General features: G+C 38.8%; 3 protein-coding genes across 15 annotated transcripts; all 3 read right to left on the bottom strand.

Annotated features, from left to right (window-relative positions):
* Window positions 1-26,057: 26,057 nt before the first annotated feature.
* Window positions 26,058-27,689, bottom strand: LOC146574774 (uncharacterized). 2 transcript variants are annotated; one of them, XM_085275614.1, is made up of 3 exons: window positions 27,206-27,689; window positions 26,689-26,971; window positions 26,058-26,507 (listed from the first exon to the last, which is right to left on the bottom strand). In XM_085275614.1, exons 1-3 carry the CDS (start codon window positions 27,436-27,438, stop codon window positions 26,058-26,060), a joined length of 966 nt encoding a protein of 321 aa, XP_085131740.1. In that variant the 5' UTR covers window positions 27,439-27,689. The 2 variants fall into 2 exon arrangements, with proteins under 2 accessions (XP_085131740.1, XP_085131739.1); XM_085275613.1 differs by having other exon boundaries at window positions 26,689-27,689.
* A 114,855-nt stretch (window positions 27,690-142,544) lies between these two features.
* ptprt (protein tyrosine phosphatase receptor type T) lies at window positions 142,545-476,532 on the bottom strand. Of its 12 annotated transcripts, none has more exons than XM_085274695.1 (37): window positions 476,112-476,532; window positions 429,915-430,040; window positions 398,079-398,239; window positions 396,740-396,850; window positions 395,028-395,109; window positions 393,583-393,698; window positions 392,657-392,831; window positions 371,354-371,647; window positions 321,212-321,327; window positions 320,052-320,232; window positions 309,494-309,603; window positions 288,957-289,158; window positions 285,196-285,298; window positions 278,957-279,233; window positions 270,068-270,104; window positions 268,005-268,052; window positions 254,434-254,569; window positions 244,381-244,413; window positions 220,308-220,462; window positions 214,657-214,737; window positions 214,517-214,552; window positions 198,413-198,505; window positions 197,823-197,932; window positions 194,144-194,231; window positions 169,978-170,063; window positions 168,496-168,532; window positions 167,962-168,059; window positions 167,557-167,673; window positions 161,237-161,391; window positions 157,622-157,757; window positions 155,068-155,217; window positions 154,746-154,919; window positions 154,522-154,653; window positions 154,008-154,133; window positions 151,787-151,950; window positions 147,013-147,148; window positions 142,545-145,557 (listed from the first exon to the last, which is right to left on the bottom strand). In XM_085274695.1, exons 1-37 carry the CDS (start codon window positions 476,197-476,199, stop codon window positions 145,504-145,506), a joined length of 4,524 nt encoding a protein of 1,507 aa, XP_085130821.1. In that variant the 5' UTR covers window positions 476,200-476,532; the 3' UTR covers window positions 142,545-145,503. The 12 variants fall into 12 exon arrangements, with proteins under 12 accessions (XP_085130821.1, XP_085130819.1, XP_085130816.1 ...); XM_085274693.1 differs by lacking the exon at window positions 244,381-244,413 and adding an exon at window positions 234,256-234,282 and having other exon boundaries at window positions 268,005-268,061; XM_085274690.1 differs by lacking the exon at window positions 244,381-244,413 and adding an exon at window positions 234,256-234,285 and having other exon boundaries at window positions 268,005-268,061.
* Window positions 476,533-502,907: 26,375 nt separating this feature from the next.
* LOC146574776 (uncharacterized) lies at window positions 502,908-506,019 on the bottom strand. The gene is made up of 5 exons (XM_085275615.1): window positions 505,725-506,019; window positions 505,189-505,282; window positions 504,905-505,060; window positions 503,945-504,037; window positions 502,908-503,579 (listed from the first exon to the last, which is right to left on the bottom strand). The coding sequence occupies exons 2-5, from the start codon at window positions 505,195-505,197 to the stop codon at window positions 503,202-503,204; spliced, it is 636 nt and encodes a 211-aa protein (XP_085131741.1). The 5' UTR covers window positions 505,198-505,282; window positions 505,725-506,019; the 3' UTR covers window positions 502,908-503,201.
* Window positions 506,020-515,841: the final 9,822 nt, after the last annotated feature.

Consider the following 515,841-nt stretch of genomic DNA (forward strand, 5'->3'; position numbering starts at 1 on the left):
TTAACATCAACATTGTCCCTCAGGGTGGTAGTGGAAACTGTGCTACTGTTAGTCAAAGACAAAGAGGAGAGGGGGAATTCGTGGACTTATAGTGTAGGAACTATGACTGGTAAATTAAGAAAGCTGACTGAAATGATTGAGAGAAGGAAAGTGGAAGACCAGGTGGAAGAGAAGCAAGTATGGCAGCATCAAAGGTGGATTTGAAGTTTGGAGCTGGAAATTGAATGGGGTGATGTTTAATGTTGTCACTGCTTATACACCAGATGTTGGATGTCAGAAGAGAAAGATGAATTATGGAGTAAGTTGGATGAAGTAGAGAATGGTGGAAGTTACAGACATTAGAAGGCTAGGGCAGGGGAGGTAGGGAAGTTAGATGACTGAGAAAGTACAACTAAAGAAGTGAAGGAAACTATCAAGGAGGTATTTGGTTAATCCTTTGGAAAGAGGAATGAAGGGTAGGTCACTTGGTGGTGGAATGAGCAAGTACAGAAAAGTATTTAAAGATGGTGACAAAGAAAAAATGCAATAGCACGGGAGATAAAGATAGTAGATAGGACTACTGGAAAGTTAGGTGTACTACAAAGGAAGAGGAAAGAAAACGGTTATGACGAGTTGAATTTGAGGCACTAAGGACTGACAAAAAGACTTGCTTTAATTGGCTAGACAGAGAGGTCAAGCTTGAAAGGATGTGCAGCAGGTTATGGTGACTGTGGAGAAAGCGAACTATTAATAGAGAAAAATATAAACACAAGTGAAAACAACATGTTGAGAAGGTGGAAGCAGTACTTTGAAGAGCAGTTGAATAACAAAAATATGAGAGATCAGAATCAGAATACTTTATAATTACACATACTAGAATCCCCCACCCCCTCCACACACACACACACACACACACACACACACGTCCTTCACTTTTGCTCATCCATTATTTAAAAAAAATATCTCCCATTCAGCAGTGTAGAGGTATGGGGTAGAGACACTGAGACTGAACACTCTAATTAGCACAGTGAATGGTAAGCTTGTTTTTGGAAGAAGACAGTGGAACACTGAGAGTTTTGACATATTCAGCTGGGAGACAAAACAAAGACAGAAACATTGCTTGGAAGAAAAAAACGCAAGGAGAAACCAAAGTTCAGTTTATAGTCTTTGGATGTTTTTCAATAATTGCTTCCAATATATTACAGACATTAGAGCATGGAATAGGCACTGAAGGTACTATGCTGCAGTGGTTTAAATCATATCTATCTACATGACAACAATTTATTCATACTGTGTAAATGTGGCGTATTCCTCATATTCTCATGTTAATTATGGAGTTCCACAGGGTTCTGTGCTAGAACTTATTCTGTTTACATTATGCTTCTCTTACCAACCAGATTGGATTCGGGAGATAGACACCCACTCTACTTTTAATATTACACATGGAGTGTTTCTTCTTCACTCATCTTTTTTCCCTCACTATGTTATCATACACTACTCTGCAGTCAGATAGAAAAAATCAGATATTTGTTTAAATTGAAACTTGGAAAAAAGTAAATAAACAACGAAAAAAGTGAAAATTCACAAAACTTAGATTTCTAAGGTGGACAGTGCAATTTATGTGAGTGCGTGCTTCTCTGTGTGTAATTGTACAGCTTGTGGGAATCACATATAATGAATGGGGTCAGCTGTAAATGTGTGTGCATGTAGTTCTCATTATATGGTGGCTGAGAGCTGTTATGATTTACAGAGAGACAGAGAGGTTAGAGGTCACAGTATACTGCTGCTCTGACCCTGAGAAACACTGCCAGCAAGAAGTGCTGTTTGCACACACAGACACACAGATGAAGATGTGTGTTGTGTGAGTAACATCTGTAAAAACACAAGTAAAGAAAAACATCTCCACAAGATTTGTTTCTCTAACTCTGGAATGGCATGCCGGGTGGAAAAGATGTTAGGCTTCTGTGCACAAGTGCGTATGAGTATGTGTAACTTTGCTTACTGTGTATTTGTGCTACATGGACATAATTAGCTTAGTAAAAAGGCAGAAGACAGCAAAGTTTGTGCCCCTCACCTTTACCACTTTCAGTAATATAATTAATTCAGGATGAGGAGTTATTCCTATGTTTACTTGTGTTGCTGATGTTGTACGGGCATAATCGCATTATGGCAACTTTTTTCCCTTTAAAGTAACTTATGTTGTTTAGGGAAGGCATATGAAGCAATTTAACGTTGCATTTTAATTTAAACTAAGGTCATTTTTCTCTCTCCAGAAGTATTTGCCAAGAAATTTTCTTTGTCCTCCTCTACTTGCCTGAGAATCTTTTTAACCCTCTTTGGGACTCCATGATTAAGTGTTTGCAGTTGCCTCACCCACCAGTGAAAGCGATGGCTTTCTTTAATATTCCACACTGCAACAGCAGTAGTCTCTATACTGTTGTCTCAGTGTTAAAAGATGTTTTTTATATAACAGTTTAGGGACATGGAATAGTCTCTTGAGGTTAGTAGAGATTAAAACACTGGGTTTGCCCTGCTCCGCATGAGACGTTTGCCTGCTCAATTCAATTCGACCGGTTGGGGTGAGAGAAGGAAGACAGGATAAAGACATGCTGTGGAAGAGAGACAGATGTTAATAACAGATATGATTCAATGCAGAGAGGTTTGTTAACACATAGTGAGTGAGAAAGGTGACTGGAAAGGAAAAACTCAATGCTTCATGGGAATCCCCGGCAGCCTACACCTATTGCAGCATAGCTAAGGGAGGATTCAGGGTCACCTGGTCCAGCCCTAACTATATGCTTTAGCAAAAAGGAAAGTTTTATGTTTCTATGCCATATGTTAAAACAAGATCTACGTAGAGTGTGATTAAAGTGGTGGGTGGGTTCTTTTACATTTTCTGCGAAGCCAGTTGAGTCTAATAACAGATTAAATGCCATGTTGAGGCTGTCATTTTTAGCATCTACATGGATGTTAAAATCACCCACAATAATTATTGTATCACCAACTCAGGTTAATGCATAATATTTCTTTGTTGTTGGAATGAGCATTTATAGATAGTGTTATCAATCTTAAAACAAGGCTTTTGTTAAAAGAACAATTGCTACAGTGTTCTGTTAATATCATAGAACAGCCTATGTCACATTCTGGAAGACATGTCTATGCAGTTTCATATTTAATAATTTTTTGCGTCATATTTTATATTGTTATATCACACACCGGGTCGGGTACGAGTTCCTGCCCCAAGTGGAGGAGTTTAAGTATCTCAAGGTCTTGTTCGCGATAGGTAATAGGAGAAGGGAACTGGAGATCGACAGACGGATTGGTGCTGCGGCCGCAGTGATGCGCACCCTGCAACGGTCCGTCATGATGAAGAGAGAGCTGAGTGTAAAAGCGAAGCTCTCAATTTACCGGTCGATCTACGTCCCTACCCTCACCTATATCCACGAGCTGTGGGTAGTGACCGAAAGAACGAGATCACGGATACAAGTGGCGGAAATTAGCTTCCTCTGAAGGGTGGCTGGATTCTCCCTTAGAGATAGGGTGAGAAGTTCAGCCATCCAGGAGGGGCTCAGAGTAGAGCCGCTGCTCCTCCATATCGAAAGGAGCCAGCTGAGGTGGTTCGGGCATCTGACAAGGATGCCTCCTGGGTGAGGTGTTCCAGAGATTATAGCTCTCGGCTGGCCTGGGAACACCTTGGTGTTCCCCCGGATAAGCTAGAGGCGGTGGCTGGGGAGAGGGAGGTCTGGGCTTCTCTGCTCAGGCTGCTGCCCCCGCGACCCGGCCCTGGATAAAGCGGAAGAAGATGGATGGATGGATGGATGGATGGATATCACACACGGCTACTCAAATAGGGAATGTGGGATTAGATGATGGAGGTCAGCTTTGTGGGTCAGCCTCACCTTACACCATACCCTGAACCCACTGCTCCCCTGCAGCTGAGCCGCAAATCACACCCCTGGCACCCGAGGAGAGGAAATCAGCCACAACAGGGCTCTAGACTAACTTTTTGACATGGGCGCACCGGTACGCCTAACTTTAAAAATGTAGGTGTACGGCACAAAAGTTAGGCGCACTCAAATTTTTCAACCGCATTGCTTAACACCGCAGTTTTACATGTGCACTTGCACTGTATGGAAGTCCATACAGTCAATATTGTAGAAAATGTTAAACTTAATCATCATCTTGGCCTCCTCTGACGACCTGTTTGCTGCTGTCTGCTGCTGAAAGGCCGTGGGGAGAGGGGACACTTGGGCAGTGCATTTCTTGCAGCATATAATGTGTTTTCTGGATACACTGTGCTTTTTCAGCATTCAAATATTGATGGCACCATGTCAGAGCACTGGCTATGAATTTCAGACAGATCAGGCCTTAACTTAACAAAAAAGTTATCAATAGTTCTTTTCATCTTTTCTTATTACCCACAGCTACATCCACTTCTCTCAGGCCTAGACTGCTCACTAGGGCTGGGTATCATCACTGATTTCTATAATCCATTCGATTCCGGTTCTCAAAGTCCTGATTTCATTCAATTTAGCCTCAGACAGTCAGAAATATTATAATTCTGATCATTTATCAGTACTGATACACATGAGACTTCATCAGAATTGTGAACATCACAGCAGATGCCTTTGTTTTAAAGTAACTGAGAATAAAACACAGGAAAACATGAAGGAGATTTTCCTGGTCTGGCTTTTTATAGCAAATAACCTTAAAAATATTCTGCAATATTCTGAAATTTTGCATAATTCTAAGAAGTTTAAATTTCTTCAGTATTGAACAGCAGAAATTAGGCTTTCTTGTCGAGGTCATTTAAGTGAAAAAAGAAAAAGCGCTGTAAACAACGGTAGACTGGTGGGTAATAAGAGAATGAATAATGCAGAAAACAGAGATTTGAGACGGGAAACTGTTCCTGAAGTACAGAGAGAGAGAGAGCTGTGCAGGAAGTGTGATTTTTATCGTGGTGGAAGCAAAACAGCAAAAGTCAGAGGGAATTCATGACAACATTGATCAAATGTGAAGCGCAGTTTGCTGCTTCTTTTGCTGCTGGCTCGGCAAATTTTGGTTGGAGAGAGACAAAACCTGCAGCTCAGAATCAGCGCAAAAAAGACGTAAACACAGAGTGGACCCGACGCATCAGAATCGCTAAGCTCCGACAGCGTGTCCGTGTTCGGGCCGTCGGGTGAGAAAGCCGAGAAAGACGAAGCTGATGCTGATGTGTCGGGTCCGCTCTGTGTTTAGGTCTTTGTGTGGAATCCGTTAATGAATTGATATCGCTTTATTCAAGCTACTCACTTCTCTCTTCCACCTGCACTACCTCTGATTGGTTTAGTCCACAATAGGGGCATAATGTGTGTCTGTTGTTGACCACACAGAGAGTTGCAGAGATTTTTTTTTTTTGTTACCCGAACAGTTGGTCGCACAGGTGCGACCAAATATTTATTTTTAGTCGCACCACTGAAAAATTTGGTCGCATTTGCGACCAAATTGGTCGGACTCTAGAGCCCTGCACAACCATCTGCGCATTGGGCCTGTGGAACACCTTGACCTTAAAAGGCTGGAGAGTCAGATAGCAATGGGTGATCTGGGTGTTGGCATCCTTCATATGTTGGAGTCACTGCAGTGGGGCATGACCTGAGAGTGAAAGGGTGGCCCTCGAGGTAATGGTTGGCCAGGCACTACTTTTCCACAGTACTTCCACTGCAAGATATTGTCTGAAAACCTGTTACTAGTGTTGATGTAAACCCTACCAGAAAAAGGATGATGGGTGCTGACCCATCAAAACACCAAGACATGTAGAAATTGGGCATTAGGTCATCTTAAGGATTGTACTCCTCTCTTACTGTTCTCTGTCTGCTGTTGTTGTTTTCTCTCCCTCACTCTCTTTGCATGCACACATGCATCTCTGTATGTACTGCTACCAGTTAGTTGTTTCTGCACTCTGGGGGATCAGAATGAGACATGGGCATAAGGAGCTAACATTTTCCCACAGGGCTGCTCATGCCAAAACTCCTTCATATGTATGAGATTTGCTGTAAGCCAAGTGTGTATTAGTGAGTGTTCATGCATGTGTATATCTGTGTAGAGCATTAACATATTTCCACCTCTAGATTGCACTTTTTTTTAAAGTATGACTTTATAAGTAATGTTTACATGTCTCTTGATTAAAAATCTTATGCTAATTTATATGCATACTTATATAGATCTATCTATCTGTCTAGGCTGGTGTTTTTAGTTGCTCTTACTGATTAATCCTCCTTCAAGTTGCAGCTGGGATAGGCTTAGCTTGAATCAGCTGACACCCATAATATAACGAAAAATATAACATCTTGGTAAGTTAGCATTACAATTAACCCACTTTACCATGTCATTGTGTTTACAATCTGAATTCCCAAATGGTAGGTAACCCTACAATAAAATATAGGAAGCATATCAAGTTTTTACCTTAAGGGAATGTATAATTCATCCATCGGTCTATCCTGTTTCCATATCCAAGTGGCAGGGGTACACTCTGGACAGCTAGCCAGCCTGTTGCAGGGTTAACACAGAGATAAAGAAAACCATTTAGACTCACACTTACGGGCAATTTAGAATCATTAATTGATCCAGTGTTCCCAAAGTGGACACTGCTAGCATAATGGACAGGTTTTTTCACGGGCTCCCACACAAATGGAAAGCAGCAGTTGAAGCATCGCCAGATATGCTTCCAAGCCAAAGACTAGAACATATGATGAAGCATATCTTGCCTTTGTTCTTCACCTGCACAACAGCTGTCATGCCAATTTTCCGTTGTAACCCTCAAACTGAATGGAAATGTAACAACACTTATTTTTCACTTTTTCACAAAACTAAAACATCACTCCTTCCACGTCTAATTGTAACTGTAATGGAGGTGGAGTAAACTGGATCTGCACTCTGTGCCCAGCGAATGCTTGCAACACCTATCTTGGTACAACACTGATCCTGCCACAGTATCCCACAGTTGTTTATGTTTTTACACCCATTTTGCACAGAGAGACATTTTTTGAAAAATGTACTGATAGCAGTGTTGAACCTCCCCCCCCCCAATTTTTTTTTTTTAGGTTTGATAGCATTTTAGTAGGTAAAGGTGAATGCTTGGACATGAATTGAGCTGTGGTTTGGGGAAGGCCTCGAAGGGGACTGGCAACGGCTCCCAGGCCTGGCAGATCCCCATGTACTAAATAGGAGTCAAGAAGTTAAAGAATTTAAAACAAGGAGGGAGGGAGGGTGGGGCACGTAAACGAGAATGAACAGCTTGAAGAACTGGGGGAACCTATATAGATGACAACCGGAAGGAGCGTGTTTGGAGGCATGGTTGCTCCTAAAATTCCGATACATAATCTCCAAAAAATAATTAAAGATGGTTTGTTTTTCTGTTTTTTTTGTTGTTTTTTTTAAAGCGAGTGGTTTATTTAATTGCAACCTGTAATTTATTGCAGTTGTATTTGTTTACAAAAGGTTTGAGGTGTGGAATAAACTCCAATGGAGTTTGAAAACAAAATATGGGTGTGTGTGGTTGGAGGATGTGTTTGTGCGGGAGGGGGTGCATGCAACGATTTTCTTGTAAAACAAAGAGGGGCCTAGCAAAAAAAGTTTGGGAACCACTGAATTAATCTAACCCCACTAACTGCATGTCTTTGGACTGAAGAAGCCTTGTTCATGAAGAGAACCCACGCAGACTTGGGGAGAACATGTAAACACCACACAGAAAATTGTGTGGATTCAAATCCGTTCTTGCTACTACCTTTTTGCTCTAAGGCAACAGCACTAACCACCATATCACCGTGTTGGTCTGAATGTATTATTTTAAGAAAAAAACCCAAAAAAAAGGTCATTTTGAATTTGATGGCAGCACAAAAAATTATCAAATAAAGTTGGGACAGGGCCATGTTTACCATTAATTTTAGCATCCCTTCTTTTTAACAACAGTTCAATAAGGAAATGAAGGAGAGTAACATGGGAGAGGTGGAGATGGGGAGGAGGTGGGTTGCACAAAGGTGTCTGCAAGGGAGAATAACAGATGTGCTGTGAGATTTGAAGCACACAAAGTTGAGGCAGAAAAGCAGGGAGAAAGATGACTGGACTAGACAAGTGATGTCAGCAATGAGCTTGACAGTGTGGGAAAGTGGAAGTGATGTAAAGCCTGCTGCAATGGCCCTTGTTGAGCTTACACATAAAGTTCATTTTATAAATGTTTTGGGAATTGAGACGATCAGTTGCTGGACTTTCAGAAGAGAAATATCTTATTTTTGTTTTATATAGGGTTCTAGCTCCACAACAGTCTTGGTTCTTTGTCATATTTTTAGTTTTATGATATGCCGAGTGTTTTCAATTAGTGAAAGGCTATACCATGGGCAAGCCAGTTCAGCACCCACATTCATCTACTCTGAAGCCATGCTGTTGTAATAGATGCAATATGTAGGTTAGCATTGTCTTGATGACATGTGTGTATGAATGTTTTTTCCACTTTTTTTTTTTAAACAACAAGAAAATGCAATATATGTAGCTTTCAATTAATAGACTGTTTCACACAAGTGAAAGTGTTCCTGCTGCCACTGTTGTCTGCAGTGAGGATTAAAAATCTGCTGCAGAGAGGGAAAAAAATAGATGTCAGAGATGGAGGACCGATTCCAGCTGTGTAATTACAACAAATGAATTTGTAACAGTATCAACATGGGTATCAAGTGAGAGTGTTGCAGCTCAACAAAATCAGGTGAATCAAAAAATAATGTCTGCCAAAGATAAGCTGTGAAACAATAAGACTGAGAAAAACATTTAGAGATTTTAGAGCTACATGTAAAGAGTATGCAGGCTGACCTTAATATAACAAAAACGCTCTTTGCAGTCCATTGTGAACATTTCTAAAACAATAAATGAAATAAATTTTGTGAAGCTTCTGCTGCTTGCATATGTTGTTTTAGGGGGGTCCTTTTATTTATATTTGAATTAGTAAGTGCAAAGCACGACCCATATTGACACAGTAGCCACGCTTATGTGTTGTGCCAGACTGAAATAAACCAAAATTATCCTTAAGCTCATAATAACATTGAATTATAAGCTGAAATATACTCAATGTGTTTGTCTTCTTGGATTTCACAAGCAGTAATGGAAATGAGCTCTGCAAAAATCTGTTTTGCAGCTTTACAACATGAGGCAATTTGGCATTTTGAAATAAGTACCCGCCTGTACAACGTGCAACAGTTCCTGCTCCCAATTTAACTCTTATAATTACATGCCTTTGGAATTTGGATTGCACAGTGGCTGCATGGTGTGTGCTTTTGGAAGCAATATTGGATATGTTGTTGGTTTGGGGGCCAGAAGAGTGCAGAAAATGTAGGCTGGTTCTGGCTGCGAGTGGAATCCACTGTGGTTTACCTCTATCTCCCCTCATGCAGGGCTCTGTCTTTCTCAGCCTCACTGTGTTTTGTTTTCTTTAGGGGATTTGGAGGTCTCTAACTCTGCCATCCAAATCCATTGTATTTGCCATACACTCTCCTTCAGTCCTCCTGTATCTCCTCTGCTTCTTCTCATGCCTCCCTACTCTTCATTTCTCCTCAGACTTTCTCTAGTTCCTTCTTCTTTTCTTCTCCCCAGATAATAATAATCACATTTATAAAGTGCTTTTCGGGGCCCTCAAAGCACTGTACAATTCCACTATTCATTCATACACACTGGTGGAGGCAAACTACAGTTGTAGCCACAGCTGCCCTGGGGCAGACTGACAGAGGCGAGGCTGCCATATCGCACCACCAGCCCCTCTGGCCTTCACCAGTAGGCGGTAGGTGAAGTGTCTTGCCCAAGGACACAACAACCAAGACTGTCCGAGCCGGGGCTCGAACCGGCAACCTTCCGGTTACATGATGAACTGCCAACTCTTTGAGCCAAGATCGCCCAGATCTCATCTCTGCCAATTTTTTTTATCCTTTGTCCATCTTATTTGTTTTTTTTTCTCCTACCTAGCATCACTATTCCTTAATTTACCTGATCACATCTCTCACATGATTATTCTTGTCTCATTTTTTTCCCTTCTGATTTTCTCACTGTCTGTATTTCTACTTTTTTCCCCCTCATCATTACTTCTTCTACCTGATCTTAACTTTTATTATCATCTCCTTATTTATTTAATTATATTTATTTATTGTCCCTCCTCATCCTACTAATATTTGCTTAATTTCTTGTTTCCTGTATCTTTTACACCCTCCCAATTTCATTATTTTCTTGTGCCAGGGAATAAAATGCTGTTCTGTCAGATCAGAGGGATCAGAATTGATGAGCGTCTAATGATTCAGATTCCATGATCAGCATCACTTATCAATTCAGTTTCTTGTTAATTCTCATTGGGTCCGCTTTGGGAGCCACCACCATCGATAAGCAGCATATCAAAGACAACGTGCGTTTAAATGAATTTACTCTGCTTTAACACCACTCTGGGTTCTTCGCTAACTTAGTGTTAGCATGTGTCATGGTTAAGTTAGCATGCATCACTATTACACAGATGTTATTTACGTTATCTCAAAAAAAAATGATAACAATAACCACAAGAATCAAAGCACCATAATTTATAAGCAACACACATCTGATATCACCCGGTTTTGTTCAAAAGAGTTAGAAGGTAAAGATTTTGAGGCATATTCACCACAGAGAGGGTGCGATATTTTAGTGAGGAGTGCTTGCCCTTTTCTTACTGCTCAGGGCTCACAAAGATGTATCAAGGTTTGTTCCTGTTGATCTTTAATGTTCCTGGATATATTTACAATCGTTGTTGAAACTCTCTAGAAATGTGTGTCTCTCCATGTCAAAGTGTTATTATGACAGTCAGTGAAGGAAGAGAATTCAAACACAAGATACACATAAAAGACCATAATTCAGCCTTTGCTACTAAAAACCGGTGATAGTCATACACGGAGAACAGTGATGATAAACAGTTCCAATGAGAAGTAGGCCAAAGTCAAGGTCCATAAAACACCCTGATGGTCACATACAAAGAAATAAACACGCAAGGGATAAAAACAAGAAAAACATGAGCAAAACAAAGAAGACTAGAAATATAAGAAAGGCCTGGGTGGCTTTACTGTCGGAGGAACAGTGCAATATGACAAGTAGAAGTGAACAAGTGGAGTCATTTTCACTGAGAGTGATGGTTGAAATGGAAACAAGTGACACTAATATTGGTTGAGCAATCATGAAGGAGAGAAAACTAATAAAGAAAAGAAGTAAAAATGCCAACAGTGTAAACTGACTAAAAAAAATAAAGCAGGAAGAAATATCTTGAATAATCAGGCCCCATCTTATCTTAAAGACCTCACAGTACTATAAGACCCTAATAGAGTACTTCACTCTCAGGCTTCCTTGTGGTCTCTAGAGTAGTTAAAATAGAATGGCCTTAAATAGAAAAGCCATCAGCTTTTAGGGCCCTCTTCTGTGGAACCAGCTCCCAGTTTGGAGCCATCTCTAATTGGGCGTAAAACTTTCCTTTTTGACAACACTTATAGTTAGGACTGGGTTAGGTGACCCTGAACCCTCCCTTAGTCACACTGCAATAGGCCTTGGCTGCTGGACGCCTCCCATGAGGACTCCCATGAGTGTTTCTTCTGCACTTAAATTTTTTTAAATCTCTGCACTCTCTCTTTAATCATTAGCTAATATTAATCTCTAACTCTGTGTCTTTTGTTCTGTCTTCTTCCCTTCTCCCCCAACCAGTAGCAGCAGATGGCTGCCCCTCCCTGACCCTGGTTCTGCTGGAGTTTTCTTCCTGTTAAAGTAGAGTTTTTCCTTCCCACTGTCACCAAGTGCCTGCTCACAAAGGTGGTGTAATTGTTGGGTTATTTTTTGTAATGTTTTAGAGGCTTTACGTTACAATATGAGGCACTTTGAGTTGATTGTTGTTGTGATTTGGTGCTATACAGGGACAGGGATAGCACAGTAGGTAGAGTGGTGGCCCCATGATCGGAAGGTCGGTAGTTTGAACCCACTGAATGGCTACCCTGAGGTATCCCTGAGTAAGGTACCGTCTCTACACACTGCTCCTCAGGCGCCCAATGGCTGCCCACTGCTTCACTGAGTGAGTGGGTTAAATGCAGAGAGGAATTTCCCCATGGGGACCAGTAAAGTTTTCTTTCTTCTTCTTTTATATATACCGAATTGAATTAAATTGAATTGACTTACTAGGAGCCCAACATCTTGGCAGTCTTGGCTTCTCCATGAAGTAAAATTGTTGCAACCCTTTCTCATAAATGCTAATTCTTTATATTCTATGACAATTTTTCATCAGTCACTTTTGCTTGGCGCAAATGTTCTGCTGTGATACAATGATTAGGTTTAGAAACCAGAAAATTACTTGGTTAGCTTTTGGGTTAATTGTTAAATGGTTAGCCTATGGAAAATAGAGCACTTTTGGTTTGGATATGCCGCTTGACAACATTAAATCAGCATGAGAAAAAGTATCCAGCAAATTTCACTGTGACACCAAAGAGTTTTCCACAATCCATCATACATAATAATTAATCTCTTCTGGCAGAATTTCTTTTTATTTCCATCTCCAGAATCAGAGGCAGGTTTGGTCACTTTAAGTAAACTCTTAATATTTCATTTTAAGAGTTTATTAATGCATCAAATTTAAGATAATCCAAAAATTGGATTTTGCTTTCTTTTGTCTGCTGCTGATAATTTTGTAAAGAAAATGGGCAAATTTGCAACTGGGCTGTTGCAGTTAAAATAGAATAAGGGATCCTTAGAGAATTGAGAAGAATGGGCAACTAGAACTGGAAAGCATTATCTATTTATTATAAGTGTCCATTATAGCTCTTGCCTTGAGTTTTCTTCTCCAACCACTCGTTCCTATATGCTTGACATCGCAAGGAGTGGCTTTATTAAAATCAGTGGAGAAATCAGCTCTTCAAAAATTTAAAGCATTTAAAGAATTTGTGTGTTTTTTTATTTGTGCATTTAATGAGAAAGAAGCATGTAATCAAACAGTAGTGAAGAAAAAAGAAGAGATGCTGTGAGGCTGGTGGTTGTGTGTCGGTTTTGAGGAGGAGGCCTGCTGCTTCTTTCCTGCAATGCAAAACAGCTTTTTGGGATTAGCTTCTGTGGTCTCCGGTGGCAGAAAATCTGTGGAGGAAAGGGGATGGATTGGGATAAGAAGAAATGAGAGGAAGTTTGGGAGGAAAAAAGGAAGCTAGAAAAGAGAACTAAACAAAATCAGCAAGGATATGAAAAGGCAGTGTCAGTGGGGGATGATGGGGTTGAGAAGAGAAAAGTTTAAAGAAATGGAAGGAAAGGAACTGAAGGGTTGGAGAAGAAACTGAAAGGAAAGTTGATCCAGGAAGGTTGAAGAAACCTATTTATACCTCTCTGGACCTCTTTACAGATGTTAATAAAAACATTGCAATGATTGGGAAATTGTTTAAATCCTATACATCAAAAAAAAGTTTTACTTTGGTATCACTTTCTCTTTTGTGCTTTGTATATAGTTTTACTTTCCTTGTCCTGTTTTCTGTGATTAGTTTCAGCTGTGTTCCCCTGGTATTGTTCTTTTCTGTGCTGTACCATCTGAAGTTGTCCCATCGCCCTCCCATCATGTTCCTATTAAAGTCCCTGTCATATTTTCTGTTTAGATACTTGGACTTTGTGATCTGCTGCTGTTGGGGCAACTTCTGTGCCTAAATAAAGTTTTACTTTTTCTACATCAATCCTGTACTCTGAGTCTGTGTTTGAGTATGCATCCACACACATTACGACAACATTGTTGGATTATTTGTCCACCCCGTTATTCACAAAGTAAATAGCTTTGTGAATGACTATGTTTGTTTATAGACTTCAGCATCTACAGTAGATATATATATATCATTAAAAGATATATATCTATCATTAAAATAATTATTGCAAAATCTCTGCAGGGCAGGGACAAGATTGAAAAATAAGATTGAATGGATGTGATCTTTGGGCCATTTCAACTAGGGGTACGCAATAATAACGGACATCTAGTAAAAATGGGCTCAGGGACACTATTTAACATCTGGAAATATGAGTGAACGCTCAGCAACAAGAAACAAAACAACAAAGACTAAAGTCCAGATATTTCATCCATTGAAAATCCTGTACTTTATGAAACAAAAACTACAATAAAGAAGACATCATATTTTTGCACAGCTGAAAATGATCTCAAGTAATGAGTAATCTCATGTAACTGGAAACATTTTGCTTTCTGAGCTATAGAAGTTGGGATTATCACTTCTAAACACTTATCGAGGGTTGGAAACTGCTATGTTATATCAGTATCTCCTTTATGTAATTGTTTCATTATATTATCCATTTTAAGTCCCTGCTATATGTATTGATCAATGGGGACAGGACTCAAGCTGCCATTGGCTATTTAAGTAGAAATGTAAACCTGCATGAGTATTTATTGTACTGTATACTGACAGCTTTTCACAGGAACTTGTGGCTTCAAGATTGCAACCCTAGAGTTAGTCTACTAGTTTTCACATCACGTCATTAAATGTGCTGTTTCTCACTGCTTTCCTTGTGCGTGGGAACATAATCCAAATTCAAAGTATGTCTGCTACTACATACAGGGACAAATTCTTTTTTGCTCAAAATCCTGCCCATAATTGAATTCTTAGGGATTATAACATAAATCATATTTCACTGCTTGAAAAAGCAACTGCATGTGTGCTGAAGGTTTGGACATTCATAACTGAATCAAAATTAAAACATTTTCTAACTACAGTACGCATTTCAAAAAGTCTCTTCATATGCCAGTTTCTCCTTTGTTTTCTGATGGCAGTAGTCTCAAAATCCTAATCATTTTGGATAGAATGCAGATACATGGGAAAGAAGGCGTAAGAGCATTTCATTGCAAGGTGTATTTTTTTTTTTAATCTCTATTTCACATACCCACCGTCCTTACATGTCCCACTCTATCCAGTTCTGCATGCAGCTCTGCGATATGCTTCTGCCATCAGGTTTCTGATGAGATTAGGCACCGATTTCTAGTGAGGATGGAATCTTTGCAGATGACAAGTCTCCTGAGCAGAGGTACTCTTCACATCCTGAAAGACTGGTTAATGAGTTTGTGCATACAGACACCACTGCGATGGCTGGCAGTGACACTGGATCAGATTCCAGCCATGGTATGTCTTATAGACTCGTATAACTCAATGTTTCATTTAGCATTCCACGTATGTTATGAATGGAGTATAATAATAAACGGATAAAATTATATGTATATAGTATATATATGCTTTTTAAATAAATAGTAACAGTAGCTGGGAACAAAGGTGGCTATGTTATTGTAAACTAGGAATAGCTTAAAACTGTACAACAGCTGCGACTGATCCAGCCATCTTTAGCCGCATAAACATTGTTAGGTGTAATTTACAGCTGAATCTCGATTATTTCAGCACATCTCTGCTCTGGTGTTAGTAATATGGCCTGAATCATTTGAATTATTTTGTGTGGTTTCTTCAAAAAATTCAGCTATAATGAAGAATTAGGTGTATAACCCTGAAAATGTGGAGCATATGCATTAGAAGAAAGTGTACGGGTGCCTGTGTCTGTGAGTGCGTGTACGAAGCTTTTCTGATTTTCACCATTAAATATTAAATATCACCGTTAATATTTGATAGTGAGACCTAACTCTGGAGTTTCTGGATGAGTTTACAGTTGAAGTTCCCTGTTATTTCTTACATTTCCACACCTGTTCTTGTTTTCTTGTGATTAATACTATTACAGTGTTCTTCTTAATCAGCTTATTACATCTTGCTTTTTTGTGCTTTCCCTTTTTCTAATATTTTCTCCATATTTTAAAAACTTTGTCTGAGCTATCTCAGTCTGAGATTGAAGCATTTCTTCAAAATTCAGATTCAGGTTTGGAATAAAATTTGCTACAGACATCACTGGTTCTTAGAAAATAATGACTGATTTAACCTAGCATTCCTACAGTGTTTATCTTTATCTAACTATTTAATGTGCTGCCATCCATCCATCTATCCTACACAGACTGGAAAAGTCAGGGATCAAACCACAAACCTTCTGATTAGTAAATGGCCTGTTCTACCTCCTGAGCTATAGCCAGCCCACTGACAAAGCAAAGTATGCCCCGAAAGGGACCCAGGATGCTTTTGCTGTAATGCAACATTGCTAACCAGTGCAATGCCATACAACCCTGGATGCAATTCCATTAATACAAACATTCATGACTCCCTTAGGAAGATTTAGAACTCTGGTGCTTGTGGCCAAAACATTTTCTTTTTTCTCTTACTCGTCGCTTTTGCTATTTTTCTTTTTTTTCTTTTATACCTTGCTTCAGTTATCTGATTTGCTTTTGTTTTTCCCTTTAATATTTAATCTTTATCTCCTCCATTTGTTCCTTTTCCAATTTTCTCCTTTTCTTTCATCATTACGCCACTGTTTCCCTTTCTTTTTTGCTCCATTTTTTGCAGGCAATTTCTATTATTCCCTTGATCTTTATTACATCCCCTTCATTTGTCAAATGTATTTCCTTCTTTATTTTATTCCATTCTTCAATGTATGTTTGTAATTTAGTCCATCTTGCATGAATGTGTGCACTTTTTATTGGCTGTTGGTTTTCAGTGTAACAGTAACAATTTTCTTATTTCTTATGTTGCTGTGTATTAGCATTTAGTGATTCTGCTTTTATGGACAACATGTCACTTATCTTCGAATGTGGTATATGTTGTGGTTTGTAAGGAGGTCAAGCTATCTAAGTACGATCTGTGATAAATTTATTATTATTATTATTATTATTATTATTATTATTATTATTATTATTATTATTATTATTATTTGAGGCTTTATATCCACTTCAGGATTGTAACAGTGCAGGATGCAGAATGGAATACGAAAATGATCATGAACATGAATAGATGTTCTTGGCTACAACTGCCACTTACAGTTGATGCTAATATTTCTTTTCTAATCACCTACTGTATGATAACCAGAATGCCAAAACTCCATTGGCATACTCAGAACAATAGTCAAGGCACATTCCAACTTTCTTTCTCTCCTCAACTTGATTCATGAAAATAGATTGCAAACACATGTACGGGGACAGGTACACAGACAACTGCCTCTTCCCTTCTTATCAGTTCTGCTTGTGTTCTGTTTATGAGTGGTAATAAGACGCATCAAGCTTCTGTGTCAGATGAGAGACATGACAGCCGACATGAGCAAGCTGGCATGACACAAAGGCAACAAGAGTTGCAGAAAGAAACATGCTACCTCTCCTCTATACTTCCCGATCCCCTCTCTCATATGTGATCCAGTTGGAACTGATGTGCAAGGGCTTCACAACAATGAAAACCAAAGACACAAAAGGAGAAGTAGGTGGAGGAGGCAGGGTTATCAAAGTAGGGAACAGGGGCATGTAGGTGGGGGTCACCAAAGTAATCAAAAGTCTAATCTTGCACTGTCTTGCTCTAGATTTTGATCTTTAATTCTGAGTTTTCTGTTCTTTTCATAACAAAAAACTTACACCTCAGGCTGCTTACTGCTTTTCCTTCTGTATCCGTATTGTTTGCGCGGTAGTGGTGTTTTTTTTCTTCTTTCAAAGCACACGAAGTGAGAAAGAATTTAAAAAGAAACCCTTGCAGAAGCGGCTTGTAATATTGACCTCTGCCTCCTGGATTTCTACTCTCCTCTCTCTGTTGTTTTATTGCAGTTTATTGCTTGTCTAATTTGTCTGCATATTTAGATGAAGTTAAAACATTTCACACAAAAACCTGCGCTGACAACCCATTATATTAAAGCACCCCACTCCATTTGTAAATGGGTATGAACACCATCATCCAGGCTCAAAATTGTTGGACTCTTGGATTGAAAATGTTTTTTAATAAGATACCAAAATAGCTTGAATAAATTCCCTGAGGGGTGGACTGCAAAGCAAAACTAATGGGTTTGGGAGGTATATCTAGGAGAAGGTCAAAGTTTTCAATGCCATAAAGGTACATCTCTTTTAGCAACTTATACAACATAGCAGCTTGTGATGAATATACAACCAGAATTGGACCTGTAGTTTTGGTTCAAAATAAGATGTTCAATATAGATCATCTGCTTAAGCAATACATATTGATCAATATCACCAATTGATGCTCCATGTAAAGTTACAGTCACACAAATGGTATAATCCATTGTACAGACAATTTATATTTATACACTTGGTGCAGAATTGTAGAAATGTTTTAATGCTTTTTTACTGGTCCTAATCTGATACTAAACTGTGATCTAAACAGATGTGTTCCTCAGAGAACATTTCAAACTGGACAAGGCTGGCTGAACCATTTTATGCCGAAAAAGAATCAAGTGATGTATAAAATTCACCTTTTTAAGCAGAAAGCCTTGGTTAACAAAGACAAATTAACAATGCTACAAACTGCTGAAAATGATGGCTCATTCAGAGATTGTCAAAGCCAGGAGACTGGTAAGTGGGAGTGGTACCAAGTGCAGACACAATACAGAGTCGCAATAAGATCTCACAAGTTTACAGAATAAACAATGGCAATGCATGGATACGTGGTGGGGGAATCTTTGACATGGGAACTGAAAACCAAGGGAGAGGATGGTTAAAATCTGGTCGGGGAAGTGGGAGTGACACTGGTTTTAAGTACCATCCTGGTGATTGCCAGAGATGAAGAACAGGTGGTGAGGTCTAGGTGTGGCACCAGGGCTCTGCTCCAGTTGGGTGGATGCAGAGAAGCTGAGCCAGCATTAAAAAACACTGGATACTCACCCAAATCATGACAGATGCTTTTCTGCGTACATTAAGCCATCCCAACAATGGACTGTTCTCTCTGTTGAGGTCAGGAAAGCGATTCCGCTGCCTGAAGACCAACACAGAGAGACTGAGGAGGAGCTTCTTCCCCATATGTGTGGGATACTGACCCACACATATGGTTTTTACACACACACTGGACATTCTGGACATTTGTTTACACTAGTGGCCACTGCACAACTACACTGGGTGGTCATCAAATCGAATCACTCTATCACAAGTCACTTAAATAAATCACTTTAAGCATATTTGCACTGCACAAGACACTTACACATGTGGATTGCACAACCCTGGACATTATATTTCTTCGTTACCATTTAGTACTTGTACAGCTGCTGTTATTGTTCTATATTTCCTCATATATTCTTATATATTTCTATATTGTGTATTTGTGTATTGTGTATTTTGTTGTACAGTTATTGTATTTTTAACTTTAACTTTTTATATTTTATTTTATTCTTTCCTAGTTAAATTTACCCTTCATTTTAATTTGTTGTTGTACAGTTATTTTATTTTTATTTTTAACTTTAATTTTTATATTTTATTTTATTCCTTCCTAGTTAAATTTACCCTTCATTTTAATTTGTTGTTGTACAGTTATTTTATTTTTATTTTTAACTTTAATTTTTATATTTTATTTTATTCCTTCCTAGTTAAATTTACCCTTCATTTTAATTTTCATATTTATTTCCTATCCTATTCATAGTCTTTTTTTTTTTTTTAGGTCACGAGCAGTTGTCTAAGCATTGCACTGCATATCATACTGTGTATGACTGTGTATGTGACAAATAAAATTTGAATTTGAATTTGACCTTGGTTGTAAAAAGTGTTTTTTTGAGTTACACTATACTAGCTTTAAGCAGTCTGGCCATTCTCATCTGACCTTTGACATCATCAAAGTATGTTCATGAGAGAACTGCTGCCCTTTCTATTTTTTCCTTTGGTGTTGGAAAATCTCAGTAGATCTTTAGTAGATTCTCGATTATTCAGACCAGTCAGTCCAGCAACCATGACACATTCAAAGTCACTTAAATGACCCTTCTTCCACGACAAGTATGTTTATTTTCACCCTTGGTTAACTAAAGGGAAATGTGAATTAGCCCTTTTTTTCTTTGTCATTTTTTCATTTGTTTAGTGCTCAGGTGAAATACGCCGAAGGCAATGATTATGTTTGGATTTTGGAGTACGTATATCATTCAAAGAAGAAACAGCTTTCTAAACCTTCCTTTTTTTCTTTCTTATACTCTGGAAGCTGAAGCCAGTGATTCTAGCAAGAGATGATCATATGAAAGATCAAATCCCAGAAAAGTAAGGCTCAATTAACTTACTTTTTATTTTATTTGTTTATTTATTTTATGTATAGTTATTTTTGATAAAAGTCAAAACATATAGAAATGATTTGTCAAGGAGACCAAATTCCTAAAAAATGAAAAATCATCATTATAGTGCATCAGATTTACAGTACTCTTCTTTGATTCAAAACCCATCACAGAATTTTTTTTTTCAGGTTGATTTCCCTTTCACTTTATTCTGTGTGCATAAAGGTTGCTGTGTTTACCATTACCAATAGGTGCCAGCATTGTTACATCAAGCTATAAGTTTTCTGCGCTGGCATCTGCTAAGTGTTGAAAGCCAGCACAGAGCGGCTGGATGGCACACACTCAGCTACGGCTCAGACTGATAAGGGAATACACCAGACTCAGTCCGGTACTTTCTGTTGGAATACACACAAACTGGTTTTGACTGGAGTGGATGGAGGAGGAGGTTGGGTGAAAGGAGGAAAAAGAGAGGGATTAGGCATCTAATAGGGAAGAAAACTAGAGAGGGGGGAGGAAAAACATTGGGAAGTGATGCTAAAGTGGAAATGGTGAGAGGAATGACATATATACATAGGGTAGGTGAAATTAAGAAATGGGGGAATACAATAAGTAGGATAATGTTGGAGATGTAAGACAAAATAGGGATTCAGAGAAAGAGAAGAACTTAAAAACATAAACTTTGAGAAATAATGAAGGAAAATTAGAGATCATAAATCTTTAAAGATGATGAGGTTAACCTTTTCTCCTTGTTTCTCTCCTCCCTCCTTTGTTTTCAGCTCCATTTCTTCGCTTGCTTTCTCTTTTCCCACATTCCCTTTATCTCATCCTCTCCTCTTCCCCTTTTCTTCACACGTTTTCATTGACTTTCTTCCTCTTTTTTCATGCCTTTTCAATCGTCCTCTTTTCGCCTTCCTGCAAACCCACTTTCTCAGAGCGCTGGAGGTAGACAGTAATGAGAGGAGTGACAGATTGCAGCAAGTTATCTGCTTCCTAATGCTACTTACATGGGGACAGCTTGCCATGTTCCCTCGATGAAGAGATGGGAAAATAAGGAGACAGAGAGGAGGGAGAAGGAGAGCTTACCATGCTTCCTCCAGCTTCCTTGGATTTTGTTCTTTCTTTTCTGTTTGCATGTCTTTTTCCAAACTTTCTTCCTGGTCATTCTTCTTTTTTGTACCAAGACATTAAATGATTGATAGGTATCATTTTGAGGAACCTAGAAAGTGTCATACAAGTTGTATAGATTTAATTAATGCTGCTGTTCCATCATTCCTCTTACATAGTGGCACATAGAAATTGGTCGGTTTAAAACTTTGTTTGTTTTATATTTGTTACTATGACAATTCAATTTCCCTCTGGGATTAATAAAGTTTCTCTGATTCTGATTAAAAGTATTTCTGAACAGCTAAAACTGTTTTACTTGCATCTATTTGAAAGAGTGAGTGTAAACACAAAAAATATTAAATTTTATGTGCTGCAATGTGCAGAAAATAGGTTTAAATATTAAACAAATTTCTTCCAGTCAGAGAATGTTGCATATAATGAAATTTTTGCTTGATGCATAAAGTTAAAAGGTTAAAACTAATAAAACAAGTTTTAAAAGGGGACCTTTCCATTTGATTACATCTTGTATGATGGATTATGTAGAAAAAGTAGAACTGGGCTGAAAGATCTATCGCTTTATCACCTATTCAGGTTGTAGATCGTGTTTTTTAAAAGTAACTAAGTAACTAAGTAATTAATTACTTTTGAAAATAAGTAATCAGTAAAGTAACAGGATTACTTCTTTGGTAATTAGTTACTGATTACTTTTTTCAAGTAACTTGACCAACACTGTCCATTTCAGGGTGACAGGGGAGCTGGATCCTATCCCAGCTATGGCACTGTTTGGACAAGTTACCAGTTTGTCACAGGGTTGACACAGACAACCATGCTCACATTAACACCTACAGACAATTTAGAATCACCACTTAACCTATGTCCCCTGTGGGATCAAGCCAGAGTATCCAGAATGAACCCATGCAGGCATGGGGAGAACATCCAAATTTCTTATAATGACATAATGAGCGAAAATTGGGAAAAAATGATGCTACCCAAACATGGGTACTGGACTATCTCTGTTTAAATATAGAGGAAAGGAAGGAAAATCACAATGATTTATCAAGCAAAATGTACCTTTTATGGTGTGGATTTTCTGTAATGTGGAAATAAGAAATGATGACTTAGAGGCGGTGGTTTTACTTTCAAATCCAAAATGAATATATGGAACATTTTAAGTAAATATCTTGTCGGTTCTGTGAAGATCAGCTTATGCCTTCGCAATGCTTAATGTGCTGAATGTGTTATCTTTTAATTCCACAACAGTTCATTCATTTCACATTTGAGAACTTATTTCCACTGCCTGAATCTGTTGCAGATGTAACAGAGTGTGGTGAATGTAGATTTACTCAGCCTACTATAAACATGCACTATATGATAATGCATGCAGAAACTCCTGGTGGACTTTCTGCATCCCAAGAAGAACATCAGTAGAGAAGGAGGAAATTGTGGCAGTTTTTTTTTGTGTGTATTTGTTTTTTTTATTGTTGAATGGATACGTATAGAAAAGTCTTAATCTTTGAATTTTATTTATATATATATATATATATATATATATATATATATATATATATATATATATATATATAAAATCAACTGATACTCTACGCTATTTAAGGTGCTTCAGCCTGCATACAGTGGCTGCGGCCTTTGCAAGCTGTTTTGCAAATCCACCTCCAACCAAGCTCTTCAATTCCAGGCTTTTTCTGACTTAGTCAATGCCATGTTCATTGTCAGTGGTGCCTACTCTGTTCTGTGAGGAGGTCCTGCTTCTGCACTTAGTGACTTCTGTCTTTCCACATACTGTATGTACATGTCAGCTCATACCTCCATATTAATGATTGTTGGTTACTTAACAATCCTGTAGTGATTTCAAGCAAACTGTTAGCCCATCCACTTTGTGTTCCTATGCTACATGACCACAATACTTCTCGCTTCTTTAGTTTTCATTGTTATAATTTATTAATGTCGTGGACGTAAAATCAAATAGTCAAAAACTCAACGTACATGTAATGTAAAGACCATTCGTTCGAAAAGCAAATAATTGGGACTGAAACATACTAGATATTAGCTGTTTTTATGTTATCTTATTACACAAGAATTGGACTGATATAAAAATATAAAAGAAAGAAAAACAGCAAGAGCCATAATTCAAAGTAAAGTTATAGGTTAACTGTACTACATGCAATCTTTCATTGACAGATGATTTCTGATAAATCTGATAAATATACTGCAATGAAACCAGAGTAAAACAGTAATGAGCACTTAGCAGCACACGTGGAAGCCAGAAAAAAACGCCTGCCCAGCCCCCCCAAAAGAGAAAGAAAGACAGGAATAAAAAGGATCATGAGGATTATCACTTTGAGGTTACCAGTGCAGGATCCAGATTTAGTCTCTCTCTGGAGCCAGGTTCATTAAAACATGCCAGTATTGCTGTCATATGAGAAAATACCTGATATAAAGCTCAGCCTGTGACCCATTTTGTTATATAGCAGGAATGTACACTAATGGACACAGTGTTTGACATTTTACACACTGGCAGTTCTGCAATATTTTGTTTTTGCATTAATGCGAACACTGCCACTGGAAAACAACTTAATCTCACATGCTGTTTATAAGCGCAAACACAAAACATGTATTGTCACACAATTATTCTCATGCTCAGCCTTTCAGATGATGCACAGCATTTCTCAGTCACACACACACACACACGCTTCCACAAACGCCTTGCAGTCACCCTGCCTGTTTGGTACGGCACTGCACTGTGGTGGAAGCTGTCACCAACTAGTCTCACTGGACAATTCATTGTCACACAAAAGTGTGACTGGTTGACAGATCGACAGACAGACTTATGAAAAGCCTGCAAGACATGCTGCAAGAAAGAGAAGGAGTGGCAGAGAGAGTGAGGCAGAGAGAGGAGTGGGAGAGAGTGGGAGGCAGGGAGAGAGACAGAAATGGAGACAGAAATGATTTAAAGTTATTAATAGAGAGGACAAAACAAAGGCAAGTAGAGAAGAAGAAAAAAGCTCAAATGAGCATCGTTTGAGTAAAATTGCGCTATTTCTTCAGAAATACACCTGCTTGTGTTAATTACAGAAGTCATTAAAATCAGCCATTAAAAATACTCATTTTTGAGTGCATTGAAGAAGTAATTACATCAAATGGATGTTGACAACACTGGGACATTCATTAAGGTCTTCAAATGAATGATCCATAAAAATTAAAAATGATACCAGTCACTGTCACTATTAGCTTGACACTCTCTCCTTTCTCTTGTGCTTCAATCTTTTTTTTTCTCCCAGAAAGCGTCTACAGTTATACACGGTGAATTTAAATGCTTTTTTGAATCCATTAGGCAGTGAAAACATACAGAGGACACGAGATTATGGACACTTTGATTGCATACTGCTGCGTATATCGACAAAAATATTAATAATTACACAATTTCAAAACGTGTTTAACCATGTGTTAATAACGAAATGCTAATTAGGAATCATGCAGCCAAAACAAGGCACTCCAACTATCCAATAGAGGCCTTTCTGAGTCCAGAAAGTTTATTCTTTGAATGAAAAAATATCTAGATATCTCATTAAAGTTTTTGTAACATATCTAATATCAGTGATATGCCATTAAGTAGAAAACATGCCATGCCCAATTTAGGTCCTGGCTTGGTTCACTGTCCAGAAAAACTTGCAGACAAGATTCAATAACCAACTCCATTTGGTCATAGTATTTAATTTTAGAAAGTCAACTGCTGAATAAAATGAAAACAAATAAACAAACAGACAAAAAAAAAAAAATCATCAGAAGCATAAGAAGGACAGAGTGTTTAAAGTTCATGCTGGTCTCAAAACATTTACACACGAAATGTTACATGGACCTACATCCAAGAGAAAATAAAAGCTAAGGTCTGCACACACATAAAAGACTGCTGTAACAAGCCTTGCCACAGTGGATGCTGCTGTTAAATCCATTTGTTTGGCAAGAGTACATAGCTTGAAAGGTGTTTGAAACTGGTTTTGTTTAGGTTTTTTTTTTTTTTTTTTTTGGCAAAAACATATTTTAAAATATTCTCATGTAAATTTACCAGCAACTGGTTGTGTATCTCTAAGCGTCTGTTATAGGTGTGTGGTGGGGTGTAAATACACCCATAACATCAAAACTATTACAGTTTTTGCCCGTTGCTTGAACACATTTGGCAAAACGTCGCTCATTGTGCCAAAACTCTAAACACAAGTAAACACGACACAACACTGGGAAATATACCATACACATCTGTGCCAAAATGAAACTCCACTCCCAAAACCTAAACTCTGCTGTCAAAACCTAACATTCCTCTGTCAAAATGTAACTCTGTTGACAAAATGACACATACTTGCATCATATGCAAACACTTACAGATCAGGGGGAACACACTAGTCTTCTTTACATAAAACACTGCAGTCCTTGATTTCCATTGTGTATTCAGAAGGCACATTTACAGGAGACACATTTCCAAACAACCAAAAACGCAAATAGACCTACTCAATAGTGTACATCGCAGTACCATGAATTCAGATAAAGCAAAAAAAAAAAAAACCACAACACAATAATACTGCAATAGAAAAAACACTATACTGTAAACACAAAAAACCATGACAATTGTGCATAAGTGGGCTCATGGATCCCGCCGTCTGTTGGGGTCTGGCCACAGGACCTCATCAACATCGCAAGCAGTGTCCTCTCCCGCTGGGCACCGGGGAAAATATCCTCTTGCATGTCGAAACCATCCATGGATTGCTGTCACCTGAATGTCGCCGCAGGCCTGTTCCATTGCCTGCAGAAGAGGCATGCGGGCATGTGGTTGGCGGTCATATACACGTCATCTCCAAGCCTAAAAAATCCTCAATAGGGTTTAAAAATGGTGAGTAAGGGGGCAAGTATACCACTTCAAATTGATTGTGGTTGGAGAACCAGGCCTGTACCAGAGCAGCCCGATGGAAACTGACATGATCCCATATCACCACAAACCTGGGCTGATCTGCTCTGTTCTGTACAACTATATCATGGAGAGCATCTAGAAATGTGAGTATGTGTTGGCTATTGTATGGACCTAGTATTGCATGATGGTGCAGAAGCCCTCGAAGGCATATGGCGGCACATAATGTGATGTTTCCCCCGCGCTGCCCTGGGACGTGCACAATTGCCCTTTGGCCAATTACATTACGACCCCGTCGTCTTGTTTTGCTCAGGTCGAATCCAGCTTCATCAATGAAAATGTATTCATGAGGCTGTGCAGCTCCATCCATGGCCGAGATTCTCTGAAAAAAAGGGGAACATGTCACTGTACTACAGTGCTACACATACGGCACCCTCACCCCATCACACAGGTACCTGTGTAGCTCTCAGAATAGATCCATGTGGTACTGATATGGTACATATTCAGCTGCTACTGGACTTCACCAATACTCTATTGTAAATGTAAGGGACAGTTACACGTACCCGTACATATTCAGCTCGAAGTCCTTTGACCGTGTCACTGTTCCTCTCGAATGGGACTCTGTAGAGCTGCTTCATGGTGATGCTGAGTTTACCCAAGATGCGTCTGATGGTGGTGATGCTCACATGGTTTATGTTGCTGAACACTCGCCTGTCTGCAAGTATTTTCCGTCGTAGCTGGTGGAGACGGATGGCATTGTCTGCCCTCACTAGGTCCACAACGGCAAGTTCCTGCTGTTGTGTGAACAGGCGTTGCCGTCCTCCCCCAGAAGGTCTTCGGGTCATTCTGGAGGAATACAACCACATATTGTCATCGGTTTGCTTATTTTTCTTACAGTACTTTACTGTATGTACTGTGTCATCCACTGTACAACACTGTACTTCAATATAAGGAATCAGCCACTTTGGCTGCAAAAGGAGCATTAGCACCCCGTACACTTGATATGGTAATGTGATATACTGTAGAACAGTGCTATGAAACCATCTGAGTAGAGCAGAAGGTATGGAGGTGAAGACATACCTGTTTTCTAGTCGGAATGTTCGTATTACAGATGCCACTGTGAAGCGGCTTAGATGTGGGTGGACTCTCTGCCCAGCTTCCCTCATAGTCAGGCCATGGTTGATGACATGGTCCACCAAAGTTGCTCTTATTTCATCAGAAATATGGGTCCGTTCATGGCCTCTTCGGCCTTCTCCTCCTCTTCCTCCTCCTCCTCTACCTCTTCCTCTTCCTCTTGCTCTCCCTCCATCCATGCTTGCAAAGTTCTTGAAATGGCTACGCTGAGGGCTTTTTGTAGTTGGCTAATTGGTGTTCGGTTTTGCAAGTACGTGCCTTCAGGTGTGTATTTGAGTGGTTGCAATTATCCGATGTGTTTTGTATTTTGGATACATGTGTTTTCCGAATGGCACCCTGAGATTTCATGTGAGCGAAGTGTCTTATGTATGAAATAGAGTGTAGCATGCAGGACCATGTGTGTTGCATAAAGGGGTAGGAGTGTTGCATAATTGGTACTGGGGTGCAAAGCAGCGCTTTTGTTTAAGGTATGGGTACATGTGTTTGAGGTATGGTAACAAAAGCTTCACGTTGTGTTACTTTAGTCTGAGCATGGGTTTATAGTGTTCAAGCAACGGGCAAAAACTGTAATGAAACCCATACACACATGTTCCACAGCTTCTCTTTCTCTCTCTCTCTTTCTCTCTCTCTTTTACACACAGACACACACACACACACATATACACATAAGATGCGCAGCCACAGGGCATGAGTGGGTGTCTGGTTTAAATAAGCTGTCATAAATGTATCTGATTGAGCGACTGCCTGTCATACATGGCTGTGATTACCTGACAGGTACTAGTTAGATATTCCTTGCTGTCCAGAGGGGGTAGTCCATCCCAGAATCATTACATGAATTCCAAGCTGCTCAGCATACTGCTTATATATGAAAGCTTGTGTATATTCCTTAAATGGAACTGGGGCAATTCACCAGTCACTGGAAACAATAAATGTATAGCTTACACTGCATGCAGTAATAGCCAGTTGACCATCGGTGAGGTATCACAATGTTGACTCATCTATCATTAAGTTCAAATTGATCAGGAGAGACACAATCAGTCACTGCCTAATCAGTTTAACCTTTAGCACTGCAACATGACAGGGTCAAATACCACCCCACATGGACATGTGCGCTCATACATACATGCACTTAGCATAAAACGGTCATCTGGGCATAGCTGAGTGACACATTACAGCTGAGACCATAGCAGTAGTAATATATTGGATGCCAGTGACTGTGTGTGTATCTGAATTATGATTAGTTGGTGCATGTGGTGAGAGCAAAATAGAGGTATGTGTGTGTGTTGGTCTGTCTCTGCATATTATAGATTGCTGTAGAGAGCAGGGAACTAAAATGTGTGTGTGTGTAATTACTAATGTGAATTTCTGACTTATGGTTCTCATGTGTGAGCACGTAATAACTAATGCTTGCAGGCTAGATGGGTGCAGAGCAGAGCAATGATTATGGAGTCATTCCTCAGCTCAAGGTTGGCAGAGTGGACACACACAAACACACATACACCAGAAAAGATAAATGATTACTTGGCTGTGATTGTCCTGCCACACCCAAAAAATTCTCATCGCTTACTACAACTGAAAAACGTTGCAAATACATATTTGTATTCCTGAACTTGTGAAGTGGTTCAAAACAGTTTACTCATTGCTTTTGTTGTTGTTTTCATCTAAAAGAAAAACTGATCCATCTGCACATTAGTGATATCTGTGCTGGATGTTCTTGTCAGTTTCATGTGGGTATGTGGTTACAGTAAAGCAGGAGCTTCATTAGCGAACAGAATTTGGGGAATTTCTTGGGTTTTCGGAAAAACAGATTGATCTGTTTTTCATACATTATAAGGGAAAAATGTATATATACTATGTATTGAAAACTAGGTTGTCATGTGAAGCATGTAGCCTGAAACTAGCTACTAGCATTAGTAGCTACTAGCTTTAGCAGCTAGTCTTTAGAAAAGCATGTTTCTTAGTTTGACCTTTTTGATATTGTGAAACGTATATTTGACAGTCCAAGAGGATGTGTCACTGCATGTACATTGCATGTGTGCCTGTAATACACTACTAAGTTCTAAACAAAAATAGTTACTTTCTTATTTGTTCTTCCTGTTCGTCTTTATTATTTCCTGTATGCTGTTTTGTGACATTTTATGTTTCACACACACACACACACACACACACACACACACACACACACACACACACACACACACACACACACAGCTCTGTAAAGTTAGTAAAGGTCATCAGGATCCTCTGAGGGTTGTGGTTAAGTCTGTGTTTATCCTATTTGCACCCAAGCATAGAGGACAGTGGAGAAATAGTTTTTCATCTAGTTCTCATTACCAAGAGTGTCTGTATGTGTAAGTGTGTGAGTGTGCATGTGAGTGCGGAATTAAAAATAAATTATAAAAAACAAAATTTGACACTAAAAAAAAAAAAAAAAATCTGTACTTTCTTACTATTTTACTTCACTTTAAAATCTACTGCATAATCTGAAAAAAGTAATTGTTAAGGAAAGTGGTAGATATATTACTCATCCAAAGTTATGTTTGTAATTTACTCTATATTTAAATTTGTGTCAGAAATTCCATCATCTGATTGTCCTGTGTATTTATTTTCCAGCATAATATCCATTAAATGAACATACGGTGATCCCGGTAAAATGAATTGGATCATTAAATGTCTTGAACTTTGTTGATTTTCTTGAATGTTTTGTTGAATTCTGCACAATGACTATTTGTGGGAATTCTGTGAGTTGTTCTTTTGTCAGCGGTTCCAGTTCATGTTCATCAAATATTAAGTACAACTGTGTGTTTGTATTTTTCTGGTCATCTTTTAATGATAAAAACATGACAGTGTAAGGCTTGATTTTCTGTGTCTGTGTTTGTAGGTGTGTGTGTGTGTGTGTGTGTGTGTGTGTGTGTGTGTGTGTGTGTGTGTGTGTGTGTGGTGTGTGTGTGTGTGTGTGTGTGTGTTACGGATATAGGCAATGAATTACTTTTGTCATTTTTCAGCAGACTGCATATATCAAATCTTGTGCAGTGACCTTAGCTGTCACCTGTTCTCACACAGAAACAGACACAGACATGCATGAGCACAGACACACATACATGCATTATAAATTACTCACTATATTGGGGTTCTTGTTAGTGTAATGACCTAAGTCAGTATCGATGTACCCTATCATTTGTGGGTGTGAGTAAGCAAGCGTAAATTATATTAGATGTTTAAATATTCATTGGTCTTTCCTCAAAGACTCACAGTTGGAAGGGAGTTGGTCATCAAACTATAGCACACTGGGTCACACAAACAGTCTATGTGCATTCTAATCCACAAAATAATTTTAAACTATTCATGGAAAAATTCTGTGTGTTCCAGCACATTTTGTTCTATTAACTGTTGTATGTGTGAATGTCATAACTGCAGCTTATTGGAAGAAATACTGCACTAGAAATGAACAGGACACATACATGATCATCATGTAGATCACAACAGCTGTCGTGAATAGAAGAGTGGGGGTGGCTGTAGCTCAGGAGGTAGATCTACTAATTGGTAGGTTCGTGGTTTGATCCCTGGCTGTTCGAGTCTGCATTCCGAAAATCGCTGGGCAAAAAACCCAACCCTAAATTGCTCTGTGATGCCTCCGTTCTGACATCGCTTATACAGTAAAAGTGTTTGCTTAATGAGGGCTCGGGTTGAGTTGAAAAGTGTTATATAAGAACCAGTCCATTTAGCATTGATGTGCAGCAATTTTAAAATTTCAAGCTTAATGATTTCCTGTAGTATTTTTTCTTGTCTTATTTGCAGCAATGTTGCATATTAATGTTTGTTTTTTAATGTCTTTTATAGATTTTATGATGATAATCACCTGATAACAATTCTGATGGAGTAGGCTGCACTCATTTTGTGTGGAAGTAGACTCATCTGATGAAAGCCTGAAGTAGAAAGCCTGGCTGAACAGAGAAACCTGCTAACTGCCGTCATGCTTCAGTGATGTTATTTTTTTGGTCACTACCCACAGCTTGTGACCATAGGTGAGAATAGTAATGTAGATCAACCAGTAAATCGACAGCTATGCTTTCATGCTCAAATCTCTCTTCACCACTGCAGATCAATCAGCGTCTGCATCACTGCCAATGCTGCACCAATAAGTCTGTCAATCTCTCACTTCACTGGTGAACAAAACTCCAAGATACTTGAATTCCTCCACTTGGGGCAGTAACTCTTGCCCAAGCTGAAGTGGGCACTCTACCCCTTTATGGCCACAAAGCTTGGAGACTTGGAGATGCTCTAATCCCAGCATGATATGGTTCCTTCTGTCCTTCAAAGCTGACCATTTTTATCTTTTTGTGCCCTGCTCATCTCTCTTTTTTACTCTTTCTGAATCCCCCTGCGTTTGTAAGTCCTTGGTGGCACACATACAGCCAATTAATTGATTACTCAACAGCTATTATAATACGATCGGCTTTTGTCTCATTGATCACCAGATCATCCCATCAATATTGTGGTAAGGTTGCTAGTGATTTTCAGGTATGATATTATCAGTGTTTTTGAAACATAATGTGCCATTTCACACTCAGTTTTATCCTGCCTCTCCAAGCTGTTGGCTTTATCCAACAGAACAGAACTGAACCCAGACCCCACTATCTCTTGGCCTCGATGCCCAAACCTAGAAATTCTGTCCATAACCAGATTGATGGGGTAGATTAACTGAGAAAGGGCAGCCCTTGTAGATTCTGAATATCTGACCAGGAATTAATTTGACTTAATTTGAACCAAGCCCTTGCTAGAGTTGGACAGGTACTAGAACAAAGCACTAGCTCAGGCTCAGATACTCCATCTACAGTAACCAGTTGACTGCCCCTAGAGCCCATCATGCAGATTCTGCGCTCGTGGGAAGATTGACACATGAACATTTTTTAGGCTTGGCTTAGTTTTTTAAGGCCCTGTCCTGGGCAGATTAACTTGTTCCTAAATCTTGTGCTGAATCATTCTTAGTCTGGAACATTTCCCAGGACCAATTGCCCTTGTGACACCCTGTCAGGGGGTGAATTGCCCAGATACACTGGGTCACAAAACCCTTTCACCACTTTGAGGTGGTGATCCACAAAGGGTCTTCATACATGGCACATACATAATGCTAGGATCCCAAGTATTGCCATAAATACTAGTTTTAACACAAACCAAGTTAAACGTAAATATATTATGTAAGTAGGTATATAATGTATTTTTCCCCGAGTGCCCCATATATGTATGTAGTGTCTTTAAAATGAAAACAAGAGATGCTTTTTAATCCCATTCTTTTTAAAATATGCATGAATAACTTTTCTCTTCAAACCTAATTGATTGCTCGAATCTGCCGAAAGCTTGTTTAAGGTCACATCTGTTTGCATCTTTCAGATGCACCGTTTGTCAAAATAAACCCAACCAAAGAGAAAAACGATAGTTATTAAGTGACAGCTATTATCACATCCAAGGCCCTAGAGAGATGCAGCATGCCACTTAAAGGACAAAACAGAATAATTCTCCACAAATTATAAGCTGTAAGGCAGCACAATTACAACGTCTCCTGGAAGAAATTTGGTGTATTTACGTCTAGATAATGTTTGTGAAAGGAGCAGGTTTGGGTTTTTTCCTTAACCTCCTAGGACCTGGCGTCCACATACGTGGACATCATATTTTGGGTTATTTAGACCAAAATATTCAATTTTGCTCTACAAGGGCCTGATATCCACTTACGAGGACATTATACTGCTACTGTTCTATCAAAATTTTAAATGAATATCCTCATATGTGGCTCTCATTTTTCTTAATAACAAAAATAAGGTAAAAAAAAAAATTCTGGTAATTCTTTGTTTTTACATTCATATTACCCCAATATGCCCAAATATCAAAGAGAAATTAAAAATGCATGCTGTGGAAGAGTTCGGGTTTTAGAAGGTTAACTCTAGAGAGTATCACATGAGAAAGAAAGGAGACAAGTTTAAACTTACTCAGATTTAAGAATTAAAACAAAGAGAAGTTGCTTGTGATTAGGGTTGGGTATTGTTTAGGTTTTATCCGATACCAGTACCAAACCGGTACTTTTGAAACGGTGCCTGTGCTTAAACGGTGCTCGAACCAGTGCTTAAAGAATTGAGAACACAAAATTGGTCCAAAAACCTCTCATGTTCAGCTGTTTTTTTGTAAAAAGATAACAATGTTAGCCTTTTCTGCAGCTATAGGGGATTTATGGTATCACTCTTGGCTGGAAGCAGTGCTTAAACAATGGAAAAAACACCAACTTTGTCCAAAAACCTCTCATGTTTAGCTGTTTTCCACTTTTTCTTTGGTCATTTTAGCCTTTTTGGCCAGGGTGAAGGGAGTATCTGCCATCAAACAAGAAGACAGACGCATGTAACTACGACGGTGTTTGCTAGTTCACCTTACATGCATTAATGTAATAACGTGGTTAGCCTACTCAACGTAAATTACACACGAACATCATTAAGCCACTCACGCAGAGAAGAACGGCTGCTGCTGCCATCATCATTCGTCATCATTTCTGCTACACTGGCAGGGCTAGGGGCCAGGATGTAAAAATGAGATGACAAGAGATGAAGGAGAAACTAGAATGTAAACAGGGGTAATTCTTGTTTCCCTACTTAAGAATTAAGTTAAAACTTTCAGAGAGCTGTGTGAAGAACACTAACCACTGAACGCTAACTTGATAATATGGAGATGTGGAATATTTGTGATTACATTCCCAGCAGGGGGATCTGGCTGTGCTAATCAGCATAAATTTTTAAACAGGGAGCAGGTATACAAGGCAGATGAAAACAGTTTCATGAGTTTAGCTGCATCACTCCATATAGACATGACTGATCATCTTAACAAGAGGTGAGATGACATAGCCTAAAGTAAGTATCTCTAAGCATCTCCTTCATCCATGCACTTTTTACTGATTTGGATTTATATATTTAAGTATCTAAATCTCCCAGGCTTTATTTATACATATTTTTATTTTTAATCCTTTATTTATCCAGGTAAAAAATCTCATTGAGATTAAAAATCTCATTTCCAAGAGAGACCTGGCATCATAGCAACAAAAGTCACATACCACATAGGTATATAACATTTAAAACAAATACAATATCCCATACAAACATGTGTAAAATATACAATAACAGATCAAATATATATATATATATATATATATATATATATATATATATATATATATATATATATATATATTAGGGGTGCAATGATACACAAAATTTGGTTCGGTTCGATATTTTGGTGTCACGGTTCGATATTTTTTCGATACAAAAAAATGTTCATGCCTTTTTAATTTGTCATTTATTAAAATTATAAATATATATTTTAACTCAAAAGTACAGTTTTTAAATAATTTAAAGAAAAATAAATCTATCTGATCGAGAAATCACTCATCTTTGGAAAAGAGAGTTTATTACAGAGAAATGGCTCTTTCCAAAATAAAAGCTATACTATACACTTCTTCTGGGGTATATTCTCAGCAGCATATTAAACATATCAGGATCCACTGAGCTCTCAACACAGACAGCATCGTAAGAAGAAAAGTTGATTAACTAAATTGAAAATTTTGTATTGTTCGATACATATGCGTACCGAACCGAAAGCACTGTATGAACGGTTCAATACCAATACGAGTATTGTTGCACCCCTAATATATATATATATATATATATATATATATACAATCCAAATCTAAGTCCAAAATATGAGATATAACATACTGCTGTTTGAATAGACAGCTTACACTGCCACACTTATGTCAAGCTGTTAAAGCCTTTGTCAGTATGTTACATCCTTTGACGGCACACACTGAGGATCCAGGGGGTTCGTCAGTGCGTTGTGCCACACCCCAGTGGCTTTCTTTAACAAACTCAAGTTTTTATTTTCATTCATTTACTTCAATTTATTTATTTATATTTTAGCAAGGATTTTAGGAATTCTATTAACCTTTTGGAGCTTTGTACTTTCTTAAATGTGTTCTTAGAGCTGTTGCCCAAAGTTTTGATAAGCTATTTTCACAGCCTTTTGAGCATTTATCAATATGTCAAGCCATTTTGAAGAATTTGCATGTTGATGAGGTCTTTGTGTTTTGATTTAAAAATCTTTTTTATCTTTAGGCTACTATTTGCATGAGACTTTGCCTTTTCTAAAGTGAACATCTGGAAATGTCACCTTAAATAGACATAAACACGGGGACCAAGATATGTCCTTCAGTGTGCATATTTAACAAATGTAGTACTGCTATCTTGCATTTCAACATATCTCTAGAATTAGAATGTCCTGCACCCAAGAATGTCCTGACTTAGATGAGATGCTGAAAAACTAGTTCATGCATTTAAAACTTCTAGACTGACTGACTATTGTAATTAATCATTATCGGGCTGTCCTAAAAAAAACTCCCTGAAAAGCCTTCAGTTGATCTAAACTGCCACAGCAAAAGTATTGACAGGGACTAGAAAGAGAGAGTTTTATATTGCCTTCTCCTCTTTGGTTCCCTTTTAAATCAAGAATTTAATTTAAAATACTTCTCCTCACATACAAACTCCTGAATAATGAGGACCCATCTTGTCTTAAAGATCACCCCAATCGAGTACTTCACTATCAGACTGCAGGGTTATTTGTTGTTCCTAGGGTATTTAAAAGTAGAATGGCCCCTCTTCAGCTCCCAATTTGGATTCGGGAGACAGATACACTCACTACTTTTAAGATTAGGCTTAAAGGTTTTTTTGTTTTGTTTTTTGTTTTATAGTTATAGTGTATAGTTAGGGCTAGATCAACCTTCAATCCTGCCTTAGTTACTCTCCAATAGACTTTGACTGCTGGGAGGTTTCTATGAGTATTTCAAGAGTATTTCTTTTTCACTCACCTCCTTTCACTCTCTGTGTGCTCATACACCACTCTGGATTTAATCAGTTATTATTAATCTCTACAGTGTGTCTTTTGTTCCGTCTTCCTTGCCTATGTACGCATATGTGCTAAAATGCTAGTAAGATATTACAGGGTAGTTTGGGATTTATACTGACTTTGACCCTTTTAGTCTTTTGTTCCTGAAGATTATGTCAGTTTGTGACAAAAGGCTTGAGCAAACTCAACTAACCAGTACCTCTAACTCACCATGTTATTGTGTACTGTTTTTGTATGTGCTGGCTTACATGTTTTAGAAGTAACTGACCTGGTTTACCATAGTAAAAATGTTCACCATCGTCTCATAGCTACCTGTCATCACCGGCACAGCACGAGCTCTTCCTGGTATACTTTGTTTCCTCCAATCCCATTGGAGCATTACAGCTGAATGTCTCCTGCTTTGCCTGTGCGGATTTCAAGCAGAAGCCATATTGACAGGGCAAATATCAAACAATGTTTTTCTCTTGGCCTATTTACTCCCTGGCAACAATAGGGGGCTCTTTCATAACTTTTTATCCTTGTGTCAAGTCCATATGTCTTCCAAAGTTTATCTGTCAACACAGTGTAAATGTAAGCAATATCTCATCTTTCTTTTACATTTTGGAACGCTTTAAATTTGACTGATATTGATATTGATATTGAAGATTGTGATTGATGGCTGACTGGCATATATATGTAATGTAGCAGAGATATAATAATGATACACATTTGAGCTATTTAGGAGCACATTTTCCTGTAATAACTGAAAATTATTTCATGAACAGTACAAACTTTAAATAGTGGAGGGGTCAACCATCAATAGTTGCAGATGTGTGATAACTTTTACTTATCATTTATGGTAAAAAGCAAAGTATATAAATACATTGAATAACATGGATTCTGCAGTACTCGGAAGTACTGTATACACAGAGTTCAAATTTATTGTGCTCACCTTACTTATTTAAATGTATATTTAATTCAAGTAAATGCCAAACCTTATGGCTTTTGCCTACTTTGCCTTTAATTTAGTAGTGCTATTCTAGCTTCTGATTGGTTAAGTTAATCACATGTCTGATTAAATCCAGGAAATGGTATTGGAATGGAACTCATGAAAATATGAACATCCATGTCTGTTCATGATCATCCTGTTCTTCTCCTTCTTCTTCAGAAAGACCCAGCAATCTTACATGTTTCTACATAAAGTCTTTCCACCACTAGAGAAGCATCAGAGAGTCACTGAAAGCAACAAAAGAGGTCAGCTCGGTAGCAGGTAGGTCAAAGTAAGAAAATTGTTTGGGGCTTGAAGGTAATACACTAAAGTAGAGTTAGTTTCCGACCTGCAAGCAAGGCTTGAATTAACCACTTGTTTCAAAATGAAATTACTGCTTTCTGGTTTTCAAACTTTATACCTAATGACTGCTCTATGTTTTTGTAGCATATCAGTAGTAAATCTGACCTTCGTTGTATTTTGATAAATGAGTTTTAGGCAAAACAGAATGCAAATGAATTATTTCACTGTTAAGACATGTCATGTTATACTGGTGAATTTGGATGATTTAGGAAAAGGATTCCAAATGAATCTAAATGGCTAGGACTGAATATTTGTTTATTGGTATCAACACTGTTTCATATTTAATGATCAATTCAAATGAGTGAGGTGGATAGGCAGGTGTTAATTTCTTTATCTCTCATTCTCTCTTAAATACACTGAAGGCTGTACTGAACAAATGCACATTTCCTACTTTAAGAGAAAGTTGCTTGTGTTAGATTTTGTTGTTGTTGTCATTTACAGGTTTTATGTTATCTGTGTTGTTGTACAGTTTAAGGGGGGAAAGAAGCCGGTTATATTGCCCATTATTGCTAATTGCAGTAGTATATAAAGTCATTTATTTCAGTTATATTTCAAGTTTAGATATATTACCGTGGGGGCTAGATTTTAACGTTAACTTGAGGAAAGCTTCAATTGGTCATCTCTTAATACTTGTTTTGATAAAGCTAATAAATAGGAATGTTTTGTTACTTATTTATCCTAGTAAAATAATATTGATTCCCCCCCCCCCATGTCACTTTTAAATCTCTGAAGTCCAAGAGCTCCCCCCACCTTCTTTGAAAACTGGTCTTTTTGTTTAGTAGGTTTTCCTCAGTCACTTTTTTTCAGTGTGCACCATTTCAGTTACCTCCATTAATTTCCCAGGAGATTTATCACCCAAGTGGCAGATAAAATTGCCCAGTAAACAGTGAGCCATATAGTGGAACAATTTAAACACAATTTTGTGCAATTAAGATTTTGTAACGCATACGTCTAACTTAATGTTCCTTTTGCCAGTTTTACTGCCTTATAATATTTCAAGTCGACTTAGTAAAGGAGTTGTTCCGGTAATTGTGACTTCTTTTATTCTTCAGGGTTAAATAGTTTGACCCTGGAGATTATAACTTTGTGCAGTTGCCTAAACTTGTTTAAAAGGAATTGTAACACTAACAGTGATCTCCTGCATTACTTTTAGTAAATGTATTATTCTTCTTATAATTATTATTGTTACATGCAATCAGATCATTTGCATTCTGAAGTGTCAGAAGATGGTTTCTATGTTATATATGTAAAACAAACATAGATGATCCACTTCATTCCTTATACTGAAGAGTGCATTTAGCAATAAACGTACATTTTATGACTTGTATTTAATAAGTAGGGTCAGGACCACTGCCATATTGCTAACGTGCTTGTGTAGCCTCAGCAGTGCCCCATAAAGAGAGAGCTGATCTGTTACTGTTGACTGATAGACTGGCAAATAGCATCCGTCTTCTCTATCACTCAATCAGTTACACTCTCTTAAATACGCACATACACACTAGGAAAGATTTAAACATAGACAGAGATATCTGTTGTTGACACAAGCAGAATTAAAGCCTCTGCAGCACTCATCAACTTTGGAGAATTTGGGCCTGATGCCAGTGCGCCATCCTACCATCACTAGAAAATCAAAGATAAATATTTGATGTCTGGAAGACTTTTGTGTGTGTGTGTGTGTGTGTGTGTGTGTGTGTGTGTGTGTGTGTGTGTGTGTGTGTGTGTGAGAGAGTGGGGGTGGCGTGGGGTGGGGGGAGGGGGTGTTTGAGTCTTTTACTGTGTCTTTTTTTTCTCTCACTAAAATGCAAAACTTTGTATTGATCCACTCATCATTTCATGCAGCTTGGCTTTTTGGAATGGCATATACAGCAGTGTGTTACTGTACTGACAGTCTCCAAGGGTATGGCAGTGACAACTTCACAGTGTCACCTTGGTGATGGTTGCTTAATGATGAAGGAGGGTGGTAAGTGGAGTGGACGTGTGATACTGACACAGCAGGGAATAAAGCACAGGATGCCAGTGTCCTGCCAGCTGTTTTCCAACCTTCTAATGCCAGGTGAAAAACTCCTATTGCTTATAATTACATCCTGCAGAAGTCAAAAGTATTTTTGCAGAAGTTAAAAAAATACATTTTTAAACTTCGCCATAAGCCACTGAACTGTTCTTAAATAATTGTTAGTAAGCATCTGAGAGTTTCTTTTTTTCTTTTTTATGGGCTTGCTATACCAAATATTACCCATCTTTTTTTTTCAATAAAATATGTGTTTTACAGTGCAACCAGTATTTTAACACATCCTTCAGTCTTCAGTAGTCCTTCAGACATTTTTATCAGCCCAACTGCTTGGATAAGTCCCTCTGTCTGCCTTTCCAACTATATTTTTCTTTCATCCATCCATCTCCTACCTGCAGTGACTTTTCTGTTGCAGTGCGCCGACTGTGTTGCTGCTAATCACTCTCTTTCAGCTTCGCCTCCAGCAACGATTAATGGGTTTCATTTTCGCTCATTTGGAGCCAACACCTGTGACCAATGAGAGAAAAGCAAGGAGTAATTATACCCATATTTGAAATGAATATGCGTGTTGTGTGTATGTGTACGAGAGGGGGAGAGCAAACACAGCAAAGTCATAATAAATCTAACTTTACTTGATCTCTATTTGTGTGTGTGTTGTTTGTGTACGACTCCCACCTGAGGTTGAAGTCATTACACTGTTGCAGCAAGTGAACTTGGTGTGTGTGAAATACAGAGAGATGGCAAGCAAGGGATGTGGGATGAGATGGGGGGGAAAAAAAGAATCATCCTCCAGTGCCCGGTGGTACACCTCATCACTTAGATGTATCATATGAGCTCTGCATGTGTGTGTGTAATTACTCTGATACATCACCTGAACTAGATGTGAACTCTGTCAGGAGCTACCTCTCAGCCCCAGCAGAACCTATAGGCTCTGCATGTGTATGTCGCCATGTGTGCACATGCAGGTTGACTAACTTATGCAGGAGAGATATGCACATGCATGTGCAAGACTGGGCCTGCCCCAAACTATGGAGCATTTTGTGCATTTGTGTAAGCAATATGCATAAATCCTCTCATGTAAGCTGTGTATTTGCTTTGTGTAGCACTTTGTGTCTCTCGTTTGTAAAAACCACTATACAATTACATTTTGGTTGCCCGTTTGTATATTTTTCTGAATTTGTATTAACTTCTGGTTCATGCCAATCCAAAATTCTATTTTGCCTTTTAAAAAAAATACTTTCAGGGTTTACTAAAAGGGTCAATTCTGAAAGATATCTACTAAAAACTAAAAGATATTTACAATGGTTCTGTACTTTTTTTGTTTTATGAGAATTGCTTTCAAAGCTTGAAATTTTGGGAGGAGAGTATTAAAGTGAATCCTACAAATATCATGCACTGAAGTTTGCAGCAGACAAATTACTGCAAATTGTGTCAAATTTAACACTGAAAAAAATTTTCTGCTAGGAGCTTTTATTTATGTGGAATGCCAGTGGAAGATGTTATCAGAACTGGTGTGAAGGTAGCATAGCCGGACGGCTCAAAGTTGTGAGCTTAACACAAACTTCTAATGGCAACGTCATCACATTTCTGGCTATCAGTAATACTAGTATTTAGTTGACGCTTAACTAAGAACATACTAACACATTTTTTTATGTATTGATATAACAGGCATATGGCATTGTCTCAATAAATCTGTCCCATATTTGTCTCTGTAAGTACTCTTTCAACTCCAGCAATTACACTGGATTTACTCTATGTCAGTGCTACATTTGTCTTTAACACTGTATTTGCTCCCACACCTTTAATTCCTTTGTGATGACCCACCATGTTATTTCTCTTCCTCCTTTCCTGTTTTTTTTTCTTGCTTTGGTGCTCTTTTTTTCCTTTCTGGTTTTGGTCCATCTTTTCTGAACTGGTTTCTTTTGTGAAAAATATCTACATTATTAAAAAAAAATATATATTCTCTCTTTTTTAACCTTTATCTGCCCTCTTTCTTTCTTGGCCTGTCTTCCTCTATCTCTTTGATCATTTGATTTTCTGGGCTTGGCTCTCAGTTCAGCCTCTTTTTTTGTACAACCTTGTAATAAATATTTCATTCATGTTCTTTGATCAGACTGGGTAGAATCTAATTGGCAGGTGGAATTCGGGCATCTTGTACGGAGGCTGCATTTACACTACTGCTGTTTCCAAACAATTACCTTTAACAGGAACATGCTGATGTAAATTAAGTTCAGGATTTTATAGACCTAGAATCAATTCACTCGCTTTACAGTATCCAATTTAATTTATTCACCTTCATGTCACTGAACCATGTTGTCATATCAATGATCTTGCTTGGTGTTCAAGGCTACTTTTGATTCATCACTGTATTTTCATGAAGCTTACAAATAAGTTAAATAAAGAAGATCTATAGTCACTCACCTGCCTGCTTTCCTGGGTGTTTAGCTAGTCTGTTTTGTATATCACTACCACCTTCCACATCTTTACACTAGTGCAGAGCTTCCCAAAGTGTGGGTCCCGCCCCCTAGAGTGGCGCATAGCCATTTCAGGGGGGGCGCGGTATGAAAAAGGGAGAAAAAAACCCCACTTGGACACTGCTAGCACGGGCGCCCACACAAACGTAAAGCAGGAGATGAAGCATTGCTGAATATGTTTCCAAACCAACTTCATTCTAAGCCAAAGACTAGAAAATCTGGTGAAGCAAATCTTCCCTTTGGTTTCACCTGCACAAATACCGAGGTAGATCTCCCCTGCAGAATTGGTTTTCCCTTCATCGGGAGCAGCGCTGGGCTGTTCAAATCACAGACAAACAGTATCCCACATTCTTGATTTTTAGTTCACAAACACGTGTAATGACCAACTACTCCTGACATTTTGGAGATGTTAGCTCTATATACAGTAAAGTTACAGCGCGATACAAATAACATCAGGTCATTCCTGCCACGATTTGTTCCCCCGGTTCAAATCACGGACAAACAGTATCTCACAGTTGTTTATGTGGGGGGGGGGGCATGAACATTTATCTTGTAAAACAAAGGGGGGCCTCGCAAAAAAAGTTTGGGAACCGCTGCACTAGCGCAATCATCTTCTTGCCTGCCTTCTTTGATCAGTCAGCCTCCATTCTGATTGGTTTAAATCTCAGTGCTCTGTATCATTCTCCCTTTCAGACTCTCATTCGTGCAATGGTATCTTCATTTTTTTTGTTTCCCGTGTTAACGCTTACCTGTTTGATCATGTCTAACACTGCATGTGACATGCTCAACGCTGTCCCCGTCCAAGTTCAGCGAGAGTCGTTTGGCTCCTCTCCTGAGTGCCACTTTACGAGACGGAGATTTCACATCCCATCCAATCAGACCTCCACTCTGCACCTTTCTTCTGTATCCAACATCAATGCAGCCCTGAGAGCAGAGGAATTACAAGAGCTGGAAGCTGCATCAGACATGACTTAGTACAAGAGGCTAGTCTGTCCATCTCCTCGAAACCCCATTCTTGCCAATTCTGTGCATCCCAAAACAAACATTCACAAGAACCAGGAAATCTGCCAACCAGAATTCCTTCCCCTTGGAAAAGCATAAAATCTCCATGGAATCTGGAATTCCCAAGCCCATCTACCAGCAACAAATATGTGACAAGCCTCTTGCCTGCAAGAGCTGGAAAATGCAAAATGCACGCACTTGACTGTGATCTCTCCCGCTCATCAGGCAATGCTCCCTGGGCCTTCTGATCTTGCATGCTCATCCTCACAGCGGTTCTTTTTGGCATTCGCTTCTTACACCTTTTGTAGTGGGCCACCACTACATTCAAGCAGCCACAGTTTCTCTATTAGCCTACGCTCTAAGCTTCTTCAAGCTAAATACATTAATTTAATTCGTTTTCTGCTGCCTTCCCTGAAATGCGACAAGAAGGTCACTGCTAATGCCAGCTTAGTATGTCCTCAAGTACTCCTATCCATGCCTATTCAGAGACCTACCAAATGGTGAATTTCTGGTTGGCTTTGGCATTTTTTGAGACATCATCTGCTCAGTTTACCCAGAGCAGAGCTAAAAGTTACCACTGATATGGGATCTCAATCTCAAATAAAGCAAAATTCTGTTTTATCAATATCACAAAGCTATCTCCAATCTGTCCTCTACATTTCTCAGTTCAGCACTTGCGTAACTGTTCTATAAAGCTAGAAGCTACTCATTCTGTTAGTAGGCAGACAGGAATTTATCTCTTGTTCCACCTGGAGCACCACTGGGCACCCTGCTTACTTATGCCCCAGACTTTGAATTTCAGGCTCAGTTCAGTCTGGGTGTTCTCCTTCTGCTTTTCTCCAAATCTGATCAGGCTGATGACCATGGATGGCAGAATTTTTTTTTTCTCAATAAGCTGGTTTGCAATAACTTTAATGAATGAATGTAAAGCTTCCTCCACGTATGCAGCACATACAGAGAGGCACATCCAAAGTCTGTTTGTCCTCACTTTCGGCCCAGGCCAGGTGCACAGGAGTGGAACCAAGCTGGTTCCAAAACCTCTTTCATCCTTCCAACACCACATTGGTAAATCTCAGTGATCTCCATCATTCTCGCTTTCAGATCACCACCTTAATTTTCAATTCAGTTCAGTTTTATTGCCAAATCACAACAGCAGTCGCCTCAAGGTGATTTATATTGTAAAGTAAAAACCCTACAATAATAAAAAGACACTGCAATAATCCACCTAATCCAAGTCACTCAGGGCTCTATCCAAGCCTCAATCTTCAATTTTACCACTTTCATCTTCAACCCTAACACCACTAGGATTCTGTTCTCCCATGACCGGTCATCAGAGTCTAATCACCAAATGCAGTGATTAATATATTGATCAATATATCAAAATATCGTGTTCATTTCTTCCAAATCTTTTTGAAATAAAGTAAGGACAACATGCTCATTTAAAAGTTAGGGGGGGGGAGGGGAATTAATTTCAACTTCAATTATATTGTGTTGTTGAGATGTTGTGGCTCACTTTGGAATCAGGTATTAGTTAAGTAAGCAGCAAACCATCAAATACTCTCTGCCCTTACTATCTCAGGAATGGTGTGCTAAAGTTTTCCGCAAAGTGAAAATACACCCTTTAGAAAATTTAGGTAAAATGTTTTTTTGCAAAGTCTGGCATCTTGGCCATCATAATAATGATGTAAACAAATGTAACATGGAAATAATGATTATTCCTAGTCATAGTTTTAATAAACTGACATTTACAAAATAAATTGTTCAGATACATAGTATAAAAATTTCAAGCAGGGCCAGAGAAGTATAACAGAAATGGTCAACTTTAAGGTCAAAATTTTTTTAAATCTCTGGTTACCAAAACTTTGCCCCCCCCCCAAAAAAATACAGTATCCAACACCCTTTGTCTTGAAGCACTGCCCTTGAGCAAGACTGAGCTGTGCTACTGGCACATAAGATGAGTCACAGAGGGGTTCACACCTCTATGTTCATATATATATATATATATATATATATATATATATATCTCCTCCAAAGGAGGAGATAGAAGCCACTGACATAAAGACAAGAAAGCTCCTTACCATGCATGGAGGGTTTCACCCCAAGTCCAGCACCCTGAGGCTGTACGCTAAGCGGAAGGAAGGGGGCCGGGGACTGGTGAGTGTCAGCACCACAGTCCAGGATGAGACAAGGAACATCCAAGAATACATTGGGAAGATGGCCCCAACTGACCGAGTGCTCAGTGAATACCTCAGGCAGCAGAAACCCAAGAAAGAGGAGGGAGACGAGGAACCATCATGGAAGGACAGGCCCCTGCACGGTATGTACCACCGGCAGATAGAGGAGGTGGCTGATATCCAGAAATCCTACCAGTGGCTGGACAAAGCTGGACTGAAAGACAGCACAGAGGCACTAATCATGGCAGCACAAGAACAAGCTCTGAGTACAAGATCCATAGAGGCTGGGGTCTATCACACCAGGCAAGACCCCAGGTGCAGGCTGTGTAAAGATGCCCCAGAGACAATCCAGCACATAACAGCAGGGTGCAAGATGCTAGCAGGCAAGGCATACATGGAACGCCATAACCAAGTGGCCGGCATAGTGTACAGGAACATCTGTGCCGAGTATAACCTAGAAGTCCCGAGGTCAAAATGGGAGATGCCCCCAAGGGTGGTGGAGAATGACCGAGCTAAGATCCTGTGGGACTTCCAGATACAGACGGACAAAATGGTGGTGGCTAACCAACCGGACATAGTGGTGGTAGACAAACAGAAGAAGACGGCCGTAGTGATCGATGTAGCGGTTCCGAATGACAGCAATATCAGGAAGAAGGAACACGAGAAGCTGGAGAAATACCAAGGGCTCAGAGAAGAGCTCGAGAGGATGTGGAGGGTGAAGGTAACGGTGGTCCCCGTGGTAATCGGAGCACTAGGTGCGGTGACTCCCAAGCTAGGCGAGTGGCTCCAGCAGATCCCGGGAATAACATCGGAGATCTCTGTCCAGAAGAGCGCAGTCCTGGGGACAGCTAAGATACTGCGCAGGACCCTCAAGCTCCCAGGCCTCTGGTAGAGGACCCGAGCTTGAAGGATAAACCGCCCGCAGGGGCGCGCTGGGTGTTTTTTTTTATATATATATAGATAGATAGATAGATAGATAGATAGATGCTACATAGATAGATAGATAGATGCTACAATACTACATATTGGATTATTCACTCTAGTTCTTCCACAAGCTCTTTGCAGTGAAGTCTTTGTAGTGAAGACGAAGCCTTTCTGTTTCCAGCAGAGATGCAGGTAAGAATCTCTGAGGATTTAAATAAAGAGGAGTTGAATCAAAATCAGCTGTTGCCTCTGGGTTGTATAGCCGCAGGCTCAGTCCTGGGGGGATTTGGAGTGTGTGTTTCCTTCTGGAACCCGTCATGTTGGATGATTGAACTTGTATATGTGTGCTGTGTTGCTCTCATGAGACTGAATGTGCAAGTGCACAGCTCCACCGGTAAAGGTGTGTAAGTTAGTGAGGCTGAGGAAATGACCAGGAAATTCACTTTAAAATAAAGGCTGATTTTATTTTTAGTTGGGGTTTTTTCAGTGAAACCAGTAAATGATAAACATCCGGTTAACATTTGACAATATTCAATTCACAGATCTTTGTTTTTTGTTTTTTTTTTTAGCTTTATTAAAGTTTAATAAAGAAAGAAAACCTCAGGGACTTGCTGAGGAAACATAGGAGGAAACATTGGCCTGATTACTTGAACATTCTGGAGTGTAGCCCAGGATTTACATATATAAATATCAGAAAAAATGTGACTTGCTTCATTTCATGTTATTAGAAATATTTTTTTAAATGGGCAAAAAGACACTTTTTAGTACACTGAGGACCATACAGGAGGTGACAGTAGAAGTTACGCCTCTTTTTAAAAAGTTTCTTTTTAACAACAGTAATTATTCCATAAATTTTGTGGGCAAATATGTATTTGCATCTTCTTTTTAAATTGATGTGTACAGTGAAATTAAGAAATGGCCTGTGTCTTCAGTGTTGTATGTCATGTGTCATCTGTGTCATTTTGGGTCTCACAGATTATCTCAGGATGAAGTAATGTTTCAAATTGCCAAAATAACATTAATTAATTAATTTAAAAACACTATGAAATTCAATACAACTTTCTGATTTAAAAACTTTACCTGGAAAGTTTTAAAGTCCAGGGCGAAGTTTCAGTCTTTCAGCAAAGACTATGAAAGTTTAAAAGGAGTGCATGTTGGTGTGTGGGGGGAGTGGGGTTTTTGTGTGTAGAGAGACTCGAAAAGGATTTAAAGATAGATACTGAAGTTACGGCTTGTCCCCTGCAGTGCAATATTCTATACCACACACACACACACACACACACACACACACACACACACACACACACACACACACACACACATTAGGTAGCAGCTATCCCCCACCGAGCTATATCTTCTTCTGTATCTGACATTCTATGGCTGGATGGGCAGAAAGCTACACACACACACACACACACACACACACACACACACACACACACACACACACACACACACACACAGTGTCATCATCTTCACTGTGAAAACGTGTGATCCTTCTCTCTCTCTTCTGTGTATCACACATTTGCCCCCAAAGATCAATTTCTGGAAATAAATGGTAAAGCTAAATGGTAGGATGGCAATCTGGCAGAGAATCTGGACCAAATGCTGTAGTCAGAGAAAAAAGGTTCCCGGAAACTTTTGAAAACAGCACTTTCCTGCCCCTTTCCTTTGTGAGGAAATAGGTTGACTCCCACCATAGGGCCAATCTAATCCTAAGTGCTCTCTAAAATAGCTTTTTACAGGACCTGCTGTCTTGAATTTCAAAGTAGATGTGGAACAAATCCTCCAGCTTTGCCTGAAGGGCCTTTTCAGGGCTTTCACTGAAGGCAAAGATGACACTTTGTTCATTAAGTTTCACCTCAGCACGATTCATATGAACTTTGCAGACGTGCAGTTGTTGTTGTATTTGTACTATGTCATTGTAAAGTGAGTGATATTTTTGCTTAGGTTCTGTTTTGAACTGTCAGCAGGAGTTTAAAGTAGTTTCATTTCTTTTGTTATTTGTTTCATAATAAATTAGTTCAAATCTTATACATACCAGATTCCATGCACATAGTTTCTAAAATTACAGAATTTTCTGCTGGGGTGATAACCTTTTTTGTTTGTTCTCCCTCTTTCTTTTTCATCTTGTGCCTCTTCTTCTTAGTCTTCCTTGTCTTCTCATTTTATATAAAGCTTGGTAGCTAGTCTTATGAACTGAATTCCCTAAAACTGCATTTTTCTGAGACCAGTTAACAAGACCTAACTGGCTGACAACATGACATGACTTTAAAAACTATTTAATACATTTAATAAATGTATTAAATATTAATAAAGTATTGTCTTGCAGTCGGAAAACCAAGTAGTCACATTTCTTTCTAGAGTTCTTTCTATTACAGTTTTAATATACAATGCTGTCCTTGCCCATTAGCTATGATGAACGTCTTGGATTCCTAGTAATGGCAGAGAAAGAGAAGAAACGAGAGCATTCACCTCAAATTACTGTCATCCAGATAAATCGCTTACGGCACGCCAACGAAACTGGCGCAGTGCCCTTTTAACAAGCTTAAATCAATTAAGACAAAATGATCAATTTACCTCAGTAATTAGCCCATGCATTAGTGGTTATTACCAAGAAACACATTTATTCATCAGTTTTTCTGCTCTCCTTCTCAACCTCCATCACTTTCCTTATCAAGACCATACGTGACGCTAAACGGGAAGTGTGCAATCAGCTAAATTGAATTTAATTGATTAAATAATTAGACAGCTTTAAATGAGTCAATTAATGAGTCAATTATAGAAGAACAGGCAGGTGGGGGGGTTGGAGATATCCCATGGGTCTCGGGAGTTTATTAATAATAACTAGGATTTTAACATCTTGGCACCAGGGAAACGTAATCCCTCATTGTCTGTAACCCAGAAAAGCTTCACTCCAAGGAGACTCAGTCACTCAGAAACCTCAAACACACTTCAAAACTTCAAATACAGCAGTACAGTGGAAAAGTATGAATGGCTTTATTTCTGACTTTGCAAACATGCACAGTTTTGTGGAATATTTCTCATATTGACATATTGCCAGCATAAACCTTTATAACCACTGCTCAGAGTTGTCTAACTTTTTTGGTGCCCTTTGGGGAGAGCCCTCAGATGTACGGGTAATTCTGCCATCAGAGATTCTGATAAACTGTCAATTTTGAGTAAGTGGATTCAGGTGAGTTGTAATTGACCAAGTTACAGCATTTTTAAGAAAATCAAATGTGTTTTTGTGTCTAGGATGAAGATCTAAACAGACAAGACTTTTAGTAATAGTAGAAGAAAAGAAAAATGTCTTCACCTGTGATGGAGTTCAGGACTCAAACATCAAGTCTTTGGTCATTTTCAAGAACTGACATGACCTTTAATGTTAGAAGTCTCTCATCCATCTTCGTTACTGTCTCAAATATTGGCAATATATGTTCTTGCTTTTTTACTTTAACTTTAAACCTAACTTTATTTAAAAAAAAAACAGCTCTTATTTCTTTACTGCAATAGAAAAAGGTTAATAATTCACTGACAAGAAATATTTAGGGATCCTTGAAGCTTTATTTCTGCCTCGGATAGCATGAGCTATGGTATAAATAAAAAGAAAACCACAAGACGTTCATAATATGAATATAGAAATGGTCTTTAATAAGAGCTGTTGGCAGAAAAGCATTTGCTGCTCCATACTTTTAAGTCTTACAAGACTGTAACCATTCAATGGAGCTGGTAACTGCATGCATTAAGTTTAGATTAATTCCAAATCATGTTCCATAAGAGATTGTAAATATCAACACTTCACCGAGTTCTTTTGATTCCTCAGAGGCATTCGATGGAAGACAAAACACTGCTCAGTTGACCATTTAACACTTTATTTCTCTTTCTCATTACTTCTAGAAGGGAGATGCGTCCTGCATGACACGTTGCCGCCGATCTCAAAATGGTGGTGTGCCCCTAACAGTTTTATTAGAGATGCTCTCTCATTCTAATGGTAAATGGCCTGAATTTGTATAGCGCTTTACTTAGTCCCTAAGGACCCCAAAGCGCTTTACACTGCATTCAGTTATTCACACACTGGTGATGGCAAGCTACATTGTAGCCACAATTGCTCTGGGGCGCACTGACAGAGGCGAGGCTGCCAGACACTGGCACCACCGGGCCATCTGACCACCACCAGTAGGAAACGGGTGAAGTGTCTTGCCCAAAGACACAACGACCGAGACTGTCGGAGCCGGGGCTCGAACCGGCAACCTTCCGATTACAAGACGAACTGCTAACTCTTGAGCCACAATAGTCTAAACAACAGTGTCTCAGTAACTTTCCACTAGAGATGGTCCCCCCTTATCTGCATTTTCCCAGGCAAGCATGAGCGAGAGTCTTCAGCTTTCTACTCAACCAGGGACACAAGGTCTCATGCCTTTATTTTTCAGGGCTGTGTCCACTTAATACTGCACTATATAACTTTACAACACTTATTATTAATAAAAAGCATAGCATTATTGAGGCACTGCAAATTATTTAATTCCAACAAGATGATTTATATATCTACCACTGATCTGACATGACACAGTGTATTCATCCCACGGTGTTATACCTTGACTTGTTCCAAAATGTTATAATTCAGGGCAGTAAAAGGGAACACAGGTAGATAAGAATCTATGCAGCTGTATTTAGCAACGCTGACTGGATGAAACTGTTCTTTTAAAAACAAAACACAGACAAAAAAAACATGAACAACATGAAAAATTGGTTTCAAAACTTGTTTCCATCCCATTGATTGTTTGACTTTTTTCTCAGAAAACTCATACTCTTTCTGCTCTCAGATTGATTACAGTCTCCACTAATGAGACAGCCGGGTTTAGAGATTTTCTCTTCACAAAATGACAAGGTAAAAAATATGAAGGACACCCTCAATCAGTCACTCATATGGACTGTGTCAGTTTGAATAACTGCAGAGCAATTGGGTAAATATGAGTGCCTGGCTATGGTAATGGTAACTGATTGATGTTTGAAGTAGCAATGAAACAGCCCTGGTGCCATGCAAACTAATGTGTACAACTTGAGCCAAGTAAACAAAATAAAAAAAATACTTTGTTATACAAAGGGTTTATCAGTGTGAATTACAGTTGGAGAACATAGTGAGTAATATATATGGCTCACATTAAAAGCCATATCAAATCCTAACATGGCATTCTACTGGGACCCCATTATTTCAGTTTGAAAAAACTGCTGCTTGAAAGCGTGGCTAAAAATGTTATAGCATGCAAGCAATTCACATTTAGTCTTATTGGTCATATTCTATTCTATTGTAACCTTACAATAGAATAGAGGGAAACCCAACAAATGTTATAAGAAACTTCAGAAACCAGTTGTTTTATCGCCATCCAGTGATTGTTTTTTCTCTCATTCCTATTAACCTGATCTCTCCTCTCCGATTAATCCCCGGTGCTGATGAATTGTAGAGGCTAACCTGCATGCAAATAAAGCTAGAGAAGGTGGAGTATGGTCCCTCATTCTCAGCGTCAGCATTCTCCTCCATCACCAGCTTTTATTGTATCCCATTGTTGCATCAGTGAATGGCTACCTATATGGAAAAGAAATAGAAAAAACTTATAAAAGACTTGCATCAAATGTGGCCTACTTTATGTAGTGAATCATATAAGACTTATATGATTTACTCATGAAAGTGGCCACTTTCATATATTGTTTTTGTAAGTATCCAAAACATACAAGTTTCATTTATATATTTTTTCTAGGGATCTTATATCTGTTTTCACTCTTTTATACTTTTCATACAAGTTTCACACAAGACAGATACAAACTTTATAAGATTTATATATATCTCTTCCATGTCTATTTGTAATCATTTTGGTTTGGCTGTTTGGAGACCTTATTAAAAACGTTTTTGTTTTAATAAGGTCCCTTTGTTCCTGTTAGGCAATTTTATCTCCCCACTCTCATTAATTGCTCACTCATAGGAGAGTGAGCACTCTCCTATGATTGTTGGGGTTTTCTCTGTGTTATTGTACGGTTTTTAACTGATCGTATAAAGTGTCTTGAAGTTCTTATAAATTAAAATAAAGTGTGGTCAGTATTTTACCACTTTGTGATTATCATAAGGCTACCGTAAAAAAAGTCTCTTAAATAAAAAATATAAAAAATATCTTAGGAACAAAGATTAACGGTAATAATTTTACATTAAAATGGTTTACGTGAACTGATCACAGCTAGCTACAGAATGCAAAAAACACAACCATTATGATTTTATGTCCAAAAAATATTTCTAGCATTATATTAAATCATCTTAATGCAAAATAAATTAATGAAATATACATATTCATAAATCCCTAAATGTGCAGGAGGGAATATGATGCAATATCAATTTGTACTAGAAGATAAAAAAATGTGGTATCTCCTCTGCCCTTAGTCCAGTAGAAGAAAATGTTTCCCACTTGCTAATATCCAGTGTTAACACGATCAATATAAATTCTATTTTATATTTTATTGACACAGTTTTAAGGCAAACATGTTCACTTAAAAGTAGTTCAGTCCATTTAAAAAACAAACATGACATTATTTTCACCCACAGATAGTCTATCTTTTTCAACTAAAACAGCTTCTGATGAGCTTGTGCCATTTACATAATGTATTTAAAATGAAATGGAAAGCTTCTGGATCAGCAGTCAGACATCTATCTTAAAGACTGACTTGGGGAATAAATTATCTTTGTAATGCTTTCCCCATTTACAGTCATGTCATGCTTTCTTCTCTAATGGAAAAGTTGAATGGGGAAAATAGCATTGAGAGTGTTAAGTGAGACTTTTTGAAACCTTTTTCTATTATTAATAGAAAAAAAACATTGGAAATGAATTTATCAAAGGCAATGAGAGTAAAATGGTGTAGAAAAGTTCTATGTTCAGTTATTTTAAAGTTCTGACAAACACAGGAAACGGCTTGGTCAGACAGTAAAGTGCAATTTGGAGTAAAAGTAAGCCTACGACAAATTACAATGGCTTTTAGGCTGCAAAGATACAAAGGGAGACACAAATATTAACCCACAGATACATAGAGAAGTTAAAAATCCATGTCTTCAAAGACTTTTGACATTGTTTAGGGTTAATATATAGAGAATATATCTAAATGAGCAATACAACTGAGATCTTTTGAAGTGTAATCATCAATCTACAAAATGATCTATTCATCATTTCTGACTGTGCAGCGTCTGCTATGCTATGTGATTTTGTTAAGCTTCAGTGTATCAGTCAGTCAGTGTCGAGTTACCTGATTCAGATGAGACAAGGTATACGTATTTATCCGTTATTTGAGAAATTGATTTGTTATATCAGTTAATATAATTTTATTAAAAAACATTATCGATATTTTTATGGTAATAATCATGCAAAGAAGACGATTTTGAAATCAACAAACCAATTTTAAAATGGCAAAAAATAAGAGATGGCAATCTGTGGTGTTGCTGTTGATGTATTGTAGATAGATATCGTATGAGATGTCAAAGATTTCCTGTATTTGTCCAAATGACATAGAGTCATTTGGACTATAGTTATAACTATATGATGAAAGCAAAAACAAAATTTTAATTAATCTTTAAGTCTTTTTTACTCTGTAATCCTAAAGTGAAACTTTAGTATTCATTGATTCCAAATTCAGACTTGTGGATGAATATGCAATGACATTTAAAAACCAGCTTATTTTAAAGCACACTGGTTGAACAGATGTATGCATTTGGATGTTCTCACTAGGTGGGAATAATACACCACTTCACTGTCCATCTCCTTCTCAAGATACGGACAAATATACCGGACGTCCTCCACCGTGGGATACCCTGTCTTTTTCTCTCCCATCCTTTCAGCCACTCTCCCTCAAATGAAATTTGCTAGTTTATTTGGTCACAAACCCAGAGTATCCTGCATCTCATGCTTAAGGGTGTGTCTGTCTGTGTGTGTATGTATGTGCGTACGCACAATTCTCATAACCTTGAACCTGCCCGTTGCCACAAGCACCTCTTGGGAAGTTCAAATTCTTGGCCCAGTCTAATGCAGACTGTCATTGGTTCAGCCAAGATTGCTGTGCAAATTAACAAACTCTGATTGGTTCACACGGTGTTGAGGGACACTGGAGGTGCCAGAGGAAATAAGAGGACAAGGAGAATGAAGGAGAAATAAAAAGAAAACATTACAAAAACAGAAGAGGAGATGGAGAGAAAAGGGCACGTGATTTAGAAAGTAATAAGCTTGAAAAAGATCTGAGGAGACAGGGAGCAGAACTGTAGAAAAGAGGGGAGCCAGAAATGAGAGGGATAGATGTGGACACTTAAAAAATTTGTAAGATGAAGTATAACTCTTCAGTCGAGATTAGAAGTCACCCATAGGAAAGTAGTTGTCTTTTTTTTGGTTTTCTTTTTTTGTTTGCCAAACATCAAGGCCATTACACACCACTGGTTTGCTTTACCAACTTTTTCTTTTATGCAATCAGAACTATGATCTGAATGCACTGTTGTGCCAAACACTTTTTGCTTTTCCAAGATCAGCTCTACAAATTCTGTATAGGTTCCACTTGTTCATGAGTTTTATCTGTTTATTCATTCATTTCTATTTGTGTTTTATTTTTCAGTTACACACTGCAGACATTATATGCAGTATAGCATGACAATGTCTAAGCTGTCAGGCAGGGGGAAAGGGAAGAGCAGAAAATATAATAAAAGGATAGAGCACAAATAGAAATGTGCAGTGTATCACCAACTACTGCACCTGTGGTGTGTGTGTGTGTGTGTGTGTGTGTGTGTGTGTGTGTGTGAGAGAGAGAGAGAGAGAGAGAGAAAGAGTGTATGTGTCTTTGTCACAACATGTACTTGATGATGGTGGGAAGCGCAATAACACCCCTCCGGAGCCAAAGGCAGACCCAGGTGATTCGGGCCATCTGCAGAGTACTGAAGACCCAAGGCCACACATCTGAGTAACATCTGTGCATCCATCCCAGGAGGAGAAGAAGGAAGGCCCCAGATGGGACACCCAAGGCCACAGGGCAAGAGTCCTAGAGAACCAGAGGCAATGGGCAGCCATTCCAACTTCCACATTTTTTTTTTTTTTTTTTTTTTAAATTTGTCCTCAAAAAACATCCTCTGAGGAAAAAATTAACTTGATGTCAAGCAATGATGAGCTGGTTCTGATGGTTCCAAATAAGAAAAGGAAACAAAGTGAGATTTTAGGTTCATGCAATTCTCAAGAGAAGGCAGCAACAGGGAAAATTTTGTGACTTGATCCAGAAGTTTTAAGCTGTATATCGACATATTTCAGGATATGAGTGGTACAGTTTGAGCTCTTGTTGGCAGAGTTGGCAGCAAATCTGAAGAGACAGAGAAATCATTTCAGAAAGCTGAATGACCTGGAGGAGTGTCTAGCTATGTGTCTGGGGTAATATTTTACTTTTACCATATCCATGTATATTCAGTACGGGTGCCTATTTTGAGCTATAAGCACACTTGTTGCCAAATGCAGTACTGTGATTGGTCATATCTGTTTATTTGGATCAGAAAAATCAAACTCGTTTATAAATAATAAATGCTGCAAATTCGTCCAGAGAAATTATGTGGTCGGCATGAATGACTGCATTAAAAATAGGTGAATCGTAAAAATATTTTTAACGCAGAAAATATTTGCATGGATTTTATGTGTCTGGTGTGTAAAGGGCTTTACTGTTAACTATCTGAATCAACTTTATTGACTAAGTATGTGTACAGAAACAAGGAATTAGGCTTCAGCAAAGATCATATGTATTGTTGGAGGTCCCAAAACATAATTTAACCATATCCAACTTGCCCAACGTCTTATTTTCCTAAACAATAACAAGACATTCTAATTAATTTTCATTAATATTTGTTAATGACAAAGTGGCAGTCTTGGGAAATAAGAGTTTCTTAGATAAGTTTTTTGTTTTCAAGTATAGTGAATCTAGTAATTTTGTGACTGCCCAAAAGATCAAACCTAGAGTTGACTCCTGGAACCCAACATGTGTGGCATAATTGTGTTCCAATATCCAGCTCATTTATTGAAGGCTGCTCACTAGGTGCATATTGGCAAGACAGAAAGATGACATGGGGAAAAGTGTGGTTTAGGGTAGATGACAAGGACTGAGAAATGAAGTGAAGCACAGGTAAGGAAAGAGTTTAATTAGCCCTTACAATCCAATTCTCTTTCCTGACATTCTCCTCTCTTTCACTTTTAGTTCTTGCTTGTCTTTGAGTTTTCCTCCTTTGCGACTCCTGCTCGCATTTGTCTTACTATTTTGGTATTTCTCTGTCTCTTAACATCTCTTCTGTTCAATGAAAGTGAGTTGATGGGTCTGTCTAGCACAAACCCCTCGCTGGAACAATCAGAGACAATTCTACCACAGTGGCAAAAAGCATTGGACACCAGGCAGAACTCTTTGTGTGATCTCGTGCACGAGGGAGATGCCTGAGACGAGCGTTGTTCCTGCCGCTTGAACCCCAGTCACTCTCCGTTAGCCCTATACCCCAAACACCCTCTGCACACACCCCTCGACCTTCACCACATGCACCACATACAGAGAAAAAGCACATTTTTCCTATATTGGCTCCTCTTCATTTGAACCCTGTTAAATCCACAATGAAATCTGAAATTGTTCTCATATACAAGGTTTTGAATAATTTGACATCATAATACCATATCACCCCAGAGCACTTCACTCTCAACTTGTAGTTCGTAGGATATTTAAAAGTACAATGGAAGGCAAGGCCTTCAGCTTTTAGGCCTAAAAACTTATAGTTAGGGCTGGATTAGGAGACCCTGAATCTTCCCTTAGTTACACATAAAAAGGGTTCTGAGAGCTTCCCATGATGCACTCAGTGACATTTCTTTACACTGACTATGTATGTATTGTCCCGCTCTCTTCCACAGTGTGTATTTGTCCTGTCTTCCTCCCTTCACCCCCAGTCTATTGTGGCAGATAGCTGTCCCTCCCTGAGCCTGGTTCTGCTGAAGATTTCTTCTTGTTGTCTACTTACACTTTTGCCAAGTACTTGCTTATAGAGGGTCATCTGAATGTTGGGGTTTTCTCTGTTTTATTGTAGGGTCTGTACCTTACAGTACAAAGCGCCATGAGGCATGTGTTCTTGTGTTCTCATGAATTAAACAGAATCTGTGGTCAGTATTTTACCACTTTGTGATACAGTATAAAATGCCTCGAGCTGACTTGTGATATAAATAAAAATGAATTGATTTGAATATTCATTAAAAAAAAATCACTGAACCCACCACTTTTCAGCTGGCACATACAAAAAATGCTAAAAGTAATAACCCCAGTCAGTCATTTCAAATTCAGCTTTGGGAATGGAGAAAATACAAGGCACAATGAGACTGACAGAAAAAGAAAGCTAGGAGCTGATGGAGAAGAAACTGGAAAGGCAAATGACCACAGCGCCAAGGTAAGGATATGGAATATGACCCTGTGATCGTATCCAAACAATGTAAGTCTAATTGCAACAGACAGATATGTTCTTTACTGTTGATCCTATGAGCTCAGTTTTTAGGAACAACACTAGCAACTGTAGCATATTTATAGAGTCAAAACAGGTCTCGGATGAGTCAACTAATGGGGAGCATGAAATGAACAGGAAAAAATGCAGTGTTAAAAGTTGAGAAATAAGAGGGGAGGGGAAGCAGGCTACAGAAAGTATGAACAGAAAAATGATGGTTGTTGAAAAACATCAAAGGAGCCAAAAGAGAGAAGAATCCAACAAATCCTGAAATGTTTTTAGTCTCCGAAATGCAAAAATATTGAGGAAAAATGGAAAATAGAATAGATCTGATGTCTGTATTAACTTTGTTTTTAATCCCTGATCTCTCTCTCTCTATCTATCTCTCTCTCTCTCTCTCTCTCTCTCTCTCTCTCTCTCCACTGTTACCTCTTTCTACCTCTGTTTAATTACAAACAGTCCATTTAGGCCACTGATTGTCCTTTCAGTGCCATGTTCCACGAGATAGTTTCTTAACATTGTTGTGTCCATTATTATCTACCCACAAGGCAACACTCCAGTGTGAGCAAGAGCCATTTAGCACCTTTTAATGCAAAGTGTTTACCAATGTGTAGGAATGAGCCTAGATCGATAGCACATTGCTGTTTCTCTAAACATCTTTTAACACCAGACTCCCTGCGTTGCTTTCAGGCCCATAATTGTTTCTCTCTGTTTTGTAAAAAAAAAAAGAAAAATCAATCCAGCAATGATTGGATCCCCTTACCCACCTCACCCCAACTCTGTCCTTCCTTAAAGTCCCATTATGCTTTGGCTGATACATATTTTTTCCTTTTAGTTGTCTAGCGTATTTTTTTTTTAATTCACTTGTTTCTGAATTTGTCAATCAATCAGTTAAGGTCACCAGTCAAAGGAAAGTTAACTCAGTCACTCAAGCTTACAAGATATACAAGGTCAATACAAGATGCTTTTTTTAACTTACTAAATGGGGACTAAAATAAGGATATCTTTAAGGTCCCAAATTGTTTCTGCAACTCCAGAATTATCTTACCAATTCAACATAAAGCTATTTTAAATTTCAAATGTATCTGACAATAAATTGCAATAAAAACACATTTTTGTATAACTTTCTAGTAGGCCATGTTCAGCCTTGTGAAATATTGTCACCCTTTTTCAGCTCACCAGTCACAGTATTATGGATATGCCAAAACATAGAAGTCCAAATATATAGTAAAACACAGAATCACTGTAAGAAAAATAAATCAATTAAATTATGATGAGGGATCTTAGAATAAAACCAATTTATGTTTTTTTCTTAGTAAATCATGACCATGAAGTGATGAGCACTTATTAAGTAAGGCCATAGTGCTAAATGAATACATCATTAGAAGTCCTCTACTTGGCAAATTGCAAACAAACAAGTAAAATACTTTCAATCACTGATGATTCTTACTGGCTTACTTTTTGTATTTGACCAGATGTACATTATATGCATTTAACCATACTGGTCAAATGCATATACATCTGGGCATTCCCCTGCACAGCCACTATAAGAGCTTGGTCCACCCTGCTGGCAATAAGTCACACTTATTCTTGGTGGGTATTGGACTCTGCCAGGGCTGCACTTTGTCACAAAGTCTTTCCATAATATTTATAGACAGAATTCCATACTACGTTCACCTACTAGCTTTGGATAGTAACCAAAAGAATGGGATACAAGCAGTGGAAATTAGCTTTCTCTGTAGGGAGGCTGACCTGTCCTTCATATTGAAAGAATCCATATTTAAAGAAGCCTGTTGAGGTGGTTTGACCATCTGACAAGGATGCCACTTGGGTGAGGTTTTCTGGGCACTTCACACTGGGAAGAGGCTCTAGGGAAGATTCATGACACAATGGAGCCATTCCATCTCACGGCTGGCCTAGGAATACCTCAGTGTTCCCCTGGATAAGCTGGAGGAGGTGGCTGAGGAGAGGGATGTATCTGGGCTCCTCTGTGAGACTACTGTTGCAAATCAGAATAAATGGATGGTTGGGTGGATTTTCTGAAAAAGGTCTTTGTTTTATATTATTTGTATTGCTGTGCTGTTGCAACCTTTCTTGTATTTGTATGCTTAAGTATCGCTAATGTTTTCTCATACCAAGTGAACATGCACACAGCCACACTTCCTGAGTTTCTGTCCTCTGCTTATGCTGCCTCTTCTGTAGTCTTCATTTGTCACTTCACACTTCTCAGCATTGTCCTCCAAGACTTCTCTTTGAATTCCTTACATCAAATAAAGTCTTTGTAACATCTATCTAGCTCTGTATCTGTTTTTGCTGCCTTTCTTCCAGCATCTAATTAAGGGTCTTAGGATGTGTAAGGGGGTCACGATTTACAGGAGTGATGAAAGAATCTGGCAGAAATATAATGAATACAGAAACTGAATGTCTCTTCTCTTGTGATTATTAGGTCATTTTGGGTGTGAGAGGGGGAAGGTATAAAATCTTCAAATAAGTTTTGCTATGACTGAAATATGTATTTACTATCCTGATTCTAAAATGGTTCCCAAGGCAAGAAAAAAAAAAAAAAAAAAAGTACTACAACACTCTTGAAACACATTAAGAATAATCCTTCATTATCTCACCAATTTCCTCTGTTCTTGGTTCAAAATTTAAAAAATACTTCCTCCCAGACTGTTGAATTATAGATACCAATATAATTTGACTGCAACTCCTTCATTTGTCATTTTGCATGTGTGTGTGTTTGTGTGTTTTAACTCATTACTTCCTTTCTGAAGACGAAAAAATGATTGACAATATGCTCAGTTTCCCTTTTCTTCCCCCAACTTGAAATTTCATTCCATGAGTCAGAAAACCAATTATTTATTTCCCCTCTCTGGTGTGGAGAATGTAGAGGGTTTTCTGTCTTCCTACCAACATGACCTTCTTTCACTCCACGATTGTCTCTGCAAGCTCTGAACACAGCCATTGTAGGCCTTTCAGGGGAGTTTTAATACAAAGCTCTGGAATAATGCTTGTAAAATAAGTATTTTCTAGCTGTATGAATCATTTCTGAGGATAGAAGACCTAGGAGTGGACCAAGTACTGCAGTGTAATTGAAGGATACCCTTGAGGACTTTTATAAAAAATGAAAACCAAGGCTCCTGTGGCTGGTGGAATTGTGATTTCTCAGGACTTGAAGTACGTCCTTTAAAAAATGAGCATGTAATTTCTAGTTAATGCCATAAGCCCAGGGCTTACAAGGTGACAGGTCTGAATTTCCATTTTGCATGCTTTAATTTATTCATTAGTGAAAACAAAAACCAAACAAAACTCTTACATACACCAAAAAAGGAAGTTCATGTGTTACGTAAACATGTTGACTTGAAGTTTACAATGAATACATGAACTTTGGACTTTGATGCCAAAATTAGTAGGCTTTAAGGTTTCCCCATTATTTCAGTTTGCTGTGGATCCAAACACTCCAAATTATGCTGGATCTGACCTAATTTATGCAAGAATATATTAGATTAAATTAAGAAAATAGTTATCAATTTTAATATGCTTTTAAGGTTGTTATCTTTCATTTAAAAATGACAGCTATCAAAGCTAAAAGAGAAATATTATGATTGTTTATTGTTTGCATATGTGAGAATTGTCTAGCCTCTCTAGCGATAACAAGCTTGTGCAACATAATTATGTCTGTGTAAGTTCTCGGTCATCCAGGTTATGCTGGTTTAAGGAGCTTGAAAAGAAAGTGACTGGAGTGACTTTAAGTTTTTTGAAGACGTCTCCCTATGACTGCTATGCTTTTTGGGGATTTATTTCTTTTGTTTTGTTTGTTGTTTTTTGTGGGGTGAGTTTATGATATATGCTAGCAAAAACACCCAACCTTGACAGAAGTGGTATATCTGGATGTAGACTAAACAGAATGATTGGTACATAGGTGTGAAGTTGGCTGGTCACTGTAAAAGGTGATCATAATTTTCTCAGTTGTGAAGCTGTAAAGTCCCGTTTGGGAACATTGTGTTTTGCACGTAGTTTCCTTTTTTTTCACTCGCTCATTAATTTCACTTTCACTTGTTTTTTACCTTTGATTGAAGTTTGTAATTTTGATTGTATATTGTGGTTTGGATTAAATTATACCCTCTCACAACATTATGACCTAAAACTACCAAAAATGTTCTGGGGTCTTTGATATGAGAAAGATGAAGGCTCATATGCTGATGTGAGTGCAATGCACAATTTAACTTTGTTTCCTTTTCCCCCCTCAGACGTAAAAGGCTGATCGGGTATTGTCGTCACTCCAAAAAGCAGGCAGGTATTGTAGAGATCCAAGTTTATGAATGCAATAGCTTGTCAAGCAGTTGCCAGGATTTTTTTTTCTTGTTGTTGTTGATGTTTTTATTTTTACTAAAAGTATGAGGAAATATGTCTGTAAAGGTTCTCAGTCATCCAGGTCATCGTGGTTCCAAGCTCCTTAGACTATGAGGAAATAATAGTTTTGTACCACATATGCAATATAAAAAATTCCTGTAAATAGTCTTCTTGCTGATCAGTTTTTTTCCCCAATAGAACACGTCTCTATCCCTTCCTTCCTCTCATTATTTGTTCACCCTCCCACCCTACTCCTCCTTCTGGCTGATTGCTGGGCATTAACAATTTAAATTGTTTGCCTTTTTAGTCACGCCAATTGTAATATTGCTCTCGGAGAGGGAGAGTAGTTAATGAGTTTCTACTTTGGGGTCCTCCCGCTGAGACAACACAGGAATAGATCTTTTCCCTTTTCCCTTTTACTTTCTCTTCCTTCCTCACTTGCTGCATGACAATTGCCCTTTCGTTCTTTTTATGTGCAAAAAACATATCACAATGTCAATTTTCAGCATGTATGTATATGCCTTTGTCTGAATTTCATTGTGGATGTTTGCCTTTGAATCCCCCTGTGAGCATGTGTAAAACCATTTTTCCCAGTGTGTGCGTGTGTGTGCTGTGTGCATGTCTACCCTGAGGACTTTTTGCAAGTGTGGAATGGGTTCTTAATGCTTAATGAGAAAGCAGTGAGGTAGAAAACTACATATGCTTACTAATATCTCTCTTTCTATCTCTCTCTGTTTCTGTCTCTCAAAGTCAAATATAAAGGTGCTTTACTGGCATAATAATTTCTAAAAACAATATTGCCAAAGTAAGAGTTAAGAAAAATTAGTAAAGTTATTACAATAAATGCACAGAACTTTTTGAAATCAGTTGACTCACAGCCTTGTAGAGTATTAATAAATATTTCCATCAATGATTCATCAGGCACGTTGTAATAAAGTTTTTACCAAACTGACAAACACTAAAAATAAGACTACGTCCTCTGTTTTCTAAAATCATTTTAATTAATTAATTTTATTTTTATTTTACTTAACTAAAATATTTTTTCATATCTAGTTTTAGTATAATAACCTTGCCTAGGACTCATTTTAATTTTGAGATAATTTTTAGACCACTGAAATTTGGTATTGCAGAACTGATACTTTCAAAATAAATGCATCTCCATTTCAGCTTCACCTGTCAACACTGATAACATATTCTGCTTTCTCTCTCTCTTTGTTGCTCCCTCTCTCTCTCTCTCACACACATCTACACACACACACGCACACGGACACTTTTATTTTATATCAAGGTTGTACTTACTCTGACTAAACCACATACCACAACTACTTATCTCTTTTTTAATATTTCTCACTGAAAACTCAAAAGATGGCTTTGTAATCATCAGCATAATAACAACAACGGCTTTTGTGCCAACTCCTGAAGCATTCCATCAATATGCCCTCTGTCTCTCTGTCAAGCTTTAAAATTTTCCCTTAAGTGCAATTTGAAATGTGCATTTAAGTTCATCTAATATAAAGTAGTTGAACTTAAAAAAAATCTGTTACTTTAAAAAAAAAGATGATTTACAGAAAATAACACAGATAGTTATATTGATCATGATAAGTATATAAACACCTGCGGCGGAAGTGGGGTCCTTGGCTCAGCTGCAGTGTTTTCAAGGGGCAGTGCCAGGGAGGTTGGTGGGACAGGTGCACATGATTAACTAATGAGGTTTCTCCCTTATACGTTGTGAAGCCGGAGCCCAGAGGGAGGTGTGTGTGCTGGAGTCCAGCTGAAAAGCCTTACCTGAAAGAACAGCAAACAGTGTTTTCACCAAATAATAACTGACAAATAAACACAGAACGGTGTGTCGAATCGTCTTCCTTTTCTACAACACCATGGTTTGTTATTGCTAGGACAACTATACTTGAAATAGTTGCCATTTCTGTTTTCTGTATGTAAATAAGACAACGATAATGTTACAAAATATTTTGTAGTTTAAAGAAAAAGGAAGTGAAATTGACCGAATGTTGGAATGTGATCAAGAGACAAAAAGATATGAGTGTTTAAAAATGGTGAGAAAGTAGCAGGGAGAAAGCAGAGATTAAAAGAGACAGCCGAAAGAACAGCACAGATAATACAGGGAATATATCACTCATAAAAGACCAGAGAGGATAAAAGACAAGATGAACATGTCTCAGTCGTCTTGTCAGTGATTTGCACTGTCAGTCAAAGTCGACTCAAAACCAAGGCCTTTGAAAATATTACAAACAGATCAAGGTTCCTAACTAGCTAACACTCACCGCTTTTTATCCTGGATGTAATAGAATGTCCTTTTCAATTGTGTGTTGTGTTTTTTTTTCCTATTTCTCTGTCAACTATAGTTATAGTTCTATTTAAGGTGACTGTCTGCAGAAAACAGCTTTAAAAAAGGAGGCATCTATATTGCAAACAAGGGCCTCATAAATATTTTGTTATCATTAGTCATAAGAGTTATAGTTTAACCTTTTTGAATCTAATTTCACATTTCTAATTACAATTCCACTAGCTTTTAACAGTTACAAATGTGCTTCAAGTCATATTTCCTATGTATCATCAAATGATTGTAATTTTAATTTAATTAATAAGGGAAATTAAATTTTTTATTATATATGCAACATTAATTTTGTGTAATAATACCTAATTTGTTCAAGATATGCAGTGCCACAAAAAAAGCTTAAGTCCTCTTTTTTTTTGTTTTTTACATACAGTACCTGTCTCATTCACATGCATCCTTGTCATAGACAAAGATAGGGGATGCCATTTTTGGCAAGTAATAGTTTAAAAACTACATTTGACATGTTCACAAATTATCTTTATATAATAATAAAATTTGCTGAACATTCTTAAACACTTCTTCTCCTATTGATCTTTCTGAGTTAACTAATAATTACTTCTTCTAAACCATCAACATTTTTTAGGCCTCCTTCCAATAAGACTTCTCAAAGAAGTCCTACCATTAATGAATGACTCATTCTTAAATGTGACCAACCTATCTCCATTAATGGGTTGCCCACCACAGGCAGCACTTAAGCTGTTACTTAAATAGCCATTCCTTGACCCAGGTTGTCTTGGCTAATTATAAGCCAATCTCCAACCTTCCTTTTATCTCAGAAATTTTTTTTGAAAGAGTAGTTGTACACCAGATATCTTCTCATCACAGTACAGAAACTGTTTTAGTAACAGTTATAAATGATCTTCTTATGGCCTCTGACAGTGGACTCATCTCTGTGCTTGTCTTGCTAGACCTAAGTGCAACATGCCATACTGTTGACCACAGTATTTTATTACAGCAATTAGAGCATACCATAGGAATTGAAGGCACTTTGCTGCATTGGTTTGAATCATATCTATCTAGCAGAGTATAATTTGTTCATGTAAATGGAGAGTCCTCTTCACACACTAACGTTAATTGTGGAGTTCCACAGGGTTCAGTGCTAGGACCAATTCTGTTTACATTATACATGCTCCCACTAGGCAGTATCATTAGAAGGAATAGCACACAGCTTTATCTATCCATGAAGCCAATAACACACACCAATTAGATAAACTGCTGGAATGTCTTAAAGACTTATTTTCGGCATCTAAATTCAGGTAAAACTGAAACTATTTTTTCCGGCCCTAAGATTCTTAGAAATATGGTATCTAACCAGATGCTTCAGTAACACTGAGGAAATTTGAAGTCGTTTTTGACTAGGATATGTCCTTCAGTCTGCAAATTAAACAAATATCTAGGGCTTCTTTTTTTTCCATTTGCACAATATCTCCTAAATTAGAAACATCCCGTCTCAGAGTGATGCTGAAAAACTAGTTCATGCATTTATTACATATGCTGGACTACTGTAATTCACTATTATCAGGATGTCCTGAAAAAGTCCCTGAAAAGCCTTCAGTTGAGTCACAATGCTGCAGCAAGTATACTGACAGGGATTAAAAAGAGAAAGCATATTTCTCTTATAGTGGCTTCTCTTCATTGGCCTCATTTCCTGCTCATTCTAGAATCAAATTTAAAATCCTTCCCATTACATACAAGATCTTGACTAATCAGGGTCCATCCTATCTTAAAGACCTCATACTGGCTTATGAGCCTGGACTGCAGGTTAACTTTTAGTTTCTAGAGTATTTAAAATTAGAATTTAATTGCGTTACTACTTCCCCTTACTAATTCCATCCCAATTACAAGGCATGTGTGTGCGAATGGCAAGGGTAACTCTGTACATGGCATGAGCTCTTTTCGTCTTATTGGAAGTGGAGCACAACTACAAACTTTATTAGGAACAAGAGGTACATATACACTGAACAAAAATATAAACGCAACACTTTTGTTTTTGCTCCCATTCCCCATGGGATGGACGTAGAGACCTAAAATTCATTCCAGATACACAATATAACCATCCCTCCCAAACAGTGGTCACAAATCAGTCCAAATGTGTGGTAGTGGGCACATCTGCTATATTGAAATAATCCATCCCACCTCACAGGTGTGCCACATCAGGATGCTGATCTGACATCATGAGTAGTGCACAGGTGTACCTCAGACTGCCCACAACAAAAGGCCACCCTGGAATGTGCAGTTTTGTCTCACAGCAAAATGCCACAGATGCCACAAGCAATGAGGGAGCGTGCAATTGGCATGCTGACAGCAGGAATGTCAACCAGATCTGTCGCCCGTGCATTGAATGTTCATTTCTCAACCATAAGCCGTCTCCACAGGCGTTTCCGAGAATATGGCAGCACATCCAACCGGCCTCACAACCGCAGACCTCGTGTAACCACACCAGCCCAGGACCTCCACATCCAGCAGGTTCACCTCCAAGATCGTCTGAGACCAGCCACCCAGACAGCTGCTGGAACAATTGGTTTGCACAACCAAACAACTTCTGCACAAACTGTCAGAAACCGTCTCAGGGACGCTCAACTGCATGCCCGTCGTCCTCATCGGGGTCTTGACCTGACTCCAGCTCGTCGCCGTAACAGACTTGTGTGGGCAAATGCTCACATTCGATGGCGTCTGGCACGTTGGAGAGGTGTGCGCTTCACGGATGAATCATGGTTCACATTGTTCAGGGCAGATGGCAGCTGAGAATGTCCCAGTTCTTGCATGGCCAGCATACTCACCGGACATGTCACCCATTGAGCATGTTCGGGATGTGCTTGACCGGCGTATACGACAGCGTGTACCAGTTCCCACGAATATCCAACAACCTCGCACAGCCATTGAAGTGGAGTGGACCAACATTCCACAGGCCACAATTGACAATCTGATAGACTCCATGCGACGATGTGTTGCACTGCATGAGGCAAATGGTGGTCACACCAGATACTGACCGGTTCTGGGTCCCCAGACCCCCAATAGCGCAAAAAACTGCACATTCCAGGGTGGCCTTTTGTTGTGGGCAGTCTGAGGTACACCTGTGCACTACTCATGATGTCAGATCAGCATCCTGATGTGGCACACCTGTGAGGTGGGATGGATTATCTCAATATAGCAGATGTGCCCACTACCACACATTTGGACTGATTTGTGACCACTGTTTGGGAGGGATGGTTATATTGTGTATCTGGAATGAATTTTAGGTCTCTACGTCCATCCCATGGGGAATGGGAGCAAAAACAAAAGTGTTGCGTTTATATTTTTGTTCAGTGTAGATATGTGTATTTTGCTTTTTCATATGTGGTTTTGGTATATATATATATATCTAGGAACAGATGGGAACAGAGCAGTTAAACTTTGAGTTTATACTATTATAGTCTCCAAACCACCTAAATGAAGCAAAACGAAGAGATTCTGTGACTAAGAGAAATCGAGGTAAATATAAATGGTAAATGGCCTGTATTTATATAGCGCTTTTCTAGTCCCTAAGGACCCCAAAGCGCTTTACACAACCAGTCATCCACCCATTCACACACTGGTGATGGCAAGCTACATTGTAGCCACAGCCACCCTGGGGCGCACTGACAGAGGCGAGGCTGCCGGACACTGGCGCCACCGGGCCCTCTGACCACCACCAGTAGGCAACGGGTGAAGTGTCTTGCCCAAGGACACAATGACCGAGACTGTCCAAGCTGGGGCTCGAACCAGCAATCTTCCGATTACAAGGTGAACTCCCAACTCTTGAGCCACGATCACCCCAAAGATAAATCGAGTTTGTGTATGAATTAAATAGTTAGAGAGAGATAAAGTGTGTGTGTGTGTGTGTGTGTGTGTGTGTGTGTGTGTGTGTGTGGTAAGTGAAAGAGCTCACAGGGCAGATTTTCTGTGATTCGTCTCAGTGATTGTTCACATCTGTCTGCATCTAATTGGTGGAACGTACATTTTTATCCTGACAAGAGAAGCGCCATTTTCTCTTTTCTTCCCTACATTCTGCGTTAGTCACACTATATTGAGTGGTTGAGTTCAACCTGAATGAAGGGGAGGCCTATTGGTAGATATGATCACCTTCATACATATAAAGACTCTTAGATCACACACAAAAAATAATTTGAAATGGATATTCAGGTTTCTTCTAATTAATGCATTTCTTGTTTACACTGTATCCGTTTCATACAGATGCATCACAGCACACGCTAGTTTTGTTTTAAGAGGTAACAAAGCATTTATCCCACAACTTAGACATTCACATTATTCACACTCTCATTACACATACATATAGGATCTTGGGGGTGGGCACAATCACGGAGTCCAAATTACCATCAGGGTGTACACCTCACCCCTGGCGTCGTTGCCCACCTCTCAATTTTAAATACACTTAGACATTGAGGGCTATCAGGAGGGACTATGCGCTTACCTGCTGCTCCTTGGCAGGTAGCTCCAAGCCCTCCTGGGTTTTAATTGCACCTTAGAACACACATGCATCAACACTACAATGAGCGGGTGGAGGGAGGTTTGGAGTCTTCTCCCACCCCCATTCTCTGCGGCCTGCTGGAGCGGGAGGGCTAGGTGGAGTTGGCCGTCCGACTGCGGTCTGGAGTGTGGGGCCTCCCTGCTGCTACAGAGTCGGGGTGGTCTGCCTCTCCCCACCGCAGGGAAAAGGGTAACACCACCTGGGTCTGGGTGCAGTTCCCCACTCCAGGGGTGGGGGCACCTAGACCCGGTTTGTAGAGTACGCTTGGGGAGTGTGATCGTGTGTACAGCGTCTCTTTATGTCTGTCTCCACGTTGGTTGAGTGTGGAGTGAGTGCATATGAGAGCATGAGGGGGGGAATGGATGTTTGTGTCTGTGTGTGCCTGTATGTCTGTGTCCATATGTCAGGCTGGGTATCAGACGCCACCTCTCTGGGGACACCTCAGGCCCTCCAAGGTTTGGAGGTCTATCTCCACCTACCACCACTTCCCCTGCCGGTGGCGGACTCCCTCAGGTGTCGGTGCGTTGGTGGTTCTTTGTGTCTGGGGATGGGCGTCCAGGTACACACCGGCTCACTCCTTCGCGGCCTATCGGGGCCTGGAGCCTGGGGCTCGCTCGGGCCCCTTCGGGGGTGGGGTGCCCCCGGCCTCTCGGCCTGGGGCTCGGTCACTCAGGCACAGCTGGCGGCCGGCGGAGCTCATGGGCGCGTCACTGCAACTCCCCCTGGCTTCTGCTCCGCTGCTGCTGAGTGAACCCTCATCTGGGTCTCTCCTCAGCTCTTACTGGAACAGTGGCGCGGCTGCCCCTCTGTTGGTCTTCCATGGTCTCTTGTGTTGGGGGGCCTCTGGATGTCTGGAGTTTTGATCTCCTCCATACCTGCTTCACACCCTGGAGGACGGGGCTGTGGCCCCCCCACACTCCCTAGCAGATCGTTACATGGAGAAACCTTTGGAATACAAGCGCGCTGATCCACACAGGTATGCACACGGGTGTTCACTGCTCGTAGACCCAAATTACACCTTTCTTGGCTGCTACTTCGAAGCACATCTGTCCTGCGTGCTGCATAACAACATTGAATATTTAGTATTTACTGCTGTTTACACCTAGCTAGATTAATGCGACGGTGTTGTGTTTAGTATGTTGCTTTGTTTTTTTTTTTTGTCTTTTTTTGCTTGTTTTCTATTCTTCTCTCAACAGGTGATCCAGGAGATTTTTATTTTTTTTTCTCCCCCCCTTTCTCACTGTCCCTCTCCCCTTCTGTTTTTCCTTTCCTTCCTCTTTCTTTCTCCCTTTCCTATCCCTCACTCATGTCTGTCCCGTCTGTAACATCTGAAAATAAAATATAATAAATAATAAAAACAAAGATCGACCAAATGGACCAATACGGCAATGCCACGATGATCCATTTGGCAAAGTAAATCCATTGGGTATCCTTGTTGGTCTTCAGACAACAATTCTGATGGCTAAAGAACCAAATGGGACAGGCGAAAAAAAAAAAAAAAAAAAGAGGTAACAAAGCAAACAGGATTCTGTCACTTTATGTCTTTGAGATTTCTGTAACAGAAAAAAAGGATTGATTGATCAGCTGTGAAGTCATCTGTTACTTCCTCTTTTCCATAGCTCTGCCAATCCATATTCTTGTCATCTCTCTTTTTAATATTATTTATAATAATTTTAACATTAGTCCCAGTTGGCTAAAGAAACTTAAGTAACAATTTTTGGCAGCTGAGAGATAAAATCTCGGTCTACCCTGGGTAGGACAGTAGGACAGACCTGGAACACCTTACAGGAGGCACCATCCTTGTCGGATGGATGAACCACCTGTCAGTGTGGAAAAACCGCTCTACTCTGAGCCCCACTTGAATGACTGATCTCCTAACAATACCTCTAAGCCAGAAACCCTTCAAAGACAGCTGTTTTCTTTTGCTTTTATCCACAGTCCCATCCTTTTGGTCACTACCTAAAGCTGACCATTGGTGAGGTAAATTAATAGTCCACTCACACATCAGATCGATACAATGTCCACATCACTGCATTTGTGGGTCCAATCTGTCTATCTCCCACTTTCCTCTCTCCTCACTTATGAGCAAGACCTCGAGATACTTAAACCCCTCCACTCCGGGTAGCAGAGTGGGAACTCCATATACTCTGGCTGAGGCTCATGACCTCAAAATTGGAGATGCTAATTCTCACAATGCACGCTCAACAGGCTCAGTGTCCCCAGCTGATAGGTTCGTAGCATAAACCTATTCGCTGGAACGTTCAAGACAATTCTACTACACAGCAAGAGCATTGAACACCAAGCAGGCAAAGTTCTTTGTGTTACCCATATATGAGGGAGAGAACCACGACAAGCAGACGTTCCTTCGCTTGACCCCAGTCGCTCACGTCTGCTCCCTCGTAACACTGCTCTTTTATTGAGGTTACATGAATATGCATAGGCTCATTAACACATGACGTCTTACATAGGTATACACATGAACAAAGAGTACTACCTGTGTGTGTGTGTAGGTATGTGTGTGTGTGCGTGTATGTGACCCCATAAACGACTTCCCTAAACCTGCTGGTCTGGAAGTCTGGCAGTTCATCTAAACAAAAGCAATATTAAAACAGATATACTTGTGTTTGCTATACCATAAAACAATAAAAGAAGGTACGACCTCTCCTCGTGACCCCAGGATGTGAGTGTGTATGCCAGAACACTCTGGAAGACACACAGAGTCTTTACAGACTGCTAAGGATCAAACCTCTATCCACATGCGATTGATTATAAAACTCTAAGCATATATGAGTAAATATTTCTAAGCATAAATGACAATCAACCATATAAACCTAACACCAGCCTCTCTGGGAATGCTGTAGACGTTCTGCCAGAAGTGAGAGTCGAAGATCTCACCTACTGGGGCCTCTGCTAGGTATCCCGAGCACAGTCTCACAATACATTTTGTATTGGTATATAGGCATGCCAGGCCAGTCCAGCATCTTACCCTACACCACCTGATCCAAGTAACCACCAGGTGGTAATCAGTTGACAGCTCAGCTCCTCTCTAAGGCCCTAATGTCTAAGATAAATGGCCTCAGAATGATGAACTGATCATCAACCTGCGACCGAGAGTGTCCTAGTGCCACATGCACTTATGAACAAACTTTTGCTCAAACATGGTGTCCATTATGGACAAACTGTGATTTGCAAAGAAGTCCAATAACTAACACCTCTCAGGTTCAAATCAGGCAGGCCATTCTTCCCAATTGTGCCATTACAGATCTCACTGTTATTGACCATGTGAGAACTGAAGCTCCCAGTAGGACAAAGGAGTTGCACAATTAAGCATTGTACCCAGTGAATCCAAGAAGGCTGAGTACTGTGCATAGGCACAGCAATGGCCAGAACCCATTCCCTGTTGCAGGGAGGTAACGCTCTCATCCGCTGGGGAAACCCCAACGTGCAGGGTTAGGGTTAGCCAGCCACCTCTGACTGAGGGGCAACTCCAGATTGGAGCAGAGGCCAGCTCCTCTCCAGGACGATGAGAAAGGAGCCAGAGATTAAAAATGTATAATAATAATAATAATAATAATAATAATTTGATGCAAAGTGGTCTATAAACTCAGAGAATGGAAAAAGACGAATGAATAAATGTAGAGAGTTAAAATTTCTCTACGCATTGAAATTTGGGTATTAGAAAATTTGCATTGAATTAAAAAAAAAAAAAAATTCTACAGATTGTGACCCCTGGAGTAAAATTATAGATTCGTTGCATTTTTGTGCATCTCTAACACGCAGAGATCCTTTATCTGTCCCCTATCCATTATTCTGTGATCTTCTCCCATCCATTTTCTTGTCTTCTAATTATTTTTTCAATTTAACTCCCAAGTTTTTCTTTTCTTTTTTTCTTCCTAAACTGTCTCTAATAGCATGCCCTTCACTGCCTGACCACAATGGTCTCAGCATTTGGATTACTGTAATGGGGGTTCGCTTCACCCTTATATGATCAGCCATCTGGGGCTTTCTGCCTTTTAGCATTGAGTTAGTAGCTTCCCAATAGGATTGACTGAGAAAGCTAAGCTGCAAAAGCACTAATCTCCCAGCACTTGCTATTGTTAGTGTCCCCAATGGCATCTGCACTAAAAGGGGGCTAATTGATGTTGCCGCCTGCTTATTGTAGGCCTTGAGAGGAAGTGGGTGATTATTGACCACTCATATGTAGAGAGAAGTGGGGTGAAGTGAAACTGCTCTGAGCTGGAGGTCATTATTTTGGGCCTTCCAATCACTGGCACATGGTAGAAAGTACAGAATTGAGACTGCTTTGATTTAGACATTTGTTTGAGTGTGATTTTAAAAGATTTACTGCATTATTCACCTGAATTTGTGAAGCCATTTTGGAAGGTCCAAACCATTATTGTACCAGACTTTTCCACCCTTACATTATGCTTTGCTGGAGTGATGGAAACTGCAGTTATGTTAATGATATTGGCATTAGTTGACAGTTGTTGACTCTTTTTTTTAATCCCTTCCGTGGGTCATTCCTCATGGTGTAAACATGTAAGTTACATGCTTTGGTGTCTGGTTATTAATGTGAGATTATTATATTCCAATTTTAATTTCAGTAATGATTTGTATTTGTAACAATTGTGAAAATTTAATTTGTATTTTATTTATTTCGACTAGACACTCAGAACAGGAGCTTAAACCCAACAGAGCCCTCATCAACCCAGCCCCTCCAACAATAATGTTCAATCTGAGAGAGCCAAGCCTGAAAGAAATAGAGGATGTAATTAAGGCAACACGCTCAACTTCTGCTCTGCTCCGCTGGCACCTCTGGAGAACATGACAGGGAGAAGGGGGGAAATTGCTGACCAGTGGAGGTGTGATAAGGGATTGTGGATCCCAAAAGAAGAAAATTCAAAGATCACTTACCAATCAAAGAAAAAAAACAAACAAATCATTACCTCATGAAAACAGCTGAAATATGTTTGCCATTTTTATGACATGTTGTTATTATAGTTCAACTATTTTTCAACCAGGTTATCACCTACAAAATCCATTTTCACACCTATACAGGGGTAACAGCAGTGTGGAACAGTGAGTTTAAAAGGAAAGAGAATGAAGGAATGCTTTCTTATCTGTTAGCCTGCAGCACTGCCAGGCCAACTGATAACTCAACATGGACTCGCAAATAAACACACACCCACTGACATTTTTGTACTTACAAACGCAAACCCATGACTTAATACCAATTGCAGATCAGTGGATTTCAAACAGGCAATCTGATGGTACAATTATCAAAGAAACAAAATATTTATTTTCACCCAGCATCAGCCAATACTGTGTGTGAATCTTTATTCTGTGTGAGTGTCTGCATTAGCCCGAGCCCCATTAACGAGGTTATTATTTTTTATTTTGCAATTGTGACTTGTATGTGGACATTTTTAAAGCAGTGGAAAACCCAGGACTTAAACCAACAAATATAACAATATATTAACAACAAAAACTAGCTAAATAACAAGGCTTGGGCACTGTGTTGTATGAATACCTCTCAAAATATCAATGGGAACTAAATAATTTGCATGATCTGCACCTGTTTGTTTGTTGGTACTATTTTTGTTAAACATAAACCAGAGATTCTGACTTTATTACATACTATATATTATACAGAAAGCGAGATCACTGATATATATATATATATATATATATATATATATATATATATATATATATATAGAGAGAGAGAGAGAGAGAGAGAGAGAGAGAGAGAGAGAGAGAGCAAGTTGTTCCCGTCACATTATAGCATTGTTAAAATACCACTGAGATGATCAGGAGAGGGCAACCAACAGTCACCTGAGCAATACATTTTGCATGTGCATCTCTTGGTAAAAAGCAAAGACTGTGACTAATGCTTTTGAGTTTGGGATTAACTTTTCCACCCAGAATATCATTCTCTTTAAACCTCCTGACACAATATGCTTTCTAGCACACAAACGCATATTCACATGCATGCAACCAGTATGCAAATAGCTGACTTCTAAAATAGCAAATGTTGACTGAGATGAAAGGTTTGGCTTTTCTCCCTCTAAGAGGATCCAAGCCAAAATGAATAAATGCCAAAAATTTCTGTTTGAGTGTGCACGTATGTGTGTGAATGAAAATTGGGCTTCTTTGTACCTTCACTATTCCTTGGCATGTCTTCAAACATTAGTGTGTAATCTAGGTCTATGTCATTGGCATAACAAAGAAAAATGTGCACTGGTAACATGTATTATTCTTTAAATCTGCTTCTTTTTACTTGTTAATGAAGTGCACAGAAAATATACTTTTTACAGATATTTGTCATCAGTTCTTCTCATTTCTTTCTTTTTACAACCTAAGCCTTAATTTGTTTTTTTGCCTGGTGTTGAGTTTTAAGAATTAAGTCTAGTTTTTAAAGGGTTTGGCAAGATTTGGTTCTTTTTTCTCTCGATTAACAACCATTTACTAATTATTCATTTACTAAAATTTTATCTTTCTGGGCATATTCAAACTCATTAGAATTCCCAAGATTAACATTAATATTGTGGCTCAAGAGTTGGGAGTTCGCCTTGTAATCGGAAGGTTGCCGGTTCGAGCCCCGGCTTGGACAGTCTCGGTCGTTGTGTCCTTGGGCAAGACACTTCACCCGTTGCCTACTGGTGGTGGTCAGAGGGCCCGGTGGCGCCAGTGTCCGGCAGCCTCGCCTCTGTCAGTGCGCCCCAGGGTGGCTGTGGCTACAATGTAGCTTGCTATCGCCAGTGTGTGAATGTGTGTGTGAATGGGTGGATGACTGGATATGTAAAGCGCTTTGGGGTCCTTAGGGACTAGTAAAGCGCTATATAAATACAGGCCATTTACCATTTTAATATGGTCGGATATGGTCTTTAAAGAAAAAATTCACACTGTGTGAAATCTTAGTCATCAGGTATGGCCGTCAGTCATTAAGGGACTACTTATTACATTCACTTGAGCATTGCACATATATTGCATCATGTCTGATGGAAGCATTAAAATAGAAAGGAAATGCTCAGTGGTTTATGCATAGATCCCTCCTCAATCTGCTCAGAGTGTGTCTTTGTTGTACGCTTGTGCCTTACTTCTTAAAAGGTAATCCTCTGCGGTTTCTGAGTGACAAGATCACTTTCTTACGTCAGGTCTATAGGTTCTGTATAACACTTATCAGTTCACTTTTCTAACCATCTTTAAAGTTTTGGATAAACAACAAGCAGAGTTCCTGGTTTTATGTCACAACATCAGAAAATCTGGTGATTTCAGTCTGTTTGTGTGTCTTTTTAGAATCACTGTGCATCTCAGCATTTGTTGGCCACTTACAAAACACATCTGTTGCTGTACCCATTTAGTTCCTAAATGTTTCCACTTTATGATAATACCACTTACAGTTAATTGTGGAATATCTACAGTGAAGATTTTTCAAGAACTCACGTGTTGCAATGGTGGCAATGTGTTAGAGTAGTACGCTCAAATTCAGTGATCTCTTTAGAATGACACTTTCCTTCACAAATGTTTGTACAGGTAGACTGCATGACTAGGTGGTTGATTTTATATACCTGTGGCCGTGCTCTAGCATGCTCTACCAAAAATAGTGCTTTGTTGTGTATCTGACAGACGAAAGCTAAACCAGTTCCACACCACTCAAGTTGCAGCATTTTTACAAACAAATTCTGGTTTCAATTTAACGATCCACTTTCACTCTTCTCATTCTGCATCACCGCCATGTGCGTATGTAAACATAGGCACTGCGCATGCGCGTTTTACCCATATTCTATCGCGATATTTAATTTTCCTATTGTTGCCCAAAATTACACCGGTATTACTGTGAACGGTATGATATAGCTCACCCCTACTTAAGTCAATATGATGTAAAAAATGTGGTTCTGGGACCAACAAGTACTGGGGAATTGCATAAAAGCTGCATCTTTAACAATGCTTATTGGACAGGCGAGACCAAAATTTCTAGCCATAATGCACAGTGCCACAAGTGAAAAACAAATACAAGAAATCTACACAAACAACTCGTATCAACTATGAAACATGATAGTGGAGTGTTGATGATTTGGGTTCGATTTGAATAGTCTTCACGGGTTAGATACAACCACTTTATAACCCTGTGCCCTTAGGTGGTAGCGTGTAGGGTTAAAACTTGTGCATTCTGCATATGTTTTTATCCATTGCTGAATACAGTAAAATAATTATACTGTTAATGCCATGCTAGTGCTGATGCTTTTCTCCACCAACTTATTTACAACTTAAGTTGCTCCAATATTCAAAAACACTCACTACTGCAAGTCCTCCCTCTCTTTCTGCCAGTCTCCTTTATGTCTCTTTATCTTACCCAGCCCCCTCACTTGTTTTTCTTCCCTGATATCCCTCCTGTCTCACAAGAATAAAATGAGTAGAACCGAGGTGAAGAGAAAGAGCAATGGCATAATAAAATCAAAGGACACTCATTACTGAAGGTCTCCTGAAGGGGTGAGATAGGTATGTGTTTTTTCTACAAGTTATCCATTTCACTCAGGGTGTGATGTATTATGCTAAATTACAGCAAACCAGTAGTGTTTGCTAATGTCCCACTTTGCCCAAGAGATTAGGCCTATTTATTTTGGCAGACTTTCAAAGGCAGTTTTGCCCTGTCACTGGTGAACAAATTTGTTACTAAAGAGTAATAATAATTATTGTATGTGGAGGACAGTATTTAAATATTTAATTAGCCATTTGGACTACACAGAATAATTAAGGGCCCTTAATGTCACATAGGTTCATTATAATATCTTTTTATTTATTTGTATGTATGTGCAGCATTGTTGCAGACCCTTCATAACTCTCCTATGGATTGTTTATTCCTCTCCTGCTCAGCACAGCAAGGCACTTTACATTCTTATAATGATGTATGCTACATACATTTTACATTTACATTGGGTTAGTTATCATTCTGCCTACTGTTTGACAGCTACTGGTACTATTAAAGTATTTTTGTACTACTGTAAAGTTTGTTTAAACTATATTGTGTTATGTCTATTTTAACCCTCTCAGGCTCAAATTAAACTTTTTGTTGCTAATGCACAACCAAGTCCTGCAGTGGTACTTCTGAGTAAAAAAAAAAATCACAAAATATGTATGTGGGGTAATCAGGTTGTTAGTTTTGTTAGTAACTGTTGCAAATCTGCAACGCCTGCCTTGGGAGGGTTAAATACAAACACTGAGTCTGTTTTTTTGCACTTTATACTGTTAATTTTGCACTAAGGGTGTAACACTACGACAACCTGACTGCATGCTGCATCTCTGAATTTTGAATCTTCTGATATATGCCATAATGCTTGTTACAAAAGCATTATGAGATTACAAATGAGATGGTTTTAGTACTAAGCTTCTCACATACATATGCAAATAAACTGATATGATATACTTTTTCTGCTTATTTTTAAAGTAGATAAATAAATGAAACTAAATCTTTCAGAATAGCTTAAAGACAACCGTACAGTCCTGCACACACACACACACACACAAACCCAACAGTACATAAATAATGATGCTTACTCCCACCAGCCCCAACAGATGACTTTAAATACAGCTTAACACAAAAGGAATGTTTTTGGGTCAGATGTCCCTTAGAGTGGTGGACGGAGGCTTCAGTGACACAATATCCCTCTAACGACATCACAGAATGGATACTAGAAACACACTTTACAGCTTAGAGCGGCCTTTTTAACTGCTTAGACTAAGCTCCTTTGTGGCATTCCAAAGGAACAGTATGGAGTAAAAAAGGAGGGGGAGATTACACCATCCTCTTTAGATGATAGCCAGACAATAGCCACACGCTTAAAAGATTAGATGGTCATAAGGTTTTTGACGCACTTTAAACAATGCTAAGTGGAGGATTTTCACTTTCTCTATCTCTCTTTGCCCCCTTTTCTCTCCTCAGTTTACTCTTTCTTTGTTTGCATATTTATCCACTTTGCAGTTTACTTTGTCTTTCTCTTAATACTCAGTTGATCCCATGCCTGGGTTTTAAAGTGAATTCCAGTGCAATGAGCTCAGCTAAAATTATTCAGGAGGTTGTGGTTGTAAATGTCACTGCATACCCTTATGGGGATTCTGCTGGTGTTTTTTTTTCTGGTTTTTTTGTTTGTTTTATTTTGTTTTTTTCAAATGACACACGAGACAATCCCTGCTATTGTTTACCCCACCCCCACCTACTCCCACATGTTGTGCTGAAAAGGCTTGAATACAAACTGTGCATAAGGAGATAAAGGTCAAGATTGAAGTGATGAGTCATCATGTTTTTAAGATACTTATTGTTGTTGACAGAGATGCCTCATGGCTCTTGTTTGTACATCATTTAAATGGAGATCATTGGACAGAATGAATGCAATCCAACTGTTTTTGCGTTGAGTGTCATTTATTAAATAATAAATATTACACACACAGTATTTAAACGGCAAGCTAACGGTACTGTGAAATTCAATATACTGGGCTTGGTCATATCTGCATTTCTTGACTGTGTCAGCATGGGATGTAATTATGAGTGAAAATTATGATACCTGTATAGTTAATATATGTTATTCACTGAGAGAGTAGAATCAAAACAAAATGAATTACCAACAGAATGCATCAACTTCTTCTAGTTTTCCGACTAGACATACTTTAAGGTTTTGTCCATCTCTACTTGTTGTAATGTCTGTGAAGGTTCTCAGTCATCCAGGTCATCGTAGTCTAAGGAGCTTGGAAAGAAAAAAACGTCTGGACTTTTTTAAGTTGCTTGAAGACGTTTCACCTCTCATCCGAGAAGCTTCTTCAGTTCTAGAGTCAAATGGTAGAGAGTCCCAGATTTAAGCCCTCTGGGAGTAACGCACCAAGAGGGACAATGGACCCCCTAATGAAGGTGTGAAGACAGGTGTAGGTCACAATCAGCCAAGATTTCGGGTGAGCTCAGACATCAACTAGGGAGGATCAGAAAGACAAACGCAAAAACATTGTCATCTCAATGTAGTGTATGCTGTACAGTATAGCAAGGAATGCCCAGACCTCTACATTGGAGAGACCATACAGCCACTTCATAAACGCATGGCATAACATAGAAGAGCCACCTCCACAGGACAAGACTCGGTGGTCCATCTGCATCTCAAGGACAAAGGTCACTCTTTCAAGGATGCCAATGTTCACATTTTGGACAGAGAGGACAGATGGTTTGAAAGAGGAGTGAAAGAAGCCATCGATGTCCACTGTGAATGACCATCTTTGAACAGAGGCGGTGGCTTACAACACCAAATGTCTGCCATCTATAATCCAGGACTGAGACCGCTTCCCAGACGTCTTAACGCCCACTCACATCCTGGGCCATCTGACCTCAGGAAATCACATGATAGGGTGGAGTTAGGTTTCACAATGAGCTCACCCGAAACCTTGGCTGATTGTGACCTACACCTGTCTTCACACCTTGGCTCGTGTGATTAGGTAGAGGATTATTAGGGGCTCCATTGTCCCTCTTGGGGGGGACACTTCCATAGGTCTTAAATCTGGGACCTTCTCAGATGAGAGGTGAAACGTCTTCAAGCAACTTAAAGAAGTCCAGACGCTTTTCTTTCCAAGCTCCTTAGACTACTTGTTGTAATGGTAATTCAGTATGAGAACACATAGTCACTGGATGTGCAGAAATTCTGCAGGTAAAACACAGATTGAGGATCACTGAACACATCGTGTTGTCAGTGCTGTGCAGGTTGCTGCTTTTCTGCTAGTTTTTGTGTGTCCTTGTTTGGCTTTTTAAAAGTGGTCGTTTGGGAAATGGTGTTTGTTGGTCTCATGTTACCTAGTAAGTGGTGCACTACACTTCAAGTAAATGTTTTTCACTTAAACTCTGCCTGGCTTTTGGAAAAGAGCCACAAATTGAAATTTTCATTGAAGAGAAGAAAACCAGGCCAGTGCTTTGAAGACAGGCTCCCAGTGGGCCTGTACCAACAAACACTTTGGTTAGCTGCCATGTTTATTTATGGCCATTTGCAAAGAAAATAGAGAGGCGGGGGGTTCTCAGATCTTTATTTTTATTAATCTTTTTAATTCTTTAAAACCTGCAATGTCATGCCCTAAAAATCTACTGTGCCTTTACTCGTGATAGTATAAAGTGACTTTATGTAACACCAAACACTATACACTTTAGATTATTTAAATTCCCCTTGAACTTAAATCAGAATTAATTCGGTTTTGCCATCTTTAAATTTTGTGCTGTCAATAAGCAAGACTTGCCTTCGTAGGCGCATCTTGGAGTTACAGTTCACATATAGTACATGAAAATGAAGCCCAGCCATTACTACTAGTGCCATTCCGAAGCCCATAAAAATTGGGAGGGTTGTTTCAGGAAGAGTATCCAGTGTAAAATGGTAAAGTCTTGGTCAAATCAAACATAGGGATCATAAAGAATGTGATTTTTGAGTGGGAAGTCAAGTAATAACAACTACCCCCAGGGTGCTAGTGGAAATTGTGCAACTGCTGCAAGTTGCTGCCTATAGCATATATATAGATTGCTAGAGATAGAGATAAATCATATTTATGTAGAGATACAAGTGAAGGTAATAACTGGACCTGGATTAATGGCATGTCAAATGGGCACTTTGAGGGAGTTCGGCTGCCTTTGTTCTAATGGTGTCAATAGAGTAATGAAAGAAAACTAATAGAGCATTTTCTTTTAAGATGAACCAGTGTCCCAAAGGATAGCTTCACTGAGGTATTAATATGGCTAGTGACTATAATTCTTTATGAAACATCTATAGATATCCATCATTCCATCATTTAATTTTTCATGAATAGGCAGTGTTGGGAAGGTTACTTTTAAAATGTATTCCACTACAGATTACACAATACATGCCCCTAAATGTATTTTGTAACGTATCCAGTAATGTAACGGAATACTTTGGATTACTTAATATATTATCATGCTTTTTACAACTACATAAATTTTCTATTGCTGTGTGATTTATTACTATTACTGAAGGCTACTCATATTACCAATACCAAGTAGACTGCCATACCATAATGGGTATGGCAGTCCATTCTTCCTGCAGCACAGACTACAATGCCCATGAGTCTACATTCTTTAGGGCTATGCCTATAACACTCTGCCTATTGCCTTCATATTAAATAATTAAAAAAAAATTTTTTTAAAAGATATTTCTTCACATTATGCGGGCCGCAAGTAGAGGTGACATGGGCCGCGAGATTGAGACATATGCATTAGAGCCTCTTCATGCATGTTTTGTTTGGGTTGCCACTGATGTGGAATTACCAATAAAGGAGAGGTCATAGCCTAATATGTGGAACAGGAAAGGACGGGTGTGTAATCCATTTATTTCAACAAAGTAACTGTATTCTGAATATCACCTTTTTAAATGGTAACTGTCACAGAATACAGTTACTCATATTTTGTATTTTAAATACGTAATGCCGGTACATGCTTTCCGTTACTACCCAACACTGTGAATAGATTACAGTAAAAAAAAAAAGAAGTTAAAAATAATTTAATCACTATGAAGAAGAACGTAAATTATTAAAAGAAAAGAAAATGCTATGAACATTACTAGGTTCTTGCTTACCAAGCAGTGGTATATGCACTCTTTCATTTAAACAACTGAAAATGTAATGAAATCTTGTTTGCTAAAAAGCTAGCAAATGCTTTCATCTTAAGTTGAAGCAACTCAGTTCTATCTCAGAAAAATCTGTTAAAAGACTTTCCCAGGCTTAAACAGTCTTACAGATTGTCAGTACAGAGTTTCTGACTCAACACTGTTGAGTCAACAGTGACTAAACGAAAACAAAAATACAAAAATTATACAAAAGCATTCTGAAGTAGTGAAAGAAGATTAAACTTCTACTTTTGTTTTCCTTTGTGTGCATTTGTATTTCAGTGCTTTCTGTAGTAACAAAAAAAAAGGAAAATTCTCATTATGATATTGAATGTGTTTTTAATAAAGCAGACATTATTACAAAAGTTTTCAAGAGGAAACAAATTATATAAACAAACAGATCATTGGTGTTGCATCTTTAAAGAAAAAATAAAAATGAAATCACTGAGCCTCATAAAAGCTGAATGGCATTTTATCCAAACATTCAAATTTTTTTCGACTAATTTGCTGTTTGCCGTAAAACCTCATTCTTTTCGTAGTTAAACCTCAAACATTTTCTGTTTTATTTATTCTGACAATCATATACATTTCAAAAATGCTATTTGTTCCACTTAAGTCTTTACTGACTTTGAGGCTGTACATGTATAAATATTTACTTTGTTGTTGTCAGTAGACAATATGTTGATTGTGATTGGTTCTAGATTCTTCTCTTGTGGAAGGGATTATTGGGTTATCCGGTTGTTCAGTGATGACGCGACGAATCCTACTTCCGGGCCTAAAGTAGTCTGTGTTTAATATGGCTTTTGTGTTGTTAACATGTTTAATGTTGTGTATTTTCTTCTATTTGATCTCAAAAAGCTCCTAAAACAGTCAGTGATCACTGTTGACCTCCCTCGGCTTTTATTACCGCTAATCATTTATTTAAGCTCAGTTTTTAAAACCTTAGGATGTAGCTACAGCCCATCCCATGCAGCAGTATATGAATGACTAACCTCGTATTGTGGATGGATTATCTCAGTTGTTCTCCTGGCTGAAGTTTGGTCCTTTTACAGCAGGGGTGTCAAACTCAAATACACAGTGGGCCAAAATTCAAAACTGGAACAAAGTCGCGGGCTAACGTTAATATTTATTGAAATATATTTATTCCTCCAGATATAAGAATGAATCTTTTCTTATGGACTCAAACACGTCTTGCTGAAAAACTGAATATGGAACAAGCAAAGCTTAATACTAAACAATATATATATTAGCTGTATAATACCAGTAGGCCAGCTCTGATAGTAATCTTGTATGGCTTCGCGGGCCAAATGTAAGTAGGCTGCAGGCCAAATTTGGCCTGTGGGCCAGAGTTTGACACCTATGTTTTACAGCATCCTGCCATGCGATTACATTTGTTCCTGACCACCGAGAACACTCAAGTTAACTTTTATCGAGTGGAAAAAAAGTTACCTTGTTTATATTATGCTAACATAGCTGTGTCGCTAGCGGTCACGTAGCACATCATTATATACCAGCTAGCCAAACTTCAGTAACCCTACAAACGTCACTGCTGTTTAGTTTCCTGTCTTCATTTATGCTGGAAGTGATAACAGAGCTGTACGTTTTAATTTGTTTCCAAAACCCCGCAGTCAGGACATGCTATATTGTATTTAGATAGAAGCTAGCTAGCTAACTTCCTGCTAACTTCTAACTCTGTTAAATGTCATAAATTCCGTTTTCATGGATGCCTGGATGTTAAACTCAATTGTTACACCTGGTAGAGCAGAACGCTGATCATTTTATTAAAGATGAAAGACTTTAGACAGTTTTTCAACTCTCAGTAATGCCATAGTTATCGTTTGATATATGGACCTGCAGCGGAGTTTAGGTCCAGACACAGCTAGTGACGTCAGACTGAACAATCGGATTGTAACAGATACATTATAACAATTAACATTCTAACATTTTAACAACTGACAATTAATCTCACTTCTTTATCTGTGAAGTGTAATGTTAACCTCACATATGTTTACAAACACAGGATATTTGCTAATGTGTTCACACATTTGACATACTGCAGAAAATTATTTTTCTGTATTGCATTAATCAAACAAGATAAGTAGAAATGTGGAAATGTAGTTAGGTGGAGCAACAATTGATGGAATGAAGGAGAGATTAACGGAATACTGTAATTTAAGGGTAAGAAGTGAAATGTAAAATAGTTTGATATAAACCAAAAAAGTAAATGATACATAAGGCTGTCGAAATGGAAGGACAAGATGAGGTAAATTACACATCAGTAATTAATCATTACTGATGTGTAATATTGACATAATAGATGGTAAAAATTCTGAAAATAGCAGTTTTAGAAATAAAATTATGGAATCTAAATACACGCAGATAAAAGTCATTTGCCTTCATGAAAGTCTCGTTTAATACAAACAGCTGTCCAAAATGCCTTTAGCGTTGTTAGCGCTTTCTTGTCACAAATGCTCTTTTACTTCAAATATCTTTTTATTTCTTAATTTGTTTCTGGGTTTTTTGTGCTTTTGTCTACTTTCTGTTGTTTGCCCCAGAATTACTTTTTTCAGTACGTTAAATACATATTTTAGTTAAAATATTTTTTTCAGATTGCTGACAAATAATTTCACTAAAGAATTTTAGTAGAACTTGGACTTGGGTGTAGAATATTTTATTCTTTTTTTCTTTTTTTATTGTTTTTATGTTAAAAACTTACACTAGGACACAAGCTTGAAATTATTACATTTGATTATATAGTACATTTGAGGTTTGCCAGGTGGTGCTGCATCTCACAATTCCCTCTGTAAATGCAGCAGGTCTCATTCTGATTTCTCGAGATCTGATCAATGGCAATAATGCTGACATACTCTGTAAGACAAAGAAATGAAGGATCTGATGATAAATGTGAAGAAATGTGTTTCAGTAGCTGATAAGCCAGGTGGGGATCGCAGAGAATGAATACAATTTGTGAGAAATGAGAAATTAGGAAGGAAAGAGAAGAAAAGAAGTAATAACAAATCTGTAATTTCAAACAGCTGGTGGATGCTTGGTTCAAACACTGGGAACATTCATGTATAAGATGCACTCTGCATTCTCATACATGCACACAAAGAATAAACTGTATACATACTGCATATTGTAAAGAATACTGAAGAATTATTTAAAAGATAAACCAATAATTTAAAGAAAATAGAAACTACAAACATACACACCCGCACAAAATGCGGTGTATGGATGCATATACACATTCCTACTAATGCACATACACACTCACTTGCCAGTGAATCCCTGCAGACTTCCTCTTCTCCTCTTCAGTTGAGTTGACAGCCTTTAGATAAATCACTCTTTAGAGCAGCGTGCGAGCGAGTTGGCTGTTCTACCAATTATTTTAATGAGAACATAAGCTCGCCCAATTCATCTGAGCTCTGTTCAAAGTACCCCCCTCAGGGAAGACAAAATCCTGCTGCTTAAAGAGTTTTGTTGGCTCTTTTGTTTTGCCTCCGAAAATCAGTTATGAAAAAAAAAACGGTTTTGTTTACATGTCTGATTTACTGGGATGAAATTTGTGGTGTTGCTGCTTAAAGAAAAAGACATTCTGCATACGCGAGCTGCTGCCAAGCAGCTTGTTGGGTATATTAAGGAGCTATCATGAACACTGTTATAGATGTTACGTAAAGATTCATGACTGAAATTTACTGTAAAATTTTAGGGAGCCTGGAATTTAAAAAGAAGACCAACAGTGTGTACAAATGTTCGACACACAAATCAGCGTTTGAATAATATTTTCATACCTAATTTTATTTGTACTACTTTAAAACTGAATCTCAGACGATCCAAGTTGAATACTATGACTACTATTACTACTACTATGACTAATACTACTACTAATAAATTATTATTAGGTTAAAGCTAAAGTCTTTAACCCTTTTTATTTAAGCATATTGCTGACCTTATCTGAACTGATATTGTCTTGTCTTATTTTTATCATTCATGCTAAAAGGGCTTCCATGCTTGCTGGATTTTGTCACTGCTTTTTTCTCTGTCTTCTTTCACATGAACTTTGATATCCTAACTTCTCCAAACATTTTTAAGGTTACCAAAGTAGCTGGGAACACAATATTTAGGAAACCAGTAGTTTAGGCTCTAGCATTGCTTTCTCTACTTAACCTTGAGGTAAAAGTTTCTCTTTTTTTAGAGAAATGGGGATATTGTATGCAAAACACAAGCTTGTGTAGTCTGATTCAATAACATGTAAGCTGCAGTAAAAACAAAATTGGCTAGTGTGTACGTGTCATTAATCTGACTTGTGATTTTATTTGCAAACTGTTTTTTGTGCAGGGTTAGATAGTTAGTTAGTTAGTTAAATACTAGATTTCTCAGTTATCTGTCACTAGCTGTGGCTGCACTCAATGCTAATGCTCGAATCAAAGCTAGACAGATCATATCTGGTGACACAGCTTAGAAGATGAAAATATGGTTGCATGCATGCTCTATTATATGTAAAACAGAGACATAACTTCACAGTTGGAGCAGTGCTGCCCAGAAATCAATGCAAGAAAATAAAGCTACTTATGCTAGCACTGCTTACATTGCCCTCTTGTGATTCGTTAATAGTATAAAAGTACATAAACGTTTATGACTGAAATTTAATTAATAATAAGGGGTAAGAAGCAGATACTGGATGTGTGTTTAAATAAACCTTATTTTTTTATTTTTACATTTTGTAAAATTTTACACTTGTTACTGATGGACAGTGTTAAAAAAGAAATAATAATAATGGATTGGATTTATATAGCGCTTTTCAAGGCACCCAAAGCGCTTTACAATGCCACTATTCATTCACACACTGGTGGAGGCAAGCTACAGTTGTAGCCACTGACAGAAGCGAGGCTGCCATATCACGCCATCGGCCCCTCTGGCCATCACCAGTAGGCAGGAGGGTAGAGTGTCTTGCCCAAGGACACAACGACCAGGACAGAGAGCCCGGGGATCGAACCAGCGACCTTCCGGTTACAGATGCGCTTTCCAACCCCCTGAGCCACAGTCGCCCCGCTATCCCCGAAAATATCGGCCCCGAAATATCTATTTAATTTCAAGGTAACATGGCCCAGTTCTAACGCTGACATTATAATATGAAATAAGCTTTTTATTTTGAGGTTATTAAAAATGAAATATTATTTGGTATGCCAAAAACTTGGCACTATTAAAGGAATACACCAATAAGCAACTTATTACCATTTTATTTAAGTTTTTTTTGTTTTTGTTTTTTTTTACATTTCAACATAATATATTTTAAATTCTTCCTTTTTAGTCAAAAGATCCTACATAATTGATTTTTACAAGCACTGACAACCCTAAAAAATCACCCTCACATGGGAATAGAGACAGACACAAAAAGTCCTGCCTGTCTCCAAGTATCTTGAGGAGAAGCAAAGATCAAACCAAAGCAGAAGCAGAAGGGGGAAAGGCTTACTATAAAACAGAGAAATAATGGATTCCTTGAATACCTCCTGCTTTCTGCTCCTCCCAGAAAGGAAATGAAGCAACATGAAAAGAGGAAAAACAGAAGGGCCACAAAAGAAAGCATGGAAGCAATGATAGTGATACTTACAAAGGAACTCATGCAGGAAAGATGAGATATGAAAAAAGACAGAAAAGAGCTGCCAAACAAACAAGATGAGAAAATTGAGAATGTTAGAAAAGAAAAGGAGCCTACCTTGAGAGAAGTAAAGACAAAGAAAGGGTGGAATAAAGTTTAGAAGGAGTTTTCTGTCCTGCTACTCATGAAGAGAGAATCAAGAACAGGGAAACTAGTATCACATGGTTCACTAAATTCAAGATATTTTAAAGAATTTTAAGTCTTTGACCTGTACAGGAAGAGCAACAAAGGGAAGACATAGAGGACCAAGAGAGCAAATCTCCTAACTCCTCTCATTATCTTGTCTCTGTTTATCTCCTTCCTTATGTCCCTTTTAGCTCTATCTTTTGTTCTTTTCACATCTCCCAACCTGTATAAATGTGTCTGCACCCTTGCCTCATCCTCATCTTCTCCCTAGTTTGTCTTTTTCTATTCTTCCCTTCTATTTTTCTTTGTTCCCTTCTTTCTTCATCTTCACCCTTTTGATCTCTTTTGTTATCCTTTGTTGTCATCCTTTGCCTCCCTCTTCTCTCCTCATTTCCTTTTCACCCTTTTGCTATGACACTAACCTTCTTTATCATGTTCCCTTTTCATCTGCTTCTTTCCTTCCTCTTTCCCTCACACTCCTCCTCATTTGTCTCCTCTTTTTACTTCAGTCTTTCTTGTCTACCTCTTCTCTATTTATCCCCACCTTGCTTCACATTCTCTTTAGCTTTTATAATCTGGACTCTTACAATGACAGTATGCAGATTCCCAAGGCCTTGCAGGCTTCATGCTGAATTAGCCAGCTAACTACACACAAAGAAGCATGTATAAATTAATGAACACATGGACACACACACACACACACACATACACACTCGTGCACTCAGATGTGTTGCCAGCTAACTAGGGAAATGCATCTGCTGCTAACGAGGAGTAAAGCGCTGACAACACCTTGTAGCTTAATGAAGTCTGCTAATCGTAAATGAAGGCTGGAAATACTCATGCGCAGGTTTGGTTTTATTATGAATTCTTTTGATTAGTGATTGTAATTGAAGGATCATGGTGGGTAACGCTCAGTTAGTGTGATGGAGTGAGTGAGACAGAAAGAGAGGCAGAAGAGAATATATATATATATATATTAGGGGTGCAACGATACACAAAATTCACAGTTCGGTTCGATACTTTGGTGTCACGGTTCGATATTTTTTCGATACAAAAAAATGTTCATGCCTTTTTAATTTGTCATTTATTAAAATTATAAATATATATTTTAACTCAAAAGTACAGTTTTTAAATTTAACCCTAACCCTTGTGCGTGTTTTTTATTTTGACAGCGAATGCGCACCTGCGGACCACTTATGTGCAGCCCTGGTTATATAGCTCATCATATTGCAGCCACAGAAATTATTTTGTCCATGAAACCATAAAGCTGCACTTTCTTTTTGCCTTATAGTCTGATTTGTCATAACTTCTCCGTTTTGTGGTAAGCTTTTCTTTGGCTGTCACTTCTTCACCCTGACCTGTCTTATTTGGCTCAGCAGAACTAAAATATATATCCTGCTGCTTTTACACACGCACTCACATAAGCTCAGCGATTCTCTGCGCGATCAACCTCTCACATGTTTAAGCTTGCTGCGGGAGATTTCACTTGTCATGTTTGCATAGTAAGCTAACGATTGATAAGACGATGTCAGAGGAATTGGTGCACAAATTATCATCACTCACAGATCAGTGCTGTCGCTCTCTATACACAGTTCGCACGATTGCAAAGTGAAAGCAAAAAAAACAAGCGCAAATTCAAACGCGATTTCAATATGTCACATATTGACAGTGGCTCACCGATACCAATGACATAATTACCCAGCTACATTTCTGAAAGAATGCAAAAGCATTGACATATATTTTTCCTTCCTACAATAGCCCGACGGGCAGGGAAGAGATAGATTTTGGTAGCCCGACTGGAAAAATCGCTAGCCCCAGGACGTCGGGCTAGCGATATTGCAAGCCCTGTATCTGATTGAGGAATCACTCATCTTTGGAAAAGAGAGTTTATTACAGAGAAATGTCTCTTTCCAAAATAAAAGCTATACTATCCGCTTCTTCTGGGCTATATTCTCAGCAGCATAAGGAGAATCATGTGCTAACAGCTGTCTAAATGACTCGGCTAAAGTTAGTAGCATGCTTGTTGTTTTTGTCTTTGCACTAGGATGATGTCGGTGTAAATGTGCAGTCATATTCGTTGTGTTCCCACTAGTGCTTTCAGGTTAATCTTGTTGAAATGACCTTAACACCACAACGCGGCAAATCTCCGTTAACGAGTTACCGCCGATCGCCCCGTGCATGGGGCTAGACGGCCAACACGTTAACGAGCTAACTGCGCTAACACACTAGCTCCCACCCATGTAATTGAGCATTGCATGGCACATCCAACATACTGTTTTACTTTAGTCCATGACTCGCTTACCTTCAGGGTCATACGTCACATGAAAACCAAAATAATTCCAAACGCCAGATCTGAATGAGGGTGGGGGAGGTTCAATTTGCCATGTTGCAAGGAGAGCTTAGCTTCTGTCTTGCTAGCTTGCCCTGCGCGCTTCCTTCTGACGATGCTGTCTGTGTTGAGCGCTCAGTGGATCTGCGCTCGACAGTGCAGCCTAGGCGGAGTAGTCGAACGCAGATTCACTGAGCGCTCAACACAGACAGCATCGTCAGAAGGAAAGTTGATAAAATAAATTACAAATGTTGTATTGTTCGATACATATGCGTACCGAACCGAAAGCACTGTATCGAACGGTTCAATATCGATACGAATATCGTTGCACCCCTAATATATATATATATATATATATTAGGGGTGCAACGATACACAAAATTCACGGTTCGGTTCGATACTTTGGTGACACGGTTCAATATTTTTTCGATACAAAAAAAGTTTATGCTTTTTTAATTTGTCATTTGAGTCATTCCTACTATTCGGTGCCATTTCAGTGTGATCACTCTTCATCAAAAAATACAAAATTTTGAATTATTTTAACATTTCATCTAAAAGAGGGATTTTCAACCTATAAGAAAAATGTATTGGTCCAGCTAAGGATATTATATTATAATATTTTTTAAAATCAAAGTCTTTACCCATGACGTGCCAAATGTCCACCCTGTTACAGGACATTCAATTTTCTATTAATAACTGTTTTGAATACACAGTTATAGTAATATTTACATTTTCTAAAAGCTACAATGTCCCTTTTTAAAATCTGCAAGGAAATTTCAAGGAAGTATTTTAAACAAGCATTATATTGAAAGAAGACAGGTTCAGTTTTAAGACACAGTGTAATTTAAAAAGATTGTTTTTAGATTCAAAGGGAATATAAAAAAAAATTGGCTCCATTTTTAAGTAACTTAATTTTGCTGATTCATTCCCTCCCAATAACCAAAGAGACCAAAGAGACCTGTTACAGTGCATAGCAATAACAGGGGTGACGGTAACAGGGGGGAGATTTTATGCTAAACTTAGCCATTACTACTAGTATGATGAACAACAAGCTAGTACATGGTGACCACTAAGAACCATTTTTAACATGTTTATTAGCCATATTATAAAAATTACAAAAAAAAATTTGTTTCCACTATTAATAAGCGTAACAGGTTGGACGTGTTATGCTTTGCCACATTACAAAATCTTGCTAAAACATTGAAAAAAGGGTTGATTAAAGAGTGGTACTTACTCGTCTTCTTCTTGAAAGTTTTCCCTCCAAAATATGTTACATCTGGGAGTGTCATGTGACTAAAAGAATAATCAGGTGATGTGTTCTATGGAATTCTTATCAGAGTAACAGGGGTGACAGTTGATTCAGGGACACAACATTTTTTAAAGATTTTAAGTATTAAACATGCATTAATAATAAAAAAGAACATTTGATGAGGAACATTAGAAATAAGCCAATCCAGAAATTATGAAAAATCTAGATTTATTTATTTATTTTTAAGTTATATTTGTAACTGAAGTCGAGCAAGCATGACTGGGGACATAGTACTTTAGTGACTTGTGCTAAAATAAAAGTAATTTACTTTTAATGTATTTATCCTGTGTATATATCAATGTGTTCTATGGTAGAGGGGGGTTAAACATACAAGAAAATGATTTAGAAATAAGCATTAGACAAGTTTTACACTAAATATACCATATTATGTCACTAGGACTCAAATGGCACCGAATAGTAAGAATGACCCATTTATTAAAATAATAAATATATATTTTAACTCAAAAGTACAGTTTTTATATTTAATGTTGCTGAAACAACAAAGTAATAAAAAAATAAGTCTATCTGATCGAGAAATCACTCATCTTTGGAAAGGAGAGTTTATTACAGAGAAATGGCTCTTTCCAAAATATGCGTGGGGCTGGACGGCGTCAACACGTTAACGAGCAAACTGCGCTAACGCAGTAGTTCCCACCCATGTAATTGAGCATTGCGTGGCACATCCGACATACTGTTTTACTTTTGTCCATGACGCGCTTACCTTCAGGGTCATACTTCACATGAAGACCAAAATAGTTCCAAAGGCCAGATCTGAATGAGGGTGGGGGAGGTTCAATTTGCCATGTTGCAACGAGCTTAGCTTCTGTCTTGCTAGCTTGCGCTGCCCTTAGTGGATCTGCGCACGACAGTGCAGCCTAGGCGGAGTAGTCGAACGCAGATCCACTGAGCTCTCAACACAGACAGCATCGTCAGAAGAAAAGTTGTTAAAGTAAATTAAAAATTTTGTATTGTTTGATGCGTACCAAACCGAAAGCACTGTATCGAACGGTTCAATATCGATACGAGTATCGTTGCACCCCTAATATATACATATATATAAACATATATATCGGTGAACCCTTGCAAATTGTAGCCTCAGTTTTCCTTTTCCTAGAGAGAACCCAGTGTGGTCTTCTGCATTCAGATGTGCATTCTTTATACCTTGGTTGATTTTTTTTAAAAACATTTTTTATTACTATCAGTGGCAGTTGTTACATTACATTTCTTTTCAGGAATCTGTTTCTATTGAAATTCTATCAGAACATCTGAACATTTTTCTTTGTATACACAGGTGTGTGTGTGTGTGTGTGTGTGTGTGTGTGTGTGTGTGTGTGTGTGTGTGTGTCCACATGTTTGAGAAAGAGAGAGATGCTATAGGTGGTTTAAAACAACTATCTCTTTACTGCAGCTGGATAGAACACAGATTGGACCAGACCTATAAATACTCTCTCTGAGACAGGCGTGCACACACACACACCATAAATACACTTTGTCGCTGAGCTTAAGCTCAGTCTGCTCTGCCAAACGTGATTAAACAGGAAATAAATCACAGCAACACACACACACACATACACACTTTATAGTGCATGCATGTAAATATACAGACTTGTGTACCTGAAAGCATACACACAAATAGAAAATGATCACAGGAGCCAGACCTTCACAGGCTGTTAGATATTTAGTGGAAATAATTTAAACATTGGCAGTTGAAGTTGACATATGAACTTATAGATCAAACTTATTTTTAAGTAAATATCAGTGGTATTTAGAAAGCATGTGCATCAATAATTCAGTAACTGAAAATTGACATAATGATAGTAAATTGATATCAATGTGGCAAAAATGCTGTAATGATATATGAGTGAGATAGCAATGTTTATAGAATTAATTTTCATTTATGCCAAAAGTTTAACAAACAAGTCCAAAATCCACAGTTTTTTAGGTAAACTAACAGCAGCACTAATTGTTTCCTCACTATTTTGAATCCTAATGCACACAAAACTGTGTAATAGGGATGCATGTTACCATCAGTTATGCTAGAATAGTACACATTTAATGCAATTTTAAGGTAGTAAGAAGGATTTATTTATTTAGACTAATGCATTGGAAAATATGAGAGGTGTAGAACAGGAGATGAGTGCTAAAAGAATGAGTACTGAAAGGACACTGGAGTTGTATTTTCATTGAGTAAATATGAGATAAAATGAATAGACATTGTGAGACATTGTGAGAGAAAAATGTGCCGTGATATAGTATTGAAAAAGTTTCTCAGTCATAAATAACAATGTATTTAGAGATAATTTTAATCACTTCCAGTTTGTTTCCATGGGTGACCTTTTTAACTTTCCAACTTACGAGAAATAAACAATGGGACTGAACTTAGATGACTCAGTTGTGGTTTGGGGTGTATGTTCTCTTAAATCAACACATTGTTTACTGGTGGGACTGTCTTAGCCTCATTAGCTGCTGCCTGGCTGATTAGCATTAGGCTCCAGGGTACAAGGAAACAGCAATTACTGATCATTATCACTATTTATTTAAATAATGAAACTACAAGGGCTTTGTATTGGCAAACAAAAGGTCAGAAATTAGCAGAGAAGTGGCTGTATGTTTTGCTCTCTTTCTCCTGGGTGAGCACTGTTATATGTTTCCACTGAATCAAATATTTTATTGGTTACCCTCACAGTAAGAAATTGCTGTTGGAGATGTAATTTAATGAGAAGGCAAGAGAGATGGAATGTAATTTATAATAAAATCAATATTAATAATATTAATATTAATTATTATTAATAATTATCATAGTGATCTTTATTTGTACATGTGTACACATTTTTTCTTTCTGCTCCTGCTATTCCAGCTGGCATGAAAACAGTATAATTTGATATGTTAAATTCAGTTTTATTTATATATTACCAATTCGCAACAACAGTCACCTTACCACTCTCCTTAGCAAGAACCTAGGCAGTGATGGAAATGAAGAACTTTCTTTTGGCAAGAGACCTCTGACATAATCAGGCTCAAACTACTGTGTCCAGTTGGAGAATGAGGAGAAGAGAAGATAAAAACAGCAAACATGGAGAGATGAAGGACAAAATGCAAACTATGCAAGACAGAAAACAAAAATACTGACATATAGCGGTATATGAACAGACAGGGGTAAAAAAGAAGTGCTCAGTGCATCATGTGAAGTCCCTCAGCAGTCTTCTTATCTAGCCTGAACTATAAGCTTTATAAAAAAAAAAGGGAAAATTTTAGGCCTCATTTTAAAAGAGGGTGTCTGTTTCTCTGAACCCACACTGGGAAATGGTTCTACAGGAAAGAAGCCTGATAGCTGAAGGCCATAAGGAGGCTCGCGTTCTACACTCTAGGAACAACAAGTAAGCCTGGCAACTGAGACTGAAGTGCTCTATTGAGATAATACAGTTAGTTCCACTGACAAATTTGGACAGTTAAACCTTTTTTTGTGGTAATTCTGCCTCTGTATATCAGTGGTGTATTTGAAATCAAACAAGATGCTATTGAAGTGCTGTTTCAGCTTTAATTTAAGGGGGTTAACAAAAGTACTGCATTGACAGTTTTGGAATTTCAGACATTTTTAGATATGATACCTCATCTTCAGAGATTCAAAAGTAATTGTATAAAGTAACCATTCTAAATATGAGGGCAATTTTTAATACAATGAAAAGGGTTTTAGTGAAAATCATTTGTCTGATGTCTTCATTCTCTATTGGGTTGAGACCAAAAAAATATAATAAAGAATATCCTATTTTCCCTTTTTTTTTGAGAAAGTCATGGGTTGCTTCAGCACAATAGGGCATTTTCCCTTAAGGTGTATTGTGAATTACAGCAGGTGATATGGTATCCTTTGGATAATCAGCTGTTCCTTTCCTGCTCTATACTTTTCTGTTCTCTTCATTCTGATAAAAGTTAATCTTAGTTCATATGTCTATTTTGTTTCTAAAACTGGGAAGACTTCTCACTGCCAAAGTCCACAGTCAAAAGACGCCATAGGGGTTGTACTGAACAAAAAGAAGGCCAGATTAAACAATTATATATGTATCTCTTTAAGAGTGATTTGAGTAGGTCAGATGTTATAAAGGTGCTTTTCTTAAAAAGGGAATGAATTCTGTAGTCAACCACCTTGGTGTTGCTGAAGTAACCTATGCGCTTATCCTATGTAAGAATGGGACAGATTGTTAACTTCATGACTAAAGTTCCTGTTATTTCTTGCTCTTTTCTTTTGGATTAGATGAAAGGTTTTCAGCTTTCAGACTGAAAGAAAATGTAAAATATTATTACTTCTATAGTTAAATATATCTACTATATTATCAAAATGTATTTGCTATAAATTGAAAATGACAAGTGGTGGAGGAATTTTTCAAACCATTACTTTAGGAAAAGAAGCAATAAAATACCATGAAATCATCTCATTAGACATAAAGCTGTACAGGAATGATTGTTCTGCAGAAAAAATATTGTCCATCAGTGTCAAACGGATTGTTGTTACTGCTGCACATGTTTAAGACTGAGCCCATTTTAAATACTTTATATTTTTTAATGTCAAGCATCATATTCGCATAGCATCACTATAAACCCTATGTTTGCATTTGCTGAGGACCACATACAGTATCTCTTATCTCATGTCCTCTTGTTTCTAATATGAAAGCTAACATTTTAATCTATGTGTAGTTTTAGATTTGACAGGGCAAGAACTGCTTGCTTTGCTTGTCCTAATGGAAAGCCACTATTGTATATGCAATCCAGCACTGCAAGGACTGCACAGATCTGTATGTAATGGACAAAAAAGAACAATTTCACTGGTACAAGGTCTTAAGAGAGTCAGCTCCTCAGGTCAAGAATCAACTATACAGTTACATCTAAAGGACAAGAGACACTCCTTTGTGTGCATCAATATGATCCGATTTTGGACAGAGATGGCACTATAATGTTAAACAGTGTTGGCCATCTTTAAAACAGGAGAGATGGCCTAATAACGTACCACCTAATATACATGCAAAATAAATTCTTGGCATTTATCCTGTATTACTACTATTATATCTTAATTCCTTGACAGAATAGGTGCACCAGATGTGTTCTTTTGCATATTGGATTATCACAAAAGTACTCTAACAAGTAACTTTTTACAGTAAACTTTATGTTGAGAACGAGACTACTGTCACTGTATTATGTATTATCTCTTTATTGGAAAAATATACTCAGACTCCCAGAAAAGGATAATGACTATATATGATATATGTTTTGATAGTAAACGCTATAAGAAAACAGTGGTTGGGGAATTCATCCTCAGAAAAACAAAGTGAGCTCTAGACAAAATAATTGTAAAAAATAAATAAATAAATATAACAAACTAAATACACACATAAAACCCACTATTAGGAGCAGTAATTTCCATTAAAAAAATAAAACATACTAACTGTCAATTTGTCAGAATTAGTCCTGTAAACACATTAAACACATGCCAAATCCTCAGCTTAACTCATTTAGAATGGAGACATTTCTCTAATATTTTTCAGAGATGAAGCTTCATTTTTGTTTGCATGTGTCACTGGCTGGTGCTTTAGTATACGATTGCTTCTGCTGGTGGTGTTGGGGAATCACAGTGTTTCAGTGTGATAAGGGAACAGCAGCAGCTGAATACTGAAAACAGAATGATTGAAAATGGTGGTAATTACTGTCTTGTCTTTGGCTTGAAAAGATATGTTATTTGTCACACACATTTTTCTTTATGTTATGTGTTAGTGTGAGAGCATCAGTGTAAAGCCACAAGGTATGTTTGTCTCCATGTGTTCATGTAGATGAGTTCATCTGATGAGAATGAGTTTGCATACAGTATATGTGTATTTTTGATGTGTGTTTAAAGCATATATGTACTGTGCACTCACATGAGATGGAAATTCAGTGTTTGACGTGCGGATCTTTCTGTTTCTGTTTCATCTCAGACACAAACACTAATCTCTTTTAAAATTTAAACCCAGATCATACACTTAGATATGTCAAGATATGTTGCTGTTGTGTACCAGTATTTAAATTAAGTTCTGAATTTTGGTCTGTGCAGATATGAACCTAGGTCTACATTCAAATATTCTGTTCTTGGGAAGCAGAAGACAATATATAGTCCTTACTCAAACTTCGTGCGGTAGCAGTCAGCATTAGTTTTCTTTCATCGTGTGATTTCAATTTTTATGTTTCATTAATGACTTCAATTCCTGTTCATGGTGACAGGAATGATGAACACACATCAACAAACAAGAGGAGAATTACCTAAAACCAGAATTGTTTGTAGCCATTAGGGAGAGGAACAATACTAAAAACAATTTTTATACAGAAAACACTTTTGTTAAATTAAAGGAACAATAAACTGATGAGAAATATTTAGAATTCCATTTCATGACGACATTCATTATAAATATTAACAATTTCAGTTAAATATCTGTGTTCATATACAGACATACTAAGGGTTACAACAAAGGTAGTATGGTCGATAGTTAAGCATAGAGTCCTGGAAGCTGACCTGGAAGAGAAGAAGAAAAATATCTGTGACTTAGAGCAAAGCATAAGAAAAGACACAATGGACAGAGAAAGACTGAAAAATTGAATCACGGACAGATTAATATAAACAGAATAAATTAAAAAGATGCCAACTGCTTTTAGCATCGTATGGTCATGGTTTGGGAGTACTTTGGTGGGAGATCTAGACAAAAGAGACTTTTAAAAAAAGGAATGTTATAGCTCCTTTTGTCAATGGCACCCCAGAGGTACTAAGTCAAGTGTAAGAACCATTAGTGTATTTGTTCCACTGGAACCTGTTTTTGTTCCTATTTGGTTTGTTGTATTGCCATCCAATATTGTACTGTCCATTTTGTGGAAAAATACAGTTTTTCATTTCCGTTACAAAAAAGTCTGCTTTTTATACATGTTTAATCTTTCTCATCATATATTAGCATGCTTTTAACTATGGTAAAATCAAATGTAGTGTGTGCTGTATAACTGGTCACCTACTCATAGCCCAAACTTTCCATATCCTGATCTTTCATAGTTATAAAATTGAAATTAAAATCTTTTACTGAAGGTTAAAAAGAAAATCTGCAAAAGCAAATGTTTTAGATAATTAAAGATAGCAATTTTTGTGACTATTAACATAATTCTGTCAGCAGTTTTTTGTCCACTAATTAACACAGTATTTTAAATGGTCATTGAAATCCCAATTATTTTTCAATTACCTATTGAATTTGAAAACCTCTGACCTCAGCTATTACTGGCCTAACATGGTTTGCACACAGGTGACATTGTTTAACTACTTACATGTCCCTGAAAACAACTGGCTCAGATGTACCTTAATTCTGCCTTCATTCTTTAAAATATCTTTATAAATAAACCTAAAAAAATATTTTTTTCTTTCTGTTCTTTGGGGGAAAGAAAAAGAGAAAAAAATCCAATAGATTGGCACGATTTAAGCCCATCTAGTATGAACAAAATACGTTCATTAATAAAATCATTTAGTTACAATTACATGGACTTTATTAAATTATGTATGTAATCTAAGTATATATGTCCATTTGTTTCAAAAATATATGTATGTTTCAAAAATGCAGAAGTTAGCTTGTTTGGGTGCAAGTTCATATTATATCGAGGTTTTACAGTTACTGATAAATTTTTAGAATGTATTTATTTATTTATTGAGGAATGTTGATAAAAACTCCCTTTCTCCAGCGATTATAGCTTCTGATAATTATCCATCTGCCAAAGGCCATACCTCATTTTGATCATACAGCTACTGTTTCACTTAATTATTTTTGTATATTGATCACTGCAGTGTTTTGCCTTCCCAACACTGAGTGCCAGGAAAAACCATACATTGTTTAAGCAATCAAGCAAATTACATGTTGTGTTATTCAAAACAAACAAACAAACAAACAAAGTCATTAGAAAATAAAAACGTTAGAAGCTTCATCATTAAGTAAGATGTCTAAAGTGCAATGGTGGACTATTTGGCTTAGTTAAATAATATCAGATAAGGCCTTTGCGCATACTGAGAGCAAATGTCACATGCTAAGTGTTGTCATGGAAAAATAACAATACACAGTCTTTATTTTGTGAGATGACAATAACTATATTTAAATGCACAAAAGACAGTCCAGATCAAAAGTTGAAGACCCCTTGAAAAATGGCAAAAAAAACCCCTATTTTGCATGGTTGGATCTTAGCAAGGTTTCAAGTAGAGCCTTAGCATACAACAAGAAGAAATGTGAGTGAGACAAAACATTTCTTTGAGCATGCAATTTATTGAAAACAATGCTCACATTGAAACAGGCTGCTTTATAGCTGATCAAAAGTTTAGGACCAAACCTCCAAAAAAAACCCAAAAAACCCGTAAACCCCACCAAAACAGAAAACTTTTTCACCGTTATTGTTGATCACTTCAAAAATTCTTTGCATCATGCTTGAAGCAAGCATTTCCATGAGATGGGTAGGAACATTTCTCCCACTGGTGAAGACAACCAAAAAAAGGGCATCTACTGTCTGGAACCGTTGTCCATTTTTTTAAACTTCCCTTGTTATCCATCACAAAAGGCTCTCTAATCCCCGAACACTTCCACGACATGCATTTTTAATTTCTCTTTGATATTTGGGCATATTGGGACCTGATGAATGTAAAAACAAAGAATTGCCAGATTTATTTATTTTTTTTACCTATTTTTTGTTTCTAAGAAAAATGAGAGCCACATATGAGGATATTCGTTTAAAATTTCAATAGAACAGTAGCAATATAATGTCCTCGTACGTGGATATCAGGCCCTTGTAGAGCAAAATTGAGTATTTTGATCTAAATAACCCAAAATGTGATGTCCACATATATGGACGCCAGGTCCTAGGAGGTTAAGTCTGACCTCATTAGCTGTGCCTGGGCCCAAACTCCGCTGCAAGTCACACGATCACTGCGGCATCACTGAGAGTTAAAAACTGTCTAAATCCTTTCATCTGTAATAAAATGATCAGCGTTGCTGCTCTACCAGGTGTAACAATTAAGTTTAACATGCAGGCATCCACGAAAACCGAATTTATGAAATTTAAGTTAGCTCGCTAGTTTCCATCTAAATATTATATACCATGTTCTGACTGAGGGATTTCCGAAACAAATTAAGACGTACAGCTCTGCTATCATTTCTGACATAAATGAAGACAGGAAAGTAAACAGCAGTGACATTTGTAGAGTTACTGAAGTTGGGCTGGCTGGTATATAATGATGTGCTACTTGATGTTAGCATAATATAAACAGTGAAGCTGGAGGATGAATGCTAACTTTTTTCCACTCATTAAAAGTTAACGTGAGGGTTCCCGAAGGTTTGGGAGAAATGCAATCACATGGCAGGCTGCTGTAAAAGGACCAAACCTCAGTTGGGAGAACAACTGAGATAATCCATCCACAATATGAGGTTAGTTATTAATATACTGCTGCATGGGCTGAGCTGTAGTTACATTGTAAGGTTTTAAAAACTGAGTTATTATGTCCATGCCTATTCATTTATTGAGTACATGTGGTTTCTTTTTTTATTTTACATTTTCCAGTTTTTCTCTAACTAGTTTATTTATTTCAATTATTCAACTTATTTGTTTGCAACCAGGGTAAAACTGTCATTTATTAAAATGTGTTGACATATTAAAGACACTGACATCAATGTTAAAATGTAAAATAATAATGAGTAAAGTATTTTAAAAAATTGAATTTCTTTAAAGGTAGTAAAGTTTAAAAAGTAGGAAGTTTAAAAAGCATTTGTCACGGCCCAGCGGCACGAGGGAACAGGGATGGACACAGGTGCAGAAACCAACCCGGAAGCGAGGTGACAGAGAACAAATGATTTATTTCCGCCCACAGGTAAACAAAGGTAAAAAACAAAGCGTTTAAGCATCAATCATTGAAATGAACTGGATAGCGTTTAGAAGATTCGTTAATTTATTTGCCTTTTGTTAAAAAGAGTGGTTTCAATAATTTTCAGACACACCTTGCAAATGTGCTTATAATGAGTTGGCACTCGGCCTTTTGAAGGTCAGAAGCTTCGTTCGGCGTGACTGTCCGGACTGATAAAGTGTAGGAAACGCCAGAGGTGTGGACTCGAGTCACATGACTTGGACTCGAGTCAGACTCGAGTCATTAATTTTATGACTTTAGACTTGACTTGAAAAAATGTTCTAAGACTTGTGACTTGACTTGGACTTTTACACCAATGACTTGGGACTTGAATTGGACTTGAACCTGTTTACTTGAAAAGACTTTATATTTTACCCCAAATATAAAATTTAACATGCATATTATATAGAGATTGAAAATGTGACGTCATTCTCGGGTAGAACCGCAAAGGATTCTGGGAACTCGTGGCAAGCGGTACTAGCGCACGCAGGCTTTCAATTAAAATCAGTTATACAGCGATAAAAAGAAACACAAAAATGTCAAGAAGCTGTTGTATTATTAACTGCAATAGCCGGTCGCATGACAGCCACGGGAAGCCGACGGGTAAAGAGATCGGTTGTTATCGGATTACGTCGTTGAAGAGAAATTGTTCAAGCCATGTTTCCGAAGTAACAAAGAGGCGACTGGATTGCAGCCATTCAAAGACCAAATATAACGTCCCAGAACACTCCAGCTCACAGGTTAGTCTGCTCCAAGCATTTACACGAAGGTCAGTGTTTTTTAGTAGTTAATACCTCATTTTCATAACATAATTGGTGATATAGGTTACAAGCAAGTCTGGCGCTGAACAGAAATGGTCGCGCTATGCTCCTTTATTTATTGTGCATAAATAGTGAATTGTCCTGACACAATATTGCGTTTCGCTTCTGTTATTATGGTACATTGACAAGAACATATACTTTTATTCACAGGATAAAACTGGTTTTTTGTATCACTAATTGTCCAGTACGATTACAGCATACAATATTATTGTCACTGCTACATTTCTGTGATGCTACCAGAAATTATTTCCACTACTAATTAATTACCGTTGAGCTCAAAGGTCCTATTAATAAACGGTTAATGAATGTGTATTTATGATGACGATTTGTGAGACTGGTAAACTTATGATACGTACGATGGTCTTTACTTTCTACACGGTGCATTTCAAGGTCCTGCACCCATCCGTCGGTAAACTGTACCTGGGCTTGTTGCAGTGACCTGAAGTTACTAAACTTCATGAGTGTATGCACTCACTCCAAGAACCGTATGATTATAAATATGCATATAAATATGCTACGATGAGATAGCTGACTTCATCTAACTAGCAAATGTTTTCCAGGCTACGTTGGTGATACAGTTTTTTTTTAATGTGTATGATATTTTTGTCATGCGATTTCAAAGCCGGTCCTACAACCGCATCCAAGAATAACATGCAGCTTATCTCAGAACTGTCGGTGAAAATTATTCTTGGAGCTAGGTTTAATTGAGCTGCATTTTAAAGAGGTGCAATTTCACAATTTGTGTATATTTTCTAAGTTCACTATTTTGTCATGTGTTGAGAAAAACACAGATTTTAAAATTACATGGTCTAATATTTACATTTAGCATATAACTGCAACATTATTTTTTCGTTTTGTTTTTTTTAAAGACTCGAAAGGACTTGAAATTCAAAGTTTCAGACTTGTGACTTGACTCGGACTTTTACACCAGTGACTTGAGACTCGGCTCTGACTTGCCTGACATTACTTGAGACTTGACTTGAGACTTGAGGATAAAGACTTGAGACTTACTTGAGACTTGCAAAACAATGACTTGGTCCCACCTCTGGGAAACGCCTTGAGTGCAGAGGGCTAAACGCAAACATGCTTACACACACATAGGATATGATTAGAATAGGTCCCTGAAACATTTTGAATGTTTTAAACCAATTCTGAATCACTAGAAGGTCAGTAGATAACAACATTAGATTATTAGGGTTAGGAAGAGAGGTGTTTTGGTTTTTTGTCTCTCACAGAGAAAAGGAACAGACACCAGACGAGGTCACAGATATGCGAGGATCCTTGGCAGCAGAGATAGATACGGTGACTGCCGAGACACTAACTGGGTCCAAGGGTGATGGCGTTTGGGCTCCGGGTAGTCACCTCGAAAGGATGGATCCCATAAACGCAGCAATGACCATGAAGGGGTTGGCGGAAATCCGGGAACACCAGACCAACGAGGTTCGAGAGGCTCTTGGGCAAAAGGGGGACGCGATCCTGGTCTTTTCTGGAGGACACACAGGAACCGAGGATGCACAGATCGTTGTTTGAAACCGGGGCAGAATAATCCCCTGATCTGTGCCACGACTGAAGGGTTGTCTAACCCCTGAGGTTGAAGAAAGAAGAGCAGAGGATCACCCAACTGGACGACACTGGTAGCTGCAGCAATAAAATAAAGGTTAAAAGCTCCTTGGACAGAGGTTCTAGTCTGAGTACGTCTGAAGGGTATAAGGTAGCACCAAATAAAGCTGTGGGAGAACTGGGGAGTGTCATCTGTACCTGCTATTGTTGGAATAATAGTTTTTCTTGCATCTGAACTGCGCAAACACAGAGGTCATCTCACATATGGTTCGCCCATCAGGGGGACAAAGGACCTCCGGAGTGAGAAGAAGTGAACCCGGCCACACTGACTTGAAGGGTGTTGGTGAGGTCATTATTCTAATGACCTCATCAGGGGGAATTGTTAGATTATAATATTATTTTATGCCATGTTATACCCCTAATTAAAGATTGTGAATTATTATGTAGTTTTAGTTTGCATTATTCTCCTGAAGTAGAAGAAGCTGATAACTGTTGCATTTGTTAAACTGATTTTCATTACATTAGACTGCTGATTTATTGTGAATGAATGATATTGTTTTATGATGCATTATACTGCTGAGTTATAAGAAATACTGTTCGCAGAAAGTCATCGCCTTGTTTGTCTGATTAGAAGGGAGAGTATACTGGAGTTTTCTGCCCCATCTCAGCAGGAGCAGATAAACAGGGAGCCAAGGTTGTAGCTTAGGTGCCGTGTGAGAGAAAAGCATGTGAGTGTTTAGGCTTTTTATGATAAGGTGGAGGCACCAGAGGCTATAAGAGTTTGAGCAATGCTCCACCATTTTGAGATCTGAGGCTGTCTGCATACAGTGTCCATCTCCCACGCGTGTGTGCATTAAAATCATCGTTTGACTCAACCCGGCCGGACCAGTGTTGTTATTGTGGTTTCTCTCTTGTGTCCATCCCCAATTTGAACTCTCTCTCTCTCTCTCTCTCTCTCTCTCTCTCTCTCTTAATTGGCCTTTGAATATTGTTATAAAAACCTGTAAATAGTGACCCTACCCTCAAAATTGTGAGGTGGCAGGTCATCACCAGATAAGGGACTGTTTTTAATGTCATTTTTTGTGTATTTTTTAGTGCTTTAGATACTGAAACATATTGTTTAATTTAGTCTCTCAGCCCATCCTTCATAGCACTCACACAGGAGAGCTGAAGCTATAGAGTAGGAGCAAATTAAAAAATATTTTTCAGCCTCAATACAATTGAAATGTGTGTGCAGAAGTGGAGTAGCCCCATATGAGAGTGGCGTTGGTAATGTTTTCTACATTGACTGTAAGTCTCCAGTGAGTGTAGTCTGCCCACATCAGAGCACAGAGTTTGGTTATGTGTTTACTCTGAAAATCTCATCTCCTCTGAATCAATACTCCATTTACCACAAGCTCACACTGTGCTCCTCTGTCCTTTTGCTCTCCCATTTGTCTACATTCCTTCTCACCTGCTTGAAAGTGCTGTTGTTTTTGTGTCTCTTCTTCCTCTTTTGCATCTGTTCACAGTTCTTCTTTTTCCTCTTTTCTTTTACCCCTCTTTTTTTTCTTTTGCCCCCTATCTCCCTTTCCATCTATTCTATTTCTTTAAATCGTTAGTCCTTAGTTCCTCTTCTACAGTGCTGGGTGATGTTATTTTTAAAAGTAACTTGAACCATTACAGTGATAACTACCATAAAAAGTTACTTGTTAGAGTACTTTTGTGGTACCAAAAATTAAAACTCCTTGCATTTCCTTGTCCAGATGGAATGTGGCCTACTGTAGCATCTCTTGGACTGCATAAGGAGCAACAATATTGTAAAACTCTATGTTAACTTTCTATCCCATCCATTTCTTTTCTTTCACTTATCCCATTCAGGGTCACAGTTGGGCTAGAGCCAATTCCATCTGTCACAAGAGGAGAGGTGCGGTATGCTATGAACAGGCCAGCAATCTATTGCAGGGCTAACACAGAGAGATAGACAACCATTCAGACTCATAGCAAATTTAGAATCGCTAATAAACTGAAGGTGCCTGTCTTTGGGAGGAAGTCAGAGTACATGGAGATAACCCACACAGACATGGGGAAAAGATGCAAACTCCAGACAGATTGACCCCCAGCCAGCAGATTTAAGCCATTGACCTTTCTGCTGTGACACAATGGTGCTGGCTACAACACCACCATGCTGCCATTAATGACTTTAACAGAACTAAAGGCTAACTGTTGTGCTAGCAGTAGCACCAAAGTCACTTATCTTAGCTTGACCAAAATCAGCGTAATAAAATTCATTGCAACAGTATCTCAGGGATGTTCATTCAAATGGTAAACACCGTACTGAGATCATAGGGAATTGCTGAATTTCCTCTTTTTATTTATTTTGACAGTCCAGAAGGAAAAGAAAACCTCTGTAAACTGTAAAGTTAAAAAAAGAAAGAAAGAAAGAAAACGAAAAAGAAAACTTCTAGCAGGACTGGGGAGGATGATCAGTCGACAGAACATAATGGGTGAGAGAGAAGAAAAAGTTAATGATATGCATTATTGGCAAAAAAAAAAAAAAGGATTAAGAGTCAAAAGTATCTACTACTTTACACACCAATTATATGCTTAAGCCAGAACCTGGTTTCTCAGGCCAGGAGTCTGATAGCTGAAGCCTCTGATTAGCGTTCTACTTTTGGAAACTCCAGAAACCACAAGTAAGCCAGGAGTCTGAAAGCAAAGTGCTTCTTACATTTCAAGATTACTGCCATTCTACTCCTCAATGGGCCTCATTGTCATTGTTGTGGAGTTGTTCATAGCTCGCAGGTACTTCTTCAAATCTGAAATAGCTCTCTTTGCAGCTGAAAGACAATGATAATTACTATGATCATGATGTTGTTCTTGTCCTTTTCAGCCACAATTTCAGCATAATGTGAATACTTCCAGCATGTAAACTGTTAAGAAATCAGTTTCACCCCGGTTCTTTTTTTATTCCTCAGAGACGGCACCGGACTCAGTAGTCATTTTCACAAAACCTTTATTCATCTTCATTTAAGCATGCATCTTCTAGAAGGGGAGATGTCCAAGGCCGGTGTCCCTCTGCAAATCTTCCACTCCTTTGTTTGTTACAGTCAGCTTTATAGAAGCGACCCCATCATAAAACCCCCATGTTGTGCTGCAAACTCTGTGTCTGTGTGTGTATATGCACGAACACGTGAGTGCCTGTGTGTGCGCATACCCGTGTGTCTATGTGAGTGCACGTGAGTGAGTGTGCATGTGGGTGTGGGTGCGTCGTAACAGTCAAAGCACTGTGTGTGTGTCTCTGTGTACGTGACTTCCTGCCGGTCATAAAAGTAATCTCCTCACCCAAGCTACACCAAATTCCTTTAGACAACATACAAAACAGAGTTAACATATTACAAACACTGAGACCCCCACTCTGCATCCACTGGGCCATTGGCCTCTTATTGTCTTACATTTACATTTACATTTAAGGTGGAGAGTCTCCTGCAAACCTACTTCTAAGTTTATAACAATTATGAGTTTTTATTAAAGGTACAAGCATCAGCATCAGCATCCCCCAACTGTAGCTTCCTGTCTCCTTTTATGACAGGCAGACCCCCAGTGTCAATAAATTCCTCTCCCTCTAAACAAATACACACACTCGCAAGCCTACAGCTAAGCCAAACTGAAACACAGACAAATCCTTCCCTATTCCTCTGATCTAAGCAAATTTAAAACATTATATTGTAATAATTATTTTCTTGTACTCACAAAAGGCTGCCCTCTTTTGATTCTCTCTATGTGATCGGTACTTCTTAAAAAGATTTTTATTTCTTCCCATTCTGCTTTTCTCTTTTCATTTTCATTCTCTTCTATTGATCTTTTATTTCCCACTTTTTCCTTTTTATTTAACTGATTTTTCAATTTGTTATCAAATCAAATTAAAATTCTTTTTATCTTGTTAAATTCAACACCCTTTTTCATCCCTTTTTTCTCTTCATTTTTCATCTGCATTTCTCTTTCTCTACTCTACTCTCCTTTCCTCTTCTCTCCTTTCCTCTCCTCTCCTCTCCTCTCTAAAACCAATTTCCCAATAGGTCACATGGGTTCTCTTTGTGTGTGTGCACATGTTTATGCAAGTAAAGCCGCAGCTGTATTAAACACTTAGCCCTTTTCCACTCCTGAGCTGAGACAATTTATCCATCGCTCAGGGCGAGAGGAGTGAAATGGCTAAATCACATTGTGCCATTAATTTAATTAGCTTGTAATTGACATTTTAAATGCTTCACATTTAAATTAGCTGGCCTGGCATCGCATGGAAGTCACAGCAACTGAGGAATTGATTAAATCTCTGCAAAGCAGCGGAAAAGAAAATCCCAGCTCTAGCAGGAAAAGAGATGACATACTATAAGAGAGAATCACACTGGAGTATGGGCTATAAGTCAGAAAAAAGACATCAAGGGAAAAAATACACTTAGAAAATGAGATTATGAGGAGTAATGTGCAGAAGAGCTGTGACTGTAAGGAAGGTAGGATTAAAAAAAGAGAAGTCAGTGTATTAGATGAAGAAAAGCCCTTACCTACCAGAAATGACACTGGCCAAAGGTCTGTCCACAACTCATTCATCACAGTGACATCTGCCATATGCTACTCTTTTAACTGTTGTTGGTGTGTACACCAACACATCAAAAACCAACTGCTTCTTAAAAAAGAAATTAACCTAAAAATGTTTCTAAGATGAAACATTGACTGAGAGACTAATTTCCAGCAAGTGTTAAACAATAATATATTGCATCTGCTGGGTTAACTGGTTACTCTTTAGATAATAAAAGCAATTTATCAAGCTTATAACACATCCAAATACCTATCATCTTATGTTATTCAGCACATTCCATACTCGGTGACTGTCTAGACTTTGTCTTGTGCATGGTATGTGTTATGCACATCAAACAGTGAATGTGTTGCTATTCCCAGTAAATATTGTGTCTGAAGCTTTTTGTGTGTGTGCCTGCATTAAAAAAAAAGAAAGAAATTTATCAGTTATGAAAGCGTAGCATTAATTGTTTATTGTCTGTGCACATGATCAGCCTGCTGCAGCTGATCCCTGTAGATGGTGAATATAGGCATACTTGTATAGCCTGTATAACTGTAAATTGCTGCTGTTGTTACATTTCTTGTCTGAGCTGACTGCCTGGAGTTGCTGATATGACAATATTGGTGATGGCAGGTAGCTCCATGCCCTCCTGGGTTTTAAATGCACCTTAGAACACACATGCATCAACACTACAATGAGCGGGTGGAGGGAGGTTTGGAGTCTTCTCTCACCCCCATTCTCTGCGACCTGCTGGAGCGGGGGGGCTAGGAGGAGGAGTTGGCCATCCGACTGCGGTCTGGAGTGTGGGGCCTCCCTGCTGCTGCGGAGTCGGGGCGGTCTGCCTCCCCCCACCGCAGGGAAAAGGGTAACACCACCTGGGTCTGGGTGCAGTTCCCCCCCCTCCAGGGGCAAGGGTACCTAGACCCAGGGCTTAGAGTACGCTTGGGGAGTGTGATCGTGTGTACAGCGTCTCTTTATGTCTGTCTCCACGTTGGTTGAGTGTGGAGTAAGTGTATATGAGAGCATGAGGGTGGGAATGGATGTTTGTATCTGTGTGTGCCTGTATGTCTGTGTCTATATGTCAGGTTGGGTGTCAGGCGCCACCTCTCTGGGGACATCTTAGGCCCTCCAAGGTTTGGAGGCCTATCTCCCCCTACCACCACTTCCCCTGCCAGTGGCGGACTCCCTCAGACGTCGGTGCGTTGGTGGTTCTTTGTGTCCGGGGATGGGCGTCCAGGTACACACCGGCTCACTCCTTGGCGGCCGCTAATCGGGGCCTGGAGCCTGGGGCTCGCTCGGGCCACTTCGGAGGTGGGGTGCCCCCGGCCTCTCGGCCTGGGGCTCGGTCCCTCAGGCTGGCTGCCGGCGGAGCTCACGGGCGCGTCACTGCAACTCCCCCTGGCTTCTGCTCATCTGGGACTCTCCTCAGCTCTTTCTGGGACAGTGGCGCGGCTGCCCCTCTGTTGGTCTTCCTTGGTCTCTTATGTTCTGGGGGCCTCTGGATGTCTGGAGTTTTGATCTCCTCCATACCTGCTTCATGCCCTGGAGGACGGGGCTGTGGCCCCCCCACACCCTCTAGCAGATCATTACATGAAGGAACCTTTAAAAAAAAACAAAAAAACAAGCGCGTTCATGCTCACAGGTGTACACACGGGTGATCACACCCACAAACTACACCCTTTTTGGCTCCTACCTCAAAGCACACTGTGTTCTGTTGATCTTATGTGCTGCACAATAATGTTTAATATTTAGTATTTACTGTCATATTCCCATATATCATTGTGATGTTGTTTATTCTATTACTCTTGTTCTCTTCTGCTTGTTTTCTTTTTTCTTTCTCAGCAGGTGACCCAGGTGATTGATATATGCATTTTTTTTCTTTTTTTCTTCTTTTTTTTCTTTTTCTGCTCATTCTGTTGGTTTTTGGTTTTTGCCCTTCTCCCCCGTCCCTCTTCTCAGCTGTTTCTCTTTCCCTCTTTCTTTCTCCCCTTCTTTCCCCCAGTCAAGTCTGTCCCATGTTCAGTAAGTGAAAATAAAATAAACAATAAAAGGTGAATCAAATGGACCATTATGGCAAGGCTGGGATGGTCAATTTGGTAAAGTAAATCCGTTGGGCATCTTTCTTTGCCTTTAGACAACAATTCTGATGGCAAAAGAGCCAAACGGGACAGGCGGCAAAAAAAAAAAAAAAAAAAAAGACAATATTGGTGATGTAACTCTGTTTTTGAATAATATATGGCTTAGCAAGTGCTGTGCAACAAAGCTAAGCTATATTGAACTGTATCCATGACAGCTGCAAGTAATCAGAATAGAACAATTCCACACTTAAATCACTGTAACCAACACTATTCATTGCATTTTACACATTTACATGTTGTAAACAATGATGCAATTTATAAGTATTATCTTTTAGTTGGAAGAGTACAAACAAAGCTTTGTTAGCATGCTAAAATATTAGGCTAACTTTGAGCTTATTTTTTGATATGTTTGCAACATGTTATGACATTGGCTCCTGTGCTTTGTTACCATTAGCAGTGTTCACATGGTAATTATGTGTAATAGTAAATAATGCACTTTGTGAGAGCTTTTTTATTTCCTTTCTAATGTTCTAATTCCACCAGGATACATATGAATCAGATCTATTCTATCAAGTCAGCAATTTTATCCGTAAGGCTAATTCATTACCAGCCTTTGTTTGCCCTTTGTGTACAAAAACAGGTGTATGTGTTGAAATTATGAAATTTAATGTTCAATAATAGTTAACATTAGTGGCATTAGTACCTTTTTCCAAGTTTAAATGAGGACATTAAAAATAAATAAATAACTGACACTTGTCTAATGCCCAGTAGTGAATACTGTGACTAAATAAGCTTTGGTGGTATAAGATGATAAGCTCCTCTCTGTCTGTACCTCCTCAGAATATATTCAGTAAACCAGAAAAATGATTAGCACAGCTCTGATCAGATTCTAATCAATGTGTATTTTTGTGTGTGTGAGAGAGAGAAAGAGGAAAATATGCAAAAGTGTTGCATTAACAACATTTTCACCAGTGTTTGTAATATTTGTGGGTGAGAACAAAAGTTTATAAAGTATGTGAATGATAGACAGGATTAGACAGGACACAGTGAGAGTCATGAACTGATATGACTGAACATCAAGCAACAACAGCTAGAAGATGGAGAGAGCAGTCTATGTGACTGTGTGTCTGCATTGCATATTTAAGTATGTGTAGAAGAGTGCAGAAAGCCAGAATGACTGGCAATGTCAGCACTTTTCATCTATTTTTTAAAGGAGCTCTTCACATCCCAGCACACACACATGCATACACACTTACAGGCAGGTATCTGGCTGGTGCCTGATATCTCATCCATGGTTTTTTAATATTCTTTCAGCTGCAGTTTTTCAAAGGGGTCCATCACAAAGACAATCTGTTTGATCTGCACACTGTCATCTGCAGACAGTAGAGGGTCAGAGATCTAGACCAATCAGCCACAAAGACTAAAACCAACTGCTTTGAGCCATCGTGACTTGGTGTTTGGCATAGGCCGTGTTGGCGTCATTACTACAGAAAAGTACTGTATTACACATTACTCATTAATTTTCTTAAAAGTAATGCAAAATGTTGCATTACTTTTTCATAACTCTGCAAAATTACCTGAAACACACTGTCTCATAATTACCAGGTAATATAGACTAATAGGGTACAGATACGCACAACACAAATCGTTATCCTGATTAGGACAGACATAGAATCTTTCTTTTAGTGTTTATGTACGGACACAAACCTAACAGCAAAATGCAAAGATGAAAACCAGAGATTTCAAAGCAATCACCACAGTCATAGAAACATGAACATTTAGAATTCACCTACAGGTAGATTTGTAAGTTGGTTCAACACATGGGCTCTTCCTCAAGCTGTTTTTCATATACGTGAAGGTATTTAACCCTCCTGCCATCCTTTAAAAAACTCACACCCATCACCCTAGGGACCATTCTCAGCCACGCCATAAAAAGACCATATATCCATATTTTATTCCACTTTAAATTAGCCAACCTTGTAAAACTACTTCTCCCTGAAATATTCATGTAAAGTTTTAATTATATTTTCGTTGTTTTAACCCTTCAAATCCCAGTGTTATTACATGAGCGCCCTGTGTTATAAGCCCCAAAAACCAAAAAACGAAACTAAATATTTCCACAAAAAACCAGTTGAAGTAATATGTGATTGTCATTATAAGTAGGCCTTTAGATGGACCAAAGATTGGCACCAACATACATTTTGACCTGCCATTATTTTTTTTGCATTTTTTTTGCAATTTAAAAATTAAAACTTCAAGGCCCTGAGTCTTCATTGACATCCAAGAAAAGAAGAAAAAATAAAATCATATGATGATAATTTGGGGTTGAAAAATAGCATTTATAATGGAAGTCAATGGGCAGAAAATGGTCCCCAGGGTGATGGGTGTGGGGATTTCTGCTGCTCAGCCATTTTAGGCTGATTTAAGGAATTCACACTGGAATATTAACATTGACAGGTAAAAACTATCCTGTGGCAAGTTTGGTTATATTCCACTGAACACAGTGGAAATGGCAGCCATTTAACACATAGCAGTGGCACAAAAAGGTCCCAAGAAGGCAGGAAGGTTAAAATAATTTCTGAACTACAATAAAACATTACAGAAGAAGATAGGATAATATGTGATGTTATTTCATGTCATTATAAAGTGCAAGAAAGAAAAAGTCTTTTAACCAGTTATGTTACATGTCTTCAAAACAGCCATGACCCATCAAGGCATGTACTCCCATAGACCCCTCAAGCTGAGCACCAAGCTGTTACCAACAGATCTTTTAAGTCCTGTAAGCTGTGAGGTGAGGCTTCCATTTTTCTCCAACACATTCCACAAATGCTAGATTGGATTGAGATCTGGGAAGTTTGAAGGCCAAGTTAACACCTCAAATTCATTGTTGTCCTCTTTAAACCATTCCTGAATTAGTTTTGCTTTGTGGCAGGACACATTATCCTGAAGAAAGAGGCCACAGGCATCAAAATACAGTTTCCATGAAATTGTGTACATAGTCTGCCACAATGCTAATGAGATGTTACATGTTACTTTGGCAGGACCCAAGGTTTCCCAGCAGAACATTGCCCAAATCATTACACTGCCTATATTGGTGTGGCTTCTTCCCATAGTGCATACTGAAGTCTGATGTTCCCCAGATAACCGACACCCATGTCCCCAGTCATCCATGTAGTGTAACATAAAATGTGACTCATCAGGCCACGGTACCTCCGTCCATTGCTCCATGGACCATAGTCTCACCTGCGTATGTTGGTGCTTTCGTTTATCGACACGGGTCAGCATTGGCAGTCTGACTGGTACAGCTATGCATCCCTATATGCAACAAACTGATGCAATGTGTATACTGACACCTTTCTATCAAAACCAATATCAACTTCTTCGGCGGTTTGAGCACCATAGGGCAAGAGCTGGAGTACACCCTGGGCAGGTCACCGGTCTGTCACTGAAGTGATGCAACCAATGACAGATTATTACACACACACACACACACACACACACACACACACACACACACACACACACACACACACACATATATATATACATATATAATAGAGGGAGAGGCAATCTATCTTTTACCTTCTTAAACTTTTGTTTTTACTCTAGAATTCATTTTATTTCTTTTTTCACATTCCCCCCTCTTGCTGTATTCATTTCCCTTTTGCCTCAGTGAAGATCTGAAAGGCCACTGACCCTCATCATCAAATGCATTACAATCGCGGACGTGTGTGTGTGTATTGCTAACTCTTGCCCCTGAATCCATAGGCATCCACAGGATACTCCCTCAGGATTTCCCGCCCTCCATTTCTGTACACCTGAAGTTATCAGGCTCATCTGTTTGTCATCTGCTGATCAACCCACCACTACTTATGCTGAGAGAGATCCTTCAGTCGACCTGAGCACTGAACAAACTGCATTAGTGAAACCAGTCTCATTTTGCAAGTTTGCCTCAGTTTTCCTTGCCATCTCCTTACCTGTTCTTTCCTCTGTGCAAAAGTCTGATTTTTTTCTGGTGTGAAAGATTCTGTTTTGGACCCTTGAGTGATTGAAGCTGGGGTCTCTTGGATTCACTAATGACATTTCCCAGCCTCAAGATTTTGTAAATAGCTCCTTGTCTTACTTGCACTGTGAATAAACTCACAGAATTTGGTCCTACATTTGAGTCTGGCCTGAACTATTAGTTATGACACTTGTTGTTCTTCCCTTTCAGCCTGTTTTCAATCCACCTGCAACATCCTGTCCTAGGATCAATATGGGCACTGACTGTAGGTTGATTAATATTATTTAATATTATTGCTATATATGCAGAACGACATATGACCAGTAAATAAATAGTACATAAATAAAAAGAGCATGATAATCAAAGTTAGCAGAGACTGTTGCCTGTGGAAGTATTCTACATAATAGGGTGTTTTTGGTGAGGTCTCTCTGTATCTGAGAGACCTCAGTATGTTCTCCTTGTAATGCTCTCTTGCAGATCACATATTTTTCCAGAAAACTTACATTGTTATCTTATTTGTTACTTTTGCTTAGTTTTTGTGAGCAAGATACTGACAACTCCTACAATACAGCTCAAGACGTCATCCAACAAAAGGATAAAAAGAAGTGTGTAATAATCTTGGTTATAATAACATATTTTTAAATTTCCTTTTTAATGGAAAAGACAGATATCCCTGGGTGAAGAATAACCTCACGTCTCTAGTGTCCTTCACTATGTCAGTAAGTATTTAGACTTTCATCTGGTTTTAACAGCTAGATTCACCAAATTGCTTGGTCATTTTCATAGTAGTCACACCGTCAAAAATATAGGCAATCAGATAATCCATTAGTGCTGGTAAGGTGGCAGGATTTTTAGTCATGGTCACAGTAAATATGGAGTCAGTAATCCCCAACACATATAAATATACTAAGTTTGCATTGCGCACAATCTTCTGGAATTTATACCAAAAAAAAGTGTTATTGTTTGGAAAACTGTTGAATGGGAATTTATCTATTAGGATAACTGCTGTTTCAGTCATTCTGAAGTTAAAAAAATATATTCTAGGAAGCTAAAACAAATCGATGTTTATTAGTTTATATAACTGTATTTCCAAAATTATGCTTTTGGGGGGGGGCTCATAAGGGTGTGATGCTAAATTTTTTAACAAGTCACAGTTAAATTGAAAGCCTGTACCAATCAATGCTGGAGCAGAAAACGGCTGTTGTTAAAAACTGAAAATATAATAATTTTTACATTAATTTAGATAACAACAGCTGAAATTAAACAAGTTCCTGAGAAAATTAGGTTGTATTTTGCTACCACTGAGTCAGTTCATTGAGCTACAAGTTCTTGCCAGTGCATCAGTATGTGCAAAAGATGTTTATGGGTGGATATTTATACCTTACTTTAAAATATCACAGTTTGTGTTTTGTAAAGTAACACAGAGCGTTACTTTATAAATAAATATTTTGTCCATGCAATTTATATCACTATAAGTCAGTTACATAGAGCAAACACTGCATTCTTAAGTTAAAATATTAAGATGTCCATATAGACATCGGATGAACTGTGTAAAAAGTCTAGTTCTGTAAAAACAAACTCGGAACAAATAGGTACACATCCTGCATTTTTAATAATATTTTTGTTTTGGCAGCTTTTCAGACTCCAGTAAACCATTAAAAAAACAACTTCAGAATAATAAAAATGTGGGTTGCATAAAGTGTTCTGCTTGCTTGTACTTTTTCAAGAAATTGATTATATAATGATGCTGTGTTGCAAAAAGAAAGATCTTTTGGGTCCAAAAACGTATGGACCTAACTATACATGTTTGTGTATTTGCAATTTACCTTTTTTTTTTTTTTTTTTTAACCTTTATTTAACCAGGAATGTCCCGTTGAGATCAAAGACCTCTTTTTCAAGGGAGTCCTGGCCAAGAGGCAGCACATTTCAAGACAAATACATACGAACAAACAAAGTTAAAATTACACAAAACAATTACACATTATTGAGGCAGCCTGTAGGCCTTTGAGTTTAGTTTTAAAAACATTTAAAGACAACAATTCAGTTAGTTTCCAGTCTTTCTGTAACATGTTCCATGAAAAAGGCGCAGAGTGGACAAAGGCTTTCTTACCCAGCTCTGTGCGGACAAGGGGAACAGACAACAGCAGCTGATCATTTGAGCGCAAGGAGTAAGAACCACTATTTGTCCTTGTGACCAAAGTACAAATATAAGGAGGCAGCAATCCAAGCATAGCTTTGTAAATAAAAGTGTACCAATGCCCCTGTCTTCTAATGGCCAAAGAAGGCCATTTTACTCTTAAGTACAAATCACAGTGATGGGTCAGGTATTTACAATTGGTAATAAACCTCAAGGAAGCATGATACATCGTGTCCAACATTAGAAGACATGAAGAAGAAGCGTTCATATACAGAATGTCACCATAATCTAACACAGATAAAAAGGTTGCAGTGACAAGACGTTTTTTTACTGCAAAAGAAAAGCACTGTTTATTACGGAAGAAAAAACGAAGTTTAAGTCTCAGTTTCTTTACTAGTCTCTCTATATGTGGTTTAAAGGTGAAGGAGTCATCAATCCAGACACCAAGGTATTTATATTCATGAACTATCTCTATGACATTTCCTTCAAGGGTGGACACAACTGGAATAGGCTCCGGGACCTTCTTTGACTTGGAAAACAACATTAGCTTAGTCTTGTCAGCATTGAGAACTAATTTTAGCTGAATAAGTGAATGCTGGAAAGCAACAAAGGCTTTCTGTAAAGTTTCAATGGCCTGACCTTTCCAGTGCATGCAGGCACAGGCTAGTGTACGTGCATCAAGTTTTGTATCTTGTTATACTTGTTGTTTCAGTTAAAACCTGGATCTGTGTGTGTGTGTATATGTGAATTTGTGTGGGTGCAAACTTGTCTGAGTGTTGGTTGATTGCAGTCAGATGGAAAAACAACTGGAAAGGCCTCCTTAACAGACTGAGCCATATAATCAGAGGTTACAAAGTGAGCTGTGTTCAGAATATCAATGTTTTTTCAACACTGCTCGTTACCATATAGATAAGACTGACACATAATGCCTCCATCACTATATTTTTGTCCAACATTAAAATGCAATCAGCAGCCCACCCCCTCTTGACAGAAAGCTCTTCAGCTGAGCAGTTCCAGGTTATTGACTGAGAGCAGCATTTAAGACGTTAAAAGTGTAATCAAAAGGCAAACAATTCTCAAAACATCACTTACACCAAGCAATACATTTCCTGCATGGGGCAGAGCTTCAACGAAAAGTGTTCCATCTCTGCAAAACCCAACTTACCAAGCAGTGACAGTTGTAATGGCAGAAAATTTTTAAAATGCATAATTCGTAAGACATCATCTATATTATTTTACAAAACTGAACAGTACTGAGCTGTGCTGGGTCTGGTTTTGACACATGACTTGTTATCCTGGTTGTTAGGTTATCTACAAAAAAGGCTTTCCCACAGGGTTTTTCACTTCGCCAACTCAGGGATCCAACATGCTTCTAATGAGTGTTTACAGATGCAAATGCAATGTGTTTTTTGCACTTATTAACTTTTTTCTCTTTTTTTCTTACCCAGTGTAAGAATGCATCTTGTGCAAACATAAACTTTAAAAATATGAGACATCTGAGACAAAAAAATCGTGCACTGTCCTACTATCCTATCATTTCTTTCTGATTGGACTGGTATGTTTGAACTTCCCATTTGTTCATCCTTATGTAGAAGTCAATTTTCAAAAACTCAGGCTTACAAATAGAGTGGACAATCTGGGTGATATCAGAAGTGTGATAAAATGTCAGCACAACAGCGCGCTGCTGCTGAATTAAACCTTCCACACTTTGGAAATACCTGAGAACTTGCCAATCCTACTGGGTATTCAGCAGTCTATTCAGTGGTCTTATTTTTCTTTCAATGAGAGCTGTATAGACGAACCTCACCAAGGACAGCAGAGGTCTACCATATTGTCATTCCCCAGACATGTGTCTGAGAGTACTCACATCAGTATATGGAGGAACTAATGTGTGTAGTTTCATGTTGCAGGAAGAGAAAGTGTTGCACAAAATGTGAGTAAAAGACGATAACACTGCATCTGTGTATGGGCATGTGTGACCTACCACCAAGCAACCAGAGGGTGGCCAGCATCCGGAAATCAGCACAAAGTCAAAAGTAAATTCTGTGTGTGTGTGTGTGTGTGTGTGTGTGTGTGTGTGTGTGTGTGTGTGTGTGTGTGTGTGTGTGTGTGTGAGAGAGAGAGACAGAGCTCACCATTGTAGAACTGAGTTATCATTGGTGTAGTGACATATGTGCATATGTGCAGGGTTATACATATATTAGCATATTTGTGTACTCGTTGTGTGTTGTGATTCATGCAGTAGGATCAGGGGTCATGTTCCCACCCAGTGTGATGCTGCTGAGGAAATGTGTGTGGGTGTGTGTGCATTAGTATGGGCCACAAAGCACAAGGCAGGGGACCAGAAGGTGATAAGTCAGCCATATACCTAGAATTATAATGATGCTGCTCTGTTCCAGTTCCCTGACGGACACCCTCCATCCTTCTACAGCTGCATCTTTACTGTAAAACACAGAACCTAAATACACACACCAATAAAACTATTGTAGTTGGCCCATCATGTTACTGAAGTTGTAGTTTTTTCTGGACTTCTACTAAATCTTTCATAGGAGGGATTTTATTCAAAAAGTTTTGCCAGGTCAGCATTCACCACTTTCAAAAGGTAGTCAGTGCTGACTGACACTGCAATGGTCACCTGGAAAGCCACTCAATAAAAGTGGAACAGTGGTATGCCACTCCTGGATTGTAGTATTTGGCCAGCACTTTATTTGTACAGAGGATCCAAGGTTATATGTGTATTTGTGTTATTCTGCATGCCTGCTAATCTAATGGAGGGATACTGAAAAATCTGCTTTTTAATAAGTGTCAGTCATGGCCAGTAAAAGTTAACCTTTTTGTGTTAGCCAAAACATGTATTTAAAGTTATGAGTGCAACATTCTATTTTACTGAATGTTAATAATGTTTTTCAATAACTTTAGTTTTCTTTTTAAAAGTAAATTTAAATTTTAACAGACACTGGTTTCAATCAGCATCTGTATCTTTATGCACTGGTTGATTGGATCCCCATTAGTCGCTTTCTGAATAGACACTATTCTTAAATTCTTAAATTTGTAATTATTTCTTTAATGAAATAGATGATTTAGATTAGTGGTGTTATTGGCCTGTGCCTATCTATCTAAAGGTTAGCTGACTACTTAGATGGCAATAACAATAAATAAAAAGCAAAGGAACCATTTCATAGCTTTTTGAGTCTGTGTATGTTAGTTAGTAGTTGATGTTACATACAGCAGTTTTCCAGTGTTTTCCACCACTCCACTATACAAACACACATTCCTCACACAGGATAAATGAAAGGTGCGGTTAAATTAGATCATGAGAGTTATACAGTTAGGGCCATCTTTAATACTTGCAGGGCCCTAACTTCAAGGAAGTGCAATAAAGGCAATCACCTTAGGTGGATTTATACTAAAAAAGACTCCAATATTAGAAGGGAATCCCCAACAATCAGACGATCCTCTACGAGCAAGTGGTGACAGTGGTGAGGAAGAACTTTATTTTAACAAAGAGAAATCTCCAGCAGAACCAGCCTCAGGGAAGAACAGACATCTATCAATCAAGTTGGGGCTGAGGGAAAAGAGGAAAGATCAAAAAAAGGAAAGCGTATTTCTTCTTTCTGCTCCTGAAACCACACCCCATTTCAATCATCTCTCTTTTCTCTCTTTCCTTTGTCTTATCTGTGCTTAAGTTTCTACTTCTGACTCTTGTCCTCTCATGCTCACTTGCCACTAAGGTCTACCTGGTTTTGTACCTCATGTTTACTTCTGACTTTTTTTTGCTTTTTTTTTTATCATTTAACTGTTTCTTATCTTATTTCCACAACCCTTCTCTCTTCCTGCTTTTGTCACCTCTTTTCTCTTTTTCCCCCTCATACTAACAACTTCTTTTATATCTCTCCTGGCCGTCTACTTAAAAAAGAGAAATAATCTCCTTGGCATTTTGGTGAACTGATGCTTTCTGATGACCTAGCTGTGGCACCATGTTCCTCCCCAGGCAAAGAGCTAAATTACAGCAACCTTCACATGGAGCAAAGAGCATTGGAGAGAAAATTGTCTCTCCTTGAAAATTGTATCTCTATTTAGTCCTACAATAACACAGCAAGAAAGCCCAAGGGAAGAATCCCTCTATTCCACCTAAACATGGTTTTATAAAAGGGGGTCTTTTTGCGGTCCTATTGTTCCTCCTTGTGTACCTCCTCTACCCTCTTTCTTGTATTCACGTTCCTCTCCTTTGCTCTTGATTTTGTATAACTCTCTCTGCTCGTTCTGTGAATATTCCATTTTTTTCTCACCTTGTTCATCACATCTATCACGATATCTTTGACTGATGATGTCTCATTTGGTTGACTTTTTCTTTCCTCGTCTAATCTCTGATGGATTTATTTATTTATTTATTTATTTTTACAAACGCTGTCTTGTCCTCCTTTCCTTCTCCTACCCTTATGTACCATGAAATGTGTTGCACTTTCTTTTTCTCCCAACATTTTGACATTGGCAAACAAAAATAAACTCCTGTTATTTAATACAGCTATTATAACAGCTATAATAGATCCCACCCATGGCTTCTCAAAAAGAAGCTGTAGGGCACCTGAAAAAATGGGATAATTATTCTGAAGCCAGATTGCTGTAGTCCTGGTATGCTTACACAGAGTACATTTCCTTTATCACTTACATGTAAAACATAATACTTCACAAGTACACAACAAATGAAATTATTACACTGACTAAAAGTTGCATGACTTCAAAAATGAAATGCATCCACATACAAACTCATTTACGAGCATACAAGAAACATACATTGTGGATAATGCGACATAGAGAAAGACAGAATGAGGGCAGGCTGATCTGACTGGAGAGGGAATGATTTCACCATATACTCATCTCAGTCTTCATGATTACGGCCATCGGTAGAAATGGCAAATAATGGCGGCAATGTGCTGTGAAATGAACACCATTATGTGCGCGTATGTGCTTGTGTGAATGTGAAAAAGTGGTAGAGCAGGAGTGAGAGACACAGGGTTGCACTGGTCTGGGCAATAAAGAGTAAGACAGTCCACAGAAGTTAGAGAGAGAGAAACAAGAGATAGAAGATGATGAGCCCACTGAGACAGAACAGCATGTGTGAAAGCATTCGCGTTTGTGTGAGGGGGGCACAGAGGGAGAAAGTAAGCAGAGATATGATTGCTGGCAATCAGCCTCAACAATTTGATCAGGTCTTCCAAGTGTCAAGCTAACACATTACAGCCAGGAGACCCACATGTCGATTGATGCACACACACTCATAGTGTTTTCATCACTTTCAGTGGACATATCCCAACCTTAAACCAGCTCTCGATGATATCATTTAAGGTTTTAAGGGTTTATATCATGGAGACTTAGTTGCTACCACACACACATGCAGATTGCACACACAGTGCAATTAGAAAACAAATTCAGTAGCAGGTTTGGGTACAGGAAGAGTGGTGTTTTTACAATATTACGGGGATATTGAAAAACATTAATTTTCTCTTGGGAATGCAGTTTTTAAATGTGTTTATAAATCACAGACAAAATTAATTGCATTGCATGTTGTTTTTCACATTGCTTAGCTTGTTTTTATTTTACTGGCTACCTATAAATGACCAAGGATATTTATTAGCTGAAGCTCAGGGTTTATACAGTGCACTTACAATACCAAAAGTCAGCAAGAGACAAGAGACCCCAAGATACAGTGTGCTGTTCCCAAATTATGGTATGTGCTGAAGGTGCAGTGGTTAACCTCTTGGGAAAAGTAGCTTCAAGGTGTTTGCTTGGTAAAAGTGGTCAGTGCTGATGCTGTAATGGTCAGCCTGTCAGTAAACCAATCCATCGCTACTCCAGAGCTGCAGAGCAGTCTACTGTTTTTTTCAGACAGTAAACCTGTGCAGTTTGGGAGTGGGCTTAGTTAGAAGGTACCTCTCTGTTAAAACTTTGTTTGTACTGACGACATAAGGTTATCTGACTGTTTGTGTCATTTTGAATGCACGCAAGTCTGCAGAAGAAGGCAATAAAAAAATCGTTTTTGCAAACTGCGTATGATAAATTGGGTCAGGAAAAGTTAAAGTTACATTAAGTTAAATAATAATTATATAGTTACTTTTGTAACATTTTGTAACATTTTGTTTTACTGTATGAGTTTCTTGCCCAGTTATGACCATCATGTTAAGTTTATTTCTATAGCACACTTAAAAACAACAGCGGTTGACCAAAATTTTGTATAGCTAACCAAATAACATAAAACATAGGATAAAAGGACAGTTTAAGAATGGAAACACACATTGGGATAACCTGAGTAAAAACAACACAAAAAAGGAGTGCTCTGAACTCATTCTGATTTAAAGGTCATAGAGAAAGAAAATGGGTTTTCAAATGGGTTTTAAAAGTGTCTCTGTTGGGGAGGTCCTGATGTGAAGTGACAGTTTGTTCCACAGTTTCAAAGCAGCGATTGCAAAGGCCCAATCCCCTCTCTGCTTTAATCTGGACTTTGGGACAGCTAGGACCATTTGCTCAACAGACCTCAGTAATCTATAGGGAACGATCAAACTTAAAATATCAGAGAGGTAAGAAGGTCCAAACCCACACAATACCTTAAAAACAAATAACGTTCACATTTTAAAGTCAATTCAAAAACTGAGTGGCAACCAGTATAGAGTTGCTAATATGGGGGATATGTGGTTTTGTTTGCATTTGCCAGTTAATAATTATATTTTATTTATTTTATATTTTATCCAGCCTCAAGCCACGTCTGCTGGAGGGCCTGAGGAGCCCTTCCAGCCTCAAGCCACGTCTGCTGGAGGGTCCGAGGAGCCCACCCAGCACCACGCCTCGTTAGCTGAGGGTCCTGGAGGACCCAGCCAGCACATCCTCACACCCGCTGATGGTTCGGGGAAATTGGTTCAGCCGTCACCTGCTGAATCGTCCCCCGCGACTTTTACATCATCGCCTGCAGCATCATCACCTGCAGCCGTCCCGCTGCCGTCAGGTTCCGCAGCCGTCCCTCCACGCCTGGTCCGGCCTCGGTGTCTTCATCCACGCCTGGCCCGGCCTCAGCTCCGCCTTCGTCTTCGTCTGTCCCGGCCTCGCCTAGTCCTGCGGTTGCCACACCGCCGTCAGAGCCAGCTCGACCTGTTCCGCCTCGCCTCTGCCAGCCGTTTTCCAGGCCGCTAAGTTGGCATCATGGCCTTCGGGGACGGCCTCCGGAAGGAGTTCGTCGCCGCCGCTGGCATCGCGGCCGACTTCCGGAACTGCTCAGTGGCCGCTGTGGCCGTGTGCACGGTCGGCCTCCGGAACTGTTTGCCCGTCGCCGCCGTGGCCGTGTGCACGGTCGGCCTCCGGAACTGTTTGCCCGTCGCCGTGTGCACGGTCGGTCCCCTGGACTTTTCGTGGACTCTGGCTCCTTGCTTTTTGCTTGGTTTCTGTTCTTCCATCCTGGACCCCCTCCGCCCACCCTGGCCTGGTGCTTTGTGCTTTTTTGTTTGGGGCTGTCGGGAGCCAGCCCTTAGAGGGGGGGTACTGTCACGGTTCTGGGTCCGTGGGACCCAGTATTTTGAGTTTATTGTGTTTTGATTTAAGTTTGCATCAGGGATTGTTTTCTTGTTCTCTTGTCGTGTTATGGTGATGATTATGATGTCTATTATTAGAGTTCCATGTTTCTGTTTATCTGGGTTTAAGATGTGGGTTTAGTTTCATATGTCATTTCCTGTCTGTCTCTCGATGTCGAGCCTGCGTGTGATGTTTTATTGTGAAGGTCTGCGTCTCATGTGAGTGTGTTCAGTTTTACCTCTGTCTCATCTTACTGATTGTTCCCAGTTGTGTCCACCACCTGTGTGTAATTCCCGTGTTTCTCTGTGTGTATTTAAGTCGTGTCCTCCGTCATTGTAGTTGCTGGTCCGTCTGTGTAACCACCGTGTCTCGCTCGTGTGTTCACCCTGCTGTCTACCATCGTCTGCCTCTGCTCGCCCTGCTTCGTGTTCATGTTCTGGTTTCTGCGCTATAGTTTAGTTTTTTCCCAGTATAGTTTAGTTCGAGCTCCATTTGCTGTTTGTCCTTATTTCGTGTTCAATAAACCACCTTCGCATCTTCACGACTGCCTGCGATTGGATCCTCATTTATTATTTTCACACGTACTTGTACCTGAACAGTTTCAAAATAATTTTGTCAGTTTGTTGGTTTGATAAGCCTCTTAACACTAACATAACACTGACATTCAATTATAAAAAAAAGCACCTAATTCAAGGGATGAACCAGTGTTGTTTCCACACATAACAGACAAGTTAGCAAAGAACCCATTTTAAATTGTATCCTTAAGTGCTTTGTTACTAGCAGCCTGTTGCAAAAACACAAAAGTATTTTTGCACCAAGATGATTCCCAAACAGCTATTAATCAAAAATAGGAATTGCTTCCTTCGCTATTATCTTCTTAATAAATAAACAAACAAAACCGTTTAAATAAAACCAAAACACAAAAAAATGAAAACAAAAGGAACAAAAAGGTAGGGAACAAAAAAGTAACACCATAAACATCTACATATTAAAAATTTCATTGATGCATTCTGGATTAAACTGATGTGAATTTGGAGATAAATATTGCAAAGCTTCCTCCAGTCTCACCCATCTCCACCAGGATTTGCAAACTTTTTCAGAATATTGAGCTTCTCACTACTCCCTCCCCTTGATACATATTGGCAGGTGGTTTATTGTGTTTTATTAAACTGACATGTCTCCCAATCAGTTTGTCTATTTACGGAAGTAGACAAACTTGTTCTGTTCTGACAGTGAGAGACCCTTTTTCTTTGCCTTTCTGCATTGGTCCAGTCTCTAGTTTATTTTGTAATTGCCTCTCTGTCTGTCATTTGAAGAAGGGAGGTTGTTACACTGCAACCACTCAGTGTTTTCTCCTTGTTTTCTGTCTTTTTTTCATATCTTTGTCCCCAGCTAGCCTTCTGTGAAGTAAACTGTTTTTGATGTTGTCAAATTGGCATCACTGCTCACACTTTTATCTCTCTTTTTGTCTATAACATCTTCAGTCCTTACGATTTATTCATATTTTTTGTCCGCACAAAATTGTTGATTTTGGAAGCAAAATTAGCATCGCCTGTTTTGATCAAGAAGGCTTGTTACAGGCTATCAATACATGTATATGTGTCTCCTATAAACTACATCAAACAACTATGTTTGGTATTTGCTTTTTCAATATCCTACAATTCATTAACATGACAAGAATGACATTTGTTGCTGATTGTTTTGAATTGGAAACCAAAAGATTATTGGCTTAAAAGCCTGCACACCAACTAGAGATGGACCGATCCGATATTACGTATCGGTATCGGTCCGATACTGACCTAAATTACTGGATCGGATATCGGAGAAAAATAAAAAATGTAATCCGATCCATTAAATATCACGAAAGCACCTCACAAAACTTGCAACACGCCGTAACTCACCTCAGAACGTTAGCACGTCGGAGCAGTATGCATCACGTGATAGAGCGGCTGTGGCATGCGGGACCTGTCGGTGGTCTGGATAGCATTTGGAGCTTCGCTAGCAACCCGGCATTTCATCTCCGACAAAGTTATCCCTGAGAGAAGTAAAGCAAGTGTGTAAGTCCATCTCTGAATGTTTGTAAAGCATTCCTGCGTTAAGCTTAACAAGCGACTGCCTCTTCTTGCTGCTACTTCAATCATGAAACTGCTTAACGATCAGCTGATCGGCTTTTCTGTCGCGAGTCCGTCTCTCTGGTTTGTTTTTGGCCCACTTTGCACCAGAAAGAGGAAACCAGCGGCTGAACAACAGCAGCACGTTTAAGCTTGATAATCTGTTGTTAGAATGTATTTAATATTACTTTCTACTCGAGGATCTTTTTCTACATAGCTGACGCTGGTAACTGTGCAGGGGCGGATCTAGCAAAGTTTAGCCAGGGGGGCCGATAGGGCATTAACAGGGAAAAGGGGGCACAAAGACATACTTTTCTTTCTTATTCTCATTTAAAATGTCGAGCTTTTAATAAATAATTATCCGAATCTTACACCCAAAGTTTTAATTTGATGCAAAATGAATAGAAGTCAATTACTGTATATAGTAACTATTAAGTCTAATATACCCTAGTAAGCTATAGTACTTTTTCCTTTGGGAAGGTACCATCTGTGCAGTCTGCAATTTTGTTGAAGAAAGATGTTGAATCTATTTAATATTTCTTGAAAAATAATTGATTTCTGTCCATTTTTTTTCACACTGCATCAAATTAAGGTTGATTACGTCGATTAAGCATCATGAGGTGGCGCGTGAGGGGTGGTTCCCTATTTTTTATTTATTTTTGTTGTTGCTGGGAGTTGGAACCCTATTAGTTAGGTTGCTTAATATTTATGCTAAGTACTCTTTAAAATACCAGAATAGGGAGGATGGTGTAGGTTTAAGTTTATTAGATTGATCAGTATTGCTGAACTATGAAATATTTTTTTTTGCATACAGGTATAACAGAATAGCTTTAGTGTAGTTGTTGTTTTAAACTTGAGTATGAACTTATACAAAATGCAGCAAGATATTTAAAAAACAGTTTTGTTGATTAAAAAACACTATATCGGATTCATATCGGTATCGGCAGATATCCAAATTTATGATATCGGTATCAGACATAAAAAAGTGGTATCGTGCCATCTCTAACACCAACTGTCTCTCCAGATGAACTGGAGATTTTATATTTTTTAGAACTGAACAAGAACAACATAGTTCAAAAGTATGCTGGGATGCAGGAAGGTATTCATTAAGGGTGCAGCTTTGATGCAAAGTAGTTGCAGCTTGTGCTATGTGTAGTCAAGGGCCAGAGGCAAAAAATTTCTGTTGAAAACTGTGCATCCAAAAATATCCATACAGATTATTTTTCTCAAAACTGTATGGATATATGGTCCTATGTTTGAAATCTCAGTTATTTTCAAATCATATGTACATGCATGTGCATTATTTCAACTCCTGGCTTCAGTGATGAGTAGAGTGATAAGATCAAACTATATGTAAAATGTTGTTGCATTATTCAACAAGCAATAAAAACAAAGAAAAAAGTTTGAAAAAGCTTAAATCTAAATGCACAGTTAGCTATTGCATATCCAAATTAACTCTTGATATGTTAATCATATCAGAATCTACCTGTCTTGCAGCTTGTCATCCTGCTACGTATTCATTATTTTTACACACAGATTTCCATTAAATATGGAGGCACTCAGCCAAAGAAAATAAGCTTCTGCAAATTTCTTTTCTTTATTGTCTGTCTCATTCCCATGCCTCTCTCAAATCCAGCTTCATCAGAAAGAGTTGCTGTCTAGAGTGAAGATTTCAAACAAGTGCAGAGCATTAGATTAGGATTGTCTGATAAAAAATTCTCTCTAAAGTGATAGCAGCGCTGTGCATCTTTTCTCTTGCTGCTTTTGAAGCAAGTCAGTGTCATTTTGTCTGGCATTCTTCAAGTCGTTTAAGGAGACAAAATGCTCCATGGTGCATTAACAGGCTCTCTGATGTTTGGTTCCCTATAACGCATTCATTGCTCTACAGTCAGTATACACTTTCTGCCTTCTTTTCTTTTCTTTTGTGTGTGTGTGTGTGTGTGTGTGTGTGTGTGTGTGTGTGTGTGTGTGTGTGTGTGTGTGTGTGTGTGTGTGTGTGTGTATATGAGTGAGTGAACTCATTGTCAATGAATAGCGATAGAACAGTTTACAGTATACAGAAATGGTCATTTCTGTGTGTGCTAAACGACAGTTCAGAGTAGTCAACCTTCTTGGAGGAACGGGGTGGAGTGCTGGAGAGTGCTCCATCTGGGGAGTCCATTAGGGACTTTAATACTCATGTGGTCAATGTCCCTGTAAGATGCTAGACAGACCTGCTGTACACAAAAGTCTTGTTAGGGTGCACTAGCATGCTATATCTTCAATTCCCATGTCTGGTTTGGGGGTTACAACCACGACAGGCACCAACCACCTTGAGCAATGGAGGTGCTGAACATGGTCAATTCGGACTCAATGTCCTCAGTCTCCCTCGGAATGCTGTTGAAGCTCTGCCAGAGGTGTGTGTTGAAGATCTGGTGGACTGGGGCCTCTGCCAGGTGTTCCAAGTGCACCCTCCTTATACTTTTAGGAAAACCAGGTCTGTTCAGCGTCCTCCCCCGCCACCTGATCCAACTCCCCACCAGGTGGTGATCAGCTGACAGCTCAGCCCCTCTCTTTACCCGAGTGTCCAGAATTTATGGCTGCAGGTCTGGTGAAGCAATTACAAAACTGATCATCGACCTGCGGCCTAGAGCGTCCTGTTGCCACGTGTACTTATGGACACTCTTATGTTCGAACGTGGTGTTCGTTATGGCCAGACTGTGGTTTGCACAGAAGTCAGACAACAAAACACCTCTCATGTTCAGATCCAGGAGGCCGTTCCTCCCAGTCACGCCCCTCCAGGTCTTGCTGTCATTGCCCACATGAACATTGAAGTCTCCCAGCAGGACAACAGTCCCCAGGCGGAGCACCCTCCAGCACCCCACCCAGGGACTCTAAGAAGGCTGGGTACTCTGAACCGCCACTTGCCGCATAAGCGCAGACGACAGTCAGGGCCCCTTCCCCAACCCACAGGCGCAGGGAACAAACCCTCTCATCCACTGGGGGAAACCCCAACGTACAGGCAGCAAGCCAAGGGGATTATAGGATCATAGTATCCTGGTATAATTAAAACCGTTGGTCTCCTATACAGTGGGGCAAAAAAGTATTTAGTCAGCCACCGATTGTGCAAGTTCCCCCACTTAAAATGATGACAGAGGTCAGTAATTTGCACCAGAGGTACACTTCAACTGTGAGAGACAGAATGTGAAAAAAAAAATCCATGAATCCACATGGTAGGATTTGTAAAGAATTTATTCGTAAATCAGGGTGGAAAATAAGTATTTGGTCACCTCAAACAAGGAAAATCTCTGGCTCTCACAGACCTGTAACGTCTTCTGTAAGACGCTTTTCTGTCCCCCACTCGTTACCTGTATGAATGGCACCTGTTTGAACTCATCATCTGTATAAAAGACACCTGTCCACAGCCTCAAACAGTCAGACTCCAAACTCCGCCATGGCCAAGACCAAAGAGCTTTCGAAGGACACCAGGAAAAGTATTGTAGACCTGCACCAGACTGGGAAGAGTGAATCTACAATAGGCAAGCAGCTTGGTGTGAAAAAATCAACTGTGGGAGCAATCATCAGAAAATGGAAGACATACAAGACCACTGATAATCTCCCTCGATCTGGGGCTCTACGCAAGATCTCATCCCGTGGGGTCAAAATGATCATGAGAACGGTGAGCAAAGATCCCAGAACCACACGGGGGGACCTGGTGAATGACCTGCAGAGAGCTGGGACCAAAGTAACAAAGGTCACCATCAGTAACACACTACAACAGCAGGGAATCAAATCCCGCAGTGCCAGACGTGTTCCGCTGCTGAAGCCAGTGCATGTCCAGGCCCGTCTGAAGTTTGCCAGAGAGCACATGGATGATACAGCAGAGGATTGGGAGAATGTCATGTGGTCAGATGAAACCAAAGTAGAACTTTTTGGTATAAACTCAACTCGTCGTGTTTGGAGGACGAAGAATACTGATTTGATCCAAAACACACCGCCCGGGCAACAAAGGAGTGGCTCCGTAAGAAGCATTTGAAAGTCCTGGAGTGGCCTAGCCAGTCTCCAGACCTCAACCTCATAGAAAATCTGTGGCGGGATTTGAAAGTCCATGTTGCTCGGCGACAGCCCCAAAACATCACTGGTCTCAAGAAGATCTGCATGGAGGAATGGGCCAAAATACCAGCTACTGTGTGTGCAAACCTGGTAAAGACCTATAGTAAACGTTTGACCTCTGTTATTGCCAACAAAGGTTATGTTACAAAGTATTGAGTTGTATTTTTGTTATTGACCAAATACTTATTTTCCACCCTGATTTACGAATAAATTCTTTACAAATCCTACCATGTGGATTCATGGATTTTTTTTTCACATTCTGTCTCTCACAGTTGAAGTGTACCTCTGGTGCAAATTACTGACCTCTGTCATCATTTTAGGTGGGGGACCTTGCACAATCGGTGGCTGACTAAATACTTTTTTGCCCCACTGTATCTCTTAAGTGAATGATAAGTGACTAATGACATTCCAATCACTTTATGCAAACCTCGCTACACTATCAAACTGAAAACGCACTGTATGTCTATTAATGAAGAGATAGAGAAATGAGACATGGAAATAAGCAACTGAGAAGGACAATTCTGTTCCCCTGAGTGAACTCCTGACAACAGTGCAGCAAATGAATAATTTGAAAGCTGTACTGTTAAAAAAAAAAAAAGAAAAAAAATCTTTCATATAAGGGAATGATTCCTGGTTAAGCCGGCATATTGTAGTGACAGAGTTTTGCTGCAAAACCATATTTTCAGCCAGGTTGTATTTTTCTTATCATATACATGTTGTTTTAATGCAGTTTCTTTCTTTCCAATTGTTCTCTTTCTTTCATAACTTCTACCTACTCAGACCCGTTCTGATGCTTGAAAACACACACAGATAGACACACATAGTCTTCCAAAGCCACAATTACCACAGAAAGATTCCTCTATAGGCTAATATGCTCTGTTAAGCTTGGCAAGCCCAAGTAAGCACTCTGAAATTAGTGTTCAAGTCAGTCACACACACACACATATACACCACACAATGGCTTCACTGTCAGTTCTCTGACACTGAATAACTCTGGCTCTATGTGCTCTGTGATACTGAGCGCCGTAATAGGAGTCAATGAACTCTGCCCAAAGCCCTGTCACGGAACTTCATTTTCAGACGTTTTGCCTGAATAATAATCATTATTGCTGTCAGACTCTAACAATGCAGATAACTAGAGAGTAGATACAATTTGACTGATGATAGCACAACCACTATTCACTACACCCGCAGTTACACTACAACTCAATTAGTGCTAGTATACTTACTATAGTTACTTCCTCAAGCTTTGTTCATATTACACATATTAAGGATTTGGGCTGAAGCCTATTAAGTTTAATGTGATTCTTGAGTCGTCAAATAAAATCTACAAATTCAATTTATTAATTAAACACCATGTTGATATAGTATACCATGATTGAATGGAAAGTTAAAAATAAGAAAGAACTGTCATTGTATCATTTTTTTCTTGTTTAAAAGTGCCATAGAAGTGAGATGCTAAAATTTGCAATCAAAATTGAGACAGGGATTCTGTGTGGTCTCCTGAAATGAACTGTGTTTTGCACGGTGAATAACAAAAAATTTAGCATGCAGCGCAGTCAGTCTGATGTGTGTTTTCATACTGAATCAAAATCTGCACTGTTTTTTAAATGCAAAACAGGATTAGGAGTCATCTTGCAGCTAAAGTGTGTGTTTTTTTTTGTTTTTGTTTTTTTTAACCAGGAGAAATATTCGAGATAACGTATTATCACTAGAGCTACGCTATATGAACAGTTTTGTACATGCACAGCTCTCCTTAGCAGGGTTTCTGTCAGGTTAAGGCTGTGTGCAGGCAGGAGTGGAAATAGAAGGACCCAAAGTACAGACACTCTGAGGCGGGAAACAGCTCAAAACTCAGCTTTTATTGCTGGATGGCAAAAAGTAACAAAAATCCAAATAAACTTACATGACCAGGCAGACAGAACACACAGCATAAATGAGAGTAGATCACGACACAGACACAAAGAAACACAGGGTTTAAATACATAGAGGGAGCAATCAGGGAATGGGTAACAGGAGGGAAACACAGCTGGGGCAAATCAGGCCTAACGAGACAAGGGGAAGCAAAACCAGACACATTAACATCAGACATGGACTTTCAAAGTAAAACAGGAAACATAACACAGACTCACAGGCAGGCACTATAACAAAGGGAACAGAGACGTGGGACCAAGGCAGACACAGACACTGACTGGATATGGGGATACAGCAGACAGGGGAGACAGCAACTATGGAACACAGACAGAAAACCAGAACACTAAAACTCTAACCAAACCCCACACAGAGAACCTTAACTAAGAACAATCCTAAAACCCGTAAAGCAAAGCTAGAATATAATGAAATAACAAAATCAAAGAACCAAAAACACAAAACACTGGGTCAACGACCCTAACAGTTTCAAGAACTTTTAATGCATTTCAACACTTTCAATAAGAGCTCTCACGTAGACTGAGAGCAGAGTCGGGAAGTCAAAATCTACATAATGCGACTTTCAAAAAAGCAAAAGATCAAATACAAAAAAAATTGTTGAAATCTGGTAAAAATGCATTTAAGAGACCCTGTATTAATAGCATTAACATGTTACTACACTAGTTGACGAATACTACAAATGAGTGAAACCCTGTTGATTAGCCTGTACTAGCCATTGTGCCATAAGGCAACCATTGCTATGAACTGGCCCTATAGAAATTGAATTTAATGTTTACCCAAACCCAAAGTTATAGGCCAATTGTATTTTATTTTCAGCTACTTCTACAATCCCTCTAAAAAATATGTAACCCGTGCAAAATATCTTTGTACTTCTTTTCTTGTGCAAGGAAATATTTCTGTGGGCATGGTTTGACCTATGACTTCAGGATAATGCTTAAAGATACAAATAACATAAATAACGTGAACATGGCAGTTCGTTGGAACTACTACTAAGAGTAGCCCCTGCATAGAGCATGCAGGACACAGGACACATGACACCCACTTGCTTGCTGTCTGTTTTCTATAAACAGTAATAGGAAATTGGTAGGGTGAAGACTGTCATATCATAATCATGTGAATGTTTGCATTTTCCTATGCAGTTTCCCCAGGTAATGTGTAAATCAGTTGTGCAGTCAATTTGTGAAAACTGCTTATGTCTCCTTTTTCTATAGAAGCAACAATGAAAAAGGACAATTATATTACCCTGGATACTTGTCCATCTCCCCTCCTTTTGCACTGTCTTTGTTTGTTCATTATAGAAAGTTTTCTTGCTTGTCTCTTATTCTGTTGTCTTAATTGTGCTATATAAAAAAGCACTTTGACCTTGACCTTTAGACTTGTCAACAGATACATTTTTCTATGAATTTACATTACAAAATATATGGTCTTTCAACTACTGACCTTTAAACCAATGTGCCATTGGCAACTAGAACCGTCCTTTTCTATCCAAGATTAAAGTATGTGAAAGTATTAGTTGATGTGTGCATGCACATTCATTGCACACAATTTTAAAGTGATGCATTCTGACAGATAAGAAAATGAAGAAAGAGTCTTAAGGAAGTAATTGCAAAGTGGACCCTCTGGACCCTCAGTCTCAAAGCAAGGATGGAGGAGGGCAATGAACCATTAGGTTGAGATTAGAAAATGATCACATTTAATTGATTATTTGCAGACTCACCTGCTGGCTCTTATTATATTTATGAAACTAGCTGAGCTGGGTGGCAGCAGTTATCCTCTTCTTTGTAAATGGCACTGGCACCTCATGGCTGATGCTCAAAAATGTGTTCAAGCATTTATTACTTCTAGGTTGAACTAATGTAATTCATTATTATCTAGTTATCCTAAAAACTCTTGGAAAGTTTTCATTTGATCCAGAATGCTGCAGGAAGAATACTAACAGGGACTTGAAAGTCAGACCATATCTCCCCCATATTTGCATCTCTTTATTGGCTCTTGTCCAGATGTCTAAAGTAACACTAGACTAATAGATCTCTACATAAATGTATATACAATTACTAACTGTAAAGTGCTTACTCCACCTTTTGCTATGTATTTGTTACTATATTTGTTACCAGTGTTGGTCAAGTTACTTGAAAATAGTAATTAGTTACTTCTCCAAGAAAGTAATCCAGTTACTTTACTGATTATTTATTTTCAAAAGTAATTAGTTGCTTATTACTTGGTTACTTTTTAAAAACATGATACACAACCTGAATACCTAATAATGCAATAGACCTTTGAGCCCATGCCATGGGGGGTCCGGGGGTTTCTCTCCACATTCCTGTGGCAGCGTGCCAGGTGCTTGCTAAGATTTGAAATGACATTTTTCACTGTCAAATGAAGTTTTCCTCCCACGCAGAGTTAATGTTTTGCCACTTTTTGCGAAATCAAACTCAACGTAATGTCAGTACTTCCAAGCTTTAAATGCTGCATGGTCGTACTCTCTCTTGCACTCCATATTATACGTTGTTAATCTACACACATGTGTTGCTGCCACGGACGTCACACGCTCATGAGACACTCTCACAAGCAAAATCACAGTTTAGTAACTCAGTAACTAAACGTGCTTAAGGGAAAGCAACAGTTATCCAATTACGTCTTTTGCAAAAGTTAACCCTAACTTTACTCGTTGCTTGAAAAAAGTAATCGGATTACAGTAACGTTAACACGTTATTGTAATCCATACATGTAATTGATTTTCATCTTGATTTTGATTGATGGCAAATAACATAGAAATGCAACAGTCCCTTCTCCAGACAGCTGACAATGAGCCAACTAAACAACATCAGGTTATTTTAAGCTAACATTATGCCAGTGTCCTAAAAATCACGCTGTTCTCTGATAAACTGCATCACATTCTCACATCGTAAGATTCCAAGTTCAACAGTCCGTGGGGAGGTTTTACACACTGTAAGTCTTAATTACAGCCTGCATAAACATATGTTGTTTTATGGGGGAGAACCTTTTTGCACACGTGTGAAGTACTTGAACATATATCATGACGTGGTAAGTAAAAATTCTCTGCAATGTTATTTTTTTCAACAGGTAAAAAAAATCTTTAAGGAAAACTTTGTAGATATTATTGACATATCGATATTATTGTCTTGTGTTGTCTTACCAAAGAGAGACTACAGCATTTCAGAAATGTGCATGCACGCACACACACACACACACACACACACACACACACACACACACACACAAAGCAAACCTTAAGGTCATTTTGAGTTCAGTTCTGTTTTAATTAATTGGCATGATGTGGGGTACAAAAATAGATACCCTTGACCACTATGTCTTTTTTTTTTTTTTTTGTTCTTTTTTCAGTTCCAGTGTCATTAGAGTGTGTAGTCAAAGCATCAGATGCTGGTTTGCTATTTAATTATTGTTATTCCATTAACAAGCTCATGTTTTTTTCTGGATGGCTAGTGGCAGCAAAAAGGCAAAGCAAATTTAAAGTCAGATAAAAATGATTCACAAAGTACCTAAAACAGTCAGGTGCACTTTGCAAAAGAATATTAATAAACCCAATTTTATATCAAAATGTAAAAAGGAAGCTTTGTGTGTGTGTGTGTGTGTGTGTGTGTGTGTGTGTGTGTGTGTGTGTGTGTGTGTGTGTGTGTGTACATGTTTACACAACTTTGTGAGGACAGAAAATTGGCATGCCACTATACATGACCAACTGCCACTTAAGTGGCTAGAGGAAAGCATTATGTCACATGAATGTGTGTGTGGCTGCTTGCGTGTGTTTAAACATATAATTACTGTTATTTACATATGATCATGATAAACAAAGCATTTTTGCTTTAAAAAAAGAAAAGAAATGAAATGACATTAGCATTTATATCATGGTCCCAGTATTTAGAGTTTTATTCTGGACTTGTGTATTTCTTGGAAAGCTATTAGATAATTTGGGTTCTAGTTTCCGAAGATGTTATGTTCTAGTACCTCTGAGTTTCTTATTTATTGGTCTTGATTTCTTGTTTTATTTTAGTTCTTCTTTCGTGTCCAGTGTGTCCTCATTTCATCTCTTTGTTTCTGTCTTCAGTGCCTTTGTGTGTTTATCTTAGTTTCATCTCTGTGTGTCATCCTTTTCTCTCCTTGTCTCCATGTCTGTTGTTCCCCAGTCCCAGTGTCAAGTTCACATGTCTTATTCTGTGTTGCAGTGTGTGCTACTTCCTGCTTTATTTTGTTATGATCAGTTTTGCTTTATCTGTCTCGTTAGTCAGATTTAGTTCACCTGTGTTTTGTACTGTGTTCCATCTCCCTTGTTACCTCATGTGTGTGCTTAAGCCCTTAGTTTCCTTCTTCCCTTGTTGTGATCTCCCCTCATGTTCTGTCAATGTTAATTTTTAGTCAGTTTGCTCCAGCTCTGCTCTGCCTTATATTTTGTTAAAATCTGCCATTTGCCAGCCAATAAAACTGTGCTTTGCATTCATGTTTGTCTGTGGAGTCCCACATTTGGCTCCACTCCCTGCCTGCCACACAAATTTCCCATGACAATTTAAGAAAATGTTAGATTTTATTTTATTTTTTTATGTGTTTGGTTTTTTTTACTCAAGTTCAGTTAATTTCCTTTCCCAGTCAGTGTTATGGTAAACATGACTGAATAGCATCTTATCTTAGTGAAGTAGTAATTTCCTGTATAATTTTACTATGTCTCTGTTCAATAATCAAGTACGGTGCTCTACTACTCTACTACATAATCCTCTCTAATCCCCCATTACTCTCTTTTCCATAGCTGCCCTTACCTCCTTTCTTTTTAACTGCCTTTGTAATTTTTAGAGGCTAGTCAGCAGAAACGTTGCCTCCACTTCAAATTCATTACATCCAATTATGTGCTGTGTCCTTCATTAAATTTCAGAGGGGAGTGGAACACAATTGCTGTCTTGAGTAGCAAATAATTCTATTTTATTATATTATATTTCATTTTATTTGATCTTCTTCATAGATCATTTTTATTGACCTTTGTTAATGTCTTGTTTTGGTAAATTTAAGTTTTGTTTGTTTGCTTTTTATTTGTCAAAAAAATTGAAATGCATAAATTCAAACTATTATTATTATTATTGTTGTTGTTGTTGCTGTTAATGACAGCAGATAAAAAATAGACTATTCAGAATGACATCCATCCTCTACTATTTGCTCCTGCCCAAGCAAAACTGACAGCTAAGCAGAGCTGTTCAAATGTCCCTCTTCGCTGAAATATCTTCTAGCTCATCTTCCGAGGTCATTCACAAGTCAGATATCACACATGATCTCTGCAGGGTGTGCTAAGTCTGATTTAGTTATGCTCTGGGCATAAGTAGCTGGTAATTCCTAGAACACCTCACCTGGTGACCAGAAGGCATCTCAGATGAATAAAACTTTACTTTGTTTTCCTAAAATCTAAACCTAAAATTTGAAAGTGAGTTCATATGTCCGTCAAAGGAAGCTCATGGAATATACCCTAGATCTTATTCTTTTCATCACAACCCACAGCTCATGACCTGAGGTGACAGTAGAAATACAGGGAGACCAGTAAATTGACAGTTTTGCCTTTAGGCTCAACTCCCTGTTCTTCATAACAGACTGACTTCGACTATTGCAGATGCAGCGTTGAACTCCATGTCAGTCTACTGCGTCTGCCTCCCCCTAGTCATGATAAGACCCCGGAGGCTTTAAGCCCATTTTTGAGGTAAGAACGATGGTTGCAAAGTTTTAGTTGCTAATCCACTTCCAATTTGTTCTGGCTTCAAACCATCCCAGTATAAAATGAAAGTTACAAGGTTAAGGCGTTAGGATCATACACAACAGCAAACACATGATCCTGAACCCACTGACCTAGACACCCTCATTGTGTTAGGCACCCAAAAAGTTCAGTCAAATTACCTGTCATCATTCACTGTAGCTGTCTTCTATGGTCTTTATGGCCTTTTAACATTACTGAGCTGGTCAGTGCATTCTTTCTTTATAAAGAATCCGATTGGGAACATGGACACTGTTAAAGTTTTTTGCTTTTGCTCTGATAAGGTTATCATTTATTTATTTATTCTTTTTTTTTCAGCCTAATAATGGCATATTTGGGCAGCGTATTTAAAATAACAAAGAAAGCAAAACACTTTACTTAAGCTTTGGTTATTGTGTATGCTTCATTTGGCATGAAATAACGTGGGTACAGGACTCGCATTGCCATGAAACTGCTTGCCAAAGTATTCTCTGTTTAGTTTTGAGTCTCTGAAAATGGTATAATGTATAAAGATGGTTCTAATTCATAAACACATATTTAACAATTTTTATAAAGACCTCGAATTCAAGATGAAAGTCAACTCATCAATCACATATTGACAGCATTACAATGTTGTAGGTACATAGTAACAATCCATGTGCAGTTCAGTCAACAGCCTCGAAAATAAGAGGATGTCTGTGAGGAGCATAAGATGAGAGGAGCTCAGTTTTAAATTTAAGATTAGTCGGTACGTTGTGCTTTAAAATTCCATAAGAATATTGTTAAATGATGTATGAAAATAACACTCCCTGCAGCAAGCAACGTAGGAGGATACAGCGTGAGGAAAACACATGAAATTTAACCAATAGGTAATACACTAAGTAAACAGCATTACCCCTAAATATTTACCATAATTTGCGTTTGTGTGATGATTATTTAAAAAAATTATTAGTCTATTTGTAAATCTTGGGGCTGCATTAAAAGAAAACTTACAAGCTTTTGTAACATGAGCCTACTTAATAGATTTGAACAATTAAATCAGTGTTTCAGCTTAACCCTTTCCCTTCATTTGTAAGCATACTCTATTCGTCAAATGTAGTGATCAGCAGCATAATGTAAATCTACAAATGAAAACCAGCATTTTAAAGGTTGAACCTTTACAGACGTATTGTGACAGTCTCAGAATTGACCTATTTTGTTTCACAGAAAAAAAGATTTCCCAAACGTCTTCATTCTGGGTTGTGTTTCACAGAAATCCAGCAGAAGTGAACAAGTGTGGAGCTGATAGATTGCACCTTAAGTCATGCATGACTTAGCATCTCGTTAGCTTCCCACTAGCAAAGAGAATGGAACAATCGCTCACTTTATACAGAGGAAAGAAATGGTAAATGAGCCAAATGTTTGTGCTGGGATCAGAGCTTTTGTGGAAAATGACACTCATACAAAAAGTACTAACACAGAGTAGCTACCCCACGTTTTCTACAACAGTATGCCATATTGATAAGGTCACATGTTGTAGTGGAGAGAAGTATGGTATGTGTGGTGTTGGAGATGTACGAAAAGCATACGTCATGAATGTATAAGTTGAAGAATTTTGGACCCAAAACTGACCACAAGCAATGTCCATACATAAGGAGCAACCACCATTTAATTTCACAAACTGCTTCCTGTCACTTAAATAACTCCAGACCCAATTTAAAACTACCCCTCTGACACCATAACGTTCCAGTTCTCTTATTAATATATCATGATCTATAGTGTCAAATGCCTCAAGTCTATGTATAACCCAGCTACATATTGCTTTTTGTCTATGGAATTGTGATGTATTCTATTGAATCTAATAGTGCCAAAGATGTCGATCTGCTTGATCTTTATCCGTACTGACTCTCGGTGAGTAGTTTATGTTTATCTATAAATTTTTCCAGTCGGCGATATATTTTGTTCATTCAGCACACCACTGGCACGTCCGACAGAACCAGGCTCAAACGTGTGTTTTATACACATGACAAGTTAAGATCAGGAGTATCTAAAACTAACTGATTATAATCTGTGTGCCACGCAGTCACAATTCTGGGTAGGTTGTAGAAGATCAATACTTATTTCACTCAGTGACGTAAATCAATTTATAATATTTATGTAATGTGTTTTTCAGGATTTTTGATATGCCCAGGGGAAAAAGGCCCCAGGGCAAACCCAGGAATCACTGGAGAGATTATATTTCTTGGCTGGCTTAGGAATGTCATTTTGACCCCCAGGATGAGCTGAAGGACGTGGCTGGGGTGAGGGAAGTCTGGGCTTCTCTGCTAAGACTGCTGTCCCCGCGACCTGTACCCGGATAAGGATGGATGGATGGAGGGATGGATAGATGGAGATGCGAGTGTCATTTTCCCAATTGGCTGTTCAGTCATGTAGTGTCTCTCATTCACCAGTACACTTACTGGAGTGGAAAGACACACGTTTTGCATTTGTGCTTGAGCATAATGAGAAAAGGGAGGGAGCAGTATGCTACTTTGGAGTTTGTTGAGACATTTTACAAACTTTTTATTGGATGAGCTCCTGCCAGCATAGTTTCTGTGTCATTGCACTGTTAAAAAAAGAACAAAAGTTATGTTCAGAAAAATCGTCAAAGTGCTTGCCATGTGCCGAACAAGTCTAAACCTATCGAGGAAAGAAATATTTGCACTGAAATTTATGTTGGAATGAATAAGACTCTAGCATTCAGCACAGAGAAATAATTTAAGCATGTTAAAAGCCTAAAGGGAATCTTACCACAGCTGTCACTAGTTGTATTACATACACAGAATAAATACAGCAGTGTTGACCACGGTAAACAAAGGGGATATATGCACACACACACACACACACACACACACACACACACACACACACACACACACACACACACAGAATGGAAGAACAGTATATTACTGTACCAACATACTGTGCCAACAACACCCCTCCTTCTTCCCGCAGATAATGACATTTCTGTGAGAGCAAATGAAAAGGGCCAATTTTCAACCTCATTATGAAGTCTGTTCTGAAAAGGAGTTTAAAAAATATGAATCAGAAGAGAGACTAAGGGTGTAAGGAACATCAGATTAATAATAGACATTAACACTGATTATGTATCCATGTTTGTGTGTTTGTGAGAGACTGTGTGTGCATTTTGTGCTTTGCTTCTCCCTTTAGGTGTGCATATGCTTTGTGTTTGTTTCTGTTTGTGTTGCTCTTCCTGGGTGTGTGTAGATGCATGCAGACTTATGTGTGTGTTATGTATGCTTTGAGCGTACCGTTTTTATGTGTGTGTGCATACATCACCTCAGCCCAAAGCCAAGCTGACAGACAGCTTCCCTCTGAGGAGCCCCTTAGTGTTTCTGATTGATCGTCATAATGCCAAGGTACAGGCCCTGTCCTTGGTGCCTATGCTAATCTCAAGCTCATGCATATTTATGAGCTCCTTGGGAATCAACTAGCTAAATAAAGAATGAGGCTGTTGGCTTGGAGCTCCGTTCATCACTGAATCTGATTGATTAGAAAGGGGGGGGGAACAGCCAGTAAAGACCTGTGGTTTTTCTTACTTTTCCATCAGCCTCAGTTCTGGGGTCACAGTGAGAGCTTGTGGCATGTATGAGATGAAACAGTGGAGACCTCAAGGTCAGATCCTTTATAGATGTTATAGGGTGACTTTTACATTTACTCATATATTTTATTTCCTGTTTTTTGCTCTTTCTTTCTGTTTTGTCAATCACTCATAGGCATAGGCAGGTTTTTGTTTTTATGCCAAACAGAGATTTAAACAAATTTCTAACCTCAAAGTCTGCTTTTGATTATGCACAAGGTTTTATGCATCTAGTCCCTGTTTGTGGATATTGGCTGTGTTTTATAATTTATCAGAAATAAGCATCACAATATGGACTTTAAAGGTGGAAATTTAAAAATTGGTAGGTTTAATATCCTTAATTCTTTTGACAGTTAAAAACGGTTAGTTCCTACTTGCCAAATTGACTGATCACCTAGGAAGAGAGAGAAAATGATCTAGTGAAGTGAAGTCCCTCAAACATTAAGAATGTCTCTGACAGCTTTAGCGTAATTATTTCATACATCAAAATTAGAGGCTGTGAAGACAGAGACGACATCACATTCAACATTTTGGTCCCTTTATTTCATGTTAACCACATTTCAAACAACTAAACAACCAATGGTAATGGCATCACCAGATCTAAACAGCACTTTGCTAGACAAATAATCATCAGAATAATAATTATACAAAAGAAATGTACAAATTCAAGACAAAAATAATCTAAAAGAACGTTAAAAAATATATAATACATATGAAGGGCCATGATTCAAGTCAATAAAATAAAGCATCAGTGAACAAAAGGATCAAGATATCCAGCATTCACATTGTCTTCAATACAGCACTCTCACTATTTTGATAGGTCCATTAACGAGCCTGACTGGACTCCAGCGAAAAATAAGAATAAAAATAAATCAACGCAAGCACAGATTGAATAGTTTGCTACAACATTTAACTACAAGTATGTCAGCTCTTGCCATAAGCACTGAAATGTTTCCTAACAAAAGAAAAGTTCATCAGAAGCTGAACTTTATATGAAATCATTCTAAAAAATCTAATGCATCTAAAAATGTTCGTACTTTCTCGCATGGGAAAAAAGTAAATCAGGTAATTGGTGACAATTATGTATTTTTAATACATTGGGATTTAAGACAATTCACTTCAGTAGTCTGATTTTTTGAGTGTTTGAAAATTAAGCCATCAGTCTGGTCCTTTTTATTAGAATGACAGTGTTTTAGAGAGAGGTAAAACAGATCTGAAAATAGTATCACCTTTAGATTCAACACATTTCAGAGGCTGTTCATATAAATACAGGTGGTGTATCTATAACATGAGATTCTGGTTTAGTCTTTTGGGATAAGGGGAAAATGGGATAGCACAGAGTCTGACCAGATGAGTAGGAGATAATGAGAAGCTGAGGTCAATGCCATGCATAATTCTCATTAATTCCCACACTCCCACACGTTCTTTAAGGTGCAGAGGCATCTAAACTATTAGCCATGTTAACTGCCTTTCAACCTGGGGTCAAACACTAACTGAAATCATTTCCTGTTAGTGATTTTCTCAAATGTATTTTTAATATCTGTATATTTCAGCGGGCTTGACGTAAAGCATTCGTTAATTATAAAAGAAATGTAAATGTGGCCTGTCTCTTTGTTTTGTGATGTTCTTTTTAAATCATAGGTTATAGGGGAAACATGGGCCCAATCCCTTAGCTTGGATATTTATTATAGGTAGAATTATACATAGAATTACTGAACTCTTTACCAGTCTGCTCTAAGTATCAAGGATTCTTAAATCCTTTCTTAATCTCAGCAGGTTTAACTCATTTCTTATCATTTGAATGATTATTTTTTAGACCCAAATAGTGGCCCAATATCAATGACTACTCACAACACTGTAGACCAGGTTAAAATCAAGTCATCAACACTAAAGTAGATTAATTCGTCTGTAAGCTACACTCAGTTATTGAACAATTTCACATTTAAGCAAATTGCTATAAAATGACCAAACACTGATTTCAGTTTTGAATTTACCCCAGGCTGTTCAATGTCAGGAATTCCAAGTCTAAATGTTCCAAAATGGACAAACATGCAAAAGTGCAAGTTATAGTTTATGTAGTTTTTAGAGGGGGGACATTTTTGACTTCTTTATGGGGAATTTGGGGACTCATTTTCAATAAATTATAGTAGTGCTGTTATCATATTAGAGACAAAGTATTATCTGGTTGTTTCATATTCTGTACCAAAAGTGTCACAATAAATAAATAATAAAAAAGTCAAATTTTATAAAAGTTATTCTGAATGCGGCGGCATTAGCTAAATGTGCAATATGCGAACAATATGTCGGCTTTTTTGACATTTCTGTGGAGACGGTCTGTGGTATGGTAACACAGTGACATTAACTTTTTAGAGTTATAGTGTTTTGAAATCACATTAATTTGTAACGTACCAGTTGCTGATGTTTGCCTGTTTGTTTGTTTGTTTGATTGTGGTTGTCTTATCCTATTTACAGCAAGGGTGGATGCACACAATAAGATTTTAATTTTGTCTTTTTTAAGCCTTCCAAAAGCATTTATGAAACCACCACTGTCCCAGTGAAAAAAAGCTAGAACAGAGACATGACTTGGCCTTAAATCTAAGGCAGGTTTCTTTTTTTCCTTTTTTTCTACTGTTATTTTTTTTCACAGTGTCCCTGACTCCACTTATTGTAGGTTATATATATTTTTTTGTTCTTGTGTTTTTCTGACATTTGAACTCCGTGAAAATAAAACTATAAAAAAGATACAACCATGCTAACATATTTTCTTTTCAGGCCAATTACAGAATTATGAGTATAATTCAAACGAACTTTTAACTTGGCAAAAGGGAATCAGCATGTAATTTGAAGGGGAAAAAAAGAGTTAACTAAGCTGAGTGAGTCATGGTCAAAAAAAAACGTACATTTCTGTTCCCTTTGAGAGTTACCAAAAAAAATCTTCCAGTGGGCATCCAGCCTTCAGAGGGAGACAACATTCAAGGCGTAGAATATATCTAAAAAGGAAATACTGTACAATAGTCACATCACAGCCCAGCAGAGAGGACAGAGAAATAGAGGAGTAAAAGTGGTGCGTCTTTTAAACATTTGTTTTTTGTTTACCATATTTTTTTTTCTTTGTACAAGCATATAAAGTCCCCAGTCTTGCTGAAGCAAACAGACATTAAAATCACCAGTGTGCATGTTTGTTGCCTTTTCCCTCTTCTGTACAGGTTTGTTGTGTGTGTTGTTGCAGGCACGCATATAGATAAAGACTTCCTCAAATATGCAAGCATGCCCTCTCTTCACACACAGCCACGTGCATATGCACTCAAATACAAGCACACACACGTGCGTGCACACACCCACACACACAGGCACGCTCAGTCAGTCGGATTCAGGTCAACACAAAGCAGTATTGCCCTCTGTGTTTCCCAGTGTTGCGTTGAGAATGGCAGGCATCGACAAATGGCCGATTGGGAATAGAGATGTTTAGCCCACACCCAATCAGAAGGAGTTGAGCGCTTCCAGAGCCACTTCATAGCAGAATTTATACTGTTCCTGTGTAGAAATAAAACAACGAGCAAAGCTAAGTCAGAAAATTCTTGAAATTTGGCTTTGTTTCCCTCAAACTCTCAATATAAATGTATAGCTGCACTCCCAGCTTGGCTTTAAACTTCAAACATGTATAATAAAACCAAACTCTACGCTCATAACTATTTACTAAATATTGACTTATTTATAAATTTTAAAAAAAGTACTGGAGCACTGTAATCAAAACCAAAAAATGAAATTTCGTGACATATAATTCACAACATAATATGCAACCGACGATGACGAGTATAGAACACAGTAACACAATTTCCATATATTTACCAATGAAAATGAGTCATAATTCATGAACTGAGAATCATAACATTATCAGCATAGCAGATAATATTGGCCTCAGCCAGACAGCAAAGGATTGGATTGGCTGGCCTGCAGTATGTGGGTGAACTAATCCAATGCCACATCTTTATGAACAATTCTGTCATCATTCTCTAGCTGTGATGACGTGCGATGTCCAGATGGTTTCATGGTTTGGGATGTTTGGCAAAGAATTAAGAACAATGAAACACTTTTAATCTTTGACTGACAAGAAACAAAGAGTCAAATAAATCCATACTTATTTGAATTCTTTACATTATTTGTTGTTAATTTCACTGAATGGTAAAACACTTTGTGCGAAGCTGTTCTGCTTACTACCAAGATTAAGTAGCTGCTGATAACAAACTAAAAACATTTGAACATTTCCGGTACTATTTACATAAATGCTATTCTTAAACAGTAATCCAAGGGAATCGATGGGGTAATTGGGCAATAAAAAAGAAAGAAATCATAAAAACATTGCAAATTTCATAGCTGTAAATAAGACTTCTGTACAACTTTTTTCTTCCTGCTCAAGTTGTCCGACTGGTTCATTCTTCTCATACATTAAATATGTTTTGGGTAATCACATGATTGGAGGAGCTAGATCATATGGGTGCCATAGGCAACTCTCTGACATATCTCTGAATATTATGCCACTCCAGAACACCATGACACCATGAGGTATCACCTCAAAGACATCTCAGTTTTACCTTTTTCTCCTTTAGGAATTTAAAGCCAGTTTTTAAAAAGTTTAGGGTCACCAGCACTTTTTACCCACATCTTTGCTTTATGGTGACAAAAAAAACAAATAAAACCCCCAAAAACATAGCCAATCACAATTAAATCTTCACTTATACCACTAAAGGACTAAAGCTTTGGCAAATACTGAACATTGCCTGTTATAATCCATTTACCTTGCATCTGTGAGCAGGTGTGCTTTAGTTCATGGGTGTGAGTAACAAATTGAGAAATTCTTTACAAAGGAGATGAGAAAAGCACTGAAACAGCTGTGACCTGTCTGTATGTGAATACAAATTTTTGGTAGTGTGGGAATACTTGCATGTTTGCTACCACAGAGACAAAAACGTATGTATTGTGATTTCTTACCATAGTCTCCACCATGTTGGTCTTGTTGTTCCTCAGGGTTTTAACAGTGTGGAAAACATCTACAATATTCTGCTGCTGGATCATCTCATTGATGCTGCAGATGGCACAGAAAGTTCCAGAACGTCCACCACCAGTTCTGTAAAGGAGGAGGAACAAAGGAGTAGAACCAAGAAATGAAGAGAGAAAGGGAGACAGAGGCTCTTCAGTATTAAGCATCATCACCATTTTGGAAACATAGCTGGAGGTCAAGAAAATCATAGTGAGGTCAAAAAGAAAGCAGGATGGAATGAGATGAAGGAAAGATACAGGTGTAGAGAGAATATTAGAAAAGTTTTGTGGGGTATTCTCCTAACTGCTTATCCAGGACAGTCATTGGATAATGTCCTGAAATTGTATGGACCCTAAACACTAGTTGGAAATTTAATAAAGCTTATAAAACAGGCTATAGAGGTTAAATTAGTTTGCTTGTTGTGACGTATTTAACGAATGGTTTCTGTTTAGTAACCTGTAACATTTTAAGGGGATATAAGGAAAAATTATTAGGTTTGGTGATATATGTTGTTATATTCCTTCTTGTAGCCTGTATAGATGACAGAATGTGGAAAAAAGCAGATTTACAAAGCTAAACAATGTTTAATTAGCTCTCAGAAAAACAAGTCACTGTAGAGAGTAAATAGGATCCTGAAAGCCAAGTTGGAGATATTAGATGTTTCTTTAGCATTAAAAGTGACAAGTATGACAATGTGAGTTGAGAAAAAAGGCTTTAAGGGACAGAGAGTGACAGCAAGTGACAGAGCGAGAATTCAGTACAAAGAAACCTGCCACTGTATGCAGAAAGAGGCCACTAATGGATTTTAGAAATTTGAATAAATGTGTTTGACTTAAATCAAAATAATAATAAAAGCCTTTATGAACATTTTATATAGATGACAAAGGGCCATCTGTATAAAGTGATCCAGCAACACAAACATATTTATGTATACACATATATATATATATATATATATATATATATATATATATATATATATATATATATATATTGTGTGTTTACTGGCTATATGCCCCAATCAGCAGTCAGTGCTCTGCCAGTGAAAAGTCAGACCACCCACCATGAAAACAGCTCCAGACTTTCCCATCTCACTTGGTTCCAGCTGAATTCCTTCAGTATTGAGACTGAATAAAACATTTAGGTACTGCGAGGTGGAGTGACAGCCATCAGAAAAATCATCCACTGCCTACCTATTCTGCATTAGGAATGCCAAGGCGGCTACAGCTTGCAGTCTACTCGGAATACCTTTGTTAGTGATAGTGACTGAATTTTTTATAGAAAGTCTATAATCTAAGCTTTTTAGAAGCACTTCAGAAGGTTAAAAATAAATATGGAAAGTTTTTGTTGCTGTCTCAGAACCACTTATACAATAATATCAGACTGCAAGCTTGCAATTCTTCCTTTTCATACATACACCCATTAGTTTGAATTTCATTAGTTATTAGTCAACTAAAAAGCAAAAGTATTGCTCATGCACTTCTTGATTTCATGTTAGATTAAAATTTCAGACAGTTGCTTCAGTGTCAGAAACTAATTTCTAGGGTAATGGTGAAAAAATGAAAGCAAATACATTTTACATTAGTCCTGTCAAATACATCTTAGGGCTAAAATACATGAACATTATGAAGTACTGAACAACAACCAGAAAATGAAACTTTTCAGACTTGTCAGGACTCAAGTAGCAGTAACAGTCAAGGAAAGTGAGTAACCTTTACATCTTCATAGAAACATACCAGATTTGAAAAGTGGTTCATCTCTGACGTCAAACAAAATTAAAAAGCCACTTCAACTGCAGTCACCTTATATTGTGTTAGCTAGACTACAGGAGCCTTGTGTGAATATGGCTGATTTAAAAAGAATATTTGCTGTAATTTGTTTCTAGACTAATGCTAGTGTTCAGATCAGTAAATGGATAAAACACTATTTTGGCTCATCACTCTTGGTTAATATAACACTGCACTAAATTTGATATGATAGATGAGAAGAGGGGTGTCATAATAATAATAATAATAATAATAATGATAATAATAATAATAATAATAATAATAATAATAATAATAATAATAATAATAATAATAATAATAGTATTGACTATAACTGTGATGGTCCAACTCCCTAAGGTGATAAGCCATCATCAGTGATGGCTAACTACAACTCTAACCCTAGGCAATTAGAAAATTTTACTTTTGTTTTAATTAAATTGCCCAAAGTCTGGCCAATCAGGGGGCAAGGAAAATACTCATTTTGACTAACAAACACCAACAAGCATTAATTTTTCCCATAGATGTTTTAATTTTAAATTTTTCCAAACTACAAGTTTAAAATTGTAGCGTCACTCTTTGGCAACAGGCAAACTACATCTTCATAAAGTTTAAAACAAACTGAATTGATGAACATATTAGGAAGAAAGTGACCTAGCTGTGCATCCAGTTTCTCTGAAGAGATGGGTTACTATAGTGGGTGGGTTAGCACTTCTTTTAAAGGTATTTATAAATGGTTGATATTTGCTTGTTCGCCTTTGTGTATGGTATGTGATTTGAGCTTTGAAAAAATCATTTTAATATATTGGAGTCCAAATTGTTTAGATGCCATCCCCTGTTTATTGGTTACTTTTAGCGTTTACTTCATCCACAGTTTCAGGTGAAATATTTAAAGCGGCCAAAACCAAAATCCAAAACATTACAACTAAATCTACTGCGAAAAGGATCTGACAGTCAGTGGTTGGTGGTTAAGTGGTTTGTATGAGATAAATTCCTATGTGATTTAAATGAATTGTGGCATACTTGAAATCACATTAGTCTAGATATGAACTGCTGCATGCTGAATATGAGTAATTTGTTAGAAAGAGGCACCTTATCTTTATTACTTCGCTTTATCTAAAATATATATCTATATAACTCGAGATAAATACAGCAAACGCAGATTGCTGAATTAAGTGTGCTACTCCTCACTATTTTCTAAAAGCTCCTCCCAGTGTGACTTGTTGAAAGTAAGACATGTGCTCAGTATTAAAGACGCATCAAATTCCAACCTTCAGGACAAGTGAGGAGCAGAAAAATAATCAATTTTCACCATCTACTGATGGAACCATCATGTTTCTACTTATCGCTAGTATTACTGAGTCTGTGAAATCAATAGCTGGGGTTGATTAGCCAGTGTAGCTGTCTTCAGCCAGAAGCAGAGACAGCTTACATCTCTGTCGCTCACATTTACTGGATTTGAGCATAACTAAAGAATTTAGTCCCCAAATGGTCTTCCTATCTTAATTTATCTGCTAGTGTTTTAATTTCACAGAAATTAAACGTGTTGCAGATTTAAATAGAATGTGTTTTAAAATACCAGTTTGAGCATTTAATTTATAGTGATTGACAGAGTTTACTCAAATTAATATCATATCTATATCTATAGGTGACAGGGTTATTTGAAATGAAGGTCAAAGCATGTGATTACTAACATATATGACACCAGTTATTAAACTTTTATTCTCCATATAAGGGCTAATAGCTGAATTGCACATTGTTCTGTAGCAGTGTAGACTGTTACAAGCTTCAGCCTTAAACCATTTAGGCTTTCAGGCAGAAAAAGGATGACAGTCATAGCCATGTACTGAGAGCTTTACAAAATATTTGACAATGACAGATTATTTTACAACGGACATTTATTTTTAAATGTTCAAAAATAACTTACAATCTGTAAATTTAGTTCAGAACTAGGATATGAAAATTATTCTTTTTTACGTCTGCCTCTTTTTATGTTACGTGAAGAAAGAAAAGGCTAATAAGCAAAAAACTGTTAAAAAAACAAAAACAAAAAACCCCACATCAATACCTCATTGGTCCAATGAGCTGTTACACAGAGAGCTGATTGGATGAGCACCACAGATAGGCAGTGTCTGTGTACACACGTTACTGTTAGCAGTTCTCTCTTCTATAGATTTTACAGCTTCTGTTTCCTTCCCTCATTATCAGCTTCATTTGCTCTGCTCAAATAGGGTGAATTCGTATCGAGCTGAGCTATGTTTTTATACTTCTATACCAACACACATTCATCTATGTAGTATAATAAACATTGTGTAGTGTTGTTTAAAATATATTTGGTACAAACAGAAGTAGTAGTAGCACCGTACCAAACACTGAATAAACCTGGACATCTGAATGTAGCATGCACAAGCAGACGTGTGGGTGATCCATAATGCATCAGCACAGCCAAACATAACAATAGAGATGAATGATGACCTCTTTAAAACTTGACACATTCCAGGCTTTTTAAGCCATGAGCCTCATTTATATTTAACGAAGATAATTCATAACAAGTCTCACAGCATTTATGAACCGACATTTCAGGCGTTTTGACATCAATAGTGAATATATATGGCTTTCAAGCACAAGGTTAATGCTGAGTCTGAGGCATGTGTATATTTGACAGATAAGTGGAACAACATAAAGCATGAAATGGTACTCAACATGTACAAAAACTACAAAAAGTGTGTTTTTGTGTGTGAATATCTGTCTTAAAAGTGTGTATGTGTTCTTTTATAGAAGTGCACAGCTTACTTTATAATCATCTTCCCTCTCTGTCTGTCACAAACATACACTCTAAGGGAAGATTTGTCTTGCCATTTATGTTGATCTGTTATCTCACTGAGCAGTGACTGTTCCAGTCTACTATTTCATCACGTTTTCTATTATTTGTGTCTGCATGTGTCTGTGTGACTATACTTACAGGCAGTGTACCACAGTCCTCCCGTCTCCTCCGTCATATTGTTCCTGCCACTTAGCCAATCTCCTGACCAACTGCAGGATGGAGCGCTTGGAGAGAGGTGTGTCCCTGTAGGCTGGCCAGCCAATAAACTGGAAGTGCTGCACCAGGCGGTAACCATCTTGTGGCTAAGAAGAGAAACGTGAAGATTAGGGTTTTGATCACTGCTGACATAGCTGTTATCACAACAATCAACATCATGCTGTAATTCCATGGAACCATTTCAATTTCATGCACAGCGATATTGCTAAAGCTACCGTTTTTCAGAATTAAGACCAAAGTTGGCCAATGAAACCCATTGGCTCACTTTAGAAAATATATCTGCATCTAACAGGTCTGTTTGTGCTTAAATGATATGGAAAGTTGGATGAAAAGCTGGTCAACTATAACAAATACAGAGTTGGTTTTTCAGTTGTGGTCTTATTTGGTAATATTATCCATCCATTCATTTTCTTAGCCACTTTTTTGGTTACAGACTATGAGGAGGCTAGAGCCTATCCCACTGGGCAAAGGGCAAAAAGCAGCATACCCTGCACAGGTTGCTAGTCATAATACCAATACAGAGAGATGGACACAAAACGAGTCGTTGGATCCAAACCCAGGACCTTATTCCAGTGAGACACTGCCATTCATGCCACCCAAGTAAGTATTTTGTTAAACTGATACATAAAACACATTTTGTATGTAATCAGGCTTTTGTTGCCAATTAGTTCCTGGTTTTGAACAAATGTCTTTTCAAAAGAAATAGGCTTGGATTCAACAAAGACCTTAGCTTGTTATGTTTAATTCAATTTCATGGCAGACATGGCACATTTTCAGTCGTCTAGCCCAAGGCAAGTGGCATGCACCAAGTAAAATACCAAAATCCACCATCACTGTCAGACTGATTTACTGATGTTTGTCACAAATGCATATGCACATTGACATTTACACACAAACCAAACAAATTCAACAGTATCATTTTTTATACCACTTTTCCTTCCTTGTCTTTTCAGTACACCTGCCATGTACTTTCTCCCCTTCCATCTCTCCTTTACTCTACGTCCATCTTTCTCTAAATTACCCAGTCTCTTATACCAATTAACACTAATCTAAAATATTTTCTGTACCCTGCATTTATGTGTCTTCATTCTACTTGTCTGTTCCCCCTATTTCTTTGTATTGTCATGTATTTCTTGCGAACATTTTCTCTCTTCCACTTTTTCACTGTTCTCTGCTCATTTGATGGCTAAGTGATTGGCGATAGAGACTCGGCTAGGCTGGAGCTGCACTCGCAGTGTGGGATGTGCTGTTATGGCAATGATATGAGCCATTTCACACTAGACCGCTGATGTGTTTGAGAGAAAGAGAGAGAGAATATAGATAGCAGGGTAGCGGGGAGTTCTCCAAGTGCTATACATAGGAACATGCAGATGATAAGGCACCACTAGAGTTGAGCGGTCATGGATGAGTTAGAAAATGAGATGAAAAGAGGGTAACAAGAAGAGGCAGGAAGATAGGAAGGAAAAGAAAAGGAGAAATAGAAGTGAAAGGGGAACAGAGGTGCATAGAGGTTGGAGAAGACAAGAAAAGGAAGAGGAGGATAAAAAGGTAGAGTTAAAAAGAAAACAACTGTCATTATTCTACCACATTCAACATCACTATCATTTTTTCTATGTAGTCACCAAACCAGGACTCAGGTAGCCTTGCTGCATATCCTTTTGCCAACTGCCTACTGCGTAGTAAAGGTCGCATGCAATGAAAAAATGTCTTTGCTGTATTGTTATGGTGTGTTCCACGGTATACTGTTTCACTATCTATTGCTTTTACTTGAACTTTAAACACATTTTGTATTCCTAGTAAGTGTCAGGAAAGTAGTGCTTCATTTGTCAAATAATAGAGTCCCTTGAAATCCACAACACATATTTTATTAAGAAGAGGCCTTAAAACACAAAGGCGCTCCATGACTTTGAATTAAGCAATGCGCCACAAAATCTAGCCATGAACTCGTAATTTGAAAACTGTCAAGGAGGAGAAGAGAAGACAAAAAAAGAGAAATTATCAAAGTGTGTTCCAGGACACCGACTAAAGACAAACTGAAGCTGTTTAGATGTTCTACATGCAAAACATCTAATCTCATAAAAATTTTTATAACTTAACTATAAAATAAAAGAAGTACTGTATTAAATATGTAAACGTTTAGTACCCTAGCCATGTTGCAGATCCTGAAGATTCGGTTGATGATATCCTCGTCGATGTCTGCAGATATGAACTCCACTTGAATAGGGCCGTAGCAACATGAATTTTTTTCTGGCCAGTACTGCATACATAACTTTAGAAAACAAACACAAAGGTTGGAAGAAAAAGACAAAATGCAGAAAATAAGAATGGGTTGGAGAAAATGAAGTCCACCAGTTAGAACAAGTACATTCACATGACATTTCTTTCCAGTAAGTGGGACAGGTTTTACTTCTTGGCCAGATCCATGAGCTAAGAATCCTTGCTGTAGCCCATGTTACAAATCAGTTACAAATGGCAATAAATAGAAATAAATGGGAGAGACAAGTGATAGAGTAAATAAAAAAATCAACTCTGATACATTCATCAGGCTATCTGATAGTACAGTCAGTTTCAGGTGCTGATGTCTAGTGTATTTTTGTTAGTTAGACAAAAATAAGTACAGAACATGTTTGTAGATTTTTTTGTGTGTGTACCTGTACCTGTGCTGCATCCATTTCATTGAGCATTACAATGGAGGAGCAGTTGTAGTCAAACACCAACCTCCAGAAGTCACCCATGGTGTTGGGCAAAGGATGCTGAGTAACTATGAAGGCCGCTGGCTGTTTGTGGCTCTAGAATGGTGAAACGAATAACAATCAAAAAGCACAATACAAAGTATGATAAGCTTACACATACATAATCAGACATTTAAACAAAAACTTACATCCATTAATGCAGCATTAATGTAATTGGAGCTCTCTCCATCCACAGAAATCAGAAAAGGAAGGCATCGGTCTGCTGGTAGAACATCCATACTGCGGTTCTTGTCGTGGTTTCTGGGTAGCAAACCCACACTGCAGTCCTCTGGACGAACTCTAGGGGTCACTATGTTTAGAGTCTGATGGGCAGAAAAGCAATGATTTGAACCTTCAATCTAACTTGAACCCACACATTCACATTATCAGCTAGGGTGTTGTTCAAATGCACGTGTGGCGAGTGTTCCCAAAAATGACAAAAGACAAACGGGTGTGAATGTGCGTGCTCACCTGGAACTCATCTTTGATCTGGCTGGAGTTGGTCTGTGGGTCCAACCTGCTGATGTTGTAGTAAATGGCTCTGAACTCACACACTGGTATGGCTGTGTTTCCACACAGACATGCTTCCAAGATGGCATCGTGAACAAACACATACTGCTCCTGCACCAAAGCAAAATGAGTTCTGGAGTCAAAATTTCTTTCACTGAAATACAAAACTGGCTTATGCAAGCAAACAGCACTGAACCTGCCTGTAGCCCTTGGACTGGACCACAGTGCCTCACAGTAGCTGTAAGCAATGACAGCTCTGGAATAGATGATGCAGTCGGGCAAAGCTGCATTAAGTCTTTTCAAGCTGACAACAAACTCAAACATTCCAATGTGAACACAACTTTTGTTTGCTTTGTGTATGAATATTATTTGCATGCTTGTGCTTTTGTGGGAGCCTGAAAGTGATTTAAAAGGGCACAGTGCTTTGCTAGTGGTGCCTCTGTGGTCTGGCTCAAGTATGTTCTTTGTCTTCCAAATCACTAGCTTGCGCTAAATGCATCAGCTACCATGAGCTACAGCAGCCACCGTGCATGCTAATTTACCTCTATCTCTCTTTCTGTCCCCCTATCGGTGCATTTTTATCTGGGGTTGGCTCCGTTTTTATTTCTCTGTTGCTCGTTTCCTCTCACACTTGTGTTTGTCTGCTGCCTCTCGCTTTTTCAATTTGCTTCTCGCTTTATCTCTCGGTCTCTCTCTGTTGAATGTTAATTGTTGCCCTTGGAGCAGAGAAGAGGCTTTAAAAGCATCACTGAAATGACCTCTCCTGGCCATTACCTATGCCAGTGACATGCACAGACACATTTGCGCGCAAAAACACATGTATACACACATGCACGTCACATACTCACTGAAACATTTACGCACACTCTTCTTTCCCCTGTGCCTTTTAAAAGATTAATTGCTTTGTGTTGTGTGGAGCAGGATTATAATAGCATCAAGCAGCTTCAACACTGACACAAATTGCTCCCACACATATTCAAAAGACAGGGCAGGATGCATTTAACTTGGTATCAAGAGGCATAAAAACACACGTGAATGTGCACAGACAGACACACATACACAAAACTAGCTTTTATACCACTGCTGTCATTTGAAAACACTCAACGTGATGCCCTAGGTAACTTTTCTGAACCTGGCACTTCTAAAACCCATTCAAAAGTCAATTTCATACTCTGAGCTTGAGCTGTCAGTCTGAAAATGAGGCTGTTTTTCTTTATTCCTGGAAAAGTTGACTTTTTGGATATGCAAGGTTTTCATCAGTAACACAAATGGAATGCAGAGGCGGAACGGATTAGGTCGGCTTAAGGTAGCTTTAGAAAAGAAATGAACGCTGCTGTTCCAAAATGGAATACCCAACATTTGAAAATGCAGACTCTTTAAAACGTTTGATAGTACTAAATTAGAACAAATTACAACACCATGTAAAGGATAGTAACCCAAGTACCCAGCTAGCAAAGACAGAACGTTTTAGGAAACATCATCCGTATTTTGGGAATACTGAACAGTGCTGATTTATGCTTGGCCACTTCAAATCTTAACTTGTTGTATAGTTGTGACTACCCTAGTACCAGACAATATACCAAATCTCTCCCGTGTCATCTGTTATAGAAATAATAAATTAATACAATCCATTTGACTGGGGTGTCACATCTCATCTCTGATATTCCTTACCAGCTATTGCATACACATATTGACACAAAACTCTCCTAAAATTGTCTATGTCTGAATTTGTGTTTGTTTGGGTGCATACCATATCTGTGTGAGTTTTTGTACTAGTTTTCATCTGATATTCAGGGAATGTTTAATGTTTAATGTTCAATATATAATAATCTAACTGCATTAAATCATAGATGACTGCTAGAAGTCCTGGGATACTCCATACTGTCTTACTTTTTGCGATGCTACATCTCAAACTTACAACTGCAGTCAAAATGACGTATGGTACTGAAAGGGAATAAACGTTAATGTTGTTTTTTCTTCAGTGCAATGTATCTAGATGCTTTGTTAATGTATCCAGTATGTGCTCATCAAAATTTGATGGAAAGCCTCTGTAGAACTCAAGTCAGTAATAATTACAATAGGTGCTGGTGATTTATTTTAACATGAACCAAAAATCTCCACACTTTATTTGAAAAATTAAAAATCCATAATGCATAACTTTTCATGATTGTCTAAGCCAGCAGCCTGCCGTACCTGAACACCCACTTGTTTTGACCAACTAGACTCAACATCATCTGTGTTTAGATATTATTTTGCCTATGCCCCAAAAGGTTGATTCTGTTCATGTGGACGTAGCATCTTCAATATTTCGTCACTCATCCAAGTGACTTCTTCAGTCTCAGCTGACTGCAGGTTTCCCCAATCTTATAAACAGTACATTTGCACAATAACTGAAACCAGCGCACTGAATGAACAATGGGCTGTGAGGTCAGTTGCTTGATCATTAATATGCAAATTGTCATGGTCATTGATATTTTGCCTATGATTTATATCTATTTTCCATAATTACACTTACCTCTGTCTGAACCATGTTGACTCGTTGTGACCTTAGTTCTCGGATGCAGTTGAAAATGTCCACCACGCCTTCATTCTCCGCCATGTCTAACATGATGTCCACTGCAATGAAACAGCCTGTTCTCCCTGCACCGGCACTGGAGACAATCATAAACAAACATGATACTCTCAATCTAACAAAATTGTAATAATGAACAACTTAATTGTTTTATTCTTAACCTTTATTTATACAGATAGTCCCACTGAGACACAATGTCTCATTTACAACAGAGACCTGTTCATATCCTTCAGTAAGACCAATCACTTTTAACCCTTCAACACTGACATTTTAGGTAATGCAACTAACATACAGACTTATTTCTAATAATTTGTAGTGTTTTTCTTTTTCTTTTGTTTTTTTTAAACGATGCAGTCAGATCTCTGGGCAGCCATATTGCATAGGTATTTGTAGGAGCTTCCCTTTCACGGCACAAAAATTGGTGATGGGCTGTTACACACAGATTTATGCAGTGGAAAAGATGAATCCCGCACTCTGTCTGAGCTGTCTGGAGTCATCCAGAGAACGGCTTCCCAGTTTTACTGAGCACTCCCTGAGTGAGGTCAGAATCTGACTGAAGATTTTGCCCTTGTATCAGAGAATATCATTTTGTCTTCCTGCTTCTCTCCCTGGTCTGAATATCTCTTTTGTTTTGGCAGCGAAATGTATGCTAAAACGTAAGGTGTTAAAGTTATAAAGTGTTTCTGTGCTGTACGTTTGTGAAGTTATTGCAGCATTATGCTAATTTTCTTTTCTCTGTAAATGTGTCCCTAAGAACACTGACAAACTGGGGGGGGGGTAAAAAAAAAGCATATTTATATGTAGTAGTACAGGATGATATTAGTATGAGAAAGATCCATTTTCTTCCACTAATCCAATAGTGGAATAGGCTGGAGCCTATGCCTATATTAATTGTATATAATTGCCAGTAATTGTAATAAATTGATGTTTTAAACTCTTTTCAGAAGAAAAGTAAAATAAATAGTAAAATAAATAAAAAAATACTCTAAGTTGTTTCCAATGAATGAATACTCTGGGCTATTGTGTTCTTATCAGATCAGTAAATGCTCACTTAAATGGCTGATAAAATTAAAATTAGGTATCCTATATCTTATTACTATGTTTTAGAAATACACTGTGAAACCTCTGAGTTTTGTAACTCAGAAAAACCTATTAACTTTGCAATCTCAGCAATGTTAATGGAGTTTAGTATGAAGGCAGAGTCTTTCTCTATTGCTCTCTTTTACTTTCTAACTGACAAGCATAAGTATGTGGAGACTTTAGTAGCCCATGTCAGGTGTTGAGGCGACACATTCTGAACACCAATGCCTGGAGGGAAGATATGGACAGACAAGCAAACCAACAGATGGATGGACTGAAAGAGCGAGGGGAAGAGGGATGGAAAGGGAATGGTTGGACGAGTTTAGCGACTGGGAGTGATAGAAGTGGCCGTCACGGGGGAGATATCAAGGGAGGAAAGGAGGCACGGATGGAGGGATGTAGCGGAAACTGAGAGAATGAGGTGTAGAGGGAGGGGAAAAACCCATCTTTCAATTTACAATTCCGCTGACAGTTTTCAGAGACAGCTAAAAGAGAGAGAGCGAGAGAGCGTGCAAGAGAAGAAACAGAAAAGAAAGAAAGAGAGAGAGAGAGAGAGAGAGAGAGAGAGAGAGAGAGAGAGAGATAAGATGTGAGGGACGGAAAGATAGAAAGTTGAAGAGAGAAGAGGAGGGGGCGCCTCGGCAGATTACCTGTCAACCTCTGTGATTAATGTTGAGACCAAAATACTGCTGGGCCTCTATGTGTGTGTGCTTGTGCGTGTTTGAAAGCCTCATGACACAGGCCAATAGCATCAGAGTGCCCCCGGAAATTGGAAGTGACTGCCATAACTTCCTGCCTGTCTGTCCACATACTTTTACTGGCTGTCTTTTATGTGTCTGCTCGCCTCATTTGTCCATCCAGTTTTTTTTTTTCATTCTCTGTTTGTGTGTCCAATTTTGTTCTTTGAGTGTGTCTCTCTTTTGACTTTTCCATTATTAATAATCCCAAGTGTTTTTTTAGTTGTAACACACATCTTTCCCAAACCTTAGACACGCTGATTTATAGTATTTGCTAAAAAGATGGCAACTTGAGTATATACAGATAAAGCAATATTCATGCATCATTTTACTGTCTAATGGCTAATTTGGCAAGGGACTGCCAAGCAACCAGGTTTGCTGTTTGTTAGTGGGAAGCTCCAAAGACTTATCCAAATGGTTAGTTTTAGTTAACTGAACAAAAGCATCTTTCATTCCAGCAAAAAAAAAAAAAATCTATATTGTACTCCACATACAATTTCTGGTTAAATTGTACCCATTCATCTCTGAATCACAATGGTGACTGTATAGGACTTTCTGTGTGGAGTCTGCATCTTCTGAGTTTCCTCCTGGTACTCCAGCTTGTTCCCACAGTCCAAAGACATGCATGTTTAGGTTAACTGGTCATTCTAAATTGGGCAGCTATGTGTGATAGCTAAAGTGCAAAGAATAAATCACTGTATGGATGCATGATTAAATGTGACTTGTAGTCTAAAGCACTCTGTGAGGTCTGCGAGATTAGAAAAAGTGCTATATAGTATGATGGTCCTTTGATTCCATTAAGCACTAACCATGGCAAGGTTAGTCATTTTATTCCCTTTGTGGGAATAAAACTCTAAAGCTATGTGTTGTATCAAGGTGGGCCATGAAATGAATAATTAAATTTCAATGCTTGAGACAAGATGAGGAATCTACTCAAAACCTTTTTTTCATAGCTTGTCAGAATGCTGACCTTTTAATGCCTGTGCCAGCTGAGCACCTGGCTCCAGAAGTGAACTGTTACATCCCATAAAGAACAGAACATTGAGGTTAAATATAGTATCACCATGGGGATCCTAATACTATCACTTTTTCCCCCTCCTACTCTTCATGGCGGTGTATGGGTGAAAGAAGATAGGAGATGAAATTCTTTTTTAACCTAAAACTTTTTATTCACTTTCTAAAAGTTAGCACTATTGATCTAAGCTACGGAAAAGAAAGGGTGACCTGTTTGAGAGATTACAACAGTAATCATACCTTGCCCTATTGTCTTAATTGACAAGGAAAAGGGGAACCCATAAAAAAGTTTTTTTTAAAAAGTACTGGGAGAAAAGCCTGTGGAAAGAACTGCTTCTTAGATTTAGGTTGAGATAAAGTCTTATATTTTGGGGCTTCTGACGAACTATCCAAACTGATTGTTTAGTCAGAAGCCTTTTAAAATGACTCATAAGACCACAAAAATAAAACATGGATATTTTCAGATCTGCCAAATCACAATTAGGCCAATGCTGTAAAACAATCCAAGGTTTATAAAGATGATTTTGTAACAGAAATACCAGTAGTCATTTGATCATTACTGTTTACCCAGAGCCTTCCCCTGTGATAAGCAAGAAATGTGAGCTATGCATCTGAATGGCTGTTTGTTTGTCCTTGTCTTGCCCGTGCAGCCACTGACCAGCAGCGCCAGGGAATTAAGTTTATCTTCAGTACAAAACCTCTGTGTCCTCTATGTAAGTACACTTACCTGCAGTGTACCACTATGGGTCCGGCATCTGGAGGGTTGAGGAACTTGACCTGTCGTATGAAGCCAAGCAGTCCTGTGGCGTAACACGGAACGCCGTGGTCGGGCCAGCTGGTGAAATGAAACTGACGGAGTTCACGGATCTCATGATGGCCCTTCTGAAAAACATGCACAGAGGGAGATGTTATGCTAAGTAGCATATTTCATAATGGCAGTTTCACGAACAGAGTCTGTCTCTTCATGAAAAGTGTTGGCCATTTTGCCTCTTGATGATGACAAATGGCTGAATCTTACAAACTGTTTCATTGCTCTTTTGGGGAAGACTGACAAGAAGACATATCATGGTTCAGGACCCTAATTTACAGCAGGGATTTCAGGAATATGGGGGCCTTGATGCCTCTTCAGATGAAAAATAAATCAATCTCATCGTGGATGTCAAGATGGCACTTTGGGCCACTTCGGGGAATGAGAGGCAGGAAGACTTATTGTGGCTCATTTGCCTAATTTACAGGGGAGATTTGAGGAAACTGAAGGCCATCTCGCTCTACAAAAAGATTAATTGATTTCACAAATCTCATGATGGCCCTTTTGGGAAAGACTTGCAGGAAGAAATGCCACAGTTCAGTTCAGCTGCCCAATTTACAAGGAGATTTTGAATATCTAGCAATTATCCGACTGCTTGTTATTGTATGAAGTGCTCAGCGATAACAGAAAACATTTAAATATGGAATGTGTTTTAATTAAACAACATTTGTTTCTGAGAAAAGTTTTGCTGCATGACAGACCAAATAAGTTTCAAATGTATAAACAAGATACCGTTGCTTATAAAAAGGATTAAGATAAAACATAATTTGGAAAATCCACTTCTTAGATATAAAGAGAAACAATCTGCTATATAAAAGTGTAGATTACAAAATAACAAAATGACAAAACATGTGTGTGACAGGATCCTGACATTTTCATGATGTGCTTTCCAGAAACACATAAGCTACAGAATATCTCCTCATCTTACAATTGGAGTATTAGGATGCTAACAATGACATATGATACTTAATAGATAGCAGTGAAGTCTCACATAACATTGCTTCCTTGAAACATGGACATACAGTCTCAGGACTGTGGTGTGCAGTAGGTTCATGCTTATCAGATAAAGAAACTGAATTACTTTAAGTCTGGATCCCCAGACAGGCTGCATTTGAGGGCTGGAAGTCAAAAAAATCTGTTATGACTCTATATATCGTCTCCAATATTGAGTTATGAAAGAAAACTGCGTATTAAGCAAAAAGTAAGGCCACATCCACAGAAGCCAATCCTATCCGAACAATTCGGAATAGCATTATACATTTTTCTCTTTTCCGCCCATTTCTTTTGAAATGTTATCATCTGATGACAAAGAACACATTGGAATCCTACAGTCAGGGGTTATTGGAAATGAAACCTTTGTGTCATTGTTACAGAGCCAACACGGCAATTCTTTCATCAATATGAATTCGAGTGAAAAGTTTTTTTGTTTTTTGTTTTTTAATTTAGGAATATGATTCCAAGGAATCACACACCTTATACTAAAGCTTCAGGACTCCTCTGAAGGCATAATGTATTCTGACAGTGTATAACTTTGAAAGTGTATGCCACCTGCACGAGGCAATCAGAAGGCTAAGAGGGATCTTGCCTCAAGTTTCCTATTTTGAGGTCTGACCTGCATATCCTGGTGGTTCAACTGAATCTCTCCTCACTGGATATAGAAATGTATTTTTTAAATCCTTTCTTCAGCTTCCATCAGTTCAGTTTTTTTTCTATAATACTGCACTCTTCTGCTCTAATAATTCAAACCGATCGATTCTATTATATTATTCTAAACTAAACGGGGCTCAGTCACGTCCTCCCCAGTTCAGTTACTCTCTAAGAATAGAGTTGAAATGAAACTGCGTCTTCCATTCTGGCTCTGTAATATACAAGGTTGTATTGAATTATTTGTTGTGACAGACTATCTGATAATAACCCAAGAAGCACGGGTAACATAGGAAGTGGGGTTGGTGTTCAGAACCTGAGACTGAGTGGGAAAGAGCAGAGGTTAAGGAAGACGTATGTGACAGAGACTTGAAGTGAGAAAGAAGGAAAAAAACTGAAGACCGCAAGGCGATTTGATAACTGGACTTTCCATTGATTTGCACTCCTGTGATGTTAAAATTACTTCTCTAAATCAATAGACAACAGTCCAACAGAGCTAGAGACACAGAGACGGGTAAAAGAAAACAAAAATAAAACACTGGTATTGAAATGTTGGAAATTGGTGATGAGGAACTCAGAACACTTTAAAAGCTCTCCCTATTCCTCTAACCCTCACTTGCAATAGATACATAAAAAATAAATGTTTTAATGGATTGAAATTATCCCTCATTTTCAAATGCGTTTTAAATCCAGTCTCAGTTTCACTGGTACTCACGTTACTTGTCTTAGCAAGTTTATACTTTGCAAATCCTCTGCTCTGTAAGAAACACATATATAAATCTGTGTGACAACATTTTAGAAAGGTTTATTTGACATCAACAATCCTTACATATCTTTTATTGTTAGAATTTGTTTTGGTGTCTGGAACAGCCTAGAATCACCGTAAGGGGGAGTTCATCCTGACACTGGAATTTGTTGTCCACAACAATCCCTTATGCTGTCATGTCCTCCTTATAATCACTTAAATATGAGTCCAGCACTTCAAACCCTCCATAGAAAATAAAAAAGAGACTGTATGTTTAGCCTCAAAAGTTGAGGTTAAATGTCATGGCGACATACCAGTACTGTGGAAATGTCTTGATTCAGCCATCATTTCTTTATATTTTGCTAGTATATAAGGAAAAACAGATTTAATATAATTCTAACAAGTTTGAGAGTCAGTATTCAGTATATCCACCGTTTTCTGAACTCGTTTAGGCATGCTTCTAATAATTTCTTGACGTAGTGTTCAGGAATAGTTTTCCAGTCTTCTTAAAGAACATTCCAAAGCTCTTCTTTGGATGTTGGCTGCTGTTTGTTCCATTCTCTGTCAAGATTATTCTGCGCTGATTCAATAATGTTGAGGTCTGGGAAGGCTAGTCTATGACTGATAATGTTTCATTATCTGTTCTTCTGTCCTGGTAAGCATTGACTGCATTGACTGTGTGTTTGGGATGGTTATCATGCTGAAATATGAAGCTGGTGCCAATCAGATGCTTTCCATATACTCTATTGTATAGAGTGATAGTATTGTATTCTAAATTAAAATCGGATACTTTATCAGATAATTCAGTTTTGATAAAATCTCCAACACAACTGGCTAAAACGCACTCCCAAACTCTGACAGAGCCCCCACTGTGTTTTCCAGACGGTCGTAGACATTCACTGCAAACTGAAAGTGAAACTTTCCGTTCTTGTGTAATACCCCTTTCTCCCCTGAATGGCTTTTGTCCCTGGCGAACAGAAAATGAATGAACTAAAAGCTTCTGTATTTCTCCTATTTTCCCATTTCTTAAGGACATGACTTTCAGATGCTTTTGATCTACTGAAGATTGTTTTTAGGCCTTCCGGTTTGTCCTACGCTTGAACAGTTTCCTCAAATTTTCAGCTAACAGGTCTTTGGAAATCACCTTGTTGGTGCAAAATACCTGCCAAATGCCTGTCAAGTTGTGTCTTCCTTTGAATTTTTTAACTCAAGAAATGTTGTTGTAACAGGCTTGTAGTAAGAACAATATGTGTAGACACAGCACTGGCCTGAGAAAAGTCTAGAGAACTATTGCTCAAGACACTTTAAAAATGACAAGGTCTGATCCCTTGAAAGCAAAATTCAAGAAATAAGGAGTGACTTTTGTACAGTACTGTAACAACAAAATACCGGTGAGAAAAAAGTTCGAATTAAATTAATTACAAATACTGGGTTATTTTTCATGAAAAAAAACTTGGAAATTGATTAATGTTATACAGGATGGCAAATGATCAAAAAGTACCATAACTGATAGGGAAGAAATAAGAATGGATTTAATTTATTTGGCAGATTTGAAGTGCCGATCCGTTTTTCTCAGCTAAGCTACGCAGAAGCTGGAAAAAAACATTCTGGGCAAAATATTGATTGTCGAGAGCCACTTGAGAAGCATCTTCTCATTCATTTGAGGAAGAACACTTTGTTGTACTACTCCAACATGTCTGGACTGTGTTTAATCTCGCAGACCAGTACAAGCCCTTGCTACCCTTGATTTTTTTGTCAAACTGCTGTTTTCACTCTGAACGGCTGCTACACAGATGTCAACTGCCTACAATTCATTACACTGGACTATAGTTTCAGTTGAAAAATGACTCATATGTCCTGTCTGATATGTGTATGCTGGTCTTCAAAGCAATGTTTTGTCCTGTTGAGTTTGGCCTCTACTGTAGCCTTCAGTTTACTGCGGTCTCCTGACATGAGTGTCATTAATCATATTTTGGGTGTTAGCACATTGGCGAACAAGCCCTTGTTGGCTTGAAAAAACTAATAAAAAATAAATAAAATAAAATAAAAAATCGACGTGTGTACATACAGTACTATCTGTAGTACTCTTTCATTCCAGCTGCAGCTGTGACTACGTCTGGAAACTTTCTTGCTAACGTCAAGGCTGCACAGTTAAGAACAGAGACAGTAAAACTACTTTACAGTCCACTTCACTTATAGCAAAATTTTGAACTTCACATAAAACATCAACACATGAAATGAATGCTACTTAAGAAAGTTTTATACTCACATATGCTGCTTCTTTCTCTCACAGCTGCTATCATTCTGACATTCAAAGATGAGCTACCTTTTGTCATCCTGCATCTTTAGCTTTTTCTCTCCCACTCACACGCACACATTTGCACACATTTTCTTTTAGTCTTACTTAGTCACCCTCTATTCCTCAGTGCTCAGTTAATCTCTTTGGATGTGCCATTAATAAACCTTTTCATTAAGCTCTTATTCTCATTATTCACTGCAACTGAGGCTATTTAGTTGCTACACAGAACCCACATACCCTCTGTCTTGCTTTCTCTTTGTTTTTCACACTCACACACAGTGGAAAAAACCCACTGAATTTTAAAGATGGAGAATTTGAATTAGCAAGTGTCTGATGTGTGTTTGTAAGTATTTATGCATACTGTCAAACGACAGGCGTTTAGAGATCAGCTTTCCTTTGAATTTTAACGCGCACACGCACGCACTCAGAGGTGGTATGGATTAATGGCTTGCTAAATGAGCTGACAGCAAACACTTCAAGACTTGTCTTTATAAGCTGATTTTGCACGACTGAGGGGGGAAGGAAATAGAGGATAGAGGAAAAATGACACTGAGGTATAAAAAGAAGAAAAACGAATGGAAAACACACAAGAGTAGTCAGGAACATGTATTATAATGTGTAATAACTGTAGAAGATAGGTACCTATTCTAAAAAATAAATAGTATTAAAATGGTAACGGACCTAAAGATCAACCTCTGTCCCTTGACTCCCAAGTAAAATATTTATATAAGCAAGATTTGAGTGTTGTAAATACTTTCTATACTCAAACAAGCAAAAAGAGGTAGAAAGTAAAATGGAGGAGAAAAGGAAAAACAATGGAACAGGCAAACAGAGACTGAGAATAAAAAAACAAGACTGAAAGTCGCTCGAAAGATAAAGGATTTTGGATCACAGCCTGTGTCTTGTTGTAATGTGCATTTCTGCAGTTTTTGCATTCAGTGTGCAGAGCCCTGGAGAACAACATCACAACAATGAAACTACATTCGTCGATCATCTATTCTCCTCTCAAATCCCTCCTGCCTGATTACAAGTGCCAAGATTATGCTTTCAAGATTCCTCTTAAACAGTGAGAAGCAAACAAGTAACAGAGCTCACTCGCCATAAATCCCCAATCACATATTGGCTGTAATGGTAATCTAGGTCTGGGCTTTACAAAATATGGAAGCAATACAAGCTACGATAGGGTGTAAATACGCTGCTAGAGAGCATGAGTGGGTTCAAATCCCATCACAGGCCTTGTGGGGCAAAGAAAATTGGTGTGACATCATGACTCAATGTTAAAATGCAGGATAAATACTATGACAAAGACATCAACAGCTTTTGCCTTTTTCAGAGCAGGAAAGTTAAATCTTCATATTTCCAATTAAAGCTGCTGGTAGAACTGGTATTTGAAGTCCTGAATGTGGAATAATTCTCACTTTTTTAACAACTATTGTTTTCATTTTCACTACATTCTCAGTGGAATTGACCATGGCATACTTGATTCCTGAATTATAGAATAAAGAATTAAAAATATACTCTTGCCATTAAATATAAAGTTTACTTGTTTACCTTTTGAACAGTGAACGTCCGTATGACATATTCCGCCAGTGGTTCAGTCTCTATGAGGGTCACCTTGATGTCTCCGTACACCTCTGTCTCATCAGGCCAGTAACGAACACACTTCACCTGGAAAAGATCGTTTTTATTGTCATTGTGTTTTAAAATATGCCTTACGTGGTGTTGATTATCTCCCCATGAGCATCAAGAGGCAGAGATGATACTGATTAGAATTTACTAGACGGCATCGCAAAGTAATTCAGTAGTGTGACTGGAGGAAAACTAGAGCTCCAGGTAAAACAACAGCACATATAACTAGATCATACATATATACATATAGACACACACAGAGATATACATATACTTTATTTACTTCTAATACACACATTTTTGGAGCTGCTTGGATGATAAACTCACCCTTCCCACTTCCACAAGGTTTGTAACCATGACGATAGAGGCCGAATTCTCCTGCCACACCATTCTCCAGAAATCCCTCACCGTCTCTTGCATGGGCCCTGACAGACAAACACACAAACACACACAGTGTAAACATTTTGATACACATAAACAAGCATACAGACATAGGTGTGTAAATAAGCATATGTTCATTCCAATGCCACATAAAAATGTCAGCACTGGTAGTACAGACTTGCACAAACACACCCATACAGACACACACATGTATTTGAACACCATCAATCCCAGATAGTAGTTTGGGGGTTTGAGGTAATGGGGTCTTAAATTTGTCAGGGGGGTTTTATACGGCAGTTTAGATTTAGGAGGTTGTGGTAATAGCCTTCCAGTCCGAGAGGACGACATTTACCAGGTGGGTCCTACACGCATACACACACACGCACACAAATAGGATCACATGCACACATTCGTATCTACACAAATGTGGAAGCACACATTAGTGCTTCTCACACACACTTATCACGTCAGTTTAATTACCTTGTGTGGCGATGTAATGTCTGGGTCTATGGTACCCCTGCGAGACAGAAAAAAGGAAGCAATAAAAAAATATGTATCGCCACACTTTTGTCATATCCATTTTTCTCTTTATATTCTTTATTTTTCCTATCCAACATCTAAATTTCCTCTATTTTTAGCACATTGTTTTTCAAGAATTCTCATTCCTACTCACTATTTTTTCCAGGGAATCAGTCTTCACCCATCTCCCGCTATTTCGGCTGTTTTCCTTTTCACTCCCCAAAGTTAGATAAAGTGTTACATTTTGCATTTTTAACCAAAATATACTAAAACATTCCTGCCCTATTCTTTCATTCAGTTTTTCCCAATTGTGTTGCCTTTTCTTCACTTCATTTGTCCTCGTTGTTAGTCATCTTCTCATTCATTCATCATCTCTCACTCTCCTTCTCTGTCTTGTCTTCACGTTCAGTTTTTTCCATGTTTTATCCTTCATTTTTTCCCAGTCACTAAATTTTCCCTCTGTTGGATAAAAAGACACCGGTCTCCAACCAGCGATTATTTCTCTCTCTTGTCCCATCACGATTCCCTATAAGATGGATAACCTTGTTGAGATAAAAGCATTTATCATTTTCACTTTGCCATTAGAATCACTTTGTGAGCATGACGTTATCTTCACGGGGGGATGTGTTTTACTTTTTCAATTCTTTTCTTTTCTTCTTAAGAAACAATCTAGTCTGTGAGACTGATTTTGTACCAGATTTATTAAGACTACCATTACAACAGTAAGCTGTGAGCAGGAGATTAAATCAATAAGTGAAGCACAATACCTGCAGGGGAGAGAGGAAGGGAGTAAAAACGAACGATGGATGGATGGATAAGGAAAGGTAATAAGAGGGACACACAGTGGGAGGTGATGGAATGACTGATGTAATTAAAGGAGGAAAGGGTAAACAAGGAGGGGGGTATGTTTTCCCCCTTTTAATTTTTTTTATGTGCCCGTTGGTGAAGGAATGGAGTCCAAAGGGGGGAAAAAAACAACACTGATGGTTTTATCTGCTGTGGTAACCTTAACTAAGGACCTGATTCACTGGTACAAATTTAAAGCAATATTGTTTGTGTGCAGAGGCAGGTGTCTGCATCTGATTTGAAACTGAGAATATGACATCATCCATACTATTGACTGACTGACTGACATCCATACTATTTGATATTCAGGGCATCCATGCAGAAAGAGACTATTACAACCTGTGAGGACATGTCAGTGAAACTCACATAAAATAATAACTATTTGTGAGGCAAAGGGTGTGCTTTCCAAGTTAGACGTCTCTCAAGTTTCAACCAAGTGATGTAAGCAGCTACCAACAGGAGCAAATACTACAGTTGGCATATGATGAAGTTGTAAATACAGTAGAGGGTTTCCTACACAAGACTCATTGTTTGGATCATCACTACAGTGTATGTGTGCATGTGTGTGTGTTCGAGTGTAGTTGTGTAAACACTCACGTCAATATAATTGGCATTGATGTAGTCAGAGTGGGGGTCTCCATCCAGCAACTGCAGTCGGACTCTGGTGTGATCGTCTGTGGGATCAGATAGCACAAAAATACAACAGGCCTAAAGTTACATTTACCCACAGATCGGAAAAACTAACTGACTGGAGGGGGAACTAGCTAACCAGGCCCAAGGTTATGAGTCCAAACAACAAATGTAAGTGCACTTTTCCTGCTGCTGTTGCCTGTTCTTTGTAATTGTTGATGGATCAAGTCCTGTCTCCTGTTAATAGTCAGCATTGGCATCTTTTACCTGAGTAGATAACCTTTAGTTAATCTTGACTAAGCAAGATAGTTAAAGTTAAAAAGTTAAATTGTGTCACCCAGAAACACCAAACATCCTCAGTTCCCTTGGTATAGTTTTATTTCGACACTTCATTTCAAATGTTTTTTTCCCCCACTTTAGTTCATTTGGTCTCAGAGCAGTTCCATTCAGATGATCTGAATGGGTATGACAGAAGCAAACACATAAAAGTATTAAAGTAACATTTTGTGCATAACTCCCCAGTGCAGATTTATGACAAATATCATTTGCATAAGTCAGGATGATGGGACAAATTCTGTTTCCATTACTTGCTGCCTCTGTCAGCAAATGCTATTGCATTTACTACCAAATGACAAGCAACACAGATTTGTTTGTCTCACAGGCTTTTTCGGGTACTATGCAATGATTCCTTTTAGCTGTAAAAGCTGTTGAACAAATTGTTCAAATGAAATGTCTACTGTACCATTTGCAAACAGTGACATGTGATCACCGAATGAGAAAAAAAGATGGCTTTGGACTTCTCTTCTGCTTTGAAATAGTTGCTGGAATAGCAAAATCAAGAGAAATTGTGGACATAATCCAAAGCTAATAGTTCAAAGTGCAAGCAGCAACAGTACTTCGTCATAGTAATATGACCCAGTAGGCACCATTTGTCAATAAAAGCCGCAATCCGTCCTCTTTTTCTATAACCGCTTGGATTTTATCCACGACTGTCTGAAGATCGCTAATGGTAACAGTGGGATCCAGAGTCATTTCTTTGGCAATTTCTCACATGTAATGTGTGTAAGATACATCTTTGTTGCTCTCGCTGGGATGCATCTCCAGTGATGTTTCTGAAGTCATGAGATGTTTTGGGTTTTTCAACATCAGACGCCCTCGCACAGATCAATTTCCAACTTTCATCCCATCAGCAGCCACCCATGGATTAGTCCATGGGTGGCTGCTGATAGGACATTTTTATTTCCAATTCCTTACTATTAGCGTATCTGTTTTTGTGTCCCATGAGACTTATATCTCCTCTTCTCTCTCAGTCACGGTTGTTAGAATGGAACTTTGTTCTTCCTGCTTCTTTAGCATGTCAGCATCTCCTGTTTTCTGCAGGTATGTCCATTTTTTTGGACAATGACAGTAAGTGTCCAGAGATGGCACAGTTTTAAAAAGAGTTAAAATAAATCCAGGTAGAGAAGTATCACATATTCAAATAGCACAAGCACATATACAAACACAAGTTGTTACATCTCAAGGAGTTTATGAAGTTGAACACACCAGACCTATAAGTCCCAAAAACCTAATAATAATAAATAAAATTATAAATAAATAAATTGATAATCACAAGACTATTTTTACAATCTATAAGAATTTTAATATATCTTTGAATCTCAGATTATCTGTAATAATCATAACAGCAGAACCTCTCACCTCACTCACTGTTCACCCTCATTATCCATGTCACCATGATGAATTTTTTTTTCTTTTTCTTTTTGAGTGTCAATTATTTTGTTCTTGGCTGTATAATAACTATCTATAGCATTGGGACACATATGAGTTATTAAGTGTAATGGGAGGCAGTGATTTTTTTTCTTTTTAAACTTAGTTGTAACATAGCAACAGCAGGTAATTGCAGATGATGGGGACAAATAAGAATGATTGCACTGCTTCTTGAAAGTTTTTAATTTTTTGAAAAAGAAAGAAAGAAAGCGAATACAGACTAAATGGAAAAGAGCAGGTCGGTAAATGTGAGATATTACAAAGAAAACAAGAAGACAAGAGCAGAAGAGAGGTAAAAATTATGTCACGTGTAGTTGGCAAGTATAAGATAAAGATAAATAACATAAGAGGCTAGGAGAAATGTGGAATGTTGTTACCTTTCAGTCTCTGAAATGGCATCTCATAAATATTTCTGTCATCCTGGTCATCATCCTAGTATAAAAGGACGCACATCTTTGGTTGTTGAGCAGCCTAGACCTCTGAACTGTGGTAGCAATTGAGAATGCTTGGGATGGAACAACGTAACAACGTAACAACTGAAACCATGAATTAAACTTCTAGTATTTCTGCAGGATTTATTTTTTACTCATTTTGAATTGAGTTGTTAATTCAAATTGTAAATTGTTAAACTGCTTCAGAAACAGAGCTTTTATGTTAGCAGATCTACTGTGTGGTTCATGACTCATGCATTCAATGGAAACCATTTTCTCTGGGTTTATAGAGTTGCATGGGAGCAATCATTATGTTAAAAAGGCGTTAACATTTTTTTTGTTTTGATGACTATCTTAGAATTGATGTGTGAATTCATTTCCATTCATAGCTGGCACAAAATGAGGCCTTCAGCGGAGTAAACATACTCAGAAGTAGGATAAAATTGCAGAGACCGTTAACTTTTTTTAACAAGCAAAATCATTTAGAACATACAGCATGTATTTGGATTTTCTATAATAAGGATGTTGCCAAGCAGCTGAACAATATCCTGGAAAGCATAAGAGTGTACTATTTATTTAGATGACGTTAAAGGTGATATGATTTTTTTTAACTACTTTTTATATTAAGAAGGTAACAAACACCATTTGTTGATAAAGACCATAAAATGGGTCCAAATCTTCAGTGAGAGCTAGGACATTTCTAGTGGTTCTGACAAAAGAAAAAAAAAAAACAGGAAAATAAAGATCCGTACATTTTTCTTAAATTCCTATTCAATTACAATTCGAATGAGCCAAACCCATCTCTGATTCGGCAAGTGGCCAATCTATTGCAGGTCAAACAGAGAGAGACAAGTTCTCAGAAACACTGCTTAACATACGTGTCCATGTCCAGGTTTGAGCCTACACCATCAAAGTTTTTAATATTTCATTGTTTCATTAATCATTGCTGTAAATAATTCTCTACAGTCTCCAAAATGTAAAAAATATGCAGTCTGTATGCTGAATTTGAGAAAAACGTTAATATTTCAGCAACTAAAATGTGTCATAGCTCATATCTATCACCTAACACCTTATTTTGTTTATTTTGTCACAGAGTAGAATAGAAAATTTGACATCACATGGACAGTCATTTTATATAATTTTTACATGGAACAAAATCATTCGATAATTTTAATGGTGATTCAAGGTTCAAGTACCAAAAAAAAAAAACCCATCACAAATGGCCCATTGCAGAATGGTCACACAGCCTATTAAGTATGTGATTCATACTTAATAGGCTTTATTATAAGGCTCAAATGTGCAGATGAGCTATGTTACTCCAAGCACATTTTTTTGGTAAAACATCTCTCAAAAATGGTGCTTTTAATAGCCAGACCATGGTGTAGATGTATTTAGCTCAAGTTCTTAGCTCTCAAATGGAATCAGTTGCTGGCCAACCTTTACATCTGTGATAAGCTGTTTATCTGTAAGCTTAGTGCAGTCTCAGTAATGTTCAGAAGCTGAAACTTTGGAGTTTAAACCTTTCATGTAGACTCTTGCAGACATTTGTTTCAGTGCAGAAGAGTAAAAATGAAAATAAATGTAAGTATAAAAGCAAAGACATCTTTGACTGTACATGCTTTTGCTGATTTGTTATTTATTTTGTATTTTTTTTCCAGAAATTAGGGAGAAGAATGTGGGCTCGGCGTACGTAAACATTGCTTTAGACTGAGCCTGTTCATTGATTATATTGTACATTAGACTGTGAAGTTTATATGTACTATTTAGCCTGTGCGTATAACATGTGGTGACTGAACAACATAAACTTAATAAACTAAGTGACATCTTGTGTAAACATCTACAAAATGCTGCACTCGGGGTTATCCCAGAATTCTGTTGCATCTCTTGGCCAAATTACAGAACCAAGGGTTTCACGATCACTTAATATGAAAAGACGACTGCATAGAAAGGTCATGACCGTCAGTAGGGATTACCCCAGGACTGCATTAAAACAGCCAGTGCAAGTATGACAAGCCTCAACTGCAGACTATTCATCCACACGGTCAGGTGAGTTAAAGCACAGAATACAGTACAAATTCTTAGAATAACAACATATAACACCTTGATTATCACTTTTAGGATCATCTTGAGGAGAATTATTTGTATAACTGCTATCAGAGTAATGTTGCAGCTCTGGCTGGGCAGCAACAATGATGGCAGCATGACGCCACTCTGCTGGTACAAGATTCTGTCATCAGCTATCAGCGCACTCACACTCACGCTCTCAACTCTCTCACTCTCTCAGTCACTCAGTCAAACACACACATGTGCACACACAAAAATACACAGCATGTAAAAACAAACACAACAGGAGGTAGTCTGCCAGCCGTCTGCTCGTTCCCTCTCTGTCTTTTTCTTCCTTCTCTTCTCCGTCTTTTACTCCGTTTCTCATCTGCCTCTTCGATTTCTATTCCTTTTCTCTGCTGATCCTGTCCATTTCTGTCTACCTCCTCCTCTCCTCCCCCTCCATGGTCTTCTTTCAGCTACCTGTCTCTCCTCCCCCCCCCCTCTCTCTCTCATTCCCCATGCCATCTTGCTGCTTCAGGCAGCAGTAATTACGCAGGGCTAGTGTCAGAGGCTGTCATAACACAGAAGCCACTGATATGAGGCTGGAGGAAAGAAGGGAGGGGCCCTTCCCACTAGCCTGCACGGGGAGGGGAGCTTCTAATTGGGCTCAAATAGCAGGAGGTACTGGCTTGAAAACGCTACAGATGTGGACATGGGGCACAGGCTTGAAAAGGCTGATGGGGTGTGTATCATTGAGTGTGTGAGTGAGTGGGAGAAAGAGAACTGTAGACATCTTTTTGTTAGTATGATATATACTGTGTGCGCATACATGCAGGTGCAACTGATTCTGAAAGCAAAAGAAAGTCTTTTGTTAGAACCAAGCCAACCTCAAATACACACTTCAATGATTACATTTGCAGGCACAGATATTACAGATATTTGTAGTTTTTTCTCTTTTCATTCACGTAAATGGTTTGCACAATTATAAAACCCATCAACTAGGCGAAGGAAGTCATTTTCACCCAACAACAACACATTTTATTAGATGAAATGCCCTGTTTATAATTTAGGCTTCGCTTCTTTACCAAATCTACATTAATTTCTATTATGCTAGCATAATAACCAACTAGTGGCTAATTTGCTATTGTTCTCAAATAAGAATGCCTCTATCACATAGCGATACTTTTGTGGGTGAACTCCAGATTTTGTAAGCAATTGACACCTCTAAGGCAGCACTTCTAGCATCAGACCAGACTGTGCTTTTCTGAAGAAGGAGGTAAAAGTTTTCAGACAGAAGGATGATGGTGTTAATGTACACTACTAGAATGACAGAAGCTTTAGATGCGCAAAATAAAATAATGAAATTGTGAAAAATATGTGAACTTTAACTGTAAAATTAAAACCTCACGCTCAGGCAACTCAGGCAATAAGAACCTAATACTAAATCCAGTATTATACAAAGTCTTAACCCCAATATAAAAATGTGTAGTTGATCAAGTCTTTGTAACTTACATCCAGATATGGATGGAGACATAAAATATAGAGAAGATATGTGCACTCAACCTCATGTTGGTGTCTGTAGCACTGGAGTAACAACAAAGCCATCAGACACTGTGGTGTCCAAGGGCAAAGTGTCACGAACCCATTACTCATTAATGAGCTCCACTCTTCTGCTGAGTCGCCCTATCTTCATAACCTTGCAACTCCCCTCTCTACTTTCCTCTCTTCTCATCTTCTCTCTACTCTCTGCTTTTAGTTTGGTTCCATTCTCTGTCTCATTTCTGTCTTCTATTTTCAAAATCTTGCCATTATTCCAGCAGCCACTGCCAAAGTTTTGTTGGGGAGGACTTGTTAACTTGAGGGGGTAAGGAAAAGGCCAAACAATATAGACTTCTTGTTTTTTTTATCTCTAGCAAATTTACCAGGGCAGGAGAGACCTGTAATTTGGAGACATCAGATGGTATGCACTGCACATGAGGGCTGTACACAAATAAAATGAGCAGGAGCCACCAGCCCTAATGACTGCTATTGTACCACAGCAAACACAAGCAGCTGTTTTTTGCTCTCTTCTATAAATCAAAGGTCAAGATGCATTTTTTTATTACTTACCACCAAAAGTAAGACCCATGAAATATACTGCAAATATCAGCAGGGGATAATCTATGAAGTCATTATTTTCCAGTTTCATGAATATATTGCCCTTTTATTGCTTTAAAAGGCCAGTGACCACCCTAAATTGTTCAGGCTTGATGAGGCAAAAAAAATTATTCAGGTTATATAAGGCCACCCACCACTGAAAACAGTACCTCTGCTTTGCATGGTCTAACCTGGAGCACATTTGGAAACTAGAATAAACACATATCAAGATCACACATCATCGCTTATGAAGATATTTTATTTAAACTTTCAAAGCTCTTTTGTGTTTTAAAACAGCAGCTCTCACAGATAACCCTGAGAACATTGCATTGTACAAAAGAATGGAACATTTGCTTCTGGTATTTGTATCCAATAAGTGAGTTTTTTATGTTTGTTTGTTTTTTACCTTCACTAACTCTGAAACAAGGCATCACACATAATTTGACCATGATATAATTTGGTTCAAAATTACAATTTAATTAAATGCCAATCAAAACGCACAATCTTGGACTGAATAGCTGTGTGATTAATTTGGGAAAATTAATTCAGTTAAAACAGATGAGACTCTTCTTTCTTGTGGGTTTGTTTTTGTTTTAAAGACAGGACAACATAGTAATTACTGAGTTATTCATATTGAACAAAACTTTATTCACCTCCGGCAGATATTACATTACGGTCATTTGAGCATATGAGTTAGTAAAAGCCTCTATACTGGCTCTTTAATATTCCAGTGTCTCTCCAGCTGCCTGAAGACAGCTAAAAAATATAAAAGATCTTGCTGTTTGAGAATAAAGAGCGTTACGCTTCAGTATGCCCATTAGGTTATATTTTTCAATGCTGGAGAGATAAAGTGGCACTATTACAGACAAGAAGCATGAAAGCATGGAAACTTATGCTACATTCCATAACCTCTTTATAAAAAATATCCCCTTTTCCCTTTGATTCTTCTACTTCCTGTAATTGCTTTACCTGTTTGACACTCAAATACTTAAAAGAGAATTAAAGAGAAGCCTTAAGATTATTTAGTGATATTACATTTTCATAAAAAGCAAATCAAACAAATGGTTTAAAACAAAGTCTAACACTTTAACACAACAAGTTACTTGTTAATTACACAGTTGAAAACAGGGAAACCTGTTAGGAATTATGTCCTCTTTAACATATTGAACTGAGAAAAATACAAACATGCTCACAGTAGCAAGTTGAAACTGCTGAACAAGATGTTTTACTCTTCTGTCCTCTCCTTCCTTCCCTTCCCTTTCCTCTCTTCTCTTCCTCCTGCTCTTTTCAGTAGCTACTAAGCAGGGATTGTGTCTGTCACAGATATACTTAATCAGTTAACTCCCTATGGAGCTCAACTCACTCACGGAATACACTCCGCTGTCAGACCGGCTCAAGGCATTAGGGAATTTAATAGCATGTGTGATTGAGTGTAAGTGTGTATATGGGTTAGAGAGAGACTGAGCAGCTTCTAAGTGTGTGAACATCCGTCTCCCCTTTCTTCCTTAAATGTTCTATGTTCTGGTAAATTATTTTGGGATGTATCCTGACAGGTTTGTGCATGAGCATTTTGAAAAGCAAATTTCAATAGGCTTTTTTGTGCTTAAATTATGTATTTGTTCCACTGTCAGCAACTTATGCATGTGTGTACCTCAGCATGGATGGAAAAGTGTGTGAGTGTGTTGGGGGGTATTATAGTGTGTAATAGCCTATTAAGACCAGAGCTCCCTGCAGCTGATGTGTCAAACAACACAGAATGCTGTCGACTTACACAAATACACACAAACACAAGCCTTGAGATGCTGTTTCCAGCTGTTTGAAGGCTGTCAGGTGCAAAAAAGATAGAGGAGAGAACGATGGAGGAAGGAAAATCAGCTTTAAACTGCTCCCTGAGAGTCATGTTTTCTGCAATGCATGCTGGATGTGTATACACACAAACACAGACAGACTCTTTTGCAAGTCTTCCTTCACTACATGCATGAATCTTCTCTGCGGTCGCCCTCTTTTCCTCATGCCTGGCATAGCTCTATGTCCAGTATATTCACGCTCTCTCCTCTGCATATACGCAAACAAGTCTCTCAAACATCATCTTGAAACCACTGAAACTGAATGGTGCCAATGATCCTGTTCATCCTGGTCACTCCCAATGAAAATCTTAACTTCTGCAACTTTTCCATCTCAAGCTCAGCCTACCATCTTTTTTGTAAGTGGCACCATCTCCAAGCCGTCCATCAGGTCTCACTACCATCTTCTAAACCTTCCCTTTTACTCTCATTGCTATCTTTCCATAACAAATCACCCCTGACACTCATTTCCACCCACTCCACCACCCCTGGCTCTTTTCATCACCTCTCTTTGTGTACTGTTCATCCCTTTGGACAATTGACCTAATTTAAACTCACCTTCACTACCTCTGCTCCTTGCATTTCCACCTTTCTCCTTCTCATTCCCACCCATTTATTACGTGTTGCTTATACTTTCATTCCTCTTCTCTCCAATGCATACCTCCATCTTCTTCAGACTTCCACCTGCTCCTTACTCTTGTTATAGATTACAGTGTCATCTGCAAATATTGTCATCCACAGAGACTCCAGCCTGACCTCATCTGTCACCTTGCCCATCATCATGGCAAACAACAGGGGGATCTGATCAGAGCTGGTCCCTAATGTAATCCCATTCACACCTTAACCCATCTGTCATTCCGATCGATACCTGTAGTGCTTTCTCACTTTCTCAAGGCGTACTGCTGCTCACTAACTGTCACCTCTACCTACCTACAACTCTTTCTCATAGCTTCATGGTATGGCTAATCAACTACATCCCACCATAGTTACTGCAGCTCGGCACATGAGCCTTGTTCTTGAAAATTGCCACCAGTACACTTTTTTTCCATTCCTCAGGCATCCTCTCTCGAGTAAGAGATTGTGTTAAACAATCTGGTCAAAAAGCCAAATGCAGTCCCCCCCCTAGACATCTCTATACCTCCACAGCAATGTCATCTGGATCAACCACCGTTCCAGTCTTCATTCTTTTCTCAACTTCTCTCACGTTCTCCCTACTAATGCACCGCACTCCCTGAATCACTAACTTTCCTCCATCTGTCCTCTCATATTTTCTTCATTCATCAGATGCTCAAAGTACTCCATCTTCTCAGCATGCTCCCTTCACTTGTTAGCACATTTCCATTTCTGTCCTTAATCACTCTTATCTAGTGCACATCTCTCTGCCTTGCCAACTTTACAAGTCTGTTTCTCCTTCCTTGATATCTAGCCTTACAAAACACTGTAAGTCTTTTCCTTTGTGACCTCTCTCTTTGCTGAAAGCCTAGTTTCCATTTACTCAGACTACTTTTTTAATCTCCCCGACTATCCCGCGTTTTCTTTTCTAACATGTTCTTTTGAATACTTTCCTATATGGCCTCATTCCAACACCAAGTCTCTTCTCCTCTTCCCTCTGGCCAGATGATAACCAAACTTTTACTCAGCAGTACAGCTGTACTTTCCCAGTCATCTGGTAACTAACTCTTCCCTACCACCCACAGCCTGTCTCAACTCCTCCCTGAATCACCCCTTTTCACCCAATGTTGTTCCTTCCTCTTCTGGTAGTAGCTTTGGCACTAATCAACAGCTACATAAGGCTTGTCAGCAGATTGAAACATGCCTGGTAGATGGCTCCACTGATTTTGGGCTTAATAAAAGCAGGTGGACCAACTGCCACCAACACCAGCACATGACATGGCACCCCAAATCAGCACAAAATTTAAAACTGTAACCTCACAGTAGATTTCAAACACCTTGGATTCTATGCCACTCCACTCATGCTCCAAACTCTAGGACATTGATTTCAAAAGAAAAAAAGAAAAGCAAATTTTACCTTAATCTGAAAAGAGGACTTTGGACAACTGAATATTTCATTTTCTCCTTTGCCCAGGAAAGACACTTCTGATGTAGTCTCTGGTTCAGGTGTGACTTGATATTAGGAATGCAGCAGTTGTAGATTAATCCCTGAAGACATCAGTGTATCGTGGCTCTTGATGCACTGACACCAGCCTCTGTCCAATCCTTGTTTGATTCTCTCAAGTTCTTTAAAAAAAACAACTTTTCCTATAAACCTCTCAAGGCAGTGATCATCCCTGATGCTTGTACAGTTTTTCCTGCCACACTTTTCCATTCCAGTTCCAGTTCATTCCAGTTTAATATGCTTTGATACAACACTCACGCCACCCATTTAAACAATGACCCTCTGTGGAGGGTGCCAATGATCATCATCTGAACAGCTGTCAAGTCAGCAGTCTTCCCCATGATTATGGTTATGTGTGCTGAAGGAAACCAAGAGATAAATGGTATTTACAATTTTTGCTTAGCAAATTTACTAAAACCTGAAATGAAATATTTGATCATTTGTGGAACTGTTTTTATGATTTTCTATACACCATAAACGATCAACAATAAAGGTTTGAAATATTTCACTTTACAAGTAGTAAATATAGAAAATATGAAAGTTTACCAAGTTTAACAATTTTGTGAGATGCACTTGTATGGCTGTCTAGACAGCAGCACATCTCATTAAATCTGATTCATTCATCAACAATCAATTATCACACACTGTCAATGATCACAGCTCATCGTTGTTAGCTATCAACGAGTATCAAACTGCCAACCCCCTGACGTTTTGGAATGATGAAATATAATCACTCATAATCCTCCACCTTCTAATTAAAAATACAATCATTGGTGAAACCATTACTTCAGCATCTCTTTCCACTACCTGATGATTTTGGGGGATAAACAGCAATCATTAAAAATCGGCATCACATTTCTACATGTTTTGTGATTACCATGTCATTCTTACCCCCCACTGTGTCTGAAGAGGAACAATGATTAATAGCAATCATCTTCAACAGTGTCAATAATACTGCCGCTGGCATTAAAAATCAGACTAATTATTAACGTTATTTGTGCGCATCCCTCCTGGTGGGAGTTGCAAACCATTTCATTCTTTGGTAGCTCTGGGATAAGCTGAAGCTGGTTTTAAGTAGCACATTAACACCAGTGGTTAACACTGGCTACTGTAAAGAACTTTGTAAAGGACCGCACTCGTGGCTCAAAGAGTTGACAGTTCGTCTTGTAACCGGAAGGTTGCCGTTCGAGCCCCGGCTCGGACAGTCTCGGTCGTTGTGTCCTTGGGCAAGACACTTCACCTGCCGCCTACTGGTGTTGGCCAGAGGGGCCGATGGCGCGATATGGCAGCCTCGCTTCTGTCAGTCTGCCCCAGGGCAGCTGTGGCTACAACTGTAGCTGCCTCCACCAGTGTGTGAATGTGAGAGTGAATGAATAGTGGAATTGTAAAGCGCTTTGAGGGCCCCGAAAAGCGCTATATAAATGTGTGGCGGAGGCGTGGCCCCGGGCGCAGCTGCAGGGGAGGAGTGGAGCGGAAGGCTCATCAGGGCGGCGCTGCGAGGCCGGTAAGAACAGCTGATGTTGTTTATGGACTGATGATGGTCTCCCTCCGCTGTGTTTATAGTGAGACGAGGAGGAGCGGCCAGGAGAGAGATCAGCTGGGCTCGTGAGCTGTCAGACTGTGTGACTGAGTCAGCTGTCAAAACAACAAACACTTGAATAAATGTGGAAGTTGGCTGTACCTACCTGTGTGTGCGTGTGTCTGTGCCTGGTGTATTCCACAAGTGGTGCCGAAACCCAGGATAGTGCCGGTGGGGAAATGTCCGACCCACAGGCCGCGCCACCCGCCCAGCCTCTGCAATTCTTGGAGCAGATGCTGGCGGAGATGGCGACGATGAGCCGGGATCAGGCGGCCGACCAGCGTGCCCACCTGGCCGCGCTGCGGGAGCAGACGGACCGGCAGACGCAAGTTCTGGAGCGGCTGGTCGGGGCCGCTGCCACGCCGAAGCCCTCGCCACTGTCGGTGGCGGTGCCCCGGATGGGGGACGGGGACGACCCACAGGTTTTTTTGGAGACCTTCCGTGCCACGGCGGAGGCTTGCCAATGGCCGCGGGAGGAGTGGGCTCCGCGGCTGCTCCCCCTGCTGTCCGGGGAGGCACAAACAGCGGCCCTGAGTCTGCCTCCGGCGTCGAGGAGCAGCTTCGTGGACGTGAGCCGGGCGGTGGTGGACAGGCTAGGGCTCACCGCCGAAGACCACCGCCGGCGGTTCCGGGCCTGTCGGCTGGCTACAACGGACCGACCATTCGCTTGGGCCCGGCAGCTGCGCGACGCGGCGGTATGCTGGCTGCAACCGGGAACATCGGAGGGGGAGACGAAGCTGGTGGACAAGGTGGTGCTGGAGCAGTTCACGGAGGGATTGCCAGCGGAGACGGCGAGATGGGTCCGGTGCCACCGGCCCGCAAGCTTGGAGGTAGCGGTGACGCTGGCGGAGGACCACCTTGCCGCTGGAGCAGGGGAACCCGGGGACGCCGGACGGAGGCCGAACAAACAGGCCCCGGTGCCGGCCCCGAGGCGCCGTGTGCCGGCACCAGGGCAGGCAGAGCGGCTGCCGGCGCTGAGCCCCACTAACCCTTTCGCGGCGTTGGTGCCGTCCAGGGCAGCCGAGCCAAGTGGAGCCGCCCCCGAGCCACGGAGAGCAGCACAGACGCCGGGGCCGGAGTGTTGGAAGTGCGGGCAGCCGGGGCACCTGAGGAGGGATTGTCCGCTTATGGAAGTGGGGCAGGTGTTTCGTGTTGCTGGCGCCCCAGCACCCTCCCCCGGTCCAGGAGGGACATACAGTATTCCGGTAAGGACTCGAGGGGGTATACGCCAGGCGTTGGTGGACACGGGCTGCACGCAGACCCTCGTACACCAAAGCTTGGTTCGCCCCGGGGCATTGCTGGAGGCAGAATGGGTGGAGGTGAGGTGTGTGCATGGTGACGTTCACAGGTATCCCATAGTGCCGCTGTTATTAAAGTATAAGGGCAAAACGCATAGAGTAACGGCGGCGGTTAGCCCGCGCCTGTCGCACCCCCTGATTCTGGGTACCAATTGGCCGGAGTTTCATCAGCTACTGGGACAGTATGCGGGGGTGCGATCACGACCGGAAGCGGGGTGTAGCGTGTGCGCGGCGTTCAGCGGTGACGCGGGGTTGTCCGACACTGACTCCGGGGGGGAGGAGCCGGCGGGTCCCTCACGGGACGTCCCGCCGGCCCCGGAAGTGTCCCCCATGGGTGATTTCCCACTGGAGCAGTCTCGTGACGGCACCCTACGCTCAGCCTTTGACCAAGTGATGGCTATTGATGGTCACGTGGTGCGCCCTGAGGCCGCGCAGACCTACCCGCGTTTCGTCTTATTAAACGACCGATTATATCGAGTGAGTCGTGACACTCAGACAGAGGAAACACACACCCAGTTGTTGGTGCCGCAGGGCCGCCGGGAAACGCTTTTCCAGGCGGCCCACTATAACCCCATGGCAGGGCATATGGGCTATGAGGAAACTCTGGAGCGAATAACGGCCCGATTTTATTGGCCGGGCATCCGAGCGGATGTGCGCCGCTGGTGCGCGTCCTGCCCGGACTGCCAACTTGTTAACCAGCCGGACATACCGAAGGCGCCGCTGCGCCCTCTCCCCCTCATTGAGGTCCCGTTTGAGCGCATCGGCATGGACCTCATCGGGCCGTTTCACCGGAGTGCACGTGGCTACCGCTTTGTGTTAGTCTTGGTGGATTACGCAACGCGGTACCCGGAAGCAGTTCCGCTGCGCACCATCTCTGCAAAGAGTGTGGCGCAGGCACTGTTTCAGGTCATCTCCCGAGTCGGAATCCCGAAAGAGATACTGACTGACCAGGGCACGTCGTTTATGTCTCGTACACTGCGGGAACTGTACGAATTACTGGGCATTAAATCTATTCGGACCAGCGTCTACCACCCTCAGACTGACGGGCTGGTGGAGCGGCTGAATAAGACTTTAAAGTCCATGATTCGGAAGTTCATTAACGAGGATGAACGCAATTGGGATCACTGGCTAGACCCTCTGTTATTCGCAGTGCGGGAGGTGCCCCAGGCCTCCACGGGATTTTCTCCCTTTGAACTGCTGTTCGGCAGGAGGCCACGTGGGGTGCTCGACCTGATTAAAGAAAGCTGGGAGGACGGTCCGAGCCCCGCCAAAAATGAGATTCAGTACGTGTTGGACCTGAGAGCAAAACTCCACACTTTGGGGAGGTTGTCACGGGAGAATTTGCTCCAGGCTCAGCAGCGTCAGCAACACCTGTATGACAGAGGGGCTAGGCTCAGGCAATTTTCACCGGGAGATAAAGTGCTTGTGTTACTCCCTTCCTCCAGCTCAAAGTTGCTCGCCAAGTGGCAAGGACCCTTTGTGGTCACACGGCGAGTCGGGGACGTGGACTATGAGGTCGCTCGGTCGGACAGGGGAGGAGCCACGCAGATTTATCACCTCAATCTCCTCAAACTGTGGCGAGAGGTTGAAACCGCTTCTCTGGTGAGCTTGGTGAAGGAGAGAGATGAGTTGGGGCCTGAGGTGCCAAATTCTATCATTCCCGCCTCCCTCCCTTGTGATGACCATCTCACACAGGCCCAGAGAGCGGATGTTGTCGCGTTGCAACAGCGTTTTGCGGACGTGTTCTCCCCCCTGCCCGGCCGGACGTCCCTCATCGAGCACCATTTCGTGACGCAGCCTGGCGTGACGGTGCGTTCACGGCCCTACAGGCTCCCGGAGCACAAGCGAAAAATCGTGCAGAGGGAATTGGCGGAAATGCTGAGGATGGGAGTAATAGAAGAGTCGCACAGCGCCTGGTGTAGCCCCATCGTTCTGGTGGCGAAGAAGGATGGGTCTATACGGTTCTGTGTCGACTATCGCAGAGTGAACGAAGTGTCACGCTTTGATGCCTACCCCATGCCTCGGGTCGACGAGCTCCTGGACCGGTTAGGCACGGCCCGCTTTTTCACGACACTGGACTTAACCAAGGGCTATTGGCAGATTCCCTTGTCTGCCGAGGCCAGGGAGAAAACGGCCTTCTCCACTCCGTACGGTTTGTACCAGTTCGTGACACTTCCGTTTGGCCTGTTCGGGGCCCCGGCCACTTTCCAGCGTCTCATGGACCGGGTACTGCGTCCGCACGCAGCGTATGCTGCCGCCTACCTGGATGACGTGATCATCCACAGCGACACCTGGGCGGAGCATGTGCTGCGGGTGGCCGCGGTCCTGGAGTCCCTGAGGGGGGCGGGGCTCACGGCCAATCCGAAGAAGTGCGCGGTTGGACGGAGGGAGGTGCAGTATCTGGGGTACCACCTGGGGGGCGGGCAGGTGCGTCCACAGGTGGAGAAGACGGCGGCTATCGCATCCTGCCCGCGCCCCAGGACGAAAAAGGAGGTGAGACGGTTCTTGGGGTTGGCGGGTTACTATCGTCGCTTTGTGCCGGGGTTTGCGCAGCTAACCAGCCCCCTGACCGATCTCACTCGAAAGGGTGCCCCGGATCTGGTCCAGTGGACGGGGCCGTGCCAGGCGGCGTTTGTGCAGGTGAAAAAGGCTCTCTGTGGGGAGCCGCTGCTTCACACTCCTAACTTTTCCCTCCCTTTTGTTCTGCAGACTGACGCCTCGGACAGAGGGCTGGGAGCCGTTTTGTCCCAGCAGGTAAGGGGGGCCGACCGCCCTGTCCTATACATCAGCCGGAAGCTAGCAGAGCGCGAGCGCCGGTACAGCACCGTGGAGAAGGAGTGCCTGGCCATCCGGTGGGCGGTCGGCTCCCTGCGCTATTACCTCCTGGGACGCTCATTCACCCTCTGTTCGGACCACGCCCCGCTGCAGTGGCTCCACCGCATGAAGGATGCCAACGCCCGGATCACCCGGTGGTATCTGGCGTTGCAGCCCTTTAAGTTCAAGGTGATCCATAGGCCGGGGGCGCAGATGGCAGTGGCCGATTTCCTCTCTCGCTCGCGGGGGGGGGGGAGTTGGCTCGGCCGGACGGCTCCCCGGCCTCGAACGGGCGGTGGGGGTGTGTGGCGGAGGCGTGGCCCCGGGCGCAGCTGCAGGGGAGGAGTGGAGCGGAAGGCTCATCAGGGCGGCGCTGCGAGGCCGGTAAGAACAGCTGATGTTGTTTATGGACTGATGATGGTCTCCCTCCGCTGTGTTTATAGTGAGACGAGGAGGAGCGGCCAGGAGAGAGATCAGCTGGGCTCGTGAGCTGTCAGACTGTGTGACTGAGTCAGCTGTCAAAACAACAAACACTTGAATAAATGTGGAAGTTGGCTGTACCTACCTGTGTGTGCGTGTGTCTGTGCCTGGTGTATTCCACAAAATTCAATCCATTATTGTTATTATTAGTGAATTTATTTAAAGTTGTTTAGGTCTATTCCATCATATATTCTAACATCTGTTTCTAAATATGACTTTTTTAAAAACATCACAGGTTACTTTTGAAATAAGAATGCTCATCGTGAGAAAAGAAAGAGTTTCTGAAAAACACAAATCTTACTGTACGTCTGTGGGTGGAATAATACTGCAGCAGTACTGCACTGCTACAAGCAATCAAGCACAAACCAGACTGCTGTGATCTGTACAAACCTGAGTAATATATATGTGTGCGTGCATGCGTGTGCGTGTGTATAGACTGCAGGTGTGGGACTCTCTCTCATTTGTTCAGAGCGTGTGTTTATTTGTATAACTGTGTGTGTGTGTGAGTATTTGTGACAGCTTGGAGGATGCTAATATTTGTTGTGGTTCTTTGGTCAAACACTTCAGAGGAGTTGTTGGCGTTCTGAGTTCAGAGCAGCTCAACAGACGTGTTGCGAATCTGAGCCAGAGAGGATAGGAAGAGGGGAGAAACACTGTGTACAGCTGCATATAAAACTAACACGCACACAGTCACTCTCTCTCACACACATACACAGTTGTGCTTGTTTTTAAAACCTTCTTTGCCTGTTCACTTTGTTTTTTTCTCCGCGCAGAACCCCGTACACACAATGCCCTTATCTTCTCTTGCATTCATTTTCACTTTCATACACACACACACTTACGTCACCTCTGCTGTAATGAGAAGCAACATGATGCAGGAGGGGATCCTGATTATGCCAGTGATGCTTGGAGGTGTAAAACCAGGTGAAGGGTGTCTGTGCATAGTAACAGTGTCTTGGAAAAGACTACCAGCCTGTGAAATGATTCTTATTCACCTTACGGACAATACATTAGTGAACAGAAGGAGTCAGAAAGAGATTCAAAAGACAAGAACAAGAAGTAGTGAGGTTAGGTTAAACGAAATGAAAGAAAATGTGAGAAAGGCTGAGGTAGGATAGAATGACTGATGCAACACGAATAGATTAAGTTTAGACAAGTAGTTAGCGACAGAGGGGAGAATCAGTTACATTTCAGAAAGAAAGAGAAGACAGGAAGAGGGGGGAAAAAGACCAAAATGTGGGGAAAAAATAGAAAAAGGAAGTCGGATGAAGGAAGATAAAAGGAAAAGCAAGAAAAGAAAATGACAGACTATGGAGTGGCACATTCTCACTTTGGCAATTTAAAATTTTTAAGCATTTTGTCTACAGTGAGGAAACAGAGTCACAAAGCTTTTAGATGTAACTTGAGTCAGTTTTCAAAGTTAAGGAGCTAAACTGTGCCTTTTTGTCTTTTTCACAATAAACATAAAATGGAAATAATGAGATTCAGGAAAAAAACATGAATGTAGTTGAGAAGAGAAAGAACTGGGAAAATAAAGTTTCCTGGTACAAAAAAAATGAGACAGATACAACACATAAATCTGCTTCCAACAGAACACATATCACTAATGAGTTACCTAAAAAATGTTTTATTTTCAGCAATCCTCTTGGGGAAAACGAAGTGCAGAAGGAGCTGAACAAAGAGAGTATAGATGTGTGTGTACGTCTATATTTGTATATTACAAACTGTTAGAGAGTTCTTACTCAGTATTACACACTGAGTAAACTCTCTATAAAGTTAAATGACTTATTACAGCAACAGGTTTTTGTTTTATTCAGTTTTGTTTTTTGCGTCAAACTGGTTTTCGTTTTTGAGGTTTATAATACAGAATTCCCAGTGATGCAAAAAGCAATATGAAGAAATCAATAAGCAAATCAATGAGCATTGATGTGTAGGTTAAACAGATGGTTTCTGAAATATATTAAAGAAACACCACACTGACTTCTGACTTCGTTATTGATTCGATGCAGTTGGTGAGAAAATACATTTTCTCAGCAGTCAGGTAAAATACTGAGAGGCTGTCTTGCAAAATATAAACTGAATCCACAGATACCTGACTCTATATTTCTCTGAGTTTATAGCAATGGTGGCATTTCTAATGCTCGAACTCAACTCTTGTGGAAACACCAATACATTTCCCTCCTGGGACTGTCTAACTTAACTAATCAGTTTAATGTACAACACTATTTATTTTTTTTTGTCAGGCAGTGAGATTAATTTTAAATTATGAAGCAGTGTGAAAACCTAGACAGACCAAGATTTATAAACAGTAACATTTGTAGCAAAATCAATTCATTAAAATGTACTAAAATTACCTTTAAATGTAATCCAGGGAATACACAAGCACAAACTGCCTGGCAAAATGCCATACAGAGGAGAAATAAACACTCCAAATATGATGCAGGAGTGTGCATGAAGACTAATAATAGCAGTCAAAAGGAAATCTATCATGGCCTTTGCCGTACAACAGACTTGAGAATGCATCACCTCCTGCTTTCCTTTTTTTTCTCTTAGAGAACACAAAGACCTCAAAACAAAGGAAGGATGCTCAATGATATTATGCATTCCTTAGACTCTTACCATAAGCTCCACTATCACAGCTAAATGCCTAATCCTAACTGTAAACTAACCTTAACCCTAAAACCACATTCTGATCATCAAATAGCCTCTAAAGGTTTGTCTGAAAGTTACAAAAAGCTTAAAAAAATATAACTCTTTATTTTAAGGTCTGTTAATGAAGCTGTGCAAGGCTGCACTGCATAATGCACTAGTACACACAACTCCTTTTTGCACATATGCATTTTAGTTTAAAGAAAGGTCTCTGTTGAATTATGAATGACCATATGGGTAGAACTGAGAGCTAAGAGGGAAAAGAAAGGAAAAAGAAGCAAAGCGGAGGAGAAGGGTGCAAAGGAGGGAGGAGGAAATAGAAGCAGACAGATGCCTATAATGAGGAAACACTACTGCGCCTTGCCTCAACCCATAAACTGTCAATGTTGATCAGAGAGGGTGAACAGATTGGATAGAATCACGGAAAAAGAGAGGAAGAAAGGAAAGGTGAAAAAAGATGAAATGAGAAAAACATGACTGGATTGAAGAGAGAAGGGAGAGAAAAGGGGAAGTGAATTTAAATTGGAGATAAAAATATGGTTAAAATTTCCAAAAAAGGGAGAAAGGGTGAGGTGAAAGGAGACGACATGTCGAGAAAAGTGCAGTGGGAGGTGATAGACGGAGGGAAAGGAGTAAAGAAAAAGTAAAATGAAGAACAAGGAGGTGAAAAGAGGTTGATTGGTGAGAAAAGGGAAGAAAGGAAAAATGAGATTGTAGAAGACAGATGAAAAGGGATTGGGAAGAGAGAAAAAGGAATTGCAAAAACCGAGTGTTGAGGAAAGGAAGTTATGAGAACAAGTGGGGAGAGGAGGGAAAGTGTTGAGTAGATAGGAGGACAGGAGGCTGGTAGATTAACATTTATTTAGTGTGCTGAAGGGATTTCAAACATGGCATCAACCGTTTGCATTGGCAGATGGCCGGAGGAAGAGTGTGTTAACACTTCAACTCGAATCAGCCCTTTCCAAACTGTTCCAGAGAGAGAACGAGAGAGGAAAAAAGAGGTGGTAAAAGTACGCATTAGTGTGTGTATGTGGAAAGGAGAGAGAGTGCTGCTGAGAAGTCACACATAAGGAAACGTCCTCACAAGGATGGAACAATTATCACAGCTGCCTCAGAAGAGATTTAAAAGCTTAGAACTAGAATGTTGGCTTAAATCTCACAAAGCCAGACCACAAACTTAGGCTCCATTCACAGTGATCTGTGAAGGTTCAATGGGCATTTGTTTGGGTTAGAGATGCTGTCACCGTGATGACACCGAAACGACCTCTGAGACAATGAGATCAGATGTTAACTGATAAACATAGATGTCACTTGAACTCCTAATTTGGTGAGTCTTAACATAAACCCCTTCCTGCTGCCACTTATAGGGCTTCACTGAAAACTGATTGCTGATTGAGTTTGGAGTGGTGAATGGGATGCAGCGCTGCACAACTGTGCTAAAAAGCTGTCTTGTGGTCTCAGCATCATGTGTAATATAAACTATGTTTAAGCTTGAATGGATTCAAATTTAATCAAAGTCCAACAAGCAGAACTATATGTGTTTATGAACTTTGTTAAACTTGTGAGCTTCAAAGCAAAATGCAAATAATTGGTTTCAGAAGGCAAGTCAAAGTTTAAAATGATGGAAGAACCTTTTACTCGTTTTTAAAGTTTGATCGTTAGCCAGTTATTCTGTCTCTCAACACATTCCTTGTTCTCATAAAGATACAGAAAAAAGTCATTTCCCCTACGGCCTTTTGAAACATTTTCCCAAGAAAATGAGCCTTTGTATAATCACAGAAAGCAAGATGGACAGTTTCCATTACTAGGTCCTTGTAATTAAAGGATTTATACTAATAGCAAATTTATCATAATTCCTGTTGGCTATCAAGTCCTTGACAGGCTATTTCATTTCAGCACAGTGTTTCATTTTAAAGCCTTCAGGTTACAACAGTGTCTTTGCCTTGACATCTAAACCCCTGTAATGAGATATGTACGTGCACACTGATCTGAGTGGCCAACACACACACACACACACACACACACACACACACACACACACACACACACACACACACACACACTTAGATTTTCAAAAATAATCTTCTGGATCATACTGGCCATGTGGGTAAGGCAAAGCCACACATGCTAAAACATGTAGATACACACCCATAAGGAGCTTATTAAAACTTTAGCCAAACAATATGCTTCTCTTGTTCAAACCTAATAGAGGTCTGAGGTTGCAATGTACAATTTAACCAGCAAGCACACAAACACTCCTCTACAGAACATCCAATCAGACAAACATCATTCATGCACACACATTCACATGCTAACTCTAATGACCAAACACAATCACATTTACGTTACATATCGTATGGTCCCCAATCTGAATATCATTACAGCACTCTGTCTACGCTCCAAAATAAATGTTAAGAAAAAAAACCCTTCTCTCTGAATAAAATAGGGGCTGGTGGCTTTGATCATCAAGGATTGAAATAAATCCCTCTGCAAATTCAGAGTTATTTTTTACATGTGTATCAGACTTACCAAAGATGGAGATATGAGTTTTAGTCGACTTTGATATTGTGTTATTAAAAAAAAAAAAAAAAAAAGGGGGGGGGGGGGGGGGGGGGGCGATATGCCAAAAGATGGTTTTCTTTCTGCATAAACTTAAAATCAAAATTCTAAATTAATTTTTTTTCTTTTAAAGATTATAAGCCTTTCCCCAATAATTTAGCATACATGAGCAAGAGCATCCAACAAAAGAAAAGCACCAATAGTGAGTTTATTATCCTTTCGCTTTATTATTGCAATGATAACAAGATAGCAGCACTTGCAATGGTTTCATGTTGTGTTATTTGGAAATTCTGAACAAAACAAAATGACACAAGTAAAATAAGGGACATGCTTACAATATCATATATTTTAAAATGGTGAAAGTGCCAGTGCAACACTGCCTTCTTCCAAGAGATTGATCTTAATAGTGTTAGAAAGGCATAAATGTTGCAAGGCTAGCAAGCGCTTTCATTTATAATCAAGCTATGTCGCATCCAGACACTGACAAAGGTGACCAAAAAAATATAATAAAAATTAAAAAAGCTATCATAAATGTTGAGTTTAAAAAAGACATGCTAAGAATCCAAGAAGATTGTTCTGCCTGACCAGAGAAACTCTAAGTATGTGACTGATAAATCTGATATTGGTTTACACAAAAAAACCATCTTTTTTTTCCAAGTCTTTTTTTTTTTTTGGCGAAGCAGATGCTGAAAAAAATAAATAAATAAATAAAGTTGAAGTCCTATATTAACATGCAGTCTTGAGTTTTTTGTTTTTGTCTTCATTCCCCCATTAATTTAAATGGTTCTGCTGTCAGAGATCAATGTTTCAGTATAATTGCAGTAGCGTATCATAAGTAGCATTTCTTAAAAGTGGTCTGGTCAGTGTGTTGACCCAAGTGGACATCTTTCAAAGCCCAGTTCAAAACCAAGTCACCAGATAATTCCATCCATTATCATCCATTCCATCGATGACATACCCAAAGTTTGGTGGAGTGAGGAATACTTGTTCATAGGTCTGATTGTCTGATTGTTGAGGTTTCTTTATATTATTGTAGCGTCTTTACAATATAAAGCTCCGTGAGATGACTGTTGTTGTGAGTTGGCACAATGAAAATAAAACTGAATTGAATTTCAAAAAAGGTAAAGGACACTTTAAGGGCATATGGAGCCCCATAAATATGGACTTGAGTTCTGCAGCTAAAGGAGGGTGTCCTCCTTCATGCTGCAGCATATTTTTGTACCTGTTTGTCTTCCTAATAATTTTAAATATAATGAAAACTTGCTATTGATGTTATTCAAACAGTTTTGATGATGATGCATTTCAGCTACAAACAGAACCTCACAGCAGCCATAGAGGGAAGAGAATTTTGTGGCAATGCTTTAATACATCAAGCACACTCAATGCAATTAGTTTCACAGAGACAACTATTTGTTCAGATGTTTTGTTTCTATTTTTGTTTAATGCGTGCATATGAGCCAATCCAAAAGCAATCACAGGAGACCACTTCCCAAAGTGGGAACTACAGGGGGCCCATAGAAATCTGGCTCCTCTGCAAGTTACCCCTGAAAATATGACTTATGAAGTTCTGGGAAATATAAATATTAACAATAGTCTCCTTCATCACCATGTATTTATATTTACTGGTATTGTAATTGGTATTGTAAAACTCTCTGTCACAAGTCACTGTGGTGCTGTATGTACAGCAGTGTGTACTTTTTTTTATCTGATTTCATAGAATTCATATTATTACTCAGGGCTTAATTTATAAATCAGGTGCTCTTATACCACAGAGAGGGTTCTGGTGGGCAAGCAGAGAGAAAAATTGATGGAATGCAAAAAAACAAAGCAATACATATGCTTGCTTATTAAACAAACCGAAACCAAAATGCCATCATGCAGAATTTATTATGATCATTATTATTATTATTATTATTATTATTATTATTATACACTTTACAAGTGCGCAAGTAGCAGAGATCTGCTCTGAAATGCACTGGAGGACACGTGTATGAGTGTGAGCAAGGTGTGTGAGGTGGAGCCGCAAGGTTGAATGCTTGATATTTGTATTTTACCAAATGGTTCATAAATGAAATCCTGTGGTTACAAATGAAACACAGCACACCAAACTAATGTGAAGCTTCAGGCTGGACAGTTAACGGAGAAACATATTTGTACTGTAGAAAAATCCAACTGAAGAGACGGTTACATATTTAAGCCAATATTCAAACCAAATTAGTCAGTCAAAACAAACACCAAGGTAAAAATGGCTAAAATAAATAAATTAAAATAAGCAGTATCAAATAAAGACTAAAATAAACCACACTAAACCTCACAAGGCCAGATTACAGTTCAAACTTTACTAAATGCGTAACACAGCCACATTCAGCAAAAAGTACTGCAGGAGTATTCATTCCTGTCATTGCAGTACTCACAAGCGATGATGTTGCCATAGCGATTCTTGTTGCGGTTCTCATCCTTCTTGGCTGTTTCCCAGGGTGCTGTCTGTCCCTCTGCCAGGGCCTAAACATACACATGTCCACATGCATGTGCAGACAGACAGACAGACAGACAGACAGACACACACACACACACACACACACACACACACACACACACACACACACACAAATAGTTTCATATTCGAGTATGAACACACAGAAATATGCAAGCACATATGGTCTGATGCCTAGAGCTTGTATACTGACACATGGGCTGGCAGAAGTTGAAACAGTAAAATGAATATGAATATGAATGAAAAGACAATCAACAGTCCGTGGCTTAAACATAACTACACTCTCACAGAAAAAAAGGATAAAGGCAGTGATTATTATTTGTCAACCTGGATGTAAAAAGTTAGACTTTCCACAGAACTTCTGGTTAGATATTTTCTAATGGCATAATACCAGATTTATCCATCCCAACTGGATCACTACTTTAGCCAGGTAACTGTTCTGCCAAATTTCAGCTAAATATGAGATATCTAATCAACAGACCAACAGACAGGATTGAAAACATAACCTCATTCCAGCTTTACTGGCAGGGGTAATCTGCTTAAATTCCTACACTGAATTAAAAAAGGCAACTACCAGCAAGCTTCAACTTTACAGAAGAGGGAAGATGTTTTTTTTATTTGTTTTTGGATTTTTTTTTTTTTAAATATTTGAAATCAAAATGCACAGGTAAATAGAAGAAAAGCTGAAAAAGACAAAAACTTTGAGTTCATTGTTCTGCTGCTTTGGTCTGAAAGACATTATCCTTTCAGCCCTTTGCTGGAGGAGAGAAGACAGATTGTTCTTACTCCCTGCTGTGATACTGGCCTATGTGACAAACCTTACAAACATGGCAAGGACAAAATGTGTATGTGTGTGTGGGTGTGCTTGTCATTGCATTTGTGCATTCTCATTACTCATTTGTCTATGCACAGATTCGTTGAAATATTTGTATGTGTGAATGTGTACTATGATTTATTGAAAATGTGTGTGTGTGTGCCTGTGTCTGTGCGTGCACATGTATAAGATCACTCTCAAGTTTGCATTAAGCAACCAAACCCCAACTCCCAAAGGCTGCCATATGGACACTGAACTATTTTAGTACTGCTCATTCATATGGGCACACAAACACACATTCTCACTACAGGGACAAGAGGACAGTCCTTTTTTAGTCCATTAACAGCTTAAGAACAGACAACAGCATTCACTTTTGAACAGCGTTATGACCTATATACACAGACATGCACATACACACACACACACACACACACACACACAAACTAGACAATACAAACACATTGTGACAGAAAGACAAACACCTAAACTTGTTGCTCAGTCAAGCAGAAAATGGATTGTTTCAAGTGGCATATGCGTCTGAGTCCAATATGTGTGTCTGTGCATGCGTGTGAGAATGCGTGTGTGTGTGGACTGTAAGTAGGACTTTCCACTGTTGCATAGTTCATGTTTATTTACCAAAAAGACAGAAAATTGTGTCGTCCTAATGTTAGTTAGAAGCTCCATGTGTGATACCATGTGAGAGCAAGAGAGTGAGATTGTGCGTGTGTGCCTGTGTAAGAGAGAGAGAACATTTGCATGAGGTGTGGGTTGGCTGTATTTTCTTGACCTGAAAACATAACACAGTTTTAATCAGACTCTTCTTATTTGAATTATATTGCTGATTGGGATTATTAGCATTTTGTATAAAATCACTGAGTGGGTGGACCACACACACAGTCTCTTTGCACTGCTGAGTGGGTGCTTTAGGTTTTTCTGCAGTAAGAGTTCAATTAAATAAAATATTCCATTTACAATATAATTACGGTGGAATTAATTATTTACACTTTTGATCTGCATCATCCAAAAACTCTCCACCGAAATAGGGGCACTATATATTTTTGGACTGCATCACATGAAGGGTAATGATATAATGGCTACTTAACTCGTCCACCCTATGAGGTGTCAAACAATATGGAATATTACTTTAGAAGTAAAAGGTGTAATCCCAGTGAGGAGCTAAATGTTGACAGTGTGGCTTCTGTTGGTGTTAGTGGGGTTAATGGGTTTCAACAATGGAGGTCACACCGCATGCAGAGACAAGGACAGGAAAGCTCCATATGGGTTGCGGTGACAGATGAAGACACACGCGTACACGGACACACACACAAACACACGCACACCCAAAATACTGGAGACAGCTGGAGAGAAATTGTCTGGGTTTAGTAGCTTCCTCTAGAAAACTCAATTTGCTATAGACACTATACGGTTGCGGGTGAAAGGACAGGGAATGATAGAAGAGGGTGTTGACGTTACTTATATATAAGTTTTGATTAACCATAGGATTGACAGGACTAAAGTTGTTGTGACATTTAAATAACATGAAACATACATTAAATGGTACATTGTCTTTTAAAACTACCTCAAAATCTGATGAAATGACTGAAAAAGTTAGAGGTGGGGCCCTCTATGCTGTCTAGTGTCTCCTTTTAATCTCTGAGATTAAATAGATAGACCTGGTAGCTATCAGCTCTTTTTCTCTCTCTCCCTCTCTCTCGCTCTAATGCACACACACAGAGGCATACACACATTCAACAATAAATCACATTTGCTCTCCCCTGAAACGTATCAGTGGGTTTAAACCAAAATGACAGGAAGCAAATGAAAATATAACGTACGGTATCACGGAGGGACAATTTTCAACACGCAAGCAGAGTCAGTAATAGAAAATATTCATTCTTATGAGAGTGGGAGGTTGAAGGAGATAGAGGAAAAATAGAGTCTCTCTCATGCCTTTTCAAAGATTTATTTCTAGTGACAGAGATGAGGCAAATGAAGGGAAAATAAAATAAAGACAGTAAGGAAGAATAGATTGGTAGTGGAATAAATGAATGAAATCTGAGAATCTGGATTTGGGAGTAAAATGAGGGTATGGCAGAGCGCCAGTGACAAAGAATGATTATGAAAATGTCTATATGTGATAAACTGTGCTCTAAACAAACAGTCGGCAGAGACAGACAGATAATGCTCCACTTGTGTATGAAGAGACCGCACAACAGAATGTCATTAAAAGAGAATTGATGGCAAAAAGTGAGGAACAGAAGTGAAAGAAAATGCTAAAAATTAAAGCATGGATGGTATTTCAAAGCAGAGCAATAAAGGAAAGACTGATAGTTTGAGTAAAAGAAAACTAAAGAAAAACTTGCTGAAAATGTAAGAGAAAAGATTAGGCATTGGTTTTCGCTAAGTAAAAAAAACAGAAAAAACTAATTAAAAAGAAAAGCAGCAGCAAATGCAAAGAAAAAAGTTTACTACAGCGTCTGCTTGTTCAATTTTCAAATATTGATGAGATGAAGAGTTAATAATTGATAACTTGCCTTTGCATTAAACTAAATTCAATCTCACACTCTTATTCAGGAACAAAAAAAGACCAACACACAGTTGTCACACAACTTGGCAGCAACAACAGTGAGAGAACATTTCAGACTACTTTTGCAAATGAGGCCACTCATATTTCCAATTTACTGCTAAACTGCTACTGCTAAGCTATAGCTATGACCTTTGACATTATTACTACTAGAAGCATTACTGTCACTCTCAGTAAGTTCCTGTGCGTATGTGTGTTCACCTCATATTCCTCCTTAAAACCATAGCCTTGGCCACATTTCATCTGGGTGATGTGTTGGAGGAGGTCTGCTACTCGAATAGCTGGTTGAAACTGGCCTGCTTGGAACTGACCTGCAGGAACAGAAACGTTTTACAGAGAGAGAGAAAAATGAGTGCATAAACACAAAGATGAATAACAAGTACGTGGGAAGGTGAGTGGGTGGGTGGATGAATGCATTAATGCAAGGATCCTGAAACTTGTTCTACCAAATTGCATTTCCCTCTTTATGAAGTTCATTCATTCTGATTCTGAGAAATTCCGATCCATTCTCTAAATTACCCTAAATTTGCTCAATGAACAAAAACTTACTCAAAAAAACTAAACAGAACACACAGAACTCTTTAACTCCTAGACGACTACATGACTGCAATGTTTTTTCCTCCTTTTTTCTTTTTCAAATCTGAGATATATAGTACGTTTTACAAATTGTCAAATATGTAGGTGGCTGTGAAAACATTTTTTTTCTGTATTTACCTGATATGTCAATGTTATACCTCCAAACAAAGAAAGGGACCACCTAACTGAGGGACTATTTAAAACAGTCCACATACCACTCTGGTAGGAGATCTCCACCGACTCGCATCCTCCATAGGGAAAACTCTGCAGGGTCAAAGAGGGCTGGGAAAGGGAAGGCTGGCTACTATCTGTTAGAGAGAGAGAGCCATAGATGGAAGTGAGACGGGCAGAGATATTAGCAACATTTACACCAAGTACAGACATTCTGCCCTGTACCATATGTAGACACTTAAAAAAACAATCATTCCTCCTTTAAGTGACATGTTATGAAGTAAAGGTGTTAAGTAACTTATCCCTGATTGGTGAACAGAATGCTAGGACACTTAAATTAAACATCTGTTCTCATTAGGGGTAATGACAGAATTCATTGGATGAATGTGTGGTGTCTAATAGTGAGCACAGGTGGAGGGATAAATGAGAGTTCAGGGGACTGAGCTGTGACTCGAACAAAAAAACAAACAATTTATATTTTCAGGTTGGGCATAATACATCTGCAAGGATGTGGGAACCTAAAACATAGCTGTTGTATTCATTCTTCACTAGAATAAACAAGCAGAATGCTCCGGTGTGACTACTTAATAGAACCTTTATTTGTTTTCAGCAGTTACTTCCTCTTTTTAGAGCTGTACAAGTCACCTTTTGCACCTCAGCCAACCAAGTAAAACGTGATATTTTCTCTAAGGGAAAATTTACAAATGGACAAAACAGAAAGACACCAAAAGAGGGAGCAAAGAGAGAAGACTATCTGCAAACCCAACTCAGGAAACGTTTGGATGGTTGAATAAAAACAGAACGTAAAAATCAGCAAATTTCATAAATACACAAAACGTATCAGATGTTTCAACTGTGGCATTTTACTATTTCGTGAAAAGTACTTGCTCATTGTAAATTTGATGGTAACAACACATCTCGATTTATGTTTCCCACTGTCCTGATTTTTTGGAATTGGGGTTGCATGTATACTGAGTAAAAAGCAATAGTGAGAGGAGTAAAGGACAGTATGAAAAAAAGAGAAGAAAGAAACTGAATTTGTTGTGTGACGTCTGTGTCAGATTATCTGAGCTGTGATATCTTCTCACCATAGCTTTAATAAATAAACATTTTGTTGAGTGATGGGGTAACATGGCTTATATGCCGATACTTTCAGTCTCAACTGTTCTGTCTCACTTTTGTGGGTTGTAATGTGAAACGGCATGACTCTTCTTTTTCTGGCTGCTCCCTTTAGGGGTCAACACAGCAGCTCATCTTCCTCCATCATCCTATCCCTACCATCCTCTCTGTCACACCAGCCCTCTGCATATCCTCTACAACCAGCAGCCTGCTTTGAAGCCTTGCTCTTCTTGTCCTACCTGGCAGCTCCATATGCAACATTTTTGTTCATTATATCCACTTTCCCTTCTCTGCACATGTACAACCCATCTCGGTCTGATATACTAAGTTTTCAACTCTATTAGTGCCACTGTCCCAAAACCATAAATGATTACGTGTCTCTCTACCATCTTGTAAAACTTCACTTTCACTCTCAACCCCAAAATAACCCCAAATAACCTCTCTACCTACTCCATCCTGCCTAGCAACCTTCTTCACCTCTCTTGTCAGTTGCTTTGGACGGTTGACCCCAAGTATTGACACTCATTTGCCTTGACTTTATTTTTTGCATGTGCACATTTCCACTCGTCTCTTTCCCATTCACACACATATATTCTTTCTTGCTCTTTCCTTCTATTGACTTTCATTCTAGGGCTGGGACGACGCGTCAATGTAATCGATTACGTCGACACGTAAAATACGTCGACGTAAAAAAATGTGCGTCGATGCGTCGTCACTTTCAAAACAGACATGGCGGCAGCGAGTAGCGGCAACACAAAACAAACGTGGAAAACTGCAACAAAATGGATTTTGTTTGTGAATGAAGAGCACTTTTTTTCAGAAAGCAAAGTGAATGTTACATTTTGTTTGTTTAAAGACACCATTGCTGCTAATTATTTTAAATGTTTTGCTCCTCCTTGAATCGCTACCTTATCGTGGTGGAGGGGTTTGTGTGTCCCAGGGATCCCAGGGGCTATGTTGTCTGGGGACTTTTGCCCCCTGGTAGGGTCTCCCATGGCAAATTGGTCCTGGGTGAGGGACCAGACAAAGAGCGATTCAGAAGACCCTTATGAAAAGAATATCGAGGGAACAGTTTACCCTGTCCGGGATAGGGTTACCGGGGCCCCGCCCTGGAGCCAGGCCCGGGGAGGGTACCCGAGGGCGAGCGTCTGGTGGCCGGGCCTTAGTCCATGGGGCCCGGCCGGGCACAGCCCGAAGAGGAGCACAGCCCGAACAGGAGACATGGGCCCATCCTCCCGCAGGCCCACCACCCGCAGGAGGCGCCATAGGGGTTGGGTGCATTGTGTGCCGGGTGGCAGCCAGGAGCGGAGGCCCTGGCGGACTGGCAATAGGGACATGGAATGTCACCTCTCTGGTGGGGAAGGAGCCTGAGTTAGTGCGTGAGGTTGAGAGGTACCGGCTAGAAATAGTCGGGCTCACCTCTATGCATGGCTCGGGCTCTGGAACCAGTCTCCTGGAGAGGGGCTGGACTCTGTCTCAGTCTGGAGTTGCCCCTGGTGAGAGGCGGCGGGCTGGGGTGGATATTCTAATATCTCCTCGGCTTGCTGCCGGTACGTTGGGGTTTTTCCCGGTGGACGAGAGGGTTTGTTCCCTGCGCCCTAGGGTCGGGGAATGGGTCCTGACTGTCATCTGCGCTTATGCGCCGAGTGGCAGTTCGGAGTACGCAGCCTTCTTAGAGTCCCTGGTGGGGGGGGGGGGGGGGGGGGGGTGCAGGAAGGTGGAAGGTGGAGACTCTGTTGTCCTGCTGGGAGACTTCAATGCTCACGTGGGTAACGACAGCGAGACCTGGAGGGGCGTGATTGGGAGGAACGGCCTCCCTGATCTGAACCCGAGCGGTGCTTTGTTATTGGACTTCTGTGCTAATCACAATTTGGCCATAACGAACACCCTGTTCGAACATAAAAGTGTCCATAAGTGCACGTGGCACCAGGACACTCTAGGCCGTAGGTCGATGATCGATTTTGTAATCGTATCACCAGACCTGCGACCATATGTTCTGGACACTCGGGTAAAGAGAGGGGCTGAGCTGTCAACTGATCACCACCTGGTGGTGAGTTGGATCAGGTGGCGGGGGAGGACGCTGGACAGACCTGGTGCACCTAAACGCGTAGTGAGGGTGTGCTGGGAACGTCTAGCAGAGGCCCCAGTCCGAGAGATCTTCAACGCACACCTCCGGCAGAGCTTCAACAGCATTCCGAGGGAGACTGGGGACATTGAGTCCGAATGGACCATGTTCAGCCACTCCATTGCCGAAGCTGCTGCATTGAGCTGCGGCCGCAAGGTGGTTGGTGCCTGCCGTGGTGGTAATCCCCGAACCAAATGGTGGACACCAGAGGTGAAGGGAGCCACCAGGCTGAAGAAGGAGTCCTATCGGGCTTGGTTAGCCTGTGGGACTCCGGAGGCAGCCGACAGGTATCGACAGGCCAAGCGGAATGCGGCTCGGGCAGTGGCTGAAGCAAAAACTCGGGTGTGGGAGGAGTTTGGAGAGGCCATGGAAAAAGACTTTCGGACTGCCTCGAAGAGATTCTGGCAAACCGTCAGGCGTCTCAGGAGGGGAAAGCGGTGCTCTACCTGCACATTGTATAGTGCTGGCAGAGCGCTGCTGACGTCGACTGAGAAAATTGTCAGGCGGTGGAAGGAATACTTCGAGGACATCCTTAATCCCACTGACACGTCTTCCGAGGAGGAAGCAGAGTCTGGGGATGAGGGGAATGACCCGCCAATTTCCGGGGACGAGGTCACTGAGGCAGTTAAACAACTCCTTGGTGGCAGAGCCCCTGGTGTTGATGAGGTCCGCCCCGAGTTCCTGAAGGCTCTGGACGTTGTAGGGCTGTCCTGGTTGACACGCCTCTGCAATGTTGCGTGGAGATCAGGGGCAGTACCTGTGGACTGGCAGACCGGGGTGGTGGTCCCCATCTTTAAGAAGGGGGACCGGAGGGTTTGTTCCAACTACAGGGGGATCACACTCCTCAGCCTCCCTGGGAAAGTCTATGCCAGGGTGCTGGAAAGAAGAGTTCATCCGCTAGTCGAACCTCGGATACAGGAGGAACAATGCGGTTTTCGTCCTGGTCGCGAAACACTGGACCAGCTCTTTATCCTCTCGAGGATACTTGAGGGTGCATGGGAGTTTGCCCAACCAGTCTACATGTGTTTTGTGGACTTGGAGAAGGCATTCGACCGTGTCCCTCGGGGTGTCCTGTGGGAGGTGTTGCGGGAGTATGGGGTGTCTGGCCCATTGCTACGGGCCATTCGATCCCTATACAACCGTTGCAAGAGCTTGGTTCGCGCTGGAGAGATTATATCTCTCGGCTGGCCTGGGAATGCCTTGGTATTCCCCCGGATAAGCTGGAGGAGGTGGCTGGGGAGAGGGAGGTCTGGGCCTCTTTGCTTAGGCTGCTGCCCCCGCGACCTGGCCTCGGATAAAGCGGATGAAGATGGATGGATGCTTTTAATTTTTCTAATTTTATATATGTTTGTACATTTCATTTCTTGTTAAATGCTATCTCTAATATAAGATTGTACTACTACTACAACTTTATTTTGCAATGTTTTTATTAAAAGGTATTCAAATGAAGAAATTTGTGTTTTTCATTGAGATACATAAGTTAGTAAATGTGAAATTGCTATACAAGTCAAATAATGGGGAGATAATCGATAATCAAATCAAAATAGAATTGGACTGAAAAATTATTCGCTAGATTCATCAATTAGGAAAATAATTGTTTTGCCCAGCCCTATTTCATTCCTCTTCGTAGGTGCATACCTCCACCCTTTTCCACCTGTGCCCTACTCTAATTACAGACCACAGTGTCATCTGCAAACATCAAAGTCCATGAAGACTCTTTCCTGACCTCATCTGTCAACTTGTCCATTACCGTAGCAAACAAGAAGGGACTCAGAGCAGAGCCATGTTATCCCACCCCCACCTTACACCTATCTGTTACTCCAACCACACACCTCACCACTGTCTTGCTGTCCTCATACGTGTCCTGCACGACCCTCACATACTCTGCCATTGCTCACTTCCTCACAGTTCCTCTCTTCCCTATCATATACTTTCTCTAGATCCTCAAAGACACAGTGCAACTCCATCTGACTTTCTCTGTATTTCTCTATCAACACTATCAAATAAAACACCACATCTCTATTTCAGACAGGCAAAACAGTCACTGCCTTCTTTCCTAGACATCTCTGTGCCTCCACAGGTATGTCATCTATACCAACTGCCTTTCCCCTCTTCATAGCTGTCTTCAGTCCCACCTTACGAATCTTTTGCACTTAATGATTTGTCGGCTGTGTTCCGTTGTGTTTTTTATGGCCATGTTTTGAATATGTTTTCTTGAAATAACTATGTGCATGTTAATGTTTCACTTTAAATTTAATAATAGTTTTAAGGTTTTCCAGAAACTAAATAATGAAGACTGAAGCTGCTGGGCAGGTCTTTCACAAGGTCGTATTTGGGTATGCGTGCTCAGGACAAAATAATTTTAATTTTATATACTGTAAATGGATGTGTATGTACCTTTCAGTACTCGCTGTTTTGCATGTGTGTGTGTGTGTGTGCATGCGTGCGCGTCTGTAGGCGCATGCACGTGTGCGTACATGTTAAACTCACCAAGGTCAAATATGCATTAAGCCAGGCATGAAATAGAGTCATAGCAGTAGCTCCACAACACTGACTATGATGAAGACATCTCAATGCTAATGGGGAGATTTATTGACCCCACAGGCACAAGGTTGTATGTGTGTGACAGACAGATATAAGGACGGAGCTGGGTGTGCACAGCTAGTGTGTGTTGACAGTGTGAGAGAGAGGGATTGATTTGAGTGAGGTGTGTGTGAATGCGTGTGTGTGAAGGCCGTTTATGCTGTCGGTGAGTGTGTATGTTAATGCAGTCCTTCATGCTTGGCAGTGTGCTATATAAAGTTCCCTCCTCCCACCCTGTGACTTTATTAAGACTCAGTTATGGATGACTTCGAGTCAAAGTATCACTGTGTTAGCACTTAACTCCATCTTCAAAACTAGTGTGCCCATCTTTCTGCCTTTAAATCTATATTGTATACCCTTTTTCAAAGGCAAAATGTTCCCATTTAGCTCTGTAGTCTTCCAGGATTAAAAGCTTGGCCTTTTTGTTACAGTATGTGCAATTAAATATCACAGGCATGACCACCACTATGTTCATTATATACTGCATATTATAAATTTAGATTGCTTTAAATTATATCTCACAGTCAGTTAGGATTTTTTGTATGCCCGTGGTTTGGCCTCACAAAAATGACTGTCATCCACAATATTTTTTTCCAAGTAATATGAAAGAAGTGGCTTTATTAGCAGCAACCGAATATCTGTATTTACAGAGAAATAAAAAATCTAATTCTGCTTTTATTCACTGGGCATGCATCGGCCAACACAGGCACAGTCACTGTAATTAGAGTAGGCAAACTATTATTCAAACGGAAATTGAAATTATGCTAAACAATACACACTATAAAATATAACCATTATTTTCTACTTGGACATTTGTAGTTGGAAATAAGTAGCAGACATGCCATTCTTGCTTTATTCTATCCCTATCGTAGTCCACTGTTCCGCGTTACAACGTAATGATGCAACTCATTTTACATTCATTAAATACAGCATTTCATTTTAAATATGCCTACCATGATTCAATCGTTTTCTTCTAGCTACACATCCTAGCATGAAGAAACATCTGTTATATCAGGCATGTCTTTGTAAATGCACAGGTTCTTAAAATGCAAATAACACATTCTGCAAACATTACAGCACTAAAGTTCAAGAGCTGGAAACACTCTCATGCAGTTTGGAGACAGAAATCTTAGCAGCGAGCATTTTAAAAAAGCAAGAAAGCTGTGGCTGGTAAGTTTATCTCTTTAGTTCTCTTCCTCTTTATTTCTTTCAATGAAGCACAAGGTCAAGTTCAACTCTATTTCACTGCTGCACATCCTGGCAAGTGAAATTCTCTTCGGTATGGATGAAAAATTGCTCAGATATTTGAAACACATTATAGCCGGCAGAAGAACAGTAAGCCGTTAACATAAAAGATGGAAAATACAAGTGCAACTGAGCTGTCCAGGGGAGGAGGGATGAAATGGAAAGCAAAAAAAATGATAGAAATGCAGACAGCAATCAGCGGATGAAAGAGTGGAAAATGAAAAGAAATAAAGAGATCCCTTGAGCCCTAATATGTCTGCCAGTCAACAAACGATGTATAGTAAAATTGGCCTTGAAGGGAAGAGGGTACACATACAGTGGCTTGCAAAAGTATTCGGCTCACTTGAACTTTTCCACATTTTGTCACATTAAAGCCACAAACATGAATCAATTTTATTGGAATTCCACGTGAAAGACTAACACAAAGTGGTGTAGACGTGAGAAGTGGAACGAAAATCATACATGATTCCAAACATTTTTTTACAAATAAATAACTGAAAAGTGGGATGTGCGTAATTATTCAGCCCTCTGAGTCAATACTTTGTAGAACCACCTTTTGCTGCAATTACAGCTGCCAGTCTTTTAGGGTCTGTCTCTACCAGCTTTGCACATCTAGAGACTGAAATTTTTGCCCATTCTTCTTTGCAAAACAGCTCCAGCTCAGTCAGATTAGATGGACAGCGTTTGTGAATAGCAGTTTTCAAACCATGTTTGGCATTGATCACCACCTGCACTCATGTATATATCTATCTACTTAGCACTTTTAATTCTTCTTCTTATTTTTATTTTTATATCCATTTAAGCGTTTATGACAGTATGTTTGCACTACGCACCACAGCAATTTCCTAATGTTGTAAACCTGCTCAACATTTGGCAATAAAACCCTTTCTGATTCTGATGACAGAGGGGTTAGCACTGTTGTTATGTAGTTTACATGTGCCCCTTGTTACGTTTCGGTGTTGTCAGTGTGTTGTTTTTGGCGTGACTGTTATGTGTTTCCTGTTTTACTTTGAAAGTCTGTGTTATCTTAGTCTTTTCAGTTTACGTTTCCCTGTCTCGTCAGTTCTGAGTTGCCCCAGCTGTGTTTCCCTCTTGTTGTCCATTTTCCTGATTGCTCCCTCTAGGTATTTAAACCCTGTGTTTCAGTGTGTCATGGTCGCGATCTCCCCCATGTTGTAAATAGTTTGGTGTTTTGTTGTAAATAAATAGTTTGTTGTAAATAGATTTGTCGATACTTTCGTTTCGGGATTTTGGTGGTGAGCTTTAGTGGGGTTTTTTTGTGTGTGTTTTTTTTTTTCTTTATTTTTACTTTTTTCGTGTTGCACTCCGGTTGCCTAGGCCGGGGTGTAACATATGGGGGCTCGTCCGGGATTGCCTTCGCTGGGGGGTCCGGGGACCGCCCCAGCCTTTGTCGTCGCTGGAGGGTCCGTGGGACCGCTCCAGCCTTCATCCGCCTTCGCTGGAGGGTCCGTGGGACTGCTCCAGCCTTCATCCGCCTTCGCTGGAGGGTCCGAGGGACCGCTCCAGCCTTCGTCGTCTGCTGGAGGGTCAGTGGGACCGCTCCAGCCTTCATCATCTTCGTCTGCCTTCGCTTCAGCTGTCCGTCTCCGCTGGAGGGTCCGAGGGACCGCTCCAGCCTTCATCCGCCTTCGCTGGAGGGTCCGAGGGACCGCTCCAGCCTTCGTCGTCTGCTGGAGGGTCAGTGGGACCGCTCCAGCCTTCATCAGCTTCGTCTGCCTTCGCTTAGGGGAGGGTCCGTGGGATCGCCCCAGCCTTTGTCGTCGCTGGAGGGTCCGTGGGACCGCTCCAGCCTTCATCCGCCTTCGCTGGAGGGTCCGTGGGACCGCTCCAGCCTTCATCCGCCTTCGCTGGAGGGTCCGAGGGACCGCTCCAGCCTTCGTCGGCTTCGTCTGTCTGGATCAAACTTTTCACTTGGTGTTAAATGTTTGATTTTTGGGTGGGGGGAACTGTTACGTTTCGGTGTTGTCAGTGTGTTGTTTTTGGCGTGACTGTTATGTGTTTCCTGTTTTACTTTGAAAGTCTGTGTTATCTTAGTCTTTTCAGTTTACGTTTCCCTGTCTCGTCAGTTCTGAGTTGCCCCAGCTGTGTTTCCCTCTTGTTGTCCATTTTCCTGATTGCTCCCTCTAGGTATTTAAACCCTGTGTTTCAGTGTGTCATGGTCGCGAGCTCCCCCGTGTTGTAAATTGTTTGGTGTTTTGTTGTAAATAAATAGTTTGTTGTAAATAGATTTGTCGATACTTTCGTTTTGGGATTTTGGTGGTGAGCTTTAGTGGGGGTTTTTTGTGTGTGTGTTTTTTTTTTTTCTTTATTTTTACTTTTTTCGTGTTGCACTCCGGTTGCCTAGGCCGGGGTGTAACACCCTGTGCAGGTTTCCTCCTGCCACAGTCCTCCTTCCAAACTGGCTCTTGGCATGCATGCGAGAGTATGTGGTTGCCTGCCTCTGTATGTTAGCCCTGTGATGGACTGGCAGTATTTCCATGTCTTTCACCTTATGACATGCCAAGTGCGTGGATGCATACTTTTTTAAAGCCTTAGTGGGTCTGAGTGATGAGCGACAAAGGATAAAAATGACAGGGGAGAAAAAAATTGAATATATTTCTTATATAAGCATCATGTCATTAATTAAAGTGCAGTTCGCTGATTGTGATTACAAAATCAGCTTAGAAGACTTTGAAATCCAGAAAAGAAGAGATGAAAAGAATGACAAAAAAACAAAAATGGAGAAGGAAAGGGAAATAAAGGGCGATAAATGACGGAAGAGAAAGAGCACCAGCAGAATGTATATCTACTGCGGGTCACAGAGATCATCTGGTCTAGACAGTATCCCAGCGGTTTACCTCATTTCACCTCCCTTCTCATGACACAAGGCCAGAAATCACTTATTCACAAACTCCTCATAACTGTGTGTGTATGTGCACGAAAGCCTGCCTCTTTGTAACATAGAGACACCATAGTCAAACAGAGATAACTGTGTGTGGGTGGGTGTTTGTTTGTACATGAGTTACTTAAACTGTGATCTGTGAAGTCAGCACACAGAATATTTTGCTTCATGAGAATTTCTTATTTAACAAAAATTGAGTCTTATCTTAGCAAGTTAGCAACTGAGAGAGAAAGAAACAGGTGGCCAGAAAGCTTCTCCTACTTCTCTTTCCAGAAAAAGGAGCATCAACTTCAGATCCTTGTTTGCCAGTTTGCTGTGTACTGTTATTCAGTTTGTTAGTATTGATGACTTTTGCCTGATGCATTGAAATAAAAATTAAAGCTAATAATATGTGAGTTATACTAGTTAAATGTCTCCATTTCAAAGCTGTCAAAAATCACATGTTTGTCAGTTACTCCTGATATAAGAAACCACTACTACTAATAATATTATTACTAAAAATAATAAGCCAACACATTCTTGAATCCAACCTACGAATCTGAAAATGCAATATGGTAGCAAAGAGGTTTGTTGGGGGTTTTGTTAATATAAGAAAAAAATACAGATTTAATCTCACTAGGCCCTTTCTCTGTGGAGTTTGCACGTTCTCCACATGTTTGCGTGGATTCTCTCCAGGTACTCCAGTTTCCTCCCACAGTCCAGACATGCAATTAGTGGGGTTAGGTTATTGGTGACTATAAATTGCCCATAGCTGTGAATGTGAGTGCGAATGGTTGTCTGTATCTGTGTTAGACATGTACCATCATTGGTGACCTGTCCATGATGTACCCCCTGATCCTGATAAGGATAAGGGCTCCAGACACCTCAACCTAGTTTCTTCAGAATGCCAAGAAAAATAAATAAAATAAAATAAAATAAATCCTGGAGATATTCCTACTATGCATTTTCATTTGCTCATTGCATTTTCATCTGAAACCATTTTTTTTTTTTATATTGGTATTTTTAGTATGTTCCTATACCCTTTCACACTAAGCCTTACTGAATGAAGAAAATAAAAAACTGAAAAGGATCCCAGTCATTAAAGCAAACTGAGCCAACTAACTGCCGAAAAGGTCTGGTATGCTGGGTTTAGCTGTGGCTCCTCAGTCAAAAGGAAGTATGTCTGAGAGACCAGTAGACTTGAATATAAGCTGTGTAAGCAGGCAGTCAAGATGTGGCTGAAAAAGAGCACAGAGGTTCAATCTGCCTTAAGAGCATAAGGTTTAGAAAAGCCTTCTCTCAACCCTGCACTCACCTTCAATTACCCAGCAGTGCCACATTATGGCCAAACAAAATGACTACCATTAGCCATAATCACCTTACATGCAGCCTGATGCTATGCTGAACTGGACTGGGAAAATAATTGGCCCTCAGTAATATGGTTGGAAAAAAAAAAGAAGAGATATTTCCAATACGAGCAGGGCTGTAGATAGAAAATATGTGCTCTTTGCACAGGTGGTAACTCTGGACGATCATCAACTTTCATTGTGCCAGCAGCACAGTTGCTGTTAAGTGCTCTACTTACTTGCACTGCAAAATATTTTTTTGGAAAATGTCACGTCAACAAGGTCTTTGGACTGAATCGTTTCTTTCAGTAAAATATGCACTGAAAAAAAAATCAAGGATTCTCATCTTTTCATTATGTTAGTTTGCTCAAAATCTTTTCATCACTTTTCCTGTGTATCATTTTTTTGAACAAAGATATCCTTCACTCGTATGTATTGGCCCTTTTCAATCACAGCAGCTTTTTAAGGGACTTTAAATTGTTCATTAAAATGGAAGAACCTAGCTCTAAATTTAAACGCCATAAAGTATGGATCTTGAAAGTATTATTAGTAATAGTGTTCCACTTATGAATTCAGTCAAAAACAGAGATATATACTACAACAAAGGATGCAGATGATACCAGTCCATTTCAATCAGTCTTATAGTCAAAAATCAGTCTCAAAAAGGAATTAACCCTCAGCTATTTGACCATGGAATTAATTAGATATCAATTAAAACAATTATAATCCTATAGATCCCATGCATGCACTTACATGCATGTAAAACTTTTTAACCAATAATGGTTGTCATAGGACACTGGCACTTGGATCGCCTGCAACTTATATCGTGTCCTTATTAGCAAATGTTTTAGCAGTAGTGTGTATATATATATATATATACACACATATACATATACACATATATATATATATATATATATATATACATACATATATACACACACACACACACACACACACACACACACATATACACACACACATATATATATATATATATATATATATATATATATATATATATACATACATATATACACACACACACACACACACATATACACACACACATATATATATATATATATATATATATATATATATATATATATATATATATATATATATATATATATACATACATATATACACACACACACACACACACACACATATATATATATATATATATATATATATATATATATATATATATATATATATATATATATATATATATACACACATATATAGTAAGAGTAGAAAAGGTACTAATAAAAATACCCCAAAACCTGACATATTTACAGTTACCTATAGTAATGTGCTACTTCTACCAGGGCCAAAAAGGTGTCCTCTGGTCATCTTTTAACCACTAAGGCTGTGCTGTACTGATAACACTGATCACATAAAAAAAGTGGACCCTGATCATGATTTAGGGAGCAAATTAATATACTGAACAAATGATCCCTTTTAATGCAGTTCTGCCTTCAGTCAAATTTAGTCAAAGCCTTGAAATTTTGAAGCTGTAACCTTCTGTTGATTTGAGTTTCCCCAACTTTAAGGTTTTTAAAGGCAAGCAGGAATATGCAGAGGGGAATTTAAAATACAGATTTTTATTGTCTTTTTCTCGAGCTCCTATGCGTCTGTGTTTGTCATAGTATTTGTGCAACTGTGTGTACCTAATTAACCGCAGAAAGCTCCTGATCCATAAAAAAACACGACTTCTGTGTTAACAGCAGCAAAGGATTGTCCTTGGCAGGGTATAAAAGGCTGACACTTCCTTTGTGAACTGACAGAGAACAGTGTTGCGTAACCTCTTAACATACATCAGTGTCTGACAAATTGATTTTTAGACAAACGTGTTTGCACATAAAATGCACACTATGCCGCTGTGGCTTTGTACTGATCCACAGGATTTATGTCGCATCAGTGTTAACACTGTGCTGGGTGTATGTGCATATGGATATTTGTGAGTGTGTACTCTGTGTATTTGTAACTTTGTCATGTGTTCTTGAGTCTTGATCTATATATTTGCATTTTTGTCTATATTCTGCAACAAAAACTTAGGGAGAAAAACAGCAAGGTTGTGTGTGCATTTCTATGGAATACCCTTTGCGGAGCCAAAAAAACGCCTGAGTCTAAACACACATGCCCTCCTGCTGCCCCAGAAAAAAACAAAACACAGCAAAAAAAAAAAAGAAAAGAAAGAAAAAAAGCTTTTCTTTGCATAGTGGATTTATTCAAGCTCCTTTTACTTCCCTTTGATCCTTCAATCTGTATGTCTCTTTTACTGTCTTCTTAATAACTTTCTCTTTCTCTCTTTGCACCTATCTCAGCTCTTCCTGAAAGCTATTGAAAAATGATCCTCACTAGCGTCATTGAGGCTCCTGCTACTATTATCCATTTTGAAAAGCCTGAATGGCATTGAAATGTATTTAAATGTGGGAATCTTACTTTTGAAGTAATATGATTTTTATCCATTTATTATAGATTGAAGTTCAGCTGCCTTTAGAAGTCACCTAGAAAAAAAGAACTCTTGGACTCATTAGAAATTAAAGTGTTAAAATGATAATGTATGACTAGAGGACAATTATTAAAAGGGTATTTTAACATTCAGTCTTTCAGCGATTGATATGTACTATTTGTTGTCTGCTTGGCCAGGTTGGTTCAAGCGTACATTTCACATTGTTTTCCTGTCTTGCAACAGAGGCTGCTTGGTTTGTACTTTAAATTTATGGTTGATAGAAGACATCAAAAGTATGTGGATTTCTTTAAGTTAAGTTAGGGTATTACAGACTGAAAATAATGAAAACACTGCCATTTTAAATATATTTAAAACTATCTTAGAAAGTTAGTAAAATGATGGAAGTCTTCTGACCACTATGCTTACAATGTATAAATACATTGAGGTTATTATTATTGCATATTGTCTGGTTTATTTCCATTTTTAACATCTGTATTTCCTATTCCTCTCTCTTTCCTCTTTTTTCTCTTCTACACTCTGCCTTGTTACCTTGGATAATGATGTTGATGATAATAACCTAAATTGTTATGCTTAGGATGATGTGCAACCAACACCTAGACTGCTGCTATATGATGACTACAGATGACATTTATGCAGGAAGAGATAAAACTTTATAAAATCCAGGAAACCTTTTTTTTTTTTCCATTTCTTAGACCTTAAAAATATGTAAGTTCTGCTATTTATTTTTTCACTGGATGAAATCTATTTTTTTTCTATATTTTGTGTATTAATTGTAGCGGATTTTTCTTTGAGTAATGATCAAAGTTTCATTTTACATTCCTTGATTTTCGAACTGTAGTAAGAACAGATGGTTCCATAAAACACTAATGTCATAGCATGAAGATGTATGACAGCAAATTTGTGCCATTGCACAAATCGCTCAAGCATTTCTTTGCATTCTGCTTCATCATGCCTTGATGTTCATCAGCAAATGGCACAGAAACCTCTGTACCAACTGCATGAACTGCAGAAAAGAAGCTCAAATATATTAAAGTTGGATCACTGCTATAGAATAAAAGTTGTATTTTTCTACAACTGTCTACTTTGGTGAGTTTTTTTAGGGCAGGAACAACTCAAAAATGGGTGTTTATGACAGTGATTTTACGACAGGCATAAAAACTGTCTACACAGATGTATCTGAAACTCATGTCCTTAAGAAATGAGGGTGGGGGCCCACCCTCGGCAATCAAAGAACTGACATCATCCTTGATCAATCTACAGTTTGCTGAAGCCTCATCAGAAATGGTCTCAATGGAATGGTGGGTGTCAATGGCAAATTACACAAAAACTGGGCTCAAAAGTGGCAAAAGGTTTTGGAGTGATAGAAAGGCATATAATGGAACAACATCAGTCATAGATTGGCTTCCCCAGAACCCAGACTTCACTAATATGGAAGAATTGTGGGACCATCTTGACATAGATTGGATCACAAGGCAGACAAAAAAACACAAAACAAAACAAAACCCTTCAAGAAGTCTACTCTTTAAGACTACTTTGCGAAATTAGAAGAAGGCTTGCCTTTGTGGTGGAATAAAGGTGCTTATGCCAAATACTGACTTTTAAGCGACTTCTTTATTAAAAATTGTACAGAATTGGTTTTGGCATGTATATGTTTATCTTCGGACATTTCAATAAATCACTGCACCCATTTGCAATCTACTGTACCTAGCAAACTATAAAGAAATGGGGGAGGCTTTTGGACAGCACTGTGAAAAATGAAAAATAGAAACAGTGAAAAAGAACGGAGAAACTCCACAATCAAAAGAAAGAGCGGAAAGTGGAAGCAGAACATTTGGAGAAAAACGCGAACACTGGCGAGAGGAGGTGTGGCAAGAAGAGGATGAGCTAGGAGCTGACTGATAACTATAATCACATAAAACAAACTTTCCTGTAAAATCCTTTGCATGTGCAGAATGTGAGAGACTGTGTGAAATAGTTCACTTATGCAAAGACAAGCTATACACAGACGTCACACTTTGGCAGTGGCTTGAGCCAACCTTCTTGGCAAAGAATGTGTCAATCTGGCCAACAGAAGGGAAGAGAGGGAGGAAATGAAGAGAAAAAAACAGAAAGAAGGTACAGGAAAATGGTTTTGCAATTTCATTCTGTCCTTGTGTAAATAATGTGATTGTGTGTGGACACATTTCTCCTAGCGTGTGAGTACGAGGGGACTCAAGTTCATTTCAAGATCAAGCACAAAAAATAAGACATGCATTTTTTCTGCTTCATGTATCAGTGCAATTAGCAATAAATTGTGTATTGCAAACATTAGTACATCAGATTTATGCCTTGAGAAAGGAAACTCATAGAAATCCAAATTCTTACCTATAGAAGTTGTGGCTGGAACTGGCTCTTTGGACACTGCAAAGATATTCACAGTCATAAATGAAAAAAAAGTGTTCAGTTATGAAGAGGAATTCAATGTAAAATTAAAAGACAGATAGTGTGTGAGGATGTGTGTGTACCTGAGTAGTAGGAATTCAGCAGGGATTTGCTCTGCAGCATCTTGCTTCCTTGCACTGAGAAGGAGCAGGGAGAAGGAGAAGCTGGGAAGGAGACAGAAAGGTGAAAAGAAGGTGAAAAAAAGGATTCAAAACAATAAAAACGGAGGAAGGTGAAAAAGGAGGATGCGAGAGAGAAAGAAGGAGGTTAGGGTGGACAAGGAGAAGTAAATGTAGACAGGAAAGAGAAAAAATATATATAAAATGAAAAGTTGTACAGTGAAAGTTTTAAATGAAACAAGCATAAGAGTAAGAAAGTGAAACATGCAACATGAGAAAGAGAAGAGGTACAGGAATCAGGAGGTTGAAAAATAAGAGGGTCAGGTTTGATAAGAAAAGAAAAGGAAAAACAAAATATCATAGGACATGAAATCTAAAAAAAACACCTACATAAAGACAGATCAGTATGCTATATTCAGCAGTTCAGGGGACAACTCAATAAAACTAATGGCACCATTATATTGAATTTTGAGGATAACAGGGCTTATATTCCAACAATTGTGCACTAAAATCTGGTGTAAAAACGAAACCGAAAAAGACCAATGGATAGGAAGATCACAATTTGTTTTAGAAAACACAATATAAGCATTCTGTAGGATTTATAATACCATACCAATGATATGTCAGTTTTGATTAAAACAACATTTTTAAAGAGGTCATTGATGAGAAGTCAGGCAAATTGTAAACACAGTACTTGCATGTGCTAATTTGACCCTTCCTGCCTTAGGTGCCACCCTTTTTGTAGAGCTGACTCTAATCAGCAATTAAGAGAGTACTTAAGGTGAGAGATAACGGTAAGGTCTAGAGCAGGGGTGGGAAGCTCCAGGCCTCAAGGGCCAGTGTCCTGCAGATTTTAGATATCAACCTGGTCAACACACCTGAATCAACCAATTAGTTCATTACCAGGTCTCTGAAGAACTTCAACAGATGCTGAGGACATCATTTAGCCATATAAATCAGCTGTGTTGGATCAAGGACACATCTAAAACCTGCGGGACACCGGCCCTTGAGGCCTCAAGTTTCCCCACCCCTGGTCTAGATCCTTGTTGGTTTTACAGATTGTGAGCTGTATCTGCGGTGGCTGTGTATTCCTGCTTTGTTGAAAGCAGTGTGTTTTGGTCATTTAGCTTTTGGCTTTTCTTTTCAGTTTAGTGAACAACTCCTGGGGGTTTTTTTCTTCTTTTTTTTTAAAGGTGACAGCCACTTCTCTGTCTCTTTTAGTTTAATTAGTAATAGAAATTAATAAAAGCCTTTAATTTAACAATTTTGCCTCCCTGTCTCATTTTTTTTCAACCTGGACACGTTTTGTTACTTTCACACATCCCTTGGAAAGTAACAATATTATTCATGTAATTTGTCACTTATTAGTTGACAATTACATATGTCTCCTAGAAATACACAGAAATATGAACGGTGAGCTCTGGACACACAGTTTAACTCCAAATGAGTGACAGATCTGTCTCAGTATACCCTTAAATCCAGTGCATAACAGCCCAGTGCCAAACATTTTATGCCTTTATGTGAGATGCCAGCAGCACTGACAAAACTTCAGTATTTAATGCCCTTGAAATGATAAATTAGCTGAAAGTAGGACTCCAGAACAAAACAACAACCATGAGCATTTGTTGAAGTGACTTAAGCTTGCATCTATCGTCACTTTTATGGTTATCGGAGATACAGATGGAACAAAAGCATTACAGTGTACTTTTTTAGTTTACTGAGTTTTAGTTTACTGAAGTTCTGTAACATTCTGTCTCATCAAGGTGGTTAGTCTAAATTGCTATTGCCAGTTCAAACTGGCCACCATGGCAATAAGGTCAATGTACCAAAGCTGAAAGTAATTTAGGAGATATGTCATTGGTAATAAATGTGACTGACGGACTTGGTTTATTAAACAGTGACTAAAAGCTATAAGTCCTTGCACATACACTTTACCTCTCACATATACACATAGCTCTAGGGGTCTATAAATAAATGATATCTGGGATACAGAGGCCCACATATAAACAAATACAATAAGACAAAACCTAAGGGGAGTGCTGGGAAACTGACAGTTTCATATTATATGCTACCTAGCCTGTTCAATAATCCACATTATATGACAGAGCTAACCTACACATATTTATCTCTTAAGACCTGTATGCATATGGATGCACATGTTTACGCCCACTTGAAGGTAACTGTTCTTGGCTCATTTACATGTTTACATGTTAGCATAGAAATCACTTATGTGTTTGTTTTTTACTATCTGTGAATTTTGATGGTCTAAAGTGAAAAGGTTCCTTTTATGTTCACTGAGCAGATCATAAGATAATGTGCATTTGTTTTCCATCTTTTCCTCTCTCATGCCTTTTTTTTTTTTTTTTTTAAATCTCTACTTTGTTGCAGTTTCTCTGATTTTGATTTGGTTTTCCACATACATTCCATTTGTATTGTTTACTTAAGCATATAGTAGTTATATATTATATTTGTAATTAGTGCTAGTGTCAGATTCCATCCATCTTCCAGGGGGCCGGAGTGAGTAGAGCGAGAGGCAGGGTCTGGGCTCACAGAAAGAGACAGACAAACATTCACACTCACATACACACCTAGAGGATATTTAGAATCACCTGAGCCCACTAATGGCATGTCTTTGGACTATGGAAGAAACCTGGGATAGCAAACCTACAGAGACACAAGAAGAACTCCACAAAGTTTTTTTTTTAAACACAACAACAACAACAACAACAAAAACCTCTGCTGTCATTTTGCGGTTTCAAATGGGTAAGGTGGTTTCAGGAATCGTCTCTTACTTTAGGAATATTGCTGATAACCAGATTACTATGTAATAATGAAAGTCCTTGTGAAACACCAAGAACAGATTCTATAACCAATGTATGATATTCTCTCTTCCCAAATAAAAAGGAATACACACACACACACACCACCAAACATCCATTCACCCGTCCCGCCTAATTGTTATTCAAACTATGATACTCTGTTTGTGTAACGTTTTCTGATACAATGGCCCAATTTCTCTACTGCTGATTATTTAAGTTTCGTCTTCTCTCTCCATTGTCCTCTTTCCTCTGCCTATTCCCTAGTCTCTTCCCTCTGCTCTCCTCTCCTAATACCCCCACACAACATATTTTCTCCTCTTCTATGATAAAATCCCTCACGTCTCATGTGTACCGGCACTGTATGCTAATGTGCCGGAGAAAGAAGCTCAACTTTAATACAGTGAGGAGTGTACCTGCATACAAAAAGAAATCTGCTTTGGCAGCAATGTCCTGTGAAGTAAGCTGGTGACTGGGTGAAAACACAATAACACAAAAAGGTTATTTGCCCTGTGAGGGTCCATTTCCGCAAATATTATTGGGTCCCCTATCTTGTGTCAGCATTTTTCTCTGTCTCATTAAGACTGAGCTTGTGTGTGGGTGTGTGTGTGTGTGTGTGTGTTTCCAATTTCTTTATTTCTTTTTCAAATATTCACAAGACACTGTAAGCACACAACAAAAAAGAGAATGAGTCATATTTTTATACGTGTAACCTTGACAAAGTTTTGTACCATTTTTCCAAAGCTCACAATGGGCAAAGTCAAGTCTCTTTTACATATCCAAATCTTCATTTCACATTTACTGAAAAATTGCATAAAGAAATTCAGTTTCAATGCTGAACGTTTGTTTGGCTACAGGGAAGGTCTAGTAAGTTCTCAAGAAGCACAGGATGTCAAGCGTCTGTCTTATACATTCAAAAAACATAAACATATTTATAGACCTGGGGTAGTTGTTTCTAATTGAAGAAAGGGAATTACAGTTTGGTCCATAAGTTTTTGTTTAATAACAAATTTCTTTGTATTTATTGACTCTGTGCAATGACTGCCAGATAGACATTACCAAATGCTATTTCTGCCTTTGAGATTCTCCGATTGGTCTTTAGTGCATCCACCATCAGATGCTGCTTTTTTATGGGTCTTTTTTGCCTTCAGTTTCCAGGCCACTCAGTATCCCATTTCTCTTCCTTGAGAAAATCTTTGGTTGTATTTGCATTATGGTTTAGGTCATTATCTGTTTACACTGAGGTGCTCTCCGATCGCTTTTTCAGCATTTGGCTGAATCTGAGCAGAGTATAGCCATGTACGTAGACTTTAGAATTCATCGTGCTACTTTCATCACCAGTTAGATTATCAATGAATACTAATAACACGGTTCCAGTGACACCCATACATACCACAGCATGCCTCCACCCACCAGATATTGTGCTATGCATTGGGTTGGTATGATTCTACTCTGTTATTGGGTTTTTCACTCTAATGATGGGCTTCTTCATTTGCATCAACATCTCTTTGGACATTATACTGAAACAGCTACTAAATGCAAGTTAAAAAGTTGGAATCAACTGTAAAAGTTTTTTTTTTAATATATTTTTCTCTTTCTCTTATATATTATATATCTTAACTTGTTATAAAGTAATCAGGGAACAAGCCTCACCTGGCCATAAAAACATTTAAGTCAATTGTCAAATTACTTTTGAGACTTTGAAAAAGTGAGACTGTGTACGAATGGCTGCAATTCTTAAACAATTAATCCAAGGCATGTGTTTAATCCCTTGAATTAAAGCTGCCCTTCAATGACATCTGATGAATTGTTTTAAGGTGTCAGTGAACTGGCAAAATTACAAAAAAAAAAATCATTGTCATTGTCCAAAGACTTGTGGACTTATGGCTGATAAAACATTAAATGTCAAGTTGAAGGTTAGCTCCTTTTTCTATATGTTGCAAATGCAAAAACTAATTGCAACTAATTGCTAATTTTACAGTATATATAGGTCCTACGCTCCAGATAAAAGTGGTCTGCTTTAAGTATTTTCAGTACAAAAACATTATTTTACGTCAAAACTGCAGCACGGACAGTTAGAAAAAGAGTGCAGGCAATTACGTCCAGCATTAGCTTGGTACTTAGTCCCTCTTCACCATCCCTGGCTTTCAGTGGTCAAGCACTCCCAAAAGGCCAGCATGACATTTTCAAGTGAAAATGCCCTCCTGAGAGGTCTTGTCTAATTACATCAGAATCACACACAGTTTTACAAAAAGCTGGGACTACTCCCCAACAAATCAAGGCCTAGTTGAAATGTGTGGAATATGCTGTGAAAGAGGATATGCACACTTATATTGTACTTGTATAAAGCACCACATAAAGGGAAAAAATAGAGAGCTCAGCTGAAAATTGTTAAAACAGCACTAAGTACGATGGAGGCTAGTGAAGCAGCACAACACACTATGGGTGAAAGACGGCCATATGGAGAGTTTTATTATAAAAATGAAATGTCCACTATTTGAATAAATGAATGTGACAAAATGATTAATGGTACAGAGTCCTAGCATATGCATATTTTAGGGAGTGACAAGGGGAAAAGAAACTTGAAAGTTAACTTTCAGAGAAACAGCAAATTAATTAAATCTGTGGGGTTTTTGTTATTTTTTCTTAACACTTTCCAGAAAGAATACAATGTGGAAAGGACAATGTAGTATTATATTTTCTTGTAAAAAAAACAAAACAAAAACATTATGGTGCCATTTACAGCTGATATCTTCTGGATGCACCTTAGGGCTAGAACTGCAGAGCATTTTGACTTACTGAACCCATTGAGGTCCTGGTTGGAGGTGGAAAAGGGGTCATCTTTGTGTAAGGTGCTGACTTTAGTGGTGCTCTTATCAGCTGTGGTGACTGGACCCATCTCCCTCTGCTGAGTGGAGCTGCTAGCAGTTTCCTTCTGCTTTTTTGCCAACTTTCTATAGAGGTTCAAAAACATAAAAACAAGGATACACAAAGATGAATTATTCACATACAGAAATGCATGCAATTCCTTACATCCACATGCAGCGCGTAAACACAAAGGCACATATACAAAGAAATATTCTTTACGGAACAACAATACTCTTTGGAAGATGAGTTATGGTGAGAACACTAAGAAAAGAGAACATTTTCTTTATTATATGCAGTGACTTGAAACAAAAGAGAATAAATGGCAATATAAGAATGAACAGTGAGTTCTGTGCGCAATAGTGTAGGCAGAGACACATTTCACAGCAAATATTATATGAAACATATATTTTACTTTTTACTTTATGTCAAAATGACAAGGAATATGATTTTGATGATGTATAATGAGTAGTTAAACCCAATCAGGAAGTAAACATGTGCATTTGCATCATCTTTTTAAAAGGTGTGTTTTACCAACAATAAAAAAAAAGTTTCTCCATATCATCATTCTAAGGGGCTGTTTCCTGTTGAAAAATGAGCAAACTGCATAAAAAAGTATTTTTTAAAAATGGCCTATGTATGTATAGAAAAGCCTTAGAAATTACAGGGTAAGCTGTTATTTTGTCCCCTCTTATATTACTACAGCAAGGGGGAAAATACAGGTGATATGATTCAATATGGAGAGGCTGACATTCAGTACTTCCAGAACATGTGGGGCTTCTAAACTGACTATATATAATGGTAAGGGTAGTTATGCAGTGACTGCTGATGAGATGCCCCTTGAGTGTGAATGTATCCTTTGATATTTTTTCCACTTATCTGCCACAACGCCCATCTGTTGGCCATTTTGCATAGACTATTTTGAGTTTTGCCTGAACCTTCAGCTGAGAGACCAGATGGTAGAAGAGACAGAAAACCATTACAATCTGACATTGTCCAATAGATTCACCAGAACTAACGGAAATATCAAGACAAAGCATATTTTTACTATCATATTCTATACAAGGAGGAGGGCGCGATAATATAGTGGTTAGTACTGTAACCTCAAAGCAAGAAGGTTTCTGGTTTGAACCCAAGCTTGGACCTTGTTGTGTGGAGTTTGTTGTGTGGGTTTCCTCCTGTTATGCCGGCTTACTGCCACAGTCCAAAAACTGCTTAAATTCACAGAATAAAGCACTATATAAAATTTAATACAAAATTAAATACAGAATTAAATACAAAATTTTCTTGATGACTTATAAATCGCAGAACGGTCAGGCTCCAGAATATCTGTCTGACTTACTGCAGTCTTATATGCACCCTAGAACTCTAAGATCAAGTGACCTCTTGCTCTTGGCCACTTCTAAGTCGAGGCTGGTTCACAGAGGTGACCGGGCATTTGTGGTTGTGGCACTGAAAATGTGGAATTATTTACCTCTCCAGATTAGCAAGGCCCCAACTGTCAGTCTTTTCAAATCCCATCTTAAAACACATTTTCACTCATTAGCTTTCAACATCGCATGAGAGTTACCTATCTATCCACTTGGTCACCTGTTACCAGATATTTGTTATTGATGTTATTTGTTACTGTGTAATTGTTTTTATCATCTTTTTACAGTACTTTGGCCAACATTTTGTTGTTATTAAATTTGCTATATAAATAAAGTAAAAGTAAAGTATATAACTGTACGGTTAAATGCGGCTTATTGCCTAAATGTTTTGACTAGTCAGTAAGACAAGAAAAGTGATATGAATGCCATTCCATTACGTTTATCTTCTAAACCTGTTTTCAAATAATGACCGACAAACACAGAAGTGATAATTAACGTGCTACTTTTAAATATCAATGTGACATATTGTCCTCTAGATACAGAACAATTCGACAGTGTGACTTAAATAAGCTTTGCAGTTTGACTCATCTCGATATGAGGAAACTCTGGGCTTGGACATCACCTTGACTAGACAGATGTGTCCAAATCCTGACCACTCGCCAGACTTTGTGTGTCATTAGGGGCCCACAAGGCTTGTCAAATTTTAAAGCGTGAAAAAGGCTAAAAACATGTAGTCTCATTTTGCCTGGATTTAAAAGACAAGAGCTTCACTATCGGAATAATTGGATACCAAAAGCTACAGAACATTAAATTATAAAATCAGAAAATATGTATTTCGCAGTATATGTTACATTTTGCAAGCATTTGCCTTTAAATGCCCATGAACAATCGGTTCACATGAAGTAAAACAATAATACCGTTTTTTAAAACAAAAAACAAACAAGTGCATTTTGTTGATGTTAAATGCTCATTGTGCATTTCAATTAATGCACTGTATATTACTGGAAGTACTTATAATTAAATTGAATAACTAAATGGTACATGGGTCAATCTGTATAAACTGAGAACAGTCTATTCATGGGAGAGTAGCCAGGTCTTTATTACCTGCTTGATTTGGATGATAATAGAACTTGGATGCCAATAGGCTCAGCAGAATAGCAGCCCTTTAATGTAGAAGTATACCTTTTTATATTCTTTTGATATAAAAAATAACCTTGTGGATGCGCTTTAAACCACCATTTAATGGAATTTACTTTGAAATCATAGGCCCAAGTGATCTACTAAGGGAAACCTGTAAATTGTCTACACTCGTAAAAGAACCATTTAATCTTGCAAAAACACTTACAGAGTGTGATATTTATTAAACTACTCACGTCAAATACTTACTGAAGAAGCTGCTACATGAGGTGTTCACCTGCAGTCAGGAGTCATATCCAAGGACACTTTGCCATGAAGAGGGACCAGGGATCATACACCCCACCCTGTAATTACTGGACGACCAAGTCTACCACCTGAACCACAGACTTACCACACTGTTTGATTTTAGATCCTAAAAAGGATACTTTTTTTTTTTAGCATATTCTTTTTTCCAATAGTGTCTTAAAAAGACAGCAGAAATGACTCCATGCCATGTCATTGCTTCCAGCATGGCTGTCAGATGATATTGTATGCTTCAGATCATGAGCCATTACTTTCCCTCTTCATACATTTCCCCTCATATATTTCTCAGTGTTTTCTAATTGGCACCTTAGTTTGCAAATGATCAACAAACCCTATCATTAATATGTATTTCAAAATAGAGTAAATATAAATACATTTTGCAGATTTGTCCTATAAAATTCGTCATACTTCTTTCTCTGAGTTTTTGAGGAGAAAAGCCTCCTCCAGAATCCACCAACACAACTTTCTGCTTACTTTAAGTATCTGACATCTAGTCACGAATGGTATACAGTGGGCTGTGTACAAGAAATGGTTATAATAGTTCGATGTGTATGTGTGTTGTTGTTTCTATGAGTAAACACTTGATCTCCTTGATATCTGTGTATGCACTGCAGGTGCTGGACATTCAGTGTTTTTGGCTGTGTCTAAGTGTTACATGTGTCTGTTGTATTGGACTGTTGGTGTACACTGGGCAGTGAGTGGGTGTGTTCCTAAGTGACTTATCACGAATCCGCCTAATACGCCTGCTTACACGTGTCTCTGGAAAACCTGCAGTGTCTTGCACAGTCACTCTAAAAGGCAAATAGAGAAAACACAATGTCACTCATACCTATATTGAATAATCGTGAGTCTCTTAACACTTACTTGCTACAGGATTGTTTCACTACTATATGTTGTTAGTGAGACATGAAATTAAAACTATGTACTCCACAAAAAAGTCAATAAACATCCAAAGGACACACTGAATCTGTTTCTTGGCTAAACAGCATCTAGAAAACATGAATTTAAAAAGAAAATGTTGTGTGTGTGTGTGTGTTGCACTTGTTAAGCCCACTAAGGGTCAGGAAGCAATAAGTGTGAGGTCAAAAGCGAAAGCAAGATCCCTTTTGATCCCCATGATTCCATTGGCTGACAGAATAATACTAACAATAATGTTTGTTTGTGACTGAGAGAGATATGTAGAGATATGAAATTAAAGCAGTAAACCCATTATAGTGTGTGTGTGTGTGTGTGTGTGTGTGTGTGTGTGTGTGTGTGTGTGTGTGTCCACATAGCAGGCAGGTCTGGCCTGGATCTGGTATCAAGCCAGTACTGCTGGCTGACTTCTGGCATGATAAGACGTATGTCATCCAGATATGGGCCAGGCCTGGCATAGATGACACTGTTTATGCGATGGCATGCCATATCTGGCTCGATTGTGGTTTGGTTCATGTGGCCCAGGCCCATAGATAACAGGTCTGGCCCGGATCTGGCATCAAGCTGGCACTTCTGACTGACTGGTGTCATGGCAGAGTGTATGTCAGCCAGATGTGGGCCAGGTCTGGCAATGATGGCACTATTTATGTTCCTATTTTCCTATTTTAGTTAGAAGACCCAAATGCCATGTTTCAATACTATACTGCTATGGTAGCCAATGTTTCAAATGCAGGTTTGACAGGTTTGTGAATGTACACTTTATCCAAAACCTAGTGACGGTTTACTCATCTTTGCCAGTGGGTGGCTGTAGCTCAGGAGACAGAGCAGGTCAACTACTGATCAGAAGGCTAGTAGTTTGATCCCTGGCTCCTCCAGTCTGCATGTCAAGAGTGTGAATGTGTATGAATGTAGTTAGGAAGCACTCAATTTAGAGAAAGTGTGTGAATGTGGCATATTGTATAGAGCACTTTAACCCTCCTGCCTTCTTGGGACCTTTTTGTGCCACTGCTATGTGTTAAATGGCTGCCATTTCCACTGTGTTCAGTGGAATATAACCAAACTTGCCACAGGATAGTTTTTACCTGTCAATGTTAATATTCCAGTGTGAATTCCTTAAATCAGCCTAAAATGGCTGAGCAGCAGAAATCCCCACACCCATCACCCTGGGGACCATTTTCTGCCCATTGACTTCCATTATAAACGCTATTTTTCAACCCCAAATTATCATCATATGATTTTATTTTTTCTTCTTTTCTTGGATGTCAATGAAGACTCAGGGCCTTGAAGTTTTAATTTTTAAATTGCAAAAAAAATGCAAAAAAAATAATGGCAGGTCAAAATGTATGTTGGTGCCAATCTTTGGTCCATCTAAAGGCCTACTTATAATGACAATCACATATTACTTCAACTGGTTTTTTGTGGAAATATTTAGTTTCGTTTTTTGGTTTTTGGGGCTTATAACACAGGGCGCTCATGTAATAACACTGGGATTTGAAGGGTTAAAACAACGAAAATATAATTAAAACTTTACATGAATATTTCAGGGAGAAGTATTTTTACAAGGTTGGCTAATTTAAAGTGGAATAAAATATGGATATATGGTCTTTTTATGGCGTGGCTGAGAATGGTCCCTAGGGTGATGGGTGTGAGTTTTTTAAAGGATGGCAGGAGGGTTAAGTAATCTGGGAGACTAGAAAAGCGCTATAAAAGAGTCAGTCCATTCACTGAGTTTCGTCATGTTACTTTTGCATGTTCTGGCACATGTTGTTATTACATGGCTTGATTAAGGTACACATTAGGCTGACATCTGGGGCCAGAGTTGAAACTGTTCTGGCTCAGCACAGGGCCAGCAGTGTGTCTACAACTGGCCCGTGGCTGCACCCAACTTACACATGGCCCACATACCGCAAAGAATGACGGTCCACACATGGGCCAGCACAGGACCACCAGTGTGTCTGCAACTGGCCTTGTGCTGGCCCATGTATGGGCCACATCTGGCAAACCAGATCTGGGCCACCAAAGGGCCATTCTTTGCAGTATGTGGGCCATGTGTAAGCACATTGTGTGGGCAAGATCCAGGCCACACCAATTTTGCTATGTGTGTGTGTGTGTGTGTGTGTGTGTGTGTGTGTGTGTGTGTGTGTGTGTGTGTGTGTGTGTGTGTTTAAAAGCCTGGGATCAGATGATGAGCTGTAGTTGCCCTTAAGCACTTAAGCCAGGGCGAGAAAAGACATAAGTAAAAATCAAAGACAGATGATAAGACAGAGACAGAGCAGATGTGAAAAGTGAACATGAGAAAGGAGGAAGACAAATGAAACAGCTCATCAATAAAGAGGCAATAAATAAAAAACAACAACATAAAAACAAAGAAAGAGTGAGATGAACGATGTTAGAAAGAACATTTTCAGGAAAACTACAAGAGACAAGAAGGAATGACCTTACAAAGTTTCTCCCATAATCATTTCCTTCCATCAACCCCAGGTTCAACCTTGCTATGCTCCACACCAATTTATAGGCGACAGAACCTCAAAACCTCCTGTGTGATTGGAGCTTAGAGTGGCCTATTCCTGACTATCTGACTGCACTTTGACAGAAAAGTGGGCAGAGATGAAGAGGAAGAGGAAGAGGAGAGCAAAGAAAGGAAAGTCAAATAAAAAAAACTGAAGAGAAGGAGAAAAAAATAAAAAACGGGAAGTTGAGGAGAAAAGGAAAATAATTTTTCCTTTCATTAGGAAATAGAGGTGGCAGATGAAGAAAGTGACAGAAGTAGAAACAATGCAGCAAAAGCAGGCATAGAGTGGAAGAAGTAAAAGCAAAAGACAAAAACCTGCAACTTGTAGTGTGTGAAAGGCTTCCCCACTCTCCTCCCCGCTCTTTCACCAAACCTCGACCTAGCACACATTCATACCAATAATGGACTCATTTAAATGACAAATTCCTTGCATATTCTAAGTGGCACTGAGCACGACTTAATCCTTCTTTAATGAATGTCACGGCGGCAGTTCATTAAGTACTAAGGTTACCCTGCCGGGTGCAACCACGGCAAAAATCATGGACTTCTTTGTGGCCAGAGCGACATTAATTGTAGGCTGTTTGGTAGGTTGATAATGAGAGATTTTTGGCAGAAATGTCTTTTTTTGTGTATGAGTGTGAGAAAAGATACATTATAATAGAGAGACATGAGATGAGATGAAATGAGGTGAATCAATGCATCAGTAGATATGGTCAGGAAAAAATTTAATTCTTTCTTATTTGATGTATTAACCTGAGCACTTGATGGGTCCATTTCCAAAATGCTGTATATGTAAAATTCATTACCAAATAATATAATAAAATACAAAAGTTGCTATCCAGGGAGTTAAAGTTTATCTGAAGCTCAGGAGGTAGAGCAGGTCATGTACTGATAGGAAGGTGTGTGGTTTGATCCCTGGCTCCCCCACTGTGCATGCCAAATATCCTTGGGCAAGATACTAGCCCCAAGTTGCTCTTCGATGCATCCATCGGAGTATGAATGCGTGTAAAATGCTTGTGTAAATGGGTGAATGTGGCAATTTGTATAAAGCACTCTGAGTGCTCCAGGACAGTAGTAATGCTCTAAGATCTAAGAATCAGTCCATTTACCAGTATATTGTTTTCAAGATAAGTAGGATCATTAATTTGACATCAAAATGGTAATGCAGTACAGCTGTTTCCTTCCTTCCTTCACCTTTTAGACATCCATGTCTATATTTCAGTAGCAGAGTTACTGTTTTGACTCCATGGAGGAGATTGCTGACATATAGAAAGATAATGGCCAAAAAATTTTAAAATCACCTTGTCCATTCTTATTCAAGTTTTTGTGGAAATGATTGATTCTTCAATTTTCAGAAAGCAAACTCTGAACTGAATTTATTTCATGGCAGCAAGTATGGCTTGTTGATACAAACTCATGCCAAGAGAATTGCATTCATTTTAGTTGAAGCTTGGCAAGTGATCACGGCAATCTCAAGGCGTCCAGTCAAACATGGGAGAGGCCATTTGTTTCTTTTGTTGAGTGAGAACTTCTGTATTATGGCTAGAATGGCGTCAGCCATTTGGTTGGCAACTAGATAGCTCAAATATCCTCGAGCCATCCCCAGCCAGTGCTGAAGTCAGACAGGCAGTCAGTCACTTCAGGATGACAGCAGTAGCTCCAGAGGAGGCTGCAGGCGAAGCCCAAACAAACTTTCATCTGCGTATCACAGGATTTAGAGACAGACCCAACAAGGGAGGGAGAGATTGAGGGATATAAAGAGAGGTGAAGAGAGAGATAGAGGTTGAAAAGACAGAGTGAACCAAAACACACAAACACACACTACAGGATTGCAGGAGTCTTGTGCAAATTTAAATCCCCTTCTCATCTAACAGTAAACCTCCTTGGGCTATAACTGTGCATCTATGTATATATGGGTGAGACTGGCTGTGCATTACAACCAATTTTTAAAAGTGGGAAAAAATGTATGTGTATTTTCAGCTTCTTAATTATTAATTTCACATTTTCTACATATTTAGTTGTCATATGTTATGTTTATTTGTATGTTTCCATTAGGGCTGGGGTATATGGCCTCAAATCCATATCGTGGTATAATTTGAAGCATGTGTCGTAACGATATATATCACGTTATATTCTTTTCTTCTGTATACCGTATTTTACACACTATAAGGCCTTTAATTTTCTCAAAAATCGACAGTGCACCTTATAATCCGGTGCGCCTTATGTATGAATTCTGGTTGTTCTTACTGACCTGACCCTGACTACATGGGGCTCAAAATCTGTCAAAAAATGGTTTAGTACAACTTTGGTAAGGTACGAAGCTGCACCACTTGATGGCTTGTCGGAGCATTACGGCTATCGTAGTCAGGAGCCTCGTGAAGTAATCTAGGTCCAAAACTCTGTCTGCTTCAGGTCCCAAAGTCAAACAAACACTGCAGCATCACTGAGAGTTAAAAACTGTCTAAATTCTTTCATCTTTAATAAATTCATCAGCGTTGCTACTAGGGATGCACCGATACCGGTATCGGCCTCGATACCACATTTTCTAAAGTACTCGTACTCGTTAAAAGTCCCCCGATACCAAGGACCGATACCACGGTCTGAGACCTGTCTATGTTTGAGCGGCATGTAAGAGGTTAATCACAGGCGCCGAGTGCCCACCCCCAGGCCCCGGCTGCAGCTCAGAGCGGGGAGAAAGCGAAGCGAGACATATCAGCTGTGTGGAACTATTTTAAAGTGAACGATTACGCGAAAACAAAGGCGGACTGCAAATTGTCCTCAGCGAAATTGTCCAGAGGAGGCTCTAAAGGTAGCGCATTTAACACAAGCAATTTAATCAAGCACCTAAAATCCCAACACAACAACAAGTACAAAGAGTTTACCCACACTTATTAGCACAGAGGAGCATAGCTGATGCTATAGCAGTGGGACGGAAAATAGTTGGGCATTTTAAACATTCCGCCTTAGCCTACTCCCGCCTCGAGGACATTCAGGGACAGCTCAACCAGCCAATAAAGAGACTGCAGCAGGATGTACAGACGCGCTGGAACAGCACGTATTACATGCTCCAGTCCCTCATTGAGCAAAAGCGAGTGCACGAACTCACTGACTATCTCACCGCTCACCAATGGGCTCTTATGGAGACAACTGTTGCCATCCTCACCCCCTTTGAGGAACTAACTAAAAAAAGTGAGCAGCTACAACGCACTAGCCTCTGATGTCATCCCAGCTGTGACTGTGCTAGTGAGACTTCTAAACAGAGAAACAGACGAACAAATTTAAAATTAAATTTTGTTTTTTTATAATTATTTATTCTGTAATGTGTTGCATACAACATGCTTTTTATTTTAAATAAATGTTCTTAATTCCAAACTAGTCCCTTGTTTGTTTGTTTTTTGTTAAATTATAGGACTAAAGCTGTTACCTGCAAATTTAAATCATCTTTTTATTAAGTACTCGGTATCGGTATCGGCGAGTACTGAAATGCAAGTACTCGTACTCGTACTCGTTTCCAAAAAAGTGGTATCGGTGCATCCCTAGTTGCTACTTTACCAGTTAAGTTTAACACCCAGGCATCCATGAAAACAGAATTTATTGAATCTAATGGAGTTGGAAGTTAGCAGGAAGTTAGCTCGCTAGTTTCCACCTGAACATGAGAGAGATTTCTGAAAAAATTTAAACATACAGCTCTGCTGTCACTTCCAACATAAAGGAAGACAGAAAACTAAACAGCAGTGACTTTTTTAGGGTTACTGAAGTTGGGCTAGTTGATATATAATGATGTGCTACGTGATGTTAGCATAACATAAACAGTGAAGCTGGAGGATGAACGCTAACTTTTTTCCACTCAATCAAACTTTACGGGAGGGTTCCTGATGGTTAGGGACAAATGCAATCGCATGGCAGGATGCTGTGAACGGACCAAACTTCAGTCAGGAGAACAACTGAGATAATCCATCCACAATACGAGGTTAGTCATTAATATACTGCAACAACATGGGAACAGAGCAGCTGCGACAGAATTCAACATTAACGAATCAATGTTACGGAAGTGGATGAAGCACAGTTTCTGGCTTTCCTCATATTCCAAAACATGCTTTGTCTCTTTGCTATTACTGTCGTCTGGCATAATTTGCAGATGATATTGCTTGCAGCTGCTGCGATGCTTTTGACCAAAACAGGCGCAGCTTGATGACACCATCAACACGAGCTATCGCAGTAGAGCGGTATAGTCAAAATGTCTACCGTTGGCCAAATTCATATCGTTTCTACCATATACCGTTTATACCGCCCACCCCTAGTTTCCATCATATCTTTTCTGCTTATAATTGTATTTCAATTATGGAGTTTTGGTCTTTAGAGATACTGATAGTTATAGTCATAATAAAAATGACAAGAACTATATTAGGTTGGTTTGAGAGAGACTTTTATCAAATTCAAATATTTCATATAAATCAAGATCTTCATGCATTTGTGTCTATGTGTAATAATCCAAACTGTCATCTAAGGACATTCCTTGAGTTCAAGCTTACTCTGTCAGTCTGTGTGTGAGCTGTACATTTGTCCAAGGCTGTTATTGTGGTGTGTTGGTGTATGATTTTGACTATTGTTACAAGGATTATTCTTAAGATGTCTGCTTGTGTCTCCACTGACATATTTATATGAGATTCAGCATGGCAGGTCATGCTCATTTTTTCTATGCCGAGACAAATTAAAAGCAGGAAAACCACAGTGATGGCTGCTGTCTTTCTAATTGTGCCAGTTTCATATTATAAAAAAGCAATTTCCAGTGGGTCAACAAGCCTCAGGGGGGCTGTTTTAAAAAGAAGTGTTGGTATATGATGACTTTTCTACTCAGTAAGGAGCCTGCTGGAGATCTGGAGGAAATTTTCAAATGCTTTGAAGACAGCTGCAGAAGTGAAGAGTTTTAAAAATTCTCAGCAAGGATTTGTGCAGGAGCTCGGGGCAACACCGTGCATGTGACTGTGCAGGTATACTGGTGTGTGTGTGTGCACGCCTGTACGTGTTTCTGCGTGTATGAACAGACAGCTATAATAGTGCCTCATTAGAACTAGTTAATAAGGAAATAGCCACTTGGTAGAGAAGATAATAGTGAATTACATTGACCTTTTAGGATGAAAACACTTTAAGAGACGGACCGTGAAAACAATGCAGATGAAGTTTGGCTGAAATTTACCCTCACTGCCAAACTCACGCTCTAGTTAGTTCAGCCACCCAAAAATATCAAAAGACTTCTTCTCATTGTTGATTATACAGGGGAGTGCAGAATTATTAGGCAAGTTGTATTTCTGAGGAATAATGTTATTATTGAACAACAACCATGTTCTCAATGAACCCAAAAAACTCATTAATATCAAAGCTGAATGTTTTTGGAAGTAGTTTTTAGTTTGTTTTTAGTTTCAGCTATTTTAGGGGGATATCTGTGTGTGCAGGTGACTATTACTGTGCATAATTATTAGGCAACTTAACAAAAAACAAATATATACCCATTTCAATTTTTTTTTTTTTACCAGTGAAACCAATATAACATCTCCACATTCACAAATATACATTTCTGACATTCAAAAACAAAACAAAAACAAATCAGCGACCAATATAGCCACCTTTCTTTGCAAGGACACTCAAAAGCCTGCCATCCATGGATTCTGTCAGTGTTTTGATCTGTTCACCATCAACATTGCGTGCAGCAGCAACCACAGCCTCCCAGACACTGTTCAGAGAGGTGTACTGTTTTCCCTCCTTGTAAATCTCACATTTGATGATGGACCACAGGTTCTCAAGGGGGTTCAAATCAGGTGAACAAGGTGGCCATGTCATTAGTTTTTCTTCTTTTATACCCTTTCTTGCCAGCCACGCTGTGGAGTACTTGGACGCGTGTGATGGAGCATTGTCCTGCATGAAAATCATGTTTTTCTTGAAGGATGCAGACTTCTTCCTGTACCACTGCTTGAAGAAGGTGTCTTCCAGAAACTGGCAGTAGGACTGGGAGTTGAGCTTGACTCCATCCTCAACCCGAAAAGGCCCCACAAGCTCATCTTTGATGATACCAGTCCAAACCAGTACTCCACCTTGCTGGCGTCTGAGTCGGACTGGAGCTCTCTGCCCTTTACCAATCCAGCCACGGGCCCATCCATCTGGCCCATCAAGACTCACTCTCATTTCATCAGTCCATAAAACCTTAGAAAAATCAGTCTTGAGATATTTCTTGGCCCAGTCTTGACGTTTCAGCTTGTGTGTCTTGTTCAGTGGTGGTCGTCTTTCAGCCTTTCTTACCTTGGCCATGTCTCTGAGTATTGCACACCTTGTGCTTTTGGGCACTCCAGTGATGTTGCAGCTCTGAAATATGGTCAAACTGGTGGCAAGTGGCATCTTGGCAGCTGCACGCTTGACTTTTCTCAGTTCATGGGCAGTTATTTTGCGCCTTGGTTTTTCCACACGCTTCTTGCGACCCTGTTGACTATTCTGAATGAAACGCTTGATTGTTCGATGATCACGCTTCAGAAGCTTTGCAATTTTGAGACTGCCGCATCCCTCTGCATGATATCTCATTATTTTTGACTTTTCTGAGCCTGTCAAGTCCTTCTTTTGACCCATTTTGCCAAAGGAAAGGAAGTTGCCTAATAATTATGCACACTTGATATAGGGTGTTGATGTCATTAGACCACACCCCTTCTCATTACAGAGATGCACATCACCTAATATGCTTAATTGGTAGTAGGCTTTCGAGCCTATAAAGCTTGGGGTAAGACAACATGCATGAAGAGGATGATGTGGACAAAATACTCATTTGCCTAATAATTCTGCACTCCCTGTATAAGGAGTACATATTTTGTATAGTGTTACTATTACATTAATTACACTATTACATTTGGTTAGTCAGTATAGCAGGTGAATATAACTTGTGAATGTAAAGCAGAATGGTCAGAAGTATTAGACTTAAGACTAATATTTAATAGCAAAGCTATTTGAGGGCAGTTACTATGCAAAATGTACATACGCAGTAAATTGAGGTTAATATGTATATATCTCCTTTAAGTGAACTTAATATTGATATTACACACTTTCCCCAATTCTTTTCTAATATGTCACATGCAGTTTATGTCACATGTAGTAAAGATTAAATGAATGAATACATTTTACCAAACATTTGTTTTTCCTAGCAGCTAAAGAGGGTCAGTATTTCTAATATGGCAGCATAACACTGCAAACAATGTTGTATCTCTCCTGTGTTGAGCAATTTTATTGGCAAGCTACCAAGTGCCTGCTTTTGTCTTGCTCTAGACTTATGTTCAAGCCAAATAACATTATTGTGACTGCACGCTGCAGTGTTTGTGTACCAACCATCAAATAAGAATTTGTCTTTGGCAGGTAATAAAGTAGACATTTTATCATGCAGTGCAAATGACAAGCTGGCTCTTAAAAATAAATAAATAAGAAAGATTGATTCTACTATAACCATTTTTCTGAAAGCTGTGATGGCATAGAGGATTTAATTGTTTTGATAATTAAATACTTTAACAGTATACATGAAAAAGGACAAAAATGTAACAACTCAAAAGGTAGCGATAAAAAAAAGAGTATTGGACTGAGAAAGGAATTTTTCTGATGTGAAATCTCTACTTACAGGTAATAAGAGTAGGAATAAGCATGTCTTCTGAAGCATGGTGAGGTGAGGCCGATGATGACAACAGAGCAAAACCCAGAAGAAGGACAAACACATTGGATTAGTTCATGAGTTAAATGAAAATGTAATTCTGACTGTATTTATTTTAAATTGATAAACTACCTGTTTTTCTTTCAACTGTTTTCCCCAACCTACCTGTACAACCTGCCTGTCTGAATCCTAAATTTGCTTTTCTATGTGTCCTCATCTGAAAACATTTGTTGTCATTTAACTTTGTTTTTACAGATGCTGAATGGGTTATTTTTTGTAGGGGTGCAACGATACACAAAATTCACGGTTCGGTTCGGTTCGATACTTTGGTGTCACGGTTCGATATTTTTTCGATACAAAAAAATGTTCATGCATTTTTAATTTGTCATTTATTAAAATTATAAATATATATTTTAACTCAAAAGTACAGTTTTTAAATTTAACCCTAACCCTTGTGCGTGTTTTTTATTTTGACAGCGAATGCGCACCTGCGGACCACTTATGTGCAGCCCTGGTTATTTAGCTCATCATATCGCAGCCACAGAAATTCTTTTGTCCATGAAACCATAAAGCTGCACTTTCTTTTTGCCTTATAGTCTGATTTGTCATAACTTCTCCGTTTTGTGGTAAGCTTTTCTTTGGCTGTCACTTCTTCACCCTGACCTGTCTTATTTGGCTCAGCAGAACTGAAATGCTTTTACACGCTCACTCACATAAGCTCAGCGATTCTCTGCGCGATCAACCTCTCACATGTGTAAGCTGCGGGAGATTTCACTTGTCATGTTTGCATAGTAAGCTAACGATTAATAAGACGATGTCAGAGGAATTGGTGCACAAATTATCATCACTCACAGATCAGTGCTGTCGCTCTCTATACACAGTTCGCACGATTGCAAAGTGAAAGCAAAAAAACAAGCGCAAATTCAAACGCGACTTCAATATGTCACATATTGACAGTGGCTCACCGATGCCAATGACATAATTAGTGTGAATGCTTGAAAAGCATTCACAGTATTGTTCTTCTAATCTTTATTATTATTATTATTATTATTATTATATTTTATTCTGTATTCCGTACGTTTTTTGTAATCCTACTCCTTCAAAACCGTTCAACTTAGAAAAACCATTCCAACACCGTTAGATTCCTATTCTTTTGGACAACACTGCTTCCATTTTTCATATTTTTAACATTTATATTTTTAATTTTATTCAACTTTATTCAACAAAAATTTATAATGTATTTCAATGGGGAGACCCTTCAAATCCTCATTCAACTTACTCATTTTTAAACTCTTACTACTTCCACATACATTGACATAGAGCCACCATTCAAACTTTAAAACGAAGACAAGACATTCAACTATTCAACTTGCATTTATCTTTTCAATATCTATTATACTTTTTCTTCAGTTCCAGTTTAAGTTTCATGATGTTTTTTCACCCGTTTCAGAGTTTATAATGGGTGTGTATGGGACGGAATGTTGGGGCTAGAGTGAGACAGCTCAACTGCTAGAGTGAGAGGAGCAAAAAAATTAATCTTAAAATCTTTTTTAAAACTGCTGCTGTGTCCGCAGCGTTTGCTCTACAGGTATGATTTTACCCTCAAAACGTAGCCATCGCTGTCCTCTTTCATCCAATGTGTTTACTATTGTACTAGGTGTTATGGTTCTTTCATAAATGTCACCAATGCACAGCCTCCTCCCTCCAACTCTTCCATAGACTCTAATGTTAAAATGGCTCAGAAGGTTCGTTTGAAAATCAGAAGAGCATGGTGTCTTTCCACTGTCACCACGTCCATATAATAAACTCCACAGACATGAAAACTGAGAATTTGGTAGAGTAGACATTGCTGTCGCTCACAGTGAAAGAATTTTGTCAATACAACTTTTACTTTTCATTTGGGAACGATTTGTTTCGGCCTGACTTTTCTGTTCATTTTAAGCAGCAAAAGTGAGGTGCATGTCTGTGTGCCTGTGTATGGAGCCATTGGGTGCAGTCACTATAGCAACCAGGCTCACACCTGCCTGCTTAACGAGCTCTGCCTGCCACTGTGCCAAGATTCATCTTAAACACTTCTCTTTCAACTGCTGCTGTGTCCACAGTGTTACAGCCATCATTTTACCCTCAAATTGTCGCCATTATTGTTCTCTTTCCAACACCGTATCTTTCAAAGCTCAGGCATTTAAACTTTTTAAACTGTGTGGATCAAAGTGGAGGGATCACATTTGAGTCATTCAGTGATTCAAAGAATATGACCTTTTAATATTCATTCAGATGTTTTCTGACTCTAAATGTTCTTTTCTCATTTCTTAGGGTTTTCTAATTTACATTTAAAACATTTTCAGTTTTTTTCCAACTCCTTCTTCTGTGTAACCTTCAGCTTTTAGCAGTTCAGCACCTTTGTTTTCAGGTTAAATTCGTTTTTTTTTTGTTTTTTTTTAATCTCATTCAATATTTTTAACTCAAAATTCAGCAATTAATTCATTTCAGTGCATACATTCAGATTCAAGCATTCACACTGCAGTTTCTTCAGAAAATGCACTTTCTAGTTACCCAGCTACATTTCTGAAAGAATGCAAAAGCATTGACATATATTTTTCCTACAATAGCCCGACGGGCAGGGAAGAGAAAGATTTTGGTAGCCCGACTGAAAAAAATCGCTAGCTCCAGGACGTCGGGCTAGCGATATTGCAAGCCCTGTATCTGATTGAGGAATCACTCATCTTTGGAAAAGAGAGTTTATTACAGAGAAATGTCTCTTTCCAAAATAAAAGCTATACTATCCGCTTCTTCTGGGCTATATTCTCAGCAGCATAAGGAGAATCATGTGCTAACAGCTGTCTAAATGACTCGGCTAAAGTTAGTAGCATGCTTGCTTTTTTTTGCCTGCTTCCACTTGTCTTTGCACTAGGATGATGTCGGCGTAAATGTGCAGTCATATTTGTTGTGTTCCCACTAGTGCTTTCAGGTTAATCTCGTTGAAATGACCTTAACGCCACAACACCGCAAATCTCCGTTAACGAGCTACCGCCGATCGCTCCGTGCATGGGGCTAGACGGCCAACACGTTAACGAGCTAACTGCGCTAACACACTAGTTCACACCAATGTAATTGAGCATTGCATGGCACATCCAACATACTGTTTTACTTTAGTCCATGACTCGCTTACCTTCAGGGTCATACGTCACATGAAAACCAAAATAATTCCAAACGCCAGATCTGAATGAGGTTCAATTTGCCTGTTGCAAGTAGAGCTTAACTTCTGTCTCGCTAGCTTGCCCTGCGCTCTTCCTTCTGACGATGCTGTCTGTGTTGAGCGCTCAGTGGATCTGCGCTCGACAGTGCAGCCTAGGCGGAGTAGTCGAACACAGATTCACTGAGCGCTCAACACAGACAGCATCGTCAGAAGGAAAATTGATAAAATAAATTACAAATGTTGTATTGTTCGATACATATGCGTACCGAACCGAAAGCACTGTATCGAACGGTTCAATATCGATACGAATATCGTTGCACCCCTAATTTTTTGCTATGAAGTATATATTAGTACATCTAGTTGCTGATGAATTTAATTAATTTTTCTCTACTGCATGTTGGATTAATATATTTTGCCTTCACAAAATCTCAAGAAAAAGTTCATGCTGAGGCATAACAGAACATCCAAGGAATATTCTAGAGTGATGTCCAAAGATATATTTGGTTAAAAAAAAGCTTCATTGTAAGTCAGCTGTGAACCGGCCAGCAGTCAATCAAATAAATTGGATAAGAAGATCTATGACTTGTGAAATGATTACTTCACTCACCCAAAAAATTATACTTTTTTCATAAGAGCTTTGCCAGGTCATTAACTTTAGAAGATAAAAACACATTTATTAATCCATCATTCAGTCTTGTACCCTGATGTTAAAACTTTAACTTTCACCCACACTATCAAATTATTAACTGAATGACTTTTTCTTCATAAAATTTGAAAATTAGATGAAAGAAATAAAACAAAACAGTTTCAATATACAAATCATTCTATTAATAGGATTTGAAATAGTCGCATTGGACTTTCGACAACTCCAGTTAAGGAACTACTGAGCAATATTAGAATCTGACCAAGGTGTATGATTTGTGGGTAGTTGAAAGAAGAAGCATGGTACTTCAGAAAGAAGTACATTCATTTTGTGTTGTAGTACACATTCTACAGTAAACAAAAACAGATGCATGTCCAGTACTTAATTAGATGTATTTTTAAATGTTAAAGCATTAATGACCTACAACTTTTATTCAATGTAGCATATGCTAATGTGCTAGCAATGGGCTCTGGTCTCCATTAATTTAACAGGGACTCAGGGGTATTTCATGGTCTATGCTGTCATTATGTTATATATAACTGAATGGCTTGCCCTGAAATATATTTTTTAACCTGTAGGTTTTTCAATACGGCATGAATACTTAATTTTGGTTTACAGGTGAAGAGAAAAGTAAATATAAATACACCACTGATGCCTCCATCACCATTTGGCAGGTAAGTAAATGAGATAGATCGAATGAGAAGTGACAAAACAAACCCAAAGGGAGAGGATGGAAGCTGGAAGAGTAACACACAGAAGCAAGGAGGTAAAGGTTGAATGAGTGTGGTTTGTAGCAATAATATCTGTACAAGGCCATAATTTTACTCTGGATTGTGTTTAAAATCGTTAATCACAGAAAACGTACTAATTATGTCTGAAATTTAATGAATTGCAAGACTAGTGAAAGTAATAATAAAAATCAAATTAATATTATAAGGACCAACATGTTAAAGCTAAGCCAAGAAAATCTTTAACCTTTTACATTTTTCCTTCTCCTTTATCCTGTTTTTGATAATAAAGCCACAGGTTTATTCCACTGCACTGTACTTGACTAATATGACATGTGTATCAGTGTGTGTGTGTGCGTGTGTGTGTACGTGTGTGTGCTTGTTCTGCTACTTCCTCAATGGTTTGTTGGTAACTTTGCCCCCCAGCATACATCCTTCATCTATGAGTGGCCAGAGATTGGGATTTCATAATATGTCTGGACACACAACACACACAAACATACACACTCATACTTCATCAGACTGAGTTGTTATAGCACGGAAAAGTCAAGCACAGTTCAGAAGGATCAATACTTCCATTCCACTTCACAGAGGAGCACACCTTACACAACTACTGCAGACTGCTTCAATCAGTCAATCTATCTGATATGCCATCTTAATTACTTACATAATATGAATTTTGTAAATGCTGACAAAATACCTACTATAGCTTTTCATGTGACAGAGAAGTTACTGGCCGTTAGTAGGGCTGATATACATGTGAAAAGCGAAATGTTATTAACTGTATTAACTTTTTACAGGCTTGATGTTTTTAGTAAATGACTTCTATACTTTATACTCCTTCACTTTTTTCATCCAGCCCCCTTTTTTTGTTCTCATTCTGTCTGTTTTATTGTTCTATTCTTCTCCTTCTGCTTCTGTTTTTCCATCTTCTGATAATAATGTGAATGATAAACTAAATAAATAAATAAGACAAAAAAAGACTAACAAGAGAAGCATAGAGACTCTATAGTACTTCCTACCCCTCCCCCCGAAAAAAATATATTTCTAACACTAATAACACATTTATAAAATGGCATGGTTGGATAAAATGGGTTAGCTAGCCAGATATAATAACAGTTACCAGCCTGGAAGGGCTACTTTGCTATATTTAAGGGCAGTAAAAAAGTATAGTAGATATAGCGAAGGCAGCAGAGATGGAATGAAAAATCATTTGTAACAGAAGAGTTATTTTTGAGTTCTGGGTGCACACAGCAACACTATTGTAAGGCAACGAGGTGAGGCAAAATAATGTTTTACTCAATGCTTACACATATTTTTACATGAAGATAGAATAAATCTGCCAGAGCCTTTGAAAAGAAATGTAGTTTGTTTTAAACCAGCGCTTCATAGCTTTGTTGTGGAAACATTAGTGCAACTGAGACAAATGTTGATGAAACTGGTATTACATCAAACCACAAATCAATATCTACACCTAATTCTAATGTCATTCCCCAAACAAAGAACTGTCCTTAAGCAGAGCTTTGCAAAAATGTGGAAAAAGGTCCAAATGTCCTCACTGAAATGGCCATAAACAAATACTGGTCCTCATTAAGATAGCTGAACAAGTGACTATGTGCACATAGTCACACCCATAACCCTCTTTAAGAGCTCTGCTGACATTGTCCTTATGATATTAATAAAATGCAGAGCACTGGGAGCCCAGCTGTAAAAGTCATAGTCGTTAAAACTGGTCATAAATATTAATATAGTGTAGAAAAAACACTCAACCAAGTTATTCAGGGTACCGTGTTTGAGACTGATTAAATGGGGCAGAGAGAGAATGAGAAGAGACTAGCTTGGATGAGAAATGGGGAAAAATCTGAACTTTTTGTTAACAAGTTACACCTAAGGTCTCCGTGTGTAGCAGTAAAAGCATGTTAGTTAAACCTTTTAATATGCGACTATGAAAGTAAATTCCGTGTTTGAAGGACAGAAAGTTAAGAAACACAGGGTATCAATGAAAGTGAAATCTCTTCAGAGTGCTCACGTCTACAGCCAAGTTAATTTGAGGTTTGACAGAACACCGCTTACTTGACATGTACGGAAGGAGGACGCTACGATGGAATACGCATATGGACACACAACAACACTGAGACATAGTGGAAAAAATGACAAGAGAAAAGTACTTACATATGCATGCATAAATGTCAAAATAAATAAGTTATTTGACAAATGAAGGGTGGAAAAGGAAGCCTTTTAAAGACTGCATGTCCACACACAAGTTCTGTAGTTTTTATCTATAGATTTGATCATTATGGCTTTGGTTGCATAAAACAGTATGAGACCACACAAACATAGAAACACTGCTCATATCACCCACACTCGAAAACTAAACCGAAATTCTTTCTGTGCAATGCTATGCCAACTACGATTTGATTATCGAGAAATGCAAATAACTGTTTCATATGGCAGTAGAATACACACACAGTATTTGCATGGCCTATGTTTAACCTTGTCTATTAGATTATGTGTTTTCAGCTTTTAGGCCAGTCGACTACTCTGATTCTTTTTCTCTTATTTAAACAACTAGTAAATTAGCCACAGAATATCCGTGGTGATCACACAGTATGAGTTTGTACATTTGTGTGAGTGTGTAAATGGTTTGTCATCACCAATTTTAAATGTGCTGTAAGTGGACCATCAAGCATTTATCTCAGCAAGCTGCAGAGTCCATTATTCAACCATGTGTCACATCTGCAGAATAGGGGTCAAGTCCAGCTCTGTTGTGAGTGCATGTGTGTGTAAGTGTGTCTGTGTTAACACCTCCAATTTATCTACTGATACGTCCAAGTTTAGCATGAAAGAATTCGGTACTTTCAAATTTGTGTGCTTCTTAATGTTTCTCTGTGTGTTTTTGTACATCTTCTAGTTTAGAGACAGAGTTTCAGTCCACCAATGTATTGCATGTGTGTACACACTTGCATACACGGGTACAGACACAAACACACACACACACACACCACTTGGCTTCACAAGAGCCTGCCATTTGCAGTGGATTCAGCCTGAGTCCATTCCCTTGGCTGACACCAGTTTCTAATCGCCTCATTCCTCTTGTTATAGATGAGAACCCCAGGGTGTCATATACAATCTAGAAAGAAGATGTGTCCTTTTGTTGTCTCAAAGTTGAGAGTCATCATTTATATTGTGTTTTTTTTTTTTTTACCAAACAACTGTTAATCTTGGCATCCTCACAATTTTCTAAAGGAATTAATACAAAAGCTCTTTTCCTCACACACATTCATTTAGCACTATATCTATCTCACATCCACACCTAAGGCCAATTCGGACATACCACTTAACTTAATATGTATGTTTTGAATGTCAGAGGAAACCAGAAAACATGGGGGAAAAAAACCTGTACAGCTATGCATAAAGGTCAAGCAAACGGAAAGGAGATTTCAAATCAAAGAACTCTTTGCTGCAGGTCAACAGTACTAATCACAAAATTAATTAATTTCCGCATTTTTTTAATAAAAAAAATGAACTGCTGCTCTTTGCGCAATGATTACAACTGCTAAATCAGGATTATGATTAATCTAAAAGTTTCAAGAAAATAAACCAACAGTTTTGGCAAAGTTCCTACTTTCTCTGAGCGACTGTGCACCATCCACAAGGACTGTCACAACCTTTAACATCTAGCACTGCATCAATGTCAATAAACTTCCTAAAATTACCAGATTTGGGTCGGCTTTAAATATATGAAGAACTATGTTATAGAATTCCAAGTTCAAGCCACTGGCAATTTAATCTTTATATGCTACTACTTGTCTTTGGCCAAAAAATCTTTGGTAAGTAATTTTTGACTCTAAATACTTTACAATCCCCCAGAATACTAAATGAAATATTTAATCTAAGGTAAAAAGAAAAAACTGTACTTTATTGCAAAGTCATTGTAGCACTGCACTAAATATAACCCAGGTTGTCTAATCAATAGTTTAATTTTATGTTATATGTATATAGGGTTATCCATATATAACCTTAAGGAAGGGGATTTATTTGAGAAACAGATAACTACCATGACAGTAACAGAATGGATTGTCTTTGAGCCCAGAACAGTGTAGGTGGAGATATTTGTGAAGCATCGCATTTCATTCGGCAAGACATACCACAAATCCTAATCACCCACCTATGTTTTTGTTGAAGCCAAAAACATAATTTCTCTCCTAAAGTTTGATTAATTATTTAACTTTTTTAGCTAATTTTAGGGCAGGCTGGCTTGATTCCTGCATTACTGCATTATACCTACATATAATTAATTACACCAACCTGCTATCAATGTAGAAAGCACCATAATGTGGGAAGATTTTTTTTTCTCTGTCTGAAATTCTGTTGATGGAAAATTAACTGCAGATTTCTTGCAAATAATGAAACAGTTAACAATGTTTATCAGTTTGTCAAAGCAAATGACTGGTAGAGTGTTGGGCAGATAAATCTCATATCAGAGGAAATGATAAGTATACTTTGATGCATTGAACGTCCTCAGAAATTATAATAGTTTTAGATGTGCACTTTTGACAGGACAATAAAGTACCAAAAAGGACAGATGGTGTGCAACAATGTGTAAATGTTCACATTAAATAAATTAAAGTACTGACAAAGTGACAAAATATGTTAGAAAGTTTTCCAAAAGCATCTTAGATTAACTTAACTTTTCTACCTAGCTAATAGTAACAGCCAAAGCAGCCATTAAAAAATTCCATTCACACTTCAGTTTGCTACTAAAACTTTGCTAAAACGTATTCCCCAAGTTAGACTTTCAGTCAGCAAGGAAGAGAGATAAGTATACAGACTAATGATACTATTACAGGTAGGGTGCCAACAACTGCCTAAATGACTTCTAATGTCTAACAATGGAACTTGCAAAGTAACATTAAAATCTAAATTTCATCTATTTAGTGGCATAAATCGGGCAGTAAAAAGGCAATCAGAGGCGTTTTAAGTCTCAGTGGTAAAACTGCTGAGAGGAAATTGCATACCACAATATTAGGCGTTAGATTTTCATTGTATGAAAGAAAACGAATATGTGACCCCCAAATGCCTTTACATGTTGCTTAGGCCATAACATTCTATGGTCCTTTTCACCAATACTAAGATTCAGAACCAAGGTGATTACACACTGTCTGCACACTTATTATATTGAAAGGTACACACCATGTATCCCAAGCTTTTTTGTTTGGTTTGTTTGTTTGTTTTCCCCCAAAAGGTACATCTGATTTTTAGGTTATCCCAATTCAAGGTGAAAGATGGACAACTGGAAAGTCTTTCAAGAAATATATGGAGGAACGTTCAATTATATCATTAATGAGATTTTTTGTAGGTGTTATAGCTAATGAGTTTGTCAAATATGAGAAGAATAATTCTCAGCAACTTAATATTCAATGACAGTGACAAGATGTATTTGGAAACTACTAAATGCTGAGGTGAAAATCACATTGAAGAACAGTGCGGAGTGGATGTGGTCATGTCTAGAAGCAAACATACAATACCCCACGCTCAGAGTTCTCCATGTGTGAATCTCTCTATCGGAGCAAGGGCAAGGCAGGTACAGGACGGGACAGGAAGGGGTGGAGCCAAAGACAGGAAGCAGGAAGATAGAGAGAAACATAAAAGGGCGTGAGACTTGATTCAAAGAGGATGAGTTGAGCAAGACATCTGTTTGTTTGTTTTTTTAATCATTTGTAATGCATTCCTTTCATTCCCTCACATTCATTACTTTTTCAATTTATGCTAAGCATTTGACACCAAAGTTCAGAACTAACATAATAGGGCTGGGACTCTTTGAAGCACCTTATTTGTCTTGTATATATGGTCAAATAGGAGGCAAATATGTGAACTAGCTCTAGCTTACATTCCTGTGACTCACTGTATTTTTTATTAAGAAACTACCAATTATTATTAAATTGTTAATATTGTATAGTGCATAGTGACAAGCAAAGTTACATTAACTCTTTCAGAAGATAAATTTTGTGATATTACGAGAAGTGAGAAGTTCATTGAATATATGAAGCATAGTATATGAAGTTTATTTTTGCTAAGAAGATCTAGTTTAACCATTTGCTTTTTGGACCATTTTGGACCATCATCACCATTGGTGAAAATCTAAAATGTCAAACTTCACTGAATACAATATAAAAAAGTCACTTTTCAAATCAAAGTTGAGGATCAGAGCCCAAATTCCTCTATGAGAAAGTAAAAAGCTCCAGCCTGCAGATGTGATTCTTCAAACTGTTTGGTAGTAGAGCTGGGCGATAGAACGATAACGATATGTATCGCGATATAACTTTTACTCGATAGAGAAATTAAGCTATCGCGATAGACCTCGCCGCTCTTGTCCTCTTAAAATAAAAAAATAAAAAATAAAATAAAAAAAAAAAGGTCAGCCAATCCAAACTAAGTAGCGCAGAGCCGAACCAATCACAGCCGCAGCGTCACGTCACGTGACTTGTTAGGTACAGAACAAGTGCCAAGCCGCACGTGTGTTTGTTTGGGAAGCAGCCAGCGGGTAATGGAGCCAGCGCATAATGGAGGACATGAGTGTGCCGACTAGAAAAATCAACCGAGCGTGACCGAAGAGAAAACAGATGACGGTTCCAATGCCGGAGAGATTGTCGAACGGAAGAGCCATAGAAGTTCCGTAGTGTGAAGGTATTTCAGCTATTTCAAGTCTGACAAAAAACAGAGTAGCATGCACTGTAAATTGTGCCGAAAGCAAGTCTGGAAATACAATAAACTGGTGCATGTGTCACGCTGTGCGCCACGTTATTGTTTCGGTGAAATGAATTTCTACAATACTGTTACTGTTAATTCTACTCTCTGCAGTGTTTAAATGCTTACATATACACACAGTTACTGTCCCTCCACACATACGACTCGGTTCTGCTTCTATGCCGCAGCTTTGTTTACTTTTTCCCACCGAGGCTTCTAGACTTCTGATTGGCCAACATTTCTGCACGGTTAGGAATCTAGCTCCACCTGCTGCTTTGGCATGTTCATAGCAGCGTTTTCTTTCATTTCTCCCTTTATGTGTGGACGGGATTATTTTTTTAAAACGAAAACGGAAAATCTCCGTTTTCAAAAATACCCGTGTACGTGTGGACGTAGCCTCAGTCTCTGACTGGAAGCGCTAATTCGTCATTCGGCTTTTGTCAGACTAAAGTAACTGTTAAAACTGTTTGAAAAGCTCAGCTATACAACAAGGAGAGATTGAGAATTTCCTTTTAGTTCTCAGTTTATTTGATATTGACAAAAGTTAGTCAGTTTTGTCTGTTCTTCTGTAAAACAAACTAAGATTTATTTTTAGAATTAATATTTTGTTTCTAAGTGGAATTGACAATTTAGTCTGTTTCGTTTGTTCTATTTTGAAACTTAAACGCTTTAGTGGCTGCCTTTTGTGTAGTTTGCAATATTTGCCTTTATTTATCTGAAAAAGTCTCATGTTCCTTAAGTACATCTACCCTGTTGAACTTATTATGGGAAATAAATATTTAAATCAAAACAAGCTGCTGATTATTTCACATTTTACTTGTGAGCAACGGCACATTTAAATCTTACAAATATAGTTATTTGGCTTATATCGTGATAGATATCGTTATCGCCTGAAATGAAAAAAACATATCGTGATATGAAAAAATCTCATATCGCCCAGCTCTATTTGGTAGCAATTAATCTTGAGAGCTTTTCAAGACCCCTACATTTCGGGAGATGAGTACTGCACTGCTAGCCATTTAGAAAGTTGTGCAGTAAACCAAGACTAGGTTTACGATCTCTCTCAAGAGTGAGTCACCACAAGACTAAGAGTGTGAGTCAATAACTTCATTAAGGCAAATGTGAATAAGTTTGCAGGTGCAATACATTGTTGTTAAGCATAAGGTATGGCTCCGATACAAGCCTAGAACAAATAAAAACTTCAGTCTGAAAGCAGCTTTCAGTCTACACCATTTAAATTTCAAGGTCGCGTCCCTGTGAACTCTGTGCCAATTCCTGTGTACCTACTACTTTTACACTCCTTAAACTCCTGGGAAGTTCTATCCTTCCTACTGAAATTATGTGTTTGGTCTTCAAACACTTGTTTGTCAAATTGACACAGCTTTTATGTTTAAGTGTGTCAGTGGTACCATGAACACTCTCCATGCATTTTTAACATTCACAGGATTCAAAAATCATTGGGCTGTAAATTGTGATTTTATTTTTTTTTTTTTTACATCTTGAAGTGTACCATTGTGCTAGCCTTCACCAGTGCACATAACACTGAAAAGCTTTGGCCAAACTAACATCATAACAATTCACGGCATTGCTTCAGCCCTATTAAAGTGGATTCAAATAACCTTGTTTTTTAAGTACCAAAAAGGTATTAGCCTTTTTTTAAGGGGAAATAAAAAACTCTGTAAGGACACTTCATGGACTTTGTAAAAAGATCTGTATTTAACATAAACTTGATCAAAACTATTGTTTGTAGTTGTTCTTTTGGTGCTTTTTTTGAACTAACAAAGCAAATGATTATCGTTATCACCATCATCACAATCACAGGAAAATTGTGCAATACTGGTATTTTGCATTCAGACTAATACAAAACTAAACTTAATCACTTATGATTATGTAGAAGTGAGTAGTAGGGTTACTGTGTGTAGATACCCCATCAAACACCTATTGTGTGTCATATTTTTATGTCATTTTGCTGTGTTTGGGCAGTGGGTGTGTAGTCAAATACAGTGGGGCAAAAAAGTATTTAGTCAGCCACCGATTGTGCAAGTTCCCCCACCTAAAATGATGACAGAGGTCAGTAATTTGCACCAGAGGTACACTTCAACTGTGAGAGACAGAATGTGAAAAAAAAAATCCATGAATCCACATGGTAGGGATTTGTAAAGAATTTATTCGTAAATCAGGGTGGAAAACAAGTATTTGGTCAATAACAAAAATACAACTCAATACTTTGTAACATAACCTTTGTTGGCAATAACAGAGGGCAAACATTTACTATAGGTCTTTACCAGGTTTGCACACACAGTAGCTGGTATTTTGGCCCATTCCTCCATGCAGAGCTTCTCGAGAGCAGTGATGTTTTGGGGCTGTCGCCGAGCAACACGGACTTTCAACTCCTGCCACAGATTTTCTATGGGGTTGAGGTCTGGAGACTGGCTAGGCCACTCCAGGACTTTCAAATGCTTCTTACGGAGCCACTCCTTTGTTGCCCGGGTGGTGTGTTTTGGATCATTGTCATGTTGGAAGACCCAGCCTCGTTTCATCTTCAAAGTTCTCACTGATGGAAGGAGGTTTTGGCTCAAAATCTCACGATACATGGCCCCATTCATTCTGTCCTTAACACGGATCAGTCGTCCTGTCCCCTTGGCAGAAAAACAGCCCCATAGCATGATGTTTCCACCCCCATGCTTCACAGTAGGTATGGTGTTCTTGGGATGCAACTCAGTATTCTTCTTCCTCCAAACACGACGAGTTGAGTTTATACCAAAAAGTTCTACTTTGGTTTCATCTGACCACATGACATTCTCCCAATCCTCTGCTGTATCATCCATGTGCTCTCTGGCAAACTTCAGACGGGCCTGGACATGCACTGGCTTCAGCAGCGGAACACGTCTGGCACTGCGGGATTTGATTCCCTGCTGTTGTAGTGTGTTACTGATGGTGACCTTTGTTACTTTGGTCCCAGCTCTCTGCAGGTCATTCACCAGGTCCCCCCGTGTGGTTCTGGGATCTTTGCTCACCGTTCTCATGATCATTTTGACCCCACGGGATGAGATCTTGCGTGAAGCCCCAGATTGTGGGAGATTATCAGTGGTCTTGTATGTCTTCCATTTTCTGATGATTGCTCCCACAGTTGATTTTTTCACACCAAGCTGCTTGCCTATTGTAGATTCACTCTTCCCAGTCTGGTGCAGGTCTACAATACTTTTCCTGGTGTCCTTCGAAAGCTCTTTGGTCTTGGCCATGGCGGAGTTTGGAGTCTGACTGTTTGAGGCTGTGGACAGGTGTCTTTTATACAGATGATGAGTTCAAAGAGGTGCCATTCATACAGGTAACGAGTGGGGGACAGAAAAGCTTCTTACAGAAGACGTTACAGGTCTGTGAGAGCCAGAGATTTTCCTTGTTTGAGGTGACTAAATACTTATTTTCCACCCTAATTTACGAATAAATTCTTTACAAATCCTACCATGTGAATTCATGGATTTTTTTTCACATTCTGTCTCTCACAGTTGAAGTGTACCATTGGTGCAAATTACTGACCTCTGTCATCATTTTAAGTGGGGGAAGTTGCACAATCGGTGGCTGACTAAATACTTTTTTGCCCCACTGTATGAGGATTCTATAAAAACATCTCATCTCTAGGATTTCAGATTTTCTTTCTGTGTAATGGATGCATAAACAAAGCTCCAGTAGTAGGTTTTTTTTTAGACAAACAGACAGAAACAATTGCATATATGACTTTAACTTAGAGTTTGTGCACTTCTACATATGTGTATAGTATTTACTTAAAGTTATACACCGTGGTAAAACCATGAAACAGACAAGGGTTAATAACTTCAGTAAATTTGCTTGTTTGCCTGACTAAACTCACTTCTGTGTTCCTTCTTTTTAGATGTTTATATAATTAGTTTTTATTTAGAATGAGAATTTAATTCACACCTCCTTTTAAAGTTGTTGTGGGCATGAAAGGCGTATGAAAGCTTCAGATAAAATACAATCACAAAAGGCAGTTATTGAGCCAGAATTTGAAATAGCTTGGATAAAAGGAAAAAAGGGGTGAAATAAGTTTAACATATTTTCCATCAATTTGCAGTTCCAAAGATGTCACCTTTTCTCAATTACTTTGTTTAGGTCTGCTTCTCTGGCATTACAAACAGAAATCAGCCGGTGTACAGGGAGCTTCTGCAACATTAATTATTCATTGATTCTCCTCTTAAACTTTCTATGAAAAGTGTGTCTTCTGGTGCTGGTTCTTTGAGCCCTCAGGGCTACCTGGCTGTAGAAACACTGAATCCCCATTAAGCCTTCAGCCTTGTTCAGTGTTATTCACTTTCACATACATTATCAGCAACATGTCCTGGCTTTCTTCAGAAAATAAAGTCCATTTGGAACACATGTAAAAGTGGTCTAAAAGATTAATTGGTGCAGAGTAATTTATGAGGTTTAAAAGGCATGTAAAACACTTTCTGTTTAAAAAAAATCTGCCACTGGGACTGGCTGAAGTATGCAGTGTAAAATATAGATGATCCCAGATATATGGTAAAACCATCACTATCTGAATCCATTCAGTTGGACTCATGTTATCGATTGTTTTTCTTTCTTGTGTCTCCATGACTCCCCACTATGTCTTGGTACAATTTAATAATTTCCCTTTTCTCACGTTTTTCCTATCTTGATATGTACTCCATGATTTCATTTGACATATATGTGCCCTTTAATTCTGACTGATGGCCTCGGTCAGCTCCGGTTCACGAGAAGCATCCCAACTGCTCCTTCTTTTCTCTATCTTTTTCTCTACAGTGTCATTGCTTTTTTTGTCTATATCTACTGTTGCAATGTTTGCCCTCTAATTGGCTTTTTATGTATATTATGCCCCCCACCCCCCCAGTCTGGTTAGCATCTCATTAGCATATCCACTTGACCCCAGGGTTAACCAGTGCTGCCTGGTTTTCAATTACCATATTCCTTCCAATCTTATACATTTGTCCCTTCCTTCTGTTACTCTCATCCTTTCCCACTTTTATTTTGTTTAACTTCTATATTCCCCATTTGTGCCTTCTTCTGATTTCTCCACCTTTACCTTTTTTGTTATATAATGTATTATCCTCCTTTGGCTCTACTGGATTTGTAATCCTCTTATTTGGTATATTTTCTGTTAGCCTGGGTTAGCCTCTAATTAGCATTTCAAACTGACCCAGTGCCCTGCCTGACTTTATATTTTTGCCTGAGTACTCTTTTGCTTGCTTAAAATGGTTACAACGTTATATTTGACTAGCAATAAGGTATCTGCCAGTTTTCCCTCAGGGCATTTTTATCTGTTCATCAAGCTTAATGTTCAAAATTCAACAGCTGTTCAATAGTAACAGGTTATGAACAATTCTTTAATTTAGCAAATGCAAGTTGAGAGCATCCTTGTTGCATTTAGACAATATTTTGTCCTTTTTCTCTCTCTCTCTGTGGAACAGTATGATTTTACATGACATTGTGCTTGATTCAAGCTTTTTGCTAACTAATGTTTTTAGTCTAAGGAGCTTGGAAAGAAAAACACCTGGACTTCTTTAAGTTTCCTTGAAGATGTTTCACCTCTGATCCGAGAAGCTTCTTCAGTTCTAAGCACAATTGATGGAGAATCCCAGATTTTAAGCCCTATGGGAGTGTCCCCAAGAGGGTCATGGACCCCCTATTGATCCTCTACCTAATCACACGAGCCAAAGTGTGAAAATGGGTGTGGGTCACTATCAGCCAAGGTTTTAGGTGAACTCATTTTGAGACCATGCCCCACCATATCATGTGACTTACTGAGATCAAATGACCCTAGATATGAGTGAGCACTGAGGCATCTGGGACGGGATCTCAAAACTGAATTATAGATTGCAGACAGCTGGTGTTGTAAGACAGCCCCTCTGTTCAAAGATGGTCTTCCACGACCCTCTTAGGAACATTCCCAATAGGGCTTAAAAATCTGGGACTCTCCATCGATTGCTCTTAGATCTGAAGAAGCTAGAGGTGAAGTGTCTTCAAGAAAGTCAAAGAAGTCCAGGCTCTTTTAATTCCAAGCTCCTTAGACTACTATGACCTGGATGGCTGAGAAGCTTCACAGACAACAAATAATTTTAGTTTTACACAAGCAAGTAATCTACCTGAGAACCTGACCTTGTTCAGTGCTATGGTATTTCATTTTAGTGGATGTTTGGTCGATATTAAAACACAACTTTTTATTTTAGGAATGGAGACAGTACAGATTTGTAAAGCATCAAACAATCTCCAGTAGCTATATATTCCTTCCAAACACAGTATTACGTTTTGTAAAGAAAAAAAGAAAATCTCAGTTTTTAATGTCTAAAACAGAAGGACCAAGTGAACATATTGTCTAAATGTATTTCATCACACTCCCGTGCAGCGTTTAGTTTTGAAGTGTACGCAGTTTATAATAAATACTGATAATTACTGATCTCTTAACGCACTATAAAGTGGTTACTGGAATGCATTTGCAAGTGTGTCATTATTTTCTAATTTGACTGGTAACAGAAAATAATCCTCACACTATTTAGTTTTTTCTCTAATTTTGCTGCCAAGTTAATGTATGTTTTAAAGCAAAACCAACTTTTTGGGAAAATAAAAAACAACCTGTGACACAAAAATCACAAATGTAAAAGCAATATGAAGGATATGAAGGTTAGAGAGGAATGGGATAATTGATGGAACAGTATAGAAAACTAGAGAAAGTAACAGAAAGAAAGGCTGGTGATGGTGCAAGCCAGTGTGCAAGTAAACAACGATACAGAAAGCTTTTTATATCTGCTAAATGGGTTATATAATACAGTTTTATATACACTCAACAAAAATATAAACGCAACACCTTTGTTACTGCTCCCATTCCCCATGGGATGGACGTAGAGACCTAAAATTCATTCCAGATACACAATATAACCATCCCTCCCAAACAGTGGTCACAAATCAGTCCAAATGTGTGGTAGTGGGCACATCTGCTATATTGAGATAACCCATCCCACCTCACAGGTGTGCCACATCAGGATGCTGATCTGACATCATGAGTAGTGCACAGGTGTACCTCAGACTGCCCACAACAAAAGGCCACCCTGGAATGTGCAGTTTTTTGCGCTATTGGGGGTCTGGGGACCCAGAACCGGTCAGTATCTGGTGTGACCACCATTTGCCTCATGCAGTGCAACACATCGTCGCATGGAGTCTATCAGATTGTCAATTGTGGCCTGTGGAATGTTGGTCCACTCCACTTCAATGGCTGTGCGAGGTTGTTGGATATTCGTGGGAACTGGTACACGCTGTCGTATACGCCGGTCAAGCACATCCCGAACATGCTCAATGGGTGACATGTCCGGTGAGTATGCTGGCCATGCAAGAACTGGGACATTCTCAGCTGCCATCTGCCCTGAACAATGTGAACCATGATTCATCCGTGAAGCGCACACCTCTCCAACGTGCCAGACGCCATTGAATGTGAGCATTTGCCCACACAAGTCTGTTACGGCGACGAGCTGGAGTCAGGTCAAGACCCCGATGAGGACGACGGGCATGCAGTTGAGCGTCCCTGAGACGGTTTCTGACAGTTTGTGCAGAAGTTGTTTGGTTGTGCAAACCAATTGTTCCAGCAGCTGTCTGGGTGGCTGGTCTCAGACGATCTTGGAGGTGAACCTGCTGGATGTGGAGGTCCTGGGCTGGTGTGGTTACACGAGGTCTGCGGTTGTGAGGCCGGTTGGATGTGCTGCCATATTCTCTGAAACGCCTGTGGAGACGGCTTATGGTTGAGAAATGAACATTCAATGCACGGGCGACAGATCTGGTTGACATTCCTGCTGTCAGCATGCCAATTGCACGCTCCCTCATTGCTTGTGGCATCTGTGGCATTTTGCTGTGAGACAAAACTGCACATTCCAGGGTGGCCTTTTGTTGTGGGCAGTCTGAGGTACACCTGTGCACTACTCATGATGTCAGATCAGCATCCTGATGTGGCACACCTGTGAGGTGGGATGGATTATCTCAATATAGCAGATGTGCCCACTACCACACATTTGGACTGATTTGTGACCACTGTTTGGGAGGGATGGTTATATTGTGTATTTGGAATGAATTTTAGGTCTCTACGTCCATCCCATGGGGAATGGGAGCAGTAACAAAGGTGTTGCGTTTATATTTTTGTTGAGTGTATATATATAAGTCTCTGGGGAATAGTATAATTCTCATTTATTTGTCTTTAAGGATTATAAGATTAAATATGTCGCCAGGTTTAATACAAAATTTTGACCTTTTATATCGCCAGAAGAAATGTCTATAAATCTGTAGGTTTTGCGGATATGTTTTTAACCTGAAATGTTTGTTAAAAATTTTAAATCTTAGACTTTTTTTGTTGTTGTTGCAAGAAACAAAACCTAAAGGGGAAAAAAAACATTGTAAATTCTGATTCAGTTTTATTTCTAAATGTGGTCAAATCTCTTTAACTGAACATATTTTTTTCTTGATAGATCATTAGGGTCAAATTAATCTGTCACTCCCTGCACACTTAAAACTATCCACCTGCGTATATATGCTAATGAGGACACTTGAAACTTAAGAATACAGCCTATGCATTAACCTCGCTTTCTTTTAGTTTACTAATTTGCATTAAAGGTGCATTACTATAAACATAAAACTGCAGTGCTACTTACTAGTATAAAACAAACTACACACTGCCTTGTCTAAGGGTTAAGATAATGGCACTGAAGTTACAAAAAAATGTGTTAATAATGACTCATTGTGAAAATGCTACATTTAATACCTTTAAGCTGCTACTCTGTCCTGTTGGTTAGTTCAATACCTACCTGCGTTTGAAGGTGAGAACAACTCCAAGAAGGATGATGATGAACATAAGAATCCCAGCAATCACGCCAGCCATTTTAACTGTGCTGTCCACCTGTTTCTCTGGCTCCATAGCATCAGAGTCCTGCGTTGATGCACCTAAAAGCACACATATGCACACACAAACAAACAGGTATGCAGATAGTCACATTGGTAGGGAACCTTAAACATATTTGCTTGGCATATACATTCACACAGAAATGCTAATGTGCGGATGGACATATTCATTTGCATACAGCATTGGAAGTTCAATACGGTGAGCAGGTTTTGCAGGCACACACATTCACTCACACCATTGTGGTCAGAAGTTTACACAAACTCATCATGAGTCGTCGATTAATCATTTGGGGCTATTATTCTTTGAACTGTTCATTTTTTAAATTTTCCTCATGTTTGTATAGCTTTAATGTTTTCTTTAAGGTCCCTTGGAGCAATTTCTAAATAACTGCAGATAATAAGTTCACCAGTTTAAGCATCTATATGGAAGAAAAAGTTATTTAGATGTGCCACTACTTTGCCAAGGTGCGGAAAAAGACACAGCTGTCTTGGAAATCAGTTAAGATGTTCAGAAACAGCACAGGAATCAAGGTTCAAACCAGCCATGAAAAACTGCTCAGATGTCACAACCCACAGTGAAGCTAGTCACTCTGTTGGATGGACTGAGAGACTGTTGACCAAGAAATAAGCCCCTGTTCAAAAATTGAGACATTCAAGCTCAATTGAAATTTGTAGCCAACACAAACAAGCCAATTGTCTTCTGGAGAAACATTTTTTGTCAGATAAGATTGCACTGTTGTCAATAATGAAAGAGGTATTTTTTGGAGGCTTTCAACCCTAATAACACTTTACCAGTTGTCATGCAAGGTGGTGGTAGCATTATGCTCTTGAGTGGTTTTGCCTCATGATGAGTGTATGTAAACCTCTGACCACTACTAGATCTATATGTATACAAAGACATCTTTATTGATGGACCCATATATCTAGATATAAAATGTGTACACAGTCGTACATATGCTCAAAGACAAAACATATATATGTTGGCAATGAAGGAATACTGGAAACACTGTATCCCAAGGTGAAGATAAATTCTTAACACTGCATCCACATTAAAAGAGAATATAACCCATAAAATCATGGTAACAAAACACAAAAACAAAAAAGTAATAGGCATTGGATGAAATGTGATCATTTTTGTTCAAAAATGAAAATTTAAAGGAGAAATTTGAAATTTAGCATTATTTGACAATATTAGACAAGAATTTGTAATGACAAAGCTCACACTAAAATGTGTGAATTTTCAGTATGTCATTTTGAAAGCAAACATTATTTTCACAAATGTTTATATTTCATTTTAGAACAAAATGATTAGACATACTTTGAGTGATAACTGTTAAAAGGCTTTGTGTTCTTAAAAAGTAATAAGTGATAAATAATGGCATACAACCATACACAGTGTAATGAAGATGACAAACAGTGGATGAAGAAAGCATTTCATTGGCAAAAAAGTGGTGCTTCATGAACTGTTAATAATCAATAACTAATTACTCTCAAATTTACTACCCTTTCTGAGTGTTTGACAGTCTCTTTCAAATGTAATGCAGTTTTAAATTTAGTAATGCCTCTTACAGGTAAATATATAAAGCCAAAGAATAAAGGGAAATATAGTAGGGGTGCAACGATACACAAAATTCACGGTTCGGTTCGGTTCGATACTTTGGTGTCACGGTTCGATATTTTTTCGATACAAAAAAATGTTCATGCCTTTTTAATTTGTCATTTATTAAAATTATAAATATATATTTTAACTCAAAAGTACAGTTTTTAAATTTAACCCTAACCCTTGTGCGCGTTTTTTATTTTGACAGCAAATGCGCACCTGCGGACCACTTATGTGCACCCCTGGTTATTTAGCTCGTCATATTGCAGCCACAGAAATTCTTTTGTCCATGAAACCATAAAGCTGCACTTTCCTTTTGCCTTATAGTCTGATTTGTCATAACTTCTCCGTTTTGTGGTAAGCTTTTCTTTGGCTGTCACTTCTTCACCCTGACCTGTCTTATTTGGCTCAGCAGAACTGAAATATATATACTGCTACTTTTACACACGGACTCACATAAGCTCAGCGATTCTCTGCGCGATCAACCTCTCACATGTTTAAGCTTGCTGCGGGAGATTTCACTTGTCATGTTTGCATAGTAAGCTAACGATTAATAAGACGATGTCTTTTTTTTTTTTTTTAATTCATATTTTTATTAAGGTTTCAAAAGCAGGCATTCACAGTATGTACATCATGTAAGCATTCTTCATACTTAGGTTATCTGCCTTAAATACTGAAATAGTATTTTAATTTACATCCAAGTCATAAGGGAAGAATACTTACAACGATAGAAGTAATTGAAACCATCACATAATCCGAAAATCAAAAAACAAAAAACAAAACTAACAAACCTAAGAAAAGAGAAAAAAAAAAAACAAAAAAAAAAACACGGATGTGTTGGTATGGGGTGATCCTATAAATATATATACATACATCATAATTATTGGTTTGTAATAGTAAAATCTGGCCTATGAGGCGTGATATATTTAACCCAGTTTTCCCAATATGATGTAAATTTCTCCAGCTTGTGGTTAACAGAAGCTGTTATCTTTTCCATGTTATAAATTTCCATTGTGATTTCCATCCATGTACTTATGTTTGGGCTCTCTGGGGATAACCATTTTCTGGTGATATTCTTTTTACAGGCCACCAATAAAATATTTATTAAATGTTTATCATATTTAGGCCATTCCTGAGGTATATATCCAAAGAACATAGTCTTACTCTCGAGAGGTATTTCACGTTTAAAGATATCCTGTAAGGCATTATGTATTTCTCTCCAATAATCCCTCAAGATTGAGCAGTCCCAGAAAATATGGTAATGATTTGCACTTTGATTTCCACAGTTCCTCCAACAAGCAGGGGGGTTATCATCATAATGAGACTTCTGAGAAGGTGTTATAAAGTATCTAATTAGGCACTTCCAGCCAAATTCCCTCCACTTTTGTGAGCTGGTACACATCCACTGATATCTCCATATTGCCGTCCATTCTTCCTCTAATATTTTTATCCCTCCTTCCTTCTCCCATTTTGTTCTAATATATGAAGTCGAATGTGGTTTCAAATAAGACGATGTCAGAGGAATTGGTGCACAAATTATCATCACTCACAGATCAGTGCTGTCATTGCAAAGTGAAAGCAAAAAAACAAGCGCAAATTCAAACGCGATTTCAATATGTCACATATTGACAGTGGCTCACCGATGCCAATGACATAATTACCCAGCTACATTTCTGAAAGAATGCAAAAGCATTGACATATATTTTTCCTACAATAGCCCAACGGGCAGGGCAGAGAGATTTTTGTAGCCCGACTGGAAAGATCGCTAGCTCCGGGACGTCGGGCTAGCGATTTTGCAAGCCCTGTATCTGATTGAGGAATCACTCATCTTTGGAAAAGAGAGTTTATTACAGAGAAATGGCTCTTTCCAAAATAAAAGCTATACTATCCGCTTCTTCTGGGCTATATTCTCAGCAGCATAAGGAGAATCATGTGCTAACAGCTGTCTAAATGACTCGGCTAAAGTTAGTAGCATGCTTGCTTTTTTTTGTCTGCTTCCACTTGTCTTTGCACTAGGATGATGTCGGCGTAAATGTGCAGTCATATTCGTTGTGTTCCCACTAGTGCTTTCAGGTTAATCTCGTTGAAATGACCTTAACGCCACAACACGGCAAATCTCCGTTAACGAGCTACCGCCGATTGCCCCGTGCATGGGGCTAGACGGCCAACACCTTAACGAGCTAACTGCGCTAACACACTAGTTCACACCAATGTAATTAAGCATTGCATGGCACATCCAACATACTGTTTTACTTTAGTCCATGACTCGCTTACCTTCAGGGTCATACGTCACATGAAAACCAAAATAATTCCAAAAGCCAGATCTGAATGAGGGTGGGGGAGGTCCATCTTGCAAGGAGAGCTTAACTTCTGTCTCGCTAGCTTGCCCTGTGCTCTTTCTCCTAACTATGCTGTCTGTGTTGAGCGCTCAGTGGATCTGCGCTCGACAGTGCAGCCTAGGCGGAGTAGTCGAACGCAGATTCACTGAGCGCTCAACACAGACAGCATCGTCAGAAGGAAAGTTGATAAAATAAATTACAAATGTTGTATTGTTCGATACATATGCGTACTGAACCGAAAGCACTGTATCGAACGGTTCAATATCGATACGAATATCGTTGCACCCCTAAAATATAGGTGAAGAATAGTGGAATAACGTTTTAAAGAAAATTGTTTTTCTTAAACCATTACTGACTTCATTTCAAAGGACAAAAACAGTCAAAGGACAATGCACAAATGTGTAAGTCAGTAAACGACATCCAGGTTCATGGTCCAGAAATGTACATAGAAAACACAGTACAGACTGGATTTGCATCACTTTGAGTTACGTAAGGATTAAATAATTTGGCAAATTATGGGGAAACAAATGGGGAAACTTGGGGAAGGGGGATAAATGGTTTGTGTATATTGTTGATTTTACTAAACAAGAAAACATATTCAAATATATAAAGCGCTGATATATAAAGCCAAATAAAATATATTATTTTTATAATAAAAGAATGGTATGTAATATGAGTTACAGCTTAACCATAGTTTCCATTAATGATAATACCACTGAATCTGATCAACACTGATGTCACAGAAGGTCACAGAGAGGCCAATGAAGTGTGTTAAAGGCATATAAAGAAAATTTCTTCTGATGTTTCATTCATATATATGAAATTTATATCTAGAATTTATTTTGTAAAATGTTTTCAAATACCGTCTGTGCTGAACCACAGAAATATCTAAAAAAAAAAACAAAAACAAAAACAAAAAAAAACTGCTTAGTGTTTTTGGTCTGTCCTTTAAGACAGTGACACAAATGCACTCTCATTGTCAGTGCTTTTCTCAACTGGTAACTGGTTGCTAAAAATTATAAAAGTCAAAGATAAGTTCCTAGGATATTTTGTATAGAAACCAAAAGGTAACTGTCAATAACTTTCAACAGACTGAATGTCAAAAGGTAAAATCAGACATAAAACAAAGGACTGGTAAAATGTATTACTTAAAAACTGACAGTTCATAATAAAAAATACACTGGAAAGACAAAGACAAGAATCCCCAAGCTTGTGATCTGTGATCGTGCACATGAATGCCCCTGTCCTCGTGGAGACATATGCCAAACAGATTCTTGTTATAACCTTGATAGACAAAGACAGCCGATTAATAAAGTAATACTGCTGCGTAGGAGTTCAGTTTAATCCCCCGTCTCTCTCATCTTCGCCCCCTCTGCAATAACAACACAAGGTTGGCAGTGGAATGCACTGAGCTAACGGCTTAAGCACCTAACCTTGGCACACTCAGTAATAGCTGCTGCAGTCCTCAATTGCCGTGGTGAGGAGATGTTCTTTTAAAAACCCCGAATGCCTTCAATGACAACATATTCTCAGTCTTTATAGCTCAATCATTGACAGTCTACCTGTCGTGTAGCTGTATCATCTTTGAAGAAAAAAAAAGAAGAATGCATCAGTTATTCTCTGACAATTTATTGCTAAAAAGATTTCTTTGTGTAAGTTTAATAACACATTATTATGTTCTGCTTTTTGAACACTTTGAGTTTTCAAAACTTGTACCCCATATCGGCAGATCTGTTTTATGAAGAAAAAAAATGAAGAGATTTTGAAGGTCTTATAAATACAACATGTCAAGACTGAATTGTGTTCGATCTACACCAGTGTTAGCATGCTAACCCCTAGTACATCATGTGTAATACCGCCCCCACTCCAAGATGCAACTCTGAGTTACAATACTGGGGTGGTTTATGCAACAAGCTAATACTGCTGACATAAACAACAGTTATTTAGGAAATTAAAGCATCTTGGGCAAAGAATAACATGCCCTTCCAGAGACAATAGTGTCCCCCTAAAAAGAAAGACAATTTTTTTATATTCCTTTCTTTTTGTTTTTGCTTCCTCTTAACATTTTTAATCTTATATACTAGATTTTTGACTTTTTTCTTCCTAGAGAAACAGAAAAATCATAAAGGCACAAAATGCAAAGTGTAATTTTAAAAGACATGGACCTGTGATTATTTTTACACTTGTGCCACCCCAAGTAATCACTGTACAGAGGATAGTGGTTCTAAAAAGAAAAGGTGCTTTTCCAGATATTGGAAAGGTGCTTTTAAGAACTAAGGGACTTTGCAAGGACGTTTTACTTGAAATTGCTTTTAGTAATAATACAATGTAGTAATTTTTTAACGTTTTTAAATCTTTGTTGGGATCGTTCAATATTTTTATTTATTTATTTTTTTTATCTTACTTACTCTTTTATATCGAATGAACAACATCAGAAAATAGTGTTCATGGTACACTATCGAATAGCTTATAGCCCTGTAAACAGCAAAGGCTTAAGAGTTCAAGGTTCAACTTTTCTGTGTCTGTCAAGCACGTTATAGTTAAACCAAAGTCTTGAGCGATCATGCAAGAGACGAGTTCACACATTTCCCTGTAGTCTGTGCCCTGGTAATCACCCCACAGGTGTATCAAACCTCAATTTCCCCCCTGAGTGATCCACAATATGTATCACCTGACACATTTCAGTGTGACCCCATTTGTTCACACTTCACCAGCCCATGTGATGATTGGGTTCAACAGTTCATGATGTAACAGGAGAGGACCCCATCTGGTGATGAGTTCAGCTCCATTTAACATTGTGATTGGCCAGTTTGGGAGCCAATCAGGCACACTTAAACAGAGTTCTGACCAGGGCATAGAAGAAGTGATCTAATGTGACTTTGTCCATTACATGAGGGTAAAAGTTGAGATGAAGCAAATTGGAACAGCAAAATAAGACTAATTTCCAACTGGTGCAAATACAATATGGAGCAGACTATGGCCTCATTTATTTCTGTATTGTCAGTTTAAGGTAACAGGTGGCCTGTAAGTACATAAAATAGATGCATCCATCTTGCTTTCTTGCCACAGGTACTGGCAGGTGGTGTAGGTATTATTTTCTTGGCAGATACCAGGTTGCTAAAAAAGAGAGTTGGAACAGTGAAGAGCTTTGCATCGTGTCATAGTGTGTGAATGTCCTCATCTTTTCACAAACTGTAACTTTCTATTAATGAGTATCCTAAAATGTGCACTACCTCAAAAAAGAAACAAAAGAAAGAAAGAAATCTGGAAATTCTCACATATACTTATGTCTGCAACCTGAATATTTGCAACATTAAATCACTCATCTGTGGTTTCATAGAGAATGGACTGAATTGAGCCTACATGGCAATGGCCACAGTAATTTTTTGTTATTATTATGTAATGTTAACTCAACAGAAAGACATGGAATATCAGAAAGAAAGATCCAACTGTTCTACCAGTAGCTGGATGGCTGTCTAGGTGCCTGAATTCACACCACCTAGTTTTCACAATAATAGGTTGTCAGGACTATACTGTAAGGTTTGGAAAGGGGTTACTGTGGTAACACTAACACAAAGCATAAATACTTTAGATCGTGTATATAGGGTAAATTGCTGCAAAAGTGATATATCTTAAAAGCTATTGGAAACAACAAACCTTTTAATTGGAAGAACATTCAATTAGAAAAGAAGAATGAACTGAACATTTTGGTGCAACTGTGCACCAAAATGTTGAAGTACTGGAAAAATATGATTCAATGTTTTCCTCAACAGAAGCTATGCTAAAATATATAAACTATAGTGCAGAACTAAATATATGCACCTATACTGTCAAATACTGTCAGAAATTCCTAAAAATATCTACAGGGTGAGAATTACTTCACAAAAACTTTAAATATGAACTTGAGCGAAAATAAATAATTGGCTCGGGATAAAATATAAAAAAATAAAAGGATGTCATGGAATATTTTAATTTATAAAAGTTGACTTCTGTATTAACGCAGAATGGAGTAAAGACAGAAAACATTAAAGGGAACCGCTTCAATGTTTGCCACTGTAATTGTGACAACACTGGGTTGGTGATGATACTGATTACTTCCAAAAGGCATTAATCCCTTGAATATCTTGTGTTCCTGAATGCACATAGGATGTGTAAGTGTGCACACGTGCAACTGGGTATAATGTTTTTTGAGGGTGTTTTTTTTCCCCCCATTTATACCATTTCTCCCCTTTTTTGATTTCCCCTACTTGGAGAACATGATAAAATTATCAGGGAGGAATTACGAGTAAAACCTGAGATATTAAAAACATAATCTCATCCAAATGGAGAGAAGATTGATTCTCCTAGCTTCCAACGCACTCCTGCACCCCTGAATGGCATATTAAATGGTTCTTTTCAGCGTGGATGTGTGTATGTGTGTCAGGTGCAGATCACTGTTTGAAGGTGGGTGTATTTTGTGTGTCTTCACAAATGTACTTTTCTTTGTGTGTTTGAGTGGCATGGATCACTGTGCATGTGCACTGAGTTTGACTTACTTGTTCACGTTATAGGATATCGGTTGTCTAACACGCTTAAATGGAAAGTTGAACAGAGTATAATGGGAATTTGCTGCAATATTTTTGTTTGATTAAAAAAATATATATAGGTGATGCAGGGTGTTACAGTATGTAGGCTTTACTGGTGCATGTATAAATGCAAAAATATCTTAAATGACCTGAAGGTTTAGTTTTCCGGTACTGTTTTGTCAGCAGCTGCAGGGCTTATCCTCTGTGGATTAGTGTTACCATGGCTGAGTACGTTTAACAGGATTACTAATCTGAACTATGCTACCACAGCGCTCCATGTCAGTGTTTGCATGTATACTTTTAAATCTGCCTTTTGCTGCGTTTCTGAACATTTAGGTCCATGTTTGTGTATATGTAACTAGATCTGCATATGTAACAAGTTACCTCTGCGTGAATGGATCTACCTGCATTACTTTGGAAATGTGTCTCTGTCCAGTTTTGTGTATGTATATACTGAATGTATCTGTGGCCCAATGGTACCTCGGTTAAGATAGCTGTCTCTGTGAACATTAACAATGGTAGTGATTGGCCATTAGCTCTGTCTTACAGACACACACACACATACGCCAGTTTCCACTGATGTTAAATAAAGCAGGATACTGTTTACTAAATACTTAAATCACGTTCTGAGTGATTGTATGCATGTGTGTATTTCTGGACTTATGATTTATGACATCTTTATGAGACAGGTCATGTGCTCTATGTACGATTTATTGTGGTTCTATATTGTAACGGTTTACACATTTGATTGACAAGTGAAAGGTTGCAAGTTTGATTCCAGCTGTAGACAAGCGTAAAACTGCCAAATCAAACATGTGGTGCTACTTGCTGTGGTGGCCAGCTGAAGTATCACCACATGTTTGATTTGGCAGAATAGAAGATAATACATCTTCTAGTAATAGAAGACATTAGATTAATGTGTGCCAAGGTAAAGGCTGAAGTGATTTTCATGTCAGATGCAGTTGCTGAAATCTTACAGGTACAAAGAAAAAAAAAATTCTTTCAAGAACCTGATCCTTCAAGCTTGTTAAAACAAATTAAATTAGAATTTTAAAAAAGTGATAAATCACGTAACACTAGCTCATTCTCAGTGACTTGCAAAGCAATAAAGCAAAAATTGAGAAAAAAAACTTTTTTCTTTTTTTTTTTGAATTGATCTACGTGTCACAGAGTGAAATAACTATTTCATCCCCTATGACCCAGTCAGAATTCTGGCTCCTATGTGCCTATGTGTCACACAGATAGCAAACCAGTCAATCTGTCACTCTTACTCCTGATCTCAACTCCTTATTTTTATAAATCACACCAATATTTTTCTTCCATTCAAACCTCACCCGATCACCATGGGCAAGAACAAAGACCTGTTTAAGGACATCAGGGGCAAGATTGTAGACATACACGATTATTAATCTTTTATTTAATCTTGGAAAAAAATCTCACTGAGAGTAAAAATCTAATTTCCAAAAGAGACCTGGCACAAGGCTAGAATGGCCAACAAGACCATCAGCAAGAAGCTTGGTCTTGGTGTAACTCATCAGAAATGGAAAAACTATAAAATGATCATCAGCTGCCCTTGGTCTGCAGCTCTATGGAAGATCTTGCAGTTCTCGGCATTGCGTATTTTGTTCTCCCTTCCTTTCCACTCTGTTCCTCTCTCTACTTTTACTGTCTCCCTCCCCTGATGCTGATGACATCTTTCCAAAGAGCCTTCTAAGATTTATGCAGGGGCAGGTGAAAACTCACTGGAGCAGGTGGAAAATTCAAGCCAGAGACAGAAGGGCGGATTTAGCATAATACAACAATTCACAACAATGTCTTTCTGGTGAAGAGGTAAGCAAGTACACCTGTCCGCATGCACAATGCTACAGTAAGAAGAGGGAAAAAATCTTTAGAGTCAGTCTCTGACTTTTGTCATGTCTCTTTCTCAGTGTTTCATGTTCCTCCAGGCCTTTTTTTTTCTTGACAAAAAAAGTCCACTATCCACCCACCCCATTTTTTGTTTCTGCCAGGTCTAAATGCAGTTGAAGCCTGCACGCTCACTGTGCAGCCTGAAAAGAACTTCATCCATTCCTTATGGTATTGTGCCATAAATGTCACATCATCCCTAGATACTTACCTACAAATGCTCCTTATGAGAGTTTTTTTTAAACATTCTGACTCAATGTGTTGCAAATTCAGACAGAAAACTGACTGACGAAGCAGCAACAAGTAAGCACTTGGCAATGATGGAAAAACAGCAGCAGTTACAAATAAAAGTATGTTTGTTTGTCTGAGGTAGTTGGGTTCAACGACTTTTACAGTGTTCTCATGCACACCCATATCACACAAACACATGCACACACATACTCAGATAGCAAGCCACATGTTGCGTCAGTATTGCACAGTGTCTGTGTGAGTTACAACACGACTCTGAACACCACCAATTATAATCGACCTCAGGACTAATGGGAATGGGAATTAAAACTGACATATAATACCAATGTGTGAATGACAAGGGGTGGGTTTGATGCTCCTATGAGCCATGGTAGCTGAGAACATGCTGGGCATTCAAACCCTGCCAGTGTAAAAGTCCCACCTAGCAATGTATACCTTCTGGTTTATTTTGCCCTCGGTAAGCAAAAACGTATGATTTGGAAATTAATTTCTATTTTACAAAAAAAAAAGAGAAAAAACAAAAACAACAGTGTTTTGGCTAAGAGGTACAAAAGCTTTTTTCAAATTGCAGGCTGTCTTTTAGTTCTGCATTACTAATATGTGACGTGAATGATGCAATCCACAACCATGTCTGAGAGACATGCATGCACAGAGTAGCAATGGTATTTATCTGCTTCACGTGGTGGGCTGCATATGAAGTCAGGGAATTATTTATTTTATTTATTTAACTGATTTGTTCTCAGCCATATTGACAGTTTATCACAGTGGTCTCTTATGTATTTGCCAAAGCAACTGAACAAATACAGCTTTAAGTGAGAGTTTATTTGTACACATGAAGAGAGACTGCAGAGTATTCTTTCTGGAAGACGCAAGTAAGTAATTTCAAGTATGTTATATTATTACTACTTAAAAAAAGGTTTGTGAGTATAAGGATTATAATAAGTGGACAAATTTTACGTTCCATATAGACTCAGCTTTAGATAAATAAGTCGAGTCGTTTAGCATTTCTCAAGCAGGATAGATTAATAAAGTGTGACTTCTACTAAGTGGAGTACAAAGAAAGAGAAAAAGCTGCATTTTATGCACCACTTTTTCAATTTAGGATGTCTGCCTAAATGGTCCTCTGAATATGATATTAAATATAATACATGAATTGCTACATTGCAAAAGTAAGTTCCGTTTTAAAACGATGTGGTTTTTAATGTACCCAGAGATCTTCTGCATTCATATAAATATAATCAGTTTTTATTCAATTGAGAGTTTTATTTGTTTATAGTTTCAGACTTGTGCATGATATGCATAATTCTTTCTGCGAGAGCTTGCAAACTGAATTTCCCCCAGGACAATAAGTGTTATGGTATTCTTGTGCAATAAACTCATAGTCTTGACAAATAACTGTGACAGCAGTTTATAATAATGCTTTTTGCTGACTGCTTCCCTGTTGTGTCCACATTGTTAAAGTCAACATTTTGACTGTTGTATCACTCAATGACATTCATATTCTACTGTCACATCTCTGAATTGGAAAAACAAATACTAAGAGGATTAGAATTGCTATGGTTTTGACACAATTTAATAAACAATGTTTAGCTGCTGTGTATTTATTACAGATGGATGATTGGATTTCAAAGAACTGTGCTGGTATTATTATTATTATTATTATTTTGTGTTTGTCATTGAAAATTTACTTAAATATTCCACAGTAACCAGCTCTGTCGATTTAAGGTTGTTCACTGCACTAAACACACTAATAGCAGTAAACAGCTGAGAAAACACATTACTGAACTATAATTCTTCCAGTGTCTAATAATAACTAACTAATAGGAGATATCTTCTTTTTCAGAAGTTAATATACAGTAATTGTGTCACATTCAAAGGCTGGATCTCTCACTAAAGAATTACACAAATTTATTCAGCCTTGGTGGCAAAGCTCCAAAACTTGACATGGTTGACAAATTCAGAAATGAATTTCTTTTCTTTCCAAATACAAGGATACAAATCATATGAGACATAAATTAACATAATGGTTCTGCTGAAACCACACCATGCTCTGTTTGGTGGCTTTTGCATATTAATTGATGTTTTGACCACTTAGTTGTTATTATTCAACATTTTTAGTACTCTGCTAGGTGTTTGAGCATGTAGTACAACTGAATTAAGCATCTTCACTGATTTGATATTATACAACAAATGTCATGGACCTATACACGAAGGCTTTAGAATAAGCAAAGAGGTGGATATTGTGGATGAGACAACGGTCAAAGATTATCAAATGAAAATTGTTACCATCCCTTTTTTCAATCAGATAATCATACTTGCAAAAATGGAAACTATACTTTCAGAATAGTATATGCATTGTTAATAAAGTTGGGGGAACAGGGGAAAAAATGTATTTATTCATAGTCTAGTCAGTTTTCTTTTTAATATTAAACTATACTTTATTAAAGAATAAAAGATTTTAAAAAAAACAAAGCCTACAATCAGCGTAATGGTGCAACAGCTGCGCTACTGACCATGCACAAAAGCAGCATGGTTTCACTTAAGTGTGTGTGTGAAAAATGTGTGTGTATGTGTGCATGCAAGACAGAGAGGACGTTCAAGCACAGCCAGCAACGCTTGAAGCAGAGCAGACATGCAAACAAATGTATTAAGATGGTGATGAGAAGGAAAGGTAACGCCAAAAAATTAACAAAGGGAAGAAAAAAGGGAGGGTGTAGGGCAGGGGACAACCAAAATGAAACAGTGTTTGCGTCGTGTTTATGGTTGTACTGTGACATAACATTGGGAAGAAAATATTCTGCCTATAAAGCAATAATCACCTTCGCTTGGGATGACTAGAATGTACGGCGTTGTTATTTGTCCCCTACCTATTACCACTAAGGCCAAGGGTCGCACGTCCCCGCCGGAAAGCATGAGAAAGAAAGGGAAGAGAGAAAACAAACAACAACAAAAAAGGAAAAGAAAGAAGAAAAAGTCTAAGAAAAAAAGATGTATAGTTGTCTTTCTTCAATTCATCAAGTTTTAGATCTCCCTGGTTTTCAATTGCACAATCTGTCTTGGAGGAGAGAAACTGCAGTGGTGAGAGATAGCACTAGAACCATGAGATCAATACCACTCAGCTGGGATATGACTGGTCTTATTTCTAGGAAATAACCCTCAATGAGCATCTTGACTGGCCCATTACCAGGAAAAGGCCAGAAAGAGGTGATGCTGGTGAGGATGTTTATTACAAAGTAGTTGTCAGTGAATGCAGATATGGTGTTGGCGGTTATCACTGGAGCTTGTTATGTCTGTTAGCCTGGTTTGAAGGGTTAATAAAAACAGGGGAGTGGGAAATGTAAGACGGAAGAAACAAAGTGATGGTTAAAAGAAAATAAATTATGAACTTTGTGGCATGGGAAAGTTGGTGGAGAGACCAATTTTGGCATCTGACTCTAGTTAATACTTTCCTTTATACAGCATTCTAATACAAATACTGTAAAACTACTAAAAGTTTAATGGTAGAATATTTGTTTTGGAAGAGTAAAACTGAGGCAGGTATGCGGCTCTAGTTGTCCCTCCTTTTGTTCTCAAAAGTCACTTGAGCTATTATTGCTTTGTTACCTTTAAATGCTTAATAGCTCACAATGTGGTAGATTAAGGCCTCACAATTTTATTTTTTGCAGTTCAGAAACAACAGAAAGAAAGCAAGTGATGTCACGTACTTATTGTAAATATGCAATAGTGCATGATAAGTGCACATATATTGGATATTAGGTAATGCAGCAAACATAATCATAATTATTTGCAAAATCAGCCATCTGCATTGCCTCAGAACACCAAATAACAGCATATTAATGATACTTCATGTATAAAAATCTTTTTTTTTTTGGATTACATATAATTTCACATACTCAAAATAGATTTGTATTATTTTTAAATATATGAAAGACGGCCACAAAGTTAAAAGCATGTCTTTTTCCAAGCACACATACATGCAGACAGACAGAGCGCAGTGTTTAGACACTGTAGACATCCTACCAGAGTACATCTCACTCAAAAAAGAAAAGAAAAAAATGAAAATGGATTAAAAAAAAAAAGAATGGTAAAAAAGATAAGAATGTTCATAAAAGAGCAATAAATGTTTTATGTAGACAAAAAAATAATAAGAGAGTTAGAGATACAGAAACAGACAAAGGAGATGTGGAAAAATCAAATCAATGCCTGATGCAGATGAAAAACTAAAACAGATAAAGGAGACGAGGTGAGAGAAAAAATCAATAGCAAGCTGAAAAGCTTTTAAAGCATATTGCCTGGCACATAAATGGGTGTATTTGCCAGAGATGAGCAGCAAATAAAAATGGGAGACATGGGGAAAGCATAACAGAAGAAGATGAAATGGGTTTTGGAGCTAACACTTTAGCCTTCATTCACTGGGTTTAATGAAGGTGGTCAATTGGTATTATAATGGCCCCAATGTTCCACTTTATACCCTTTATACTGCGAATACAATTTGAACATTGAACATTGATGACCAACATGGATGTGGTGTGAGATGCAAAAAGAATAGCATGATGGAGGAAAGTCACAGAAAAGGTGAGTGTGAAAAGGGCTATAAGGATAGAAGAGATGGAGAGAGAATGCTATGCGACAAAATCATGCAAGATAACGTGGATGTGGTATAGGTTTGCCCGGGCTGATGGTTGTGAGTTCACCTTTTCCAGAATAGTGTGCAATCTTCTCATCTTGGCTGATACACTTGTAGCACAACACAATTCTAGGGGGTTGTGTATTCGCACCATTTTTTCTTTAAAATGAACTACTAACAAATTTCAAATTAAAATTACAAATATCTTATCATAATTAATGTGCATGTTGACTATCAATGGAAGGCTGCTCATACCTTTGTTAGCCAAGCGGACACAGTTGATTTTGGTTTCCTGTGGAGAGAGACAGACAGGTTAACTAATTACCTTGTGGTAAAATATACAGTTAATTTTTCAGATACTAGTGTTTTGAATCATGAGGGTAAGGCTTTGTTGAACACATAGGAAAATGGTGGAAAACCCTTTGAAATCTGACTTTTTTCTGAGTATTCTCCAAGGCATAAGTCAAGTTTCGTTTGTTGCAGTATTGAAAAATCATTGGCACTAGCTCTATTCTGTACAGAATGATCAATGGACTGGTTCTTATTTAGCACTTTTATACTATACAACTGAGCACTCAAAGTGCTTTATACAAGGATCAAACCACCCACCTTCCAATTAGTAGACAACCTACTCTACCTCCTGAGCTACACCCACCCCCAAAAACAGAGCAGACAACAATGATTGCAGAGACAGAGACATTAAGTCAGACAAAGCTTGAAAAAGAAAAGCTGAGCTATAGTTGGGCTGTAAACTGGCCTCCAGATACACAGCAACTGTGGTCAAGCTAAAACAACATAAATGCCGCATGTATCAGCCATCCGATGACATTGGCAGGCATTGAGATCAGCTGATGTCCAGAGGCTGCAGTATATCTTGAATTGCAAACTCAGCACCATGTTTTAGAAAACTTTTAGAAAACGTTGAAACAACTGACAAAGAAAAGTGTTAAATCTGAAACAGGAACCAGAAAATCAATCAGGAATCATGCTTTGGAAATTTGTCCACAACAGTTTTAAAAAATGTATTTAAATCATAGTTAACAGACTAAAACAAGGTACCCTCTTTAATATATAGGTTGACTGCATACAGTAACCACTTGCCTGACAGTGCATATATTGCATACACCATGTAATCATTGGTCTTAATCATCAGTAAGATCACAAAACCATGCCACTGGCTTCTCATTTTGTCCAAACACACATGATTGACACATCAATCATACCAGGATCAATATGCTGTACAATTCTTGGTGTTGATTCGAATGGTTTTCCACACATCATATATAAATAAGTGAAAAAAGTACAAAAGTACCTTCATTGGTATTAAACACTCATTTTTCTCAGCATTGTGATGGCCCTAAGCTTTGGCCAGGGCCTACTGTATTTTCCCCTTTGCCCCTCTGTGTTGTCTTCTAGGTTCCTAGTAGGTGGAGTTAATTAGTGTAACTGGGAGCACCTGGCTAGTCTTGCTTGAGCATTTAAGAGTTGTCTGTCTCAGGTTTGACTTTCTTACATCAGTCCTCGGGTTACAGAAGCCTATTGTTGTTGAATATTAAGAACTGGAATAAAGCTGCAGATTAATATTTTGATCTCATAAATGGGTCAACAGACTCACAGAGTCATCAGGGGCAGTCATCATTCCCATAAGATGGGCATAAGTAGAAGAACATCCATTATTTAAGTCTATATGCAGCGGAACTGTGTGCAGTAGTGCTTGCACTGGAGTGGGCAGAGGGTTTGAGAGATAGTAAGATGCTTATATTCAGTGTTTGATACAGTGACAGCCAGTAAGGACTTGGATATGATCTGTGAGATTCTATCAGTTAATTCTTGCTTAAATGAACAGGGCAAAAGTACAACATTGGGTACCAGCACACACAAGAATTAATAGCAATAAAAAGGAAGACAAACAAGGTAGATATTCAAATCAAACCATCCAAGTCAGGGAAAAACAGAGCGGGGAAATAAACTGGCAAAAAAACTGGGATGGTGGAAGTAAAGGGAGTCAGTCATGCATGATACAAAGAAAGGTAGGATAGATAAGGAGCTAGGGCACTAACGAGAAACGTGTGATAATCAGCAGACTTTCAGTTGTACACAGTCGTTTTAATGGGACACTTTTTATTATGGGGAAAAATCCAACTAACTATAGTAATGTGAAACTTGATATATGTTTGTTTGGCTTGGGATTGGCCATTTTGGTTTGTTAGGTTTTACACTACAAAACACCACATTAATTAATTAATTGCCTTTTGTAAACTTTTGTCCAAATTATGTCTCTCCCATTATTTGTCATAGCTCTTGAGCCAGATGACAACAGAATGTACTGAAGGAATACTCTTATATGATTCTCCAATGAATTTAAATGTGACCCTATAAAAAATACATACATAGTACAATATAAAACTACAGTATACATATCTTGATATTTACAGAAAATAGGGTAGAAGATGTCTCTCAGCCTCTGTCTTTTAAACCAGCACATTTCATTCCTTTGCTGCCCGTGCCTTTTCCTCTTTTCTTTCTTTTATGATGTGCTGTCATCAGTGCGTGCACCTATCTCACCCACTTGGCCTCTTTCATGTTTTGGCCCATTTGTCTTCATCAAATATAAAGACTACAGCAGCTACCAACACGGAAATGTGTTACCTCAGCATTAAAATCAGTCCTAATGTACATGCTTCTGTACACTCATTTTCATTTTAATTGTGCCATTTTGGGTCTTACTTAGATTACTGTAAACGGTCTTCCTGTAGGAAGAAACAAAATAATTTAAGAAGAAGAGATGCTTTGCAAAGCCTAAAGTTAAGCTAATTTCTGTGCTTAAATACAGAAGAAAAACTCTTTCTTCAAGGTTGCTCTTAGCAGTGGAGTTCAAAAGCAAACAAAAAGCCCACCGCACTGAATGTGACAAGTTTTAATTCATAAACACTCCAAAACATAACATAACAAAGTTAAACATAAGAGAACAAATGGTAGCAGCCTGCACCTCATCTGACCCCTACTCAAAAACATCATTTATATATTCCACTAGATTGGCTTTTTAGATTTAATTATGTGGTCAGGGGCCAAAAGTAAGTCCAGCTCTATTCAAACTACAGTTTGGTATTTGAGGATTTAACACCATTAACTTATATTGTTCATTTTATTGTCATGTTTACAAAGATTTATGAAAGGATACATGCAAGCAAATGATAGATCCTATGAGCATCTTCAAACACACCTGCTTCTACTAAATCTCTGTCTGCTTTCCATCTGTCCATCTGTCTGTCTGAATAATGACTCTCTCAATCCCTGGCTGTTCAACTGCTTTGTTGTCTTATTTATCCGTTTCCCTCATTTGTCTCTGTGCATAATTTGACTGAAGGAACCTGTAGAAAACTGAGAGTGAATTTATGATAAGAGTCACATGTACACACATGGCTTTCAAGAGCAATTAATGTACTCTTCAGTTAATATGTAAAATAGAGGGCAAGAAAAACTGATTCGTAAGACTAAAAAAGGGATTTCACCAGGCCAATACATGTGTGCTAATGACAAAAATCATGCCACTTGCTATTTCTAAAAAAAATGGATGCTGTATCTACTAGAGACTGAACAAATTCCTCAGTGGGGGAAAACAAAACGAGACTTGTTTTTGAAGATATTTTGATTCATGATATGGGACACTAAACTTGTCAAAACATAATTTCATTTATACAGAATATAATGAATACTGAATTTACAGCTGCGTCGCAGCAATGCTCAACATAAAATATTCACAAAGGTAACATAACTTTGTACTTGTAACACATTAACATGGCTCCTCAAAAAAAGAGCTCAATGCTGCTCATTTCTATGATACTGTAATTACACCACAAAAATATATTAGTAGTACTGCTACTGACTACCAAGATTCTAGTATTGTGTGACCCCTTTATTTGCTTGGCATATGAGTTATTATGTTTTTGAAGGTTTGCAACTTACAAGGACATATGTGAGAACCTACACATACCTATTGCCTTGCACTTTAGAAGGATTTATATGTAAGGGAACTAACAGGATATAGGAATCACTTCTGCTATAACCTGAGGTACGCACAGTCCAGACTGGTTCCCAAGAGTTTGCACCTTGGGTCCGCAGACAAGGGGCAGTAAAAGCATAAGACGAAGCATAAGAAATAACCATCCAAAAACGCTACTTCTAAGGCTTCAAAAGTCAATGGGTGACATCCTGGGGGTTTCAAACATCGTTTTTTTAACTGTCTGATTAGGCCTAAAAAGTAACAAATGTTTCAAAATACTTTCTTTCATATGCCTACTCCTCTAAGAGTGAAATGTATCATATGAATGGACACAGTTGGAATACGATCAGTTTCATGAGGACCAATGAATTGTGTTTCTTTATAAACTGACCCTATTGTACCCATTTATGGTCCATTTAGAGGCGTGGTTGTTTTGGATTCACAGTCACTGTGAACAGAAACACGGCCTCCACTTGGCTCATGCTAATGGACTAAGCCTCAGGGGGTTATAAGAAGCGAAGCTAATAAATATAAGGATTTATTGCCCTGACTCTATACAGAGCATTTGGAGACCAGAAGGGGGTTGAGGTGTTTACAATGGAACACAGCATTCATTTCTGTGTGTAGTAGTTAACGTTGTAGAGCCTGACAGGAATACTAAAAGTGCAAGAGAGATGCAGCTGCTGTGTGGGTGAGCTCTCTCTCCATCCATCTATCGTTCCATCTTTGCCAGTCTTTTCCTCTCCTTTTTTCCCCAATTCAATCACAGTTGGTTGGCTCAGTGTTCTAACCGACTGGTAGGATTTTCAATCATGTATGTTTTTTCTGTGACTTCTGGATACTGTGATTAGCTGTTGGAGTTCCCAGGCAACCCCATGTAGCCAGGGTAACAACTTTAAAAAAAAAAAAAAATAATGTTACCCTGTCTTTGACACTTTGTTTCTTTTTCTTTTTCCTGAAGCTCATTCTTTTACCAAAAACTCTTGATACTCAGATGAGCAGGCAAACGCATGGGCATGAATTGCTCATGCACAGTATATGCTTCCATTGTTTAATTTGAAAAATGGCTGTTTAATGAATAGAATCTTAATAAGTCTATCACAAATGCAAACTTAGACATATGTACGTGCAAAAATTCCTACACACTTACCCACAAGCCAAACGTACGAAAGTGTGTGAGCCTTAGTCATACACCAGCACACAGAAAAAATGCATTTAGGGATTTCTGAGTCATCTGAGTGCATCTTGATTGACACTGACTGTCAGTTGGTAAAACTTCCTCTGTCTCTCTCCTACACTCTCCAAAAACTGCACTCTGAGGCTTGCTTGGTGCGTGTGCGTGTGTGACGTTGATTGTCAGAGCATCTTGGCCAACCCCTGAGGCTTTTTACTTGTCAAGAAAGGTGTCTGGCTACATTTCTCACACTGCAGAAGGGCATGTTTTTCCATGTTTGTCACACTTTCCTTTTGTTTTGTGCCATTTCCCACCCCATTTCTCCTTGCATTCTACTTCCTCCTCCTTTACCATTTTCTTCAAATACTTCCACCTTCCCTGACTCCAGAATCTCCAAAATCCTTCACCTCCTTTTGTCCTCCCATGAATTTCTTCCAAATTTCCCATCCTGTTTTTTATCCATTTTATCCACGGATCATTTTATGTATGTTGACAAGTAAATCTTGGTTAGACCTTTCTCAGTCGCCCTTCTTTAAACCTATTACTTCAGGTAGCTCTGTGTATATTATCTTTCAGACACATTTAATCTTTTTTCAGACTTTTGTCCTGCTTCTATATTAAAAAATTAACAACACTAGGTGTGATCTTTCAACCTTTCTAAACCTCTCCTTAATCTCTTTAGTTACTTTTCATTTGCAACTAGAAACTTTAATATATTGTTGGTTGTTATTTGCTCAGAGGCAACGTGCATACTCAATTAATAAAATACCCCACTTAAGGATTTCATTTGGGTCACAGGGAGGTGATCAAAATGGATAACCGTGCTCACATTCTCGTTTCTGCTTGTGTACATCTTTAAAAAGAAAACTTGGTTAAGTATAGATTGTGGTTTTGGTTAAATGCTAATGAACACACTGGGTCAAAAGTATTTTTTTCCAGTAACCAAACTCATGACAGTTCCGCTCATATCAGTTTTTATCTTTATTGACTTCCATCTTTGCCTCTAGTATTATATCTTGTTTAATGTCTCTTTTACTCTTTTTAGATTGCTATTACCCCTCCCACAATTCTCTCTCTTTCCCTACTCCCAAACCACTCTTGCTCTTACTTCTCTTACTTATTGCCCTAGGCATTTATTCTTGTGTGTGTGTATGGGTGGGTGGGCGACGCGTGTGCTCGTGTGGCAACGCACAACATGGAGACGTCGAGATTGCCTAGTAGCTTTAATGTGCAGAGCTAACTGGCACAGTGACAGGAGATGAGAGACTGGCATCAGACTGATGTTACCTCTGGGAGAATCAAGCCCAAAAGAAAGCAGGGAAACAGGTGGTTGCTGAAGAGAAGGAGGAAAAGCAGTGGGGATAAGGGGGTGAGCAACAGATGAGCATGAAGGGTTAAATCAGAGAAAACATTTGTCATAAGCATAGAGGAAGTCAGATGGAGATGGAGAGAATTTAGGAAAGGGAGGAAGAAGATTAAAAAAAGAATTTGATTGTTTTTATTAGATGAAAGAGAAAAAAACAGCAGTGAGCAATGAAGAGATGGAGAGTGGGTGGATTGAGAGAACAATTTCTTCTAAATGTCCTCAAGAGATATGGTAGAAAAAAAAGAAGGAAAACGATTGCGGATAGACATTCTCCTTGATAGACAGGTGGAGCTCAGAGGGGGAGAAAAAAGTAGTAGGATTATCCAAGGCAGGCAGAGAATGAGAAACAGACTTTCATCCATGGGATCAAACTACGACAAATGAGCCAAGTCCTCTAAAATGTAAATGAGGAGTTTCTTTCCAATATGAGACATCTACTGCTGCAGAAAAAAAGTGACACCTACACTACGAAATGACTGACAGCAAAGAAATTAAACAAATCACAGGACTTTGTGAGGACTACAGATAACTTAAATCCTTGATTGACAAACTATCACTTTCACATATTATTACTAAATGCAATTTACAGAATACATTAAATAAATACTGACTGTCTTCTTTCTGCACCAATGTGGCTCTGCAGTCATTTCAGAGCGGATGAAAATGTCCACAGTGAATCTGCTGGCTAGATCTGAGTAGCAAGCATGGCTCCAAAAAAAATAACAACTGACTCAAGACCTGGATTTTTGTGTGTGTGTGTGATGTCTGTCTGCACATGACCCTGTGTGCGTGGGTGTGTGAGAAAGGTGATGTGCCCTTCAAAAAGTCCAGTTGTGTTCAACCTATTTTCATTCACCGTGTTCAGGAGTCCTGTGTCCTATATGTAATGTATGTTGTGGAACAATATGATTACTCTTGCCACTTTAGGATTTCACTATTATCCACATTAATAATTATCTTTGGAGGTTTTGACTCCTTGATTTTACTCACCTCAGATCCCTGAAATATACTGTATGTAACCCTGGTTAGTTAAAAAGAGACTGTTGCACAGCAATGCAGTCACAAAATATCAAAGATTTGTGCCTGAAATTAAAATGTTTTAATTCAATTAATTTTTAATTGTATGATGCCAAATCACAACAAAAGTCGACTCATGTATTATATAGTGTATGTAGTAATGTAGTAATAACGACTGACTTTTCCTTTTGACATGTAATTCAAATGGTTTGATCAGACTGCAGTAAAGTCCATCATTTTAAATCTTACTTATTTAACATTTATCTGACATTTTTCTGTCTGGGAAAGTAAAATCGATAGACCACCCTGGTTGTTGCAATCACTTGAAATTTAAAAGAGAAGTATAATCAGGTAAAAAACAAAAAAATCATGCTTTATGAACACGTGTCTATTTCTATGCCTGATTTCCTTATCAAATCATCTTGTTTAAGGCGACTACACAGGTGCGCTTGCATTTTTATTTCCGTTTTAACCACTAAGCACCCACACAATGCCCCAATTCATCATCTAAACAAACCTGAAACTGACTGGATTGACTGAAATCCAATCAAATAAGGAACTCTGATTTGACTGGATTTGGGGTCTGTACATACAGGTGTGCAAAGCACACACGATACACAAAAGTGGGGCACACGAGCGAGTATTTACACTTTTAAATGAATACTCATCTGCTCACAGTCACACTTGTTCAGTCATGCAAGAATTCCCCCCCCTACACACACCCGCTTGCACACAGCCTTTCTCCATATGACTGCATTGTGGGAAATCTGCTTTCTGGAGGAGGATATTACATCACAACAGTCAGCCAGCTCACCCGGCTTCGCTCTCCAAACTGAGTTACCGTGGTTACAGCGTTGGAAAATTAAAATAACCCCCACAGGAGTTCAGAGTAGTATGGAAATTCAAAAGCCAAGTTGAAGTTGTGAATGAGTTATGAGAAGGACACGGGTGGCGGGAGGTGGGCGAGGTGTTGTTGTATTCGCAGACAGTATAATTACCAGACAAAAAGGGCAGCAAACAGACATCAACAGCTGAATGCTAGGAGTGGGGATTCCCAGAGGGAGTTGTAATTGTGTTCTTTTATATTAATTATTTATTTATTCTGATAAGCAAACACATAACCTTCAGTATATTAAACTACAGGCTTGAGAAGTCACGCAAGACGCCCATAACATAATGTATTCTAACTTCAATCACTTGCTGTCACATTAATGACTTAGGAACAGAATTGTTGGCCCTTTTTTTAAATAATCTGCTGAGATGGAGAAATAATATTTTTGTTTTTACTTTTGCTTTTGCTTGCCAAAGAATGGTTTTAAAGTTGCTGTTTTTTTAAAATTATTTTTTATGACAAATAAAAATAAGATAATCCTGGTAAAGCTTCATATCAAATTTGTTACACCATGTGTTGTGCGCCTCAAAAGTCACTATTATTCCCGTTATTAATGACATGACAATAAACCCACAATGTAAACTAATCTAATTTGTCTAATTACTTTTAAATAAAATCTAATATGGCCAAATGGGAAATATGAACATGCCACTTCCTGTTACAATGGGTACTTCTGGAGAGTTGAGACTCACCCCATTGGCTCTGCTCATTGCCTGGTAGTAGATGCTGTAGCTCTTGGCAGGTGACAGCGGAGGGTTCCAGAAACCACCATAGCTCTTGTTGTCCCCCACAGTGAAGGGCTGTACCACCGTGAGGCTGGACGGTGGTAATTCAGCAGCAATGTAATAGGGTGAGTCCAAGATGGAGGCATTGCGGAAGCTCACTGGGACAGAAAAACACTCGGGGGCTTCAGAAGCGGCACGGCGGGTCTTGGACTTGCGCACCTCCTTCACAACAAGCTGGTAGGAGCTGGAAAAATAAATGATGTCTTTAAAAGTAGTGCCTTATGTTGTTTACTGAAACAAGAACAAATCTACTTATCACTAGCTAAAGCAATACTTATGAGGAGATGGTTTACGTGGCAACGACAACAGCCAGAGTTTTTGAAAAGAATAAAAAATTAATCACAATAAACTGACAATATTTCAACTGTTATTTGTCCAGTTAGTACAGTAGAGACAGACTTTGTTTTGAAATAGGGACATAACACATAAAACTGACAACTCTACTTCAACTTTACTATCCCCTGTAGCTCACAGAGTGCTTTAAATTCATTATTACAATGAAAGCATTAGCAGAAGAGGCCCGAGGTCTGCTATGAGGGGGAAAAAAATTCACAAAATCCCAAACTAACCATTAAAAAGGCGTATAATTTGTTATAAGGGTCACTTATTTCTGAACGACAGATATACTTTAGAAGCTAAACTTCAAACAAAGTTCCTGGCAAATCATTTCCTGTGCTGATTCAGCACCCCAGTACAGCTTAAAGGAAGAAAATACGTGTGTGTGTGTGTGTGTGTGTGTGTGTGTGTGTGTGTGTGTGTGTATATAAGAGAACGGTGAGGGTAGAAATGAATGGATCTTTTTCAAAGTCCAAACGTGTCTCCTCTTGCCTTATATTCTTTATGTGTACATCAATAGCACGTGTGTGTGTGCATGCTCTCTAACAGGTGCGCATTTACCTGTATGTGCTTTGGCAGGTGTGCTTGTGCTTGTGTGTATTTTAACACATGTGTAGTGGGGTGTTTATATACTTGAATGAACATCTATCTTTGTGCAGTGGAGCTGCTTTCATGTGTATGTGTGTTTCCATTACACTCTGAGAGGCTTCATGAATGGCTGAGGGCTCCTTTAGCGGTCAGGACAAACGCAGCGGCCCTCCGCAATTACCTCCGTCCTCCACGCCAAGAACTCACTTCACAATTATACGCAATTAGGGAAATGTATGTTTCTGTGAAGGGGGCCGCGGCCAATTATCCCCTGTTCCCGTTTGGCAGCTTTCATAAAAGATAATTGCTGATGACCAAAGATGAGTCCCTCTCTCTCTCCCTTACTGTCACTCTCTTTGCTGTTTCTGCCTTTCTGGTAAAATATCCATTTCAAACTAATGGCTTTCAGAGACTGCACAAGGGATGAAGCAGGGGCCTAGCACAAGGAGCGGATAGGGAATTGTGTATGTGTGGGTCTGTGTCGAGCGCTTGGGAGCCCTTATATGTGTGTGTGCTTCTGTTGTAACTATCCATGTCTTTGAATACATATCCATAGGTGTGTGTACGTGTGTTATTGTACCTTTACTCTGTTTGTGAGATGTTACACCTTTACAGCTTGAACATTTAGAGTAAGGGGATTTTCTGAGACTGGTGGATGGCTGTGTGATTATTAGCACTTAGACCCCCGGAGAGCAGTCATTTTGGTTTTCTACCTTAGACCCCTGCGGAGTCATCATTTTGCGTTTCTACCTTTAAAAGCCGGAGAGCAGTCAGTCAAATGCTGGAGTCATTCATATGTATATTAGGTCGTTACCTAGGAATTCTAGGTAACGACCTAAGGTAACGACCTAAGGTAACGACAAGGTACCACATGTGTACCTGTAGCAGTGAACACATCGCACAGTGGCCTGATTTTTTTTGCATCTGTGTACTTGGATTTTAGGTCGCAAGCCACCCAAAACTTGCTCCATGCACCACTCAGCAGGCCATTTGTAAATATGTGTACAAATGGTTGGTTTTTTGTACTGTTTTTATCAATAAATGTCAGCAACAAAGGACATACACCCATGTGTGTTGATTTCTCCCTAAGATGGCAAACTGAAACACTCCAAGTTGGTGACTTTTGGAGATTTGTTTCCCTGGATGATTGAGAATGCATCAAGATGAAACACAAAAGGAAGCTCACCGCTTTTAGCAGCTCCCCCACCCCCTCAATCACTCAGTGAGTGATTGAGGGGGTGGGGGATTGGAGTGTTTCAGTGTTTCAGTTTGCCATCTTAGGGAGAAATCAACACATGTCCTTTGTATGTCCTTTGTTGCTGACATTTATTGATAAAAACAGTACAAAAAACCAACCATTTGTACACATATTTACAAATGGCCTGCTGAGTGGTGCATGGAGCATGTTCATTGGTTCATGGACCTCCCTGAACTAATGGCATTTATGGCAGCAACAAAAGCGGTGAGCTTCCTTTTGTGTTTCATCTTGATGCATTCTCAATCATCCAGGGAAACAAATCTCCAAAAGTCACCAACTTGGAGTGTTTCAGTTTGCCATCTTAGGGAGAAATCAACACACATGGGTGTATGTCCTTTGTTGCTGACATTTATTGATAAAAACAGTACAAAAAACCAACCATTTGTACACATATTTACAAATAATGATAAAAAGTGAGTGAGTACATTTCAACATTTTCAGTAAATGCCATTAGTTCAGGGAGGTCCATGAACCAATGAACATGCTCCATGCACCACTCAGCAGGCCATTTGTAAATATGTGTACAAATGGTTGGTTTTTTGTACTGTTTTTATCAATAAATGTCAGCAACAAAGGACATACAAAGGACATGTGTTGATTTCTCCCTAAGATGGCAAACTGAAACACTGAAACACTCCAATCCCCCACCCCCTCAATCACTCACTGAGTGATTGAGGGGGTGGGGGAGCTGCTAAAAGCGGTGAGCTTCCTTTTGTGTTTCATCTTGATGCATTCTCAATCATCCAGGGAAACAAATCTCCAAAAGTCACCAACTTGGAGTGTTTCAGTTTGCCATCTTAGGGAGAAATCAACACACATGGGTGTATGTCCTTTGTTGCTGACATTTATTGATAAAAACAGTACAAAAAACCAACCATTTGTACACATATTTACAAATGGCCTGCTGAGTGGTGCATGGAGCAAGTTTTGGGTGGCTTGCGACCTAAAATCCAAGTACACAGATGCAAAAAAAATCAGGCCACTGTGCGATGTGTTCACTGCTACAGGTACACATGTGGTACCTTGTCGTTACCTTAGGTCGTTACCTAGAATTCCTAGGTAACGACCTAATATACATATGAATGACTCCAGCATTTGACTGACTGCTCTCCGGCTTTTAAAGGTAGAAACGCAAAATGATGACTCCGCGGTCAATTTAGCCAATTTAGCTTCCACTTCCACCATTTGACTGCTCTCGGGTTTTATAGGTAGAAAGGTAGAAGCCTGGGGATGCTAGTGTTAGGCAACATAAAGCGAGTGAATTCGAAAAGTGAAGAAATCACTGTGTGTGTATGTGTGTTCTTTGGGGGGTTTTTGTTTGTTTTTTTTCCTCAAATAGACAGCTGTTACTGTCACTGTTAAAACTTGGTTTTAAGCTTTAAAGTTGAAGTTTACAGTTAAGGCTTGAAATAAATATATCTCATCAGTACCAATGAAAAGTTTGTTCAGACCTTCCACTGGTACTGTATACTTCTAGAAAGTGTTTTGCTGAGGCTTGCAGACATGTTTTTTGTCATGCACTCTGATGAATGGAGCATGTATGTATGAATATATTGGCAAGTAAAACTGAGAGATTTTTGAGAGTTATTTTCTTCATGTTCCTGTTTTGGAGCAACTATATTATGTGGATGTCATTTTGTGTCACACTGAAGTAATATTCCTTCCAGCCAAGCCACTCTATCATGGCAACACCACCCACCAATGTCAGTGGTTTTGCACAGCAGGACAATGCACTGTTCACTTTGCAAAATCTCATCAAGACATGTTGAAGGAATGTAACAGAATCCATGATGCTTAGCCAACCTCGAGACTCAGGATGCCCGAGAACAAGCCAGATCCATAGAAGTCTAAATCTTAACCCGCTGGGCTCAAATAATCTATAATGTGCTACTGTCATATACCACAGGACAACCTCAGAGATTCCATGACAGGCCCAGCAGCTGTTTTAGCAGCATGAAGGAGACCTACACAATATTAAGCACTGGATTTTAATCAACTGGTGCATATCTGCACTGACAGTCACTGTAAACATTTACAATGGTTTCCGTTTGTGTGCATTTATGTGAAAGTGAACTTGTAGGCACCTGAGCATGCAGCCTGATGTGTGTGTCTTATGAGTGTGTGTCTCAACAGCTGCTTCGCTTTACAGAGCCTTTTCGAGAAAAAAAAAATCTTATCTAACCTCCTAAATTTCAGATGCTCTGATCTGCAGGATGAATAAGAAAACAATTGCAGCAAAAACATTTGTGTGCACATTAACAAACAGATGCCTTTTTTTCCTGCTTCCACACGTACATCTGTTGGCACTTAAAATATGTAATACTTGCACCAAACACACATAATAAGCAAACACATTAATGGGCTTTTCTCTAGTTGATAAACACATGAAGATGGTAGCGATGAGGGTGCGGCCTAATTCAACATGAGATATATTTGCCATCTGCGGGTGATTAATGATGAGATATGATAAGGGATTTACAAAAATTAATGCTAAACCACTGACCTACACTCACATTTCACAAATCCATTTCCCAAAGTCTAAATTGAAGTGATATATATTCTCCACACAGCATTGTCGAAGCGCTATTTCCCTAAAGGCGAGCGAGAATAATGTTCTCCCCTGCACCAATTAAATGGATGAGATCACATGTTCAAAGTGAACTTTTAATTAAAAACATGCTGGCTGAAAAAATGAGAAAAGGAAAAGAAATAAATTAGCTGGGTGCCTTCACTCGCTGCTTTGTTTTGAAGTGAATACAGTGGACTGGTGACTGGGAAAATAAAACCTGTGTGTGCCTGATAAAAGCATTCTAAGGGATTTTACAGAACATGCAAATACAATCTATTTATTGGAGAAGTCATTTGCAAAGATGTTCTTGCACCACAAACGTTGTGATTTCTCCGGTTGCTAGACAAGCCGCACAATCTGCTGCTGACTATGGCAACCTGCTAGAGACCAACGCAATCAAAAGATTTTTGATTGGATACCTCTTTGCAACCAATGACCAGTGACTGTCAGCAACCTCCAGCAACCACTGCAGCATTCACTCTTCCTTAGTGATCAGCAGGTGCCACTGGCCTGTCTGAATGAGGCTCATATAGTCAATTTCACTGACAGTTAGCAACTTGCAGCCACCAGATTACACACTTTTTCCCTTGTGTCTCATGGTTGCCACTGACTGGTCACAAGGCCTGTTTATCCGGGGCCTTAAGAGACATGTGGGTGCTGTTTGTCCTGTTTGACTTTTTGTTGAATGTTGATAAAACTAAGAATTAGCATTAATTACATTTTGTGTTAAATGTGTCTTTTAGTTAACCAAAACTGGTAGTGTCAGCAAAGTACAGACACACTTTGTGAGCCAAGCTAAAAACCCACTCCAAGTGTTAGTTTATGCTGAGGCTTTTTTCTTTTATACTGTTTAGTCCTTGTTTTTACATGTATGGTATAAATTAATAACACCATCAATATCTATGTATACGACTATGAATACGGTGTTTTCTGTACAATATGCTCAATAAAATCCAAATTTCCATTTCCTTATGTTAAGAATTTGATGGCTGAAACCTTAAATTAAAGCAAAGTTTCAAGTAACCAGCTAAAGTATCAGACACTTGGGCCTGCAATGTCCAGTAGAAGTTGCAATTCCACTAGTGAATAGCCAAAAAGTCACAAAAAGCAAAATGAGTAATGGCAAAATGTTTCACTGACAAATTTAAAAAAAAAAAATCATTCTCTGAATTCCTTTGCATACAAATTAGACTTATATGTGTGAGTAACTGCAATGGCTCTACAAGGGCCCTGAAGGAAGACCAAAAGAACATGGATGGAAAAAAGTAGGGGGGGTAATGAAAAGGAGGTAGATGGGATGCTGGGAGGAAAAATGTGAGTAGGACAGCAGAGGATAGTAAAAGAAACTCTATGAAAAATAAACTAAAATTTTGTTAAGGAATGTTAAGAAATTACCTGATAGGTGCTCCGCGGGACTGGGCAGGTTTCAGCAGGATAGTGATGGTTGTCTCGGTCTCATTAAGTGGAGACTCTGACTCATACTCTGGCATCATGGGGGCTGAAAAGGTTTAACAAATTTAAATTTTAAAACAGGTTACCGTACACGGACAATTTTATTGGCCAGCATAATTTAAAAAGCTCTGGGTTGTGGTCAGTCATTTGGTAGAGCACATTTTGAGTCCTTATACCTTTCTTAAAAAGACACTGAAATTAAGTTAACCTGTTTGAGCCATGTCATAGTTTTGTTATTCTCAGAAAAAAACCCACCGGATCTTAATCTGTCTTGAAATGAAAGACCTTTTTAATTAGCTGCCCTCCAGGAAGCCTTTAATGAAAATAATTAAGTAACATGACAAGTTCAAAATAAGACAGTTTTATAAGGTTTAAATAATTTTCTAAAAACATGGCTGATTTGTCCCTTCGTGGTAAAAGTTGTGACCTGAAGCTAATGCAACTCAAAATGTCTCGTTACAAAACAAATGAAAACTTTTCTGATCATTGGTGTTTATATAACACTTTTATTTATCTATCAGATGAAATTAAGGCTAAAACAATTTCACAAGTATAAATATAGTAAATGTCTAGAACAAAATATGCAGATTTATTAGCATTGTACGTGAATTCTGGTAACTTTAGCATACTATACATTAGTATACTGACATTTTACATGAATTGTAACAGTACATGGTTTTTGTTTTGGACTGTAAAACTTTATGTGACAAGGCCAAAGCAATCATGCAATCTGATGCCTGTGGGATCATGTCTCTTTGGACTGTCAAACAATGGAGCAAAGAGGTCCACATAAAGATACATGTGCTTTGCCCATCAACGATTCACGCCCAGAGCCAGCACATAGGAGGTACAGTTCTTACACATGATGAATAAAATATGAGATCTTTTAAAAACTGTAAATATGATAAATGTCAAGAAAAAAGTACAAGGATGTGTAATTCTACTATACTGACATATATTTGTATACCGAGATGTTACAAGCATTGTGACAGTGCATGATTTGTCATTTTTGGGTTTTTCTTCCTGTTTAATAAATAATAGACGGAGCATCTAACTTTATGGGGCAAGGCCATGCAATCTGATGCCTGTGGGATCAATCCTCTTTCGACTATCGAACATTGGAATAATGATGCCCACACAAAGACAGATGACCTTTGCCCTTGACTCATTCATGCCTGCAGTGAACATATTGGAGACACTGATCTTTGTAGCATGCTCATACACATGTACAAGACCCTAGCAAAGAAGATATATCCCTGTTTGGATATATCTTTGACCTATGCATCTCAGACTGATGGATTGTCTGTACGAGAGACTGTGCCCTATTGAACAAGAAACCAATATCTCAAAAGGGTTTGACTGCAATTTGAAACAAGTGAACATGCTAGCTGACCAACAATCATCCTCCTTCTAATGACACATGTTTTAGAAATAGCGATACATCCCAAAACCAATCCCAAAAGTAACTCTGTACAAAGGGTTTGTAAAGGTATAAAATCACAGAAATACAATATGTTTCTTGACTTACATGCACACCAACAGTGCTTTGCAAGATATTACCAGAAAGGCATTCTAGTACCTTTGTGGTAGTATACAAATACATTTTTTTTATGGTCTCGCCTTTAAAGGGTTAATGTAACTATTAAATGTAACTTGAATAAAAAAAGAAGTCTAAAAAAACCCAACCTTTGAGGTCTACTTCTTCGTCACTGACAAAGACGGACGGCCATATGGCAAAGCCAGCTATGTTTCCTCTGAGTCAACAATGGAAGAAAAAACGCACCCTCCCATGTGTATGTCGAATCCCTGATTTAAAACATGTAAATGCTAAATTGCTATGAAATGTTCTGTTTTTTTAACATCACAGTATATCGCAACCAGAATGACATTATCAGGATGTATAAAGGTAAAGAAGAAGTAGATGTAAGCTTCACCGCCGAGGGCTTCACAGCTATTCTATTACACTCAAATTTTAATTTCACATCTGTCATGTCCTCATACTGGAGGTGCAGCATATAAATGTCTGAGTAGAACATCAACACTTTTTTCCCTGATTGGTATGGCATTCAGGTTATTAGCATGAATCCTACCCCCGCCACTCTGTCCATCCATCTCTATGTGTCTGCAGCATTTAATTTAAATCTCTACATCATGTAGCTCCTGAACGAGATAATAAAGATTGGTGATGGCGTGACATTTGAAAGAAGACACATCTGTTATGTGTGGAGGCACCACATTTCCTTTTTGTTCCTCTTGGCAATGTGTTGTTAAGTTTTGAAAGGATGATGGAAGAACAGAGGCTCGGTGGAAAGGTCACACTAAAAATCACTGTAGGTGTTGACAGATAGGACAACACTTAAAACATACTGTTAACACATTACGCATTCATCTTCTAGATCAGTCAGGACTTCATCGTGTACAGCAGCACTGTGACAAGGATTCAGTGGTATATTCGCATTTGACTTTAAGCCACAAACCCACATTTTGTTTTGTTTTTTATATTATAGGGAATAGAAGTGACGTGTATACTGTCAACACATGGTAGCGTATATTGTAGTTTACTGTATTATTGTTGGGTTGTATTATTGTAGGGTTTTTACTATACAATATAAAGAGCTTAAAGCAACTGCTGTTGTGATTTGGCGCTATATCAATAAAACCGAATGGAATTGAACTAAGTTGAATAGTGTCGTTAACAGAAAACAATTTCAGGCCACATTTTTTATAAACCACACTGCTTTTTTTAGTAAAAGAGTGGACACTTGTTGTGGCACTTAACAGACTCCAGGACTGAATACAGATAAGTGAAGTGGTTTGAATACAGAGCCTCTTTTGAAACAAAGTGAAAGCACAAGATCTATGTATGCTAGTCAACTATGTAATGAGACTGACAAATGTGGAAGTGACAAGCTTTCAGTGAAATACCGAGTGGTTTATATTTCTAAATGTTCATATTTTACTCTGCAGCTTTTGTATTCATTCCTAAATTAAAATTATTCTCAGTAATGCGATACTTATTCAGAGTTCCTTCTCTATAAAGTTGACTTGTAACCATAAGAGTTTATCGGTTTAGCACAAACTTACAGGGAGTGTCTCCTCAGAGCTTTCTGTTTTCTTTTGTTTTTTCAAAGGTCACAACTGCCTCAATGAGGTCTAATTAGCTAAACAAACAAACCACAAAGGAGAGACAATCCAGTAAAAGATTTGTAAAGGGCTTACAGGAGAATTGTTGGGAAAAAAAGGCAAAATGTGAAATCAGAAAGGCACACAGAGAGATTTAGATAACAAAGAATGAGCTGAAGGGTTTTATTTAGCATCAGTCATTCTGTCATTTGGGCATCACAGCATAGCCTTCTCTAAACAGTTGAAATGATAATGTTCTCTCATTCAAGAATAAAGAGCTGTATTAACATATGAGGGCACTTCACAATTCTTGCCACAAAAGTTGATTGTTTTTCCTTTTTTTGTGCAGCGACTGACATTTTCTGTGGACCAAGGCTGGTGACACAAACAGGGGGATACAAAGCCAGATGGGAGAACAACCAAATGGTCATTCAGACAAAGAGAGACACAAATTAAAACGCTTATTTATAGTGCAACTGACTGACATGTCAGCACACAGGCTGTCTAATAAACACGCTTTTACTGTCTGTATGTGGTATTAATGTTTTAAGAAGCAAATAACACCTAACAGTATTGTTTACCTGCAATCTTGGTGGTTATGCGGGTAGTGACAGGCGGACCAAAGCCCTTGTTGGTAGATGCTTTAAGGGTGAAGAAGTAGGTGGTTCCTGGGTACAGCCCAACAAACAGATGGTGGGTCTCATTCCTCTGCTTGAAAACTTGTCCCCGCTGGGTTGTCAGATCAGCACTGGGGTCCAAGGAGCTCAGTGCCTTATAGGTAATCTAGAGGTAGATGGGAAAATTTTACATTTAAATGCACTTACATAATTCAGCTTTATTTATTCATCTGTTTACATTTGTTTCACTCACGCAATTTAAATAAACAAGTGATAGCTCATTTAATTTTAACATGACTGAAATATCTTTTATTTATTTATTTTTTAAAGGAAGGAACAAGCAGGTTTGGTTTAACGTTGCACTTGAGGTTTTAGATATCAATTTGTTTAAACCAATTTTTGTAATGCTTGATTTCAATCAATAATATCTGTTTTCGTTTTTTAATCCATAAGTAGTTTGGTTCGGTTGAATAATGCTTCAAAATTTAAAAAGAACACATTTATGCGTTCATCTAATTGTACACGCAGGCATGCAACAGCATCCTTTGGATTCACTGATGTACAGCTGGTGTACAGTTGGCTGTACAACCAACCAATAAAATGAAAAATGCTATAAATGCTGCATGGCCTGAGGGGAATTGCAATCAGTGATCTTTCTTTTGTCAACATGAATGTTCAATTTTCCCATTAGACATTTCATTTGATTTGATTCAATTTCAAAAATGCCAGCTTACGTGCAGTCTTAGAGGGTAAAATATGTTATGGTATAAACAGTAATTTCAACCTGTAAAGAATATCAAAATAGACTGATTTTCTTTCTTCTATTTTTTAATCTTCAAATCAGAAAAAAACAAAAAACAAAACAAAAGAAAGTAAGCTTTAAATTCGGAGTCACCGTCTTCCAAACACCTCCACTGACACATCTAAAAGATCCAGTAAATCAATCATCAGTTATTAAATTGTCTGCTAAATGCAGTACAAATCAATTTTTGGAGTTCAAGAGATGATGGCTCTTTACAATAGGTCTGTGTGTCTCTCCACGATCTCCACTTTGAGACTGGAACAAATTGAGCAAATTGACCCGTAACCATTAAACTGGCAGAAACACTAAAATAGTTCTTCTGTTAAAAGAACTGTCAATGTCTGTCGTGGTGTTGCTACTGGCAAGTTTCCACACTGTGAAACCATCAATGACTGCACACATGGGCACACACAAACACGCACGATAAAACACAGGAGGACAGCTGTCATTGTGAATGACAGTCAGTACAAAAGATTATTGAGTGGTGGGAAAAAACACATTAAAAGCAAATCAACTCCAAACACATTTCAGCACTTTGTGGTTGTGTGTAAGTGCTTGTCCGAGTACATATCTGTTTGTCCTTTAGCCACAAAGTGTGAAAAAACGTACTGGATAAAGTGTGAAAGTGAAAACAAAGAGGCAGGTAGAGCAGGAGACTGAACCAGAGAGACAGAAACAACAAAACGAGTGAGCCATAAGTCTTTTGCCAACTTGCAGAGCTACCTCACCTAGAAAGATCACATCACTAAATGTCTAAATGACTCACATCAACTGAAAAGTTACCAAATACATTAACTAACAAGGAGAAAGATCCTTAAGAGATGCATAATACACAGAAATAACTGAGTAAGAATAAAAACATTTTGAGGGAGACAGGGGGAAAAAACAACAGAACTGTTCTGGAGGAACAACATGACTATGACCTCTCCAGTTTGCATTCAGGACTAAAGACAATATGTCATATTTCAGAATGAACAGCACAGAATGACACAAAGGGGTTATAAGGTAAGGTGGAAAAGAAAGAAAAAGGTGGACAAACAAACTGAAAACAGCATAAAGTTTTGGAACAGAAATGCAATGAATAGATGATAGGCTAATTTAGACACAAACACATTTGCGCAATCAAACAGTGATGATTATGGATTCCAGGAAGGGTTTTAATTTAATGTATTGATAATCTTTAGCACCATTACTCTCAATTTAAAATGAGAATACTGCATTGATATACACTCAAAGCAGATTAGTGGGAGTGAGTAAAAAAGACGACAACGAGGAAAATAATAACGGTGATAAAGAGGAAGATAAAAACAAGACTGAACAAGAATGAATAAGGAAAAGAAAGCAAGGACATGAAAAGAAACAAGTGATGTGGATAGACACAAAGGGAAAATGGGTAGCTTCGAGTGTGCATGGGAGTGTGTTAGAGTGAAATAGCACATTTGTTGGAGGACGAATTCAGGAATTCAAAATCATGGACGTTGGGTGGTCCACGTCAGCCCATTAACAGTCAAATCAAAGGCATTGATAGCTGGGTGCATCACTTCAACTAGGCCCCAGGCTGTAGTACTGATGTGTGAATACGTGACTTTGGATGGATGTGCTGGAGCAAATACAAATGCAAAGAGTGAGGACATACGACAGGACAGAGCAGAAGAAAGGAAAGACGCAGAGTAAGGGAGACCATGGCTGTGTCCCAATTCAGGGTCTGCACGCTTGAAGTACGCGCACTACGCGTACTACGTACGGTGCGTACTATAAGTACGAGACGTGCGGAAGTGAGAGGCTTGTGAAATGGGACTGTATACGCTTCGTCGCGCTGTTCAGGTTGCCTAGCAACCATGATAATAATCGCAAGACAGGTTATATACAGCATTGTTTGACAGAAATGAAGGAGAAAAATGTTTTGTTGGTCATTCATTTTTGTCATGACATCACTTTGATTAGTTGAGTATCTGAGGCTGAGACCACGGGACTGTAAAACATGATTGTTGGGCTTCATTTCTGTGCTGAACAGTCATTTAAGATTAGTTAGTAAATAACTATATATATATATATATATATATATATATATATATATATATATATATATCTCACTGACTTTCAGCTTGTTTGTGGATATATGACCGACTTTAATTATTAAACATTCGCACATAAATAAGTGACGTCATATTCAGTACTTTTGACAGTTCACTCTTCGGCCGCTCCATCTTATTAGGGAAATTCCACATACATAAATGTAAATTTCAAAACTCAACCCCATCATTTAATTTGTTTTTGACTGAAATTGAATATTACTTAAACTCTCTTAAATTAACTTCCAATAAAAAAGGTTTATCATTGATTGAAATTCATTCAGAAATGTTTAACGAATGAGCTGTCACAACTTTCAAGTACAAAGTTGTTATGAAGTCTGTCACATTCCCCCCCCTTTTTTTCTTTTTTTATCCTTTATTTATCCTTCTTATTTCATTGTACTGTATATTGTTACTCTTATTTGCCTTGTATGTCTACTGTACAAACTGAACTGGAATGACTGACTGTTCGCTTTATAAGTTCAATAAAGTTTGGAAAAAAAAAAAACTCTTCGGCCGCTCCCTTCTGCCGTATTTTGCGGCAAAATTCTCCACACCCACCGCCGCGCTATGAATTGTGGGATATATGGGGCCACGAAGCGTGCACCGGACCACGCTTAATATTTGGGGAAATTGACGGCACATTTGGAGTATGCATTTGAAGCACACTTCGAATTGGGACAGCCGTCGGCACGTGGCGTTGACGTAACCGCACTTGAATTGCGTACTTCAAGCGTGCAGACCCTGAATTGGGACACAGCCCATGTAAATATGTGAGAAAATAGAATGGCTGCCCCAGACTCGGATATATGATGGTGCAGAAGCTACAGTACATTCATGTTATTAATAAGCAGAAAAAAAGATTCATAATTAGTTTGAGCTCATTTGTCTGCATTATTTGATGCATTGGGATTGCCACTGTCCCCTAGTGAAAAGCTGTTCCTATGGATAGCAATAGTTAGAAAAGAGATCAGAAGGTCTGACATGAATGAATGTTCCCATTATGTTCAGTAGCTCTTTGCTTCTATTGTGAATTTAATGCGAGACTGAAACTCTACCTTGTCTAGATATTTGGAGGCCGCTGCTCTTTTCTGGCTAAAATCGAACTACCTCAAAACCCACCAAAGTTGAAATAAGAGCCTAAAGCCACAAACAATGCTTCTACCAGTCTTCCTTCTTTTTTTGTTTTTTCGTCAGTTTTATTGCCAGTGACCTGAGATGGTAAAATGATAAGAAGTTTTCTCCTCCACTTTCCCGACACATTACTCCCCTGCTACAAACCAGACAGATGACTAAAGTGCCTCTCAGATTGAGGAACCTGGGACAAAACCTTTAGCCAATAGAAGATAACAGTCTAAAACGCAGCAGAAAAAGCCTAGACAGAGCAGCAGCTTTGCCTTCAACAACCGGCTGACGTCTCCCAGGCCTGAAAGTTCGCCTGGCTGGCTGAATAAAACATGGTGAATCAATAGCTATTTATACAGGCTGGGACTTGGGGGCTGGAACAATAAAATATCATCTCTTTCATCTACGCTGCAGTTTTGGTTTGCACATCGATGGCTGTTATTTTATAAGTCATGAATGGCTCTCTATATTTTTATAGGCTTTATGCTCCGTCTCTCTTTTTCTCTCATCTTACCCACTCACATTTCTTTCCATATTGAGCAGTAGACTCTTGCTTTCTCTCCGTCTTCTACCCTTTACAGGGTATTTCCTCTTTCTAGCCACTCTTTTCTTTTTCTCTTCCTCCCTTTTCTTCACAATTTCCTTGTTTTTCCTCATCTTTCTTCTCTCTCTCTCTCTCTCTTTCTCCCTTTATAGTTGATGTACTTGGAATTGGTAGAGCTATAAAGCTCAGGTTGTTTTATTGGCCAATGAAAAGGCAGGCGCGCAGCGGGGCAGTGCATCTTGGGTAATAGAGTGTGTGTCTTTGAGGGATAACTTACCAGAGGGAAGGCAGACATATGTGTGAGTTAGTGCGTGATTGAATTAGTGGGTAGGAAAGGAGAAAGTGAGAATGGTAAATAGATGATGAAGTAGAAATGGAAGGAAATGATCAAAGGAACAGGAGAAGGGAAAAGTGAAAGGTGAGGAAAATAGAACAGGAACATATAAATAGGGGTGGGTTTTACATTGGTATCAGTTCCAGACTGATCAACATAGAAATATTGATAACTATAGTTCTGCTATCAGGATTTCTGAAAGATTTATTCTTTGTGACCTTTTCAAATTCCTAACTAACCCCAAATACTGATGAAGCTACCAGTGTAAACAGATTAACATTGAAATTACTGTGCATTTACATTCTGTGCTATACAGTCAGAGCAGAATGTTCGAAGCTGTGGGCTTACTATGCTACATTTACCAAAACGCAATGCATTGTATGCAAGAGAATTGTGAATTAATCGCAGCACGACAAGCTCTGGTAAACTTGAATGGCTCCGATGCAAATGGGATTGGCTGGTAATATAACTGCCTCAATTTAGTCAGTTCAAGGAAACGCTTGTTATCATTATTCCACTAAGTCATACGCTCAGGTTAGACATCCCAATCAAGCTCATACACTTCATACCCGCTGCTTAAAGTTGGTCAATTGAGCTGTTTTAGGTTGCTAGCTAATCACTTACATAGCAATAACTGGCAATTGTTAGCCAAAGTTTGAACTCATCCAGATCTATGTGCTCGTGTTTACTACTTGTAAGAGATTACCACAGCTCTTTACCCAAGCGGCGCATTAGCAAATGTCCCTCTGGGTGCTAATAATTTGAGAATAACATTGTAATCTGTAGTCATAAGGAGCAGTATGGCTTTTTATTTATAAATACCCATCTTAATACTCTAAAGTGGGAAACACTCTTTTTAAACTGCTTATTAATTGTAGCTAAAGATTGTATGCTTTAAATATTTATTTATGAGTTTTTAACATTTGATATTACGTTTATATCACAAAGTAAAAAGTTTTTTTTTTACAACTTGTCACCAACTTGTCTAAAACCATTTAAAAGAGCATCTTATATTGAAATCACTCCCTGTAATTTTAGATTTGTGCAGGTGTTTGTGTGTCTGTGCACTGCATGGTAACATAATACTGTATTTATTTTGTCCAAACAAACACAGAAGACAAATGCTTGTGAATACTAAAAGTCATAACTTCCACCCAGAAGTCAAGCCTATTACAAACACACTGTGGGTGTATGATGCCTCGCTGCAGCTTTTGGAATCACGGCCAAGGTTTATGAAAATAAAGGACGTTTATTGAAGAGCCTTTGTGTAATCTAGAATGCTATTTCTATTGAGTTTTGCTATTTTCCATTCTTGTTCTCTGTGCTCCTGTTTTTTTTTTATTAGAGAACATGCAGTGTCTTCATTCTTCACCATCTTAGAGTCAGTGTTCTCTGTCCTGTTGAATTAAGAACAGACTATGTGAGGTATTTGCTCTTTCTGCTCCGGTTTATTTACTTTAATGGATTTTCACATCTCTGCTACAAGCATTTTGTATACATAAATAAACCTTGTATCCTTTAAGTATTTCATTTCTTTTTTTCCCTTTTTGATATAGTCATGAACAATTCACTTGAACATTTCTGGTTTCTTCTAAACTGGTAAGCCTAGATCTACCTCCCCCCCTCCACTGCTTTGTTAGGACTTATTTATACAGATCCATGGATTGCAGCAGTAAAACTCTGTTTTATCTACACTGCAGCTTTACACATTAACAAACATTTTGATGGCACGCAATGCACCTGTTCTTGCCATTTGCTGATTCTTTTCTGTCGCTCGTAGGAGCTATGACGAAGGCAATGGCTCCATTTATTTGTCTGCTATAAATACTACCTTGTGGCCCTAGGAGGTGATAGGCCACCTCCTGCATCTGTAAAGTGACACCTTTTACCAGCTTGACAAAATCACAGCTGGCCATTGTTCCGGGTTTCTTTTCCGCTCTCACTTCTGAGGTGAGAAGACTGCTCTTTACTGCTCTGACTTTACTGGCAGAGGCCGTTTGCTCTGCAAATAGACACACCAAAATAAATTCTGTTCGCAACAAGGCGACATCCCGCAGAAGATCCACCGTTAGCTGGTACCTACCACTAACCAAGTTAAAAGGTTGAAGTTAGTCACAGCAGAGCATGTTAGTGCAGAGTGTTAACTCAGATAACAAAGAGAACAAAGGCAATACAGCTTTCTGTGGGCTTGGACCTTAAAGGACAATGACTGAAGTGAATCACAACTCTTCCTTGCTTGGACCCAATCTATGAAGCCCTACCGATCAATGACTGAACCATAATTTTGACTTTTAAGATAACTTAACATACATGCAACAAACAGTTTCCATTCACTTAATTATAATCTGAAACATTAATTTCCAAGATACTGTCTAAAACCTTAGTCAGTGACCTTACTCCTGCAGTTCATGCAGGTCACAAAAAAAGCGTATTCAGGTGCCTCATTCCGTTAGCTGATGCTTGAACGTTAAGTAACAGTGTCTAATGGTTTGCGTGGAAATTCAGTATAATTTTAAAATCTGTTAAGAATGAATGAAGAAAGGAAAAAATATGTTTTAGTTTAAAAACAAATCTATCCCACACTTGGCGTTTGATCTCTAAAATTCAAAGAGGTTTGCCGAAATAGTAAAGCCTTCAAAAACTCTTCCAAGCTATACACCTTCTCAATGTGAAGTTATAACAAGAAAACAATTAGTAGATTTCCCTATGGTTGTAATAGATTAACACTTTTTTAAAAAATTCTTTACGTCGTCTCCTTAGTGTGTAACTTGACACACCCTGCGTCAGTCTGAGAGTTAGGCTGCACCTATTGTTTTAAGATTCAGCATCTCTGCTTTTTGAAGTTTTCATTTGGGACCTTCATCTCCAGCTCATGACTTTATATTGTCAAGACATTCTGGGTCACTACACACACAGAAGCAATACAAATGCTAATACAAAGATACACACACACACACACACACACACACACACACACACACACACACACACACACAAAGATGTACAAATTCAAAGACTTATATAATCCACAAATGAATGCCTGCACACAGAGGGATGAACACATCCTAATATGTATGCATGAATAAAAAACACAAATGGGAATGAGATGTTTGCTGTTTTCCTTGTCCTATTTTTCAATTGTGCCCAAATAGATAAGCTAACTGGAGATAGAAATAGCTACAGACAATAGTCCGATAATATTTCCTAGCTGTGTTATCTCTATTTTTGTCACTGGCTCTTGATAACACAAGTGAGAGAGAGAAAGATAAGCGGAATAGACCAAGCTGAGGGCAAAATATAGCTTGATAAATCTTCCATCTAGCAGGTCTTACCGAGAACTATATGAGAGATAAACAGTAGACAAAAATAAAACATTAAATGACCTGAACTGTTAATCACTAAAAAGGTCTGGATGGCTTAATCGGGTTGCTCAATCAGTCAAGAGGCAGAAGGCAAGAGTGAAAAGTTCTGGGAGTATATAATTTAACACATGACAGGATACAAGAGCCTTGAAATGTTCTTTTATCCTCTCATTTGTCGACCAAAAGTTCACATGAAAATCAATACTACCAGCTCCACAAAAGTATCAAAGAGCAGAATTCTGTTCACTCTAGAAGAAGCAATCAGAGATGGAGCATTAAAATCAGCCAGTGGTGACAGTTTGACAGGAAACGGCCTGAATCGGCATCCCACTAATGCCTGTTTGACAGCCACACAGCAACTTCCCGCCAGCCGAGATAAGATAAGTGACAGAGCGAGCACTCTCCCTCTAGATGTTAATGTAGACAACAAACGCTTTTTCTGCTCTCATTCCTACATTAAAAATCATTTGCTGACACGATATTCACCACAGATTGACAGTGATTTATGACTGAAGTGTGAAATGTGTTGTGTGCTGTGCTATTTTTTTTTTTTAAACACCAGAAGTTTAACTGTGAAAAACAGACTAGTGATAAGCTCATCATTTTTTTTCAAGTTTAGTTTTTCTTCTTTTGGATCGAAGGAGGGCAATTAATTTCCCCAAGGGGTCACATGAGAAACTAAGTGTGTGGATAAACTGAACTAAAATCATGTTTTTGACACATTGGGTTGTTCCAAGCTGACCTCAAATCTGTTCAGTTTTAATTTTGTCTCTTTATAAAATGCTACTTGTAATTACAATTAGGTAATGAAATGTACAATAGACATGATCATCACTGAGAGGGAATCTGTGTCTGGATTTGGCATATTACGTCACTGAGAATGTTTGTTTATATATCAATTTAGATCCAAAGAGAACTAACATGTTGAGTGTTGGCAGGTCAGTAAAAATGTGACCTCACATTTGGCTTTAAAGAAACTGCCACTGTCTCATGAATGTTTTCACCAGGCTTTACATTTCATGTGCAAACAGACCTTTGACAGTTGCAGTTTGGGATGTGGTTCATTCATTAATGCAGTCACATCAACAGCAAATGCAAGATCTTCCATCCATTCTGCATCTGAGAGCGTCACAAAAAACGTCCTGCTTTTAGCCCTATACTCAAAGGTGTAAGTCCTTTGCCCACCTGATAGCTGTGTGGTAGCCTATGTCACCATATTTGGTCTACAAAAGTACAAACTGTCTGATAAAATTAACAAATTTATTTACATCAACAACATGGCAAATTCTTGTACACTGTCTTACACAACACTGTCTGGTATAATATAACGCAAAAATACCAATTTCAATTCTGGATTCATTTATCAGTCACTTTATCTTGCAACTGCTTCTAAAGTCTGGCAATTTTCCCCATTAGATTTCCCCATTAGATTTGGACAGCTATTGGTTGTTACACCTCGCAGTTCAGGTCCATCCAAATATGAACTTAATTTAAAAATACAGACTATCTTTGTTAAAATTATTAAATGTGATCACTGTGAATTTTTAGTAAACACTGCCTCCAGTAACATTCATAAAACATTACATTTATAGCAAAGGTGTGCACAGCTGAGCTAATATGTGAGAAAAAACAAGTAAAATATTAAAAAGTGAGAATAAAATTTTCATAAGTACGGGAGCCAAAACACTTGTAATTGCCAACTGAGGAGCTGGTTTGAGTTGACTTGTGGGGTTCTTGAGGAGCATGTGATTGGCTAGAGAAATGGGACTGTAGCCCTCATTGGCTGTACATCAGGAAGTCGTAATGCTTGAGAGATTAGAAGGTTGCATCTAATCCTGCGTAGCGATGGGGGATGGATAATCCTCTCTGACTATTACCCCCTTGTGCAGGGCCTGTGTGTGTGTATGAGACAGTATGCCTGTGTGTGTTTGTATTACTGCGACTAAATATATAATCCTCTTCTTTTTGACTACAGGGAGACAGATTAAAGTGATCTTACTTCACAGTTTCAGTACATTTTTATAGATCTACATTTACTGATACTCCTTTATTTCACATTTATTTTTGTGATGTATTTTTTTTATTGTTTATAATCGTAAGATGTTAAACTGTAGCATCTTATTGTGATAACATGCAAAATACAAACATAGAGAATACAAGATCCCAAAGAACCACTGTTATCAATTGGAAGAACAAAAAGTTTGGCAGCAGATGGTATGGTTGCAAATGCCCTGAGGTCAACATTGTGGAGCGAGTCTGACACAAATCATTTGAGACAGCTTAAAAGTGCAAAAAAAAGAACTGTGTTCTCTATAACATATTATATTTTTTTTAAATAAAAGGTTCAATTATACTTTACTTAATTTACTTTTTTCAACTTTTTAATTAACTTAGTGTGACATAACTGAATTAATTAAAATATATACAGAATTAATTTTGGAATCACACCTATTTCTGTTGTAACACATTTTTTCTGAATCTTTTTGTTATATAGTTGAAACAATTAAAATGGTTTTTTGCTCAATTAAAATTATCCTTAATTATGCAAAGAAATTTTTTTAACACAGAACACAGTAGTTTAGTATTACGGGTTTTCATGTTAAATCCTTGGAAAGGAGACAAAAAGGGGAGGAGTGGCAGCAAATAACAGAAAGAAAAGAGTAATAAAATGAACAGTCTATAGTGCTTAACTTCATTCGTGTCAGTGACTCTTGTCTAACTTGGGTAGGCTATTGTGGGACAACAACCCATCCAACCTATCCAATCCACCCATCTCCCAATGTATGACAGAAGTTACAGCAGCAACAGATAATTGATGCCATAAAATGTGTTGATAAGCTGAAGCTCAAGTGGAGTTGCTGGAAAAAAGAGAGCCATGATAAACAGTCTGTGCTGTGGGTGGATTGTTTATAGTATTTTAACATTGAATGTAATATAAATTTATTGGTTATCAAAAGTCCTGGTATATCACGACAACCTTAATTATTGTAATTACACGTTATCACCAACACCTGTAATTGTATTATTTAGGGGCATATAAACATGAAAAAAAATTCCCCAAAGTTGAAAATAGCACACAACATTGCTTCATTGCGTTGCCAATAACCTCACTCAAAGCCTAACAGGATTTATTTTTTTTGGTTTTATCTAAAGTTTTTCTCTACTTCCAACAAAGTTTACTGTTTTACTTATAATTACTTAGACTTTGGTTTTGGGACATTTACTTTCATTTATCTTGGAAGTGTGCAAGTATTAAAGGAGTAGTTGTGTAGCAACAAGGCCTGCATGGTACGCTTAGATAGGCTTACTGTGTTGCCTGACGTTAATGTGTTTTTTGCTCAGTTAGTTTTAATGCTAAAGTTTCTTGGTTCATTTTTTACTAGACATATTGTTTTGACATGATGATAAAATTATTCCACTGGCTTTGGAGCTCAATGACCCCTACATTTTTAATGTAGCACTTCTTCAGAACACTGCAGTTCAAACTGATGCTGACTATCCTGAATAGATAGATTTAAATTTAAAAAACAAAACAAAACAAAAAAAACCACTTGTCTAAAAGTGAAAACTCAAGTCTTTCAATAAACAAAACATGGATTTTTAGTTACTAAAAAAAAAAAAAAAAAAAGAGTTAAACTGGAAAGCTCTCCTATACTGCTGTTATATACGAATTAGTTATCAGTGCAAAAGTTCAAGTTGCTTATTTTCATGGATAGTACAGGATAATATTGCAATATTTTGCATGGGGATATTGTATTGATACAAGGACATGAAATATCGTAATAATAAAATAATTTAAATGCTTTGAGAATACTATCAATTATAGGGCTCATTTCATGTAACACCATCTTGAGATAACATTAGCCAAACAAACACATATTAACTCAGTTCAACCAAAAAACAATCCAACACCGAACACACACCTAGTGTAGAAATACTCACATGAGTAATTATAGGACAATAACCTTCGTGTATGAACCAAAAAATAAATAAATAAAATAAAAGCAGTGGCTTAGTGATTGTGGGGGTTCTGTTTCATATTCTTGTATATTGTGGTGACTAAAAGTTTGCTCAGAGCCTGAGGGTGTTGCATGCTCACAATCACTTTTGATCACAAAGTAATTGCATAGGTTGCACAACAGAATGCAAACTGATGCAAACAGTCAGAGTCTGATTTGGGCAAACTGCAATCACTCCCAGAGAGAGTGAGGTTTGCGAATAATTGCTATCTAATCTATAAATAAAAAGACCTGCCAATATGTTGACATCAGTCAGAATGAGTCTTAACTCAAGGGCATTTGACTCAAGTGGCTACAAGCTGGTTGTGTTCTGGTTAGTGCAGGAAGGTTGCTGGACAGAAAAACAATGGTTAAATGTGCATTTCTGTCTATGTAGACAGCACATTTATCTGATAATACAGTAAATTGCTCTATTATCATAAATAGATTGCTTTTAATTGCAAAGATGACCCCATTCAGTTGCAGACCGATATGTCTGATTCCATCATTGCAACATTTATGGCAGCTTTTAGTGAGATAACTTTATCTTACAGGATAAATCAGATACCGACAAAGTTAAAGTTTGAGGGCATGAATATGCAGTTGAAAAACTGTGACAAATTGGGATATATGTTCTCGTAGCATATTGTAAAATGTTAAAAATCAAAAAGAGATTCTATTGTTAGTGAATTGTTTTTATAATATAGTGTTATGGTGTGGATATCACCATGATAAAGTAAAATCATAAAAATAATAAATATTTCAAACACACACACATGCAAAAGAAAAGAGGCTGCATGCAGTGTAGTGAAGGGCACATAGACTGACAAAGGTGTAAGTGATACTAGGCCATACCCCTACAGGCCAGACAGGCAGTGTGACAGAGTAAATGGGGTCATCAGCTTAAGGACTTTCAAGCTACACTAAATATAGCCCATTATTGACAAAAAAGAAAAACAATACACAGAGAGAGAGAGAAAAGAGAAGGGTAAAACACAAGATGGATAGAAGTTAATGGCTTAGATGAGATTGCTTCTTTAGCATTTATGTCTTGATTCTGGCTCTGTTTACACTGTGATAGTGGGGGGGGGGGAATTAAAGAGCCTGAGGGTGTTGCATGCTCACATTTTTCTTTCTCCCTTCCTTCCCATACTTCTCGCCTTCTGAAATACTTCAGATCGTGTGGAAAAAAGAAGAATGCAAGGGGCATTTATGTGTGTGAACAGTTTCCCTTAACCTGTCTTTTCATCTCCTATATTAAATGCTCTATGGCATAAGTCATAACTCAAAGTCTAGAATTACTAGGCAACTATGACTTCAATGAATTTTGCTGCAAAATGAACAGATTTTTGCTTTTGTATTTCTTATACAAAATCTGTAATTTTGTATATGATTTTCAGAATTTAGTCATTTATGTCAGAACACTCATTTCTTTCTTGAATTCATTTATAGGCTGCTTTGAATATTATTAACGTTAAGCAGAAATAGCTATTATAACTCATTAGATACTCCAGGTAGATACCCTCTATGAAGACTTTGGTGGGTCAGTGGGAGGCCACTCTCGCTTCAATAACTGAGGGTGGTGGCTTCAACAATACGCATGAAAGTTTGCTGAATTAACACTGACATCATAGGGGAGTGGCAGATCTGTCACATGCTTTGGTGCGATACTGGGGAGGATAACACCAATGGAGAATTTACATGCACTTATTGATATGGCATCAACTGGTCAATAATCAGTTTATTAATTATCTGAAAGGAATTAAAGGCCTCTTTTAGAAGCTAGTTTTCCCAACCTGTAGCATGACTATAGCATGGCTCAAGTATTAGTTTTCAATTTCAATCATGCGATAATAACCTTGCTTGCACCATTAGAATTTTGAGGTTATGTAGGTGAGGTGAGCCACTTCTGTTCCTCAGTAAATAGTAGAGAGAACGAATACCAAGATTATGCTATGCAACTGATGTTCTCCTAATGAGAAGGAATCATTTCTTTGTTCAGAAAACAGCAATATGGGGAGAGAATGTTACTGTACTACATGGTCAGCTGTATCTAGAGAAATCCACAGCTTGGAACAGAGTAACTAACTGAATTAAATGCCAGACTGGTTGCCAGTATTTATTTCTGTGATTGATTAAAACCTCTATCCGCAGAGAGTTGGAAGGTAAAGTTATTTGCACACAGGACCAGACAAGAATAACTACATACCATACTAGTCACCAATTTCTTCGGTGTGTTGGATTAAACAACTCAGAGGTTTGTCAGGAAACACTCATATTCTTACCCCAATCTTGCAGATGGATTTTGGGAATGTGGGTCAGACCTGAAATGCATCATTGCATGGAGTTGGGCAGTCATGATACAGTTATTGTTGCCTTTAAAAGAATGCATAATGACTGATTTCTGATCTACAGTTTCTGCTGTTAAGGACTAATTAAATTTATTAATTAGTAGCTTTTCAATTAATGCTTGACATTAATTTTAAGAAAATGAAATGGAACCATATTAACTTTTATTATCCATATACCTGAAGCATTTTCTAGGAGGTTATAATTCTGAAACACAAACTGTTTCTTCACTACTGATGGAATATATATATATTCCATTTCATATTAGACCTAAATATAAAATGCTCTCACTTGCTAGTTGGTCAAACCATGATTTGCTACTCTGCTTGATTCTAATCAATGTTAGCACCAGCATCTGTTTAACAAGCAGGGGTTCAGAAATAACTCTGCAGAGACCAGCAGGGAGGTGAGGACTAGCAGAGAGGACCAGTGATGCTTGAATGGTCTGATGAGGCAATCAAAGAAGGGATTGACAGGGCCATGATCTGTGTGTGTGCAAGTGTGTTTTTGAGTGCACCTCTGCTCAGTTCAGTAACCATCAATAACTGTGTATTATCTGAGGTCTCACAGAGGCCTGGTAAAGTTGCAGGGAAAATATAGATTCATATAAACCAGTGGAAGCCTTTAGTTGTTCACTGGCTTTCTTTTTCAAAGGTATTTAAGTTGGCCTTTTTCCATGCCCAGCAGAACATTAAAAATAAAAATCCATCAAGAGTTCTCAAATTAACAGTTTTAAGCCAATATTCACGACTCCAACATTTAACCTAATTGCAGAAAAAAATCTAACTGCCTGACATCTACCGACCAAACTGAGTACCAATTAAAATTTACCATGCAAATTCCAGAATATTAATGTTAAAAAATAAAATAAAATAAATATTTCAGCTTTGAACTCACTGTAAACTTCCAAGGAGGAGAAGAAAAGACCTTAAATAAACGACTTGCTCAAAAATTGCTTATTGATTTTTTTTATTTTAGAAAAAAGGAGGTTACATATAAGCAATTAACTGGATTTTTCTTGTGCTTAGTGCATGGGGATGGTTGGAAAGACTGATGAAAATTTGTACTCTTACTGAGGATAAATATCAGCTAATACAAGCACCATAGTCAGATTAAGAGCTAATTAAATGCACCATACTAATCTAAGAAGATTAGGATAATACCTTGTATTAGGACTTTTTGTAGTCCTGTGAAAAACTATGTACATCTTTACTGATGATGATTGCAGCCAATTGCTGGTAATCAAATGCATTTGATAAAATGATTAGCAACAACAACAACCTTTATTAAAAAGTACCTCACACCAACTACTTCTTAGTTGGTTATTGCTGCTAAAGAGGAAGATGGTTCTATAAGCTACTGAATCACAGGGTGTACAGAGTTTTTTAAGGGTTTTTGAATTCATCCTGTAAAAACTTTTTTTTCACTTGATTGTATGTCATCTTCTCTTTTTTTGAGCAATATATATTAATAAATTATATGCTGTTTCATTTTTGCCTTTCCTACCTCACCTGCAACCAAACATTACACTTCTTTTTGCATCCCTTTTTCTCCAGACATTATTCTCATTTTCTCAAATGAATGGAGCACCAGAGAGAGTGGGGGAGGAGTGGGGGATCCCTTTAGATCTTACCCAGATGTGTCCTTTAATCCTGTAATTAGCTGCAATTACGGTAATAGATACAAGAGATGGAGTGATCATATTTGCACACTGATTAATTTCTGTAATCTTGCTGTATGGTAAGAACTATGTCTTCTGGTCAGATTTCAACTTGCTCACTGAATGCTTTATCTCTCTCTCACACTTCTGCCTTCCTTCTTCCCATTCTCCTTATCTCTCTGCACCATTTCCCACCTCCACAAAGCTACCCTGAGCCCACCCCCCAGTTTTTCTCCATACTCCTCAATCCCCTCTTTGTCCTAGGTGTAATTCATCTGGTTTCTGTCCTGAAAAGGACGCAGAGGGGAAAAAAGGAACACACAAGAGACAACAGAACAGAATAGGACACAACAAGAGGCCCTTTAGATGTTGCAGATGATGCCTTTAATCCTGTCAATAGCTGCAATTATAGTAATTATCTCTAATAGCAGCGCATTTTGTTGAGGCTCTGATATGTTTAACAGATGATGCTGAGTCGTGCCGCCTCTACCAGGCAGAGAGGGCAGAGAGCTTAGATTGGTGTTGATTTCATTAATATCAAACAAGGTGAAACTGATGATGGTCCCAAGGAGGTTCATAGACTGAGGACATTTTTGTTTTGTTTTGTTTTTTCAGGCTCTGGGTTGAGGTCTAATGGAAGTGTCAGACATGGTACTAAGGGGTCTTTTAGAGGTGTAGAATGAGAGAAGAGACTGGAGATTGATGGTAGTAAATATAAGGGGTTTGAGAGAAAATAGGGATAATTATATCTTTGGAAGATGCTCTCAAAATAAGATTTGCCTTCTGTGTTACAAGATGTGTAAATCTGCAAGACAAGAGGAATAATCTACAGCTAAAATATACAATACGTTAGTTACTAATCTAACCTACAGCAACCCAGCTTTATAACTGTAACACTGTTTAGTGTGTGCTTAATATTTACAGATTTTACAACTAACTACAAAAATTAAGATGACTTTCTAACTTGCACAGCAAATATTCTACCTTTTTTAGTGAAAAAAAATTGTAACTATCTGTGAAAATAAATTCTGTATAGGTTATAAAGACAAAAGCCAGTGTTGTTGTCTGTGGCAGAACAAAGCTCCTGGTTACTAGATTTATGGATGAAATAACTACCTTTTCTGATGGATTTATAGTCGTTATTAATTATAGTTAAGGAGACAATAAGTCAGGCTATACTTTTCTCAGTTTCTCAGTCAGTATTATCCCACATCTCTTCTAAATATATATTTTTAAAAGACTGACGGTCTGAACACACGTGGATCAGTCATTTAAATGTGGACCTTCACTAATTGGCGGGCTATGTAACAGTCGTTACATCTATCCTTTATTTACAGTTTATGGATTATACACTTTAAAGTCCTCATACACTTAATACACACATGTGGAGACTAGTTGGTCTTTTTTAAAGCAACATCTCTTTCCTTGGTAGCTCATTCTCTCCCTCTTTCAGACGCGCACACAAGCGCCCTTCCAGGTCTTGATGTGAGGTAGCTCCTTGATGCAGTGATATAAGAGGCAGACAACAGACCAAGAACGGGTCAATAATTCATTAGATAGAGGACTCAACTTCAACCCAAATAAACGTCCACACACACACACACACACACACGCACGCACACCTATCTCACTCAGTTCCAACCACTGTATAAAAGACTGTCAAAGAATAAGTCTTTCTCCCACTTTGTCTTGCGACTTAGACTTTCTACTTTCCCTTTATGATAATTTACATTTAATCCTGAATTTATGGTCATATATGTCAATTATTCGTGGATGAAACTATATTTGATATAAATATGAACTGTCAGTGGTTAGAGAGAAAACACTGTTCTTGTGTTTCCCTGTATCACCTAGTTTTAAAAATAAGACCATATGAATGAAAAACAAACAAGACATCCGGCTAAAAAGGTTTTTTTTAATTATTGCATTTTTTTCTCCTATATGGCACTTGGGAGCAGAAGAATGCACAAGGCACAGGTGTGATGGTTAGTACCATTGCCTTGTAGCAATAAAGTCCTGGTTTTGAATCCATTTGCGGAGTTAGAACGTTCCAGGTACACCAGCTTCCTCCCACAGTCCAAAGACATTAATATTAGTTAAACTGGTGATTTGAAATTGGCTACAAAAGTCCAGAAGCCAAAATGTGTGAATGTGGGTTGTGAATGGTTGTTTGTGTTAGCCCTGTGATAAGTAACCTATCTAGGGTATATCGCTTTTCTCGCCCCATCTTAGCTGGTATATACTCCAGCCCAATCCAGCTGAAGACAACGGTTTAATGGATAATATACATTCTTATGTACAAACGTACATACAGTATACACTGTATGCACGTGGGTCCAAAAGCATAATGACAGCCTCCTTTGGGGCGGTGTTCCTTGGTTTGGGATAGCCCCTTAGTACAAATGAAGAGAATCGTAATGCTACAGAAAACAACATTTTCTAGACTGGTTTCAAGCCCTCGTTTAGGGACTTCAACCCCATCCACAAACTCTGAGATGCAGTATGAGATGGGGCTTATTGCCCAAGTGTTTATACTTTCCTTTTGGTGGAATTAGTATATACAACACAACACAAAACAAGCACTGAAATAAACCCATCACAACAAGCCAGTCTCAGACAGATAGAAATGGGATGCCACGAGTGACAAATCTGAATCAGCTGTAGCTGCATTGTGAAGAGTGCCTCAGTTAAACACCACATTAATCTGAACATCATTTTTTATATTATATATATATATATATATTATATATTTCATTCTCAGTTCATCTTAACTTGTCTTATTTCATATCGTTAAACATCATGCATCTAATTAGTTTTACAAATTAATGTGTTTTAAAGAGTTCCTCTCTTTCCTTAAACCACATTCTCTATCTATCTCGGTCCGAAACAAACAAGTCAAATATTGTTTCTGTAGCTATAGTAAGAGAGAAAGCTGCAAAAAAGGTCAGCCAAGGTGAAATGAGACACAAGATCAGACTCAAACTGGGATCATGCTAGCAACCCTCTGCTTTACAGTAGTCACAATTCAGTGGTTTAATTCCAGAAAGATATCCATTTAGGGAGTAAAAGCTCTTGAATGTTGTGCCTGTTAGCAAGCGTCAATGTGCTACAGGCTGAATTTGGCAAATTTAACAAACATCTTAGAAAGCATAATGAGGATTGATTTTTCTTTATATGTATATAATTTAGGTATCTTACATTTAAGTCATTTCATTTATCAGTATCCTGACATTTAAGGCTCCAGCGTGTTTATAAAACAATAACAGGCACCTAGGCTTTAGACGCTTGATTTTCAAAACTACATAAACTGCTGGGATTACGACAAAGTGGAACTAAATGCCAGGAGAATGGTACTTGTTTGACTGTATTGTGACAAGTATAAAATTTGGTGGAGAGGGCACTGCACAGAGTCCTGACCTCAACCCAACAGAGCAGAGACTGTGAGCCAGGCCATCTTGTCCGACATCAGTGTCTGACCTCACAAATGCGCTTCTGGAAGAATGGTCAAAAATTTCCATAAACATACTCCTTAACTTTGTGGAAAGCCTCCCCAGAAAGGTTGAAGCTTCTATAGCTGCAAAAGGTGGGCTGATATCACATTAAACCCTTTGTATTTAGACTGGAGTGTCACTGAAGTTCATATAAGTTTAAAGGCAAATGAACAAATACGTACTGACAAGTTTGCCTAATGCACAATCATGCACCCCTCTGTCACTATAAAACACAAAAGCACAACCACAGACTCAGAACGTGCCTGCATGATTTTTGTAAAGATCCGATACTCTAGAAAATGTTGTCATGCATTAAAAAAAAGAATTGCTTTTTTACTAATTGCTGTGTTTCATACGTTTAATCATTAAAGCATCTTAATATAGGAGACAGGGAAAGACATATAGTGGTATTTCAGCAGGACTCTGCAAACCAGCACTAAGCCACTGATCCCTACACATTTACTCTTCTTTTGGGGTACTTTTGTGCAGTACCTTGTACTTCAGTATACACTATGCACAGTGGTTAGAATAATTTGAAACTGTTACATCACTACAAGTTTTTCACCTTTCCATAATTCTGTTACAATATTACTGTGGTGTGCCCAATTACATCTGTATTTGTTATTTTTTGTGTTTGATGTTTTGTAAGCAACTGGATGTTTCCTTCCTCCCTCCCTTGCTTTCGTCCTTCCTTCAATCTATCTACCCGTGCATCTGCTCATTTTTATAACTCCCATTGATGTTCTTTGAAGTCTTTCACTGACCTCATACAATTTGATGATTCCATTGGTCTCGTTGGGAGCTTTCCACTGCATGAAGATCTTTTCTTCATATGGCGTATTCTGCAGAGATTCCATAGGCACTGATCCAGGAACTGAAAAGACACCAAGTACATAAAGTATAATAATACATTACAACACAAATATGTACTCATATCTGAAGAATGTACATAAAATTATATTCAAATAACTGGTTCACAAACATATGTATGTGACAAAAGTATTAATAAAGTATAGGTATTACAGCAGAGATTATAAACTATTTTAGAAGTATGAAATGTATTTATAGTAATTATATTACAATATTACAATAAAATAAAAATGTTCATTGTTTTCTGACATTACCATCTAATTGTCAATCTCACTAAAATGTCTTAGGTTGTAAAGAAAGTCAACTTTCCAGAAAATGAATCCACACAATCATTGAGTCCATTTCTAATAATCCCCAAAAGAGCAGTTAGCACTCGAATACAGAGTACCAGTTGAAAAACACAAATTGAGATAGACATAAGCAAAAAGGCCGATGTGCAATGTAATGACTAAATAGCACATCTCGGGTTCAGTGACTCTAAATATTAAAGGGAGGGAGTAAAAAGAACTATGGAATCAGAATCAGAAGTAAAGAGAGGTATATTAAATTACACTAAATTACAGTTCAGCTTCTCATGATTTAATTAAATTTCTTGAGTCCAAAAGTTTCAAATGTCTCAGAAGGTAAAAATATTCAATTACCTGAAATTTAATTATAGGCTTTTTTCTCCCTTTGAGGCAGTGTGAGAAACACTGTTTGATCTGGAAAACTTGATAAATGGAGGACATTTGCAACTATTAGGTATGATAGGATATTTCACAATATTTCTTATAGTGTGAAAGAATGAAATATTTTGCTGACATGCAGCAATACCAGTCTATGTTAAAAGAATTCTTATTTTAAAAGAATTATTCTTTTAACATAGATATAGTCTCGTCCAGCGGATATTGATATTTTATCACATGAAAATGAGGACATAACGTCATACGTAATGTGATTTCCTGAGAAATGTGTCTTAATTAGCAGTTCAACATCAACTACGCATATTGAAAGTTTAACGACAACCTACGACTTTTAGGTATTGCCATATTATTGTGCAGCTCAGCGGTAATTTGTAAAATGAACCCAGTGTCATCCTAAGATGAATGGGAGACAGACAAGCTGTAATAATGTCATGTAGAGATACATCTTGAAGCACCCTGTAGTCAGGGAATAATGGAACAACTGCTGAGATTAAAAAAAAGACAGCAGCCACTGAGATTTTCTTGGGCTATGGGCAGATTTTCTGGCTCACTGCTGGGAACGCTACACCCAAATCAAACTCACTGGAATGAAAAGCCTCAAACATAAAATTTTATTAGCTTACAAAGTCAATTACCAATTCAATGTCAATGGACCAACTGTCTCTAGTAAGGGAGAAACTTTTATCTGTGTTAATGATTTGATTCAAAGTTCAGCAAGACGCGCATTTTGTGTATTTATCATTTAAGGATATTTTACAGTAAATGATCTCTTCTTCCAGACATTTGGTATCCATCCTGTTCTTTGATTGTGATGAACACATCTTTACTTTCAACCCTTAAGTTCAACTAAGATCAGTTGACTGTATTGACACTTGCTCAGAAGATGTGATTTCTTCTGGATTTATTAATCTCAAGGTGAATTAGTTTACTATCTGTTAGTCTATTATAAAGCAATGTCCTCAATGCTTTAGTTTTTAATTAATCAAAACTGTTTAATGATTGTGTTGTGAATTAAGAAATTCTGCCAATGGAATATTTGAATAACTGATGGACTAAATCTGATCACTGATCACAAATATTTTATTATGGACTGCAGTTTTTTTTTGAAAAATAAAAACTGTGTTTCCGAACAGCTTGAGTACACTGCATTTCAAATCCAATGAGTTGGAGTGAAGTGAATGGTTATCGGTGTAAAAGGTTGTTAATCAAATTATAAACTGTGGGGTCAAAAGATACTGAGCAATGAGGATCCTGTCTGTACAGGAAAGCGCAGACAGGACTACTTGTGTTGACAGTTGACTCATTAAAATCTACCTAGTAACAAGAGTGTGAGTGTATCAGTGGGGTTTTCAGGATGAGGCAGGCTTTCACATGTCTTCATGGAGGTACACAGACAGAGAAGAGGTGTCAGACATCTCATCTGGGAGTGAAGCTGTCAAACAGTCGAACTCACCAATTCACATAAAAGCAGAAACACGCAGTTACACACAGACACATGCACTAGACCCTTGAACACAATACTTACACACAGTTGCACGTACATACACTGAGGGGTGTGAATTGCTCTAAATGATAAGAAGAAAGAGACAGTGTGCCAGAAGGGACAACCAACTGCAATGTGCAAGAATTCATGTGTGCTTCTATGTGTGCATTTGTGTCTGTGTGCATACTTGTTACTCTTGGTTTGGACATCTTTAATCTCTTTCTCTAGTCTCATTTTAGGAAGCTAGTTCCCAAAACATAAATCAGTAAGCTTTGCTGCCAAGTCCTGCTTTTGTTTAGGTCAAGGACAGGATAAGGCCTTTAACTTCAGATTTTTCTTTCCACCTTTCATTTTTACTTCATGGCTACTTACTATTTACGTACATATATGAGTAGAGTTTTACAGTTTAGAGAAAAATGTCATATATATTTGTAATATTCTGGATATTTATAATTGAGCTTTTTGTATATATTAGAGTCATTTCTTAAATTTTGTAACTTTGTAATATATTGTATTATTTATTTTAGTCCAGTCTGTTACTGTTCTTATGGTCTTGGAGCAACTGACACTACAATGTTTTCTTAGGGATTATTAAAGTATTCTGAATCTGATTCTGATCATTTATTGTATGTTGACCTTAATTCTGATTGATCTTGGATGAACATAATGTTGGCTTACATAAAAGTTAAGCTTGTGTTGGTTTTGGACTCACTGTAAGTCATTGTGAATAGCAGTGTTGGGTAAATGCCTGTGCGGTAAGGCAGAAATGAGTCTGACAACTGCAGGACTCTTTTACAGTTGCCTCAGTCTGATGCCCCTCAACTGACAAAAAGCATTTTGGAAAAAAAATTCTGCAAAGTTCCACCATTTACAGCCACAAATTGAATCTAACAAAGATGGATGTGCCACAGCTAGTTCTTTTACACTTGAGAATTGGCTGCCATTATCCATCTCTCTCTATAACATCCAACAGTTTAAGGAAAACCCACAGTATGGGAAGTTTCCAACCTTTTCTGCTATTTTTAAAGCCATAAAACAGTGACATGACAAACACAACAAAGACCAGTCCTTCTGAGGTTGAAAGGGTTATATTTAAAAACTCCACACTTATCCACATTTCAATGCCCAATATTTAAAAATATTAAAGTTATTTTGTTGTTTTGGCCCCTTTTTGGCTGTTAGAAGATTAAAAGAATTTCCTACATTTCCTACAAAACATTTCCTAAAAATATACTTAAATGAAAGGGTGGCTGTGTTGCAATAAATGAAATTTATTGCAACACAGCTGCTCACACCTATAGGTTATTAAATACAGATATTTGTGTTATTATTTCTTATATGAGAAAATAACAGGTTAGAGGATAATGTAACAAAAGTATGACCATTTATCGGTTACATTAAAAATTATGGCTCATGACTCCAAACCTCAGAGTTAATGTTTTATACCTTAAAAACCCCCAAAGATCAGAGCACAACAATGGCACATGGAAAAATAACAAAGATTATTGGAAACAATTTTTTCACTAAAATTCATTCACAAAGTATTCTGACTCACAGCTACTGAGATGCACAACAGAAAGCACACAGACTAGTAAACTATCAGACAAGTCTGACAGGAATATTTTGATTAGTAATTCTGAGGTGTTGATTAAGGGCCCAGCCTGTGGAGCATATCAAATTACCCTAACAAAGAAATCCAATTAATTGCTGCCATTTTTATTCAACACCTTATCACTCACTTCTGTGTCTGTGTGTGCACTCTCATCTTTTATGATGCACAGTGTCTACCTGAAAATCGTTGGATGTTTGTGTGGTACTTCTGTGTGTTGTCTCTGCGGTCTGTGTATGTGCACGTGTGTATACCAGGTTTGCATATCTGTGTGGGGACCACAATTGAAAGTTCACTATACTTGTGGGGACCAACAGCCTTTATGAAGACGACATCCCCATCCCCACAGGTTTGAAGGAATTTTTGGAAACTCAAAATGTAGTTTTAGTGTCAAAGTTACAGTTAGGTTTGGGTCAGGGTCAGGCATTCATTTTTGATGGTTTTTGTTAGGGGTAAGCGACTATGGAAAGCGTTATGTCAATTAGATGTCCCCACAAAGATATGAAAACACAACTGTGTGTGTGAATGCACGTGAGGAGCCTTCTGTTACTCACAGTGTGTACCATGACATCTGTGTATGCTGCTTTCCAGTGTGTGCATGACTCACATGACAAACCCCCGTATCTGCTGTGGTTTGCATGTGTTTGTGTGTTCCTGTGTACCTCGGGGGCTTGGACAGAAGAATACAGACTTCATTGAAAAGATAATGGCAGCTGTAACACATTAATCATAACTTGATTAAGTCCCATCATGCTGCAAGATGAATGGCCTGCTTTATTACGCCAGCAGCTCTCTCTTCTGTGTGTGCCCCTGTCTTGCCATCTCTCTCAATCTTTCTTTTGTATTCACATTTTTTGTCTCTTAACCCTCTCTTGCTTTCTAAGTTTGGCTCAAATTATCTTTATTGGCATGAAATAAATCTCTGCATTTTATCCCTGGCTTTCATTTGTCTTGCGCCCTTTATTATGCAACAGACCTGATTGTTTATATGAAAATTTTGACTTTTAATCTTTGTCAGTGTTTCATCTTGTAGCAGCCTGTGATTTTGTGATTATCTCAACTATAACTATGTAAGAGTGAAGTAAATACTCTTGTAGTCACTATTCACTTTGAGCTATTTTTTCCATAACAGTGCTTTCTTTTTGTTTTTAACATAAACAACTACATTTTTTTTCTTGCAGGGAGGGGGGGGGGGGGGGGGGGGGGCGGCGGGGGAATTATTTAGTGTTATGTAGTGTGTTTTTTTACATGTTGTTCAACACAGATTCTTAGCTTCCAGGGGAACAAATAAACTCATCTTGACAAATGGCAAACAAGCAAGGTTTACTAGCAGTAGTGCAGGATTCAGTTTTCATTGTGATACAAGGATTTAGGACAGATACATATTTGCAGTTATAATTAGAAACCCCTCAGAAAGTACAAGGGCAAGATTTGAATCATTTGAAAAACTTCTTTTTGGCAATCAGACCACAAATAATCCCCTTCATTAAAGCCAATGTTTTATCCATGTGAAAATTCCTATTCCTATGTATACAGTGGGAAAAATAATTATTTGATTCCATCCTGAAGTTTTCTCACTTACAAAGAAATTAACTCTTTATTTAACTCTGTTTTTATGGTAGTTTCATTTTAGAGGAAAGAAGCAGAATAATGACCGAAATTTTTTTTTTTTTTTATTTGCTCTTACTTCAAAATAGCAGCTACAAACCCAGACACTAACAATGACTAAAAGTCATTATTGCCATATAAACAATCAGGTCTGTTATGTAATAAAAAAGCCCAAAACAAATGAGAGCCAGGGATGAAATGCAGAGATTTATTTCATGCATGATAATCTGAACTGAATTAATACATTTCTTTTAAGAACAAACCAGCATAAAATTAAAATCAGTTCAATCCTTTGGAGGTAAACAAACTTAGCAGGGAATCAAATCAATATTTCCTCCACTGTATGCATCTAATCTATGGAATATTAAATGTTAAATGATTCCGTTAACATTTTATATACACAGTAGCGTCTCGTTAATTTTTTAACCTGATCTAAAGTTGTCAATAATGGTAAATACGATTATGCCAAAATACTCGTTCTATTGTCATGTAAAGATTTTGTCCTGTAGGATTAGAAAATTTGACTTTTACATCAAATAAAAGTATAAGAATGATTAAAAGCACGTTAATGTAAATGCACTTCTACAACTTTAAACGTGCTCTGATAAACTGCCTTCCTGAAAAGTGAAGCTCTGAAGAAAACAAACAAAAAACAGAGCTGCTATCTTTTTTTCCTTCTACTCTGATCTTAAACAAGAACCGTACTGTGATGGTAACAGGATGATGTCATCTCAATTGCTGTCATTATAGTCTGTGTGAGGAGATCTTTCTCTTTAACAGTGGTTTGGATATTTGTGCACATATAAACAAAGGGATTTAAGGTTACCATATTTATTACCCGTTTGTCGTGTAGTCATTGGCACAACACCCGAATAGATGGAACTGTCAGGGGTGATCCTGGCTCAAGAGTTGGGTGTTCCTCTTGTAATCGGAAGGTTGCCGGTTCGAGCCCCAGCTCAGACAGTCTCGGTCGTTGTGTCCTTGGGCAAGACACTTCACCTACTGCCTACTGGTGTTGGCCAGAGGGGCCGATGGCGCGATATGGCAGCCTCGCCTCTGTCAGTCTGCCCCAGGGCAGCTGTGGCTACAACTGTAGCTTGCCTTCACCAGTGTATGAATGTGAGAGTGAATGAATAGCGGTATTGTAAAGTGCTTTGAGGGGTCCCGAAAAGCGCTATATAAATGCAATCCATTATTATTATCATTATAACTGTAGTACTATAGAATTAGTACCCATACACTCTTCCTCACTCTAAAAACAACATATTGTTTCTGTCCATCTCTCTTTCATTCAGATCCAGTTCACAGTCCTCAAACTGTAAATGTGGTGGATGTCAGAGCCGCCATAATATGATGCCCAAATGCCTTCTATGATCGCCTTTGACTCCTATGCATTACTGAGTTGAGGATGAAAATTATGGCTATACTAAAGACAGCCACACACCCACGAATACACTTACAAACAAAGTCCATAAGAGATGCTTAGAGATATTAACAGAGCTCTACTCACAAGCCCTTCTACTAATATTACAGAAATCAATGAGTAATAACTACCACTGTCACAGTAATCCAAGAAACACCGGGGTATAAAGATCAAGAATGTGTGCACAAACAGCTCCCCATATAGAAGACATCTGGACACTGAAATCAAGGAATCCTGCAAAGACATTAGAACATTAAGAGAGGAGCCGAAGAGCATTATGACAGCATTATGTCACTGGGACCCAAGGGGGACCCATGCAGACTCACAGATCCACTTAACAAGAACAACAAGATTTCCATAAGTGATGCTATAGAGAGTGCCAAACAAAGGATCACGTCTCTGGCCACCAGGCCAAAGAGATATACCAGAAAGGCAAGGGTCAACAGAATTCTTCCCTCTTTACAACATGTTTTTTTTTCTCCTGGGCATCACAGTAACCAGTAGGCAAGCACAGCTAAGAAAGAAACTGGAAACAGCACCAGAGGGTCAAAGTACCAGCTACTAGTTGATACAGTAATATACCTCTCTTAAGACCAGGGAGTCAAACTGAGGACCACCTGAATTGACTACAAGACAAGCTACAACTCAGCCAGTTGAGTCCTTCATCTGTAGGTCATTAGGTTTCCGGAGGGCAGGTTAGTGGACATGCAGGACAGTTACAAGTACCTAAGAAAGTAACGGACATTAAGAAAACTAACCAGGAACTAGAAAAGCAAAAGCAAAATGACACAGAAACTCTGATAATGGAAACACGTGAACGCTCCCTAAACACCAGATTGATAGAGGCCACAGCCAACAGGACTGAATATGGATTAGAAGTCCCGATGTGAGGTGGTCAAAAACAACAGGCACTTTAGGAACCGAGCTTGAGGAACACAAACATAGTAGTGATTAAGTTACTGCCCTGGCATGATGTGATGTAGTGGGAACCTGCCTCTGTTTGACAGTGAAAGGCAAGGTCCTAATTTTTATCTGCTTTAGTCTTATGTAGCTTTTAATAGTTTTATCTATATAGAGAATTTTAAGAAGTGATTTACATCTTGTGTACAGTGGCTGTAGTTATAGGCATCATTCTTGTTAAGTGAGATGATGGAAAACATTAGTATTACTTCATTACTCCGGTCATTGTACAGAACCTCTTTCTGCCGATCCTTTTATCAAGGAGCAATGGCTTTGATAAGCAATGCTTATCAAATAGCATATACAATACTGGATCGTAACTCTCTTTGAAAGGTAGCAATGTCATATTAGCTATTTTTAAAGAAAGTTTCACAAGTTGCCTCAGCAGTCTTGTTGTTGCTTCTTCTGTAATTGTTATTATAATTTGTAGACAACTTTAGGTTAGAAAGGCACATTTTGCAAAGTGCTTATAAATGGTAGTCCAGCCAGTTTATGAGAAAATCAGTATTCAAGCCAAATATAATCAAAGAGAGTAAACATGAAAAACCTTTATCTTCTTAGCAGCACGACAGTAAGAAACTGTTTTTCTTTTTCTACACTAATAGGTGTGTCAGCCTAATAGTGGTGGTCTCCTCACAGTGAGCTAAAGCTAAAACATTCATGACTTAATATGATTTGATAGACTGTGTGTATGTGCATGTTAATATGCTATAATCTGAAAGGTAAAACAATTAAAGAGGGCATTATTAAAATTGCTCTTATCCTGAGATTACTTTCACAAACTAGGAGAGCATGGTCCTTGTGAGTAAGCGAAAAGTAATTTCATGTCTTAATTGCAAATCCCCAAACACAGGCTCAAGTTTATTTCCATTTTATAGTATGAGCACAATAAAAAAAATGGAAAACCATATATGTTTATGCATGTGCATGTGAGAGAGCAAAAGCTTCACTCACAGGAGCCCCAGCTCTATAAAGCTATTACCATACAAACAGTAATTAGCCTCCATGTGAACAATTGCTGTTCTGTTCCCTAATTACTGAATTACAACCAGGAGATTAACGATGGTTAAATAAAAAACAATTAAGAACAAAACAATTAAGCCTTTTTCCCCTACCCCCTCGAAGCCATTGGTACTCCCCAGTCATGTTAGTTTTTTTTATTTTAAGGGTTCAGGCAACTTATATTATCCGTGTGCTCGTCTAGCAAAGGTAGGAATTTCAGACTGAGATGTGATGTTCCCCAGAAGCTAAATTCAGAGAATATTAGTTATGAGATCAGGAGAAGAACAGTGAGCCCTGAGGAGGGCGGGAAAGAGATAAGAGATTTGGGATCATTAGAACAATGTTTTTATCCTGCTTATCAGGCACTGCTCTAATGCTATTCCACTTTATCGCAGGCATGTTGTTGAGAGAAATGTGAAGCATCAATGAATTATTACTAGCTGTGGCGAGGGTATACACTATGTTCTGAATTAGTAGAACATGGAGCCCTCTAGAAAGAAAAGGAAGGAACAAGTTTAAAATGTGGTTGTTTAGAAATAACTCCTACCAAATAATGCATGCTTTTAGGCTCCAAAGTATGTACTATAAAAAAAATCCTGTTCAAAAGTCTACTGCTAAGACATCCATGTTTATTGTGTAATTTGAACATGGCAAAGATCAAACCTGTGTGAGTGTATTTTTACTTTATTTGTAATTGTTGTTCTGTTTCCTTAATGCAGTCTCATGGATTACTTTACTTTCTGATTATTGCTGATATAAAAATTCTGTGTGACGTTTGTGAGTCTTATTATAAGCAACCACATTAATAACTTTTGTTTGAAACAACTGTTTTACATTTGCGATTTATAACCCGGGAAACAAACAATCTGGGATCATGTTTTATTTGTCTTTACAGAATGCACCTGGTCTCTTCCTGTTAATAGGCTGTCCTATTAACAGACCTATTGTCAACCATTTATCTAACTTAAGGTTCAAATTTTCCTTGAAATAAAATCATGCTTATTTCTCCCAGGACAAAGTCAGAGGATTTGTCCCAGGAATAGCTGACTTCAGGCCTGGACTGGTAATCTAGCACACCGAACACTTTCCCGGCAGGCTAACGCACTTTTGGACCAATAGGCTTCGTACTGGCTGTACAAGAACTGACAGCAGCCCATTCGTTCATTTTCATTACTGACACTGGATTGTCCCATCTCTTAATGCAACAGGCCACTCCCCTACATTTGCTGTGCACTCATGCACCATGTAGAAAACATTTTGTCAGGAAGAAGGGGCGAGAAGGTGGAGCTGGAAAGCTGAGAGAAAACAATAAAAAGAAACTACAATGAATGCAGCAAAATGTGTCAAATTGCACCATGAACAGTAGTACCAACAACAAGTAGTAAGCAGGCCTCACAGACACAGGAGGTTGCTGCTGCTAGCACCATTCAGGTAAAATGAATGGCTATGACCATGAGCCGTTGCTAATTTCTAACTTTTATTCATGCTGCTTTTAATTAATGTCACATGCTGCAGTGCAACTAAGAAATAACCCAACAACAACTGTACCAACCTGGTTAAATGCCAGTGCCCATTTCTTGTCCCCGTCCAGCCCTGCTGTCTGGTAATATGTTGGCTCAATATTACATTATAAAGTATGCTAATAAACATGCTTATACATTTTTCCAATCGGGCTTTCACTCACCATCCTCCTCCGTCTGTTTGACTATCTCTTCACTCTCCTTGCTGCCCTCAGGGTTGGCCAGGACAAGCCGCAGCCTAACGGTCACAAATGGCCTCAGTCCCCTCAAAGTGTAATGTGATGATGTTTGGATTAATTCTTCAGCTACAAACTCCTGCTGGTTGAACACGTACTGGTACTGCACCTGGAAAGCACAAGAAGAAACATGGGAGATTTTGCTTTTTGGTTAACAATAATAGTGACAAATCCAGAGCTGCCCTCATGTAATATGCTTGGGAAATATTAATAAAATGATAACAATATAGTAAAAAAAAGTCAGGAGTCTGATGTCTGTGAAGGTTCTCAGTCATCCAGGTCATCCAGGTCATCGTAGTCATCGTGTTCACATTAGCAAATGTTAAGCTCACCCGAAACCTTGGCTGATTGTGACCTACACCCGTTTTCACACCTTGGCTCATGTGATTAGGTAGAGGATCATTAGGGGCTCCATTAGGAGGTACCTTCACAGGGCTTAAATCTGGGACTCTCCACCATTTGACCCTAGAACTGAGGAAGCTGCTCGGATGAGAGGTGAAACATCTTCAAGCAACTTCAAGAAGACCAGACGCTTTTCTTCCCAAGCTCCTTAGACTCAGGGGTCTGATCTTTGTAGCATACAATAAGAGGATCTGGAGACTCACAGTTTGAGTCTACTAGGGGAAGGGTCAATGTAAATCAATGTCAATGTAAATGTTTCAATGGTAAAACATTTATTTCTATGTGGTCTCTATCAGGACGGCTATCCATAGGGGAAAAGGAGCTACTGAGTGATTCCGTGAGTAATGTGCGAATCGCCTCTGGGACGTCCTGTGTTTGACACCACTTTCCACCGCAATCATCAAAACATTAGATAAGGTCATATCTCTTGAAAGAATGTTCTATCCAAAGCATGGACAAAAACTGTGACAAGTCCTCAGGTCAGCTTTCGGCCAGTTACAACATGCATTCCCCTGCTCTCGTTCCCACATTTCCCATCTATCATCAAACTATCATAAAAAACAGAAAGATATGAAAAATAATAAAGTTAACTGGCAGTTGATTTTTTTTCCATAAACTCTGCTCCCGGTCCTTATTAATTCCACATAATACCCTAAAGGTGGAGAATAAATAATGGTTGTGCTTACCGTCAGATTGTAGCTGTGGCAGCGTGTCACAGCATACCCAAAAGTCTCCCATTGTACTGTCAGCTGGCGGGCTCTGACATCCACCACATTGACATTTTGAGGACCGTGAACTGGATCTGAATGAAACAGAGATGGACAGAAACAATAGCTTGTTCTTAGAGTGAGCTGGAGGAACAGCAGCCTCAAGCAAGGAAAGAGTGTATGGGTACTAATTCCATAGTACTACAGTTCCATCTATTTGACTTAAAAAGGGGGTAAAATACACTCCCTGGAAGATTTTGTTGGCTTCTAAACTACAGTTTGCAGGTCAACTCAATGCTGCTGATTTCAACCAAGTATTTTTTTTTTAAATCAAGCTTGCAAGCTCTGGCATTTACCAGATTCAGTTAGTCAATTTATTCACTGACAATAATGGCAAGGAAATTATGACAGGCCATAAAAGGCTTTTAAAAGGTTCACAGGTCCTCACCTCTCATCTGTTAAATAACAGACATTCTGCCTCACCACTAGGCAGTGCTACGACATTACAAAGTTCAGATTCAGGGTATAATGACACAAGTCTTAATCTGCAGACATTAGGAGTTGCATTACTTCCTTTGAATACTCAGTCTCTCGCTCTCTCTCACTCACACACACATCCAGAGTGTCACTATAAAGGGCATTTAATTGATTACTTTTGCATTAATTACTTGTAGACCTTCCATAAGCACAACGTGGCAAACCTGTAAAATGTGAAAGAAATATTCAAACAAACACGTGTAAAATCACAAGCTTACACGAACAACAAGCAACAAGCTCAAATTGGCCCACCTACACCCATGCAGCAAAACAGCTACACACAACAACATATCCCCTCACAGTTTTGTTCTAGCCATATGTTGGGCTCTCATCCCCAGGTTTGTCTTTCACAACTGACTGCACACTAACAAGCTTGTTCAAACTAATCTTTCTTTCTGCCTAATTAGTTTCTATCAGCTAACGATGGCATCCAAAACAGGTCACTGTATAATTAGTGAAGCTATTAAGCATATTTCTCCAATCAAAATGAAAACCATTATTCTAGGTGAGGTTATCTCTAAAAATACACATATTGGAGAAATAATGAATAATCAAATTGATTATTTCAGATACTTGTCAGAAGAAAGAAACACAGCTAATGAATTTTTGGTATTTGAATATCCTTAACTATTATAACCAAGGATTTTACCCTCAGACTTTAAAGATGTAAGGTCAAAACATTTTACTTTTTGAAAATTAGAATGGATACTTAAGTGTAATTGAGTCAGACTTAAAAAAGAAGAAAAAAATATTTTTTTTTGACTTTTCAGGTTTTTCCACAAAACATCTTATTAAAACTCTGCTTACTTGTTTAATTTAGAAAAGCCTATCAAAGTGAAGGCTAAGGTAATAACCTTTGGTCTGATACCAAACGACTGCATGAATGCATCTGAGCGCATTAGAAGATTGTTCAAACAAGCTTCTTAGTATAATGGGACAAGATTAGACCACAGCAGCATGGATAAGCCATCTTAGAGACCATCTTAGACATGAAACATATGTTACAGGACTTCTTGTTGATGACGTTTTATTACTGTTGTTTTTGTGACTTTGGGTGAGACTTTAGGCTCCCTGGGATGCTTTATGGTTTAAAGAGTCTCTGTTTCTACTTAAAAGACCAAAGCCTATGAAGTAATCTACTATTCCTGGATAAAACTGTGGCAGACTGACATTTGGCAGCCAAGAAAGCAGCAGGGGGAAGTAATATAACCAACTTATAGCCCAATCTTCAGGTCAGCACAGCAGGCAATATGCTTTCACACAGCCCACATACTGTCTGCAGAAAATGGGACTTTGCTACATCTGACTGAGACTAATGCAGATGGGCTGATGGGCTACTCGTGCTGTATTTGTATTTTATTGAAGAAAAAAAAATTTGCAGGTCAACGTGCAGCATTTGGGATACAAGGGCCGCCCACTTAAAGTTAACTTGCTTTTTACCCAACAGGTGATAATCACTTGTCTATTTGTCAGCAGCAGGACATTTGGCAAAATTTCATGTGAATTTTCTTCAAATGTGTTTTGAAATGTAGTGTGATGACAAAGTCAGATCAAAAGTGAACAGTGATGCTCACCTTATTTCCCTATTTTCCACTGCATTAAATCAATATTATCTTTATTATGAGGTTGATGATAAGTTGAATCTGCCTCCTCATGGCTTCATGTCACAAGCTGTCTGAGAATGATTTTTAAACTAAAGCACAATGACTCTCCACTTAGAAACACACATGTTTATCCCATCTCCATCCTTTTTCCCCCCAAACTGATCTGTGAAGAACTCTGTATGTATGGAGAGGGCATGGTGGGGAGCAGAATAGACACAGGTGAGCCAGTTTGAACACAGATAAAAACAGAAGTAGCCAAGCTATGTGCAGAGCTGTGTAAATGTAATGACTTAAAAGTATTTTAATTGTTCAGCTGATCTGTCCACCTGTGTTGCTCTCTCACCCACATGCTATTGTGTGCTATATTTAGGGCCCGAGCACCGAGAGTGCGAAGGCCCTATTGTATCTGCTCCGTTTCTTATTAGGGCCCGAGCACCGAGAGTGCGAAGGCCCTATTGTATCTGCTCCGTTTCTTATTATTATTATTAGGGCCCGAGCACTGACTGTGCGAAGGCCCTATTGTATCTGCTCCGTTTCTTATTAGGGCCCGAGCACCGAGAGTGCGAAGGCCCTATTGTATCTGCTCCGTTTCTTATTATTATTATTATTATTATTATTATTATTATTATTATTATTATTATTATTATTATTCACCCCAAACAAGGGCCTTTTTGAGGGCCTAAACATGCTCAAAAACTCATGAAATTTTGCACACATGCCAGGTCTGGTGAAAAATTTTGTATTTTAATGGTTTTACATATGAGCACTGGGAAATGGCTCTAGAGCGCCACCTATGCCTTGTTAAATGCAGCCCTACGACCACATCGTTTGAGCTACATGTATGAAATTTGGCACACATATGTATCATGCCAAGACGAACAAAAAAGTCTGTGGGCCCATTGACGCAAACCCAACAGGAAGTCCGCCATTTGGAAGAGAAGGTGACATTTTGGCTCTAATTTTGCCATTTCCATGCCTCGAACTTTTGCGAACTCCTCCTTGGGGTTTGATTTCATAACCTTCATATTTGTTCAGTGTCAACTACACCCTTGTGCCATGTTAAATTGCGGAGCTTTTGAGTTTTCACAATACTATGAGGCCGTGGCGCCATGGCGAATTTCGATGACTCGCCATGAAAATCTTATTGCCTCTCATTTTGTCATACATTTTCTGACCTTGACCAAAGTGAACACATATGATAAGGCTCCACCCCTGAACATATTTCAACTGCCATATTTGACACCAGGTACAGCGCCACCTAGTGGGAACAGGAAATGTCATGTTTTACACTTTGGGGTACAGTATTGTGATGGGTGACATCTGCAGCCTCAAATTTCTCCAGGAAAGCCTTAAGGAGTTGGTCTTGGGTTACAGTGAAAACTGTGACTTTTCACGAAAGGGTGTGACCCCAGCAGCATGGCGAACTTTGATGTCACGCCATGAAGAAACAAATTAGTATAACTCAATGAAATCCAGTCTGATCAGTACCAGACTTTACAGGCATGATGTCAGACCCGCCCTGAACAGATTGATGTGCCCATTGTCGGAAATACGGACAGCGCCACCTAGTGGCAACAGGAAATGTCATGGCTTTAATTTTGTTGTACTGATTTTCACAGGTTCATCGTGGCCACCTCAAAAGCGGTGAATATCAACATCAGTCCCTCGTGATGCTTCAGTGCAAAAATTGTGACTTTAAACTGAACGGCGCACCCTGGTGGTAACGCGGTTCACCATGAAAGATGAAGTGGCTTTTGAGGGGCTTGGAAAGTTTATAGAGGCTTGAAATTTGGCACACACCTCCAAATGGATGAACGCTTTGTTGGCATGTGATCATTTTCATTGAATAGCGCAAAATGGCTCCACAGCGCCCCCTACAATATTTCAAAACATCAGCCCCTGCTCTGTGTTTCATCTATGAGTCTGACACTTGGTAAGCTTGTGTAAGATATCAAGATGTACAAAAAAGTCTCTTGGAGCAATATCCCAAATCCAACAGGAAGTCAGCCATTTTAAAATTAATGTGTAATTTTGATGACATTTTCCCCCCTTTTCAGGCCTCATACTTTGACGAACTCCTCCAAGGGATTTCATCATATTGAAGCATTCTTCAGTGTGTAGAATCTAAAGACCTTTGTGATGTTAAATTGCGAAGCTTTTTCCGTTCAGGGAAACGGGGTGGTCATGGCGGCACGTAGAGTTTCAATCACTCGCAAAAAGCAGTAATCTGCTGTCACTAAAAAACACCATGTCCAATTTCTCCCAAAGGTCGCAGGTGTGATGAGACTCGAGCTTGGAAATGTTTGTTATGCTATTTGTCAATAATAGTTAGAGCGCCACCTAGTGGCATGACTATAATCCTGGTTGAATAAGATGAAATGTTAGCTGGTGATTAAAAGCATGAAATCCATCAATGTGACATCACATCGGACGTGCCGGTTTGAGGTGTTGGCAGTGGCTCGACGTGCCGGGGGTGCGAGGGCCCTCATAACGCTGCTTGCAGCTTTAATTATTATTATTATTCACCCCAAACAAGGGCCTTTTTGAGGGCCTAAACATGCTCAAAAACTCATGAAATTTTGCAGACATGCCAGGTCTGGTGAAAAATTTTGTATTTTAATGGTTTTACTTATGAGCACTGGGAAATGGCTCTAGAGCGCCACCTATGCCTTGTTAAATGCAGCCCTACGACCACATCGTTTCAGCTACATGTATGAAATTTGGCACACATGTGTATCATGACGAGCCGAACAAAAAAGTCAGTGGGCCCATTGATGCAAACCCAACAGGAAGTCCGCAATTTAGAAGTGAAGGTGACATTTTGGCTCTAATTTTGTCGTTTCCATGCCTCGAACTTTTGCGAACTCCTCCTTGGAAATTGGTCGTATAAGCTTCATATTTGGTCAGTGCCAACTACACCCTTGTGCCATGTTAAATTGCGGAGCTTTTGAGTTTTCACAATACCATGAGGCCGTGGCGCCACGGCGAATTTCGATGACTCGCCATGAAAATCTTATTGCCTCTCATTCTGTCATACATTGTCCGATCTGGACCAAAGAGCACACATTTGATAAGGCTCCAGCCCTGAACATATTTCAACTGCCATATGTGACGTCAGCGACAGCGCCACCTAGTGGGAACAGGAAATGTCATGTTTTACACTTTGGGGTACAGTATAGTGATGGGTGACATCTGCAGCCTCAAATTTCTCCAGGAAAGGCGTAAGGAGTTGGTCTTGGGGTACAGTGAAAACTGTGAATTTTCACGAAAGGGTGTGACCTCAGCAGCATGGCGAACTTTGATGTCACGCCATGAAGAAACAAATTAGTATAACTCAATGAAATCCAGTCTGATCAGTACCAGACTTTACAGGCATGATGTCAGACCCGCCCTGAACAGATTGATGTGCCCATTGTCGGAAATACGGACAGCGCCACCTAGTGGCAACAGGAAATGTCATGGCTTTAATTTTGTTGTACTGATTTTCACAGGTTCATCGTGGCCACCTCAAAAGCGGTGAATATCACCATCAGTCCCTCGTGATGCTTCAGTGCAAAAATTGTGACTTTAAACTGAATGGCGCACCCTGGTGGCAACACTGTTCACCATGAAATATGAAGTGGCTTTTGAGGGGCTTGGAAAGTTTAAAAAGTCTTGAAATTTGGCGCACACCTCCATTGTGCTTAAGGCTTTGTTGTTATGTGATCATTTTCATTGAATAGCGCAAATTGGCTCCACAGCGCCCCCTACAAAATTTCAAAACCACAGCCCCTGCTCTGTGTTCTATGTATGAGTCTGAAACCTGGTAAGCTTATGGAAAATATCAAGATGTACAAAAAAGTCTCTTGGAGCAATATCCCAAATCCAACAGGAAGTCAGCCATTTTAAAATTAATGTGTAATTTTGGCGACATTTTCCCCTCTTTTCAGGCTTCATACTTTGACGAACTCCTCCAAGGGATTTCATCATATTGATCCATTCTCCAGTGTGTGGAATCTAAAGACCTTTGTGATGTTAAATTGCGAAGCTTTTTACGTTCAAGGAAACGGGGTGGTCATAGCGGCACGTGGAGTTTCAATCACTGGCCAAAAAGCAGTAATATGCTGTCACTCAAAAACACAATGTCCAATCTCTCCCAAAGCTCATAGGCGTGATGAGACTCGAGCTCGCAAATGTTTGTTATGCCATTTGTCAGTAATGGTTAGAGCGCCACCTAGTGGGACAACTATAATCATGATTGAATGAGATGAATTGTTAGCTGGTGGTTAAATGCATGAATTACATCAATGTGACATCAGATCGGAGGTGCTGGTTTTAGGTGTTAAGCTTGGCTCGACGCGCCGGGGGTGCGAGGGCCCTCATAACGCTGCTTGCAGCTTTAATTATTATTATTATTATTATTATTATTATTCACCCCAAACAAGGGCCTTTTTGAGGGCCTAAACATGCTCAAAAACTCATGAAATTTTGCACACATGCCAGGTTTGGTGAAAAATTTTGTATTTTAATGGTTTTACATATGAGCACTGGGAAATGGCTCTACAGCGCCACCTATGCCTTGTAAAATGCAGCCCTACGACCACATCGTTTGAGCTACATGTATGAAATTTGGCACACATGTGTATCATGCCAAGACGAACAAAAAAGTCCGTGGGCCCATTGACGCAAACCCAACAGGAAGTCCGCCATTTGGAAGAGAAGGTGACATTTTGGCTCTAATTTTGCCATTTCCATGCCTCGAACTTTAACGAACTCCTCCTTGGGATTTGGTCCTATAAGCTTCAAATTTGGACAGTGTCAACTACACCCTTGTGGCATGTTAAATTGCGGAGCTTTTGAGTTTTCACAATAGTATGAGGCCGTGGCGCCATGGCGAATTTCGATGACTCGCCATGAAAATCTTATTGCCTCTCATTCTGTCATACATGTTCCGATCTGGACCAAAGAGCACACATATGATAAGGCTCCACCCCTGAACATATTTCAACTGCCATATTTGACATCAAGGACAGCGCCACCTAGTGGGAACAGGAAATGTCATGTTTTACACTTTGGGGTACAGTATAGTGATGGGTGACATCTGCAGCCTCAAATTTCTCCAGGAAAGCCTTAAGGAGTTGGTCTTGGGTTACAGTGAAAACTGTGAGTTTTCGCGAAAGGGTGTGACCCCAGCAGCATGGCGAACTTTGATGTCACGCCATGAAGAAACAAATTAGTATAACTCAATGAAATCCAGTCTGATCAGTACCAGACTTTACAGGCATGATGTCAGACCCGCCCTGAACAGATTGATGTGCCCATTGTCGGAAATACGGACAGCGCCACCTAGTGGCAACAGGAAATGTCATGGCTTTAATTTTGTTGTACTGATTTTCACAGGTTCATCTTGGCCACCTCAAAAGCGGTGAATATCACCATCAGTCCCTCGTGATGCTTCAGTGCAAAAATTGTGACTTTAAACTGAACGGCGCACCCTGGTGGCAACGCTGTTCAACATGAAAGATGAAGTGGCTTTTGAGGGTCTTGGCAAGTTTATAGAGGCTTGAAATTTGGCACACACCTCCAAATGGATGAAGGCTTTGTTGGCATGTGATCATTTTCATTAAATAGCGCGAAATTGCTCCACAGCGCCCCCTACAAAATTTCAAAACCACAGCCCCTGCTCTGTGTTCTATGTATGATTCTGAAACCTGGTAAGCTTATAGGAGATATCAAGATGTACAAAAAAGTCTCTTGGTGCAATATCCCAAATCCAACAGGAAGTCAGCCATTTTAAAATTAATGTGCAATTTTGGCAACATTTTCCCCTCTTTTCAGGCATCGTTCTTTGACGAACTCCTCCAAGGGATTTCATCAGATTGGACCGATCTGCAGTTTGTGGAATCTAAAGACCTTTGTGATGTTAAATTGCGAAGCTTTTTACGTCCAGGGAAACGGGGTGGTTATGGCGGCACGTGGAGTTTCAATCACTCGCCAAAAAGCAGTAATCTGCTGTCACTCAAAAACACAATGTCCAATCTCTCCCAAACATCTCAGGTGTGATGAGACTCGAGCTTGGAAGTGTTTGTTATGCCATTTGTACATAATGGTTAGAGCGCCACCTAGTGGAACGACTAACTAATCATGAATGAATGAGTTGAAATGTTAGCTGGTGGTTAAATGCATGAATTCCATCAATGTGACATCAGATCGGACGTGCTGGTTTTAGGTGTTGGGCGTGGCTCGACGCGCCGGGGGTGCGAGGGCCCTCATAACGCTGCTTGCAGCTTTAATTATTATTATTATTATTATTATTATTATTATTCACCCCAAACAAGGGCCTTTTTGAGGGCCTAAACATGCTCAAAAACTCATGAAATTTTGCACACATGCCAGGTCTGGTGAAAAATTTTGTATTTTAATGGTTTTACATATGAGCACTGGGAAATGGCTCTACAGCGCCACCTATGCCTTGTAAAATGCAGCCCTACGACCACATCGTTTGGGCTACATGTATGAAATTTGGCACACATGTGTATAATGCCAAGACGAACAAAAAAGTCAGTGGGCCCATTGACGCAAACCCAACAGGAAGTCCGCCATTTGGACGTGAAGGTGACATTTTGGCTCTAATTTTGCCGTTTCCATGCCTCGAACTTTTACGAACTCCTCCTTGGGATTTGGTCGTATAAGCTTCATCTTTGGTCAGTGTCAACTACACACCTGGGCCATGTTAAATTGCGGAGCTTTTGAGTTTTCACAATACCATGAGGCCGTGGCGCCACGGCGAATTTCGATGACTCGCCATGAAAATCTTATTGCCTCTCATTTTGTCATACATTTTCTGACCTTGACCAAAGTGAACACATATGATAAGGCTCCACCCCTGAACATATTTCAACTGCCATATTTGACACCAGGGACAGCGCCACCTAGTGGGAACAGGAAATGTCATGTTTTACACTTTGGGGTACAGTATTGTGATGGGTGACATCTGCAGCCTCAAATTTCTCCAGAAAAGCCTTAAGGAGTTGGTCTTGGGTTACAGTGAAAACTGTGAGTTTTCGCGAAAGGGTGTGACCCCAGCGGCATGGCGAACTTTGATGTCACGCCATGAAGAAACAAATTAGTATAACTCAATGAAATCCAGTCTGATCAGTACCAGACTTTACAGGCATGATGTCAGACCCGCCCTGAACAGATTGATGTGCCCATTGTCGGGAATACGGACAGCGCCACCTACTGGCAACAGGAAATGTCATGGCTTTAATTTTGTTGTACTGATTTTTACAGGTTCATCGTGGCCACCTCAAAAGCGGTGAATATCACCATCAGTCCCTCGTGATGCTTCAGTGCAAAAATTGTGACTTTAAACTGAACGGCGCACCCTGGTGGCAACGCGGTCCACCATGAAAGATGAAGTGGCTTTTGAGGGGCTTGGAAAGTTTATAGAGGCTTGAAAGTTGGCACACACCTCCAAATGTATGAAGGCTTTGTTGTTATGTGATCATTTTCATTGAATAGCGCAAAATGGCTCCACAGCGCCCCCTACAAAATTTCAAAAAGTCAGCCCCAGCTCTGTGTTTCATCTATGAGTCTGAAACCTGGTAAGCTTATGGAAAATATCAAGATGTACAAAAAAGTCTCTTGGAGCAATATCCCAAATCCAACAGGAAGTCAGCCATTTTAAAATTCATGTGTAATTTTGGCGACATTTTCCCCTCTTTTCAGGCTTCATACTTTGACGAACTCCTCCAAGGGATTTCATCATATTGAACCATTCTCCAGTGTGTGGAATCTAAAGACCTTTGTGATGTTAAATTGCGAAGCTTTTTACGTTCAAGGAAACGGGGTGGTCATGGCGGGACGTGGAGTTTCAATCACTCGCCAAAAAGCAGTAATATGCTGTCACTCAAAGACACAAAGTCCAATCTTTCCCAAAGGTCGCAGGCGTGATGAGACTCGAGCTCGGAAATGTTTGTTATGCCCTTTGTCTATAATGGTTAGAGCGCCACCTAGTGGGACGCCTATACTCATGGTTGAACCAAATGAAATGTTAACTGGTGGTTAAATGCATGAATTCCATCAATGTGACATCAGATCGGACGTGCTGGTTTCAGGTGTTGGGCATGGCTCGACACGCCGGGGGTGCGAGGGCCCTCATAACGCTGCTTGCAGCTTTAATTGTTTTTGTTTTTTTGTGTTTCGGCCAGATATTGTGCATTATCATCAATGCCACAGGGCGCCAATATGATCATGAGCTATGGAGTAAATCGCTCAACCCCTGTGGGAAGATTAAAGCTTTTATTATAGTCTGTTACAGACATGGACAGCTGGAGGCGTGATGGCCGAGTAGTCCTTCCTGTTCTACTTCTTTGATGTCCATCACCTGGGGTGCGTGCATGGTTTATAATGTAAAGTCTCCACAAACAAGTTTGCACAGTCACAAAAAATTGTCAGACACACAAATGTCCATACTGACTGTGATGACGAATTTACATATATTTACTTGGACCTGGCAGAGTCGCAGATGCAAAAAGTATAATTAATCCTTGGGCTTCATCTCTATCATTACGTGAAGTTTCTCATTCTATGGTCAAATAAGCCTAAATTTAAAATAGAACACATTTAAGTGACAAATATACTACATAATTAGCTTTTGTTTGCGGAACAGGTTGATCAAAATCCTGGATAGTTGTTCATTCAAACAGCCACTCAGGTTGCTGACATCTGCTAGAAGCATACAGGACTGCAAACACACTTTTCCTAAGTCAGCTCCACAGTGCAGTGACCACATCACTGGTCGAATGATCTACCTTTTAAAATGAAGGTATGTTTACTTGCCCTGAAATTAAGTTTTGATCTGATTCATGCTTAAGATATTTTTCCAACAAAGGTAATACTGCCCTGTTTCCACGCAGCTAGCCAATATTAGATAATTAAATGTCTTCTTGTCCCTCACATTTTAATGAGATTGCCCCAAACAAGCAGTTTTTTGCGCCATAGAATATAATAGCCCTTTATTGTCATTGTAGATGTACAATTAAATTGTAGGTGCTCCTCACCAACTGTGTCAGAATAAAATACAAATAGTAGACGGCAGGAATAAATGGAAAACAGGAGAAATATATACAAAAATAAGGGAAAGGCACACATTATAGAATAGCTGAAAACTGCTTGGAAGCAGTGCAAAGACTTGAGTGGGAAAGACTGAGTGGCCTGAGTGATTGGGGTAACTCAGACAATGGCTCAGATAGGTGGGGTGGGGTGGGCAGGGGTGTGGGTTGATAGTGTTTGTTAACAGTGTGAATGCCCCAGGGGAAGAACCTGTTTATGATCCTGGAGGTGTTGGACCTGATTGACCGGAGGCCCGATCAGAGGTCCAGGATATTCTTCCCCAGGACACAGAGGAAGTGCAGCCGCTGTTGGGCCTGCTTTACCAGGGCGTTGGTGTTGGGGGTTCAGGTGAGATCAGTGGAGATGTGGGTGCCGGGAAACCAGAACTTACTGAATTACACGAGTGGTTTCAGATGATGGAAAGAAACAAAGGACTTAATTGTATGACTTGCTGTTTTCAAACAACAGTCTTATGATCCATTCAGACCGAGAATGCCTAAAACAGTCTGTAATTTTCTCCTCTCTTTCTACTTTTCATTCAATATCAAGTAACTACACAATATCAAACTGGTGCTCTGTCAAAGACATCACTGTTTTTAGTTACTGAAATGCTGCTGTGGGTGCCGTTTATAAATCACAGGTGCCCATTACTTTACTTTTATTTTTTTCAAAATTTTCTTCTCATGCAGTGTAATTTAAATATTCATTTCCACTGCTGAATTGTTCTCTATGCCATATAACCATATACGACTGCAACAATGTAAACAGTAACAACAGACAAAATTTCCTCGAAATGATTAGGTAGTAAAATCTTTTCTGAAAAGTAGCCTCCAGTTGGAGACAAAACAAAGAAAGATGCTGTTTTAGATTTAAACTTTTCTATAGAGAACACATTTGAACTAACCTTTAAATATGCGTGCTTAAGCAGATCAAGTAGCGTACCTACAGGAAACGCACAATGTAATTCCTCAATTTCAAAGGCATAATCACTCACTCATTCAGAGAGAATTAAGTAATCAGGTTTCCCCAAGAAAAGCAATACATCAAAGCTTCCCTTACTGCAACGCCTATTGTTTCTAAATGCACCAAGAATACAGCACAGAAACAGCTAAAAAAACAAACCAAAAACAGCTCCACAAATCCCCCCTCACCAACTACCAGCCCTGACCACTTAATCCAGCAGTCTTTCAGTTTGGTATGATCTGAACTAATCTTTCAGATTATCCGTCTCATTCCTAGTTGGACCCGGATAAACAGATTCTTAACTTCTATTTATAAAAGAGAGAGAATTAGATTGTAATAGAATGGAAACAGAAAATTAGATCAAAGATTCCACCAGTGACCACTTCACTGCTTTATGAAATCTTACATTGTATTATATATTTATTATATATTTTGTTTTTCTTTACTGCTGTATACAGTGATTATGCTCAAATTTTACTTTAGATTATCATCCAGCTCTATTTCTTCTCTTTATAAACCAAAGTAAAGACGTGTGCTGTAAAGTTGTGGAGAAGGAATGCAGGGAAGACTGGGAGGAAACAAGTAGGAGAGCTTATTTGAATTATTACTTTGTTTACATCGTTAAGTTGATGATGGTGTCTCCCAGGCTGCCCTTGGTCATGACAAATGCCAGATTTGCCACATCATCCATCTGATTTATTCTCTCCTTCTGCCCTCTTCTCCACTCTTTCTTTACAATCACACTACTTATATATTCTTCTCTTTAACATCGGCTTTGCATCTCTTGTCGATGTTTCTGAAATCACCTCTGTGTCAAAGGATGATAGTGATGCAGGATGAAAAGAATCACTAAGAATCCAAAGTATAAACAAAAAAATAAAGACAAAAAAAAAAAGATGTGTACAGTAACCGCTGAAAGAGGAAAATAAAGCACAAATTGACATATGGGATAAAAATAGAGGTCAGTTACACGCAAGAAGAACAATTGTATCACTCCACAGGGAGACAAACCCTGTACTGGGCAATGTTTCCACCCTCATTAATCAGGGCTGGTCAAGGGTTGGCATGTTAGCCATCACACACTGTGGAAGGGCATTGTAGATGGCACAGCTGGCACACAATGTGACAAGGCCAAACAGTGGGCCATGTTGCAGCCAGACATGGAGCCTCTTTCCCTATGGTGGACCAGAGAAGTAGTTCTTAATATTAAAAGGACTACAGAAGCTACCTTTAGCATTTTTCTTTTAGCTTAGCACTACAAAAAAAATACATCTACTTTATAAAGAAAATTTGACTCCCATATCATAACACATCTACTATATGACTTGCATAATGAAGAGTTTAAATACATTGAATACAACAACTATCAAAAAGTCCTCTGATGCTGATATTGAGTAAACTATATTTCAAGGTGTTGTTGACTGTCCAAAAATGAGACAATTCAGCTGTAATTCATTTCTTTTAGCTGTGCTGGAAACTGGATAGTGTGGAAACTTGGAATATGTGAAATGCAAATAGAAGCTTGTCCCCATGACAGTTCTAGCCTACAATAATGCCAGAGGTTAAATGCAGGATCACCAAACTCAAGCTGTTTAGCACTTTTACTTTTCTTTGACTTTTCTACAACCCCAGCCTGAACTGTCTGTGATCATCTACACAAGAAGGACTAACAAGCACGCAAGCCAATGGATAATGCTAATGCCCAGCTGACTTAACTGGAGGTAGAGATAAAGTTGTTTTGCCTGTCTTTGAAAGTACTTAAGGGCCCATTGGATGTTTTGGCAGGTAGATATCTAGTTCAGGCAAGAGCCTAGTGAGGCATTGTGTTTTGGAGTGCCTTTCTGAATCTGATGAATGAGCAGCAGAAATAGAGCCATTAATCCAAAGACTTTAGGGAGCCGTTCCAGGGAGAAGAGGAGAGAAAAAGAAGAGAAGGAATGGAAATCAATCTTACTGCCCCCCATGCTTCCTGTCCTCCTCTCTTGTTCTCCTTTTCCTTTTGTTTTTGTATCATTCCTTTTCCACCTTTTGAGGATTTTCCTTTAATTAACTGTTTACTCCTAGTTGTACCTCGACCAGTTATTTTTTTCTGCATAGAATCTATAATCGATCAATAATAACTTTTTTCATCTTTTCTCCAAGATTTTCTTCCATTTGCCACTTCTGCTTTTCGTTCTGTATATTTTTTATAGTCACTTCCCTGTTTGTTCGACCACTTTTGCACTTGGTTATAAAAATTCTTATTCAGAAATCTGCTGTCTTCAAGGTCCAAGGGAAATAAGTGTAGTGAAAAATGCAAAACTATGCATCCCCTATGACAAAGGTTAGGGAAAGATCACGGTGCAGAACAAACTTTAGTCAAGTTATAGGTAGGGTGAGGACTAGTGAAATGCTAAACAGGTACTTCAACTTAAACTTGGCATACCATTCAGGTATAATCATATGCCTGATTCAAATAAATATAGTTCCTTCTATATCTGAAGTTTGTGTACCTCTATTAAATACATTTAGTTAGACACTTACGTTCTTGTCCATGCCAACTTCTATGATTATAGTAACTTTTATGTGATAAGGTGTAACAATTGTAATTTAACATATCAATATTGGCATTGAAAAAACTGGCAAGTATACATTCCTCCAGTACAAAGTCTCTGGATAGTGAGTTGAGGAGGACTGCTTGAAGTTTAGCACAGCTCACTACAAAAAAGTGTATAATTCTGAGCTTCTAAAGGAACATGTTCTTGTTGCAGCTCTACTGTACTTTCTTCTAATCAGTCTTCCTACATTAATTTGTTCCCCAAAGTCAAAAATCAGGCATCCGAAGAAATGAAGATGGGGCAGTGCAGACTAAGAAAACCATACACATCTTTTATTTTCATCACATATGGGCTACACACATTTCCTTAAAAGTACAAACAGCCAGTAAACAGCAACTGTGTCATGCTAGAAGATGCTATACTGTAGTTGAAATGGGTACTGCAATTAATTTTGTATATTTCATAAAGAAAAGCTTTTACTAATTGGCTTTGCTGGAACGACCTAAAGATTTCTGCTGGTATTTGTATATGTGCTGTTAGAAAGGACCTGTATGTCTCTGACTCTCTCTATGGCCTCTTATGCCTTCGATGCGGTTTGAATTTTTACTTCATTTTGTGTTTTTGATCCTCTTCTATATTCACACCTAAAAGGTTAAAAAATGACAAATGAGAGTGAAAGAAGAGTCAGTGTGAAAGTAAAATCATAGAGAGCTTCCCACTGAGAAAAGCATGGAAGGGACACTTTTCTGTGCCATGCTTCACATGCATGCGTTCTATGTGCAGTCAAAGTGTGGGTGAAGCAAAATGACATATCATGTTGAGCACACTAGCCAAAGGCTAGAAAATCAATTAATACAGCTGATTCTAAACACCTCAAACCACTACAAACTCACATGTGCATGCACACACTCACACACATGCACACGCACACAGTGGAGCACCCCTGAGGCTCTTATAGCTTCAGCATTATTTGTGACCAGTGATATGTTGCAGAGGCTGCACCTTTAATCTGCATCCTCACACCAATGAAATAAGAACCTAACCTCTACGTACACACACACACACACACACACACACACACACACACAGTGAGAGAGCCAAGCTTTACTATGACCCCTTAAGGCAAACAAACAAGATCAGAAGAAAACATGGAGGCTTTCACCCTCCTCAAATCTAACATGCGCGTGTGTGTGTCGGTATGTACTGTGTAATCATGTGTATGAAAATAATGCTGTTTATTATAGTACATTTTATAGTATATAGCAAAAGCCCACCTCTTTTTGTGTGCATTTGTGTGAAGTGTTTACTGAGCTGTCAAAAATAAAGTACCTATTCATATAAATAGCATATATGGCCACTCATACGGACACACACACACACACACACACACACACACACACACACACACACACACAGAAACATCTTTACCCAAGCACTTAAGGACATACTTTGATTCACCTCATTAATAAAAAGCAAAAATGAAGTATGCAATATTTCAGCAGTGAAGTACCTCAATAGCACATCATAAAATTATCGACCTCTTAATCATGCCAGCTTTAGGAATGACATTAAACTGGCTCATTGCCTCAACACACACACACACACACACACACACACACACACACACACACACACACACACATTTGTATGACCATCTGAGGGCATTTAATCCCACATACCTTTGAACCCTTAAATTCTAAGTTTAACCATTATGTCTTAAGCCATAAACTGCTCTTTTACATGGACCTGCCAAAATTTCTGTAATCTGATGATCTTAAACTCAGTCTGGTGCTCAAAAAACATCTGACATCTGACACATGCACTGTCTTAAGCAGACCCTCTAATCAGTGAAGGAAATTACTCTACACAGGTACAATTAATGTACAATTTAGATGCTGGGGAAACTCAAACATATATAAAGACAGATCCAACTCAACCCGAGCACACACAATAGCAGCAGCAGACAACATGACACCCTGTAGCTCTTTGTCTTTGATAAATTGGATTAAATTCACTAGTAGCAGATGCCTTTTAGTGGATTTTAATTACGCCTCCCTGCATGAAACCAACTACTGAAATTTAAACCATAACTCATAATATCTGAATTAAACTTGCAGCACAGCGAATTCACAAAGATTTTCTTTTTAAAAGATATAAAGAAACTTTTCATGTCTCAAAAGTCATCTGCAACTATTACAAGTCAAAAATAACTCAATAGCGCAATTAATTTTAAAGATGGATTCGGGTGCAAATGGTTACATAAGAGGTTAAAGTTAAGTTTAAGATAACATCATTTCAGTTTTATGCTGAAAATCAATAACTGTTTGTGTTCTCCTCGTTGCTGCCAAGTCCTCTTTTCTGTGCTTCCTACTACTTCTGAAAAATTAGCAGACAATCATAAATGACTGATACAGGATTGTTGCACACTTCTACCAAGGAACCAGTGCAATCCCCCATTTTATCCCATTCTCCGCTGAGCAAAAGAAAGACTTTTTTCAAGTCTTTAAAGTCTTTAACCTTTAAATGTACAACAAATGTGACCTCAACTGTTCAAAAAGTCTTGAGCCACCACTCATTTCTACACATATTGCTGCTACGGATCAAGACTTACTCGAGGTCTTGGTGTGATGTGTGTCCTTAAAAAAATCTGAAACTGGAAAAGTGGAGGACAAAAGAAGAAGTGTCCCGAAAGTCATTTAAATCAGTGGCGCCAAGTCTTATAGAATGAATGAATCCTAATCATGAACTGTCAGAACACACAGCCAATACAGTAAAAGAACACGCAAGGGGAACCAGTCATGGACTGGTCTCCCCAGAGTCCAGACATCAACATTATTGAAGCAGTGTGGAATCATCTTAAAAGAGAATGGAACAAAAGGCAGCCAGCATTCAAAGAAGGGTTTTAAGATGCCTGGTGAACTATTCCTGAAGAACAAGTTGCAATAAAGGATGTCTAGAGTTCAGGCTGTGTTGAAAAATAAAGGTGCTCAAATTGGACAAAACCTGCTTTTGCCTTATATATTGTATTTCCATTTATGTTTACAGATGTTCCAATAAATCACTCCCATTTTCTTAGCAAATATAAAGAGGTTTAAGATGAGAACAAATGAGAACAAAATGTTCTTGAAGTCAAAAAGCATCACATGATACGGTAGCCGTGGAATGAGCACTACTGCGGCATCTTTCACTGTAAGCATTGTAATCCTTCAGCGGGACAGATACAGGATGAATGTATATTATTATGATATCAAAAGCCACAAGAAGAAGAATGCTCGGAGCCAACACTACGCAGTAATGTAATTCAAAATGGAGCAGAAAGAAAATCTATTTCGAATCCCGCTTTATTAATACCATTGCTGCCTACAGCCAGGAAAGGGACAATTGAGTTGTAGCAATTTGCAGAATGAGGGGGCCAGAGAGCGGAGGGAGAAAGAGAGGAATAAGAAGGAGGGGTGCTGAGACTGAGAAAGAGACCAAAAAAAGAGACTGTGAACAGATGGAAAGAGCAAGAAAAAAACTGAAAATTTAATAGGAAGACACTAAATAAACAAAATGAAATAAGTCGAGTTAAATGAGAGAAATGCGAAGTCAAAAAATAAAGGGACTGAAAAAGGAAAGACCCAAAACAAAGAAAGTGATACAGAGGAAAAGACAGAATGAGCTAGAGGGGACGAGAAAGAGATTTAAAGCAGCGACATAATGAGCCAGTTGATAGTGAGGCCTGAGGTTAAGCACCTGAAGCCAGCAAGTAATTGGCTGAGAATGACAGAGTGACAAGCAGAGAGATATAGGCTGTGACCTGGAAGGAGAGAGAAAGATGGAAGCAGAGAGATGGGGGTAGCTGTTGAATGTAAGATGAATACGTTCAACAGCTCCTCCCATCATTTTTTTTTTTTAATTTGATTTTGGCTGGAAAAAGAGGAGGAAAGGCTGGGAAATCCTCGGGGGCCTAATATAAAAGCATGAATACAGCTACTCGTTACAATAATGTCACTCAGCCAATTATATCAGATTAAATTATAAAAGAAAATGTCTTTTACTTCAACTCCTCAGGAGAGTTTGAGATACTGTGGTGATACCTCCAGTGGGTCGTGTGTTGTAACTTCCCTTTGAAGATGGATCTTCTTTTTATTATTATTTTAAAAAATTCTTTCCCTTGATCACTAAAGAAAGATCCCCTGCAGGCTTTTAGAGCTGTGTTTTAAAGGAGGACTAGAGAGGTGGGACGTTTGAGTGTAAAGTGAGGGGGGATATAATTTAAAAAGTTTATCATGTGCTATTTTACAATGACAAAAATACACACAGCTAATGATAGGAGTATCTGAATGACCTTTCTCAGGAAGATGTCTGGACTGCTGGAGTAAAAGCCAAACCCCTTTCCAAGTTATCCAATATATAGTCAGGACAGCTTGTGACAGCCCTGGAAACCTGTAAGGTGTGTGTGGCTGGGGGTAGATACCGAGAAAAATATTCAATTACATGTCAGGATATACAGTGAACTACATTACAAACAGACCCATGCCATGCTAGCCACATCTGGTATTGCAGATCTTGATCCCTGATCACCACCTGTATCATATAAACTGTGACATCTAGGGCTGTGCGATATGACCAAAATCTCATATCCCGATATAAGACATGTATCGTCCTGATAACGATATAAATCACAAAAATTTAACATTTTCTGTAAATTCTGTGAATCTCGGGCAGCTCAACTTGCGTGAAGTGTTTCTAGCTGGGCGTCGTGTACCTGGAGTCGAGTGTTTTAACCGATGCATGAAACTATACATTTTTAGACATAAGTTGTAACGGCCGCCGTTTTCTTTGTGAGTATTTATTACACGGCGTGCTGCCAGGAAAAGCCTGTTCTAACGTTTGAGTCTAAGGTTGTTTTTTTTTTAGCACCTGGCGGCTCTTTTTTGCTTCTCATTCGTAAATAATCTGCTCTTTCACGTGATTCCGTTTATTTTGAAAAGTCTCAACAGGACCTTGAGCTTTATTGTGAAAGGTTTATGTGGAAAATAAACAAGCGGACACGCGATGGTGCAATGCATGAAAACAGTCGCTTGTCTGTCTGTAGTGTGGTTATATAAAATATAAGAGAAAGAGAGAACTTTAAGAAATTAATATAGCCACTACAGTGACCATCAAAACGATGAAAAAATATTGCCGTAAACAGTTTATCTTGCAACACCACGAAACAAACGATAGCGTAAAATGAAACGATATATATATCATTATATGAACAGCTCTAGTGACATCACTCACGTGTTTTGGACTCGGCATTCTGAAGATTCTTTTTTAGTATTTTGGCGAGTGGATCCAGAAGTGACCGTGATTAGCCCAGAGGATGGGGTGTTAAGATATTTGCTAATTCTCGCATTTGTTCAGTAGCAAGACGTTCTCCTAAACTGAAATGCCACAAACACACATTTACTGCTAACAGACTAATAAAAGAACACAATTTCACTCAGCGAACTGAAGCAAAATCTGCTGGATGACCTTTGCTACACAACAACGCCATTTGTAATATCATTTCACTAAAAGTAGTGCTCCAAATTTTAAGCAATGGTAGAGAGATCCAATTCAATGACTCAAATTTGCAGAAATGAAGTCTTCAGCAGCCGGTTTTAGCACATCTGTCAATCAAGGCAGCCCCTATCCAAACGTTAAAGCTTACAGGTAACAATTCCAAGAAGAATGACAAAAATCCAGTGGCCTGTGGGGAAGTCATTTGCTTTTGAAGGCAGAACAAGTGGTCATTAGAGGAACTGCATTTACTGGCACTTCATTTTTCAGCCTCCGGGGCTGCCACTGCGATTGAGCTGTAATTTGTTGTCATTATTTCAAACACATTTTAGTCTGACCTGATTTACATTATTGGCAAGTACCAATACAGCACACGCTATGTGAGAGTTTTGTAGACCATTGCGTGCAGTGACCATTTCAGTCCCAAACAAACACTAATGAGTATACAAAGCAGGTATTACGCATAAGGCCAGAATGGAGTCCTTATTTGCTCAGATCATTGTAGTCACAGGACTGCACAGACTTGAACTTGAAAGCAAATAGTTAATACACCAAACCACTTAAGTAAGCGCAGTAAAAGGCAGGTAGAAAATTTGATATGGAGAATGGTTTAAACCGAGAACTGAAAAGGTGATGAGTTTAAATTGAACCAGTGAGGTCATGTCAGGAAAAAGAGAGGTCACAGGCAAAGATCTGGATGTGAAGTTTTAGATTTTTTCCTTTTTATTAAAGAAAATGAAAAAAAAAAAAAAACTCATATTATTTTAATAAAAGGTTCAGAGTTGGGAATGGGAAAGGAGGTGAACACTAAAATATTTACTTTACATTGGAATTTAATTAAGACTGTGATCTTAAATATGTTTTAATACAAGCTCAAAGTCTATCTCACATGTTAATTAATAATGTCTTGTCACATGACAGGACAGTGTCAGGGAAAGGGCCCTTTGCAGGACTCAAAACACAGCAGAAAAAATAACAGAACTTATCTGAACCCCTCAGCTGGTCAGTGTAATGAAGGCTGCAAAACGCTTCTTAAATCGCAACTTTTGATTATTGAAGTCAATTTTAATGATAACTACCAAAAAAATGCTAATGTGATTGGACTTTCCTTCCTGAAGATGACATTTGATACTTACACACAAACCAAAACCAGACAAATTGTTGTGGTAGAGCGGTAATGCGTATCTTTTAATCTCTGACTATAGTTTGGAAGAAAAAAAGACTGAAAAGTATCATCAAAGTTAAAGTTACTGGGTTGTTTTCATTTTTCTGTTAATGAGTTATTCAGTTTTCGCTTTGTCCATCTTCACATTGACGAGACAAGAGGGTGATTTGTTTGGCTATGTGCCAAGACGGCCCTTTCTAAATGCCACGAGGCTGAAAGCACATCGAGCGAGCATCTCGCCATGCACCCACTGTGTTTTTGTGTTAATGACTCTCTTGCAGCAGTGCAGTTGTCAATGTACACCTGTGTATATGTGTGTGTGTAGGTTTTAAAACCAAAGCTACACAAATCATTAAATTCTTTGTCCCTTTCTGGGTGTTTGTCTTTGTTTGTGCATATGAGTGCTAAGTGTCAATGATTTTTGTCTTGTCTGTGAGCGTAATGGGGGGGGGTATTGACCGGTGTCCCATTAAAATGGAACCCTCTATTGGGAACGCAGACAGGAGTGTAACATTTATTGAATCCAATTTGTGTTTAAGAAAGACATGGAGAAGTTAAGGGACAGAATGTAACAAATATTATGTTAATACTTTTGGGAGAAATACCCAGTAGTATCTGTGCGATCACATTTACTGCTGATGTGTCACGGTATGTACAAGCAGGAGGTAGAAGGTGGGGGAAAATAATGATGCGTGAAACTTTGCACAAACACATGCTTGTCATTCTGACATGCAGAAAACGTTGGCTTGATGAAGGTTTTCTTGAGATTATATCTCAATCGGAAAGACTGGCAATTTTGAAGGACGTCTATGCTAAATGCAAATTTTGAACCCTGTTGTGAGGGCTGATAAATGAATATGGCGTGTTTATATGATTGAACGCCTTCGTGAAGCAGCAGGCCAGCTTTCATAAAGGCTCAACAAAGTTCTCATCAGCATGGCTTTTATCCCAGCCGAAATGTCGGGCCCCCATCCATCGCCATGCCGCAGAAAGAAAAGGACAGACTCAATTTATCATTCACAAATCAGAAATAGGAGCAGAAACACAAGATTGACTTTGGGACAGGCAAAGAACTCTGTGGGCAGATACTACAACACACTGGTTTCTTTCAGTTCATTTGAAAAGGTGCTTTACCAAAGAGGAATAAAGAAGCACTTATAGTCAAAGCAAACACAATATGAGCAGATACAGAGAGCAGCAATAGCAATGAGGCAATAATAATGTCAGTCCTTCCCTGTGTATCCAGCTTTATCCTCATTGTTTCTCTGGCTCTTTCCACCTCAGTCTCTCTTTTTTTCCTCACCCTTCCTCAGTTCCTGTGTCATTTTCATGCTTTATACCGCAATATTATTATCATGCTTTTGTATCCCACCATCCGCCACTGTTTTCTCGCATCTATTTTTATCTTTTATGTTTTCTTATTATATCAATTTCTATCCTCTCTTCCTCTCTATTCTTTATCTTAGTCTCTAATCATCTTCTTGTTTCTTTTCCCCCTAATTTGCATGCGCCTCTACTGCCTTCCTCCTTCCCCTCCAGCTCTCATCAGTAGTTAGAAACTGGACAAAGAACAGAGAGGTCAGTGAAGTCTGCTGGGTACTCTTAATGAGCTCAACATATACACCCAAACCTACAAGCACACAGACAGATAGACATTTGTGGGATGACATACTACACATTTTTACACAACAAGATGATCACTGGCACGCACACACACATAAACAATCTGTCCTCTATTGGCTCTTGTTATTCGCTCTGGTGAGTGAGCTCCGTTCACTTTGACTTGATTGGAGAAAGGGAGAGAGAGCATGTGTGTGTGCGTTTGTGTTCAACTACAAGCTCAGAGTAATTAAAAAAGATAGACAGAGGCAGTCAAGCATGAAGTGCATTAGCGAAACTGGTCAGTATCACCTAGCAAAGATGCATCTTTGCCTAACTGCCAATATGTTTATGTGTGTCTGTGTGTGTCCATTAAAAGCTTGACACAAAAACACTGGCTTGTTTGCAAACCACAGGTCAGTGTTCTATGCAGACTACTCAAGTTCTTCCACACTATCCAGTCTCTCAACCAGGACACTCAGCACTACTACAAGTAAGTGCTGCAACATTCACTAACTTCTAACCTCCGCACAAGAACAGCTGCCCTCAGTGGCGACTTTATGACCATTATTACTTGTCCTTTTCTTGGGAAAAAGGAAGCTGAGAATGCAATCAGCATTCTGCTGCTGAACGCACCAACTACGTAAGTGTGTATAAATATTAGCGTTTTGAGTGTAATTGGAATTTTTGTTGGTTTACAAGCTTCAACGAGAAAGCAAATGGTTGTGTGTCTTCTGCTGAAAACTGTCATGCAGTAATGACTGCTCTCACAGGGGATCAGACAGCATGAATTCCTGCCTGCCACCTCCACCTTAATGTGGTTGTGGGTGGTGTGTGTGTGCAAACCCCATGCGAGCACATTTATTAGCCCAGATATTGAAGCAGTGGGCTTTCGAGAAAGGAAGAATGCACAGCCAAATCATTTTTCTCTATTATTTTGATGTGCTTCTCAGTTTATTGTAATATACTGCAAACCACTTTGGCAATATTGTTAATTTGTTTGACACTGATAGAGATAAATCACACTGTAAAAAAAGTAAACTTGGTGGAGTGAGAGAAAGCAAGAACGAGACAAAGCGAGGGAGAGGCAGAGAGACACAGGAGGGGTAAGAAAGAGAAAAAGAATATGAAGCAAAAAAGAAGATGTATAAAAATCTGACATCTTAGAGCTTATTATTTCAGACTCAGAGGTTTAGACATCCTAATTCTTTTCATTACAGCAAAATGAATCTTAGAAACACCTGTCAGTATAACAGTTCAATAGCATCACAAACGACGGCCTTGAAAATTACCATAAAATCATCCCCTTGTCTAAACAGCTTCAGAAAACTCCTGTGTGCGCAGAATACTTGAATACATATAAATAACTAATCATAAATGAGTGTTCAGCTGGGAGTATTGACTCTGCATATCGCTTGAGTTTCTGTCTGCATTTCCAACTGTGGAAAGAAAAAGAGCCCACAGTCTGCTTTTCCTTTTTCTATTACTTTTCTCTCTTCTTTGGCTCTGTTCACCGACCTACCTGCACCCCCGCTGGGACTCCCCAGCGTGACCTTGGCCACAGCTGCTGCGATAGATAGAGGTTCAAAGATAGCTGTCTGCATCATGTAGACTGCCTAGCATGTGGGAACCACAAAATTAAAGGAACTTGAAATTTTCCAGTAATACTTTAACCCTTTACCAGAGCTCATGTAGTCTAAATTCCTTTCTTTCCTTTTTCATTAAAGTTGTGGCCCAAGGGAGAACTTATAATGGGAAATGAGAGCGAGCGAGAGAGAAACTGATACTGACATCTAGGGCTGTGCGATATGACCAAAATCTCATATCCCGATATAAGACATCTATCGTCCATATAAATCACAAAAATTTTACATTTTCTGTAAATTCTGTGAATCTCGGGCAGCTCGACTTGTGTGAAGTGTTTCCAGCTGGGCGTCGTGTAGCTGGAGTCGAGTGTTTTAACCGATGCATGAAACTATACATTTTTAGACATAAGTTGTAACGGCCGCCGTTTTCTTTGTGAGTATTTATTACACGGCGTGCTGCCAGGAAAAGCCTGTTCTAACGTTTGAGTCTAAGGTTTATTTTTTAGCACCTGACAGCTCTTTATTTCTTCTCATCCGTAAACACTCTGCATACTATTTCACGTGATTCAGTTTATTTTGAAAAGTCTCAACAGGACCTTGAGCTTTATTGTGAAAGGTTTATGTGGAACATAAACAAGCGAACACGCAATGGTTTTACCGTTGTTGCTAACGACAATGCATAAAAACAGGCGCTTGTACGTCCATAGTGTGGTTATATTAAATATAAGAGAAAGAGAGAACTTTAAGAAATTAATATAGCCACTACAGTGACCATCGAAACGGTGAAAAAATATTACTGTAAGCAGTTTATTTTGCGACACCACGAAACAAACGATAGCGTAAAATGAAACGATAGACGTTTTTATATCGTCATCCGATATATATCGTTATATCGAACAGCCCTACTGGCACGCTACATGTACAAAAGAATTTTGCCACGTCACTTAATATTTTAATTGAGGTGTTTTCAGTCCTCTTGCCATATATGTAAAAAACAATGAATGAATAAAACTGGTCATTCTGACCTCCTTCAGAACTCACTAAATTTAAATGTGGTTCTCTGATTGGATACCAAGATTCCATCTACTATAAGTAGTATTATTGCAAAATGCAAGTGTTTAGGAACCACAGTAACAGAGCAGGGTCACCAAGAACTGATGAGCATAGAGTATGAACGTCTCCAACACTCTGCTGACTCAATAACTGCAGAGTTCCTCATTGGCACAAAAACTGTGTGCTGAGAGCTTCATGGCATGGGTCTCCATGGGCAAGCAGGTCCTGTAAGTGCAATGTGTAGGTGGACGTATACAGTAGTGTTCTTATTGGAGTACGTTGTCCACATAGTATACCTTTGATTGTGAATAGATCAATTAGGGGTTTGTCCTCTAGACAAGACAAGATAAGAGAAGAGAAGAGAAAAATGAACACAACTAACTTTATCCAGTCCAAACCTATCTCAAAGGGTTTTCAATAGGAAAATGTAGGGAAAAAACTGCTAATATTGAGCAGTAAGCAGGGAAGTTTCTTTCATATCACTTTTTTTTTTGCATTTCAACACATGAACATCAGCATGTGTTCCCAAACTGTCTCCAAACTCAGAACCGAAGGTCTTGACTGTGGAGATGAGAAGTCATAAAGGACAATTGTGTGTATGTGAAGTATGGCTCGAAGGCCACGTCTATAAACTGCATGATTTAATCCCAACAGTTCCACTGGATGATTTCTGATGTCACACCTCTAATACATCACATCATGTTGCCGGGCGCATCATTTCCCACCACTGATCAGAGGGAATGTCGTGCATCAAATCAGGTGAGAAGGAGTGTTTGGAGTAGAAGGTGCAATATGTACATACCACCCTATAGCTAAGTCATACGGCAAGGTATGCTATGTTTTTGTAAATACTCAAGTCTTGGCGAGATAAATGAGTATAAACCTTAACCATTGTTTAACTGACAAGTTAATGAAACACTGCAAAGTTAATGAGTTGGTTTTTTTTTTTAATTTGGCACTACAAACCAAGTGGCCTCTCTCTTCATCTGTTCCTCCTCTACCCTCATTTGTTCATCTAATTGTCTCTTTATTTGCCTCCCCTTTCTGTTATCTATCTAAATCACTCTTGTTTCTGTTTTTTGTTTTTTTGTTGCACACTCTTTTTATTGCTCCCCTTCTCTTCGCTCTCTGCACACCCTCCTCAGATTCCTCTCACTCAATGAGATGATCAAGTAGGGCATCATTAAGCACCAATCAACAAGCCGGCAAACTCACAATCACCATAGCAACTCATTACCACCTTGACCTGCCGCTGCAAGAAACAAATGTTCAAGCCTCTGCCAATCTGATTATTGTTAGCGTCATTGTTTGATTGTATCTTTTCTTCTTTTTTTCGAAACCTCTCAGCAGTTATTTGTTGTGTAGCGGTGCTAATGAGTGTGATGTGCCGATGTCAAGATGGCTGCAATCAGCTTGTTTTTGATAAAGGTCACGTCTCAGGAACATGGGGGGGGGGGCCTTTATGAATGACCAATGCTGATGCTTTTTGTTCCCACTTCCGTTAAATAGGTGTCGGTGTGTGCTCACTTGTCATCTTTGTAGCTGTTGCTACTCTTGAGAACGGAGAGAAAAGACTAAATATAGTGTTCAAATTTAAGTAAAATAGAAATGTTTGCTGTAAGCTGTTACATTCAGTGTGTCTTTATGCTCGGACATCAAGAAAGAAAAACCTAATAAGAATAAACAGCAGATGCATATATACACAGACCTTTACCCACTTCGTCTATGGTCATCAAAGTATCAAAGTACAGCCTGGCACAGCTGATCAAAGATGTAAAGGGTCAAAGACAGCACATACTGCCCTTTGATCTCCTGGTGAGGCTTCGCCCCTGTCAGATGATCTTTAAAATCTTCTGAAGTGGACCCTCTTCTCTGTCACAACAGTTCTGCTTCTGTAGTTTGAAAGGAGATTGTTTCTTTCACGTTCAATTCACTCAAACAGCAAAGAGCCCGTAACCCTGCTTTAAAAACTGCCAAAGATCTTTCACTGAAGAGGCTCCAGACCATCGGACAGTCTTTGATTCAATTCCCCAAGGAGGCCAGGAAATGACTGAAGAAATTATAACAACTGCTGCGGTGCAATAACGAAAAGAAGACTGGGCCGTTGTTGCAATTTGAATATAAAGTTAAATTGGTGAATGCAAGCACATTTTCTCATTTGACTATACTACAGGAAACTTTTAGGTAAAATAAGCCCATCTCTGAGCTTTATAACAAGCTGCCCTTAAAACACCAAACTTGAAAAATTCAACTAATTAGTACTCCAGTGAAGCCTAACACAAATAATCTAGTTGTTTGTCAAACGTTAGCTTGAGTAAATAAGAGAAACCAACCAGTGAAAATTAGCAACAGTGAATAAATCAAATGGTATTTCAAGAAATGACTGGTAACATTCAATAATTAGTATTTGTGTTGTTGTTTTTTTTAATTAAACTATTTTCTATAGGTTGCTTTTAAACTGAACAAATATGAAGACCTATTTTAATTTTAAATATGGTTGCATAAGAAGTCCAAATCTGGACTGTTGCAACTAAATACATAACTAATAAAAATAGCCGATGGAATGAAGATTTTTTTAGCTAATGATCTTGGCTTGGAAAAACTGATTTTCTGAAGTCTCTTTTTGTTTTATAATCACTGGGCTGGTTTATATCAGCGTCTGAAGAACATCACTGATTGCTTTGTAATGTATTTTGAGGCAATCTATCTGAGAAAGTTTTTCAAAGAAATTTGACTTTAGTTACTCGACCACACACAGTCAGTCACACACACAGAAAATTAAACAGCCTCACTGAGTGAGGTGATGAAAATTGGCCCACTTTTCATCACTTGTCCAATTCAGAGTGTGGAGCTGTTGACTTCCTGTGTCAGAAAATGCAGCTTTCAGCTCTAATCCACTCTGTTCACCTCCACTGCTTCTACAAGAAACCATAAAGAGAGCCCCAGAAAATCGAAGCTGCTGCCAGCATCCCTGGTCACTAAACGAGTAAAATTGTCCTCAATTTATCTGTCCTTTTATCTGTCCTGCACTATCATGCCTTCTTTGCCCTGTCATCTGTTCCACAGTTGCATGCCTTTCCACTTCTATTCCACTCTTTATGCTCACTCTAGCCTTCCCTTTATCTGCTTTACCCCATTTACTCTTCTGCTGTGGAAAATTACCTTATTGAATCTAATAAATAATGTAATAGTGTGTTAATGCTGTGTATCTTTGAAGGATTGAATGTTTAGTTACAAAGAGAAACACTGAGAAACTCGACGTTTTTGCACAGGAATCCAGTAGCAGACTTTCTGTCTACATATCTGTGCTGAATAACATTTTTAACTTGAAGTAAGTACAAAAGAACTGTATCACTATTCTCATCAAACAATTGTAAAGGTATGTCCTCAAAACGTCCTCTCTAGAAAAAAAGAAGCTACTGCTGCTGTGTCCTTTTAATTCTGTGGAAATTCCTCAGAGAAAAAGCAATTTCCACAAAACTTCTTTCCTCCCTCCTTCTCTCTGACCCCTCTCTTTCTCTGCACCACCTCTCGACATCTCTATTCTTCCCTCGCTTTCCCCGACCCTCCTGCTGTGCTTAGATATAGAGAAACAAGCTTGTTGCCCTGGAAACAATGCAAATCAGCCCCAACAGGCCAATTACCAAAGAGCACCAATTAAAGCCAGACCTGTTCCGTTTAATGCATTTTATCTAGGCTGCCCTTTGGATACACCAGGCGCAGACACACACGCACACACACGTAGCCACCTCTTCCTCACCAACGAGCAATTGTTAACGTAGTAAAAGTAAGAGTTGCTTTGTGTCATAAATGTATGCAGTGTTCGAGTTCTTTTATTATTTTGCATGAGTTGTGCTTGTGTCTATTATATCATGCTTACAACTAAACCAGAGTTCATCATCCATCACCCACTGAACTGTAACACACCAAAATGGTTGGTTATGTTCCCTGCAACCAAAATCTAGTACAATCTGACCCCGTGGAGAAAGAAGGACCAGCAGTAAGTGCTTACAGAAGGAAGGAGTGTGTACCGGTGTGCCCATTTGGTAATTGCTCAGGACAATTAAAGCTACAAATGATGACTCTCTTTCACTCAGCTGAGACCTTGTCATTTCTCTTCCAAGCGAACCAGAGATTTTATTACTGAACTCTTGTTCATGTGTGTACTTTGCAACCGTGTATGTGCTTGTAGTGGCCTTCTCATCTTGCTCTAACGAAAATTATTCTTGCACGAGCGTGTGGTTGTGTTTATGTGTGCCTGCTTTGTTGTTACAAGCCTTTATTGATATTTTTGGTTTGGAGGAAGATAAGGGCATTTATACTCTCTATATGTGTGTTGTGTGTACGTGGAGCGAGGAGGCTAGTGTGTGGTAGCGGGGAGAAGGCTAGCTACCTAGTGGCTGTATACTGCCTCCTACCAAGACTTAATGAAGGAGAAATTGGATCCTGATGGCTTCACAACAAAGGACAGCCCTGCGGCATTGTGTGTGTGGGTGTGGGTGTGTGTAAGGGCGCATCTATGTGTGTGAGCAACTTATTTGCGGGCAAAATGGGAAACATTTTCTTCTAATAAAGAGCCTCTATTTCTTTTGCGCTTGCCTGGCTTCCTCCTCAAACTCTGCTGGACTGGCCTTGTATGTTAGTGTGTGTGTATGTGTGTCTAACACTAGTGCTGAAAGCTCGTGTGTGCGCACACCTGTGTAGAACTGCATCTATGATTATAAGTTTTTTGTTTTTGTTTTTATGTACATCTCAGCCTTGGATGGTTACTTATTACTCAGAAATCATGGTGCTTTGTTTTAAGAGATCTTGTAATCATAGAAAAGAGCTGAAACACAGTAAACATGAATGCATGACCCGACTGAAGGACCCAACAGAATTATGGGAAAAGAGACTACCTGCATTGTGGGTATTCATAAGTCTGTTTTGTATTTTGTATTTGTAATTTTTCTGTCATTCAAGAAAGTGTTGTGGTAACTTCTTTGTTCCCCTGCATTCAGCACACTCTCTCACTTACAGCTTTCTCTCCAACACACACACACACACACTCTCACCCCTGGTGTTACTCATCCTGCTTGCTTGCAGCTTTCTCAAGTGTTGATTACAATCGCTACACTGCTGTGAGAGCAAAAAAAAAAAAGAAAAAAAAAAGTGTTGTACATTAATGTTTGTGTGTCTCGTGCACTGCATCACCTGCAGACCTGTGTGCGAGTGTACGTGTCCACACGTTCACATCATTAGGAGGTATAAATGAAGTTTGCAGGTTTGTTTTTGTGTGTTCATTCGAATGCCGCGTGCACGCCTGTATCTTGTACTTAATATAATGACTTTTCCTTCGTGTTCTCACGTCTGACACCGGTTTTTAAGCAGTTCTCGCTTCATCTGTCAGACAGACAAACTTCGCACCCCTCTACTCCCTTCTGCGCCACCATGACAAGCATGTAACACACCCTCAGAATAGAGGCCTGTTACTAGGAAGATTTAAAGTGTTGTGAGAGTATCTAGGTAGATTTCTCTGCGTTTCTGTTATTTTTGGAACCAATTATGCCACTTAGATCAGTGAATAATGGACCCTTTCACTGTTCCTGATTGAATAATAACAGCTAGCTGGTGAACCTCATCTGTATGATTTTTAGTGTTTTCTTATGTGTTTGTTTGTTGTAAATCAGTGTTAGGTGCTCTGTTTTTAAATGTTTTTAAAAGTTGACGTCATAGTTAATCAACTCCAGCTCCAATACGATGAAACCAAATATTGTCCATTGTTTCCATAGACTGTTTGTAGAATAATAAACACCCGCTGGGGAAAGTGCAAGAAGAGCAGAAGAGCATTGTCCGTAGTTTGATGATGATTAATAGTCTGTCCCGTGTGCTATTACTCTTACTAATTAGAAGAAGAAATTACTGAGGCACAGAAAGAGTCACACAAACTGATACTCTTATATTCCAGTAGGAAGAGTACAATGAACACAACATTAACATTTTAAATATAAAATACATTTCTCCTTTTAGGCTCAGCTATTTGGGTTTAGATTCATTTCTGATTAATAAGATTTAAAATAAGATATAAAATGTTTTATATCATGACACATTTTCACAGCACACATATTACTGTGTGATTTTATTCCCTTATCAGCCTGTGTGACTGCAAACAGCTACAAGTGAGAAAAGATTGTCTTGGGCACATATGTTTTTAAAACAAATATCGAAACACTGCACAACGTGTCTTAGTATTCCCCATTTCCTTAAAAATGTCGTTGGTATAAAAAGGATGTATATGCAATACTCAGAGGCATCTCAGTGAGTTGAAAGCAAGTGATCAAGATGTTGAACCTCGATTGCTTTAAGACTCAATTACAACCCCTTCAGAAACCAGGAGAAACAGCAAATTTAAAGGAATTAGGAAACGACTATCTATCTATGTAGTGCATTAACACAGTAAGTGGATAATTTCTGAAATTTCTCAGCCATTATCAAATTAGATGTGGCAGATGAGGCAGATGGAGTAGACTGTCGAGGGAGTCTAAACCCAACAATGGAAGTCTTTTCTATCTTAAATAGAGAGTCTGGCAAGTTATGAAGATGCAGCTGTGCCTTCATAATGTCCTCATGGGATTATGTTATATGTACCTCAGGACATAATTTGCCTGTGTGACTGTGTGTATGTGCGTTAAGAACGACTCAAAGATATGCATGTACATGAACATAAAAAACAAAAATCCTTTCAAAGAATAAAGAAATACAGTCTATGTGCTTGTGGGAAATACAATAGATAGGCATCATCTGCTTGAGCAGCATTAAAACTTAACAAACTATCTCTTCCTTGAGTGCTCTGAGACACACATGCTAAAAACACACGTGGATACAAACCCCCCCCCCCCCCCCCCCAAAAAAAACAATGTTAGTTTTCTAAAACGTTTTCAGGTTGGATGTAAACTGTGAAGCACTTAAGGAGTACATTTAATATAGCAACTGATTTAAATTTAATATCCTTATGCCTTATTATTTCCTAATTGAAATGTGGGCTAAATGAAAGGCAGCATCCCCGCTCAGGGGACATTCCTGATATGTGCAGCAATTTACCCTGCAGAGTGCGCTTGTCAGGTCATGTAACGTCTAATGATTTTTAAGAAAAAATGTAATTTTGATTTTAATTTAGTAGAGTTTTTTATGCATCAGTTTAAGCCAGTTACTGTAATATCAGTGGGACTGGATATATTAAAGGTAGGGGAGACCGGGGATAGTTGTAACATTTTTGACATTTCTGTCTGTAAACTGGAGCTCTTTTAAGGTAGTGGATTCAAATTGTAATGCAAAGTATTTACATGTCTCTGCTATTAAATAGTGCAGCTATTTTCTCTGCAGCACAATTACCCATTGCATGGTATGGTCTCAAACACGAAGAGTGAAATGTTACAATTAACCCCATAGTCTGGGTTAGTTGTAACATATCCTGGGGTAAAATGTAACACAATGAAATAAGGGTACTAACAAAACATTAACATGTAATCTTTGTTTATTCAACACATGAATGCACTTAGAGCCATTTATGTAGCTCTGTGTGTGTGCGACAGAATGCAGAAATCTAGCTTTTGAACATATTCCAACCCCCCAAAAAAGACAAATTATGGAAATTTCTGCAACTGAATATTTCATTAATTTTGATTGGTCTTCCTTGAGTTTGGCCTCATTGGTTCAGTGGGCATTATAACCTACAACTCTTGCACCAATTTTGAACATAACAATGAAGCTGAAAAAATGTAGTTGTTCACCAGCATCGCAATTCCATTACTTTTTATCATGGCTTACCTTGGTGTGGTTTGCAAAGTGCTTCAGAAAGATGAGGAAATCTGTTTCTTGCACCCATCCTGATTTATTTCCACTACCAGTACTTCCTACTGGTCCATCTCTGACACAGTGGTCTGCATAATGTATGTGTGGGAACACAAACAGTGGAGGAATTGTGTTGCCAATGGCATTAACCACATATACAAATGCGACCAGTGAACCTCTCTCTGCTGATGTTGTTGCCCCAACTTGTTTAATATAAGTTAAAGTAATAGTGTGGCAAGTTGTAACATCTGCATTATTGTTACAACTAACCCAGACTGTTGCTGTTACAACTGACCCAGACTCCTATAGCCATGAACTAGCTAACATTACAGCCAACGGCTAAAACACTAGCACTAAAGACCTACACAGGATATATCACCATAGACATACAAATAACATAATTTAAGTTTGATGAGTTTAACTGCAAAGCAGATAATGCTATTAGGAATTGAAATAAAGTAGAAAAACTTACTTTTTGGCAAACAAATTACTTTTTTTCGTGTTAAATTGTCTGTGTTTGACAAAATGTGCTGATTTTTCACATGTGATAGCAGAACTGAATTGGGCATGCACAGGATGAGTCACATCATTTGAAACTTAGCCCTGATTGGAGAAATTGGAAGTGTTACAACTGACCCACGTTACAACTATCCCCAGTCTCCCCTATAATAGATTTTTTTTTAACGTTGTGCAGAAGTTTAGAGATAATCTCATTTCCGCAAGTGTTCTTCGTGGTATTTTATACTGGAAATGATTTTATGGAGAGTTGGTGTCAAAAGCTTCCATTTGGATTTAACCAATGCTATGAAAGCTAAATCCAGCATAAGAAATAGCCATGCTATGTGTTTCAGTGAGAGAGAATGCTACAAAAGTGGTACATGTCATTCTAACTGACGTGGTTAAGTTAGCTTAAAAGAGCACTCAAGGAAGCAGGATTTCAACTTAGTGCATTAAAACAGTAACACCAGTGACAAAGAGACTATGCTGAAAGGGTGACAAGACATCAGAGGAAATTCAAAAGAGGAATTCACAAGAAAGTATAAGGCACTAAGGCACTCTGTGGGTGGTTGTCGGCTTCAGCGCATGAATGAGGGAACGTCAGATTGCAGAGAGCCAACGCACATGTGTGCTGACCTTAAATGACAGGAGGGGAGAACTGACAAGGACATGACAGGCATTCAAAGATTAAGTAATAAAGAAATAAGCCATTATGGAAACCTAAAGGGCCTGAAAAAAAACACAGATGAACAGGGAATTTTACATAAAGTAGGATGATAAGAAAAGGAAAAACTACAAAAGCGAAGAGATCCAGAGAACGAGGCCCTGGTCTGAGTTGGTTAAATGGTTAACTTCTTCCCTGAGGTGACAACATAGTCATGCCTCAAGCGATGACAATATTGACAATCTTCATGAAATATAACAAACAGAAATGTGCTTCTGGGTTCACTTCTATTTTTAATAGCCTCATCTTTATATTATATTATATTATGTCTAAAAGTAGCAGGAGGCAAATTATGATTTGCTTCCTACTGAGCAAGCACTGTAAGAAAGAACTGGCTCATTTCTACAATACTTAATAAAAAAGGAGGCTTCCATCTGTGCTACAACACAGGAAACCCTTCATTTGACTACCAGACACTGCCAGTGGAACAGTCACTTTGTACTACCATGTTTACTATATCTCATAGCATGGTGGAGACAAGTTCCTTGACATATGAAAGGCCCCTTCATATCAAGTAGCACTGTGATGAAAAAATCATGTTCTGGTTCAAGTTAGTCTTGTTTTATCGTTTTGTCAGAGAGCATTTACGAGGTCTGGAATCGGCCAAATAAAGACAGAGCAATGAGAATAAAGACAAGGGGAAAACCGGTTTCATTAAAATGGCAGTTACATTTTTAAAACTTGGAAGATATGTCGACTGTCTGCTTTCAAAAGCACCTGCTGTCCACTGTAAATACATTCAACTGCATCAAACTCTAAAATCAACATGTCAGTGTTATTGTGATAAGTTTATATGGCAACAGAGACTTTATAGAGCACTTAAACAGACTTTGCATTTTGCCTTGGAAAACCAGTCTAATAAATTGGTCTTCAATGTGGTATCAGAATAGCACAGATTTCTAAACAGCAAAACTAACTTGTTTCACTGCAGCAGTTTCAGAAATCAAATATTAAAGTTCAAATGCCAGTGTCATACAAATTTTCTACATAAGCACATTTTAAAAATGTCACCTACAAACTCATTTACACTTGGTAATGAGGCATTGTGGCTTACAAAGTTTTAAAGCACACAGGATGGATGTGTTTGTTAAAAATAATTTTTTAGCAATAAACAGCCTTGTATTCATCAATATAATTTTAATGATACAGCTATACACTGACACAGTGGCAAATACACCACTTTACACATAGTGATACTCGTAGAACATCTCTTTTTCTAAAGATATTATTGTTTATTAAAATACATTTGTGTGATACCATCATATTAACAACTAAGGGAAATGCTAGAACGTTGAGTGGTTGAGAAATAATATTATTATTATTATAAATCAAGGACTTCCATCCATCCATCCATCCATCTTCATCCGCTTTATCCGGCCGGGTCGCGGGGGCAGCAGCCTAAGCAAAGAGGCCCAGACCTCCCTCTCCCCAGCCACCTCCTACAGCTTATCCGGGGGAACACCAAGGCGTTCCCAGACTAGAGGAGATATAATCTCTCCAGCGTGTCCTGGGTCTGCCCCGGGGCCTCCTCCCGGTGGGACATGCCTGAAACACCTCACCCAGGAGGCGCCCAGGGGGCATCCTTGTCAGATGCCCGAACCACCTCAGCTGGCTCCTTTCGATGTGGAGCAGCAGCTGCTCTACTCTGAGCCCCTCCCGGATGGCCGAACTTCTCACCCTATCTCTAAGGGAGAGGCCAGCCACCCTTCGGAGGAAGCTCATTTCTGCCGCCTGTATCCGCAATCCCGTTCTTTCGGTCACTACCCACAGCTCGTGGCCATAGGTGAGGGTAGGGACGTAGATCGACCGGTAAATTGAGAGCTTCGCTTTTACACTCAGCTCCCTCTTCACCACGACGGACCGGTGCAGCGTCCGCATTACTGCAGCTGCAGCCCCAATCCGTCTGTCGATCTCCGGCTCCCTTCTCCCATCACTCGCGAACAAGACCCCGAGATACTTGAACTCCTCCACTTGGGGCAGGAACTCATCCCCGACTCGGAGTGGGCACTCCACCCTTTTCCGGCTGAGAACCATGGCCTCAGATTTGGAGGTGCTGATCCTCATTCCCGCTTCTTCACACTCGGCTGCAAACCGTTCCAGTGCGAGCTGGAGGCCCTCACCCGATGAAGCCAACAGAACCACATCATCTGCAAAAATCAGAGATGAGATTCTGAGGCCACCAAAGCGAAAGCCCTCTGCCACTTGGCTGCGCCTAGAAATTCTGTCCATAAAAATTATGAACAGAACCGGAGACAAAGGGCAGCCCTGGCGGAGCCCATCACCCACCGGGAACGAGTCCGACTTATTGCCGGCAATGCGAACCAAGCTCTTGCAACGGTTGTATAGGGATCGAATGGCCCGTAGCAATGGGCCAGACACCCCATATTCCCGCAACACCTCCCACAGGACACCCCGAGGGACACGGTCGAATGCCTTCTCCAAGTCCACAAAACACATGTAGACTGGTTGGGCAAACTCCCATGCACCCTCAAGTATCCTGGAGAGGATAAAGAGCTGGTCCAGTGTTCCGCGACCAGGACGAAAACCGCATTGTTCCTCCTGTATCCGAGGTTCGACTAACGGACGAACTCTCCTTTCCAGCACCCTGGCATAGACTTTCCCAGGGAGGCTGAGGAGTGTGATCCCCCTGTAGTTGGAACACACCCTCCGGTCCCCCTTCTTAAAGATGGGGACCACCACCCCGGTCTGCCAGTAAATCAGGACTTAGTTAAATTAATTCAAATGGTTAGCTCCATTGTCTCAGAGAAGGAAGGTCCTACGAACCAACCTCCACCATCTGACCAGAAGTTTGGATGTTCTGCCCGTAGGTGTGAATGTGAATGGTTGTCTGTCTCATTGTGTTAGCCCTAAATTCTGGTTCTCACCATGTAAGAGCTGCAAAAACCTCAAGCGCCCCAAGAACCTGAATTGGCTGGCTGGCTGCATACTATACGTGTTGTTTTTGATGGCTTTAGAAGTAAAATTAAAGGGGAAGCCATGGATAAATTGCCAATAAAAAGGATGTACTGTAATTGTCAGGCTATAAGCCGCTACTTTTTGCACAAGCTTTGAACCCTGCGGCTTTTTGTCAGGTGCGGCTTTTCTATGGATTGTCCATGATTTTTGTGATATTGTATGAGGATTTGCTTTGTTTGTTCCGCTGTTGTACGGCACTACGTTGCCTGGCGGAAGGGCATGTGATCAGACATACAGTATCGGGGTTCAAGAGTGGTATGTTGGTCACATGTCCGTCCGCCAGGCAACGTAGTGCCGTACAAAGTAGCGCGAAAAACAAACTTCAAAGTAGCGCTACGCGTTCAGCGGGAGGCGTGGATGATGAGCGCCGATAACCTTGCGAAAAGCAAGTTATGCTCAACTCCACCAGTGGATTCTGACAGCGTGGAAAAGTGTGAAAATATCCACGAACACCAACGGATTTCGAAGGGCTGGACTGCTGCATGATGGAGAGGAGGACACCGCCACGGCCCTTCTTAGGGTGTTCAACTCTGACACTGACAACGAGGATTTGTTTGGTTTTGAAAGTGACAACAAAGGAAAGAAGCTGAGAGTGGATGAAGTAGCCATCCTGAGCCTGTTCGTATCCAACACTGGAGAAGAGGACTTTGGTGGTTTTAGTGCACCGGAAGAAGAGAAAGATGGTGAATGACTGACTTTTCTTCTTGTTAAAGCTGTGTCACTGCACCTGAGCCTAAAAGGTAGGCCGAATCTATTTTTCTGGTGTGCTGTAGGTTATTGTTATGTACTACATTTGTTACTCGTTTATGAAGCACAGTACATGTTTCGTACTTGTAATTACCGGTGCTTGTACATATACCTAAAAAGTTATGCAAATATGTACCCATAACTTGTTTTTCAAAATATTAATAAAAGGGGTGTGTCTCCAAACAGCCATCTCTTTCCTGACAGTTCCCTTTGTGCATATTCTCTTACATATCGTTAGCTTCATAGCATAATTGCCTAAGTCATTTGACTAAGTCAATGACTTAGGCACTTATGCTATGAAGCTAACGATATGATGAGTCAACATTGAAACACCTGCGGCTTTTAGTCAGGTGCGGCTAATGTATGTACAAAACAGGATTTTCCCCTGATTTTAGCTTGTGCGGCTAATATTCAGGTGCGCTTTTCAGTCCGGAAAATACGGTAATTGTCTTAATTAGAAGCAAAACAAGTCAGGGATAGCACACAGAACTAAACATTGGAGGTGAGAGTTAACGCTACAGAAAAACTATAAGCCACATCTTCAACATCACTGTGGCTTTTCTGAATAATAATACATAAGAGTATTATCTGTCATTAGAGGAACACTGCTAAAAAGTTTAAAATATAAGCTTTTATAGCTGTATTGCAGAGGCTGATTTGGCAACATCTGAACGCTTTGGGTAATAAGAGAAGAAAGACTGGGCTCAGCAAATGGGGGTGGAAGCATAAAGTGCTCAATTTGTAGGTGAGAGGAGACTAGCTGAAAGTTCCATGCAGATGTCCAGTGATTTGGCAGCCACTAGGAACCTTCTGATGACATCCACTTCTGACTGAGGGCTACAGCTCATCAACCGGTAGCTGAAAAGAGCAGCGTACATTTGTGACATTCCATTTCCTTTTCAGCACAATGTGCTTATTTCACAAAAAATATGGATCCAGGCTTTGATTCAATACCAGTGCACCTGCAAAAATCTGAGCTCTGAACTGTTTCATTCTGGTAATGTTTGATGTAAAACGGATGCACTCCCTTAACTGCATCTATACTGCTTGGCTCGGCAAAACGATAGAGCAGTGGTGTCAGCCAAATCAGTATATACCCAGCAGGTGAATTAAAAATCCATTTTTATGGAGTAACACATTAGCCAACACTCACATTACCATCCTTCACATAAAGATCTACTTTATAAGAAACGGCCAAGAGAGGGAAAGGAAAGAAGATGCTCAGATGCAGTATATAACCTCAGATGAATTGAGTCTTTATAGAGTGCTGCATATTAGCCAACATTCACATTAGCACCTGCCTTCTATAAAGAAGAGACGCGGAATGGAAATTGTATGGGAGTAAAAGGCAAAGAAAATATACTAAGGGAAGATTTAAAGACCGTAGGTGAATAAAAAGTCTTTATTGGGTAACAAATTAGCCAACACTTACATTATCGCCGCACATAAAAAATATTAATTTATAAGTAAGGGACTACAGGAGGATACACTTACACTTTGAAGAGGTAATGTTTAAGTTAAAAGCTGATATTTATAGAGACAAGGATCACAGCCAATGTTCACATTTTATGCTTGGGAACTTTGAATTTCAAGCAAGAGTAGAGGCAAGAAGACAGAGGATCAGGGAAGGATAAAGGAGAGGGAAAAGGACAGAGATACAAAGATGAACGACAAGTAAGGGGAAGAGAAAATGTCAGGAGTGTGTTTGTGTGTGTTGACAGGCTCTCTGCAGCTAAGCAGTGTCACTGACTTAAGTAAGAAAGATCAACAGGGATGAAATGAAATGATAGAGGCTCATTTTGAAATCAGATCAAGAGCACAAAACTATGAAGGTCATACACACTTATAGAGAGCATTGCAGGAGTGAGGAAACATCTCTTTTTCTGAGTTTGGTTTATTGAAAAAGGTATATATTTATAGGCATAAAAACAAATTATTCAAATGGAAAAGTTGAGGAACCATTTGAAAGCCCTGAAATGTATAAAGAATGATGATAAGGAAGATGGGGGAATAGGACCAAGAAAAAAAAGAGGAAAGAGAGGAGAAGTTGTAGAGGAGAGTGCACAGTGAAATCAATCATGATCAAGGCCATGTCCTCACTGAACCCAGCCGGTTCTCCTTCCCAGGGTATCAAACGCTGCAGTTTTGTCAAAGTCGCTAGCATGTCAGACAGTGCTCTTTGCTGTTGGTGCCATGATGCACAAGTTCAAGCAATACTAGTTGGACAAAGGAAATGCTTTTACTGGAAAGAGCCATAAGTGTGCATAAAAAGGAGCTTCGTCTTTGTATTTGGTCTACTTTTTTGTAACTCGCTCATTATTTTTACTTTCACTTGCTGTTCACTTTTAATTAGTTATGCTTTCACATGCTTTCTGTTTTCATTTTCACTTGCTGTTTTATTGGGTTTAGACCCTGAAACTATGAAGACTGGTGAAATGAAGCTAAAGGGTACCCATCGGGCTAAAATGTGATGCCAGTTGGTCCAAATTATATGTATGTATATATATTTGTGTGCGCGTGTGTGTGTTTGCCTTGTCATTTTTTTCTGAATTATTTAAGGTTTCTGGTCTGACAGTCTTTTGTTTTCCACTGACATCGCCTATATATGGCTTAACTTAACAGGCATAACCTGTCAGATTGTCAGTTAATAGTGAGTCACTTTACTGAGTCATGTTTGGGTAGTTTTTGCAGGAACTTCGACATAATTTTATGAGTCTATGACAGTTTTTCAAGTTGCCCTCCAGTTTTTTCTCCATTCTGCTCATTTTCCTACTTGCTTATGTGAGAAATATTGGTAGTTAGTATTTTCATTGTTAGCAGTTTTCTTTATCTGCACTGGTATAACTGTTATGGAATAGTCCATCTGTGTAGCAACATCTGTGCAATAAATAGCTTCACCCTATTTCATTCTAATAATTCCCATTTGGTATTTTACTGAAAACTGAAACAGAATAACATTATCTACTGCATTTATGGAGTGATCAGTTGCTTCAGGGATCAAATCTCTTTGTTTTTAACTATCCCGGCTTTTAAAGGGGAAGAGGCAAGATACACAACAAGCAGGTCACCAATCAATCCCAGGACTTTAATGTTCATAGAATCACAACATACTCTCCAAACATCCTTAAACAACTCATCTCCTATAGCACCTCTTTTTTGTAATCCACATCTACTTCTTAATTAAAAGTTCAACTAAACCCTTTCCTATTGCCCTCTGATTTACCAGTTAAATACCTGGGTTGCGTGGACCAGCACTGTGTCTCCATTTAGAGATGCAGAGGAAGAGTGAGGGGCAGGCTGCAGGTAGAGAGGTTGCACAAATAATACAAAAGTGTAATCACCCATAAGCCATTTGAAACCATGAAGGAAGAATTTTAATGGTGATGGGAAAATCTAAAATATATCATTTTAATGAAAAGACATGATCTTGAAGGTGTGTAATAAATGCCAGGAGAATGACTTTAACCTTGGTAGAACCTCAAAATCCCATCCTTTCGTGAACCTCGGGACCAAAAATTGTCCCGCCCCAAAAGTGCTCTAAAAATGTTATATATCAATATTTTTTTCTACTTTAAATTAGTCAATCTTTTAAAACTACTTCTGCTTAAAATATCCATGTCAAGTTTTAATTATATTTTCATTGTTTTAACCCTTTAAATCCCAGTTTTATTACATGAGCACCCTGTTTTTTTAGCCCCAAAAAACAAAAAAACTAAATATTTTCCAAAAAAAACATTTGAAGTAATATTTGTTTGTTATTATAATTAGGCCTTTAGATGGACCAAAGATTGGCACCAACATTCATTTCGATCCACTTTTATTTTTTTTGCAGGAGCGCATTTCATAAAATGCACACACTATCGGTCCTAATCGACCACGCCCAAAAAAGTGCTATAAAAATTTTATATATTAATATTTTATTCCACTTTAAATTAGCCAATCTTTTAGACCTACTTCTCCTTGAAATATTCATGTCAAGTTTTAATTACATTTCGCGGATTTTAACCCTTTATATCCCAGTTTCGTCACATGAGCGCACTACTTTTTTTGCCCCAAAAAACATAAAACTTGAATATTTTCCAAAAAAAACATTTGAGGTAATGTTCAATTGTTATTATAATTAGGCCTTTAGATGGACTAAAGATTGGCACCAACAGTCATTTCGATCGCCTTTTTTTTTTTTTTCAGGACCAGAAAATGGTCTCCAGGCGGCAAATGCTGCTCCTCTAGGCCGAAAAAAGTGCATCTTCCCGGGGTAAGTCGCGACGATGACCGGGGCACGATCACCGGGGACTGCTTTTTCCAGCACACACGTCCGATACCACGTGACAACAAATACGTCATTTCCTGTTGACTAAAAAAAAAAAAGCACCCTCTCACGGTCCTAGGGACCGAAAATGGTCCCGCCCGATCAGCGGGCGAAGCCGCTGCTGCACGCCGGGAATCAGGCTTCATTTTCCGCAGGTCTGTCTAAGCAGCCCGCTGTTTTCCAGCAGGGGTCAAATGTGAAGCAAGGGCGCCACTCGGTGGACAAATAAAAAAATTACAACTCTAAGGCCTCCTCCAAAATGAAAATGAAACTTAAAAACATCGACGATCCCTTTGACCGTAATTAATTTGCAGTGAAAAATAGCGTTTATAATGGGTTTCAAGGGGCAGAAATCGGCCACGAGGTTCGATTGTGGATGTATGCCTTTTATTCAGCCATTTAAGCTCATTTTAAATAAAATGGGAAAAAAATACATGTTTGAAAATTTGGCTATACTCCATTAAACACAGTGGAAATGGCGTGGAATTAAAAAACGCAAAGGCCACGAAATGGTCCCAGGTTCTACCAATTAAAGTGATTATTAGGTCTGTTGGTGAATCCTAATTTGAATGGCTGTAGATGATAACAAGAAGAGAAAGGTGAACACAGGAGGTGTGGCGACAAACACACACATGCATTCCAGCAGCCAGCAGGTTCTTGAACATCTGTCCTGCCTGCCTGTTTCAATCCTGTCACGCACAACACACACAAATGAGCACACATGGAGCACCCCATGAATGGTTGTGACAGCTAAACATTGCGCCACTAGCCCAGAAACACATGTTCCTTTCTACTATGCTTTCCACACAAACACAAAAAGAGTGACCACCGGCTCTGTTCCATTTCACTTCACGTCACTGGCTTCTCTTTCCCTTACACTGCATCCTTCTTCTGTCTCTTTCTTCTCCTCCTCTCCATTTCTTCTGTGCTCCATATTTTTTTTTATTATCCTTTTTTTCTTGTTTTCTTTCTTTAACTCTCACCCTCTCTTCTCATCCTTTAGCACATTTTCTAGTTTCTGTTGTGTCCCCCCCCCCGCTTTGTTGATTTGCCACTGTCTCACTGCAGCTATTTTTATTTCACACGCAACATTTTTCCACCTAATCCTATCTCACTGTCTCCAATTCCTCTTGTGCCTCATCTTATTCCTATGTGAGAAATAGTTATCCCTTTTCACCTCGCAGCTGTACACCTGCTGAAAACAAGTGGCTACTTCTAAATGTACTGCAAGTACACACAGACAAACTGTTCTGAGATTTGAGCCTCTGTTCAATCTGAAGTTTTGTTTGAGCAAAATAGCAAAATAAAAATTTGAAGAGTGTGTATGTGGCATGTCTGCGAAAGGGCAGAGAGCTTTAGATGTGCATACCAGGAAGTTTGAGACAGGACAGGTGTGTATGTGTGTGTATGTAGACGATAGGTGGGCTGAGGGTGTCTCTTTGTGTTCACAAGAATAAACACAGTAGAGACCAGGAAATTCAGGTAACCTGTGTGATGATGTACTCCAAGGTAGGGCTGGGCCATATTATACCGTTCACGGTAATACCGGTATAATGTTAGGCAACGATAGGAAAATGAAATATCGCGATAGAATGAGTAAAACGCGCATGCGCAGTGCCTTTGTTTTCATACGCACATGGCCGATTGTTGAGTGAAACAGATGAACCAGAATTGGTTTGTAAAAATGGTGCAACTTCCGTGATGTGGAACTGGTTTGGTGTTTGTCCGTCAGATACACGACAAAGCACATTTTTTTGCAGAACATGCAAGCGGCCGTCGTTATTGTCGTATTTGTGGGACTAAGATGCTCTTAAATCTGGGAGTAATCTGGGTCCTAAACTCCGTATCTTCAGGTCAAACAACACTGCAGCATCACTGAGAGTTAAAAACTGTCTCAATTCTTTCATCTTTAATAAAACGATCAGCATTGCTGCTTAACCAGGTGAAACTATGAAGTTTAACTTCCAAGCATCCATGAAAACAAAATGTATTACATTTAACGGAGTTAGAAGTTAGCAGGAAGCTAGCGGAAGTTAGCTCGCTAGTTTCGCTAGTTACCTAAGCATGATATGGCATGTTCTGACTGAGAGATTTCTGGAAAAAATCAAACGTACAGCTCTGCTATCACGTCCAACATAAATGAAGACAGAAAACTAAACAGCAGTGACGTTTGTAGGGTTACTGAAGTTGGGCTAGCTGGTATATAATGATGTGCTACCTGATCGCTAGCGACACAGCTATGTTAGCATAACATAAACAGTGCTGGAGGACGAACACTAACACTTTTCCACTTATAAAAGTTAAAGTTAAAGTTCCTGATAGTTAGAGACAAATGCAATTGCATGGCAGGATGCTGTAAACGGACCAAACTTCAGTCAGGAGAACAACTGAGATAATCCATCCACAATACAAGGTTAGTCATTAATATACTGCAACAACATGGGAATAGAGCAGCTGCCAGAGAATTCAACATTAATGAATCAATGGTACAGAAGTGGAGGAAGCAAGAAGAATGAGTTTAATAAAGTTTGATTTATCTGACTGCTTTGTTTCGCTTAATGTGCCTTATAATCCCGTGCACCTTATGGTCCGAAAAATACGTACTGCACACTGCAGTTTAATGTTGCAAAGCACCTCTTTTTAACTTCAGTGGATATTATACATGGTTATGCTCAGGATATGTCAGCCCATTTCTACTGGAAATGCCTTTTGGTTAAACTTTAAGCAAGGAATTTGCATTTGCACTGTTACATTTTTATAAAGGTTTTAATGTACATAAAAACCAGCTTCTTGTTTAAGTGAAAATAAATGGAAGGTTGTCTTTTTGCGCTAGTAATGTTGTGGAGTTGTATTTTGTCTCGCATCAATTATATCGTTGGTTATATCGTTATCGCAAATTTTCAAATATATATATCGTGATAAATATTTTTGGCCATATTGCCCTGCTCTACTCCAAGGCAAAGAAAGAATACAGATCTATTAGAGGTGTAGAGCTGGATTTGTAAAGGATGCTAAAAGGGAAAGAGAAGCAAAATAATAATAATAATCATTTTCTACAGTTCTTATTGTCAACAAAAGTCAATAAAACAAATACTCACTTCAAAGTCCATATATTATATCCCTCTGTGCCACAGAACCTCATTATTGTCCAAATAATTACATCCGCAAGCAACTCTTACTGCTGAGTGATATGTTCCTAGAATGAAATAAGGAACTATAACATAAACTAATGCATTCATTTTTTTCTTTTCAAAGATATTTCAAAGAGCCAGATTATAGGTGGACTTAAACATTGTAAACATTCACTGCTTTGCCCCCTGGTCCCTCAGGGAGATTTATTTCTCCCATATTTAGAGCAGCTATGTGAACTAATTTTATAGCCATGTGACATAAGAATCTATAAACAGCTAGAAAAAAAGATAATACAGGAGAACAAAACAGGGTGTATCAAAAAGAATCATCCGAATTCAAAAGGCCATAGTTTTTTGTTTTTTTAAGTAATAGACATAGAAGCTTGTGGTAAATTTTAAAATATCTTCTGAAAATAAAATTTTACACAAAACTTGTGTCCTCCTCCATACGATAGTCAAACTTGTCCCATACTATTGGGAGCATGTCTGGAGCCGCTGCAGCAATGCTGTTGTTATGCCGCTACTTCAACCATGTGAAACTCACTTTAAAATTAGAAGATTCATTTTGGTGTATTTCATTGCAACTTATGCTGTTTCTAATTGTTCTTCCACTACAGGGAGTGCAGAATTATTAGGCAAATGAGTATTTTGTCCACATCATCTTCTTCATGCATGTTGTCTTACTCCAAGCTGTATAGGCTCGAAAGCCTACTACCAATTAAGCATATTAGGTGATGTGCTTCTCTGTAATGAGAAGGGGTGTGGTCTAATGACATCAACACCCTATATCAGGTGTGCATAATTATTAGGCAACTTCCTTTCCTTTGGCAAAATGGGTCAAAAGAAGGACTTGACAGGCTCAGAAAAGTAAAAAATAGTGAGATATCTTGCAGAGGGATGCAGCAGTCTCAAAATTGCAAAGCTTCTGAAGCGTGATCATCGAACAATCAAGCGTTTCATTCAAAATAGTCAACAGGGTCGCAAGAAGCGTGTGGAAAAACCAAGGCGCAAAATAACTGCCCATGAACTGAGAAAAGTCAAGCGTGCAGCTGCCAAGATGCCACTTGGCACCAGTTTGGCCATATTTCAGAGCTGCAACATCACTGGAGTGCCCAAAAGCACAAGGTGTGCAATACTCAGAGACATGGCCAAGGTAAGAAAGGCTGAAAGACGACCACCACTGAACAAGACACACAAGCTGAAACGTCAAGACCGGGCCAAGAAATATCTCAAGACTGGTTTTTCTAAGGTTTTATGGACTGATGAAATGAGAGTGAGTCTTGATGGGCCAGATGGATGGGCCCGTGGCTGGATTGGTAAAGGGCAGACAGCTCCAGTCCGACTCAGACGCCAGCAAGGTGGAGGTGGAGTACTGGTTTGGGCTGGTATCATCAAAGATGAGCTTGTGGGGCCTTTTCGGGTTGAGGATGGAGTCAAGCTCAACTCCCAGTCCTACTGCCAAGACACCTTCTTCAAGCAGTGGTCCATCATCAAATGTGAGATTTACAAGGAGGGAAAACAGTACACCTCTCTGAACAGTGTCTGGGAGGCTGTGGTTGCTGCTGCACGCAATGTTGATGGTGAACAGATCAAAACACTGACAGAATCCATGGATGGCAGGCTTTTGAGTGTCCTTGGCTATATTGGTCGCTATATTGGTGGCTATATTGGTCGCTGATTTGTTTTTGTTTTGTTTTTGAATGTCAGAAATGTATATTTGTGAATGTGGAGATGTTATATTGGTGTCACTGGTAAAAATAAATAATTGAAATGGGTATATATTTGTTTTTTGTTAAGTTGCCTAATAATTATGCACAGTAATAGTCACCTGCACACACAGATATCCCCCTAAAATAGCTAAAACTAAAAACAAACTAAAAACTACTTCCAAAAACATTCAGCTTTGATATTAATGAGTTTTTTGGGTTCATTTAGAACATGGTTGTTGTTCTATAATAACATTATTCCTCAAAAATACAACTTGCCTAATAATTCTGCACTCCCTATAGATGAGTAAATTTCACTCTGGCTGTGTAAAAACGTTCATAAACATTGTCTGTTGTGCATTTTCTAACTGGTATAGGTAGAGAATTTTATTTATTACAACATCCAAAAGCAAAAGAAAGAGTTAACATTTTTACTAGTAATTCTGCAAACTGGCATCTGCTGTATATATCAATTTGTAAAAGCACTCTTCAAACTGTAATTTAATATTAGCAAAGTCATCTCTCTGCATCATCACTGAGTATTGTAGCTGTGGATTCACAAACCTGAAAAAATCTGGATGATACGTTGAATAAGCATTTTCTCTGTAGATAGAAGGATAGAAGGTAAGGTCTATGCCTCGTTTAAAGAATTGGTTAGGCTCATATTCTACAAGCTAGTAAGCTATTTAGCTAGCAGGTTTGCACAATGAGTTCTTTATGAGAAAACATTTATGTGTAGGGCCCATAAGACCCCAGCGCCTCACCAGCTACTTGTGTTTCAATATGGGAGACAGAAAGTAAGAGTGAGAGATTGAAAGTGAGAGATAGATAAAGCAAGGAAGCAGGGAGAGAGACCAAAACAGAGACTGTAGTGTTAACACATAATTTTCACTTGCTGATTACCACAGAGTTAAGAAAAAAAGAAAAAACATGGGGTGGACTGAAGACCACAAATGCACAAACACAAACACATTGTGGTAGACACACAAGCATGTACACAATGCAGACATACTCACACACACAAACACAGAAAGATATGCACACAGTAGAGTTCACACGTTCTCACTCACACATAACACAGCAACCGCAAATACACAAAATTCCCATTCCAATTAAATTTAAGCATCTGCCAAGTTAATGCTCCAAAGTTTTGACAGAACTTGTAGCATAAACAACGAATGCCCCAAGGCACACACACTAGCTATGTATATTCCATCAAAAAAAAGTAGAAGCATTATTAAAGCATTTTCTCTTTCTCTCTCTCTCCCCTCTTTGAATGCAAGGTTAGATCCAGATCGAGCCCACTGTCTTTACAGAATAACACCTTCATCTTTTTGATCTCCTCTCACTCTTCATCATCATTTTGTCTTGTTCTCTCTAATTCTCATAAAATGAAGCCCTTGAGAAAAACAACTGAGACAGAATGGCAGAAGGAAGAAGGACATGGCAGAGAAGAAAGGGGGAGGCGTGAATAAAAGGGGAAAGTGTCAAAAACAGAAGAAGTAAACATTAAAGGACAGAAGGGAAGAAGAGTTCAAAAAAACGACACCATAAAGTAAAACCCAAGTGATGAAAAAGGAGAAAGGGTGAAAAAACTCTAAAATGGGAGAAAGGAAGACAAGAAGGAAATGAAGTCAGGACAAAAGAGTGGAAAACATTGCAGAGAAAAGGAAATGAAAAGGACAGAAAAAAGTTAGAAGTGGGAAAATGAATTTAAGAATGAAAGAGAGTGGGAAGCAAGAATAGCGTCAGAAAATCAGAAGACTAAAGTAGTACAGTGAAAGCAACAAAAAAGGTCAAAAGGCCAAGATAGAACAAAGACAATTAGTTGCATGGCAAAATGCAAACACAGAGAAGTCCATAGGGAATGCTGGAATGGAGAATGATGGCTTCCTACTTGTTAAGTAAGAACACACTTAACACATACACACTGACACACACCTACACACACATAAGAGGCCATCAGAGATCTGATGGGCTGTCATTTTATCAAATGAACTGCCACTTATTGCGTCCTTACACCCCCGCTGGGATACTCATTATTGGCCATGATTGCCCCCACCTAACCTCTCCTACCTTCTTCCCTGCAAACTATGCACTCCAACATTTCTTCATCTCTGGGGCTTCTTCTTAACATGTCAATTATCATCAGCTTTGATTTGCGTTCTCTTCCCAAGAAGACGTAAAAGGAAACACTTTTTTCCTCATTTTTTCCTTCTTTGTTATCTTTCTCATCAGCCTTTTTTACCTCTCTGGCTCCAAATCATGCTGTCATCATATTCAGACCATAGTAAATCATTCTTATTATATTAGTGCTACCCAAGGATTAATGAGCTGAGTATATCAGTGGATCACAGTACAGTTGTCCAACAGAAATAAGACAAAACAGGATCAAGCAACTGCAAAGAGAGATTTCTAAATGAAATCTAAATTTTTAAAAATAACTGAGAAATAGGTAAAAAGGCAACATAAATGGGAAAATAATTAAACAAATAATTAAAGCAATAACAAAGAAAAAAGTGCTTACTTACCCGCACATTTGGTCCTGGTTACCAGTGGTGGACCTGGGGGTCCTGTTCCTCCCTCTCCAGGTCTGGAAAGCAGGACCTTGATCTCATATTCTACATCTGGGTCCAGATGCCACAGTTTATATGTAGGGGAGTCAACCACATGGGTCTCTACCCAGTTCCCTGAAGTGGTCCGGTACTCCACTTCCTTCAGGATTATTGGCCCATCACCAATGATGCTGTTGGCATTGGGTTTGATCCAAAGGTAAGTAGCACCAACAGAAAGAAGCTCAGGAGGTGCAATGGGAGTGGGTGGAGCTGTGAAATAAAGACAAAAATGTTTATTTGAGTGTAAAATCTTTCTCTTTTTTTAAATAAAATAATCAATAAATATTCTTCTGAATACATCAATAAAAGGTTTTGTAACCTGAAAAATTACACAGTCCCTGATAAGTCACACAGCAAACAGGAAAAAAATACATCACTTTCTTTTCACTTTAACTATATCTGCAGCTGCCCATATGGAAAAGATATATATAAATCTTATAAAGTTTGTATCTGTCTTGTATGAAACTTGTATGAAAAGCATACAAGAGTGAAAACACATATAAGATCCCTTGAAAAATTATATAATGAAACTTGTATGTTTTGTACTGTATACTTACTAAAAAAATAGATGAAAGTAATGAGAAAGTGGCCACTTTCATGAGTAAATCATATATGTTTTTACTATTTCTTTTCCATATGGGTGGCCTTATCATTTGTAATGCAGAATTACAGGATTTACTGCTGCCAAGAATTCCAGCTGTGTTCCAGTATTTAGTACAAAAAAAACTGAATGTCTCCAATCTTCTCTTTGGGTTTGAGGTGTAATTTTCAGAAATAACAATCTAAGACTTATATTTTCATTATATAGGCAAGTACTTTTTTCACACTTCAGTAGCAACTACAGACTATTTGGTCCATCCATCCATCCATCCATCCATTATCTGAGACTCAACTTCTCACATCCTTTCACAGACACATGTTGTACCTTTAAGTGTACAAATCCATCAACTTTTAATGTAATATTTAAGAATTACTCTGCTGCTAACGTGCACTTTACCTTTTGCAGTGAAAATAGATACCATTAAAGCTAAACGAGACATTTGAGATGTCAAATTCTTTACTTGTAGTATTAATCCATCACTTTTTTGACACACTGCTGACAGCTACTTTGAAATAATGGCATCTGTCAAGCCTAAAAGCATGAAGTTTTATTGCTCTTTCCTTTTTTTTTTTCTTCTTGTCCAAACCAAGTTCACATTTTATAGGCAATATCTTTTCAAAATGAAAGTAACCTCTGAAATGACACATGCAAGAAAAGTTCTAACCCATATGAAAAGAAGTCTAACTAAAAGCAGACCATTTGCTTTACTTGGAAAATACTATATATAATGGGGAAATTTAAATATTTGACAAAACGACTTTCATTAAAAGCATATAAAGTGCTAAAGTGCTGCTAAACACCAATGCCACAAGGGATTTTTCATACACACATGGTGAGTATGAGACCACGTAAATGATCTTCTGTTTTCAGGAAGAAGACATTAGGTATATGCAATCTACTGGAAATTTAATTATTTGAGAAAGACAAATTACATAGTAATATTAACTTTCAAAACAAAATGTGAAGGCACAGTAGTGTGACTCAACAACTGGCTCAGTTAAAGAGCAACAGGAGCAGATGGAAACAATGGCATGGAAATTAAATGGAGTATTTTTTACTGGCCCTCAGACAGTGCCGGTGAGAATTCTGTTCATCATTATGAACTATGGTAATTAGTATGGGCAGCTCCCACTTCTTAGAAGACCTCTATATCAGCACATTGAACTGCGGTCATGACCCACTTTTTAACGGAAGGATATGATGTGCCTGAGCTGCACTAGAAACAAGAGAATGCTGTCCAAGTGTGGATTAACTTCTTGTGTCCTTAAAATGTGAGTCATAATCACACTGTAATATTCTTTTAGGTAAAACAATAAAAATAAAAATCAGTTTCCTGGAGCTTTGTTGTGATACAGAATCGTTGAGGCATCTAAACATGGATCAGCTTGAAAGTTGATCAATGATTATTAAGATGGAGGCAATGATGCTCAGAAACACACACGTGCAAATAGAGGACCAACCAATTAAAGGTCTTTTCAAAATGAAGCTTCCTTACGCTACACAGTAATCTTCTGAAAACACTTGCAACTAAAAGAGTCATTTAAAGATTGAAGTTTGTGGTCTCTGAGAATGAATCTCTTTGCGATGGCAGGTGCTTCGTCAGTTGACAGCTCTGTTATGCTGGGTAAGAATAATGGTCCCTTTACTCCTGCAGTCTAAAAGCAAAAGTCCTGATTTCCCTCTCCAAGTTTTTTACTTTCCTCAAGGCTGCATTAGAATATGTATGGTGGCTGCGGGGCCGATGAATCAACTGTCAGTTACTGCATACTCATCCATCTCAACTATATGGAGGCTAAGTGTGTGTGTCTGAGTCTGTGTGTGTGTGCATTTGTGAGTGTAGGAGAGAGTGACAGACAATAAGCATCTCTGTGTATGCCTAAGAGAGGTTTAGTGTGCTTTGCATGTATTTGAATGCATGTGCTTCTGTCAAAATATTCCCCTTCTTGGCAAACAGAAACTTTGATTCTTGGGATAAAAAAATAATAATATTTTCCTTCACAAAATAGTGATACAGTGAAATAAAACCAATCATCACTACTGTATAAATCCCAAAAAATACATAAGAGTTTTGTTACAGTCTTTTGTCCAATGAACACAGTTTAAATGTCATTTCCCCCACTCAAAACTGGTCTCAATATGAAGGGAAAAATGTGCCATTGATGATGTTTCTGCAAACAATAGAGGTCCATTCAAACCATCTTTTGCAAAGTAAGAAACAGTCATCACATTATTGTAATGAAGTAACCAAATGCATGTTTCCTTTTCTCATCCAGTGTCATTTGACTGCCTGAATTTTGGTTACCAAATGGTCTGAAACAGCCACCCAACATTTTTTCAAGAAAAACACTATCTGTGTCTAAAGTCTGTCGGATTTTTGTCTGATCACAACCATTATCTCTCTGCCCCTTGATGTCAGCATTATAATATATGGTGCAGTGAAAATTGGTTTCTAGGTTAGTTAGTTCAGTACGATAAAAAATGGGCTCCAGAATGAGAAGTCATCAGTCAGTTTAAGCTGCCCTTGCTGGCTAGTTAGTTTTATTTCCTCTTGGCTTTCTTACTAATCTATCAGTTCTGTTTTTAGGATATTGCCTTTTTATCAACAGGTCATGTAAAACAATGATGTGGACAAGCTTTTTCTAGCTAGAAAATATACTGAGGAAGTATAGGTAACGTTCAAGGTACTACAGCTGTGTCCAGTTGCAGTAGTCATACAAAACTGGATGTTACTTTTCCCAGAACATTTTTAAGCGTAACTCACAGTAGGAAAATGGTCGCATCTACTTGAAAGGCTAGACAAATAATGCGAAAATTTTTGGGAGTATTGCACTAAATAAGGTAAACACGCCAAATCACTGACAACTACCTCTAAAAGAAGCTTGTCGACCTTTGCTACAAGTGCTTTAACACAGACCTAACTGTTCATTAACATCATTTATATTCAACAACTTCTCCTGATGTTACTCCACTGGAAGAAAGGCAAAATCAATCAATCACTCCCTGCTCCTTCTGTTTTCACCCACCATCTCTCCATTTCTCCCTCTGCCAGCTCATTTGCAGCAGAGAGTTACAGAGGCCACCCGGTGACATGCAACCTGGTACCCACGATGATATGGAGCGAACACACATTTTCAGAAACTCAGACACAGACGTTTGCTGATAAAAAATTGACTCTAGTACCTCTTGTACATATGCATGCAAATGCACCCACACAAATCAAAGCATGGGCCTGCATGTAAATACAAACAAATACATGACTGTACTTACACATACCGCAACTGGAACTGAATGATAAACCGGAGATACAAACACAATAACTTGTAAGAAGCACACACAAGCATTTCAGTACATGTAGACTATGTATTGCAAGCATATGCGGGGATCTCTAATGAATAAGAAAAACTACAAACATATTCTGATCGCTAATCAGCTTTAGCCTTCAAACTTGAATTCAAACAGTGATGTTAATGAACTGTGATAGGAGGGCGAGTGGAGGGCAGAAGAAAGCAGAAAGGTTTTTTGAGAGTAAGGGAGACAGGGAGCAAATAGGTAGAACCGCAAACCATGACTGGTGAGAGATTTTATCATATATTTAAATGAAAGTAAAAAAGAGAGAAAGCGAGGAAAGAATGGTAAATGGCCTGCATTTGTATAGCGCTTTTCTAGTCCCTAAGGACCCCAAAGCGCTTCACACTACATTCAGTCATTCACCCATTCACACACACATTCACACACTGGCGATGGCAAGCTACATTGTAGCCACAGCTGCCCTGGGGCGCACTGACAGAGGCGAGGCTGCCGGACACTGGCGCCACCGGGCCCTCTGACCACCACCAGTAGGCAAACATGGGGTTAGTATCTTGCCCAAGGATATTTGGCATGCAGCCAGGAGGCAGCCTGGGATCGAACCACCGACCTTCTGATTAGTGGCTGACCTGCTCTGCCACCTGAGCTACAGCCACCCCCAGAAAGAAACACAATGAATGAATGTTGCCAAAATGGTGAGAGTGAACAATGCTTTTAAAAAGTAGCAGGACAAATGCTGCACCAGCGAGCTGAAAATCACTCTTGTGCAATCAGTACTCTGAAGAAATATTTGACATTGAGTTTTTTTTATGATTGGCAGACAGGCCCTTGTTAAAATTGTGTTACAACAGACTTCAAATGTAGCTCTTGTTAGTTAAATGACTTCTCTAAACCTGCACAAATTATATTTGCATATAAGATAAGATAAGATAAGATAAGATAACCTTTATTAGTCCCACACGTGGGAAATTTGTTTTGTCACAGCAGGAAGTGGACAGTGCAAAAGTTATGATGCAAAAATTAGAATACAATAAGAATAAATACAGTACACAACTGTACAGAATAGAATAAAATAATATACTATATACAGTAGAATAAAATAGAATAAAAATATACAATAAGATAAAAATAGAATACGAATGCTATATACAACTGAGTAAAAATACAACGATGCCAGAAAAGATTATTGCACTTAGTGTTATTGCACATGTGTGGATGTGTGTGTTTGTTCAGTTAAAGTCTTTGTTGTGGAGTCTGACAGCAGTGGGGAGGAAAGACCTGCGAAATCTCTCCGTCCCACACCGTGGGTGCCGCAGTCTCCCACTGAAGGAGCTGCTCAGTGCTGTCACAGTCTGCTGCATGGGGTGGAAGACGTTGTCCAACAGGGATGACAGCTTAGCCGCCGTTCTCCTGTCACTCACCACCTCCACTGGGTCCAGAGGGCATCCTAGAACAGAGCTGGCCCTTCGGATCACCCTGTTCAGTCTCTTCCTGTCCCCAGCAGAGATGCTGCCGCCCCAGCAGACCACACCATAAAAGATAGCAGAAGCCACAACAGAGTCATAGAAGGTCTTCAGGAGTGGGCCCTCCACCCCAAACGACCTGAGTCTCCGCAGCAGGTACAACCTGCTCTGCCCTTTCCTGTAGAGGGCGTCTGAGTTATGAGTCCAGTCCAGTCTGTTGTTCAGATGAACACCAGGGTACCTGTAGCTGTCCACAGCCTCATGTCCATACCTTGGATGTTGAGTGGTTGCAGTGGAGAATGCTTGTGCCTGCGGAAGTCTACCACCAGCTCCTTGGTTTTACTGGCGTTGATCTGGAGGTAGTTCAGCTGGCACCAGTCCACAAAGTCTTGAGTCAGTCCTCTGTACTCCTTGTCGTCCCCATCAGTGATGAGGCCGACTATTGCAGAGTCATCAGAGAACTTCTGCAGGAAGCACTGGGTGGAATTGTGGGAGAAGTCTGCAGTGTAGATGGTGAAGAGGAACGGAGCCAGAACCGTTCCCTGTGGGGCCCCCGTACTGCAGACGACCCTGTCCGACACACAGCCCTGAGTCCTCACATACTGTGGTCGGTCGGTGAGGTAGTCCAAAATCCAGGTAGTGAGGTGATGGTCCACTCCAGAGTTCTCCAGCTTGTCCTTCAGAACCGAGGGAAGAATAGTGTTGAAGGCACTGGAGAAATCAAAGAACATGATTCTCACAGTGCTTCCAGCGGTCTCCAGGTGAGCGAGGGAACGATGTAGGAGGTGAATGACGGCATCATCCGCTCCAATGCCAGGCTGGTAGGCAAACTGAAGTGGGTCCAGTGATGAGCTTGTTAGGCGCCGAAGCTGAGCCAGGACCAACCGCTCCAGGGTCTTCATCAGGTGGGATGTCAGAGCCACCGGCCTGTAGCTGTTGAGGTCCTTGGGGCGTGAAGTCTTTGGCACTGGTACAACACAGGAGGTTTTCCAGACCTGTGGGACTCTTCCCAACCTCAGGCTCAGGTTGAAGAGGTGCTCCATCACCCCACACAGTTGGTCCGCGCAGGACCTGACGACCCTCGAGCTGATGCCATCTGGGCCCGCTGCCTTCTTGCCATTAATCCTCCTCAGTTCCCTCCTAACCTGGGTGGTTGAGAGAGACAGGCTGGAGCCTTGTGTTGAGTGTGTATTGGATGCTGTTGTTGGGGGTGGGGGGGAGTGAGCAGGGTGAATAGAGGAGGTGTGAAGTGTCTGAGGTGTCAGAGGTGGAACAGCAGCAGTGGGGGTGGGTGAGTCTGCAGCCGATGTTGTAGACTGTCTCATGGTTGAATCAAATCTGTTGAAGAAATGATTCAGTTCATTTGCCCACCTCACATCCCTCCCAGGCAGAGAGTTCTGCTGTTTGTGGCCTGAGATGGTTCTGAGGCCTCTCCAGACTTCACCAACGTTGTTTTGCTGAAGCTGGTTCTCCATCTTCTGCCTGTAGCTCTCCTTCCCATTCCTTATCAGTCCCCTCAGCTCTCTCTGCACCCTTTTCAACTCCTCTTTGTCTCTGGATTTGAAGGCCCTCCTCTTCTGCTTTGCTTTTCACATTCATCGTTTTAGCCTTTTAAAAAACTCCCAAGACATAAAACATTGCATTACAAAGAAAAAAAATGCAGCAGCCAACAATAATTCTGTCATTCATACGGGAAACAGAACGTGTCTAAGGCACTCTGAATGCCTACAAGACTCAAAAATACATAGAGAAACTAACAGTATATTTAACCTGACGGAATCTTTTTTTATTATTATTATTTCCTGCAGGTTAAGTTACCAAAAAGTTGATCTTATAACCAAATCTTGATATTTGAAAAATGCAGAAAGCTCACTGAAACTGTAAACAAATAATTGTAATAACAGCTTTTCAGGTGTTATAATGAGTCAGATTCTCTCCTACATGTTTCACTAACACCACAAACTGTATGCTAAATGGTTAAAAATGCTTTTCATCTACTGAAAGTTAGATATGAATATAAACAAGAGGAGAGAATAGGCCGTTTCCACTGAGCTCTTCCTGCAGAGCTCTGTTATGCCTCTGCAGAAGCCACATACCTACTGTAGTAAAAACAAACAGAAATTGGGATACAGCGGGCAAACAGCGCGTAACTCTGGGCCCATAAAGACCACTGTGTAAGTATTTATGTCTATGTTTTTGCAGCAGTCGCAGCCCCAAAAGGTTTTATCTTTTGTATTCTGGAGTCTTGTTGTCTGAAGACTCATCGTGCCTCATGTTACTACACCCTGCGAGAACAAAGTATATGGATCTACTTTTTACTACACTGTATTATAATCCCAGCATGGTGTTTAAAGAAGGCTCATGATGTGTCTGTGTCAAGACAAATAAGCTAAAAACAAAAGACCTTAAGTAATGTTCTTTGTACAGTGGAAAAAAAAATGTCCTTGCGTGTGCTAAGTCTGCTTTACTTATTGTAGTTTTTATTAGTGTGCACACCAAAAAGCATTGGCTGTTTCTGTGTGTGTGTTTGCATTGTAGAGATTTTTCTGTCTATAATAGATTCTCTCCATTATTAAGACCTCAAGGTCATTTATACTAGACTTTCTCAAAATGTCCAATTGGTATTCAGAAAATCAAAAGCCTACATAGTTTCTATTTTCTAATTTTAAGAGAGAGATTAAAAGATTACACATATATACTAGCCCTACTAGTCTTTTAACTAATGGATATTTAGAAAAATAATCTCAAAATTGAATTTTTCAGTAGATGAATTTTTGACACACCCGCTGGTAGCAAAAAAATAAAATAAAATCTTTGAGAAACTTTAGGTGAACATTTCATAAAAGGAGAAAACTGTAGACATTTTTCATGTCTATAGTGGTCTTGACCCTTTTAGCTAGGTAGGAAAAAAAGACACATTAAGTTTCCATTTGCATGCACCACAGTCATGAAACAGCATATGCACCTGCATGACAATGACATAAGTGCTCACTTTCTGCCCTCCCATTTCAACACGTATATATAAAAAAACACCCAGCACGCCCCTGCGGGCGGTTTTATCCTTCAAGCTCGGGTCCTCTACCAGAGGCCTGGGAGCTTGAGGGTCCTGTGCAGTATCTTAGCTGTTCCCAGGACTGCGCTCTTCTGGACAGAGATCTCCGATGTTGTTCCTGGGATCTGCTGGAGCCACTCGCCTAGCTTGGGAGTCACCGCACCTAGTGCTCCGATTACCACGGGGACCACCGTTACCTTCACCCTCCACATCCTCTCGAGTTCTTCTCTGAGCCCTTGGTATTTCTCCAGCTTCTCGTGTTCCTTCTTCCTGATATTGCTGTCATTCGGAACCGCTACATCGATCACTACGGCCGTCTTCTTCTGTTTGTCTACCACCACTATGTCCGGTTGGTTAGCCACCACCATTTTGTCCGTCTGTATCTGGAAGTCCCACAGGATCTTAGCTCGGTCATTCTCCACCACCCTTGGGGGCATCTCCCATTTTGACCTCGGGACTTCCAGGTTATACTCGGCACAGATGTTCCTGTACACTATGCCGGCCACTTGGTTATGGCGTTCCATGTATGCCTTGCCTGCTAGCATCTTGCACCCTGCTGTTATGTGCTGGATTGTCTCTGGGGCATCTTTACACAGCCTGCACCTGGGGTCTTGCCTGGTGTGATAGACCCCAGCCTCTATGGATCTTGTGCTCAGAGCTTGTTCTTGTGCTGCCATGATTAGTGCCTCTGTGCTGTCTTTCAGTCCAGCTTTGTCCAGCCACTGGTAGGATTTCTGGATATCAGCCACCTCCTCTATCTGCCGGTGGTACATACCGTGCAGGGGCCTGTCCTTCCATGATGGTTCCTCGTCTCCCTCCTCTTTCTTGGGTTTCTGCTGCCTGAGGTATTCACTGAGCACTCGGTCAGTTGGGGCCATCTTCCTAATGTATTCTTGGATGTTCGTTGTCTCATCCTGGACTGTGGTGCTGACACTCACCAGTCCCCGGCCCCCTTCCTTCCGCTTAGCGTACAGCCTCAGGGTGCTGGATTTGGGGTGAAACCCTCCATGCATGGTAAGGAGCTTTCTTGTCTTTATGTCAGTGGCTTCTATCTCCTCCTTTGGCCAGCCTATTACCCCAGCAGGGTACCTGATCACGGGCAGGGCGTACGTGTTGATGGCCCGGATCTTGTTCTTACCATTCAGCTGACTCCTCAGGACTTGCCTGACCCTCTGCAGGTACTTGGTGGTTGCAGCTTTTCTAGCGGCCTCTTCATGGTTCCCATTCGCCTGTGGGATCCCCAGGTACTTGTAACTGTCCTCTATGTCTGCAATGTTGCCTTCTGTTAGTTCAATCCCCTCAGTTCTGACTACCTTCCCTCTCTTTGTTACCATCCGACTACACTTCTCCAGTCCGAACGACATTCCAATGTCATTGCTGTATAGCCTGGTAGTGTGGATCAGTGAATCGATGTCTCGTTCACTCTTGGCATACAGCTTGATGTCATCCATGTACAGGAGGTGGCTGACAACTGCTCCGTTCTGTAGTCGGTATCCGTAGCCAGTCTTGTTAATGATCTCACTGAGGGGGTTCAGGCCTATGCAGAACAGCAGTGGGGACAGAGCATCTCCTTGGTAGATCCCGCACTTGATGGTGACTTGTGCTATGGGCTTGGAGTTGGCCTCTAGTGTTGTACGCCACATCCCCATTGAGTTCCTGATGAAGGCTCTTAGGGTCCCATTGATCTTGTACAATTCTAGGCATTCCAGTATCCAGCTGTGGGGCATTGAGTCATAGGCCTTCTTGTAATCAATCCAGGCAGTGCACAGGTTGGTCAGTCTGGTCTTGCAGTCTCGGCTGATTGTTCTGTCTACCAGTAGCTGGTGTTTTGCGCCTCTGGTATTCTTGCCAATTCCTTTCTGTGTCCCGCTCATGTATTGACCCATGTGCCTGTTCATCTTAGCCGATATGATGCCTGACAGGAGCTTCCATGTAGTACTGAGGCAGGTTATTGGTCGGTAGTTGGAGGGGACCGGTCCCTTCTTGGGGTCCTTGGGGATCAGGACCGTCCGGCCTTCAGTTAGCCATTCCGGGTGTCTTTCGTTAACTAGCAGCTGGTTCATTTGTGCTGCCAGACGCTCGTGGAGTGCAGTCAGCTTCTTCAGCCAGTAGGCGTGAACCATGTCGGGCCCTGGTGCTGTCCAACTCTTCATACTGGAGACCCTTTCTTGGATATCTGCCACTGTGATGGTTACTGGACCCTGTTCAGGGAGGTCGCTGTGGTCAGCCCTCAGATCCTCTAGCCACTGAGCATTGCCGTTATGGGTTGCATCCTTCTCCCATATGCTCTTCCAGTATTGCTCCGTCTCCAGCCTTGGTGGTGCTGTTCTCTTATTGTTCCCTTGCCACTGAGAGTACACCTTTGCTGGTTCTGTGGAGAACAGCTGGTTTATTCTCCTGCCTTCTATCTCTCTGGTGTACCTCCTCAAGCGGCTGGCCAAGGCTGTGAGTCTTTGCTTGGCAGTTTCCAAGGCCTCAGGTATGGACAGCTTGCTGTATTTCTTATGCACCTTATTTGTCGCACCTTTCTGCAACTCCGTTAGTTGGCTAACCTCCCTCCGTGCTACTTTGATCTTGCCCTCTAGCCTCCTTCTCCATGGAGGGTACTGCCCCTTGTGGCTGTTCAACTTGTAGCCAAGCATCTCACTGATCACTGTTGCCGTATTGTAGATCAGCTTGTTAGTGTCGGTAATCGTGGTTGTAGGTATTGCCCGTAGTGCTGCATTAACATCATCTAGCAGACCTTCACGTAATCTTGGTAACCGGCTACGCGGGATCCAGGTTTCAAGCTTGGCCATGATCCTATTTTTCAGGTCAGTTCCTCTCGCACTCAACGATCCTTCTCCTATCGCACTTGGGGCTATGTACCCAATCTCGGGTGGGGGTGATGATATCTCCCCCCTGACCTGGCGTCCTGACTCCTCCTTGCCGTAGCATTTGTGTTGTACCTCGTCAATCTCTAGCTGTGAGAGCAGTCCCTTCTTTCGAATGTTGGAACACTGAGCTACTAGTTGTTTCGCCGTCATTGTGGATGTTGGGTATCGAAGAATCCATAGGTCCCTCATCCTATTCATGTAGCCCCTTCCGCCGGGGTTACTATATATATATATATATATATATATATATATATATATATATATATATATATATATATATATATATATATATATATATATATACACACACACATACACACAGTGGGGCAACAAAGTATTTAGTCTTTACAAATCCTACCATGTGGATTCATGGATTTTTTTTTTTCACATTCTGTCTCTCACAGTTGAAGTGTACCTCTGGTGCAAATTACTGACCTCTGTCATCATTTTAAGTGGGGGAACTTGCACAATCGGTGGCTGACTAAATACTTTTTTGCCCCACTGTATATATATGTTGCTCACCCATGTTCTTGGAAAGTGAAAGATTATAAGATTGCAAACGTGTGTGTGTGTACAGTGGGTGAAAGACTGAGTGATATTAGGCTTCAGCCCACCAGAGGAGAGAAAATATATCACCCCAGTGGCGGAAAAGATGGAAAAATCTGTTGCACCAAAAATGACAGTCACTCTGCCAAAATCTGTTTTTCTCCCATTTCAACAGTGGAGCAAGAAGGAGTAATGACAGTCAAGATGATAACAGACTTTTCTTTTCTTTTGTCCATGAACTGCTTCCTCTCTCTCTATCTGGCCCGTTTATATGGGTTTTCTTTCCTTTTAATAATCCATGCAGAATAAAATCCCCAAAAATGAACTTTATCAAGTAGCTATTAAATAAGCTGGAGTTGTCTTTTATTTACAAAAATCTGAATATGTTGTTAAAGGATATGTTTTGAACAATGTGAAAGTTTGAAAAGACAACTTTCTTTTCTCTCTTTCCCCATATTAGTGATTTTTTTTTCACTTTTTGCTTAATCTCCTTGTAAATTGTTGTCTTATCAGTAATACACTGCAGGTCCATTTCGCAGCTCCTTGAACTTCATCTCAGTTCATCTCACATAGCAAAGATAAGACACACGTACACACTCACATGCGCACAGAATAGCATAATTCAGATATGATAAGATCAACAGAATTTGCCAAGTGTTAATGATAACTGCCACATGGCAGCTTTTTGAGTGGAACAAATTTATATTGGATAGTTTTTTAGTATTTCAAACTTCTCTATCTCTGATTTCCAGGTTCATCGTTCAGTGTTTCTAGAACACTGAGCACCACTCTTTAAAGTGATGTAATTTTGTCAACCAACACTTTTTTTTCTTTGAAACAGCACTGTAATTATGCAAATTGCAGAGATATTTCACAAGAGCTGGTGTCACTTCTAACCTCTAATTTAAGCGAGCTGAAGAACACTGCAAAGACACCAATTCATTTTCCTTATCATTTAAAGATCAACAGGCAGGGGTTTACTGATGACAGTTATCAGACTATGCAGCTGAAATATCAAGGGACTCTGTTTGTTGCTCCTGTCATGTGAACTAAGATATCAGATAATTCATTGTTATAAAAGGCAGCAATCCAAAAAGAAGAAAGTTCATAAGGATGTCACATTTTTAAATGGTGCTGTCTTAAATCTTTGAACAAGCAAGATAAACAAACCTGTTAGACCGAGGCATACCTAAAAGCATCTAATTCATAACTATGATGTTTCCTTTCTGCTCATTTAGGTTGGACAACATTTAAGAGACAAAGATTTTATTTATTTAGAATACATGTCTGTATTCTGATGGCCCAGCCTGTGTGCTTCAAAATTTAATATGGGTTTTCACTATTGTGAATGTATTCTACCTGAAGGGAAAATTTCTGACTCACTCATCAACTTGGTGTAAACTCGGTCCACTGACATGTCCTCCCATTGTCCTCAGTATCTCCTGGTTTTAGCATTGTTTCCACTGCCTGGCACAGCCCCACTCGCTTTCACTTACTTTTGATAAAAGCTGTTTTTCCTCTGCAGATAGCAGCTCCTGTAGCTAAAGTAGTCAGCAATGATTGTCATAGCAGTGCAGTGTAAAACTACTGTGAAATTATAGTAAACAGGACTTAGTATTGGCAAACTTATTTGGAATTATTTAACCAAATACCAAGACATTACCTGGTACAAATATGGTAATAAAATCAAATAGAGAAAAGCAATTTTACATCATAACATGCATATCAAATTAAGTTGTAGTCATGTAATGCGCAGCAGGTCCAGGAGGAAAGCTTGGGGGTGTTCGGGGAACAGAACAGTGTTTCCATCTTTAAGGTAGTTTAATGTTGCCATTACCAATACTATGTAAACATGTTAGATTAGTTGTTTTGAACATTCATTTCAATGTAAAATCCTGCACTCAGTCTTACAAATGTATCAAATGTGGCTGTTTTTCTAAGAATATAAGCTAATTTTGAAATTGATGCTCCCAACTGCAGAAGTCCCAGAGAGGGATTAGTCTCTTAGAACATAAGATGGCGAGGTTAAAAGCTCTATCGTGCAAACAATAAAACATTTATAAACAAGATCCAGAAAGGTTGCCAGCCTTTATATGCTCAAGCTCACTTGAGACTGACTGATGCAAAAGTTAGTGTTAGTGCCATGGATGACATACTGGTGATAACCACATTGATGCTGCTGGTATATACGGGTTTAGGAGTGACACGGTGCCATCCAGAAGTCTATTTCAGCAAGAAAATGCCAAACCCCGTCTTGCAGACCTGTATAAACGTCTGTTTTCACCCACTGCAAACATTGGAGCATTATGAAACACACAGAGGAACATGCCCTATGCAAATGTTTTTATGCCTTTCTTAAATTTCAACAGAAGTAATAATTGCGCATTTTCGACATTTGCATACGCTGTCTTTATGCTGTTGAAACTTTTTGCAGAAAAATATTAAACTATGGAAATGGAATAAATAAGGATAGATTGTGTTATCAGTACCTCTCAGACCACAGCGGTTGGTCTGACAGACTATGATGGGTCTTCGTGTTGTATGGAGTATATCTGACAAGGTTTCACATAATGCTGTCACCGGGGAAACAATTCAGTGGTATGTGTTATTTTTTCATAGTAATTATGACCATGAGTGCAGACACAGCCTCCTGAATCTTTTTTCACTAGAATTTGTGGGATTGCGCCACATTACGTCCCGTCAAAGTGTCCATAAAGATGACAGTCAACTTCTACCTGCTTGACTTCCCTACTCCTTGCTTCTCACTTCTGTTTTTTTACCGTTTCTGTTTTTTTTTCCAGTTATCATTGCAGTGATAAATTAAATCTTCTTGCTTTTGATTCGCCCAAACTTTCTTCTTACTTTTCCCCCTTTTCACCTCATTTTCTGTGGTCCTCTCCCTTGTTCTTTTGAACTCTGCTGTAAACACATTTTTCTTTTACTCATTCATCTGTGCTGTCCTGTTTCTGATTTCAACTTTTCACCTTTACTGCATCCTCTCCTGCCTGCTTCCCTCACTCCTTGCTGACCCTCTTCTTACTTCCTCTCTCTGTCCAATTCGTTCCTTTTCTCACCCGCAGTCCTTCTCGTCCGTTATTCACCGTACCTGTTCATGCATTACTTATATTTCTCTTCAGAAATTCTGTGTGAAGTGTCCACTCTCTTGTACTAACACACACACACACACACACACACACACACACACACACACACACACACAAGGAGAGAAGGAGATGCACATGAAAGAGAAATGGACATGGAATACCAATTACATGACAAACTGCTCAGTGTACACAACACAACACAACGCATGCACAGACATACAGACACACACACACTTAAAGACACACACACCCTAAGGCAAGCCCTAAGAACCTGGTTAAAGAGGCAGGCGGAGTGTACACTGGCTTAAGCTTCCGTTCTTATTCCATGCACACACACACAGAAACCTACATACTCCCCGATGTAGCCAAACAAACAACTTTGCACACTTTTTTTACACTTCCTCTCTCCTCGGGGAGCTCATCTTTACAAAACTTATGAAAGTATGATAAACTAATAAACATTTTATTTATTTGTTATCCATTTTTTATTTTCTTGAGCTGCAGCAGTGCAGTGCAGCTCTTCTGCAATCCAAGTTCGAGTAATCTATCAGTTTTTATGCCAAAAAAAGATCAAATTACACGAGTAAAGGTTTTGCAGGTAATGACTTTAAAAAAACAAACAAATTTGGCCACATTACCATGACAGCTGGTGAGATAACTATTACATTTTGATTTCCCTTTTCCAGAATTACTGGATACACTTCCTCCCATGCTTGCTTAAAGGTAATTTGACTAAATAATAAGACCTTCATAAATCACAGTGATTGGGTATTATTTCTATTTAGTTTTTCATCATTTTATTTATCTGGGCAAAAAACTAATAATATCTTTCACTTTCTTGATGTGTTTTTATTTCATGTTGATGTACATTTAATGCACATTTTCACAAACTATCAGTGGAAAAACACAGTCATGACATTCGCATTACCTTGTTGTATTTTTCACAGAAATGCTGTTTTGATAAGTATTTACAGCTGGTTGTTCTGACACTTGTGTTCTATGTCAAACTATGAAAGCCTCCCTAATATCTTGAGGGCATAAACCATCTAAAATGAATGTCAGGTTTGTTTACAGAATGAACTGTGCATGTAGATAAGTTAAGGCTTTAAGAAGATGGCATCATTTGTGCAAATATTATTGCAAACAACTGCTTGGAAAACTTGGAAATTGATTTTCGTGTGAATGTTTGACATCGCATTTGTCTGCCTTTTAAATGTTTGACATCTCATTTTGGAATAAAACTCCTCACTTGGAAGTCTAACATAGTTTCCAACAGTTATTTTTATAAATTGAAGGTTGTGTTGTGTTCACACCCAGTGGGGGTTCAGAGCGTCAGTGAGTTTCTAGAGATCTGACACATACAGCTGAGCTGTCCACTCTCCTATTGATTTCCTTATCAAGGAACAGACACACAGAAGATGCTGGGAATGTGCTTTGGGCGACTGAAAGCTCTATGGACAAACACACATATACAGTATGCAGACACACACATACACACTCAGAGACCCTTACACATTGCAGTGGCACTGCTAGGTCTAATTCTTGGACTACAATCAGCTTTATGACCACCGAGGGAGACTTAGAAAAATGTGGCCATATTCCTGGGGAACTCGCACACATAACCATTACACACACTCTGCATGGTGTCCACAGGGCACTGGCTGTCAGTGGCTCTCCTGGATCTCTGCTACGCCCCACTGAGTCTTATCTATGACAGACAGAACTGTACACACATACACACTGATGCCCATGCCCATGCACAATACACCACATTCACAACTCAAATACAGCCTAAATTCATACTCCCTGAGACATGTCAGCATGTAGGCTTGCTCACTCTTTAACACACACACACACACACACACACCCAAACACAAGTACAGCCGGGGGTATGGTTGAGACCTTGTTGCCCTGGGGCTTTGACTGCATCTGTTCTACAAGAGCAATACAAATGAGAAACGCACAGGAGCATTGAAAAACATCTGTGTGCGTGTGTGTGTGGGTGTAGATGTGTGTATGTGTTTTGCTAAACTTTCTATAGCCGTGAGTGTCTGTTTGGGAAACTTTGTGCCTGGCTTGTGTGGAAGCGTTGCATGCTTTCAGTCATTTTGTTGACATGCTTTTTTAACTGCAACTGGATTTTTTCTTAGTGTATTGGAGACAGTGCATTCATTTTACATTTACAGTTTCCAGTTATTCTTCCAATCCCATCTAGTCCCCTTTGTCTTCTAGAGGAGTATATGTTAGTGACTTTATCACCATTTCCACTTACATATACTTATTTTTAGTGTTAATATGAGCAAGCACCATTATAACCACATATACATGACACAAAAGAACAACCACACTAGGTTATCTTTAATGCAAAGATGTAATGCTTTTAAAGAGGCGAGGAGGTGGAGGAGGAGGAGGTGCTGTTGACAACTAACGGCTGTCACTGCATGTTTTCCTTGCCGTATATTAACTTCAAGAGAGGTGTGAAGTCAGGCAGAGGCATGAATAAGAAAGAAGTAAGGTGAAACAATAATATGGACACTGAATGATGGAAAGATGACAGAAGAGGTGTAAAGCTGTGCATTATACTTAAAAAGCCTGACTTCCGTCTGCTTTTTCTCCACGTTCTTCAGATGAATGTTAAAATCTGAAGACCAGTGGGTAAAATGTCTTTCTTTGGCTCTGGCAGTATTATAGAACCCAAATCTTCCCCAGTATTGTCCGATTTTTTTGCAAACAAAACACCGCAAAAAGAGTTACCTGAAAGTTGCTACACATGCCAATTTTTGCTCAGTTCAGTCATTTTATCCTGGAATAGGTTTAGCTGTAATGAGTTTAACTGTACTGAGTAATAAAGAAATTTACCTCCACCAGGCAGTAGCTCGGCTGATTCAGAACATTTCATTTCAGCTGTCTTTTCTAATTTAGTCAACAAGGAAGAAATCATCTGCTCAGCTGGTCAGCATTATTGTGTCACAAAATGAATATTCATGCATGAGCATGTATGGGAGACAGACATACAGTCACACAGGGTGCTGTCAGATTAGAAGAGTCTCTCCAGATTCCTGTTGTCACACCTGGCTGAACAACACACTAATTAACCCTGATTTCACTTAGAAAGCCTGGAAGAAGACACAAACACACACATACCTGCACAAATTAATTTGAAAACCTTACGATACCTTACATGTGAAAACACAAATGAAAAGGCATGATGATACACACGCCCAGAGAGAAATTAAGCCACACAGGATGTTTCTACAGCACATGAATGAATAGATTAGAAAACTCACAAGTACACTAACGTGTGAATCAAGGACAATGCCACATTTACACACATTTAGCAGCACACACTGTGCACACAGGGCTTCGGGGAGGTGTGTTCATGCATGTGCGTGTGTTTAATTTTTCCGTTCTCGCTCGTTCACTGTGTTGGCATGGGCTATTCCCCTGGCACAATGCATGGCTGACAGCACCTGAGCTACAAACACATACACACAGGAGTAAGACACAGAAACACACGCATGCACACAGACACATTCAGTAAGGTAAGCAATACACACGCACGCATACGCACACATTTGGATGTTCTCAGGAGTACAGTCTGTGCGTTCTGCTAACAGATGGTAATGACAATTTCAGTCCCTGGACTATCATCTAATCAAAACAGCACACTCACACACACACACAGGCTACACATTCCAGCCTCCCTTCAGATTAAAACATCCTTCACACCAAATAAGGTTAACAGCATAATTCAAACCAAATATGCATTGAGAACATAATTTAGGCTGGAGCGCCTCTGCACTGAAACGGATTTCAGTGATGCAATTCAAATTCCATTAAAAACAAACACAGTTCAATCCCCCTTGCGCCGCACGATTATATATTTAATACATATAAAAAAATATATATATTTCACACTAAATATTTTAGGGCAGAGAGGTGTGTTTGTGGGAAATGCATCCTAGACATCTACTTTAAGCTTCACTGGGAGCACTCTATTCTTAAATAAACACAAGATATATACTATTTATATATGATAAATAGTGGAACCCATGGACTGAAGGGTATGTTACACTATAACTGCAGAAAACCATTCCTTTGTGTTTGGACCCCTTTTCCCTGGTTATAAACTTTGGTCAGGATGCAACACAAGATGCTGTCAAAAGGCAGCCCCGGAGAATGTCAAGCGATCAAGCATAAACTCAGCTCTACAGTGACTGAACACATAGGGCTTCAGTGTCATGGTCAAGGACACTTAAAAAGAGAATAAAAGTTGTGAGCTTGGGGTCTTATACTTTATTTCTTAAAGGATAAATGCCAGGAAAAAATACCTGTTACTTTTGTTGTGTGCCATGCTGCAAGAAAGCTAGCTTAAGAGAATCGTAGAGTGCTAATAGGCTAACATATTAGCATACATTGCTTGGTGTTCGCATCTTTTTCCGTGTTGCTTCACATATAATTAAGTATCAGTACTAAAATACAAGTATTCACTATGTTGAGCAATAACTAACTGAACCCTTTTATAGACTTCATGAGAGACAGAAAGCCCTTTAGCAGGCGCTACGTCGATCAGGTCAACATTGAAAAAAATGAATGATTATTTCCTATTTATTCAGAACTTCATGAAGTCCACAAGTTGGAGGTGGAGACAAAGATCGTTATAAAAAAAGAATTAAAAACACAGTGCAACAGAAGGAGATGGGGAGAGGTAAAAGAATGTAATTATGTCTGACAACAACAGATAGCTGCAATGCTATAATTCTATCAAAGTCCTTACAACAATATTATCCAGCCTACTCAGTACATCAATATCCTTCTCAGCAGGACAGGACCATATTTCCTGTTGTTCACAAGAATCATGGGAGAGGGAATAACTTGCTAAATGGCAGATTTTCCTTCATATTTTTACCCTGTCACAGAGTTGATAGATTGCATTAGAGTATTTGAATGTCCTCAGTGAGAGGATTTGTCGAACAGCACAGAACAGTACACTACGGGGGCAGAGGAAACAGGAGGTGAGAAGAGATGAAAGCAAAACACTGAAGAAGAAAAGAAGAAGCAGGCAGGAGACAGAAAAAAGAATCAGTTTTGTAAGCAAATCATTGCTACTTTCTTTAGCATTAGTCAGATTAATGATTACCTTCTATTTTTGCTTTATAAGCATAGTTTCAGCTTATCTGAGACAATTAGGTTTTTTTATGTTTGGCAGCATGATGTATTCTCTGCATGTTCTTGCATTTCTTTTATATTGTTGATATGCTAGTGTTTAAATTGTCTCTATTTTACATTGCATGTTTAGCTACCCCATTACATCACACCTGTGTGCATATCACACATTTCTTATAGGTTTGAAATATTTCGATATCTCTGTCTTGATGCCTGCTTAATCATCCAGGTAAGGAAATCCCCAAAAGTTGATTCTGTTCATCTGAACATAGCGTTTTCAGTGGGAGAAACGTTTTGTCATCAAACAACCTCTGCTTAAGTGGATGGCACAACACAGAAGAGCTAACTCGTCAGGCCACGACTCCGCAGTCTATTTACACCTACAGGCCAGTGGACACATCACCCAGTGGATGTACACATCCCACTGAAAACGCTACGTTCAGGTGAACAGAATCAACTTTTTGGGATGTGGATATCTTGAGTAGTTCTGTGAGTTGTATATGATAACAGATGACCCAAAAGGTTTTCTATCCAACTTTTATCTGCAGTCCTGCTGAAGTACTGCTGTACTCTTCCTTTGACCTAATCAAGAAGAAACTATTATAAACTATTACAAAATCATCTTTTAATTAGGTGACTATGAACATTCAGAGGATAAAAAAATTTTTTTTTTCATATATATTTAAAATAACTAAACAAAATAGCAGTATGAGTTTTGAAGATTGTGGGAAAGGGAGGGAATAAGAATCAACATACTGGGAAGAAAATGAACTAAAAGATGGACAAAGACGGGCAGAAACTGAGTGAATGAGGGCTCATTGTGAGTTCTAGGCACTATTCTCAAATCTATTCAGTATTCTATCCTCAGCATTCTCACATCCCTAATGAGCAACAGCCAAATGCACACGCAACTACACAACCACAACCCAGGCTTGTTTCTCACTTTCTAAAGAAACTGTCCCACTTTACTGCATCCTTTCTGATCTGATTTGTTGAACAATGCTCTACTTATATCCATCAAAATTCCTTTCCGATGCTCTGGTTTTAAATGAAAGATAAATCATCTTGTTTTTGTAGTTTAAAGAAGTTAAACAGATGAACGTACCTTTAACAATGAGGTCAGCGTAGTTGGACACCCCAGATCCACCGTCTGATCGGATGACACACCGGTAGCGGCTTGTGCTGCGCTGAGATGTGTCGCCAACGCTAACGGTCGCAGAAAAACGTCTGTGGTTCACCACCCTGGTCACCATCAGGGCTGTGTCTTTACCATTCCATTGCTGCATGGTGGAAAAGACCAGAGAGTTTTCAACAAAGACTCCAAGTGTTTACTGTCATTTTTTTTGCTTTGCGTATGATTGTGGTATCATACTCTCAGATATAGACCCCCTGGGTGAGGAGGGTCACTGATCTCCTTTGGAGCATTCTCAGCAGTACATACTCATTTAGTGAAAACATGTAAGCTTGCCAATGCACATGGATGTAAAGCAGAATGAGTACATAGGCATGGCTGCACACAGCATATACACTCAAATCACAAATCACACGTGCAAGGATGGAATCACTGGTGCAAAGCAGAACAAGGAGTTTTAATCAATTCTGAAATAGAGCTGGTAATACTTGGGATGTTCGCCAAACAATACTATAAAATAAAATTAAGAATAATATATGAATAATAACTTTATCTGTTATGTTGGCCTTTCAATGGTTTAAATTTTCTTTTAGTTTCTTTTAGTTTATTGAAAAATATATACCCGTTTATCCTATATGTCCATTAAAATTAAAGTCTAGGAAGAAGTTCCAGGTGTAAACAGCAGTACGTACTGTAGGTACTGATGTCTATAAATGTGCAGTGTTGTTGACATTAGTAATACTGTTAGTACACTTTTTTTATATATTCATATTTGTGTCCCCAAGTTGGGTAAATTGGGTAAATATGGTTTGGTTTGTGGTATTCTGTCCCTCCTTTTAACAAACATATATGTATATATATCCATTTATGCACAGTTTTACTAACGTGAACATACTCACCTGCAGCCAGAGTTTATCATGCTGAGACCACTTCCCTCCAGCAGTACACTGAAAAGTAGCATTCTGACCCACATTTACCTCCACATTCTGCAGGCGTAGAAAGTGTGGGGCTTTACCTGCAACACAGACAGCAATGTGCTGATGATATAGATGTGTAAAAGTCAGGATAAATATAAATCCATTCTTCTTGGTCTTTTTTTTATACACGTTGAATTCAATGTTGTTGAAGTCATCAAATGCATATATAGTCTGCAAAAACAAATAAATTATTTAAATGATAAACAATATCCCAATTACCCTAAATTAACATGCTAATAAAAAATAAATTGCTTGCTGCTCAAAGTGTTACTGTTACAGTTTAAGAGTTCACACTTTCAGGGAAACCATGAACGATACTAATTCAGTTCTAGGAGAGCTTAACATTGTCTGGACTACGGCAGAGAAATTCTGTGGCCATGAGACAGATGCAAAGGTCTGTCAGTGAGACAGACAGCTGGGTGACTTTGGTCTGCCATTGAGACCAGCCTGCGACTGGTTAATTTCATTTTGACTGTCTGCAGACATAGATAAGACTAACAGAGTATGCATCGATCACTCAACAATGATAATTTGTCCTGACATTAATGGTCAGCTTGTTGCAAATGACAAGGGCAAAAACTTAGATTTGCTTTTTTTGAAAATCTTTCATTATTTTTATAGTCATCTTTTTCCTCAGTCTTTTTAAAATTAAATTGGATTTTAGTTTTTCCTTACACTGTAAATATGTTTGCTCTCTTTTTGAATAATACGATTAGTGGCTTGCAAAGGTGAACTGATTGTTTTGCGTCGGCTGTTCAAAGGAAAGATACAAGGCAGATAGAAAGAAGGGCTGAGGAGAGGATCAGCAAGAGAACCACGGTGGACAGACCGAACATAGATAAAATACAAAGATAATACTAGTGGAGTGATTAAAAATAAAATACTTTTCATTTTCATTTATAATCCTTTCAAAATGAATGCAATATCATTTATCAATTAATTTAGCTATACTGCTCTAATATGATGACTAAGTATGATTTGATTCCTATCTATAAAATAGACGTAAAACTGAGTGTAAAACTTTGATTCCTGAAACAACATAAACAGTTAATAGGAGCAGAAGGAGAATGTCAGGAGTTGCAGAATACTGAGAAGGCAGGGCGCAGTAAGTAGACCTCAGACTGTGGCAATAAGCAGTCCAGAGTTTTGTGAAGCAAAGTGTTTTTGTCACATTTGAGTGATGAAGACCCTGGGTCTGGACCTTCTTCCTTGCTCTCTACAATCTGTCTGCGACCCTCACAATCTGTCCTTTATGCTGTGTTTTTGTGTGTGTAAGTGTGCGACATCTATAAAACAGATGATGCTCAGCAGGGCTACAGTTGTGCAGGGTCAACCATCACAACACATTCACAATCTCTCCCACTTACGGCATGGGTGAGCCAGAACTCGTATGTCATCAATGGCGATGAAACCTGGGTGGCCTTGGACTGAAACGGCTTCAAATATTACCTTAGACCAGACAGAAGAAAGGAAGAAAGAATGAAAGAAATGCAAGCATTATAATGAAATTCAAAAATAAGAACTTTCTTTCACAAACTGGAACATCTTGACATCCCTATGAAGCTCATATGGGAACCCCAGGGGAGTTTTCCACTAAAAGTCAGCAACTATTCCTCTTTTCACTTCATCCCTTCTGTCTCCATCCTTATGCCAAGCACATATGCTGCCTCTCCTCTGCCTTCTTCCTCTCTTCTTCATTTAAACCTCCTCTACTTTTCCTCCTGTTTTCTTCCACGCTTTATCTATGTTGTACTTTTCAGACTTTTCCACCATCCCATATTTTCTCTATATTTTCGCATTTTCCTCTATTTTTCCTTCCTATTTTTAATTGCTCTTTTGTGTCTTTCTCATTTTACTCTCCCAACAGGACAGTCCCTTATATTTTCCAACAGAGTTTATGCAAACTCTCAGGATGAGAACAGGGTGTCAGCAGGGCTGTCAAGGGGCCATGCACTCCTGACCCACACATATATAGACTCATACACACTACGCACGCTACACACACACACACACACCTCTGTGCTGTACTTGTCAGGATTCTCAGCAGTATCAGCTGCGACTCACTCTGAATACTTAAGACTTCTGGGAAGTCTTTACTCTCCTCTGTTACTTCAAAAATAAATCCCTTTTGGCATACATATCAAGTTTCTAAAAGTCACAGTCACTGCTAAAGCTTTGCTGTATTAGCAACAGTTTGACAATGTTGTTTACAGTGTTGGTAAACTGAATTTAATTTGAAATTATAAGCATTTACAACATTATTTTGATTTGTGTAATAGCATGTCACTGTGTGAAATTGGGATTTCTATTCCCAACTTTGATTGATTGCACATATTTGTTTCGCTATATAAACAAAGGCTGGTGCTGATTTGACCCTGATAAGCATACATGTTGTTCACTATTTACAGTTTTGTGTCTCTAATATTTTTCTAGTGAGATTTTGTCAGAATTTTTTTTTTATTTTTCGATGCATTCCCACTGGGGAATATCTGAATATTCAAATATCTAGCACTCTATGTTGATATGATATTCCAATAACAAACAAATTATTGATCTAGAACAGTTAAACAATTCAAAAGAGGAACTAAATTGTCTTTAAAACTTGTTTCTGCCCTCAGTGGCCTCCAGCACTCTGTACTGTACTGAGTGCTATTTCCCCCCCAGGTGGTGACTCTTTATTAGGGAAGGAAACATGCACAGAGACACACTGACATTTAATTCACTTTGATTACCATTGTGCCTTGTATCTGTGTGAGACACAGGGGTGCCTGCATTTACTGAGCACAGCTCAGTCATTAGGTACAACAGAGTTGCTTTTGTGGAGCCTCATAAAATAACACAGCAGGGTATGTCTCTGTACCTTAAACCGACCAATACACACACACACACACGTACACAACAGAGAAAGTCATTAAAGAATGACTGTCATGAAATGTACCTTTTGTGCTCAACCTACAGTTAGATCCACGTGTTTTTGGATGATGACATATTTGTTGTTATTTATGTGCATCTAAGCAGTACAGTACCTAAACAATGTCTGTGAGAGTATGTCCAGAGGACTTGTGTGCATTTGTAGTACCTGATAGGAGTTGGGCCAGAATGTAGAAATAGCCAATTCAGCTTTCACCCAACCTTCAGTGACAGTATCAGAGGCATTCCACACTGGGTTACCCTGAGCACCTCCATTCACCTGCAGGCAGGGAGAGAAAAAGAGGCACGGTTTAATTAAAGCAGAGTTAGTGGATAAAACGAAGAAAAGGGTAAAACTAACAAACTGCAGTAAGAAAACTACTGAATCCAACAGTAACATGCTGTTTCCCATTATAACCTGACATATTACATTTTACTGTGAATAGTTTTGCATTTTAAGCTGTGTCTGAATCAATTGCACAAACGTCTGCAGTCATAGAACTATAGAAGTTATAGACGTCATAGTATGGAGACAGCTGAATATGTAGAGCTGTATAAAGGAAAACACATAATTTCCAGGATTACTAACTTTATCAGCTGTATCTACCATTATTGACAATGATGTTCCATTTTTATTTCACATTTAGACACATTACTCATAAAGTCGTTTCACTCATGAACTGTTTTCAAAGCCAAATCCTCAAATTTTTTTGATGGGTTTTTCACCATGCTTCTGTATAATAAAGCTGTAGCATTTCACCTTCCTTACTCGTTTCCATACCTTCATCAGTGTCTTCATGCCATTTCTTTTCTTTGTATGCCTTCCACACAGCTTTATATTTCTCCAGTTTCCCTCTTTACTCTGTCTTTTCATATCTCCATTCACCATCCATAGCTTCTTCTTAATTCTACTCAGGTGCCCATGAGTGCATTCGTACTTTAACATAAAAAATTCATTCTTGCAAGTCCATACCTACTACTGTTCTATCCCATGGCAGCTACTCCTAATGTTTACTGTTAGCTTACTTTAATGGTTGGTATTCGTAATCAGCTTTTGAGTCCATTAATAGAAGCAAGCTGAAAATAATACCTTCTTTCTAAAAGTCCACAAACTACATAAAAATCAAGAGCTCTGCTATCTAGCAGCCTATACTACAGCTAACTTGATCCCTGCTAAAAGGGAATAGATGATGACTTTCTGTTTACCTACCTATCACTTATTCTCTTTCTCCCTTTCTCTCTCTTACTTTCTCTCTCTCAGACACACACACAGACAGACAGACAGACACAGCCACACACACACACACACACACACACACACACACACACACACACACACACACACACACACACACAGATAGATATTTAGTGCCGGAGGGCTAACTTCATCCCTCCTAACAGAGAACAGAGGTGTGTTTGTTTGTGTACATGTTCAAGTTTCATCAAGCCCTTCATATGTCAATCTACCCGCTCCCGCCCTGTCATTCACACACACACTGAACACACACCTTGACATAGACATTGAGTGTGCCTGGGCTGGCTCCATCCCGGCTGGATAGAGAGTAAAGAAAGTCGATGCAGTGGGTGTCATTCTCCTTCAGGGTGGGCATGTACAAGTGAGCCTTCTGACCTGATGCCCGGCCTGAAGCGTTCACCACCATGAACGAACCTACAGAAACAAAAATACAAAAATGACACTAATGAAATAGCTGTTGTTCCATTATCAATAATGAGTCTTTCATTGAACCTAACAAAGTTGGTCAATATTAGGACTGTGCGATATGACCAAAATCTCATATCCCGATATAAGAATTCTATCGTCCCGATAACGATATAAATCACAAAAATGTAACATTTTCTGTAAATTCTGTGAATCTCAGGCAGCTCGTCTTGCGGGAAGTGTTTCCAGCTGCGCGTCATGTAGCTGGAGTCGAGTTTTTTAACCGATGCATGAAACTATACATTTTTAGACATAAGTTGTAAAGGCCATTTAATTCTCATCCGTAAATAATCTGCTCTTTCACGTGATTCAGTTTAGTTTGAAAAGTCTCAACAGGATCTTGAGCTTTATTGTGAAAGGTTTATGTGGAACATAAACAAGCGGACACCCGATGCTGTTACCGTCGTTGTTGCTAACCACAACGCATAAAAACAGGCGCTTGTCCCTCCATAGTGTGGTTATATAAAATATATGAGAAAGAGAAAGAGAGAACGTTAAGAAATTAATATAGCCACTACAGTGACCCTCAAAACGATGAAAAAATATTGCCGTAAACTGTTTATTTTGCGACACCACGAAACAAACGATAGCGTAAAAAGAAACGATAGACATTTTTATATCGTCATCCGATATATATCGTTATATCGAACAGCCCTAAGTCAATACTGTGTGAAAAACATTTTCCAGGGTATGCGGAATTCAGACTTAATCTGCCACTTCTGATAACTGGTTCTTTTGGTTGCTTTGCTCCATACCATTCAAATAATTTTCAAGGTGTCATTAACATCTTGTTATGTGTACCACTGCATTTAGGCTGCAGCACAAATATCCACAAAGTAAACCAGCTGTAACCCTGAGAATTACTTGGTTATTCATTTAGACTTGTTTTGTTTTTGTTTAAGCACATTAAAAAGGTCAACCCAGTTGTCGTACCACTATTACTTTTGCTGCACAAATAAACATCTTCTTGATGGATTTATCCTGTAAATGTAGCAATGACAGAAACATGCTGCAACATGACTTTGTAGGCTAATTTCTGTTGAACACACAATTAATTTCTAAATACTAAAACGCTGGGACACAGTTGACTAGCTTTGTGTGACATTCGCCAGATGCTTGATAAAGCAAAAAAAAAAAACAAAAAACCTCAGGGTCTTTAATTCACCAGAACTGTATATCAATGTCTTAATGTATCCACACCCTGGGGTTCTGAACTAAGACGTAAAACACATTTTCTCTGTTGGCTCGTTGTTTAAGTGTGTTTTAGTCAGTGCTTTATGGAGCAGGATGGAGCTTTTATGGGTTGGCCTCCTCCATTTGGCTGACTGCCATCAGGTGGACTGAGAGTTTGAAGTGACTAGGATACTGGCAAGAAAAGGGAAAGAAGAGATACTGAATCAAGCAGATGTGACTGTGCATTTCTAACGTGAGTTCTTGTGCATGTATGAAAATGTTCTGAATCAAAGTACGAAGAAATATGGGAGCTTAAAAATACAGTGAGTCATTTCTTTAGGTTATTTAGAAGAAGAAAAAAACAATATTGTACTCATAAATATGCATCAATTAGTGTTTAATTACGTATTCCAACAAGTTGATGCCTTCTCTTCAATGAATTTAAAGTAGTTTGAGGAAATTAATATGTTGCCCCTCCATCTTTACTATAGTGGCCAGAGTTGACGTTGTCGCTTCACCTAATCATTTTTATGTATGCTGCTAAAGACCGGTCACATACATTCGCATCCCAAATGTGGGGGAAAAGAAAACTCATGCAGACTCAAGATATGAAGATGATATCTATGTTTTATCTAAAAAGGAAGAAAAGAAACAGTAATGTGAAGGAAAGAGGCAAATGTGATGGTGTCTGGACAAACTGAAAGTCAGTACTGGCACAGCAGTGCTTCCCAGATTGAAGAAGCTGCAAAGTAGAGCTGGGCGATATGAGATTTTTTCATATCACGATATGTTTTTTTCATTTCAGGCGATAACGATATCTATCACGATATAAGCCAAATAACTATATTTGTAAGATTTAAATGTGCCGTTGCTCACAAGTAAAATGTGAAATAATCAGCAGCTTGTTTTTATTTAAATATTTATTTCCCATAATAAGTTCAACAGGGTAGATGTACTTAAGGAACATGAGACTTTTTCAGATAAATAAAGGCAAATATTGCAAACTACACAAAAGGCAGCCGCTAAAGCGTTTAAGTTTCAAAATAGAACAAACGAAACAGACTAAATTGTCAATTCCACTTAGAAACAAAATATTAATTCTAAAAATAAATCTTAGTTTGTTTTACAGAAGAACAGACAAAACTGACTAACTTTTGTCAATATCAAATAAACTGAGAACTAAAAGGAAATTCTCAATCTCTCCTTGTAGTATAGCTGAGCTTTTCAAACAGTTTTAACAGTTACTTTAGTCTGACAAAAGCCGAATGACGAATTAGCGCTTCCAGTCAGAGACTGAGGCTACGTCCACACGTACACGGGTATTTTTGAAAACGGAGATTTTCCGTTTTCGTTTTAAAAAATAATCCCGTCCACACATAAAGGCAGAAATGAAAGAAAACGCTGCTATGAACATGCCAAAGCAGCAGGTGGAGCTAGATTCCTAACCGTGCAGAAATGTTGGCCAATCAGAAGTCTAGAAGCCTCGGTGGGAAAAAGTAAACAAAGCTGCGGCATAGAAGCAGAACCGAGTCGTATGTGTGGAGGGACAGTAACTGTGTGTATATGTAAGCATTTAAACACTGCAGAGAGTAGAATTAACAGTAACAGTATTGTAGAAATTCATTTCACCGAAACAATAACGTGGCGCACAGTGTGACGCATGCACCAGTTTATTGTATTTCCAGACTTGCTTTCGGCACAATTTACAGTGCACGCTACTCTGTTTTTTGTCAGACTTGAAATAGCCGAAACACCTTCACACTACGGAACTTCTATGGCTCTTCCGTTCGACAATCTCTCCGGCATTGGAACCGTCATCTGTTTTCTCTTCGGTCACGCTCGGTTGATTTTTCTAGTCGGCACACTCATGTCCTCCATTATGCGCTGGCTCCATTACCTGCTGGCTGCTTCCCAAACAAACACACGTGCGGCTTGGCACTTGTGCTGTACCTAACAAGTCACGCGACGTGACGCTGCGGCTGTGATTGGTTCGGCTCTGCGCTACTTAGTTTGGATTGGCTGACCTTTTTTTTTTATTTTATTTTTTATTTTTTTATTTTAAGAGGACAAGAGCGGCGAGGTCTATCGCGATAGCTTAATTTCTCTATCGAGTAAAAGTTATATCGCGATACATATCGTTATCGTTCTATCGCCCAGCTCTACTGCAAAGAAAGAATTATTTTAAAAGTGATTGCCCACTTTCTGCTCGGTGTGTAATTTGACCTAACAGTCTAAATTGAAAGGCTTTGCTATCTCTTGGCTGACTGAAGTACAGTCACAATGTGAGAGCTAGTTCTAGCAGCCTAACAGAACCATTAGAAAGATTTGTTTGCTCGATTTCACCTCCTAAGATTCCAATTCACAAATATAATTTTCATGAGAGAAATTCATACTTTATAACTCAAATACTTGATTTTAAAGGCAGTGAAATGATGTGAAGACAATAGATTGTAATGGCAGGGCAAACCCATACACAAAGGACACTGACGTTTACTGTCACTGACTTTAATTCCTTGAAGATTACCATAACCTTAATCTTATCTGAATTCTGATCTTGAATAACACAAATACACATACAGAGGTGCCTGAAAACGACTGATGCCTCAAAACATTTCATCCATTTCAACTCAATGGAACTAATCCACTCCGGCACTGTGGAAGTCTGAGAGTATGATGGTTAATGTGATGGTTTATGTGTGCCTGTGTGTATTGATATTGTTGAAGTTACGGTAATTTGATGTGGGCCTGCCTGACAGCTGAGGTGTGTGTCTCACTGCTGAAGTTAAATGACGGTTTGTGTGTGTACGCTGCCTGCGTGCATGCAAAATTAATCTAGCCTGGGTTTCTAAACAGGTCTTTCCACAGCGAACTGGCTCTGATTACATTTCTTATTCACACAAACTCACACATAAACACACTCTCTCTATACTCCTTTTTTTGTCCTTTGATGCTCTGTAAAGCTCCTTCCACAGGTACTTTTGTTTATCTGCTTTTTTTGTTGTTTGTTTGTTTTTTAAAGCAGACTTGAGTCAGTCTGACACTCAAGCAATACGTGTGATGTCTGTTACCCAGAAACTTCTCTCACTATGACAACTCTCTGTGTGAAGGAAGCAGAAGTGTTACAATGTATCCACAAACACAAAAGGCACAATATTAAAGACCTTCACAGGTTAAACGAATTTATTATTTTACTACATTTTGCTGGGAAATCTTGTGTCCTGACTTTCTTGTGGATATTAGTTAGAAACGTGACGCACCAGTGTGTCCCACAACACTGAAAAAACTGCTCACGAAGCACTAGACGCAAAGAGTTGACCTGGCTTCCAAACACACTTTATCCCAATCTAATTGAGCACCCGAGGAATGAAGTAGAACCCCTGAGGCCCCACTCCAGAGAGTTGGGTCGGCATCCACCTATCGTTGTATATTCACACATATGGAACAATGTCATCCAAACAAAACACAAACAAAATGGATGCCCCAGACGCCTATAAAAAGCTATTTTGATACAATGAAATATCGCTAAGACACCGACAATGATGTTTTCATTCGGTCACAAATGTCATAGCAAACACAGACACACTATGACACACAAAAACAAGTGCACACAGCCATCATTTCACACATTGTTTCCCAGGTGTGAGGTCAATCTGTTAACGTGACAAAAACTGATGAATCGGTCTACCGTGTCAACACGCACACATAAGCACACTCGAACGCTTACACGTACATCAAAATAACTGGGTCAACTCAGTGCAACAAACGTTCCAGCACATATTGCCGCATGAGACCAGCTGTTTTCACAAATACTGCTGAGAGTTTGAGATTTCACTTTTACTTTTCAAAAGCAGTCTACATCAAAGGGCAGCAGACGCCGCGACTGTGTCTGTCAGCGGCTGAAGTGCCTTTGAGCAAAGTATTTAACCCCTGGTGCTGCTATGCATCTGCACTGTAATGTGATCACATTCAAAATATTGTAAATAATGATACTTAACACTAAGAGAAGTATTATATTATTTTAATATAGTGGTTAATTGTTTTTTGTACTAAATTACACTAAAAAATTATATTATTAACTCTGATTGGTTAGCCATTTTAAGTCTATGAATTAATGACAGGTATAAAAAAATAATCAAAACAATTTGTATTTAATGTATGAAAATATCATAGAAGATCATTTTAAGGATATATTCTGATTTAACAGGAGCTTAACTTAAGATTTGATTGACTCAAATTATATTTGACATATTTAACATCATATTTGTTGAATTATTTATGTTACTTTTTTTGTAGTTCAGCCTGTCATGGCATAAAATAAAAGATTATGATTTACCTGTGTAGGGAAACGACAGTTCCAGTACAATGTACAATCAAAAGCTGCCAAAATGTTAAGATTGTGGGGTCTAAGAATTTGGCAGCTCCTATATGGTGATCTATATGTGTATGAGTGTGAGGGAGAAAACATGGGACACAAGGAGGTTCTTAGATAAATATCAAAGGTGAGTCATACAGCTCAGCAATAATAAAATCTGGCTAGTTAACATGCAGGTTGCTGCACTCTCACAGAGATACACCACAGTGACAAGTGTACAGTAGAAGATTCTTTAATGGTTTTTTTAGTACTTCAGTATTTTTCTGCATAAAATGGCTACAGTTTTGTAATTGTCAAAGGTTTTATTATAGTTCATGTTTCAGAGAAGTAGAGCACTTTCCTTCGATGATATTATTGGGCAACTCTTATTTAACAAGAAACTGGCTTGTGTAAAAAGAGGACAATGTTTCACCAAACTGCATATGTGTAAAAGAAAAAAAATCAAATGTGTGAGAGAATATGCTTTCTATGTGTCACTGACTTTCCACTGTTTGCAAGGGGTGACAAGAGAGTCACTCCTTTAAAAGGGCATAAAAATGGTTGTGAAGCGTGTAGGCTGCTGGCTAAAAATAAGAAACAATCTCACATGTAGAATGACAAATTGCGACCTCTGTTGTCTGTGGGGCCCAAAGGAAAATACTCAGAACACAAGCCTCCCACACTCTTACTTGTTATCATTTACTAGAGACTTGTTAGATTCTGCATATCATTAAAAGCAGCTTTAAACTGAGAGAAACCCTTTATTCATTGCGATCATTGTAGTTTCCTCTTTCTCCTTTCAACTAAGTAAGGAGGGAGATAAAGCAGTATTTTAATATGTGAGTTAAGAGTTAAGTAAGACTGCATGGAGAGTGAGAGACACTGGAAAGAAGAAAAGAAATGAGCAAAGAAACAATAAAAAAACATAATATTTGATGTAGACAGGCTTTATAGTTATGACAAAATATGCTACAATATAAAATAGCATAATTTTCATTATTGTTAAGTTTATCACTTAAAGAAAACACTATGAACACACATACAAAGAGGCAAACCCATATGTTCAATGCTTCAATGTCCCAACCGGGCCCTGCCATTTGCCTTTGCATCACCTTTTAGGTTAAGCCTCATTTGCCCTTCAAATCCCCCAGTTCTTCATGCTTATTTGCTTCTTAAAAGGCTGATATATATTTAATTATTTTAACAACTTAAAATAGGCATATAAGTTTAAATTTCTTGTCAACTGCAAACACAGAATTATGATACTGCATGGAAATAACTGAGTCCAAACTCACTCCCACCTACGCTCGGGTGGAAACCTTGGCATCATATGCACTGGACAGATTTTAGCATTATCTTTCAACATGCCAGGTTAACTTTTTAAATTATTCTAAGCCAAGCCATATTCTGTTCCTAAACCCAGCCAAGTTTTTATGTCCAAACCTAACTGAACAGCAAGTAAAAACAAAAAGAATAAACGAGGGAAACAAAAGTAAGCGCCTCATGAAAACAAGCCAGACTATGAGCAAAAATAAAGTTCTACAAAGGACATGAATCTTGTCTTCTTCTTGATGGTTTTGTGATTTACTGATCTTTAAGTTGAAAGTGGTTGCAAATATTTCCTTAAGGTATTTCTATGTTTTTGCATTGGTTCAATGCAGGGCTAATGGACAGATTTTGCGGACCAATATGTTGTGGTAGTGTACTGTCACTTGGGGGCAGTGTCACAAAAAACTGTCTGTGGGCAGACTCCTCCTTGTGCTATCGTTTGTCCTTCTGCTAGCTATAGAGACATGGCAACATACAAAAGCTGTGTCCCAAAACGTAGGCTGCATCGTTCGGGGGCCGCATTACGTCACAGCCAGACGATGAAGGCTGTCCAAGCCAATTTCAAGCTGTGTCCCAAAATGTAGGCTGCATCCTTCGGAGGCCGCATTTGAAGGCCGATTGCGTCACAGCCAGGCGACGAAGGCCGTCCCAATTCGTCGACTCCTTCAAATGCGGCCGACAAATGTGTCCTTCATTTCTCCGAATTTGAAGGACACATTTGTCACATTTGTGGGTCGGGTGTGTCCTTGGTGGCCCACCATATCCCAGAATTCATAGCGCGGCCCAGCCAATTTCAGTTTCCAACACTGGCGGCCGCTACTAAGTTTTAATATTACTCTTTCTGGGTCACAAAATAAACTTTTTTTAAACATATTTTCAGGCAAGAAAGTAGCTGTGTAAACTTCAAATATCTGCTTGGTTTATCAAGACATCGCATATTTGCAAAAGTGCTCCGACGATTTCGTAGACGTCTGTTACCCACCCGCTCGATATCTAGCCGGAGGTTCAATGGTCACTCTGCGAGAGCAGTGGACTCCCGGCTTCATTGTTTTCAGACCCTGCCGTCTTTCGCTATTCAGGTTAAACACGATATATAAGTCACTCGGATAACTTAAAAATTTAATTGTTTGGCCTTTTTTGGTGTTTTATTGCTTCCGGAGTAAATCGGTTTGGCTGAGATCAAAGTTATTAGATTATTAGATTCAATAAAACTTTATTAATCCATCGGGTGGGTTCCTCCGGGATTTTCACACAGCTGAATAAATGTCAAACAGAAAACTGATTAAACTGACGGTCAAGAATTTACGCCAGTGTCCTGTTATATTTTAGATAGCAATGAGCAGACGGCCGAGTTTGTTAAACTCCACCGACACAGCGGTGACGCAAATCTGAAGGTTAGACTGTCCCATTTCACAGCCTCGCACTTCCGGCCTTCTTGGTCTTCGAAGGACCCGGCCCACGTAGGCCGCAAAGGCCGGGTCCTCCGAAGGATGCAGCCTACGTTTTGGGACACAGCTAAAGAGCAGAAGTGGCCACTCTCCATGCTTTTCATATTGTTTTTGATACTTTAAGCTTTGCTCCTGTTTGCTGATGTTGTCCCTTTCCATGTCCAACTCACTTTTTAGCATATGCACCATCTGTGCATCTATGGTACACAGATGCAGCATCATAAATAAGCTTTATGCAGACTTCATTGATCTTTCAAACAGGATAACTTTACAGCTATTTCCCCTCACCTTTATACAAATCTTCAGTGTATTTTTTTTATTCAGTTATTTTCTTATAAAATTATGCCTCTGCTTTCCTCATTTGTTACTGTTCCCTTTTGTCTTTGTAACATTGTTTATATATCCTCATATTTGTCACTGTCTTAATATTTATTGATCTTTCAATCACATGTCTTTAAAAGGCTGCAAGGGGTTGTTCTGTTGTCTGTGTTCATAAATATTGACGTGGATATTCACTGCAAGTTGAAGCATACTTTAGATTGCATAGTGTAGATTCTATGCAATTTTTTAGAAATCTTTGTGTCCTTGCTGGAGAATGAGCGATGGCTCTGTCCCCACCCTTACATCTCTCCTCACTGTCTCTTATCCTTGCAGTAATCTGGTAAGTGGCAAATCAATAATTGAAGTGCCATTATTGGGGCAATGGGCTAAGCCATAAATGCAAACAACTCATTTATCCATCTAAAAGTGAATATGTGCTCCTACCATTTTATCCTCTATACCTTTTTCACTCCATCCTTGTCTGTAACCTTCTTTGAAATCCACTTATAATCCATTCGCCTTTCTTCTAGCTCCCAGCTTCAGTCTTTCTGTCTCTCTCTATCATCAGTGGCTTGTACAAACAGACGCCTCACCATTAGAGTGACATTTACTTTCAACACCAGGCCGAAAGAGCATCAAAATCTAATTCATTTACACCTATTATAGCAAATGGAGCAGGTGGTGTGTCTGAATGTGTGTGTACTTGCACAATTGTTTGTATGTGCCTAGGGAATTTTGTCACTCTTCACAGACCTCACAAATAGCTTCCATAATGCTTTTACATTGGTTTACATTGCGGCTGGCTAGCTCTCTTCATTTGCACAAAACACAAAAGCTCAACGTTGACACTTTACCAATACGTAGAAGCAAAAGGAGCAGGAAAAATCCTGATGACAAAGCAAATGCTGGCAACTTTGTCTCAAAAAGAAAACAAGAGCTTGCTGAGATTGTGTGCCTTTCTAAAACCTGGGAGTGTAACTGTACGATTCCCAGGGCAGCCAGTTCTATCAGTCTTGGTAAAATAGCACAGATAGGGTCACGCATGTCCTTTAGATGCAATAACATGTCATTTTCATGTCGTCTACACCTCAACAAGAAGGGCAAAAAGTAGTCTCAGTACCATAAAGAAAGATAAGAACTTCAATCTACATAATCTCCATGACAAACTTTTTTTTTCACAAAACAATGGGGTTTTGAGGTTGAGACATAAAAGTCGCAACAAAGCAGAGAGAGGCGCAGACTAAATCGCTTTTTAATAGATCAGTTACATTCCCAGATTTCCTGTTGAAACATGACGTTGATGCAAGATGTTCACAGTACGATGTGCTCAAATGGCTCCCTGGGGTCTCTGCTCAAAGCATGCTGTGTAGCTCTTAAATCTCTCTTTCATTCTTCTTATCGGGTGTTTTGTGTCTGTCATCTTTTGGATTAAGACGAGCTCTGAGCTCTGAGCAAGATATCTCTTGCTGTTCTTTTAATATCTAAGAGTGTGGTATACATTTGTAATTTTGACTGAGTTTTTGAAATCCAGCAATAGAGATTTGATTTGATGGTGTAGTGAGACAGCGTATGTCCACATGTGGCCTCGAAATGTCTGTCAGGAAGCTACTGTGGCTGTTTTTGTACTTTATCTTAACATTCTGCCAACTTTTTTTTATACACCTACTGTGCTCTTCTGTATCTTTACAAGACTTGTTATTATATTGTCACTGAATATAGTGATCAGAACTTAAACAATGGTATATTTTAGCTGCAGAATTATGTCCTTTCCTTTATGTGTGTTTAAGAAAACACTACAAAACTATCAAATTCAGCGGATATAGCTGGTATAGTGCAATCACAAAAGATGAGAGAACAAAGATACTGGTCTCTAACTTACAACCTCAAATCCCCCAAAAGTTGGGGCGCTACATAAAATATAAAGAAAATTATATATTTTATTCTAAACAGAACATAGAGAACACATCCAGAATTTAAACTTTGTTCAAATGTACCATTTAAAGAAAAAAACAAATGTCATGTTGAATTTGATGGCCACAATACATCTTAGATGAGTTAGGACAGGGCCATGTTTACCACAAACATCTGGAAACTGAAGATACCACATGGTGTATTTGTTGTCCCACTCTTGTATGATAAAGGATTGTATGCGCTTAACAGTCTTTGAAATAATGTTCATTTCATGATGTGCCATTGGTGCAAACTCTGCAAGCAGGCCATATGACAGTATGTTTGCACCAAGTACCGCAGCAATTTCCTAATGTTGTAAACCTGCTCAACATTTGGCAATAAAACCCTTTCTGATTCTGATTCTGAGGCCAGTTTAGCACTCGGACTCTTTTATTACAAAGCCATGCTTTTGTAATAAATGCAGTATTTTAGCATTGTCTTGCTGAAACGTGCAAGGCCTTCCTTAAAAATGACAATATCTGGATGGGAGCATTTATTGCTCTACAACCTTTATATAACTTATAGTAATGATGATGTTTTTTTCCAGTTGTGCAATATTGCAGTTCCTTAGGCAATTTCCTCTCTTTATAGTCTGACGTCTATGTTTTCCAAAAAGAAGTTCAAATTTCAACATAGAACAGTTTTCCATTTTGTCTAGCTGCATTTGAAATTACCTTTCAGATAATGTTCATATATAGCTTCTTGTTTGCACGATAGAGCTTTAACTTGCATTTGTGAATGAGACAGCGAACTTTGTTCACAGATAATGATTTTTGGAAGTTCCTCCAGAGCCAATTCAGTGATGTCCATGACAGAATCTCACCTGTTTTTACTGCAGTGGCTCCTGAGGGTCTTATGAACACAGACATCCAATACAGATTTTTAGCCCGGTCCTTTGCACACAGAGATTTCGCCAGATTCTCTGAATCTTTTAATGACATTATATACTGTAGATGTTGAGATATTCACAGTTTTATGTTGAGGAACATTATTCTGAAATTGCTCCACAGTTTGTACAGTTTGTAGTTTTTTGCAAACTGGTGAACCTCTATCCATCCATGAGAAACACTGTAGTTCTAAGATGCTCTTTTAATACCTATTTGTGCTACTGTTGTTCTGCCAAAACGCTCCAGTTCCAATGTATTTCTCCAGCCGTTTCTTTTTTTTTTTTCAGAATCACTTACTTTTGCAATATCCAGACATATTCTCAGTTCAAATGTAATGTTTCAATAGTGAATAAAAGATGACTTTATGAGATTCGCAAATATAGCATCCCAACGTTTTTTGGAACTGGGTTTGTACCTTATTCCACAATATGTGAATAGCTTGAGGTATACCACGCTAATGACTTAATTTGATTGGATTGAAATACAGCTTGCTTTCTATATAAGGTGTTGTGTGTAAGTTCCCTTGTTTTATTCTTGTATTAGGTAAAGTGAAGTTTATTTGTATTTGAAGTTAATTTCCCTGCATATTTTATTGTTATTTACGCTTGCCAGCTGGATAACAGTGAGGAGGACTGTGGTGGTGTAACTACACAGGTGTATATTGAGATAAAGAAGCATGAAGTGAAACTATCTGGATCACAATGTGTTGTTAGCAGCTGCGTCTCTGAAGCATCTTTGAATTTTTACACAATCTCACATCTACATATTCACGTGTTGACATCAATCCATGTCTGTGTGGCAGGTGAGGTGTGTGCATCTATTCAGTCCTTTTTTTTATTGCCTTAATAATCAGGAAGACTTTACTTCTTAATTAAGCACCTGCTAATCATAGAAATAATGATTCAGAAGAAACTGAGCGTTACAAAACATATTTTAGTTAATTTATTTAATTAATGCAAAAATGCTGTCCCTTATAAATTAAAGTTGGACAAATGTAGAAATATGCATACCCACACATGTATATTCAGAATGTGGAGGCACAGAGCTTTTAGCTATTAAGTAGAAAATTAATAAGGCATTTCATATACATATACATGTGCCTGCAGGCCAATGAGAAGGTGATTTAATCCTTTCCTGATTAAGTGGTAAAGACAGGAGATTGGCATTATTGATCAGGACTTTTGGAGCAATCTCTCTATTTACGTAATCAATGCAGTCTCTCGCTCTCTTATACTTGCTCACAAACACCCCCCCCCCCCCCCCCCCACACACACACACACACACACACACAAAAGTAGCTATGGTAAAACCTTGTGCAAGGATTTTGAGTTGACCTGAGGGTACTCTAAATCCCAAAAGCCCTTGCTGAACAGGTGATGGGAGTGTTGACCTATAGGAGATCGAAAATTGAACATGTGACTACTGACACCACAGATAATGGATAGGGAAGCTGGCTTATGTGCTTCTGTTTTGCTCTTATCCCATGTTTCCATCCATGTGTAGATGTGTTTGTATGTATGCGTGTGAGCTCTCAAGGCAAAGTACAGCAAAAAATCATGTGTGCCACCCTGAGGTGTTTTTACAAATCAAGAAGAAAAGAAAAAAAAGGATGCAATTTATGAGAAATACTGAAAACTGAAGCTTCCGTGAAGGACACAATGGATGAAAATGATAGCTTAAAAAGGCTGACCACTTAAAAAAATGTAGAAAGAAATTAAATCTCTTCCTGTTAAAGTATTTTTCTCACTCACTGAAATTAGACCTGCACTAAATTCTTGTGTACATTAAGTCACATAAGCCTGTCATCTGTTTTAAAACAGCAAAATCCCAAAGATACTTTAACACTGTTAACTCATCAAAGGTAGTGCCACTAATGAAGTCCAGTTCTTTTACATGTTTAGTCTTTCTATACATTATAGGTTGTCAGCTATCAAATGTATTTATTGGGGTTTTACCTGGGCACACTGTGGTTTGATAGATAAAGGTGTCTATTTTAGCAATAAATGGTCCAAAATCCAAATCAAGCAAATCTGAGATCATTTGTTGAATCCAAATGAATTTCCTTTCAAACCTGAATAAGCGGCAGATTTATATTCATTCAAGTAATTTCACTCATCTCCAAGTCAAAACTCAGTCTGGCCTTTTTATTCAAGTTTAATGAAATTATTGAAGTTCAGTGCTATTTTACTGTTATCCAGTGTATATATGACAAGCATAATTATATGATTATTCTCTGTGTCTAAGTTTGACTACAGGATGAAGGAGTTTGCATCTCAGCATATCCATTTCGTCGTGCTAACACATGCTGCACTAAAATACCTAATTTATGCTCCTGTCTGAAATCTACATTGTATTTTAAAACATGACTGGAAACCCCTCTTTACCCTGACCCACTGATTGTGGGCTGTGCTGACCCGACATGTAGTTACGTTTCTTGGGTGGTAATTCTCTGGCTATGTAGAAGGTTACAGCATAGGGTTACGATGCATTTCCCGCTATGTTGTAAGTGATGACGTAGATTTCCTGCTGAAGCATAAGTCTTTAAGATGTAATGCATTCAGTGTGTGTGGTATGGTACAATCACAAAAGATGAGAGCACAAAGATACTGGTCTCTAACTTACAACCTCAAGTCCCCCAAAAGTGTGTGTGTGTGTGTGTGTGTGTGTGTGTGTATGTGTGTGTGTGTGTGTGTGTGTGTGTGCGTGTGTGTGTGTGTGTGTGCGTGCGTGTGTGTGTGTGTGTCTCTGTGTGTGTGTACTTTTCATTGCACAAGTATGTGTGTGTGCTTTATTTCAAAAATACAGCCCTGCGCATATGAGTGTGTGATACATGACTCTCAGACTGTTAAGTGAATGTGAAAAATGATAATAAAGTTTCATATTGTTCCCTGCGATACTGATGTATGACAGTGTAATAAACACCTGCATCACACAGGGACATTGATTTGCAAACAAAAATACATGCAATACACACAAGCCCGCACACACATTTACTTTTTGGGGCATGCATACTTAAGTACTGATCAACAAGAAGAAACAGTGAAATGTAAAGACACATAAAGTGCCTCTGCATATTAGCAGACTTTTATAACAAGCTTACATGTGCACAAATGAGAACCCTTCAACAAACACACACACGCACACACACACACACACACACACACACACACACACACACACACACAGCTATTTGGCTTCCATATATCACTGGGTTTACGATTGCTCTCTGCTATTCCCCACTTTCCTCTCTGTAGCACTGAACCTGTGGGTAATTGGCTTTTTAATGACCTCTGCATTTCCACACATTTCCCATATTGGTTATTTGCCTTCTCAAGCCTAATCTGAGAAGTCACACAGAGAGGGTGATGGTGTGGGTGGGGTGGGGGCAGGTAAGAGAGTAGACATCACAAGAGAAGAGCAGAAGACAAGGTGGAATTTTCATCCATGTATTATGACGCATACTGAAAAATTGCAAAGGCAAAGGAACACAAAATTGAGTAGGAAATTTTTTGAAATGACACAGAGAGTAGCAAAGTAAGTGCATTTATAAAATAAACAAGGATTTCAGTTCTGGGTAATCATCCTGAAGAATGAGACAATTTCATTGCAAAGCTATTCCAAGAAATGTCCGGATAATGTCTGCCCACCATGACCTTCAGAAATGTCACAACTACTATTTCTATCCCTACAAGATTCCATTACGACAACTACATGGACCATTTATGTCTCTGTTGAATATTTAGTTGTTTTTTGTTTGTTTTTTTTACTTATGCTTGTGCAGTGTAAGACGTGCTTGGTATGTCACATTAATATATTACCATTATTGTCTTCATATGGACTTATCTAATCCATATACATTGGACTCTCTATGCAGTATGTGATGTATACATAAGTGATTACATATTTGAATTTATTTAGTGTAAGTCTGTAGATCTTTGTTTTTCTTTGAGCTGCAGTGCATTTTGATTTATATGTACAACTGTGAGCAGCATAGCTAAGATGTATGACTGAAAATTCTGTTTCAGAGGGATAAAGAGGGAAGAAACGGGCACCAAAAAAAAAAAAAAAAAGAATTGAAAACGAGATATTCCCTTCACAGGAAGCAGAAAAGGGCTTTGAAGTAACTTTGCTGCAGGTGTGTCAGCCAGTCAGTAGTCAACAGACAGAAGGGTCAGGCTTTCAAACTAAAAATAAGGTCTTTTATTCAGTCCTGCAAGTTAATTGCAAGTAGTCCCAATGAAGCACCATTTAAGCACCATTTAATCGTAGGAACCATTTCCAAAATAGAAACGGCTTGTGTTTGCAGTTCAGTGACTTAACTTGTTGGTTTGATCGTTTTAGCCAAAGCTGTTCACATTGAATGAATAAAACACGTTATAACAGGAGCAAGATGGCATTTAATCTGACAAATCTTTAAAATAAACCGCTAAAGTCATATCCAGTGTAAGCATTTGATAAACAATGTTATAAAGGTCACTGATGAAGGAAATCAGTGTTGGTTTTTTTTTCATATTTTTAACAAAAACATTAGCAACATATGCAAAATCTGGAAAAAGGGTTAGACAAATGATCACTAAAATGATCAGGTAAGTAGTAGTTCTGACTGTAGTTATTATGGTCAGGTTATTTTCTGTAGGTAGGTAGAATTTAAAACCCATCATGTCAACAACAAGGTTGTGACATTATTAATGTCACATGATTTATTCATGCCATATTTACTGTCACTGCCCCACATATGTCAATAAAAAACAACATTGCATTTGCACGTATATGTGAGATTGTTCCTGCAATTCAATGTGAATAAGTGTCACTTTCACACTTTCCTGCTTAAATGTTTGCTTGTACTCACATATGTGTCCAAATGCACATGAGTCAGTCTGTGTTTGTCACATATGTATAATTATTTCTGAAGCTTTTAGTGTGCATGAAATTGACAAGAAAACGACCTTAAGAAACTTAAACCGTCTCAAAGTATTTGACTGCAGAGAACACACTTGTACTGTAATTGATGTGGTTACATTTGAATTATTGACAAGAATTTCATGCACCAGTTGTCTCTCATAATCAATGCATTCTGCAATTCAGCTGTTGACAAGAGTTTAAAAAAAATCTATTGTATGTTTGAAGACCGTGTTATTGAAATGCATCATTAAAGTTCAGAGAATGAACACAGTCTGCAAAATACAGCCCGGAATACCTGAATAAACAGAACTGCATATTTCATTATTGAAATGCAGTGTTACATAGCACAGTGTTGTTTAGGCCAGATCCAATTTCTTTGAAACTGATGAGAAGAAAAATAGCCATACTTGTTTATCTACCACAGCAGCTTTTCAAAAACAAATGCATACTTCAAGTAAAAACTCCTGTAATCATTTAGATCTTTTCTACAACCATCACAAATGTGGCTTGGTTTCATCTTTGATTTGTTTCTAAGACTTTTACAAAAGCAATTGCACAAATGACACACTGGAAAGATGGGTGAACTGGAGAAGAAGGCAGAGTAGAAAAAAACAGTTGTCTGAATGAACAGTAAATTCAGTTCAATTTGGTTTTATTTATTTTGCACCAAATCACAACAGCAGTTGCCTCAAGGTACTTTATATTTTAAGGTATAGACCCAATAATAATACAAATGAAACCCTAACAATCAAACGACCTCCTATGGGTGAGCACTTGGCGACAGTGGGAAGGAAAATCTCTCTACAGGAAGAAACCAAGCTCATAGAGGGGCAGCCCTTTCAAGCTCGGGTCCTCTACCAGAGGCCTGGGAGCTTGAGGGTCCTGTGCAGTATCTTAACTGTTGCTAGGACTGCGCTCTTCTGGACAGAGATCTCCAATGTTGTTCCGCACTTAGTGCTCCGATTACACTGGGACCACCGTTACCTTCACCCTCCACATCTTCTCGAGCTCTCCTCTGAGCCCTTGGTATTTCTCAAGTTTGTTGTGTTCCTGTTATGCTCTCTCTCTTCCTCTCATAGCATAACATGGCCTATGCATACAGTAAGCATAATTTGTACTATCATCAATTGCTTCTTTCTACAAAATACAGAGTGCAGGTGGCACAAATTCACTTTGAGCTGAATAACTCTAGAAAACACTTGTGATATGTTTTATTAATTATTATGTCAAGCGTCTGTTTTAATTTGTTTTTTAAACAGTAAGCACCTCTGAGGATCTAGGACGTGGTAGAAAAAGACTCTATTCTCATAGTAGCAATATCTGGCAAACAGTGACTTTCAATACAATGATCAGACCATGCAAAGAATTTATTAAAGCAAAGAAAATATATTGATGGATATAAGCAAAAATGATGGACAGAACAAAAAGTACTTGCATTACAGTGGGCATATTTTACTTTTAACACTTTAGCAACAAAGCGGGAAATAGTGCCATCCGGCAACTTCTGCTCCAGATGAAGTTGTTGTACCATCAGGAGGTGTATTGGGGTTGCTGCCGTGAAGTTACAGTTGGCTGGAGTTGGTTCAGGGTTTTTTTCAGACTCCACGACTACTGAGGACAAAAATGAGGTTCAAAGAGAGATAATAATTTTCTCTCTATGTACACTGCATGGGACATGTACACCTATTTCCCTATAAGAGCTTATTTCCTCTTCATTCGCCTAAAGGAGAAAATCACTCAGCGAATATTATGGATATTTTTATAACCCCACATGAGTGCTGCCTTGTAAAGACACACACACACACACACAGGTAGGCACATGCAAACACACACTATCAGTGTGCTGAAAGGCACATTTGACTCACATGCACAGTAATATAGAGCCCACAGCTGGGTGTAGGGTATATAATTTAACCACTAACTGCAAATGAAGAAACACATCAGGGGCTCAGATTAGATGGAGCTGGCAGAGATGGAAAATGAAACAGAGGCCATCGATGATGTCTTTGTGCTTTGTGTTCTCCCCCCCTCTCTCTCTCTCTCCTTCTGGTTATCACCTTCTTTTCCTTCCTTGTCTGTCATTTTTAGACATTATTGCCTTTCTTTTAGTGTTTGTCCCATTCAGTCTGCCCCACTCTCTCTCGCTACCCCTTCCACACACAGTCACCCCCACACACTCACATATAAACACAGAGTTATCACTGGCCTACAGGGACTCATTACTTCTGTGATCCAAGGCTTTTATATGGTGGCTTGGTCTTAAAAATGGGCATTTATTGCTCCCCCTGATAAATAGTGCATGTGTGTGTGAGTGTGTTTGTTACTGAATCTGCTGTTTACTGGGTTTCTTTGGAAAATATATATACAGAAAATGCATATTGTGTTGCAGAATGAGTGTGTTTAAGTGTGTATTAAAAAGACAGATAGTCAAAGCAAGAAATGAAAAACAGCAAAGGTCATGTGTGACTGTTGAAGCAGTGACTATCACTTGAACAGATGATGGACAAGATTCTCTGACACCCCAGCGTGAATGGAGAAAGGGCAAACATAGTGCTTATAAAGTCTGAATAAAAGAGAAGAAGCCAATTGTGTTTTCTTTCAGGAGCAATAAGGGTGTAAAGAAGTAATCACAAACACTCAAACTTGCCTAAAGGAAAAGTAAGACAGAGGTTCAGTCACTGTAGGTGAATACACTCTCAGCTTATCTGTGTGTGTAAAATGCCAAGGCTACAGAAGGACAGTTGAGGAGTGGATTGAACTGCAGAGGTAGTTTGAGAAGTTTCTATGGACATCTTGATACTTTCATTTCGCTGTAAGGCTGGGTCACTGTTTACTTGCCCTTTGCTGTAGTGTGATTGCATGAGCACTGACTCTCCATAGTGAAAGGTTACTGGGAAGTATAAGTTTGGGAAAGGGTCAAAGAAAGTGCCAATGAGGTCAATAGTAAACCACTGGAAAGAAAGAGCAAAGAACTATTAGACTTTCTCAACACAGAAAGTGAAGAGTAATAAAACACAGAATTGGCACGGCACCTGGGGGTCCTGGCCTGGCTTCACCATCTTTCACATTCTACCTCGCGCCCTCTCTCATGGCTGGCATTCCCTCAACCAGGCGTGTTGCTACAGCTGGCATGGGATTGGCAGCGGCACCTATTTATTCTCACCTCATCATCCAGCCCATAAAACCACCGTGTCGGGTTCGAATCTTTGGCTGTCTCATGGACAACTAGTTAGACTTTCTCTTGATTATTTCCGAGTGAACGCCTCTTGTGCTCATCACATTTTCTTCTCCACTTTCAGATTTCGCACAGTTGGTCATCTTCACGTTCAGCACTTCGGGCTCTAGAGAGCTGTTGACCTCCCTCACCTGCCTGCCCACTTTCCCTCTGTCTTCCATTCAGAGAGATTCATAAATATTATTGCTGGAGACTGCTTCAAAGTTTATTGACAGTCTGAGCAATTGTGGCAGCTGTTTCCTGTAAGTCAATCGGTGAACTGCGTTTGTGTTTGAGTTTGCTTCAAAGTGCAATTCTTATGAATCATGACATAAATTACATATGAATTTACATATTATTATGATTATTATTGGTTCTGTTTTTTCTTATGTATAGGTAATATCAGTTCAGACAGATTTTCATTTAGTACCCTCTGTTGGTCTCCCTATTGCTCACTCATCATCCAATCCTTCTCCTTCCCTTCATCTTATTCTCTTATCTCATGGTTCAATGTCTGTCACCGACTGCTCTATCTGCTCTGGGTTACAAAGGGATTTTACCAGTCAGATAATCCATCTATCTTCATCTTCCATGCTCTCTGTGAATATACACCACTGCTTTAATGGCTTTACTCAGAAAGATACCAACAGCTCCAAAAAGCTCTCAGAGCGACATTTCACTGGAAGCCACGATTCCCTTGCTCATTTTAAAGTGAAGGAGACTTTTTTTATTTCTCTGTATTTAGCCAGGAAAAAAGCTTGCCGAAGAGCGTAGTTTTATAAAAAGGTGTTCCTTTTAGTTATGTGATCACACTCTACTCACTGGTTATGCTGAAGGTCTAAATCTGAAGGTGGAGACCAAATCTTGTGCTATAAAATGGGCAATTATCTTCCATAGTTTTCATTTTTTTAGATGACTTAAGGAATATAATGACTGCCAGAATCAGATGTAAATAATCACTTTTAATGACAGTCACATTCCTGTTTCTTATCCAAAAATATGAGAATGTATAAACTCTTTATTAAGTACATTGCTAGTACTCAGTTGCGCCCCAATTTGCCTTCCTTATTGCTTTCATTCTTTGTGGCAAAAATTCAGCCAGTTTCTAGAAATTTGTTTCCATGTTGACATGAAAGCGTCAAGCAGTTGCTGCACATTAGGAAGCTAAACATCCTCGATACAAATCTTCAGTTCCCAAAGTGCATACTGAATTTAATTCTGGAAGTCTTTGGTGTACAGTGAACTCATTGCTATGGTCAAAAATAAAGATGGTTGTGCATGAAAGTGTTAGTAGATTCAGAACTACTCAGACCAGTCCACAGGGCACCAACAACCATGCTACGTTTAAAGTTACTTTAAAAACCGTTCATCCCCATTCTCAGGCTCAGTTTGAACTTCAGCAGGTCGACGTGACCATGTCTTCATGGCTAAATGCATTGAGTTGATACCTTGTGATTGGTTAACTAACCAGCTGAGGAAAAGGTGTACCTAACAAAGTGACTTGTGAGTGTAAACTTCTGCTACACTCTCCTCTTGTTTTGCTGCCCTGATGTGTTTGAGTGTGTTTCTGACCCGGGAAAGTGTATGTATATGTTAGCTGTGCATAACCCATAGATCATTACATATAATATTATTTACAAGGTCAGACTTCATTGCAATCAAATTAACGGTGAATAAAATTCCTTTATATTGATTTGTTTTCTCATCTAATTTATTTTCCACTCACAGAAGCAAGTGCTGTACGTGGGCAACATTATGTATGTAGATTTGAAGCTTTCTTTGCTTAGGGCAGTTGCTTTTTAATAAAATATTTTTAATTTGTTGTTAGTCACTAATTGGAACATTTGTCATCCAGATTTATGTGTGGACATTTATGTGTGGCCTGCCATGACTGTGTAGTGAATAAAACATTATCTGAATGTAACACACGAGTACTTTTCTGATCTTGTTGCGAGTACAACAATTATGACTGTAAGGGAATTCAGCTGTTTAGTAACAATAACAATCAATCAAACCACTTCCCCTGCCAGTGGCGGACTCCCTCAGACGTCGGTGCGTTGGTGGTTCTTTGTGTCCGGGGATGGGCGTCCAGGTACACACCGGCTCACTCCTTGGCGGCCGCTTATCGGGGCCTGGAGCCTGGGGCTCGCTCGGGCCACCTCGGAGGTGGGGTGCCCCCGGCCTCTCGGCCTGGGGCTCGGTCACTCAGGCGCAGCTGGCTGCCGGCGGAGCTCACGGGTGCGTCACTGCAACTCCCCCTGGCTTCTGCTCCGCGGCTGCTGAGTGAGCCCTCATCTGGGACTCTCCTCAGCTCTTTCCGGGACAGTGGCGCGGCTGCCCCTCTGTTGGTCTTCCTTGGTCTCTTGTGTTCTGGGGGCCTCTGGATGTCTGGAGTTTTGATCTCCTCCACACCTGCTTCATGCCCTGGAGGACGGGGCTGTGGCCCCCTCACACCCTCTAGCAGATTATTACATGAAGGAACCTTTTAAAAAACAAAAAACAAGCGCGTCCATGCTCACAGGTGTACACACGGGTGATCACACCCACAAACTACACCCTTTTTGGCTCCTACCTCAAAGCACACTGTGTTCTGTTGATCTTATGTGCTGCACAATAATGTTTAACATTTAGTATTTACTGTCATATTCCCATATATCATTGTGATGTTGTTTATTCTATTACTCTTGTTCTCTTCTGCTTGTTTTCTTTTTTCTTCCTCAGCAGGTGACCCAGGTGATTGATATATGCATTTTTTTTTCTCTGCCCATTCTGTTGGTTTTTGTCTTTTGCCCTTCTCCCCCGTCCCTCTTCTCAGCTGTTTCTCTTTCCCTCTTTCTTTCTCCCCTTCTTTCCCCCAGTCAAGTCTGTCCCGTATTCAGTAAGTGAAAATAAAATAAACAATAAAAGGTGAATCAAATGGACCATTACGGCAAGGCTGGGATGGTCAGTTTGGTAAAGTAAATCCGTTGGGCATCTTTCTTTGCCTTTAGACAACAATTCTGATGGCAAAAGAGCCAAACGGGACAGGCCAAAAAAACAAAAAAAAAACAAACAAAAAAAAAACAATAACAATCAATAACACTAGAAAATAATGTAACACAATCACACTACCCACTTGCTGCCATCTGTAATAATTGTATATAATTCCTCACATACAAGGTCTTAAATAATCAGGCCCCATCTTATCTTAATGACCTTGTAGTACCATATCACCCTATTAGAGCACTTCGCTCTCACACTGCAGGCTTACTTGTTGTTCCTAGAGTCTTTAAAAGTAGAATGGGAGGCAACTGAGTTTTCAGGCCCCTCTTCTGTGGAACCAGCTTCCAGTTTGGATTCGGGAGACAGACACTATCTCTACTTTCAAGATTAGGCTTAAAACTTTCCTTTTTGCAAAAGCATATAGTTAGGGCTGGACCAGGCGACCCTGAATCCTCCCTTAGTTATGCTGCAATAGACATAGGCTGCCAGGGATTCCCATGATGCATTGAGATTTTCCTTTCCAGTCACCTTTCTCACTCACTATGTGTTAATAGACCTCTCTGCATTGAATCATATCTGTTATTAATCTCTGTCTCTCTTCCACAGCATGTCTTTCATCCTGTCTTCCTTCTCTCACCCCAACCAGTCGCAGCAGATGGCCCCGCCCCTCCCTGAGCCTGGTTCTGCCGGAGGCTTCTTCCTGTTAAAAGGGAGTTTTTCCTTCCCACTGTCGCCAAAGTGCTTGCTCATAGGGGGTCATATGATTGTTGGGTTGTTCTCTGTATCTATCATTGTACGATCTACTGTACAACATAAAGCGCCTTGAGGCGACTGTTGTTGTGATTTGGCGCTATATAAATAAAATTCAATTGAATTGAATTAATTCTTAAATTAATCCTTTAGCAGCCCTTTTATTTCCACAACAAGAGTCTGTTTGATGTAAAATTCTGTGTAGCAGTTAAAATGACATGGGACAAAGTGGTTCACCTATATAACAACTGTTTAAACCTAACTGTCCATGTAATTCTAGAGGTGCCAGTTGGGTGTTTGTCTTCTTTATACTAAAGTTCAAAGCAAATGAACAGTGGCAACAGCTTTTTCTCAGGTAACAGAAAAAATTGGGGGCTTTGCGCAGTGTCTGTCAGTTTGCTTGTGTCGCTTTTGCGCCATCTGTCCTTTTCTCAGCTCTACTTTGCTTCTTCCTTCCCACCCACAAATCAGAAATGCAATCAAGCTGGCTCCAACAAGGACCCTCGAATCACCACTAGCGGCTAAAAAAGCTCACGGTATATTTAACCTCTGTACCCATCAGCAGCCACTTGAAAAACACTCCCTTGCCTGCCTGTGCACGCACACACACAGTTTTATGCTCTCATTACTATACTCAAGCACACTATACCATGTGAGTGTCTTTGTTTGTGGACTGTACTTGTTTTAGTTTTTAACTAAATACATGTATGTGTGTGTGTTTGTGTGTGTGCGTGTTCAGTTTTTGTCACTACTGAGTGGTGAGGCACTCTCTGATTAGCACCCATTTGTTTTCAGATGATCTTCAGAATCAGAATCAGAATCAGAATACTTTATTGATCCCTGGGGGAAATTATTTTTTGTTACAGTGCTCCATTTTAAACCAAACCAAACAATCTTAGAACAAAATAAGAGGCAGCGCTGACAAGAGGACAGACACGGCAGGATTAAAATACACACGCATGTCAAAATACAGTTTGAGACAGTTCAAACATACTTTTCTGTCAAGCTGTCAAATTGTAAAAAAAAGAAAAACGATTGAGAGAAACCGAGAGCCACATTTAGGACAAAGACGCCTCAGGAGGAATGAATGCATTGCAGAGAAAGAAGGTCCAGGAATAGAGGAAGAAAAAAGAAAGAAGAAAAGAAAGAGCAAAGACAGGCAGAGCTGTAAGCTTTGTGAAACACGGTTTGGGCCCTGGATTGACAGTCACTGCAAACATCAACACTGCAAATGACAGGGTACACCAGCAAAAAGGCACCCATTCAAACACTCGCACAAACCTCTGGCACTGTTAGCAAAACTCTGGATAGCCTTTGTTAAAATCACCTAAACCCTCAAGAAGGAATAAAAAAGGCAGCATATTTCATTTGGCTGTCAAACTTTTTGGAACCCTGTAAAGCGCCAAAGGATAGAAAATTAGCAGTGTGTAAAACCAAAAACATAAAAGACTTAGTAAAGACTGGGCTATGTGAAAGTCAAACACTTGCATGCAGAAAATAGAACGGGTAGCTCACGTCAAATGACTACGATCACTTTGCTGGCATGTGGATGAAGTTGATTTTTGGCAATGTTGGCCATTTTTGACTCTATAATATAGTTGGAAAATACAATTTCAATCTTGCAGCTTGCTGTCATTTATAGTCGTCGTGCAGCATGGGTTGCCCCACACAGGTGTTTTCACTTGTGCCTGATTAGACCACTTCTCAGGACTGTGGGGGCGTGTATATATTGACTGACATCTCCCTCGAGCTGCAGCTGTCTGGACAACATATCTTTGTTTGCTGCAACTGGTCAGACTATTTTTGGTGATATAATTAACGGGGTAGCTGTGCTTCAACCAGAGCAGAGGTTTAACTAGCTGGAATGATTGACTGCATCTATTTAGCCTTCAGAACTGTGCAACTGTGTGAGTCTGTCCAATACAGGTTTTTATTTTCTTGGGTGCAGGTACACATATTGCACTAGAACTGAAAAATCGTGGCGTTATAACATAACAGGAACTTGCAGGAAAATTTAATTAACTAACCATTAGCCAGTGTATTCCAAGTGTTTATGACTGGTTAGTTAGGTGCGCATCACAGGTGGTATAGGTCTTGTAAGACCATGCTAAACAACCATAAACATTGGTAAACCTTGTTCAATTGCACAACAAACATTCCTGTACATGCAACCAGTATCCAACACCCCTAACAATATTTATATAGCATATATGAAACTATAATAGTAACTGTTAGAGTTAACTATCCAGATTTTCACAGGTGACTATCCTGTTTTTTCCATGTTGCAACTTCATTATATTATTATGACATACTATTTTTTTTCTATGGACCTTCAACACCGTGTAGAGTAAGCCCACATACTGTTTCATACTTATTAACTGTACACCTGTCTTGAAGAGATTTTTTATCTTTCTGATAATGCTAATCGTGCTCTGTTCTCTTTTAATCCCTCTGTATTATCTTGCACTTGCTTTAATATTCGTATCTGTATTTCAGCTGCAACAACAACCCAATTTCCCTTCAGGGCTCATTAAATCTTCATCTACTTTGTCTCATTCACAGAAAGGCTAGAAAGACATTGTCTGTCAATGCTGAAATCATTAATGAACATGTTTCTGTTGTTATCTGGGTTCAAAAACACAGAGCACACACAAACACAACAACAACAGCCAATTGGGTACTATTATGAACACTGTCTCTTTACAGAGTTAAGAAATAAAGGTTTCAGAGACAATATCAGCCATAAACACATGAGACATACCAGATGCATGACAACTGTAAAAGTGTAACACACACACACTGGCTGAGGGTTTCTGTAAGTGCTGAACAGAGACTCAAAGAGAAAAAAAGAGCAAAGGATATACTCTTCTTTGAATGGTCCTCCTCTGTGACAGAATTAAGTCTCTTTCCATTTCCACCTGAACCCCTCAGCCCCTTAAATCTCTTGTTTCTGTGTGTCTGACAGTAAGAAATATGTCAAGTCTACTTCACACTATTTTACAGCACAGAAAGGTCCAAATTAAAACAATAGGTGGTTTTATGGTAACCTACAGAAAGTTCTCCATGCTCCCCAATTTTCCTTTTCGTGCAGATAAGTCAGTAAGTAAAGTAAGACTCAGTGGAGTAAGAGTCATTAAGGAAGTCTCAACTCTTTGTGTCATTTTTCTTTTGGTTTCCTTTACTTTCTGTCACTGTCATATATTTTTCTAGATGCCTGTCTGCCCTCATCACTCTCTTTTGTGTGTTTTTGCATCATTATGTGGAGTTCTTTTGAGCCTCCTGTCAATCGTTACCTCACATTCACTCCATCCTCACTCTCCAAAATCACTTGATTTCCATTTTAGTTTTATTATTTCAGTCATTTTGCCACATTTAACTTTTCCTACTATCTATATGAATGAAATGCTGCCATCTGGATTTATGTATTTTTGTTTCTTCACACATACAATAACGCAGGAATAAATTTAAATGTTTTTTTTTATTAGGTTTGTATATGTTGATAATGAAGGTGGTAATTTTTCTCTGTCTTTATTTATCAATACATTGCTGCCCACCATCTAAAATCGCTCACCTTTTGTTGTATTTTTCTGTCTCCGTATCTTTACTCTTCCACTTCCTTACTTTAACTCCCCCCTTCATGCTCTCCCTCTGATCATTTTTCACATTTCAGATTGTGGCCGTGTTGACGGGTGCTGAAAACATTGACTTGCTTTGATGTTTGATGTTTGCTGCTTGTGTAAGTTTGTCTCGCTGAGCCTAGGGTTTGAAGGTAATAAGAGGTATGAGATATGAGTGTGAGTGGGGAGCTAGGCAGCGGGTACAGAAAAAAAGCAGAAAAAAAACGTTTTCCTTCGGCGATTTGCAGGTTTGCAAAACTTGGACAATGAAAAAAGAATTGCTGCAATGGCATTTTTAAAAAATTATTATCCTATATGTATTATTATTATTATTATTATTATGAAAAATGCTAGCCAGAGCTCAACTAATACTTCCAAAGTGTAGTCTACTGGCCAAAACTTCCATCTAAATAAAACAATAAGTCAAGCAAATAAACATTAAATAGCATAATAGTAAATAAATGAATGAGTTTTATGCTTCTAAAGAGTCATCAAAAATAAAAGGTGCAAAGTACAGAAAAAAATCAAAGACTGGAATCTGAGTATGTTTTTGATATTTGTAGGATCGATTTTGTTTTGTAGTGATATACATAAACATGTCATATACATTGTACCATTTACTTCATGAACTCTCAGGATTAGATCATTGGGTCTTTGTATATGTTATCAGGGATGGAAAAACAGTCATGCCATCTAATCTCGTCACATCTCTAAGTTGTCAGAGGTGTGGATTATATCATCACCAAGTCAGTACAGATGATGAAAGAAGACGTTAAAGCGCTGATTCAAATCGTGCCTTACCACGAGATCTATGAGCTGTCAGGGTTATGGACTATATGACAAAGATGTCTAAATGGCGGTGGAGACAGAGAAATGGAGAGAGCGATGGTGCCAATCCAATCTTGTCATATCTACAAACTGTCAAGTGTGGGTTATGCTCTATGACAACCATATCAGTCACATCAATATTATGGAGGTGAGGCGAGAAAGAGGATTATATGACTTATATGTATGACTTTGTTGATAATGGAGGAGAAGAGACAAAAGCAAGGGTTTGCTGTTTGCTTCTGCATTCATGCAGGCTACATGCTGTCCCCAAACTGGCAGAAAACATCTAACACATTAGACACTCACCTTTGTGAATGTACAGTAGATACACATTTGTAGGTTTACAATATTTTAAACATTTAAGCTTATTTTTGAGGTTTAAATGGTTAAATGCGGTTCGAGGTTAATTCAAATATTCTTAAAAACATTTGATAGTTTTAAGAACGTCTTTTTTCATATCTTAGCTCAGTGAAACCAACCTTTTTTTTCAACATTTCAGACTAAATTATTGACACTACTGACTCATTGCAAAGAGACCCGGCACACAGAATGCACTTGCCTTGACACAGCCCTGTAGTTGGTGGAGTTTTCAGCTTTTTTCTGGGCTAAATAAAACACAGCGGTAATATCCTTATGACTTTTTTTTCACTTTTATTGTCCATTTTCCTTTCATGTTTTTTTTCACAGTCAGATCTATTGCCACTGCTCAATGGAGATTACAAAAATACTTCAGAACATGTAAGTGTGTTGCTGTAATAGTTTTATGTTGCATCAGGGCCTGCAACTAACATCCCAGCTATAGCCTGCTTTGATCTAATAACCTACTGATGAAATTCATGTGAAGATGTTTTAGTAGCATCTCCTTCACACGCTTTTAGATCTGATATTACTCTTACAGATGTAGTTCAATATGATGTCAAGTTTGATGATATTTTTTTAGGACAATCCTAAAAGATGATACAGATATTTCAACATAAAGTAATCGTCCATCCATGTTTAACTGAAGTATAACCACAGGTGATTAACAAATGTAAAGAAAAAAAGATCTTCACAGACCTACACTTGACAAATGCTTGGAAACAGTGATATTTTTAAAGTGTGAACATTAATGTGCAAAGGTTTTGAGCAACCCCTCATTTTTTTACATTTTGTTTCCATTTTGCTATTTTTTCAATTGGTCTTGAGCAATAGGTTTTCAGACTTCCTGAGGGCTTTTTTCTTTGGACATTGACTGCTCGTTCACATATTTTTAGTTGAGTCATCATACCTGACCCTTATCAGAGGAATGTTTTGTTGGTAGTTTGTTTGTTAAACCAATTGTTTAAGCATAAAAAAAGCACCTAAATCAAGTGATGAGCCAGCATTACGTCTAAAAATAACAAAAATCTGAGCACAGATTTTAAATGGTATCTTTTGAGACTTTGTTTGTGGCAGCTTGGTGCACAAACACATAATCTGTCCCCATCTCTTTAGTTGAATCTATGAAAAATACCAATGTTAACACATCTTCACAGATATAAAATACCCTAAGAGCTATTAGCTAAGAAACTTCTTGTATTGTGGAATGGTTTGAAGTGTGTCCATAGAAAATTTAGGAAACCCAAATAGAAAGACAATAAAAGGACAAAAATGTAAGGCCTAAAAAAACTATCTACAGCAGATGAGCAGCTGACGAAAACCACATCTTTAGACCTGACACATGATGTATTTATACACCTCATCTATTTTATATTTACCCAATGTTTAAGAAGTCTCATTTACCACTAATAAAAGTAGTTTAACAGGGATAGCTTTGCCCTGAAAGAGCAAGATACTGATATTGTAGTATAGTCATCTGGGCAGAAGCATTAAAAGACTTAACAAAATGAGAAAAAAAATGAGACACAGACAAAGAGCTTGACAGACAATTTGTTCTTGTCCTGGCTTATCAGATCTGTAGCTATCAGGGCAAAGTGTGCAGCTGATAAGTCTATGATGAGGATGGCTTATAGGCCATGATGGATATCACCAGTGACAACCACCACCCACAAGGATAGATGAGACAGATAACTGACATAAGACATACATACTAAGAGCCAGATGTCTGGCATAGCCTTCATGCCCATTCACTCGTATCAGGTCTTCAGTACAAGATCTTACTGTGGTGAGCAGAGGCAGTGGCTGACAGACCTATTATTGCACCAAACTGACATGTCAGAGGCAGAGAATTATTGGAGGGAGACATGATGATGATATATTGGGGCAATAATTGACATGACTATAAGATAATAAATGATGGTGAGAGAAATAAGACCATTGGTTACAATATGATAATTATATAGTAATTAATTACAGAGGGGAAATGGCAAGGAGCAAAACAGAGGGATGTACTTTCCTGTAATAATATTAATCGTTGTTACAGTAAGTCATTATTTTTTATTGGCTAGCAGGGACACAAAAACATATTCTGCTTTGTCAAACCTGGTTTCCATTTCAAATCCTCACTATCTGACAGCATTATTTCTCCACAGTAACATTAGAATCTACATCAAAGTGACATGGAATAAAGTGAATATAAGTAAAATTCTGTCACTGTTGTATATTTTCTCAATAAAAGACCATGATTCATAAGTTTCCAGCTCTACAACATAGTCCCAGAACAGAAAATGTGTTTCAGTCTGATTTGGATATTAACATATTAAGGATTAAGGTTTGAAAGAGAAAAATAATGCCCTTACTGGCATTTAAAATAATTTGAATAGCTTTGAATTTTAATGCTGCATTGCTAATAGATTTTTTGATAAACAGTCTTGTCAGTCAAAGAAGTAAATTTGGCAACAAGAAGAAGGTGACTCAAGTTATAGACAGAGAAATGTAAGAGAGAGTGTGTGAAAAAGAGCATGTGGGAAAGCAGGCGTGTTAGAAAGTGAGACAGTGGGCGAGATAAAGAGAGCATAAGGGCAGAACTGTGTGAGAGAACGAGATGGATAGACATGCAGTCTGATTGCCATTTGGCGTTTGATAAGTAGAAAGTGACCCAGCTGAGGTCATGTCACGATATGTCTACTGACTCTGCCAACTCAGAAGGACAGAAGGAGAGATGAAGATATAGAGAGAAAAAAATTACCACAAATTCATATGCAAATAGGAGACTAATAAAGTGTTTATCCTACAACTTTAAAAGTAATGTCTGTACAATTAAACGCTGTAGTTCTTGGTAAGCCAAGACCTCCAAATCCCTGTAAAAACAATTACTTAATCAGGTAATAAACCACTACAACATCTACAGAATTCTGGAAGTATCTACCATTGATCTTTTTGTTTGTTGTTGTTTTTTTTTTTAAACTATATACAACAATGACTTAATGTTAGAGATATGTGAAATTGATTTATTCTTAAAATGAAAAACTGTCCTTTAAAATGACTGATAGTGGGCTCCTTACAAAAATAAGTATTGCTACATTAGTGTAATTCTGAAACGTCACAGGAACACAAACTTTTTTTGTTTCTTTACCAAAATAAGACACAAATAAAAGAGAGTCATTTCCTGTTCTAATGAATGCAGAAATATGAAAATAAATTATAATCCAGAAAAAGTATATTTTTTCTGCTACATACATGATGCTTTCGGTCCTGTTATAAAAATGTAGCAAATGGTAATCATTCCTTATCTATTATAAAATCACGTAATATTGTACATGATTTTTATGTTTGATTTTATCAACCTAATGTTAACTACAACTGACCAAGACTAGAAAGGATTTGATTTAATTTAATTTGGTTGTGATACAAAAATCAAAACCATAACCATGACAATAATTATAATGGGTCTCATTATAGACACCATACAAAAACTTGAACTACAATACAGAGAGACATATGTAGAATCTTACCAGTAGGTAGGGCAGGATCCATGGTGGGCTTTTCCCAGGAGTTGACTTGTTCCCAGGTAAAACCATTGGTTCCCAGAGAAACACTGTATCCACAGCTGCTATATGACTCCTCAAATGTACAGCCACCTACAAAGAAATAGAAAAAGATGCATGCATTTATACATGACGTTAATATTGGAATTGGGAATTTATAATTTATACTGTATTTTACAAACCAATTCACTGAAGCAGTGGTTGAACCTCAGAACTGCAAATGATAGTCAAAGATGGAAATGTAATGTGTAAGAAAAAAAAAAGACCAAAATTAAACAAAAAAACTTTAATTGTTATAATTGTTACAGTTTTAGCCTTGAGTTGGTAACAGCTGATAGTTGTAGCAAGTCAATTTGCCCAAAGTTAAAAGTCTTTCAACTGTAGGAAGCAGCAAGCCTTAAGCAATTACTGTCACAAATGCAAAAAACTAAGATCCAGCACTGCATCCGTTTACTAAAAAAGGCATGAGATGAATCATTATTTTTGCATTACTTTAACAAAGAAGGCTTTAAAATGAATGCAATTTGAATCCCATATTGTGGGAACTCGTACTGAGATAGTTGAAGAGTAGAAAGAGGTTATAAAACAATCATGTAATAGCTAATGGTGACCATAAACAGAATTAACAGTAGGGTCTGATCTAATGAAATTCTTAATAATTGAAACTTCTCCCTATTTATGCGACGACAAATACGGTCTTTATAAGCTCCCTTGGTACTGTTAACAATATAATACCAATTAAGTTAACAGCGTGAATTGAAAGTGCCAGTGCAGACAGACACTGTCACAGTTTATCAGGGAAGTGAAGAGAACAGGGGGAGTGAGAAAGAAAGAAAACAGACTTTATGAGAGAGGATGCCTTTGCAAGAGAGAGTGAGAGAGTGAGTGAGGGGCACATGAAGAGAAAGCTCTGTGTGTCAACATGATTAAGTCACAGTGTCTCATCATTATTTCATGGCCCAGCTAAGACACATTTTCCACTGCATTAGCCTTCTCTTTTAGCCTCAAGCACTGCATACACACACATCTGCAACAGAGTCCCTTAATTAGACATATGCTTTGACACACAACCGTTTTAATTTGTTTTGAAGTATTTGAAATTGGAGAACGTCATTGCTTTATTCACGAAATCATTTAATGCTTACTTTTTTTGTCTGCCTCTTTGTCCCAGTCATCCACCGAGGAAATAAATGCCAGTTTAAACTTCATCAAACATGTTTTTAGATTCCAACAAGGCCAAATCAAGATGGCTTATGATGCTTTGTAGAATATTGGCAGCATTTAACTGCAAAATCCTTCTGTAGTGTTGTAGCATAGCTGTTGTGATGAGAGTTTAAACTGTACATCGCCCACTGGCTTGTGAAGTCTTATCTTGAAGCTAGCTTTGAAGTGAGCATTTTGGTCCAGACATGACAAATAAGGGGACATCTGACTAGGAAACTGCATGTTTATGTTGTAGGTAGACCTGGCCTAAAGCTTGCACTGTTTTAAATTTAAAAAATGACCTTAAACTACAAACTCATCTGCACAGTGTTTACTGAGGCTACAGATCAAGTGAGCTAGGCTGTTCTCCTTTAGATGTCTATGCATTCTTACCTTTTTATTGTAACCTAATGATTTGGTTACAAATCATCACGGAATTGCCGCAAATCATCACCTGTTATAAATTGCAAATAATTCAGGTTTAAAGGGCTTTGCATTGGCTTCATTTTTCAGACCTGGATGCTACATAACCGAATTTCCCAGAGGAACCCACCCGAGGGATTAATAAAGTTTTATCTTGTCTTATCTTACATCCATCTTTTACATACAGTCGGTGGATAATGCTGACGTGTCAAGCAAGTGCCCATTTTCTTAAAAAGACTAAGAAACAATGGCTGAGTCACACCTTGTGACTGTGGCTCTGCCTTTTCTCGTCACTACAGACTTGGTGTTGAGAATTAAGGCTAGTTCCAAGCTATGAGGCAGGTGAGACTTCCACAATCCTATTATTGAGGATATAGGATACAGAGAGCTGGAGTATTGTTTACTCATAAAACATGCACAGGTTTAAAATGCACAGCAGATTGCATATCCATATATCCATATATTGATATCTTTAATACACACCCTCTGAATAGGGTCTAAAATATATGATATGGTTTTGATTATGCTTCTTCAAGCAAGCCTTACATCAACTGGGAAATGAATTTGAAAAACATGGGGAAAAAATTCATCCATCTGCATTCCGTTTGAAAAAAATAACCTCCAGCAAAGGGTGAAAACTAGGAAAACACTATTTTTCTCACAGATATGAAAATAACTGTTATAAATTAATCAATACAGAGATAATTAGCCTTTATCGCCCCCTCGTTGTTCAGTGATCTCATTAGAAATGAAAAGAAATCAAAGTGAACTCATTAGAACAGAGGGATAAACAGGCAAAGGGGGGCTGTGGGGTATCTATCAATATTCAATATCAGAACTGCAATTTTAAGGACCACAATCAGGGCACGAGAGAGCGAGAGAGAATTGGCTCACAGCAGTAGCCAAACATTCAGTATGTGTGTGTCAATGCCCCTGATCTAGTTTTGAAATTCAGCACGACTCCTCCCCTCTCTGCACGCAAACATAATCACATGTTCTCAGTCATAAAATGCATTTCCATAATGAAAACATAACACTGCTACTCGAGTGTGATCTGAAGCATAGGCGTGTGTGTGTTCTTGTGTGAAAGTGGATGCGATGGTGAGAATGTGTTGCGGCGGGATGGTACGTGTATGGGCTCATGTATGTGTCATTGCTTTTATGCATCAGCCATTATTGTTTGCGTCTGTGCATATGGTAACGTGTGAATTAGTGTGACACCAAAACAAGCATAATCTCTTTGTGTATGAAGTTTAGCATTAATGTATAGGATATATAAGGATATATAATCAATTAATAATACTGCAGCCTATGCATACATGCACAGATAAAGATACACATGCACAGAGAACAATCACCCCATGTGATGCCTGTTATATGATTATTAATCAAAATTCCCTTAAAATGGGTTTGTGATTCCCTTATTGTTTAAATTTGGCAGCACTGGTTTGCTCTGCTCTTTGGCACTCTGTAGTTTTCTGTTAGTCAGCAAACGTGTTTCCCTAAAATTGTCAACTTCTATGTCATAGCATAATGGAAAACAACTTAGTTTCCATCATCTCGATTAAATAAACCACTTTTCTGAATTACAATAAAATGCAGGAAACAGGAAAAGCATTCATGTTTCACTTACACTCTCGTGAATAGTGTAGCCTATACATGAAAGGTGGCTCATATTGAAAACTGAGCTACATGTACCCAACAATCTGCAGCTCTCTAAATGTATCTGTAAAAGCACAAGACTCCTCCTGTGGGTTTCCAGTAAATGCTGGTGTATTGATGCATGCTGCTTTTAAAAGCGGCTGATATAAAGTCATTGTTCTATCAAAGAGGTTTTTCAGTATTATAGCGCTATTACAGTATCATTTATTGTACCCAGACTCTACTCAATATCTTATCTCATGCATTTTTGTTAGTGAGTGATAATAGTTCCCTTTCTCTATGCTGTGCTGTTTACTTCACTGACATTTTGTTCCTAAAAATAAAAATTAAAAAATTAAAAAATGCATTTGGAAAAACAACGAAGTCTTCCAGGTAGCTAGGGTTGTGCCGATGGATGATGATGTCAGGGACTGACGATAGCCAACTTTTAATGTAATTTCCCCATTGATAGATTAAATTAATGTCATTATTATGAAATGGGCATGCAATGGCTGTGTATGGAGCAGTTACAGTGACCCATCATCATCAAATCTGAGAAAACTGCTGGATGGATGTTTTAAGCTAGAGCACAATGTGACAGTAAATTTGCAGAAAAAGTTCAGCTTTGTTCAGCTTTGAACATAATGTAAACAGCGAGGAGAGTGATGTGAAAAATTTTGCACAGATAAAGACAAACAAACGGGACAATAACTAAACAAAGAACCAGCAAACATTACAACTTTTAAAAATGTTGTCTACTGTCCCTCAAAGGTGAGCACTGTAACGTAAAGTTCATAACTGCAACTTTGCATATCGCTACCTCTTGTGACAGAATTTACCGATGCCAATGACTCTGAGAAAACTATTTTATTGCAAAGTTTTCTGATTTTAAATGCTGATGTGACTGATTGGTCTTTAAGCAGATGGTTTGGTGTCTTCAGTGCCAGAGCATCATTTGTCTTTCAGTCTGCTGTGGTTTAACCACAAAGAATGATCTCAGTCTTACTTTAGCCACTTAATTCCTCCCTTGTAAGTGTTCTCTCATTTTTGGATGGTGTCACATTTATTTGCATGCTATACCTTGCTGGCAGCCAGCGAAAAATATTTAACCAAGATTAAAAAAAAAATAAATTAGATCAACTCCAGCTCCTTGCAGTCAAACCTATGATTTTCTGGCAACAGAATTTGGAAACTGTTTTGCAAACTTGTTTTTCAGTTGAGTAATTCCAGTTTTGTATTTAACAACTCCAATATCCCAATGAAAGCTTTAATTTTTTATTTTATTTTATTTTATTTTTTTACAACTCATCAGCGGCAGTTATTGTCAACAAATTAATAGGCAACAGAGAAATTACAAGGACTTATTGTTGTCACTGCAGTTGAGATGTAATTTGTTTGGCTGTCAACAAAACAGTCTCACCAAAGCTTAATAATCAAAATGATAATTACTTTATTACAGTGCTAAAGGTTTGCACAAATGAGGTTTAAAGAGACAAGTGTGAACACATTTCAAAAGGTAAAAGCAAATTGTGGAAACTCATAAATTTAGAACCTATTGAGAGATGGAATCCAGGTAACAGAACTACAGCATTACTTCCTCCCCAAAGGTTTCAGTCTATTTCTAATGGGATTGTATTTTTAGGCCACAATTTATCAGAGTGAATATGGCCTGATTCATTTAAAATGTATTATCAACACAAGTGCACGATAGCATGTAATTACCCAAATGTAATATGTGTCGTCTAAGTATGCTGTAAAATGATACAATGTCACTTAACAATATTAATGAATATTTATGTTTTATAAGGAAGTAGGTTATTGAGGAAACATGCATGCAGAAGTGATTTCTCTGCTTGAGCTCATTTAGCCTTTTGGTTAGATTACATAGATCAAATCAACTCTATATCAACATAATAGATGCACACACACACACACACACACACAAACACACACAGTCATTACCCAAGCAACCTAGCTTTCATCCACAAACGCTCGTAAACATGAGGATATAGCAAAGCAAATCCCCATAAGAGCAAGTTGGTGCCCTGAAAATATCCACTTACGGACACAGGAACATATCTTCTAATGATAACACTTATTTAGACAGAATTCCCTGTCTTTCTTATGTTGAAATTTTCATTCCCCAGAGGCACCAATAGCAGCCATTAAAGCCTTTCATGTCAGCAAAAGCTAACGCAGTTGGACAGGACCCATGAAGCCACAAACCAAAGGAGGGCACCCAGAGGCGTCAGACTCTAAAGAGTCTGTTTACTGCTCACTTAGATAACATCAACTGATCCTGAGCATCACTGTATGTTCAAGTATGTGTGCTGGAGCAAACCCAGGTCATGTTACTCTGTGTTCATATGTGAGTTGTTGTGTGCTGAGCAAAACATTTAGTAAACCAAAAGTGGATAGTAATGAACTACTATGTGAAGCTGAACTTGATTATTTCCATTTCTCAGTACTTCTACACCATATCACTGGGAGATGTTGTATGCAAATTAAAATCTCAACAGTAACCTGAGGTGGCTACAGAAACTGAATGTAGTTTTGATCTAGCTAAAAACTGTAAATGAATCATAAACATAACCGAGGAACAAGAAATCAAAGGACGTACTGTATAAACTGTACACACATATATTTAATATGGTTTTTATTTTTCCTATATTTCCAGTTTGGTGTACTTTGTGTGTTTAGAGCTCAGTTCACATTTCCAGGCATACAAGTATCCAACAGGAAATTCTGAAAAACACAGGTATGGCTTAATATATGAGTGTGTATGCCTCTGCATGTGTAGGCTTTCACTGAATAAAAGTGAGTGTACTTTACTCACGCACGCCCATCCCTTAGTTAGCTTGAATTAAATCCACTGTCAGCTAACATGCCAGGAGCTTTAAATATTCCCATTAAGTCATTTAAAACATATGCTATTATATGCTATTTGCTCCCATGGTCTCCTTTCACACACACACAAAGACACACACACACCCCAAGGCAAACAAACTCACTGGATATCTAAATGCCATTACTACCACCCGAATACGCTTGGATAATAAGAGAAAGGAGGCAGAGATTTGTTAGAGTAACACACAACTGGAACAGATGGATATGAAGTCTGTGTGTGTTCCAATTTATAAGTGTGAGTGTGAGACAAAGTGTTTGGTGGTGGCAGAGGTGAAATAATTCTGTTCATGCAACCAAAACTTGATTTAAAGAAAAAAGCCAAAGTTGCAAAGTGAAACGTTTTGGGATTTTGCCCGAGTCACATCAACGGTTTTGTCTGGAGACGAGGGAATGGTAAGGGAGAAAGGATGTTTACTATAAACACGGGTGCTACTTTTACAAGTACTTTATTAAAAAGGAGTCAAGTAATTTAAAACACGGAGGATACTGGTATGTTTATATACAGTAGCTCTGTGAATTGAAAAGCTTGGAGTTCGAAAGTCAGCCCAGTGAAAGAAGCAGTGAACCTAGTGAACCTATGCTAAATCCAATTTATTTGTAAAGAAGAAAAAAATTGAAACTTGTACCAAAATACTGGTAGACCAAAGGTCACAAGTTGTAGTTGATTCTGAAAGGTCTTTAGGAGGGATCTCCAGTGTTTGTATGAGAGCAGAATGTAAGTGAAAAGGAAACGAGCATAGAGCCCTAAAACAGATGGAGTGCAGGTGTTAAAGATATGATCTGGTAACATGCAAATGATAACAGGTACTGGTGTATGCAAAGAATTTCATGTAATTGTTTTGGTATTTTCATGTTTTGCATTCTTGAGTTCAGTGAAAGACCAAAAAAAATAAGAGGTAAACAGTGAAATTTTTGTTAGTGTCTGCATTACGTAGAACTAATGCCAACATAGGAGCTACGGAGATGCGCTTGGATGCAGTCCTCCAAAAAGTCGACAGCGTGTAACCTGACGGCAATGTCAGTGTCTGTAGCTACAATACTGACTGGTTGGAAATTGGCTTAAACTGGAAAGAGACAGACAGCTGAGCTAACAACATGAGCACAAGCAGTGCTGTGGTGAATTTTCCACCTTCTGTCTCCTCTGGAGCAGCGGCTAAGCTGAAGGACTGACAACAACAGAAATACAAACAAGTGTAACCAACAGACTGGTTGTTCTACATATTCCTGACACTGGCGCCAGATAATAATAGCATTTAAACATGGATCTGGAAACCTCTGCATAGCACAGATGCAGTACCTTGCCAGGTGCTTGAGCCAATTATTGAATACTCAAACCACTCTGAGGGAGCAGGAGACTCAGTGAATGACAGCAAATGATCGAGATCATGAGCAACGCATAAAAGAGTCAGGAAATGAATGAGGTACTTACAAACAGGCAAGTTAATAATTGAGGGGAAAGTAAATACGTGTATGAGCATGTTAACTGAGTAACCATAAATAATTAAATGAGGGAGTAAACATATGAGTGTGTGAAGCTGTTTTCACAAATTAATTCTGGATGATATTGGGAGAATCAGTCTGAGACAATCAAACATCACACTAAGCACCGCTAACTGTCCAATCAAACTTTTCAGACATATGCGTTCTCACATGCACATCAGTTGCATAATGGCTGCTGGGCAAGTGAGCCAATGAGCAAGCAGGCAACAGAGTAACTAAGTATCATATTACACAAATGTGAGAGGGAGGAATTGAATTGGTGAAAGGGTGAGGACATGAGTGAGGAAGCAAATGTTTGAGTGAGTAAAACAATGGTGAATGATGAAGTAGGCAACGAGGGATGAATGATAAATTTAGTAACTGAGAGAAGTTAACGAGTAGATCAGCGGTCCCCAACCTTTTTTGCGCCACGGACCGGTTTATGCCCGACAATATTTTCACGGACCGGCCTTTAAGGTGTCACGGATAAATACAACAAAATAAAACTAGTACCGGTACCGAAAAAAAGACGATTTATTCATAACACACGTGAAAAGACCCAGGAAAACCAAGTTAACGATAAAAACGATAACAAAATAATGCTGAAAACCGATAAAAAACCCTGAAAACCATACATTTCACACCTGAGCCTCAACTCTCGCGGCCTGGTACCAAACGACTCACGGACCGGTACCAGTCCGAGGCCGGGGGGTTGGGGACCACTGGAGTAGATGACTTAGCAAACTAGTGAAAAGCAGATAAGTGAGAGGATTATCAACGGTTGTTGCTTTCAATCATACTTTCTTTGCAGTGTCTATGTGCATGTGTGTGCGTGTGTGTTAAAGTCTTAAGAGAAAGGAAGTGTTTTCCTGACGGGCCTATAGTGACTTTAATTGTCTGCAACATGAATCAATAAGAGACCTGCCTCATAACCTTAAGTTCTGCATGAAAGAACACAGAAAGCAACATCGCCACCAATCTGTTTCACTGGCTATCACACACAACCACAGACACACACTTCAAGCTTTATGACCACACACGACACATGACACATGAAAAAAGGCCCTCACATAAAAGCCAGCGTCTGCATGTATTGTGTGTCAGTATTGAATTTGACCGGACAGAAGGGAAACTCCAAAGTCAAAGTGGAAGCATCAGAGCATATAGGAGATTTTATTCACTACATTTATATACCCACAACCATATCCGCATTGTCCACCCATACCCATTCACTTCACGACAGTTTGAAACAAGCAATCTAAATCTGATAACAAGAAGTTACCAAAATAAGTAGTTATTTGTCTCACACATAGACATAAATTGTCTGATTTATGTTCTTTATGAAGCTGCAGTAATTTTCTTCCACTTCCCAAAACACACTTTAACCTCACCCAAGTCAAGTAAGCACAACACACACAGAGACATGTTTACAGCACAAACAAAATGGATATACACACTTGGAAATTGAGTTAACCCTGTTTGGCCCTTGACTGGCAACCAAAGTAGCCAGGTCTGTTCTCAGTTTAACATGGTTTGACCCAACAGATTAACAAGGCCTGTTTATTAGAAAGGAGGCCATCTGAGTCACCCAGGAGCTGAATTCTCTTAATCCCATTTGAGACAGAGCCATGGTGGTTTGTAGAAACTAGGTAACCTTATTTTGGCATGGAATGAAAACCAAGGTATCTCTGTTTTGGGTTTAAAAATGGTCTAGGCTATTTAAGATCAAGCTAAAATAGGTGCTGTGAATACTCAAATGTGTGGAATAGGGTTTGACTATTTTTGTCAAAGCCTCTGCGATTTCACAGACATGCTCAATGGTTCTTTTGATGCACCCGCTTGATGCAATAATCAGTTATGTATTGATACTTTTAAAGGACTCCTAGCCATCAAATTTAAAAGTACTAGCATAAGCATGATTTTTTTTTTTTCAATATGCAGGGTTAGTATTATGAAAGAACCTATTTTAACCCCTTTTTCCTAAAGGTAACCAAGTACAGGACACTCACCCAAAGCTCTCTCTGCATCCACTTTCTTACATGAATGTTGTCAGATACAGGGATTCTGGGCAGTAGTACCAACCACAAGCCTCAACACACCTCTGACATCTGACCAACATTTATTCTGAAGGGAAACGCTGGTTCCCCTTAAAGTTAGAGTATGAAATGTAAATTTCTTTTTAAAAAATGTCAACAATCCTTCCATTTTTTTTAAATTGACACTCACTTGTGTACCACAAAATCAGCTTCACAGGAATTGTTTACAGAACAAGCTAATTCATTTGTTAAAAGAAATGTAGTTTTCTGTTTAGTTAGTTGCACATGTCAGACGTTGTGAACCAACAAATATTTACTATTTTAATAAGAAAAAAGAATCTTAAATTGATTAAATTGTATTTTAATCCTAGAATTTACATATATATGTGTGAATTTCTTTTGTAAAGCATTTTATGTTACAGCAGTCCCAGTCTATATGTCAGGGACTTTTACTGTGAAAGGAAGGGACAGGAAGAAACCCTTTTGGTACATGCCTAGAACAAGTTGGATATCTGGTATTAGTCAGGGAGTGACAGGTCTAATGTTCTCTTTAGACTACTGATTTGAAAAGGACTTCAGTGGGACTTTAATGTATTTGTTGCTGCTAGGATACAAAATTGTGTGGAATTACATAAAGTACTGTAATACCTACAGTATTTTTAGATCAAAGAAAAGAGCTTAAAAAAAGCAATGTTTATCCATATAAATGAGAAACATACCTGATCTTGACTCATAACCCTCTCAGTAACCTTGGTGTAAAGAGGATCTGACTGTGCCAGATATTAGCAACCTTGTGAGTCACAGTCATAAATGTAATGATGAGCTTTCCACCACTTTCCAATTGGTTGAATCACCATAACCAAAGCAGTGCATCATTATTGTTAAACATCCAGTTGGTTTTGTGTCAGCAGACATATGTGGGTTACTCAGCCACTTATGTCATGCATGTGACATTGACATAACAGATTGTCAGAAATTTCTAAACTTTTAAAATTGTTAGACAATCTGAGTCACAGTTGAGTCATTTGGAGAAAAGACACACATACAGGAGACAATGGTACCCAGTGATAGTCACACTCACTCTCAGTGGAACCCAAAGCCTCTCTCTGTCACACACACCTCCACAGGGGTACTGTAGAGTTTGTGAAATTCCTGATGTGGTCCTGTTGCTATTAGCATGCTAATCCTGCTCTGGATTACAGTGCTGTCAGAGCGCTGCATTAATAAACCACTTCCACCTCCACCCTGTTCACTCTTAAACTCACTTTCATGGTTGCACAGGCACAAACGCGTATTCCTCTGCTTTTTGACACTCACTGTAAGCAAAAAAGTGCACACATGTGCACGATGTCTTTGTCGCAAACATGCACTCGCAGCACAGAGGAATTTTAATCCTAATACTCTCATTTACACTCTGTCATGTTTTTGGAGGAATTTAGAGCCACAGAGAGGAAGAGATTCTGAGTCATCACAATAAGCAGCACTTTGACAGGAGATATGAGAGTGCTGTAGGCAGTTTGTGAATACCCTGAAATCCTTATGGGGCATCAGAGTAGTAACTTTCAGATGTTTCTTTTTATTAAATAACAAGGTTTCAGAGTGAGGTTCACAAGTCATTTGACCAAGGGTCAGCGGTCATACTGCTTGTCATCAGTGCACCTCCATCTGCGATTAGTTGTGTGCCTTTAGTAATGTCAATAGTTCAACAGCGTGGGGGCAAAATCTGTCATGCAGAATGGGTACTAATGCAGTTTTGATCATTTAAAAGTCTGCACTTGCCTTTACCCAAACTTTAAAGTTAACGAGACTGTACGGCTCCAACTGGCCCTTTCAAGGGCACACACAAACACAGGGCCATGAGGATAAGCCCTCATACACACACACTCATCTCTAACACATACAGAGAAAGAAGCAGGCCAACAGAAAGACTGATATCTGTGCACACACAAACACACACTCCTGAATCCAGCTCTGGAGACTCTCTCACACACTCTCTGTGGTGCTCATTAGGAGAGGTAGCAGGTCCAGCCCTCCTCCTGGCAAAACTACAGGGTGGACCAACTCCCTCCCTGTCCTCCTCTCTTCTTCCTCTCCTCTTCTCCTGTCAACTTCAGCGTTCCTCTGCTACTCTTTCACTACTCTGTCACTTTCCTTTTCTCTCTCTGCATGTATTTTTTTTACTCTTCTTTTTACTCTCCTGTCATTTTTTTTACTTTTATATTATATTTTGCCCACATTTTCTTTGATTTTTCTTCTTACTACTACACTCGCTTACTGTTTCATCATTCTCGTGGTTTCTCGACTGCCCCACTTACCCCTGTCCTACACCTCTCTTTTTTTAATGCCAACTCACCTCATTCCTTTCTTCCCTCGAGCAAGTTGTTTCTCTTATCTCGTAGTCTTATTATTCTTTTATCCTGGACCTTAGTTTCACTGCCAACATTAGGCCTATCACTAAATCAGCTTTTTTGGCATCTCATAGATATAGTTTAACTGAGAGAATACATGCCCCAGCAAAATCTACAGAAGCTCATTCATGCTGTATTTCTCGAGTTGACTACTGCAATGCTCTTTTTATTTGCTTCCATAAAAAGATCTTGATGCTGCAAGAATTTTAACAAAATCCAGGAAGACAAAGCCTATCAGCTGCCTACAGTGGCTTCTAATAAAATACAGGATTCAATTTAAAATATTATTTACTCATTATAATTCGCTAAATGGCTTGTACCCAAAATATATATAGGATTCTTGATGAATTAAGGTATAATCTGAAATCTGATCAGTTAGTACTGTAGTAGAGAAATGTGAATCTAAAAAGAGTAAAAGGCATTTAGCTGCTATGCTGACAATCGTTGGACTAACCGCTAACTAACCATTGAGGACAGATCGTCTCCAACCTTAGCTGTTTTTAAAAAAGCTCATTTAACGGAGTAGCTGTACAATCATTTTTATTACTGTTGTTTTCATTTTTTTTATTGTTGTTGTTACTGTTATTAATACTATTTCTGTCTTTTTTTCCTTGTTTACTCTTTTATTTTTGGTTTTAATTTTATCTTTAAAGCATTTACAATGACTATAGTGTTTGAAAGGTGCTATTACTAAACTTTAGTTTAGCAGTCAATTTCACAGCGGCTCCTGGTTACCTCACAACCACTTACTAACTGGTTTAGAAATAGACATTTTTCTCTAGCGACCACTAGTTGACAGGTGATCACCTATTTGTTTCTGGAAATTTAGATCTCACCAAAGCAATGTCTTACTATGTTCATTCAATATTTTTGACACTTCTCAATGTGTTTTGTTACATCTTGATTAATTAGTGAACTGTGAGCCTAAGCAGTCCGTAAATATTCATAATTCAGTGGATTTCCTGCTTATATTAGTAAAGCGTTAGAGGGAGACTTGCCATATTTTGCTATGAACTTTTGTCGATGTTGGACACCAAAGCTATGAATGCGTCAGTTCAAGTAATATTAGCAGACTGAGATTTGGAAATATATGTCTTCCTAAACAGGAAGCAGACATTTTATACCCAACATGAAAGGATCTGACAAACTGTGACACATGTCTCTGACACAGTGAAAGACGTGTAAACAAAATAAATATGAAAAAAGCAATACTTGTATAACTAACTTGCTCTGATCACTCATTTTCAATGCAAATGCAGCCAGTCACACGGTGCTCATGCTGCCACATATTTGAACTCGTGTTTGTGCCGAAGAACGAGTTTAACTGCAAGCGTATTCTCATTGAAGTTTGTCAGCTACAATTTTCTTTGGGAAACATGTAACATTTATGAGCCACAATCAAGTCACTTTTTCAGAATATCTAATGTAGAGTCGCCGATACAGAAACGGAAAAATGTCTTGATGACAACTAAATTGTGGGTGCAATTACAGTATTCAGAAACACATTGTAAAGAGCCATAGAGGATGAGTCTGCACCACTTCTTAGCAAATGATTAGAACATTTTGTTGTTTGTCAAATCAAACAGTAGAAAAGGGAAGTGATGGTGACATTGTTTTTCCAGCTTTTCTTTCTTTTTTGAAATATAGATTGTGACTGTCTGAAAACAAGCTTTGGTTCGATGCTTTAAACTGTAAAATATCTGTGAAGGTTCTCAGTCATCCAGGTCATTGTAGTCAAAGGAAGAAGCTTCTCGGATGAGAGGTGAAACGTCTTCAAGCAACTTAAAGAAGTACAGACGCTTTTCGTTGCAAGCTCCTTTGACTTTAAACTGTAAACAGAACTTTCTTATTGTTGCTGTGTGTTACGTTTCTGCCTTTTTTTTTTTCATTTTATTTTGAAGCATCTCTTTCTATTTTGAATTCAGTTCAATTCATTTTTTTTAACTGGCACCAATTAACAATAACAATAACCTTAAGGCGCTTCATATTGTAGAGTAGAGAATCCACAACATCAAAGTGGTAATTATTTATCGAACATATAAGGCAGAAAAGCTGTGACAGAAGGAAAGGTGGAGACGAAAGAGCTGAGCTAATCAGTCAGTTTATCAACATCCCATCCAAGAATTTGAAAATAACGTCAACATTCATATTATCACTGAGACAAGGACATCTGCTCCGTCGTGGTCTCCCTCCAATTTCTTGATGTGTTTACCAAATGATTTCAGTCTTTTTTAGACCCTGCCATTCCTCTCTGGCCCACTACTCACGATGAGCTTGCTTTCTAGCACCTGGCACATAATCCCTCCAACTTTCAGTCGTATAACACTGAGTCAGTCAGATTCATCTTACTGTGTATGACTCTATGTTCAAACTGGAAGTCACTTGTGAATACTGCTAAACCCATTTCAGGGTTTTCAAAGAAAGCACGTGACCCTCAGGTCTTAAGATTCACAATAATTTAAGAACTACATTTATTATGGAAATATTGCTTATGCATGATTAAAAATATATAGTGTGACTGACCTTGACATTTCAAACTAAAATTAAGTTTGTGATTCATGATCATATCTATTTTTAAGCCAGTTGTTTTAACTGCTTGCAGACACTGGAGCTCGGCAAAGGATGTCTGATCACCATTAAGATTAGTATACACAAAAATACATTCTAGTTAACACTTTTGTGCTTGACCTTTGATGCATCGCTGCCAGTTGGTGAAATTTAACAGAAGACAGAACAGTATGGTACAAATATCCACTGTATTTTAATTGTTATGAGCCTATAATTAAAATTACATGAATGTCAATGCCAACTCAAACGCATCCCTTTGAAAAAGTATTAAAGGTTTCCATTAACGCAACTGCCCTGTACTTATTATTAAAATAACTGCTCTAATGCTTACACATAGACACAAAAGATACAATTTTAATGTCTCGTGAGTTCGAGGTTTTCACTTCACAGTAACACTCACCACACACACACACCACATGGCTGGCAAATACAAAGCACATCTACTCCACATGATTTACCCTTGAGCAAAAGCCAGTTTAATCCCTGTAAATATTCATAACGGGGAATGTGTAGGTTGAAGTGGCCCTTCACTCACACCTCTGGCAGGCTTAATACTTAATTTAAATTAGCTGGAATGCTGAAAGCTCCTCTTAGCAATGCTTTAAGCCATCACTGAGCATTTAGTCCACTTCAAATTGTGAAACTCACATAATGGCAGATAGAGGCTGTGTAGGTCCTCTTTATCTCAGTCAGTAGCTTTTGTCCTGTCTTGGACAAAATCTAGAGTAACCGATGGTAGATTCAGACCAATTTCCACAACAACGTTACCTACGGTTTCCGATTTTTTCTTTCTATTAAATTCTGCATACATTTGTTTTTGGTGCCCACTGACCCCTTCTGATTTCCATGAAGCATGTCCACAGATCTGTTTTATGCAAAACAGGACAGTTAAGTTTGAAAAGTGTTGGGGAAAATCAGACACTTTATTTCATATTAGCTTCTCTTCAGTGGCTCACTATTAAATCCAGAATTCATTTTAAAGTTACACTAAGTCATTTTTGAGGTAATTTAACAGAAAAGAAACGATAGAATCATAAACATATATTGATTAGTGTCTTCCAACAAATTAATGCATTTCAAATTCAGAATGAATCCATTAAAAGAAATTGGAGTGGGCGCCGGTTTGTGAAAGTCATCACACCATCCTGAATACACTGGCCGAGACTGACTATGCCGTTCCACCTAATTGCATTTTATGTGTGACTAGAGACCAGCCACATACGTAGTAAGTTACTTAAAATGTAAAGATCATACATAACTCTTAAAAATGACTTCTGGAGATAAGCCTTATGGCCGGACAAGATGAGAACTTTTATATCTGGAGAAAAGTTCTTGTCATGGCTGACCATAAAACTTTTCTCCAAAATACATTTGGCTTATCCATGTGGGCAGCTGCAAATTCCAGTTGAGCTTGAAAGTGTTGATTTTGGAGCAGGAGCTGCTTTCTTGATCAGCATCCTCTCAGGCAATGAGGATGTAAAACTCATTTCATTGCGGACAGTAATGCTGGTATTCCAGCAGTTTCCAGTTCACAGCATGCTGGAGCCTTGTTGGTTCTTGGGTTTTTTTTCTGAACATCCTACATTTTATTTTATCTGACGGTGAAAGTTTGGGTCTTCTTTGGTACCCTGGCAAAGTGGGGACACATTTAATAACTTGTACTTAGAGTTGTTTTAACTGATGATCCTGGAATCTGCAGTTGGTTAAAAATGATCTGTTAAACTTTTATAATGGAGTTCCAAATGCCCTGTCATCAAGCCTGTTCAAAATTTGTGGACTATGCTTAAAAGCTGAGTTTATGCCAAGTCTACCAATTCTGCCAAGAAGAGCAATATCCAGCCAGAACTATGCCAGAAGCATGTTGATGACTACTAAAAGCATCTGGTCGAGGTCAAACTTGCTAAGGGACATTTACCAAATATTAGTGGGGGTGTATGTACCCTTTTGACCCTGTATGCACACTTTTGAGTGTATGATGATGTGTTTGTAAAAAAATCTCACCATAACTGTATACTATTGTAGTAAGTAAGAAAAAAATACAGAATATGAATCTTTGACTACAGGATCTCCACCTATTTTCATCTGTGTCAACCTACAAAACATCAATCCGTTAATATAGTGATAGCAGTACTGATTGTAGAAATGATAAACACACACACACATACGCACACTTGTCCAGTTTTTCATCAGGTAACCTGGGGTTTAACCTGTTTAAACTGAGGCCTGTTCTTTCATCAAAAGCAGATTAGCTCCACACACACATGCTCACACACACATTGACCTGCAAGACTGGTCATGGTAAAATATTGACACACACATATTGAGTACCTATCTTGCTTACTCAATCTCTCTGCAGACTAACGTGAAACAGTTATATGCAGAATGTATTCCTTCTCCCTCCATGACAAAGATTGATTACAGTTAGTGGATTTATTGGAAAAATTAGCCAAGTTTGCTCCTCTCAAGTACACAAACACACACTTACACCCATTTTGTTTTACTCATTTTATAGGGACATATATCTGATATCTGTTTATAGCCTCACACTCTGGGGAGACCCTATAATTTGAATAAAATGAAAACGACAATCTGTATTCCAACAAAAAGGGGGGAAAAGCTACATTGTGCATGAAAGCACATATAAATACAAATGCCTGTGAGGTCATCATTTGTGGTCATGCACCTGCATAAATCAGTGTTCGTTGTCTGAATGTCACTGTGTGTTTTTGTTTTTGTGTGAGTTTTTACTACCTGGGGTCATGTTTTTGAAACCAGGTCAGCCTTTCACCCCAACAAGAGAGCAAGGACAGGCATACCCATGGGCTCCTATGTGTGTTGTTATGTGTGTGTGTATTTATAGTAATGCACAGGTGCACAACTCTCTGACATCTCCCCTCTGCTTTTTCATCATTGTCCTGATTTTATATGTGGATGCATTGCTGTGTCTCTAAAAGTGTGTACTGTCCTGTGTGTTTATTCTCCCCAGAGCCTGCCATTGGCCTATTTCAGACTGAAATGTTACATAGTGATGGTTTTTTTTTAACCTCGATCAGAGTCCAGCTAACCTGTAAATGACCTTGGTCCAACAAAACTAGCTGGACCTACCACTCAAAAATAGTTTTTCATAGCAGGTGCACTAACATTGAACTGATGTGGATGTAGTGGGCCTCTTTTTCTACAATAATGAAAATGTGTTTCCCTGTCACAGGAAAATTAAGATTCAGATTTAGATATTATATGAGTACAAAATATTAATGTCACATTGCTCCATGTAAATGACAGTCTATCAATGTGATACAAAGCAGTTTGATCTTGCATCACACGGATTTAAAAACAAATACCAAAACCTGGGATTGGGAAATGCTTAAAGATGGGTCAGAATGACTACTTTCTTGGTTTTAGGTATAGACTGAAAAATGACCTTGTCTCTCTGAGGGTACTGTAGTTGCTTTTCCTCTGACCCTGCCAATCATTATCCCAAGGGCTTTCTGACTTAAATGTAAACATACGTCAATTGGCTTCTGAAGAAATAACTGATGCATTTCAATAACAATGACTGCCTCAACTGGGATGGTCCTCGCAGGCTTTCTGCTGTGTGGATTTCAGCAGTGGCTGAATACAAAACCAGCATGTCAGTCTCCTGCTGGGCAACTCTCATCCCCAGAGTTTTTCAAAGAGCCAATCCCTTCCAACTGCTGTTTTTGCCTTGAGAGTGCTGGTGCTTGAATTTGTCAGAAAAGAAGTTTTGCTCTCTTCCTTCATTCCTTTCATTATGCCCCTGTGTGTAGATATAAAGTTGGGTCTAAGAAATACAAGCCAAGATGGGGCCATAATATTGACAAGCTTGTGTGCGCACCTTTATCTAAAATGCAGGCCAGTGGCCAGAATGAAGACTGTGATTAATGAGTCTCTCCGTCAGAGATGCTAATCACTTGCAGCTACACACTCCAAACAAGACCTGTATGTGACCTGACTTCATAGTTAAAGCATTCAGAAATGTCTTATCACTTTTCTTCTTTCTAGACATACAGTCACAAAGGCAATTTCTGTAAATAGGAAACTAGCTGGTAACAAATGTTGTAAATTATAGGCAAACATTTTAAGAAAACCTAGTGTGTGTATACACCTTCCTATGCGTGGATGATACTGAGATGCAACTAGTTTTAGTTTTGTGTGTGTGCGTGTGTGTGTGTGTGTGGGGTGGGGGGTGGGGGGGGTGGGGGTGGGGGGGGTTCTTCATGTTGGTGCATGTGTGGCAAGGTGGTAGAGGGTTAAGCAGGGGTGGGGGGGCAAGATGATTGGCAGTTGGTCTGGACCAGGGTGGTCGGCTGGAACAGGGCTTCAGCACAGCCCAGTAGACATGGCCTCACACACACACATTCACACACAAAAACACCCATAACAGGCCTAAGCACATGAGCATGGAATCACTTTCCCTTCAGTACAAATACACACACACAAACACCACAGGGACCTCTCCTCACCTCAACTTGTCTCCCTTTGACAGCTTTCAACAGTGGTCAACACATTCACACATACACACATATACAGAACACACAAAAACAACACACTGAACTCTTGACAGATACATCCTCCCACTCTCCTCCCTGTCACAGTGCTGGCTGCCTCACTACCTATGCGTGGACGTACACATACACACATACTGAAGGACAGCTTGGCTCTTGGTCAGGTCAATGGTTCGTGCTACAGAAACACCTCAACTTGTAAAAGCCAGAGGATAATTTCAGTCTTTCTTCACACTCTGTTCATTTGTCTCCTGCTGTAGTATCTCTCTTTTTCTCCTGCTGCTCATTCTACGGCACAAAAACGAGCCTTAACCTCCTTTTTCTTTCCAAATATTTGTAAAATTCATTCATCATTATCATTTTTATAGTAACAAAAAAGCTTGAACTTCATAACACGCAAGATGGAGGATGTGCAATGTGTAACCTATAGAAGCTTTGTCATTTGTTCAAACTGTGTGTGAGCAAAGTTATCTGCTATGTGTAGACACAACCCTACCCTGGTCCATCCCTTAGGTTAGGTGCCTGGTGCTTAAATGACTAATAGGTCAGTGTTAAGTGGCTTAATAAAAAAATGGTCAACTACAAGGGTTGGACTGAAAATCAGTACAAAGCTGCCAATGTGTGAAGAAAAACTTTAAAAACAGGAAGTCCTTGGAAGGAAAATATGAAGAATAGAGGGATGGCTTAAGATTTCTGTACAGTAGATTAAGTATATACAAAAAGTAAATATGGAAGAAAAAAAGGGGGTCCAGGGGAGGAGGAAGAGGTGGTGGTAGAAGAAGTAGAGAAGGTGGAGGTGGAAGAAGCTTGTTTTTGGCACTGAAAAGAAAGCCATCATTAACTCAGAATTTCCAACTAATAAGTCAAAATTTCAAGTTAATAATCTGAAATTTTGAGTTAGTTCAGCAGTTACATGACACACCTTTACAAAGCTTCCTGACTGGCAGAACTAACTTGAACTTTATAGTTAATTTCTCAAAATTTCAGATTATTAACTTGAAATGCCTACTCCAAAATTTCATGTTATTTTCTTGAAATTGTATCTTATAAACTCAAAATTTTGAGATGCATAACTGAAAATTTCAAGTTATAGATAGCTCCATCTAGCCTATTTTCATTCGTTCTCCTAAAGAATCTCCTGTTCCAGTTCCTCATTGCACCCCACAAACATTTACATCACAGAGCCTAACGTGGTCACGGTATATTCAATTCTCTTGCCAGGTTTTGTGGGTTTTGAAAAGAGGCTTTAAATAATCTACACATGACTGATTTAGATAAGGTTATGCTCTTATTGGAACAAAGAAAAGTGCCATAATTTCCAATCTAGTGGAAGAACATGAAATAGAAATGAGAAATGAGGCCTTGTGGGAAAAAAAGAAAGAGAGAGCAAACAAAACGACCTTGTGTCAGTCTGTGATTTTTAAAGTTCCAGTTTCTTTATCAAAGAAAACTATGTTTGTCTCTCAAGGGAGGTGCTTGAAATGCATAAATTAAGAACAAATGATCAAAAAGGGGATAAATGGGCAGCTGTAACATGATTGGGCTGCTAATCAAAGCCAGCATTTTCCACTATCCATCAATGATAGAAAGGCACCAAAGCCTTGAGAAGCTTTTGCAAAGTAACCCTTCCTTTGAGTTTGAAAAGGGGTAGGAGGACAAGAACAGGGCTTTCAACTCACTGAAACCACCCCCACAAGTAAACACAGGCATTACATTTTTTCAAAGCAAGTGTGGAAAAAAGTTGAACCGCAAATACAATTTGAAGGTGTAATTCCTTCAAGCAATAAACTAATCAATATGATTTTGATTTATTATGTGAATGCGAACAATCAACCTTTGACTTCTTTGAAAACAAGATGCAGATTTTAGGGGAAAAAAGCCCAAACTCCTTCCACCATACATCCACAAACAAACAGACACATACAGATTTCGACTTCCAATTTTAGAGCCTTATGGTCACTGAGTTGGAATAAGAAAGGGGACGAGTGCATGCATGTGTATTTATACAGATGTGTGTGTTGATGTGAATGCACGTTTGTGTGTGTGTGCACGTGCTTGACAGCCGATCTTTAGCCCCATTAAACTATCACCTTTCAAGGCTATGGACTAACATGGCCTCCCTCTAGCAGATGTCTTCACAGTCATTAACGTTTAGCATCCAACTATGCTAACAAGCTAACAAGATGTTACGAATAGCATTGTGTCTTCCAGTGTTTTTTTCTCATTTATCTTAAATCTTTTTTTTGGAGACAACATGTTTCTAACTATAAAATGACAAAATGAATTTATTATTTCAAAGTTATTACAGTATTGTGTCATTCAAGTGTATTAAAAAGAGGTTTGTGGTTCTCTGTGTAGCATTATAACCTCAGAATTTTATCAGCTGTGATTCAGTAGCATCCTTTTTTATTAGCTTAACTATTAACTGTTGTTTTAGTGTTATGCTAGAACGAGTAATATTATACTACTATTGGACTGGTTAAATCTTTGTGCACTCAAAATAAAATTAAGCAAAAAATAGTTTTCCTAATAAATTTCTTTAAAGAAAATCATGCAAGAAGAGTAGTCACCTTATCATTACTTTTATTTTCCTGGATTTTTTTAATTGCTCGTTTGTGTTTTGTTTCCCATGAACATGTAGATACATTTTTATTGTGTTACTTTATCCAAATACAATGAACAAACTACATAATGTCTATTTGGCTTTTATTTAATTTATGGATTATTTTTGTGTTTGGAAGTTTCTAACGACATGTAAGGTTAGTGGTATTTTAGAATGCAGTACAAAAACTTTAATCTCTGAACCAAGCCTCCAAGGTTTGTTGATTTGTTATCCTTTTAATATTTAACTTGTTAAATTGATCTTGTTCCTCATACATCAATTATCTACTCTGTTCTATTAATTATGCTTCTATAATGCGGGAATAAATCAGAAAGGTATCTCATTTCTTGCCTCCATATCTTTCTCTATGTCCTTCCATTTCCCTGTTGTGTCGACAAAAATTCAATAAACCTCTATAATGTATTTGGCAGGAAAGCAAACTGCTCTTATGTTTTTCTATATACTGTACATTTAGGTATTAAAAATTTCACAAAAACCTTGCTTTGCCCTTCAAGGAGAAAAAAAAACTGTATGTGACTTGGAATGAACTATCTACTTACAAACCACAGCTGACTGAATCACTCAACATATTCTGTCTGGAATGCCAAATATTCTCTACGTTTATTATTTTAGCTTTTGGGTTCAGTAAATATATTGGCAGATCAGGTGGAGTGTGACAGAAATAGAGCTTGATTACATAGTACCACAATACATCAAAGAAGTATCTAAATTTCTATGTCACAAAAAAATCATATCAAAATTCAAATTAGTTTAATTTTCATTAAAACACACAATACTACGCATTTATTTAAAGTAAACTAGCATTGCATTGACCACAGGCTTCTTGAAGAAAAACAACCCACAATGTCAAAAAGTCACATTTTACACAGTGTAGAAAAAAATACAATCATAAATAAATAAGATTAAGCAGCCAAATTGTGATATGCACTTGTACTAAATAGGTATTTAACAAGAGCAGAAAAGAATTGACCACGCATTTTTATAATTCATTCCATTAACCTTTGCTCATTTGATACAATATGACAAACACACACACAGGCACACACAAACCTAAGAACCCCCTACCAACATAATTGGGCTCAACTATCAGGGCTGTTAAATCTATCATCTGTGAACTGGGCACAGCAGTCATCCATCAACACACTGCCAGCTGCAAATACTGTAGGCAGCATTACATCTATCTTTCCGTCACACAGAGATACACATTAAAGTATCTAAAGGAATGCAAAAAAGTGCCTGCATGTACAAACAATATTTTTTGCTGTCTGTGAAGGTTCTCAGTCATCCAGGTCATCGTAGTCAAAGGAGCTTGCAAAGAAAAGCGTCTGGACTTCTTTAAGTTACTTGAAGACGTTTCACCTCTCATCCGAGAAGCTTCTTCAGTTCTAAGGTCAAATGGTGGAGAGTCCCAGATATAAACCTAGTGGGAGTTTTCAGCAATATTTTTTGCTGAAAACATGAAAGCACATGAATGTATCACTATACATTTTTACTAACTATAATCACATTGAATCTATCCATTCATTTTCTTAACTGTTTATCCACCTCAAGAGGTTGCAGGTTCCAGGGAGAGTGGAGTATGTCCCGGCCAACATAGGGCATTAGGCAGAGTACAACCCAGACTAGTCCATTAGTAAAGGACAAATAAAAAACAAACAACCATTCACACTCACATTTAATTTACAGCCTATGTAACTGAAATGTTCAGCCATCCAGTCAACTTAAAACAATAACCTTCTTACTGGGAGATGACAGCCACCTATCTCTATCTAAAATCCAGGCCTATATCATCTCTTTCTCCCAGCCCTACTTCCATCACCCGATAGTCTGTTACATCCATGCTATTTCTCTTTAAATTTTCATTGTTCTCATTTTCCTTTTCTCTTAATAACTCTTTTGTTTCTTTCCTACAAAGGAAAGATACAAAGGATACAAAGGAGGAGGAGTATTGTGAGGTGTTGAGAGAAACGCAGAAAGAGAGAAGCAGAACAGGTAGAAGCCAGAAGCAAAGAGAGAGCGATCAATAAGTCAGGTCTAGTTTATCAGTCTGTATTAATGGGAATTAACCTTTAACCTGCACTCTCAATGACACGCTCACAAATACAAACGTGCATCAAATCCCCTAATTGCAAATGTCATGTAGCTGCAAGGTGTTATTGACACCACCTTATTATCAACTATTTGTGGATCTGTGTGTGTGTGTGTGTGTGTTTCCTATTTGTGCAATCATTCCAATAGTCAGATTTTGTTACACTTTTGTTGTACCATTTCTTTTTATTTTTAATGTCCAACCTGTATGGCATAAGTGGATACAGTCAGGTAGTATTCACAGAGTATAAATTCTGTTTTTCTGCCACACTATTAGTGTCTGTATCTAAGTATACTTTAGTGTCTACACAGGGTTAACACTGAGACACAACAAACCACAAACCTTTTTTAAACCTAACTAAGTAGTTTTGGCACCTAAACCAAACCAGTGTGAGAATCTGGTGACTGAAGGCACCAAAGCCAGAGAATACCGGCTCTCCTTTACTAGTATGTGTGTGAAAATTCTTTTTCTGTGGAAAAACACAACATGTTTTCAAAGCTTTCACTGGATTAACAAAACTATTTAGTTGTAACTATTGCACACATGTACATTACTAAATCAGGATGATTCGGGATCAAAAATATTGTGTAATTTGTCATTTGCATACATCTAAATGCTCCCATTCCTCGATATTACATAACATGTTTATCTCCAAGTGAAGTGTAAAATATGGTTCACCAGAACGATGGTCAAAAACCAAAAAGCGACACTGAGGCTGAAAACTGTAAACAATAACCAGTAGTAGTAGCACTAGTGATATTAGGCGTAGTAAAAGTAGTAGTAGTAATTTACAGCCCCATTATAACAATTTGTTCATGCACATGGTAAGAGGCGTATGAAGAAGAAGTATGACCAAATCCACATTCAGAAATATTGATAAAGTAAAGATTTCTGCATGAAAAGCTTGTGCATACAATTTACACACTCTGAGTAAATGAAGGCCATTGTATTCACATCTCTGCTACTCCTGCAATTCAAAGAAACTGCAGAATTTCACAGCCTGCAGTGAGAGTGCATATGCTGATGCATATGTTTTTTATAGTTTCCTATGTGGATAATCATAGTTCAACCACAAAAAAAAAAAAAAAAAAAAATGTCTGTAATCAGCAATACTTTATTTATAATGGTAGAGTTACTTGATGTTACTAATTAATACAGAGAGAAATGGATGCTCACAAACACACAAGCACATACACGTGCGCACAGGTGAGCAATGTTCCATAGCACATGAAGAAATTACAAGCAGGTATGTGTGAAAATTAATTATCATATTTCTACACACACACACACACACACACACTTTCCACCAATCACTTAAATGAACCACAGACCGAGGTATAATTACTATCTATCCTTTCCTCCCTTGCTCTCTTTTTTCAGAGTCTCTCACTCATCTAAATGCTAATGCAGTATCTAACCTTTATGCAGCCTAGCTAAGCTAACAATTGGCTTTGGCTGTTGCATGCTCTTTGCCGCCAAACTACATTGCAATTAAGAGAGAGAGAGGGGGCAAGAGAGATGACTGATGATAAGTCTTCAGAAAATATCAGCTTTAACAAACAAAAAAGGGGATAATGTGTGATACAATGACTTTGCAGGGATGAGTATGGTCCTACTGTGCTTTTTTTCCCCTTTTCAGACAGGCTAAACATGAGGTCCACATAAAAGTTGTACATGTTCAGCGTGCACAATGCTGAGATTTTCATCTCAAAGTAATTCCACTACCTGAATTTAGAAATGTAATTCTGTCCCTCACATAACTTCAATGTAATGTAGCTTTTATTTGTATGTGGATTGTGAATGTTTCTAAATGTTCTGCATGTTGTGTATCCTAAATTTTGCTTTGTGTTTCCTTAGCTCAATTACAGTATCAAGTAGTAAAAATATACTTCTTTAAAATCTAACATCGATTAAAACGTTGATGTGAAGCGTAATAAGTAGGAAAGGTAAGCATCTCTAATATAGCTCTGTGTACCCTGTGTGTGTACAAGCGCTGTTCAATCTAAACTACAAAGGTATGTTAAACTGTTTTGAAAAGCAGTTCAACTTGGCTTGACTTAAAAATGACCAGAGCTTTACCGTTTCCACCACGTTTGGATATCCCGGACAAACCCCCATTTACTTTAGAGAATCAAAAAGAAAGCAAAAGAAAATCACTTAATGATGTTGAGTGCAACACAGAGAAAGGAGAACAAAGAAAAAGCACATATAGAGCACATAAAACATATATATACATCAATGTTATTGGCTGACTCTTTGGTATAAGGGTCCAGTGTTTATATTTTTGTGTGTGCATTTTGATATTCAGTCCAGAAAGCATCTATCAGTATTCCATGACTGTATGCATTCACTGTTTTCCTCTCCCAACCAGACACCAATTACTGCTGCCAATCACACACACACACACACACACACACACACACACACACACACACACACACACACACACACACACACAGACCTACAGCTTTAAGTGAAAAGCGTGCACAAACACAGACATACACTCAATCACTCCCAGTGTGTGAAACTGTGAACAAAAGCCATTTATCACCCACCACCACCACCCGACCCCCTCTTTACATAAACATTCACAGATGAGCACTGTTATGCTGGCATCCTGCTTCTCTGTTTTCACCCAAAATCTGAGATCAAACCTTATTCAATTTATTTATTTATTAACAACCCAAAATATAACCTTAGCACATGTCAGTAAACAAAATGAAAATCAAAAATGTGTTTTAATAAAAACCATTGGGGTTTCAAAGCAAATTGCTGGAAAGGACAAGTACACACCAAATTTTAAAATTTGATTTTGTAGAGGATGTTTAATACACATCCATGACTTCAGGGGGAAATAGTTTTTGAACTTGTGTTCCTACACACTGCCTGGAGGTCATGGAATGAACACACACAGGCAGGCGCTGGTACACCCTCTAGACTTGGTGTCAGCTTTATTCATCACTACACACTCTGATCTTCTTTCTTTTTCCAGAGGGAAAGCACACACACACACACACACACACACACACACACACACACACACACACACACACACAGTCACCTGTAGGATTTTATATATAAAAACACACACTCACATGTCAAAGGCACATTAAAGTAGACACATGAATCTACAAACATACAGCCACTGCTGTCCTTGCCTGTAACCTTGCCAAAGACCGCAGTATAGTAGTTTATTTGAATTCTGTTGAATTCAATATTTCCACACTCAACATTGCGAGAAACAAAGAGAGTGGGTTAGTGAGGGAAATTCTTCGAGTTAATTGTTCTAAGGTTTAGCAAAGATAGAGAAAGCAAAAAAGCAGGAAATTAAAAATGTCTTCACAAATATTCATTGTATGCAGATGTTATCACGGTAACTATGCCTTTGTCACCTCGGTGCTTTGCACTCTCGTGAGTTCTGTCTGTCAGAAGCCACCTGATAATAGCCACAATCAAATCTTCAAAAAAATTCAATTAACTTTAGTCTCCACTTTAGCACATCAGTCTGATTACTTCATTAACACAAACAATAGTCAAAACATTCAGTCCAGTCTTTCACTAAGGGTATATCTCATTTGCATGTCATTTTTATTGCATTTGCATTTTTGCATAGTTTACCTCCATCTGATTAACAACGTTCTGCATTTGCCATTACGTAAGATACTTATTCCGTACTAAAAGGACATCAGGGTCTGCATGTGCACTTCAAAGACATCTGTCTTTGCAAGGTGAAACTACAAGTATTAAAGTCCAGTCCAGAGATGGTATGGAATGAATATCTCTTAGTAATTCTTTCATCCTTATACTTCTACCACGTTTACCTGTTTTGAAGAAACAGTGGTAGGTACAGCTTATGGGTCAGCATTGTGATTTGTTGAAAAAAAAATAGCATTTTTAAAACCTATTTGTAGGAAGACAGCGGAATGGATGGATGCATATGCCATAATTCAGTTTGTCCCCACTGACTATTTCTTCTGGATGTTACAACAGGAAGGCGCACTACCACTGGGACAAACACAACCTGATGAATGTTGGAAAAAATTATCTGTTTCATGGCATTTTGGCTTCAAAAGTGTGGATTCTTCAACTTAAACTGATGAGTTATATCTGGAACAATGGGGAACTTATTGAAAGACTTTCTGTTCAGTCTTTAATTATATTCTGTTCTGTGTGTGTATGTGTGTGTGCGCTGCACATGACTGCTGACCTTTAGCTCTGAATCCCAAAGCTGTAGTTCTGATTGAGGGAAGCACAATATCACTGTAGTTAACGTTGTTGCCTCACTGCGAGAAGGTCCTGGGTTTGAATCTGCTATCTGGCCAGAGCTTTTCTGATGTTTTTGTTTCCTCCTTGTGTTGGGACATAATCTCCCTGGTAAGAGTTGAAAGGAGTTGGTAGAATAAAAATCAAATGTAAATTCTCAACACATTGGACAGGCTTGACCTTAATTACAGTTGAAAGTAGTTGTAATGGTTCAGTTTTATCTAATTCTGTTTACTGAAAATGTAGATGTTGCAGCCTCAGCCTTTTGATTGAACTTAGTCTAGTTTTATTTCACTTTTTTGCATGTAGTGTTCCAATGAGGAGCTCTGAGTGTCCACCCATAGGTCTTCTTGGCTGGATTCATGGGTTTAATGGGTTGGTAGTGGTTGGTTCATCTGTAACACTGTGCCTTTTAAAATGCCTGACTTTTCAGTACTCTGGTGACAGAACCAAGACGCTGCTGTTACATTTCTGTCATCTGACAAAAGCATCTTGGTTCTCTCATCTGCCTCCAAACTTATTTTTGTACATTGTTCCGCTGTACTCTTGTGTATTTGCCAGTGCCTCGTGGTTAACTGAGAGTGTATGTTTTTTTTTTTAAAAGATGAATCTATATTTGTAAAATATCACCAAAGCCGTTTTCTGACCCAAGTAGAAGTCTTCTTGATATTTTCATGTTACTCTCCTACAACACTTGGACATTGGTGGCAATCGTGGCTCAACAGTTGGGAGTTTGCCTTGTAATCGGAAGGTTTCCGGTTCGAGCCCTGGCTCGGACAGTCTCGGTTGTTGTGTCCTTGGGCAAGACACTTCACCTACCGTATACTGGTGGTGGTCAGAGGGGCCGATGGCGTGATATGACAGCCTCGCTTCTGTCAGTATGCCCCAGGGCAGTGTGTGAATGCGAGAGTGAATGAATTGTGAAGCGCTTTGAGGGCCTCGAAAAGCGCTATATAAATGCAATGTATTATTATTATAACACTTAGTAGGGACATTTCTCCTCTCGCTGTCATTTCATAGGATCATCTCCTTTCTTTGATATTTTTTTCTTTATGTGAAGAGGTACAGAATGACAGTTGATATGGATGAGTTTGATCCCACCTCTGATACACTGACCTGATCCGCAAAGACATGTTTTTTTTGTTTTTGTTTTTTGTTTCCAATTTGACAAAAATGTTAAAACACCATGAAAGGAAGAGAAAGTGGAATTATAGGAGCCCACTGTCACAGAAATCTTCAGTGAACTGGTGAAAGTTGGGGCAGGTGGCACAATACACAATAATTTTTGTACAGGCTGCAGTGGATATGGAGGATTTTAAACTTGGAAAAAAAACCAGCAGGTTGAGCTTAATGCATTTCCAAATAAAGTCTTTGGCACTAGATCCTTTGCGTCAGACTAATATTACATCCACCCCAGTAAATATACGCCTCCCTACTGCTTCCTCTGAGCAATGTAAGTGGAAACATTACTTTTGTCCAACCACTTAGTGCAACAACAACTTTTTGTTTGGGAACTCGATAGGAGCTGATAAGAGTTTATATGCCAGTTAGCAACCCTTGTGGAGGACACAACTAAAAAAATACAGTCACATAATATACAAGCACAAACACACATACACACAAAGCCAGCCAAGTCGGACTCTCTCCACAGGGAGCCATGCATGACGGTGGCATTAACTTTCAGCAGAAAATTAGCCTCAGCCAACCAATTAACCAGCTCTTAAATCTCCTTAGTAAGGACATGATGCGTGTGTGTGTGTGAGACACAGGGAAACAAAAGAGAACATGAGGGTGTGTGTCTGAGTGGGATAGTCAAGAAGAGTGTGTGTGTGTGTGTGTGTGTGTGTGTGTGTGTGTGTGTGTGTGTGTGTGTGTGTGTGTGTGTGTGTGCTTGCGAATGTTGAGTAAAGGTTAATAGGACCTCAAGAGGAATAAGACAAGGGGGTTGTTACTATCCCAGAGCTGTCTCCTCCTCCTACCAATGACACACACACACACACACACACACACACACACACACACACACACACACACACACACAGGCTCAGTGCCAAGATTGGTGGTCTATTGAGCAACAGGGTAGTTCATTACCATCCATGGCTTACACTTTCACTACTATTTCTTAATACCCAACACTTTCCTCTTATCATATACTCTCTTTATCTCTATCGTTCCCTCCTTTCTTTGCTGCTCTTTTGAGTTTCCTCTTCTCTCTTTTTATCTTCTCCCATAGCCTACCCTGCTCTTGCTCTCTTTGCCTGACAGCAGTCAACACTAGACATGAAGAGATCCTCTGAGAAACAAATGGGCATGTGTGCTTGGTATTACAGTTTTGACAGGCGAGCTAAGATCATGCTTTTGGACTGTAGTGAAAGTGAAACAAGTTGAATGAGCAAATAAATAGGAATGCATCGCTGGTACAAGGCAGATTTGGGAAAACTGCATTAATTAATCAAATACTAGTTATAGTTTCTTTTTTTTTCTTTTTTTTTTTTTACTAAAAACAAAACCATATCTGTCACTCGAAATACTCTCCATCACTTCCCTTCTTTGGCCTCTTACCCTGTCATCTTCATTTAATCCTGTCATCGCTCTCATTTTACATCTTACACTGTCATTTGATTTTTTTTTTTACCTGCCACCCCAACTCAATGTATCTATAAAGCTCTCTTTTTAATCACCTTCTTTTCTTCTTTCTCTTGTTATCTCTTCCCTCTCTAATCTGTAGAAAGGGGAAAAGGCTGCTCTTATGGCACAGTTAATATCTGCTCTAAAGTACAGACACGGTCGACACAGTTGGCTGCTGCTGCTGCTGCTTTTATTGCATTTCTTTGGGTTTTGTTGCTCCTTTGTGAGTCATGCTATTCTGGGCTACAGACTGACAGCCTGATAGAATAAGACTGTGCTGCTCAGATAGCTACAGCCTCTACTGCTTTCCAGCAGTGTAACAAAAGTTATGGAAGTCATTTATAATGTTCATACAGTGGTGGTTTTATTATTGTACGCTGTAAGTTGACCATTGCACACAAATTCACACAAAGTAATGTTTATGAAATGGCAGAATAGGAAATAATTACATGTGCATTTACTATTTGCATCAAAAGAAAATGTTACATGAACATAATTAAAAATGACAAAGTGCTAAAATCACAAGTAATGGGGGCATGACATGTCTCCATCACCTTGGGTTCATCATACCATGCCACTGACTATTACTTCACTGACAAACCACTTAGTTGTGGGTAGGCTGCAAAATGGACAGCTATGCCATGCTGAGCAATAAAAATATGCATGGTATTATCCTAGAAAATTACTATTTGAAATATTTTCAAATTTCATGCCCAAACTGGCAGGACTGAATTATTCTTGCTTGCACATTAGTCTCTGGTTAGATTTGTTTTCTTTTTTAACATACAGATCTTTCTCATATTTTTCTGGAAAATTTGTCATTAACACTTATTTTAACGTCTGCTGTTAAATATACCCCAAGTATTGTGCACAATTAAGGGGATAATTCTAAGTCTGAGAATGACATATTTTACAAATAGGAGTCACAATCTGTTGATGATGCTATAGACGGGGAGTTGAGTGCGGGCTTTAAAATGATGAGACTGTTTTAAACTACACTTGTAAAGCTGAAATGGGTCATGCACCTGTTTCATGCAGGTCTATGCATGTTAAGAGTGTTTTAATGGGCCATTATCTCATTGCATACAACCATGGAGGACTTAAAGTATATTCATAATTAGTCATGACTCATAACTCAGCAGTAGTCATCAACAAAGTCTCATCTCATCCAACATCTGCTCCGCAATTATCCTCAACTAGTAGTAAAACCCGCCGCAGCCTATTCCTGTCTCAAAGTTTGTAGTGTCAAGCAGAGAAAGCAGTTTGTAATACAAACCTCTATTCTTACTTTTCACCACTTCATCACAATTCAAAATTCTGCCATTCATTTAATGGGCTGCACAGTAATGAAAGTTCCTTTCCAGCTTGTAGTACAACATGACAAATAGCTGTCATTTCCTTTTCTTGCAATAAACACATATTGTATTGCTGAAGGTTTTTGTCTTTGTTCAGAATCTACAATAAAAACTACATGGAAGGAAGGAAGAAGCTCTAGTTTGTTGTTCTAGTTTAACACTGAAGAACTAGAGCGTTTATAAAGTCAAGAATTTATTAGTGTGTTTGTCTGTTTGCTTCTTTTTCTCAGTTTTTTCTGCATCTATCTATTGGGAAAAACTTTACTGCTTTAATCTAAAAATATGCAAGAAAAGCTCTATGTTCTTTACAGTTAAAATGCCTTTTGCTCTCTAACTGTCCACCGGGCAGAGTAGATGTGAATTTATTTATAGCATGTTTAGAAACAAAGACGTACTTCATGAACTGCCTCACATAGTACAAAGAACAAAGGCGCAGATCAAATATAGATCATCACTCTGTTTGTGTTGATGTGTCTTCCTATATATCTGCCCCCTTTTTCCTGCTTGTTTTTCTGTGCCACTATAGCAATCAAATTTTCATCTGTTAGAAAAACAGGTTATTTATGTTTCAAACAAAGTCTTCTATTTCATAATTGTTGTATAATGGCTCCGTTCATACAAAATATGACCACTGGGATTTGTGGGTGTTCTAGATAAGAGAAGATGGGAAGAACAACATCCTGGAAGAAAATTCTTTCCAGTTCTATTTAAAGGTGCACAGATGACCCTATAGAGAACTTACAACTTCCTGAATTGTCTCCTCAGAGTTAAATAAACAACAAGATTATGATTGACCGATTAACTTGACATCTTAATCATCAGTGATTTCAAACATTAATTGATGCACCTCGGTATATTTCTATATTAAGCTTTCTTTGGGAAAACCAGCTTTGCTGTCAGTTACATTGGCATTAGGCTACATTTCCAGTGTAGAAATGTAGCCTAATAGAAATGTGATCTAAAGAGTAGCAAATTATTTTCTTCATGGAATACATTTTTTTAAAGTAACAGTTTGTAATAAATTACTTTTTGAGTAATGACCACAATGCTCATACTTACGTGACTTTACAAAAAGCAGAAAACATATGCACTTAAATGTGGCAGCGTTCAGCAGTGGCAGCTTAGAGACAGGCTGACATGGTATAAAAATGCACTAAGGTTAGATTTAGACTCTATCCTGATGGAAAAGGTCACTGCAATTTACGCAACAAGCAACAATTCAGTTTCATTCACAGTATATAGTGCCAAATCACAGCAGCAGTTGCCTCAAAGTGCTTTATATTGTTAAGCAGATACCCTACAATGATCTTTGAGCAATTCTTTGGCAACAGTGGGAAAGAAAAGCTCCCTTTTAACAGGAAAGAACCTCTGGCAGAACCAGACCTCAGGAATGGTCAGCCATCTGCTGTGCTGTGTTGTGGGTGAGGGGAGCAAGAAAGGATAAAAAACACACTGGAAGAGAGCCAGAGATTAATAACTAATGATTAAATCAAACTACCTGCAGCCCAGGGCTATTGTAGGGTCACCTGATCCAGCCTTAACTATATGCTTTATCAAAAAGGAAAGATTTAAGCCTAATCTTAAAAGTAGAGAAGGTGTCTGTCTCCTGAAACCAAACTGGGAGCTGGTTCCACAGCAGAGGGGCCTGAAAGCTGAAGGCTCTTCTTAACATTTTACCACAAGTAAGCCAACAGTCTGAGTGCGAGGTGTTCACTTATTCAGCTTATTCAAGCATGAGGGTGGCATGTAAAAACACTAGCACGTTTATGTATTAAAGTGTTTATCAATGAGGCGTTTTCTCACTGTCCATGTTAAACTTTTTAATCTCTTCCTTTTCCCTCCTCCTGCACCTCCTCCTCAGCAATCTACAATCTTTATTTCTCCTTCTTTTCTCCCACTCATTCTCCCATTTGTCATTTCTGCTTTTTATCCTCAATGGTTTTCTCTCATCTCAAATCTCTTTCTCTCACAGCTTCCTCCACTTCCTCCTCATTGGTTTCACGTTTACCCTCTCGATCTCCCCCACTTATGTGTTTTACTCTTTCTTTCCATCGCCCCTACTTCTCTAACCTCTATCTGTGAGTGACAGGTAAAGCAGTGGCTGCCATGCTTCTTGGCTGAGGAAATGGTTTCCTGTCTATCTGTCCATTCTCCTGTCTGTCTTCCTCTCTGTGCGTCTGTATCACTTATCCAAGCAGCATTTTCTGTAGCTACCCATGACAGAAGCAATTATCTATTAATCAGCATTTCATCTGAGCGCACACTCACCTTTGGACGCGTATGCTCACACTGAACTCATGAACACTTACACCGCTGTGTTTTGCCTTTCGCTTCACGTGCACCGCTTTGGTTTGGTTTGACTGACAGTTAGATGGATGATTGCTGAAATGATGAAATCATAAGTAGATAGACTGACAGGCAGATGGACTGCCGAATCAGTGGAAGTGAGGCTAAAATGAATGAATGAATGGGAGGATGCTTATATGGAGTGAGAAAAATAAGAAAGAGGCTGAATTGTTTAAAAAAGAAAGAAAGAAAATCACACATAAAGAATGCAGTATGAAGAGAAAGATTAAAAGTAAGTGATAAATAAAGGAGAGCAGATGCTGGATTACAGTTGTGTATACTTGGCAGTATTTTAGCCAAGTGTGTGCATTTGTGTGTACTATACATGTGTATCTGTTTGTGTGAAAGAGTGTGTACAGATGAAAGTCTGTAAACAACTAGAAGATGGTTGGCACCTACAGACTGTTCTGTCAAAAAAACAACATGTGTGTATATTGGGCAGCCTGTGTACTTCGTCTGTGTGTGTGTGTGTGTGTGTGTGTGTGTGTGTGTGTGTGTGTGTGTGTGTGTGTGTGTGTTTCTGTGTGTAAATAATGAGAGGGGAAATCAAACTGCCAGGCAAATATTATGATGTTTGCTCTTATCTGTCTCTAGCGCTCTCTCCATTCCTCTCTATCCAAACCTTTGTCAATCTTCATTTATTCCTTCTTTGCCAACTTTATATTCCCTTATAATTAGTTTTCTTCTGTCTTTCTACCGTTAGTTCTGTGCAGTTTCTCCCCATGAGAAAGATACTTTTCGACTTTTGAATTGCAGTCTCAGTTTCTTTGAATCTCGTTTTTTATCATCTCTGACCACTTCTTCTGAAATATCTCTTTTTATTTCTGCCTTTCCTCAGTCTATGTACAGTCCAGTCCAGTCACATAACAACATTTTAAATAATCACAAAAAAGCAGTCTTTCTTGCTCAAGGACACCAGTTTTCACATTTTTCATGACAATGACTCATGAATTTGTGTGTCTGTCATGTCAGAAGCATCTATATTTTCTTGAGAAAGCAGCGAGATGTCACCATGAGAACCAAGAAAACTAAGCTTTAAAAGACAGAGCAGTATTTTGTGAATGTGAATGGGTGAATGACTGAATGTAATGTAAAGCGCTTTGGGGTCCTTAGGGACTGAGTAAAGTGTTATACAAATACAGGCCATTTACCATAAAGGTCTTTTCCTGACCCTGTAGTTTTTTTAATACATAACCTTAACCAAATCATTTTTTATTGCTTAACCTGAAACAATAAGATGGGAAAATCGTTCATATGTATGAACTTGTAAATGATTTGCTTCACCTCCGACCACTCTCAAAAGTGGAAAACATTCATTTTGTGTACATGGGCACAAATCAATGCAAATGAGAGCGCACTGATAAAGAGTTGTGTTCAGGAGCATAAAATAATGTTAGGAATTCATGTTGAAGAACATATAATAATGTAGCATTATTTTCCAGAAATATGTGTCAATTGATTAAGCATTGTGACTCTATAACAAGTTACCCATAGACTAGGTTGGACAATCACATTGTCCTGTTACTAAGCTGTTATTAAAGCACAGTAAGGTGTTTTCTGAATCTAGTAGTGTCCCCTGTGAGCCTGTGTTTAAGCACAGTGGTCCTTTGAGCAGAAGTCTCCACATCAGTGTTATGAAAGAGAGAATATTAGCTGCAAATTTTTAGCAAATGTGTTTTGCCATGCTCACCATTTTAGTTTAAGTGACATGCCATTCACCCCTAAACCAAACACAAAACTGCAGCTAAAGCTGATTTGCCAGAGTTCTTTTTGGTCTTCAATAAAGTATTCAACAACAAGGTTAGAGACAGATCATGAAAGCGTGAATAAATAGCATGTAAGGGCATATCATGATTCCACATTTTGAACATTGCTTTAACCTTGACTTTATACCTAATAACTAATAACATTTTTGCATGGCATAAAAAAGTGGTAGAAGTGGAATTCAGTTATTTATATGCATTCCTATAAAGACACTGACTCAAGAGCAAAAGTTGAAAGAGCTCCACAGCCTGTCGCAGTCATTGGCTAGGAATCAGGTGACTCAAACCATGAATACACTATACGGGTAATACTTTTATTGAATGCCGTTATCTATTCTTCCTAATATGTTTTTTTCTATTTCTACCGCTTGTGTTTCCTGCCCTGCTTCTTTTTTTTTATACAGTTAAGGATGATGATAGAAAAGCTGGCCATAACTACTAATAGAGACCAAGACCCGAGTTGTAATAAACAGGAATTATTCTACAAAGGCTCTTTTATCCTGAACTTTAAAGTTTGATTTGGTTATTTAGATTTTTATACGAAATGTTTTATAGACTAGTTGAGAGTGCCTCTGACTACATCTGTGTATCTATCTTCTGAGTAAAACCTCCCACACAGTCTGACATAAATTAAATTTAGTCACTCTGAGAATACAGTGAGATGCTCAGATGTCATCTAATATCTTTTCTTTCTCTTCTCTCTCCTTCAGCTAAATTGAATAACTGTCTTTATAACTGCTACCCACACTTATTTGACTCATTTCCTCCTTTATTTCCCTTTTGCCATCCACACCCCCAAGCTTGTTGATTCAGCCGACGAAGCAGTCTCTCTCGCCTAACATCTTCTATTAAATATGGATTAATTACCGCAAAACCTTGTTAAGCATCGTTAAGACCTCTTGCATTAATCAGCAGTTATTTTAATTAGAGGGAAGGAAGTTTTTAATGCGCTGCACCGTGTATGTTTTACACCTCCAACATTCTAATCAGCTCAATCACGACTTGATTTGTCTCCAAGTTTGTTTTGCCATTTTAGACATGTGCCCTCATCTTCAGCAGTTACTCCAGTTGGAGTACCATGGCAGGAAAATGGCCACTCTAGCCTTTTCATAAAAGCTTAACTAATCTGGAGGAAACATCACGCCAATTAAGAAAAATTGGTGAGAATATCGCACAAGCATCAGTTATTTTGGCAAAACCTCAAAAGCAGTGTCCTCACATTAAAGAGACAAAATCCTGGGTTGGTTGTAGTTAAGGACAACTTTTATCTATTGGAAGCAAAGAAGGAAGTCATTCTAGAGCAGGGGTCTCAAACTCCAGTCCTGGAGGGCTGGTTACCTCAAACTTTTCCATGTGTCCCTGTTGCAGCACACCTGCATAAAATGAATAGGTCATTAGCAAGAGTATAGAACTTGACTGCATGCTGAGGTGGCAAATCAGCCATTTGATTCATGTTACAGCAGCTCATGAGTGAATAAACATGGTGCAATAAAAGTACTGTTAGAAGTACATTTTTCCAAACACTTACATTTACTTGAGTAGGGTTAGGGGTTGCCACTTCAGCATGCAGTCAAGTTCTATACTCTTGTTAATGACAGACTAATTTTATTCAGGTGTGTTGCAACAGGGACACATGGAAAGGTTTCAGGACACTGCCCCTGAAGGACTGGCGTTTGAGACCCCTGTTCTAGAGTTATGAAGTCCTCAGAGAACCAGTTTAATTGAATGCTCAGTATTGCTCTTATTTTAGTTGGGCAGTTGCTTTAAATAAGACCAAAATTATTCCTTGTAAACAGTTGTGGTTTGTCAGATTAAACCAATCTTAACTCCAAGAAAGCAAAATCAGGAAAGAACTTTTATTTTGAAATTTTTCACATCACATTCTTACTATACAAGAACTTTTGAAACCTAATGAATATTTAAATACAGATTAATTTGTTATATCTTTATCAATAAAGACAGCAATTATATGAAACTGTTGAAATAGAGATATGTTCATCCAAGGTTTGAATAATCTATTTTATACATAATTTTTCTTATTTTGTGAGGTATTTCCTGCTCTGGTACAACAGACGATGTTTCAGTAGAAATAAAAACTGTGTATTTAGTAGTTGCTCATTAAACTTTGTGTGCTGTGCATACCAATAATTTCAAAGTAAGAGGTTATTATATTATTAGCCCTGTCAAAGATATTTCAGCAAGCTACTGACTTTCAACCAGAAGACTGAGGTCCAGTTCTCATGTCAGAGAACACTTCAGTTTTGTCTTCATTCATGGATTAATTTCAACCAAAACCTGTTGGTCAGGTGCAGGCCTAACCAACATCTTTTCCTAACTCCTCAAATTAGGAAAAGATGATTGTTTGGATGAAAAAGTAACCTTTTACAGCAAGAAACATGTGTTCTAAAGCATAATTCTTTAAATTACCAGTCAATTAAATCTGACCCATCAAAAAGGTGACAAAACCAAAGTTTTTTTTTCATGACATGTGTGTCACAGTGTCTAAAAAATGCTTAATTATTAAAACTAATTAACATGCCATAAACTGCTTTCACAAATGAACAGTGGAGGCGATTTTGGCAGGGGGCCAGCTTTCTGAAAATTTAAGGAACCACTCATACTCAAAATTTTATTAAGAGTTGCATTTTCTTTTCGCCTAACTCCCGAAAGCTTAAAAGTGCCACAAAGCTATGTTTACTGATGCATTCCCTTCTGAAAGTGAAGTCAAAGTGCAATAAGACATGGAAGATGAACATCTGCACCATCCTGCCCTGAAGCCGAAGTTAACAGCCTCTAAAGGATAAAAACAAAAACATTTTCCAGCTCATTTATGTCTGCTACCATCCAGCTGCTGAATTCTATCAGGAATGCCATTATGCCCTTCTAAGGTTAAGGTTTCTGAATGCACTGTTGTATCACTTATGATGGCTGTATAATTTATAGGCTGCTATAAACGTAACCTTGTATAATTTATGTAATGCATGAATTAACTGTAATTAATGGTTTAATTTGTTATAATGAAAGTTCAATGTCCACCAGGCATATATTTTATTTAGGCTATTACTGCTTGAAAGACGGCTGTATGGTAAGTGTTAGTGGTATCTTCTGCTGCTTTGAGGTGACTAATGAACACAGAAATGAATGCTCTTTTCTTCTCTTTTCAAAGCTCACAGTCATGATATTTTCTACTGTACTCAGGTAGGGAAAGAAAATCATTCCAGTGTAACTGGCATGTACCCAAAAAGTAATTATAATTATGAGAGTATCGTTGTGAGATTTCTTAATCATGATTTATGATATACTTAGTCAACATGACTGCATACCTCAACCTACACTTGTCCCAAACAGATAAAATGAATGTAAACTTCTTTTTTTTCACTATATCCAAATTTGTTTATTGTTTATAATGTGGGTTTAAAATGTTGGCACCATATTAATAAGAATACCTTTTTGCTATCCAACTTTTAAGTTCTGGATTTGAAATCTTAACAGCACATTTAACTTTACCAGAACTATTGTAGCAAGTAATAATGAGCTGACATACTGCAGAAATACCATGTATTATGACTCTTTTGCCTAAAAACTGTATACTCTTTCCACATTCTACAGGGCCTGTGGGTGGCACACAAAGATGTACAGCAAGGCAAGCAACTTCAAACTATTTTTCTACAAATTAATTTGCACAAGTTGCCTGGTCAACTGGTCAGTCAGCAAAAGTGTTAAGTTAGAGCTGCAAGAATACGATCATTACATAGCTATAACCTGTTTTACATTTACAAATTACACTGCTGTCCCTTATTATATTTTTTTTCTATAGATACAACAATATCATCAATCTGAATTCTTTTGGCTGTGATAAAAGTGTAGCCTGGTTTTGCCAAAGGCTTCTTCCTGTTGAAAGGGAGTTTTTCCTTCCCACTGTCACCAAGTACTTGCTCAAAAGGGGTCATTTGATTGTTGGGGTTATCTTGCCAACTGTTGTTGTTCTTGTTGATGTTGTTTTGGCGCTATTTAAATTGAATTGAATTGAATTGAATTGAATTGAATGGCATATGTTCAAACTACAGATTTAACAATGCGGTACTTTACAATAACACAATGTCCTGGGATGATATTAACTTTTCAGCTTGTATTGCTATCTCACTTTTGTACTCAAAAAGTAGTGCACAAAAATACACTGAAATATACACCATATGTTCTTAGTTTACTTTAATGAGGGAAGGCATTAACTGTTTATGTTTATGCTCAACTATAAAGGGAATTCTTTGTTTTAAAATGTTTATACATGCTTTCTACTTTTCTCTGAGAGTAAGTGAGAGATGTTTCTCCCTCTGAGTCATGCTCTAAATCCTCTGCAGGTGGGGAAAAAAAATTTTCTCCGTTTCATGCTCAGTTTGTGCATATTATAAGACATCTTGGTTTCACTACACCAAATATCTTCAGCCCATTTAATAAAGCTATCTGTAGTTCTAATGGAAAACTGGCCGCATCTCTGATGGCTAAATCTGTACATTTGTTACGAATGAGTTTTATGTGCACTGATGGCTCCGTGGACATACCAGGCAATTCGCCCTCAGGCCCATTAAACACACATTTTTCTTGTCCTTACATTAGAGTTGCATTTGACAGCTATGTCATCGTTGAGTGCTCATAGTGTCTCATTCAGCTTTGAACTGTCAAATATCCCCATCGCAGATAACTGTCAGCCTGGCTACCATCTTCCAGAACAGAGAACTCATGGTTGTTTGCCTCCCACAAGGGAGTAACTTTGTTAATGTTTTCAGGCAATAATTTTGATAATTGGCCATGAGCTTACAGAAAAATTACATTTCAGTAAAAACATGCAGAGGAAGGGAATATAATCTGCATTTTTGTGACTAGGGGTATAATGGTGCTGAAGGTGCTTTGTGATTATTGCCTCAAATGTTGAAAGGGCTTTTGGACAAATGGTGAACTTGAAAGACATCCTAATAATGAAATTTATTGGAGAATCATAAAAGACAGACCACATCTGTGGTGAAAAAATGACTTTCCCACTATTTTTTTCCCAATCACTCTGTATGTACTCCTCGCTAGACTTTAAAAAATGGAAGATGTATGAGACTTTTACACGACGTTAATGAGAACTGTGGAAATGATTTTGTCTTTCCACCTCTGAACTTGTCTGCAGCTGAGATTATAATCAGCTGAAATTTCACAAAATGTATTTGCATTAACCAAAGCTTATGTTAGCACTTAGAATAGGTCTTCCAGCTAATTGGTGCCTGGCAATTCAGGCTATTGCCAGCATTGGTGGTAAGCCATCTAAGGGTGGTGAGTGGTCCCTGCATCAGCAGGCATTCAGCACCAAGGGTATACAAATTAATTTCTGATGTAACTGCGCGCTAATACTGCACCACATGCACATTTGCATTAACACCTTCTTTTTTCTAAGTGCACATTAGTGAATGGAGAGACTGGCTGCTCTCACTCTTTATACCTTTGGTCTCTTTCAGCTCCACTATGCACTACCATTCATTCAACACCAAACTGTCCGTCTCTTTCTATTTCCGACACACACACACACACATGCACGATGCTCCAGCACTCAACATGCCCTGCTATTAGGCTGTCAGTTAGTCGGGCCAATAGAATAAGTGGTGTGGATTAGGCAGAGACACACACGCACACAGAGGATGGACAGCATACTAAACAGAGTGGGGCATGAGGTGACAGATATCCTGTCATAAATCCCTCTCTCTCTCTCTCTCTCTCTCTCTCTCTCTCTCTCTGTCGTTCTTTAAGACACATACACACACACAGCAAAGGAAACAATTATAGCCACTCAGACAGTCGATAACAGTGAGACATAATCAACTTAGTGCAGTTTTTTTTTCTGGAAGTCTTGTGATACTTTGTCATTTCCTCCGACCACTCGTCCTTATTTCTTTGCCTCTCTACATCTCAGCTAGACAGCTCCTCTCTTTTTTTGTTCTTGTCCTCTCTTCTGCTCTCACAGTCTCTTCCTTCTCCAGTCCTGTTCTTGGCATCTGCTCTTCTCTCCCCTCTATAACTTCAGTTTCTCTACCTTTTGTTTTACATGTCCAGAATGTTAATCTACTTCTTACTCTTTCTGTCTTTTCTTTCATTTCCATCATTTTCTTCTTTCTCCACTTCCTTTCAAAATAGAAGGGGAGATGGAGAAGATTCATAGAGAGCAGCTTGAAGGCAAAGGCAAAAGGATGAGATTGCAAGAAGGGATGGTCATATCATCTGCTGCCTCATTCGTCACCCCATCTAGATGAGTACTCTCCTTCTTACTCCTCCTCATATTTTCCCTTGCATCTCTCTTTCTCCCCCTTTCTTCTTTCCTCACTCCCACCCCTTTGTTTTGCTCGCTTAACCCTGAGTTTCTCTCTCTTACCCCTCCCCCTCCTAAGTTCACCCTTTCCACACATCTCCTCCATTCTCTTCCCAAATTGTTCTTTGACCTTCTCATTTCACCGCACCTTCTCGTGTTCTTTACTCCCAAGTTCATCATTGTTCATTCTACACGTCCTTCCTCTGCTCATGTAAATCTCTTTTTCCCCTCACCTCTGCACATTTTTACTCCACTTCACTTATATGAGAGGTCTCCATGTGTCATTCATTTACAAAACGCACATAGCAGTCTCTACACTAATCTTACAAATGGCTCTTTAATTGGGGAATTGAGAGATGTTTATTTGATCAGAGCCAAAGACTTCTCTATATCCCTTTATCATGTCAACACAACAGGCAAACAAGTCAAGGAGAAAGAGTAAGTAAGTACACGGTCGCTCCCTTTCTCCTTTCATTCTTTTTCTCACTTTCCCCCCTTTTGTCCTTGCTGCCAAAGAAATCTAATTAAGTGGAATATAAATTGTAAATTGGTTTCCATGAAAACACACACACCTCAGTGCCCATCACCTCCAGATTCAACCGGATATTCAACAATTAGTGGGCACTGGAGCTCAAAGACATGTATCAGGAGCACAGCTGCACCCAACACACACACACACACACACCAAATGAAAGGACGGCCTTGAGTAACACATGCCTCTGCTTTCTTGAACATAATGTTGTTGCAAAACACAAGAACAAATGAACCTCTTTTTAAAGGATCAGTTCACCCAAATCACAAAAGCAAAGGTAAGGAGAAAGCAGGTAAGTTATTAATGCTTTATCAATAAGTCATACACTGACTTCAGCTTAAACTTCAGCTTAAACCAATTTCAAAATGCCAACTAGAACAGCTGAATGTTTAAAAAAAATACAAGTATGAAATAAATAAACACAGAAAAACTAAGTCCGCAAACAGACAAATACAAATGCAGCTTCCATATGAGGATGGATTAGAGGGTTATTACAACCTCTACAACATGTCATTAAGAGTGACTGACAGCCGTGGGGTGAAATTGATTTCTTCATCATTGGATTTCAGTCTATTATCATTATAGCTGAATATGTTTCACATTTTTTTGTAAGAGGAATAAAAAGAAAAAACAATCATTTTAAAAAGTCTGGTCCAACGTGTGTGTGTGTGTGTGTGTGTGTGTGTGTGTGTGTGTGTGTGTGTGTGTGTGTGAGAGAGAGAGAGAGAGAGAGAGAGAGAGAGATAGGGGAATCTGTCCGACAGATAGCAAGGATGTATCAATATCGCCCCCCAACGGCACGTATCAAACAACAAGCAAAAAAACTGTCCCTTTGCTCTCTTCTGTTACATATACAGGAACACACACACTAATAAAATAAATTGCAAATAAAGTGAAAAATGTGAGTGAAACAATTCAGAATGATGATGCATTCTTATATTATAAAGACTCCAAATCGTTCTTTAGAAAAAACGAACAAACAAACAAAAATCTAAAAATATTTTCAGCCTCTGCAACATTTTGAGCCTTTTGTCCATTTATCACAGCCTGATGATGAGATCACCTGTGTTTCATTAGTTGCTTTAAATCTGTATGAAGGATAGGCTTTCCTTTGTTTATGTGGCTTTAAAACTGTTTTCTTTTGTTCTCCTCGTGTCTGTTAATGTTAGCCTGTCGAAATGAAGACTCATATCTCACAAAGCTTTAAGTTTTTAGTTGAATTCAGACATAAACACACACATTTGACGAGTTATGTACTTCCTTTATCGTAACGCACAAAGTACAGGTTACCTCCGCTGCACCATTACGCACGGAAAGAGGCTACTCGCGGCTCTGCACCTCTGCAACACAGAATGCAAGATAAAGCGAGGAAGGACTCAGTGTTTAGAGCCAGTCTTTCCTTCAAAGTAGCCTCTTTTTGCAGTCGTACAAGTCATGAATACCAAGCAGAAGATGCTTGGAGAGAGCAGAACACAGAGTAGACAGGTTGCTGCTGCAGTCCGCTGAAACATCGCTGACTTTAACGGATTTTCTTTTCATCTCACGTCTACCTTCAGTTTCCTGAGTTTGAGCAGAGGACACAAGCGGACGTTTTTGAAAGTCTCATATTGTATCATGACCGTTAAAAAGTGAGATTCAACGATCAAAGAGCATACAAAACAGCCCTAGGCAGAGGGCATAAAGTGCTTGCATTATAATTTTAAATATTGACTATATTTTTTTTTGAAGAATCGTTAAATGTTTCCATTACGGAATCGCATGTTGATCTCTTCTAAACGGCTTCTTGGTTTTCATTCGGGATGTGTTTTTATCAAGAAATGATATATATCCCATGTTTGGGAGTAATAACGATGCTGTTGTAATTCGACTCTCGTGTCTTTGTATCTAACTGTGGAGCTTCCACTTCTGAAAAAAGATAATCGTAATCACCACTGACTCGATTATATCCCTAAAACCAAAAGGATTCCGAAAACTCTCCATACCTCGCCTGTGCGTAACAAGTGCCAGAGCGATGCTGAGTGTGGGCTGCGGAGGGGAGATGTTGCGGACAGCAAGAGGATTCCGTAGCTTTAAACTCCGAGAGATTAAACTGTGTATCTGTATGTTTACTGTAATATACTGTCAGGTATGCCGTTTGAGAAGCGGAGTATTACTCGGCTATCTGAACTGCTGTTAGAATTAGTCCATTGCCCAAAGATTAAAAAGGAAACTTCAGTTATTCTTCACTTTGTTTCTAAATAACACTTGCACTTTTTTTCATATGGTACCGCTGTACAGGTGCGCGTTTATATGCATGCCGGAGTACATGTCAAAATATCTGTGATCATTAGGTTATGTAAAGAAGTGTGGGGACGCTGTAAATTGACTGTTTTGCGCTCAGACAAGCGCGCACTGTTCTGCCCGTTTCTAAAACCAAGTGATTTCAGCAAAGTAGACTATAATTTGAACTGAAAATGAGACACATTTCTACCGTCAACAACATGTAGCCCGTCCTTACAGTAAGCTTCGTAAAGCAAAACCTCCTAAAGCTCCAAAACTTTGTCAAAACCTCCGATGAGCCATGTGAAGCTGAACTGAATATGCTGACGCAAACTCAGACGAGTGTCCATCATAAGTCAAACTGGCACTATTATTAAAAAAAAAACCATCTCAATAATTACTTAAACAAGGGATTTATTGCAGTTTCCTTTTTTCGGACATTCTTACTCATATGCAAAGATTTCTGTGTGGATACAGAACAGTGGTTTAGATTCTGCGACTAACGTGCTGAGTTTAAAGTTGCTTTACTATCACATTATCCAGCAGTACCACATATGCATCTGTAATGCCCTGGAAATCACAAAGCGCTCAGATCACCCTGCATGTCCTCCCTATGTGAGCAACTTCAGCGCTGTGACATTCAACTCAAACTGAATCAAAGCCGACCAATGCACAAAGAATCTGAAAATATTTAAAACACACACACACACACACACACACACACACACACACACACACACACACACACACACACAAGAATAAATTGCTTCACTACCTGGAAAGAATTGTCCATCAGTGTGTCCCCAAAGTACAAAGTAGAAGAAAGCTGCCAGCCAAACGCCAGAATTACTCCGTTTATCCATCTCTTCCTTCTTTTTCTTCTTGTTTTGTTCAGCAGTAAGAATTATTTTACATACTCCCGTCTGGTCCTTAAAGTTGTTTCCCTTAGTTCGGGACAGCAGTGGCAGTAATAAGAGTAATAAAATCCTTGCATTGGTGGATAAGAAGAATCAGAAAGACACAAGTAGACGCAAAGAGGGAAGTTGGGGGCAAATAAATGGGAGCTCTCCGCTTCCCTTTCCTCTCCTATCTTCTATGTTCCGACAGAGCGAGCCAACGTGTCTGTGCGCGTCAGTGCGCGCGTGTGCCCCAGAGACTGTATGAAGGGCTCTGTGTATGTGTGCGCGCTCAGACGGTCTCTGACAGACTGACTTAGAGTTGGTGAGGAATGGAGAGGAGTGCACATTACACCGGGTGCCAGGCACCCGCGTAAAGAGGAGTGGATTAACGCGTGCTGAATGTCCGGTGACACGTTTCAAAATAAAACAGGGTGGCGTTTGAATGGAAACTAAAACAGGACATTGCCATTTACCATCAAGGCCGAGTTTTGAAAGAAGTAAGAGCTGTAAATTAACCAATAACTGGTCAAACTGGGAAAAACATGAACAAGGGGAGCAGAGTTCACTAAAGGTGCAATAAAACTGGGTTTTCCTCAGGTGTAATCTTGGGTATCAGCATTGGGGAAATATTAAAAAAAAAAAAAAAAAAGCATTTATGATCATTCTAAACCTAAAGAACTTCTTAAATGGAAACATCTAGTCTACTCTCTCACTGGCAACATACGTCTCCGTGGTCATTCTATAGAGAACAGTTTGGGACGTTTGGTAATAGATTATTTTAGTTTGGAAAAATGATTAAATATGGAGTCCTTTAACGTTAAAGTATCCGCGTGGTTAATTTGCTTGTATTTACTTTGGAATAAAATAACCACTAAGCAAAAAAGTTGCAGGCATACACGCACACTACTGCTTATTGTTCTATCGCCGTCATTAAACACATGCTTTTAACTTTAAGGGTTAGATGTCAAAGTTCCTTTAATGGCTTCGTTTTATTCCCGCTAGCTTCACTACAATAAAGCAGTTTTAAGTTCCTAGGTTCCCCCTGGGTCCTATCGCCTGCATCCTCCGCAAAGGATAGGATTCGCATTCAGTCTCATTTCTCCCTCCCTCGCATTCTCTTTCTTTGCGTGTCTTTTTCTGTCATGAGATCCCGTTCAGTCCACTCATTCTGCTGTCACAGGATTTCTGTTTCAAGGGCTGTCTGTCTTACCTCTCTGCCCACAAACACTGAAACACAATCTGACTTTAACACGCGAGTGAGTGTTTTTAAGAGTAAGATTTTTGTTTAAAGGATTTTTAAGAGATGCAGTGCCACCAAGGACTTTGGTAGAAACGATAAAGTTCAGATGAGCTGCTATGTGTTTTTGTTAACGGGCGAAACACTGATACCAAGTGTATGTTGAAAATATGAACTTGTACTGTAATATCTGTGTGATTATACTGTATCTAGGTGCTATAATAATGTGGGGTTTGTTTGTTTTTTTGTTTGTTTTTTTTATATGGTGACCTCATCCTGTCTCTGAGGACCTTCTGAGGAACGAGCTTCTCGTTTTTGTTCCACGCTAATAGACATAATATTATATCAAGGTTATTTTCTGTTTTCTTGTAGCCTGCTTGAAGAAAACAGTGTGAGTTTATAGAGTAAGCTTAAATAAATATGTCAGTTCTCACTTCTGGCTTTGGTTGTTGACCATGATACTGACCAAAGCTGGGATGGTGCCATTGATATTAATGCTTATGCTTGTATGACGTTATTTTTGCATTTACAATGTGCGCAGACATGCATCTGTGTCAGAGAGACAGCGAGAGAGAAACGCATGCAGAGAAAATATATGTGACAGCAATCTCTGTGATATGTTCAAGTGCAACTGCATCTGATTAACCATACAAGAGCCTTAAAGCACCCTGATATCCTTAAAGAGACTACACCAACAACAAAAAAGAACTGCTATCTAATTAAACTAAATTTCAAATCAATCATAAGTCAAACATTCACACAGAAGTTTTGTAGATTTTCTGAGGAAAAAAACTGTGAACATTACTGACATCAGGAGTGAAGAGTAAGAATGTTTGAGAAGATGTTTTTGATGGTGGTCTGACCACTGAAGCTGTCACTATCAAGCCATTTATAGAATCACGTTTTGATGGCTTTGGTACTTTCCTGGGCTGAGACAGACAGACACCATAAAGAAGATAAGCATTTCTATTTGTGCACAGACCAGACTATTCTTCTGTTAGCCATCTTTTTGTGTTTGTTTTTTTAAGAAAAACTGTTCAGGTAGCAGCTTTTTACAATAAAAATACATTTGTGGATGTAGAGACATACAGACAAGCACACAATCAATCTGCCCTCATTTCTTGGAGTCTGTATTGTCACTTTGTCCGCTGAGTTTACCCATCCCATGGCTGAATTGCCTTTTTGGTAGTAAGCAGGGTTGGACTGGGACAAAAAAAATCACCCCTGGCATATATACATATATATATACACATATATATGTGTGTGTGTGTGTGTGTGTGTGTGTGTGTGTGTGTGTGTGTACGTGTGTGTGTGTGTGTGTGTGTGTGTGTGTGTGTGTGTGTGTGTGTGTGTGTGTGTGTGTGTGTGTATAGATAGATTTACATTGAAGCAAGTTTTAATCATTTTGGTACAGTTGTTGTTGGATTAGGACATGTTAGTGGCATTGCGGTGATGCTTGTGACAATTAAAAGCTAATCTTAGCTATTAGCAGACTATGGGCCATTTGGTTTCCTTGAATTTCTTCCTTCCTAATTTCATCCCTCCATCTATTTTTTTACAATGTTAATTGCTTCTTCTTTTATCTCTTTCACACTCTCTTGCTGGGACTGCTGTTCCTCCTCTCGCTTTTCTTCGTGGCTAATGCAAGGAACAGCAGGATCCTGTGACTGCAAAGGCTTTATTTTACTTGTTGCTGGTACTTCTGTTGACTAGTTTCGTTTTCTTTTTATCCCTTAGCTTTTCAGCTCCACCTTTCATCAACCACTTCAACAGTACACTCTGTTCTACAAGGTGCATGAGTACAGAGGAAAGTGTGTGTGTGTGTGTGTGTGTGTGTGTGTGTGTGTGTGTGTGTGTGTGTGGGTGGGGGTGGTTGTGGTGGTGTGTGTGCGTGTTATGTTGAGAGATTTGATTGAACCAATGGGTTGCTGTCAGTGCTTGTAGGGTCAGTGCGCAGTGACTCTTCAAGCTCACCTGTAGCCTCTTTAATTATATTGACAAAGAAAGAATAACATTGACCCATTAGCCCACAAGTGCGAGATTGCCAGTTCACCCCTGGTACTAAGTGACCTTTCAGTAACACTGGATACGCCTTACAGTGTGTGCCACGTGTTGTGTGTATCTATATGGCCTTGAGCCAGGTGTAGCTTTTAGAGTACCCACAACACCAATCGGGAAAGCAGTCAGTGCCTGTAGGGAAATAGAAAAATATAAGGATAACTACACTTCCAATAGTGGATTTCTAAGTCATAGTTCCCTCACGTATAGTGGGACATTTTTAAATGGACATTTGTCACAGAGAGTACTTGAGTGGTAAACTGACCTAGTTCTTGTGTGGGTTTGAACTAGGGCTCTGCAATCTATCATCTGTGATAATACAAGCATACATTTTTATATGATATAAAAAAGTCATATCATTATATCAGTGATACAGTAACATGCATTTATTTTCCCCAGTGCTCAACAACGTGACAAGCCCAGGCTGAACGCCAGCTTAAAACGATGATTTAGTAAAAAGGGAGCTACTTTAACAGCCTTCGACAAAACACACTACAGCATTATTGCAAAATATGCAAAAGAAAAAGAAAAAAGGTAACAGTCAAAGGAGCTTGCAAAGAAAAGCGTCTGGACTTCTTTAAGTTGCTTGAAGACGTTTCACCTCTCATCCGAGAAGCTTCTTCAGTTCTAAGGTCAAATGGTGGAGAGTCCCAGATATAAACCTAGTGGGAGTAACCCCCCGCAGAGGGACAAAAGGACCCCCTGATGATCCTCTAATCGCATGAGCCAAGGTGGGAAACTGGGCGTGGGTCCCAATCAGCCAGAGTTTCAGGTGTGTTCATTGTGAAACCTGGCCCCACCTTATCATGCGAATTCCTGAGGTCAGATGGCCCAGGATTTGAGTGGGCGTTAAGGCGTCTGGGAAGGGATCTCAAAACTGGATTATAGATGGCAGAGAGTTGGTGTCGTAAACCACCGCCTCTGTTCAAAGATGGTCGCTCACAGTGGACATAGATGGCTTCTTTCACTCCTCTTTCAAACCATCTGTCCTCTCTGTCCAAAATGTGAACATTGGCATCCTAGAAAGAGTGTCCTTTATCCTTAAGATGCAGATGGACTGCTGAGTCTTGTCCTGTGGAGGTGGCTCTTCTATGTTGTGCCATGCGCTTGTGAAGTGGCTGTTTGGTCTCTCCAATGTAGAGGTCTGAGCATTCCTCGCTGCACTGTACAGCATACACCACATTGTTAAGTTTGTGTTTTGGCGTTTTGTCTTTCGGGTGAACCAGTTTCTGTCTGAGCGTGTTGCTGGGTCTGAAATGCACTGGGATGTCATGCTTGGAGAAAACTCTCCTGTGTTTTTCTGATACACCGGCTACATAGGGGATGAAAATGTTGTTGCGTCTGTCCTTCTTATCCTCCCTCGCTGGTGTCTGGTCTTCTTTTCTGTGCCTCTTTGCTGACTTTAAGAACGCCCATTTAGGATAGCCGCACGTTTTGAGTGCTTCCTTTACATGTGTGTGTTCCTTCTTTTTCCCTTCAGGCTTAGAGGGAACATGTTCTGCCCGGTGGTGTAGGGTCCTGATTACTCCAAGTTTGTGTTCCAAAGGGTGATGGGAGTCAAAGAGGAGGTACTGGTCCGTGTGTGTGGGCTTCCGGTAAACTTCGATGTTGAGTTTGCCGTTCTCTTCAATGTGCACAGCGGAGTCCAGGAAAGGACAGAGGCGGGGGTTTACGACACCAACTCTCTGCCATCTATAATCCAGTTTTGAGATCCCTTCCCAGACGCCTTAACGCCCACTCACATCCTGGGCCATCTGACCTCAGGAATTCGCATGATAAGGTGGGGCCAGGTTTCACAATGAACACACCCGAAACTCTGGCTGATTGGGACCCACGCCCAGTTTCCCACCTTGGCTCAGGCGATTAGAGGATCATCAGGGGGTCCTTTTGTCCCTCTGCGGGGGGTCACTCCCACTAGGTTTATATCTGGGACTCTCCACCATTTGACCTTAGAACTGAAGAAGCTTCTCGGATGAGAGGTGAAACGTCTTCAAGCAACTTAAAGAAGTCCAGACGCTTTTCTTTGCAAGCTCCTTTGACTACGATGACCTGGATGACTGAGAACCTTCACAGACAAAAAAGGTAACAGTTTCTGTTAAAGATGGAAACAGAAAACTTGTTTCACCACAAAAACATAATGTTGAGAACAACCAAGCAGTTTCACAGTGTAACTTTTAACTCAAAATTTTAACTTAAATGTTACAAAGTAACTAAGTTTGACTTTACATTTGTTTTATGCTGTGTCAATACTTTTGAGCTACAGGGCAGGTGCTGACAGCGCCTTGTAGCAATAGATTAACACTTTGAATTAGATGTCATCAGTGACCGTAGCTAGTTGGAAAAGAAGGCTAGAAAATGATCTTCATTTTAGTTAAACTGTAAATTAACAATATTATTATTATTATTATTATTATTATTATTATTATTATTATTATTATTATTATTATTATTATTATTATTATTATCGTCGAAGAAATCTCATATGTCAGATGGGAAGCATGGTGGTGAGGTGGTTAGCACTGTTGCCTCACACAAGGTGTATACCACCTTTCACCCTATGGTAGCTGGGATAGGCTCCAGCTCCCCCCATGACCCTGATAAGTGAAAGAGAATGGATGGGTGGATATTAAAGAAGACAGTTTTTGTGGTGAATATGGATGTTTTACTCTTGATTGCATTCTGTCTCTCCCATAAACTCGAGGCAGCATGATATATAAGTTTAATCTACTACTGCACTGTCCATGTCTGTTTTCTAAAGATGTTTTATGTAGTAGCTTACCAAATTGTCGCAGTCCTCTTCATGTAGCAAATTAGTTACTGTGGTATGCTTGTTTATGTATCAATGACAATGATCATTTAAGACAACAACACAAAACATGTATGAAGTAAACCATTAAGCAATGAAAAAGGAAAGGTTTTCTTGTTTTCAGGCAACTTTGAAATGTCTGCTCAATATCAAATGGTGCACCCGAACTGCCATTTATAAGACCATGTCAAATCTTTTTCGGCCTACTGCCCTTCAGAGGTCCCCACTGACTGTGTGGTATTTGTTCCCCTCCATTTCCAGGTGAGCGTGACAGGATGCATTAAATTTTGTAAATTCCACACAGTCATTTGGGAAGGTCTAGACACTATTTGCCCTTGCACGGTCCTCAGGCCAACATATAGGCTACCACAAAACAGCCTGTTGCACTACAGTTTTGCCTTTTTAAAGTGCTGATCAATATTTGAAATATATGATATAATTTGTGATTTGACAAATACATATTAACTGCAGTTTGAATGCCCTTTATACTCTCTCATTCCAGTTTTTCTTGTCAAGCAAAGAGCAAGTTATAACACTAAAAGCAGCACATCATCTCCACTGTATTCAGTGTGAATTAGGAACTGCTTTTTCTCCTTGAGTCACTTGATGGTTTGCCAGAATTGCCTTGAGGCTGACCAAAAGGCTCCATGGCCTCACCCACCTCCTCCCATACCCAAGTTTTGGTTTAGTTACTCCTAAGGCCACGTTCCGCTTAGCCTTTTGATATCTCTAAGCTGCCTCATGCCAGCCAAGCTTGAAAGCTTGAACGCTTTTTCAGTTTGGTGACTGGAATGGACTGATAGATAGCATTGAATGCACTTTATACAACATGCCACATTCATACTCCAATGGATGCATTGGAGAGCAATAGGGTTAGTATCTTGCCCAAGGATATTTAAGAGAGAAGGATAGAACCAACCAACCTTCCAATCAGTGCATGACCTGTTCTACCTCCTGAGCTATAGCCACCCACAGCCATCTCTGGTGCCCACCATTTGGTTTGTTGGTTCTGGCCACAAGAGGCACCAACCTTCATTTTCAACAGACCACTGCTGAGCTGCTGTCCACTAAGACTCAATGTCCTCTGGCTTCCTCAGAATGCTGTCAAAGTTCTGCCAGCAGTAGAAAGTGAGGATCTTGTAGACTGGGGCTTCTGTCAGATGCTCCCAATGCAGCCTCGCTACATGTTTCGGTATGCCAGATCTGTCAGGTATGCATTTTCTCTCTGTCTCATTTTAGTCTTAAATTCTCCTTGGCCTTACTAATATATTCACTTTTTAATTTCCTCTTCCATTTTGAATTTGTGTGCTGATAATGACTATAAATAATGAATCATTTCCATTGTTTGGTGAAGTAAAAATCAATGTCTAATTAACAAGTATATTGTGTCTATCCAGGCCATATATTCCTCACCTCAGCACTCAGCATCATCATTTATTAATTAAAAATCAATTATTCAGACCAAATGGTTGAGAGATATTCTCTCCCCAAACATGACTTTTCCATTACTTACAGATAAGGCATTATATTTTACATAGTACTAACTTTAGTGAGAGTCATGAAGTCTGGAGTTATGCCAAATCAATATCAGTTTGTAATCGTACCAAAGCAATACAGTTAAAAATTATACACAGAATGCATATATCCATATTTCGCAGACTTCAATATAATCCTACCCTTTCACCCATGTGCCTCAAATGTAAGACAGAAATTGGTACCCTAACTCACAGCTTCTGGTCATGTTTGAAATTGCAAGAATATTGGTCTAATGTGTTATCTGAAATGGAGAAGATTTTCGGTTGTGAATTGGAGATGGACCCTCTGTCTCTCATACTGGGCCTCCCCAGCCGGCGATTAATATCCAAGAATAATAGGAGATTGTACTGTGTTCTCACTTATGCGGCAAGGAAGAATATACTACTCCAATGGATTTATGAAAAAGCACCAACTATTAAAGGTTGGCAAAGAGTAGTGTTGGATCTAGTACCATTGGAATATCTTACATGTGTACTGCACTCAAAAACAGATCAACTCTTTAAGGTGTGGGAACCATACATGAACTATGTGGAACCTGATGTTTCTAATATTATGTTACAAGGATTCTCTTGAGTGTTCAAACTGCAACGTAATACTGGGACCACAGGTATTGTACTGTATTGTATTCTCTCTTTATTTATTTATTTATTTTTAGATGGAACTGAGCTGGTGTTCTGTGCTTAGTTATCAGTCTTTTTGTTTTTGTTTTGTTTATTTGTTTTTGTTTGTTTTTTATTTATTTATTTATTTTCGGTTTTGAATTGTACACTTTATTATGTTATGTAATTATGTACTATTTGTGAAAACAGAAAAACTAATAAAAAAAAATAAAAAATGTAAAAAAAAAATCAATTATGCAAAATTAATAGGGTTGCTCATGTCATTACTATTTTTTAATAACACTAAAATATCATATTTTAAAATTGGAAATTGGACACCCCCCAAAAGGTAACCAAACTAGCATTCAACTCATTTTTAGAGAGAAATCTATCATCTGGACACTCAAATTTTAACAATGGTTTCTTGTTGTGAAGTAGCATAGCATTTATAGTTAAGTGTCTATTGAAAAAACATAAAATTAATTAGCTCAGTGAGTATGTACTGACATGCCGGGGGGTGTGAGCAGTAAAGGATTTGTTTTAGATTTGCAGGTTCAAAAAAAAAACCACCACTGAGATGTACTCAACACATAAGCAGAGAAGAACAGCATGCATGCAAATGGATCACCATACACACCCACATGCAGCCATCTACATGTATATGAAGCCACATAATACTGAGGTGCAGAGTTCCATTTTTCATTTAGTGAGATATAAATCAGGGCAGCATAGCGGTGGGATGGTTAGCACTGTTGCCTCACAATAAGGTCCCAGGTTCAAATCTACCAGTCTGCATGTTGTCCCCATGTCTATGTGAGTTTTTTCCAGGTGCTCGCGTGTCCTCCCACAGTCAAAAGGCATGAAGTTAGTGGGGTTAGGTTAACTGGTGTTTCTGAATGGTTGTCTGTTTCTCTGTGTTATCCCTGTGACAGACTGGCAGTCTGTCAAGGGTGTATGGCAGCTGGGATACGCTCCAGCCCCCCGTAACCCTGCACTGAATAAATGGAAGAAAATGGAAGGAAGGAGATAGAAATCAGAGGATGTTAGCCACAGCACGGCATATATAACAGCGTTATTAAGTATGGATGGAAATTGGAATGCATAGTGTGAAGATGGAGTGACTGGGTGTGTAATTGTGTGTATTTGGAAGAGTGTTAATTCCTGCCCACTTACTGAACCAGAATATTGGGTGATTCTGCTTTCTGGATTTAGTTTTTTGTTGTTTTGCTTGAGTTAACTCCAATATTTTTCCTCAGTACAGAGGTTTGGATCCTTAATTTAATCTCTTATCATTGGATAAAACTATAAATAAATTATAAAGCCATAATGTAAGAATATAAAATTGTAGCTAGAAAGTGTACACTTTATACAAATAACATAAATCACAATGCACAACAGTTAATGTTCTATTTTAAAAAAACTCAGCTCTTTACACTGTGTATTTTTCCAAAGGTTTTATTAAGTGTGTGTTTAAATGCCTGTCATAAAATAAACAAGTAGAAATATTTTGTGCTATGGTTCACTTTTGATTGTGCTGACATAGTGCACAATTTCCACTTTTATCAGCACCTAGAAAGGTATTCTTGGGAATGCTGATCACTGAACAGTTCTGTTTATTTTAGACTACTCAGTAAACTGTTTTGGCAGAAACTCCACAACAGCCAGAACAGTGCTGCAGGAAAATAGTGTGTTGAGCTCCTCAGGTGCTTGTTCACAAGATAAAACAAAATCTGTGCGGGGATTGATGTGGTGTCAGGAGTGATATGCCACTGTACTGGACTTACAAGAAAGCTAGGCCTCAAATTCTCAATTTGCCAATTGACATACATTTCTATCCTTGTCTATGATCACCAGCTTTGGATAAGAGAAGCACAAATATCAAAAGGCATTTCAGTATGGTACCACTTTGAAACAAGCCAGCTGATAACAGTCCAAGTATTCTTTATCCTACCAAACATCAGTATTCTTTCTGCTTATTTAAGCTATTCCTGGAATAGTTTCTTACATGATTACCTTTCATTTTTCAATCTTGTCAATGGTTTCTGCATTTGCTGGAATGTAGTGCTCATAATCACTGCATTTAAAATGAAAACAAATTTAGGTAAACTGAGACCAGATATGTACCAATTGTCTTTTCATCATAAACGCCCTCCAACCTTATTAGCTGTCTCCCAGACACCACAGGTCCGCTCCAGTTCGCCTACCGACCCAACAGATCCACAGAGGACGCCATCGCCCGCGTCCTGCACCCACGCAGACAAGAAACAGGGTAACTATGGGAGAATGTTGATTACAGTTCAGTGTTTAACACAATAGTGCCCAGCAGACGGTTCACAAAGCTGAGGGATCTGGGACTCTCACATCATCCATAAGTGACTGAGACACTCTCTTCTAGACACTCCAAACCCACCAGCACAATGTACATAAATATGTTCATATTGTTTATTTTGTAAAATGTTCAGATTGTCTATTCTTATTTAATTCACTTAATGTACAGAATTCACCTGCTTGCTGCATACATGCTACCACTGCACATTCACCTAATGTATATGTTATATATATTGTCCCCCCCCCCCATTTCATTTCACTGTGTGTTATACTTTTATAACTATGCATGTGGCGAATGGAGAACCTTGAACCTTATAGAATATTTAAGTATAGAGATCATGGTTGGCTCAATGCCTGAATGAACCTCATAGTTTTGAAACATAAATGAATTAAATTCCTCCACAAGTAATTACAGAGAATCAGAATCAGAATCAGAATACTTTATTGATCCCTGGGGGAAATTATTTTTTGTTACAGTGCTCCATTTTAAACCAACATTAAGACAAGACAGACAATACGCTAACTAAGAATAGTACAATATATACATATATATACATACATACATACATAAGTCACTTATAAATAAATATTTGGAAAAGAAACATGTGTAGTTGTAGCAGCAAACAGTGTGTTAAGTGGATGCGTTGTACAGGGAGATGGCCACAGGCAGGAATGATTTCCTGTGTCGTTCAGTGGTGCTTTTCGGTAATCTCAGTCTCTCACTGAACGAGCTCCTGTGACTGACCAACATGTCATGGAGTGGGTGGGAGGTGTTATCCAACATTGTCTTTATCTTGGACAGCATCCGCCTCTCCGACACCACCTTGAGGGAGTCCAGCTCCATCCCCACAACATTGCTGGCCTTACGGATTAGTTTATTAAGTCTGTTGGCATCTGCGACCCTCAGCCTGCTCCCCCAGCATGCAACAGCATAGAGGATCGCACTGGCCACCACAGACTCATAGAAAATCCTCAGCATTTTCTGGCAGATGTTGAAGGACCTCAGTCGCCTCAAAAAATAGAGACGACTCTGGCCCTTCCTGTAAAGTGCTGTGGTGTTTTTAGCCCAGTCCAGTTTATTGTCAATGTGTACTCCAAGGTATTTATAGTCCTCCACAATGTCAACACTGACCCCCTGGATTGAAACAGGGGTCAAGTGTTTCCTGGTCTTCCCGAAGTCCACGATCAGTTCCTTGGTCTTTGCCACGTTGAGCTGCAGATGATTCTGCTCACACCACGTGACAAAGGAGTCGACCACAGCCCGGTACTCTGTCTCATCATCCCTGCTGATGCATCCAACCACCGCAGAGTCATTGGCTGCATCAGCAGGGATGATGCTGCTGCAGGATGGTGATTCAACTGTAAAATGACCCAGGGGCTGGACAACTTTGATTTTATATAGAAAAATAACCAAACGACAGCCAGTTGGCAACAAGCTGACCAGAGTCCCCTACTGTAAAAAGAAGACATGTTGCAGACAAGTTGCTCTCGTTGCAAAATGATTGATTGCAGTGTGTGTCTGCATGTATAAATTAAATAGTGATTATTTGTAAACCTTGGCCAGTCTGTGTAAAAGTGACTGCAGTCAGTCAGATTGCAGTTATTCCAAGATAGGTTGCCTCCCACCACGTGACATGTGCAGTTGCCGTGCATGCTCAATTGCCGTGCAACTGGCATTGGTCACAGCAACTACTTGCATTTAGTCACCAAAAGTGAAAAAGTTGAATGCAGATAATGTTGTGACTGAAACAAAAAGTGCAAACAAATTAAGGGAAAGATCAAGATTTGGCATAAAATGGGATAAAATATTTGTATATATTTTTACTTTCATATACCAATTAAAACAAAGAAAACAAAAATCGCATTATAAAGGTTGCGCCATTGTCATCTAGTAAAAAAACCTCAAAGCCCTCCATTAGATTGGCGATTTGTCCACGGTGTACCTCGCCCTGGCCCTATGATAGCCCCCTCCTCACTGTAAGGGGTCCCTTGCAAAAATATTGAATAGTACATTTTCAAAAATTATTTGGAAGGACAGATATTTAGAGTAAAAACATAAATGTCATAATGTTATAAAGCAAAAATAAGATTTTGTGCAAATCTGTGAGCTTGCTGAAATTCACTGGTTTCAAAACAAACTAATACAATTCTGATATTTGTTGATCGTTTCTTCTTTTTGTCTGTGGTTAAAAAATTTAATAACAAAGGCCTGCCCTGTTATGCCTGCTCAGCATCCCCATAGCACAAAGATGCAACCTAAACCACACTGAGCAATAGCGGCAGGCAGCAAGCAATACCAAGATTAAATTATTAATAGTGGTTTTTACTGAGCACCAATAGCCTCCCACTAAGGATGGCATAAATCAAACTGACAAAAATGTAAGTGATAGTTATACAGAGAATTGTAAGAAAAGCATAACTGGATTTATGAAGCAAAAAGAAATAATAGTGTGTGTGTGTGTGTGTGTGTGTGTGCGCGCGCGTGCGTGCACACACACACACACACACACACATATTGTGAGTGTAATAGCACTCACAATATATATTGGTATGATGTCTGCCAGTTCTGAGTGCAGCAACTGTATCTACTGCTATTTTGATTTTAATTCATAATTTATGAGCTCATTTCATCCACGGGTGTTTGACTTACCAAAGTTCAGATTTTTATACTTAAAAATAGGAAAATATTTCTCTTGGTTCTCTCCAGCCTCATTTTTATATATCATTATGATTTGATTTGACTGAGTTTAACCTATCTGAAGTAAGTCCCTGTAACACTGAGTACAGCTGCGCAGGTAGTAAGACAAAAACACTGTAGAGGTTAGCTCATGCTGAGCATTTGTGGCTATAACTAAATATATACACTCACTATGTACACTTACACGGTACACTAAATATACATGGCATATTTATCTATTATTATTTACACTTGCTTATGCTGAGCTGGATTCCCAGAACTGCCTTTATTCTTTGTGGCATAGATTCAACATGGTGGTGGAAACCTTCCCCAGAGATGATTAGTCCTTATTGAAATCTCTTGTTCCACAACATCCCAAAGCTGCTCTATTAATAGTTTTGAGATCTGGTGTATTTGGAGAGTATAGTGAACTCACTGTCATGTTGCTGTGTGCAGCCATCAGAAGATGGGTTCCCTATGGACACGAAGGGATGGAGATGGTCAGCACCTATACTTAAGTAAGCTGTGGTGACTAAATGCTCAATTGAGGTTCCAAACAATGCAATGAAGATACCCCCACATCGTCAACATCCTAAACCACTGATACAAGACAGGATGGTTCTGGATCCATGCTTTCATGTTATTTATGTCAAAGTCTGACCCTAACACCCTAACAGAAATCGAGACTCATCAGGTTGGACAATGTTTTTCAAATAGTGAACTCACGTGAAATGTGGTTTAGTTTCCTGCTCTTAGCTCACAGAGAGTGGATCCTGGTACAGACTCCTGCACTTGTAGCCCATCTGCTTCAAGGTTCCTCATGTGTGTTCAGAGATGCTCTTCTGCACATCTTGGATATAAGGACATAGTGTAATGGTCATTGGAGTTGCTGTTGCCTTTCTTTGAGTGTGATGCAATTTGCCATTCTCCTCTGACCTCTGACATCAACAAGGCATTTACACCCAGAGAACTGTGACTTATGGGGCAGTTTCTCTTTTTCAAGTTATTGTCTGTAAACGTCAGAGATGGTTGTGTAGCAAAATCCTACTGAATCAACTGAAATACTCCAACAAACATGTCCGATTAAAGGTCACTTAAATCACCTTTCCTCCCTCTGATGTTTGCTTTTAACTTCAGCAGGTCTTCATGTTATTTCCTTTCACATGAATGCCTGGTTATCTGTATTAACAAGCAGTTGAGCAGGTGTGGCTGGTGAGTGTATCCAATGTACTCACCAGAAATCAAGTTTCTTGACAATAAATGATTATTTTTTTAATCATGCCTGCCTTGGTACCATGAAAAATAAATGTGGGTAGAAATAATAAAATAAGAACAGAGGGTAAGATGAAGATTTTGTACCAAGCCCAGGGAATGCAAAGAAGCTATGGCAGATCTGCAAATTAGTGTGGCGGGGAGTTGTTTGCAAGTCTAGAGGTCTTTTGTTTGCGTTCACTTTAGGCTGGTGCTTTCAGGCTGTGCATCACTCTGCCCGCAGCACTTGTTAAACTCTTTTGCTTTTGGTACGTAGCTAGATGTTTACTCTCTGATATGCTCAGCAGCTGTGATACTTAAGATTTTGTTGCACATAATGGTAGTCTGATTAGTAAATGCTAAATGCAGGACAACTGTTTCATGTTGGAATTTGTTTTAAGGCATTTGTGCGTTTTCCAGACTTTAACACACAAAATTACTTTCCCTAGGTATCCACTAATGTCCAGTCAATTCATTTCCACACTTGTTTCCCATTCAACCGTACACCATTCATTCTGAAAAAACACACTTTACAAAGAAATGCAAAAACAGTGAGGGAAAACAGATTAACAACAGAAATACCTGTAATTAAAGACATCTAATATGCAATTCACTGTGAGAGTCAGAGCCTGAGGAGATGGTAGGTAATTCAAAATCAAAGCCAGCACTTCAGGTGTGCTTGAAAACACCAGTTCTCCCTGGAGACATGCATGGCATTCTAGTATAATACTTTGTAAATTGCTTTAAAAATCTCATTTGCCATGTCTTTTATTTCAGGTACTACTTGTGGCAGGATTAAATGATAGCTTTTATGTTTCAACAAAGTAATGTTCAGACAATATTCAGTAACAAAACGTGGAAAGAACATTTTATTCTTTGAATCTGTTAAATTCATACACAATAGATGGGAACCTCCAGTACAAACTCGGTGTCCCAATTAAGGGCACTTTAACCACAGCCTATACTGACTGAGGTTTGAGTTCAGGGTTTTTAAAACCTCTGAGATCACCTTGTATACAAAGCAGTATTTCTGACTGAGTTCACTGGCATGGATTTAAAAATCTAAATATTGAAGAAAAGTGCTGCTTTTAGAGGTGTACAGAGAAAACTCAAGCTACTCTCTGCACCTAAATATATCCAAATGAGGTTTGTAAATGCTGCTAATCTGAAATATGTTGTCTTTGTTCCTGTTCCATTTATTCCTTTCAAAATTGTCTTTCTTGACTACAGGTTGTCGAAGATGTGACAGTAAAGACTGTTTTTAAGAGCTACTACACTCTGATTTATTTTTAACTTAAGAGGATTTGAATGAAAAAAGGTGAGAATTCAGTACCATTGTGTGTCTGATCAGAAAATGTGGCGCTCTGGCAAGTCTCTTGGAAGCTGTGCCAGTGCCTGGGAATCTGCAGATTTACATTTGGACAATCTAACTTTTCCTATATGATAAACAATTTTTGATCATTAATATACATTTTTGACAGTCACAACTAATGAAGTGCCATCAAATCAGAATGCACCTACTAGACAATAATAAACAGCAAAGAGACGCATGAAGAAGAAAAAGGAGAAAGATAAAAAGAGAACATAGTGACGTGTGCTAGAGTGAAGTCATTACAGCAGGGAGCCCCATTTTCAGGATATGAAAACTGAGACTCTCCATTTACCAGTCAGATATTACTTCCACCATCAAAGAAGATAGCCTGAAATTCCTATGCAGGTGGTCTCTGTGTGTGTTTGTGCATGCATGATGTGTGCGTATGTATGAATGGGTTAGAATATGTAGAAATGTAAATTCACCAGTGTTGTTTCACAGAAAACAGAGACAGGATTTTTATGTGATTGACAGTGATTTGCAGCTGTGCTCACTACAGGAGAGACGGCATCCATCTATACACACAGACTTTCTCTGCAGGAGTGATAGATTGTTATGCTTCTCCATTTGGGAAATCAGAAGAATGGAAGTCACTCGCTTCCTAGCACTCACTCAGTCTTAAGATCTCTCTCTTCGTGCGTCTCTCTGCACAAAGAACCTGATCCATTTGTGTTTCACTTGCTATTTGCATTGAAATCACATCAAGGCAGCATGCAGAGTAAATGAACTAGCACAGCCTGAGAGGAGGTAGGAGGCAAAACAGGCAGATAGAAGGCAGACAGACAGGTAGATACATGGGTCGGGTGCTGGCATGAAAAGGAAAAGTGAGAAGATGCTCGGCCAGGTAGAAAAAGAATAAGCAAAGAAAATAAAGAATAAAAGCTGGAAAGAGACAAATGAGAAAGAAGACAAGTTAAAAAAGAGACCAAACGAATACAAAGACAGACAATGAAGCAATGAAAAAAGATCAAGTTAAAAAGAGACAAAGTGACTAATAGGCAGAGGCAAAGACAGGAAGAAAACGGAAAGTAGTCAACAAGACAAAGAGAGGACAGCGCACAAAAAAGATACAAAAGGCTGACATTAAGGAAGGCAAGAAAAAAGCAAGGCAGAGGGCTAAAAAGTAAATACAGAGCAAGTCAAACAAAGCAGGAAAAAGAAACTGAAGGAAGATCGTTAATAAATTAAAATAGAGAGAAAGAAGAAGTGAACAAAAATAAAGTGGCATCTGAACAAATATGTTAAGAAGAAAAGAAGCGAGCATAGGAAAAATACAGCAAAAGAAAAAAGGAAACGAAAGACATGTAGAAAGAAAAGAGCAAAACTATAGAAAACAAAGACCTTACCACAGTGTGATAGTTGAGTGGTGTGATGAAAAAACAACTAGACTGTGTGAGTGAACGTTTTAAAGAATCAGAGGAAGATGATGAAACCACCTGTGTAGTATTAGATGAGTGCAAGTGATATAACTGGTAATGTGGGAGGAGGATGTGGAAAGGACATCCTCACAGCACCAGCAGGGCGTTTTCAGTGCCTCAGCACTAAATGAAAAGGGATGCGGACTATGACCTCCAGTTGGCTCCCATTGTAATGTAAAACTGTACGTGTAAACAAATTCATTTAATTCACTTATTTCTGAAAACAACAATTCACCTGTAACCCTGTATGCATGTAATTATGTACACCCACATTTCTGTAGTTTTATACTGTTATAATACTACTTCTTTGCTGCTGGAATTGGCAGGATGAAGAAGTACATATAATGGAAAAAAATGTGTCCCACTCACAAATAGTCAAGACACCAGTGTTTTTACTGGGCTATTATCATCCATTTGTATGTGCTTAGATCACCCAGAAAAATCAATTTTATGACTTGTTGGCTTAGCCAGGAACTCACATCTCTTTAAAATGCTGTGACAACTTCTGACATTTTCATATATTCAGGCAGACCCACAAATATAAACTTACCATACTGCTTTTACACACATGAGAACATATAGTTCCTGAGGGAGTCTAGTCTTTCTCTTTAGTATCCTAACCATAAAGCACCAACACATGATTTCAGTGTACGTTATCTAAATTGATCATTTGTCAGAAGCAATCCAAGTAAAGATGTGACAGATCACAGTATCAATGAGCCAATCCCTGCACGGTGAATATACACACTCAAACAAGTGCCCTGCTAATTCCCAGACACCCGTTCAGTATGCTATAAAGCATGAAGGTCTACATCAGTACTCTGTCTGCAGCTGACTTTGTTATGTCCTGTGTGCGTGTGTGTGTGTGACACTGAAGGAGAAGAGAGAAGGAGGCTGAGTGAGGACTCACTTCCCATCTCATATCACATATTTTGCTCTGCATGGTTAACCACTCACATAACAGACTTCTTGTATGTGAAGATCTAATGGTATCACCATTAGATCAGTGTCTTTTGTGATTATGTTAATATATATACTTTTATTTATATGATAATATATATTTTGCATTTCAATACAGAATGCATCTGCAGCAGTGGGCCTGGTTTTATGCAAAAATTGATGATGACACAAGTGATGAATAAAATTTTAGATTTCACCATCTGATCATGAATCCAGACCAACTTGATCGTCTGTTTTGTTTTTGTTTTTTAACCATTGTTGCATGAGTAAATGGTTGTTCTAAATTTGGCTTTGCTGGTGAGCGTTTAATGTAGAAGCGAGGGTGGAATAAACACCTTTAAAAGGTGCAAAGGAAGGTGAGAAGTAAAGGATGGCTTTGAGTCTCAGATGATCAAACAACAGCAGGTGATATTAATGTTATGATCAACATTTATGACATGCTTTGCAGCTTGTATGAGATATTCCTGAATCCAAAGATAGTGTAGTAACAACTTTGTGTGAAATATGTGTTTGTTGAATAACCTCTATATTATTATCAGTGCTGTTGGTTCCCATAGTATTTTGTTAATTTGCTGTCTATTCCAGTTAAAACAACTTGTTTGGAAGTAAATGTCACCAGTAGGGATGGGTACCGGTATCCGGTGCCATGATGGCACCAGTTCTGACATAAATGGTAGTAACCAGACCGAAAAGCAGCGCACATTTCGGAGCTTTATTTCGGTGCTTTTTTTTTCAAACTCAAAAATGCAAAAAACTCAAATTGTGCAAAAAATATGCAAACTCAGCAGCCTGCAACAAGTGCTTTAAGCTGATACTGTGATACTGTCAAAGGAAGTAACACCTCAAATCCGATGAAACACCTGGCGACGCATAGCGTTTTTTTTTTTTAAAAAGCCGAAAAATGCGCTGCATTTGATAGCTTGCTGCGAGACCTCACACCGAGCGCATCTACTGCGGGTGTGGTGCCTGTAATCGGATCCAGAGTTAGCAACATCCCCCAAAAAGCCGAAGAGTAGAGTCCTGGCCCCTAGCCCTGCCAGTGTAGCAGAAATGATGAGGATGATGATGCAACAGCAGCCGTTCTTCTCTGCGTGAGTAGCTTAATGTTGTTCGTGTATAATTTACGTTGAGTAGGCTAACCACGTTATTAAATTAATGCAGGTAAGGTGAACTAGCAAACACCGTCGTAGTTACATGCTGCTGTCTTCTTGTTTGATGGCAGATACTCCCTTCACCCTGGCCAAAAAGGCTAAAATGACCAAAGAAAAAGTGGAAAACAGTTAAACATGAGAGGTTTTTGGACAAAGTTTGTGTTTTTTCCATTGTTTAAGCACTGCTTCCAGCCAAGAGTGATACCATATATGCCCCATAGCTGCAGAAAAGGCTAACATTGTTATCTTTTTACAAAGAAAAAAAAAAGCTGAACATGAGAGGTTTTTGGACAAAGTTTGTGTTCTCCATTCTTTAAGCACCGGTTTGAGCACCTTTTAAGCACCGGCACCATTTCAAAAGTACCGGTTTGGCACCGGTATCGGATAAAACCTAAACGATACCCATCCCTAGTCACCAGAATGCAGCAAAACATCTTGAAAAGATGCAAAATGCCAGTTTTAGCTATTCCCTCGATTTATTTTAGTATTGATTGACCTAAAGCTTACTTTGCAGTGACCCAACAAGCTGTTGATACAGGTTTGTCTCTCCCAGCTTCTCATAAATGAACACCTGTAAAGGAAGCCTTCTAAAACCATATTTAAACCCACTGGCTAGCTTCATTTTTTGGTATGTAGATTTAATATTGTGATTAATATTGTGAAGGGGCATGTCATAAATTATTGCTTAAAAAGCACAATCTATCCCTGAACCTAACCAAGAAAGAAACACATTAAAATAAAGTGCAAAACTAACACACACGTCTTAACACACCAGACGAGTAAAATCCGTGTGAACATATGAATATGAATTTGCAGCACTTATGCTTTCTTGTTTAGAAACTTCACCTTATTATCACTTGATGTTAACTTCATTGTTTTCACTGTGCTTTTATTGAGGACACAGTTGCAAAAACGCAACATGTTTGATGTGTAAACACGTTCCACGGCAAATTCGGATCTGGAAAATTTTGAATTTCATGTTGCTTTTTCGTATTGCGCCTTTGATCTGCTGCTCCATGTCTAATACCATTGTTGCATGAGTAAATTAGCATGAGTAAATTAGCAGTCAAGGGATCTGTTGATCAGATCCCTTGACTGCTAATGCCAGCTGGGACTCTTGAGAAGAACGTGGTGTTTTTGATAAATAGATGTAAGGACTTGATGGGTCACATCATGAGGCAGTCTAAGAACATTAATTCCTACTGTTAGTTTATTTTATACAGCACAAGTGTATTTCTTGTCAACGTATTTTAAACTACATCACAATGAATATATGTAAAGTAATTATACAAAGAGTCACATATTAATATATAACATCCCACTTCATGAACTTCTCCCTGATCTAGGAGAGCGTCTTTGCAAATCATCATCCACCCTGAGAATTTTGTACCTGGGTGTTCCAGGTTGTCTGTGCCTATGTGCCTGTGTTTTTGTGTGTCTTCTCCCAAGGGCATTGGTAGGTTGTGCTGCAGACAGAGATATGTGGCTGGAGGTGAACACACCGACATTTCAGCAGGAACAAGCCATTTTCCTAACGCAAAAATCCAGTGTTTGTCTCTGTGATTTATAGCTACCTGACTGTAGCCGCACACCCAGCATTGCTCATGTGGGCCACTAGAATGTTAAAGGACACACACACTCACACACACGCACACAAGCACAGGCAGGTACTTGATAAACACATGAGGATTTGAATACATACATGCACAAAGAAATACACAAATGACCCAATCCCATTCATGGAGGTGAACACTCAAGACTTCATCTTCATACAAATGTTTAGAAATACACAAAATCCATACACACAGTCACACATACACAGCATTAATGGGGCCATGCAGCACCAAAACATTTTTCTGGGCTGTGTGTGTGTGTGTGTGTGTGTGTGTGTGTGTGTGTGTGTGTGTGTGTGTGTGTGTGTTTTTTCAAGTGATACTTATCTGCACAGTGTTGTCTCTTACATCTGATGTCATGGGAGATACAAGAAAAAAGACATTAACATGAGATATGAGCAAGTTCACAAAGTGCGCATGTTTGTGTGTGTGTTCAGTGCTGAAGGGCACATCTGAATCCTTCAGACCCTCTTTGATATAGATCTGAAACACTCTAATGTTGGATCATTTTAATTCCCCACTGTGGCACACACACACACAAATACATACTCAGTCTTACAAAACGTGTACAGTCAGATGTTTGATGCAAATGCGAGAGCATGTAGTTACATGTGCATTTCAAAATGAACAAGCACTCAAACAACATAAAACAAACCTCATTCACACATAGCAACGAAAATCTGCACAGATTCACAAACGAAATGCATCCCCTTGAACTAGAGTTTATGTGGGAGCTTCAAATGAATAGTCAGAAATTATAAAATATCTTTTAGAAGATTGTGTTCATCATTTTTTCCCCTTTTTGCGCATGCAGCACCAGTCATTTTCAAGAAGTAATAATATTAAAATATAGAAATTCAATTTTTAGCAATTCTTAATATAAAGATGACAAAAATAAATGTGGCCAATTACACTTTTGAATATCATTTACACTCTTTCTGATATCTGAGTATCTGAGAATCGAGAACCTGTTCTTGTAGAGAACCGGTTCACAGTAGCTTCTTAGAATTGATCGCCTGCCTACCTATAGACTCCACTGTTGGTTCCACTTCCACCTGCCCCACAATAAGCTGATTTCAGCTTGTGTGCAGGAAGAGGAAAATAGCGGTGCAGTCTGCAGTGTGGGTATCAACATTACTTTTATTTTTATTGCACAAAAAGCAAGAGAGCACGATGGTAAAGTGCAAACTGAATCCAGGACAGAAACAGCTGCATTATGCTGCTAACAGACCTTCGTCTTGTTGCCAGCACCTGCACAGACAGCATGCTAACGCTAAGCTAGCCAAGAACCCAGAGTGATGTTAAAGCTGAGTGAATGCCGACCCCAGCCTAGCTGCCAGACCGTGACTTTCAACAGGCAGCTGCAGCCTCCATTTCTACCTGTTCATGCTCAAGGATGCCATAGCAGGGAGAAAAATTATGACAAGCCTGTGAGTCCATGACTGCCAAGGGCCCTACAGAACAGGAGAACAGTCAGTTTGTCTTGTTTTCTTATTTTTAAGTTATTAACCTATCACCATAAAATACTGTTTGCTTATGAACATGTTTGTTTTATAGCATTAGTTTTGTTTTTGGCAACAAAGAATAAAATCCAGTCAGCCTCTGACCCATCTCCCCCCACCTTATTTAATCATTTGGTTTGGTCCAGGTGCCAGCGCTAGCTCCTCTGAGTGCAAGAGGCGTAAGGATTATTTAAGGACATCTGGGCTTGAAAAAAGAAAAGAGACATTAAACTCATAGCAAATTCCACATGAAAGAAACTACTTGCTTTCCAAGTATTAGTTAGCTTACTTTATTTGTAACAGAAAATAATGCATTTGTGTTATTTTAGCCATGTAAATGGTGCAGGCAGACCCTTTATATGTATACTACATCACTGATCTGACAATCTGGTGCCAGGCAAAACAAATCGAACCTCTCTCAGGTGTAGCTGCCCCACTCCCATCTCCACACTCCTGACACTGCACCAACCTCAGATGTATCTGAAGAAGCAGGTGAGTACTGTTATGTCAAAACATGTGCCTAATTGCTGGAGGCACCTTGGTTAATAAACACTAGAGTGAAGAGAAGTATGCATTGCTCTGCATATATTTTGCACGCTCGCTATGACTGTTGCAGGTGATGAGAGCTTTCAGTAAGTTAAATCTAATTGAAACCTATTTGAGTTCCACTAGGCCTCAGGACAGACACATATTTTAGTCGGCTATACTTTGAAAATTTATATCCAAAGGATTAAATATATAACAATAATATATCCAATATTGAAGTGGTTGAGACAGCGTCCCATATGCTTGGAGACACACCTGTTCATGTATCTACAGGAGAATCACTGTGAGAATCCTTTTGAAGTTTCTTAATGCTGGCTTTCATCTTTGCTTTCTTCTGTGGCCTTTGTGCTCATACCTAAAGACTAAAGGAAAGATCATATGTGTGTCCTCATTAGGGCAGATATTTGTGTCAGTGTGTAGGGGGCTGTAGCCTGAGGTTTGTATTGTTAAATGGTAATTGTGAGACAATACATTTCAGGCTATTTTATGGAGAAATTACCTAAAAGTGACGTAATGAATTGTGTAATGAATTATAGAATTATTTTTAAGAACAGCAACAAGTAATGTATAACACATTACCTTTTTTGAGCAATAAACCCAACACTAAGATTTGCCCACACACTATCCAATTAACTTGAACGAATGTAATGTATTTGATATGCTGCTTAACGATGATGATGAGTATGAAAGAGGAGCCAATGAGAATTGATAAGCGAATTCATAGGGAAAGGAATTAATACGTGATATTGATAATGAAACTGGAATCACTTAATTAATCACTGAATTTCCTTCCCCATTTTGCATTGAACTTTTTATTACTGTGCCCTAAAACAAGCATAATGGGACAACATGGAACAAAGTGATAACCAGCAGAAGAGCAAAATTTTCTCTCCTGGTCAACATGTGGTTAGAAACATTAGATGCCACTGTACAGTAGACATACTGGGACAAGTCCCCCTTTGTGCGTTAATGGTGCATGGCAATAAATCAACAGCACATTAATGCAGATACATTAGTGTGATTGTCATGAGCAAATTAGATCGAAGCAGAGAGGACAAATGGCCTCTACAGTGTATTTCGCATCAGGTGACTCCTTGAAACATCAGTTTATGTTTGCAGCACAGCACAAAGTATGCTTGATGTAGAAATTTATAGTTTCAAAGTTCTTGTCTAGTTTAAACTTCTGGCTAAGTGCTAAATGGTTCTTATATAGTTCTTTTCTTCTACTTGAGCACTCAAACATACCTCATTCACCCATTCACATTCATTCATACGAGTAGTTTTCTATGTTTAAGTGCTTTCTATCTAAGATTCACACTCCAATGCATGTACTGGAGAGTAACTTGGGTTTTAATATCTTGCACAAAAAGATATTGGGGCATGCAAAGCTGTAGGCACTCCAAGCTTTTACTGGCTGAAACCAGATTTTGTAGATTTTTAAGGTGCAAATAATCAAAATTTCATTCATTAGGTCTTAAATTATTATCCCCTTCTTTCTGTGTCATGTGATCCTCTGGAGAAACTCTTCATTTTATACCATTCAGTACCCACTGGAACAGTTTGCAGTTCAGTGTGTTCATCTCCCATGTGTTCCCTACTTGGAAACTTGCTGGTCTAAGTGAGCAAGACCTGAGTGTCAGCTACAACATGAGGTCAGCAGTTGGATCAGTGCTGCAGTTTCTTGTATTAGTAAAAAAAAAACAATGTTTGCTGGAGTGAAGCTTTCAGTTTAGCAGTATATTTTTGTTAGAACAGGCACTTACAATGAGATTTGTTTTGTTGCCGAACAATTCCGAAACGAGGATCCAAAATTCTTTAGGGGTGTATGTGGATCGTATAAATAGAGAAGATAAAGAATCTCATAGTAGAAGCATTGATGCGTACTGCTGAAAGGATCCAGCTGAGGTGCTTCTGGAATGTTATGATGATGTTTCCTGGACTTTGGAGGGCTTTCAGGAATATAGATATGCTGGAGAGATTTCTTATGTCATCTTATATTTCAGGTTAATCTTGTGATTCATAGAAGCTGCTGGAATGTAGCTGAATAGATGTATGTCTGGACTACCTTGTGAAGCCAGCAGCTTATTGCAAGCAGAAGCTGATAAGAAACTGGAAATGGATGGAACAGGTGAGAATATGGAAATAATTAAAATAAATAATTTTTTTTAACCTTTTTTAATGGTTAGTGTTACCCATAGTTTCTATGATTTTTGCCAGTGGAAAAAACTGCTACATTCAACAGCAGCATTTGACAAACGTTAAGTTGCTTTAGCCTACCAATACAGACACACAAACACATAATAAACTGGTATTGTCAGAAAACTAAGAAAAAAAATGCCTTTTAGTCGTTCATTAAATCCAGTAAAGTTCAGCAGGAGTTCAGGTTTTGAGAAGTACTTGTACATTGGCTGCATCTGTGTGCTACAGTCAAAAAACAGATGCCTTTTCCATTCCCTAATTTTAGATATTTAAGTACATGCTTGCCCTCGGTGTCTTGATGTCACAGATGATGTTTAGCTATTTAGAGAGCAGTGCCTGGGACCTCAAACAAGTGGAAAAGCTGCTTTCATGGTGATGGCTAAGAGGCTCTACACCCACTGCTCTCCATCATCCCCTCTATCGCTGGCTTTGGCACTTTATATCCATCTATACCAATGGCTCTGACATGTCTCTTACTTATGTCTCTGCCTGTATCTCTCTGTTGGTATACACATTTATCTGCCACTCTGCATGTTGGCTATCTTTCTTCAAAATAGTATTTATAACTTTGTGCCCAGCCACAATCCTTGCAATAGAGCCATTTTTACTTTGTTGATACAAATTATTTGACATTTGAAAAAAAAGAAAAAGAAAACAGGAAAGGAAAAAAAAAAAAAAACCCACAAAAAGCCAACTTTTTTTATTTGGCTTAAAACAAACTATATAGTTTGTTATAGTTTTTAAATTTACCCTTGTCATTTAGCTCTAATATAGTAATTGTTATTTTTGATATTACCTATTCCCCTTACCACAATGAAACGGGGATGGAAATAATTGTCTTTGCAGTGAAAGGACTTCACTGACAGGCTTTTGACAAACATTACACCGTCACAATCCACAAACCTCATTACGACCACATTTTATACACACTGTAAAAAGAATAACCCTATTCAAATTAAAAAAAATGATGTCCAATTGTCACATCCAAAATATTTGACTTCATAGAATCCAAAATGAGTCACTTGATATGACCTGATACTTTTATGTTGATATAAACAATATTACTAGACTTGACTGAAACTTTAAATTTTGCATTGATCCAAATTTTTTTACATAGAACCATATTTTAATTATTGAACCAAGCTAATATATTGAAATTTAACCAACCTAATGTATTCACATCGAACCAAATTAACATGAACTAATATGTTTGTGTTGAAGCCAGGTAATTGATTTACATATATTCAAACTATATTTTTTACATTTCATTTTATTTCAGTTCAAAAATGCTCTGCATTTCCTATAAAAAAGACAGTTGGCCAACCAATTATTTCTAAATTATTTATTGTTCCAAACCATTTTAACTATAATCAATAGAGAGGATTAGTAATATACAGATTTAGTGCTACGGCAGAAATGATTAGAGAAATGTTTGTTTTATAAAACCTGCAACCTTTTGAAAACCAGTATAAAACCTGCAATCTTTTTAGAACTGGTATAAAACCTGCAACCTGTCTAAAACTGCAACCTGTCTAAAACTGGCATAAAACCATTATAAAAACTCTTTTTAAACCAATTTGCCAGTACTCAAAAATGTTTATATGTGCACTGTGCCTGTACAATGTAAAAAAAAAAAATCTACACATGTATCAATGAAATCAACTTAAATCTCCCTTTCAAATGGGTGTTCTTATAATTTTTGAATGTAGAATATCACTGCAGGCCAACCAAGAAAAATAACCAAGCACACATGCACATGCACATACACATGCATGTGCACATACACATGCACACATGCATGCAAATGCGAATCTTGGTCATCTTGTTAAAGTCAAGCTCCATCATAATCTTTTGAAGAGCCTCAAAGGTGAACCTGAATCCTCGTGGATATTCCATATTAAGAGCATAACAGAGTCCAAAGACCTTTGCCACTCCAGCTGCCACAGAAGGCAACTCATTCAGGACTTCCACACCATCAATGATTATCCCGATGTCTCGAGGCTGATGTAGGAGGCTTGAGTTGTCCCTGAAGACGAAGAGTGCCATGGTGGTACTCTGCAGCTCTTCCTCAGCTTCATCTTTCTGGGATATCTTGAGGTAAAATATGGAACAAAATGTACAAGTGAAGAACTGAAGTCTGGCACACCTGATAAATCTTTGACCATAATAACTACTATTTTGATAGTTGTTTGGTCACAGACTATTAGAACAATTATTTGACTAATCAGATTGTGAATTGCATAATCATTAAATTAAATCAATGGCGGAACATTTTCATAAATGTTCCACAAAGCCCAAGAAAAAAAAAAGAAAACAATACAGAACCCTAAGATATTAACTTGATGAGTTGATTAATCATTGCTGTCCTACATTAATCACTGCATTTAATAGCAGAGTTGTCAAATTTACATCAAGAGACTGCATCTCATGTAGAGACAGAACAGATATGGACATACCGTGTATTCTTTTATCAAGTCCTCAACACGTTCTCCAAGGTAGATAATGAGAGATTTAAGTATACACTCCCTCCTAATGTCAGCATCAGCATCCTGCAGGAACAGTTAAAATTGTTACTATGCAATATGGAGAGTATGCTGCGTGAGAGGAATTTTTTTTCACCTCTCTATCCTCATGAGGTGACTAATGCCCCTTTTCCACCGACAAATCGGCACGGTGCGCTTGAGAGCAGTTCAGTTTAGCGCGGATGAACTCGCTTGTTGTGGTGGAAACATAAAGCAGACGTAACTGGGAACAGGGGTGAACCCATCTGGCTATGAAAAGTCGTGTGCAAAAGTCTTTGTCCGCAACGTCACAGCCCGAAGAACAACAACAATCGCAATATATGTGTGTTTTTGTACTTTGCTCCGTCTGTGGTTCATTTTGATTGGTTTGATTTTTGGTTCTTGTGGAGGAAGTGGCCATGGTCCAAAGTCAATGGAGTATGGTTGCTGGGAGTTTTTTTTTTAAAGCCTTTTGTGGGAGCGCTTCTATATCACATCACGTGGGCACCACACACACCCGGGCCAATCAGGTGTAAAGGCGGTGGAAAAGCGTCCGCAGGGGGCTAAAGCGAACTGAGCCACACCGTGTTCTGTCGGTGTAAAAGCGGCATATGCTTTCTTGTCCCTAAATAAAAGTTTATACGTATATATGTATGTATGTGTATCTGGCGAGTGAGAGTAAAAATGTGTCTCCAAAATAAATTTTGTTGTAGTTGTGCTCTGTACTTGTATAATGACAATAAATCTCTTCATTCATTCAAGAACAAAGCCCACACTTCCTTTCAACATTTTAAAAGGTCACAGCCATAATCACTGACGTTACCAAAATAAAACTGTAACAGGATACAAATTCTCATTAGATACAGCGGTTAAAATGCTAACTGTCATGTTAATAGTTAATTATATACACCCTACCTGATCAAGAAACTCTAGGATTATGGCAGTTTTTGCTTTGGTTGTCCCTCCTTTCTTTCTGATTATTTTAAGTAGCTGTGGGGAGTGCTTGTCCAGCTGGACCATGAATCTGGTTAGCAGGGGAACTGCAGTAACCCGCAGAAACTCTGCATTAATCTGTACATGAGTAGACAGTGTACAATACATTTTTTTAAAGACCAACTTCCAACAAGAAAAAGTCAAAACATAATTCCAATTTCCAAACTATGATAAAAGGCATTAGTATAAAAAAGTTAAAGTTATACCTCTTCCATCTGAAATAGACCTGGCCATCTTTCCAAGAGGTTCTTGATGTCAGGCTTCTTATCCACAACCTCTTTCCTCCTGAATTCGAAGGTCCTGGCCATCAACACACAGATATTTATATGAAGAGAGACAGAGACAAACGTGCGCGCACAAACACAAGCTTGTGTCTAGAAACCGCGAGCTCACCAGAAAAATTCAAACGAAGCAGAGCACGGAGTTATACTATGAATGTTATGAACTATGAACTTATGCTAGCTAGCTGTATCCACCACCGATGCATCGTGGTAACGCTAGGTAGTTAGTTAGTATACTGGTAAAAAAACGGCTTTTTGCCTAACTTGCATTCCCGACTGTGATGGTCGGTTGCTGGTAACCAGTTCTACCGTCGCGCCGGATAGCTAGCTAGCTTGTAGCTAGCAGCTACAATCATGCAAAAATTGGGGGTGGCTGTCGACCCAGCTTAAATAGGGTTATTTTCTGCAATTTTGGTAATACAAATTATAAAAGCTTTTGTAACACACTTGGCTTTACTTACGTTTATTTTCAGATGAAATTAATCAAAGATGTGACATGATGTTTCCAGCAGCCATGCAGAATAAAAATGGGTCCCGGTCTATTTCTGGTGGGCGTGTTCAAGTGCAAATCACTTTGACTCAAATTAAAGATATTATCTGTTCAACATGAAAAGAAATATATGTTTTGAGAGAAATCAAAAACTTTGCGTTGTGTCCTTTGTACAGATATTTAGTTTCATCCAAATCAAAAGTGGTATTTTAAAATGCAAAAAGAAAGGGTTTCACAATCAAATCAATGATTTTATTCTGTTTTGAATGGCACTTATTAGATTGAATGAATGACTGCATGTTAGACTTTTTTCAGTGCAGGCTATTCTTACTGCATAACCTCAGTGAAACGTTAACACTGTGTAGTTAGAATCACCCAAATTAATGAGGACAGGGATAGTCTTCGGTGTAAGACTCATTAGATAGAATACATGATGTGTCCCCAAAAATAGTTTTTCCAACAAGTCTCCCATTCACATGTAGAACAAACATGTAGGTAATAAGACTGGTTTGTTAACAAACATGCCACATCCAAAATTAGCAGAAGTTCTTTTCCATTGCTGAACTGACATTATTACTGCTGCCTGCAGGAGTTATTCATATAACTAAATGTATACTGAATTCACATATACATACATCCATACAGATGTATACAGAAACAAATAAGGTGAACAAGCAGTTACATGCATCATGGATGCAAACACACACACCAAGAGAAAAACACATACCTATCCAACATGAAGGTATCCAAATGCAACTTATGCAACAACAGATACAAAACAAAGAATCTGATTAATTAACTGGGCAGAGAATGGATACAGAATAAGCAGCACACACACACACACACATAGTCTACTGTGCTAAGGACATAGTTTATGACACATGCACACAGGCACATTCACTAACAGCTAAAAGCGTGTTCCCCTAATAGAGGACAATCTTAATGACACAAACGTCCTGTCCTGACACTGACACAGTATACACACACGGACACTTGCTTCTTACTCCTCAGATTAAAAGTGGACAAGTGCGCGCACACACACACACACACACACACACACACACACACATCATGACGATGAGTCATGAAGTCTGTGTTTCCATCACAGCAAACAGGGTAATAAGACTGATGATGTCACAGGTGTCCTCTGACAACACTCTACCGAATGCACAACAATAGAATTTGTGGTTTGTCTGAATTAAATGTTTATAAATAGTGTGACCAGCATTTCTATCTCATAGAGTTTTCTCATCATATTTTAGAAAGGCTGAAAGCTACGAATGAGCGTTTCTGGAAGGCGATAAAACTCTACTACCACAGAAACTTCAAGACAAAAAAGGGGTAATATAGAAATAAAATTATGATGTTTGGACTTTAATGTTATACAGTACTGTAATGTACTGTATAATTATTGAAATATAGAATCTTAACTTCTGAAAATAGATTTGCCATCATCCAGTATTAAGTACCAGTACAAGTACTGAGTGCTGAAACATAACAGCATCCTGGCTTTTGTATGATAATTGAGTGTGTAAAAGGCCACTGTAAATATCAGAAAATTGCTACCATGACGGAAAAACAACCCAAATTATTTCTTTGAAAAAATTGTGTAAGTAGTTGTCATCCTGCGATGAAAAGCTCCAGACAGACACACTGCACAAATTGTATTATTAGAGGCAGTACAAAAAGTAGTGTAATGAAAGTAAGTTTGTAGGTTGTTTTTATTTTTTTTTTAATGTTGGTCTTTACAAGCTGGTGTCAAGTAAAAACTGGACACTGTGACATGATATTTAACCAGTCCTGGAAATCTCAGCAGAGAGGAAATTCTGGAAGAAGGAGCAAGAGAAAGCTGAGAAGTACCAGGAGCTGAAGGTACATCTGAAGGAGATTTGGAAGGAAAGTCCAAAGTGGTCCCAGTGGTAACAGGATCAATAAGAGCTGTAACACCCAAACTGGAAGACTAGACTTCAGAGGATTTCAGGCACTATATCAGGGTCTCTATCCCGATGAGAGCACTCTTAAGGTGTAAACAAACAAGTACTTAGTGCCTTGGAAAATGTGTAGCTAGTTTTGCCCAAGACGACTTATCACCTCAGCTAAAGATAAACACTATGGGCTGATGAATTATTTTGTTACATAATTTCGAAAGTGCAACCCACTGCTAACGAGTGGATTAACTTATTTTAATGACTAATTTATTCTGTAAATGAACGGGGCATACAGTATTTAGGACTGTTAACATGTAAGATAAACCCTCGAGTAATGGTACTCTCCTTTGGTGAGCTGATGTTTGCATTGGCATTTTATCAATGAACCAAGACCACTTACATAAGTCATTTCACCTGACTAGTAATTTATTGATTAGGATGTTTGTGTGCATGATTGAACATAAATAATGTAAAACTTATCTTAAAAAAAACATGGTTTAATAGGACAACTCCCTTAAACTTTCTGTTGTTTCTGAGAAAATCCCTGAACTTGGTCCCTTTTGTTTTCACACCACAAATTAACCACACCAGAATGTTCTTGGAAAGGGACCAAGACCCAGTTTTTCAGGAGGACTTTGTGAGCCTGTCAACATTTGACCAGAATTTAATTACCAGGTGTATTTACAAGTTATGCTGCCTTAGAGCAAGTCTCACTCTCATGTCTGGGGTTTGCGTTAGAGCCAGGGAAATTTTGAGTTGAATTAGAAACAAAGCTGTAACGGGCCAGTGCCTCTGCAGTGAGCAACACAGTTAGCACCATATGTTTTCGGACAATTACATATTTTGTAATTTTTCCTCTGAACAACACCACAGTGGATAAAATCATCAAAATGCGATTGAAGAGCAAAAACTGTTTTTGAAATACAGCCCTTTAAAAAAAATAAAAAAAGAAACATTTCAGAGACTCCGAAGTACAAACAAAGTAACATAATTTTAAAGGAGTCTTTTAATAAGTAATTGAACACTTTTCACAATCAATGACTGCCTGCAGTTTACATCACTTGAGATTTTTTACTATGCATTTACTGCAGCCACCTCCTGTTGCTTGTTTGTGGGTCTTTCTGGATTAAGTTTTGTATGTATTAACAGAAAAGATTGCTCTATCAAAAACTGACTAAGTCAGTGTATCATATACTATTTCTTTTCCTTTGTTTATTTTTTATTTTTTTATTTTAAATAATGAGCCAAAACCTTTTGCATAAGATTTTGGCTCATTATCCATTTGTACTGTGAAGCCCTGTCCCATCAGTTTTGCTGCATTTGGCAGAATCTGAACAGAGTATAGCCCTGCGCACTTTACAATTCCTCCTGTTGCTTTTATCAGTCACATCAATGAATACCAGGAACCCGGTTCTACTAAAGGTTGCATCTTAACACAAAAACCGCATTCTACTATAATTCTTTGGTCTTCCACATGTCCCCTCAGCCGCACAAGAATCCGGGTCACGGCACCAAGTGTTAAAAACGGTTCTTTTGAATTCTTTAGGGCCAAGAAAACACGGCTCAAAAGTGGTCTTTTTACTTTAAAAATGATCTTTATTTTACATATCCTGGATATGGAGACCTTAGCACACAACACACAACCCAAGGTCTGAAGCACAAAACAGGAAGCCCAGTCATTTATATAGACATCACATACACTTTAAGTTTTGATCAAACACTCTGCTTAGTTTCACTTTTCGCCTGCAAAAGCATGTAATTTCCTGTCAGTCCTGTCGGCACAAACTGTACTAAGAGTTGGGCCTCTCTTATCCAGAAAACAATATAATAGCAGATAAGCTTTCAGATTATATTTTTAAATTGTAACAGTTATTATTGCTAAGCTGGCTCGTGGGTTCCCGTTTTCAAAAATGCTTGATGATTTGTTCACTTATCAAGTTTTTGCCTTTACTCTGATAACTTTTATTTGGTTTTTCATTCACATAAAAAAAACTTTGATCTAATTATGTTTAAGTACTGGAAAAAATTGGCACTATAAATTAAAAAAGATTGAAAGTGTGCACTTCAATCACATCTTGATTATTTGATTTAAAACCTACTGTGTTGGTAAACAGAGTCAAAATTAAAAAAAATGTGTCATTGTCCAAATACACATGGACCTAACTGTACACACTACACTAAACAGGCGACTGTGGCCAACAGTGAGGAATCATTCTTGAGCGTTTCATTTTCACTAAAGTAATTATGCCCTTTACCAAGTATCTATAAGTATTCCCATTTAACATCATGATAAATTTAACTCCAAGAAACTATAAGGATTTCATTGGGCTCACTTTTAGGAACTTTAAATCTGTGGTACTTTCAATAGATCTGGCTTTAAGAATTTATATTTAATTGTCTGCCATTTAGCAACCACTGTGATGTAAATTGTTTTCACATTTGTTTTTTCTTAGCATAAAGCTGAAGTATACCACACTTTTTAGAAAGGGTTTTTGTCGTAGTATTTCTCATAAGACAAGATAGCTTGCTAAAGGCATTATTGCTCTCACATAAGTAAATAATTCCAAAATGAGACTGGATTGCTAGTAAATGTTGTGTCCTGCTGATTAATGAAGTCCTCATGTCCCCTATAGCCATCTATAGGGGACATCTGAGGATCATCATTTTACAACTGAATTAGGTTTGTGGAAATAATCCTCATTTGATAAATGAATGCTGACCACTTTTAGCATTACCTGGCCACATATCAGTAAATACAACCCACAGTACAGCAAGAAGCAGTCTACGCAGCAGATAAATTATTAAACCATGAAGTGAGTTCACTTTATTAAGTTTTTCTCCTCTATAAGCGGAAAAGAAAACACATATTGTATGTCTCACCTTTATAAAACCTCTTTCAATAGTGAACACACAGACACACACCTGCAAAAATGCTTACTGTCAGAAACACATCCCCACACTCTCATACACAGAGAACAACTCAATAACAGTTGCAGGGCCAAAAGTGATTACTTAGTGCCTCAATTTCCCCTTTCACTCGTCTTTAGCTTTTATTTTTTTCAGGTCATACCACAAAAAGGGAGTGCTGCAATTATATTGTGCAAAAAAAGAGAGAGATAAATACAAACACCAACAACTTGTACTGAACATAAAAACACAATATGACTGGACTTTATTACGTATGTGGGAACACATTAAGCACAGTGTTTCTATCTAGAAAAAAAGTGCATACCATATGATGTATAGAAGTAAGCGATTACATGCAATATGATGCATTTATATGTAATTATGCATATGTTTTCATCAAGTTTCATCATTAAATTCAGGTGGTTTTGTGTCAGTAACAGAAGCAACGTGATTTAAGAACAAGTGTTTGGCCACTAAAACTCTCTTGGGCTCTTTGGTCAAGCTCTATTGGATCTGTTTGCTGACCAGTCTGACATGGCTGGAAAGGTCAATCCCTTTAAGTGGCCATCAACCAAGTGGCACGCATGTTGTTCTAAATGGGATCCTAACACCTGCCGACCTACTAAATCAAATCATGGTATCTAAAAAAACAGCAGAAAAAGCAGTGATAGTGAACATTTAATGTGGAAATCTTTAAACAAAACTGTCCAGCTTGTGTTTTTGCTTGTACTTTGACCCTGTTGACATAGTTGGAGAAGCCAATCCATTAATAGTCCGGTAGCTTAGTGTCACCTGCGGTCCAGAGACCAGTTAGCCATGATTACTGTGGAAAGCGGGGATCACTACACCAGATGAATAACATATTGGTGGCTCCTTCTCTATTTAAAAGTGTGTTAATCTGGAGCATCAGCTGTTTCACCGTACTCAAAGGGAAACCCTGTCTTGACCCTGCATAATTGCTACTGCCCTGGTTTAATTTTCAGTTCTTAATGTCATTCTCTTCCCACAAAGAAAGTTTTACAGATTATTTAGCTACTATTTTATAGAACATTCACAACATAAACTAGATTACAGAATGACAAGATGACTGACACTGATATAAACTATATTCTGCTTTCAGCAGCAGCAACAGTAGATCATTACAGGGAAAATTAAATAAAGTAAGGAAGAAATAACTGAATATGGACGTTATAGCGAAATGGACACCAGCATAAAATAAATAAATAAAAAATTTAAATAAACTATGACACAAAGAAAAACATGATTCACTTGTGTGAAACTGGATTAACTATGTCCTTATTACACACTGTACAGCATTACATGTCTAAGGAGCTTGGAAAGAAAATCATCTGGACTTCTTTACTACATTACACCGGTTTTAGAATCACTGCATTGGCTCCCCGTGTGTTTCAGGATCGATTTTAAAGTTCTTTTATTGGTTTTTAAATGTCTTAATGGTCTTGGGCCTTCTTATCTCTCACATTTGCTTTTACTATATGAACCCTCGTGGCCCCTGAGGTCCTCTGGTACTGGCCTTTTGATTGTTCCTAAAGTCAGGACACATGCTCACGGAGAGGCAGCTTTTCAGTGGTATGGTCCGAATCTGTTGTGTTTAGGACCACGGTGCACCTTCCCTTATCAGCTGGTAATATAGTGATGTTGTGGTCTTTGCTCAGGGAAGCGACGGCCTTCTTTTCTTGTAATGTGAGGTTAGACGGAGGGACTTTGGCACTGGAGAGGGTGGCTGAGACTTTCATCCTGATTTGCTCTGCTTCTGTCTGTGATAATTTCTTAATCCGTATGGCGGTTTCTGTGGCTGTGATGAGGTCCACTATGGGCAACTGTTGCGGAGAAATGGCAAAATTGAGTCCTTTGGGCATTAAGTGGGCCTTAACGCCAACTCACATCCTGGGCCATCTGACCTCAGGAAATCACATGATAGAGTGGGGCCAGGTTTCACAATGAGCTCACCCGAAACCCTGGCTGATTGTGACCCACACCCACTTTCACACCTTGGCTCATGTGATTAGGTAGAGGATCATCAGGGGTCCTTTGTCCCTCTTTGGGGGGAAACTCTCCACCATTTGACCCTTAGAACTGAAGAAGCTTCTTGGATGAGAGGTGAAACGTCTTCAAGCAACTCAAAGAAGTCCAGACACTTTTCTTTCCAAGCTCCTTAGACTACGATGACCTGGATGACTGAAAACCTTCACAGCATTACATGTGTGTGTATGTATTTAATTCATTTTGGAACACAAAGATGAGACAAAAGAAATTGTAGAAAAGGAGAGACATCTTCATTTATATTCCAACTCAGCGCAGAAGTACAGTTGACAATGTCAGCGAAACTAGAAAATGGAGATCCTGAATCATATGAAAAACACAATATGCCATTTAAAATCACGAAAATAATTCTTTGTGCTTATGCTGTACTTTTCTGTAACAACACCACACAGTTGCTTTAGATAAAAAGGCTTGTGTGAAATGTGACTTAGCTTGTCATAATAAGAGATTAGCAATGAGGTTTTATAAGCATTACATGGACATGAATACAACAATGTTTTTATTTCCTTTTCAGAAGCAGTAGCCATCTAATTTGAAATATAAAAGAAGATGGATCTGCTCTTGCTTGACTTTCAAACAACTCACTCAGAGTGAGGATGATATACATAGACGGAGGTTAATGGGGGTCAGGTGCTGCTTGTTGTGTCATTGAGCTATTCTTCATCTCTATCAGTGCTCAGTGCACTGCACAGATCCATTTCATTTTTAGTTTCACATGCAGTTTCAGTACAAGTCAACAATGATATACACAACCTCCGAGGATTGTTTTTAATATCATTTTATTCCAGCAAAGTGAAAACAGGAGAGAAGAGCATTTCTGCAGTCAGACAGACTTCATGAGAAACACTTCATGAGTACATTTTTTGGACTGGGATACAAATCATCTAACCACTTGTATTCTGAGAAGGATCTGTGCTCATTTGTACTCAATAAATAATCAGATACCATAAACACAGTTTCATATCATATTGTGTAAATGGTCATTTCAGTGTTCATTTTAACTATCTTAAAAGAAGCAAATAAAATAAAAATAAAAAAAACAGTAAGTACTTACTTTCAACAGTAACTATCTGGATATTTTGTCCTGTTACCACCATAGGTCAATGCCATGCATCTCACCACTACCAGTATTGTAAATTGGATAGGAAAGTAAGAAGGCAGAACACCAAAATGATGCAAAGAAGTCCTCAAACAACAATAGGAAAATGAAAATCGTGGCATAATATCATTTTCAAAATGAGCACTGGAGCACTGTGCTGATTTTTCATTGAAACCCCTCTTATTGTCCTCTAATATGTAGTATCTGCATTCAGCCCTAATCCAGTAAACTAGTAATCTAGCAAAACTTGCTGATAGCTCAATGCGGGCACTGCCTTTTAAACACTGTTCCAAATAAGATAAGATAAGATGACCTTTATTAGTCCCACAGGTGGGAAATTTGTTTTGTTGCTGAGTGCTAACATACATGCAATCCAATCTTGAAGCTATAACATTGTACATCACTAAACATTTGAATGTACCCATGCATTCCTACTTTGAACAAAAAATTGGTAAAGACTCCAAAATAGAGAGAAAAAAAACTGGCTTCTTAGTAGCTAGCTGAATCATTGTGTTTTTGCTTTTTTTTACGTCATCACCAACCACTATCAAATCAAATCTTAAATCCTGCCTCTTCTGGTTGTTCTATTAACATGCATTTTTTTCTTAAACACAAGCCATAATAAACCCTACAAAGATGCAATCTTACAAAGTATTAATATTTGTATATTTAAAGTGATGTAAAAAAAAAAAATCATTTTAAACAGTGCCATGAAACACAGAACACACCCCATGGGGCCTGTAGGCCTTACTTATAAGTCCTACAGCCAGCATAAGTTATAGCTATCTATCTATCTATAGATAGATAGAATTAATTACATAATAATTACACTATCCAATAATATGAAAAATGATTATTCATTTTTATATTATTGGATGCTGTAATTATTTAAAAAACCTCAACAGTTAACATTTAATTCGTTCAATTCTTGTCAGATAGTCAGAGGGTTTTGTTAACTCAGCTCTGTCCTTTTATATTTTTCCTAAATCACCCCTAAGCTGGGACACAGTTATAATAGTTTATTGCTAAATTAAGAACTGTCTAAAAGGAAATCTAAGTACAAAACAGACAGTAACAGTAGCAGATACTGAAAGAATCAGGGCCATATGATGAATCTTATTCATGTTTCATGTCCGGTGAATGTGGACTGACCTCTCATAACACTGTGGCTGGAGGTTAATGAGATTGACCTGCTGTGACATGGCCAGAGCAGGAAGGCCTTCTTTTAGAAGTTACACGTCAATGCATTCTGCATAAAAATGGGTATAGTCAGCTGCCTTAAAAGATGTGATCTCAAAAATGTTCATTCAAGAAATGGGATAGATTCTTTTCTATTATCTGTTCATGAATTTACTTAAACTGGCTAATCACGGCTGGCTGTTATTATTACAATCCCTGTACCAAACTACACACAGATAAAGTTAGCAACTGGTAGCATTTAGAAGCTAAAGAATGAGCTATTATTATTATCTTCAGGAGTTGTGCAAACCAAAAGATATTACAGTGAGAGTTAATGTTGGAGTTTACTTCACCAGGTGGACAAACTAACTTACTGCAAGTTACAACTACATCTATAAGTAATAACTGCTGATAATGGGGATGTAAGTGAACCCAGTTTGTGTTTACTGTCTTATGAACCCTGATGTGATGTGACATTGCACATGACTACGTTAGCTTGTTCACAGTATAGAGTTTCTAATAACACTGTCCAGAAAAGAAAAAACTCAGAGATGACTATCCTTTCCCACAAAATGCAACCCCACATATTGCTTGTGCATGGGATGACCTACAGTAGAGTGAAGAATAAGTACTTTTATTATGTGTGCTGGTGTCATCAGCTTTAGAAATAGCTGCACTTGTTACCCTAATAACCTGGAATATTGTGGTGTTGAGTGTGTGTCTCACACTCTGTTTGACAATGTGTCTGTAAGAGCCAGAAGTAAATGACCGCCCATTGCAAGTGAAAGTGAAAACTAAAAGTGGAAAGTTGGAACTAGTTTACTAGACAGTGTGTTTGTGTTGCTTCCATTTGACAGTATGAGAGTAAATAAATAAGCTCAACTCAGCCATACAGAAGCCTATAGCACTAT

Source organism: Mchenga conophoros, linkage group LG5 (assembly GCF_057382185.1).
Source record: "Mchenga conophoros isolate Kocher_MC1m ecotype Shallow Benthic linkage group LG5, M_conophoros_male_GT1.1, whole genome shotgun sequence".
Taxonomy (NCBI): Eukaryota; Metazoa; Chordata; class Actinopteri; order Cichliformes; family Cichlidae; genus Mchenga; species Mchenga conophoros.

What these genes read in the sequence shown, in the direction of transcription:
- LOC146574774 (XM_085275613.1), bottom strand. Translation starts at nt 27,438, where the DNA reads ATGGATGGAGGGAGAGCAAGAGGAAGAGGAAGAGGTAGAGGAGGAGGA. An exon ending in TTCGAGCTGAATATGTACGG is followed by an intron (nt 26,508 to 26,688) that starts GTACGTGTAACT and finishes CCTTTTTTTCAG; the next exon opens with AGAATCTCGGCCATGGATGG.
- ptprt (XM_085274689.1), bottom strand. Translation starts at nt 476,199, where the DNA reads ATGGATAAACGGAGTAATTCTGGCGTTTGGCTGGCAGCTTTCTTCTAC. An exon ending in TGGAGAACTCTGAGCGTGGG is followed by an intron (nt 220,463 to 244,380) that starts GTATTGTATGTT and finishes GAACCTCTATAG; the next exon opens with AAAGTTGGCAAAAAAGCAGA. An exon ending in TCAATGCCAATTATATTGAC is followed by an intron (nt 168,533 to 169,977) that starts GTGAGTGTTTAC and finishes TCTGTCTCGCAG; the next exon opens with GGGTACCATAGACCCAGACA.
- LOC146574776 (XM_085275615.1), bottom strand. An exon ending in TCCTAGAGTTTCTTGATCAG is followed by an intron (nt 504,038 to 504,904) that starts GTAGGGTGTATA and finishes CTGTTCCTGCAG; the next exon opens with GATGCTGATGCTGACATTAG. An exon ending in ACTTGATAAAAGAATACACG is followed by an intron (nt 503,580 to 503,944) that starts GTATGTCCATAT and finishes TTTTACCTCAAG; the next exon opens with ATATCCCAGAAAGATGAAGC.